A 562,196-nucleotide genomic window follows, 5' to 3' on the forward strand; every position below is an offset into this window, starting at 1 on the left:
CCTCCTTGCTATGCCATGTCTGGGGGGGGTGGGGGGGTCTTCCCCTTTTGTCGCTACTCCTTCCTTCTGCGGGTTCTTACACTCTTGCCTCTTTGAGGGCTCCAATGAGGTCTGCTGCCACGTCCTCCTGCCTTCGTCCCTGATTGTGTAGATTTAATGGGGACTGGAGTCGCCGGCCTGCAATGTCAGTCTTGGGGCGTCAGCCCCGGAGTGGGGAGTCGGCTCAGCTTGCCAGGAGGGCTCAGCTTGCCAGGAGGCAATGGCCAGGTCAGGACCAGGACCAGGGCCGGGGGGGCGGGGGGTGAATCCTTTCCCGCCCCTCGCGTTCTCCTCCAGATCTCACCTAGTCTCGTCAAGTCAGGACCCACGGGGGTAACATTGTGAACCATTTGCCTTAAGGTTGTAAACTAGAGTTGGAAGAGAAGGTACTAGTTATTGAGAGCGTCAGTTATATGCCAATGGCTGAAAATGAGGTAGCGTTTCAGCCTTTAAGAATACGTGGTAGAAGAAATAGGCACTCTCCCTTGGTTTGGGGTTTCGGTTCTCACTGCATTGTGAAGCACAGCCTGTTTTTACCGTCAAGGGCAACATTTTCGGGCTCTAGTCATGATTAGAAAGACAACTGAGATGAGGACCTTTTTTGTTGAAATGAGTAAAGAGGAGCCACTAGATGGGACACTGAGTTGGGTCATGGAGTGTCAACATATGGATCAGAAAAATGTGGTTTATCGATAATATCAGTGAACAGGATACGGAATCCAGAAACAAACTGCTCTGCATATACGAGTATTTAATAATAGTAGCTCACATTTGCCGAGCATTTAGGTGTCAAGTACCAGAACACTTTCAAGTTCTACGGTTGAACGCTAAGATAGCTGCAATTATTATCTCGATTTTATAATATAACCCAGAGCCGTTACTGTTGAAGCCAGGAAGTCTGGACTCCAGAAGTCTTGCTGGTAGTCAGTAAACTATATGCTACAAATCACTGCTAAGTGAGGAAAAAGATTATCTGAGAAATAAAGAACCACTGGAGACAGGCTTTTTATATGTCTCCTTTGTCAAATAAATAGCAGATGAATCAAAAACTTAAATGTACAGAGTGAAGCCATAAAAATACTACAAGAAAATTAAGGTGAATCTTTTTCATCTTGAGCTGAGAAAGACCTTTGCTAAGTATAACACAAGAACCAGAAACCATAACAGAAAAAAATTGGTAAAAATTAAACTCATAAAGATTGTAATAGTCTATATACAATTAATGAACGAATGGAAAATAAATTTGTATCATGTGGGAAAAGGAAAAATATTCCTAATATACAAACAGTTCATTGAATATCAACTTTAAAAACACCACAATAAATAAAATTAGCAAAGGAAATCAATAGGACATTTTTAAACCAAGAAAAAGAAACTTCTAATTAACAAATGAAAAGATGTTCAACATTCCAAACAGATCCTTTTTGTCCATCAGGGTACATAGGGATATGGGGTTACATTTAACTATATTGTGTACTATGGGTGTTAAAATTGAAATTGGGAGTCTTATTTACCAAAATTTCATTAGCCTTTGCCCCGAAATCTCATTTCCTAGTCAGTTCGTTCTAAAGACAATAACAAAAACAAAACATTCATACAGATGTTCCTTACTCCCTTTTTTGTAATAGTTGTTTTAGAAACAACATAAATGCCATCACTAGGACTCTAGTTAAATTACAGTGCATGTGCACAATGGAATTAACTAAGCCATTAAAAACAATGATATAAATCTTTATTTACATGAAAATATGTTCATAGCATATAGGTTCCCCCCTGTAATAAAACAATATAAATTAGCAGGAACAGTGTCATTTTGACATGAATATGTATGTGGATATATGTGGATATAAGGATGCAAAAAGATCTGGAAGGATGTTGGCCAAAATGCAAGAGGTTTCTATTTTGTATTTTGGACTTTTCTATCTTGTTTGAATTTTTTATAATGTATTTACCATTTTTACACACACACACACACACACACACACACACAAACTTATTTTTAATTAAGGATATGCCAGTAAAAGGGGATCCAGTTGACTGTAGATGCTCATAGATAGATGACCAATGTGAAGTAATTATATTTGGGATCTAAATTCTCACCTTTTAAGTGTCTGTGAATTTGATTAGATTTATTTATCCCAAGTTAAATAACTCATCACTTGGACATCATGATTCTGACTTCCTAAATTTTTAGGCCTGGGTATTCTTCCTATGTGTTCTCTGTGTACCTCTCATGGTATTTGTCACACTGAATTGTAATTCCCTCTTCTTTCATAGATTGTTCCTACAATATATACCCTTTTCTGCCACATTTATATATTTATTTTCCCGATTCAGTATGTGTCATCTACTTTATTTTGTATGCAGAAAATTTAAGTTTAATGTAGTCATAATGCTAATGAATTATACATATATTAAAGGGATAGTTTCAATAAATTTGACAACTTAGGTGAAATGGACAAATTCCTGAAAAATACCAAAAAAAAAAAAAAAAAACTGACACAAGAAGAAAAAGAAAAGCTAAATGGCCCAATATCTATTAAAGAAATGTAATTTCTAATCAAAACTTTCCTACAAGGAAAACTCCAGAGCCAGATGGCTACTCTAGTATATTTTATCAGACTTTTAAAGAAGATAAAAGTATTAATCCTATACATTTCAGATAGCAGAGCAGGAATGAACACTTTGAAACTCATTTTATGAAGCCAATATAATCCTGATATCAAAACTTGACCAGGAAATTTTACAAGAAAATTACAAACCAATACCCCTCGTGAATATAGATTTTTAAATTCTTAATGAAATATTGCAAATTAAACCTTGCAGTATAAAGGATAAGATGCCATGGCCAAGGAAGGTGAGGTTAAACATTGAAAAGTTAGTGTAGTTCACCACATTAATAGAATGAAAGAGAAAAACAAAATGATAGTCTCAGTAGATCCAGAAAAAGCATCTGACAAAATTCAAAATCCATTCATGTCAAAAACCTTCAGCAAGTATAGAAAGGAACTTTCTCAATAAAACAACAATCATCTTTGAAAAATGTAATAGTGAAACACTAAATCTTTTTCCCCTAAGGTCAGGAGTAACAGAAGACAAGAATGTGTGCTGTCACCACTTCTATTCAGGGTTATGTTGAAGGTCCTAATCAATGTAATAAAACAATAACAAAATGCATCAAGATTGGAAAGAGTTGTGCTTCCTGATTTCAAAACTTACAACAAAACTACAGTAATCAATATAACTCTAATGCCAAAAACATAGATATGTAGATGTAGATATATAGATCAGTGAGCTATAATTCAGAGTCCAGAAATACACCTTTACATTTATGGTCAATTGACTTTTGACAAAGGTGCCAAGACAATTCAATAGAGGAAAGAAGAGTCTTTTCAAAAAATGATTTTGGGAAAACTGGAAATTCACATGGAAAAGAATGAACTTGGACGCCTATATATATATGCAAATGTTAAGACGAATCAAAGATCTAAATGCAAGAGCTAAAACTAAAACTCAGAAAAAAACAGCCATAAATCTTAATGACATTGGATTAGGAAATGGTTTCTCAGATGTGACACCAAAAACACAAACACCAAAGGGGGCAGGGGGGAAACAGGTAAATTGTACTTTATCAAAATTAAAAATTTTTGTGCTTCAAAGAAGACTATGAAAGTGAAAAGACAGCATCTCCTGGTGTTCCTCTCAGGCCGAGCCCTGGCCCCTCACCTGCTCTGCTCCAGATGAAGTGTGAGCACTGCACGTGGAAGAAGGGAGAATTCTGTAAGTTGGCTGATGCCAAAATATTTCTGAGTAACTGCCTGGTATGTGACAGTTGCGTGACTGGAAGAAGGGATCCAGGTGTCCCAACAGAACACCAAGGACTTCTTTTGAATTCTGAAACTTAATAAGAAATGTGATACCTCACAGTACAAGGTGCTGGCAGGGTCAGTGCGTCCTCAGTCTCTGCTTTATTTTGCTGCTAAATTCTGCCTCAGTGTGATACATCTAGAAGATTCCATGGCTTCCTCAAAAGTCTTGGGGTGCACTGTCTTTGATACAACAACTGCTAGGGAGTTCAGCATCCTGGAGAGTCAGAATCTGCCTCAACACCACCAGCACAGTGAGGAAGAGCTGGCATTACCCAGGCTCACCTCCACCAATCCCAGCTGGGTCCCATACTCAGAGCACTTGCTGTCACCACCCCTCCCACCTCTGCACCACCAAGTCTCCTCAACAGATCATGGGCTCCCTGGTGAAGGATTACTTCACCAGATGGCAGAACCTGTCCCCAGACAAGATTTTTCACATAATTGTGGCCCCTTGCAAAGATAAGAAACCGGAGACCCTTCAAGAAGATTTTCCTATGGCTTCACTTGGTTCCCAGGGTGCTCACTGAGTATTAACCTCAGGTGAAATTGTTCAGATGATGGAGCAAAGTGACCCCTTGGTGAAAAGATGCTGCCATGGACACCGATGCCTGAAGGAGGAGAAGGTGAGGCACTGTGATGGGCCCAGCTCCAATGGGTACCTGGTGCTCATCTTCAGACACGCAGCCAAGCAGCTGTTTGACAACATGGGGAGGACACCTGCTGCACCCTGAGGAACAAAGACTTCCAGGAGGTCACCCTTGAAAAGAATGGGGAGGTTCTGTTATGCTTTGCTGCTTTCAAAACATCCAGAATATGGTTCTCAAACTTAAGAAGAGCAAGCTCCCATACCACTTTGTGGAAGTGCTCACATGGACCAGGGGGTGTTTAAACAGCAGAGGCTAAGCCCAGACCGAGGATGGGCATACAGAAAAGGCACTGCCGTGGCACATGAAAGGCTTCTATGCTGACATCCCCATGCAGCCCCCCAGACGAGCGCCCACATGCAGCAGCTGTACCAGGAGTGGCTGAACAGGGCCAACTCCCCCAGAATCCAGGAAGCCCTGCACACTGTGTGCCAAGGCCAGGGCTCCCTGCCATCAGCTGAGACATCAAGTGGTCAAGGTGGAGAAGGCTGGGAAGCAGGCCCTGCCAGTTGCCCAAGGAGGGAGGAGCGACTGAGTGTGGGCATCAGAGACACTAGAGGAAAACTGCTCGGCTTCTCAGTTATTACATCAGTTTTTTCAGAATTCTCTACCCTATATTTGTTTGTGACTCCCTCACGCAGTTTGATTTGGTGCTATCTTTGTAATATGTGTGCGAGTGCAATATTTTAACATGAAACAAGGACTGCCCCAATTGAAGTATCCTTTTGTCTTAAGACTGAAAAATAGGGGCACCTGTGTAGCTCAGTTGGTTATGCGTTTGACTTTTTGATTTCACCTCAGGTCATGATCTCACAGTCATGAGCTCAGGCTCTGTGCTGGGCTTGGAGCCTGGTTAAGGCTCTCTCTCTCTCTCTTGCTCTCTCTCAAAAAAAAAAAAAAAAAAAAAAAAAAAAAAAAAAAAGACTGAAAAATATCCCAAAGAACAAGAATGAAGACACACTACTATCTTTTAGGCTTAAAAAAAAAATCCAAAAAACGTCCTGTGAAGAGCTAAGACCTCCCCCCACCCCGCCAGAAGTTCAGATTCGTGTGTCTCGGAGAGATTTGATGTGGAAATGAAGACAGGAGGCAGGCAGGCTGCAGGGGCCTGTTGTGGGGCCACAGTCCACAGTCTGCCTACTTTGCTCTTATTTTTACCTACTTGCATTACTCCTGAAAACGTTTTTGTCAGAACATGAATAAATTGCAACCTTTTGGAATTGAGAGCTTATATATAAATCTGGATTTCCAGCTTTTCTGGAACAGTGGTCCACATTCCTCACTACTATGGTTTCCAGAGTGCAGTGGCAGCCTCCTTCTGGGACCAGACCTCTAACTCAGAGGCCCTGTGGGTGCTGGTGGCTTAGGCCCCAGACTTGCACTTTTACATTCAGGCTTTAAGGTGAACTCACCTTAAGGCAGGGGAAGTCTGGCAAGGCTAACAGGCACTACAGATAGAAGGTGGAGGCCGGAGACAGGCTGCCCACTTAGGCCAGGCTGTGTGGTCAGGAAAACAGCTATCTTAGTCTCTCCGCTGTGGGGTTAGCAGCAGAATGTGTCCTGATCCTGCTGTGGTCCCGCCTCTCCCCTACCTTGCTTCTTTCATCCTGCAGCCTGCGCAGGAGGCTGTGCAGAAGAACCTTAAAGAAGAAAGAACAGTTTACCCACAAAGAGAAAGGGCTAGTGGCAGCCAGAAATGTACAGAATCACAACACTCCGCATCAGAACTCATCCCTGAAATGAAAGACATCTGAGAATGGCCTGCAGTTGGTTTTTCAAAGCACTTGGATTTTGTTAACCTGAGCGATGATGTTCTTCCTGAGCCCTCCATGCTCTAAAGCCTTAGCAGGCTCAGTTTCCTTCATCATATTCTGTATCATATTGTACCTGTAAACCTATCCAAGTTGATGGCTGGATATTGTGTGAAATTGTATATTTTGGGGGCACCTGCCTGGCTCCATTGGAAGAGTATGTGACTGTTCATCTCAGGGTTGTGAATTCAAGCCCCATGTTGGGTATAGAGATTACTTAAATAAAAACTTTTTTTTTAACTTGTATATTTTTTTCTTTCAATCTGTTCACAATCAGGTTTCATCCTCCATGGTAATTGATATAGAATACAGTTGAAGAATATGGAAGAAAAAAAGTGAAGAGACAACCTACAGAATGGGGGGAAATATTTGAAGATCATATCTGATAAGGACTTGTATTCAAAATATATAAAGAACTCTTACAACCAACAATAAAAAGACAAGCTAATAAAAATGGACAAAGGATTTGAATAGGGATTTCTCCAAAGAAGATGTCCAAATAGCCAATAAGCACATGAGAAGATGATCAATATCATTTGTCATTAGGGAAATATAAAAACCATGATGAGTACCATTTTACACCCACTAGGATGGCAATAATAAAAAAGATGGACAATAACAAGCATTAGTGAAAATGTGGAGAAATAGGAACCCTCATACCCTAGTGGTGGGAATGTAAAATGGTGCTTTGGGAATAGGTTGGCAGTTCCTCAAGAGATTAAAACATAGAGTCACCATGTGACCTAGCAATTCCACTCCTAGTGAATTTGAAACACAGCCATACAAAAATTTGTATACAAATACTCATAGCAACACTATTCATAATAATCAAAAGGTAGAAACAACCAAAAACCCATTAGCTGATGAATGAATAAACAAAATGTAGTATATCTATGCAATGGAATATTACTCAGCCATAAAAATGGAGTACTGATTCAAGCTACCACCTGGATGAACCTTGAACACGTTATATGCTAAGTGAAAGCTACATATTGTATGATTCCATTTATATGAAATGTCCAGAATAAGCAAATCCATGGGGAGTAAGAAAATAGATTAGTAGTAGACAGGGGCTTGGAATGGGGACAAGGGGGGAAGTAACTGTTAGTGAAAACAAGGTTTATATTTGGAGTGATGAAAATATTTTGAAATTAGATAGTGATGAAGTTGCACAGCTTTACAAGACCACTGAATTATACACTTGAATGGATTTTATGGTATGTGGATTATATCAATAAAAAAAATGCAAAGAAGTAAAACTGTAGTCACAGACAACATGATTGTATACATAGAAAAGCCTATGGAATATACAAAAGAGCTACTAGAACTAATAATTTAGCAAGTCATAGGATACAGGGTCAATATACAAAAATCAACCCTACTTCCATATATATACCAGCAACAAACAATTGACAAATGAAATCGAAAGCAATACCATTTATAATGTATCCCAAAATATTAGAAACCTAGGAATAAACATGACAAAAAATGTGCAAGACCTCTGTACTGAGAACCACAAAACATAGTGGAGGGAAATTTTAAAAGAAAGAAATGGAGAAAAAATTCATCTTTATAGACAGGAAGACTCTATCATTAAGCTCTTCATTCTTCCTAAACTGATTTGTACATTCAATCCAATCCTTATCAGAATTCCAGCAGGCTCTTTTTGGATTTTGTGGGGGTTTTTTTGTTTGTTTGTTTTTTGGGGGGAGCATTTTTTTAGGCATAGACAAAGTAATTTTATTAAAAAAAATTTTTTTAAACGTTTTTATTTATTTTTGAGACAGAGAGAGACAGAGCATGAGCAGGGGAGGGGCAGAGAGAGAGGGAGACACAGAATCTGAAGCAGGCTCCAGGCTCTGAGCTGTCAGCACAAAGCCCGGCACAGGGCTTGAACTCATGGACTGTGAGATCATGACCTGAGCTGAAGTTGGACACCCAACTGACTGAGCCACCCAGGCACTGCTAGACAAAGTAATTTTAAAATTTATCTTAGGGGTGCCTGGGTGGCTCAGTTGGTTAAGCACCCAACTCTTAATTTTAGCTCAGGTCACGATCTCACCATTCAGGAGTTCGAGCCCCACACTGGGCTCGATGCTGGCAGTGGGGAGCCTGCTTGGGATTCTCTCTCTCTCCCTCTCTCTCTGCCCCTCCCGCACTCACCCTCACACACTCTCTCTAAAAAATAAACTTAAAAAAAAATTTATCTTAAAAGCTGAAGGACCTAGAATAGCCAAACAATATGTAAAAAGGACAATGTTGTAAGACTTATTACCTGATTACAAGATTTCTATAAAGTTACAGTAAGCAAGATAGTGTGTTACTGCATAAGGATAGGCTAGTAAATAAACAGATTCAAGTCTACAAATAGAATGCCACATATGCAGTCATTTCATTTTTTACTAAGGCACTAAAGCAATTAAATGTGAAAGTTGTTGCTGTTGTCTTAAAAAATACTGCTGAAACAATTGTATATCTATTCGCTTTTTTTAAAAAAGAACTTAGGCCCTATTTAACTCCATATACAAAAATTAATTAAAGATGGTTCAAAGGCCTAATATAAAACCCAGACCCATAAAACGTCTAGAAGAAAACATAATTATAACTCTGGAGTAGGTATATATTTCCTGCATGGGGTACAAAAGGCACTAATCATAAAAGAAAAATTTGACAAGTTGGACTTCTATCAAAATTTAAATGTCCGTTCTTCAAAGACAGCATTACACCAAAAGCTGGGAAATATGCACCACCATGTATCTAGCAAAGGACTTGTATCAAAAATATAAAAACTCTTACAAGTTAATAAAAATTAAGTTATGAATAATAACTCACTGTAGCTAATAATATCTCAACAAAGTGGGTATAGAAGGAATGAACCCGAACATAATAAAGGCAATATATGACAAGCCCACAGTTAACATCATACACAACAGTGAAAAGCTGAAAGATCTTCTAAGATCAGGAACAAAACAAAGATGCCCACTCTCAGCACTTTTATTCAACATAGTATTGGAAATCCCAACTAGTAATGAGAAAGTTGCTAGGTGCACCCATACTCAGAACAAACACAGATATAGGATCCTGAGGGATAAATCCAAACTGCAGAAAAGCTTGATAAGCTATCAAAGAACAAATAGATTTGTCTACCACGGCAGGTAAATGAAAGAAATAATTGCTATAAAACTGAAGGCTTTGATATTGTGGAGCTAATGAAGTTCACATTCCGAGTAAGTGGAACAATGAGGTCCTTAGAAACCTAATAGGAAATTGTTTCACCAGTTTAAATTTAAATGAAAAAAAAAAAAAAAGTGAGAACATTTGGAAAATTTGAGCAAGAAAAGAATGCTCTAGGATATGGGGATTCTTTGAATAAAAAGCAGGCATTCCAGTATTGCTTTTTACATTTAATACTTTGTTGCCAGAGCCAGAAATAATGTAGAGGAATAAGCTTGTATTTCAGAATGTCAAGGGAAAAAAGTTATATGTCATATGGCTCAGTGGTAGACAAAGCTATTTTTGTCTTCTTAAAATCTCACATACCTTCTCCTTTTCTCCTCTCTTCTCTCCTTTCCTATTTCACCATTCTACTTTTCCTTCTTGTTCTCTTTCATCCCCTTCATATTTTCTCTTTTTCCTTAAGGTCAGGTTTCTCAACCTTAGTTTCCTTTTTGACTCCTGAAGGAGACAATTAAGATATTCTTTTCCTGATTGCTCCCCTGCTCCCTATGAGATCTTAAGCCACAGATATCCTGTACATCTGTTTATACACTATGGCTCTTTGGAGGACCACAAACAATTCTAATATCTCAGGTTTTTTGCCCATCGAGAATTCATGCTCCATATAATAAGCTCGTTTAAGGGAAGGACAATGTTTGGTTTACCACTGTATACTCTTGTGCTTGATATAATTCTTGGGACATAGTAAGGAATCAATAAATAAGGTGAATTGGGTTAAAAGTGAAAAATGACCTCTGCTACAAATTTATCAGTTGACTTAACTAATATTCTTGGATCATTTTTAGACCGTGCTACCTACTACTGATTACTGCACAACACCTCCACATTCCAAGACTGTCTTCCTTGTGACTTGATGGAAACTTGGAAAGCACTCTAATCACAAAAGCAGTGCATTTGCAGCCGATTCCAAGGGTGGGTCACTTAATACAGCTAATTTCATATATCATAACTGATTTTTCTTTCGTAGTTTCAGTTTCAGATACTGATCACTTCCTAAATTTTTCACTAACTTCTGATGCTATATAGCCTCTCTGGTACTTATAACCCATTATTCAAGTTTGTCAGTTTCAGTTGAGGTGGAAGAATTCGAGAATGAAAAGAAGGTAAAGGCACTGTAGGAGAGGGAGAAAAGAAATAGAGGTCATTAAACTTTTCTGTTTCTTTTTCATCTGTAAGAGCTCTTCTAGCTCTAAGATTCTGTGATCCCGATGGTTATGCTTTGAGTGGTTCGGAAAGCATTTTTGGCAATCTGTGGAGATGACACTAGTTGCCTCAAGATTAAGGTGGCAGTGCTACCAGCATTTGTGGGTGAGGCCAGGGATGCTAAACATCCTGCAGTACATGGGACTTTGGGCAGTTCAGGTCCTCAGAAAAGAGGACACCAGGACAGAATTAGATGTGCAAGAGATTTATTGGGGAGAATCGCTGTTAAGAATAAAGGAGAGGGGCGCCTGGGTGGCGCAGTCGGTTAAGCGTCCGACTTCAGCCAGGTCACGATCTCACGGTCCGTGAGTTCGAGCCCCGCGTCGGGCTCTGGGCTGATGGCTCGGAGCCTGGAGCCTATTTCCGATTCTGTGTCTCCCTCTCTCTCTGCCCCTCCCCCGTTCATGCTCTGTCTCCCTCTGTCCCAAAAATAAATAAAAAACGTTGAAAAAAAAAGAATAAAGGAGAGAGGAAGAAGTAGGCCAGGAGTGCCTTCAGACTGACGCAGCTCTGCTACACATGAAAGGAGAGAGAGAAGGAAGCAAGGTTAGGTAGGAAGAGCCTCAGGCTGCCATATGACTCTGAGAAAGTCTTAGCCAGGCTAATCGGGAGCCTAAGAGCAAAAACAGATCCCCATTTGACGTCCCAATCTGGGCAGGCATGGCCTCCCACTAATACCATCAGTGGGGAGAAATCAAGGGAGGTAAGGCTGTAGCATAAATGTTGTGGAGAATTCCCAAAGTATGGCACTAAAAGACTGTCAGCTAACCACACGCCTCACTGCAGGCACTCTCGCTCTCTCACTCTTGTTCTCTCTCTCTCTCTCTCTTTTATTTTAGAGATAGAGCATGAGCATGGGAGAGAGACCAAGGGAGAGAAAGAATCTCAAGCAGGCTTCACATGCTACATGAAGCCTGACAAGGAGCTCAATCCCACAACCTTGGGATCATGACCTGAGCTGAAATCGAGAGTCAGATGCTCAACCGTCTGAGCCACCCAAGTGTCCCTCTTTTTTAAGGAAAACAAAATGACACTTTACCCAGAAGCCTTTGCCTGTAAAGCAAGAGAACAAGGTGATATAAACAAGAACATTTGAAACATGCCAAGGTGATTATTTTGATGCTTTTCCTTTCTTCTTTCTTTTTCTTTTCTAGGTTAAAGTTGGAGGCAGAATAAATCTGGGGAGACAAGGCTTGAGATTAGAGATCCAGCATGGAAAATAAGATGAATTAACTTCCTGGGCTACATGAGTATTCACATTTCTGAGTTACAAGGGGTTTGTTTTTTCTTTTGACCTCAAAAGACATTTGGGAACTTTGGGAAAACTACGTGGCATCTTTTAAGTTTTGCTTATGATCGTCAAGAGGGATAGCCTCAAAATTTAAAAGAGGTGGCACCGTCTGGCTTCCAGTATCAATAACCTTATCACAGATCCACCCCTGTGGTTCTTGTTCAGACTTTTTGAGGGTCCCGCCTCACTGTCAACCTCATTCGCATTCATAGTTTTATTTTTTTTTTCAACTTTTTTTTTTTTTTTTAATTTTTTTGGGACAGAGAGAGACAGAGCATGAACGGGGGAGGGGCAGAGAGAGAGGGAGACACAGAATCGGAAACAGGCTCCAGGCTCCGAGCCGTCAGCCCAGAGCCTGACGCGGGGCTCGAACTCACGGACCGCGAGATCATGACCTGGCTGAAGTCGGACGCTTAACCGACTGCGCCACCCAGGCGCCCCCATAGTTTTAGCATTATAGCTAACCATTTTTTTAGCTGATGGTCTGCAAACCTTTGCAGATGATATGAAATCTTCATGTCAACATTAACAAATGCTTTACTAGTGTCTCTATTTGACCAGCAGGTGCTTCTGAATAGGCCAGCTTGGGAGGAAATGTCTTGGCATAATTCTTAATTTGTATCTTGACTTTTAGAGGTAAACTAATGTCATTTTTAATCGCTGCTGGAGGCATTTTGTCAAAGGATTCCTTTTTGGTTCCTTCATCTTCATCATCTGCTTCATCTTCTTCATAGGTATCGTTTCCTGATATTTCTGTAGCTTTAAAAGACTTTGCATCTCTTATTTCTTATCCTCTTCATGATTTCTTCACTTCTGTTTTTCCTTTCCCGTCTTTCCAGCAGGTTCTCTCTTGAAGATCTGAGCCATGCATCCTATGGCCACCGGAAAAGACCCCTTATACCACACTGACACATTTCTCCACTCATGTTCCAGGAGCAGCTCTTCTATGATTTCTCCAGATTCTGTTCCTGAGCTAAAGCTTAGAAGAAGGAGATTCCTGGGACAAACTACACCCCCATCACTCAGTCGGTCTCAGGGCCGCGACTACTACTCATTCTCCTCCTCCACTACCTATTCCATATCCTACTCTCCTTTGCCTGTCACCTCTGCGGCTCTTAGTGGCTTACCTGGGTGTGACTCAAATCCTTATTTCTTATGAGAATGTATTGGTAATTATACCCTTCTCAGGCAGGGATTCCTGCACATGTCCTTCCATAGTTCTAAGTACGTATCAGGAGACCTTCAAGTGAATCACCTAGGGTCCACATGTATTTTTCCCTGTCCATTATGTGAAAGCAGCCTTTCCTCTTCCTGTTGATCTAGGTCATTTACTCTTGCCAAGATGGGGACTCCTCTTCTTGCCTGCTGGTGGCTGGACACAAAAAGTCCAAAGTGCCCGAACAGTAGCCATAGTTTACAGGTCAGTGGGACTCTTGTTGTGTTCTCTGACAAAAAAAAAAAAATGCACTCATTTTGGGGGACCAGAGTTGTGGGAACAGGAAGCACAGTCTCCCAATGACTCATTGAGATGCTAAAGTGGGGCCACTTCTGCTCCCTCCATCTTTTTCCTGGACCCATATTTTCTTCCTATTAGGGGCATTGCCAGTCAGAGGTCTGTGATATAGTGTATATACTGCATCCTGAAGGATGGCACTCAATCCTTGTGGACTGTTGCCTCTAAACTGGCACTGCGGCTGTGCCTTCAGTAGGTTGTCTAGTGCTCTTATCAGGCTGTCTGCTTCCGGGTAGCGCAGTAGGTGGTACAACCAGTAGATGCCCTGGTCATGAGCTTCAAACCCGCATCACCTTTCCTGTGAAGTGGTTCCCCCGTTTGGATGCTACGTTGAGTTAGATCCCGTGCCAGTGGATAGGGCCTTCTGTAAGCTCCTAGAGAGTAGTACAGGCTGAGGCTCTGTAGGCAAAATAGGCAAACCCGTACCCAGATAGGTGTTTGTCCCTGTGAGGATGAACTACTCGTCACTCCAAAATGGAAAGGGCTCAGTGTTGTTGACTTGCCACCAAATGGCTTGTTTATATCAAGTAAAATGCCATACCAGGAGCTTAGTGTTGGTCTCTGTTGCTGGCAAGTTAGACCTCCAGAGAGAGAAGTAGCTAGGTTGGCCTCGGTAAGTGGGAATTCACGCTGTTGGATTCATGTGTAGCCTCTATCTCTGCAAACATTGCCATTCCACTCGTGTGTCCATTGTGCCAGTTTTGGGGCAGACCGTGACAAAGTGTGGCTAACATCGACTGGTAGAATCTTTGTATCTACTTGGTTGTTCCACACCTTTTTCAAGGTTGATTCTTTCCGGTTGGAATAAACATGGGATGCAGAAAGCTTCGCCCTTTGCGACCACACTATTCTGTCTGTCCTGTCCACATGCCTCTACTCCAGAACTCCTTGTCTCCAGTCTCCCAGTCTTTTCTTTCAAAGTCCTGACCAGCTGACCAGGCCATGGCCACTGCCCAGGCAACCATAAAAATTCTCATCACAGGTACTTCTCTCATACAAAGTGGATGGCCAGCTATACTGCTTGAAGCTCTGCCCACTAGGAAGATTTTCTCTCTCCGCTGTCTTTTAGGGACACCACTGAATATGGCTGTGATGTGCTGCCATCCATTTTTTAGTTTCTACCCACATATCAAGCCAACCGATTCATAATCAAGCTTCAGCTTTTTTCTTCTCCCTCAGCTGGCCATACAGCCTGAGGGAGGGGTGCTGGTATAGCGGGTGATACGGGGGCTGGACTACTAGCTTATGCCGTTAACTCATGCCTTGGGATGTGATTTCGAATGCATCATTTCCATGTTATGATGAACTGCTGTTGGGCCCACCAACTTTATGATTGGGCTTATCTGACAGAATTCAGCTCATGGTGGTACTTCTGGACTTGGTGCCTCACAGTCAAGCTTTCTGCCTCCACTGGGGCCCAATACCAAGCCAGTGGCTGTTTCTTGAGAGGAGTAAAATCTTCTGCTACAGATGGCCTGGCCTTGCTCCAAAATCCCAGAGGACTATCTTGTGATCTCCTACTGGGACTTGCTTTAAATTCCACACTGCTGCAGAGCCCATTGCTGGTGTAGGCTTCACTTAGAACTGGCAACCTTCCATGTCACCCGGGATATGAGCCAGAGTGGTATTGCGAGGTGCGGAATTTGTGCTTTTGGAACCCAAAGAGGCCCACCAGGCATTGTGCTTCATTACAGTACGAGATGCAAGATACAGAAATTTGTCTTTTCCTCTGGAGGGGATGTCTCCGCATGCCACTGACTGTTGGACCTCTAAAAAATGTTACCGAATCTTCTTAGGGTTTATCTCCCACCCTCTGGACGCGTGTGTCTTACCAAGTCCTCTAGCCTACAAGCCAACTCTTGCTCTTCCTACTTAACCAGTATATTATTGGCATAACATATCTGTAATGGTCTACAGGGTATCCAGACAGTCCAGATCTCTTCAGACTGTATTCCAATAGAGGGTAGAGGAATCAACATAGTCCTTGGACAAAACTGGAAATAAATATATGATCTCTTCCACATGAACGTGAATTGCCTCTCATCCATATTTCTGACTGGAATATAAAAGAATGCATTCACCAAATCAGTGGCCACATAACCATGTACCTGAGGTTGTCTTAATGTGCCCTACCAATGACAGCATGTCCAACACAGCTTGAATTGGAACTACTACTTGGTTAAATTTGCTGTGGTGTTCTACATTCACCTATTAGTGCACAGTGGCACTGATCACCACCATCAACCCTGGGACACAGTATCATTTTTTATCATGTTAGCTGGCGTGGGGAACAATTTCAAAGGCTTCCAGTTGGCCTTCCTCACGTGAATCCATGGTGTGATGGTGACACTTGGGATCTCCACTTATCCTACTTCTCTCAGCAACGAGGTCCAAAGCTCCTTGAAATGACTGACATTCCCCTTCCCCCATGGTAAGTGCCCTCCTCAAGTAAGTGCCACGGGTCCCTTCGGGGAGTGATGAAAAATCATTACAATATACACTTTCCACAGTGTTGTAGAGCCCTTCTCATAGCCACTTATTTTTTTTTTCAACGTTTTTTATTTATTTTTGGGACAGAGAGAGACAGAGCATGAACGGGGGAGGGGCAGAGAGAGAGGGAGACACAGAATCGGAAACAGGCTCCAGGCTCCGAGCCATCAGCCCAGAGCCCGAAGCGGGGCTCGAACTCACGGACCGCGAGATCGTGACCTGGCTGAAGTCGGACGCTTAACCGACTGCGCCACCCAGGCGCCCCTCGTAGCCACTTATTAAGTGGACTCCAGATCTGAAAATTGGCTCAAATTCAGGAACCGAGCAACATGCCCTGACTTTTTATTGAGATAACTGCCCCTCCATTCTTGCCTGCTGCTGATTATAGATGTTAAGCTGCACCCTTATTAGCTGCTTACCTATTTTGACCCTAAGGTAAGGTGACCATCTTGTCCAGTTTTTTCTAAGTTCCAAGAGAGGTCTTCTTGCTCTCGTAGGCTTTAGCTGTTTGTAAACAGCCCTCAGTTTCTCATTCTCTCTCTGCATGGTATCAGTGCGACTTAGGAATAACTGGCCAACTCCACTGCTTTCTAAGCATTGCTCTCCCCATGTCTTTCAAATCCCCAGAATGTCACACAGGCAAGGATGTCTCCACACTGGGAGAAAACTGTAGTTTGTTTTGTTTGACCTTTACCAGTTGTTTCGCCGTTTTGAAAAATTACATCATCAACAGCAACGCTGATATTTGAATCACCAATACGATATGCCTGTATCTGAATTTGTGTATATATCTCATGTATATATATGAATATGCTTTCTTAGCCCTTATTTCAAAATGTAAATATAAATAAAATTACTATCAATATTCCCTTGAGTACTGTTTTCTCTAAAATCTAAAATCACTTATTTTAAGCATGTGGAATTCTCCACATTCCCATTGTTGGTGGGAATACAAAACAGTATAACTTCTGTAGGCAGAATTTGGCAATATCTAGCAAAATTAAAAGCTCACTTTTACCTTTGACCCAGAATGGTACTTCTAGGAATCAAACCCAAATAAAACATGACAAAAATATCAAATTATGAAAATGCAAGGATATTCATTACAGTAATATTTGTTTATAGTATGAGACTTCTTTCAATCCAAATGGTCACCAGTGGCGGATTGGTTTAAATACATTGTAGTAAAGCCACACAGTGGAGTAGTATGCAGCTGTAAAAAGGTAATAACTCTATACGTTGTTACAGAATGATCCTAGGACATGTTAAGTTGGAAAAAAAAAAAAAGCAAGGTAGAGAATAGTGGTATGTAGTGTGTTCCTTTCATGTAAGAAAGGAAGGACAAAAAATAAAATCCTAAACTTTCTTCAGTTATATTTTTATTAATACTGATACTATTGTTTGGAAAATAGTTCTATGCATACATACAGATAAAGCAAGTAAGTGATTGTTAGTATCATTAAAGAACTATGAATTTTGGTGGTAGAGGAACAATATACAAATATAAAATCAAAGAAGTAAAATTTCTGTAATCTCACACTTAAATTAGAAGCATTAGTATGTTCTTAAGATATAATTTTCTCTTTTAAAACATGTATTTCCTAGCTCTTTCCACTGAAAACAAAGCCTAAGAAAACCAATCATTGCAATGAGTCCTCCTACCACCCAGGTTATGATTTAAAAACTTATTTCCCTGTAAAAGGAACTGAAGAATAGCAGATTATGCCACCCTAAAATATGCCATTTAAGAGTAAGGATGGGGGCGACTGGGCAGCTCAGTCGATTTGGGCTCAAGTCATGATCTCACAGTTCGCGAGTTCAAGCCCTGCCTCACGCTCCACACTGACAGTGTGAAAAGCAGGACAAAAACTTGTAAAAGTGTTCCCTCCCCTTCTTCTCTCCCACCCCATATACCAGAAAAGGCATCAGTCACCAGAGACAACTCCAGACCCTTACCATCCCGAAGAAGGCACCAGAAGTATCATATGGAATAATCTCTGCTAAAACTAGCCCTTATCTACCATTAGTTTCCACATAAGGACCTTCCCACAATTTGCCACCCTTAGAAGCCCAAAGTCCTTTTCCTTTGTCTTGTCACTTCTCTACAAATTATTGTTCTTTTCTAAGATGCTACAAATTCTAGCCAGTCCTTTTGAGTTACTCATCGCTGAGTACTCCCGCAAGGATGGATGGATGATGCACGTTTTAATAAGCTTGTTTGTCTTCCTCTTGCTAAGCTATCTTTTGTGTAAATTTGCAGGGCCTCAGTCGATAAGCCTATGACTGGAGGAAAATTCTTCCCTATAGAACCATGTCTCCTTTAAGAAATAGTTGACTCTAGGGTTGGGGTGGGAAATATAAGATGAGCCTGAAATATCTTTTCATACCCAAAAGCAAGGAAGTCAGCAAACACTGTTCAAGTCGGGTTGGAAGAACTCAGGAGCCAACTTGAAGAGGCTCCATCTGACCAAAAATGAGCCCACTCAAGCATCATAATGAATAATGACTGAAGCGAATTAAAAATATCAAATACATTAAAATCCACGAGCGCATAATGACACTCAAAAGTAAAAATTTTTAGTGTAAATTTATTTGGAGACTAATTTATAAAGTCAAAGCAATTCAATTGAGCATTTGCATTGCCTTTCCTTGCAAATTGTATTTCCTATACGGATATGTGAAGAAATTTTTTTAAGATTTTATTTTTAAGTAATCTCTACACCCAACCGTGGGGCTCAAACTCACAACCCTGAGGTCAAGAGTTGCATTTCTTTAGATTTCAAATAATAAATGCAGAAAAAAAAATTATAAAACTTAGGATATCACCATTTTGCAACTCTTCATGAAATAACGGACCAAGGTAATAATGATTATTAGTGTCTGCTAAGACCATTGGTAAAAGGCTGATAGGAAACTCGCAGAGAACAAAGTATGCTGTCAACACTTGAACCCACAAATCAACCTTTATATCAGAAAAAGAGAAACAGCCAGATATTGATGTGCTTTCTGCTATGATGCAATGAAAAGGGCATGACATTACCTGTGAAATATTCCTGCCCCCCCAAATCAAACCTGAATATCCTGAAGCCTCTAGATCTAACAGCCAGATTATAGTAACTATTACAGAGATAAAAGGAACATGACAAAATGACAACAGAGCGACACAATCAGCAAAATTCTGACTGTAAGAAATTATGTGACAAATGACCCAGTTTCTTCAACAAATAAATGGTAGGAAACAAAAAAAGAGCAGAATCATTACAGACTGAGAGATTTAAGAGATATATCAACGTAATGCAATGTTTAAACTGATTCAGACAAACAAATCCATCGTAAAAAAAAAAAACATGCAAATCTGAGAAAATTTTAAACTCTGAATATATTATATTCAGGAATTATAGTTAAACTTCTGTTAAGTGATATAGTGGTATGTGATTATGTTTTTTCAAGTTAAAATAATTATGAATGAAACAATACATCTGGGTACTATCTGGGATTTGCCTTAAAATAATCTGAAAAGGGGGGGAGGGGCCCTGGGTGGCTCAGTCGGGTTAAGCATCTGACTCTGGCTCAAGTCATGATCTCACACTCCATGAGTTCGAGCCCAGCGTCGGGCTCTGTGCTGACAGCTCAGAGACTGGAGCCTGCTTCGGATTCTGTGTCTCCCTCTCTCTCTGCTCCTCCCCAGTTCATGCTCTCTCTCTCTCTCAAAAATAAAATGAACATTAATAATAAAAAAAAAATTTTTAATGAAGCAAATCTGAAAAGGTGGGGATATGATACAGCCCAATAATTCTCAAACTTTAGTGGACCTACAAATCAACTGGAGAGATTGTTAAAACACAGATTCCTGGGCCCTACCTCAGAGATTCTGATCCAGCAGTCTGGGGGGAGTCCACTGAATTTGCATTCCTAACAATCTCCCAGGTGACGCTGATGCTGCTGGTCCAGGGGTCACATTTCATTGGTAAGGATGAAAAAGACTGGTTATTGATAAGTGATCACTGATAAACCTGGGTATTAAACGTTCAGTTCCTTTTTTTTTTTGTAATGGGTAAAGTCTATACCCATTGTGGGACTTGAACCCATGACCCAGACATCAAGGGTCATATGTTCTACCAACTGAGCCAGCCAGGTACTCTAAGCACGTAGTTCATTGTACTTAATATGATTCTGAACCCAATTCCAATATGTGTATGGTGGGGAAGGGTGGGCTTCCCACACCACCAAGCAATTCTCCAGGTACCAGCTGAATGACCTACAGTTCAACTCAATTCTGACACTATCTACCTGGAGACAGCATCAGATTCCACGGGTTCAGGGGTCAGTCCCACAGGACTCAGTCCCCTACCCGATCCCCTTTAGCTGCCAATCACAAGCCTAGGTTATCACCTGTGCTTCTGGCTGACAGGCTATAGATTGGAGGTTCCCAGGACGCCCTCCTTGGGTTTGATGAATTAGTTTGCTAGAGCGGCTCACAAAACTCAGAGAAACTTTTTTTATTTTTATTTTTTATTTTTTTGAGAGAACGGGCAAGCAGGGGAAGGAAAGAGAGCGAGAGAGTGAGAGAGAGAGAGAGAGAGAAAGAGAAAGAATCCCAAGTAGGCTCTGTCAAACACAACTCAACACGGGGCTCGAACTCATGAACCATGAGATCATGACCTGAGCTGAAACCAAGAGTTGGACACTTAACTGACTGAGCCATCCAGGCGCCTCTGAGAGAACCTTTTTACTTGCTAGATTACTGGCTTATTAAAAAAAGGACATAACTCAGGAATGACCAGATGGAACAGATACACAGGGCAAAGTATGGGGAAGGGGCACAGGGCTTCCTTGCCCTCTCCAGGTGCACCATTCTCCCCACATCTCCACGTGTTCAACTCTTCAACCAAGACAGAAGCTCTCCAAACCCTGCCCTTTTTATGGAGGCTGTATTACCTAGACACGACTGATTAAATCACTGGCCATTGGCAAGTGATTCACCCTCCAGCATCTCTCCCCTCCCCAGAGGGACTGAAAGTTCCGACTCTCTAATCACATTAGTTCCTCTGGTGACCAGCCACCGTCCTCAGGTGCTTTGCCACAGTCACCTCATTAATATTAACAAATTTACTGCTCTCCTCCCTTCAAAAATTCCAAGGATTTTAAGAACTCTACGCCAGAAACCAAATATCTGTGTATATGTGTACGCATGTGTGTGGATTGCAATATCACAATACTATTCCCCCTACTTTAGCATATGTTTAACATTCTCCATAATAAACTTTTTTCTATAAAATCCATATGCCAACACCTGACATCTTCATTATGTCTGCCAATTTTTCCCAAGAATCTACATATTGCAGTATGAATTTTTACTATAAAGTAACCTCATTTTATTTATCCTTTATAATACAGTTAGGGCATTATATATGTATATACATATGATATACAGGTAGGTTGCATTCTATACGTGTTCTACTTGAGAATGGTAAAGATGCGTTACAAATGTTTCTTATAAAGTGGAAACGGGGGCGCCTGGGTGGCTCAGTCGGTTGAGCGTCCGACTTCGGCTCAGGTCATGATCTCGTGGTCTGTGAGTTCGAGCCCCGCGTCAGGCTCTGTGCTGACAGCTCAGATCCTGGAACCTGTTTCAGATTCTGTGTCTCCCTCTCTCTGACCCTCCCCCGTTCATGCTCTGTCTCTGTCTCAAAGATAAATAAATGTTAAAAAAAAATTTAAAAAAAATAAAAAATAAAAAAATAAAGTGGAAACACTGAGTCCAATAAGGGTGAAAACTGCCAAGCCTAAAGCAGTCTGTGGAAAAATGAAGGCTGTGGAGAAAAGCGAGCCCTGGTGGCTGAAAGAGGGGGGCTTCAGTGGTAACCAAAGCAGAGACTCAGACCCGCCAGGATTTCATTTTCCTAATAAAGAGGCTTAACTAATCTGAGGTATACCTGAGTCCTCCCAGGATGTGTTCCTTTTCACCATTTGGGATTTCCTGGCTATCCAAGATGGGAAAACGCATCTGGGAAAGCACATTGATTTTTCTCCAACCAGCAGTAGGCTAGTGATTAGCACTCCAGGAACTTGTCCGAGAGCTCCATTTTCACTAAATGGCTGTCCAGCACAGACAAGAATGCAGCTGAGATCCGTTTGAGAAAGACAACCTAAGGCAGTGGCTGCACTTTGGACGCGTCAGGGGGACTTGAGAAAATACTGATAGTCCAGATCCCACCCTCGGAGATTCTGACTTAATGATCTTGGGTAACTCGGCATTGCAGAGTCTACGCTACCCAAGGGATTCTAATACAAGAGCAAAACTAAGAACGACTGCTCTAAGACTGAAGCAGTGGTTCTCGAACTTTAGAGGGAATCAGAACCATCTGGAGGGTGGCAGGTCAAGAGTGGGGCCCAATCATTTGTATTTTTGAACCTCTTCCCGGGTGGTGCTGGTGCCGCTGGCCCAGAGACCTCACTTGGAGAACAGAAAGCACTCTACCACATACCCTAAGCACAACGGTTGTCTCAAGGAAAAGCACTTGTGCAAATGAATTGCTAAACTTGTCACTTTTTTTTATAGAACACCATTTTTACTTGAAAGAATGCTGACACAGTGGCTATTTAGACTTGGGTATTTAGGAGACGTTTTCTCAAAAATAAAGTGAGCCAGTCGCTTCAAGGAAAACAAGTGACGATATCAGATGCCAATGACAAATTCTAGGTTTCAAGTGAAAACTGAAATTTGGAAAACTTGTATCTACCGTAATGAGTTTGAATACATACCGATACTTAAAGATTTTTGCAGGAAAATTGGTAGTGATATTAATGAATGTGATTTGGGGGATATTGTATAATGAAATGTGTTAACATTTGGAGAATCTGTATAACTCGGTGAACCAGCGTTTTCCAAATGAACAGTGCATGTTGCAAAATCACATATGGGTGACAGAACCATTCAAAGAGCAAGGTAGACCAACTGATTTTAATGTAACAGAGTAGTGTATGGTTTCAGATTCCACACTGCAACTAACCTTTAAAAACTACTACCTATGGAGTTCTGGTGTAGTACATATATCCACAGTTAGCTGGAAAGACCACTAAAATACCCCCACCCCTTTTTCAACTACGTATCTGTATGGGGCCAGATTTTCTTCGTATACGTTAACCTGTAGGGGTGGAAAACCTATCCCTTTTTTCCTTCCACGTTCTTTGACTGGCCTAATAATTAAATTAACAAGAAGACATTAACAGGAGAACAACAAATTTAATTTTTGTGCTTAGAGGAACCCACAAAGACTTAAGAGACTCTCCAGCAGTCAGGTAACTGAGGCTTATATACCATTCTGAGCTAAGGAGAAGGGGACCTCAAAGGGGAAGAAGACAATTTCACAGGAAGATGAAAAGAGCAGATGTTTGGTAAACAAATGTCTGCTATGCCGTGCAGATAAGTCTTTTCAATCCAGAAAGTTATTTTTGGTAATAGCTGTCCTCCTGGTACAAGTCCACTATCTAAATTCTTTTAGGCAGTTAAGGGGGAAGAACAAGATCTTCCTGAGTCGGTTCGGTCTTGATTGTTTTTAGGCCTAAATAATCCACATGCCAAAGTAGCACATCCTAGGGCAGCCTGCCCTGAACCCCCTCAAGCCAAGGTGACATATCGCAACAGACCGAATGCAGAATCAGATATGAGAATCCCAGTTGCCTCCTATTAAACTGGACATGGCTCAGTTAGTAGAGCATTGGACTCTTGATCTTGGGGTTGTGAGTTCAAGCCCCATGTTAGTCATAGAGCTTACTTTAAAAAAATAAATGGGGGGCGCCTGGGTGGCTTAGTCGGTTAAGCGTCTGACTTCGGCTCAGGTCACGATCTCGCGGTCCGTGAGTTCGAGCCCCGCGTCAGGCTCTGGGCTGATGGCTCAGAGCCTGGAGCCTGCTTCAGATTCTGTGTCTCCCTCTCTCTCTGCCCCTCCCCCGTTCATGCTCTGTCTCTCTCTGTCTCAAAAATAATAAAATAAACATTAAAAAATAATAAAAAATAAAAATAAATAAATAAATAAATGGGACTTCAAAGAGATCTGGGAAAAAAGTGAAATAATGTCACTCTTCTAACTTCTTTTTGCTTTGGCAAAGGATGTTTCATTTTCATAAAGTTTTATTTAGGTTAGGATGCAGTAACTTTATTATTATTATTTTAAAGTGAATTAATAGATATTCTTATGAATTCTCAACTTTAATTTCTAATAATACAAGTATTACTAGATATAGGCCATAAACACATAAGCTCATCGTGGTCCTCAATAATTTTTGAAAGCTTTAAGGGAGTCTCGGGACCAAACATGTTGAGAATGTTGTCAAATTCCAGGAATGTTCTATTTCTTTACAGTGGCTACGTGACTGTGCATTTTGCGGTTATTTCTTAAAATATGTATAAAAATGTTATGTACTTTTGGAAATGTTACATTTCATGATTTTTTAAATTGCTATTAAGGAAGCTGCCTCCTTGTTTAGTAGAAAGAGCAAGGCTTTGGAAATAAAAATTCATGATTCAAGTTCTCTTATCTGTTAATCTGTTGCATGGTTTGGGGACAAGAAAGAGAGAGAGAGAGAGAAAAAGTGGCAATCCCAGCTTCTGTAAAGCATGGAAGTGCTTTATAAACTGTACGTTGGCCATTATTATCACTACAGAGTAGCAACATGCATCAGTTGAAAAGTTTCTCTCTCCTAATGAACCTGCCTGTGACCTTTAAGCCAAATTTTGACTGCGAATTCCTTAGTGTTTTCCGTTTTCAACTTCCCGAATACTTGGGGTTAGATTCGTTGTGCAGTCTTATTAACTCTATGGTAAGTTTAGTTACAGATTACTTCTCCTCCAAATGGTATTTAATTTCTTGATTTATCTTTTTTAAATGGCCTCAACTTACATGTGTCTCAATATCGTCAAAGACCTCAACTGCTTTGTGGAAAAAGTGAAAGACAAGGAAATTTCACATAAACAATAAAGGGATACTGACAGGAGGCGGGAGAACACGGCCTGTGTGTGTCCTCTTCCTACAGGTTTTGAGGCAACGTCTGTGGCAATCGAATTTCCTTCTTCCTGCAGCACATCACCCTCAGATAAATAAATAAAGCACAGGACTTTCATTTCCAGGCAGTTGTCATAGCAACTTTTGACTATCCAGAGAAGAGGAATTCTCATATCTTAAGCCCTGACTCCAGAAGAGCCAAAAAGACACAAAGACTAAAGGGAACATTAAAGAATGATTTGCAAGATGTGATGAAACTGGCTGTCTGTTATTCAGAACTTTTCCACTAAATATATATACTTTTCTTCCCGACATATATTTCCCCTTATAGATTTCAGAACGCAACAGCGTCAAGACTAATAACAGCTACCATTTCTCATTTATTATATGTCAGACACATAGAGCATTACATACATTGTGGTGTTTTTTTTTTAAATACAACAACACTGTAAGCGTGGTACTATTTTTGTCTACATTTTACTGACAAGGAAATCGAGTTTGCAAAGAGAGATGAAACAATGTACCCAAAGCCACACAATAGGTGCTCAAACGTACAGCCTTCAACACAGTTGAGCGCTTGCGTAAACGTTTTCTAGTTTTCTGGATTTCCTCCTGCTTTACAGATCGAATGCTCTGCCAGCTCCTTTGTTTCTGCCTGATCGGTAAATGCCCGCATGTCCAGGACTAAGGTCTGTGCGCTCTTTATCCAGATGATCTCTTCCAGCGCCACAGCTTGACATGCCTTCTATGTGCTGGTAATTCTCAAATGTATATATCCCACCCCAGACATCTCACATGCATTTCGGACTCACGTATGCAATTGCTTGACACCTGGATATCTGATAAACATATTAAAGGTAATAAATCTTGCACAGGTCCTGTCCTTCAGTCCTTCCTGTCTCTGTAAATGACAGCATTGTCCACCTAGATACTCAAACGAAAATCCCTAAGAGTTCTTGATTTCTCGTTCTCCCTCACCCCCCACTGCTAATGTAGAAACAAATTAGTCATATTTATACCCAAAATTGATCTCAAATCTACTTCTCTTTTTTTTTATGTTTATTTATCGAGAGAGAGAGAGAGAGAGAGAGAGAGAGAGAGAAGGAGCACACAAGTGGGGGAGGGGCAAAGAGAGAGGTAGATAGAGGATCTGAAGCAGGCTCTGGGTTCTGAGCTATCTACCCAGAGCCTGGAGAGAGCCTGACACAGGGCTCGAACTCATGAACCATGAGATCATGACCTGAGCCGAAGTCGGTGCTCAATCAACTGAGCCACCCAGGCGCCCCATGCCAAAACTTCTTTTAACTACCTCCTTATTTTTAGCTTTTCAGGGTGATTTCCAGGGGCGCCTGGGTGGCTTAGTCGGTTAAACGTTTGATGCTTCAGTTCAGGTCATGATCTCACAGTCCGTGAGTTCGAGCCCCATGTCAGACAGTGCACTGGCAGTGTGGAGCCTGCTTGGGATTCTCTCTCTCTCCTTCTCTCTCTGCCCCTACCCTGGCTCATGCTCTTCCTCTCTCCCAAAACCAATAAACTTTATTTTTTTAAAAAAGATGATTTCCAGTTATATTATTTTGTTGTAACTCCAGACTGTTGCCTGAATCTCTCAAGACCCTAAGTTCGAGATGAGGGGAGAGGAGATACATTATCATCAAATGGAAGTGGAAGGGTCCCCGAACAACCACAAACCTACCTTCTCCTGCAAACTCCTTCAGCTTTTGGGGGTGTAGAACAAAAGACAGAGGCCACTACAGCACAGTGTTTACTCCCAGGAGTGAGGGTTCAATTCCTTGAAAGAAAAATACATATTTCCCCATTACATCCTTCCACACCAAGTTCCCAAGGTGTTCAGGAAGTTGTCTTGGAGCAAACATTATTCCAAAATGTTAACTTTAAGGGTAGAATTGACATTGTCTCTCATTTTCACTCATTAATTATCGGCACTCAAGTTATATGTAAATAACTTATGAACAAGGATAACAAAAGGAAGGCACAGGGTACCAAAACCTGAAGCATCAGGAGAGTAGCCTGTGGAAACTGTTAGATGGAAGGGAGGAAAAGCATCTTTTTCCTGTACCTTCTAAGTTCTTGGGGGGGGGGGGGGGGGCTTGTGAGAAGACAGATTAACAACAGAAAAGCATAGAAACACAGTTAAATAAGTTTTACGTGACACAAGAGCCTTCATAAGGAAATGAAGACCTAACAAAGAGGTTACACCTGAGTATTTTCATGTTAGGTTTGAGGCAGTGTGGTGAGTGGAGGAGAGGTGTGGCAAGACAAAGGGTATAGGCTTGAGGGACACTCAGCAAGGCCAGTTCATTCAGATTCCTCTGTGTCCCTTGTCTTCAGAGACAGGATGCTCCTTTTCTTGCGTGTGGGGAAGGCATACGAGGGTTTTAATGAGGGTTTTATGACCTGCTTCTGGAGAAGGTCCTTCCTGCACAAGCTGTTTCTCAAATTTCTGCAGCTTAAAATAGACAATAAGCCAAGGGGCCATATCTTGCATTAGCACGTTCAACCACATCATGGGTGATTCTCACAGCTGAGCCCTCCCTACTGACCCAAAATTGGTTGTAAAGTCCAGTCCCTTAGAGGAGGGAATAGGCAAAAGGATGTTCTTCCACACAGAATACAGCTCCAATTTATACAAGTTTCCAAAGAGTCTGAATCTCAAATACCTCCCTCTACTTCTGGCACCAAAAAGAAGCATGCCAAGACCTGAGAGAAATAATTTGTTATAATTTGCATGTTAGTTGGCTTTCAGGAAGCTTGGCTCCTGAGCCTCTTAAATGTCAAGGATTTTAGCATTAAAACACTTAGCTTTCAACACTTTAGAAACTCTCAATGTTAATGTTTTTGTTTTGTATTTTAACTAACAATTCTTTGGCTGAAGTTTTTCATCTTCAAAGCACTTAACTTCCTAATAAGTTAAAAAAAAAATTGCAGGGGGTTGGAAGAGTTTGGGCCATAATAATAGGCTGAAAATTAATTTTACCCTTGACCTTGATATTGACTTGCTGTGACCTTGCAAAGATCATCTATCTTCCTGTGGTTTCCGTTGTTTCATTATAAAACATAAAAAATAATGTGCATGTTATTTGGGGATCATTGAAGAAAATGGACGAGTCTAGATTATTTGTAGATGTACTCAAATCAAATCCAATTATGTAAATGCTATTTTTAAATATCTTTCTAATTCAGTACTTTGTGATTTATAAGTTTCATACAGTGAAAACAAAATCTAATTTGATAGTTTGTCAAAATCTAATATCTCTAGTTTCCTTTCAATTAGGGTGAAAGAGCCATAGTAAAATTGAAATAATAAAGAATCCAGAGTTAATTTTGTGTCTTCTTGCACTGCACAGAACCATGCCTCAGTCTGAAAAGTTCTTATTACTCAGAGTTCTATTCTCATGCCCATGACCTTGGATCTACAAATGCTACAATTTTATAAGAAAAGATATTTTTTAACTTTTTTTTCAAGTTTATTTATTTATTTTGAGAGGGATAGTGCGAGTAGGGGAGGGGCAGAGAAAGAGGGAGAGAGAATCTCAAGCAGGCTCTGCCCTGTCAGCTCAGAGCCGACGCGGGGCTTGAACTCTGGAACCATGAGATCATGACCTGAGCCGAAATCAAGAGTTGAGCCACCCAGTGCCCCTATATGAAAAGATACTTTATATCACAAGCAATACAGACCTCACAAAACCATTAAAACTGTACAATTTCTCCAGTAAACAAAGAACGCAAACTAAAATCAGACAACTTTTACACCTTGCCATTTGACAAGTATCTCAAAAGTATGGTTTTCAGCATTGGCTAAGGTGTAAGGAAACAAATTTTCATATACACTGATGGGAGTATAAACTGGTAAGACCTTTTTGAGGACCAATTTAGCAATACCTATCCTAAGTTTCCAATTTGTCTTTGGACAGCACGGCGTTACAAACATACAACATCAAGTATCAATGGGAACGTAAAGGCGTCAGAACACTTCGACACCGCTGGTGGGAAGAGAAGCTTGCGCGACCACGTTGGAACATTGTGTGATCAGGCTGAGCATGTGTGTATCTTATGACTCAGCAGTTTCACTCCTGCGCGTGCAGTCAAGAGAAACCCTTGCAGGTGTGTTCATATCCTGCGGTAAGGCCAAGAAAGCTGGAAGGACCCCTACTGTCAATCAACAATGCAATAGAGACATAAACCCAGCAGTGAAAATGAGCGAATTACATCCACTGGCCACCACAGGGGTGATCTCAGGAACGTTGTGTTGTGAGGAAATAGCAAGTTGCAGAATAATGTATACAGCACAAATCCACTTGTGTGAAGTTCGGAAACATGCAAAACCAATTCATACCACTGCTTAGAGAAACAAATATATGTGGGGAAACTGAAAACAAGATAATGAGAGACATAAATTCAGGGTAGCCATTTTTCCCCTGAGGTAGAGGAGGGCAGAGGAGGATGGAGAGGGGCTCACCGGGGGCTCTAAAGGTAACAAAAATGTTTACTATTTTTTCCTTGGTGATAACTTAAGGATGTTTGGTGATAAGAGTGCTTCTTTTTACTTTATAAATATTTTTTGTATCTATTCAGTGGTTAATTAAACACAAGTTAAAGAACTTAAAATTCCAGAAACCAGTGATAGTCAACATAAATAGAATGCTTTTGCTTATATAAAACTCTATACCTTGGGGTGCCTGGATGGCCCAGTTAGTTAAGCATCCAACTCTTGATTTCAGTGCAGGTCACAATCTCATGGTTCGTGAGATCAAGCCCTGCATCAGGTTCTGCACTGAGTGTGGAACCTGCTTGGGATTCTCTCTCTCTCTCTCTCTCTCTCTCTCTCTCTCTCTCTCCCCTCCCGTGTTCTCTCTCTCAAAATAAATAAATAAACATTTTTTAAAAACCTCTATACCAATTACGCATATAAACAGCATACAAAGATGTCTGCAAGGACATGCACTGATGTATTGGTCATTATTATCACCTAGTGATTGAATCTGGATGGACTTTGTCCATTGTTTCACTTTACTATGTTGGCTCTTTTGTTCCCATAAAGACAATAAAGCTGTTTTTTTAAAAAGTATTTAACAACTATTAGGATACTCATCAGAGTATTATATATATATATATATATATATATATATATATATATATATATGTTATATATACATATTGTGTTGTAAAGAATTAAACATATGCAAAGAGAGGTCTGGCCTTTGTTTTTAGCTTCCGGGAGGTAACCTCTAAGCTCCTAGAATGTCCTGCCTGGTAAGGGTGACTTTGCTTACTTGGGGGCTTTGGGCCACACCACATCATCTATGCTAACACTGAATCAATGGTGGGGGCCTGGAGCCCTATGCAATCAGCTCAACGTCTGAGGTGCTAGAAGCTAAGGTCAGCCATGCAAGTAGTAAACCACATCTCTGTGATCAAGCCCCAGTATAAACTCTGGACACCAAGGCTCAGGTGAGCTTCCCTGGTTGGCCACGCTCCATGCATCTTATCATGTGCATTGTTTTTGGGAGGAGTTAAGGCTGCCCACACCTCCACTGGGAGAGGGCAACTGGAAGATTCCCACTTGGGACTCTCTTGGACTCTGGCCCGTAAGCCTGTTCCCATGGTTGTTTTTAATCTGCATCCTTCCACTGTCATAAACATGAGCACAACAGCTTTCAGTAGTCCTGTCAGTCCTTCCGGCAAATTGTTGAAACAGGGTAGTCTTATAGACCCCTGAACTTGCAGTTGCTATCAGAAGTGAGAGTGGTCTTGGGGAGTCCCAAACTTGTTCATAATATTATATATTATATATTATAACAGCAAAACAAACAAACAAAACCTTGGAAGCCACCTAAATGTCTATCAATAGAAAATTAGTTAAATGAATTCTGATAATATCCAGACTTTAGAATACTACTGCCATTAAAATCCTATAAAAGAATGCTTAAATGATACATTAAGAAACAAGTACTTGGGGCGCCTGGGTGGCTCAGTCGGTTAAGCGCCCGACTTCAGCTCAGGTTATGATCTCACAGTCCGTGAGTTCGATCCCCGCATCGGGCTCTGTGCTGACAGCTCAGAGCCTGGAGCCTGCTTCAGATTCTGTGTCTCCCTCTCTCTCTGCCCCTCCCCTGCTCATGCTCTGTCTCTCTCTGTCTCAAAAATAAATAAAAACATTTAAAAATTTTTAAAAACGAAACAAGTACTAAGACAATAAGATTTCTTTTTTAGTGAAGTGTGTGTGTGTGTGTGTGAGAGAGAGAGAGAGAGAGAGAGAGAGAGGGAGGGAGAGACAGAGAGATTCTGTGAGGGATAAATCAGACACAGATTCTGCCTCAGAGTCCAATGAGAGCAATTTTTTTAGGGTGCACATATATTTATCCAAAATCTCCTGAGTTCCCTGTACCTGTACATGGCAGTCCCTTCTTTAGCGAACTTCTTTCCCTTTTACACAAACCGCGCGGTTACAGCTACATTACCAAGTTCTTCATGGTCCCACCCCCCTGCCCTTAGTTAGTCCACAGCAGGCAACTGACCTAAGTTGGGCCTGTCACGGAACCCTACCCCCTGGCCACAGCTGACTGGTGAGGAACAGGTGAGTAAATTCCACCATAGAATTCTTTACAACTGAAGGCAGGAAAAAGGACTTGTCCCCACACGGTGAAACTTAGGAACTGCCAGTGGGAGTCAAGCTAGGAAACAATTGGCAGTGAGAGAAAATACTCAGAGACACGCAGTGAAGACAGTTAGAGAGTCAAGGTCATTTTTTTAAGCTGGATCCAGTTTTCCTGAGACACAACTGCTTCCCCTCCCTTTTGCCATATGGTTATAGAACCCTTCAGTTACCTGACTTACCTCAGTACCTTTCCAGTCGGTTTCCCTTTTGCTTCGGCTTTTTGAGATGGAGTTTTGTCACTTGCATTTAAGGGTCTTAATTAATAAGTACATTGGCCGTGTCAGAAGCATCGTATTTCTTTGACTTCTGTCTTTCACGTCCCGCATCAAACAATCACCACATCTTGTTTATACCCGCACTTACTACCTCTCCAGCCACTTCAGCCACTTCTCTCCCTCTCGACTGCCATTGCCTCCGTTCAGGTCACCATCTTCTCCTCTTCCTCCCCTTTTTAATTGCAACAGCCTCCTAACTATCTTGCTATTCATTAATTCACTTATTCAGCAAATACGTGCTGAGTGCCCAGCATATACCAAGCACTTTTTCAGATGCTGTAGAGATAAGCAGTGAACAAAACAAAGCCCCTGCCTTCATGAGGGCTCTATTGTCATAAAAACGATACAGTTAATATACAAACACATGCATAAAATAGTGTCTAACAGTGATAAGTGTTATAAAGAACCAACGGTCCCGTATTGCAGTAATGGTCCCCATCATGTCTTAGGTATTCCTCTCCCAAAATGACTCTGGCTCAACTTTAGGACATGTTTTAGCCAATGTGACATTACCAAATGTGGTGTAACCAGGAGCTTAAAAAGTGTTCTTAGGGGTGCGTGGGTGGCTCAGTCAGTTGAACGTCTGACTCTAGATTCTGGCTCAGGTCATGATCCCAGGGTCATGGGATCAAGCCCCACGTCAGGCTCCACGCTGAGCACGGAGCCTACTTAGGATTCTCTCTCTCTCCCTCTGTCCTGCTCAGGCTCTCTCTCTCTCTCTGTCTCAAATTAAAAATTAAATGAATAGATAAATAAGTTTTGTATATCAGACTTGCTTTCTCTTGCTTTGAGAACACTTCTGCTACCATGTTGACAAGTTCCAACTGTCCCAGCCATTTCAGCTGTCCTCACTGAGATCCTACAATATGAGGAGAGTCACCTAGGTCATCCAGCCCCAGCCAAGCCAGTCCATGCCAAGAGAACTTCCCAGCCACCCCACAGGATGCTAAAAGGATAATAAACATTTCTTGTCTGAGGCCAGTAGGTTTGGGTATGTTTTGTGACATAGCAAAAAGCTAACTGCAAGAGCATTATAACGGAAGAGAGGGTGATGGGAAGTCATGGAGACCTCTGTGAAGATTTGAAGAGATACCATTGGAACAGAGAGTTGAATGAAGAGAGGGACTGAACCATTTGGGTGGCTGAGGGAACAGAGTTTCAAGTGGAGAGAATAACATTCCAGGTGGAGGGAACAGTATGTGAAAAGAACTTTGAGGCAGCAGCAATGTCTGGCATGTTTAGAAATAGTAAGTTTGTCAGAATAACTTGAGTTTGGTGTTCCAGGGCAAAGAGCAATATGAAATTAGGTCAAAGAGGTGGCTGGGGATGCATCACATCCTACGTAGGTTTTGCGCTTTGGTAGGTCTGGCCAAACTGCCTTTTATTAACGTTGTAACAAATCACCATCCCACTGGTCATATGTTACTTGTAATTAGCAAACAGGGTTATCAAGCTATGTGTCTTTGCCAATCGGATAGGTGAAGAGATGGTTTTAATTTGCCTTTTACTTACTATGAGTGAGGTTGAGTAATTATTCACACATTTCAGAGCCAATAGTATTTCTTTTCCGTGAACTGCCTATTTTTATGCTGGGTGTGCAGTCTTTTTGGTTCTTCACCTACTATGAAAACTAGGCTTTTGTCTGGGATTAGACCGATGGGGGCACACAAGGTAGGCAGCAGACCTGATTGGAGGTTGGAGGCTACTTTAATGCTCCAGGTGAAAGGCGATGGTGGTTGAAGCCAGAAATGGAGGGTCGAGGGGTACCTGGGTGACTCAGTCAGTTAAGCATCTGACTCTTTGGTTCACCTCAGGTCGTGATCTCACGGCTCGTGAGTTCCAGCCCCACACGGAGCTCCGGGCTGGGTCAGTGCAGAGCCTGCTTAGAAGTCTCTTTCTCCCTCTCTCTCTGCCCCTCCCCCCATTCACACTCTTTCTTTCCCTCTCTCTCAAAATAAAATAAACTTTAAAAAAAGAAATGTCCTCAAAAAAACTAAAAAATAGAACTATGACCCAGCAATTGCACTACTAGGTATTTATCTAAGGGCTACAGGTGTCCTGTTTCAAAGGGGCACATGCACCCCAAGGTTTATAGCAGAGCTATCGACAATAGCCAAAGGATGGAAAGAGCCCAAATGTCCATCGATGGATGAATGGATAAAGAAGATGTGGTATACATATACAATGGAGTATTACTCGGCAATCACAAAGAATGAAATCTTGCCATTTGCAATCACATGGATGGAACTGGAGGGTATTATGCTAAGCAAAATTAGTCAGTCAGAGAAAGCCAAATATATGACTTCACTCAAATGAGGACTTTAAGATACAAAACAGATGGGCCTAAGGGAAGGGAAGCAAAAATAATATAAAAACAGGGAGGGGGACAAAACATAAAAGACTCTTAAATGTAGAGAACAAACAGAAGGTTGCTGGAGGGGCTGTGGGAGGGGCGATGGGCTAAATGGGTAAGGGGCATTAAGGAATCTACTCCTGAAATCATTGTTGCACCAATGTAAATTAAACAATAAATAAATTGCAAACACACACACAAAGAAATGGAAGGTCAAGATGGTGACAAGCGGTCAGTGTCAGGATAGTATCATAATAATATCTAATATTCATTGAAAGTTTATTCTGTATTAGGCACTGTGGTAATGGCCCTGTGAGCATTTCCTCATTCTACTTTCCTAATAATTCTATGGGGGAGGTGCTATTTTCTTCCATGTACAGAAGCCAGGGAAGTGGATTTGAGTCCAAATCCCAGGAATTTCCCTGCAATGGCGCACTCCTGACAGCTTCTCCAGCCTGTGGTCCTACAATCCATGCTCTCTGCAGCCGAAGTGATCTTTCTAAAACGCAGGTCTGGGGGCGCCTGGGTGGCTCGGTCGGTTAAGCGTCTGACTCTTGATTTCAGATCAGGTCACGATTTCATGGTTCGCAACACTGAGCCCCTCCTCAGGCTCTGTGCTGACAGCGTGGAGCCTGCTTGGGATTCTCTCTTTCCCTCTCTCTCTCTCTGCCCCTCCCCTCCATGCATGTGCACACACACTCTCTCTCTCTCTCAAAATAAAGAAATAAACATTTTTTAAAAATAAAATTAAAAAATATGCAGATATGTTCTTGTCATTCTCTTGCTTAAATGCCTTTAAGTGGCTCCCCCAGCCCGAGGCAACCAGAGTCTACAGAGCTGTCCAGATGTGGCCCCAGTTTCCTGTTGCTGCTCTCCTGCCCTGCACCCTTCCAGCCCCTGACATGGAACTGCTCCCAGCCCGGAGCCCACGGTCCTGCACGCCACCCTCACACCCAGTGTGGGGCTTCCATCAACAGCATCCTTTTCACTTCCCACTTGCTTCCCCAGACTAAGTCCCCCTGTCCCTCAGTCTCAGCTTAGACATTAACTCCTTTGGGAACTTTCTGGATTAGATGGTCCTTGTATGTTTCCCCCGAGGGTCCTGCACTGGCCCCTTCGCAGGACCCAGCATGCCAGCATCCATAACTCTGCCACAATCTCTCCCAACTGCACTGTAAACCAAACACACACAATGCTTGTTTTCCTCTTAAATATTTCTTCCATACAATGATTTTAAAAGGCAAAAAGGTTGACATTGCTCATACATCAAAGTATAAAACTGTATACACAAAAACCCTCTCTCCCCTCCTCCCACCTTTCCCCATGCACTTAGTTTTCTTCAACACGTAGCTTTTATAGTTTCTGTTTATCCTCCTGAAAAATGTTTATGCATATTCAAGACCACGTGTGTGTATTCATTTCTCCTGCAAACATTTCACACAAATGGTAGCATGCTATACACATTTTTCTATACCTTTTTTCACTTAGAATGTCTCGGGGATCTTTCTCTATCACTACACAAGAAGCTTCTTCTGTGCATGTACATGGGCTGGGGGGGGGGGGCAAGAAATAGATTTTGTTCACTGTTATATTCCTCATTGCCTCGTCAGAGGGCCTAGCACATGGCAGGAGATTTACAAGACTGTTGAGTTGACTTGAATTAAATTACAATACAGGAAATTGATAATAATAAGTGCCGAGGATATCCACATGACTAATAAACAGGAAAAACATGCTCATCACCATTATTCTGCAGGGACGTGTGAATTAAAAGTGGTGAGGGGCGCCTGGGTGGCTCAGCTGGTTGAGCATCTGACTCTTGATCTTGGCTCAGGTCATGATCTCCTGGTTTTGTGAGATCGAGCCCCACGGTCAGGGCAGAGCCCGCTTGGGATTCTCTCTCTCCCTCTCTTTCTGCCCCTCCCCTGCTCGCTCATGCGTGCATGTGTGCTCTCTCCCTCTCAAAGTAAGTAAATAAATAAATAAATATCAAACAAAAATTTGTTTTAATAGAAAAATAAAAGCACAGTGAGAATTTACTACCCATCCACAGAACGGCTAAAATTTAAAAAATGAAATATCTGGTAAGAGCAAGTGCTAGAAAAGACACGATGCACCTGAGGCTCTCAAATGCCGCTGGTGACAACGTAAATCAATGCAACCACTTTGGACAACTGTGAAGAAGAAGCACTACAGCGGGACATACGCATGAGCTATGACCCACAACTCTATTCCCAGGTGTATTTCCAACAGAAATGCTACATGTGTTCACCAAGAGACACATACAAATAAGTACACAATAAAGGAGTAACGTTGCCCAAAAAAGGTTGGGTCTATGACCAGCTCCTAGGAGGTAACCACTAAGCCCTTGGAATGTCCTGCTTGATGAAGACTGTCTTTGTTCACATGGGGCCTTTGAGCCACACCAGAGGGTTGATGCCAACAACGTGAGTTATGGTTAGGGCCTTGGGCCATGTGCTATCAGCTTGACCTCTAGAAGAGCGATGGAATGGGGTGCTAGGTGGCTCAGTTGGTTAGAAGAGTGATGGACTAAGGACAGCCACACGTCAGTCTCCATGTCTTCATAACCTATCTCCAATAAAAGCCCTGGACGCAAAGGCTGGGATGAGCTCTGCTGGTTGGTGACAATCCATGCCTGTTGCCACACGCCAGTGCTGAGAGAAGTAAGGGCTGGGAAAGGCCAACTGGAAGCCCCCGCCGGAACCTTCCTAGAATCTGCCCTGTAAACCTATTCCCACTGCTGATTTTAGTCTGTATTCTTTCATTATAGTAAACCATAATGATGAGTACAACAGCTTCTTTCCTAGTTCTGTGAGCCCTTCCAGTGGGTTGTTGAACCTGAGGGTGGTCTGGAGGGGGAACCTCCCCGATAGCAACAAGAATGTTCATAGAAGCATTATTCATGAGAGATAAAAACTGGAAACAACCCAAATGACCATCGACAGTAGAATATATACATAAGCTGTGATGTGTTCATACAATGGAATTCTCTGCAGGAAGAAAATAAAAGTACAAGTACATATGACAATATGGGTGAATCTCTCAAACATAATATTAAGCAAGAGAAGCTACACAAAGAAGTACCTAGTGTATGATTTTATTTATAGAGGGTTCAAAAACTAATCTATGGCGACTGAAGCCTGAATAAGGTTGCCTTTGGACTGGAGGAGAGAGAGGAGGCAAGCTCTCCAGTGTCTTTTTCTATAAGGCGCTCCTCTTGGTCATGAGGGCTCCACCCTCATGACCCAATCACTTCCCAAAGGGCCCACCTCCTAATGCCATCACCTCGCAGTTAGGATTTCAACATATAAATTTGGGGGGAGGGATACAAACATTCAGCCCATAATACCGAGAGAGGGCACGGGGGTGTTTCTGGGGTACTGGTAATGTTCTGTTTTCTGATCTGGGGGGGTGGTTACATGGACCCATTCGCTTTGTAAAAGTTCATCGAGCTTGACACATGACGTGTGCACTTTTCTGTTTCTATACCTCAACAAAGTTTGCTTTTCTACATAGTCAATATACAGTGTCAATGAAAGAAAGAAGGAAAGGGTGAGATGAGAGAGGGAGGCAGAGGGGGAGCGGGAGAGGCACAGGGAATCCCTCTCCTCCCTCCTTGTCCCCCATTCCCTGTGAGGGGGGGGGGGGAGGAAGGGCAGTGACTAATAGTAAGGGCCCGCAAGGAGGCATAGTCACTGGAATTCTCTGCTGGACAGGCTCACAAAATGGTACAACCTCTCTGGAGAACGGGTTGACATTTTCCTACAAAGTTAAACATGCACTTACCATGTGATCCAGCAATCCCTTCCAAGGAGTCGCTCAAAAGAAAGAAAAACATGTGCACATAAAACCTTGTCTGCAAATGAGCAGCTTTACTCATTAGCTTAAAAAAAACTGAAAGAACCAGGGGTGCCTGGGTGGCTCAGCGGGTTGAACATCCGACTCTTGATCTCAGCTCAGGTCATGATCCCAGTGTCAGGGGATGGAGCCCCATGTCAGGCTCCCTGCTGAGCGTGGAGTCTGCTTGAGATTCTCTTTCTCGCCCTCTGCCCCTCCCCCGCTCGCGTGCCCGCACTCTGTCTCTCTCTTAAAAAGAACAAAAACAAAAACTGAAAGAACTTCAATGTCCTTCAAAAGGTGAATGAATACATCGAACTATGTATCGTATACATCCACATTACAGAATACTACAATTCTTTTTTTTTTTTAATTTTTAAAAAAAATTTTTTAACGTTTATTTATTTTTTTGAGACAGAGAGAGACAGAGCATGAACGGGGGAGGGTCAGAGAGAGGGAGACACAGAATCCGAAACAGGCTCCAGGCTCCAAGCTGTCAGCACAGAGCCCAACGCGGGGCTCGAACTCATGGACCGCGAGATCATGACCTGAGCCGAAGTCGGCCGCCCAACCGACTGAGACACCCAGGCGCCCCCAGAATACTACAATTCTATTCAGCACTAAAAAGGAGCCCGCACAAACCTGGACAGATCTCCAGCGTTATGCTAAGTGAAAGAAGTCAGACTCAAGGGGCTACCCGCTAGATGATTCTGTTTATATGACATTCAGGGAAAGGCGAACTTCAGGGACAGAAAACAGATCACTGGTTGCCTGGGGCTGGGGGTTGCAGGAGGGGTTGACTACAAGGGAAATTATATTCAATTCTCTACAAGGGAATTATTTGGGGTTGGCTATGTTACGTAATGTGACTATGCTGCTGGTGGCAACTGAGAGTGTTTGTCAAAACTCAGAATGGTACACAAAAAAGAATGACTTTTGGGGCGCCTGGGTGGCTCAGTCAGTTAAGTGTCCGACTTCGGCTCAGGCCATCATCTCACGGTTGGTGGGTTTGAGCCCTGCGTCGGGCTCTGTGCTGAACGCTTGCTCAGAGCCTAGGCCCGCTTTGGATTCTATGTCTCCTTCTCTCTCTGCCCCTCCTTCCCTCATGCTCTGTCTCACTCTGTCTCTCAAAAATAAATAAATGCAAAAAAAAAAAAAAGTTTTTTAAAGAGCTTTTTTTTTTTTTTTTTTTTTTTGGGACAGAGAGAGACAAAGCATGAACAGGGGAGGGGCAGAGAGAGAGGGAGACACAGAATCGGAAACAGGCTCCAGGCTCCGAGCCATCAGCCCAGAGCCTGACGCGGGGCTCGAACTCACGGACCGCGAGATCGTGACCTGGCTGAAGTCGGACGCTTAACCGACTGCGCCACCCAGGCGCCCCGTGGATGAGTTTTAACTGTATGCAAAGCATACCTCAATTAACCTAAAAAGATATATAAAAATGTTCAAAGTTTACTTTAAAATGATAATAGGTGGGGTGCCTGGGTGGCTCAGTCGGTTAAGCGGCCAACTTCAGCTCAGGTCATGATCTCGCAGCCCGTGAGGGCTGTGAGTATGAGCCCCGCATCGGGCTCTGTGCCGACAGCTCAGAGCCTGGAGCCTGTTTCGGATTCTGTGTCTCCCTCTCTCTGACCCTTCCCTGTTCATGCTCTGTCTCTCTCTGTCTCAAAAATAAACAAATGTTAAAAAAAAATTTTTTTTTAAATGATAACAGGTGCCACAAGAGACATAAGGACGAAGCACAGAATGCGGAAAATTCATTTCCAAGTGAGAGTATCAGGAAAGTTTCAAGGAAATGTTCATACTGAAGCCAGGCCTGGAGTGTGAAGAACACCTGGGCAGTTACCATCTTGAGGAACTAATTTCTTTTCTTTTTTCTTTTTTTAATGTTTATTTATTTTTGAGAGAGAGAGACAGAGACAGAGTGCGAGTGGGGGAGGGGCAGAGAGAGAGAGGGAGACAGAATCGGAAGCAGGCTCTAGGCTCTGAGCTGTCAGCACAGAGCCCCACTCGGGGCTTGAACTCAAGAACCACTAGATCATGACTTGAGCCAAAGTCGGAAGCTCAACCGACTGAGCCACCCAGGCACCCCTTGAAGAACTAATTTCTAAACACGGATTTCTAGGAGAAAATATCAGACAGAATCATATTTCTGCACTTTTGCCATTAACACCTCCCCCAGAGACACAAGCCAACTAAAATCTGAGTCACTTAGTCTGATCTACACGTAAGGACAGGCCAGTCACACTGACTCTGGTTAAGAAATAGTTCGGGGGCTCAGAGAAGTAGAACTCTCGGGTCTCGAGGGAACTTCCAAGCTTCCTCCACAATATTTGCCCCTTGAGAGTAAGAAGGAATGACCCATTAACAATAAAAGCTAATACTGTTTTTTCAAGTTTATTTATTTATTTTGAGAGACAGAGACAGCATGAGTGGGGGGAAGGGCAGAGAGAGAAGGAGAGACGGAGAATCCCAAGCAGGCTCCATGAGGCCAGCGCAGCGCCAAACCCACGAAACTGTGAGATCCTGGCCTGAGCCAAAACCAAGAGTCAGGTGCTCAACAAACTGAGCCACCCAGGAGCCCCAGTAAAACCTAATACTCACATTGCCCTTACTATGTGCGATGGCCCTGCTCTGAACTTTTATATATATAAATATATAATATAATATTAACAATCATATATACATATAAATATATTTTGTATGTAAAACCTGTATGTTTAATATGTATGCTTAAAATAATGGATATGCAATACATAAAATATATATAATTTATCCCTATAGAATGTAGATAGATAAGCATAATCCCTCCTCGCGGCAGCGAGGCGCCTGGTTGATAATTTTGTTATCAACCTCAGTCCACCGATGGGAAACTAAAGAACAGCTGCTCAGGGTACAGAATTAATGAGGGCGGAGCCAGAGCTCAGGCCGAGCAGCGTGGCCCCGGGGCGCCCAGGGTTCTAGCCCCTCTGCAAAGACCCACACCCCCCGTCAGGCGAGATCCCGCGTGTGAGCCCTCGCTCTGGGCCTGGCGTGGAAGGAGGCACTCGCTTCCCACCCCTTCCACGGGTGCGAGCAAGAGGCCAGAATGGCCAGGAGATGTCCCTTTCTCCGCGGGGCTGCCGCGGCCCCCTGGGCGACCAGCGATGTCTCCGTCAAGCGCGAAGGAAGCCGGCGTCACCAGGTTGCCCCGGGGCAGTTCAGCAGAGCTGTTCACAAGCGCTAACGTGAGCCAGACAGCCTTCCTTTGCACCCTGGCTTCCCCCTTCGGTAACTAGGAAACCTGGAGCAAATGACTTCTTAACCACCCTCTGCTTCTGCTTCTTGATCCGTAACAGAAGAAAAATAAAACTACCCACGGAGTAAGAGAAATAACACAAGTAAAAACTTAGAATGGTGCCAGGCCCGGTCAGTGCTCCCAAAATGCTCTTGTGGCTAGACTGCTGCTTTTTGCAGACATTTCCCCTATCGTCCTGACACGGTGAAGGCCATCTTTTCTTCCCCCAGCTCTACTGAGATATAACTGATATACAACGTTGTGTAAGTGTAAGGTGTACAACGTGTTGATTCGGTTCACTAATACACTGTGATTGACCACAGCAGTGGCTAACACCTCCATCCCATCCCATAATTACATTTTTGTGTGTGTGGTGAGAAAATGTAAGCTCTACTCTCTTAGCAACTTTCTTTTTTTATTTAATGTTTATTTTATTTACCGTTGAGAGAGAGAAAGAGAGCAGGGGAGAGGCAGAGGGAGGGAGAGAATCCCAAGCAGGCTCCACACTCAGCACAGAGCCCGACGTGGGGCTCGATGCCACAAACCAGGAGATCATGACCTGAGCTATAACCAAGAGTCGAACACTTAGTCGACTGAGCCACCCAGGCGCCCGTCTCTTAGCGGCTTTCAAGTATATACTACAGGATGATTTGCTGTAGTCACCATGCTGTGCATTAGAGCCCCGGAACTTGCTAATCTCATAACGGGAAGTGTGTACCTTTGAACCAATCTCCACCTTTCCCCCACTCGCCAGCCCCTGGTAACCTCCCCTCTACTTTCTGTTTCAATGAGCGCAGCCTGTTTTTTTTTTAAAGATTCCACACATACATGACTGAAAGCCACCCTTGCCCTTGCCCTTGCCCTTACCTGCTGTCTCTCCCTTCTCTGCCTCTGTCACAGGCCTTTTCCTGTCCTGCTGTCATTCTAGAGGGGCTTCCCCCTGGCGTGAGCCAGGCCAGCGGTTTTCCTGGTGACTTCCTACTGCCGGCACGTTTTCTTTTTTCTGGCCCTTATCGTCTGCTTCGGTTCATAAATACAACATTAAAAAATCATTGGCTCCTCGTCTTTTCCCACCTCACACAGCTGCAACGTGTCCCCCAGGAACAGGAGTCTAGGCCCAACTGAAGGCTGGGATAAGGAATAGGAAAATGACTTCTTTTGTGGTAACATTTTACTTGAAGCAGTTTTTAGGAGGGGAAGCCTGTACTTTCTGTTCCCTGCAGCGTAGTGTCAGGGCTATGATTTCAGGCCTTTTCAAGACCGCCAAGAGGCCTGACCCCTGTGGCAAATCTCTAAGTCAACTTTCCTACGGTGCACCACTGCTCCGGACTGGAGTTATTTCAATTCAACTTTCTCCCTGACCTGGAGGAAGACAAACATCCCAGCGTTGCTGTAAGTGTTCAAACTAAGTCCCGGATGCTGCTGATGAGAGAAGGATGTAAATAGCAGGGGCCGGGAGAGGAGCTGGATCTTCCCCTAGGTCATTTGCACATTGTCCGATGTACGAGAGGGAGGAATTGGGAAGAACCCTTTGAACCTGCAAGGATGTCCCCAGAGTCTGAGTTTTGAAAAATTCTACCTCTTCCTCCTCCTCATTTAGAATCTCCCTGCTCCCTAGGAGGCAGATAAAATCCCTTAACTATCTCCGCATCTCCCCTTGCCTTCCTCATTGTCAAAATCAAACCATGGGGTCTTTAGAGAGTCTGAAAATTCCATATATTTACTTCCTCAGCCTCCCTTGCAGCCAAGCACGGGCATGTGACCTAATTGCAGGCAATGGAATGTGGGAAAGTCTGACAGAAGGCATCTAAGAAAGGTTTCTTTCCCAGTGGGAAAAGGAAAGAATGGCCTGTCTCCTTGTTCACTGGACAGGTGTCTGCCTGCATGGGACGTCTTGGATGCATCTTGTCTTCATCCCTTCCTTTAAATGCAGGGCCCTTCCCCAGGGGCCAGGCCTCACCCTGTGCCCATTCTTAGAAATCCCAGTTACTTTACCTGTTATCTCAGTAACTCAACAAATGTTTCTCAGGCACTTCCCTTGTGCCATGTTCTACAGGATAGAAGACAAGGCAGACAAGGTCTCTACTCTCACAAAACTTGCGCCCCTCGTGGACGGCCCCCGGCACAATACCATCAATGGTCCCCATTTTGTTTGTTTCCGTTTAGGGCCCCCCCCCATCCCTGACACAACACTTCTGAAGTCAGACTCACTCCCTTCTCTCCAAAACTGACTTCCCTATTTCTGTAGGTAATCCTAGGCTCAAAGTCATGACATTGTCTTTATCTTTTTGTTCACCCTGTTGCTAGCATACTTCATTTCTATTTAGCCATTCACTCTACCTTTACCGAATGCCAGGAGCTTGAGCTCCAAAGATACACAATCACAACACAGTGTAAGATGTGCAACAGTAGAGGTATGTCCAAGATGGATGGCGGTGGAAAATGTCTTGACTCTTCCATGGGAGCCAAGGAGGGAGCAAATAGGGAGAGTATGAGGCAACCGAACTGAAAATGAAACCTTGGATAATACTGATATGTAAAGGGCAGAACAGTGTCAAACGCAGCAGAGAAGTTGGCTGATGATAAGACCCAGGAAGGAGTTTCAGTTTTACAAACTAGGAGTCATCCTGGTAAGAACAATTTCAAATGGAGTGGTGGGTCAGTCTGGGGTAGGCAGAAGAATGAATGGAAGGGAGTGAGGTTTATCCTCAGAAAAACCACCCTCCCTTCCAGAAACACCATCTTGATTTTCCTCTGGGACCACCCCATCCCTCTCTCAGACTCTGCTCGGGTGGAGCCGGCCCCACCTCCAGATCCAGAGCCTTGCCAACTCAGACCACCACATACGCACAGCTATGGAGATTTACTCAGGGATGGGCTCGTGACCAAATCCCAGCCAGTGAGAGGTTGGCCACTGGAGCTCTGAGGAGAGAGCTGCTCTCGGTCTACACCAGTTCAAAACGCAGGCGCTCGTCTTGTTAGGGCTGGACCACCACACTAGTCCTTTGACTGGTCCCCTTGCCTCCTAAATCTTCATACTGACCAAAGCTCCCACATTATTCAAAAACGTTTGAGCACCCGTCCATTATTCAAAAACGTTTGAGCACCCATCATTAAGTTCCCGGCGCCGAATGCTTCCTACTCCACAAGGTGGATCGAATCTCCCTTTCCTTGCACCTTCCTGTCATCAAGGCTTTACTTATCTTTCCTCCTCCTGGGTTGCCCACCCCTTTCCTTGCTACATTCAGACCCTTCTCATCTTTCAGTGTCCCAGCTCAAATGCTGTCTTCCCTGACTCTCGCTTGGTTTCAGTATGAATTGACAGCGATTTTTAGAAAACATGATTGATTGTCTGGCTTTATTACCTCTCAGTTTACGTGTTAATTTTTTCCTCTCCCAAATTACCTCTGAAGGAAGTTGGAGACAAAGACCGCGTCAAAATTATTGGTGTACTGTGTAGCATTTATGACAGGGATCTTCTGCACAGTAGACATTTACACATTTTCACAGAATGACTAATAGACATTTCCCAGTTTGGCAGTGGGTGGCAGGAAACGGAGATGAATGTAAAACTACAGTTTAAATGATGAGAAGGCATGTGGTCAGAGGCAAGAGAGGGGAAAGCATTGAATGGATGTGAACAGCCAAGAAGACAGAGTTGTAGGAGGTCAAACTTGACAAGGCAAGGAGGTAAACCCCATACACAGGGCAGGCGCCATGAGGGCGCTGACCCGGCCGAAGGAATCAATGCAGCCACTGCCTTCATTGGCAGGGCCTTGAGCAACTCCAAGGGCGTAGAAGGTGGGAGAACCCTTGGGAGTAGCTCTCATTGGATTTAGGACACTTTCTCACTCTCTTCAACTCTCTCCAGAGATGCTATAGGAAAATAAAGGAAAGCTCCCCAAAACAGCTTCACAAGGAATGTGGAATCATAATGAATAACCGCTTTTTTTTTTTTTAAGTTTATTTATTTATTTTGAGAGAGGGTGTGCGGGAGGGGAGGAAGAGCAGAGAGAGAGAGAGAGAAAGAGAGAATCCGAAGCAGGCTCTGCACCCTGATGCAGGGCTCAAACCCACAAACCAGGAGATCATGACCGGAGCTGAAACCAAGAGTCAGATGCTTGACTGAGCCAACCAGGCACCCCAATAACCATTCTTCGTAAGGTCCCAGAAGACTTCCCCATTGTAATTCTCACCTTACTTGTGATCCCCTTTTCCTGAAACATTCTCTTCACTGACCTTTTCATGGATGTACTCCTAATGGACTGGCCCTTCCCTCTCAGTCTCATTTGCTGGGTCATCTCCATCTCCCTGGCCTCTGAGCAACAGAGAACCCCAGGCCTTCATCCTTAGGCCTCTTCTTGTCTAGATTTGTTCTCAGGCCCCAGAGGATCATATCTAGATGCAGGGCTCTTATGAGCTGATGGCACCAAATTATGTATGTCAAGCCCTAACTTGTCTCCAATCCCTTGCCTTTTAGACTTGTATATCCACTGTCTATGCTATATCTCCACTTGGAGGTCTAATAATCATTCCAAACTTGGTATGTTCAGAATTAAGTTTCAAACACACATACCACCACGATCACTACCACTAAATCCTGCTTTACCTGCATTCTTGGCCATTGCTATTAATTATGACTTCATGCTACCAGTTCTCAGGCACAACTCCTTGGGTCACCCTCACCTTTACTCTTTCTCATACCTGACGCTCAACCCATCAGCAAATCTGGGTGGCTCTGCCGTCAAAATAAAGCTCGATTCTGAAATGTCCCATCCTCTCCACCACTACCACCCAAACCCAGTCCGTTTTCCTCTAGGCGATTATAACACCCTTGTAACTGGTCCTTCTGTTTCCATCTTTGTTGCCTACAGTCTCTTCCTTCAAAGCATCCGGAGTTATCCTTCTGAAATGTAAGTAAAGGTCTATCACGCCTCAGCTCAAAACCTTCCAATGAAATTCTGACCCATGCTACAACAAGAATGAACCTTAAGGACATTACGCGTAGGGAAATAAGTCAGATATACAGGACAAATATTGTATGACTCCACTTAGAGGAGGTAGCCAGGAGAGTCAAATTCACAGAGACAGGAAGTAGAACAGTGGTTACCAGGGGCTGAGGGGAAAGGAAATGGAAAGTTATTATTTAATGGGTAGAAACTTTCAATTTGGGATGGCGGAAATGTTCTAGAGATGCACAGTGATGATGGTTGCACAATAATGGGAATGCACTTAATGCCACTGAACGGTATACTTAAAAATGGTTAAAATGGTAAATTTTATCCAAAAAAATTGTAAAGCCACCAATGGCTTCCTATCTCACTCACCACCAGATCCAAAGTAAGGTAAGGACCAAAGCCTACAAGGCTCTACATCCTTGGGTCCCTGCTGCACCTCTGACCTCCCCGGCTACCCCTCTCTGCTCCTGACAAACTGACCTCCTTCCGGTTTCTCAGTCAAGACACAGACACTCCCACTCAAACACGCCATGCCCTGCCCAGCACTGGGACCCCTGCGTTGGCTGTTCTTTCTGCCAAGAATACTCCCCCCTCAGAAGTCCACGTGGTTGTCTCCTTTACTTCATCCAGTTCCCGGCGCAGATGTCACCTCAGGCGCAGCAGTCCCTCACCAAAGTGTCACCCCATCCCACCTGCATTGTTCACAATCCCCCTACCCAGCTTTATTTTTGAAGCACTTATCAAAACTGACCCTTTTTTTTTTTTTTAATTTGCTCAGCTATGGTCTGACCGTCCCCATTAGAATATAAGCTCTCTAGGAATAAGGATGTTGTCTGACAGATTGCAGCTTCCTAGAACAGTGCCTGACATATACTAGGCTCTCAAAATGTATCTGTCAGATGAATAAATGAGTTTTACCTACGCTCAGCAAGTGCCAAGAGATGGTAACTAAGAGATTATTTAGATGCTTCATTTCCAGATAAGTAAAAAGGGTTCTCTTAGAGGAGGTGTGCCAGACCCAGTTGCTTTGTGGGTTTTGTTTTCATTTTGTTTTTCTAGTTGTGAAAAACATGTTCGTTATCGAACATTTGGATCACACCAGAAAGTAAAGAAGAAAACGAAAGCCCCTCACACAGTTCCTGCTACTGATATTAGAAAGTTTCACTCAAGGAGCGCCTGGCTGGCTCCGTCAGAGGAGCAAGCAACTCGCTCTTGACTTCAGGGTAGTGAGTTTGAGCCTCACATGAGGTGTAAAGATAAATAAATCAACTTTAAGAAAAAAAAAAGTTTCATTCGAGTTTTTTAACATATGTGTTTTATGCATTTTTCTTAGCCTGGGTGCTCTGCAAAGCAGAAACAAGTACTGAAGTGTTGATGCTGTACTTGGAAAGTCCAAGTTCAGGGTTGCGGGGTGGAGAGAAAAGGGAACGTGAGGCAAGAGAGATGTAAAGTAATCCCCTGTGAGGCACTGTCCTGCTGGCCACCACTTCATGACAAGTCACGATAGAGTCCAAGGACGCTGCTGGGCAGACGTGTTCACATGGCGTGAGGGACTCTGGGAGGTTTGCAAAGGTTTGCATGTGAAAGTAGTCCAAGGAATGGAGAAACACGGGGAATGAGTGCCTCACTCCTTTCTGTCTCCTAATTCCTATGGATCAGGCTTCACCATGTGGGACTAACTTTCCATATCTTCCAACTTACATCAAAGCGGCCCCTTAGTGGTGGCATGTGAAACCAGATCCCAGGTCTCATGGTGTGACATTTCAACAGAGTCTGGAAGTGAAGAGGCCACTTAGCATCGTGCACCGACCAACAAAGAAAGAAGGCAGTTGGGAGATTTTCAGAAGGCACACAAGATTCGTATCAAATGCAGTATTTTAAACAAAATCGGGACCCTACCGGCCACACAGGTTATTTGAATCATTGAGATATAATCCACGTACCACAAAATCCACCCTTTTCAGGGGCACAATTCTGTGGTCTTTAGTGTATTCACAAAGTCGTGCAACGAGCACCACCATCTAATTCCAGAACATTTTCATCAACTTGAAGAAAGCCCCATATCTACCCGCAATCACCCCCCATCCTCCCGCCCCTCGGATCCCCAGAAATCACTAGTCGACATTCTGTCTTTATGGGTTTGCCCATTGGGGCCATTTTCTGTAAATGTAATCACACAATATGTGGCCTTTTGTGTCTGGCTTCTTTCCCTTAGGATGTTTCCCGGGTTCCTCCATGCTGCAGCACGTCTCAGTGCCTCATTCCTTTTCGTGGCTGGGTAGTATTCCATTGTGAGGACAGACGCCTTCCAACTCTCCATTCACCCGCTGATGAAAATCTGGGTTGTTCCACTTTTTTGGCTATTATAAACAATGTCGCTACGAACACTCACAAACAAGTTTTTATGTGGACATGTTCTCATTTCTCTTGAGTATATACCTAAGAGTGCCATATTTTCTTAGGTTTGTTTTTTGGCATATTTCTCCTTGTGTGTCCCAAACCGAACATCTAAAATGATATAAGGAGATAGCTCTGGAAACCCCAGGTTTTGCTGGTGTCATTGCTTCTGAATGCTGCTGTTTGGTGAGTTTCTTTCTTTTTTTTTTTTTTTAATTTTTTCTTAATGTTTATTTACTTTTGAGAGACAGAGAGTGAGTGGGGAGGGGCAGAGAGAGTGGGAAACACAGGATCTGAAGCAGGCTCCAGGCTCTGAGCTGTCAGCACAGAGCCCGACATGGGGCTCGAACTCATAAGCTCTGAGATCATGACCTGAGCCGACGTCAGACGCCCAACCGACTGAGCCACCCAGGCACCCCGCTGTTTGGTGACCTTCTGATCTCATTCTGTAAAGTCCGTCTATTTTGTTGGGTGTGGTCACGGCAGTGTCTATTTAGCTTAGTGGTCAAGTTCTTTAAATGCCTGGAACCAATATATCATCCAGTTTTTGCTGAGGGCCTCTTTGTGCATATTGAGGGAATGCTTTCAACATTCAGACAGCGGAAGGGCAATTTACAACTCTGCCTCAGCTTTCACATCCTGCTTGCACAGAGCCTTCAGGTTAAGCAGATGTGAGAGCTTAGGCCTTTCTACGTCTCCCTGAGCATGCACACAGCCCTGGTCATATGCACAGCCACATGCACGAACACAGCCTCCTAGACTCCCAGAGATACTTGAAGCTTTTCAAAGTCCCTTATGGGCGCCTACGCATCTGGGCATCTCATTCTCCAGATTTTCCTTTTCAGCTTTTTGGTTGGCCTATTTGTTTGCCCAGTGTTATCCACCAACTAAGGCACCCATCAACGTTAAGCGTCATCTCTGATTGTTCTTGACAAGTGCCCCTGGAGAAAGGCTGTCCGCACTGGGAGGCCTCTGTGTCAAGTCAAATAACGACACAGTCTTGTGAGGGGAGTCTTCCAGGGAAGTCCACCAGACAGGTCAAATAATAACATTTCTCTGGGCATGGGTCTTTTAAGGAGCTCCAATCCTCTTCTGCTCCCTCCGGTGGCTACCAGGCTGCTGGTTTTCAACATGACAGTGGGGTGTTCATTTTCAAGGCTACCGAAGAACTGGGAAGAGCAAGATGAGAATAGGGCAAATTAAAATGCCACAAGGCTCACTGTTTTTATTGCAGTCCAATCATTTTTCTTGAATTAACATTCTCTGGTTGATTCTGACAATTTTGCCAGTTTTCTCATTGCTTTTATGAAAGAGAGGATTTGGGACATCTTTACTCTGCCATTTTGTCTGGCATCACCAACCCATAGAGTTTTATTATTATTATTTTTTCTAAGTAAACTCCAGGTCCGATGTGGGGTTTGAACTCACGACCATGAGAGTTGCATGCTCTCCTGACTGAGCCAGCCAGGGACCCCCTCCCCCATACAGGTTTTTTTTTTACATTAAAAAAAAAAAGTTTATTTACTTATTTTGAGAGCGAGAAAGAGCACAAGCAGGGAAGGGGCAGCGAGAAAGAGACAGAATCCCACGCAGGCTCCGTGCTGTCAGCGCAGAGCCCAATGTAGGGCTCAATCTCACAAACCATGAGATCATGATCTGAGCCAGAGTCAGATGTTCAACTGACTGAGCCACCCAGGCACTGCACCCATATAGTTTTAAATATTAATTTATTATTATGTATGGCCATTTTCCATATTCTTAATCTCTCAAAAAATGAATGTTAACATATGCATAATGTATCATCTTATTGATATTTTACTTAATCATTCTTTTATATTGAACTTTTAGATTGTTTTCTATTTTGCCTCTCTATAGATAATGCTTTGGTCATTTTTTTTTTTTTTTTTTTTTTTACTACATCTTGGAATCCTTTCTTAATCTAAGTTGATGGATACAGGAATATGGGGCTAAAGACAATAAACATTTTTAAAGCTAAGTCAAAAAGTAATAGCCTCAAGTAACACAAAAGCTAACTAACAACTGGGATGTTTATTACTTGCATAACCAAGAAGTCTGAAAGAAGGTAGGGAGACTCAATGAAGTAGTCAAGAAATCAGACTCATTGTTTTTGCTCCAACACCCTCAGAATATTGACTCTTTATCTATGTGCTTGCTGCTTCTGATGGCAAGATGACTCCAAGTTTTCTGTTGTCCCACAAGCAAAGTTCAGGAAAGCAGAGGTGTATGAAGCCACAACAGGGAGAGAGACTCCTCGTAAACCACCATCTCTAATTAGGAAAGAAAATCTTTCCTGCAAACCTCCTAGCAGAATTCCTTACGGGTTATCTCTAATGTGTGTCACATAGCCATCATTAACTGTTAGGGAATCTAGGAAAACAAGGATCTAGCCACTTCCAGATTCAATCATGAAGTAAGAGGTTTGTTATAGCTGCTGAACAATCAACTGTATTGGAGACCAAAACTCACAATAGTGGGTGTATGACCAATCGCCCCAACCTTAAGAGTTAGAAAACAATAAGCATTTTTTTTTCTTGTTCACATCTTGGAACAATTAAAGACTGGCTGAACTAGGCTGGGTTTGGCTAGACTTGCCTATGGGTTGGTTGTATGTGTGGTCATTTTGTTTGTTTTTGTTTTTACCTTTTAGTGTAAAATAAAATATGAATAAAGAAAACAATGCAAAACAAATGTATACCTTAGTGAATTCTTATAAGACAAACACCCCTGTAACTACCACCCAGGTTAAGAAATAGAACTTTGCCAGTTCAATTCCTTCTACCAAACTCTTATCAGTGGACCATATGACCCTTGGTCTCAGGGTTGTGAGTTCAAGCCCCATATTGGGTATGGAGCCTACTTTTAAAAAGGAGCAGGGAAGGCACCTGGGTGGCTCAGTGAGTTAAGCATCCGACTTAGGGTCAGGTCATGATCTCAAGGTTCGTAGGTTTGAGCCCTGCATCAGGCCCTGTGCTGACAGCTCAGAGCCTGGAGGCTGTTTCGGATTCTGAGCATCCCTCTCTCTCTGCCCCTCCCCCTCCCTTCAAAAATGAATAAACATTAAAAAAAAAAAAAAGACAAAAAAAAAAAAAACCCAAAAAACAAAACAAAACTCTCTCTAGTCATTTTGGTTGCCTAAAGCTTGTTCTCTGATAGATTCCTCAGGAAGTACTCATAGGAATAATATTCCCTAAGTTCCTGCATGTTCCTAACAGCTTGTCTGTGCCCTTATACCTGAATGTCACATTTTCTTAAGTATCCAAATATGCTATTCCATTTTTTTTCTGGCAAAGTATAGCATCAAAAAGTCTTCTGACAATCTTCCTTCCTTTATAAGCCACATGTTCTTTTGGCCTAGATGCCTAAAGAGATTTTTCTTTTTTGTAATGTCCAGAAATTTCACTAGTATATGTCTTAGTGTTGGCCATCCACTTCAATATTTTCAGATGCATAGTGTGCTCTTTTAGTAAGTACTTTCAAATCTATTTTATTTCAGAAAGCTTTTCTCGAATTAGAGCAGAGAGTATTTGTTCAAGTCTCTTGCCGCTGTGTCCTTATGTAGGGACTTCTGCTCACCGTATTTTAGATCTTCTTGCCCTGTATTCATTCAGTAGTGTTGTTTTTCAAATCTTTATCTCCTAGTTTTGTTTTTTTTTTTTTAATTTCCCTTCTTTTCACTTTTTGTTCCTCTTAAGGCATTATCTGTGTGGCTATTCACTGGATTCCTCCATTTATTTTATTTCTGTGTTCTCTTTGATCTCTGTCCCTTCAGTTCTGAGTTTCTCTATTTCTCATTCATTTTTTCTTTCATGTTTTATATCATTTTCTTCATGACATTTCTTAGTGCCTTTTAGCTCGTTTTGAAATAGTTAAATTTCATTTTTCCTTTTTCTTTCTCATTTGTATAATGTTTATTTTTTTTTTAATTAATTTATTTATTTTTGAGAGAGAGAGAGCACAAGCTGGGGAGGGGCAGACAGACAGAGGGACATACAGTATCTGAGGCAGGGTCCAGGCTCTGAGCTGTCAGCACAGAGCCCGACATGGAGCTCAAACCCATGAGTCGTGAGACCATGAGCTGAGCCGAAGTCGGACGCTTAACCGACTGAACCACCCAGGTGCCCCTAATGTTTACTTATTTTTGAGAGAGATAAAGAGAGGCCGAGAGAGTGGGGGGAGGGGCAGAGAGAGAAGGAGAGAGAGAATCCCAAGCAGGCTCTGTGCTGTCAACACAGAGCCCAATGCAGGTCTTAAACTCATAAACTATGAGATCATGAGCTGGGCTGAAGTCCAATGCTTAACTGATTAAGCCACCGAGGCACCCCTCTTTCTCATTTTTTTAAGCAAGTCTTTCTGCCTGCTTTCATTATCTGGAAGGATATTATTCTCATTTTTCTTATGATAACTTGGCATGAGATTTGGTCTCAATACATTTCTGTTGCTCGTGTTTGTATGAATTAAGTATGAACTTTTAGAAGGAAGCTTTGTTCAGGATAAGTTTTCTGACTGCATAAAGTTACCTATTCTGTTGTTTTTCACATAGTGCAAGATTTGTAAGATCTTCATGTCATGTTCCCCTCTTCCTCTTTTACCCGGACCTTCTTTCCTTCATCTCTACAGTGCCTTTTCTGTTCCCAGCAGCATCCGCAAGGAAGGGAGCCCCACCTGGTGAGCTTCCAGAGTTCACAGGGGTTAGACTGCTCCAGACTTTCAGACCTTCCTGCGGCCCCCTGCACTCACGTGCTAACTGAAGTAGGCAAACAGTTTCAGCTGTTGTTCTAAAATTGGCCTGCTGAGCCTTCCAGGGAATACCTCTTGGATATTTTAGGGGGATTTTGTTCTCCAGTTTGTTAGATGCCCCGCTGCTTTCTTCTGCTTCCTCTTGCACAGATGCTGATACCATGCAGGTCTTGTGCTTGTCAATGACTTACCCTCAGCTGCTTGGTTTAGAGTTCACGGGGATACTCTCTCACCTGGTTTTGTTGGAAATGTCTGTGGATTTCGGTGTTGCTATTTAATTGTTCTGTCTGCTTTTATATGGCGATTTGGCGAGTTCTAACACTATTCTGCCACCACGAGTTCATCTTCCCCAAACCCACGTGTTCACTCCGGGGCCCAGGCTGAGGGGTGGGTATACTCAGCGGCTGTAGGGTGGGTATACCCAAGAAGCTGCATGTCTTGCAGAAATGCAAGAGCACAAACTTGAAAGTGGAGGATGCTTAGACCTCTGTTTGCAGCACACATTTGTTAACATTCCTTTGGCCAAAAACAGCCACAAGGCCAATCGCAACAGCAATATGCAAGAAAATATACTTTGCTTCTAGGAGAAGGGACTACAAAATCATGCAAAGAACTGTGATGAGGAATTGGAAACAATAATCAGTATCCCACACCAACCAACGGCATCTGCCCCAAAAGCTTTTCCTAAATCTTGCTAAAGTGCTTTCCAGAAATGGTTTGTTAATTCGACTTCCATCCTCAGGTATGACAGTGCCCCTCACACTACCACACCCATCATTATTGACGATCTTTACATTGTTGTTAATTTAGCAAGTAAAAAATGTATGTGTGGTTTAATGTTTGGATTACACTTCTTTCACTTTTGTGAGGTTTAGTATTTTGGGTATTAGTTTCGTAGCCATTTCTCTTTCCTCCTTAATGACTTGTCTGCTCCCGTCCTGTATCTATTTCTCTAAGGCCGATGTTGTTTTTCTTGTTGATTTATAAGACCGCGTTACATACTAAAGATTTTAATCTTTATCTTTCATATTTGTTACATGTATCTGTTCCAACTTATCATTTCCCTTTTGTATCATTTATCTAATTCTGCATAACAAATTGCCTTAAAACTTAGTGTTCTAAACAAAAAAAAAAAACCAAAACAAAACATTTACTATTGCTTACAAATCTGTGAGTCAGCAGGATGTATCTGATGACCCGGGCCAGGCTGGGCTGATCTCTGCTGGGCTCATTCATGTATCTGCCATCAGCTGGTGGCACAGAGAACAGGTGACCTAGGATGATGGTCTCACTCACATATTGGCTGTTGGCTTGCTGTCACTTGGTGCAACAGGGATTACTGGGTCACGTGACCGCCATGCCTTTTTATTTGTGTTGTTTCTTGGTATGCATTTAAACTTTTTATATATTCAAAGTCATTATTTTTTTCCTATGTGATTTCTTTATTGTTGTCATGCTTTAAAAGTTATTCCCCAGATCCAAGGTCTGATAAATACTCACTTAAGTTTTCTTCTACATTTTTGTTCTTTCATTTATTATAAGTCTTTAATCCATTGGAAATCGTTGAACGTGAAGTAAGAATTTAAATGGTTGTTTTTCCACATGTAGTTAACCAATCATCCAAGCACTGTTAATGGAATAGTCTTTCCTTTTCCCATGGATTGATGATATCACCTTTTATCACAGACAGAGTGGATTGTGATGCGGTCCTTGGATCTGGTTCTGGGTTCTTGCCTTTGCTCCACTGGTGTGTCCCTCATGGTTTCTTGCATTGCCCAAGTCCATACAGGCAAAGGGTGGAAGGAACTCAGGGTTGGGTGAGTATCGCCATTTTGTCTGCAAATTAAGTTCATCCCGCATAATCCTTCAGAAGCCCAGGATTCAAAATGAGCTCTGAAAGTTCAGGAGAGAGTCACGGGGGGATCGATCCAGACCTCTCAGAGACCAGAAACCTTTGAGCAGAGGGAGGGCACTTAAGAAGATGAGTTTGTCCTAACCTAGCACTTGTTGTGAGAACAGAAGAGCTATAATTACAATCCTGATCAGAAGAGAAATGCTTGGCTTTTTCCACCATTATCTGAGGTACCCAGAATGCTCCCAGAGAGCCCTGTGACCACTACATGCACAAGATGTAACTGCACTGTGTGAAAGGGTGGGCTGCAGTCTTTCACCTGTGGCAGAATATATAATATTTATTGATTTTCCTCTGAGTAACAGGTTTAGCGAAGATTGCCAATTCTCTGGGGGGATAAACATGAAATGGATTCCCCCCCAAAAAAAATCTATCAGTTATGCTCTGTGAAACCTCCCTTTCCCACTGAGTAAGCAGGCTCCATTTGCCATTATATATATATATATATATATATATATATATATATATATATATATATATATATATCAGTCTGATCCTATAACTTTTCATCATTTTAGTTATCAAAATGATTTCTCCTCAGTTATTAAGATTCAGCTCTGTTCAATTTAAAATTTCAATCTTCTATTTGATTCCAAGCCTTCCTCCTTGCCTCTAATGCAGGCTAGGCTGCAAGCTTTAGGGGAACTGGGGGTGGGGAAGGGAGCGAGGACATGGCCTACTGTCTCCCATTCCTCTCCTTCCAGCTTACCCCTCTGGCCCTGGGAAAAAAGGAAGAAAAGGCAAAGTTGAATCTGCCCTTTTGGGATCGCTCGCGCTGACCAAGAGGCCCCAGGGCCGCCCCTGCACTCAGTGGCAGGCAGCTTCTGGCAGTCCCTTGAGAAACCCATCTTCCTCCTCCCGCTTGCCCCCCAGCTGACAGCCTTGTGCAGCATTTCTCCAAGGCGCACCTCTCTGTCCAACATGTGGCCATCTTCCTGCACATCTACAGCCCCCCGACTCTGGGGCCTGTGAGCAGAAGGATCCACCCATATTCTTAACCAGGAGCTTGAGAGGCTAATCCCACTCACCTCACACCATCCTGTTACATTTTCATCCCATCAGCTTCCTTCTGACCCCAGCCCCAGGTTCCTGCAGACCTCAGAGTGGCACAGCCCTGGACCCTGTACATCCATCTGGGCTCTTGATGCCTTAAACGTCTCTTAACATTTACTTTATTACACTTATTTTGATGACTTGAGTTGTTAAGTAGCTGTTATAAGACCCTAAGATTCAACAGAGACGTGCAGTCACTTTCCTAAGACCCCCCAGCAAATCAGCACCATCCTCAAATTAGAAGGTACTTTCGGGGTATTGGACCCAGGTTTTCCCCATCAGGATAGGACTGCTCAGGCTTCCAGAAAGACAAGAGCTGAGAACCTGGGCTTTGCTGTCAGACGGATCTCAGGCTGAGTCCTGCATGAACTACCTCCTTGCTGGGCAATCTTGGACAATTTACTGAACTTAGTTTCCATCTCCTCAACTGTAAAATAAGAAGAATAACAGTATCGATCTTACAGTTTGTGTCGCTGAAATGAGATCATGCGAGCAAAGCCCAGTGCCTGGCATCCAACGAGTTCTCATTTATGGTCGTTGTTTCCTTTTGGCTTTTGTTTCTGTTGTTTTAATTGAGGGGTAATTGACATAGAACTTGGTATTAGTTTCAGGCGTACAACTTAATGATTAGGTATTTGTACATACTGCCAAAGGGTCACCACAACAACATCTGTCACCATACACAGTTTTTTTCCTCACGATGAGGACTTTTAACATTTACCGTGAGGGGGCGCCTGGGTGGCTCAGTCGGTAAAGCGTCCGACTTCGGCTCAGGTCATGATCTCACGGTCCGTGAGTTCGAGCCCCGCGTCGCGCTCTGTGCTGACAGCTCAGAGCCTGGAGCCTGCTTCAGATTCTGTGTCTCCCTCTCTCTCTGACCCTCCCCCGTTCATGCTCTGTCTCTCCCTGTCTCAAAAATAAATAAACATTAAAAAAATTAAAAAAAAAAGATTTACCGTGAGCAACTTTCAAATATGCAATACGGTATTATTAACTATAGTCATATGGTAGTTACTGATGTTCTAAATCAGGAAATCTTGAGCCACCGCTAAATCCGAATACGTCCAAATGCCGCTGCCTGGCAGATGGTTGAGTCATGCATTATCGGGGGTAAGTCCCACTCAGGGGATCTGGTGCTTTGCTGTTGCCCTTTCACCTCTGTGGGGACGGTTCCACGCAAGTGGTGACACAGGCTGGGAGCGGGTGCGAGGAGGGGCATCTGTGGGTTGGTACGTGTGTGCAGTCACATTAATTTGCCCAAAGAAAATTATTATTTATGTTTTCCAGTTGCAGAGACCACATACTAGAAAACTCTTAAGGTATTATTTGATGTTTCTTAATACTTAGACCTATCGCTTTATGACAAATTGCCGAGCAGTGGTCAGGAGTCAATTCACATTGAAGAAGAACAAAGATTAGGAGACTATTGACCCTTGAAAAGAACTCATTCGTGGGATGTTCATTATTCACATTGCATCCAGTCTCAACCCACCCTCTGGGCTTCTTATTTTACATTTATTTCCAGATTAATAGCCCAATTAGAAACCTATTGACTAAGGCCGTACTAAAGGCAATGACCCTTCGCAGCTGCAAGCTCCCTCGTTTCAAACCACCCTTAAAACCAAAGGCAAGTGGCATTGGCTCTCCCATTCCTGGGCTAACTCTGCCCCCTAGTGCTCACTCACACACTTGGGCACCAGCAACTGAGAGTCGCCTTTGTTATTTTTTTCCTCACAGGACGGGAACAGAGAAGGCCTGTCATCCCCACACCCGGTCTTTTCCAGCCCCTAACCCCCCTCAGTCTGTTCTGTGTAGATAATCAACCCAAAGGCTCAGATGTTTCTGTCCTGTGTATTTGAAATTAATTTAGCACACCAATCTTCTTATGTGTTAAAAAGCATTTCTCAGCAGGTTGGTGAGGATAAACCTCCGTGGGGGAAAGGGAAGGAGAGCTGTGATCGCTCTCGGACCTCCCCGGGGACCGGGGTGACGCCTGTAGCCAGGAGGTAGAGCCCTGGGCAGGCCCCTGACCCGTTCTGAGGTTTGGTTTCCTTGAGTGTAAGAGGAGGGGAGGAGGCCCCACAGTCTCGCGTCTGTTGCACAGGAGAACCAGGTGATGATTGTGTGGGAAGAGGGCTGTGGCTTTCAAGCCCCGCTCTTGGACTAGAAATTGACCTTTGTCAGCCTTGAACTTCCCATCTTACAAAAGGAAATGATGACTTGCCCTGATAGTCGCACCATTTACTTGTGAAGGGTAGCGAGTCCGCAGTGCTTTGCTGGGCACGTTCCAGCCGCCCCCGCTGCGTGGTCAGAGGGGGCCGCTGAAGATGCCGATTCTCACTAGTGCCGGGCAGGGAAGGAGGGTGGGAATCACAGACCTGCATTTCTGATGGCGTCCTGGTGAGACTTTGACGTCCCACTAAACTGTGAAGGCCGGGGGTGTAGTGGAAAAGAGACCGAGGGCCAGGAGGTCTGGGTTCGGTCTCCGCGGCATCATGAATTTTGTGACTTGGACGAAGTCACTTCACCTTGTTGGGCCTCAGTTTCCCCGTCTGTAAAAGGAGGCAGCTGGGCAGGGGATTCTGGAAGGACCCTTCTGACTATAGTATTCTGAGAGTCTGAGAGAAAACAGCAAGGCTCTGAAAAGAGTAAAATCTGCCCAGCGTAGGTCTTACTCCTCGAACCTCCTAGAAGAAAGACAGATTGTTAATTATTTGAGCAGCTAATTTTTCTGCAGCACTTCTGTGTGTCAGATCTTGGTCTAAGCTCTTCGCTTCCACGAACAGCTATCTGTAGCGTTATCTTGGTACAGAAATTATTAATGTGCAATTAATAATTAAGTGCTTTGGGGGAATGATTTCTAAATAGGAGCCTGATCAATAAGCCGGTTGTGGGGGGGGGGAGGGGGGGGCATCTTCAGCTAATGAAGGGGGCTACTCCCTGTCTCTGCTATGAAAAGAAAAATGTCACCAAACATTACACGCAGCCTGAGGGGTACGCGTGGAGGGGGAAGGGGCTGCTGTTGCCAGGCAACTAGCTCCTCATCACTAATCATGTGCATAAAAGCCATGGGTCTTCGTTTTCTGCACAGCTAGTGGGCCTCTCCCCCTTCTCCCACCCCCTGCTCCCCACAGCTGGCCTTCGGGCTCTGGTTCCAGACACTTGGACCTTGAAATAGGCCCAGGACCCCGTCAGTAATCCAGGGCGGGCTCTGCTGCAAGAAAGCAAAATGCAGAAAGATTCTTTGTGTCCATCTTAGAGGAGAGGAAGGCCCAGCACCAATATTCCAGAACACCCTTTCCTCCACTACAGCCTTTTGAGTGAGCCATCACCCCAGAGGCTTGCTCAGATTTGAGGGAAATCCCTTTCTGACCCCCGCATTCAAGGAAGGCTCTTGCTGTTTGCCATGCGGATGCTGAACAAACACGTGGGTCCCTGGGCTAGCTTTCAATGCGCTCTGCAAACACTTCTCTCTGGATGCGGCCAACTGTCCAATTAGGCAAGCTGTAAGCCTCTCCCTCTGGGGATTTGTTGTCTTAAAGAGCAAGGCCCCAGTGTGACCAGAGAGTTTACAGAGCACATGTCCTACAGAGAAAATGCTCCCGCTGGGGCCCGGTCACTTTTCGGAAGAGGAGTGGAGAAGGCTGTTCCGTCCACGGAGTGCACGGGCAGGGGAAGAGCCGATATTATAAATAGGCGTTTGCATCCGTTTCCTTCCAAAGCACACGGGCACTCTAGGAGGATGGAGGACTGTCTGTGCTGTGGGGAATTGGGTTGTGGCTCTGGAATTGTCAGAGAGCTGCTTTGGTCGATTTCAGAGACAAAAGTCATAATAAGTATTGACTTAAAAGATCGCAGCCCAGAATGTGGAATGTACCGGCCCATTGACCTGCCCCAGTTCTACAGCTGTTCCGATCAAGTGTCTGCAGCTCAGAAAGGGGACGCGTCTCCCTCAGGAATCCCGGAAGCGTGGGCACCACCCCCGCAGGCCAGGCAGGCTGTGCTGCTCCTGGAGGGTGGTTGATGTGGGGACAATTTTCAGCCGCCTGTCACGGTCCTCTTCTCTCTCTCTGCTCCAGTCACACTGGCCTCCCTACTAGTCCTCAAAACACCCCTTGTCGGGCCTTGGCACTTGTCCCCTGGATGCTCCTACCCCAGGTACATAGATGACATGACACCTTCTCTGATGCCACCCTGTCTACAATAATAGTTCTGCCATCCCTGCTTACTCTCTCCACATTCCTTTTTTGGTTTATTTTTTTATTTGAGAGAGAGAGAGAGAGAGAGAAAGAGCACGAGCATGAGTGGGGGAGAGACGCAGAGGGAGAGATGGAGGGAGGGAGGGAGAGAGAGAGAGAGAGAGAGAGAGAATCCCAAGCAGGCTCCACACTCAGAATGAAGCCTGACACAGTGCTTGATGCCACGAGCCTGAGATCATGACCTGAGCTGAAATCAAGAGTCAGACACTCAACCGATTGAGCCACCCAGGCGCCCCTCCACATGCCATTTTTAATATTCTTCAAAGTACCTGAGTTCTCCTTCCTTCCTCCCTTCCTTCCTTCCTTCCTTCCTTCCTTCCTTCCTTCCTTCCTCTTTCTGTCCATTTTACGAACTCCTGCACCCCCGGCATCTGCCACAGTGTGTGCCCTGCAGCCAGCCCTCCACTAGCATCTACAGAGTCAGTCATGGACCCTGTGGCTCCATTCCGTTCCAGGAACGCATGGGGCTCTCACATCCTCACCCTCCAGGTGCCCGGAGCTCCTCTCTGGAGGAAGTGCCGTGTGACTTTCTGGTATACCTTTACAGATATTTTATGTTGATCCGAACAAGTACACATACAGAGCCATATTCCTCCCATCCATCCTTTGGAAAACAGTAATAGCAGAGGACTTTCCATTTCTACTACGTCTTGCTTTTTCCACTCTGTGTATCTTGAAGATCATTTCAGGTCAGTTCGAATAAAGCATCCTCATTTTTTTTTCTAAGGCTGAGGAATATTCCGATGGATGGACTATTCCGATGTACAGTCATTTATCTGGTTCCCCACAGATGGATATGTATGCTGCCTCTCGTCTTTTGTTTCGGCAGAGTGTTGCAAATAATGCAATATATGGCACACTGCGCATATGCGATCACATCCAGAGGGTAAATTCTTAGGCGTCAAACTGCTGAGTCAAAGGGGATGGCACTTGTAGTTTGGATAGATACTATCAAGCTTCTCTCTACAGACATTTACATAGCACCTGTCACACAGCACAGAGCACATGCATCTACACCCCTGCCAACAATCTATGAGGGAGCTTATTCCCTGCAGCCTCACCAAACTTTCTTTTATCTTTGCCAACCAGAGAGTTGAAGAGTGATATTGCAGTGCAATCTCATTTTGCATCTTCTTATTGTGAATAAGGTTCACCATGTCTCCCTCTAAGAGGCGCGTGGATTTCCTTTCTCAGGAACCGCCCATTTTCCTACTAGATGGTTGGTCTTTGAAAAAACAATCGATCAATAGGAACCCCGACATATTAGAAAAATTCATCTTGACTGTGATGTAAGTCACAAATATTTTCCCCTATATGTCATTTGCCTTCGGATAAAACCATAGTTTTCTGCCTTACAGATTATGTGTAGTCAAACGCATTCGTATGTACGTGTGAGAGACTGCCACCTTTTAGTTTACTTTTTAAATACTTTATCATGCCATTATGTGTTTAGCAGTATTCTTGGAAGCTGCATCTTTTATTGGTTATTTTTAAAGTGGTGCTTCCCAGACGGGGTTTTAGGATACACTCTTAACTCTTGATGACTTGAGACGCTACCCTATTCCTTGAAGAATCTCGAGATTCTGGGAAAGTGCCCAAACCGTGATAACCCTCATCTGTTTGATGTTGGCTTTTAGAAATCTCTGTTGCAGAGAGTGACATTTTTTTGACTCTTTTTCAGGATTCCCGAATATACCACCTGTTTCGGTCTTTAATCATCTCTCGGCTGGTTACAGGTGCAGAAGGTTGAAGCAGCTGGAAAGCATCTGTTTCCAGAAAAAAGGACCCCCTCCCTCATGCCACCTCCTTAACACACCAAGCAAAGCACACACCATGCCCCCACTGTCAGCTCAGTGGACCTGCCCTCCCCGCACCTGGCTTTTCCATGTCCTCCGTCATCAGGGTCCCCCACTCTCTCCCTCTCTCCCTGCCGTGACTCCTCATTTGCTGGCCTCCGCTCCAGGCAGGCTGGCCTTTCCTACCTCTTCCTTGCAGCCTGTGGGTGGGGCGGGGGGGGGGGGGGGGACTCACCCAGCTTTACTGGGGCCTAAGTAATGTTCATTCTTTTAAAGAAGATGAATACAGAGTTACCAGTACAAAATTAAATGCGAAAATAAATAGAAGGAGAATATAACAAAAACTATAAAGTTTTAAAAGCTGGAAAACACCACAAAAACACAAAATACAGACAAATTACGTATTAGTTTGTATTAATTGTCCGACATGCTTCTAAAATACTTTTTTCCAAGGCGCCTGGCTGTCTCAGTCGATGGGGCATGCAACTCTTGATCTCGGGGTTGTGAGTTTGAGCCCCATGTTGGGTGTGGAGATTACTTAAAAATAAAATCTTTAAATAATAAGAATAATAAAGTAAATTAGGGTCACCTTGGTGGCTCGGTTAAGCGTCTGACTTCAGCTCAGGTCATGACCTCGTGGTTTGTGGGTTCGATCCCCATGTCAGGCTCTGTTCTGACCACCCATAGCCTGGAGCCTGCTTCGGGTTCTGTGTCTTCTCCCTCCCTCCCTGCCCCTCCCCTGATCATGCTCTGTCTCTCTCTCAAAAATAAACATTAAAATTTTTTTAAATAAATTACTTTTTGCCCCTCCTTTTTGGCTTGATACTCTTTGTCTCTTAATATGACGATAAGTTTGAAATACCATTATCCATAGGAAGCATAGACTTCAGTCTTTTTTCTAGCAGGGCTAATCGTCTAGAAAATGTACTTTAGCATCATAACATGTTATTGGCAGTGTCTTGCTAATACATAGCCCAGCATGTTAGAGTGTACGAATCATGCAACTTCACATGCAGACATACTCACTGTTGTTTCAATCTTACAGAATTAAATCCACAGGAATCCGAGGAAATTCCACTTTTCACAATTTCCGTCAAAAAAGAAAGGCATGCATAGTATGTTTATATAGCTTTATCTGGTATATCCCTGACAAGGGAGAATTGAAATTTTGGCCAGAAGACAAAAATTCAGTCCCCCTTTTTACGGTTCTACATATCTGATAACTGGAAGAATTTTTCCACGGACCAACAGCTGGTCCTACGTTTCCAACCTGTTTCTCCTCCGCGCCTCACATATTTCCGGAGGCCACCACTGTGGGACACATTGATATCTGAGACCACCACTAGCCCTGCACCTTGTTGTCACCAGGCCAGGCAAGTCAAGGCCGCGAGAGTCTTCCTAAACACCACTCGGACACCCTGCCAAGAAGCAAACTTAAGAAAACAACTGGAGGCCATATAAATCTATTGCATTTAATACACAGTAAATGTGTCCTCATCTCAATTTCCCCTTTGGTTGCTTTCAAAAATGCCCATGGTCGCAGCAAAGCGAGGGAGAGGGAGGATTCAACAGGGAGGAGGCTGAAATGGAAAGAGACTGATGTGGTCGTCATAACTTGCAACTGATGTACCTCCTAAAAATTGTGCAGAAGCACACGAACATGACTCCCAGCCAGGACCGCGGCGGGTCTCCTGTGAGTGAGTGGCCTGAAAGCTTACACTTCCTTAGTTTCAAGACAGGGGCACTTCTGTCCCTGCTGTCCCCACCGCCCCACTGTCTGGCCCTCATTCAAAATAACTTCTGTACGTGTCAACATGGTCTTGATCTCCAGGGACAGAGACCCAAACGAAAGAAACTAAACGGAGGATATACCGGTTCCTAAACTGCCAGCCCCAAGAACAACCGGAACCAGTCCTCTCCACCTGTCCTCTCTCGGCACCTCACTTTCCATCTCGACAAGTACAGAATAAAGCTTCACCCTCACGGAGGCTTGATCTCCAGCAACTCCATACTTGAGTTGCATCGTGTGGCCACCCACCCAAGGGAAACTCAGGCTGGGACTCAGCCTGGGCCAAGTTCAAGGGACTCAGGCTGGGCCAGCTTGCCTCTCTAGCACTGTGGGGGAACACCTAGTGGGGAACATCCCCACTAGACGTTCAAGGTTGGATTAGGGAGGAAGGGAGGGGTGCTATGGTAGACAGGACAACGGCCCCTCAAAGATGTTCAAGCGCCAATCCCTGGAACTGAGAATGTGTTTCCCTACACGGCAAAGGGATTTTGTGAATGTGATTAAGTTAAGGATCGGGGCTTCTTGTTGTTGTTGTTTTGTTTTGTTTTTTAAGTAGGCTTCATACCCAGCAAGCGAGGCTCACCCACTAAGCCTTTTCTCTCCTCCCTCCGAGTCCTACCCTTCTGCTATGGGGCCTATGTCCCCTGGATTCATAGGTTGAAATCCTAACTCTCGGAATCTCAGGATATTATAGTTAGAGTACGTGGACTGTATGTGGAGAGAAGATCTTTAAAGAGGTAATAAAGGCAAAAATGGGGTCATACCAGTGGCCCCTAGTGCAATGCGACTGGTGTCCTTATAATGAGAGGAGATTAGGACACAGACACGTACAGAGGGAAGAGATACAGAGATGCCGGTAGAAGACAGCCATCCCTAAGCCCAGGAGAGAGGCTTCCAAAGAAACCAACCCCGCAGACAGCTTGATCTCTGACTCCCAGCCTCCAGGATTGTGAGAGACGACATCTCTGTTGAAGTCACCCGGTCTGCAGTATTCGTCATGGCAGCAAAACCAGGCACTGCAAAACCAGGCAGCGGTGAAATCCTACCCCCTTTCTCACACAGCCTTTGGTTAGCCCAGCTCACGGTGCGGCCATTGTCTCCCCATTGTCTCAGAAGGCCTGGAGGCTGAGAGTCGCCAACAGTTTAACACCAGGATCACAAACCCTAACGCCTGCGGGCCAGGAAGAGAACTCACAGCAATTGACGTGGCTAAGTATAAGGAAGCCATCGAAAACCGTTCCCAAAAGTAGCTCCCTCCTAGTCAATCCTGTCGGCCTTTAGTTTTCTCACCTCCCACTGAGGACAGATACAAGAAAACTTCTCTCTTCCTGTCAGACCTGCAGGTCAAAGTGGCAATGGGAGGGGAGCTGGGCACCTGTCCTCATCCTTGGGTCCGGGAGCCTGCGAGGAGGGGCCGAGCTGAGCTGGCACATACACTGTGCAAAGGGCAGCCACTGCTCAGCTCCAGCCCGTTGTCACCAGGGGCCAGTACAGGTACCAGGGCTGCTAGAATTTTCCAGGTTTTCAAAAGAAGCCGGAAATCTTGGTTTAAAACAAAAACAGGAAATCTGATTTTTAAAATACTGACAACTTATTCAAAAATCTCTTAAATCTCTGCTGGCTACTCCACACACCTGTCAAGGATAGCTGCTCTCAAAACCCAGAAGTGTTGACAAAGATGTGGAGAATTTGGGGCTCTGGTGCATTGTTGGTGGGAATGTAAAATGGGGCAGCCACTGAGGCAAAGAGTATGGAGCCTCCTCCAAGAATTAAAAATGAGACTACCAGGTAATCCAGCAACTCCAGTTCTGGATATATGCTCAAAAGAACTGAGAGCAGAGTCTCAAAGATATCTGCACAGCCATGTTCAGAGCCGAAAGGTGGAAACAACCCGTGTGCCCATTGGCAGATGAATGGATAAGCAAAATGTGATACATATACACACACACACGTACACACATACACAATGGAATATTCTTCCGCCTTAAAGAGGAAGGAAACGGATGACCACCTCCATTTCAATGAATACAATATGGATGAACCTGGAAGACATTCTGTTAATGAAATAAGCCAGGCTTATTGTTTTATTTCACAAAAAGACAATACTGGGATCTCTGGGCGGCTCTGTCGGTTGAGTGACCAACTCTTGCTGCAGGCTCAGGTCAGGATCCCAGGGCCATGGGATCGGGCCCTGTGTCAGGCTCTGTGCTGGGCCACTCTCTTGGGACTTGGGTCTCTCTCTCTCTGTCCCTGTCCCCTGCTCATGCACTCTCTCTAAAAGAAAAACGAAAAAAATTGGGGGCACCTGGGTGACTCAGTCGGTTAAGCGTCCCGGGTCACGATCTCATGGTTTGTGAGTTCGAGCCCCGCATCAGGCTCACTGCTGTCAGTTCAGAGCCCACTTCGGGTCCTCTGTCCCCTTCTCTCTGCACCGCCCCCCACTCTCATGTGCTCTCTCCCTCAAAAATCAATAAACAGAGGGGAAAGTGGGCGATGGGCAGAGAGGAGGGCGCTTGTTGAGATGAGCACAGGAATGATGAGCACAGGAATGATGAGCGCTTGTTGAGATGAGCACAGTATGGAAACCAATCTGACAGTAAACTATATTTAAAAAAAACCCAAAAATCAATAAACATTTTAAAAAATTAAGAAAACAATTTTTAATTTTTAAAAATTAAGAAAACAATTTTTAATTTTTAAAAATTAAGAAAAATTTTTTTTAATTTTTAAAAATTAAGAAAAAAATTTTTTAATTTTTAAAAATTAAAAAAAAGACAAATACTGCATGATTCAATTTATAGGAGGTCCCTAGAGTAGTCAAAATTATAGAGGCAGAGAGTAGAGTGCTGGTTGCCAGGGGCTGGGGAGGGAGGGGAGGATGGGGAGTTAGTGTTTAATGGGACATAGTTACAGTTTTGTGACAGGAAGAAAGTTCTGGAGAAGGATGGTGGTGATGGTCGCACCATGGATGTACTTTATAGTACTCAAGTGTACGCTTAAATAGGGTTAAGACAGTGAATCTGATGGTATGTATATTTTATTAGAATAAAAATTGGGGGGGGGGATCTTTGCCGGCTAGAACTGTTATTGCCAAACAAGACACATTTAAAGGCTAGATTCAGCCCACAGGCCACCAGTTTGCAAGCTCTGGTTTAACACTTCATTTTTTCCAGTTGTTCCATGTGTTCACGTCTTATTTACCCAACCAGAAGGTACTAGAAGGTGAAATTCTGTGGAAGTAGGAGCTGTGTCTTAAAGTCCTTTCCTATCCATCAGAGCAGGTGCTCAGGGCTCTGCAGTGGGCAAGTCACAGGTTCCCTGCCAAATATCTGATCACACACACAGACACACACACACACACACACACCTACTTAGCATAAAGTTGTGCAGCACACAGAGCGGTGCCCAGAGGAGGCTGCACTGTGGAAGCTTCGGAGTGGAGAAAGCACAGCCTTTGAAGCAGTGAAAGGAAATCCCTCGTGAAGACGGTGTCAGAAGAGACGAGGCCGAGAGGGTGAGTGAGTCAGAAAAGTGGGCCTTGTACGTTGCATTGAGGAGCCTCACCCCATCCCAGTGGGAGGGGAGGGCACTGAAGACCCTTCAGCAGGAGGTGACAGGACTGGATTTGCTTTTGAGATTAAGTCATGAGAACCAGAGCCCGGAACTCACACTCAGGAAACAGCTAAGCGCCCCTCAGCTACAGCCCTCCAGGGCCTCGCCTGCTCGTGTTCAGACAATGGGGACGTGGGAACCCGGAGAAGCCTGAGGGGCTTCAGTGGGAGGGGCGACACTTGAATACAGGCCCTGTTCAGAGCGGGTTGCCGTGTGTGTGCGTGTGTGTATGCGTGTGTGTGCCTGTGCTTGTGTATGTGTGTGCACATTGCATGTGCATGTGTGCGCTAGAGGGGGAGGGTATGGATCTCAGCAAGCTGACCGTCCACAGGTTCTGCCTATTTCCTTCCTTTATACCTTCGCTAACGAGTTCCAGGCCTGGTCAGTGAAGGAGGTGCAGCCAACAGATCATCTTCGCCTCCCGCCCCCCCCCCGCCCCGGGAAACCTGGAGGAGGTATTTACTGAGAGCCCTCGCTTTAACCTGATCCCAGACACCAGTCCCGAGCACTCAGTAACCCGTGGCAACCCCTAGAGGCTGCTACAGGCTCAGTTATGAGGATGGCTACCCAGGGAACCTGCGGGTTCCCCAGACACCGGAAAGGCTGAGCCGTGGGGATCGCGGGGCGCGATCGTGAGCTGCCTAGGCATGCGTGGAATTCTCGCGCTGACGAGGTCTGAAGGGAGAAATGCCCGTTCCCCTAAGACCCTTCTCTGAGGGAAAAATAAATCTTAGAAGAAATGATGTGAACAAACAGGATCCTTCTCCGGTGGCGAACAGGTAGTCACTGTGCACCGTTTAATAACTGCACGTTTATTAAGCGTATGTCTCTCACTTTGCTCACGGGCAGTTCTTCCAACACTGGGACTTGAAACAGTTTCTTCAGAAAGGACCACAAATAGCGGTGCCTCATAATGACTGGAAAACTGGCCAGAGCAGCCACATGGAAGGGGCAGTTTGGGAAGTGGTGAAGTGTAGGGACGGGGACGATTATTTTTGGAGGTCTGGTGATTAGGAACCAGGTGGCCGCTGGGCTGCCGGGCCCAGGGATTTTGTACTTGGCGATGGAGGCTTCACTCTTTCTTCCCAATCTTGACCATTGCTACAAAGGCCAGGGTGCCCCGCGATTGTCATCAACATATACTCAAATCAAGATGCATTATGCATATGAACAGGGATGCTTCCAAAGGAGCCCAGAGCTCTGCACTGTCCTTTCTTCTCTCCTTTCCCTGCTCGGGATCTCATCTTCACACCCCCTCTGCCTGTGGAACAACTGGGATTCTGCGTGAGGCTTCCCCTAAGCAACCAACAGCAGCCACCAGAAACATCGATCGCTTCAAGACAAGTCTCAGCCCCTGCTTCCAACCAGATCGCTACTCCAACACCCGACGCTGGACTTCAGACCTCGGCGCAGGAGACGGCCGTAGCCCCTGCCTGACACGGGGCGGCCCTGCTATAGATGTCCCATGGGTGACCGAGAGAAGTCACCTAGAGGTGCGCTGAGAACAGAGAAGCTCAATGAGATGGAGCCCAAGAATGCCCCCCCTCCACTTGGGAGAGAAGGGTTCCATCCTCCCTGAGCCCCACATTCCACGTATTCTGCTCCCAGCCTGCTCTCAAATCACCCGTGCTCTGGGCTCCACCGGACCCCCCTCACCCCACCCACTCTCCAGGCTCAAGGCCTGCACGCTCAGCCAAAGCAGACCACTTGCTGCGCCATTTCTGCCTCCACCTGCACATTTGTTGGAGGCATATGCCATGTGACCATTCTGACGCACGTCACGTTTCAAGTGACCATTCTAAAACACCCACCGCGAAGGTACTCAAAGTGTGGCTTCATCTTACAACGTAAAAGTAGTCCTGAGTGAAAAGGACAAATGAGGGATCGGATAAGGGTTCGTACAGAGAGATGGATATGTTATCTCTTGAACACACTACTCAGCAACCACCACCACAAACTCAATATTTAATCATTCGTTTCTTCCCCCAGCTACCTAAAAATATCCTTCACGCCAGAATAGCTGCTTCAGGATTGCCACATTAGTATGTCACAAGTTTGCTCACCCTGTTTTCTCCAGCTTCCCGATCCCTGAGTCAGTTAGAAATGCCTTATGGCTGGGGCGCCTGGGTGGCGCAGTCGGTTAAGCGTCCGACTTCAGCCAGGTCACGATCTCGCGGTCCGTGAGTTCGAGCCCCGCGTCAGGCTCTGGGCTGATGGCTCGGAGCCTGGAGCCTGTTTCCGATTCTGTGTCTCCCTCTCTCTCTGCCCCTCCCCCCTTCATGCTCTGTCTCTCTCTGTCCCAAAAATAAATAAAAAACGTTGAAAAAAAAAAAAAAAAAAAAAAAAAAGAAATGCCTTATGGCTTAATTAGTGGCCACCAACAGGGACTTAAGCAAGAGAGATATTTATGACTTCACATCACAAGAAGTCTGCAGGTGGATGATTCTTAGCATTGATTCAGCTGCTCAGCAGAGCCAGCTGACAGGGTCCCAGCCTCTTTCCATTTTTCGACTGCCATCCTCAGTGCATTAGCTATGAGTTCTCACTCTTGTCACCTCATGGTTACAAGATGGCTGCCACAGTTCCAGGCATCATATCTTTATACAAGGCATGGCGGCGGGGGGCGGTGCAGGGGGAAGGAAAAGGGGCAGTAGTTAAGAGGCTGTTACAACTGTCCTGGGACAAACTGAATCAGAACCAACCTAGTGGTGGTTGAGATGGAAAGAGGACAGATTTGAGATACATTTAGAAGGCAGACAGGGCACCTGGGTGGCTCAGTCAGTTAAGCGTCCGATTTAGGCTTAGGTCGTGGTCTCAAGGTTCGTGGGTTCAAGCCCTGGGTTGGCTCTGTGCTGACAGCTCAGAGCCTGGAGCCTGCTTCGGATCCTGTGTCTCCCTCTCTCTCTGTCCCTCTCTGCTCTCACCCTGTCTCGCTCTCAAAACTAAACAAACATTTAAAAAAATTTTTCTTTAAGGCAGAATTGGCATGATTCAATCGTGGCAGTGATGAGGAAGATGGCTTCGAGGTTTCTAGCTTGGGTGATAAGGTAGATAGTGGTGGTGGTGGTGATGGAAGGAACAGATCTGGTGTAAGGGAAAAACAGTGATCTTGGTGTTTTTAGTCTGGTGTTTTAGTTCGAGGACCTCTAACATCCAGGTATAGACATTTTATAGAAAACTTAAAAATGAATCTGTAACTCAGAAAAGAGGTAGGTGCTATGTAATTGCGGTAGTATTTGTCACACTGGTGATACCGAAATCACACAGAGTGTGTAGAAAGGAGGTGGGTTGGAGGTAATGGAGCCAGAGATCTCTGATACATAGAGAAGTAAAAGGAGACCGGGGCGGGGGTGGGGGCCAGGAAATTTCCTGAAGGAGGACAGAGATTCAACAAACAGGAAGAGATCTGCAGTGTTGAGTGATCCAGAGCTGTGAAATATATGCACTGGTTTTGGCTCTTCGATAGCTGATGACCTCACTGAAACCAGTTTATGGGAGGGAGGCACACTCCCTACAAACTCTACTTTATAGGGGTTTGAGACATCTTGGGAAATGAGGAAGTAGAGACTATTCCTGTTGGGGGCTTTATAGAAGAGGTATTCCTCCCTGTAAAAGGCAAGTAGTAAGGAGAGCCTGCAACATCTATTGTGCTTTTCTGTGTGACGATGTGATGGCTGGATCTGAGGCAGCTATCTTGTGACCAGTGGGGGAGACGTTGTTGATACACTGAGGTTAGCAAAGCAGAAGGATGGCATGAGGTTGGTCCTTGGCCTTCACTGAGCTGATGAACTAACCTTGTGGACACCTACCTCTCAACTTCTTTTTAAGTGAGAAAAATAAGAGGTCCCTGGGTGGCTCAGTCGGTTAAGCGTCCGACTTCGGCTCAGGTCATGATCTCACAGTTCGTGAGTTCGAGCCCAGCGTCGGGCTCTGTGCTGACAGCTCAGAGCCTGGAGCCCGCTTTGGATTCTGTTATCTCCCTCTCTCTCTGCCCCTCCCCCACTTGCTCTTTCTCTCTCTCAAAGATAAATAAACATTTAAAAAAAAGTTTTAAAGTGAGAAAAATAAGTCCTTGTTGCCGAAATCACTTTTACTCTTCCTGTGAATGGTGTGTTCAGCACACTGTTCATGAGATGTGATAAAAATGAACTTTATTGTTCCTCACCATCCCTGGAAACTACTTAGTGGAGATCGTATCTCCATACTCCTAGACGAAAGCTCTGGCAGATTCATGACTTTTTTCCTCACCCTTAGGTGACAGACAGTCTGAAGTCACTTTCAATAGCAAATGCAGTCACAGTTCTGGAATTCAAATGGCCCAAGATTCATAAAAATCCCTGCACCTGATTCTGCATCAAATCTCCCCTCCACCACCAGGCCAATGTGAGGCCCAAAGCCTGAGGCGGAGAGGGGCACAGAGCTGGCTTCTTTCGTTTTCTACCTCCTGCTTCTCCTCCTCCCACTCAACTCTTACCTCTACCAGTCTTCTAGGGTACACTGGTCCCTTAGGGTGGGGTGGTCTTTCCTGAACAGGTACTGCTGTAAGCTGGCTGAGGCTCTCTGGGCCAGGCAGATGTGAAAGCTTCTACAGGCTCTTAGAATATTCCCGTCTCTGAGGGCTCTTCTCTGCACGTCCCTTGACCTGAGGGGATGCATTTGTCCTGGGGTCTCCTTCCTCAGTCCCACAGGGATGCTGTGCTCACCTCTAGCTTCCTTCTGCTGAGATCCTCCTACCCAACACACACACACACACACACACACACACACACTGGCTCAATCCAATTCATATACCATGCCAGTTTCCCTCCTGTGTGGCCCATTTCAGACCGAGGGAAAACACTGGGCGTCCTGTGGCTGACCCCAACACAGCCCCCTCTGTCTGCCAGCCACAGGCCTCTTGAGCTTTCCCACTTGTCAGTCAAAACTCTCAAGACCTGCTTTAAGGTGAGGGCGGTAGGACACCTACCCCAGGCACTGCAGATGGAATCTGAAGGAAAAACCGTTCAAGAATGTTCTGTCTCTCCCTTCTCAAGCCTTTTGGGTTCCCCATTCCAGGAATGGTTCAGGAGCTTCTGGAGAAGTTCTCAATCATTCTCTTTGGAAGTTCTGCACAGGATAGCCTGGCCTTGGAACTTGACCTTTTGTATTCTTGCTCAAAATTCTGGTTTCACCACCCGCCTCCAAAATGCTTATTAGAGAGAAAAATTAACCTCTATTGTCTTAGCTAAAAATCTACTACCCCGGCCTGGAAAGCAGCCAGAAAGCTTCGCTGTGCTGAGTGGCTCCGTGACTCTCCTGACACAATCAACTCAAAGCTGGTAATTTATAAGGGTAAAAAAGTTGTAAATGTCCACCAACAAGAGATTAAACAAATGAAACATGTATATGATGGAAAATGACTCAGCCATTTAAAACAATACTTTGGAAGTATTCAAATATAGCAACATAGGGCAATGTTTCTATTTTGTTAAATTAAATATATGCAGGGGGAAAAGACTAACAGGAAATACGTAAACATTCAAAAGGTCAAAGTTCAATTTGGTTGAAAAAAGTAACACGTATATTACACACACACTGAAAGCAGAAAGTAGCAGGGCAGATCCAGGGGCACCGTATCTGCAGCTGCCTCGGGGGAAGGACCTGGGTGGGGAGGAATATTACTTCTAAAGTTTTCAACCATATACAGATATTCCTTTTTCAACTAAAGAAACCATAGTTTGGGTTCTTTAAAAAAAAAAAAAACTTTGACATTTTTGGAGGAAAAAGGATAATAACTTTTTTTTTTTCGGTGGAAGAGAATTCCTAGACATTTTTTAAAAAATCCTTTTCTTCTTTTCCTCTCTATTTCTAAATCATTATGTATTACTAAAACACACGCACACGATACGATTGCTTCCCCTCTCCCTGTTCCCTTCCTGAACAACTGAGCTCTAAAGCCATGAGTGATGGATGAGCACAGCAAGGTGGGGATCCTCCGGGGCCGGGGTGGAAGGCGCAGGGTGTGGTTGCAGAGATCAAGCAGGGTGATGAGGATACAGCATGGGGGTAGACTGGCGGAGGTAATGGGACTTCAGAGGGTCGAAGAGGGCTTCCTTGTATTTCCCAGCCTGCACAGGGAAGGGAGGGCATCCATGCAGTGGGGCGACCCAGCCAGAGTGTCTTAGTAGGATGGGAGGGTAGGCCAGCGGAGAGGCAGCTTGGTGATGAGCGTCAGGGCCCCAAACCACCCACGTGGGTGTGGGGCGGGCAGCAGAGATGGAAATGAGTTACACGTAGGGGCAGGCAAACGAGGGAGCATATTAGAGGCAATGAAAACCAGTGTCTCACTGGTGGAGAAGGGAGTTGCAAATACGAAAAGGAAGAAAATGAATAAATTCAGGGGTGTTGGATTGGGATCAGAGGTATTGGTGTGCACCATGGTTTTTCAATATATAGATAGATGCAGAAATAAGCATCGAACTAACTGTGTAGCTGTATGAATTTATAATACACAGAGACAGATGTTGTCTTAGCTTGGGATGCTACAAATAAAATATCACAGACTAGGTGGCTTAAACCATAGGCATTTACTTCTCAGTTCCAGAGTCTGGGAAGTTCAAGAGCAAGGTGTGACAGACCCCTGATGAGGGCGCTCTTCCTGGCTTACAGGCACCACCTTCCCACTCTGTGCTCAACTGGCTTTTCCTCAGCACAGCCATGTGGAGGGAGAGAGAGAGATCTCTCCTCCTCTTTTGATAAGGCCACTAATCCCATCATGAGGGCTCTACTCTATGACCTCATCTAACCCTAATTACCTCCCAGAGACACCATCACATTGGAGGTTATGGCTTCAACATATGAATTTGAGGGGATGCAAACACTCGGCCCATAAGAGATGTATGTGTATGTACATATATCATATCATATCATATATCATATCATTATACACAAGGCACATATCCATATACAAATGCTACAGGGATTCCCTCTTTCTGTCCAATGAGTGGGCCTGGAAGGGGTGATACCTCCAAAGCGAAGAACAAAGCTAGTACCCAAATCTTGGCTTCTAAATACTATTTTCCACTAAAAGAAACGCAGATGCCTCACAGAAATGACCATTTCCAGCTCTGGGAAGGGAAAGCACAAAATGAGCCTGGAACAGAAAGCAAGGTGTGGTCAAAGAATGATGAGGGCCGTCAGAAGGACACAAAGACAACTTGAGTGAGTCCTCACTAGCCAAACAGGGGGCAACATGTCATTGCAATGAAGACTAATACTCATGGGTTATAAAACTTTGAATAAAAGAGGAAGTCATGATTCCATACTGATACAATAAGTGAATAAATTGAAAGTTTGATGAAGACTAGGAGGAACATAGTACCTCCCCAAAAATACTTATTAATTACCAAGGGGGGGGGGGGAAGCCTGGCAGACCCCCCCCCCTTAAACCAGTGACCAAAGCAAAATCATCAGTAATGGGATAAACCAAAATAGTGGCCCATATGACCGGGCACGATAACACAGTGTCATTTCTATGATGTTCTTGCCAAAGACGGATAATCTGAATCTAATCATAAGGAAATATTATACAACATAATTGGCCTGGAATGTTCAAAAATGCCAAGATCACAAAAGTCAAGGTGAGTCAGAGGAACTGTTTCAGACAGAAGGAGACAAAAGTGAATGCAACTCATAATTCTGAATGGGCCTTTTAGGCTATGAAGGACATTATTGAGACAACTGGTGAAACTTGAATGAGGTCCAAGGATTCGATGTCAGTAATATATGTTTCTAATTTCCTGATTTTTGATGGTCATATTGTGCTTATGTAGCAGAATATCCTTATCTTTTTTTTAAGTTTATTTATTTATTTTGAGAGAGAAAGAATAAGCAAAGGAGGGGCAGGAAGAGGGGGGGGACAGAGGATACGAAGCAGGCTCTAAGCTGTCAGCACAGAACCTGATGCAGGGCTTGAACCCACAAACCGTGAGATCATGACCTGAGCCCAAGTCGGACGCTTAACTGACTGAGCCACACAGTGCCCCGAGAATGTCCTTATCTCTAGGAATTGCAAACTAAAGTATTTGTAGGTGATTGGACATCAGATTGGAAACTTATTCTCAAGTGGTTTGGGAAAAATATAATTTTCTGTACTAAACAGCCAACTTTTCTCTAATTTTGTGATCATTTCAAATTAAAAATATTTTTAAAAGAACCAATAAATTCTATTTATATATATATATATATATATATATATATATATGAATTAAATATCCCTAAATATATGATATATGTGATTACATACTACATATTTTGTTAATGCACTGATAGCATATAAATATACTACATGTGGGGACACCTGGGTGGCTCAGTCGGTTAAGCGTCTGACTTTGGCTAGGGTCATGATCTCACAGTTCACGGGTTCGAGCCCCACGTCAGGCTCTGTGCTGACAGCTTGGAGCCTGGAGCCTACTTCGGATTCTGTCTCCCTCTCTCTCAGCAACCCCCTCTTAAAAATAAATAAAATATTAAAAAATTAATATATACAGACATATATATATATATATATATATATATATATATATATATATATATCTGTCACACACACACACACACACACACACACACACTACATGTGGAAACATACAGTGCTGGGACCCAGAAGCAGAGGGGGACCTCCTTGTGCCAAAGGGGAGGTGGCAAGCCCTGAGGTTCTGGAGAGGTTCTGGAGAGGTTCTGGAGAAGTGGGCTGCCCTCAAGAGGGCTGTATGACTGCAGCTGGAGGCCGGGCCCCTCCTATAACACCTAGACACCTCCTCCTGAGATCAAGCCTTCCAAACATCCCAGAAAACTCAGAAATTCAAAATTTCCAATATTCTGTCTCTCTGTCCTCAGAGATCGCTGAAATCCCAGAGACTCTCCTATTTCAGGATCCCCGACACATGCCACAGACGGCCTGGGGCTCTCGGGGTGGCCCCGTTGTGGCCCGAAGGTTGAGAGTCAGACAGAGGAGGGTCTGAGTTCTAGCTCCAGGACGTCTAGTCTGGTGGGTCCTTCTTTCCAGGGCCCTGGTGGGGCTGGAGTCACAGACCCCGTAAAGCCCCCACCCCACCCCCCAAGCCTGGTAAATGACAAGCTCAGTGAACAGGAACTATTTTTCTCTATCAGCTAAAAGTTTGTGTCTCCCTGTTTCAAGTCCAGAAATGTGTGGTTCCCAATTCAGATAAAAGTGAAAAGAGCAAAAGCCAGCCTGGGGCTGGGCTCTGCCATGTGCTCTGTTTTTAGCCAGGGTTGACTTCGGACCCCAGCAGGGTTTTATGACACATTCTTTATGGTTCCAGACTTTCTTCTGGGACAGGGTGAGATACAGGGAGGGGGAGGGGAAGGTCAGGTATCGGGGAAAGTGACACCGAAGGGAAGTTTTCCTAGAAGTGCCACTGTTCTAGCTTGATATCCTCAGCCCTTTGCACTGGGAAGAGTTTCTGGTGGAAAGTCTGAGTAAACCCAGCCCACATTCAATAATATTTATTGAACACTAAGTATCTAGTGACGGCAGATAGAGAAAGAGACGCAGCCGCAGCCCAAATGCTCACAAGAGTGGGGAAGAAGGGGCACCTGGGTGACTCAGCCAGTTGAGCGTCCGACTGATTTCAGCTCCGGTCATGATCTCACAGTTCATGAGTTCAAGCTCTGCGTCGGGCTCCGCACTAACAGCACAGAGTCTGCTTGGGATTTTCTCTCTCCCACTCTCTCTCTGCCCCTCCCCCCCCCCACCCTCTCTCAAAAATAAATAAATAAACATTAAAAAAAAAACAACCCAGAATGGTGAGGAAGGAAAGTAGCCCCACTAAGAGCTTCCATTTTTACGCTTGAGGCTTTTGAGCTCAGGGCCTCTGTTGAACACCACCCACGTGCTTGGCCCTCGGTGAGGTCCCAGGGCGGAGAGCCAGGTGGGTAGGATATGGCTCAGCCATGAGGAGCTCACCGTTTATTACAGGAGAGAGACCGACCCAAACACCTCCCAAGCATTAGGATAAAGGTGTTCTCACAAAGCGTTCCCTTGCAGAGAATGGTGAGGTGGGGGGAACCGTGAGGGGGTCCGGAAGATCACAGGCAGAAGGGGGCGCTCGCGCATTGCCCGGGGGAGTGACACTGCCAGCTGGGTTCACGGGGCCTGTGGGGAGTGGGAGGTGGGAGGATAGGACGAGGCCACGGAGCGCGTTTGGCTCTGGTACCCTGAGGACCTTCCTGGGCCCCACTCAGAAACTCAGACTTGACCCTGTGGGCAGTGGGGAACCACTGAGGGGTTTAAGCAGAGGAATAACGTGGTCCAATTTGCATTTTAGAAAGATCACACTGGCAGGCGCATGGGAGATGGCATGGGGTGGGGCAAAGCCAGACACCGGGCGTACCATTTTGGAGGCCCTTACAACTGTCCCGGGGAGAAATAATGGCACCCGGAACCATGGTGGTGGCAGGTAGGGTAGACTGAAGTGGGCAGTTTGGGGGGTTACTTAGAAGGGAGAACTGGGGTTGCCTGGGTGGCTCAGCCGGTTAAGTGTCCAACTCTCAGTTTCAGCTCAGGTCATGATCTCGCTGTTCGTGGGTTCGAGACCCACTTTGGGCTTCATGCTGACCATGTGAAACCTGCTTGGGATATTCTCTCTCTCTCTCTCTCTCTCTCTCTGCCCTTCCCCCGCATTCTCTCTCTCTCAAAACAAGTAAGTAAACTTAAAAAAAATATAAGGGAGAATTGACACCACTTGGTGATGCTGGTGAGGAGGATGGGCGGCTCTGAAGTTTCTAGTTGGGGTAGGGGAGGGGGTGGCGGTGGTGCCTTTAATGGCAGAACAGAAAGAGCAGATTTAAAAAAAAAATTTTTTAATGCCTATTTATTTTTGAGAGAGAGAGTGCATGTGAACACACGCACTAGCGGGGGAGGGGCAGAGGGAGAGAAATGGGGACAGAGGATCGGACGTGGGCTCTGCATGACAGCACAGATTCCCTAGGCGGGGCTCAAACTCACAAGCTGTGAGTTCGTGACCTGAGCCGAAGTTGGACACTTAACTGACTAAGCCCCCCAGGTGCCCTAGAAAGAGCAGATTTGATGCAAGGGCAAAAGAATGAGCTTGGCCGTATACTCTGAGGTGCCCTGCAGAGACCCATGTAGAAACGAAGGACAGGTAAGTAATTGGAAATACGGGTCTGTGGCTGAAAACAGAGGCAGCTACTCACTGCACGAGATGGTGGTTATTAGTCAAGGGGATGGCAGCCGAATCGTGGGGGTCCGTACAGAGGTGAAGGGACACAGAGCAGCCGAGGAAAACCAGACAGTGGTCAAGGGGTAGCAGGAGAACCAGAAGAGGGGTGGCAGGGAAAGACTCAACGGGAGCACAACGCTCCAGACCGAAGGGAGCCTCGGCAGCGGCAAACGGGAAGGTACGGGCTGTGATGTGGGTGCCAGAGGAGCGGACAAGTGTTAGGTCAGTTCTGGGGGCTGGATGAGGTTTTAGTAGATGAAGAAGTCTTGGGAGAGAGGAGTGGAGACTATTTCTTTCTCGTTTGTTTTTCTTTTTGTTTATTTTTGAGAGCGCGCGCGCAAGGGAGGGGCAGAGAGAGAGGGGGGAACAGAGGATCGGAAGCGGTTCCGGGCCGGATAGTGCAGAGCCCGCTGTGGGGCTCGAACCCAATGAACTGTGAGATCATGACCTGAGCCACCCAGGCGGCCGGAGACTATTTCTTTAAAAGACGCGGTGGTGAAGGAGAAGAGAGATGAGGAAAGGCAGGATTCAGGTAACAAGGGACCTGGTGACACAGGAGCAGGCAGGCAGGGGGCCTGCAATGACAGTGATGAAGGGGAGCAGTGGGGAGCCGCGGAGGGAAGTTAGGCAGGAGGAGTGGGCCTCCGGTGAGGGAGAGCTAGTAGGGAAGGGGGCTCCAGAAGGGAGTGTTGTCCTTGGCGCTTGCTGTGGGGGAAGGCCCCAGGCCCCAGCGGGACCCACGGGCCTGGGCTCAGGTGCGGGGAGCAGCCGGCCTGAAAGGGGGGCAGGGGCGTGCCTGGGCAGGGGCCACGGGTGGGGGGGTGCAGAGTGAGGAGCCCGCAGGGGAGGCCGCGTGTGCGCTCAGGGCTCAGCATCCTGCCGAGGGGTTACTCACTGCTGACTCAGACCCAGGTGCTCATTTGCATGTTGTTCATGTCAAGCCAAAATGAGCAGGGATACCACGGGGGCATCGCATCCCCTTTCTGAACAGAACCGCCCCAGATCTTCGAAGCGCTCCTGCTGTGGTGCCGAGTCTCTGTGACTTAGACATATTTCCTTTGTAAAGGGCTCTGTTCAGTCCTGCCCACGTGGCTGTCTGTGAAATGGAGCTGAGGGGAAAAAAAAACCACTCAGGAAGTTCATTTCCTCCTTAAGAACACGGAGGTAAACTTTAATTTTAGGTTGAATGCTCCGAGCACGGCCCTTCCCGCTGCCAAGTATTTTCCCTTATCATCTATCTCCTCCCCCAGAATGTAACCAGGACGGGAACACTGTTTTGTATGCCTGTGCCTAGAACGGTGCCTGGCACACGGTAGGTGCTTGACAAACACAGGACGTGACTGAACGTCTCGTTCCAAGCACTTTCTCTAAACCTTGCAGCCCTTAGGCACCTCACAGTTTAGGAAAGACTGACTCTGAGAGGTTAAGCATTTCCCTAGGTCAGGGCACCTGGGTGGCTCAGTCAGTTAAGCGTCTGACTCTTGGTTTCGGCTCAGGTCATGATCTCACGGTTCATGAGTTCGAGCCCCGTGTTGGGCTCTGTGCTGACAGCATGGAGCCTGCTTGGGATTCTCTCTCTTCTTCGCTCTCTGCCCCTCCCTCCCACTCTCTCTCTCCCTCTCTCTCTCCTTCAAAATAAATAAATAAACTTAAAAAAAAAAAGCCATTTCCCTAGGTCAATCAGACTACAGGGAAGGGGCAAGTCCCTACCATTTCAAGCAGGACTTCCCGCATGTGAAGCAATAGTTCAGAAACTACTTATGAGTTTATTAGGTGACTACTCCTGTGAAACCTATTCATGCTAACCCAACTCTGACAAGAACATCCCTGACAAGAACAAGCAAATGGACTGATTTCCACTCAAATATAAATAGCTTCCAAGGGGCTGAAATGCTCTGGCCAGCTGACTAGCTCAGTCTGTCCCAGTAGGACAGGCCTACTAAGGAAGCCAGACCCCCTCCCCCCACCCCCCCAGTGGCTAGGAGCCCAAGCGGAGTTAAGTACTCTCGGGGAGGCCGTGAACCAGCCCCATGAACTGGACACACAGAAGGCCCGTGGCCATTGGCCAGTCGGGGTGCCTGCCTCCACCAGGGCCAACAGCACACTGCTGGCCACTGGCCACTTAATGGGAGAGCCAGCCACCAGCCTTCAGCCCCCTTGTGTCCTTCCAGCTCTTCCTTTCAGGGAAAATACTTGAGCGACCGAACGATACTTAGGCGAAAATACTGAAAATACTCAAGCGACTGACTCATTCCAGCTCCATACCGGTTTTCGTCGATGCTCTCAGATAATTACATATTGTTGACAAGGGGAAACCCTACACATAGCAGGAAGTCACCTCGCAACAATTCTGACCGTAGTGTCTGGGGAAAGGCACCTCTCTGTGAATCCGGGCCTGTGTTTGGGTCCCTGCTGGCTTGAGCCACTACGCAGGGGGGTGTATGTGTCCTGCCTCTGACCTAAATTTTGGGTGTCTATCTTGTATTTCTGTTCCCTACAGCTAGAGGGCTTTGATTTCAAACCACAAGGGGAGCATGATGAGCAAATAGCTGTCAAAACCATTTTGGGGTGGAAACAGCCAATGGAAGATTCGGTCAGCATCACTGCTTGTAAGTGGACAGTCCAAGAATCAGAGAAGAATCCAGGCCCCTGAGAGTTTCTTCGGTAAATGGAGTCCCTTAACTGTTAGTACAGGCTTTGTTTCTTCTTCTTTTTTTTTCCCTCTACTACTCAGTAGCTTATTTTCAAGCAGAACAGGGGGGAAAAAAAAATCCAATCTCCAATGCCTGGGCCAGAGCAATCACCAGCAAAACAGCTGTTAACATGACTGACGCTCATTCCTGTTAACTGCTTTAGTTAAGTTAAAGGACTGGCAGGAGAGAAATTCTGGCTGGCTGAGCAAGGAAAAACATTTCAGAGGTAAGTCACCAAAGATAGTAGCAGATGTCACGGAGCACAGAGCAGAAGCTACCAGGGACTTGACCGTCTCAAAGCAAAGCAAAACAGCTGATAAATACTCAGCCAAGCCAACTGCCAATTATACAAGAAGCTCAGGAAGCCAGAGAGGGTGTGAGTTTATTATTTTTTTACTAAAAAAAATTTTTTTAATGTTTGTTTTTGAGAGGGAGAGAGAGACAGAGCATGAGTGTCGGGCGGGGGGGGGGGGGGGGGGTTGCAGAGAGGGAGAGGGAGACACAGAATCCGAAGCAGGCTTCAGGCTCCGAGCTAGAGTCCGACGTGGGGCTCGAACTCACGAACCGTGAGATCGTGACCTGAGCTGAAGTTGGATGCTTAACCGACTGAGCCACCCAGGCGCCCCTAGAAGTTTCTTTAATTAATAGTTCACCATTCTCTTCATCCACAGATCCGTCACCCCACGTCTCTTCAAAGATCTAGGATGTTGCTTCAGGTAACTGCCTCCCCACAGGGAGCCAATCATGCAAACATGTAAATGTACGATTTGCAACTATAGCACTGTTGCAGTCTTAGGGTTACAAGTGGCTCCTAGGGTTCACAGGAGCCGGGAGCTAGTGAGCTAGAGAGCCAGTCGTTCAACCCCTTTTATTACAGCGCAGGGTCATGGCGACCAGGATGGGCTCCAGAGTGACACGAGTGTGGGGCTGAATAGACAGTCCTGCCATTGCTCGTGGCATGATGCTGCTAGTCATGTAGCCACTCTGAGCCTGTTTCCCCATCTGTGAAGCAGGGATGATAGTCCCTCACTTAACGGGTGATGGAAAACTTACATGTGATCTAACAGGCAAAGCCTTTGGGCACACAGCATCGTACCCAGCAAACGCTCAAAGAATGTGAGCTGTTCTCCCACATCTATGAAGGCCCAGAAAGGTGCTGTTGGGTATCGCCATGTGGGTCCTATAAATTTTGACACCTCACGGTCATACCTATTAGAAAGTAACTTTGTAAGGAGAATTTGCAGATAAGAAAAGCTATTATGTAACGTTGTTAGGCTGTAACTTTGTCAAGTTGTGGCTATGAACATCCTCAGGCATTTGAGGATGAACAGATTTTTTCTGTTGAGTCCATACGTTACTCAAAATTAGACAGCACTGCTTTATTCCACAGCATTAGTATTGTTCCGTATTAGCTAGAACCCACTAAACTTTTCTTCCATTTCCATCTCTTTTTTAAGGAAATACAGACTTAGTAAAGCGACATTTGGGACTATGTTGGGCTGGACACACATGTACTGTAATCACTTCCGTGTTCTGTCTTTACCTCTTCAGATATCAGATAACAACGGGTGTGAAAACAACAGTGGACCCTGTAAGACTTCCAGAGTCCCATGCACTGTTTTCTAGGGCAGGGAACGGGCTGATCTATTACGGGCTCTCCCATCATCTGAGAGCTCTAGTTCTTTTGTCCGTACAAGGCGGTTACTGGATGACCGGGAAATTGCCCACGGCCTGCAGTTGACTGGAAGCAGAGGGCTAACCAGGCAGGATCAGAAGCAAAAGCAACGAGAATCCCGACTCCCTCCTTCACCAGCGATGACCTTGGGAAAAGTACGTGTGCCTGACCTTCAATTCCGTCTATATAATGGGGATGACGGTGTGCCCACGTCACAGGACTGGCTCAGGTGAGTTACTGCACTATAAAAAGAAGGTGCTTTGTAAACACCAGAGCACCAGACAAACGAGAAACCCCACTAACCAGACTGCTTCAGCCAGAGGACTCTGCTCACCGTGCTCTGGTCGTGTGCACACCCGAGCAGTGTCCACACGGCCTCTCAGTCCAGCTCATCATGTCCTCAGCATCCTCCCACATCCCCCCTTTCCATAGCACCGGGACACCTTTCCTAGCATTCCAAGCACCGTGAAGAAACAATCCTTCTCTCTCCCACACATCACACACCAGCAACTTTCTATGGAATAGACGTCAGTTTAAAAATTTATTACAGGTGGTGGGGCCGGGGGGAGGGACGAATAGGTGAAACACAGAGGAATTTTAGGGCAGTGAAGCTATTCTGTGTGTTACTTAGTAGTATGGTCGACACACCCCGTTATGTATTTGTCTATTCCCATGGGACGTCAAAGAGTGAACCCTTGTGTAACTATAAAGTCATGAGTGATAATGATGTGTCAATGTAGGTTGTAGGCTATCATTTTAACAAATGTACCCTCTGGGTGGGTGGGGGGTGATAGGAGGGAGGCTATGCATGTGTGGGGCTTGGCAGGGGGCAGTATACAGGAAATTTCTGTACCTTCTGACCAGGTTTGCCATGAACCTAAAACTGCTCTAAAAAGTAAAATCCATTAAAAAATTGATTACACACACACACACACACACACACACACACACACACACCCCTACTACTGAGATGGGCTCTGACAAATATGAAAATTTAAGAAATCTAACTCTTTATTTAACATCAAAGCTAACACCAAGTGTTTATTTAAAAAAATAATGGCACCTGCTTTGAATAGGGTGACAATCTACGCAGAATTTACAATTTTAGGCTGACATGAAACTATATGGTATCTCACCAAATGGAAATTCTAGAAAAGACCTCACAATAAACATTCTAGTTTCCATTTTCAGAACTGCTAGCTACGGCCTAAACATATCTTAAACACAGAGCACGTTTTGTTGAAACATTTTTTCTCTTAGGACAAACACAGGAGACATGTTTTAAATAAATTAAAATTGCAACACATAAATTATTCCTAAAACAATCAAGGTACATTACTTTCCAGCTTCTTATAAACAGAGAATTGTACTGACTTTAGAAAATTATAGGTTAGTTCTGCTTTTTATCTTCTGGGTTACCAAACTCTTGTTAACTGTACCTTCTTTTAGCTTCATAACCATTTTTGATGTAAATGGCCAATATTATTCTTTTCAGTGATTTATCCTTTTAGACCAACTCCTTCCTTAGCACGTGTGTTAAACTTCTTGAAACATTTCTCTCCAGCTAAAGCCCTGAATCTTAAATGCCATTTCACCCTACTCCTGGCTCACTCCTCAAAATTATAGAAATATGCAGTAGAGGTTGTTTAATCACACATGCTCATTTTAATAAGCATACCGAAATGCTTTTCCAAACCAATACAATCATACTTAGATTCCATACAAAGATGTTCCTATTTGATGCAAAACAATTTGGTATTTAAACTTCAATCCAAAAGGACAAAAATAATTAGTTGCTTGAGGGATTCCAATTCCCATCACAGTTATTGATCTCATAATTAAACCTGATATGCTGGAGAAAAGGCAGGGCAGTAAACATACCTAGCAGGGCAATATTCCAATAAAAACAAGAGTGACAGGGGCGCCTGGGTGGCTCAGTCGGTTAAGCGTCCGACTTCAGCTCAGGTCACGATCTCGCGGTCCGTGAGTTCAAGCCCCGCGTCAGGCTCTGGGCTGATGGCTCAGAGCCTGGAGCCTGCTTCCAGTTCTGTGTCTCCCTCTCTCTCTGCCCCTCCCCCGTTCATGCTCTGTCTCTCTCTGTCTCAAAAATAAATAAACGTTTAAAAAAAAAAAAACAAAAAAAAACACAAGAATGACAAAGTAGCAGGGCTAATTCCCACGGATGCTAATTGATGGAGAGGGATAACCGCGTTTGGGCCGTAATGGAAGCGGAGATCTCAGTCTGTCAACAGTTCATACTCATCACGTAAGCAAAACCACATGCTAGAAACCGGGGGCTGATCCTACTCTCTGTACAAAATCAGCAGTGGAGTACTTTTATTTACAGCTTCATTGTGGTTTGAATTGGGGCGGGGGGCGGGGGGGGAGTTCAATGTTTTGTTCTGGCTTGATCATACTCAAAATGTAAACTGGGATAACTGATTCCAATACCCACATAAGAGGATTTTTAGATTTTTGTTTTGCCCTCAGCGAACTATCATTATCTTGATGATCATGAAAATAGTATGTCACAAAAAAATCCTGTGCTAGGATGCAATATCCAGTATCTTTTTTTAATTTTCATGTTTATTATTGAGAGAGAGAGAAGAAAAACAAGCACGAGTGGGGGAGGGGCAGAGAGAGAGGGAGACACGGATTCCTAAGCAGAGTCGTCAGCACAGAGCCCGATGCAGGGCTTGAACTCATGAACTGCAAGATCATGACCTGAACTGAAGTTGGCACTTAACTGACTGAGCCACCCAGATGCCCCTGCAACGTCCAGTATCTTAAAGCACTAAGTTTGCTTTGTGAGCAGGTGCCTGACCATCCCATGACTGGCTTCATCTTTACTACGAATGAAAGGTGGGGAAAGGGATTAGCTGACTTAAATGTAAATTAAATAACCAATTCCATGATATATCCCAGTTGGATCACTATTTTTAATTGAATAATGTATTAAATTTTATTTAATCTTACCCTTGTGCGGGAAAGGAAATACAATGGGAGGGTTTATTCCTTAAGAGAACAGTAAACCACAGAGGGTAAAGGTCTCCTTGGAGCGTATCAACTTATTAAAAAGCTTCATGAACTTTCAACAAGACTCTAAAATAAGCATGCCATGTAGGTTGAGCATACCCAAGTGAAAACAAAGTTATCTGACGTCTAACGAGAACTGGTAGACATACAGATTCTGTGCAAAAGAAGGCATGATCAAATGGGATGATTTAGACCCTAGATTTCAGAGCAGAGCCAGTCTCTAGCCGCTTCTGTTAACAGCTCCAGACTGGAGGGGGCGGAGTGTGTGGCTTTCCATTTCCTCCCCTACTTCCGCAGCGGAGAGGAGACACGTGGATGCAGGTCTGGGAAGCGTCAAAGCGAATGTCGAGTGGAGCGTGGTGGCCAGTGAAGCAGGCCCACGTCCTGGGTCCTCCCCTGCAACCCTTAACCTCAAAGGGCTAGAAATCTCTCTCCCTCTCTGTAAAAAATAACAGCATATCTACTTCCGCCGCAACCTCTGGCATATGCAAAGTGCCTCAGAAAGAGGCGCAGAAATTGAGAGGCGCCCACCAGGACCCAGGGGTGGAAGCTGCATCCAGCCCTCAGCCGAATGGAGACTGACGCCCACAGGTGAAGGAGAATGCTGGCCATTAAAATACAGAAGCAAAAGAAAGCACACCGTTCTTTCTCCCTCCCATCCCTGGATCTGGAACTCTTTTCTGTCCCCAGGGTTTGATGGATCACAGTGTGTTTACAGCCAACTTGGCAGAACAAGGGCGAGTCTGATGGTGGAAGGGGACACGGCCATGAGATGGCGGTAGGGCTGCTGACTCCGTCTTCCCTGAATCCAAGATGCTTAACAGCCAAAGATTTCACGAAATGATCGTTACTGGTTTTAAGAAGCTTGAGTCCAGAATTAGATAGTGGGGACAGTTGAAGAAGTTTGTGAATTTACTAAAACCACTGAACTGTCACGTTAAAAGAAGAAAGCTTGAGTTGTCTAAGTCTCACACACGCTGGACTTGTGCCAAATGCTCGACTGTTCCACTCTCTCAAACCATGGCGCACTGTCACATTTTTTTTTTTTTTTCAGGAGATTTCCCCAAGAGCAGCTGTTCGCAAAATATTGCACTTAATTTAAATCCAGGCGATTTGATGTTTTCTGGAAGAAAATGTACACTAACATACATCTTTACGCCTTCAGAGAACAGAGCGGATGGCAGGAGGCAGGACTGAACAGCCGTTTCCATTAAAATCTTCTAACTTCATTTTCAGTAGGTACAGAGAGAAAGAGATTTAAAGGGGAGTATCATCTGGGCTGAAAGTAGTGAGTAGAATCCCTCAAGCAGGTTGAGGATGTTAACTTCTGAATGCTTTCACCTCAGGGGAAGAAGCGCGGCCCCTCTATTACCTGGGCCCTTGTCTCCAGGAAGATCCCGAGAGGTGACAGACAGCCTTCGCTTGGACACTGGATCAATCTATGTGATTCCGGCTGGTCTCACAGGGTCATAAGAGGACCTTCTCAGTCTCCATCCAGGTCGACTGCTCCCCCTGATCCGACTGCCACCCCATTAGACCACACATCCTATTTCCCTCCTGCTTCCAGAGCTCCTACCTCAGAGCACTTTCGCTTTATAAAAGTACAATTCTGTTGTCTTAAAGAAAAACAAAAACCCCACGACACGAGCATCATTTGTTTTCATTTGTGGAGTGAGATTTGCGATCCCTCGCAAGCCAGGGAATAGAGTGAATCACGTCCTCACAGGGGGTCTATCACAATTAAGATGTGCTGAAATACAAACCTCCAGAGTAGTGCTTACTGGACCCTGATGTTCAAGCCATGGCTTGATGTGGGATTTGGAAGAATTTCTACATGCTTGAAGGCAAGGCATTCAACGGCCACTTCAGATAAAATCAACGTGTGGCTCCCCGGATGTTAGAAGGTGAAAGCCCCACTCATAAATCTTCGCATCTTACCATTTAAAGTGCAAGACAACATCTAAGTTAGATGTCTGACGGATCAACAGGCGTGTCGTAAGATTTCCGCGTTACTTGTGAGTCACGCACGACTGACTGCTATGGACACTGGGAACAGGTGGGGCCTAGGGTCCTCTGGACAAGTGGACTGGATGACACAGGATTTTCTGTACTTTCAAAGGCCACGAGGGTTCACCGTGGCCAATGCGTGTACTTCCCCTCCCCAAGTCCTGCTACATCCTTGCTGCTAACAGGACTCAGGGAAAGAAATACAACCACAAGCAACAGTGAAGCTCGACTGTGATAGAGACTTAAGAGAGAGACAGAGACTTAAAATCCCTTTTCTTCTGGATCATTAATTATGTCAAATGCTCAATAACCAGAGGCTGGCCATGCTGGGCTAGTCAGGTGGGCAGAAGATCTGGTGTGATTAAGGCAGTGAGCGACGTGGGGAGAGCTCTGAAACAGATTCACATTCGCTAAGGATGGGGACTGAGCCGGCAAGTACTACCGTGTGAAGGGAACTGAAGTTATTTACAATGCACAGCCCAGGCCTGGTCACCTCTAGTCAGCACAACCCCGTTCATTTGAAAATTTGGTAGAATGCACAGTTTTCTTTAAAACATAAATCTGAAAGAACCTGAAGACAGGAACCCGCGGCTTCATCTGGGTATTAGGATCCTTTCTAGGGCACACAGAATATGGTCCCAGTTTTTACAAAATATCGCAAGAAGAGTCACGGCGAAGAAAGTGCCGAGAATGTGGAAGCGGCTCTTCATCATGGGCGAGACAAACTTGGCAATGGTAGACACACACACTAGGATGACAGTCATGAAGGCCAGGATCACGTTTATGCACCTCCCCAGGAGCACTTTGGCATTCACGGTGTCTGTCTGCAGGACTTGCTGCTCTTGCTGGTGGAGCTCCAGCTTAGAAATGCGAGTCTGGCAGGATTCCAAGGCTTCCTGTGGGCAAGAGGGAGAGCAAGGGTCACACGCTGTCGGGACCATGGGCAACACGTGAGCACATGCTTGGACGTGCACGGAAGCTCCCTGGCTCAGGACACTCGATGCTGAGGCAGCTTCAAACAGCCAAGCTGACGGTGACGATGATGACAAAGAACGGAAACGAGAATCCCAAGGCTCATTTATTCTGTTATTCACGGACAGAACGAACAACCATAAAATACCATCAACGGGGACTTACGGTTAAGTATTTTGAAATAAAGCACATAAACTATTGGCATCCGTTGGTATCATCAGGACCAAACCAGAGGAGGGGTAGGCCATTGTGGGACAGGCGACTACCCCCAGCCATGGAGTAGGTGGTACCTATTTCCACTGCTCAGTGGATGTATGCATCCACTTATATAGACTGTGGAGGATGAAGGGAGAAGGGATGGGGACAGGACTGACCACGGGCGACTCGGCTCTCACTTGCTCTCTGAATGCTGTTACTCAGGACACTATCCACTGCTGCACATCCTTCCCAGAGCTCGTTCTTTCTAAGGCTTCAGTCGCTAAGACACAGAGGACCCCAAGTGTCTCTCTGGCCAAGTCACCTCCTCTGAGTTTGACTCATGTATCTACATGGCTCCTTGACATCCCCCTCTGAGCTTCTCAGAAGCACCTGGAATGCAACATGTCCAAGTGCGGATTCACATACCGCACCCTCTCCTGCACCTGCCATCGGTCCTGTTTCCCTTCTGGTGCTCCTTTCCTCAGAAAACAGCACCTGGCTCAGCCGGTTCCTCCCACCAGACACTCATTTCCGCTAATCCGTCCCCAGCCCTGTCGATGCGACCTACAGCATCTATCTTTAGGGGCCCATTTCTCTCCCTTCCCAGTCTCCACCCCCCCCGCCCCACTCACCATGCTCTGGCCATGCTGGCTTTTTAAAGTTTGGAAAAGGAGCATGTTCGGGACCTTTGTACATGCATATACTGTGCCTGAAACGTTTGGTTCCCCACTCCCTCCCCTCCTCACCGGTGGATCTCCCTCCCCTCTCAGGTCCCACCTAGGAAGCCGTCCCAGCCCCATCGGACGATGTGAAGTTTCCCCCAGCCCTCTCCCCCAACCAGAAGACCACAGCTGCACAAGGATGGGGACTAGGCCACCTGCTGTTACCCCAGCAAAGGGCCAGCCATGCAGCAGGGAGCAGACAGACGCCAGGAAGGAGGCATGAGGCTCGTGAGAGGAAACTCTGTGCCTCTTGGGAGAACAGGACCTGACTAGAGGTGGTACAACGAGCCCCTTTTTAGTTCACTAGCCTACTGTCGAACTCGTTTCCCAACGTGTGCTTGCTTGGTTACAACACAGCCATCTTGTCAGGTTTTCAACAACCATAACAGCTGTAACGCTGATTCGCTTTTCTTCCGCTGAATATACTCTATGGGCCAAAGAACAGAGTTCTCTGTTACTATAGTAACTTTCATGACATGGGTTACCAACAGAGAAGGTAAAACTCCTTCAGATTTTCACATTCTAAAAAAGCACTGGCCTCCTAAAAGAGCAGGCACGTGCCCCAGAGATCACGAATTCTTTTCAACTATTTGAGCTCACCGTCTCCTCTTTTTTAGACGCGGCAGGGAAAAGCGGACAGAACAAGACAGAAGACCAACATTTTTGGCAAATCCATTCATCTTTAATTGGGTACACACGTTACATATATAAACAGACTAATCCCAGAACTGAATTCCTTGGAACTGCTATCAAATTTTTTACCAAAAGAAAGATCCAAGAAAATTAAGTAGTGAGTTGCAAGGAATTTTAGTTACAGCACCCACTAAGTGATGGCCCCGTGATTCTTAGCGCTTCTTTGGATCCAGTGTTTAACTTAACTGGGGACAAGGACAGAGAACAGACTGAATTATCCTTAAGCCTGTTTTAATTGGGAATTCTAATAAAACAAAACTCAATTTCTTAAAACAGTAAAACCCTTGCCTCCCCGTGGACAACAGCCACCCTCACCTTAGCAGCTCTTCCCACTGTAGAACCCTGCCTGTACGAACAAAACAAACGCGAACTGAAGACGAACTTGAGCGGGCCCGATTGTGAAAAGCCCCGAGGAATAGGGCTCCTCACCAATATAACAGAAAACACGGCCGGCATTTATTTTTTGACTGTCTGCTATGCGTCAGGAAGATTTAAGTACTTTATATATATTATCCATTTAATCCTCCTGACAGCCTTTTGAGGTGAAGCTCACTGATGAGATTTCCATTTTACAGATGAGGAAACTGAGGCCCAGGGAGCTAACTTATCCAGAGTCACACGGTAAGCGGTAGAGCCAGGACTCTCACTATCTGAACAAAGAAGACTCTATAGTCACACAGACAGGTGTCCTCTTTGCATTTGTGAGCTGGAGACGAAACCAGAAAAATGTTCAAATGAACTCCTCTATATAGTGAAGCTTGCTTTCTGAAGTCCCTCACTTTATCTTACTCGTTCATCTTTAAAGTATGTTTTTTTTTTTAAAAAAGAAAAGGAAAAAAGAACACTAACCCAAACTATCCCCTAAATAAGAAAACCACATATTTAGACATAATCCAGTGGCATCCCAGACATGTTCTAAAAACAGAATGTTTTAATAAAACTGACTGCACTGTTCACCCTGCAACACTTAACATTTAAATGGGTCACATTCTTTAAACCAGTCAATGGTGATGCTAAGTCTCCTAACCCAGAGCAAGGGCAAAACCTCCCTAGTGTCTCCCACACCTTGGTCCTCAGAGGTAGAAGGTTTCCCACCAGCTCCGTCTGATGCTCTGGATCCCAGAAACATCCAAGTAGATGCCTGGGATTGGCACAGACTCACAGCCTGCGACACAGAGAAGAACAAAACGTGGGCAGCTGAAACTCCAGCTCACACACTGTGGGGGAAAAAAAAATCTCCCTTTATAGGTTTCAGTTTTCTCCCTCATAAAGTATGGCTGGAGAAAATCACCACTGCCTACAAAGACAAGTTGTAAAAATGGAGCTGAGCTCTACTTGGAGAGTGTGCTTTCTTGCTTTTTAATTATTTTTTTTTGTAAAGTTTATTTATTTTGAGAGAGAGAGAGAGAGAAAACAAGTAAGCATGAGTGGGGGAGGGGCAGAGAGAGGGGGAAACAGAGAATCTCAAGCAGGCTCTTTCCTATCTGTGAGAGCCCGACGCGGGGCTCGAACTCACAAACCGTGAGATCGCGACCTGAGCTGAAATGAAGTCGGATGCTTAACCGACTGAGGCACCCAGGTGCCCCTACCTTTTTGCTTTTTTAAAAAAGATGATGACGGTCCCTGGGTGCCTCAGGCGGTTAAGCGTCTGACTCTTCATTTCAGCTCAGGTCACGATCTCATGGTTTGTGAGTTCGAGCCCCGCGTCGGGCTCTGCACAGACAGGAAAGAGCCTGCTTGAGATTCTCTATCTCCCTCTCTCTCTGTCCCTCTCTCCCTTTCTCTTTTAAAAATAAATAAACTTTGAAAAAAGAAAAAAAGAAGATCAATAGGAATGTAAATTGCTGCAGCCACTATGGAAAACAATATAGAAATTCCTTAAAAAATGAAACCTAGAACTCCCTATGATCCAGCAATTCCACTTTTGAGTATATACCCGAAGGAAATGAAACCAGTTTCTAGAAGAGAACCCCCATATTCACAGCAGCATTATTTATAACAGCCAAGACACAGAACAACCTAAGAGTCCATCAACAGATGAATAAAGAAATGTGCTACACATGTACACAATGGAATACTATGCGGCCATGTCACTTGTGACACGTGGATGGACTGACGGCATGATGCTAAGTGAGGAGTCAGACGGAGGAAGACAAACAGGCCGTATGATCTCACTTATATGTGGAATTGAAAAAACAAACACACTCATAGAAACAAAGAACAGATTGGTGGTTCCTAGAGGCAGGGGTGGAGGGTAGGGGAAATGGGTGAAAGTGGTCAAAAGGTCCAAACTTCTAGTTATAAGACGAGGATGTGATGTGTAACGCAGCTGACTACAGTTAACAGTACTGTATTACGTACTCGAAAGCTGTTAAGAGAGAAGGTCTCAAAAATTCTCATCGCAAGAAAACAATGTGTTAATTATGTGAGGTAATGGATGTTAACTCACTTAGGTGATCATTTTGCGCGTGCTCGCTCGCGCTCTCTCTCTATATAAATCATTATGTTGTACACTTTAATGCAAAGTTGTATGTCAATTATCTCAGTGAAAGTAGAAGAAAAGAAAGAGACCCTCTAGTAGCAGGAAAAAAAAAAAGCACTCAGGAAGACTAGGGCTGTTTCGCTACAGTGCTGCCATCACATTAATCCTGAGACGTGCTTTTGTTTACACTGACTCAGCAACCCCTTCCATCCATCCATCCATCCATCCAGATCCTACCGATCCCTGCCAAGTCCCACCCTCTCTGGACATTCATTCACATTCATTATTCAAGGACTGTCCGCAAAACCTCGTCCAAGTCACTTAACCTCTCTGCCTTAGTCTCCACAGCTGAGAAATGGGGAAAATAGTAAGAACTGCCCGAAAGGGTTATTGTAAGGAGGAGCTGGAGAGAGAAGGGAGGCATGGCAAGTGCTCTGCTAATGTATGGTATATGGTATGCACTCGAGTCCTTGAAATTCTTACAAATATCCAAGCTATTCTTAGTCTACAGATGAGCAAACATATCCAAGACTTGCTCAGGGTCACATAACTGGTAAATGGCTGACCTGGGACTAAAATCTAGTATCTGACCGCAAAATGACCAACTGTCCCACCCGTTCATAGCTTGTTGGGCACTGTGTGTCTGAATCCTGTGGCTTTTACTGTCTGGGTCACATAATTTGGCCCCTGTTCACGTTTGCTTGAGCCGTTTGGCAGGTTACCCAATCCTGACTCCCCATCTAGTCAGTAAGCTTCTTGAAGGCAAGGTTTGCCTCATATTTAAAAAGTTTTGCAATTTTGGTAGGGGTGGTAGAGGGGGCGGGGAGGGAGGAGAGGTTATAGGCGATGGGCTTGGGTAGATAATAAATATTTGTTAATCAAAATAACTACACAGAGAATAGCCTCTTTACTCAGTGACACCCAGAACATGAGCTAATGGGGTTAATAAGGTAGGGAATGTTTGTGCAGAGAAAACATTTTGCTGCACGTGCCAGGAATCCTGTCGGGTTTATGGGATAATGCATTTAGAGTTCGTTGAACGACTTAAAGGCTGGGAAGAGCCCGCGTTGAGTGCCTGACGGCGAAGGGAACGGTACCTGGATGTCCCGTGAGCGCTCATAGGCCTGGTAGGCCACCTTCTCCTCGATGCTGGCCAGCTCCTGCTTCAGGTTGGCTGTCTCGTGCTGATGCAGATCCGTCAGGTCGTGCAGCTGGTCTTCCAGTCGCTCGTACCTTTGCAAAGACAGGAGCTGATTCTGAGTGTGACACTTCAAAGGTCTCCTGGTTTTCATTCCCCGGAAGACTATGCTTCCGAAAGAATACGTCCAGCTACAGGGAACATGCTTTTGGCTAACCGTGAAGTCCAGCTAAAAGCACTGGTCTCTGTCACATTAACTTCTGCGTCCTCACTCCTGAGGTTTCATGCACACCGAAGTTGGCTTTCCCACCTCATCAGACAAGCTGAGAAATGGGGAAAATAGTAAGAATTGCCCAAAAGGGCTGCTGTAAGGAGGAGTTGCGGTGACGACACAACAGGCCTGATGCACTCACCAGTGCCGGTCAACGGACAGGGAGGGCTGTCTGGGGTCCGGCTCGAGACAAGGACCTGCTGGTGTCCCCCCCCTCCCCCCTTCTGCCTGCACAGTGCCTTCTGGTTCACAGGCATGGCTCTCAAGCCCAGAGAGCCCGTAAGGAAAGAACCAACTTCTACACTAGAGTTAACTCCATTTCCCAAGGCATACTCTGATTCTGAAAACATGTTTCAATTCTTGGAACTTAGTGCTGATAAAAACATTAAACTCATTAGAAATTATAGGGGAGCCTGGGTGGCTCAGTCAGTTAAGCGGCCAACTTGTCATGATCTCAGGTCATGATCTCATGGTTTGTGAGTTCAAGCCTGGCGTTGGGCTCTGTGCTCCCTGCATGGAGCCTACTTCGGATCTTCTGTCTCCCTTTTTCTGGCCCCTCCCCCACTCAGGCACTCCCTCTCCCTCTCTCTCTCTCTCAAAAATAAATAAACTTTAAAAAAATTTTTTAAAGAAAGAAATTATAAATGACTTACAAGTGGCATTTCCAAAAGTCCAAATCTTTTTTTTTTTTTAATTTTTTTTTAACATTTATTTATTTTTGAGACAGAGAGAGACAGAGCATGAACGGGGGAGGGTCAGAGAGAGGGAGACACAGAATCCGAAACAGGCTCCAGGCTCTGAGCTGTCAGCCCAGAGCCCGATGCGGGCCTCGAACTCACGGACCGCGAGATCATGACCTGAGCCGAAGTCGGACGCCCAACCGACTGAGCCACCCAGGCGCCCCCAAAAGTCCAAATCTTAAGTAACGGAAGAACAAAGATTGTCATTCCCACCTCCCATTTCCCTCAAAGAAGAGGGATTTGTCTTATATTTGAAAACTTAGAATGTTTATTTGAAAACAGGAAGCACTATTTGGGTAATGCATTAGCCTGAAATGACTTCTATCAATGTCAGTGTTAGATGCTTATATAGGTCACCTGACAGAATCATATGAGAGAGAGACAGAGGGAGGGAGACAGATTATATGTCAATTATACCTCAAGAAAAAAAGTGAGATCAAAAAGTAATTTCATGCAGGGGTTCCTGGGTGGCTCAGTCGGTTAAATGTCCGACTTTGGCTGAGGTCATGATCTCACAGTTCGTGAGATTGAGCCCCATTTCGGGCTCTGTGCTGACAGCTCAGAGCCTGGAGCCTGCTTCGGATTCTGTGTCTCCCTCTCTCTCTGCCCCTCCCCCACAGGCTCGCTCATGCTCTCTCTCTCTCTCAAAAAAAACACACTTAAAAAAAAGTAATTTAATGAAGATTTAATAATTATTCTCAGATAGGACTTCATAGGTACCCAACGTTGGTGTAAAAGCCTTTTAAGGATCTCTTACAGCAAACGATACAGTCAGAGGCTAACCCTTGGACAATCACAAACATAACTACACGACAAATGAGGAAACTACCCTAAATTTATATAAGTGGGTATTTGTGAGTTGGAATAAAATTTGGATCTAAAGAGTAGCATATCCCGAACTATTCAGATGGAATTGAAGTCAGTATTTTCTGGAAAACCTGTGACTCAAAAATAGTTATGTGAGAAAGACACTAGAGCCAAAGATGTATGCTGAAAGTTTTAAAAAATGGTTTCATAGAATATAAGAGCTGAAAAAAGCCACATTTACAAATTAATACATTTAAAACCATTTTGAGATATAAAGTATGTAAGTTAAATTTAAAGTTTAACCTTACAATATGTAATGGGCTTTTAATATTTTTTTTATATATTTTTTTTTTTAACGTTTTTTTATTTTTGAGACAGAGAGAGACAGAGCATGAACGGGGGAGGGGCAGAGAGAGAGGGAGACACAGAATCGGAAGCAGGCTCCAGGCTCCGAGCCATCAGCCCAGAGCCCGACGTGGGGCTCGAACTCACGGACCGCGAGATCGTGACCTGAGTTGAAGTCGGACGCTTAACCGACTGAGCCACCCAGGCGCCCCTCTTTTAATATTTTTTTAATTTTTAAAATTCTTATTTATTTTTGAGAGAAAGAAAGACAGCATGTGAGCTGGGGAGGGGCAGAGAAAGAGAGACACAGAATCCAAAGCAGGCTCCAGGCTCTGAGCTGTCAGCACAGAGCCTGATGCAGGGCTTAAACTCACGAACCACCAGATCAGGACGTGAGCCAAACTTGGACGCTTAACTGACTGAGCCACCCAGGTGTCCCATGGGCATTTAACTTTTTCTCTACATTTTTATAAGTTAACATGTTCGTTTTGACTAAAAACAAAAAACAAAACAAACAACCACAATTTTGGGGGCGCCTGGCTGGCTCAGTTGGTAGCAAGCATGTGATTCTTGATCTCAGGGTTGTGGGTTCAAGCCCCACACTAGTACAGAGATTACTTAAAATCTTAAAAAAACAAAACAAAACAAAACAAACTTTGGGGAATCTTTTTACTGACAAACAGTAGAAAATCACTTATTAATATTTTTATTAATTAGTTATAGGCACATAAAATCTAGCCTATAAATACCTTTTAGAAGTAGCTAATATAGGGGTGCCTGGGCGGCGCAGTCAGTTAGGCATTGGACTCTTGATCTCGGCTCAGGCGATGATCTCATAGTTTGTGGGTTCGAGCCCTGCATAGAGATCTGCACTGACAGCGTGGAGCCTGCTTGGGATTCTGTCTCTCCTTCTCTCTGCCCCTCCCCCACTTGTGCATGTGCTCTCTCTCTCAAAATAAATAAACTTTAAAAAGATGAGCTAATATAAAAAAATAAAATTAGCTAATATAATCCACAAGATTTGAATTTATACTTTACTCTTAAGATTTCTTTTGAAAACTATTTATGGTGAAAAGTTTAGTGAGCAAAATATCGTACATAAAAAAAATGTATACTATATAAAAACTTGAAGATTAATGTGCCAAAGAAAATCTACCTTGTTGAACAATGCAGTGATTTCTTTTTAAAATGGTTATTTATTATTTTTGAGAGAGACAGAAACAGAGAGCATGCGTGCAGGGGAGGGGCAGAGAGAGAGGTAGACAGAGGATCCGAAGTGGGTTCTGTGCTGACCTGATGTGGGCTCAAACTCACAAACCGCGAAATTATGACCTGAGCCGAAGTAGGACGCTTAGCTAACTGAGTCACCCAGGTTCCCCAACCATACAATGGGTCATTTACTTGACAGTTATCGTGGAGGAAAATAAAATACAGATCTACGAATTAGTGTAACAAAACTTTATGACAGAAGTCTACTGGAGCTTAAGAAGGAACTCCACGTGCACATGAGCTACAGACTATACAGCAACATTTTAACAGACTCACACAACTCTCTCTGAAGTATCAACCTGTACGTCACAAACTATAAAGTTTAGAATCACGAAGTATGGAAAACACTACTGATTTTAAATGTTTTTTTGATCCACATCCATATCCATGGAAAACACAACCACGAGCGTGTCACTTCCAAGCAATCTGTCTGCACTTAGTAAGTCATGCTTCTAGAAGAATTCCAAGAGAACAGTCTGACATACCTGTATCTTTCCTCTTGCAGCGTCTGAGAAATAAAACCGTATTCTCTCTTAAACTGCACCTTCAGCGCCTCGATGTCCTCGGCCAGCTGTGCCTGGGTGTCCTTGATCTCCCTCAGCTCCTCCAGGATCATGGTGAGCTTGCCCTGGCTGTCCAGCGTGCCGGCTCCGCTGGCCCCGAAGGACTGGTTCCCGTTACTGTCGGCGGAGCCCGACGTGCCACTCGAACACTCGTCATCGCTGCCGTACTTGGGTTTGTTCACAATGGTGGCGCTGCCCCCATAGGCCCGCGGACTCCCTTCAGGCCTGAATTCCTCCAGGGAATTTTTTAAGTGAGCGATGTTATCGGCGCTGCCAAACTTATTCCGGATCAGGTTGGCAAACTCCCTGGACTTATTGAAGACGAACACGGGCGGGGTGAGGGACACGCCCGGCATGCCCGATTTCCCGCACTCTGTGCCGTGGGGAGCAGTTCGAGACTTCGCGTGGGCATCTTTCAGGGAGTGCGGCACGTCCTTCAGGTTGTCTTTGGCAATGTCCTTTGCGCTCCTGGAGGCTCCATTCTGCTCGATCTCCCTGAGCTTTCTATGATACTGTTCTAACTTCTTCTGAAGCTGGGCAATGGAGTGAGCGGACTTCTGATTCTTCTTCTCAAAGACTTGCTTGATGCGGCCCGCCTGCTGCTTGTCTGCGCTATTGACTAGTTTCAGATACTCTGCAACATTGCCGTCGCGGGACGTCTGCTCGATCTTGATCTGCTCTGTCACCTTGAGAATTTTTTGTTTCAGGCTGTCCGCACTGAGTTTGACCTTGTGGAAGTCCAGGATGCCATCCGGTACGTCAAAGTTGAGGTTGGTGTCGGACCCCCCTCGGCGAATGTTCAGGGGCAGGCTTAGGGTGTTCATGTCATGTCGCTCTACCTGAAAGAGGGAGGAAGCACTTGAAGACTTGAAGGCAAAGGCACAGTTACTGTGAGAGAATCTGGGCACACACTACAGACATACTTCAGGTCCCAGATCTTTAAACTGCAAGTATTCCTAAGATAAAAACTCCCTACTATTATCCCAGTTGAACAGAGGACAGCCCAACTCCTTCCTGCATCCATGTGTACTATGAGATTCAGGTTTCCCAGGGCTTCCAATGTTTTGCCTGATTACATGTAATTGTCAGTTGCCAGGGTGGAAAATGCATAATGGGACAAGGTTACCCTCAGTCCTAGTTTCCCCAGATGCCCAGGTAACTAGGGTGCCTGCCATGCTCCACGCACAGTGAATTTCGACACTGTGGGAAATGCACCCAGTTCAGACCTCAATCACTTAAGAAGAAGAATGAGGGAAAAGTTCCAGCAGGTACATTCATCATCAACACAAGAAATTATTTTCTTACTGGAATCATTAAGCAGATGTGATGGGATAATATGATGCAAAATTAATTTTACTAACTGAGTAACAGTACAGTGTGTACAGGTGGAAATAAACAACCCAACCACAACGGAAGTGATTAAAAAAAAAGAACAGCAAGTGATAATACCCTGTGAAATGGCTTTCTCACTCAAGGGCCACCTGGGGAAGAAGTGCAAAGTATCACTGAGCACCACAGGTTTGTGCCGGGCAAGGGCAAGGGCAAGGGCAAGGGCAAGGGCAAGGGACAGGGACAGGGACAGGGACAGGGACAGGGAAAGGGAAAGGGAAAGGGAAAGGGAAAGGGAAAGGGCAAGGGCAAGGGCAAGGGCAAGGGCAAGGGCAAGGGCAAGGGCAAGGGCAACAGATAGGGAAAGGGAAAGGGAAAGGGAAAGGGAAAGGGAAAGGGAAAGGGAAAGGGAAAGGGAAAGGGATAGGGCAAGGGCAAGGGCAAGGGCAAGGGCAAGGGCAAGGGCAAGGGATAGGGATAGGGATAGGGATAGGGATAGGGATAGGGATAGGGAAAGGGAAAGGGAAAGGGAAAGGGAAAGGGAAAGGGAAAGGGAAAGGGATAGGGATAGGGATAGGGATAGGGATAGGGATAGGGATAGGGATAGGGATAGGGAAAGGGAAAGGGAAAGGGAAAGGGAAAGGGAAAGGGAAAGGGAAAGGGAAAGGGATAGGGATAGGGCAAGGGCAAGGGCAAGGGCAAGGGCAAGGGATAGGGAAAGGGAAAGGGAAAGGGAAAGGGAAAGGGAAAGGGAAAGGGAAAGGGAAAGGGAAAGGGAAAGGGATAGGGATAGGGATAGGGATAGGGATAGGGACAGGGACAGGGACAGGGCAAGGGCAAGGGCAAGGGCAAGGGCAAGGGCAAGGGCAAGGGCAAGGGCAAAGGGCAAGGGCAAAGGGCAAGGGAAAGGGAAAAGGAAAGACGAAGGGAGCCTGGGTGCCAGGTACCATGGATATGTGTCTTGTTTGATCCTACCATGCCAAGTAAAGACTATGTTAAACCCATGTATGTATAAACTGAGACATCAAGAGCCAGGATCTGAATTCAAGTCACCCTTATGGGGTTCTCTGTCTGTGTCAGGACACTCTACCAAGGTGTCCCCAAAGGACTAAAGACAAGCCTTTGCAGAGTCTGAACACAACCTCGAAAGATTTGTAACCTCTAAACTGAAACATCTGATTTGTCAAGTTAACTACCTCTTGATTAGAATAATCCCTTGATACAGAGTCTCACTGGAAACCAAATGGGAGACAATATTCAGCACAAGTTATTTTTTTTTTAAAGGAACAGTAGGCAGAAATAGCAAAATATTAATAAGATATTAACACACCTCACCCTGCCTAAGTGACCCAGACTCGAATGTGTTCATTTCCAACAATGAAGTATTAACACTCTGTCCCATGCACAATCCTGCCCAATGCTTTCTCCCAGAGAAGGGAGCCCAATGGCATAGTGGGACACAATCCCAGGCTGGTGAGTCAGTCCTCCTACACAACTTACAAAAGTTTGTTAACATTATTTCTTGGCCCCTCTCTTCCAACACACAATTTTGCTATGAATAAGAGACACTGGGTGTTTTATCTGGCAGAAGAGTGTCACAAAGGAAAGGCTGGAAGTAAATAAATGCCAAGTCACTTGTAAGACTAGAAAAAAGGAGAAAGGAATTCTGACGTCACCTGATCAAGACAGACGGGTGGGCGTAGGGAATAAAGAAGGTATGGGATAATCATCTTCAAGTCCTAGAGAAGACCAGAGGGAGCTCAAGGAAACTCTGTATCTATGGCTCACTAGTGAACCCAAACAGGAATGGGTTCAAATTACATTAACAGAGAACGCACTAAATCTAGAAAATGTTTATCTGGGGCAGACAGGGTAATCTGTGGTAACCACACAATCAGGAGCCTACAAATTTGTATCACTGCAGGGATTCACTGATCTGATCATGCTTTTCTACTTCTCAGAAACTTTCTTTGGCTCCCCAAAGCCTCCCAGATTGAATAATACAACCCAGCCACTACAAGGCCCTAGCTTACCTTTCAGGCCTCACCTTGCACCTAATGGATGCCATTCATCTCAAGTGAACCTTACAACCCAAAGTTCCCAGAATGTAGGGGAATGTCCTATGGATTTTCTCATATGAATGATATCCACAATGCCTGCCACCCATCCACTTCTGGTTATCAAAATCCCACATATTCCAGGGGCGCCTGGGTGGCTCAGTTAAGCCGCTGACTTTGTCTCAGGTCACAAGCTCATGGTGTGTGAGTTCAAGCCCCGCGTAGGGCTCTGCACTGATAGCTCGGAGCCTGGAGCCTGCAGCCTGCTTTGATTCTCTGTCTCCCTCTCTCTCTCTCTGCCCCTTCTCCACTTGTGCCCTCTCTCAAAAATAAACTTAAAACATTTTTTTTAAATCCCACATATTCTTGAAGCTCCACTTGGAAAATCCCACTTATTCCACGAAGCTTTCCCTACTCCATCAGAAAGCTGCCTGTTCTTTCTGTGGTCCTCCATGGTGCTTTCACGGTGCCACATGACTCATCCCCCCCCCCCCCCCAATCCCGGGTACAGGCTCCTTTAGGGAAGAGACTTGTCATACCTACACCCGGTCTGTAGTGCTAGCACTGTCCCTATTCACAGGAGACTATCGATAAAGTTTGCCGAACTCGGATGACATCATTCTTTATTCCAGGAGAGTCACTCCGAAATCACTTAAGTTATATTTTAATAGAACCAAGACAGTGACCTTGGATGTTCTTCCCATACAGACCTGAACATTTCAGGCAGAGATGTTTTCCCCACAGCTGGGTAGTAAGTTCTATACCATTTCAAACAGGTTCAACCAAATGAAAACTTTTCTGGGGCACCTGGATGGTTCAGCAGTTGAGCGTCTGACCCTTGGTTTCGGCTCAGGTCATGATCTCACAGTTCATGGGACTGAACCCTGAACCTGGGAGTTCTCTCTGTCTCTCTGCCCTCTCCCCCACTCGTGCTGTCTCCCAAATTAAAAGGAAAAAAAAAATGGAGATTTTTCCGAGAATCAATGTGCAGCAACACAACACAAATACAAATAAGGATTTTTTTTTTTTTTTTTAAGTAGGCTCTAGGCCCAGTGAGTGTGGAGCCCAACACAGGGCTTGAACTCACAACCCTAAGATCAAGACCTGAGCCGCGATAAAAAATGAGATGCTTGACTGACCAAACCACTCAGGCACCCCACAAATAAGGACTTTTAAACTTTAAATGAAGTATAACTTACATACAGAAAAGAACACATTTAGTAATAAAACTCAATACTCAATGAACTGTCACAAACTGGACATACTGTATAACCGTGACCTAGTAAAAAACAGTAACAACAACAACAACAACCAGAACCAAAGCTCCCCGTGCCCCCTTCCATCACAAGTACATCACCCCCATCTCTAGGGGTAACCGTGAGCCTCACCTCTAAAGGCATGCGTTAGTTTTGACCAATCATCACACACTCTTGTCTTTTTTGCTCCACTTTGTCTGGGACACTCTAAAGACCTCGCTTTTGCCCTCTGGAGCTCGAAGATCAGATTAAGTTATTTTTAAAAATCCACCGAAACCTGCTTGGCTCTGGAGAAGTCCACCAAGTTGGAAGATGCAGAGGCTTTTATACCTTACCTTCCCAAATGCAATAGTAAGTCAGCTCCCGTTCTTCCTTTAATCCTCAGCCCCACGGCAGCTGGCCAGCCAACGCTGGTGTTGCAATGCAACGGCCTCCTCCCTTACAGACTGCTGGGCCAGGACAGCCTCGAACACCCAGGAGCGTTTGCACACAGAGAGCTGGCTGACTTCTGGCTCACTTTAAAACTATAACAATGCTTGGCATGTCCTCGACGGTCCAGGCTGGGGAAAGCAACAGCATTCAGAGCTCAAATCAATCTACCTCACTGCTTGTCAGCAAATCTCAGTTGAAAATGTCTGATGAGGGTAGAAGGTTGAAAACTATTGTTGGGTCACACCTCTTTATAGCCTTTTATAGCCCTCGCTCTGCAGGGTAATGAAGGGCGACGTGTACACATCGTTACCAGATGCCCATGCATTCCCTAAACCCAAAGTGAAATTTCACATACGTGCTGGGGAGAAAGCTGTGGGCGTCCCCCACGTCATCCGGAGCCGGCCCCGAGGGCAAGTGCACGGTGCAGCTGTCTCAGGGCGGGACCCAGGGCGGGACCCAGGGCGGGACCCAGGGCGGACAAAGGTTCACGGATCACCCGGAGTCAGCGTGCACGTGAACCGTGCGGATCAGGAGATGCATGTTCCAGTTTCGGCACTGACAGTAACTAGTTACGTCGTTAGCTAAATCAGGTCACGTCTGTGGGCTTCAACTTCCTCATCTATAAAGAGACGGAACCATACAAGTCGCAGCTAACAGTGCAAATTCCATGACCTTTAATCCAAGTTATCTTTACTGTGAGACAGTATTGTGGAATAGTCAAGACCCTGGGCTCCAGAGACAGACTGCTTTTGCTTTCTGTCTAGGCACCGCTTTTACGAGCTGTGTGGCTTTGGGAAAATGATTTAGCCTCTCTGTGCCTCAGTGTCCTCTTCCGTAAAACGGAGATCACCTTTCTTCAAAGAGTTGTGAATGAATGAATGAGATAATACGCATAAAGTGCTTAAAGAGTTCCTGGCACAGAGAATGGTTTCAAAAAAGGTTTGCTACTGTTGTCATTCCAATTTCATTTAAAAATGTACCTCCATGTAAAAACTGAAAGGAAACAAGCTCCAAACAATGGTTATTTTTGCATGGCGGGGTTTAGAGGAGTCATTCTTGTTTTTATGTTTCCATATTTTCCAATTCAAAAAAAAAAAAAAAAAAAAGAACATGAAATACCATTTTGGCAGAATAGATGCTATTTTTAAAAATGACTGCTAGCCCCTTTCAGTTCTCTTAGAATGACTTGGCTATTATTAGTTTACGTGAAAGGCAGACCACCGACATCCTAGTGAAAAGCCATCGCTAATAATGTTTTCCTTCCGGCAGCGGCAACATTTCCACGGTCACCTCAATGTTCTGGAACAAAGGCTACAGAAAAGCCTAAGCCCTGGACTAACATCAAAAACCGACACTGAGTCACCTCTGCCAACAATCCAAGGCTCCGATACAACGTAAGCGAGCTCACCTCGCTCACTGGGAAGCCAGGCACAGCACAAAGTAATACAGTGGCTGCGGGAACACACTGTTCCGGCTTCCAAAGAGGGCTCTCTTCGTGACATTTCATATCTACCCCCTAAAAGCTCCAGAGGAAAATGAACAAAAGGGAAGGACAGTCAATGCAGGGGCACACCACCCAAACCCCACCCAAGAGAAGTGGAAAAGGGAACGCAGTGGGGGGGGGGGGGGGTTGGGGAGTAGGGAGGGGGGTAGTGGGGGGGGCGGGCCTGTGGGTGCCTGGAGGGCATGGACCGAAGCATTAGTCCCCGGAGGCTCTGGGGGTCACGGAATGGCCCGAACAAGCAGAGGCACAGAGAGATCAGAACGAAGAGGGGATGACAACTGCCTGCCTAGACCCGAGGCCGGATACAATGGACCTTTTGCGTTAAGAAAAGCTGCCTGGGGAAAAAAAGAAAAGAAAAGAAAAGCTGCTTGAGCTCAGTCACACTAGGAAAGAGTCAGTCCTTGAAACCGGCGGCCATTTCCTAGGCAACAGGTATTCCCCAGCGCACACGAGCGTGCTCTCACAGACAGGCCCACAAAGGCACTCACAGGTCTCTGTGGCCCGGGGTCCAGGCCCACACAGCTGACATTCTGTACCCTTACTCATTTTAGCCGGAATCTAATTTCAGGTCCAGAGGCAAGGCTGCTCCTGTGGCATGCCAATCAGAATGTGCTAGGCTTTGCTGTGGCAACAATGCCACAATCTCAGTGGCTTTAAAAAAAAAAAGAAAGAAAGAAAAAAAGAAAGGAAGGAAGAAAGGAAAGGTTCATTCTTGCTCGTGCTAACAAGACTGCTGGGCATCAGCTAAGGGACCCCAGCTGTGAGGGGCCCCACCTTCTGCAGTGTTGCTGGCGGCCATGGCAGGGGACTTGGGGAATCGTTCACTGGGGCCTAAAGACTTCCATCAGAAGAGGCACTTATGGCTTCGTCCGCTCACTGTACCGGGCCTAGCTAACTTCAAGGGGGCTACAGGACGGGGAAAGACAATCCCACCACATGCCCGGGAGGAAAAATGTCACGTTAGGGACACGTGTGGCATCTCATTTGCTAAAAAATTCTGAGATAGGTTCTACCGTTACTGTTTTCCAACGAGAAAACTAGGCACAGAGAAGTTAGATAAGTTGCCTACAGGCACACAACTAGTGAACAGCAGAGTGGGGACTGAAATCCAGGCAGTCTGTCTCCAGAGCCTGCCTCCCGAACAATGACAGGGTACTTTTACTATGAGTCAGGCATTGTGCTAAATACTTTTTTTAGCATTCATATATTCTATACACTAACCCTCTTTCATGAGAAAAGCCAGGCTGATAAACAAATCGATTTCTTGAGGTCCTCCACAGATAATGAATAGCTTAGCTGGGGCTACACTCTGACATACGAAACAGGTAAGACTTTGCAGGACCTAAGCTCAGCCACCAATAGCGTGAGAACCTGCTCTGCAGGGGCCCTACCGGGGGCACCAGGACTTGTGTGGACGCCCTGGGTCTGGTTAAGACTGCTCTGTCAGCACGCTTACCCTCCCTCAGTCTGAACTTGAAAAATTCGTCCAGGTTGCTGCCTAACCACAGCGCTCATGTTGCTGGCTGAAACCACACCAATCTCAGGTTTGATACGGCCTGTGACATTCATTCTTCTTCACCCGTGCTTTAAAATAGGCACAGTGGTGCAGGCAAAGTAATTCTGAGGACAAAAAAAAAAAAAAAGCCTATTGCTTTTACTGAAATCACATGCAGCATTTACAATCACTAAGGGAAGAAAGAGAAGGAGAGAAACAGATGGTAAAAATCAGAGAAGTGAGATAAGAGACCCCTGGAGAAGAAGCCAGCCACGTCTAAGGGCCTAACAACTGAGGGGTTCAGCTCTGGACGCATGTGGGGAAGGCGCTCAGTAGATAAGTCATAGATCTGCCTGGAGAAAAGGAAAGACACTCTTCCCTCTGCTGGGTGATAGAGCAGAGAAAACAAGGGACTGCCTGGCATGGCCCTGTAGGGGTACCTTTTTTATGTTTTACCAAAAAATGCGAGCTTTTTATCACTTTGCTGCTAGTAATGCATACAGCACGACTAAGCCATCTTCCGTCTTGCTTTGTGGTAACTTGACGTGCGCTTGCAAAATGTCTCCCCACTCAGTGAACCCAGGGAAGCCAACCAAAGCCCTGAACCCCAGCACCAAACACTTGGTTCTCTTGCTAACTGAGCTAACCTGCACTGGAGAAGAAATTCTGAAAGCTTGTTAAGCAGCCTCATAACGAGATACTAACACATTCATGTTGATACCTACACAAAGTAGTCAATACCTGTATTTTAGAAGAATGCCACTTTCCCTCCCTCTACAGGCTAGAAATGAAAAACCTTAGGGAGGCCTGGGTGGCTCAGTCAGTGGAGGGTCTCTTAATTCCAGCTCAGGGCGTGATCTCACAGTTCACGAGTTCAAGCCCCACCACGTTGGGCTCTGCGCTGACGGTACAGAGCCTGCTTGGGAGTCTCTCTCTCCCTCTCTCTCTGCCCCTTCCCTGCTCTTGCTCTCTCTCAAAAATAAACATTAAAAGAAAAATGAAAAATCTTAAAGATCTTCACATAGTATCCCAAAGATATTTTATTAGTAAAGTGACTTCATAAAATGTTTGTTCTAATTCGCTTAGACAAGGAACACACTTCCTTTTGTAGCTCAAGTCTGACAATAGTATACTACGAACTTTTAAAGAAGTTCATGGTGTACAGAACAGGAACTGAATCACTAGTTTTACCATAAAGGTTTTATTTCTCCTGCCTCTTCCTCTCTTAGCATCATGGACCAAAGAAATTCGACAGCATCAGGAGTTTTTAGTCCTTGCCTGCAGGTAAAGTTCACCTCATTACTCTGGGATTAAGGATCATTTGGAACAGGGGACAGACTACGTGTACCTTTGCTGGCCCAATCCTTTATCCCAACACTGCGAATTAACAGATGCAGGAGATTAGACAAAGTGTTTACGGTTCTCAAAAACAAATTCTTCAAGCATCTTCAAGCACTTATGAACACTTGACACTGTAATTAGAAATAATTATCTTCTCATTAAGCCTCTACCAGGCAACAGTGGTAACCTACTTTGAATTACATGCACTAGAAAATACAGATGTCTTCAAAATAGCTTAGAACTCACTTTCAATTAATACAAACTAATCTCTTACAAAATTAGTCTGACCTGATAAAAATTTACTAGATGCCGTGTAATCTACAGAAGAATTAAATCAGAGGGGGAGAAGAAGCTAGAAGGGACAGGCTAGGGTAACGAAAAGCAAGCAACGTATATTTAAATCCAACCGCAGGTAAAGGACAGCCATGGTCCCCTGGGGAGGAGACTGGAGAGGCATGTGAAGCAACACCAAAAGAGGGCTATTTCTTTTTCTTTTTTAATATTATTTTTGGGAGAGCACGAGTGGGGGAGGGGCAAAGAGAGGGGGGCAGAGGATCCGAAGTGGGCTCTGTGCTGACAGCAGTGAGCCTGATGTGGGGCTGGAACTTATAAAATGCGAGATCATGACCTGAGTCGAAGTCAGATGCTCAACCAACTGAGCCACCCGGTGCCCCCAAAAGAAGGCTATTTCTAAGAGAAAGAGTCTCTGGGCATCCTATCTATCTTGCCTCAAAAACAGGCAAGTCTGGGAAAGGGAAGTGAACACCTAACACCTGCCCCCCATCTCTACAGGTCGGGCATGAAGAACTCGGCCTTCTTGAAGGAAGGGCTCACAGTTCCTTCTGGTGGGGAGATATGGGGTGGGGAGTTCTAAAGGGGAAGCAGGAAACCCCAATTTTAGGACTAAATGCAGAATGAACATCATTGTGGCTTTTAGTTCCTCCACTTAGAAGAAACTTGGGGTGTGTGAGAACCCCTGGGTGCTGAACTAACCACTTCCAGGGTTCTGGAGTCCTTCCTACCATGGGAGTTACTCCCCCACCGGTTTCTGGCAGTGGGAGGGTCAGTAAAACCCTCGCAGGAAAGGGACTGAGCACTTGCCTTGAGGACTAGGGGAGAGGTAGAAATACCACATTATACCCCAAGAGAACCGCCTCGGGAATCGAAGCAGGAGAGACAGCTCTGAAGGAGGAGAAAAATGGGTCTCCGAGGCCCTTAGCCAGTGAGCAGGGTTCTTGGGAGGAACGTGTGCTTAACCTAAGTGTCTGAATGATGACCACACAAAGCCAGCACTGTCCTGCAGTCTTTCAGCATCTCCAATCCGAACGAAGTCTTTGAGGATTTCTTAGAACCCTCTCAGAGGCACATGACAACAGCTAACTTCACCTGAGGGGCACTGATCTGCAACAGAAGTCAGACTGTCGGCACTGGAAGAATCTTCGTAGATCTCACTTGGCTTAATGCCCGTTTTAAAAGGCAATAGCTTCAATACGAACGCAAGTAACTTTTCACTTCAGTCCACATTCTGTTCATGAGAGGTACTCTTCACAGGAAAAGTAATTTTCCCTACAAGGGGAAGTAATTTGTCCACTGAAGTATAGCTTCTTAGCTAAATACATAAAGTAAATATAATAGTCAATATGATAGGGGTGTCCTATCAGATAACAATGTCTCCCTTTTTGCTAGGAAGTTCAGCCCAAATGAATAACTGTTAGACCTGGTGATTAGCATTCCTTTCCTTTTTAATTTTCAATTTTATTTTTGGATATTACTGCTACTCTATTTCCCATGCTTTATCACACCCTCTTAGGATAAAGAGGTAAATGTGCCTCAATCTACAGATTGTTAGGTAGGTCACCCTGCCTGGCGGTGAGCACCATACTCTTGCTCCCATATGTAACGGGGAATATGGTCAAACACATCCAGCTCATAAGCTGACACAGCTCCTGCTGTCCCCCATTCCCAGGGCACCTGGAGAAAGCCACACTGAAGACTACAACTTGGCTTGTGTCCTTTGAAAAGTTGCTTAGTAAGATTGAGCCAGAACTTGATACTTGGGTCCCAAAGCACATTCCCAAAGCAAACCTAAGCCTCCTTATTAAGTTTTTCTCTGCAGGTCAGGGTTTAATTTGGTTTTGGTACTATAAAAAATATTGCATACGTACTGGATAATTAGTACAGAATTTTGTTATAAATAGAACACAACTAGTCATCAGATAGGGCTTAGAAATAACATACCTAATTCTGTAGTAGAAAAAAAACTGATCCTTACTAGTTTATTTCCCTTTTGCAATATGGAGCTTATTTCCTTTAAGCAATTTTATTTTTCCTAATGTAAGCCAGGAGTATTATCACCAACTAACAATTAGAAATAAAAATCTCCCTTAGTTCTACCAAAATAATAAATAGCATCATATTCAAGGAAAAAAATTTTCATGTCCATGAAAAGAACAATCAACATCTTAGTATTTATTTTTCATATGGAAGTTACGTTAGGCTTCAAAGGAGGCCAAGCAATGTAAAAAAACTCTGATTGCCTTGGACCAAATAAAACTATCTTTCTAAAAGACAAACCAAGTCCTGTTCCTTCTGAAAATCTTTAAAATTCCCTAGACTAGGGGTGCCTGGCTGGCTCAGTCAGTCGAGCATGTGACTCCTGATCTCAGGGTTGTGAATTCAAGCCCCACACTGGGTGTGAAGACTATTTAAAAAAAAAAAAAAATTGGTAATAAAAAAAATTCCCTGAGGCGCCCGGGTGGCTCAGTCGGTTAAGCTTCCCACTCTTGGTTTCGGTTCAGGTCACGATCTCATGGTTCATGAACTTGAGCCCCACATCGGGCTCTGTGCTGACAATGCAGAGTCTGCTTGGGATTCTCTCCCTCCCTCTCTGCATCTCCTGCGCATGCGCTCTCTCTCAGAATAAATAAACTTAAAAAAAAATTGTTAAAAAAGAAACTAATACGTGAAATCCTCAGCAAAGAATTTAGAACTCTCTGGATCAGGGTCCTATCTTGGCCATATTCCAGGAGACTTGCCCATAATGATATTTTGAGCGCATCTATTCAAGAGGCACCAGAGTAAGGCTGGAGCTTTGTATACACTCTCATTTCATCCCCACAGCCCCATGAAGTAGGTATCAATAGCTATGCTTTACAGATTTGGAATGGGAAGGCATGAAATAGGTTGTGGTTATAGCTAGTAAGCACAGAACCAGGATTTGTACCAAAGCCTGTAAGCTTTCAACCTTCACCTTATTCCATTAATCCAACAAGCCTCTGAATGCTTCACGCACTTTCCTATTTCTGTGTGTTAAGTACCTCCTAGCTCCTCACCCTAGCGTGGCCTTGCATGCCTCCACCCCAATTTACCTTTCCAGGACCAGTTCAAACACTGTCTCTTCCACAAAGCTACCCCTACCCCCACGCTCTGCTAGAACAGACGGCTTCCTTTGTGCTCTCCCCAAAATTTGCATTTACCCCTTGAACAGTGTTTATCCTGCTAGGCATCTAAGTATTTATATAACATTGGATCCCCCTCCCCACCCCCCCATACTGAAGCCTCAAAGCTCAAAGGGACGCAATGTCTGATAAGCCACGTGTGTCCTGCCCCACATTCCTTCTTCAATAGGACCTTAGTCTCTTGCTCAATCAATGGTAGACAAACAGCCAACTGGGGCAGCCAGCTGTCCCTCCTGTTTACATTCTCTTGGTTGCTGGCCAGGAGGGAATCAAGGAGAACCCGTAGCCAAGAGGTTATTCGGGGTTGTATTCCAGACAGACTGGACTGCAGACGGTTAATGCCTCTCGATTCAAGCAGAAGATCAAAAATTCAGGAAACTGACGTGTCTCATGGCTTTCTGTTGTTCCAAACAACACAGGTGACCAACTAACGCATGACCCACAATGTACAGAATACACAGGCGTACGCTCTTCCTCCCTCAGTGACCTTCTCCCTACCGGCATCATCCTAACTGTTGCTGAGAATCCACATGCTTGCTCCTTCTTTCACACCATGTTTTAACTCAATACGCTATTTGTGATGGCATAAGGATGCAGTCTTAGTATTGCAATAAATGAAAAACTTTTTTTGAAATAACATATCTACTGTGCCAGCAACATTATCAGGTGTAGTTCCCTGTCCCTTAGGAAAACATAATTCAATAGAACGTGAACACAAAAATAAAGAAGTCCTCTTATCCTCCAGAGTCTAAGGAGACAATGACTTGTTTTAAAGGACAAAAGGAAAGGGGTGCCTGGGTGACTCAGTCAGCTGAGCCCCTGACTCTCGATTTCAGTTCAGGTCATGATCTCAGTTTGTGGGTTTGAGCCCTGCTTCGGGCAGGCTTGGGATTCTCTGTTTCCCTCGCTCTCTGCCTCTCTCTTGCTCACTTTCTCTCTCTCTCTCTCTCTCTCTCTCTCTCTCTCTCTCTCTCTCTCTCAAAATCAATAAATAAACATTAAAAAAAATAAAGGACAAAAGGAAGGGCTCCTGGGTCGCTCAGTCAGTTGAATGTGTGACTCTTGATTTTGGCTCAGGTCACGATTCCAGGGACATGGGATCAAGCCCCAAGTTGGGTTCCACACTGAGCATAAAGCCTGCTTGAGATTTTCTCTCTCTCTCTCTCTCTGCCCCTCCCCTCCTCAGGTGCACTTCTCTCTCTCTCAAAAATAAGTAACTACACATAAAAAAGAAAATAAAGGACACGAGCAGGCCTCAAGAAGAATGGTTCAAGAGAGGACAGGATCTTGGCAAAATAGTACAAGTTGATTTTAAAAAGAGAAGCTACTGGTTAAAGACTTAAGCATCATATCATTTTCCACTTGCTTCACATACATTATTTTATTTTTCCTTTCAAGAATATGAGATGAGAATAATTACTTTACAGATGGAAAAAGCAAGTGACTTGTCTGAAGTCACAAAGCCAATAAGTGGGAGAGCTGTGATTCCAGCTGGCTGCGAGGTCTGCGCTCTAACATTCCCACCTTTCACTGAGAGTCCTGCTGCCTTATGCCAGACCCTTTACTAGACACAAACATGTTTCCCACACCCCTCCAACCCTAAATTTTCGTTCACTTAAAGCACTGTGTATCCATTAAATATTGCAAAGTGGAAAATAAGTACCGGAGAGAAACCAGGAGACCAAATACTAACAAACAGCTTTAGGCAGTTCTTGGTGCCACAAGGCAATTACTGGAGATGTTGCCAATTTAACATTAATGAGTTAGAGAAGAAACTAGCTTAGATCCCAAGATATCTTGAATACAAAATGTAGCCCGCTTCTGTTTTAACCACCGCTACTGACTCTCCATGCCAGTGAAACATGCCAGTTTGTACAGAAAGCCCCTCCTCTGAGTACAGCCCTAGGAGGCAGATAATAATCAGAGGCTCTGCTACGGGGATGAAGCAAAGAGGAGGCTTCTTTCTCCCACAGACACAGCAGTTTAAAAGCACTGAAGATTTGTATTTCAGATACAGGACAGTCCTCTAGGAACACACTGCTTTGTAATCTGGAAAAAAGGAAACTACAAAAAAATAAATTGAACTGTAGATTGTGATTTTTAAGATAAACACTATACTGTGACCTTTCTTGGAACCCACGTCTATATTTGGGGTGACGATATTTCCAGAGGGAACAGCCTTCCAGGGCTCACTCACACCTGCAGCAACCAGCCAGCTGAGATTCACAAGAAAGCCCCAATTCCAAAGCCATGTGTCCTAAACAGAGGTTAATTGTATTATGGTGGTAGCATATGTTCATGGTTAAAAGCAGATACAGGGCCAGACTGTGTAGGTTCAAATCCTAGCTCTGTCACGTTAAATGTATCATTGTAGGTGAGCTGCTCATTCTCTCTATGCCTCGGTTTCCTCATCTGTAAAGTGGGGACAGCAGTACCTACTTCACGGGGTGACTGTAAACTTGAGATGAATTAATATTCGTGAAGTGCTTGCAACAGGGCCTCATACAGAGCTAAATGCTCTAAGTATAGGCTATCGCTTATCAAACCCAACATACCCAGACAGGTGGGAACTTGGGAAAAGTCCAGAGCCAAGAGCAATGATGCTGCTGTCACCACGATCACGCTCTTCCCGGAGAAGCTGGTAACTCCCTCCCCACTCCACATCATGGAATCTGCTTATGTGTGCATATGCATCTTGCAGCGGAGACAGGATGGGGAAAGTCAGGCAGAATCTCAAAGCACACAGGAGGTCCCTTCAGAATCAAGTTCCAATGAATCTGAACTAACTGTAAAGAGAATTTTTCAAAAGATGCCCATTCACCCAAAACCAGAACACCTAAGTATCTGAGTGATCCAACTTTTGAAAAGGTACAAGACCTCAAATGACTAAAACTTAAAATCTCAATATCTGATCCTTAATTTTTTTTTCAGTATCATTAGTCTTCTATGTTGCTACTTAAGTGAAACTAGGACTCTAAATTAAGGCCCTAAAGAGACATTATCTAACATTTCCCTAAGTCTTTAAGCAAAACAAGGAAAAACTGTGTTAGAAAAACCTATCTAATTATTGTAACTTGCTACTTCCTGTAAAAAAATAAAAATAAAAAAGCCTCCCAAAGTAATTCTTGAGAGTATTATGTCATGGAAGCTTGTTTTTACAGATGATGCGTGGGGTTTTTTTAAACTGGGTGATAGTTAACTCCATAACCTTATCTATCAATGGCATCATTTGCTAATTTTGCCCAGGTTCTCTCCACCCCTGACTCAAGCTGTCACCAAATCCTGTTATCTCTTTGTCCAAGAATCTCTCCCTAGATTGACCCTTCCTCACTCTCCCCAGATCCACCCACTGAATCCAGACCCTCACTTCCTATTTCATCTACACAAAGGGCAAGAGTTTAAATGGGTTTCACTGTGTTCAGTGTTTCATTTCCTCAATGCAGCCACGGAGAGTCATTGTACTCATCTTCGCATTATAACGCTGCTCAAGACGTACAACGGCTCTTCCTCTCATAAAGGAATTGGGTTCTTCCTCCTGCCGGTACCTAATCCCTGAGTAATTTTTCCTACTCCAACTTGCCTAGGTCTGTCTTCCTCCTACCACCTCCCTGACAGACTCCAGGGCTACGGTGCATTGAATACATTTCTGCACTTTCTTTCCACCCCAATACTTACGTCATTCCTTCTGGGCACACCCATTCCAAGACCTCGGTCTTACCCACATCCTACCATCCCTTCAAGATTTCTTCTATGAGGCCTTTCCAAAGAACTCCTGCCCAAGTTACTTCTGCTCCTCCCGGATCCATTCTGGCCCTTGTTAATACTACTTATTTTATTCTCCTTACTAGATCTTTACGTTGCTGCAAGTATTCACTTTTTTAGATTCCGTACAACAGCACAGAACTAGCAGTATCACTGACTAGCAAATGCTTATTTATGCGGCCAGCTTCTTTATGCTATAAAGCAGTATATTCCAAATTGTGAATGAGACCCACAGTAAGAAATATGTATTTACCAATATATACATACACATGTGTGCATGTATACATGTATGTAACTTTTATGAAATAATACTTGTATTTACTACATGCAATCCAACTTTATAAGCATATTTTTAAAAACAGCTCATTTTTTGGACCACTGCATATTAGGAAATTATAATTAATTTTAATTTAAGGGTATGTTAATTTTATTATGTAGAGAATGTCCCTGGTTTTGTATACATGTCAGAAACCAAGTACCTTAATGTCTACGTGTAACTTACTTTGCAACAGATTACATACACACTACATAAAACAAATATGGAAAATTTAATTGTTGAATCTTGATATGGTAGATGGGTATTTGCTGTACTCTTCCTTCTACTTTTCCATATAAAAATATAAAATGATAGCTCTTATGCATTAAATTTGTTCCATGACCAATGAATGGGACTCAATCCTGTTTGAACTAGTGCTTTATAACTGGGAAAAAGACAAGCCACATGTTTCTGTGTCTGATAATTAAAGAGGCTCTAACACACTGAAGAATGTCCTGTGGTTACTTCCTGGCCAGTGGGGTCAATAAAGGATTAAACTTTCCAGTGCTGAGTCCACTAATCTCTCCTACAACATTCTTTCTATGAAACTTTCTATGAATCATTACTAAGAGTAACATATCTGATCAAGGAACAGTTTCTTACTTGCAAAGTTCACAGACTTAGAGTTTACCCTAAAACTTCTCAAGAAAAAGCTTTGTGGTTTTCATCAAGGCTTTAAGAGGACTATACCTGGAAACAGCAGAAGTTCAAGGCTATGCACCGAAACTGCAGAACTCATAATAAGCATGTGCACACCTTAGAATTTTCCCCTTCCTTCTCCTTTAAGAACTGGTTCTCAGGGTGCCTGGGTGGCTCAGTCTTGGGTGTCCGACTTTGGCTCTGGTCATGACCTCATGGCTCGAGGGTTCCAGGCCTGCGTCGGGCTCTGTGGGCTCTGTACTGACAGCTCAGAGCCTGGAGCCTGCTTTCAATTCTGTCTCCCTCTCTCTCTGCCCCTCCCCCACTCATGCTCACTCTCGCTCTCTCTCTCTCTCTCTCTCTCTCTCAAAAATAAACAAACATATAAAAAAGATTAAATAAAAAAAATTGGTTCTCATAAAGGAATAATTTCCATGAACAGAGAAACACCTCATTTAATGGATACTGAAAGAGAAGTTTTATAGATGAGTGAATGAAATCTCTAGATAATTAACATTCTTACCATTTAAGGGCCAACATTTTTAAGTCTTGCTGATGTTGGATTTCTAAACTGCTAAATTCCCACGACTTCTTCCCGATTGACTGGGGCCATCCATATGATCAGGTGTGAATTGTGACAGAGCATCGTGAAGTCAGGAAGAATCCTAGACCAGGTCAGTCGGGGACCTGGGGGTCTAGTGAACTCTCCAGTCTTAGGTCCCTCATTTGAGAAAACAAGGTGGATGAAGTCTGTGACCTTTAAGGCCCTGGAGGCTTTTCTACTTAACAGTTCTGTTACTGTTAGGTCTGTGAAGCTCGCAGCCCTCAGCACATACCAAGTAACAAACATCGAATAGGTACCCTTCCTTATTCTCTTACTCTCACTACCAAAATGACGATTAAGCAAGATGCAGTTAAAAACCATATGCGGCAAATAAAAAGAACGAACAGCTATTCACACACAACACAGACGAATCTCATTGTGTCACACTTCATGCTGTATGATTCTTGTGATGTGGAGGTCGGAACCGCTCTTGCTGGGGAGCAGAGGCAGGGAGTGTGATCTGCCAGAAGGTGGCACAAGGGAGCCCTAGGGTGCAGACAATGGTGAGGCGGGTGGTGGTTAACGTGGTACACACAGGTAAAAATTATCCGACTGCACATTTAAGATGTATGTACCTGCAAGTCATTCCTTAAAAAAGTAAAAAATACAAAAAAAAAAAAAAAAAAAAAAAAAACCTTTAGACAATGAAAATACAGCGGCTGTCAAATTACTATTTTATCTTTACAGTACTTATAACATTGAAAATAAATGAATGTAGACTAATACAGCATTGTATTATATACAATTGTACTGTTCAGTTCTAGCAAAATAAGAACTTTAACTTCATTAGTGTCAATTCATACTGCGTTTTGTCAGCTCTTTAACGTTTTTTAAAAAATGTTTATTTATTTTGAGAGACAGCGAGTGAGCGAGCACTGTGAGTGCAGAGCCCTATGCAGGGCTTGATCTCACAAACTGTGAGATCGTGACCTGAGCTGAAACCAAGAGTCAGACGCTTAACCAACCGAACCACCTAGGAGCCCCCAGCTCTTTAATATTTTTAAAGTTCCTGAAGCTTTCAAGACTCTGCCTAATAAGTATTTATTTTTACTACCAGAATATAGCAGAGCAAATGCACAAAACACAGAAAGCAAAGAAATCTGTATGGTATACTAGCAAAGCACTAATATCTGTGGTTATAACTAATCCCATTAGGTTTAGATACAAAAATATTTAATCTTAAATTCTGCAAAATGTAGCAACATCCAAAACACCATGCTGATGCAGACTGCAAATGACCTGGTTCATTACATAACAGTTATTTAGAAAGCCAATGTTTCTCTAAGAGGCCGAATTTAACTATAAAAGCACACAAAGTCCAATTAGAGCTTATTCACTTACTTTGAACCAAATGTTTTTATGATAGTTAATGGAATTGATTAGACCAAATGTTTTTATGATAATTAACAGAATTGACTAATTTAGTTTAATGGAACTGATAGTTAATGGAACTGATTTAGGTTCCACCAAGCCCCCCCAAATACAGGATTTCTACTCAAAAAATGTTTCCTTGTCTATCTTTTGTGAGCCAGGCAGTATGCTAAAAGCACCAGAGTCAGAAAGGTAAAAATGACAAACTGTGCCTCTGCCCTAGGAGCTCCCTCTCTGGGCAGGGAGACACATGGAACCACAGAAATGCAGAAAAACATGAGGAATAAAGAGGCAGAAAAAAGTAACTAGAAGCCTTCAATGAGACGGCTTCTAAGAGGATGATATTTGACTTGGACACAGAACGGGCAGCTCAAAAATCAGCCAAAAGAACCTAGCAAGGAGCATAATGTGTCCACAGAGGCAAAAAGCAGAATATTTGGGAAACTGTGGTTTCTTGAGGTGTCTAGAATTTAGAAGGACTGAATCAGGGTACAGTTGAGAGGGTTGGGGCAAAAAAGACGTGCAGGGCAAGTATCTGTGAGAGGGAGGCACGGGACAGAACACAGACCCTCCCGCAGCTGGCTGTGTGAGCCACACTAGACTGGACACAATACCAGGTGAAAAGGGGAAGCCAGGGTTTTTAAAGTAAGTTGGGATTTTTTAATCATAAAAATACTGAGAAATAGAGATCTTGAAATATCAAAAATGCAAGGGAAAAAAATCACCCATAACACCCTCCCTTAATTAATTTTTTTTTAACGTTTATTTATTTTTGGGAGACAGAGAGAAACAGAGAACGAGCAGGGGAGGAACAGAAAGATGGGGGAGACACAGAATCCGAAGCAGGCTCCAGGCTCTGAGCTGTCAGCACAGAGCCTGACGCGGGGCTCGAATCTATGAACCGTGAGATCATGACCTGAGCCGAAGTCAGTCGCTCAACCGACTGAGCCACCCAGGCGCCCCAACACCCTCACTTAAATACAGACACTGTTTAGACTCTTAACTTTTTAGAAACACAGAACTGTGGTTATGTTGTACATAGAGATTTCGGATACGGTTCACGTGCTGTGTATACAGAGACATAAGAAGGATCCGCTAATCTGTAGGATTTGGTCAATATATGCCTGTATACTCACACTGCACTGCATACCGACACTAAGCGGGCCTCTGTTGGAGACACAGAGATTCTATAACCAGACCCACTATTTAAAAAAAAAAAAATCATTTGAAGCTAAGGATAGCTGAGTTCTCATCTAAAATATTATCTGTCACATAATAAGAAATTGGGCATTTTGCCTCATACACACATGACAGATCATTTATTCCATTTCTACTCTCTCCTCTGGAGACATGAGAGGCTACACACGTTCCAATGATTGCCGCCCTCATGCTTTTTACCAGAGGGCTCGACAGATTACAAAGGATAGAATTTTTACGTAAAATGCAAGAAAAGGCAGGAGTTAAAGATGACTTCCCTGAAGGCTACGATTCCTTTGGTCTTTTATTTATGGATTGAAAGGAGAAATCCTTCAACGTAGGCCACAAATCCTATTCCCCTCACTCTAAGCCATCCATAGTTGGAAAGTATCCCAGATTCTTCTGGCTATAGGAAAGCACCACAATGTACCTGTGTATCTACAGTATCTATTATGACTCAGATTCTATCTGAAAAAATTTAAAAATCCAAATTAGATTAGTAAAAGGGGAGAAGAGGCATGTGAAGAATAGAAAGAAAGCCGTCTGGGAAAGTTTCAATGTCAGATGCTTTTTTCTCTTTACTGTCAATGGTAATGAACCAAATCCTGGGTCCATACCTGGCCTAGAACCCTAACTTCCCAATGAGATCACAAGAACTGTCAGACAGGACACCTGTTCTGAGCGTATTACAGAACCACCTATGTGCAGAATTACCGTCGAAAAACTTATTAATTTTATGCCCAGTCGGAAGACTGCCTTTCTTAAGAGGCTTTACTCATACCTAGTTCCCTAAGATACATGAACGATGGGGTTTTCTTTTTGCCTATACTGGGAAAGCTGATGAACTTAGTAAGACTCCAGGGGCTGCTAACTCCATAACAGTATTCCAGTGTGGTGCACTTTATTAATTCAACAGAGTCCACCTACCTTATTCAGCATTTCAAAATGTTAAAGAACCATCTGTTCAAGATTCACCAACTGCGAACATTATGAAACCTCATTCAGCCCAAGATATTACTCTGAATTTGGTGAACTGAAATGTCTTTGATCTCTACACTTGATGCTTCTGATGTCATCTCATTACTCTGGATGTTGTTATGACTGATGTTCTATCAATAAGGCATTGTAAATATATCTGTACGTATGTCCACAATCCTTGTGTCAGAGAAAAAATGCTCAACTGCTTTTCATCCTGGATAAACATGTAGTCAACAATCAGTGAATATACACTTCATATTACAGGATTGACTCAAAGTGTTCAATCATATCTAATCAGAAGCAAGGGTATGTTTATCTTATTAAGGGACACATTTTTCAAAGGAACCAAACTTTATATATAAACAGTGGGGAAGTGACAAACATAATTAGACAAAATTAAACAATAAGCAGATTTGGGCACCATCATTTATTTTCCACTTATATAACATCTTTCATCAAAAATTTCAATAAATCTTGCCAAGTGTTCAGTGTTCGTGTCCCAACCTGGGATATGATTATCTGAAAGTGTTACAAGTCTACTATGAATTTCACACTCAACAACAGACAGGCATTCAGTCTTTAGAACTCGTTCTTTCCTCCCTCTTGCTTCTCATATCACTAAATCCTCTTTCTTTCTCGATCATCTCTCCAACTCCTAACCCCTCCCTGCCTTCCACCTGACACTGCCCAGTCTAGGTCTTTTATTCTGCACACTGGGCCACTGCAACCACCTCCTTATGCGTCTCACTATCTCAGGCTGCCCCTCCCAGTGGCAGCACTCGGGTTGTCTACAGGAGGAGGTCTAAATTCAGTTCGCTGGAAATCAAGGCCTTCTGTGTCTCAACCTGAACCCGTCTGTCCAGGTTCTGTACTCAGACCCCATTACCTGGACCAAATGGTCTATCCAGGCGACCTTTGACCAGATCAAAAGCGACATGCCCACGTGGTTTCTACTGACTCGCCTCCCCTTGGCTCATGAGCTCCCGCAAGGATGCGGTCTCACTACCCCCTCCACCTCCACCATCTACTTGGTGCCTGCCTGTTGGCATGACAGGTGTCTGACATATTTTGTCTCTATTCCTCACCCCAATTCTACAGGTTATGTTTAGTCTATAATAAGGAATATCAAGGAAGTCAAGGACCCTGAAAAGGTCACAAACCAGTGAGTGATGAGCCCGAGTTCCAACTCAGGTCTGAGTCCACAGCCTGTGTTTGTTGTAAAACCTCAGGCTTCCTCGACCGCCACCCCCAACTTTTTACTTACCAAAACCATGGGTTCCCTCAATCTGGCTCATGTTAACCTTTTCCACACAAAGTCATTTATCACCTCCAATCTAGAAACCACTGCTTACTCAGAACTCCTGCCACTTTGAGTCCTTCCTGCAGCACTACATTTTCTACTGCCTCGTATTATTAGTTATCTTATTCTTTCCCCCACTTTTCTGCAGTCCTAGAGCCTCACAATGTCTTCTGAACACAGCAGGCACACGGCTGTCTTACAACGTTGTTTTGTACTTTGATATTATTTCCTCTGGGTGAAATGCCAAATCACGTAAAAAGATCAGACGAAAGGGCTAATTTTGGTGACTTAAAAATGTTATCAAAGACCCAAGCTCTCTCCATTTTTCCGTTCCACCACTCTTGGGACATCTGCTTGTTCTCTCACGGAGGCAAAAAGAGCTACTGAGGTTCTAAGAATCACATGCAGACCATTTCTGGCTGCAGACAAGCAAACCACTTTTCTTTCACACTTTATTAAGGAGGAAAACATTTTCTAGAAACTGCCCAGCAGATCTCCTCTTAGGGCCCTTTGGCCAGGGCTGAGTCACAGGTCCATACCCTAGTTGCAAGGGAGGCTGTGGAAGCAGGATCTAACATTTTCAGCCTCTACTTCAGGAGCCGGCTCAGCCAGCCAGAGAGAAAGAGAAAGAATCGTGCTTGCACAGGCAACCTACAGTGTTTGCAAACAACACCGTTAGAGAAAATATTAATGCGATGATAAGCTCTGTAAAAGGAAACCCCTCCATATCCACACAGATGAATCAGCAGAAGTTTGCTAATCGGGTAGAACAGTCCGGTGCTCACTGCACTAGAGGTAGGAGAGAACGGAGCTGGAGTCCCCCAGTTCTTGAAGCAGGAACTTGTGAGCACGTTTCTTTCCCTCAGAAACTTAGATACCACAGTCTCTTCCACCACAAGGAAGGAAGGGCAAGGAGGACAAAGAACCTAGTGCTTCTGAGCTTCCTATGTTCTCCAAAGAGCTGCAAAAGGAAAAGAAAAAAAAAAAAACAAACCTCAAGAGATTTAAAGAACAGAAGTGATATCCAACTATTTATAGGTCTTTGCCTCTTTTTCCTATTCTTTGCTGTTTTTTAAAAATTTTTTAATGTTTATTTATTTTTGAGAGAGAGAGAGAAATGAATGAGTGGGGGAGGGGCATAGAGAGAAGGAGACACAGAATCCAAAGCAGGCTCCAGGCTTCGGGCTGTCACCACAGAGCCCAATGCGGGGCTCGAACTCATGAACCGCAAGATCATGACCTGAGCTGAAGTCAGACGCTTAACCACTGAGCCACCCAGCTGCCCCCCTCTTTGCTGCTTCTAACTGGACAGTCTCCTTGAACCACCACCACCAGCACTGTCATCTATTTCCAGTTCCAGAATCAACACAGACACCTATCAGAGGGGAGACGCTTAAGAAAATTCCAGCACAATGGAAAACAATGTAGCCACTAAAACGGAGGTGAATGTGAATGGGCTACACGGACAGCTATCCAAGCCTCATTGTTAGGGGAGAAAACCAAGATGCACAGCTAGGTCTACACAGGCTCATTTGTGCTTTAAAAGAGATAGAGTTTGGGGGTTTATATAAATATATACAAGCGTACTTTAGTTGTGTGGAAAATTTCCAGAAGGAAATCTCAGGAACTGTGAATGGTGGTTACCTCTGGGAAACAGGGTTGGGAATTTGGGGACAGTGATACTTTTTGTTATATATTGATTTCTGGAAGGGTCTGTTGTTACTCATTTTGATATTATTTTTAACAAAGTTCCCAGGGCTTGTACCCTCAAAGTCAGACTAACATGCAAAAATACCTTTAAAATTTCATTAGCACTCTCAAGATACTTTCCTGCTCACTCCTCTTGGGCCCTATGATTTTACTAATAGCAAAATAACATATTTTTTTAAAAATAGCAAAATAACTGACCTCAGTATTCAGGATAGTAAGTCGAAGACAGTCACAGAGTGACTACTTGGTGACTGTTTGCATATATACAGCTCATGTGACTCCTGAGGGCTAGACTGCTTTATTTGTGACTCTCAATTTTTTTTTTTTTTTTTTTGAGAAAGAGCGTACACAAGCGGGGGAGGGGCAGAGAGAAGGAGAGACAGAATCCCAAGCAGGCTCTGCATGCAGAGCCTGATGTGGGGCTCAAACTCACGAATCCTGAGATTCATGAATCCTGAGATCAAGAGTTTGGACGCTCATCTGACTGTACCACCCAGGCAACCCCGTGTTCTCAATTCTTAAAGTTTGGTTTTGCCCTTCAAAAATGGTTTCTGTAACAACTACGAAAAGCAGTAAGGGTATCTCCTTAAGGTTAAAGTGTCTCAGGGGCCAAAATAGGGTGGCCCTACTATTTTAATGTAAAAACATTTTTGATGGCTCCAGGATTTGAACAAAGCAATGCTGAAATCAGATTACAAGATATATTTAAAATGTTCATAATTTAATGAATTCTTAAAACATTAAAAATTGTTTGCCACATGCTCTAGAGAAATTCCATTCCTAGGACCAAATGCTCATGTTAAGAAAGTGTATTAAAAATATTCATAGCGGGGCACCTGGGTGGCTCAGTTGGTTGAGTGTCCAACTTCAGCTCAGGTCATTATCTTGTGGTTTGTGGTTCGAGCCCCGCGTCGGGCTCTGTGCTGACAGCTCAGGGCCTGGAGCCTGCTTCAGATTCTGTGTCTCCCTCTCTGTCTGCCCCTCCCCTGCTCATGCTGGGTCTCTTTCTCTCTCTCTCTCAAAAGTAAATAAACATTAAAAAAAAAAAATTCACAGCACAGGGGCATGCACTTTCAAATGTTCCCTCTGTAAAGAGAGCTTTCTTACTATTCTTCCTTTCTAATCTTATACTCTAATAAACTTTTGCCTGCTGCTAAAAAAAAAAAAAAAAAATCATAGCCACAATGTTCACAACAGAAAACCACCACCCAGAAATAACCCAAAGGTCTATAGGCAACAGAATGAATATATATACACTGTGTGCATTTGTTACATGGAAGCAGATGAACCATAGCTACAATGTACAATTAAAATAGATCAATCTTAAAATAACCAAGTGGAAAAAACTACATGCAGTACGAATACTACTTTCTAAAGTTCAAGCACAGGCCAACACTTATTTAGGTATGAACACACAGGTGGTAAAATGACGAAGAAAAAGCAAGAGAATGGTTAACACATACCTTAGGACAGCCAGACCTCAGGGTGGGGGCAGGGGGAGAGGCAGGGGTTGTGATGGAGGGGATATGCAATCCCGGAAAAGGTCATGGGATCAAGTTCAATTTCTTACCCTTGGTTTTAGGTGCAGGAGTGTTTCACATTATTTTTTAAATGCAATCTTTTCTGTTTAGTATTTCACAATCTATAAACATTTAAAAAATAAAAGCCATGGAGTAAGTTACACCGTGTGATAAACTCTGTGTGGGTGCGTATCGTTTAAGTTACACACTGAGTGACATCTATCTTTTAATCCTTTTGGTCTATCTCTGGTTCTATGCTTAACTCTTGGGTAATAATGTTAAAATCTAAATTTGAGGACCTGCTTAATGTGACCTGAACTTAAAGGCCTCCTAGCCATCCCCGGAGGGGGTCCTGACTTGGTCCTCCGGGTCACACCCAGGAATGTAAAGGGTACAGTCTAGATAAAGAGAGAGAGAAAGAGAGAGAACGTACACGAGACCAAATTTCCCTCAGGCTACAGACGAACCCCCAGGCAGCCTGCAAACCACCCTGGTCTGCACTTGAGACAACTCCTCCGTCAGCTGCAGGACGGCAATCAGGAGGAGGCAGAGCCGGGAAGGGTCTGCCCACATTGAGGAGGCTTCTCCAGAACAGCCTGGTAGACCAGCAGCTGGCAAGAAGAGACCCCTTCCCACATCCTCTTGAAGAGCGGCCGGCGCAGCTGTATTACAAGCGGTGCCCTCGCGGTCTGGGCGGCCATCTCCCCTTTCATTCCAACCCAAACTGTACGTGACTGTTGCATTCACTATGCTAGGAGGCTGCTAAGATGCTTTGTTGTTAGAATAGGCTCTCCAATTTTTTTTTTTAATAACAGAAATTTAATCTTCAAGATGCAAAAGATCAAATGATAAGCAGCACACTCCTCCAACTTTCCACACCCCTCCTCCATCACCAATTGTTTGTTTCCAAAGGCTAGGGATCATTATCAACAGTAAGCCCACCTTTGGAATATTCTAGATCAACCTTTGAGACCAAACTAATGTGTTCAAATAGTTTAATGCCCAGGAAATGAAACAGTATAGGCATTTTGTAGCAATGTACAGAAACCTTCCGTGGCCCAGGCACACATACAAAGTCACAAATTGAATACAATTTCCCAGGACATCGGGCAGCTCACGGGGGCAGAGCTCGGGTGACATGAACATTCTCCAGCCCACAGGGAGCCCTGCATTCATCACCACGGGGCGGTGTCCCAGGACAGCAGGAGGCGCCCTGCCTACAGATCTACACTTCCCACTGCTGCTCCCTCTCCCGGCCCACAGCCACCACACCCATCTTTCTCATGGGGCACTGACAGTGGCCGACACTGTCACACAAAATCTGTTTTATGGAGTCTGAAGTTTTCAGGAAAGGGAGGATTCAAGGATATCCACTTTTCAAAAGAGCCAAAGTCAGGATACAGAGTTAGACCCAACTCAGTCTGGGTAGAGCCAGGGGAAGTGGATGGAGAACCAGCTCGCTTCGGCCAGGAGCTGGCACACTCAAACACCGCGTGTATTTGCTCATTTCTTAAATCACACAGGCTGCGTTTACATTCTTAAAGGCCCCGGCGAGACGGTTTGGTGGTTCAGGAATTTAGGCAGTTTAAATACCTAGAAAGCCGCTGGGCAATTAGGGAGGATTTGGGGCAAGCACAAAAATAATTTGTATTTCTTTTAAGCACCTCATAAACCATTAATGACCACAAAGCTCTACAGTATATATTTACACAGGCTGCCTGGGATGGGAGAGCGGGTGAAGAGACTTACCGAACACCACACGACAAATCAGAGGGCAGAACAGGGTCAGCAGCCTGCTCACCTTCCTGCCCGAGAGGCATCTGAGGCTGTGAGGCAGACGGGCTTGATATTCCGACAGCACCTACCATATGACTCACCCCGGACTTTGGAGATACTGCTCACATATCTGAGTAGTCCTGTGCTTGTCTCAGGGAAACTCCACGCCCTGCAGTGGGACCAATCCAACTGCCAGCAATAATATACTGTGTTCAAGCCACTGCTGGACAAGTGGGCTCTTTGTGCTGCCAGAAGAGGCACATTCTGTATCTGTGCGGGGGGGGGGGGGGGGGGGGGGGGGCAGACAAGAAGGGGGTCCTGTCACCACACAGCCCGGGGATGGCAAGAGGACCCCAGAAGACACTCAGTCTGGCGCTCCTGGTTTACTGACGAAGAAATGGGCTCAATTCAACACACTCTGGGAAGAGCCAGGGCAAAGGGGTGAACTGAGCACAAGAAACACCAACATGAATGATTGCGGAGCAAGCAGTGAGTGGCTCCAACGCCGAGGGAAGGGCAGTCGCCGGGATGAAGTGAGGAGTCAGGAGACTCTTTCCTCTGTCGCCTCATTCATGAGACAGATGCTCACTGGTGCCTCTGAGTGTCAGGCACAGCAAGGCGTGCTGGAGTTGTAAGGGGACAGTCCCTCCCCTCCCCCACTCTCAGTCTGGCGGCCAGGAAAACACTGACAGTCTCTGATGAGTGCCCTGGGTGTACCTGTGGCTATAAGGCAGCACTTGGGAAAGGGAGCCCAGGGGGCAGCGAGGAAGGAGAGGGAAAGGGACAAGGTGGATACAAGGCAGGAAGAGACTTGTCAGTCAAAAGATGCTTCAGGTAAAGTGAGTTCTGAACTGGTCAGCCAGACAGCAGGTAAGGATTTGGAGGACTCAGGGCAAGGTGGAGAAGGCAGAAGAACTGGGCTGGCAGAACAGAGGTCAGACCTCGAGAGTTCCCTGAAGTCATGCTAAGGTGTTAGGATTTCATCCAACAGGCCATGTGGCAGTTGCTAAAGGCATTAGGAGGACCAGACCTTGGCTTCAGACAAGTCGTTCTGAGAAGCAGAAGGGAAAACACGTTTGGTGCAACAGACTGGAGCTTGCTGTAGGCATCTAAGGCAAGAGTCGGTGAAGGCTGGACAGTGGTAGTGGGGAAGGAGGGCAGAGCGCCTGAGGTACCCCAGAGAGGCATCGTCAAAAGGATGTGCCACCAACTGGATGTGGAGATTAAAAGGGAGAGTCAAAGAAAATCTCACTTCTTTTGCATTCGTTCTGGTGGCCAGGAAGATCATTTACAAGACAGAAAAACTGGGGAGAGGCAGCAGGAGGAGACTGGGGGCAGAGGATGGATGTGGGGTTCCTGTGGGCCATTCAAGCATAGATACCTAGATGGACGCTCAGAGAAAGGCAGGGCTAAAGAAACAGAACTGGACAGCGTCTGGGGGGCCAGTTACTGACGGGATATGCGTGGACTTTAAGGTCCAGCGGATCTGATCACATCCCAGCTGCCATCTAGTAGCTTGGAGTAGCTTGGATCTTGCCTTAAACTAAATGTTAAATCAATACCATACTTTTAATATAAGAAGAACATATTTTCTTTGCTGAATGCATTTTGCCTATTCTAACTCATAAGCTTGCCTATTCTAACTCTACTAACTGCCATCTAGCTGCCATCCATGTGACCTTGGGCAATTAAGTTAACGTTCTTGAGACTCTAGTCTCATCTGAGGAAATTCCTCCTAGAAATTAATGAGATCAGAAAAAGAACTTGATGTCATACCAGATACAAGATATTCCTTATTTTTCTCTTGCTCTCTCGTGATCATACACCGGTTCTTATTACGATAACTCGAGTACTAACCCCTGCAACGGATTACAAGCTTTCCTGCTGTCAGTCATTTGTCTTTAAATCCCTTTGACCTTCCTTGTATGAAAAGATTCTCAAATATTTGAATTGCCATAAGCCACAAGAAAAAATCAGGCCAGAATGGTCAGAGGACCAGGGGTTTCCTGCCCTTCACATTAAATAACTAATGCAAAGATCTCAAAACTGCTGTGTGGCTTAAGTGATATTGATTTAATTCTGTGTCAGGGGCAGGGTGTGATGGAGGACAGAGACACTGGGGTCTGGAAAAGAGACAGAATGTTGTCAGTATAATAAAGCCTAGTCAACAGAACTTGACTCTTTACGTAAAACTATACTGTAATATTTCAGAGGAAGAGTGTCTACCAAAGTTAATACTGCATCATAAGCTTCTATCCTCTGGCTCTGTTCAAGCAAAAGTCTTAAACAAATGTTAAAGATAAATCTAGCAAATGGATCTTGCCTTAAACTAAATGTTAAATCAATACCATACTTTTAATATAAGAAGAGTATATTTTCTTTGCTGAATACATTTTGTCTATTCTAACTCTTAAAATGAACATCTTAAATTACAATAAGATTTAAAAATCAGACCACTATGGCATACAGAATTCAATTCCACATAGCCAAGCTCATTCGTTTTTCCTCTGGGTTTTGACTTCAAATTTGGGCTCCAATTTGTCTTACCTATTTTTATGGCTGCCTTCCTAGTCTGAGAATACCTTGGTCACTGGATATTTTATGTTATCTCCAACTTACTTGCTAAAAACACATTCACAATCACCTCTTCCTCCCTTCCTAGTCCTTCCCTGGCAGCCTCAGATATCCACTCTTTCATCCATGGCCCAGCTCTGCATACCTACTTCAGGTCTGTGTCCCAGTCATAAATATCTCAAAAAAAAAAAACCAAAAAAAAAACCAAAAACAAAAACAAAAATAAAAACAAAAACAAAAAACCTCTCTCAAGTTTCTAATGTGAAATTACTTGACAATTGCCTTGAGGCTATCTAGTCATTTGGTTCACTTACTAATTTTGATTAAAAATAGAGAATGATTCAATTCAGAGCTATAGACTTCAGAACTTGTTTTACTCCTGGCTGTCTTCCACCTGCCCAGGTGTGGCTCGGCTGAAGCATGACCAGTCTGAGAGGGCACTTTGGTCCCTGAGTGCTGAGAAAGAACACACACTCACTCTCCAACATGCCACCTCTAGCCTGAGGTTCTTGCTGCTCCCCGACTGTCTGGACTCTGGATGGCTCCTTTTAACTCACAATCCACCTGGCCATCCCTCTTAGCCAGCTGTAAGGTTTCAACTCTTACTGACATATAGATCCAGGACACCTCTTCATTCTTCTCTGCCTTGAATAGATTTGAATTTCCCAGACTTGAATAAATTCAACTAATTTTCTGGGCCTAAAAGATCCCCTCCTATCTTGCTGCCGGTAGGAGGCAAAACGAAGGCAGGTAGATGGCCAGATTAGATGGCATCTGCCACTAAACCAGCAACATCCCCAGGCCACAGGGCTCCTGATTTGTGTTAGTTATCTCTCAGACACTAAGGACACGCACACAGTCTGGGCCAGAAGACTACTGAAAAGTAATTCTTTTAATTTAAACATTACCTTGAAACACACACACACACACACACCCTAACTAGACCGTGACTTGCATCAGAGGTTATGTAAAATGAACAGCATCTCATCACCACGATGCTTCACTCACAAGTGTCCTACAAGACCTACCAAAGGAGCAGCACCATATCCAGGGAACAGGCCATGGCTTTCTCACAGTATATGATGCTCCAAGATCGTCTTACTTTCTTCAGAACCCAATTCAGGTTCTGGGACCTCATGTGACCCAAAGAATTCTATTGGAAAATTCAGGGTTATTTGCTTTACTAAGCTATTTCTCTATTTTCCTCTCCCAGGGAACACCTTAAATACCTTTTAATTTTTTTTTTTAAGGTTTATTCATTTTTCAGAGACCGAACGTGAGCAGGGGAGGGGCAGAGAGAGAGCGAGATACAGAATCTGAAACAGGCTCCAGGCTCTGAGCTGTCAGCACAGAGCCCAACACGGGGCCCGAACTTAAGATGGTAAAATCATGTCCTGAACTGAAGTCAGATACCTAACCGACTGAGCCACCCAGGCATACTCCTTAAATACCTTTTAAATTCTTCTCTTTATGAAATATCTCTACTCATCCCTCCAACCAGAGGACCTGAGGTACGTCTCAGGTTTTGTGTAAATAGACAAGGACAGTTAGCTGCTCGCCTGCTCTATTAGAATAAACTGGGACAGGAAAGTCTTTTGAAAATCAAAGATTTCACCAGTTAAATTGGTGAAACCTTTGTAAGGGCACTGTATTCCCATCTTTCCTTATTTAAAAGACACATACCCCTTGACTCAACAATCTCTCTTTTAGAAATCTATCCATACATGGTTACAGAAAAAAGATGTACAAAAATATTCAGTACAGTATTACAAAGCAAACAAACATGGAAAAAAACCATCACCCTAGAAGGCACTTAAATTGTATATCAATAGGAGACTGGTTAAATAAATAATGGATATATATGTTTTGTGTAGAAAACATTTATGTAAAAATACGTAAGAAACATTAACAGTGCTTATCTCTGGGTTAAAAGTTCTAAGAACATTTTCCACCTTACGTCCTTTATGAGATTTTTCTCCTATAAACTTGCACTTTTTTAGAAGTTTATTTATTTTGAAAGAGTGAGAGCGAGAGAGCAGGGGAGGGGCAAAGAGAGAGGAAGAAAAAGAATCCCAAGCAGGCTTTGCACTGTCACCATAGAGCTGACACAGGGCTCGAACTCATGAACCATGAGGTCATGACCTGCACCGAAATCAAGAGTGAGCCACCCAGGCGCCCCTAAACTTAACAATTTTTTAAGTTAAGCTAGTTAATAGGGGAGAAAAGTAAACCTTCATAAATTCAGGCTTACACCAAAGTTTTACTAAACTCTTCATTTTGACAATGTTATTCCATCTTTGTTAAACAGTAAATAGAACAAACAAAGCAGATACACATTAAAATGTGTTTGCTCCAGCAGCTAATGATTTCATCGTTCAAGTTTAGGAATTTTGTCTTAGAGTCTCAGAAGATCAGTTTTTTTTTTTTCCTCAAGCACCTGCTGTATGAGTTACAGACCCTTTTTTAAACTAAATGGCTTGATTTAACCACAGAACTTGTGCTAAACATGTGTTTACACTTAAAATCGGTTTTACTCTGGAAATTGGGGTGAGACTGGGGAGAGAAGCCCACAATGTTTGTCAAACCTAAAAAGAGGGGCGCCTGAGTGGCTCAGTCCATGAAGCATTCGATTCTTGATTTCAGCTCAGGTGACAATCTCACAGTTCATGAGATCAAGCCCTGTGTCCCTGTATCCGGCTCTGTGCTGACAGCATGGAGCCTGCTTGGGATTCTCTCTCTGTCCCTCCCCTGCTCGCTTGCTCTCTCTCAAAATACATTTAAAAACAAAAACATGGGAATGCAAGCTGATGCAGCCACTCTGGAAAACAGTATGGCGGTTCCTCAAGTAACTAACAATAGAACTACCCTATGACCCAGCAATGGCACTACTAGGCATTTATCCACCGATACAGGTGTGCTGTCTCAAAGGGACACATGCACCCCCATGTTTATAGCAGCACTATCCACAACAGCCAAAGTATGGAAAGAGCCCAAATGTCCATCAATGGGTGAATGGATAAAAAAGATGTGGTAAATATATATACAATGGAGTATTACTCGGCAATCAAAAAGAATGAAATCTTGCCATTTGCAACTACATGGATGGAACTGGAGGGTATTATGCTAAGTGAAATTAGAGAAAGACAAAAATCATATGACTTCACCCATATGAGGACTTTAAGAGACAAAAGAGATGAACATAAGGGAAGAGAAGCAAAAATAATATAAAAACAGAAAGGGGGACAAAACAGAAGAGACTCATAAATATGGAGAACAAACCGAGGGTTACTGGAGGGGTTGTGGGAGGGGGGATGAGCTAAATGGGTAAGGGGCACTGAGGCATCTACTCCTGAAATCATTGTTGCACTATATGCTAACTAATTTGGATGTAAATTTAAAAAAATAAAAAATTAAATTAAAAATAAATAAATAACAACAAAAAAACAAAAAACAAACCTGGGGCAGCTGGGTGGCTCAGTCAATTAAGTGTCTGACTTTGGTTCAGTTTGTGAGTTCAAGCCCTGCATTGGGATCTGTGCTTTCAGCCAAGAGCCCCCTTCAATCCTGTCCCCCCCTTCTCTCTCTCCCCCCTTCCCTTGCCTCACATGTGCTCTCTCCCCCTCTCTCAAAAATAAACATTAAAAAAAAATTTTTTTAAAAACCCTAAAAAGAAATACACACACACCCTCAAATAAGGAAAAAAAAAAAAGACTGATGCCCAGGCCCTTTTATAGGACTTACAATATCTTTGGGTCTGGGAGTCCAATTTCTATATTTTTAACAAGTTCCCCAGGTAATTCCTATGATGATGGTACTGTCTCGTGCACACTGGATGTAACTATGCTTAGCAAACACTGTCTTATCCAATGGAAACAACACAGCATAGAGTCGAAAATTCTGTGAATTCTGCACAACTCCAAGATTTTAAAGCAAGTAACTTTTACAAAAAGCAATGTGGAGTTTGGAGAACCCTCCAAACCCTGCCATCAACCCACATCTTTGGGCTTATTTGTGGTTGTCATGGGCGACATGTGGAAGGGCTATCTTTGGGGCTAGGAGTGAGCTTGAGTAGTACAGACCAGTGTTTCTCAAATTATGGCCACAATCACCTGACTCCTGGGCCCCGCCTAGACCAATGGTGCAGGGGCAGAACCTGGGGGTCTGCATCCAACCGTCTCCTTTCTCCCTTCCATCTCCACCCACCTTCTTACAACCAAGTTTCCTAACTACTAAGTTAGTCTGGTATTTCCTGAGCATCTGATTGTAAGTCACCTTGGGCCCCTGCTATGCCAGCCCCACCCCAGACCTAGAGAATCAAAATCTCTAACAGAGGTTCCATGTGTTAAACCAGGGCCCCAAGTTAATCCCATAAACAGGGAGGTTTGGGACACACAAATTCAGGTCAATCTCATCTGAAGATAAAGAAACCAAGGCCCAAGGAAGTTAAATAATTTCCCCAAAGACTTAACACCTGATTAATGATTGCCGGGACACCGAAAACCCGGTGAGCTCATTCTTTGCTCTTATACCAATACTACTTATTAATGTTTATCATGAGTACCTGTGTGGTTTCTGATTCATCATGATGAGGCTGTAAGTAAGTGACTCATGAAGTCTGAACCCAGGGAGCATGTCGGAACATCTACCTGCTCTTTGGAGTTTTTCCACTTTCAATGTCAGGATGAGGAAAAATATAAACACAGCACATCTGATAAAAAAGCAAAGACAGTCCTACACATTCATAACCGGGGAAGAGGATTCGAAATTCTTGCTATTTCTTTGCCAAATATTAGAACCTTTAGCAAAAAGGTCTCTAACAAATTACAACACTTTCGGTCAGAACATCAGCCTGCACCTTGCTGTGGGAGAGCACAGAGGGAGTCTCCTACCGAGATTCTACAACCTTATCCTGGAACCCGTACCTCTACACCCATCAACGAGGAACAGGGATGGAAACAAGACCCCCAGCTTGGAATGCACACAGCAAGCTTTAATTCAAGGGGGGTTCAATCGAGTTATAATTGCCTCTAATTGGCCCTCCCACACAGTCTCACAATTTACAGCTGTAATCAGTTGCACAAAGAATGAGCTAAATTTCTTTTCTACCTTTGAAATCAGAATCCTCTCCGGTTAGGTTCTTACCATTACTGTTTTGATTTTTTTTTTTAATATACCAAGATATAAAAAAGGATGAATGAAGATGCAGGCAGATCTTTTGGAAATAAGCACTGATCCCTATGACCTAATGATAACCCGGCGGGATTCAAATTTGCAACAGAGACTGATGCCAATTCGGGGAAATGTTTCGTTCCAGGGCACGCCATCCAAAAAAACACATTCATCTGGTCAGACATTTTCCATACTCTGATTTTTATCTTTCTTGGCATGCTCGACTCTTCTCTAATAAAGTCACAACCCTTTGTTGCCATGGAACCCAATCAGACATGGAGCCTGTTACTATGACTTCCCTGCAAGTCTAAAAAAAGACCCAGTGACCAAAAGAACAGCCCTTTCTTAAAAAAAAGAAGAAAGAAAGAAAGAAAGAAAGAAAGAAAGAAAGAAAGAAAGAAAGAAAAAATATGTATTTCCAAGGCAAAGAAGCTCCAAAAAATGACCCAACCCTTTCATACCCATTGAAGTTTAAGATTTTATGCAGGCTAACTTGAACTCTTGAGCCAAAGCTCAGCCAGTGTTTTATAGAACAATTTTCAGCTGGGTCATTCCATAGAAGACAATTTTATAAATAAGTACCTGGCAAAGAGGGTAACTCTTCTTAGGATTTTTTTTTTTTTTAATTTCTAGGCAAGCTTCCTGAAATTTGAGTAGCTATTTAGCAAACATATGTCAATCAGCAGCAACCAAACTGCAATGTTCATTTCCATCGATACTTAATTTTAGCCAAATGCTCATTATTTCTCTGTGAAGAAAAGATAAGCAAAACAGTACAATCGACCCTGTGGTCGGAGCTGGGCTAAACCTGTAGAGAAAAACATGAGACGAACAGCAGAGCCACTTATGGAAAGTGAATTAACATTTGCTGAGCGCGTACCAGGAGCCAGGCGCTTTTATGTCACCGTGGGAACGCTGCGGCAGAGGCACTTGGTATCTCTCTCTTACAGATAAGGTACCAAGGCTCGGGGAGCTTAATGGCTTGCTCCAGCTGCGATGCTCGAATAGTGTCTGCCTCCCAAAGCCAAAGCAATTCATTCATTAAACCAACATTTACTTTTGGCCTCACAGGTGCTATGCATTTTGTTAGGCTTCTTGTTCTTTAGGAGGGAATCTGCAGGCTGTAAAGCTTGTCTGTAAAGAGGACATGGGAGTCTATGTGTAGTGTTCGGGCTGTACCCATTTATACTCCCCACCCTATCTGTCTGGCAGCAGCTAACCCTTGGGAGAATCAGGAGTAAATGCCCTGGCCAATTACATATGATGACAAGGGGCCGGACACCTACTACCATCCCTCAAAAGGCTGGCTGCTGACGAAGCCTCCCCACCTTCAGCTCTGCAGTGGGAAGGACCCTGACGCTCCAGGCGCCTGTTCTTGTGCAGTTTGAGCAAGGAAGTACAAGCCGCACTATACACACTCACAACTATTCTATCCAACACTGGTTTGGGATGATCGGCTTTGACAAATGACTAGTAAAGAAGGAATAAGGAATGGGGGGGCGCCTGGCTGGCTTAGTTGGAAGAGCACGCAACTCTTGATTTCAGGGTTGTGAGTTCAAGCCCCACGTTGGGAGTAGAGCTTACTTTTCAAGAAGGAATATGTAAAAGTATGGAAGTTAATTTAGAAGTTATATTATTAATTATACCAGCCTTTTCAGCTAGAGATATTTCACTTATTTCCTCATATAATGAACACAACTACTTTGATTAAAAGAAATTTCAAAGGGGCACGCCTGGGAGGCTCAGTCAGCTGAGCATCCGACTCTTGATCTAGGCTCAGGTCATAGTCTCCGGGCCTTAGGATAGAGCCCCGCATCAGGCGTGGCGCTGAGTGTGGAGCCTGCTTCAGATTCTCTCCCTCTGCCCCTCTCCCCTATTTGCTCTCGCTCGCAAATGAAATTAAAAAAAAAAAAGAAGAAAGAAAAATGAAATTTCAAAGACCAACACCACATCACAGAGAGACACCACTTCACACCCACCAGAAAGACTATCATCAGAAGACTGGTTGTAAGCGGCACCGGTGAAGACGTGGAGAAGTCGGGAGCCCTCGTGCACTGCCCGTGCCATGTAAACCGGAGCGGCTGCTGGGGAAGAACACTCTGGCGGTTCCTCAAAAGGTCAAGCACAGAACTACCACGTGAGCCAGCAAATCTACGCCTAGGTAGGTACCCGAGAGATAGGAAAGCATATGCCCGTGCAAAAACCTGCACGCACATGTTGACGGCAACACTGATCCTAAGAGCCCGACACTGGAAACAACCAACCCAAATGTGCGTCAGCTGATGAGCGGATAAACAAAATGTATGGTGCAGCCACACCATGGAAGATCATTTCGCAACAGAATGAAACGAAGTGCGGACGGAAGCCACAACACAGACGAACCTTGGAAACTTGATGCCGACTGAAAGAAGGCAGACACAAAAGACCACGTGACATCTGATTCCATTTACAGAAAGTGTCCACAACAGGCAAATCCAGAGAAACAGAAAGTAAATTAGGGCTGGCTTGGCCTGGGGGTTTGGGAGGGAGGAAATGGAAAGTGATTGCTAATGGGTAGAGAGTTTGTTTTGGGGGCAATGAAAATGTTCCGAAATTGATTGTGGTGGTGACTGCACGATTCTGCAAATATACTAAAAAACCATTAAGTCTACACTTTTAAGTGAGTGAACTGTATGGTATGTGAATTATATCTCAATAAGGCTGTTATTTAAAAGAACAAAAAAGAGGAAAAAAAACAACCAGTTTTTTGTCTGTTCTGTTTTTGGTTATCCTATTAAGAAAAAGACCGATGCCTGGGTGGCTCAGTCGGTTAAGTGTCTGACTTCAGCTCAGGTCATGTTCTCATGGTTCATGAGTTCAAGCCCCACGTCAGGCTCTGTGTTGACAGCTCAGAGCCTAGAGTCTGCTTCAGATCCTGTGTCTCCCTCTCTCTGCTCCTCCCCTGCTTGCTCTCAGACCCTCGCACTCTCAAAAATAAATAAACATTAAAATAGAAAAAAGAAAAGAAAATAGCCCAAATGACAAGACCACCTGACAAAAGAGCCCAAACAAGATGGCCTGACCTTGGACAAGCCTCTGGGGATTCTCTGTGCCTTATTAAGGAAACAAGGCTCACACCTGCACCAGATGCTCTCTTTGAGGTGGAAAAACCACTTGGATGAAAACCTCTCAGTGTTCAAAAACAGGAGAATCAGACCCCATCTGACCCCCCAGGCCAGGACCTATCCTACTCTAGCCCTTGTCTGATTCTTACCTTCACCCCAGGATCCATTCTTCAACCAACTCCTGAGCACCTGCCAGGTACAAGGCTTGATGCTAGACCATTTTCATAACCTCTAGTTCTAAGCCCACAACCCACAGGGGAGAGAAGTATCATTCTGATTCTACAGGCACAAAACAGACTCAGAAAGATTATGCAGTTGGCCAAGTGGCAGAGAGAGCTTTTGAACTCAGAATCAAAGCCTGGGCTGTTTCTCTTATTCCTACATCAGGGTTTTTCAAACTGGCTCCACAGGCACATTCTTGGAAATTCCACAGGTTTGCTACAGATGATTTTAAATGATGTATTTATTTAGATGGCAAAGAATATTAGTTTAACTGTATTTGGGGGATCCCAGCAATAACCAGCTGCTAACCAAGTACTACCCTGAGGTTCCAAGACCTTCCAGACTTCCACTGGAAGTACACTGGGCCCAGGTATTAATACTTCTTCAGTCAACAGGAAATGTGACGGCTGACTCCAGTTTCCTGGGACCGTACCACAAACTGGGTTACTTAACACAACAGAAACGTATTCTCTCTCAGTTCTGGAAGCCTGAAATCAAGGTGCCAGCAAGGCCATGTTCCTTCTGAAGGTGCTGGGATTAAGGCGTCTCTCCCAGCTTCTGGCGGCCTCATCAGGCATTCCTTGGCCTGTAGACAAATCACACCAATCCTGCCAGTCTTCACATTGTAAGTACTTTCCCTGGGTCTTCACATCATCTTTCTTCTCTGCATGCCTGTCTCCAAATCCCCTCTTTTTAAGGACACCAGTCCTACTGGGTTACAGCCCACCCTGATGACCTCTTTTGGACTTCACTACTTCTGTAAAGACCCTATTTCCAAGCAAAGTCACACTCTGAGGTATTGGGAGTTAGGGCTTTTGTAAAGGGCAAACTCACTCCTGTGTCTCCTCTCACAGCTGGTCACCACACAATCCTCCAACACCCGCTGGGTGTCCTATAATTCAGCTCAGTTCTGACACTACCGACAGACAGCATCAGATCACATAGCTGAAGGGTCTGCAGCCCCCTATTTCAGTCACCAATCCTAGTCCAGGTTGTTACCTGTGCTTCTGACCCACCGGCTATAAACTGGAGGTTTCCGTGACCCTCTCTCCAGAGTCTATTAATTTGCTAGAGTGGCTCACAGACTCAGGAAAACATTTACTTACTAGACTACCAGTTTATGATCAAAGGATGTATCTCCGGAATAGCCAAATGGAAGATATGCAAAGGTGCACGGAAAGTGTGCAGAGCTTCCATGCCCTCTCTGGGAGCCACTGTCCCTGAATCTCCACGTGGTCATCAATCCAGAAGCTCTCTGAACCACAACCTTCTGGGGTTTTATGGAGGCTTCATTATGAAGGCATTGATAGATTAAACCACCGGCCATTGGCGACTACATCAACCCAGGCCCTCTCCTCTCCTCTCCTCTCCTAGGAAGTGGAAGGTGGGACTGAAAATTCTAATCTTCAAATCAAGGTCTCTATTCTATTCTACCTGTTCCCCCCCCCCCCACCCTATCCTCAGGGGCTTCCCAAAAGTAACCTAAATAACCCAAATTCCAGTGCGGTTGAAAGGGGCTTGTTATATAAATAACAAAAGACACCCATTTCACTTTCATCATTACAATCACTTAAGAAATTCCCAAGGTTTTAGGAGCTTTGTCAGAAATGGAAACAAAGACCAAATATATACCTTTGCCCCTTGAACAACAGGAGTTGGAAGGACCCAGGTCCACTTAAAGGTGGGTTTTTTTTATAGTACAGTACTGTATATGTCTTTTCTCATGATTTTCTTAGTAACTTTTTCTTTTCCCTAGCTTACTTTATTGTTAAGAATACAGTATATAATACACATAATCTACAAAATATGTGTTAATCGACTGTTTAGGTTAGTGGTAACCCATCGACAGTAGGGTACTTGTAGTTTTTTTTTTTTGAGCGGGGGCAATTAAAGTTACGCACGGATTTTCCACTGTGTGAATGGGGGTGTCAGTGCCCCCAACCCTTCATTGTTCAAGGGTCAACTACTTCTTATTATAAATTACAGTATCACAGACTTCAACATATCTTTTTGAGGGGACACAATTCAACCCATAACCCTGACTTTAAATATAAACGATGCAGCATTTCCCGATGAAGGTCAAAGGGGGTCTCACAGTGAAAGGAGGTGTCATACACAGAATTTTTCTAACAGGGAAGTTAACAGACTGAGTCTTCTCCATATTATAGAACAGGTAACAGAAGCATTCTAAACGCAAAAGAAAACCTGTCCTGTACTGATTTAGATTATCTGTGTATTAAGCTAGTGTTCAATTGTTACTATCTTTGTATTTTATGTGCACCTGAAAATTTTCATGCTAAAATGTTAGGAAAAATTTCCTTAGACCGTTGATGAAACCTGCTAATGAGGTCTTTGTTCTTAAATTTTTTTTCTTAACGTTTATTTACTTTTGAGACAGAGACAGACAGAGCATGAATGGGGGAGGGTCAGAGAGAGAGGGAGACACAGAATCTGAAACAGGCTCCAGGCTCTGAGCTGTCAGCACAGAGCCGACGCGGGGCTCGGACTCACAGACTACGAGATTATGACCTGAGCTGAAGTGGATGCTTAAGGGACTGAGCCGCCCACGCGACCCATGAGGTCTTTATTCTTAAAGAACACCTAAGTAAAAACACCAATTAGCATCTCTGAACAAACACTTCTTTATAAGCCAAAAGCAGGGAAAAGATAAATTTTAAAACACAAAGATAAGTGTACATGTCTTCCTAATTAGACTTATTTAAACAACAAATATGGCCAATGCCTTAACTCATCATTTGAGGTCCTTAAACACTGAACTCCGAAAAAAATAAAGTCCCACCATCTGTTGGAACGTACGAACTCAAATATTACACTAATATCTACAGCGTGGTTTGAAGTGTTGGGGTTTGGAGGCAACGGCCAAGAAAGAATTCTTGAGACAGCTTCGGGGCAAAAGGGTGGTTTTATTAAAACACAGGGGACAGGATCTATGGGCAGAAAGAGTTGCATTATAAGTGTGAGGAGTGATTATATAAGATTTTCTATCCTATGGAGGGGAGGGTGACGGGGTCCCAGAAAATTGTAATTGAATCTACAGGTTTCTGGAAAGTTTGGTTATTGACAAGATTGCTTTTTGCTTGTAAATCATTAAGACAGTTGCAAACTGAGGTGCTTGGGTGGCTTAGTCAGTTGAATGTCTGGCTTTGGCTCAGGTCACGAGCCCACGGTTCATGGGTTCAAGCCTTCGTCGGGCTCTGGGCTGACAGCTGAGAGCCTAGAGCCTGTTTCAGATTCTGTGTCTCCCTCTCTGCCCCTCCCCACTCACACTCTGTCTGTCTGTCTCTCTCTCAATAATAAAAACATTGTAAAAAAATTTTTTTAATAAATAAAAAAGTTAGTGGCAAACTGATAGAAACACTCAGGTCCTACATGACTGTGATCTCCAAGAGATAACCACAAGTTTTTCCCTTTCCTTTGTTCTTGGGCAGCCAGGAGTGCCTGAGGAATGTCACACAGATCCCACCTGGGGGGAGGGGAGTGGACGGGGCTGTTAGCTAGCGCTGTGCCTTCAGCTTGCCTTCTGCTCCCTCATTATCTATGCATGAAATTCCTTTTTTTTTTTTTTGAGAGTGCACGTGAGCAGTGGTGGGAGAGGGAGAAAGAGAATCTTAAGCAGCCTCCACACTCAGAACGGACCCCAATGTGAGGCTCAATCCTACAACCCTGGGATGATGTGACCTGAGCAGAAATCAAGAGTGGGACATTCCATCAACTGACCCACCCAGGTGCCGCTATGTATGAATTCTTAACTCATTCTTTTCTTCCTTGCTTCCTTCCATTTCTCTATCCATCCAAACATTTATTGTGCATTTTTGTGCCAAGCACAGGAGTCACAGCCCCTGCCCACTTTCTGGTGGGGAGAGAAACAAGTCAACCACAAGTGACTAGAATATAAAGGCTCACGGCAGACTTGGGCACAGGCAGGGGGGCCGGCCCAGTGGGAGATGAGAAAGGGAGTCTGGGAAGACCCTTTCAGTATGTTATCTCAGAAGCCTTCCACACCCTTCTAAGGAAAGAATTCTCTTTCTTTGTTACATGAGGAAATGATCTAAGATGAGCTCACACAGTGTGTAAGAACTCAAAACCCAAAACCCTGGCCCATCCTCCCAGAGCCCTGGGACCACAGTGCCCCTCAGAGCTCTAAGCACACCCTCGGAGGGCAGGGAAAATGCATTTAGAAGACCTGGCCACTCCTCTCCTCACCTCCGCTGCTGCTAGCACCCTCCTCCCAGGCACCGTCACCACTCCCCACCTGTGCCAGCTCATACCCACCTTTAATCTGGACCCAAGGCAACCTTGGAAAATATAAACTGGCCTCCCAGTACCTCTTAGACCTTGTGTCCTCACTCTGCTCCTGCCACAAAGCCTCTGGGATGTGCCTCGCACACAACAGGCATACAACTGTCTCAGGCAGTCTGTACTTGCTGTTCAGGCTCCCTGGATGGCTCTTCCCCTTAGACAGCTGCCCAGCTTACTTCCTCAGATCCTCCCTCACTGACCTCTCTGGGAAGAGCTTTCCTTGAGTTTCCTATTTAAAACTGATTCTTTCTATGGGCCTCCCCAGCCCCCTTTCCTTGGTTTGTCTGTGAACACTTATCACCATTTAACATATTCTATGTTTTCCCTGTTGGTCTGGTCCGTCTACCTGGGCTTATCAGAATATAAGCTTGACGAGGGTGATTTCTGCTTTAGTTCCTGGGACGCCTGGCATGTAGTAGGTGTTCAATATGTATTTGTTGACCTAGACTGAAAGCAGGATGGTTACAAGCATGATTCATGCCCGGGCTGCTTATGCATGGGCTCTCCCACACACCACACTCCCGGCTTGGTGAGAGGCAGTAATGAGACAACTGGGCGGTACGGGGTGGGAAGAAGCCAGCCCAAGGTTTGCAAGGAAACTCATTTGTCTTGTTTTGTTTTTAATGTTTATTTTTGAGAGAGCGAGCAAGTGGTAAAGGGACAGAGAGAGAGGGGACAGAGGATCCGAAGGGGGCTCATGCTGACAGCACAGAGCCCAACACGGGGCTCGAACGCACGAACTACAGGATCGTGACCTGAGCTAAAGTCGGAGGCTTAACCCACTGAGCCATCCAGGCGCCCTGCAAGGGAACTCATTCTTAAACTCGATGCCACGAAAAGGTGCCTGAGCGACTCCTTCTCCATGCCACAAGCTGTGGAGATACAGGTACCATCAATCTTGATGCTACTGTCCAAGGAAGCACATTAGAACCAGTGGTCCCACAGCTGTCAATCTCAAGGTGTGGTCCAGGGTGACAGGGACTCAGACAAAGAAATGAGGGGAAGTGGAGAGAGGTCTACATTTTTGCCTTCTCTCAAAGTGCAAATCAACAGCAACAAACAAACCTCTGTTAGGGCGCTCGAGAAAGTCCTTGATTTTCCGAGCTGAGCTCTACCTGTTCACAGAAGGGGTATTTTCTTACACTGGCCTTTTGAGCCCTGGGTCTCTGAAAGCTCACCAGAGCTACTAAGAGAAAAGCACAAGGGTTCAATTCTCCAGAAACTTTTGGACAGCAAAGGGTGGACTCTGAACTTGCCTACATGGCGCCTGGCAGGAGTCAGACAGTCTAAGCAACTAAGCATCTGCTGAGTCTACAGGGTGACAGACGATGAAGCAGCAGCCACAACAGGATCGCACAGGGTCAAACGGCAAAAGCAGTCTGAGGACGACAAACGGAATACTCTTCCGTGGGGAGGACTGTGTGCCACAGAATGCACTTCTGCCAGATTCCAAACTCATCCTCATTCTACTCCCCTGTGAAAAATCCTGGCTGTGTGCCGCAGACCGAGTGGGGGGCAGGAGTGGAAATGGGAGTGACACATAATAGTAACAGGAGATCCATAAGCACCTGACTTTGTAAGGTTCTATGTAAGGCACTAGGGTGCCATTCGGCTCTGAAATTCTACGAAAGAACTAAAGTCACTGCAAGGCTGATTCTGAGAAGCAAATAAAACCCCACTGAAAAATGGTACTATAATTTCTCAAGTTTGCGTCAGTCTGTTCTCTTTAGTGAGAAAAAAGGTGACTGGTTTAAGGTTACAAAGGCAACGTTCCACTATAAAAACCTGCTGGTTGCCATGACAATTAATATCTCTGTTCCTCCCTTTCCTGCAGCATCCTTCTTCCATCTGAGTCAAATCAGAGCAGCTCTGTGACGCCCATGATCTAGTGTTTCCTCTGCACAAGGATATCACAGACGTGCATGGACACAAAACATGTACCAAAAGGTTAATCAGAGGTGAACTTAAAAATCTGTCCTCCTCTGCCAATAGTGTCCTACAAACAACTACCAGGGACGCCCCTGCAGCAGGGTGTGAGAAGGGAGGGTGGCCCAGAAAGGCTTAACAGCGGACACCCACTCTTTTCTTCGGGGTAGGCTCTGGGTCAGTCCTTCCCAGAAGGGTCCACGTGAGGCCAGGGCTCCCTAGAGCACCATCATTATTCGTCTGCAGGCTGTCCTCCCCAGCCTGCACTCTCTGTGAGCACTGCCCACGTCTGATTCACCTCAGGGCCTAGAGGAGCACTGGGTACGAAATGGAGCACTCAGGACAAGAAGGGGGCTTTGGGATAAAGCAGATGCACCTTACATTTTGTGGTAAGATCTGGAGTTTGGGTCTACCCTGCTTCAAACAGGCCCTGTGGGAGAAAAAAGCCAGAGGAGAATTCTAGATCCACGCTCTAGGGTGCAAAGCTTGGGATATCAACAGCACAGCCCTGGTCCTGGTTTCCACCACTGCAGTCATGAGTCTTGACCGCTGAGCCTTCCCCAGATCCAGGGCAAAACAAAGAGAAAATCAGAAAGTTATGGCCAATAACGTGATTTATCGTCTCGTGATAAAGGTTCTCATCACGTAGCTACCTTCAACTGCAAAAATGTTTGCTTTAGAAAAGGTATGAAAATACGGGAAAGCCAGAGGAAAGAAAATAGAGCACCCATCATTTTACTACCCAGAGGTGACCAGTAGTCTGCGCTTGGGTGTCTGTGTCACCGTCCCTGCTGATGTGGAAGCAGGTCACCTAGTGGTCAGGAACGAAGGCTCTGGAATGCAAACCAAGCTGGGTTCAAGTCCCACACTTCTTGTATGACCCTGCACAAGTCATTTACCTGTTTGGGTTTCCATTCTCCAACCACAGAATGAGGACAACTCCCATTCGGCACTGTCGTAAGAATTCTTTTAACCCGTGTAAAGCCTGTCACGGTGCTGGCAGAACTTACTTATGCTCGCTCTACTAATATCCTATTTGCACATGCCACTTCATCAACAAAAACGACTGTCTTCTGTGCAAATAGTTTGTAAACCCTTTCAATCGACACAAAAGCACAACCCCCTGACATGTCAATACATACACTTCTACAAACTGATGATTTTAATTCTGCAACAAGAGCTTACATGAGACCAGTGGTTCTTCATCTTTTTTACAGGTCACCTGCCACTGACAATCTTTCCAAAGAAAGTTGTGGAACTTCTCCCTAAGAAATACGTACAAATATACAAAGACCACAGAGCCTAGGCTAAGACACAGAACGGCGGCCCCGATATCATGCACGTTTGATTTAATATTCTGAAGTAATGAAACATTCAAAAGGTAACAGGATTACAAATTCATGTACTGTGGAAATGGATGCTCTACACTTTTCATACTGTGGTAGTGACATGAGAAAAACATAAATTCACTCACATGAGAGGCACAGGATTTAAGTCATTTTTCCTCTCTGTTCATACATGCATACTTCAGGACTCCTAAAAATATACTGATTCTACTTATCACTAAAACGGAATAAAGCACTAACACAGGAAACGTGAAAGAATCTTTTTTTTTAAGTTTATTTACTTATTTTTGAAAGAGAGAGCAAGTGAGCACAAGCAGGGGAGGGGCAGAGAGAGGGAAACAGAGAATCCCAAGCAGGCTCTGTGCTGTCAGTGCACAGCCCGAGGCAGGGCTTGATCCCACATACCTTGAGATCATGACCTAAACTAAAATCAGGAGTCTGATGTTCAACAGACGGAGCCACCCAAGCACCCTGCCACAGGAAGGAATCTTAAAAGGATTATCCTTAAGTGAGGGGCACCTGGGTAGGTCAGTTAAGCGTCTGATTGGCTCAGGTCATAATATCACACTTCATGTGTTCGAGCTCCACAATGGGCTCCATGCTGACAGTGCAGAGCCTGTTTGGAATTCTCTCTCTCTCTCTCTCTCTCTCTCTCTCTGCCCCTCCCCTGCTTGTGCTCTCGCTCTCGAAAGAAAGAAAGAAAGAAAGAAAGAAAGAAAGAAAGAAAGAAAAAAAAAAGAAAGCATTATGCTAAGTGAAAGAAGCCACGCTCAGAAAGGCTATATACTGATTCCATTTATAGTGCACTCTGGGAAAAAAAAAAAATCACAAGAATAGAAATCAGACCAATGGCTGCTGGGGCTGGGGACAGCAGAGAAGATGGTCTAAAAGAACAAAAAGGAATTTTCTGGGGTGAGAGAAATATTCTGTATCTTCCCTGGATGGTGATTACAAGACTGTGCTTGTCACAATTCACGCAACTGAACACGTAAAGGGGGAGATTTACTTAACACCCACACAAAATCTAGCATCATTATGAAAATTTCCTGTGAGAGATATTAAAACGGGGCTTTAACAAATCACTCTTATAAGTACCAGTACTTGACAAAGCTACTTAAGAACAGATGGTAAAGTTGAAGATACTCTTTTTCCTCTGCCCCAGTACTGTCACTTCTAAGGTAGCTTCCCCAGAGAGACTCTCCCACAGTATACAGACCTCTGAATCAAGTTACCTGTCCACCATGAGGAGAATGGCTATACACACTTTGGTTTGTTCATAAACTGAAATAATGTGCAGCAGTTAAAAAAAAAAAAAGGGGGAATGAAACAGGATAAATTTTAAAAACACCATGCTGGGGGGAGCCTGGCTGGCTCAGTCAGAAGAACATGCAACTCTTGATCTTGGGGTGGTGAGTTCGAGTCCCACCATGGGTATAAAGATTACTTAAATAGAACTTCAAAAAAAAAAAAAGGCTAACCCCCCCCCAAAAAAAAATAAAATAAAAATAGGAAGTGAAAATAAAATAGCAAGTTACAAAAGAGATGTCATGTGTATAAATATTTAATACAAGAAACAATATTACATATTGCTTATGGGTTCATTCCATGCATAAAAGTTTGCAAAGGAATGAAGCACAACAGTGTCAGGTTATGGAGACCACTGAGGACACTGGAAGGGAGAACCATATCTGGGGCCGTTTATTTCTTAACAACAAGTGGCAGCAATTGGATGCAAACATGGCAAAATGTTACCATCTGTTAAATCTAGGACACAGGTAGAGGGGCATCATATTTTTAAAATTGTTTCATGTCTGACTCATTTACTAATTAAAAATATATCTGTCTACTATATAACCAGAACTATGTGGTTAATGATTTGATACGGGTTTTCCTCATGCTCAGAACATCCTCCCCTGTGTGGATCTGGTTTACTTTTTAAATACGGCATAAGCTGAGGTTTCTGATGGGCCGTTTCTTTATCTTATAACCTGAGAATCTGATGTCACTGCATTTACTTCCAGAGAACATACCCAAGCAAGCATAAACTTAAGAAAATGAAAATCCACCAAGAATTTAATAAGCTAGCTGCCTCAGACAAACATCCAGGCTCATTTTAGGCTATTGGGTAAATAAACTAAGGAACAAATATTTTATTTCAGTTTTTTTAATGTTTATTTATTTTGAGAGAGACAGCATGAGCAGGGGAAGGTCAGAAAGAAGAGGAGAGAAAGAATCCAAAGCAGGCCCTGCACTTTCAGCATGGAGCCCAACATGGGACTTTATCTTACAAACCTTGAGGTCATGACCTGAGCCGCAATCAAGGGCTGGCCACTTAACCGACTGAGCCATCCAGGCTCTCTGGAACAAATATTTTAAAGAATTATTTACTAACAAAGAAACTGTGATTTCTGAAATGTCCAAGTATCAGAAAAAATCATCTTTGTAGATGGATTTAGAGTCTCTGTCTTTCAACAATATGTGTATTATTTAGCAAATCTGTTACCATTAAAATTACCCCGAATGTACAACAAATTACTTCAAAACGGAAGGTTGAGAAGGTATCAACATTTAAAGATAGCCACGTAAAACAAAACCATTTCATTCATTTCCTATTTGCCCAAAGAAATAAAAGCTCCCAACGTCTGCTGGAGTGGGGCTCAGTTTGCAAAACTGTCCTCAAACAGCAACAAGGCTGAAGAGCTCTCATTCTGACTCTAAGACTTCCTTTAAAAATAAGATCTTATGGGGCACCTGCGTGGCTCAGTCCGTTAAGCCTCTGACACTCAATTTTGGCTCAGGTCATGATCTCACAGTTCATGGGTTCAAGCCCTGAAATTAGGCTCTGTTCTAACAGCGTGTGTGTGCAGACGCTCTCTCTCAAAATAAATAAAAATAAACTTAAAAAAAAAAATCTTAGGGGCACTTGGTTGGCTCAGTCGATAGAGCATGTGGCTCTTGATCTCAGGGTTGTGAGTTCAAGCCCCATGTTGAGTGAAGAGTTTATTAATAAACAAAAAATAATCTTTTATTTAAAATGTTTAATGTTTATTTATTCTTGAGAGAGAGACAGAGCATGACCAAGGGAGGGGCAGAGAAGGAGACACAGAATCTAAAGCAGGCTCCAGGCTCTGAGCTGTCAGCACAGGGCTCGATGTGGGCCTCAAACCCACAAACCATGAGATTATGACCTGAGCTGAAGTCGGATGCTTAACCATCCGTCTGAGCCACCCAGGTGCTCCAAACAACAAAAAAAATGTTTAATAAAATAAAAATAAAAATGAGAGCTTAATTTGAGCCCTCAGTAGATAAAAAAACTTTCTTGCCATCAGATCATTGTTAGTCAAATTTCTCAATGGTAGGATTTAATGTGCTCCCACTCACCAAATAACAGAGCATTTCTGAGGGCTGAAAACAGACCAAGATTGGGTAGAAGAGCCTTTGGGGCTTCAAGGTGGTCACAGGACATAAATGAATGAAAGAAAACTCTTGCTTCAGGGCACCTAAGTGGCTCAGTCGTTTATGTGTCCAATTTCGGTTGGGGTCATGATCTCATGGTTCACGAGTTCAGGCCCTACATCAGGCTCACTGCTGTGAGCACAGAGCCTGCTTTGGACCCTCTGTTCCCCTCTCTCTGCCCCTCCCCTGCTCGCTCGCTCTCAAAAATAAACAAACATTAAAAAAAAGAAGATTACCCAACAGATGCCAATTCAGTGAGTAGCTCTAAATTGCTCAGTATAGGAGGTAAACTTTGGCTGGCTTCATACAACAAATATTACTTGGTAATTGCTTAAAGTCAGGAGGCTTTTATAAACATGATGCCTTTCTCAAATGAAAGCACACATGATGAAGGCATATTCATTCCACCATTAATATGCTCTTGGGTCAGGTTATGAAATGGTAAGTGTTAGTTTCTGGACACACACAACAGTTTTAACCTCCTTCCGTGTCAGATGTGAAGATGACAAGGCAGGTGAACCTCTCAATAACTAACATACGTGCACAGGACAACCCCTAAATACCTAGTGATATTTAGCAAGCCACAGGGGTAACTTACAAACAAGGATAATCAAGCCAAATAAAGGAACAGCTTGGGGCACCTGGGTGGCTCAGCTGGTTAAACGTCCAACTCTTGGTTTCAGCTCAGGTCATGATCTCGAGGTCCACGATGACAGCGCAGAGCCTGCTTGTGATTCTCTGACTCCCTCTCTCTCTCTGCCCCTCCCCCGCTCGCTCTCTCAAAACAATAAACTTGGGGCGTCTGGGTGGCTCAGGTCATGATCTCCCGGTTCGTGAGTTCGAGCCCACATCGGGCTCCACATTGATGGCATGAAGCGTGCTTGGGATTCTCTCTCTCTCTCTCTCTCTCTCTCTGCCCTTTCCACACACACTCTCTCTCAAAATAAATAAATAAACTTAAATAAAGAAATAAGCTTTTAAAAAAAGCTGGGTACAAACTCTTCTTAAATTCATTATCCTAACATGAGTGACAAATGAACTTAAATGTCCTAGTACGAGGATAGCACGAGGGCACCCGTGTTTACAAAGAGGAGGGCAGGCCCGAAAGAGGCCTGCTGCCCCACAGAGCACGAAGTTGGGCCGAGTCCCTGCCCTTCCATCTCTCCAGCTGGGATGGTCAGCTACAGGTGAGGAGGGCAGCAAAGCCGGTGTAGGAAGCAACAATACACATTCTTCATACTGTAACAGTATGGAGTGGAAGGTCAGGATTCTACAGTAAATAGAACCTGTTGAGAGGCATTATCTAGTTCGAGAGAGAAAGCTGAAAGCAAATGTTTTAAAAAAACAACAAACTTCACCATCTCTTCCCCTCCACCTTTTGGTCTTTCCTTACTACAAATGGCACTAGAATCATGTCTGTTTGAAAGTTTCTTAAATGAATGAGCCAGAGTTTTCAAAATGCTCATTTCCAATCCTGGTTTGAGCAGGGAAGGGGATATCAATCCAGAAAAAATGTACCAAAATTATAAACTTTGATTCACTAGTCTTTTTAAAAAAGTTTTAAAACCCAGAGAAAAAGTAGAAATTTTTAAAAATAAAACTACAGATGTGGACACCAGTATATTTTTAAAGGCAGGTAACTATGCAAAAAATGATAGAGGAATAACTGTCACTTATGTATAGACTTGTTAAAGGGAAAACAAATTCTAAATGGGCCAAAGATTGGGGCACCTGGCTGACACAGCACAGCATGCAACTTTTGATGGTGAGGTCATGAGTCCAAGCCTCATGTTGGGGACAGAGTTTACTTAAATTGTAAAAAATTGGCTAAAGACAAAATTTATAAAAATAATCATAAATAAAATGTCTTAGAAGAACACGGTGTTTGGGTTTTTAAAAGAATCTTAAAGGCCACTGTAAGAATGATACAAATCCTACAAGCCCTCAAATTTTTATATTTCTTTATGGCAAGGTCTGGTTAATATTCATTGTTTGCTACATGCTAGGCTCTATGCTCAGCACACACACAATATATTGTTGAAACAGTGTAGTAGGTAGAATCCTAAGATGGTCCCCAAGATTCCCACCTGCTGGTATCCATAACCTATATGATACCCTTCCCTTGTGTGTGAGCAAGACTTGTGACTACGAGGAGGCTTCGCTCCCAAGATTAGGTTACATTATACAGCAAACATGAAAATATTTTGCAGATGTAATTAAGGTTCCTAAGCAGCTGACTTTGGTAAATCAAAAGGTGGATTATCTGGGTATACTTGGCCTAATCAGGTAAACCCTTTAAGAGAGGGTCTAGAGGAAGAGACAAAACGCAAGAGAGTTGTTCCATTGGTCTTGAAAAAACAAACTACCACGTTATGAGAGGGCCAAGTGGCAGGGATGAGTGGGCAGCTTCTGGGGCTGAGGGCCACAGTCTTATAGCTGCAAGGATGTTAATTCAGTAAATAACCAGTGAGACTACGGACTAGACTGCAGTCCTGGCTGACACCTTGATTTTAGCCTGATGGAAGTCTGAGCAGTGGATGCATACAGCAAACACTGAATAAATACGAACCAGACCTTATCATGAACAACGTGGAGGATGCGAATAGGCTGCACCTGCCTTCCTGGTCCACGGAAACTGTGACATGGTCATAGGTTTTTAGGTTGCTAATCTATAGTAATCTGTTACACAATAGTAGAAAATAGAGTCAGGAATGACAAACTGGAGAAGATATGTGGACAAAACAACTTATTTAAGGAGTAAAAATAACTTCTGCAGAACAATTTAAAAAGATTAATAACCCAGTAGATAAATGGCCAGAATTTATTAACAGTTCACAGCCCAATGATGAAATATGTGAAAATATGATCAACCTTTTGTACTAAGTTACATAAGATGTAGCCACTGGGAGAATCTGGGGGAGGGATACATCCCTATACTATTTTTTTGCAACTTCCTGGGGGTCTCTCATTATTCCAAAACAAAAAATGTTTAAATATGACCAACCTAATTTTATCAGGAAAAATATAAATTAAAATGAGCTACCAGTTTTTATGCAGCAGATGGTCAGGATCAAAACATTTTAGAATACACTGTGTCAGAAAGTTTTGAGTTGAGGCATGCTCATACACTGAAGGGTATACAAACTCTTATCAGTTCCATTCACTGCTGTACCCCTAGCTCCTAGCGTGTGACAAAGGAGGTACAGTGTTCAATTCGGCAGTATCATAATTTAAAATACATATACTCTGGGGGGCCTGGGGGGCTCATTCGGTTAAGCATCCAACTTCAGCTCGGGTCATGATCTCAGTTTGTGGGTTCGAGCCCCACGTTGGGCTCTGTGCTGACAGCTCAGAGTCTGGAACTTGCTGCGGATTCTGTGTCTCCCTCTCTCTCTGCACCTCCCCCGCTCATGCTCTGTCTCTCTCTCTCTCTCAAAAATAAACATTAAAAAAAAATTTTTTTTTTAAATACATACACTCTTTGCTGAGCAATTCCACTTTTAACAATTTAGCCTATGGGCACCTGGGTGGCTCAGTCGGTTAAGTGTCCGACTCTTGATCTCGGCTCAAGTCATGATCTCACAGTTTGTGAGTTCAAGCCCTATGTCAGGCTCTGTGCTGACAGCTCAGAGCCTGGAATCTGTGTCTCCCTCTTTCTCTGCCCCTCCACCGCTCACACTCTGTCTCTCTCAAAAAAAAAAACAAACATTAAAAAAAAAATTGTTCTAAAGAAAAAAGAATTTAGCTTAACTAATATATTCTTCACATGTGCACAAGGAGCATGTCCAAGGACAGGCAAGGTAGCCTGGAAGCAATGTACGTGTCCTTCAACAAGGTAGTCATATTAAATAGATTACGGAATACCCATAAACTGGAATCCTGTCAGCAATTAAAATAAGGTAGATTGACCTGCACTGATCTGGCTCAAGAGTAGAGTATCTTTTCCAGCTTCTCAAGTCCCATAGTGCAATTTTGCAACATACCCACATTCACGCATTCATTCCATCAGTATTTACAAAGCCCCGACCGCGTACCGAGATCCATGTGTAGATAAAAAGAACACAACCATCCCATGTGAAAGGATGGAGCAGGTGTCCACAGGCACAGAGGGGAGCCATGGGAGTCCACAAAGAAGGATGCCAGAGTTCCAAGGGCTGAGAGCGGAAGAAAGACAAAGATCGCATGAGAGACTCTGGGCGGCAGGGGAAGAAACTGGCATTCTGTCCTCTTGAAGGATTTAAAGGAAGGATTCACAAGACACCTTGCCAAGCATACGTTGACGGTTTCAAAACCAAACAAAACCAAAAGGAGTGGTCCAGTTCTGAAGAAGTTATAATCTAGAGACCATCTCTGATGTCAACAGAAGTGTCTTAGAGTATCTCAACTTGAGCGCCTGAGGTAAGCTGAGTCACTCGGGCACACCTGTTCAGCTCATGCCTGAAGATGTGCTAATTCCTATAAAACAGGAGGACTGCGTGAAGTCCTCTTCAACCATGCCGTCTTGTGGGGTGGATTCAAAGGAGACACTTCAGACACTGTCCTCATCGGGAGAAATATTTACAAGTGGCCCTCTCAAGCGTCTGCACCTGCTTCACTCCACCATGTTCCCTGACTAGCTCTGCGCCCAACAGTGAAGAACTGAATCAAAGCAGCAAACTATTAAGCTCCGTTTCTTCAATCTTCCTCTCAGCCTTCTGTGCTTATGGTTGAAGCTTTCAAGCACTTTGCCTGATGCCAACACACAGCCCGAACAGCTCTCACTGAATGGGCCTCATATTTTCAGATAAATTAAAACCTATGCCAACTAGAGAGTCAGTCTCAAATACAGGCCGCCTGTTCCAATTAGTGAGATTAAAATAGTACACCACTGACTATCTGAGATCGAGTTCCACGCCTTCTGGATGATCACAGTATCTTTACAAAGACAGAAAAAAGGGACTTTTGGCCCCAACACAGTTGCACGCACTGGAGTAAATATGCTGAGGTGCTAAAGCAGAGCTCTCACTGAGGGCTTACTTTATTTTTGGACAAGCACTTGTATCAAAATTCCCATGGAAGGCTGCAGCTCAAGGCACCATTTAATTTCCTTACAACGAGCCTACATACACATCTTAATTAAATTCAAGTTTACTTCAGAAAAACAGAGAGCTTAAATTTCATTTCCACCCACTTTCTGTCCTTGCCTGAAATTCCCAGAGTCCTTATTTTCTGACATTCCACTCTTTAGCCTAAGGCCTTCTGTGGCCCCTCAGTTTCTCTCAGGTCGTCAGAAGATGAGACATCTGGCTTGGAACAGGTACGTCTTTCATTTTTCCAACCTCTTCCAAGTATTCCCACCCAGACAAGGCTGCCTCCCAATCACCAGAGTGGGTTTCTGTTCACCTCCAAACACTCAAATTTTCACCAGCCATGAAAAAATATTTCTAAGCATCTTCTAAGTCGTGGGTCTAAAAGAAGTATTTCTAAAAGAATGAGAAGAGATGATACATTAAGACCAGTGTTTTCCAAAAGGATTCTGAATTATTTTAGGTGGCATGAAAAGAAAGCAGTAACACAGAATCACAGTGAGCCAGTAACTTCCTTGAAAACAACCCTCAAGGCCATGCAGGTGATTCATCCAGGAGAAAGTCTCTGTTCAGTGCTAACAGTGCTCTGCTCTACGAAAGCTCCAGTGTTTGCTAATATTCTTTATCTCAAACTGCAGGCCTTGGGGGCTCAGACAATATTTAGCTAAAACAGGAACACTGCTACTTTAAAAATAAAAAAGTTTGAAGGAGTGAACGGATATGGAAATATTAAGTAAATAATAGCACAGGTGGTACAAAGCTCTGTGTAGGTGTGGGAATGACTGAGGTTTGGGGAACTCTGTGGCAGACAACGAGTGACTCAACGTCAGAACAATAAACGCCGCGATGGGTTTCCTAACACCACTTCTCCTGGTTGTTCACATGCCTGGTAAGTGGAGGGCGGACATTCAGTTTGACTCCATAGTCCATCTTAACCCTTCACTCATCTTCAAATCCCGAAGTAAACTAAGAAAGTGATGCCGGGGATCAAGAGGAAACAGTGGTTGAGAAAACCTAAGAAGTAAACCACTGGATGTGGGGGGTAAGGGGGGGGGGGCTGAGGGAGCTCCCAAACATCGGGTTTGGGAATACACTGCACAGGGAAAGTATTATCCAGGTGGGGGGACTTGGGAGAATGAATGAAGTCAGACACGTAGACTTTGAGGTGCCTGTGGAACATCCAAGTAGTAACGTCTTCTATTATGTGAAGCCACACCTTACTTCCTGGCCGTGGAAGGCAGAATTCACATAGTTTCCCTTGGGGGAGGCGCTTCTCTGAGGACGGGCAATGTGCCCGACCGACTCTACCCCTGTCTTCCTCCCAGTGTGGGGGCAGATGATTGTTTCTTTGGCTAAGAACCAGATGATGTTTCTGGTTTGTTTAGGGGCTATGCTGCATGAAAATTACGTATGCTAAAAACACCTGGTGCTGGAAGATGCCCTCAATTAGAGTCTCACAGGAACAGAAAGCTTCAGAGGTCTGCATTCTAAGTTAAATGTGTATATAATGTGCTCCGTGACTTACACATCTGAAACATGTGTTTTCCCCAATATCCTATCCCAACAGCGGAAGGTAAAGACAAAGATGAATTCGTTTTGCAAAACTTCACTTTTGGGGTGGATGGAGGGGAAACAACAATAAAATCAGAAAAGGTAATTTTTAAAAGCAGCGAAACATCTAGTGCAGCTACATAGTCTGATGTATGAAATGTCACACCCTCCTCACCCTAGTCCCACCAAAAATTTCCAGGGGCGCCTAGATGTCTAAGTTGGTTAGCACTGGACTGTGGCTCAGGTCATGACGTCACGGTTCATGAGTTCGAGCCCCGTATCGGGCTCTGTGTTCAGAGCCTGGAGCCTGCTTTGGATTCTGTGTCTCCCTTTCTCTCTGCCCCTCCCCCGCTCGCTCTCACGCTCTCAAAAATAAATATTTTTAAAAAATGTTTTAATAAAAAAAAATCTACAAGTTCATGAAGATGATGGCCTATCCAAATTTTTTTCCACCTAGAAAACTCGCAAAATGTAAAATCTGTTCACCAGTTAAATCTCTACTGAAAATAATTCCAAATTTCTCCATCTACTTAAATTTCAAGATATTTATCCCATATAACTTAGCAATTAGCTTGGTATCTAAAAATATTTAAAGCAGTTTTCTATTAAGGAATTCTCTTAAGACAGAGACTGGTATAATGGTTAGTCCTAGTCAGCCAGCATTAGTTACGTGGTTTGACTGGTTACAGTCTGGCTGCTGTCACTTTTCTACTCCCACAAAGGGAAAGCTCTGGAGTTCATGACTAAATCCCCTTCCAGTTCTAACAGGTTAAAACCTTTGGGTCTACTTTCCAATACTCTGCCTCACATAGTGAGAAGCATATGCCATCAGTCCAGAGAAGCTAAAGTTCTACTGGGAGATCTGCAGAGGCCAGATTGTGACCAGACTGTCACAAGAAGAACCGCCCTTGTTATATCCTTCAATTGCTCACGTTCTGGAGACCAAACACCAGGCTAGAAGATGGTTCTTTACTGATAATCATTTTAAATTTTTTTAGGTTTGTTTATTCACTTATTTATTGAGATTGAGAGAGAGAGAGAGAGAGAGAGAGAGAGAGATAACACAAGTGGGGTGGGGGCAGAGACAGAGGGAGAGAGAGAATTCCAAGCAGGTCCGGCACCGTCCGCGCAGAGCCTGACATGGGGCTCAAACTCATGAACCACGAGAGGATGACGTGAGCCAGACTCAGACCCCTAACTGACTGAGCCACCCACGCGCCCCTTTTTCCTGATGTTGTTAAATCATGAGCTTATTTAACAGCCTTTAAGACTTCTCCAAAATAGTGGCAAAAATCTTGTACTGCAAGCATCATAAAAAGTTCATAAATTATCACTCTACACCATTCATTCAACAAAAGTTTACCAGGCACATAAGACTATATACACCAAAGACTGGCAAAGTGCTGTGTCATAAGAATCCCAAACACAATATGGCTAGGCACCCTGCAGAAGTTGAACACAACCGTCTTCACAAGGACTGGACAGGTTTACTGAGACTGAGCGGCTTTCCAGTATTCATCTGAGACAGAAGACGGGAAGTGGTTAAAATGCAAGTTCTGCAATTAGATCTGGATTCACCAAATCTTAGCTCTACCATTTCCAAACCGCCACGAGACTCTGGACAGATCATTTAAACTGCCCAGGCCTCAACTTCTTCACCTGTAAAATGGAACTATAAATAAGCTTTGTGAGGATTAAGGAGACAGTGCATTCGAAGTGCTTAACACTGTGGCTGGTATACAGTAAGGAACTGGCACATGCTGGCTGTTAACATTGTTCCTGCACTTTTCATTTATGTTCTTTTTGCCTCCTTACAGAGGAATAATCAACAAATACACCGTTTTCCTTCGGTAGCACCCCCCTTTCCCCAATCCAATGGAAGCAGTTGGATCACGCACAGATCATATATCCTGATGTTCCTTTTCCAAGGAATGTAAAGTCCTCATTCTGATTCACAGTAGAGTGATTCATGGTTCTTTTCCTTCTCTCTCACCAACCCCCTCCACTAACAACTTAAAAATGCAATAAGGAAACAGCAGGGCTGAACGCTGCAGCCTGTCCTAAGTCAAAACATGGGCAATTTCCATCCAGAAAGATCAGGTTGGTTTCTGACCTTAAGAGCAGCCCTGGAAATTCAGGCAGTGGCTCTGAAGCAAAACACATCTCGCCACCCAACTCGGGAGCAGCTGTCTCGGTATTCGACAGCAGATGTGACAAGCGGGTGTGCTGGTGGCTGGCAGTTTGCTCTCCTATGAAGGGAGAACCGGTGAGCCAGCAGCACAGCCCAGCTCGAAATACACACCCCACAGCAACCTGTCCGTCCTGAATTTCAGACAAATTGGACTTGAGGCACTCATCATTACTCGCCGTGCTTGTAATGAACTCTTCAAAATATAACACATCACTGATTAAAGGTGGACTCACAAACTACTCAGGTTACCCCTTTGCCAGGTCAGGCCCCCCCCCCCCCCCCCCCGAGGCAGAAGTCTGTTCCCACTCACTTTTGTTCCTGCCCAGGAAGTAAGTGTGCGATCATCAACTTATTACATCATTGCCCAACCACTTCCACTCTGAGAAGGGCTAGGACAGCCCCTTCTTGAATGCTTTCGGCCATTACTCATCAGGCAACTCAGGATCTATTTCCAAACCACAGAACACTTACACAGGTACTACAGGTAGCCACCGTGCCCAACACAGGTTTTATTTCAGATGTTAGAGACTCCTATACTTACTATCATTTCCTCCTGTAAAATAGGAGGGTATTTCCTGGGGCCACTAGTCTAAATAAAATACAATCACAAAATAAAATACAATTAAGCTTCCAGAGAGAGGCTGCTTCATTCACCATTATATTCCCAATGCCTAGAATAGCAGCTAGCATATAAAAGGCGCTCAGCAAGGATCTGTTGAATGAATGAAAGCTCTTGTTCCCAAAGTGCCAGCGTCTACAGTTTATAAACATAGCGACAAATATGTAAACAATCAATGTGATAAGGAACACAGAGGAGGAACAAAACGCTAAAAATGCAAGAATCTATTCTATTCACAAAATTAGCAGTTTTCCCATTTTGAAGCTCATGATCACTTCTCATACAGTAATAACAAAAATGGCTACCATCTAAGGGCGCCTGGGTGGCTCAGTTAAGCATCTGACTCTTGATTTTGGCTCAGGTCACGATCACACGGTGGTGAGATCAAGCTCCGTGACGGGTTCCACACTGAGCACAGAGCCTGCTTGGGATTCTCTCTCTCTCTCTCTCTGCCCCTCTCCAGCTCAGGCTCTTTCTCTCTCAAGAAAACAAACAAAAAAAAACCTATCAAAATAGCTACCATCTACTGAGTTCTTTCTGGGTACCAGACATTTTATAGATGTTACTGCATTTATTCCTCGTAACACCCCTAGGATGTAGAAGAGGAAACTAAGACAGAGAAGGATTATAGGGTACATGGCAGAACTAGTGCAAGACCTGCCTTCTGGGGGGTAGCCTAAGGAAAGCAGTTCTGTAGGCAGAATACTCTGGCCCTTGCGGCAGGATGGAATAGGGGCTGATGAAATCATAAAGCAATGAGGAAGTGAATACACCATTCTCTCTTCCAGAAGTCATAAGTGGCTACACTAAGGTGGGAGATGACTGGGACATTGGAGAAAGGAACCAATTCCAGAGAAATGTCAAAGAAAGGCCCAGTGGGACGGCTGACAGATTAGAGATGGAGAGAAGGTAAGTACTCAGGATGACGAGCGATTCTGTTAGTCATTTTTCTTTCTTTCTTTCTTTCTTTCTTTCTTTTTTTTCTCTTTTGTAACAAATGCTGTCTTACTGAAGACTCATGATGCACTCACTCCCTGAAGTAGGGACTATTATCACCTCTGTTACAGAGGGAACTGGAGACTCAGAGAGGTTAGACCTTGCCCCAGTGGTCACTCAGTTGGGAAATGCGAAGAGCCGGGATATGATCCAGGTCACAAGACCGGAGATTCCTAGCTGCTGACCACTATCCACAAGTGGTTCAAAGTGGCATTTTATAACATCTAAAGTTAGAACAAAAATTTGATTCACACATAATTAATAAAAACCAGTTAATCTAGAGCAAAGCAGACTGACTGTGTTCTTAAAATGATGACAGGCTTTAACTATCTAGGGCACAAAAAAAGGTAGGATTCTAATTATGCATGCTTTCTTTTAAAGTAGGGGGATATTTTGTGTGTTGAGTTAACATGCATCATTTCTGAGTTCTACACAGATTAAGCTTAAAACTGTGAATGATCCTGACTTGTCAGCTTAGAGATAATCATGGAATTCATTAGTTATATTACATTTTCACTGCGGGCGGGGGGGGGGGGGGGGGGGGGGGGGGGAGGGGGGGGAGGGGGGTAAGATATCTAGGTTAATCCACCTGGCTGTAAAAATAGATTTCTGCAATGTTAAAATAGTACACTGCCTCATTATTATTCTAGTCTCAAAGGCTTAACCAAGCTCACCCAGAGAGATGTGTATGTTTCCTGTTATCTCAACACAGTGTTAGTTTTGAACTTAAAAAATGACCATTCGGTAACCAAGAACTTGATCTCTTAGAGTCTTAGAGCCTTCCTGGGAGGAAACTGCCTGTCTCTGAAAGGCTAATCAACTCCTCACATGCACCTCCAGTTCTCCTCATAGTATTTTTAGGTGAGCTAATTTACCAAGAGTCCACAAAAAGGTTCTCATAAAATCCTGTACTAGATAGTTTATTGCCAAGGGGAAGGTGACATCAAGAAATTAAACCCTAATACTGCCAGATGTTCTCCTTCTGCCTCGCATGTTTTCTGAGTGTAAAGAAAATATGTCTTTATTGTTAACTCTAAAGGAGTTCCACAAAACAGGAGCTAGAATCATCTGACGGGATAAATCACATCACAGCAGGCTTACTGCAGCCTTAAGGACAGACTCAAAATTACATCAGCCTCACCTGAGAAAAGTTACAGGCGTTTACAAAATTTCCTCCAGTTCTATTCCTTGCCATCTCAACAACAAAACCCTAAAAGTAGACAGTCAAAAAGTTTACACAGGGATCGCAGCATCATTGCAACAGAATGTGTCGTCACTGTCTACTAGAGTTCTAGTCCTCCTTGGTCTGAGTTCCTCTAGTCCTTACTAGACTTCATTTGCCCAATGAGCTAATTTAGCATAATCAGTACATATAATGTCTAACTCACGTTTAATACACAATCTATTTTAAAAAGCAGGTGTCGGGGCATCTGGGTGGCTCAGCTGGTTGAACACTGGCTCTTGATTTCAGCTCAGGTCATGATCTGGCCGTTGGTGACATCGAGCCCCCTGTCGGGGCATGGCAGAGCCTGCTTGGGATTCTCTCTCTCCCTCAGTCTCTGCCCCTCCCCCGCAACCCTCTGAATAAATAAATAAACTTTAAAAATAAAAACAAAAAATCAGGGGTCCCATGCTAACAAAACAATGTAGTAACTATAACATCACCTGTAGAACTTTCAAGAAAAGAAGAAACCCCTTTCGCATAAGGTTGTGGTACTTTAACAGAAAAGGGGTGTGTGGAAATGGAACACGGGCAGAAACAGCGGAGGCAAACTAAGCCTGCAGTTAAGTTACATGTTTGCTTTGCCACTTTCCATCTAGGTAGCTCAGGTGGGAACTCTATCAGCACCATTTCACAGAATACGAAGAGCGGTTTTGCAAAGGTTCAGTTTTGCCAAATCGCTTAAATGAGCTCACAATGAGCCACCCATCCCTCAAAGATTACTAATCTTGTTGTTTACACAAAGATTATCACAGTTGTGACAAGAGAAACCAAGCTTCCACACTTTTTTTCAAGCCTGAAATTTCTTCTGTCAACTGAAACATTAATAGACTCCTCCAATTACAAATGCATTAGAAAAAGATCTTCACCTTTCTTCCTGGTTAACTCGGTGTTAACCAGCAGACATCCTTCCAAAAATTTCTAACTGTAAGTAACCAATGATCTTTCACCAATGTTTTCTTCCAAATGGAGTTCATGGTCATTTTCATAACAAACTGCTACAAAACTTTTAAAGAAAATGCAAAACATATCATGGTGAACATTTTGTAGTGTAACTGTCGAATCACTCACTATTCTGTATACCTGAAACTAAATACAACATAGTATGTTAAAAAACAAAACAAAACAATGTCAGCTACACCTCAATAAAAAACTAAAGTGCAGGACATAAGAATTCTCTTGGGGGAGTGGAGGAGCGTGAAGTGGCTGCAGGACGTTAAGTATTACTCCACCAAATAAGCTCAATCTGTAAAAATTTAAACCATTCTGTTAACTCGATTAACAAGATACTAAAGGAAAAAAGGAAAACAGGAACTAGTTACTTCACTTATAGGATAACTGATTAGTTCTCCGAATGGTGATTAAACACCCAAATCCTGCAACACAGGCCGAACTGCATTTGTCACTACTGCCGCTTTTCCCATCCAGTGGCCTCTCGACCTCGGGAGATGACAGGCCAGAATTTGAGCAAAACTCTACCTGTGGACTTCATACAGGGAGGCTGACACTCAAATGCTGCGATCTCGAACGAGTAGTTAGCAAAGCACAACTCCAGGTTCCTCCGCCAGAACAAGTGCCAGGGTGGAGGACCTGCGGTTTCTCAAGGGGAGGACGACACGCCGAGGGCCGAACTGCCCAGGAGAGCCAAGGTCCCCCCCCACCTTCCCGAGCCGACGGGGGCGTCCGCTCCCGGGAGGGACCGGCGCTCAGGCTGCGGCCTCCGTCTTCATCTCGAAGCACTACAGGGCTCGTCTCTGCTGCTTGCTCTGAGAGCTATTTTCGCCCACAGCCAAAATCAGCAACAGCAAATTACACTGCAAACAATGGAGAGGGCGCCCGCTCCGCACGGCTGGGAACTCCGGGACGGCGGCGCGAAGGCTGACTTTTCACACGGGCGGAGTCGGGGCGGCCGCCGCGCGAGACCGGGAAGCCGGCCCGCCGCCTCTGCCCCGCGCCCGCAACCCCGAGTGCCGGGGAGGCGCGGGCAGCACGGGCGGTCAGGAGGGCGAGCGAGCCGTCCCGGCGGGGCCGCGGCTGGCGGGATTCCCTCGCGTCCGGGCGCCGCGCGGCGGGCGCTCCCTGGCGGAGGGCGGCGGAGCGCGGGGCCGTCGGGGAGACCGGGCGCCCGGGTCCGGCAGGCGAGCGGGGACCGAGCAGCGGCGGAGGGCGGGGTACGGCGGGCCCGGCTCTGCTCTGCCCCCGACCCGGGCTCCGACGCCCCTCACCCTTCCCAGGCCCTTCGGCGCGGACCCGTGGCAGCAGGGGAGGGGAGAGAGGCGGGGAGCGAGAGTTGGCTAACACCGGAGCCGAAGCCCACCCGGCCTCGCCCCTCGGCGCGGCGCCCCCACCGCCGCCCTGCCCGCGCCTCTCACCCGGCTCTTGCAGCGGTGGTGCCGGCCCGGGTCGGAGTAGGTCCGGTCCACGGTGAGCGCCGTGTCGCTGCCCGGCATGTCGGCGCTCGCGCCGGCAACTTTCCCGTCTCCCCCGGCCGCCGCGCCACGAGCCGCCGACCGTGCTCCGGCTCGCCCGGGGAGCCGCGGCCGAGGGGGCGGCGCGGGCTGCTGCAGCTGTTGCCGACACCCGCGCGGCAGCCCTGCGCCGCCGCCGCCGCCGCCGCTGCTGGGGGTGGGGGTGGGGGTGGGAAAGGGGGTGGGGGAGGCGGGGCAGGGACGCCAGAGTCTCCTCCCCCTTCCCCTCTCCCCGCCTCCCCCTGCCCACCCGCAGGGCCCAAGACCCTGCCCGGGTGCAACTTCTCCGCCTCCCTCCCTTGCTGAAACTTGAATCCACCCTCTCCCACCCTGGCCTCGTTTCCTTCAAAATTTGATTGACATCTACCCTACCTGTGGGCTTATTTGTATGTTTATGATAAAAGGTGGATTTCTGGCAAGACGTTGAGGCTTGCCTTAAATGCTTTCTTTTATGTATGTTATTCTATTACTCAACATGCACTTACTGGGCATCTACCATGTGCCACACCCTGGGGCAGGGACCAGAGATTTTTTTTTTTAAGCCCATGTTTTTCTTATCCTACTGAGCACACTCCCATTTAAACAAAGGTCTATGGTGTTGTGTATTTTAATTTTGTGTATCTGGCTCACTATTTTATGTGGAAGTTACTTGGAAGTCAAGATACATCTTTTCATATTAGTATTCCCTATTTCCAGGGAATAGTCCCTGCCCACAAGAAATTTGGAGTCTACAAGAGAAAGCCCTGACTAGTGAACAATTAAATATTTTACCTAAGCCAACATCCAGTTATGGTTTGGTTAGGAAGGGTGTGCTAGTGGGAGACTGAGTGAAAATACTGAGATTGCAGCTGCTCCAAAGAGGGGTTTGGGGGGACAGGTGACAAGCCTAGAAGGAAGGAAGCAAATGCTCCTCCCCTTCAAAGGGTTTAGGGGGAAGGTCTTGCAGGCACAAGAAAAATACTGAGCATAAAAACAAAGGTCCATTGGGAAAACCTCAAGTCACCAGTTTAGGGGGTGTCTTTAGGCACAGGACACTAGCAGAAAAGTAGGTGGAGACCATGTGGTGCTGGGCTTTACCCTCAAGGAGAAGTTCAGTTTTTTCTGTGGGTGCTAGACAGCTGCTGGAGGTTTCTGAACAGGAAAACGACAGTATCAGGATGGAGGTTTAAGGACATCTATCTTTTTTTTTTTTTTTTTTTAATTTTTTTTTTCAACGTTTTTTATTTATTTTTGGGACAGAGAGAGACAGAGCATGAACGGGGGAGGGGCAGAGAGAGAGGGAGACACAGAATCGGAAACAGGCTCCAGGCTCCGAGCCATCAGCCCAGAGCCCGACGCGGGGCTCGAACTCACAGACCGGGAGATCGTGACCTGGCTGAAGTTGGACGCTTAACCAACCGCGCCACCCAGGCGCCCCAAGGACATCTATCTTATAGCCATGGGAAACACTGACTGATTAGAGATGTGTAAGGGACACTGGTTAGAAGTCCACTGCAAAAGGAGAACAACCTAAATGTCCTTCAGAAGGAGACAGAGTAAGTAAATTATGATATATACATCCCGTAGGGTATTAGGTAACTGTAAGAGAATGAAGCAGCCCTTTATGCATAGCCACAGAAATATCTCTAATATACATGGTTAAGTGAAAGATGTGCAGAATAACATACACAGTATCCCACCATCTATGTAAAAACAGAATATATGTATAGGCTTATATATGCAAGGCATATTTTTCTGAGAGGATAAACAAGAAACGAGGGAAACCGACAAGAAACTGATGGCAGGAGAGGGGCCACATACTAGGTGCTTCCATTTATACCTGTGAATGGATGAATTACTCCCATGAGCAGCAGCCCTCCTGAGTTCAAGCCTGACTCTTGGGGAGGGGAGGCACAGTCCTAAGTCAGTAAAGCAGGAAGAGCCATTCCAATAAAGTCAGAGAAGCCACTGACCAAGGAGAAATTCCCTAGGGACTCCCAGATGCAGGTAAAAGTAATGAACAGAGCAGATGTCCCCACAGAGCCAAAGAAAAGCCATCGGACTGTAAAGACAGGCATCTGTGTTCATTTAAAAAATAGGTGTTCTGCTGAGATCAGGGAAGACTCTGACAGGAACAGAATCTCCACACACAGACTTGAAGATCAAAGGAGAACAGAACAGTTGCAGATAGATGGTTGGACCAAACTGACCTCACTCATGTGTTATTTTTTAAATTTGGGATACGGGCACCTGGCTGGTTCAGTCAGTGGAACATGTGACTCTTGATCTTGGAGTTGTAAATTCAATCCCTACACTGGGTGTAGAGATTACTTAAAAATGAAATCTTAAAGAAACAATCTTTTTAATAAATTCGGCATAAAATGGAAGCCACAATATGCCTACCTAGACAGCTAGAAGAAAGGGATGAGGAAAAGATTTATTTGTCACTGTACATGCTTTTGGAACTTGAACACTTTCATTGTGTGCACATATTAACTATTCAAAAAGTAAAATAAAAAAATATTTTTAGGGGCACCTAGGTGGCTCAGTCAGTTGAGCATCCGACTTTGGCTCAGGTCATGATCTCACTGTGAATTCAAGCCCCACATCAGGCTCACTGCTGTCTGTGCAGAGCCTGCTTTGGATCCTCTGTCCTCCTCTCTGTCTGCCCCTCCCCTACTTGTGCTCTCTCAAAAATAAATTTAAAAACATTAAAAAATTTTTCAAAATATTTTTTTAAATAAAGAGGGCAAACTTATTAAATCTTAAGAAGAAACAGAAAACCCTATATAGTCCTAAAACCATTCAAAAAATGAAATCAACACTTTAAAACACTGCCCACCACACCCCCTTCCCCAGCCCCCAATTCAAGACACAACTACACAGGTCCGGAAAGTTTTTCAGGCAAGTTCTTCCAAAGCAGAATGCAGAGAAGAGAGATATCAAGTGTGTGTATGTGAATTTAGCTAGGGTGAGTAGAGAAGGCCACTCTGATAAAGCGACATATGAGCAGAGACCCGAGAAGTAAGGAAGCCAGCGATGTAGATAAATGAAAATTTCAGACAGAAGGAACAGCAAGTACAAAGGCCCTGGAGCAGGAACATTTTGGGAGTGTTTAAAAAAGCAAGAGGCCAGTATTCACCGTAAACACAGTGGATGAAGTCAGAGACATTTCAGAGGCCTGATCACATAGGACAAAAGATTTAGGCCATTTTAAGAACTTTGACTTTAATTCTGAGGTACAAGGAAAGATTTAGAAAATTTTAAGCAAAGTAGTGGATGGTCATGCTCTGCCTTTTCACTTGGTGGGGGGGCGGGGGGGAGGAGATCCCTACCTCACAGCATACACAAAAATCAATACCAGATAGATTCAAGACCTAAAGTTGAAAAACCACAGCTTCTAAAGCTGCCAGAGGAAAATGGGATAATATCACTATGATCTCAAGTCATAAAAAGCATAAACCTTAAACATTTTTAACTTCTGCTTATGAAAAAAATAATAATAAAAATAAAGATAAACCACAAACAGAACTCAAGCCAGAAGAATCAGTATGGATGAAGTTCACAATCAATACTAAGAAACAAAATAAACAAGCCACATGAATGTACATGAAGATTCATGTAAAGTTAAAAAAGATGAAGAATAATGCCATTTTTATGAGAACAAAGACTTATAACTAAAACTATGGAGAAAAGCAAGAGCTTGAAACATGAAAATTTCAGGACAATATCTCTGGTCAGGGGGGACAAAGGATTCAGACAGGAGAGAGGTATAAGATTATAATATAAATAAGGTTCTATTTAACAAATGACTACTGGTACACTGGATGTGTATTCATTCACACACACACAATGTTTCCAAGTAATTAAAATTTTTAAAGACAGCAAAGACTCAGGGACAGATGTAATAATGGCATCCTTAATCCTGAGAGTAAGTTACCAGTTGGGGTATCTGCTCAAATAAATAAATGTGATAGCACGTTTATAAGTATTAAAACTTGATGGGGGCACCTGGGTGTCTCAGTTGGTTAAGCATCTGACTTTGGCTCAGGTCATGATCTCACTGTTTGTGAGTTCAAGCACCGAGTCGGTTGTCAGGGCAGACAGAGCCTGCTTTAGATTCTGTGTCTCCCTCTCTCTCTGCCCCTCCCCCACTTGTGCATGCACACTCTCTCTCTCTCAAAAATAAATAAATTTTTTTAATGTTTATTTATTCTTGAGAGAGAGAGTGCAGGCAGGGGAGGGGCAGAGAGGGAGGGAGACACAGAATCCGAAGCAGGCTCCAGGTTCCGAGCTGTCGGCACAGAGCCCGACATGGGGCTCGAACCCACAGACCGTGAGATCATGACTTGAGCCAAAGTCAGATGCTTACCGACTAAGCCACCCAGGTGTCCCCAAAATAAATAAACTCGTTTAAAAAAGTATTAAGCCTTGTTATAAAAGCAAGAAAGGTGGTCTATTTTTAGTAAGTCATTATGTCAATCTGATCTCACAAAGATCCATTCTGAAAATCTGTGAAAGTCCATCTCTGGGTTTTTCCCCCTCATTTGCCTGACGCCCAATTTTTTTTCCAGCTACTTAAGGCTACACCAGGTGTACTACTCAGGTGCATTTGTATGTGTAGTATGGTATGCACAACTTTAGAGAGGCCACACCTAAGTGAGGTCCCTGACAAACCAAGGCTGGGCTTTGGTAGTTGTGCCAACAGGCATAAGCTTCCCATATCTATTACTGCCTTGGTGTTCCTTAGAACTCCATCCTGGAAAATGCTGGCCCTCGATGAGAATGATGAATTAAAACTTCATTAGGCTCACTGAAATTTCAATTAGCAGAGGATGTTCTTTTCTAGATCATTTATGTCATAAACTAGTTAACCAAAAGCTGCTCTATGGGACATTCATACAAAATAATGTTTTTTTAAGACACCAATTAAATAGCACAAAAGCAAGTGCCCTCCAAAAGAAAGAAAACAAGCAGCCTCTCGCTGATCACCATTTGGCTCTCCTACTGGGAAGTGGGGTCCAAATAGACCAATGCCTAAGATTTTGTCAGTCTCTGAGAGAGGGAGGGAAAGAGAGAGAGAGAGAGAGAGAGAGAACACAAATTTCAAATTTCTCCTGTCAAGATAAGAATTGTCTGTGCCTCTGACACCTCCCCAAGACCTTCTCTCTACCAAAAAGCAAAAAGATTTTTTAGTTTATTTATTTCAAGAGAGAGACAGAGAGTACATGAGCGCATGAGCAGGGGAGGGACAGAAGAGAGTGAGTGAGCACCTGACTCGAGGCTAGACACGGGGCTCGATCCCAGGACTGCGAGATCATGAGCTGAGCGGATATCAAGAGTTGGACACTTAACGGACTGAGCCACCCAGGGGCCCCAAATCACACTTTTAATGTCACAAATACATCCATATCAAGAAGGAATACAAAGGTGCAAACTCTAGGGTGTGAGATAAGAATTTACTTCCAGGGGTGCCTAGGTGGCTCAGTCGGTCAAGCATCCGACTTCGGCTCACATCATGATCTCGTGGTTTGTGAGTTTGAGCCCCGCGTTGGGCTCTGTGCTGACAGCTCTGAGCCTGGAGCCTGCTTTGGATTCTGTGTCTCCCTCTCTCTCTGCCCCTCTGCCGCTTGTGCTCTCTTTCTCTGTCTCTCCCCAAAATGAATAAACATTAAAAAAAAAAAAAAAAAGAATTTACATCCAAAGTGTAAGCAGCACAGTAAGGCAGCTTACTGTGATCCAAAATGGATCCAAAGATTTAGATCCAAAGAAAAGGATTGGGTCATTTGTGCTGCAATAGTTTAAAGTTTAGAATGACAAGAAAAGGCTTTGTGAAAGAGGTAGGATTCCCCTTGACTTCTGTAGTACGAATCTGTTACGTTTGCCTGCCTAGCGGGTGGCCCTTTATTCTCAAAACGGCGCCTGGATTTTCTTTTTGGGCCCTAAGCGACACCCATCCTCCACAAGTGGTTTAGGTAAGGCAGCCCACACCCCTCACCTGGCTCCAGGGAGAGGCCAGTTGGAGCTACTGTGACTAATGCAGGAGCAGGCACGTGCCCCAGTCTGAGCCCACAGGAGTCACCCGCGATGCCTGCTGCAGCCACTGGGAAAGAGCTGTGCCCCCGCAGGAAGCACTGCTAAGCTGGCGGGATATAAGCCTGCTGCAGTGGTGGGCATCCTTGCCACCATACAAAGACAGCCCCCCTGAAAAAAGCCAAGCCATGAAAGGAGAAAGATTCATTACTAAATTATTAAGGGACTACATCCAGCTTTTCCCATTATCTATTTCCACATGACAAATCATCCTAAAGTGTATTAGCTTATAACAACTAGCGTTCAATTGCCCGTGATTCTGCGATTTGAGCAGGCCCCCAAGGGGGGGTGGCTTTTCTCTGTTCCCGGTGACACTGGCTGGGGCTGGAGAGTCCAGGATGGCTTCACTCAGTCCAGGGGGTGGCTGGAATGCCTCAGGCTGGCCAGGTCTCTGTATTTGTTTTAAATGTTTATCCATTTTTATTTTGAGAGAGAGAGAGAGAGAGAGAGAGTGAATAGGGGAGGGGCAGAAAGAGAGGGAGAGAGCGAATCTCAAGCAGGCTTCAAGCTGTTGGCACAGAGCCCAACATGGGGCTCGGTCTCACAAACTATGAGATCATGACCTGAGCCGAAATCAAGAGTCGGGGCTTAACTGACTGAGCCATCCAGGTGCCTCCTCTGTATTCTTTTTTAATAAAATAATTTTGTATTTTATAGTCTCCTCTTTCCCAAGGCTCCCCTCTCTCCATCAGGGTAGCTGGACTTCTTTACATAGTTGCTGGCTTCCAAAAGAACAAAAACAAAAGCTGCCAAACCCCCTAAGGCCCGGCCCGGAACTGGCAGGGTATCACTTCTGTCACACTGTGTTAGTAAAAAGGAGTCAAAAGTCCAGTCCAGTCCAGACTCAAGGGGAGGAGAAACAGCATCTGCCTCTAGAGAGGAATGGTGTGCACATACAGCGAGGGGAGAAATTGCAGGCTTCCATTCATTATGCAGTCGAGCCATCACACCAGACGTGGCTAGCCCCCCATATGAAGAAATGTATTGCTTTTTGGGGGTAAGCCAGGTTTAAGAATCCTGACTAACATGGCATTAAATGCTGACTATGGGTAGAAAGAAGACAAGTAGAAGGGTAGCATTTCAAGAGGCGGCAACAGCTATGGACAGCATGAATACAGGAGAGTAAGCAGAGAACTCCGGGGGGCGGGGCACAGAGTTTTCTCAGGCTACTAGCTAAACAGCCTTCCTTGGTCAGTCCATGCCAGATGACCCCCAGTGGACGATTATCTAACCATGCCTGTATTTCTCTTTTTAACACAAAAGTTCCAGTATCTTACCATGTTATTTAAATATTTTTATGTGAGGCCTCCTGGACAGCTCAGTTGGTTAAGTGTCCCAACTATTGATTACGGCTCTGGTCGTGATCTCAAGGTTTGTGAGTTCAAGCCCTGCATCAGGCTCCACACTGACAGCACAGAGCATGATTAGGATTCTCTCTCTCCCTCCCTTTCTCTCTGCCCTTCCCCCACTCATGCACATGCTCTCTCTCTCAAAATAAACTTTTTAAAAAATGTATTTTATGTGATAATTAATATGTGATTCCACTAGATTATGGGTTACCTGAAGGACTAGGCCTCTTAGGTAAATGTGTACATTCCTGATGGTCCCTAACACAGCATCACGTATTCAATATATGTTGAACGTATTGTTGAATGATGGATGAACTCAACATTTACTAAATGCCTACTTATTTTCCAAGCACTGGGGCTTAAAAAACAATAAGACATAAGCAAACGGTAACTCCTGCCCTCAAGGGGTTGGAATGAATAATATACAGGAATAAAATTTGTTGAATAATAAATATTACCAATTTTCAGATGCTGACTAGTTACGGAAGTTTGTGAATTCTCCAACGATTTATTGAGTGCTGTTGGTGTGACAGTCTCTGTCCATTCTTGGTGCTGGAAATAAAAAAAGAATGAGACACGGTCCAGTCTTGAATCCATCCAGACAGGGAGAGACACATTAAAAAGAAAAGAAAACAAAACAAAAAAAAAAACAAGCAAACAAACAACAACAAAGAAAGAACGTTGTTATGGATGTAAAGATAGCTATGTCTCAGGTTCAGCGGTGGGGCAAAAAAGGAAGTGGTTCCTCATGAACCTCACCTCCTTAGGTGTTACAGGCTTACATTACAGCAGGGAGAAGGAAATAGACATAAAGAAAAGTCCGACTTTAAAAAGGGATAAAAATGTAAGCCTCTTACAAAGTAAAGGAAAATGTATTTCCTTTCATATTGCATTTTGATTTAATAGTACAAGAACGTGTTCCCTCTGGGAGAAACATTCATAAGACAAAAAGTGCAATAAGCTTCTTTATTTTTTGAGGATTTAAGGAGAGGAGAGAAAAGAATAAATGGTATTTAAAAATTTATACAAGTAGCTTAAGGTGAATGCATAATCAATCATATATATATGTGTATGATATAAACATATATAAACAACCTCAATATAAATGAGGATCAAAGCTTCTAGGCTGATGCATTTCCAACTGGAAATGACCATTCTTCTCTTTTTTTTTTTAAGATTTTATTTTTAAGTAATCTCTACACCCAGTGTGGGGCTCAAACTCACAACCCCAAGATCAAGAGTCGCACGCTCCACCGACTAAGCCAGCCAGACCCTCATGGAAATGACCACTGATAATGTTTATATTTAATTTTTAACATAGGTTCTATATGACTATAAGAAAACAATCACTGCATTTATTTAGCATTAGCAACCATCTGGCAGAGAAGCCCAAAACTTCTAAAACTTTGATAAAAAATAGGGAAGCACAAAGACTCAACTCGAGCTCTACAGGCTGGCAAACTTGTCTTCTAATATTCCCTTTTTTTGCCAATGCAATAATTTCACGCTAGTCATTTCTCAGGAGCAATGAATTTTAAAGAAGATTTTACAGGAAATCCGGAAATTGGTCTCTAACGCTGTCTTCCCTATAGACTTGAGGCTGCATTAAGAAGTCCAAAAAAATGCATTTTACCATGTCAAAATGAAACACTTTTGCTTTGTGTTTCTTGTTGAAAGGATGAAAAAGACAAGATACAGATGGGGAGAAAATATTTGCAAAACCACATATCCAACAGACTAGTTGGATTAGTATCTAGAATACATAAAGAACTCTCAAGACTCGATAGTAAAAAAATACAAACAATCCAACTAAAAATGGACAAAAGACATGAAGAGACATCTCATCAAAGAAAAAATACAGATGGCAAATAAACACATAAAAGTCGTTCAGCATCATTAGCCATTAGGGAAATGCAAATGAAAACCACAAGATATCACTACACACCTATCAGAATGGTTAAAATATAGCGATAGCACTAAACGCTGGCAAGGACACAGAGAAATGAGATGATTCATATGATGATTCCTATAAAACTAAACATGCAGGCAGGGGTGCCGGTCTGGCTTAGTCAGAAAAGCATGCGACTCTTGGTCTCGGGGTTGTGAGTTTAAGCCCCATGTTGGGTGTAGGGATTACTAAACTAAACTAAACTAAACATAAAGGGGCACCTGGTGGTTCAGTTGGTTAAGCTTCCAACTCTTGATTTCAGCTCAGGTCTTGATCTTTCGGTTGAGAGTCCAAGCCTCACATTGGGCTCTATGCTGGGCATGGAGTCTACTTTAAAAAATAAAATAAGGGGTGCCTGGGTGGCTCAGTTGGTTGGGCGTCCGACTTCGGCTCAGGTCATGATCTCGCGGTCCGTGGGTTCAAGCCCCGCGTCGGGCTCTGTGCTGACAGCTCGGAGCCCGGAGCCTGTTTCAGATTCTGTGTCTCCCTCTCTCTCTCTGACCCTCCCCCGTTCAAGCTCTGTCTCTCTCTGTCTCAAAAATAAATAAACGTTAAAAAAAAAAAAGTTTTTTTTATTTATTTTTTTAAATTTTTTTTTTTTTCATGTTTATTTTTGAGACAGAGAGAGACAGAGCATGAACAGGGGAGGGTCAGAGAGAGAGGGAGACACAGAATCTGAAACAGGCTCCGGGCACTGAGCTGTCAGCACAGAGCCCGACGCGGGGCTCGAACTCACGGACCGCGAGATCTTGACCTGGGCTGAAGTCAGACGCTCAACCAACTGAGCCACCCAGGCGCCCCAAAAAAAGTTTTTTTTAAATAAAAAAATGAAAATAAAAAATAAAATAAAATAGGGGGGCCTGGGTGGCTCAGTTAGTTGAGCATCCGACTTCGGCTCAGGTCATGAGTTCGAGTTCAGTTCGTGAGTTCGAGCCCCGCATCGGGCTCTGTGCTGACAGCTTAGAGCCTAGAGCCTGCTTCAAATTCTGTGTCTCCCTCTCTCTCTGGTCCTCCCCCACTTATGCTCTGTCTTTCTCTCTCTCCTTCAAAAATAAATAAAAACATTAAAAAAAAATTTTAATGCAATAAAATAAAATAAAATAAAATAAGGGCGCTTGGGTGGCTCAGTCCGTTAAGCATCCAACTTCGGCTCAGGTCATGATCTCATGGTCCATGAATTTGAGCCCTGCATCGGGCTCTGTGCTGACAGCTCAGAACCTAGGGCCTGCTTTGGATTCTGTGTCTCCCTTGCTCTCCGCCCCTCCCCTGCTTGCACTCTGTTTCTCTCTCTTTCTCTCTCAAAAATAATAAACATTAAAAGATAAAATAAAATAAAAAGTAAAGTAAACATGCAAATACCATATGACCCAGAAACTGCACCCTTAGGCATTTATCCCAGATTGAAAAGAAAATGTATGCTCACACAAAAGCCAGCGCACGAATATTCATGTTAGTTTTCTTCACAGAAGCCCAAAACTGGAACCAGCTCACATGTGCTTCAATACGTGAATAGACTGTGGGGCATCCATCTTACAGACTATGGCTCAATAGTAAAAAGGAACAAGCTACCGCTAGACAATGACTTGGGTGAGTATCAGGGCAATTATACTGAGTGAAAAAGCCAATCCCCAATTCCATTTATGTAGCAATCTTGAAATGACAAAACTACAGAAATGTTGAAGAAACTGGTGTTTGCCGAGAACGGGGAACGAGGTGGGGTGGGGAGGCCACTGCAGGAGGGGATGGACATGGCTATCAAAGAGTGACACGAGGCGATGGAACGTGCTGTATCTAAATTGTGGTGGTGGACAGGGCCCACTCGTGCAAAATAACTACAGAGAACTAAATGCACAAATGAATACAAGAGAAACTGGGGAAATCTGAATAAGATCACAGATTGTACACTGTTAATATGATATTTGAATTACTATACAGGTTCTGCAAGATGTTGCCTTTGGGGAAACTAGGTAAGGGGTACACGATCTCTTTCTGTATTACTCCTTATAGCTGCATGTGAATCTACAATAATCTCAAAATTAAAATTCTAATTAAAAATCTATTTTCAACTTAGGCGCAACTGTGATAACTTTCACGGGAAAAACTTTGGGTTTTGGAAGGGGGAACACTACAGCAGATAGGAGTGGGCGGTATAGGGATTTTTTCTCTAGAGAAATTGTCTACAGAACAGAGTTCTTCCAGGTCTGGCCCCTTGTGACATCGGAGGAGGGGCCAGCTGTTGAAACTGAAGGGAAAGGAGAGATGACAGGTGGTGCCATTATGCAGTGAGTCTATAAGGTTTTTGTTGAACAAACAACTGACAATTAAGTCCTGATTTGGTCAGAAGAATGTATTACAGTTCACAGATTTGGTTCAGGTTCATTACATACTGAGTTGTTTACTAAAAATTTACATTGGAAGTAGAGCAGAGAATTCCACAAATTTGTGGGCTTTGTTCTCTTGTGGGCTTCCCATATTGGTTTGAGCCTTTGTTTTCCTTTCATATTTACTTATTTATTTTGAAAGAGAGAGAGAGAGAGCGAGAGAGCATGAGCAGGGGGAGGGACAGAAAGAGAGGGAGAGAGAATCCCAAGCAGGCTCCACACTCAGCACAGAGCCTGACACGCGGCTGGATCTCACGTACCTTGAGATCATGACCTGAGCTGAAATCAAGAGTCAGACCCTAAACTGACTGAGCCACCCAGGCGCTGCTGAGCCTTTTTTTTCTATCAGTACACATGGATTAGAACTTACTGGGCTTTGTTATTTCTCTCCTTTTGATCCTACCGTTCACTACAAAAGGGTTTGACCACCTAATGACTGCACAGGACGCTGGGCTGCTTGCTACTGCATTTTCCCACAAGTCCACAACAAGGTCAGAAAACACCTTCTTTGGCACGAGGCACAGAGCGTTCCATTCAGTTTAGTCATTTGCTGGAGCCGTGACACTCAGAGCTCCTACTTCACTGGACCTCAGAGGAAGCGGTTCTCTGGAAATCTCTAGCTGACTCCACTCTACGCATGGCCGGCCCAGGAGAATTTTTTCATCAAGCACATCCTGAATCTGAAGGAAGAGCTAGCTACACCTCAGGAACACACTGTCCGTGAATTCACTCTGTGTTTTATCAGTTCACTTTGCAAGATAAGGATGGTGGGAGGTGAAACTGCCAGAGAAATCTGATGTGATGTCTGAAAAAACAGCCCGAGTCCCAGTTCTATCAAAAGAGGAAGCTGCTTGCTGAAGCCTTCCTTGTGCACCCAGTCCACACTCACTTCTCCCTTCTTTGAATTCTGACAAGTATCTGCTGCTTCTCTCACATAAACACCTAAGTATAAATGATCCTGCACTCTTACAGGGAGGCAGTATGGTGTGCTGGAAACCGACTGCCTGAATTCAAATCTTGGTGCCGCCACCTACCAGCTACAAAGCTTTGGTGCTCTCATTTGTAAGCTCAGGACAATAACGGAACCCACCTCCGGTCACTGCTGAGAATTAAAGGAGGTAGTAAGGTACAGCACTTCCAAGTAGGAGCTCAACGAATGTCTGCAAACAAACAGAACAAAACCTAAAATCTGTCTTCCTGTGTTCTCTTTTCTTCCTTACCAGTGAGACTTCCAGGATTTATGCTGTTATCCTGGAGAAGGTGACATTCCAATTCCTTTCCTCATTGTCACAAATTTGGAAAATAGAACTAGAAAGAAAGTAGAAGCCTCTGGCTAAGCTCTGGGCCCTGACTCTGTTCCCTGCCCTCCCGCTTCTGCAGCCGCTGTGGCCACCACCTGGCTGGGCCAACTCTCAGGACCTAGAAAGGCAAACTTCCTCCCTGTACATCCGTCTTCAATTCCTCTCACCCCCAAGGCGACTGTGCCCACGGTTTCTTTTTACTTGTCAACTGTGACCGTACAATTCTACTGTAGAAATTGACCCTAAAGAAATACTACAACACAGGAAACGTTTTATAGGCAAAGATTGTCCGTCACAGTGTTTTATCATGCTGAAAAGTTTGAAAAAAAAATCTAAAGGACTGTTTATGAAACAACCGTTCGAGAAAATTAAGGGGCTGATTACACAAATTATGAGACATAAATACTGTACATATATTGCGAATTATACTTAGAATTTGTTGGGGCGCCTGGGTGGCGCAGTCGGTTAAGCGTCCGACTTCAGCCAGGTCACGATCTCGCGGTCCGTGAGTTCGAGCCCCGCGTCGGGCTCTGGGCTGATGGCTTGGAGCCTGGAGCTGTTTCCGGTTCTGTGTCTCCCTCTCTCTCTGCCCCTCCCCCGTTCATGCTCTGTCTCTCTCTGTCCCAAAAATAAATAAAAAACGTTGAAAAAAAAAATTTATACTTAGAATTTGTAACCGTATGGGGAAATGTTTATGCAGTGATGTTATACCCCCCCCCCCCCACACACACAAAAACAACCTGAGATTGACAAAAAGTATTACGATACTTGGTGCTGGCAATGACGTGGAGTAAGCAGGAACTCTCACACATTACAGGCGGAGCATAAACAGGTGCATCCCCCCCGGAAGCATGATTTGGCATTACTTCATAAAGTTGAAGCTACGTGTGCCCTATGGCCCAGCCACTCCACTCTTAGTACCCCAGAATACACAAGTGGACCAGAACAAGGATGTTCCTAGGAGTAACAGTCCCCATCTGGAAACAACTCTATTGTCATCAACAGCAGAATGGATAAATACACTGTAGGACAGTTCATTTCCCAATTAACATCAGCAGCCTGTTGTCGAAAATCAAGTGCTCTGCATGAAAATGCTAGCCACAGCCCTTTTCCCATTATCTTAACTCATTTTACAAAGTAGGATTTTTCTTTCATATGGAGGCAAAGCTGATCTGACAGAGCCTAACGAAATGCCGAAGATGAAGTATCACAAATGTTGACGCTTCCTGCCCCACCCTACCTCACCCCTCCAAACATTCGGGGCAAACAACGGAGAGAAACTCAAAATGTTCTACTACTGTAGAATAAGAAAAATATCTTTATCCATATTTTTGTGTCTCCCTACAACATCTCTAGTATTCTGTACAGATTCAGCAAGTGATAATAGCTATTATTTAGGTCTGTGCCAGGAACTTTAAATATGCCGACTCTGAGTTACTGCCAAACCCCTTCCCCAACCTGGCCTCTGTGATAGGAGGTGCTATAATTTTCCCATTTGACTGAGCAGCAATCAGAATCTCTGAATAGATGAAGTGATTTGACCAAGGGTCCCTAAGCTAATAGATGGCAAAAGTGGACTCCAAATTCTAGGCTTACCTGACTCCAATACTCATTTACTAGGTATGTATCCTTGGATGACTTATTTAACCTTTACAGGCCTCATTTTCCTCCCCTGTAGAATGGGAATAATTGCACCCATTAAACAATAACTGTCTTGGGGCCCCTGGGTGGCTTAGTCTGTCAAGCATCTGACTTTGGCTCAGGTCATGATCTCTTGGTTCGTGAGTTCGAGTCCCACATCGGGCTCTGTGCCGAAAGTGGAGAGCCTGCTTGGGATTCTCTCACTCTCTCTCTCTCTCTCTCTCTCTCTCTCTCTCTGTCCCTCCCACACTTGGTCTCTCTCAAAATAAATAATCTTTAAAAACAAAAAACAAACAAAAACAATAACAGTCTCTCTCTCTTAATCAAAGGCCAAAGTTGGCACTACGGAGAATATGAATGGGAAAGAACTTTAATGCATCTGGAAACTCCACTCACATAACATTTACCTGACATGACTTTCACCTGCCCCCACCCCCTGCTCCACCTTTCCCTGCTTCGCTCAAACAGTTTGATGAACATCCAGCATTCCTAATAACCCCATGAAGATGATCTCAATATTCTAAGCCTTTTGTTGCCTGTTCTCTTCCTGAAGAAACCAAACAGGGCTTTTTAAATTCAAAATGATATCATTATGACTTTATCCCCCATCTGAAGGCTCCTTGTAAGTCTTTTTTTTTTTTTTTTTATCATTTCCAAGCATTTCCAGATTTTCAGCTTTGCATTTCAAGTTTCACAAAATGAGAAATCCATTCTCCTATCACTTTGGAAGTGAAGGTTACATTCTTGCAAGTATTTAGAAGGACTCACCATCCTGGCTGACACTTCCAAGAGTCATAATACTGTTCTATTATTTCTCATTGCCTCACATCCCAGATTAGCTGTGGCTGATACACTCCCAGTTAGTATTTCTGACATTGCATTGATTTTTCCTTCCATTAGAAGGAATATCTTTCATGAAAGGAGAAAACTGTCATATCAGGAACAAGTATCAAATATAATCTCATGGTGTATACAGAGTACCCAGAAGGCAGGCACACCACTCACATACATGAGCATGCACTTAACACACATATATGCAGGAATTATCAGAAGTTACCAGGAACGGGGCACCTAGGTGGCTCAGTTGGTTCAGCACTGGACTCTTGATTTCGGCTCAGGTCACGATCTCACAGTTAATGAGTTTCAAGCCCCGCATCGGGCTCTGAACTGGCAGCACAGAGCCTGCTTGGAATTCTCTATCTCTCCTTCTCTCTCTGCCCTTTCCCCTGCTCTGTCTCTCTCTCTCTCTCTCAAAATAAATAAATAAACATTAAAAAAAAATTTTTTTTTAAGTTACCAGGAATGCAATAGGTTTTTCAAAATATCAGCAGGGTTTGGAGTTAAATATTCCTTTCAACAGCTAAAAGGGACTCTTGGAGGCAATAAGCCGGAAAATAAACAAATAAAAGATCTGGGAAGAGACCAAATAGCTTATAAAGCTCAATTTTGAATTTCTGCTCCACCCAAAGAGGCAGAAAATCCATAAATTTCACTGTAGCCTCCCAACACTCCTAACTGCAAAACTATTCTCTAGACAACACTCTACTGAGATGAGGCTTTTTCCCATTCTTGATTACTTCCATCTGATCTTTTTGCAAATGGAATTACATTTTCTTCAATCTAAAATCAGGATGTTTTAGATATCATCAATTAGAATACAAATCATCAGTTAGAATCTGCATTACTCATAAAACCTCAGCCTAGAGACACCTACTTAAATGACTGCATTTCAGGGGCACCTGGCTGGCTCAGTCGCTGGAGCATGTGACCCTTGATCTCAAGGTCGTGAGTTCGAGTACACTGGGTGTAGGGATTACGTAAAAATCTTGTGGTCTGGGTGGTTCAGTCAATTAAACATCCGACTCTTGCTTTCGGCTGCGGTCGTGACCTCATGGTTGTGAGACGGAGCCCAGAGTCTGGCTCTGCACCGGGCACGGAGACTGCTTGGGACTCTCTCTCCCTCTCTCTGTGCTCCTCCCCCACGGGCGTGCGTGACAGCTGGCACTCTTTCTCTCTGTCTCAAAATCAATCTTAAGGGGCGCCTGGCTGGCTCTGTCAGAGGAGCATGTGACTCCTCATTTCAGGGTTGCGAGGTTGAGCCCCATACATATGTTGTATGTACATATTACTTAAAATCCTTTAAAAAATATAATAATAAAATCAAGCTATTAAAAAAAATGGCTGCACTATAGATATTTTCCTCATTTAGATACCAAAATTAATTATGTAATAAATGATCGTCTAAAGCTGCACTATCCAACACAGTAGACGCTAGCCACACGTAACCAATGAGCACTTGAAATGTGCTTACTAGGACCGAGGAACTGAATTTTTTATTTTTAAGTAGGCTCCACACCCAACACGGGGCTTGAACTCATGACCCTGATGTCAAGGGTCACATGCTCAACCGAATGAGCCAGCCCAACAGTCTAATTTATATTAAATAAACTGTGTATATGTCAACCATTCTCTTTCCTATCAGATTGTGACATTTTTAAAATAGAGGACTACCTTGCTCATTTTATTTATTTATTTATTTATTTATTTATTTATTTAATTTTTTAAAAGTTTACTTATTTATTTTGAGAGAAAGCAAGGGGCAGGAGCAAAGAGAGAGAGAGAGAGAGAGAGAGAGAGAGAGAGAGAGAATCCCAAGCAGGCTCAACGCTATCAGGGCAGAGCCCGACTCCGGGCTTGAACTCACAAACTGTGAGATCATGACGTGGGCTGAGATCAAGAGTGAGATGCCGGCACCCTTACCTTGCACATTGTAAAAATGCATCAAAGCCCAGCACAGTCCCTGCAATGGAAATCCTTCCATAAATATCTGAGTTTTGAACACAGTATACTCTACCATTTTTTTTTAATTCATTGTCTTTTTTTTTTTTTTAACGTTTATTTATTTTTGAGACAGAGAAAGACAGAGCATGAACGGGGGAGGGGCAGAGAGAGAGGGAGACACAGAATCGGAAGCAGGCTCCAGGCTCCGAGCCATCAGCTCAGAGCCCGACGCGGGGCTCGAACTCCCGGACCGTGAGATCGTGACCTGAGCTGAAGTCGGACGCCTAACCGACTGAGCCACCCAGGCGCCCCTTTAATGCATTGTTTTATAAACAAAGCCTAAAACTAATAATGTGGCATTCCATGCTCATGGAGAGAAAGATGCTGTATTGACTAGATATGAATTTTCCCTCAATCAATTGATAAATGAAACAGAACCCAATCGAAAAGGTTTGTTCCTAAGCTTGACAAACATTTTAAAATGCAAAAGAAGAAAACGTAACTTTGGGGAAAAATATGGTGAGTGAGGGCAAGCCAGGCAAGTTCTCTTTACCAGATATCGAGACATTTTACAAGCAATAATCACCAGTTAGCATGACCGAGAACAGGCATGTAGACCAATGAGTGCAAAGCTCAGAAGACCCATGCACACTTGAAAGCATAATGTATGACAGAAGCAACGTTATACATCAAGGGGAAAAGGAGAAAACTGGTGGCCGACATGGAAAAAAGTAACACTGCAGCAGATCCCTATTTCACACCAACATGAAAAGTTCAGGTGCGGGGCGCCTGGGTGGCTCAGTCCATTAAGCGTCTGACTTCAGCTCAGGTCATGATCTCATGGTCCGTGGGTTCAAGCCTCGCGTCGGGCTCTGTGCTGACAGCTCAGAGCCTGGAGCCTGTTTCAGTTTCTGGGTCTCCCTCTCTCTCTCTCTCTGCCCCTCCCCCACTCTCACTGTGTTTTTCTCTCTCAAAAAATAAACATTAAAAAAAAAAGTTCAGGTGCAATTGATCTTTGAAAATTATGTCATATATTCTATTATTGATGATTCAGTGAGAACTCCAAGTGGACGATGCAATCCATGAATTATACATTGTTAAAACACTGTTCCCACCCAACAGAAATAAAAAGAACAGAAATGATAGTTTTTAAGAACTTATTTTAAAGATGCCCACACAACAGGATACGTAAACCGCATTTTTTTTTTTTTCTTCTTTAATGTACTGAATCAAGCCAGAAGTCACTGGGGCTTTATAAAGGTCAAAATTTCAGAACTGAGGTGGAGGACAACATGGAGGGACTCAGTTACTGTACAAAGTACTTCTGAAGGCTTCTTTGAAGCTGACTCCATAAAGCTAAAGCCAAAATCCAGCTGAACAGGGACAGGGCTCCCGTGCTATTGAACAGCGTGTCTGACTCACCTCCATCTGGTTGTTGTTAACTAAGGCAGAGCTCGGTTTTATCCTCACTTCCCTAGATCTGAGCAAGGTAACCCCCCACATCAGACACGCAGAGCATCGGCACACAGGCGGCTCTCTCTGGACGCGACAGGGCCTTTGCTTGCACTTCTGAGCCTGTGGTGAAATTTCCCCCCCCGCCCCGACTTCCAGGGAGACCAGAAACCCAAAACCGGGCTTTGATCGAGAAGAACGTTTCGAACGTGTTCCACATCACGTGTGTTCCAGATGGTCTCTCAAATGAGTTTATTTCCCCGTTTTCTAGATCCCGGATCTTGGATTCTCCTGTTTGAGCCTGTGGCCATCTCCAAACACAGAGGAGGTACAGCTGTGACCATGGGTGTTACTAGTCTGCTAGGGAGGCCATCATAAAACACCAGAGTCGGGGGCCAAAATCAGTGAAATGTCCTCACAGTTCTGGAGTCTGGACACCCAGGATGAAGATGAGCCAGAGGGTTGGTCTCCTCTGAGGCCTCCACCCTCAGCTTGCAGACGGCCACCCTCCTGAGCATACCTGTGCCCTGGCCTGTGCCTCAGTGTGTTCAAGCTTCCTCTTCTTAGGAGGACACCAGCCAGACTGGATTAGCCCCAACCTAATGGCCTCATTTCAACTTAAAGACCCCATCTCCAAACACGGTCACAATGGAGGTGCAGCTTCAAGTTGGGAATTTTAGAGGAACACAAACCAGCCCAGACGCCATTTATGTGATGACTAATTTGACAAACGCATGCAAGCAGGAGTGCTGTGGGGCCAAGAGGCGCAGCAGCTGGGAGGCGAAGAGAAGGGATCTCTAGACCCACAGAGACACTCCGCATCCCTGGGAAAACGAAACCCCGATTTCTTTTGTTGAAAACTGCTCCTTTTAGGGGCGCCTGGGTGGCGCAGTCGGTTAAGCGTCCGACTTCAGCCGGGTCACGATCTCGCGGTCCGTGAGTTCGAGCCCCGCGTCGGGCTCTGGGCTGATGGCTCGGAGCCTGGAGCCTGTTTCAGATTCTGTGTCTCCCTCTCTCTCTGCCCCTCCCCCGTTCATGCTCTGTCTCTCTCTGTCGCAAAAATAAATAAAAAACGTTGAAAAAAAAAATTAAAAAAAAAGAAAACTGCTCCTTTTGATTAGGTACTCTCCTAAACTCCTTCTTTAATTTCACACAGAGAGAATTTCATAAAGAATTTCACTCAAAGAGATCACGAGAGGGGTAATGATTCACTAAATGTCTTTAACAGCTCCCGCAAAATATCCCGTCTTCACCTTCTGAGCAGCAACAGCTCTCAGAATGCCACCCCACTGTGTACAATGCATGTGCAGGGCTGGTGGCTAATGGGCAGAAAGTGAGAGTGTGGGGAGAGGAACAGACTGATGGGAGAAAAGAGAAACCCGCGAGTTGAGGTGTTTTTTTTTTTAAGTTTATTTATTTATTTTGAGAGAGAGCAAGCCCGAGTGGGGGAGGGGCAGAGAGAGAGGGAGAGAGAGAATCCCAAGCAGGCTCTGCACTGTCAGCAGAGAGCCTGACGTGGGGCTCGATCTCATGGACCTCATGAACTGTGAGATGATGACCTGAGCCGAAATGAAGAGTTGGTGTCCTCCGACTCTGAGTTTTTAAAGGAAGAAGCATAGGAAGAAAAACAGACACACTATAAGAACAAACTGCATGGTTTGCCTCAGAATGAAATGCAAGGACAGGATTATGAAAAAGAGGTAATGGGCAGGAAAAAAAGTGCCAAGTCTTTATCAGACTCAGTGGTTCATTTTTTAAAAAATATTTATAAAATACTGGGTGTACTCTGGCCGCCTGATGTGGGGCTCAAATTCTCAAGAGTCACTAGCCCTTTCACCTGAGCCAGTCAGGCACCCCCTTCGGTGATTCATGTTTGCAATGAGATGTATCCTACTGAGAAGGACTCAGGACACAAGAAGAGCATGGAGTTATCGGGGCAGATGATGCCACAGCAACTGGGGGACAGCAGAAAGTTCTGCCATTGCCATTGGGTCAAATGAGGAGTGGGTTTTTGGGGTCAAACAGTATCCCTGAAGATGTGAACCTGAGATTAGCAAAGGACCCAACAGTCCCTGATCCTAGTGGTAAAAGTCGATACCATGCCTAAAGAAGTATGTCTAAGGAGCTGTGGCCAAAGACAGGATTTTATAATTACATATTGATTTATACTGGATTTCTTGGTCTACTGCAGAGTATGGAATCTCTCCAGGATTACATCGCTGCCAATTTCTAGGTAGCTTATAGCAATTTCAAAGTACCTCCCAATATACATTTTCAACAGATGGGATTATTAAACGCTTAGTGCAAACAATGATCCATAGAAGTGTTACCACCCACCAGGAGACAAAGCGATCCTCTCTCTGTCCCACTCTTCCTTCCAATAAATATTTACATCCTTCCATGTACTCATTTCATGACTGCAAAAGATGGAATATCATTGCTCTTTTGAGGTGAATAGAAGGCATTATCGGTGCTTTTTGGATTTTTCAATTAATTGCTCTCAGAAGAATTTATTTCTAGCATAAAGAACAGCTAGTTCATGGTCTGTAGATACTTTCACTTACGTATCAGTCATACTTCTAAGCATGGTGTGCATATTTTTTTTCCAAGTAGGAGCCATTTTTTAAAAATCTATACTTTTTTTTAAGATTTCATTTTTAAGCAATCTCCACAACCAATGTGGGGCTCAGACTTACAACCCTGAGAGCGAGTCGCATGCTCCACCAACTAATCCAGCCAGACAGCCCAGCATTTGTACTTTCTTTTTTTTTTTTTTTTTTTTTAAATTTTTTTTTTCAACGTTTTTATTTATTTTTGGGACAGAGAGAGACAGAGCATGAACGGGGGAGGGGCAGAGAGAGAGGGAGACACAGAATCGGAAACAGGCTCCAGGCTCCGAGCCATCAGCCCAGAGCCCGACGCGGGGCTCGAACTCACGGACCACGAGATCGTGACCTGGCTGAAGTCGGACGCTTAACCGACTGCGCCACCCAGGCGCCCCAAGCCCACCATTTGTACTTTCAAAGCCCGGAACGGTAGAGTTTTTCAGAACCTTCAAAAGTATATAGTCCAGGGGCACCTGGATGGCTCAGTCAGTGGAGCTTCCGACTCTTGATTTCGACTCAGGTCATGAACTCATGGTTGGTGGGACTGAGCCCTGCTGCTAGCATAGAGCCTGCTTGGGATTCTCTCTCTCCCTCTCTCTCTCTGCCCCTCTCCAGTGCAAATCTCTTTCTCACAAAATAAGTAAATAAACATTAAAAAAAGAAAAAAAAGAGTGTATGGTCCAGCCTTCTTTTTTACATGACGAAAGTGAAGCACAGATATATGAAATGACTTGCTAATCACCACCGGAGGACGAGGTGGGAGAAGAGGGAGGAGAGGGACTCTGCAGTCACTTTGGACATCTATGGTGGCCAGGTCTCCCTGCACTTTCACACCTCCTTCCCCCAAAGCATCCCAGTCATAGTCATAGGACAGTGCCGCTGAGACCCAGAGGGGTTAGGAAACCTGCCCACTGTCACTGGGAGCAACTGATTTAAACCCAAATCTGTCTGGTATCACACACCAACCCTTTCCCATTTCCCTACACTTTCAAAGAAAATACACAGAACCAAGTTATATTATTAAGTTCAAAGCTGATATTTATAATGGCATTATAGAAAATCAGACTTAATAGCCTCTCAAAACCTTGGGTTTATTTCCTCCTACTCAATCTCTGTATTATTATTGGTTTCTATTGTGGCAATATAATTGATATTTACTTAAGAAAGTATGAATTAGAACATATTTAAGTGGAAATCAACTTAAATTCTGGCTGTTTGACCTTAATAAATCAGGGTTGGAAATTCCTTAGAGTGCTTTTCTTTTGAATGCGATTATATGAATAAAAATGCAATGCAGTAGGGGTGCCTGGCAGGCTCAGTGGGTAGAACAAGGACTCTTGATCTCTCTGGGTGGGGAGTTCAAGCCCCACACTGAGCATACATCTTACAATAAAAGGGGAAGGGGAAGGGGAAGGGGAAGGGGAAGGGGAAGGGGAAGGGGAAGGGGAAGGGGAAGGGAAGGGGGAAGGGAAGGGGGAAGGGAAGGGAGAAGGGAAGGGAAGGGGGAAGGGAAGGGGGAAGGGAAGGGGGAAGGGAAGGGGGAAGGGAAGGGGGAAGGGAAGGGGGAAGGGAAGGGGGAAGGGAAGGGGGAAGGGAAGGGAGGGGAGAAAGAAGGGAGAAAGGGGGGTGCCTGGCTGACTCAGCTAGTGGAGTGTGTGACTCTTGATCTCAGCGTTGTGAGGTTTGAGCCCTATATTTGCTGTAGAGAAAACTTTAAAAAAATACATTAAAAGGAAAGAAAGAGGAGGAAGGAGGGAGGAAGGGATCCCTTTACTTGGCAGAGAGAATAAATAATTCTTATTTGATATTGTTTGCTGACCACTTATCTACAACTAAACTTGCAGCTGAACACCAATAAGCCACAGGGCTAATGAAATGCTTCACACCTATTGCCCCAAAGTTCTGAAAACACCAAGGTCATCCTTAAATAATCCCCATATGGTGAATGTGAAGTGCATGAGCAACTAGGTAAGAGTGTGACCTATTACCACTGCCATGAAAACAGCTCAGAGGGCATGTGGTATAGTATCTGTAGGAGTCCAGTGGCATTGTATTAGTTTTCAATAGACCAGCAAGTCACATTTATTGGCAGACTTTTTGTGTCCTTCTGCTCACGTTTAATGAACAAGGTTAGAGTCTACGTTGTTTTTACTTAACATTACTCAGGTTTCTTCTGGATCACTTAGAAAATCCAAGTGTGCCCTTAAGTCACTCTCGGTAGAATGGAAACTGGAAAGGGAATGAACTGCTTTTGCCTTCTATGTCATCACGTCCATAATTAGGCAGTGTTTTCATAAGAAAACAACCAGAAAGTTCCAGGCAAAATAACCTTATAACCTCATGCAATTTTGTAATCTCAAGTGGTCTACTGACAGCCTGCTTATTATTCTTTTTGAATCTCAGATAGCCTTCCCTCAGTTGCCAAGGGTATGTTCGGCAAATCAAATTGACTTCCTTCAGTATTTTAAATCTCATTTGTACCCTGGCAGAAACACACATTTCCTGAAAAAAAAAAAAAAAAAAAAAAAAAAGGAGCCATGTCTTTAAAAAGGAAGTTGGAAGTCTTTAAGCTTGAGATAAGTCTTTTCAAAAGAGAAAGAAACTTTTGGCAGGACTCGAGTGCATCTTACACCAGTGGAAAGTGGAAACCTGTCCCTTATTTCATGGACGTTACTATACACATTATGAAATACACCAGAACCACAGCAACCACCTCCACAGAATGTATTTGCAGCTTCAAATGGCAACCTCATCCGCGGGCGGAGGGGGGGGGGGGGGGGCAGGGGCGAAATTTTGGTCTGGGGAGTCTGTGGAGATACTTTCTATCTTCACTATGCCTGACTCCCCTCAGCCCTCACCTCAGGGAGAGCACATTATGAATATTCATTCAAGTCTAGATTGAGAAGAACCCCATAACCCCATGCTACTGGAGAAGGCATTTGAACTCATTAGAGTTTATGAAGCAGGACCAAATGAAATGGAGCCCATAAAAAAGCTGCTGTAAGAGCCACAGGATTACCTCAGCCTTTCTGCTCTCGGAGTTCCCCACCATCCCCCTTGAAAACTCTATTTCCGTTTTTTTTTTAAGAGGTACAGTTCCTACAACCACTGTACCTGTCTCTGTGAATAAAACGGATCACCAAATAACAAGAGTGGCAATTCAATTTCAATCTTCACTTGGAAAACATTTTGTTTTATAAGCTACCCTGAGACTTACCGCAAACCAGCCAGCTGATATTTATCGAGGACCCACCCACTGTATGTCAGGCTTTGGCCAGGTTGCGGGGCAGGGGCGGGGACAGCAGCTGGATGAGACTACCAATGGAGCCCTGCCAAATGGAGCAGCGCACTGATCAGGGAAGACAGACACTAAACAAGTCAAGTCTGATTTGGGCTCTGAGGAGGAAACACAGGGTGCACGTGAGAGAGACCTAACCAGATCTGCAGGTTGGGAAGGATTCCCTGATAAAGAGACTTTTAAGTTGAAGCGTAAAGGAAGACCAATTCTTAAGTGGGTGCAGAAGGAGCAGAGAAAGACAGCTGAGGGGAGAGCGGGGTGAAGATCTTCTTCAACCTACAGTGGGGTTGCGTCCTGACAAACCCATCGTAACTTGGAAATACTGTTAAGTTGCAAATGCTCTCAGTACACCTACCCTACCGAACATCAGAGCTTAACCTCGCCTACCCTGACCGGCGCTCAGAACACTTACATTAGCCTACGGCTGGGCAAGATCATCTCACACAAAGCCTACTTTATAAGAAAGAGTTGAATAGCTCATATATTGTATTGAACACTGTACCGAAAGTGAGAAACAGAAGGGTTGCAAGTGTATCAGTAGAGAGACCGATAAGTAAGCCTGGAAGGCAGACGAGAGACAGGCAAGAGAGTCCAGTTTGAGAGTTGTGGGCGCAGAGATGCTACCTAATGCCAAGCACGGGCGAGGAGAGAGAGCAGGGGCGGGGAGCAAGGGTCCGGGACAGACCCAGAGGTGCGATGGACGATTTCAACAGCCTCCTATCCTGCTCCCTGCTTCCAGCCTTGCCCCCAAGTAGTCTATTCTCCACCCAGAAACCTGGGTGATTACTTATTAAAACTAATGTCATTGTTTTGCTCAAAACCCTACAATGGCCTCTAATTTCACTCAGAGTAAAGCAAAGTCCTTACTGTGTCTGGAAAAGGCCACATGGTCTGCTCTGCCCCTCTCCTAACCTTAGCCTACTTCTCTAACCTCATCTCCACCTCTACTACCCTCCCACTGGACTCACTCTGCTCTAGCCATACTGGTTTTTTGCTGTTCCTCAAATGTACCAACTGCTCCTGAGCCTCAGGGCCTTTGTACTTTCTGCTTCCTTTGTCTGGAATTGTCTTCTTCTAGGTATTCTACATGTATTAGTCTCTCACTTCCCTGAGGTCTCTAGTTAAATATCAACCAATCAGAAGAAGATGTGAATATTTTTTCAAAGAAGATACACAGATGGCCAACAGACACATGAAAAGATGCTCAACACCACTTATCATCAAGGAAATGCAAATCAAAATCACAATGAGGAACGCCTGGATGGCTCAGTCAGTTAACCTTCTGACTTTGGCTCAGGTCATGATCTCATGGTCTGTGAGTTCGAGCCCACATTCAATTTTCTCTTGGAGGTTGGGACACTCTCTCTCTCTCACTCAAAATAAATAAATCAACTTAAAAAAAAAAAGAAACTACAACGAGATATTACTTCACACCCATCAGAATGGCTAAAATCACCAACACAAGAAACAGCAGGTTGTTGGTGAGGATGTGGAGAAAGGGGGAACCCTCTTACACTGTTGGGGGGAATGCAAACTGGTGCAGCCACTGTGGAAAACAGGACAGAGTTTCACAAAAAGTTAAAAATAGAACTACCCAACAGTCCAGCAATTGAACTACTAGGTATTTACCCAAAATGCGAATTCAAAGGGATACACGTACCCTGATACACATAGCAGCGTTATCTACAATAGCCAAATTATGGAAACAGCCCAAGTATCCATCAATTGATGAATAAAGAAAACATGGTATATACATATACCATGGAATATTATACAGCTATAAAAAGAATGAGCTCTTGCCATTTGCAATGACATGGATGGAGCTAGAGAGTATTATTCTAAGAGAAATAAGTCAGAGAAAGACAAACACCGTATGATTTCACTCACATGTGGAATTTAAGAAACAAAACAAACAAGTAAAGGAAAAAAAGAGAGACAAACCTTGAAACAGACTCTTAACTACAGAGAACAAACTGATGGTTACCAGAGGGGAGGGGGTGGGAGGATGGGTGAAGTGGGTGAAGGGGATCAAGGAGGGAACTTGTGATGAGCCCCAGGTGATGAATGGAAGTGATGAATCACTGACTGGTACACCTGAAACTAGTATTACACCGTAGGCTAACTGGAATTTAAATAAAAATTTTTTTAATTAAAAAAAAAAATAAATAGCAGCCAATCAGTGAGGACTTCCCTGAGCACCTATTCTAAATTGCAACATCCAAGGGGCAACCTAGGTGACTCAGTCGGTTGAGCGTCTGACTTGGACTCAGGTCATGATCTCACGGTTCGTGGGTTCCAGCCCCACATCGGGCTCTGTGCTGACAGCTTGGAGGCTGCTTCAGATTCTGTGTCTCCCTCTCTCTCTGCCCCTCCCCTGCTCATGCTGTCTCTCTCTCTCTCTCTCTCTCTCGCTCAAAAAAATAAATAAATATTAAAAAAATATTTTCATTGCAACATCCATCCACCCATTCATCCCCCTTTCCCTGCTTTCTGAAACTTATTAGTGTCTGATATGTCCACTTGACATATAGTTTATAATATATAATATGGTATTGTATATTTGTATGTTATGTGCTACATTTATATTTAATATGTGTCAATCATCACCTGATGTATTATGTGTTAACTGTTATAACTTCCCACCCCAGAATGTAACTCCATGACGGCAGCAACTTGATTTTGTTCACTGCTGTATATATACCTCAAGTCACAAAAATTTCCTGGTATGAACATGTACTTGCTAAGTTATTTGTGGAACAAATTCCAACATTTCATGATACCGCAGAAGAGTAAAAGGACCACGGGTGTAGCAGGAAAATAAGAAAACACAAGTGTCACAGAAAGCAAGGGAAGAACATACTGATACGGGCAATGGTTAGCATTTATTGCCGCTTATCACAGTAGCTGATACGTGCTCACCACTTCCCACAAAATATCTCATTTAGCCATTGCTACAATCTTACCAGGAAGGTCCTACCCTCCCTTTATAAATAATTTAGAGAAGCTAAGTAACTTTCCCAAGGTCACCATATATGCTAAATCCTGCTAAGAGAGGCATTTAATTGAGTCCTAAAAACTCTCCACTGAATTGGTTCACACGGAGACCTTAATACTGGTGACCTTAACAAAAACCTGGTCAATGTCCAAGCGAAGAAAAGTGAGATACAGAAGGGAGGGGAGGAAATGAGGACAGGGAGGTGGCCAGCTCTCTCCAAAGTTGGCTTGCGAAGAGCAGAATAGGAGAGAGAGCTAGACCAGGGGTTAAAGGGAAAGAAGGTTCTATTTTCAGTGACAACCAAATGATTTGAATTTCTAAAACCCAACCTCTTTTCAGAGTTTTGGTTAGCATATCTATACGAGCAATCAGCATAGATAAGGTGTTGTTTTCCTGTTTCCAAAGAAATTCAGATTTTGCTTATCACTTTGGTTTTAAAAAAAATTCCTAGCTATGCACAGAATTTGCTTTTCACATCCCAGAGGATGGAGAGAAATCTATAGAAAAGAAGATGTGTAATTGGGTCAACATAACAAAGAAACAAAAAGATGACCTACTCCAGTTCTCTGGGGAAGCTGAATCAGGGCTTTAGAAAAATCAATCAAGCCACACAATTCTGTGACACTGTGTGGGAGAGGCCCACGCTGAGTCTGGAGGCCGAAAACCTAGCTGGCTGAGCAGTCTGGGCTGGCCACTGTTTGTCACCTTGTGCAAGTCGCTCAACTTCAGTGTCGGCGTAACATTTACAATGCCTCTCTCGGTCCTGGGCCGACTCCAACAAGGTGGAGACAAGAAAAATGCTTTATACGAATGCAAGATACTCCCAGTATCTCTCGTGATTGAAGTTAAGCATTAAAAGCCACCTATTATAACACGCACAGCCAAGAAGCAGTCTGTTTGGATATGTGTACAAACATTCACCAACTGATTCAAGGGGAAAAAAAGAGTGAGTGATTAACAATTCCACATGCTGTATATTTAGAAACACCTGCATGTTTGCTTTTCATTCCTACAACTGGTGCTGTTGAAGCAGGCTCACTGTGAATCAGGTTAAGCCATGCCTAGGCTTGAGGCAATGTCTACTCTTAAAATGCTCAAAGTGTGACTTATTTTCAGTTTGCTCTGGATCTGACAATGTAACAACTCAGAAAAACTGGTACAGCCAGTCTAATTATAGACCTGCCAAGGTTTGGGACTCTTCCTTAAACACTTGAGAAGCCAGGCCTCACTTAGGGCAAGATCACACAGGACTCCAGCCCTGTACCGATTCCCCAACTGCGTCCATTTCTTACGGAGACAAGGACATGGCCATCTCCAAATGGAGAGACAAAGAAGAGAACCAACCTTCAGGAGTTTACTTTTAATGTTTTAAATGTTGAAACATTCAAGTCCTGCCCTTTAGCCATCGCTGAAGATTACAAATATTGAACATGTTGGAATGGGGGTGGAGGTGGTGGATTAAGTGTTACAGAGACCAAATGCATCAGGTGTGTCTCACTTATGGAACATTCTGGGCTCCTGGAGCCTCTGAGCAGGAGTGAATCATTCCCACATCCAGCAGACAGCAGCTAAAATCACTGCCTCAGCACAATTCTTCAGGGACACCTCTTTCATCGCAGCAGACCTAGATGGACCCCCTGCCTCCCCCGGACTCCCAGCACCTGGGGGCGGGGGCTGCCCAGTGACAGGAACACCTGCACTGTCCCCTGGGCTGGGCACCTGTGGCTGAGGGGACAGTGGAGCTCTCATGACCTATAAAAGGGTTGAGAGTCATGTGCCTTCAAGAGTACTCCTTGTAGCCTCCTAAGTCAGGCAGGGACCTCTTCTTACCCCCACCCCCTTGCTTCTGATCAGCCCTGGCCAGGATCCTAAGAATTACAAATACAAAAACGAAAACAAAAATGATGAAAAAACAGTGCAGTTCTTCTTTATAGCGGGTATTAGCCCCCAAGACTGAGGTGCGGACTGGGAGATGAACATCATCATCTCCATGTGAGACCTTCCCCAAGCTCCCTGTTGCCCAGTCCTTCCCTCCTCCCTTCCCGCAGGGCGCTGGCCCTCGCATCACCGCCATTCCCCCCACACCCCTGCCTGCCCCGGCTCCTTGGCAGGTTGCCTTCCTGCTGGATGGAATCACCACTCTTCTCACACAAACTCCTCCCTTCAGAGCCCAGATCAAATGCTCCTCCTCAAGAGAAGTCCTTCCTCCGTTACCAGAAGCAATATTTCCTTCTTCCTACCACAGATAATATTTTGTTTAAAACAGTGATAAGAGCTGGTAATAAGATTACTGAGCACACGGGGACAGGAATTGCGTGAGGGGCTTATAAATTTCATTTCATTTAGTGCTCCCGATGCCCTCCTTGGGAACATGCTACTATTATTCCCTTTCATAGATGAGAGAACCAGGGTGGAGAAAGGTGAAGTACTTTAAATGTTTTTTTTTGTTTTTGTTTTTTTAGTGTTTACTTATTTTTGAGAGACAGAGACAGAGACAGAATGCAAGTGGGTTAGGGGCAGAGAGAGACGGAGACACAGAATCCAAAGCAGGCTCCAGGCTCTGAGCTGTCAGCACAAAGCCCGACGCAGGGCTTTAAATCATGAGTTGTGAGATCATGACCTGAGCTGAAGTCAGACACTTAACCGACTGAGCCACCCAGGCGCAGTACTTTATTTAAAAAGGCAATGGGAGCGCTGGACAATGGCAATGGGGGTGTGGGGAGTGGGACAGGCAGTCTGACTCCAGAGCTCACTCTACCTGTTGCTTTATATTCTAATGATTTGTGCATAGGTCCCAACTGCTGTATGAATTTCTGAGGCCGCATATCCTTGGAAATCCCATTATATTAACTCTGGGCCTAGCTCAAAGTGGGTCCTTGAATTTAAGCAAAAGTAATGTGGTGTGGTTTTATGCATTTCTAGACAGAGCACTGTGGCTGATTTTTCCAGGCTTGCTATCCTTCTCTACTCCGTCCTTAATCTAGCAGAAGGCTTTGCAACAGGTCACAAGCAGCAACCGTAGGTGGCCATCCAAAACTGAAAATCCAAGACCGGGGGAAGTAAGAGAAATCTAACCTACCTTCTAGAAGCAAAGAAGGGGCCTTAATTTTGGTGACCAGGTACCTGAGACATAAAAGACCTGCCTCCGTGCACAGCAGAAAAGAGCTCTTAGAATAACAAATCCGGGTCACAGAGGAGGAGGGTGTCTTTCTCTTTAGGGTAGATTTATTACAAAGTTCTGTGTGTTGCAGTCAGTGTTTCTCCAGATTCTCTGATTTTAGTCTTGTGGGGAATAATAATAAATTCTTGTTGAGAGAATAAGGCAGTATGGCTCAAAGGTTAAAAGCAGATGGGCTTTGATGTTAAATGGACCTGGTGGGGGGTGCCTGGGTGGCTCAGTCGGCTAAGCGTCCGACTTTGGCTCAGGTCACGATCTCGCGGTCCGTGAGTTTGAGCCCCGCGTCGGGCTCTGTGCTGACAGCCTGGAGCCCGTTTCGGATTCTGTGTCTCCCTCTCTCTGACCCTCCCCCGCTCATGCTCTGTCTCTCTCTGTCTCAAAAATAAATAAACATTAAAAAAAAAAAATTTTTTTAAATGGACCTGGTGGGAACAAGTCCTACAGGGAAAAGTTTTCCTTGATCTTCTAAAGGTCCCTGGCTGGGTTTGAAAAGTAAACTGAGGAAGGAGTTAAACTTGAGGGGTTTTTTTTGTTTGTTTTAATGTTTATTCATTTTTGAGAGACAAGAGAGTGAGTGGGGAAGGGGCAGAGAGAGAGGCTCCAGGCTCTGTCAGCACAGAGCCCAGCACAGGGCTCGAACTCACGGAGTGCAAGATCATGACCTGAGCTGAAGTTGAACGCTTAACCAACTGAGCCACCCAGGTGCCCCTTAACCTGAATACTTCTAATGCTACGTCTGATGAAGAGTGGACGGTCATGGAGGGATTGACAGGTTACACGGTATGAGGTATGTGTAATAACCCGGGGGAAGTTTAGCAAGGCCTGTTTGTTAGGAATTTTCCAGGTGTCCCCTTGTCTTCAGAGATAAAGATGCTTCTTTCCTCAGGGTATAGGGAGGGCATCTTTCATAGAAGGTTTTATGACCTGTTTGGGGGTGGGGGTGGGGGTGGGGGTGGGGAAAGGTCAGAGCAAACTTTATGCTTCTCCTGTAGTCTCAAATTCCTTCAGCTTAAAATATTCAATACGCCAAGATGCCATATTTAGGGGTAGCGTGTCCCGAACCCCATCAACTCCAACCCTGCCTCCACATTTGTGATGTGGGACAAGTTATTTGACGTCTGTGTGTCAGCCTCCTCGTCTGATAATGGAAATAACATCAGCACCTATTAATTTGTAAGGTGACTGAAAGGACAGAATGGGATAATGCAGACAGAGTGCCTAGTACAGTGCATTTGGTAAACATTAGCTATTATTATTTAATGATTACCGTTATAAATATTGATTGCTACTGTTGGTAGTCCTGGTTTATGGCTCACAAGAGCAATTTTTTCATCTGGAAATTCTTTACTGAAGGGTACTGGTTAGTGCTATTCTTTTCTGCTCTATAGCACCCACCCCTCCGAACATAAAGGGTGAGGACATGTAGACTGCAAAGGTACTAACAATTATTTTTTTTTAATGTTTATTTACTTTTGAGGCAGGGGGAGGGGTAGAGAGAGAGGGAGACACAGAATCTGAAGCAGGCTCCAGCCTCTGAGCTGTCAGCACAGAGCCTGACGCAGGACTCAAACTCTCAAACTGCAAGATCATGACCTGACTCGAAGTCAGACGCTTAAGCGACTGAGCCGCCCCGGTACTGTCCAACAATTAAGGCTGCCTGAAAGCTGGGATTGTGAGCTTCCCCCTTTCCCTATCCATCGGAAATGTCTCCTATGGGTGTTGCCTTCGGTTCAACTTAAGACATCTAGGTCCTGCTTCTAAGATATTAGCCAATTTTCCCCAGCTACTCACAATGGTGACTCCCAAACTTGAGTGAACGTAAGAATCACTATGGGTTGGGTGCCTGGGTGGCTCAGTCACTTAAGCGTCTGACTCTTGATTTCAGCCTAGGTCAGGACCTCAAGGTTGTGAGATCGAGCCCTGCGTTGTCAAGCTCTACGCCGAACGTGGAGCCTGCTTAAGATTCTATTTCTCCCTCTCTCTGCCCCTCCGTGTGCTCTCCCTCAAAAGAAAAAAAAAAAAAGTCACATAGGGTATTCACCAAATGCATATTCTTGGGCCCACTGCAAGAAAAAATTATGATTTAATAAAAAGTATCCCAGGTGATTTCAATACCAGCGGTCCTAGGAACCACACTCTGAAAAACAAGGACAGTAACTGACGTGTTAGAAATATTTATCCCATGTAAGTTTATTTCCTGAATCAGAAAAGAACCAAAAAACTTCTAATTTTCCAACTCTCTCTCTGCATTTTTAAAACTAATGTCCATTTCAAGCCCAATCCTTGGATTCCACAGTAATGAGTTTATCTTTTGTTCCTTCCTGAAGTTGTTTACTGGCATAAACTTTTTTTTTTTTTAAGATTTTATTTTTAAGTAGTCTCTACACCCAACACAGGGCTCAAACTTACAACCCCAAGACCAAGAGTCACATGCTCTACCGACTGAACCAGGTAGGATGCCCGTGGCATAATTTCTTCAGACTGACCAGGATCTAGACATAGCTCAAATTCTGGAAAGGAGGAATGAGGCTTCCTTTCCAAATGGCTACAGGTCAGGATGATGTTGGTGATTACAGAGAACAAGATGCAGAGATGGCTGTAGTCTCTGAGGTGGAGGGTGCTCTCAAAGCCTTCTAAAAGTCTTCAGCATCTGATATGATACATATCTGACATCCTCAAAGACAGTCTGGAACACAGGCTGTCAGGAGAGAATGCAGTTGCAAAATGGGATTTGCTCCAGGACCAGCCAGTCAGGACATGCCTTTGCCTTCACTCTAGTGACTGGAAGCAGCAGAGCATTTAAGACCAGTAAGCCCGGGGGCGCCGGGGTGGCTCAGTCGGTTAAGTGTCCGACTTCAGCTCAGGTCATGATCTCGCGGTCCGTGAGTTCGAGCCCTGCATCGGGCTCTGGGCTGATGGCTCAGAGCCTGGAGCCTGCTTCCAATTCTGTGTCTCCCTCTCTCTCTGCCCCTCCCCCATTCATGCTCTGTCTCTCTCTGTCTCAAAAATAAACGTTAAAAAAAAAAAAAAAAAAAAAAAAAAAAGACCAGTAAGCCCGTAAATTCCAGGGGCAGACGACCTGAGTTTCAAGCCACAGCTCCTACACACACCACTGGTGGATCCTGAGCAAGTTATTTAACCTCTCTGTGCCTTGATTTCTTCATCTATAAAATGGGATGTTGCAAGAATAAAGTTGGTTCCTAGTAAGTATTAAGTGAGTGTTATTATTCTTAACGGTTATGTGACCCAAACCAACCCAATGACATGTCATCCCAGGTTTTGCTGGAGATGTTTCTGCTGAAGTTGCAAAATTGGTAAAAAAAAAAAAAAAAAAAATCTGAGAAATGCCATGAGCCACCTGTGGAGAAAGTCTTCCTGAGAGTGAAGCTACCACAGAGGAGAGACAGCTGACAGATGGACGGGAGCATCTCGGGTCTAATGGTATTGTTTTGAGACTGGATCTGGTCACGCATGGATGTCTCGTGTGGGACTCTCCAATGGCATGGGCTATTAACTCCCCCTTTTAAAGCTTCCGTCAGTTTCAGTTGGTTTCTGTCGCCTGCAAACAAAAGAATTCTGACCTAGTTTTTTAAAGATATGATGCACACACCATACAATTCGCCCGTCTAAAATGTACAATCCAAAGGTTTTTAGTACATTCGCAGAGTTGTGCAACCGTCTGTATAATGTAGGATTTTTGATCCAAAACTCTTCAGAGATGGCTCAATAGGTGTAGAATGTGGATGGTAGTGGGGATGGACAGGTGCAAATCTGCTTCCAAAGCCACCACAATATTGAAACCACTTTTAAAGTTGGAATCACCAACTTTTCGAGTTAGAAGTAGCTTAAAGCTCAGCACAGTCTAATGGAAAAGGAAGACGCTAGGCATCAGAACCCCTGGTTTCCTTTGAGGGAAATTAGAAAATCCCTCTGAACCCTTCCTACTCTGTAGAATTGTACAGGTTTAGTCAAATCCCCTCATTTTTCAAGATAAAACCGAGGGCCAGAGAGACTAAGCCAGCTGCCTACGTTGACAGAGGTACTTTCGGTCAGACACATTCAAAAGCACAGTTCAGTCTTCTGTGTTGCTAGTTTTAAACACTTCCTGCTTCTTCTGCAGGATTTCATACTCGAGTCCGGGTCAGTCTCTTGAAATGGTGGCAGGTAAAGAGCCTCTTCATAACACCAATCCAATCTCCATCCGTTCGTTCAAGAGTACACTGTGACTAAGGGTCTTCCCTGTATTTACGTCCAATTCCGGTGTCTCTCTTTGGATAAGATAGTGTTCTGCCTACAACCTAGTAGGCTTTCCCTGAAGCGGGACAGGTTAGGGAATTTCAAAAACATTCTATGGTGTTTTAGTGTGTCAGGCAGAGGAGATTTGCGAACTTCTACATACGTTTGTGCAATAATCTTGGTTTGCCGGATCGGGAGCTTTAATTACAAAGAAGGACTGCTGGGGATAAGATGAATGACAGTTACGGGAATAACTGTGCTCTTTAATAAAAACAGGTATTTGATAACCAAACTGGGAAATTTCGAATCATTTCACTTCTAACAGCCCTTGAGGCTTCAGATGACTTAGCAAAGACATAAAGAACCCTTTAGCTCTTAGTAATCACAAATCTGTGTATCTGGGCACATAAGAACTCTCTATATAGGCTTTGGAAATTTTTAGAAACACACTTCCTGGAAGAACCTGGGCGGTTTGGATCTGGCCAACAAAATGTAATACAGTCTGGGGCAGGATGCATTGTACTTAGCCGTATTCAAGGACAGAAAGGCATTTGCCTTATCTGGGATATCCTGTGAAAACACATTAAGAACACCCAGGGAAATGTCATCAACAGGGGTATTATTTGTGGTCACTGTTGTTTTTAATACATGGTTTTTCCTTTGTGAATCTAGACAAAGTAAACTGAACCCTGTAGAAACATACTGGATGTCTTATTTAGATTACAAGCAAGAGGTGGTAGCATTTTTATTTGTTCTTAAAAAACATTCTCACATTAGTCTGTGAGGTTCTTTTTTTTTAATGTTTATTTATTTTTGAGAGGGACAGCATGAGCGGGGGAACCTCAGGGAGAGAGAGGGGGACAGGGGATCCAAAGCAGACTCTGTGCTGACAGTAGTGAGCCTGACACAGGGCTCGACCTCACGAACTGTGAGATCGTGACCTGAGCTGAAGTCTGATGCTCAACTGACTGAACCACCCAGGAGCCTCGAAGTGGTAGAATTTTTAAGCTGAGTTCAGTGGTGAGGTCCTTATATTCACTGTATATAGCTGCAATTGGAGGTAACAAAGCTCTGTGATGTCCTGGGACCCTCCCCCACCACACCTACATTCTCAGCCTTCAAAACCAGCAAGACCCATCCCACCAAGACCTTTACCCTTGCTAAGGTCGGTCAATACGTACCCAGGATCTCTAGGGGTGCAGCAAATAGATAATCGTCACCAGGCTGCCACCCCCAAAAGTCCTGACAGCTCAAAGCCCCAAACCTTTCCAGTTTGTCCTCAGAACCCATCAGAGGGGCAGAGAGAGAGGGAGAGGGATGGAGGGAGGAAGAGAGAGAGAGAGCAAGAGCGAGAACAAGAGAATCTTAAGCAGGCTCCATGCTCAGCATGGAACCTGACTTGGGGCTCAATCCCATGACCCCAGGGATCATGACCTGATACAAAAGCAAGAGTCAGATGCTCAAAGAACTGAGCCACCCAGTGGCTCAGTTTTTGTTCTAATTGAAACCTGGCTTTTCCCTGAGGACACTGCTTCCTCTGCTATTTCCTCCCCTACTCCTGTACCACAGGCTCAAGTCAACCTCCATGTCAGTGACTGTCCTTTCTCTCTACCTGCGCCAACTTCTGAGAATTGTCATGAGGCTATACCCTAGGCTTGCCCCTCCTTGTGGCAGTTATCAGTGGAACTGCCCCCCCCCCCACCTCCCAACCATCACTCTCCTCTTATTCCTTGAAGATTTTAGCCCCTGATTCACTGTTACCTTTGCCAATGTTACTCATGTTATAAAATGCTTGGTGATTTCAACATCCACAGAGGATCCTCCCAGCTTCCCTGCCTCTACTTCCTTGACCAGTTCTCCATCATGTACGTATCATGTTCTCTTCCCTACCTCAGCTTCCCCCATGGTCCCGTCATTCCTGTTGGACCACGTCATTACCAAACCTGCACTGTGCCCATTACCCAATTCAAGCATCCCAACCACCGCTTCCGCCCCCTCCGTTGCCAACCCCCTCTGAGGAGACCTGAGGCATGGATCCTACCACCTTTTCACCATTATCCATATCCTCCCTTAACTTCTTATCACCACTCACTTTCCTATACCTCCAACTCCCTGGCCTCTCCTTCCCGTCACCATATTCACCCAGCAAAACCCCCACCTTGGTTAAATCGGACTCTCCACTTGTACTGCGCCTGCCTTCTTACATCTCAACATGGCCGGCTTAAAATATACCCAAGTGGCTGTAAAATTGTGGAGTCAAGACCAGGAACCACAACCGCCACCTGGTAATCCTACTACATACATCTCCCTGGTCCGGTTACTCTCCTTCTCTCCTGGATGGCTGCTTCACACCCTCTCTTCTCAAACCTCCAACACCTCCTTCACCCCCCCCATGCCCCCCAGCCCCCCCCCCCCAACCCCCGGCTAGGAAAAGCTCACAATCCTGCTCTCTGCTTCTCTGGAAAATCCTGGAGCAATCAGAAGAGAACTTGAGGAGTTCTCACCTTCATGGGTCTGTGCCTTCCTTCCTATAGTCCTGGCTGTCCTGTCTGCGACCCTGGGGCCAAACCCCTCTCTTCCTGCTCTACGTCCCAACCAGCCTTCCCTAGCCAAGGGCCTCCCACCAGCAATTCTTCCCTCTCTTTCCTACGACATCACATTTTCTCTGGGCATTGTTTCCAATGGAACAGCAACATGCTGTTAATTTTTCCCCATCTTTAAAAATCCCTCTCTTGACCAGTTAACCTCTGTGAAAATCATCTTTTCAGTCCTGCTCAAACCCTTTCGTGGGTCCCATCTCACTCAGTGAACAGCCCAAATCCTACAGGGACCTACACAGTCAGACCTCACCTCTTACCTTACCCTCTCCGGCCAAGCTGGGGAGACCTTCCCAGGACACACACCAGGCCGACTTTCTCAGGGCTGCGTACTGGCTGTTCCCTCTGACTGGGACACTCTCCCTCAAGATACCTGAACGCTCGTTCCATCTCTTCACGTCTTTAACCAAATGTCACCCTCTCAGTGATGCTTTCCTCAGCCTCCCTGAGTAAAGCTGCATTGTAACCGCACGCCGATTCTCCCTCTCTCTCTACCCTGATTTAACTTCTTAGCACTTATCGCTGTGTAACATACCAGACAATTTACTTACTTAGGTGTATCGATTGTTTCTTCCAGCCAATATTCACGGTTCTATAAGAGCAAGACTTTTTTGTCTGCTTTGTTTACCGACCGATGTATCCCCAGCACTGCGGTGTTTGGCACATAGAAAGTACTCGATAGCTATCAGTTGAATGTATGGATGATTAGAATTAAACACACATAATGTCTTACAAATTTTAAATTTTTTTTTTTAACGTTTTACTTATTTTTGAGAGAGAGAGACAGAGCACGAACGGGGGAGGGGCAGAGAGAGAGGGAGACACAGAATCGGAAGCAGGCTCCAGGCTCTGAGCCATCAGCCCAGAGCCCGACGCGGGGCTTGAACTCACGGACCGCGAGATCGTGACCTGAGCTGAAGTCGGACGCTTAACCGACTGAGCCACCCAGGCGCCCCGATAATGTCTTACAAATTTTAAAGTTTGCACAATCACGCTTATACAAGATTCTTCTATAGCCTCTGCATTCGAGTTCTCTGAATCAAACACGGTCGGACCTTTGTTTTATCATGTTCTAACTGTAAACACGTCTGTCTTTCAAATAGAATTTGACTTCAGAATCAAAATGGGTAAAATCCTGGAGCACCAGTAGCAATTCAGTGAGTCTCTTTCTTTGCTTTCGTTTTGGTTTACGCTTAACTTGGTTTGGAGGAAGGAGGCCTTTGTGTCAGGTGTGGAGAGGGAGCAGAGAAGATCTTGGGGAGACCTCAGAAGAGAGTATCTGGCAACAGAAAGCATCATTCAGAGGTTAGATGGGATACCCATTCAGAAGCTAAGGGGAAAAAATAGAAGCTGGAGAAAGAAGGCGAATCGGTCATATTGCCTGAGACTATGGTCCTCTGGGTCACAAGGACATTGTGGCCCCAAACAGCCTCCAAGGATCAGAGGAAAAGTGGCAATCCACAGCAGAGATAAAGATTTTAGCCATGATGAAAAGTCAAAACAAAAGCAAAGCCACAAGGGGATGGAGAGTCCAAAACAAGAGGGGAAGACAGTCAGCTCTGGACTAGGAAAGACCCCAGCCTGAGGCTGTCCCCACCACCGTCCAGCGCTGGGGCACAGTTCTCAGGTGGACGGGGATTCGACACAAAGCCCAAGTCACCGTGTGGCAAAGGCAGGGGCTTGGTGGACGTGAGCTGCCCCGCCACCCCAACTCCCACGGAGTCCCCCAGACCCCAGCACAACGGGAGACACAGAGCGGGTGCCGAACCGACAGCACTTTGACGAACACACGCGTGGGACTCAGGAGGGGCAACTTCTCAGACTCAGCTGTCTCTGCCCCGGTGCCAGATTTCACAGAACTGGCTTGTTTTTTTCTCACTGTACTGTACCCTCACCTCTTTCTGCCCTACTCCCGGGATCACCTTCCCGTTTATTGTTGGTGTCCCGGACTCAGCGACGTCAATCCGTCAATCCCCACCCGAGCTGCCAGACATTAATTTCCATTTGAAAACATAGCATGTGGGCAGAGAGTCCTGGAGCGAGGAGGCACCGTGCAGACTGGGAGGCACCGCGCAGACTGCGGGCTCCAGTTATATGGGCTGACGGAAGTTTTTAGCAGGTCCTTGTTGTCCTCCTCGGGAGGAAAGCTGGTTTCCAAGAAGGATTTCCCCCCTTTGTGTTCACTCTTTGTTCACAGTTTTAATGTTTATTTTCGCTTTTTATCTTTGCATATTCCTTGCCCTTTCAGAACCTGAAGAGACTCTGGACCAGAATCCCTCACCCTTCCCTGAAAATATCTCTGGTTCGTGCCAGTGGAGGCTGACACATTTTCCTCGTTTCCCTTTCACATCATTGTGATGTGAAAGGATGCTGGTAAACCATGTGAACAATCCTGATTATTTAAGGAATTTTTTTTTTTTTTTTTTTTTTGTGGGTCATCAGTCAAGATTTTGTGCAACAGTAAGTTCATTTCAATGGAGTTCCTGGAGAGAGGGGTCCAGATCAGTACAGTTTCCAGAACCACTGATCCATGTAGAAGTCCAGCAAGGCTAAGGACATGGAGGGCCTCCTTGCTTAGAAGGCAAGGAAGCCCCATAGTCAAAGAACAGCTATGCCCACTAACGCAAGTGGCTGACCTCCCGGACCAGCTCATAAGCAACGGGGGACAGGGACTGAGAATTCCCTGGTAAAACTGGGGCAAGAGAAGCAACACACTGAGGGTACCCCCAGCACAACATAATCCCCATGAATGAAGAAGGAGGCCTCTTTTTGTTTGTTCACGATATCCTCAGCACTTAGCTGTAGGTGGAAGTTATGACTGGTATTCAGTAAATACTTGTGGAACGAACGAATGAATGAATGAATGAGGTACCATAAGAATCCTCTTCAATAAAAAGAAAGTTTTGAAAAAGGTTAAACCTGTTGTCATGTTTAATTTTACTAGAAAATATTTGTAATTCTGTTGAAACCCCAGTTTGGCGTGGCCATGGAGAATAAAACATGAGTCACCAAAGCTTCTTTTCTTCTTCTTCTTTTTTTTTTTTTTTTTGCTATATGTGACAAACCAAAAAAAAAAAAAAAAAAAAAAGAACTTTAGGCAAAAATCATGGGGCCTAGTGTGTGCCAACTAGGGTACTAGGTAGGAGATGAAAACCTAATAAGATAATGAGTACAAAGGGGTGCCTGGCTGGCTCAGTCAGTAGAGCATGCGGCTCTTGATCTCAGGGTCATGAGTTCGAGCCCCACATCGGGCGCAGAGATTACTTTAAAAAAGAGATAATGAGTACATACAGCTATATCTACATGAGTTATTATGCATGTGTATGTAGAAAGTAATTGAGTTACAATTTACTGAGTACTTGCCTCATGTCAGACACGATTTTTTTAATCGAACTACAGTTGACATATATTATTTTCAGGTGTGTCAGGCACTAATTCTTCTAATGTCATTAAGATGTTAGAGAATTGTTATTTCCATTTTATAGATGCAGAAATTAAGGCTCTGAGAAGTTGAAAAAAATTAATATAAGGCAACTTGAAAATAAGGCGATCCTTCCTTTTCCCAATGAAAAAAACTATTGCCTTCCAAAGATATGTGATATATAGATAGAGGTATGGCATCTGTATCACATAAGATGATATAGAACATCTTTATCCATTCATCTATAGACAGACACTTGGGCTGCTTCCATATCTTGGCTATTGTAAATAACGCTTTTACAAACATAGGGATACATGCATCTTTTCAAATTAGTGTTTCTGTTTTCTCTGAATAAATACCCAGTAGTGCAATTGCTGATCATACGGTATTTCTATTTTTAATTTTTTGAGGAACCTCCATGCTGTTTTCTACCGTGGCTGCACCCGTTTGCATTCATTCCCACTGACAGTGCAAGAGGAAGAGGGTTCCTTTTTCTCCACATCCTCACCAATACCTGTTATTCCTTATCTTTTTACTTTCAGCCATTCTGACAGGTGTGAGGTGGTATCTCATTGTGGCTTTGATTTGCATTTTCCTGATGGTTAGTGATATTGAGCATCTTTTCATGCATCTGTGGAAAACTATGTATCTTCTTTAGAAAAATGTCTATCCAGATCCTCTGCCGATTTCTAAATCAGATTATTTGATTTTTTTTTGGTGTTGTTGTATAAGTTCTTTATATATTTTGGATATTATTCCCTTATCAGACATATCACTTGTGAATATCTTCTCTCATTCAGTAGGCTGCCTTTTCATTTTGTTGATTGTTTCATTTGCTGCACAAAAGCCTTTTATTTTGGTGTAGTCCTAATTGTTTATTTTTGCTTTTGTTTTCTTTGTCTGAGGAGACATACCGATGAACATACTGCTATGGCCAATGTCAGAGAAATTACTGCTTGCGTTTTCTTTTAGGTGTTTTATGGTTTCAGGTCTCATATTTAGGTCTTTAATTCATTTTTAGTTTATGTTTGTGTATGGTGTAAGAAAGTGGTCCAGTTTCATTCTTTTGCATGTACTTGTCCAGTTTTCCCAGCACCATTTGTTGAAGATGTTGTCTTTTTCCAATTGTGTATTCTTGCCTCCTTTGTCTGGATTAATTGACCACATAGGTGTGGGTTTCTATCTGACTCTATACTGTTCCATTGATCTATGTGTCTTTTTTATGCCTGTACCCTACTGTTTTCATTACTAAAGCTTTGTAAGTTTAGCTTGAAATTTGGTAATGTAATACTTCCAGATTTGTTCTTTTTTTCTCAGGCCTAGAGTTTCTTTACCCAGCAATTGCCAGAAAGAAAAACTAAAGTTTTAGGCCATAGACAAGATTTAATTTGTTGAATTTGAGTCAGAAACAGAGACTGATCTAAGGCTAAACCAAAGAATATGAGACTATATAGATTAAAGGAAGAAATGTAAGGCCTGTAATATTTTTTCTTCCAGGGAGGTGGATAATACACAATCCGATATCTATTAATACCTATCAACTTGATTCCTATACATATTTCAAACATGTTCATCATCTCTAGAGCTATTTTTGGGTAAACTAACAGTTTTCTGGAGTCTTTACTAGGTCTATCTTGTTTCCTCAGTAGAAACACACACAAATACAAACATAGCCCCTTTCCCACCATGTTGTTTAAATAGCTGCATATTATCACAGCGTATTTACCCATTCTCAAAATTGAACACTGGATTGTTTCCAAATGCTCAACATTTAAAAAAGGGTACCTGAAATGAACACCCTGATGGATAAACCTGTACCTATGTTCTTAATGATTTCTATAGGATATTGCTAGGTCAAAAGTGTCAAAGGTCAAAACCTTATTCCTATGGTGTTTGTTTTTTTAAGGATTAAGAAAAAAATTTTAAGTACAATTTACTCCCCAACACGGGGCTCGAACTTTTGGCCCCAAGATCAAGAGTTGCGTGCTCTACCAACGGAGCCAGTCACGTGCCCCTCCTAAAGTTTTTTAATCCACACTGACAAACTCTCCAAAAAGAATTGTACCTCTATGCATACTCTGAAGTAAGGTAAATGTTTCATTGTGTTTTCCTAGTATTATCATTGCTACATCTGTCAAGGTTTGGCTTTAACACTCAATATACTTTCTAAAACAAACAAGCGTTTTTATTTAAGTATATTATATAGGAAGCTAAGCAGGTAAAGTTCACAATGTAAAAGTATGCAATCTGAAGAATTTTTATATAGGTATACCTCTGTGACACCATCCATATCAAAATATAAGACATTTTCAGCTCCCCAGAAGGTTTCATTATGTCTTCTAAATCAATACCTCCCTACCCCCATCCCAGCACAAGATATAATCTTTTTTTTTTTCCTTTTTTTAATTTGAGAGAAAGAGCAAGCAAGCAGGTGAGAGGGGTAGAGAGAGAAAAAAAGAATTTTTTTTTCTTAATGTTTATTTACTTTTGAGAGAGAGACAGAACGTGAGTGGGGGAGGGGTCAAGAGAGGGGGAGACACAGAATCTGACTCAGGCTCCAGGCACCCAGCTGTCAGCACAGAACCCAACGTGAGGCTCGAACGCATGAACAACAAGATCATGACCCGAACTGACATGTAACCATCTGAACCACCGCCCCAGAGAGAGAATCTTAAGCAGCCTCCACACTAAGCGCAGACAGGGGGCTTAATCCCACAACCCCGGGATCATGACCTGAGCTGAAATCAAGAGCTGTCCGCTTAACAGGCTGAGCCACCCAGGTGTACCCTCTCCTTTATTATTTTTTTTAACTTCTATCACCATCAATTCATTTTACCTGTCTCCGAACTTCATACAGGTCCTCTTTTTGTGTCTGGCTTCTTTTACCCAAACATAATAGCTTTGAAATTCACCCACTGTTTTATATGTGTCATTAGCTCATTATTTTAATAATTAATTCATTACTTTTATTGCTGTGAAGTATTTCACTGTATGAATGTACCACAACTTATTTTACCCATTTCCCTGTTTATATCTATTTGGGTTATTAGTTTGGAGCTTTTAGGAACAAGGGTGCTATAAATACTCTTGTGCATATCTTTTTGGTGGATATATGCACTCATTTCTCTTGCCTATATACCTAAGAACTGCTGTTGATGGCATAGGTATTTGTACGGCTTTAGTGGAAAGTGCCAGTTATTCAAAACCGCTGACCTTATTGACATTCCCAAGAGAAAAGTGTTAAGTCCCACTTATTCCACATGGTTACCAATATATTGTCTAAATCTTAAGGTGCGTGGCAGATATGTCCTGACAGTCTTTACATGTTCAATTTATATGTCAGTAATTTATTCTGAATTTCACCTGTAGTACGCAGACTACAATAATAAAGGAGAACAGGTGATTCCAGTGGTTGACTCTTGGTAGAAAGTGCCCCAATTATCATGTTGGTCAGCATGTTCTGAGACCATTTAACATGCAAAAAGATCGGAGAAAAACCCATTCAAGTCAAGCTACTTATCTCCAGGATGAACCCCTAAGATGGACAGTCCACAATATGCCACAGAGGCAGCAATCTAAGGTCAAGGGCACTTTTATCTCAAATCTAAGTAACTTAAGAGATTCATACCTAATTACTATTACATAGTGCACTCACCATAAGACTTCTCATCTCCATGAGAAATCTCAAAAAAGCGTACAGACTACTAGAAGCCACGTCTGTCTCTGAGAAGACGTATTACTATGTTTATTTTATGTAAGTGGGCGGAGATTTTGAAGAGGTATGGCTAATGTGATAGTGAATCAGCCTCAAAAGCTATTTGGAAGTACCAACTCCAGTTCTTTGTCCTCCAACTAAAGCACTGTCAGAGATGTTCCTTTCACATGTGCATTTATAAGAAGTAATCTGTAACTGTCTACCCTGGTGGGTCTAGCCATCTGTTCAACAGCTGGAGCAAAGAACATGTGAATCTGCACAACCACAAGGAAGTGTGGTCCTGGTGAGCAATGCAGTTCTCTCACCATTTCCCAGTCATGCGCAGGGGCCACAGCAACCGAGTATCTTCCACCTGCCCCCCAGGACTGCTCCGCCTTCTCTGGGAACCCCATCTGCACACACCGCATCTAGGGGCTTACAGCTGGGCTTGCCCATGGAGAACACTGGAGGGGAGAGGGGAGGGAGGGAGGGAGGGAGGGGGCTGAGTATTCATCCCTTCATGTTTCTGGTCCATGTCTCGCTCCGGCTGGCTGCATCCCTTAACCAAAGGTCACAGATCTGGTCAGGCCACCCCCTCAGCACGGCTTCTTATCACTAGGTTCTGGTAACCACTCCCTCCCTCTGTGGGTCTGGGGCTGGTGTCAGCACTTCTGTTACCAGACTAGAGTAGCCCTGCTCTATCTCCTGCGTTTTCCCTCCCCCTTTGTACGGAGCTTCTTTATTAATTCTCTTTAAATTATCTGATTTGTGTTTATCATCCGGCTTCTGTTTGGACTCTGATACTGTAGTTTTGTCAAAGGTCCAAGGCGAGGCCTTGTATCAATGACTAGAAAGGCATCATTAGAGACCTCCTAGGGGACGTACCTAATCTTAGGAGGTCTGGAGTATGAAAAAGGAATGAATGGGCTTTGCCTACCAACCCACAGACAAACTACCTACAGAGAGCTGACGGTCTCCTTTACAGCTGCTGCTATGCAGGACATGGCGGAGTTGGGGGCATAAAGGGACTTCATGTATGAAGTTCACATGGATTGAGCACCTGTACGTGCCAGGCCTGCTGTGGCGATCTTCACATACACCACACAATCATGTGCTGTATAACCTGAGCAGACTTGTAATGTCTCTTCATCCCAGTTTTTCTTCTGTAAAATGGGAATAATAATAATAGGACCTACCTTGTGTTACTGAGAGAATTAAATAATACATGTAAAGTGTCTAAGATAGGACATAATATGTGTTCAATAAATGCTAGCTACTAATAATATTAGTAATAGTGATGAGAAGAATTAACACTTACAATCTTTTTTTTTTTTTTAAGAGACAGAGCAGGTGTGCACACATATGTGAACAGGGGAGGGGCAGAGGGAGAGGAGGAGAGAAAATCCTAAGCAGCTTCCAGGCCCGGCATGGAGTCCAACATGAGGCTTGATCTCAAGACCATGAGATCATGACCTGAGTGGAAATCAAGAGTCAGATGCTTAACTGACTGAGCCACCCAGGCGCTCCAACCCTTATAACAATCTTCTGAAGTAGAAATCATTTCCCCCGCTTTATTTATTTTATTTTTATTTTGCAGGCTCCATGCCCAGCATGGAGCCCAACATGGGACTTGAACTCAGTATACTGAGATCAACATCGGAGCTGAGATCAAGGACTGGACATTTAACCAACTGAGCCACCCAGATGCCCCCATTTCACCTATTTTAAAGATGAGAAAACTGAGGCCTCATGAGCTATGTAAAGAAGAGGCAGAAATTAGTTTTTGTTTTTGTTTTTTAGGAATTCGGTTTTAAGTTATCTCTACTCCCAATGTGGGGCTCAAACACACAACCCTGAGATCAAGAGTCACATACTCTACCGACTGAGCCAGCCAGGTGCCCCAAGAAATTAGTTCTTGATAGCAGGGATACAAAAGACTGCAATGAGCTGCTGATTTTGCTTTCTATGTAAGTGGAAATTCTTCTATGAGCCATAATTTCCAAAAGACAACTAATGGGTTGGTCAACTGAAATGTAAACACACATGCGTATGCATACACAATACATACACATACATAAAAACCAAAAATAAAAACCATGGTACCTTTTAACTAAGTACCCTTGATTTTTTTGAGTCCCTGGTTAACAAAATACCCTATGCCTACTGAATTCAGCCACCAAGGGCACTTGCATAGAACAATTTGGTTGATGCCTTCTTCAAATATTCTGTGAAGAGCTATGGCACCAGACGTCTTAGATCTTTAACTGAGAAAGGATAAAAGTATCCTCAGGGAGTTACAGGAAGTCTATAATTTTATAACCGTGTAAGATAGAAAAAACACTTACGTAGAAAGTAATGCCATTCTTTAAAATTGATCAATGTCTTCTCATTGTTCAATACAACATTTAATTACCCCTAAAGAAGTCTGACTACTTCTCTGTTTCCCATAGATTTACAATCTTAAAATCTCCTGTCACTTTACATATACCTATTTCTATTAAAGGCCAGTAATAAAATATTTAAGAATCTTCTGCTATCTTCCTTTAAACAAAAGCAAATTAATTTTTTTAAAGGAAAGAAATTAATCTGAACCCTGACACCAGATCTGTATCTATTCTACCATCACCACATCACCCTCCCCGTCAGCTGCCGACCCTGGGCCGGGATTCATAACCCACATAAGAGAGACCACGTATGTGACCATTTGCTCTCACACCCTTCTCCCCAACTGAACGACAGAAGAAAAGAGTTCTCTTTCTAGATGATCCTCAGAATGCCTCCTAACATGCTACCCACAGCAGCCACTGACAATCAATCGGAGTTGCCTTGTGAGGTGAAACTCGTTTGCCAGCCCTGCAGGAAAACATGACTTCAGATGAACAGGACAAAATCAGAGTCAGCAAAGAATGTGCTCCATAGATCAGGAACTTTGCTTTGATCACTCCTAGGCTTCAGGGCCTAGGACAATGCATGGTACATAAGAAGCGCTCAGTAAATATTTGTTGAATGAGTGAACGAATGAAAGCTGTGATCTATAGAGCCAGTGTCATACCTTCAGGAAATTTACAGAAAATGAAGACAGACAACACTTTAAAAAAAAAAATTTTTTTTTAAAGTGGGGGCAGGGGGGCACCTGGCCGGTTAAGTGCCGGACTTCAGCTCAGGTCATGATCTACGGTCTGTGGGTTCGAGCCCCACGTCCGGCTCTGAGCTGACCACTCAGAGCCTGGAGCCTGCTTCAGATTCTGTGTCTCCTTTTCTCTCTACCCTTCTGCCTCTCATGCTCTGTCCCTCTCTCTTTCTCTCTCAAAAATAAACATTAAAAAAAATTTTTTTAGAAAATGCAGACAGACAAGAACAAAAACAATCCTAATGCAAATTACCCTAAGATAGTACCATAAAACTTTGTGGGTAAAATGAAAAAAGAGAGTAGTCTGAATTAGTCTGAGTAACACAGCATTTAAAAAGAAATATGGTGGGGCACCTGGGTGGCTCAGTCAGTTAAGCATCCGACTTTGGCTCAGGTCATGATCTCATGGTTCCTGAGTTCAGGCCCCAGGTTGGGCTCTGTGCTGACAGCTCAGAGCCTGGATCCTGCTTTGTATTCTGTGTCTCCTTCTCTCTCTCTCTGCCCCTTCCCCAGCTCATGCTTTGTCTCTCTCAAAAATAAATAAACATTGAAAAAAATTACTTTTAAATTAAAAAAATATGGTAATGCTTTCAAGAAACTCAATCTGGGCTCACAGTCTTCTCAGTCCAATGGGCCTGCTTTAATAAGCAGATGAAAATATTTATAATTAGTAACACCATTTGCCTTACACTGTTTACAACTTTAGTAAATAAATGTCTTCTTTTTGGAGTCAGCAAATAGGACCTTTAGCCCAAATTCTGAGTGGGTGAGTCTGAATGAATGACATCTTAAAGTATTTGAACATGAGCCCCAAGGGCTATCACATGTCCTTTTCTCACTGAAATTAGCAGAGCCCTTGTACAGAGACTTTTTTTTCCTTTGACTCTAACACGGACGTATCTTTAATTTTCCTATTGTAATATCCATACATAGATGTTCTTAAAAGTTTCAAGAATACAAACATTCAGAACGTAGAGGGCACAGGGCACCTGGCTGGCTCAGTCAGAAGAGCATGTGACTCTTGATCTCAGGGTCATGAGTTCGAACCCCATGTTGGGTGTAGAGATTACTTAAATAAATAAATAAAATAAAAGAAACTAGAGGGCGGAAAGCAAGCCATTTCCTCTCCCCCCCAATCATTCAACTCTTCCGCCACCCAAATGACAACAAGGTCAGCAAACTATGGCCTATGGGCCAGACCTGGCCTGCTGTTTGTTTTTATCCACTTGGGAGCTAAAAATGGTTTTTATGTTTTTAAATGGTTGACAAAAATCAAAAGAAAAATATTTTATGGCATGTGAAAATTACATGAAACTCAGTTTTCAATGTCCATAAAGGTTTATTGGCACATGGCCATGGCCATGAGTTCATGTGTTGTCTGTGGCTGCTTTCTCACCAGAGTTGCAGACTGTAGCAACCCTGCTCTATCAGAGTATGTCTGGTCAGCCTTTCTGAAAAACACCGTTTTCAAACTCGCGATCTTTTATCCATCCATCTGTATGCCAAACAAATTGCTTGACACAACACCCCTTGTTTGTCAATCTGCTTTTTTGTCTTTCGAGTACATACTGTGGCCATCTTAAGTTTTCCTAAGCCCATCAACTTTCTAATAGGTATTTCAGGGGCGCCTGGGTGGCGCAGTCGGTTAAGCGTCCGACTTCAGCCAGGTCACGATCTCGCGGTCCGTGAGTTCTAGCCCCGCGTCGGGCTCTGGGCTGATGGCTCAGAGCCTGGAGCCTGTTTCCGACTCTGTGTCTCCCTCTCTCTCTGCCCCTCCCCCATTCATGCTCTGTCTCTCTCTGTCCCAAAAATAAATAAAAAACGCTAATAGGTATTTCACCACCAGCCATAACCCTATCAAGTTCCTCAAAGACATTTTACCACCAGCCATGCATTCAAGGGCATTTCTCCCCTTCCCTGCTTATCTTATAGAGAATACTGAGCACGGGGAGTACAAATTGGAAAGGACCCAGAAGAAATGAGAGCGATAATCCCATCACTTCCCTTCGCATAAACATGCCACCCTGGTAATCAATCACTCTCCACCTTGGCCTGGCAGAACACACCCTACGTAATTGTGCTGTCTTGTTGGGAAAATATTTGCCAACAAATGTCTTGGGTGAGTAGGGAGCCCCAAAGAAAAATGTTAGATGTTATTCTTCTGTCCTTTTAACGAATGTGAGGAACTAACTTTAGACTCTATAGCTCTTATACCTAATTTCCAGTGACTCACAAATTCATATGGAGTCTGATTTTATGTTGATTCAGCTCCACAGTCACTCTGATGGCACTTTGTTGACATTCCACCAGCAAATGCTTTTTCTTAGAAGATTCCAATTTAGTCAGTAAACGCATACTAATGTGGGTGGTCTTCGGTATTTGCTTTAGTGAGGACACAGGAAAAAAAACATTTTTAACTATGTAAAAAAAAAAAAATAGTTTCTGGGACTGATTCTCAGGGATGGTTTGAATTGAGAGTTAAGTTTTTCCTAGAGGAGACTTCCTGTGATAGACTAATATTAAAGGAAGTGAAATTCTTTGAGCTCACATTTCATCTAGCTTATATTGGTTCAGCAAAGCGGACACATGTTCCATTTACCCACTGGTGCATAACATACCATCCCCAAATTTAGTGGCTTAAACAATAATAGCCATTTCTTTTCTTTGTGAAATCTGCAATTTGGGCAGTGCTCAGTGGAGACAGCTCACCTCTGCTCCACGTGGCATTAACTGGGGTCACTCAACTGAGGCTGGAGGATCCACCCACAAGACAGCTCACGCACATGGTTGGAAAATTGGTGCAGGCTGCAGGCTGGGAGCTCAGCTGGGGCTGTCGGCCAGCATCCTTACTTCCTTTCCCTATGGGCCTCCTGATGGAGCTCCTTGGGCTTCCTCACATCATGGCAGCTGGAATCTAAGGGCCAGTGATCAAGGAAGCCAAGGCAGATGTCGCAAGTCTTCTTTTCTTATAGCTCACCTCGTAAGTCACACTGCATTCTAACAATTAAGCAAATCATCAAAGCTTGAATTCAAAAGGAGGGGAATCTGATCGCACACCTCAACAGGAGGACTTGCAAAAAATGTACAGCCATCTTTAATCTACCATAGCACATGAAAGAAATAATGTAAATGTGTCTCTGAAAATCATGCTTTGGATACTTAAGTGGTAGCACAGAGAAGCTAAGAATAGAATTAGAGTGCCTCCAGACTGAACAAACTCTCCTGGGGTGAAGCAAGCCATAGTGGTCAAGAGCAGAGGCCGCCTGGGTATGATTTAAGCTTGGCCATTGACCTGCTGTATGAGCATGGACAAATTGCTTGACCTTTCCATGTCCCCATACCCTCATCTACAAAAAGAGAAAATAATGATGTCTACTGCATAAGGTTTGTCTGGGGGAAATCCAGATTCTGCTTTTTAAGCAATTAAAATACTTTTAAAAACTGATGAACACTATGCATAGAAAAATACACAAGTAGTAAGTACTCTGAATTTTCACAAAATGAATGCACTCATCTGACCACCATCCAGACCAAGAAACAGGAACTCTGCCAAGATTGGAACAACAGTGGGTGGTAGGCACTTTGCTCCCTCTAATGGAGACACCAGACTCTTGGCTTTTGGTGCCCCGGACGCATAAAAGTGGCATGGCAAGCTGAACAAACGTAGCAGAGGGCCAGACTTAGCCCCCAGGCACCTGTTTAGAACTTCACAGGAGGGTCTGGAACAGTGGGAAGGGGGTGGGGAGATGGGAGGAGACAGAAGCACAATAAGGGGATGTCAGCACAGAAGTCAACAAGTCAGGTGTAGCTAAGCGTGGCAGGGGTAATGGGTACGGAATGGGCTCAAGGTTCCGGAAGGAACCTTGGCTTGAAGTTGTTCTAATACAGGAAGAAGGTTTCCTGATTCTGGGAAAGACTCAGAGACAAACTTGACACAAAGCCAAGTGCTCCCCCTTCATACACACCACCTATTTTAATCACTAAACATCCATGACCAACTGTCCTGAATCTATCTCCCTCACACACCCCCTTCCTGCCTTTCCACTCAGAGGGACACTTTTACTTTCCTTCCTTTCCTGTCTTGTCTTGATTTTTTATATACTGCCCTTCTGCATGGAATTCCTACGGTTCTCCCTCTTCTGAAAGGTCTCACAGCACACATACTGTTGGAAGATTTGGGCACTTCTGATCCTTTTTGGAAAGAGACAGATACAGGTAGTGAAATGAAAACAAAGTCCTGTTCACAACTCTGTCTCTGGCATCTGGTGGGCCTCTTCAAATAACCCCAAGCCCTCCGCACCCTGGCTGGGGCACGTGGTGTAAGCAGTGGCTGATGGAAAGCCTAGTTGTGGCAGGAGGAGAGAAATCTGGAATTGCTAGCAACGAACTGCACAACCGGCAGATCTGGGGAATGGCTGCCCACGGGATGCAGCTGGTAAGAGCAACATCAGAAAGAGGCTTGACTTATTCAGAACTATTTAGACTGAACGACCACCTGAACACCGTATATATGTGCCTGCAACATCCTAAATAAGAGAGTGCCCAGTCAGAGTTGAGCTTAGTGCCTGGCAAAGAGCAGGTGAGCTCTAAACCTTTTCCCTCTCCCCACCCCCTTCCCTCTCTTCCAGGATTCCATCAGGCTGTATGTGGTTACATGAAGCTTTATTTACGTATCAATCCTGCTAGTTACAGTGGGTTCTTATTCTCCAGCTCTTTTACTGCCTGACTGATCTGAACTGCATGGCCACGCTCGTATTCTGTGGACCTGGGATGAATGGTGATTTTGAATCATTTCATACATGTGTTAAAGCTGAAGTCTCTAGTTCAGAGATGTTGAGTGTTTCTGGAAGCATGTTTTGTCTTTTACAAACTGTCATTACCTTGGAGGCAGTATAATGGTACAGCTGGTTTGTTCATGTGCTCGGCACACGTTCTGTTGGGATATCCAGGTACTTTGAATACATTCAGAAAGAGGCAAGACAGAAATTAATAAATCAAAGTGAAAAAGGAGGTTTCTTTCTCCTTCTGAAATCTCATTTTTTTCCACCCAGTATCCTTAAGTATAGCGCTTTTGACAAAACACTGTCTTGAGTATTTTAACTATTGTAGCATAACATAAAACTAAAAAATAACTATGTATCGGTTTCTCATTGGTTAAGAGAGCACTAGATTCTTCTTCACACTGGCAATAAAAATCCTTAAATAATTGACAATGAGCTGTAACTTTTATATAAGAAAGTTGGGATTATTTAGGAGAAGGAGAGTATGAGTGGTGATGGGAACATGTTTTAGGTTCTACAAATAGTAGTAATTTATGAGACAAATATAGTTTATAACACTCAAAATTTGGCATGGAGAATCTATATTTTGGTTTATATTTTAAAATATTTTTATTTGCATCTACATTTTGAAGGCATTTAAGTGTAGGCATGTTATTCTAGAAACACAAATGCACACATATGTTTTTATATAAACTGGACTATAAATTCATTTTGAAATATGTTTTTTTCAAAAACTTAATAATGCAAACCTTTACATTATAATAGCTACATCTGCCACGTTAAAATTATTAACTCCAGGGGCTCTCAGCTGGCTTAGTCGGTAGAGCACGTGATTCTTGATTTCGGGGTTGTGAGTTCAAGCCCCATGTTGGGCATGGAGCCTACTTAAAGAAAAAATTAACTCTATGGTTAGATATTAGGTCCAGTATTTCACTATTTTAAACAATCATAATGTACATGTATCTTTACATGCCTATCCCAGTATTTCCTTAGAACAGTCTCTGTTAGAAGTGGAATAACTGGAACAAAGAACTTTTACTTCACCTCATTTTTTTTTAATTTTTTTTTTAATGTTTATTTATTTTTGAGACAGAGAGAGACAGAGCATGAATGGGGGAGGGGCAGAGAGAGAGGGAGACACAGAATCGGAAGCAGGCTCCAGGCTCTGAGCCATCAGCCCAGAGCCTGACTCGGGGCTTGAACTCATGAACCGTGAGATCGTGACCTGAGCTGAAGTCGGATGCTCAACCGACTGAGCCACCCAGGTGCCCCACCTCATTTTTTAAAGTAGACTTCATGCCCAGCGCAGAGCCTAATGCAGAGCTTAGTGTAGGGCTTGAACTCATGACCCTGAGATCAAGACCTGAGATCAAGAAGAGTTGGATGCTTAACTGACTAAGCCACCCAGGCACCCCAGAATATACACATTTTAAAGCTTGGAATATAGACTCCAAACTTCCCTCCCAAAAGATCTTTTTCATGTACCCACCAGAGTGTTCACGTACCCACCAGAGTGGTCTTCCCCGTACCCTTGCCAGCAAAGGATCTTCCATTTCTTTACTATCCTTACCATCTCATTGGAATATATTTTTAATTACGTATCTTTGACTGTTTGTGAGGTTTATTTTTCTCACACGTTTACTGCCATCTGAATTTCTTCTGCTGGGAGCTGCCTATTCATGGCCTATGCAGGTATGGGGTCTTGGCTGTGGTTCTACCATCCACACTGTTAACGCACAGCTGACCTCATGGGCCTCCACAGGCCTGTGCACTTCTGAAACAACTCTGGCTGTAAAATGTAAACAGGGCGAGACAGAAGCAATGATTCAAACAAAGCTTTTAACTTCTTGTGTGAAGTAAACAAAACGTGCTCTCGGGCGCAGGTCAATACAATGAGTACTTGTTGCTAAAGAAAAAGGGCTGGCTCCAGCTGCTAAGTCACTTAAATAATGTTCCACTTGGCAACATGACTTTGATTCCTTTTGCAAGTAAAAGGGGCTTATAGCTACCCAACCTCCAAGCAATACATTAATGACAACAGGATAAATATATTCACACAGATATATATCTATATTATGTAGACACACACCTATATACATATATATGAGCTCATATATATATGAAAAGTCCAGTTTTTTACACAAAGTCTAATCAGTATCTTATTATTTAATCCAGTTAATTTTTCTTTTCTTAAATTGGGGTTTAAATGTCAAATACTGCTAGGCTGAAGATCCTTTTTTTTCTTTTAAGTTTATTTATTTTGAGAGAGAGAGAGAGCGCGCACACACGCACGTGAGCAAGAGAGGGGCAGAGAGGGGGGAGAGAGAGAATCCCAAGCAGACTCTGCACTGTCAGCACAGAGCCTGACTCTGGCCTCGAACTCACCAACCGTGAGATCATGAGCTGAAACCAAAGGCTGAAGGCTCCTTTTAAACAAAACATCTGAAATCCAAAATCTCGTTCCAAATATTTTACCACTTTAAGTGTTAAACAGTATCTCATAATCAAGGATGTCCCTGGTACTCCAAGTTCATTATTTCCTATTACAAGCCAATTTACCTCCTCTATTCACTTTTTCTGTCCAATGGCATGGCTATCTTCTCTGGTATTAGACTGAAGACTCTGATATAACTTTTATTTCTTTATTTTTCCTTCTCCCTTGTCCTCCATGCCTAGCCAACTACCAAACTGGAGATTTCTCTCTCTCTCTCTCCCCATACATACATACACACACACACACACACACACACACACGAGTATATATTTATACTCACACACGTATATATATCAGCTTTTAATTTTAAAAGTCTTACATTCACAGCAAAATTGCAAAGATAGCCCAGAGTTGCTGTAACCTGCTAACCTAGAGACACCCCCCTCCCCCTGCCAATGTTGACACCTTACATTACCGTGGTACATCTGTCACAACTAAGGAACCAACACTGATCCAATACTCTTAATGAAACTCCACATATCGTTCAGATGCCACCAGTTTTTTCCTAATACTGTCCCAGGATCCCATCTCCAGGACATATTACACGTACTCATCATGTCTCCTTAGTCGCCTTTGGTCTGTGACAGTTTCTCATGTTTTCTGTGTGTGTGTGTGTGTGTGTGTGTGTGTGTGTGTGTATGTGTGTGTTTTACCCACACTTCCTTGTTTCTGATGACCTGTACAATGTTGAAGAACACTGGTCAGGTATTTTGGAGAATGTCCCTCAATCTGGGTTTGTCTGATGTTTTTCTCATGAGGTAATGGGTTTTCTGGAGGACAGCCACAGAAGTGAAGTGCCACTGTCATCCCCTATCAGGGGTATGTGCCACCACCATGACTTGACTCACATTAACCCCCATCACCTGGCAGAGGTAGTGTTTGCCAGGTTTCTTCCTTCTCAAGTTACTCCCCCACCCACCCCCATGCTGCTTTCCATACTCATTTTGCAGATGAGGAAAGGAAGGTCAGAAGTTAAATGACTAAGTCACTGCTAAAAAGTAGCAAAACTGAAATTGGCACCTAAGGCTTTTTACTCCTGCTTCTGCATTTCTTCTTCAATACCAGGACTTGGCAAACTGTCATGGTCTGTGGGCCAAATCTAATCTACCACCTGTTTTTATAAGGCCCACAAGCTAAGCAGGGTTTTTATATTTTCAAATGGTTAAAAAAAATCAGAAGAGTAATATTTTATGACACGTTAAAACTTATGTGAAATTCAAATCTCAAACAAAGTTTACTGGGTGTGACGATGCTCCTTGTTCGAGTATTGCCTATAGCCACTTTTATAATACAATGGCCAAGTTCAGTAGGGGTGACAGAGATTGTATAGCTCAGAAAGCTTAATATTTATGATCTGGCCCTTTACAGAAAACGATGGTTGACCCTGTACAACACCATCGTGCTAACTACCCACCAAGCAGCCTCCTTTTTTGCCACAGGATGGAGAAAAGAAGACCGTCATCCCTAAGAAGATCAGTTAATTGCACAATTCACAAAGTATAAAACATGAGACCCTCTAAAATGTTTCTTTGGGGGCCCAGGTTTGAGGTTTGCTGTGCTTTTCCACTCTTAGCGATAAAATCATATACATGGGATGGAGGGCTTGGGGATGGGAGAGAGGCAGAGATGCAGATCTAGGGACAGAGAACAGAGAGAAACAGAAGCATATACTACTCTGGATATCAGAACTGGTCATTGGAGGAAAGACTCCCTCAATTAGCAGAAGATACATTAAATTTCTGCAAAGAGCCAAAATCTATACCCTGAGAGACTGTATGACAGACAGGGTCTTTAATTTTTTTTTTTTTTTTTTTGGTTTATTTATTTTGAGAGAGAGAGAGAGAGAGAGAGAGAGAGAGGGAGCGAGCAAGTGAGCTGGGGAGGAGCAGAGAGAGAGGGAGAGAATCCCAAGCAGGCCTCACGCTGTCAGTGTGGACAAGGGGCGTGGACCCACAAACCGTGGGATCATGACCTGAGTTGAGATCAAGAGTCAGATCGTTAACTGACTGAGCCACAGATTGAGCCACCCAGGGGCCCCACAGCTTGAGCATCTTCTAAGGGCAAATCTGCCACTCAGTCCCCTGTAGAACGAAGAGAGAGACTGAACATCCCATTTCTTAAGCATTTTAAGTTAATTCCACTTTAGGGAGTGGATTATATTAATCTCAAAAGGCAAATGTAGACATCACATTATTTATAGAGGATTGGTATTTATAGAGAAGATGCTACTTTCTAATAATTGTTTTTTCAATATATTGTTAAATTGGTTTCCATACAATACCCAGTGCTCATCCCAACAAGTGCCCTCCTCCCTGCCCATCACCCACCTTCCCCTCTCCCCCACACCCCATCTACCCTTAGTTTGTTCTCAGTCCTTAAGAGTCTCTTATGGTTTGCTTCCCTCCCTCTCTGTAACTTTTTTCCCCCTTCCCCTCCCCCATGATCTTCTGTTACGTTTCTCAAGATCCACATATGAGTGAAAACATACGGTATCTGTCTTTCTCTGCCTGGCTTATTTCACTTAGCATAATACCCTCCAGTTCCATCCACATTACCGCAAATGGCCAGATTTCATTCTTTCTCATTGCCAAGTAGTATTCCATTGTATACATAAACCACATCTTCTTTATCCATTCATCAGTTGATGGACATTTAGGATCTTTCCATAATTTGGCTATGGTTGAAAGTGCTGTGCTGCTATAAACATTGGGTTACATGTGCCCCTATGCATCAACACTCCTGTATTCTTTGGGTAGATTCCTAGTGCTATTGCTGGGTCATAGGGTAGTTCTATTTTTAATTTTTTGAGGAACCTCCACACTGTTTTCCAGACAGGCTGCACCAACAGTGCATTCCCACCAACAGTGCAAGAGGGTTTCCATCTCTCCACATCCTCACCAGCATCTATAGTCTTCTAACTTGTTCATTTTAGCCACTCTGACTGGCGTGAGGTGACATCTCATTGCAGTTTTGCTTTGTATTTACCTGATGATGAGTGACGTTGAGCATCTTTTCATGGGCCTGTTGGCCATCTGGATATCTTTTTTGGAAAAGTGTCTATTCACGTCTTCTGCCTTCTAATAATTAAGTCTTAAAGTTGCTTTCCAAGCTTATGGATGGGACTGGCTTTACTTAACAGTTTAGCAATGATAAAGGAGATGAGAATTCTGCAGAATTCTTTAGCATTCTGGTAAGTCACATCTGTTTAATAAAAGGGAAAATGCACAAAAAAAGCAGAAGAAAAATCCAGCTGGTTTTTTGTTATTTTCTCATAAAAACAGCCAAACTCGCAATCACAGTATATTCTGTACAACTGATTCATTAACCCCTATCTGCATAAAGACACAAGTGTTTTGAGGCCACAACTTTCCTTGCAGGAGGCATGGCTAAAAGCAAATGCCATCACAATGCTACACAAAGTATGGAGATGCCCAGTGGGCAGTGTCATGGGCTTTCGGAGCCCCTTTCAAAAATCTTTCCCCTTTCAATCTCTGAAATGAACAGGGGCTTTCTGATAATGCCATCTAAGTTTGTATTTTAGGGACATATTGGGGATAACAAGGCATGAAATTGCTTTGCACAAGAAATCATTTTTCTGATCCAGAAGTGGTGGCTGAGGGGTGGGCTGGAGGGGGAGGGGGTCCATTCAGTACCTGATCTGAATTAGGGAGAGCAAAGAAAATATTTCGTGCTATTCGGGTTAGTCCTGGACTGAGATATTGGTTCTGAGCGATGATGAGTTTATTTAAGAAGAAAACCAAAAGAGCAGAGAGACTGCTTTTGTTATTCCCAAGAAAACAGTATATTGTCCTCAGAATTTGGTGATAGGCCACCCTGCTATGATGGGATAACTAAATAATAAAGCCTAGTGTCTGCGAAAACCAAATTGGCTCCTTAGGCAAAGCAGTAATAAGTCACTGGCTGGATGGTGAAAGCAGCTAAGACAACAGAGAGCTCGTAGTCCCCAGAGGGAAAAGTTATTTTCTTGCCAATATTGGTCAAAAGTGCAATTCTTTAGGAATAATTCAGCAAAGGCTACCTCCCCCCACTCCACCAAGGCAGGCAATAGAAATGTATTTCTAAAGTGAATGAATGTTTTAGTAATACTTATGGGTTTTGATAAATGTGATCACATAGGTTGACTCCCCTTTGCCTTATGAAATGGAGAGAAACTGGAACCGATTGCTGGGGGGGATTCTGTTGGTTTCATATCCTTCTATATATGCTATGAAATCTCAAGCAGGAACTTGGAGAGGTCACTGATCTGTGTGGATCACTGTTTGCGAATCATCCCCCTGATTTTCAGTGTGGCCCTCAGAGCAGCAGCAGCACCTGAAATGCGGAATCTCAGGCTCCTTCTTGGATCTTATTAATTATTTATAATTAATTAATTTATTTACTTACTTTAGATTACTTTTTTAAAAAAATTTATTTTTTAAATTTACATCCAAATTAGTGCATATAGTGCAACAATGATTTCAGGAGTAGATTCCTTAATGCCCCTTACTCATTGAGCCCATCCCCCTTCCCACAACCCCTCCTGTTACCCTCTGTTTGTTCTCCATATTTAAGAGTCTCTTATGTTCTGTCTCCCTCACTGTTTTCATATTATTTTTGTTTCCCTTCCCTTATGTTCATCTGTTCTGTGTCTTAAAGTCCTCATATGAGTGAAGTCATATGATATTTGTCTTTCTCTGACTAATTTTGCTTAGTATAATACCTTCTAGTTCCATCCACATAGTTAGCTGCAAATGGCAAGACTTCATTCTTTTTGATTGCCGAATAATACTCCATTGTGTGTGTGTGTGTGTGTGTGTGTGTGTGTGTGTGTGTGTGTGTGTATACACACACATATATACACACCACATCTTCTTTATCCATTCATCCATCGATGGACATTTGGGCTCTTCCCATACTTTGGCTATTGTTGATAGTGCTGCTATAAACATTGGGGTGCATGTGTCCCTTCAAACAGCATACCTGTATCCCTTGGATAAATACCTAGTAGTGCAATTGCTGGGTCATAGGGTAGTTCTATTTTTAATTGTTTGAGGAACCTCCGTACTGTTTTCCAGAGTGGCTGCACCAGTTTGCATTCCCACCAACAATGCAAAAGAGATCTCTCTCCGCATCCTCGCCAACATCTGTCGTTGCCTGAGTTGTTAATGTTAGCCCTTCTGACAGGTGTGAGGTGGTATCTCATTGTGGTTTTGATTTGTATTTCCCTGGTGATGAGTGACATGGAGCATTTTTTCATGTGTCAGTTGGTCATCTGGATGTCTTTGGAGAAGTGTCTATTCATGTCTTTTGCCCATTTCTTCCCTGGATTATTTGTTTTTTGGGTGTTGAGTTGGACAAGTTCTTTATAGATTTTAGATACTAAGCCTTTATTTGATATGTCATTTGCAAATATCTTCTCCCATTCCGTCGGTTGCCTTTTAGTTTTGCTGATTAGTTTCCTTCACTGTGCAGAAGCTTTTTATTTTGATGAGGTCCCAGTAGTTCATTTTTGCTTTTGTTTCCCTTGCCTCCGGAGACGTGTTGAGTAAGAAGTTGCTGTGGCCAAGATCAAAGAGGTTTTTGCCTGCTTTCTCCTCGAGGATTTTGATGGCTTCCTGTCTTACATTGAGGTCTTTCATCCATTTTGAGTTTATTTTTGTGTATGGTGTAAGAAAGTGGTCCAGGTTCGGGGCGCCTGGGTGGCTCAGTCGGTTGAGCGTCCGACTTCAGCTCAGGTCACGATCTCACAGTCCGTGGGTTCGAGCCCCGCGTCGGGCTCTGGGCTGACAGCTCAGAGCCTGGAGCCTGCTTCCAATTCTGTGTCTCCCTCTCTCTCTGCCCCTCCCCCGTTCATGCTCTGTCTCTCTCTGTCTCAAAAATAAATAAATGTTAAAAAAAAAAAAAAATTAAAAAAAAAAGAAAGTGGTCCAGGTTCATTCTTCTGCATGTCGCTGTCCAGTTTTCCCAGCACCACTTGCTGAAGAGACTGTCTTTATTCCATTGGATATTCTTTCCTGCTTTGTTGCTTAGTTGGCCATACGTTTGTGGGTCCATTTCTGGGTTCTCTATTCTGTTCCATTGATCCAAGTGTCTGTTTTTGTGCCATAGAACCGCTTTAATACAAGATCTCTAGGTGGTTTGTATTATACTCACATCCCCTCTTTTTCAATCTGAGAAGCACTCATCTAGCCTTCAGATGGTTGGTGGTGGTTTTCGATCTGAAAAAAAGAACTGCTTTGGCCATTGGTAGGATGGGTGCCTGGGTGGTGGTAAAACCAACAACAAATAGAGACCAACCCTGAAAATTCCCAGTGCAGACAAAACCTGTTCAGTCATTCAGACAAACCTTCATTTAATTTATTTTCTGCAAGGCTAACTTGACCTGAGACACGGTTCACTTACATTTCTGGAAACCATAAGCAGAACTTAAACAATTTCCCAAGGTTGATAGGAGGTAACCACCATTCAATTCCGTATCATTTAAGAAAATTCTAACATTATAATCAGTCATTGTAAAAAATGGTCACAGCTTTCTCACTATATAAGCTGCTTTATAACAATATCCCCCTGAACCTCATTCCATGTTTTGGTCTGAGTGCTCCCAGTTGGCCAACTGTCTCTTTGGTGTTGCAAAATAAACTTTTACCAATGACTACTTCAGTGGTTCACTGGTTTTACTTCTGTTATTTCTGAACTTTCGACAGTAGCACGCTCATCCCTAGAGGACTGAAGAGCTGAGGGAGAAAATCAATCGAGGTGCTCTTATCCGAAGAACAGGGGATGGATGACGAGCAAGCAAATCAAAAGACATTCCCAGAAGTGACCAGTTGTTAGGGATGAGCATCTGACCCAAGCCAGGTCAATGGGTCTCATCTGTGGGATTTTTGCTGTCTGTAGAGAAGGGAAAGCTCTCTGTTCTGAGGTTATAAAGTTGATGAAACAAAGGCAGAGCTCCGGGGGCTACTCCTTGGGGAAGGCCTGCCTGAGAATAAAGCAAACTCCAAGCAAACAGTGCTAAGAAGTAGAGACAGACCAACTCTTCACGACTTCAGCCGTGCACCTACACTTGGGCCCCTCATTCCAGGGGCACCATCACAATGTTTCCCAGCACAATGTGAATGCGCCCCCTGGAGATGTGCGACAACACGGCAGCTCCTCCTGGACGCATCTCTGCTTAATCCAAATTTGACTCTGGACTTCTGTTTTATGTGGCAATAAACTCCTCCATTTAAAATTTTTGTTGTTGTTGCTTTAAGATACACTGAGGTAGATTTTCTGTGACTTGTAACTATCTGCAGGGGTGACTTTTCAAAATACTTGTGTTCATATCCAGCCCCCAACCTCCTCCCCTATGATAGGCCAGCTCTGATATGGCCTTGGTGGGGATGGGGACAGGAAAGGCAGTTAGGGGTAAGCACTCTGGGAAGGTATACATGACTAAATCCTGTACAGGAAGGCAACTGGACAACTTTTATTGACACAAAAAGGATATACCATTAGGCCTAGTAATTCTACTTCTGCAAACTGATTCAACAGATAAATCAGCACATGTGCCAAAAGATACGTGTTCAAGGATATTCGGTTAAGTACTGTTGGGATGGCAAAAGATTATATAGCCAAAAATATCCAACAATAAAAGACTAAGTAAATAACGATCCCTCTAAACAATAGAATAAACACTCTATTAAGAAAGAACATGGAGGGGTGCCTGGGTGGCTCAGTTGGTTAAGCATCAGACTTCGGCTCAGATCATGACCTCACAGTTGATGAGTTCGAGCCCCACATCGGGCTCTGTGCTGACAGCTCAGAGCCTGGAGCCTGCTTTGGATTCTGTGTCTCCCTCTCTCTCTCCACTCCTCCTCCACTTATGCTCTGTCTGTCCATCTCTCTCAAAAATAAACATTTAAAAAAATTTAAAAAAAAGAACATGGCATCTCCACATGTGTTATCCTGAAACAATTCCCAAGATCAATGAGAAAAAGTAATGAATGGAACAATATGTATAGTATGCTACCATTTGTGCAAATAAAGAGGATAATTAAATAAACCTATGTGTATATATATGTATACACAATATGCATAAGCATTTATATATGAATAGAATATCTTTATTTTTTTAAGTAAACTCTACCCCCACAATGTGGGGCTCGAACTCATGACCCCAAGATCAAGAGTCGCATGCTCTACCGAATGAGCCAGCCAGCTGCCTCCATATATGAATAAAGTATCTTTACAGGAACAGACAGAAACTTAATAGTGGTTGTTTCTGGAGAGGGGACAGGTTGAGAAACAGAGCTACTTTATATCCTTTAAATTTTGTAACTATTATATGCATCCATTAAATACTTACTACTCTGACCTGTCTGGAATTGTTCCCTCCTTCCTTCTTCGGAACCGCTGGCCTGGGGGAGACGAAATGCATGCCTCAGGCAAGAAGTCCAGAGACTGAGTGATCAGCAGTCTCCTCTTCTGGAACCAGTCCAGGGGCTGATCGGATCACAGCCTCAAAAATACTAAACACCACGGAGACAACTGGATGCAGTGGGCGCGGACGGAGCTACAAGGAGCAGGAGTTATTTGCCCGGGGAGCAGACGTGCCTGGAGACTGGGCCCTGGGAGCACCAGCGTTGCCGTCCGGCTGCCGCAGGGCAGGAGGGGCTCCCGGCTGCCATCCAGCAAAGCAGTCCTACCAGTGATTTCTTTCTCTCACGTGGCCTGAGTTCCCTCTGGCCGCTGGCCTGTCCTACTGGCCACTTAGAATTACAGGTGTCCCTGCTTATCGGTGTCCCTGCACATCATGCCACCTTGCTTTTACAAAAGACCTACGTCAGTACCTGTTTTCAATAACCCAAAGAAATCTGACGAGGATTTTTTTCGCTTTTAAGAAAAAAGGCGAACAGTGCAGTGAAAACAGCAGTGTTCAGCATTTGTTTTGCAGCAAGCTGTTAGCGAGGCAGGAGAAAGCGCCCCCCGCCCCCAGCTCCTTCCCCGGGGACTCCCTCAGCATCTCAGCATCCAGCACCACAGCCTTGAACTCTGTGAGCACCTGTGCTTTATGTGGATTTATTTTGTGTAGCCGCTAACAAGATGTGTCCTCAGGTATCGGAAAAGCCTTAGAGAGGTTATTTTTTGAGTCTAGGAATGCTAAAAAGTGTTTTCCATATAAATTAATGGCAATTGCTTCTCCACTTTACATCATTTTAGCTTATGAAAGGTTTAACAGGAAACCTTTTGAATGGCGGGAGAAACCTCAAAGCCCTCCTTCAGAACATTGCATTCGTTTCTGAAGACCTTCCCTTCTAATATGTGTGTAGATGGAAACATTTAAAGCTTCAAGCACAGTGCAAATGACAAGTGTAAGCAAGTCTGTGTGTTGAAGCTCTGACTCTCCTGCTTACCTTGAGGGTCCGGTGGCCTCTGCTGTGAGTCTGGGACTCCCAGCAGCCACCACTGTGTGCTAATTGACAATGAAACACAAATGCAAGAACACATCAGGGTGACCGGAGACAAGCAGCCAAGTCTGCCCACACAGTGACAGCTGCTGTTGGGGGAAGCTCGGGGACTGGTATTTGAGTTCACTGTCGTTTTACTGCTTTAAAATGTGCAACCCAAGCACGATGATGGTGTTGTTTCCAGTGAACTATAAATCACCTACAAATTAATCTCTGCTGCACTGATTCTGTTAAGCCATGGTTTTTTTTAATATTTGTTTTTGAGAGAGAGAGAGGGAGAGACAGAGACAGCGTGAGCGGGGGAGAGGCAAAGTGAGAGGGAGACACAGAATCCGAAGCAGGCTCCAGGCTCTGAGCTGTCAGCACAGAGCCCGACATGGGGCTTGAACTCACAAACCACGAGATCATGACCTGAGCCGACGTCAGACGCTTTAACTGACTGAGCCACCCAGGTGCCCCTTAACCATGTTTTAGAAAACAGTTCCGATCCCAGCTTTGGGAAAGAGACACTCATCCTTCTCCTCCTTTTCCTCAGCAAAGTCTGTCCCCATCACTACACCAAATTACATATTCTGCTGCTTATGAGAATAATTGCTGGTAGCCTTCCAAAACTGATGTGGGTTAATTCGTGTATACATATGGGGCGGTAGGGGGTGAGTGGGGAAGGTGGCACGTTTGCCATCAGAGAACACAGAAGGCATCCTAATACTCTCTCTAATGAACGCTCAAACTTGGCACGTTATACCTTTCCACGGCCTCAGACTTCTCATCTGCCCACCCTGGGGCATTCGATAGATGGTAAGAGTTTCCTGCACTGCACGATGTACCCAGAGAGGAGGGGTAGCATCCCTGTTTTGATTATTACTGTTGGACCTGAGTGTGTGTGTTCTGACCTTTCACAATGCCTCTCCTAGGAAACGCTTAGTAAACACTCGCTGAACTGAGTAACCTTTGACTCCATTCCAGCTATCCTTAGGATTGTCTGTGTGTTCAGCTTAAACATTAAAAAAAAAAAAAAGTGCAATTGTGAAATTTTGCAGAACACACAATTTAAATGCATTAAAAATGGACTATAGTTCACTATTCATTATTATTTGTTGGTGAGTACAGAGGAAAATGCTGTCCTTTTCACTTTGGGGAGTTTAAAGACCTACACGGGCAGTTCCAATTTAAACAAACTGGCCAACGGGGCGTCTGGCGAGGGGCCTCTTAAGTTTGGGCAGACTATGACGAAGCCCAAAGAGAGCCACATGTCGTGCCCTGGGTTTCTGGAGAAATGGCTTCACCCTGGCTTCAGTCTAAGCCTACCCCAGCCCTCATTCACTGCACAGGACAAAATGCAAAGTCACAACAGGTGCTGGATGTCCCATCTGCCCAGAGATTTCTTTATGCACGTCAGTCTGGGCAGCCCCAGACAGAATGTGACCCTGTTCACTTTACATGGGGTCAGCCAGCATGTAGTTGGGTTAGACTGGATTACAGACAACAATCCTAACCAAAAGAATGTCTTGAACAGCCTGTGAGCAAGTCTGAGTCATGGTAACACCTCTGGCAACAATGCCAATGCTGGGGATAGAGTAGGTACTCAATAAAAGTTAGTTGAGTGAGTGAATGAAGTAAAAACCAGAACTAAATTCTTTTTTTTTTTTTTTTAAAGTAGATTCCACACCCAACATGGGGCTTGAACTCATGACCCTGAGATCAACAGTCGCCTGATCTACTGACTGAACCAGCCAGCTGCCCCTGGTACCAAACCCTTTTTAAAGCATCTGTTAAACCAGACTCATAGCAACATCTAGTTTTCATCTCAAGGAATGACTTTGAAAAGTTCACTGTGGATGGGAGATGTAGGGGCGATGAGAGTACCGGCTAATAATTCCTCACATGTGTGCAGTACTTACTTGGTCCTTCCATTTCCATCATCTCATCTAACACCCACAACAACCTGACAATGTAGGTTACGTTCATTCTACAGATGAGCAAACTAAGGCTCAAACAAACCGTGATTTGTTTACTGTGTTTACATCAAACAGAGCCACGACACAAGCTCTAAGGTCTTAAAGAGATTCTACTTCACCAGTTGCAGAGGAAGCTATAGTTACCGTTGTTTACCTTTTCACACTAAACTACATACAAACGTACTCTCAGCCATGTGTGTGCTGCTCTGAACACCTTCCTTCTTTCATCAGTGGCTGCCTCTGTTTCCACACAGGAAATCCACTAACCCCGGAGGCAGGCAAACCTAGGATTATGTCCCCACTTATGTCTATGTGACTTTGGACAAGTAACCCTGCTAAGCCTTGGCTTCTTCATCTATAAAATGGGAATAGCAATACTTATGGCCAAGGGTTATTCTGTATGAAAAGAGATAATACAGGTAAAGTGCTTCCATATGAAGTTGGCCACAAAGCCAACATCCATCGAGTGACAGCTCTCATCACAATTAGAATGAGATGAAGGGGAGGAGAAGTCATCGGGGGCTCTGAGTTGGAACGAATAATTACACAGCCCAGCTCTTAGTAACACATGCAGGCCTATTCATGCATGTGTACACACTTAGGCACAATGGAGAAATACACCCTTTCACACATTAAAAGCAAACTTCAAGATACATAACTAAAAGTCACAAAATCAATGGATTTCTTTTTCACCACAAGCAATACTGAAAGTAACAGAGTAAGATTCATTCTTTTTATTTTTAATTTTTTTAATGTTTATTTATTTTTGAGAGAGAGAGAGAGACCACGTGAGTGGGGAAGGGCAGAGAGAGAGGGAGACACAGAATCTGAAGCAGGCTCCGGGCTCTGAGCACTCAGCACAGAGGGCGACACGGGACTTGAACCCACAAACTGTCAGATCATCTTCCTGAGCCGAAGTTGGAAGCTTAACCACCTGAGCCACCTAGGCACATCTGGAGTAAACTCACTCGGATAGGACTGTAGGCTTACTACAGGTAAATTTTCAACCCCTGAAAGTACCAACACACAGTAAAAAGAAGTCTGAACAATTTTCTTTAAGTCTACAAGTTAGTTCCGACCCCCAACTGCAATATGATATGTCACTGTTGAAAGCTCTTCAATGCATTTCACAGCTTGAAAATTCAGTAGTCTCCAGGGATACTCCTATCGATGGCTAACAATAATTAACCATCTTTTTCCTTTTTAAAAACCAGAAGCCACCAACAGAATGTATCAGTGAGCCAACTGATTCCTCAGTAATATTTCCATAATGAACACAGATTCTGGAGTTGGACTGCCTGAGTTTAAATGGAGACTGTTCCACTTTTTACTGTGTGACTTCTAGCAAATTATTTAATGTCTCTGTGCTTCGGTCTCCTACCTATAAAAGGGGTACAAGAGTACATACTTCTTACGGTTTGCTGTGAGTATGAAATATGGCAGCTGACATGAAACTTTTAGAAAGGCATTTGACACATGGTAATATATCATGTACCTATGATTATTGTGCATGTACCCAAAACATAGCCATTTAACAAACACTCCCTGCTCTAACCCTAGATCTATCCCTCCTCAATGCCCAACCCTGGTATTTCCACCCAGACAACAATTGTGCGGAAACTAATTTATCTTGCCTTCCCTGCTCCCACGGGCCTGGTACTGTGACTGGCACAGAGTAGTCAGTCTGAAAATATTTGATAAGAGAATGAAATGATGTTAGTATTTTAAAGCATTTTGAAAATATGTTATGAAAAGCATGATATTCACAGTGCTCCTTAGGGGTAAGGGAGAAAGAGGAGGTATTCTAAGCTTAGATCATCTCTCTCCCATGGGACAAAAAAGAAATGAACAATAGCAGATACTGGAAGGTGCACTAAAATTCAATTGTGTCAATTTCCCAGCAGGATAATAATGGAAAGCTCCATCAGGGAGCCAAGGCTGGTCAACTATTCATCTACTGTATTCTTTTAAAAAACAAACCTCTCTCTCACACAAATCCTCTGTCTCACCAACGTGCATGAACTACTAAGAATTCACATTCTATAAAACCACAGAAAAGCAACAGGAATAACAATGCTTTTCCAGATTTCACAAATGTTTGGCTTCCCAACCAGCAGGCAACAGAGAGCACTGAATTTCCAATGGATTTTACAATTGCCGACAGCAAAATCCTGCGGATGCTTCCCATGGGGAGAGTGTGCCAGGAAAGATTCATAACCAGATAAGTGAGAACTGCCCAAGAGTCACGCTTAAAGCTCTGGTGGAAGCCCAGAGGAACTCCCGGCTTCAAACGCAGGTATTCCCCCACAAAACGCTGAAATTATCCCCCAGGGTGCAGAGACTGCAATGCTACAAAAGCAAAGGATTTTGTTCTCTTTAGGGGGAAAAAAACATCAATTCTCCTTGATATACTGTGCTCCCCGCCCAAAAAGAGAAAGTTGTAGACCAACAGAAGTAATGAATCCATTTAATTAAATAAAACCAAAACCAAACCTCCATTACCCTTCATTGTCTCTGTAATTTACATATTAAAAATTTCTAGAAAAATGTATGTCAAATTGTTAATACTGCTTACTACTGGAAAGTAAGTAGAGATTTTTACTATTATTTAACCTTTTATCAAAGAAAAAAAAGCAGATTAATGAACTCCTATGTGCCCATTATTGCTCAGCTTCAGCAATCAACTCCTGACCAGTTCACTTCCTCTCTTCTGTATTATTTTGGAGCAAATCCCAGATATCATATTATTTCATATTTCAATATGTATTGCTAATAGACAAAGACTCTTCTTTAAAAACATAAAAATAGGGGCACTTGGGTGGCATAGTCAGTTAGCGTCCGACTTCCACTCAGGTCAGGATCTCATAGTTTGTGGGTTCGAGCCCTGTGTCAGCTCTGTGCTGACAGCTCAGAGCCTGGAGCCTGCTTCGGATTCTGTGTCTCCCTCTCTCTCTCTGCCCCTCCCCCACTTGTGCTCTGTCTCTCCCTCTCTCTCAAAAATAAATAATAAACATTAAAAAAATAATTTATAAAAAACCATACAAGCAACACCATTATTATATCTAAAAGATCAACACCTTAATGCTTCAAATATCCAGTGCTTACATTTCATATGAATCTTGTTTGAGGGGCGCCTGGGTGACTCAGTCAGTTAGCATCCAACTCTTAATTTAGGCTCAGGTCATGATCTCGTGGTTCATGAGATTGAGCCCTGCGTCGGGCTCTGTGCTGACAGCGCAGAGCCTGCTTGGGATCTTTTCTTTTCCCTCTCTCTGTCCCTCCGCTACTCTTTCTCTCTCAAAAATAAATAAATAAACTAATTAATTTGTTTGAATCAATCTTCATATAAGGTCCACATATAGTGAATGAATATGTTTTTAAGTATCTCAGTCTATCAGTCTCCTTCCATCTTATTTTTCCTAGCAATTTGTTACATTTTGTTTTACATATCTATTGATTTGAAAAATGACCATAAGTATGTATTTTTTAGTGTGTGTTTTTTTTTTTTTTTTTGGAGAGAGAGTGGGGGAGGGGCAGAGAGAGAAGGAGGCAGGTTATGAAGTGAGCCCTGTGCTAAGAGCAGAGAGCCCGATGACAGGCTTGAACTCACGAACCGTGAAATCATGACCTGAGTTGAAGTTGGACGCTTAACCAACTGAACTACCCAGGCGCCCCTCAAGTATGTAATTTTTTAATAAGTCAAGAGGAGGGGACAAAATGGCTGAGAGCACAGCACTGCGTTCCTTCGCTGCCCCAAACACAGGAAAGTAAGTAGCGGTAAAAGGTGCAGTTTCACTAGATGGGTCCTTCTCTGTCCTCCAAGATGCAATTAGATAGGAGTACACCAATATATAAAACTTGTTTAAAAAGCAAATGGACAAAATCAGTGGATTACCAAGAGTACAATAACATAGGTGGTGGTGCAAGAAGTCATCAGCAATATCACCGGAGATCCATCCAAAGCAATAGGCAGATTTCGCTTAGTTCACACAAGTGCATCTTGGTTCAGCCCTGGTAAGAATGTCTACTTCCCTAGACACATAACCTCCAGCCAACGTAGATGCTATGATTACATGTTACGAGACTTTTTTGTTGTTATTTTTCATTACAGAAGTAATCCATGCTAACTACAGACAGTTTGGCAAATACAGCTAAATAACAGATAAAATGAAGCCTGTAACTCCCACTACCTCAAAATAACCACCATACTGATCACTAAGGCATCTTTTGGTTCCAAGTCAAAGAAGATGTAAGTGAAACTGACTTAAATATAAAGTGAACTTATATATTTGAAAAGTCCAGGAGTAGTTTTGACCCTAGGCAAAGTTTAATCCAGCAGCCAGGTGATATCACCAGAACCTGATTTTGATTTTCTTTATTTCTTAACCTGTTTTTCTTAGCGTCAGCTCATTCTGAAACTAGCCTTAACATAGTTGCATGATAGCTACTACCTACAGCTCCTGGACCACAAATTTCTTGCTCAAGTCAAGCAAGGAAAAGAGTATGTCTTCATCCCAGGCTTCTCAGGGAGAATCCTGAAATATACTCTGATTGGTCCAGGTTGGATCATGTGCCTGCCTTTAACCTCACAGTAGCAAGAAGAATACAGTGTATGAATCACCTTAGCCTAACACACATGCTCCACTTCCTGATCAAGGTATAGTCAGGTATGTGTTTTCCCAGAAACACATAGATCCCTATAATACAGAAACGGGGGCTATTAGGAATGCAGAATGGAGAAATCATGTTGGGGAAGCAAGCAATAGGTGTCCAGCGCCATCACTGTTTGTATTTGTTGTGCTGTGACTCCGTTTTACAACGTGGAAGATGCTGCCAATGCTGAGATTAATTTCTGATACGGAGAAGTCTGGGGAGAAGAGATGTTCAACAAAGTACAAGATGATGCCTCACATTTGGTAGGTACCAAAGATATGATGAGTTGAATATAAACTAGCATAAAAGGTTTAAAGGCAGAATGCCCAAAGATGCTTCCCAAAGTTCAAGACCAAGAGAAATAAACTTACAGACTATCTCTGTCACTCCACCTGTGTTAAAATGCACAGTCCTTATTTACACAAACGTTTGAATTTCTTGTTTGGTTATGCAAACAAGTAGTACTCAGTTATTCAAATATCTGTCATGGTTTCTTTCCTTATAGTAGAAATCGAAGAATCATAACGATCCAAGTTTCTTATACTTTGGTGGTGGTGGGGAGATAAAAATGTACTCTAACACTTTTTTTTTAATGTTTATTTTAGAGAGAGTGAGAGACAGAGCATAAACAGGGAGGGACAGAAAGGGAGACTCAGATCCACAAAAACAGGCTCAGGCTCCAAGCTGTCAGCACAGAGCTGACAGTGGGCTCGAACCCACAAACCTCAAGAGCATGACCTGAGTGGAAGTCGGACTTTTAACCAACTGAGCCACCCAGGCGCCCCTGTACTCCAACACTTTAAATACAAGTTTGGTTGAATGGATCCTGCCCTACTTCCACTTTAGACTAGTAACTCTTTCTTAATGTCAGGGGAGTATGTCTAGCGACAGGGACTTTACCATCTCACAAGACAGAGTCTTACTCTAATTTCAATTCCTGATGCTAAAACAATTTCTCACTATTGAACAAAAGTGTGATTCCCTGTAAAGTCTAGTCAGGGGTCCCAAGCACCCTTCTACGAGCTGATATTTCAACTGTCCAATGAGGGTTCCCATCCCGCTCAGCTGTCCAGCCTTCTCTAGGGCAATGTTCTCAGTTCCTCCACTACTGCTTGCTGGTTGTGAGCTCCGTTCCTTTTGTCATCCTGCTCACCTTCCACTGGGCCTTCTGTTGAGGCTTTAAGAATATGCCCTTGACCCAGGGAAGTGTACCGATTGCTCAATGTCTGTGGAATTTATTTCTCAACTGTTTTCTAACAACACATGCATGTGCTACCTGTGTCATTCAACTCTGTTAGTATCTTTCAGTGTTTGTGTCTCAGCAGCATGGAGAGTGCTCATGGAAACTCAGCTCCTGATCCCATGCTCCACCTCCTGAACTTGAAGTGTCTTCTCCCCTCCACACTGTGCTCTCCACAGACGAATTCATGACAAACATCTTGTGTCTGATCTGCTCCAGCAGACAGTGACGCCTGGGCTGACACTGTCACTCTTCCCAACTCCGTCCAAAGGCCTGTAAGGGACTGTGTCTGCTCTCATCTGCGTATCTCCTGAGGAGCAATGCAACTTCAGATGTGCCTTGATCGGCTCAGAGTTCAGGGGGCCTGTCCTTCAATGCAGTGCTTCTTTTTAAGCAGATGGGTGGTATTAGTGAATGTGCTTGTGGTTTTTCAGCAGCTTCCTTTCTCCGTTGGCTCATCTGAAGCTCAAAGTCAGTCGGAGACTGTCAGTCTCCACTAGGCACGGCCCCACCCAGCTGTCTCCAGTGAGCTGGCCACCTGCAGATTTAGTGAGGCCCTGAGCCAGTGACAACCAAGATTGATAACATAGTAAGACAAAGGCTCTCAGAGCTGGCTGCACATTAGAATCACCAGGAGACCTTTAAGAACTATCAATGCCTTGGTCTAACTCCCAAGATTCTGATTCAATTGATCTGGGTATCCATTTAAAAATCAGTGTTGTTGTTGTTGTTGTTGTTTTAAAAAGCCCCTGAAGTAATCATGATGTACAGACAGAATTCAGAGTCACCACAGGACATCCCTAACAGCTCCCCGTGTGGAAATAGAGCCCACGATGCCTGACAGAACTTCTACCGCACAATTCAGGAACTGCACTAAGATTTCACAAACCACATTTAATTCTCCCAGCAATTGTGGGAAGCAGATATTATAACTATCCCCACCGAACAGATCCACAAAAACAAGCCTCAGAAATGTCAAGTAACCTGTTCCAGGCACACACAGGAAAAAAAGAGATGGACAGAGAATATTTTGGCGGAATCCAAAGGCAGCATCCCTAACACTGGTACGCTTTCTTCAATGGAGCACCATTCCTTGGCCTTGTTGAAGCGCTTAGCACTTCCTCCCAGAGCCCTGAGAGCTGGCTCCCCTTAATTCTTGGAGGGGACTGGAGTCTAATCTTAAACCACTACCTACTTCCTACCAGCCCTTCTTGCTTCTGATACCAATTTTCTTCACCTTGAAGGAGTAGTGGACCCTTCTTTTTTTTTTTTTTTTTTTTTTTAAGTTTATTTATTTTGAGAGAGACAGAGACAGAGACAGTGCAAGGGGGGGAGGAGTAGAGAGAGAGGGAGACAGAGACAGAGCCAAGCAGGCTCCATGCTCCCAGTGCGGAGCCCGATGCAGGGCTCGAACCTACAAAACCGTGAGATTGTGACTTGAGCTGAAACCAAGAGTCAGACACTTAACTGACTGAGACACCCGGGCACCAAAGGAGCGGTGGACCTTATGGCTTGGATACCTCAGTATCTAGCCATAGGTCACTCCCTTGTGTACAGCTCCCTCTGGCCACTGACCTCCTGCCCCTACCTCCAATCCGATCTATCATTTTCTCCCAGCCTCCGCCCATGGTCAGTCCTGGTTTACCCACAGTTGCACACATGCTAATGTGGCAAGGACTGGCCTATTACAGTATCAATTAAATCCCTCTGATTTTTTTTTTCCATATGAACTACGATGAAGCCGTTTCTCTTTTTTCCCAACTTTGTAGTGACAGGAATGATACTTTCTAATTTTAAGTATCTACAGGACAGCTTTCATTTGAGTATTAAACTGTCACCAGCATTTTTAGCTATGTTAATGCTTTGAAATGTCCCCTAGTAATCTTTTTAAGAAACAGAATCACATCCTATACCTCTTTTAGATTTAGAGTCACTGCTGTACCTGACTCTCCCATCACCCATGCTTCCCAGATGCTTTGTCTAAACCAAGGACCGGCCCTTTTTCTACATAGTAGCAGAGAGTAAATATTTCAGGCTCTATGGTCAAGACTACCTTCCTCGCAACTGACCCCTCAACTCTGCCACAGCGCGCGATATGTAAATGAAGGGGCGTGGCTTGTGCCAGTGGGACTATAAAAACCAGTGACTGAGGAGCAGTTGCCAACCCCTGGTCTAAGCCAATCATGGTAATTCCCTTTCCTCAGCAAGTGACTGGTTTATAAGTGGCCTTGTGACTCAATCCTAGTGCATGGGACATAGAAAAGTCAGCTGAGGGGCTACTAGGAAAAGATTATTTTACATTTAAGACACATGGGGGAGGCCCCTGGGTGGCTCACAGTTGGTTAAGTTTTCAACTTTGGCTCAGGTCATGATCTCATAGTTTGTGAGTTCCAGCCCTGCACTGGGGCTCTGTGCAACAGCCTGCTTCGGATCCTCTGTCTCCCCCTCCTTTGCCCCTCTCCTACTTGCACCCTCTCTCTCTCAAAAATAAAAATAAAACCATTAAAAAAAAAAAAAAGACACACAAGGAAGAGACAACCTTTCTTTTTCCTTTGGATATTATCAGATCTGGATGTGAATCACGGCAGCCATCTCGCTCCTGAACAAAAGATGAAGCCATCGGAACCAAGAGGGCGGGGCCATGAGACCCACAAAGGAGAGCGGACACTGGACATCGTGTGTTTGGAGGCTGCCCTACTTCTTATGTCAGACAACACATTTCCTTACTGCCTGAGCCAGTGAAGTGGCCAAAGAGCATCCTCATTACTGTGCCCCCTTTCCTGCTTAGCAAAGTACCTCCCAGAGAAAACATGTCCAGTAAACAACATTTTGTTGGGCTGGCTCACAATCTGAACCATATACACATGCAACTCAGAATTCTTTCCACTGTAAATAACAACCTGGCTCCTCTTAGAATACAAGTTCATTTTTCTATTAAAAAAAAAAAACACCAATGAGAGGAAATAATAGTAAACCTTATATTACAGATGAATAGAAAATATTTGACAAGTTTTCATTTTTCTGAAAATAAATATGTTTCAAAGACTATCTCCTCACTGTACTTTTCCTCCCCTTACTCTACACCTTCCTCTTCCCGCCTGGCCCTGAAAGGTATGTTGTGTGCAAATGTGCATAGACTCATCAGTCTTACTAGGCAGAGTTCCAACCGGCCACCCCACATGAACACAATTAAAAGTTAAACATCAATTAAAATTCACGAAATCCATTTAGCTCTCTGAAAAAGCACTAAATAACTGCACACATTTGGGGCACAGATTAATCTAGATTGTTTTTCATTACTCTTTAACTATCAAACATATTGGGCCTCATTTTAGCCTCTGTTAATTGTTCATTCAGCTTACGCTGAGTAAGCAATAAAAAAATGAGCCCAGGACAAAAGATGAAATACATGGAATGAAATGCCACACGGGGTCAAGTTCAGCCAGCCAGGTAGTCTGTGAGTGACCACGGCACTAGAGATACTCTCGGAGGGCAAGCACCATCCGGGGCTGAAGGCACGTGCAGATAATCTCTCTTCTGAGACTTCTGCTGATATGCTCATCTGCTTGTTCCACACCGACGTGGATGTCCACCAGGCATCGAGTCTTAACATGTCCAGAACAGAACATATAACTTGCCCCTAAACCAAGCTCTTGTCCCATCTTCCCCCATTTCGATAAATGGCACTGAACCGTATTAAGCCCAAATTCAGCATCACCCTTGATTTTTTTCCATCTCCCCACAAACCATGCCATCAGCAATTCCCATGGGCTCTGTAACCAAAATCTGTTCACCCCACTTGCTCTATTGCACCCCCTTAATCTGGCCCTCTATTGTGTCTCTCTCCTAAGATTTCTGCCTCTGCCTCCTAACTGGGCTCCCTGCTGCCCCTCGGGCCTCCTCTTTTTATTTTTTTTAAGTTGATTTATTTTGAGAGAGAAAACCAGTGGGGGAGGGGCAGAGAGAAAGGGAGACAGAGGATCCCAAGCAGGCTCTACACTGACAACAGAGAGCCTGATGAGGGCCATGAACTAACCAACAGTGAGATCATGACCTGAGCTGAAGTCAGACACTTAACCAACTGAGCCACCCAGGTGCCCTCAACAATCCATTCTTTAAAAAACTAAGGGGCACCTGGGTGGCTCAGTTGGTTGAGCAGCTGACTTCGGCTCAGGTCATGATCTTACAGCTCGTGAGTCAGAGCCCCATGTCGGGCTCTGTGCTGACAGCTCACAGCCTGGGGCCTGCTTCGGATTCTGTGTGTCTCTTTTCTTTCTCTCTGCCCCAACCCCCCAACTCGTACTCAGTCTCTCTCTCTCTCTCTCTCTCTCTCTCTCTCTCAAAAATAAATAAACATTAAAATTAAAACCAAACAAAAACAAAACTAAATATGATTCCATCCCTCCCCTACTTAAAATGCTCCCCAATGCATTTCAGAATTAGAAGCCTCTACCAGTTTCCCACTGCTGCTGTGACAAACGTAATCTCTTACTGTTCTGGACATCAGAAGTCTTCAAATCAAGGTGTGAGTAGGGCTGCGCTCCTTCTGGAGGCTTCAGAGAAGAACCATTTTCCTTTCCTTTTTTAGCTTCTAGGGGCTGCCTGCATTCCTTGGCTTGTGGCCCCTTCCTCATTTCTCTGACTCTGACCCTCCTGCCTTCCTTTTATGAAGACCTTTGTGATGACAATGGACCCACTGGGCAATCCAGGATAACTGCCCCGCCTCAAGATCTCAATCACATCTGCAAAGTCCCTTTTACCATGTAAGGTAACATATTTACAGATTCTAAAAATAGGACACAGCCATTTTGGGGGAGTCTTTTGTCAGCCCACCACGAAACCCAAACCAGAAGACAACACAAAGAAGAGCTCCTTACCAGGGCTGACCAGCCCTACAGGAGCCCGCCTGTCTCCTACCGCCTTCTCTCCTCTCTTATATTCTCCTTCTACACTAACCTTCAGTCTGTCCCCTCAAATGCCATGCCTGCTCTCGCCTCACCCTCTTGTCTTCAAGTCACCCTCAAGTCTTCACCCTCTTGCTACCTCCACCTGCGGCATTCTTCCCCATTCTTGAGAGCTCAACCATCATCTCCTCACTTAGCCCCATCCGAGATCATCTCGTTGACTTACATTCTCCTGGTCAACAAGTGAACTCCAGGGCCAGATTCCTTGCCTGTCTTGCTCACACTGTCTCCTAGAACAGCGACTGACACATGTAGCAATGTAATATTTGTGGAAGGAATGAACTATATATGACTTCAAAATGTTAGTGATTTCCCCATAATGCACCTTCATAACCCATTCTGGTTTTATAATCTGTAGGTTCATATAAATGTTTTTTAAACTCAGCAACATGTTCATCCTCGATCAGTTCTTAGGGTAAGACTACACAAGATAAAATGTGATAAAAACAGCCACAAAATATTGGGGCGTTAGGAGACAGGGTAGAGTAGAGTGAGCGGATAGAGCTGAGAAAAATAGGAATAACGTAATATATAGAGAAGACTCAGAGGGATTAATTACCGTTGACTCTTAATAGGGCTTGTTAGCATGACACAGTACCAAACACATGGCATTCTGCGCAATGGAGAGTTTCAAGCAAAAAAGAGCAAAACTACTTCTTGGACATGAGTTTGTTAACTAAAACTGTAGCATTTACCAAGAGTATAATATGAACTAGACACTACAGTAAGAGCTTTACATGAAATATCCCATTTAATCCCCAAATACTGTTACGGAGGGGGTACTAATAATTCTTCTCATGTCACAAATGAGAGAGGTATAGCTCCAAGAAGTCAGGGAACTTGCTTCAATTTACAAACTGAGGATGTGTTACTTAGGATTCATGATTCCAAAGCCTGGTGCACCAGCTGTATTAATGCTCTATGGCACCAGCTTTTAATGGTCATGCTGGACGCAACTAAGGGCCACTCTCCAGAAGCCATGGGATTTCAGAATCTGAGCAGCCCTATGCTGCCTGCTGAAGCTTATGACCCATGAGCTAGAAGATGACTTACAACTACAGAATATCAACGTGCTGGTTGGCTCCCAAAACACCACCACCTCTTAATCATTCAGGCTTCACACTTCAAAATCATCTGACTCTTCCTTATATTTCATTCTCTGTCTCCAGTGGGTCATAAAGTCATGCTTGGTTTGGGCACCTGGCTTGATAATGGTGCCATTTCACTGAAACAGGAACATGAAGGATCAGTTCCTGAGTTCAGGTTAAAATGCATTCATGCCGTCTAGGAGAGGTAGTAGACAGACGGAAATGAAGGTCTCACGCTCAAGAGAGAGGTTAGGCTGCGCTGCTGAAGTCAAGTTCACTCAGGGAGACCTCAGTGCCTAAGCGGAGTAAAAGCAAAACTAAATTGACAGATGGGCAGAGGAAGCACCACCTCCAGGGTCATCACCACTGCACGGACAACGGCGGACTTGTCCTTCCTGGTCTGCCAGAAACCTATTTTTATCCGGAGACAGATTTTGACACTTGCTTATTTTCAGTCCCGTTTTGCTCTTCTATTATTTCGTATGTGTATGCCCTGCTGTCTTGCAACATTTGCAATCCTTTCAAAAATTGAGATTTGGCAGGTTTCACACATAAGGGATGCAGCTTTTTTTTGCATTTCAGTCACATTTTCTTAAATTAGGATATGTAGATGCTTGCGGAAAGGCTGTGTTCAAGCAACACAACATGTGGAGGGCTGAAATGCACATGTACCGTCCAGTCTGCTGTCTGGGTCTGCTGCCACTGGCAGACAGCTGCCCCGGTCCAGCCTGGCACCCAAAACGGGCGTGGATGGGGCAGAGCCAGCCCAGCTGACCCGCAAACCTGTCCAAGAGAAGTAAACGTTTATTGTCTAGTATGTGCCCCTGAGAGGCTATTATGCAACATTTGTTCATTTCATCTTTATGGAAGTATAATTTATACACAAATGTTCAAATCTTAAATATGAATCAGTTTTGACAAATATGGTCACTTGTGTAATCCACATCCTTAACAAGACACAGGATATTGCCATAAACTCCGGAAAACTACCTGCTGGTCCCTTTGAATAAATCCCCACCTCACTCCCAGAAGCAAACAATGATTGACTTCTATCGTTATAGCCTGGTTTTGCGGTAAACTGATGAAGACCAGGGGTCAGCCCAGTCCAGCCCACCGCCTGTGTTTGTATGACCTATGAGCTAAGAATGGTTTTTACATTTTTAGGCAGTTGAAAGAAAAATTCAAAGAGGAATAATAATACCTTGTGACACGCCAAAATTTTATGAAATTCACATTTCAGTGCCTGTAACGAAAGTTTTTTTGGCACACAGCCACCTCCATTTGTTTACATATTATCTACAGCTACTTTTCAAGTGCAGCCACAGAGTTGGAGAGCTGAGGTAGAGACCACATGCCTACAAAGCCTGAAGTATTTACCACCCGGCCCACTGTAGAAGTCTCTTGATCCCGGACTATTGCCTCTATCTCCACCATGCATACGGATCCAAGTGCCGGAGTCAATGCTGAGAACTAGGTGTTCTGAGTGCTGTTTTAATTACTTTCATACGAGCCATACATAAAAACCATACATGTTTATGAAAAGCCTAAATATTATCAGAGTAGGCAATGTGAAAGTGAGAACCTCTCTTAGGGACAGCTCCTAATGAGGAACCCGCTAAGATTTCAAAGAAAACTAAATCAAAAGTTACAGCGAATGCTTCATTGTTATTGTCCTGTATTGTTTTCATATGAAAGTCAACCCCACTAAGATGTTATTCTTGAAACTGCAACAGTGTAAACAGGAACAGGCCAATATCAGAAAGAAAAGGTAGGGAGAGTGCCAACATTTCATGTGTAAGATGCAAGGAGAGAAAGGAAACGGAGCCAGATCCCTGGAGGATCACTGCATGAAATGTCCAATTCGAGCCAGCCTAGATTCAAAAGCCCTCGGCAGATGAGGCTAAGAAAGGAGGCACAGAAAGAGTCCCTGCAGGGCAGGGGAGAGAGCTGGAACCACCACACATGGTGCTGGCTTGGGTTTGCCAGGGTGGAGGTGTGCGTGGCTGCCTCATAAACAGCTGGAGTCTTACCCTAGAATGCAACGTTTGCTCCCTCTTGGCCAATAAAGTGCAATGCTATTCCTCTGCTGGGAACACTGAGAGCATTTCTATTATGCTGGTAGGAATAAGCACCATCTGGAGTTGTCCTTGAAGAATATGGCTTTGGTCAGCAACTCCCAACTCTCGAAGCCCGTTTCTTCAAGATGTGCCTCACTACCTCAGCCTTCGTTAATACAAATACCTCTCCTGTGCATGAATGAGTTCTCCTCTGAGTAAGAACCCTTTGGATACTAGAGAAGGAAAGGGGGGTGTGGGGGTAATGATACATCTGGATATCTGCAGGGCTTTTGTTATACCAACCAGCAAACACAAGTAGGGATCAGAGTTGAGTTTCATGGGACAAGAGTGAAAAGCTGAGTGTCAACTTCTCAGGTCATCTCTTTAAAACATTTTTTTTTTAATGTTTATTTTTATTTATTTTTGAGAGAGAGAGTGAGCACATGTGGAGAAAGGGCAGAGAGTGGGGGTAGGGAGAGAGAATCCCAAGCAGGCTTCTGCCCTGTCAGCACAAAGCCCGACACGGGACTTGATATCACGAACCATGACATCATGACCTGAGCTGAAATCAAGAATCACACGCTTAACCGACTAAGACTAAGCCACCCAAGCGTTCCTCTCTTTAAAACATTGTATTTATTTAAGTAATCTCTGTACCCAACATGGGGCTTGAACTCGTGACCCCAAGATCAAGAGTCTCACGCTCTACCGACTGAGCCAGCCGGGCACCACTCACGTCATCTCTTTAAGTATGTGCTACACAAGTATTACAAAATATCATGTCAGAGGGTGTCAAATTATGAGCCAGCTGTGGATGCCCACACGTGTGTGATCCCCTGAAAGCTATGGACCCTTTCCCCAGAGCAGTCCACACGCACACGCCCAAAGTCACGGGGCTCTCGGACTCCTGGTGCACGGCTAGGGATCCCAAGGTGAAAATCTTACCATACAGTAAGCGAGCATACCCTGAGGGGCTGCAGGAGAGACATCCTAAAATGTCCACGTTCTCACAGTCTGACTGCTTGGTGGAGTTGGCCCTGGATGGACTATGCCCTGGGGGAGGGAGGGTTGATAAAAGGAAAAAAGCCGTTTTTAGTTTTTAGGGTTTCCGACTGTGACAGAGCTGGTCTTTGGGGAAAGACTGCAGTATCTGACTTGAGGGTAGGTATTCGACTATTGTGTGTGTATGTGTATTGCGTATGTTGTACATATGCGGGCTTATGCACATTCGCCCCCAAGAGATGAATCACCCATTTCCTGGTTTGCCAGACTGCAGGGAACCCACCTGGGGAACGGCCAGCCTGTGGGTCCCCAGGCAGCCTGCCCCAGGAGAATGCTGTTAATTCTTCCCATCTACAAACTGCCCCAGGACACTAGGCCACACCGGAGGCTTTTCAGCAGCTCTCAATAGTCCAATACCTTCTTATCACAGAGGGCTGATCTGCTGCTTCTGGCTAAATCTCCTTCAACTCCATCCCACTGTGATGCCTGAAGGGGATTACCAGCTGTCATGTAGCTTTATCTTTCCACCTACCCAGCAGCAGACAGGAGAGCTCAAAATGTGACAGAAATAAGAACTAAGAGTAAAGGAATTCCCAAAGGGGTGACTCTGTGTCTCTCCGAGGCAGTGAGAGCATCCTACGCAAAATGTAAAACATGAATCTTAGGCTTTCCTGAATTCTCCTGTCTTTTCTTGGCTGAAAGCATGAGGCCAGGAAATCAGTGTCAGCCAACTGCTAGCTCTGACCAACAGAGGAAAGCAAATCGGGAGAGGAGGGCGCCTGGGATGGGCCTGCACACAGGCAAACACACACAGGCCCCGGACCCAGGGAGAAAGCAGAGCGAAGGCCACCGCCCTTCCTGAATTTTCACAGACAGACCTCTAATTGTTCCCGAGGGTGGTCTGGACAACACAGGATATCCTGAGAGTTCACCCAAGGAAAGAGAACGTTTTCGTTTCACAGCAGCATCAGATACTGGGGCTATTTCTATGTACACGTATTCACCGCGACGAGCAAATCATTCTGCTGTCCTAGGCCAGCAAAAGTCAGTCTGCTGACCAGCACTCTCTCCCAGGTCTGATACCTATTTCAGTAACCCTTGAGATCAATAGAATGATCAGCAGAGTAAGACAAAACCTTTTTTTTTTTTTTAAAGTAAGCTCTATACCCAACGTGGGGCCCGAGCTCCCGACCCGGAGATCAAGAGTCACAGGCTCCACTGACTGAGCCAGCCAGGTGCCCCAGCAAAACATCTGTTTTATTGTGTAAAACCAAGTGACTTTAATCACCCCAGATAAAATTTTAAGATGTGTATTGTTTAAAATCTTTCAATGGATTCCCACTCCCCCCTAAGGATAAATTCTCAGTTCCCCAAACTGGCCTTTAGGTAGGGTAGACTACATACTTTAATGGCTGAAATTGGGATGTTCTGAGAGTGAAAAGAGGGTGCTCCTGACAACAATGCATAAAGCAGACTGTTTACCCCGAGCCCGCAGACTGGGGCTCCTGCCTGAGGGTAACCTGGCCTTGCCCTGCCATCCACTCTCTTCTCCTTCGCCACCTGTTTGCCAGCTCTCTCCTCCAGCCACACCTGCGTCTGTTCTTTGAAACTGGCAGGCTTCCTCTAGCCTCCTGACCTTTGTCATGCGCTTTCCTCTCCCTGTTCCACCCACTGGCTGCTTCTTCACCTGGCGCACTCCTACTCACTCCTTCTCCGGGTCTGTCTCCCCACAACCTCCTCCGACCCCCGAGGCAAAGCCGGCTCCCACAGCATCTAGAGCACACCGCATCACATCTGCAGTCGTTTCTTGAGCGGGGGCTGCCACCTTCTACGATGCACAGGGGGCCTCTGGGCAGGGACGGGGCTGTCCTTACCGCTGAATCCTCAGTCCCCAGCACCACGCCTGATCAAAGGAGGTGCTGGAATCTTCCAGTCCCACCTCAGGAATCCCCTTTCTTTCCTTCACCTCACAACCCTTCTGTACCCTACAGAGCTCAGGGCTGTCCTGAGTGCTCCCTGGACCCCAGGCTGCCCCTGATGGTAGCTGACATCAATCTGCTCAGCGCTCTGCGAGGTCCTTCAGGGCAGATTGTACTCCATTCATCCAGGCGCAGGGTGGTTGATGAGGGGGATCCTGGTAAACATGAGCACAGGGCCATAAGCCCTCATTTAAAACCTTGGGCCCAGATGCATTTCAGAATTCAGAACTTTTCATCTGAAAACGGTCATAGCACGTAGTATTTGCCAGTAGAGCTGGGGCAGCACCCTGCTATCTACCTCGCTGTTTCTGCAGCTACCGGTGCGAATATTCACACCTAGTGGCTAAATCAAGCCTCAAAATGTCCCCACATGCCTTCAGGTCAGGCTCTGCAAGTCATTTAGTTCCGACCAGGTCAGAATTTTCTGCCAAAGTTTTGAAGAAATGGTGGTGGTTAAGAGCTTTTGGATTTTTAGAATTGTGCAAAGGGACTGCAGACTTGTAACAGCTGACATTTCATTAATATTCCTTCGCCAGGCACTGTTCCAAGTTTATATACAACTGTATACAATGGAACATATATCCTACACATACCACATTAATACATATTATATATAATACACATAGAACGTATATATAAAATCACGTTGAATCCTCAAAACAATCCCATGAAGTATTATCATTTTACTCATTTTGCAAATAAGGAAACTGAGGCATACAGGGTATAGGTAACACACAGGGTATAGGTAACACACAGGGTAAGTAACAGACCACAAAACTAGACACGGGGTCCATAGCTGATGTCCAATGGCCACTGTGTAAATGAGTGGATGAAATGTGGGTGTGTATGTGTTAAACACAGAGAGGGGGGCTTGAAGTAGTGGAATAGCAGAACCACTGAAGTGGCTTTGTTGAAAACCTCTTTTCCAGGCATTGCTTCTACCCCCACTTAAATGTTCACAAAAATAGCACTAAATGTGGCCCACCCTCCTGCCTGGAGCAGGGGTAAGGTCCTGACCCAAGTTAGGGCCATCCGAACAATTCCCTGGGACCTGGGAAGTGGAATCAGGAAGTCGTTCTCTTTCTGGTGGCCTGGATTATATAAAACAAAAACGTTTCAGAGGAAAACAGAACCACCATATATAGCCTAAATATCCAAATACAGTCTGACGTATTCTAAAATTTTTTTTTAACGTTTTTATTTATTTTTGAGACAGAGAGAGACAGAGCATGAAGAGGGGAGGGGCAGAGAGAGAGGGAGACACAGAATCGGAAGCAGGCTCCAGGCTCTGAGCCATCAGCCCAGAGCCCGACGCGGGGCTCGAACTCAAGGACCACGAGATCGTGACCTGAGCTGAAGTCGGACGCTTAACCGACTGAGCCACCCAGGCGCCCCACAGCCTGACATATTCTAGGGTGTAATCTATGTTTCCTACTTTTTCTTTTAAAATAAAACATTAGCTGGCACACAGGAAATAGGCCAGTTAGGACTGCTTCAGCTCCTGGTACACAGCTGATTATTGTCGGGAGTCATCTGGTAATTCAATTATTCGACCAATGTTTACTGGGTACCTCCTATGGGTCAAGCACTCTGCTAAGCAGGTGATAAACCAGAAAGATATGGTTCCTGTTGCAGGAGCCATGGGCAGGTTGCCCTAAGTGAGAACACTTTGGCATGAAGGTTATTCTGAGCCCTCCCTTAACTCCATGATAGAACCTAAATTGGGGTCCTTCTCAGAATAAGGATCATAAGCAGAGATAAATTTTACCCAAGTGACCCATCTGTGTAGCAGGACAAACATCTAATTACCAAACATCTGCTCTTCTTACGGCCTCGCGAGATGCATCCTTTCCTCTGGAGTCTCATACCCCTATACCCCTTCTCCTTAGTTCTGGATGACCCTTCTGGTTCATTTTGCCTGTCTTTGGAATTTCCCATTCCTGTCGGTGCAGATTCCCCATACAAATGTTACTAAATTTTATTTTCTCCTGTTAATCTGATATCAATTTGATTCTCAGTCCAGCTAGAAGGCCCTTGAAGAGGGGAGGAACTCTTGCTCCCCTACAGTGTCCTCCCAGGTCAATACAATCGTAGTGGTAAGTAAATGAGCATCATGATCCAGGATAAATGTGAAGAACAGAGAAAGTACACAACAGTACCTTTAAATCAATTAGCAATTAGAACTGGAGTGTAACAAAACTAATTATACTATTTATGAGCTTTCGAGTTTAATTCCAACAAATTTATATCACAAAACCAAACAATTATGAAGAATTATTGATACGAGGAGTAAAGATACGAATGAAGTCTCCACGCACACCCTGAGTCACTCTAATGCTTCTATGTCAAATATAGACCATCCAGACTTACTATTATCAACAGATTAACAAGATTTGCATACATATTATGAACGTCTGATTAAATAGCTTGTTAGTGGAAAAACTAATTGAATTAGGGAGTGTGGTTTCCAGGGTACACTTAGTCCAACCAATGACTTTTGCCCATTTTTTTTTAAAACCTAGCCCTGGCCCTGGTCCTAACCCTATTTTTTGCCCATTTAAAGCCAGGGCTCTCCAATGTAAAACTGCATTCTGCAGAAAGTACTTTGCAAAAGTACGGGAACACGTTTGAATTTGAAGAGATAAAAGATTAGCACTAATGGGATTTCAACAACAGTAAATGTGATGCGTTAACGACGGCAACAAAAATACATTTGGTGCAATATATGACAGACCCTGGTAGGTGTGAGTACCCTAATCCTCACTCCTTTTTACCTTGTTAACATAACCTCAATTCTGTTCAGTACTTTAACACACCCTACTAAATATATTTTCCCAGAGTCCCTCAGAGTCATTGATGGCTGGGTATTGTGATTCTAGTGAATAAAACCTAAGGAAAAGTCTGTTTCTGGTTCCTAATAAAAGGAGACAGAGTTGGTGAAGGGAATCTTCTTCCTACCCTTCTTCTCCCCTTGAATATAGACCTGATGGCTGGAGCTGCAGCCATCAAGTTGTCACCACAAGGATACAAGTTGCCTACCTCTACGTTCCACACTATGTGGGGAAAAAAACACCACTCCTAATTGTTTAAACCACTGTTCTTTAATTTTTGTTATTTGCAACCAAGCATTCCTAATAGAACAGTCCAAGACAGAAGATTATACTTAAAAGTTTGAACCTTGGGGGACACCTGGGTGGCTCAGTCGGTTGAGCGTCCAACTTTGGCTCAGGTCGCGATCTTACGGTTCGTGAGTTCCGGTCCCACATCAGGCTCGCTACTGTCAGCACGGAGCCCACTTCAGATCCTCTCTCCCCCTCTCTCTACCCCTCCCCTGCTTGCGTACGCTCTTTCAAAAATAAATAAACTTAAAAAAAAAAAAAGTTTGAACCCCGGGGAACTGTGGCCATGAAGACGGAGAATTCTATCTGATTGGCACCTCGGGGCAGATACTAGGAAGTAACCAGTCTGGTGTGGAGCAGCGTGAAATACCAATCATCATGGGACAACAAAGCAGGATTTTGGCAGAGGGCTGGTGGTTGTTTACTCAACATATGTTCCCCATCTTCTTTCTCACCCACACGTCCTTTCCCTGCCCCAGAGCAAGTTCCATTTCAGTTCATTGCCACCTAGGCAAAGCCTGTTAGACTTAAGTGCTCTGCCAGCTGTGTAGACAGATAAGCATCTTCCAACCTCCACCTTAGATGCAAGACATTTCGACATGGCATACAGATTTAATGTGGTTTACCTTAAGGCATGTCCAATGACATTGTCCAAACCTTCCGGTGTTTTTTGGTTTGGGGTAGAAGTAGCTTCTATGTGCCTGGTATATCTGATACAGTGTGGATGAGGGATCATAAGGCAAGCTGAGGGGCCAAGCACCAGCTAGCACAACACCCGCCTCTCCCAGGTGGGATGTGTGTGATATTCCTCAGGCCCTCCCGACTGCCCAAGAACAAAGGAAAGAAAACAAATGGTTAACTGATAGAGATCACAGTCATGCAGGACTTGAGTCATCAGTTTACAAATGTCTTAGTAAATTACAAGAAAAAGGCAATCTTAACAATAGCCTAACCTCCAAAAAACTATGGACTCAGTTTCATGGGGCCCTAACATCACCCTCCCCTCCATAGTGATGTGGGGAACAAAGGCAAAAGGAAATGGTAAGTGCAATTAAATTTCTTTATAACCTGCAGCCCACTAACAAATACTTGAGGCAAATACACAGTATACAGGTTCTCCAGGACCGCCCTACTGTCATAATGTTAATGCCTTACTAGAGAGAAAAAAATAACAAGACAATAGCAAGACCCCTAGCACCTTATGAGCCCTCTTTAGCATATCAAAGTCCTTCTGGAGGCCTCCCTTTGGTCTTTACCTCCCCCAACTCTGTAATATATAACCACTCACCCTTCACAATCCCAGTGCAGTTCTTTCTGCCCAGGGGCCCTGTCCCCATGCTTTAATAAAATCATCTTTTTGCACCAAAGACATCTCAAGAATTCTTTCTTGCTTGGCTGCTGGCTCTGAACCCCACCACCACTCCCAAACCTCATCAGTGTTACCACTATTCTTGCACTCAACAGCAGCTTTTTAATAGACCACACAGAGGTAGATGTATTTCCCCTGAATCTAATGATCTCATCTTTCCCCTTTTGAATTTAAGAAGTAGTCTGTACTTTACTATTATGTTACGCTTCATTTGTAAATTACAAGACTTTATTTTTTTCTGAAAAGACAGACATGAAGGGGAGTCTTTGAGAACAAGGCACATTCAGAAACTACAAGGCTGGAATCAAGAGGTGAAGTTGCAGAGACAGGTGAGTGAAGACAGGTAAGTTTTGGGTATCACACATTTGAGTTTTATTCCAATGGCAACGAGTAAGCACTAAAGAACTGTAAGCAAGGGGCTTACATAACCAGAGTTTTCTTCAGAAAGGTCACCGGGGCTTACATAACCAGAGTTTTCTTCAGAAAGGTCACCTGGGCTGCACAATGGGGAAGCAAATTGCAAGGTGGCACCAGGAAGCTAGTTACAAGATAATAAGAAATTACGCAGGCCTAAATTAAGCAGGGGACAGATTTGAGGTGTTTGGAAGGCAAGATGAAAAGCGTTTAGTGCCGGACTGGATTTATGCAGAACAGGAAGATGTTAAGGTGACTCCCGGATGTGACAGGAGGTGGCTGGTGATACCAAGTACAGAGACAGAGAATGCGGGTGGGTCAGGTGAATGGGGTGGCAGGGAGGGGTGACTGGCAGATGATCCACACAGGCTTTTTTTGTGCGCTGTGGGACACGTCATGGAGATGACCAATAGAGAGCAGAATGTATGGGTCAGGCACTCGGGTCTGAGCAGTTAATATGATGAGTGCAAACAGATAACAAGTGAAGCCACGGGACTGAGATTATCTAAAGAAAACGAACAAAATGAGAAGATGCCTAAGTGAAAGCACAGAGAACTCTGATAATATCCGAGATGGATGAAAGCAGCAGCATTTCTTCCACCAAGAAGAAAATGAAGAGATGGCCAGAGAAGCAGAGGATATAGGACAGGGAGCAGGGTGGAAAGCCCAGGGAAGAAGCTGGAAGGACTGAGTGGTTTGAAGTGTCCAGTGCCACAGAGAGCCCAGCTCACACTGACCCCTCAAGGGCTTCTCTTCCCCAGCACGCGGGGACCTTGGCCCGCCCCAAGTGAGCCTGTGATCCCGGTCCCCCAGGCCGCAGCTAATTGGTCAAGGGGCGATCGCTGACCCACGCGGCACAGAAACCACTCCTGAGAGCTTGGATGCCATCTGCCACACGGCCTGGGCAGCAAAGCAGAGAAGAGGAAGCAGGAATAGAGCAGGGAACCATCCTGGTCTGGGAAGACATCCGTATTCCGATAAACACCTTTATGCTAAAGCTGGCTCCTCCAGTTGATTTCTCTTACTTGGAACTATAAAGATCCCAATATTTATCCAACAAGAGAGGCAGGAATATAAACGGCTGTAGTAGCTGACAGAATGAAGTATGTGCTAAGTGGAGATGCGAGGAGGGGGCTCGAGGAGTTCGGGAGGAGGAGAGATTAATTTTGGCTGGGTGGAGGGAATGCTTCCAGAAGGGAGGTGGCATCTGGGCTGGTACTTGAAGGATCAGGATTTTAGGGGGAAAGAAGGGAGAGTGTGTACTCTGGCTGAAGGACGAGCGTCAGCAAACGTGGAGAGCATAATGGAGCTGTAAGGCCAACGCGGGCACTGCCCGTCTCCGGTCAGGGGCTGGCACATCCTCCGGGCCCTGGGAAAGGCCTCCCGCCCTCCCACAGGGTCAGCTAGGATGCACAGGGAATTACTCCACCACGGGGCTGAAAGCTACCAGCGGGAGAGAGGAGGGGAAGGGACCAAGGCAGGGAAGGCAGGTGTTTTGTTTCACAGAACCAACAGTTTCAGAAAAGGAGAGGCCCAGCTAGGTGTTTCACCTGACGGCCCCCCAGGTGAGCCAGTCTGAGCTGCATTGGAGCTGAGGACCTGCACAGAAGCCCCGCCCCTGGAACAGTCCCCCAAGTTAGGCTTTAGTTCATTCTAATACAAAGATCTCTTAGGGGCACAGGGTTGTTTTTTGTTTTTTGCCATTTTTGAACATATGGTGCATACAACTAGCATGCTGATGTGCTAGGTACTGAATCAAAGTGCCCAGGCCCCCTTCTAACACACTGAATAAAAACTTCCTGTACTAACCCCATGGACAGACAGTGCTTTGTGAGCTAGCTCCGTGTCTCCTCACCTGTAACAAGTAAATGTAACGATGTAAGTGTAACAAGTAAATGTTCTCTGCTTTCAATAGTTCTTTGGGTTGCGGCCATTTGAGGCAGTGAACCCGTGGAGTTAGGTTACCCAGCACACCGCCACCCTGTGGTAGGCCCTCCCACACGATACTGCAATGGTCTGTGCACGTGCACCCTCGCCAGACTGGAGACACCCACCCATTTACCTGTGTACGTCCTGCACCTGGCACGGAGCCTGGCATGAGTGAGCGCTCCGTGCAGACTTGGTAATCTCAAGCTGCCTCTACTCAACTGGTGCATTTAGAGGAGGTGTCTACGTAAGACTGAGAAGGGAGAGCTGATTAGGTTGGCTTGTGAAGACTCTCAGTTGTAGGGACAGTAAAACAACTTGCTTTTTTAATTTTTTTTTTTTTAACGTTTATTCATTGTTGAGACAGAGAGAGACAGAGCATGAATGGGGGAAGGTCAGAGAGAGGGAGACACAGAATCTGAAACAGGCTCCAAGCTCTGAGCTGTCAGCACAGAGTCTGACACGGGGCTCGAACTCACGGACTGCGAGATCATGACCTGAGCCGAAGTCGGACGCCCAACCGACTGAGCCACCCGGGTGCCCCTGTTTTTCTTTTTTTAATGTGGTGAAATAAACATAAAATCTACCAGTTCAACCATTTTTAAGTCTACGTTCAGTGGCATTGTGTATTCATATTGTTATGCAGCTATCACCACCATCTATCTCCAGAACTTTTTCATCTTCTCACGCAGAAACGGTGTACCCATCAAACACGACCTCCCACTCCTGCCTCCCCCAGCCCCTGGCAACCACCAAGCTACTTTCTGTCTCTATGAATTTTATAACCCTGGGTACTTCAGTAAGTGGAATCATAACAGTATTTGACCTTTTGAAAACAACTTCCTTTTAAATGTGCTTTCAACTTGTAAACATTTACCAATTGTGCTCACTTCCTCCCCACAAAGCAGGCAGGACGAAGACTATGGGTCTGGTTTGGAGGCTAAGAAAGCAGAGGCCCAGGAAGGTTAGAGGATTCCTCCAAGCCTGGGCTCCTGGGGATCACAAATGTCCCGGGGCTACTCGAGGTGTCAAGCTCAGCTGACCCTCTCACACACTCCTCGGAGGCTGCTTCAGAATCTGGATTGTTGGAGGGCCCTTACCTCAACCCACTTCCCACACCAGCTGGCCTTCCTGTGCCTGAGGACAGATGGTTTGAGCACCTCACTACAGATTAGCAATGGGAGCAGAAATAACCAATGCAGTGGAGTGGAGTCAAACAAAGGTTTGACCTTAGGTCAGGGTGTTTATTTTAATGTTTGTTTATTTTTGAGAGGGAGGTGGGATAGAGGGTCCAAAGCAGGTTCTGTGAGGAGGGCAGAGAGCCTGATGCCCCATGCGGGGCTTGAACTCAAACCGTGAGATCATAACCTGAGCCGAAGTCAGACACTTAACCAACTGAGCCACCCAGGAGCCCCCAGGGTGTCTATGGTCGGGTGCTCTCTGTTCTTCAGGAGGCAGCTCACACAGGTCAAAGCCTTTGCCAGCATGAATTATTAATCCGCATACCTGTTTGGAGTCCACTGGAGCAGGCAGCACAGTAGAGTCACAGCAGAAAACGCTAAATGATTAATCCTCCTCCTGCCCAAGGATGTGGCGCCTGGGCCAGCTCCCTTTCTCCAGAATATCAGGAGAAAGGGTTTGTTTTCCACAATCAGGTCAAAAGGTTTGCTCAACTTTGGTTTTCTGCACAGTGATGTTCAACGCTAATAACCAGTTCGCAAACTGCCAAGAGACTGTGGGGTTTCTTCAGGGTTGGTTGTTTGCTGGAATTAGAAATGTTTCAAACTGTGCATTATCTTCTAAATCAATATGAAAAGCTCTTAGTGAGTCTGAAGAAAATGAGTCTCATGCATTTTGTTCTCATCAATACCTACTAAAATAACTTATCAGGTGTGTGTGTGTGTGTATACATACAGGATCTAATGTTAGAAGCTGGAGATGTTAACACCTGTTTAAAACATGCTTGCACTTTTCCTTTACCTCTAAATGTACCTGTAGGGCAGAATCACAAGCTAATTAGTTTGACCCCATGTGGCTCAGTATGTGGAAACCCTATTAAGATTATGTCACAGAATTTAAGACTCTCCCTTTGGGCTGGTTTAAAGACAGAAATCCTGGGCATGCCTGGGTGGCTCAGTTAAGCAGCCGGCTCTTGATCTGGGCTCAAGTCATGATCTCACAGTTCAGGAGTTTGAACCCCACAGTGGGCTCTGTACTGATATAGCATGGAGCCTGCTTGTGATTCTGTCTCTCCTTCTCTCTGCCCCTCCCCAGCTTGTCCTCTCTCTCTCTCTTTCAAAATAAATGGATAAACTAAAAAAAAAAAAAAAAAAAGATGGAAACCCTGTCACACGTGAAGACTCTGTAAATGAACAGGTGGGGGGAGGGGACAGGTATGACAAGGAACCAGGGAGACTCAAACAGAAGGAGCCTGGGAAGCGGAGCAGTACGACCTAGATTTGCAACCTGCTCTCCGGGGCCACTTTATCTGAGGCTCAGTTTCCTCATCTGTGAAAAGGGATCATGACTTTACCAGAGACAGTACAGAGATTAAATAATAGCTGCAACTCGGGGCGCCTGGGTGGCTCAGTCAGTTAAGCGTCCGACTTCGGCTCAGGTCATGATCTCACAGTCTGTGAGTTCGAGCCCTGCGTCGGGCTCTGTGCTGACAGCTCAGAGCCTGGAGCTTGCTTCACATTCTGTGTCTCCCTCTCTCTCTGCCCTTCCCTGCTAATGCTCTGTCTCAAAAATAAATAAACATTAAAAAAAATAATGATAGCTGTAACAGCAGCAACATTTCACTGAGTGCTTACAATGGGTCAGGCACTGTGCCGGAAAAATTACTGTAAGGCACTTAACAAACGTTAGCTATAATAACAATTTTATTATTGTTGTCATTTACTGACAATTCCTAGGGCTTCAATCAATTTAGGTGGGCAGGTTTCTTCCACCTTATTATTTTAAAAGCTTAAAATCCTATACTGCTTCAGTACCAAGTGTCTTATCTCCCAAATGCTGCTTTGAGCCCATAAGGATGTGCCTGCCTTCTCTCCCCACTTCAAGGGAAGAGATGAGAAATGAGACCAGAAGGAAGAGAACAGGGAGCTAATATATATTAATCAAGGCACCAAACATCTGTGGTCAGAAACTTTTCCAAATGTGGGGTGTACAAAGATAATAAATAGGACTAATGTCAAAACGTATCACTATGCTCTCCCTTCTGTATGTGAGGGGGGACGGATGGGCAATGTGCAGGGGGCTTGGAGGCTGGTGGCCAATGGCCAGCCCCACGGCTTCCTCTGCTTGTTGCCAACAGGACCTTCTGAAAAGCCAGGCGGCACCAGATGTGTTTCGGCCGCTTCCCTCCAGGAGGAGCCCAGACAGGGCTCAGACAGGGACAGAAGGGTCGGGGGTTTGAGGCCCCACTCTCCCAGCCACTAGGCAGTCATGCAAACCACTCTTCCCACTATACTCAGGCTTCATTTTACACAGCAACTGGAGTGGGGACAGGACTCTGAAAGACTGAAACAGCCAAACAAAAACTAAGTTACCTAAAGAGCTCATTTCAGTTATATGAGACGAAGTTATCAGATTAGAATAAAACTTGGTTTTCCTCTCCCATCCAGCTTGCAAGACAAGAAGGGGCTCAAACGAAGACTGAGTTAGCTGTAGAAAAATAAGTCACACTTTCTCTGCAAATATGAGTGCAGTCTGAGTACATTTTCTGCCCTGTTATCGGACTAGAGGTTACTGAGTAACCTCTGTGCTGGATCCTTCACATATATCCTCCCTTCTCAGCATCACAACATTCCTGTGTTGGGAGCCACTATTACTTCCTCATTTACAGGTGAGCAACCTAAGGCACAGGTTAAGATTAAGCGCTTTTCCAAAGGTTACACAGATAACAAGAGCCGGGGGGGCCCTTCCAGGAGCTTACAGACTGATGAAGCACAAAACACATAAAGAGGAGATATCTACGTGCTGAGTGCAACGGCAGAGATGTGTGCAGGGAGTTAGGGACCCTACAGAGAGGCTTAACTCCAGCCAAAGCAGGCCAGGGAAAGCTTTCTGGAGAGAATCATGCCCACGCCTTTGTCTTTGTTTTTTTTTTAAGGTATTATTAACATACAACAAAATGCACACATGATAAATATTCAGCTTGGTAAGTTTTAACAATTGCATAAATTCATTTAGTCACTATCAAAAACAAGATTTAGAACATTTCCATCGTCCCAGAACGTTCTCTCATGCCTCTTTCCAGTCAACCCTTCCCCCTTTGCCAGTTTCTGACTTCTAACACCATACACTAGTCTTGTGTGTTCTTGGACTTCATAAAAACACAATCATCTGTATGTTGGTTTTTGTTCTGCCTTTTTTGCTAAGCTGAGTCTTAAACACTGAATGGAATGTTAGGTGAGCCAAGGGGCAGTAAAACAGAAGCACAGAGGTGAGAAGCAGCCGGGGGATGTGGCTGGAGTCTGGAGTACTGGGCAGGAAGTGACTGGGATGGAATGGGAGACAAGGGGAGAGGGCCCGTCACAAAGGGCTTGAGACCCTGGGTTTCCATCTAAGGGGCTTAGACTTTATTTCATAAGCAAAGGCGAGCTGATAAAGCCTTAGACAGCTCCTGAGCACCTATGATGCTCCAGGTGTACCCAATGCTTTGTACATGTTATAATATTTCAAACTCCATAATCTTAGGAGATAGATAATCATTCCCATTTTATAGATAATCCCAGTGAGGCTGGTGGAGGTGAAGTAAAACTTCCTAAGTGACAAGCCGGGACTCAAACCCAGCCTGATTCCAAATATCCTGCTTGTTCTACCTGTTGAAAGCTCCTGGAAGCAAAGGGAGGAACATCAGTTTAAACCGTGAAGAGCCCTAGGACAAAGGCAGTGACGAGGCCTGGGGAGCAATAAACGTTACTCTGCATGTGACACTGGGCACTGGAAAGAGCCAGAACACTTACTGGAAGATAACAGGCTGGAATCCTGGCAAAACCAGGGAGATCAAGATCCAGACACTTCCCGGTATTCCTTCTTTCTCTTCTTTGGGGGGGCTATTTATTGCTCAACTAAACATCTTCAGAGAGTTGAGGGGCTGGCTTGCCCAGGTGGAACAAATCTAAAGAGATGTACCATCTCTTACTTTGCTGGAATCTCCTGGCAATTCATATGAAACCCAGGTGTATGCTTATGTTGGTGGCTCAGTTGGTTTAGCGTCCGACTCTTGATTCCAGTTCAGGTCATGATTTCACAGTTTGGTTCGTGAGCCCAAGCCCTGCATCGTCAGGCTCTGTGCTGACAGCATGGAGCCTGCTTGGGATTCTGTGTCCCTATCTCTGTCCCTCCCCTGATCGGGCATGTGCACGTGCACTCTCTCTCAAAATAAACTTAATAAATAAACCACTCTCCACTGACACAGAATACCCTGCAACACTTGCAAAAAACAAAAAAAAGAAAAAAAAAGTAAAACCCCCGGGATTACTAAACATTCTTCCAAATCTGTATTTACTAAATTGTTAAAACCAATGTATGCTCTTTTTTAAAAATTTTTTAAATGTTTATTTTTGAGAGAGAGAAAAAGAGAGCGTGAACAGTGGAGGGGCAGAGAGGAGACACAGAATCTGAAACAGGTCCAGGCTCTGAGCTGTCAGTACAGAGCCCGACGTGCGGCTTGGACTCACGAGCAGTGAGATCATGGCCTGAGCCGAAGTTGGATGCTTAACTGACTGAGCCACCCAGGTTCCCCCAATGTATGCTCTTTTTAAAATAAGGGTTTTTTTGTTTGTTTGTTTTGTTTTTGTTTTTTTAGTTTATTTATTTTGAGGGATGTGTGCACCCAAGCAGAGGACAGGCAGAGAGACAGGCCCAAGCAGTCTTGGTGCCATAAGCGCAGGGCCTGATGTGGGGCTCGATCTCCCGAGTAATAAGATCATGACCTGAGCTGAAATCAAGAGTCAGACATTTAACCGACTGAGCCACCGAGGCACCCCCAAACCAATTTACGCTTTTATCCCTCGTGTCTTATTTCTTCACATCATTCCTTGTATGGCAAACCTAGGGCAACACTGAGAGCCCATGTCCAGATAATGTCCTCAGGATGACCCTTCCCCCAAGTCCAAACTTAAAATCTGCCTGAACATGTGATAAAAAGTAACAGTGACCCAAAAAAGAGCTGGTGATATTTTTAAATTAAAAATCAGGAAAAAAATGAATTCACCTATGTCACAATTCAATGACACTCAATAGACCGACTAAACATTACACACCCCAAAAGCTCTACAGAAAAGCAGATTGATAAGATGGCGTGTGGAAAAAAAGAGCTGAGGGACAGTTTGGGACACGCAAAAACCTGTTAAGCTCCCTTAACTTTATTTTACTTTAATACCTCTTTTCCAGGAAAAATATTAGTATCCCTCAGCCCTCAGACATACTTTAGGAAAGGCTGTAACTACTTTCCTTTGCCCGGAAAGCAATTCCTTTGCTCATCCCTCTGCACACCTCTTCCTAGTTAGTACCCATTTCTTTTTCAGATCTCTGTGTTGAGTGACCTCCTTATGGAAACCTTCCGTGGAACACGCTCTCCCCACAAGGCCAGGTGAGTGCCCCCTGCCCCACCCGATCCCTTTATCAAAGCAGGGGTCCCTCCGTGTTGTAACTGCTTATTTGCTTGTCTGCCTCCCCAGCCGATGCAAACTTCTTCGAGTCAAGGACTGCGTCGTGGTCACCATTATGTTCCTAGTGCCCGACAGTCTGATAACAAATGTTTGTTCGGTACCGATTGCCAACTGACTGACTGATGACCCTGCAATGAACATGTACAACTGTAAGTATCAACAGTCTGTGTGTGGAAAGACAATTACCTGCCAGGGATGGCCAAACATAATACAGGAGGAAGAAGGGGAAACTAGGATGTGGTTGGTTAGGGGGTTTTAAAATTCCATGCTTATTTGGAAGAGGGTCCAGAAAACTAAAACTAAACCAATGATTTTTTTTTTTTAGTACAAATCCCTATACAGGCCACATGTGAGGCCTGGCCATGCTCTGCCTCTAACTGGATGTTGAGACTTGGGATAAGCTCCTTACCACTTACCTGAGTTTCATTTTACACCTAAGCACATCAGCCAGAGCTTCAGGGCTTTTAAGGGGGTGGTAGAGATTAAAGAGAGAATTACTTTAACTCTGTATTGTAAACTTTGGAAATGTAAAACAATGCCACTCAGAAATAAAATTGGGGGGGGGGGCACCTGGGTGGCTCAGTTGTTGAGCATCCGACTCTTGATTTTGGCTCAGGTCATGATCTGACAGTTCGTGAGTTCGAGCCCAACATCAGGCTCTGAGCTTACAGAACAGAGCCTGCTTGGGATTCCCTCTCCCTCTCTCTCTGCCCCTCCCCTGCACGCGCACGCTCTCTCTCTCAAAAATAAAATAACATTAGAATAAAAATAACATTAGGAAAAAAAAGTTTTGGAGTATGTCTTTCTAGTTTTTTGTTTTTAAATTCATCAACTATCCATTTTATTTTATATATTCTAATGGGACTGTGTTGTAAATGTGGTTCTGCCAACTATCTTTGCCACTTAATATCGTGTGTCACTGTGTGTTCTGTGACCTAATACTCATTTCCAACCTTCATCTCCCTGTCTGCCTATACTCTACAGTTCTGAAAAGCTAGATACTCACTTTATTAGCATCCTTTGCAAACAGAGGTGCCCATGTGACATGGTTTGGGCCAGTAAGGGGAAAGAGACTCCACTGGGAGCATGGAGGAAAGGTTTTGCTTTCCTGAGTAAAGGTAGATATAGCAAGACCATATACTGGGACACAAATCAGCCCTAAGTAAGTACAAAAAGATCGAGATCATACTGTGCATATTTTCAGACCACAACGCTATGAAACTTGAAATCAACCACAAGAAAAAATTTGGAAATGTAACAAATACTTGGAGACTGAAAACATCCTACTAAGGAATGAGTGGGCTAACCAAGCAGTTAAAGAGGAAATTAAAAAGTATATGGAAGTCAATGAAAATGATAACACCACAACCCCAAACCTCTGGGACGCAGCAAAGGTGGTCATAATAGGAAAGTATATAGCAATCCAGGGCTTCCTAAAGAACGAAGAAAGGTCTCAGATACACAACCTAACCTTACACCTTAAAGAGCTAGAAAAAAAACAGCAAATAAAACCCAAAACCAGCAGAAGACAGGAAATAATAAAGATCAGAGCAGAAATTAATGCTATCGAAACAACAACGACAAAAAAACAGTAGAACAGATCAATGAAACCAGAAGCTGGTTCTTTGAAAGAATTAACAAAATTGATAAACCACTAGCCAGTTTGATCAAGAAGAAAAAGGAAAGGACCCAAATAAATAAAATCAAGAATGAAAGAGGAGAGATCACAACCAACACAACAGAAATAAAAACAATAATAAGAGAATATTATGAGCAATTATATGTCAATAAAATGGGTAATCTGGAAGAAATGGACAAATTCCTAGAAACATATACACTACCAAAACTGAAACAGGAAGAAATAGAAAATTTGAACTGACCCATAACCAGTAAGGAAGTCAAATTAGTAACCAAAAATCTGCCAAAAAACAAGAGTCCAGGGTCAGATGGCTTTCCAGGGGAATTCTACCAAACATTTAAGGAAGAGTTAACACCTATTCTCTTGAAACTGTTCCAAAAAATAGAAAGGAAAGGAAAACTTCAAAATTCTTTCTATGAAGCCAGCATTACCCTGATTGCAAAACCAGACAGAGACCCCACTAAAAAGAACTACAGACCAATTTCCCTGATGAACATGGATGCAAAAGTCCTCAACAAGATATTAGCCAACTGGATCCAACAATACATTAAAAAAAATTATTCACCACGACCAAGTGGGATTTATACCTGGGATGTAGGGCTGGTTCAATATCCATAGAACAATTAATGTGATTCATCCTATCAATAAAAGAAAGGACAAGAACCATATGATCCTCTCAATAGATGCAGAGAAAGCATATGACAAAATACAGCATCCTTTCTTGATAAAAACCCTCAAGAAAGTAGGGAGAGAAGGAGCATACCTCAAGATCATAAAAGCCATATATGAACGACCCAACACTAATATCATCCTCAATGGGGAAAAACTGAAAGCTTTCTCCCTAAAGTCAGGGACAACACAGGGATGTCCACTCTCGCCACTGTTATTCAACATAGTATTGGGAAGTCTTAGCCTCTACAGACAACACAAAGAAATAAAAGGCATCCAAATCGGCCAGGAGGAGGTCAAACTTTCACTCTTCACAGATGACATGATCCTCTATATGGAAAACCCAAAAGATTCCACCAAAAAACTGCTAGAATTGACTCATGAATTCAGCAAAGTTGCAGGATATAAAATCAATACACAGAAATCGGCTGCATTCCTATACACCAACAATGAAGCGACAGAGAAATCAAGGAATTGATCCCATTTACAATTGCACCAAAAACTATAAAATACCTAGAAATAAATCTAACCAAAGAGGTGAAAAATGTATACACTGAAAACTACTGAAAGCTTATGAAAGAAATGGAAGAAGACACAAAAAAATGGAAAAAGATTCCATACTCCTGGATAGGAAGAACAAATATTGTTAAAATGTCAATACTACCCAAAGCAATTTACATATTCAATGCAATCCCTATCAAAATAACACTAGCATTCTTCACAGAGCTAGAACAAATAATCCTAAAATCTGCATGGAATCAGAAAAGACCCCGAATAGCCAAAGCAATCTTGAAAAAGAAAACCAAAGCAGGAGGCATCACAATCCCAGACTTCAAGCTATACTACAAAGCTGTAATCATCAAGACAGTATGGTACTGGCACAAGAACAGACACCCCGATAATGGAACAGAATAGAGAATCCAGAAATGGACCCACAAACGTATGGCCAACTAATCTTTGACAAAGCAGGAAAGAATATCCAATGGAATAAGGACAGTCTCTTCAGCAAGTGGTGCTGGGAAAACTGGACAGCGACATGCAGAAAAATGAACCTGGACCACTTTCTTACACCATACACAAAAATAAACTCAAAATGGATGAAAGACCTCAATGTAAGACAGGAAGCCATCAAAATCCTCGAGGAGAAAGCAGGCAAAAACCTCTTTGACCTTGGCCACAGCAACTTCTTACTCAACACGTCTCCGGAGGCAAGGGAAACAAAAGCAAAAATGAACTACTGGGACCTCATCAAAATAAAAAGCTTCTGCACAGTGAAGGAAACTAATCAGCAAAACTAAAAGGCAACTGACAGAATGGGAGAAGATAGTTGCAAATGACATATCAGATAAAGGCTTAATACGCAAAATCTATAAAGAACTTAATCAAACTCAACACCCAAAAAACAAATAATCCAGGGAAGAAATGGGCAAAAGACATGAATAGACACTTCTCCAAAGAAGACATCCAGATGGCCATCATCAGGGAAATACAAATCAAAACCACAATGAGATACCACCTCACACCTGTCAGAATGGCTAACATTAACAACTCGGGCAACGACAGATGTTGGCGAGGATGCAGAGAAAGAGGATCTCTTTTGCATTGTTAGTGGCAATGCAAGCTGGTGTAGCCACTCTGGAAAACAGTATGGAGGTTCCTCAAAAAACTAAAACTAGAACTACCCTACGACGCAGCAATTGCACTACTGGGCATTTATCCATGGGATAAAGGTGTACTGTTTCGAAGGGACACACACACCCCCATGTTTATAGCAGCACTATTAACAATAGCCCAAGTATGGAAAGAGCCCAAATGTCCAATGATGGGTGAATGGATAAAGAAGATGTGGTGTATATATACAATGGAGTATTACTTGGCAATCAAAAAGAATGAAATCTTGCCATTTGCAACTACATGGATAGAACTGGAGGGGATTATGCTAAGTGAAATTAGTCAGAGAAAGACAAAAATCATAGGACTTCACTCATATGAGGACTTTAAGAGACAAAACAGATGAACATAAGGGAAGGGAAACAAAAATAATATAAAAACAGGGAGGGGGACAAAACAGAAGAGACTCATAAATATGGAGAAAAAACTGAGGGTTACTGCAGGGGTTGTGGGAGGGGGGATGGGCTAAATGGGTAAGGGGCATTAAGGAATCTACTCCTGAAATCATTGTTTCACTGTATGCTAACTAATTTGGATGTAAATTTAAAAAAATAAAAAAGTAAATTTAAAAAAAGGTAGATATAGCAGTTATCACCTCCACACCTTCTCTGCTCTAGAGGTGGACTCAATGCCTGAAGCTGAAGCAGCCCTCTTGCGACCATGAGGTATCTGTCAAGCATTAGAAAATTCTCAGAGGGGCACCTGGCTGACTCAGTTGGTACAGCACTTGACTCTTGATCTCGGGGTTGAGTCCAAGCCCCACATTGGGTATAGAGATTACTCAAAAAAATAAAATCGTAAAAAAAAAAAAAAAAGTTCACAGATACTGCAGGGATGATGTTGCTTAACCATTGAACCAATGCCAGTAGCTGACTACATTCCAACTTCTTGTTATGTGAGAAAAATAAATCCCTACTTAACTCACCCACTGAAAATAACTGTTTTTTTACTAAGTGTGGTCAAAAGTATTCCTGACATAAAATATAAACAGCTTCCCATACAATTAAACTTACTCTGCGGTATCATTTTAAATGGCTATGCAGTATTCTAGCAAAGACGAACCACAGATCATTTAACCACTTTTCTATGGTTCAACATTTAGATCATTTCCCATTTAACACAATGACGAAGATTTTTACAGACAAGCCTTTGCACACAAAGCTGATACTCTCTTAGAATAAACTCCTAGAGATGGAATTTCCTGGTCAAAAGGCATATACAACACCAATGTATACTCTAACCAGCAGCACATGAGTAGTCGTCTCGCTTTTCAACTCAATATGGGGAACAGTCATCTTTTAACATTAAAAATCACCCCTCCCCCCCAAATACACCTCACTACTACATAACGTCTAAGGTTCCCTTCACAACTAACATCTCTGATTCAACCTGTGAAAAATGAGAGATCTGAATGTGGGCTTTAAAGGACTGGGCCGGCTGACTTCTGACTTGCCCTTTATCTATGAAGCGAGGACAACACGGCCGCCGGTGGGGAGCCCCTCACATCTTCCCCACTGCTGTGAGCATGCTCTCCTTTCAGGAGCTTAGGGCCCCCCGACCAAAAGTCAATGTCGAACATGGTGGGCAGGGGGCTCAGGGACAACCCACAAAGACAAACAGTGGAAAATGGAACCCAGAAAGAGAAACTGATCTATGGGGAACACACGAATTTTAAAGAGAATAAGGAGAAAGGGAGTGAGAGAAAACGAAAGCTACCAAAGACAGGGCCCACGCCTCACCTTCAGGGTGCTCACATTCTGTTTTACCAACCATGTCAAGGTTGCCTTCCCTTCTCCGCACTTCCCTGTTGGGAAAGTGTTCCCCTTGGATATCACCAGCTGGCTCTTTCTTGTCATTCTTGACTCACCTCAAATTGCACCTCAGTCAGCAGGGTCATCTCTAATCCCCCAAAATAAAGTAGTTCGGGTGTCTTCCCTGACTTTCACAAGGTCCTGAGTAAGGGTTGTCGTGGCACTCACACCCACTGGAAATGGTCATGTTCATTTATATGTGTATGTGTGGGTTTTTTTTTTCTAATGTTTATTTATTTGAGAGAGAAGGAGAGCACGAGCAGGGGAGGGGCAGAGAGAAAGAGAGAGATCCCAAGCAAGCTCTGTGCTGTCAGCACGGAGCCCGACACAGGGTTAGAGCTCATGAACTGTGAGATCATGATCTGGGCCAAAATCAAGAGTCAGATGCTTAACTGACTGAGCCACCCAGGCGACCCTATATGTGTACATGTTAATCATCACTCTCCCCACAGTGGAACGTATCCTCAACTTGAGCATAAACCTCACTGCTTTTAAGAACATCCTAAGCTTTTAGAACAATGCTCAGTCAGTATTTGCTGAAGAATGAATGAACAAACAAGCTAACGGTTTCCTAACCTCTAACCGAACAATCAGAGACCATGATGGAAAGCAATCATGGTTGTGGGGAGCTGGTAAGTCTACAGTTCTTGAAATCACTCCCAAAGCCGAGGGAAGCCTAATCTCCACTGACAGCTGCCACCTTCAGGCATCTCTGCTTCCTCTGGCCTGTCAGCTCCTACTCCACTGAACTCTGGGGTCCAAGGACCCCAAAGGTATCAGAGGGTGTATTGTCATGGAGGGCTTTTCACATTTCCAGTAAGTCATTTGTTATCAGTCTCTTAAATGCTATTTAAGATTTTTTTCTTATGAAAACTTTCAAATTAACAAGGTAAAAGGAATAGTATAAAGAACCCCATATATCCATCACCCTTCTTATTTCATATCCTTCCAAATGCTGGGTGTGTATGTTGGAGCATTTTAAAGCAAATACCATATGTTATATCTTAAATATAATTTTTAAGTGTCCCCGTGTCTTGAGGAAGCTTTCAGAAGGTCCAGAACCTTAGAAATGCCCAGAACATATATAAAGACTCCCAACAGATAAAGGCTGCTGGCTGATTCCTGATCTAACAGCACATGCTGCCTTTTGATCAACGTGCATGAAAGGGAAAGTTTCCAACTAAATGCTTTAAAAACACGATCAGAGGGAACAAAGCCTTTGATCCCTGTGAAAACTTAGAAGGGGCCAGGCAATTTTCCAAAAGCACCAGATTCCACAAACACAAGCCAGGTCAAACGGACACTTCTGCCTGATACCCTGTCATTTCAGTTGTCATGTCTCTGGTTACTCATTACTTATTGTTATTACCGCTTCATTCCTTCTGGATCCTGGAAGGAGCCTTGTTCTCTAACTGGCATTGCCTTTGCCTTTTCCTCACCTGGACAAAAGGAGAGTATTAATTAGCAGTATTTCTGAGAGCAAGTGTTTTTGTGCAGCCACAGAGGGAGGGGGTCTCTGAGGCCGGGGGTTGCTGAGCTCTCTGAGAGCTGATTCGGTCAGGGATGGACACACAGACACAACTGATACCTGATTAAGCACAGCGCCTGGAACGTGGCAAACATGATGGCTGAATTAATGACTCAGAACTAAACAGACCGGAGACCCACTGGAACGGCCGGAACCCTGACGGCCTAGGAGGCGTAATGGGAGCAGTACACATAGACACGCAAAACACAAAATACGAATATAAAACAAGTAAAACAAAACCTACAAAGTAACACATTAAAGTGAGTTTTTAAAATATATCACCTTAACACGAGAGTTATTTTCCTTCTTCCACTTAACTTCGAAGCCTTCGCCATCTGTAGATTTCATTTTACACAGCTGAAATCATGGCCAACGGGCAATTATACATACACTTCCTCACTTAACATACCAAACACATTCCCACGCTGTTAGTTTTCCTCAGAATTATTTCAAATGGCCACATGGCCTGTAGGTATGTCTATGAATCCAAACTTAATTCTCTGCTCTATTCCTTCTTCTTCATTCATCTCTTTCGTGGGCGGGGGAAGGGGAGTAGGGTTCTGGGAAACTGCTCTTTTGCCTTAGGTGTGTGCTCAGCGCCATCCCTTCTTGCCAAGAGGCGCCCCACCGCCAAGGTCTCCCTGCCTTGAGGAACGGGTGCTGCCATAGCCCGCTCTGCCTGGCCGAGTCCCACCTACGGTTCACGGCTCCGAGTAAGTGTCACTACCGCCAGGAAGGCTTCTCCTACTTGCCTTTACACGCTGTACCTCAGGGTCCAAGGCACACATCATACTCTGTACTCTAATTGTTTGCCTGGAGATCTGTTCGTCCACCTGACTGCGAGCAGAAGCCATAGTTCTGAGCGTTAGCTGAGTGCTCATGGTCTCCCTTGAGCTTCAGTTTCCTCACCTGTAAAAGGGGACAATTAGGCAGTCCCTCTCGCCTACCAACAAGAATGCTGTGCAGATCACAGAAGGCAGTATTACGAAGATGCTTTGTACAGCATCAAGGGCTATAAAAATGTTAATAATTCTCACTGGGCACATATGTGCTACCTGATTCTAAGGAATAAAGGCAGTCACATATTTTTCACCTTTGAGGATCACAGATTCAGACAAATAATGATAGCTAATATTTACTGAATGTTTATGGATACTATACTACACACTTACTCATTGTAGCTTCATTCAAATGGGGCACCTGAGTGGCTCAGTCGGTTAAGGATCTGACTTCAGCTCAAGTAATGATCTTGCAGTTTGTGAGTTCAAGCCCCACGTTGGGCTCTATGCTGACAGCTCAGAGCCTGGAGCCTGCTTCCGATTCTGTGTCTCCTTCTCTCTGTCCCTCCCCACTCATTCTCTCTCTCTCTCTCTCTCTCTCTCTCTCAAAACTAAACATTAAAAACTTTTTTTCATTTAAATGAATGGGGTAAGATCTACCATCATTCTCATTTTCCAGAGGCTCAGAAGACTCAGCAGTTTTCTTGTATTTTACACTATTACACTGAGAATCCAGTGCAAGCCTCTCCCCACACAAAAAAATGCTTGCATATACATTCATACAAAATAGTCCAGAGGTTCATGGATCCTAAAGCCCATCTTCTTCAGGCTCCTGTTCAAGGCCCTGCGTACCAAAAGTGAATTCTGCAGAAAAGTTCAAAGATTTATTCACCCCACAGATCAGGCAGATAAAGGGAACAGACCATGTCAGCAAGAATTCTACAGAAAACCTCATAGCCTAAGAACAGGTCATAAATCCTGAGGTCTCATTAGACATTGTTTCCTTGGCAATTTAAGTCACTGGGCTGATTGAAGACTCCTGGCCCAGTAAGAGCCACATGGCATGAATACTGGTATAAATCAGGTACCGGGAGAAGCTGATGGTACCAGCTGTCAAACTCCAGTCACCAGCGACAACAGCCAGACGCTTCATGGTATAAATAGTTTCTGAAGACACTCATTGCTTGATGTACTCCACAAACTGGAAAAGCAATAGCTAAACAGAACATAAGAGGCCTCAAGGAACCAGAATGGAAGCAGGAACAAGAGTTTGTCAAACCATCTGGCTTTGGCCTGTTAATCTCAGAATGGCTTTGAAAACTATAAGGCACCATCGCGGGAGTAAGAAGTGTGTGTGTCTCACACCAGGCAGGGTGAGAGACAGCAGCCTGGTCACCAGGCATGGTGACACCCATCCCTCTGCAGAAAAATCCTTGGGATCGTGCCACGAGCCAAAATAAGCAGTTAAGACGTGAAAAGTAAACCTGTGGGCCAGACTGCATTTTTCGGTGTGGCACTGTGTGGGCAAAGCCTCAGAGACCACCTGGGAATGGAATGAGATGAGCCAAAATGGTTTCCATAGAGAAGGCTCCCCAAAACCAAGGAACAAAAGCTGAGGGAGTGTGTGGCATCCGGAAAAGCAGCCTGCTGAGTCGTGTGAAGCGTGGCTGGTCCTCACAGAGATGATGATGGAAATGGACCACTCTCCAGATCTACTTGGGAGAGGGCACAGGAATGTGGCTGAAGGAACCAGTTTGGGTGGAGACCAGGGAGAGAGCATCCTGAGCACTGTCAGGGTTGGAACTGAGCTTTCAAAAAGGCACACACTGGAATGGTGCCAAGCGGCCCCTGAACGACAGGGAGGCTGACCCTTCCAGGGAAACAAATTTTATTCTGCTTTTAACAAGGAGTAAGAGGTTCCTCTATCAGACATACTGTTGGTGATGCAAAAAAGGAGAAAATTACAGGTCCACAATCCTTTGTCTGTAATTCTGAAACCCTAAAAGTTCTGAAAACTGCAAGTTTTTTCCCAAGTGTATGCAAATCATTTGGTAATAAAAATCTGACCTGACATTAATTTCATGGTTCAAGCCCCACATTGGGATTCTCTCCCTCTCTCTGCCTCTCCCCTGCCCATGCTGTCTCTGTCTCTCTCAAAATACACTAAAAAAAACAAAAAAACAAAAAAAACAAAAAACTTACCTGAAATGCTTATAGTCTTTACTTATTCCATCTAATGTAAGAATAAGCAATACTGTATGGATATTAACACATCTGATTGCACGGTGCCAGCCCAGTCAGTCCCCTGGGGGTCTGATGCAAAATAAAGTGTAATAAGCAAAGAATTTCCTTTAAAATTTCAGATAAGTGATTATGGACATGGATCTACTTTTCTACACTTCAGTAAAAATGGGAGAAATGTTTGACCATTGGGGATGGGGTGAATATAATCAGAAAGAAACCTGCAGGATCCTATTTAGTCTCTGGGTAGGAACATGGCTTTGGAGCAATCTGTTTCTCCCTCTGGAGACCACTGACGGGCCTACCCTTAAGTTTCTGCTTCTAGTTTATAGTTTACCTATGATGTTTAATACTCTTAAACTCTATTTTATTATTTTTTATTATTTTTTAAATGTTTATTTATCTTTGAGAGAGAGAGACAGACAGAACACAAGCTGGGGAGAGGCAGAGAGAGAGAGGGAGACACAGAATCTGAAGCAGGCTCCGGGCTCTGAACTGTCAGCATAGAGCCCGACACGGGGCTTGAACTCATAAACCATGAGATCGTGACCTGAGCCAAAGTCAGACACTTAACAGACTGAGCCACCCAGGTGCCCCTAATTCTGTTAAACTCCATACCCACATAAGCCCAAAGCAACACCAGACTTTTCATTCATGCAGCAAAATCTGGAAGCCTTTCTATGGTGAAGGTGAGAATGGGCACCAGTCATGGGGTCACAGGCTCCTCCCCCAGCAGAATATGAACTGGTGAACCTGATCCCTTTCATCTCCAGGGGTCTGTGATTTTAGAAGAGGACAATAAAACTATGTTAAAAATGAAAAGTTTTCTTGAGGATTCAAAAAGTGTTTTCAACGAACAGGAGAGAGGACTCCAGGCTTTTCTAGCAGATGATCTACTTTTCCTCTTCCATGGCAAAAGGACCATTTTGCGGGCTAAGGAACAAGGAAAGAAGATGAAAAAAGGGAGTCAAGATAGTCTGTAAGCAAAAGGGATTCAAAGCCAGGCACTACCACTTAATAGCTGTATAACCTTGGAAAGTTTACCTGGGGCTGATCATCATCTGGAACCAGAAGAAAAACAATACTTTCCCCATAGGGTTTTTATCATATTTTATATTAAGTGACATGTAAAACATTCCATACATGGTAGGTATTCAAGATAGGGCAGTTATTATTGTTGCTGCTGTTAGGTTCTGGAACCTGAACAGCGCCTGGCTTCACTGCTTATTTCACCAGATTGCCTGGCTCAGCAGAATGCAGGGGATATTGACTTGATGAACCCAGAGCCAGTGGATAATAAACACACATAGCAACAAATCACACTGGAAAACCAATCTCCCTCAGCTAATAACTGCTTCCCAGGCTCCTGCATTTATTTGCTTTGTTAGAGGAACTAAATAGATCCTAATGCCTATGAAACCAAATCATCTAGAAAAGGGTAAGTTTCATCAGCATTCGAGTTTCTGTGAGAGTCTGGCACTGAGGAAGAGTCCATGCAAAGCCACCCCTTTTTAAAGGAGACTAAGAAAGAAAAACCTATCCATACATCACACCAGTATCCATTAGAGGTGCTTATATCCTCTGCCATGTTTTCTTAGGTTCGTTTTACTCTCTGTTCTTCCGGGTAACAAACATTTACTGAGGATGCACTAGGTGCCAACGCATATTAAGTGCTGGGGCACAAAGATGAAAAGGCATGCCCCTTCCCTCCAGGAACTCAGGCTTGTGGGTGAGACAGATGTGTATCTCAGAATGGTACACGCTCTAAGTGCCAAAGAGAGCATGCTGGGCGAGAAGCACAGATGAAGATTATCTGAAATACAGAGATTTAAATTTGTTTTTTAATTTTAATTCCAGTGTGGTTAACATACAGTGTTATGTTAGTTTCAGGTGTACAATACAGTGATGTAATAGTTCCATATATCACTCAGTGCTCTTCAAGGTAACTATATTCTCAATCCCCTTCACCATTTTCACCCATCCCCCCACCCTGCCATCTCCTCTCTGGTAACCATCTGTTTGTTCGGTCTCTTTTTTTTCCCCCTTTATTGGCCATTTTGTTTCTTAAATTCCACACAAGTGAAATCATATGGTATTTGTCTTTCACCGACTGACTTATTTCACTTAGCATTACACTCTCTAGATCCAACCACATTGCTGCAAATGGCAAAATTTCATTCTTTTTTGTGGCTGAATAATATTCCATCATGTATATATAACACATCTTTTTTATCCATTCATCAATCAATGGACGCCTGGGCTGCTTCCATATTGTGGCTATTATAAATTAGTGAGTTAGTGTTTTCATATTCTAAAAATACAGATATTTTATATTTCCTTAACATAAGGTATTTCCCTGATGTTGGAATTTTATATAGCTAACATGGGTTTCTTTTGAAATCAGAGAAAAAGTTAAAAGGAAAAATAAAGATGGTGGTGATAGGACACAGATTATTTAACAAATATTCAAAAAATGGAATGAGCACCCAACATCACCCATCATCCCGGAAATACAAATCAAAACCACAATGAGATACCACCTCACACCTGTCAGAATGGCTAACATCAACAACTCAGGCAACAACAGATGTTGGCCAGGATGCGGAGAAAGAGGATCTCTTTTGCATTGTTGGTGGCAATGCAAGCTGGTGCAGCCCCTCTGGAAAACAGTATGGAGGCTCCTCAAAAAACTAAAAATAGAACCACCCTACGACCCAGCAATTGCACTACTAGGCATTTATCCAAGGGATACAGGTGTGTTGTTTCAAAGGGACACATGCACCGCCATGTTTATAGCAGCACTATCAACAATAGCCAAAGTATGGGAAGAGCCCAAATGTCCATCGATGGATGAATGGATAAAGATGATGTGGTATATATATATACAATGAATTATTACACAGGGATCAAAAAGAATGACCTCTTGCCATTTGCAACTGTGAGGATGGAACTGGAGGATGTTATGCTAAGTGAAATTAGAGAAAAACAAATATCATAGGACTTCACTCATATGAGGACTTTAAGAAACAAAACAGATGAACATAAGGGAAGGGAAGCAAAAATAATATAAAAACAGGGAGGGGGACAAAACAGAAGAGACTCTTAAATATGGAGAACAAACACAGGGTTACTAGAGGAGTTGTGGGAAGGGGGATGGGCTAAATGGGTAAGGGGCATTAAGGAATCTACTCCTGAAATCATTGTTGCACTATATGATAACTAACTTGGATATAAATTTTAAAAAATGAAATGAACACTTCAAAAAATAAAATAAAATAAAATAAAATAAAAAATGGAATGAGCACCAAAATTCAGGAATACAGTAGGACTTTAGGGCAACACTGGAGTAGAAAGGAGGGGTACCCCACAATGCCTGGAGGTAAAAGTGACAAGTCAGGCTTTCCTAAAAAGGTGACCCTTCAGGTGAGACTTGAAGACTGGATGAGGGTTTGCCAATGGGAGCATAAATTAGCGTTAAGTACCACCTCTCTTGAGGGCAATCTGGGAATATTTATTAGTATTTAAAATGTGCATACCCTTTGAACCAGATGTTCCTTTCCTATGGAGAAGAATGCCAGGAGTCGTACACAAAGGTCTATGTAAAAAGATGTTTACTGCATCACTGTATATAACAAGAGGACACTGGAAATAATATAAACACCCAACAGTAAGGGATTATTTACATAAATTATGATGTAGCCATACACCAGAACAATACAGCCATCAAAAAGAATGAAATAAAATTTATATATAGCATACCACATTTTATTGTATTTTTGTCTCATTTCATTTAAATACAAATTAGTTAACATAGAGTGTACTAATGTTTTCAGGAGTGGAACTTAGTGATTCATCACTTACATATAACACTCAGTGTTCATCCCAAAAGTGCCCTCCTTAATGCCTATCACCCATTTAGCACATCCCCCCACCCAACACCTCTCCAGCAACCCTCAGTTCGTTCTCTGTATTTAAGAGTCTCTTATGGTTTGCCTCCCACTGTTTTTACCTTATTTTTCCTTCCCTTCCCCTTAGATTTGTTTTGTTTCTTAAATTCCACAGACGAGTGAAATCATATTTATCTTTCTTTGACTGACTTATTTTGCTTAGCATAATACATTCTAGTTCTAGCCATGTTGTTGCAAATGACAAGATTTCATTCTTTTTTATCGTAAGGTAAGAGGCTTAACTTTAATCAGAAAGAGTGGAATTTGGTAGCGTGTTTTTTTCTTTGTTTTAATAATTTATTGTCAAGTTAGCTAACATATAGAGTATACAGTGTAGTCTTGGCTTTGGGAGTAGATTCCCATGATTCCTCATACATACAACACCCAGTAGCATACCACATTTTAAAAGACAAGTCAGTGTGTGATTTTTTTTTTGTAGAAATAATTTTGTATATTTTTTACACATAAAAATGTTAGTATATGAATAGGAAAAGTCTGAAAAGATACACAACCAACCATATTAGACATATTAAAGCTGGTGCAGTGGGGATGGAGAGAGGGAATTTCATTTTCTCATTGACCCTAAATTTACATTTTTTACAATAATACATTTCACATATGTGTGTGTGTATACATATACATATAATATATATAATTTTTAAGTAATCTCTACACCCAAAGTGGGGCTCAAACTCACAACCCTGAGATCAAGAGTCTCATGTTTGATCGACTGACACCACTGACTAAGCCAGCCAGGCACCCCGATTGTTTTTATATTTTAAAAAGAGGTTCTTGTAGAGGCACCTAGGTGGCTCAGTCGGTTAAGCGTCCAACTTCGGCTCAGGTCATGATCTCGCAGTTCGTGGGTTCGACCCCTGCGTTGGGCTCTGTGCTGATGGCTCAGAACCTGGAGCCTGCTTCGGATTCTGTGTCTCCCTCTCTCTCTGCCCCTCCCCATTCATGCCCTGTCTCTTTCTCTTTCAAACATAAATAAACATTAAAACGTTTTTTAAAAAGAGGGGGTTATTGCAGTTTTTTTTTTTAAAGAGTTTACTAATTGGACATTTATGGATGCAAAAGAACAGGGATTTTAAAGAAAGTGTGCATTCAGTTTAGCGCTGCTTGACCACAGGAGGCATCAGAGTCTAGAAGACGGGATTTAGGCAGACTCTGGAGAAGAAAGAAACCGCAGCAAGGGCTTTGGTGTGGAGGACTGAGAGCAGCAGCAAAGGCAACACAGTGAGGGCGGCAGAGCAGGGAGGAAACAGCCCAGAGACGGGAGCTGGGGATACCGTCCAGAGAGACTAGAGCATTGCAGAGTACAGTGGTCTTGGTTCCAAGAGTGGAAAACAGCTGCCTCACTCAGTAGGAAGCATCTGAACAGCAGATGGACATTCTTTCAAAGGAGAGCATCTCATAAAGAATTAGAAACCAAATGTTCACTAAATACCTATCATACCTTTGTTAGCACAGCCAGAGAGGGAGGCAGAGGGAGAAAATTCTTCTTCGCAACAGGACAAGATAGATGAAATAATTAAAACGCCAATTTATTCACAAGTTGTTCCATTACAAATACCAGTGACACATGGGAAAGGCCCCTGAAAAGCATATCTGTCATCCAAAGTGCATTTTCCACCAAACTGTGCTGCTCTATACCCTGGATTCTCCTTTCTGGTTCTTTCTTCTTGATGAATCTCACTCACCTCATCCTGTTTCGGGGGCCCAGCCCTCTTCTGAGAAAGATCTAATGCAAGTCACTTACACTTTAGTGTGAACTTACAGCCATTCTTACCTTTCAATGCATTCTAATTTTAGGCCCTAGCTCAAAATGCAAATCTCTTAAGAGCAAGCCCATCTTTTTTTTTTAATATATTTTTTAATGTTTATTTCTGAGAGAGAGAGATACAGTGTGAGTGGGGGAGGGGCAGAGAAAGAGGGAAATACAGAAGCAGGCTCCAGGCTCTGAGCTGTCAGCACAGAGCCCGATGCGGGGCTCAAACCCATGAACTGTGAGATCATGGCCTGAGCCGAAGTTGGACGCTTAACCGACTGAGCCACCCAGGCACCCCGGGGAGCCTATCTTATTTAAAGCCATTGTGGGCAACAGGGAGAGGGAGGGAGGGGGAGGGAGGGGGAGGGAGGGGGAGGGAGGGAGAGGGAGGGGGAGGGAGGGAGAGGGAGGGAGGGAGGGAGAGGGAGGGAGAGGAAGGGAGAGGGAGGGAGAGGGAGGGAGAGGGAGGGAGAGGGAGGGAGAGGATTCTTGGTGGCCACAGAGTAGAGGGTCACCTGCCTTTGGAAGCCAGTTCTCTTTTCATATGCCTAAACAACTTAGAAACCTCTCAGAACTTCGATTTTGGTCCAGTATTTACATGCTGACTTCTAAAACACTAATGAGGTAGAAGGAAATACTCCTTTGCACAACACTTCCCCAAAACACATCAGCAGATGAACTTAAGATATAGCAATTTTCTGGTTAGTCAATTGTAGACAAGAAAACTAGATAATTCTGCTGAAAAAGTATCCCTCTGTGGTTAAATGGTCTCTTTGGCTGTCTGCATCCTTCAAATTAATTCAATAACTCTAAGTTCTCATTTCATATTGTGTTACAGAAATACTACTTTGGCAGGTTTAAATGCTGACACCCAAGCATCTTACCATCATCTCTGAACAGTCTGGCAGCTACAAAGTATCTTTACCCATTCCTAAAAGAAGTCTAAAACAATACCCAACTAATCCTGGGGCCAGTACCAGAAATGGCACCATTGAAACACGGCCCTACTTTAGGACAGGGACTTCAATTAGGAAAATGTAATGGCCGAAAATGCTTTAACTTGACTTTATGCTTCCCATTCTAAAGAATAATTTTAAGGCATTTGGCGACAGAAGGAGTAAATGTACAGCAGACTGATTTTCCTAAACTACAAATATTTGAAACAATAATAAAAGGAGAAGTTAAAGAGCAAATACATTTTTTAAAGTCCAACCTAATAAGATTAACATGAGTGACTTTTTTTTTTTTTTTTTTTTTTTTTTTTTTTTACCTATCAGATGGGTAAATATTTTTCTTTAATATTCATTCCAGGGTAGGAGAGTATTTAAGAAAGCAGATGCTGGTGGGAGTACAGATTGCTACACTTTTCCCAAAGACTAATTTGAAGTTTTGTTTTAAACATTTTTTTTAATGTGCTTACCCTATGATTCAGCAATTCTATTTCTAGGAATGTATCCTAATAAACAAGTACACACAAAGAAACAAGGACAAAGACAATCTTTAGAGAGAGGTCTATAATGGTAAATAGTTGTAAAAAATCACAAGTGTCCATTGCAGTGAGCTGTAAATTATAAAATGGAACACCATATAGTCATTAAAACTAATAATGCATAAGTATATATACACATTTGGAAATATATTCTTAACATGTTACTAATGACAATGGTAGCCCCCAAAAAATGTATAGCTTTTGTTTACTTTTGCTAAGCAATATAAACAAAGAATATAAATTTAAAAGTGTTAAGCAATTTATATATACACGCACATATGTGTGTGTATGTATGTATGTGTCTACACATACATAAAGTGAAAAAGTATCTCTAATTCTCTTCAAGAAACTCCAGCATAAACCGTGATATAGAAATGTATGAATTTTAAATTATACCCTAGGGGTGGCTATTTAGCATCTGAATGACTCTAATCAAAAGCTGACACCCCAGAGGTGGTTAAGGTTTCAACTACCTTTATGTTTGATCAGTATCAGAGGGTTTAATTAGCAAAATGGGTATTAGAAATGATTTTTATTGATAAAAAGATGGGTTTCAAAATGTATGGATCAGCCTGAAATGCTGTACAGGCAATTCTGCTTCTTGTGACCCGCATGTGAGAACTGAGTGAGCCCAGCAGCCCAAGTCCTTCCAGAGCTGTGTCATGGTGGGTGCTGTGGTCTGAGCCCATCCCCGAGGCTGCTGAATCCTACTGCCCCAACGCTGCCGCAGCGTGGACCACAGTGTTCTCCTGAGCACCTAGAAGGCCAGAGGCCAGGGCCACACCAGCCGTGTGCCTGCTTCAGGGCTGCGTGCCTACTTCAGGCAGGTTTACCCCCGTGAAAGGACTGGTTCTGAGAACTGCTTTTACTTTGCCCGTCTGCTCTTCAGGGAGGTTGTGGAAGTGGAGGCCCATGGGCCCACACCTCCGACGATCTGTAATCACCAGAGACTACTGAAATCTACCAAAAATGACTATTGCCTACATAGCAGGAATTATGTACAGGGGAGCAATTATGTCACTCCTCCCACCCATCCCCAACGTGCTTTGTAAGTTTAACAGGTAGTGTGTCTGCAAATGATACATAAATAACGAAAAGGACACGGAAACTGCAAGACAGCACTGTCACCACCTGCTGGCAGACACTGAGAAGGGCCACTCAGTTCAATGCAGGCTGATTCACCGCACAGACAGCCCATTTGCAATTCTTCTCATTGGTTTCTGCTTGTTGTTAAATTAAAAGTGGAACATTTGTTTTCTTTTGGGAAAAGACCACCTCTTACAATGGAAAACATACTTCAATGTAGGAAGCTATCTTTAGGCATGTACAATAAAGAATTCCGACTTTCAAAAGCAGAATACAGTTCTGCTGATCATGATGTAAAGTACCAGAGAAAATCGTACTCTGCTGGACATTACTCATTCAGTCATCTGTCATACAGTCAACATGTTCTTAAACTCATGCCCCCAAATATAAAAATGTAAAGCTAAGTATATGTCTACTGGACGCTTCTTTACAAAGATGTTTATTAACTGAGGACCGTAAATTAGGTTTAAATTCTTCCAGTGGTCTACCTTCACTGCCTCCTGACCTTTGCCCATCACCTGGGGCACTCGCACCCACTGCTGTGTGTGCCCCACTCCCCCAGCAGAAAAGGCGAAGGTATTCCCTGGCCATACCATGACCCATGTACCATGAGATAATCTACAGGTTCGCTTCACAGCACCACTCCCTAGGCAAAACTCTCCCCACCTCTTTATTCATGTTTTGTTATCTTTACCAGCTCCCCTCTACCCCACGTCATCTTCTTAGGGCCCAGATCAAATGTCCCTTCAGTAAGGCCTCCGTTCATTTCTCCACCTAGAATTAAATGCTTCTTCCTCTGTGATCCTTGAGCATTTTGTGGATCCTTGACTTAGAGCCCTTGTTTAACTGTAACTTACATGATAACTGTAACTTACATGTAACTGTAACTTAATCATACGTGTGAGTAGACATGGACACCTACCGTTCACAGAGCCTGATGCCCCCCATGACGCTCGGCAAATAATAAGTGCTCCACAAATACCCACTGAGTATCTGTTGAGTTGAAGGTGCTGACTTTTGATGACACGGCGCAGATGCACAATCGACAGGAGCCACAGACTTGGATATGTGTGAGCACACATGTGCACGCACACATACACCAAGGAAAACTGGCTCACATGGTGACAGATGATAGTGATCACAAAAACAATGTTACCAAGGGCAGCAGCTTCAAATGCAAAGCAAGAACACTGACCAGGGGTTACATCCAGTTTAAGTTACCTGGTCTGGTCCTCTGCATGTTTTTAATCAAGCAGTTGTCAAAACTGACATGATCAGTAAGGCCATAATCTCTCCAGTCTTAGTATCTCTGCTGAATTTCTAATGGACATGTATGAGTCTTAGCCCTAGGGTCTGGATTTTTATAAGAAAAGCAAATTGAGGACAGAGGTGAACAGCAGGAAAAGGCAGCAGTTACAACACACTCAACCAGCCAACATCTTTTCAGGTTGCTGCCTGGTGGCAGAGGCCTCCTGGTGTTCGGCAGCCCTTGCCTTTTGGATCCTTACACAGATGGCCAGCCTATGTCTCCCCTGCTAACCCCAGTCCCTGAAAACCCACCTCAGAAAATGGGGGGGCTGCTGCTCTCAGAACATCCATCAGCCACCACCCTCAGATGCCTCCCATCCCTTTCCTGTCTCCGGTGGAAGAAGCCACTACAAGAACATCCACCCCCACCCAGCTCCCAACCATCTCTCTCTCCTACCGTACCCTTCATACACGACTGATAACTTCTGTAAGTGACTTACACACCATCTCTCATTAGAAATATGGTACAATACATGACTCACAATAGTTCAATTTACGATTTTTCTACTTTATGATGGTGAAATACACATTCAGTAGAAACTGTGCTTCAAATTTTGAGTTGTCTTTTCCCAGGCTAGCAACACATGACATTCTCTGGTGATGCTGGGCAGAAGCAGGGAGCCATGGCTACCAATCATCCATGCGATCTCAAGGGTCAACAACCTCTACCCTCACGACCCTCTGAACCCATCCTTACACCCATTCTGTTTCCCACTTTCAGGTCAATAAATTCCATGATTTATCCAATACTTTCTTATAAAATCGGCTTTGTGTGAGATGCCCTTGCCCAGCTGCAGGCAAGCGTAAGTGTTCTGGGCACAGTTAAGGTAGGCGAGGCTAAGCTATGATGTTCCACCGGGTAGGCGTATTGAATGAGTTTTTATTTTAAATAATATTTTCAAGTTAGGATGAGTTATCCAGAGAGAACCCCACAGTAAGTCAAGGATAATCTGTGCTTGGAATCCCTATGTGAAATAACAGAAAATGCACAAATCCTTTTAACAGAAAGGGTGGTATAACACATGTGCACGTGCTCTGGGGAGCAGTGTGCACATCCACATACACGGGGACTTTCTGCTGTCACAGCTATTCACACTGAGGGCAAACGACATCTCACCTCCAACTGTTAAAAGCACTCTCCACACTGGAAGGAACCACAAAGGTCCTCTAACGGCGGTGGAGCCTGGACTTCTGGATTCCAAAGCAGGTGACATTGCCTCTCCCACACTATCATCCCTACATAACAACATGGGCCTGCAAGCACTTTACTTTGCCAAGTGAGACTTTTTGTTTTTAAACATTTATTTTTGAAGGAGAGAGAGAGAGTGTGAGCAGGGTTGGGGCAGAGAGAGGGAGACAAAGAATCTGAAGCAGCCTCCAGGCTCTGAGCTGTCACCACAGAGCCCGATGCAGGGCTCAGACTCACGAGCCATGAGATCATGACCTGAGCCAAAGGTGGACACTTAACCGACTGAGCCACCCAGGCCCCCCAAGTGAAAATTTTTTTAAGTCAGAATTTTCTTTTTAAATCACCATCTATTTTAGAAAAGAGTACTTTAATATTTAAAAAGGACACACTATCACAATGACAATGAATACATTTGGCTTTATGAAACTCTCACTTAATTGCATTTCTGTTGCCATGAGCCTGAACTGGTCTGGGGATGAACTAGGTTGTTCCAAAATTTCAGACCCTTCGGCAACCAAAATTTCAGTAATTCAAGAACCACTGTCATTACCATTAACTGTACTACTTATTTAATGTTACTCATCAAAGAAAATCACATTTTTACTTATAGATTTTATTTTTTTAATGTCTGTTTATTTCTGAGAGCCAGCCAGCGAGCACGCACATGCATAAGTGGGAGAGGAGCAGAGCAGATAAGCCCGATGCAGGGCTCAAAATTATGACCTGAGCTGAAGTCGGATGCTTAACCAACTGAGCCACCCAGGAGCCTCTACAAACTTATTTTAAAAGAAAACTTCAGATCCCCTCCATAAAGTAAAAATCAATCTCATCACAAATAAAAGGCAACCTACGAATGAATATGATGATAACACAACATGTTATTAAATTCCAGCTAGACCGTGTCGCTTGCTGAGGCCTGATCTCTCACTGCATTGACAAGAGAGATTGGCAGGTGACAGACTGGCGGTGACAGACTGTCACCAAACCAAACTGTTCTCTTTGACAAAATCAGAAGGACTGAAAGTGAAAAGAAATCACTGTCACACAAGGTGATACAGCATTATTTGGTTCTAGATCCAGGGCCCATGGAAAACCTCTCCTAGTGGTTCATGTCCTACTCTCACAGTATACTAATCAAGACACTTTGGTGCACAAATCTCATTAATTCATTCATGCATTAATATGTTTAATGAGCACCTACCATGTTTCAAGTGCTGAACACAAGAGAATCCAGGAATGAAAAAGACAGGGTACCTTCTGCAAAGCTTATCTTCTTGTGGTGAAACATACATTAAACAAATGGTTATACAAATTACATTTGTATTCTTTTATATAAATGTGTGTGTGTATGTGTGTGTGTGTGTGTGTGTGTGTGTACATGCGAGATACAGGATAGCACCTAAATTTGGCAAGTGCTATAAACGAAAAATGTAAGACATTATGGTACAGTTTTAACAGGAAGATCTTCCTTAGACAAGAGGGTCAGGAAGGACCTGTATGAGGATGAGACCATTACACTGAGACCTCAAGAAAGAGCAAGATTTCACAGGCTGATGATGGTGCGAGGGACATGGGCATCCCAGACAGAGGTCACAACAGTGTGGAGAAGAGCTTGGCTCCTTTGGGGATCTGAAAAGAGTTGTGGCTGGAGTGTAGCAAGCAAGAGGAAGATACAATCAGAAGGGAGGTCAGGGAGTCTCCCTGCCTCTGTCTAGTGACCAGAAACTTTCTGCCTCTAGGTGCAAAGATCTCTTTCCATCTTTGTACAGCTCCCAGAAATGTCTTCTTACACTAAAGAGAAATCTCCCTCTAGAGGTTTCACACACTAACATACCAGTTCAACCCCTTTGCCTCACACACAGCAAAAATTTAATCCCTCCTCTACATGACAGCCAGTGTGCTTGTTAATCCTGAACCTTCTCTTCCAAGCTGAACACCACCAAAGCTCCTATTGTGCACGTTGTCTGCGTCACTCTTTTGAGGAAGACAGATTTCCCAAGGGCCATTTCTGTTATGGGACTGGAATTTCCTTCTCTACAAATAATTCAAAATTGATTTTCGACCTTGGATGTTGTTTCATTTTTCTCTTTATTATTAATTTTTTTAACATTTATTTTTGAGAGAGCGAGAGAGCGCGAGAGAGAGAGAGAGAATGAGTGGGGGAGGGGCAGAGAGAGAGGGAGACACAGAATCTGAAGCAGGCTCCAGGCTCTAAACTGGCAGCACAGAGCCTGACTCAGGGCTTGAACTCATGGACCGTAAGATCATGACCTAAGTCAAAGTCAGGTGCTTAACCGACTGAGCCATCCAGGCCCCTCTATTTTTCTTTGTTTCTAACTGCTTTTCTCAGTAACACCCAAGTAAGTTATGGTCACGCCTGAACTTCTTGAGAACTAGGAAGTCCCAAATGCATGCCACCACCAAGATTTACTCCTCCTTTCATGTCTCTTTCCTGCATTCTGGGAGACAAATTCTATTTGTCGGGGTGGGCTAGGGATCTTTTTCAAATAATGGAATGGCACTGGACATTTATCTAAGCTAAATTCAAGAAAATCACATTCAGGGGTGCCTGGGTAGCTCAGTTGGTTTTGGCTCAGGTCATGACCTCATGGTCGTGAGACTGAGCTTCATGCAGGGCTCTGTGCTAGGCATGGAGCCTGCTTGAGATTCTCTCCCTCTCTCTCTCTCTCTCTCTCTCTCTCCCTCTTTCTCTGCCCCCCTCCCCATGGGCATGGATAGGCGTGCGCGCGCTCTCTCTCTCTCTCTCTCTCTCAAAAAGACAAAGAGAAAAAACAAAATCACACTCAAAGTTTGTGGTAGAAAAAGATAAATACAGTATTTACAATTTGAACTGACCTTCCATTTATTTGGAAGGGGTATGGGAATGTTACTTTCGGGGAAGGTTAGTACAATGAGGAAAAACTGCTCTTAGTTGATTCAGCTACAGACCCAGATTCCCCTGAAACTAGGGCCAGGTTACAGGGATGGTGTGTAAGCAGGGCATTCTGCCAGGCAGGGGTCATACATCTCCACTTCAAAACTGGACTGGAAAAAGACACGTAGAATTTCATGAATAAATACAGCAGCTCTGGCATGCTGAATAAAGGTTCAATGGCCTTTATTGACACATTTTATACAAATAAGTGAAAGTCTCTCAATATTCCTATGCTCTGCCTGCTCTCTTGCCTCTTTGATCACATTAGGTCAGATTTCTATTTTTTTTAAGTTTCTTTGTTTGTTTGTTTGTTTGTTTATATCTACATCCAATGCGGGGCTTGAACTCACAACCCTGAGATCAAGAACCCCCCCCCCCCCGAGCCAGCCAGGCGCCCCCAGATTTCCAGGATTTCTTGATGCTTCCTGTTGCAAGGTGGACTGTCCCAGCAAAGAAGGGCTGGCTTCCAGATGATCTGTTACTCCTAAAGTTCTCTCCCCTCTGTCAGCCGTTCCATCTGTGGCTGTCATATTGCCCATTAGGCTTTAGTCAGTCAGAATGGCAGGGGTGGCAGTGCAGCTTGAAAATGAGCAGGAGAGAGTCACAGACACAAGATGCTTCTCCCTATCAGTTCAGGTGCGGTTAGGGTAGGTGGTCAAATAAATGAATATTAACAGGCAAAGTCTACCATTTCCTCATTAGCGCACGAGAGCCCTACTTCTACACATAATTCACGGGAAAAGTCTTCAAACACAAGCAACATTACATCACAAATGGCATTAAAACTCTGCAGATTTAAGCGACAGATGGAAGGACTTCTCTCTCTCATGGGAAGTACCTGATGTGTGTAACTATAGGAAACAGTATTTACCATTAAATTACCAATTCCTGGAGGGCAGAGACCGCGTTTACCCACCTTTATACTCCTTCAATGGTCAACACAACCTACAGATTAGTTGTTCAACCAAATATGCTCCATGAATTTGATTCTTAAAAATAGTAACATATATAAGCATTGAAAAACATTAAGAGTTACCTTCTGGATGGTAGAACTAAGGTGATTTTTATTTGATTTTGTCTTTCCACATGGTTCCTGATTTTCTCTAGTGAACATGAATATAATTAGTCAGAAAGTTACCATTAAAAATAATATCTTGGGAGGGGCACCTGGCTGGTTCAGCCAGTGCAACATGCGACCCCTGATCACGGGGTTGTGGGTTTGAGGCCCATGTTGGGTGGGGGGATTACTTACAAATAATAATAACAATAATACAATTTCAGAATTCAAAGAGATTGCCTCCCTTACACATGGAAATTGAGGCTCAGAGAAGCTAAAAGACAAAGCCGCACAGCTTGCTAGGGAGAAAGCTGAAATAAATAAAACCCTCATTTGTGTTTCCCAGCCCAGTACTGGGCTGGAAAGTCCCACTAACCAAAGCCCTCACCGAGGCCATTCTGGGCTGTGGGCTCCTGTGATACAGCCCCTAACCCTGTTTGATCAGAACATCCCAGATTCCACCAGGAAGAAGGCTTATTGTTAGACAGACTTCCTGCAAGAATCAGATGGCAAACTCAAATTGCATAATTAGAGGTGAGATTAATAAAGGGATTGTTTACAAAGGTGTGGGTAGGGTGTAGAGAAACTTCAAGAGGGAGTGCAGGCCTCAGGACTCATAACCAAAGGGACTCTCACCACCCCCAGGTCTTCCAGGTTGAAGGGAGGGAACATTTACTGACCCTGGAAGGAGTAAGATTGACAGAAGGTGAAACCTGTGGTCAAGGGACTCAGGAGCCAGAGGTGACTTAACAGATGAAGGTGGGGGAAAGTTACCCCAATACCACTCTTCTCCCTCCAACCACTCTCACTGGCCTCCCCACTGGGTGAAACCAATGGGCAACAAGAGGATGAGAGAGTCTGTATCTGGTTCACACCAATTAAGCTCCCAGGGCCCAGAGCAGGATGCGGAAGAGGGATCTGGAGCAGCCAGTGGAAGCTGTCCAGCACCTAGGGGCTCTCAGCCACCTTCCGGACTATATTGAGCAACGGCTTAACTGGACAGATACTCAGCAGTGCCAAGGATTCCAGCTCTCCAAACACTTCAATAAGCAGCCCTCTCTGCACAAAGACTTTCCAGGATTGTCCTTGACCCCTGTGATTGCTGGTCAAGTCTGGGGCAGCTGGTGCATTCGAGGACACTTTAGTAGTTGTTCTCTGGGTCTGAGCCTGCTCCCAAAGATCCCCCTCCCCAGACCTTGGGGAGAAGAATCACGTCCTTTTCCATCTACTCCCACATGCAACATACACCAAGTTTGTATCTTTGACTATGGTGGCTCAGAGCAGTCAGGGTGATCGGATCATGCCAGTTTTCAATTTAAAATCCTCTAGCAGTTTCCACCTCATTTAGAATAAAATCCAAAGTCCTAACATGGGCTGACTTGCACAGTCTTCAGTGATCTGGCTCCTGCCTACCTCTCTAACCTTATTGCCTGACTCACATGAGCAAACACTGGTATCTGCTGAATGGATTAAAGTACACATGCAGACAGGAGAAACAGAACAGCTTTGTTTCAGCTGAGCTCCACTCTTGAATTCTCATCTCACTGGTCCAAAGCACTTGACCAAGACCCTTAGGCAAGCTGTCCTCTTACTAGGTCTATTTTAATGCCTTTTCATAACTACAAAGGTAATTCACGTTCACTGTAGAAAGTCTGGAAATACACAAAGAACAAAAATTTGAACATTAAAGTAATTCAGAGATAGCCACTGTCAACACTGTTTTTTATACATTTAATATACAAAATTGGAATTCTATTCTTACTGCTTTGTGACCCACTCTTTTAACAATGTGGCATTAACTAAACTGTCTTCCAAAGCACATTGTTGTAAGACTGCACTGTGTCCCACCTTATGTCCAGACAAGCTGGTCACTACTTCCCTACACTGCTGGACAATTCATTTGTTTCCCCTTTTTTGGCTATCATAAAAAACAGTAATAAACATTCTTACACATTACGTACATTTCCATTACTAAATGCTCCAGATAGATTCCTATAAGTGGAATTGCTTGACAAATGGAAATATAAATTAGAGCAATTTTAAGTGTTATTAAATTGCTCTCCAGAGCAACTGGATCAATCAATACTCCCAGGATCAATACTGAAAGAATATTCATCTCCTTTTTCCCTAACACTGGGTGTTAATATATATATTCTGTTTACTTCTGATATGCAGCATTTGTCAATGGATGAATGGACAGATGCATGAATGGACAGAAGAACTGGATGGATGGATGGATGGACAGACGGATGGGTGGGTGGGATAAATAAATTTTGTCAAGGAGTATCATGAAAGACATAGAGTCACATGAACAAGTTGTCTTTTTCCAGTTTCTAGGACTCTCCTGAGCAGTTTGTGTGTTTACCATGGGCCCAGTCCCTCCTCCCTCGTTAAATTCTGCTGAGCATCCCTTGGCTTTTGGGCCTAGAGCATTAGGCTCACATCCCACCAGATCTGGCTCTCACTCCCATTTGGCACCAGCAGAAGAGATATTAAAATTACTAATTCTGGCTTACATGATGCTTACTGTCTCAAGTAGAACTAATTAATGTTTTAATAGCAGAGTAACAAGTCCCAGACTTCCCTTAGCAAAGCAAACCTGAAAGTAAACACCACACTGGACTGCACCATAGGATCCAAACCTACCAGCTGGAAAGATACAATCACCAGGGGCTGAATATGACCCAGAATCTGTGTTAAGAAAAATTTAACCCCATAATGCTGTGCTGGAGAGCTGCCGGATACCCACTCACCCCATGTGTTGACCCTAACTTGTCACTCCTCAGAAATCCCTACAGACAGGACCAGGTTTTGTTTGATGGCATAGCCCCTGTACTTGGCATGTTCGACATATGGTAAATACCTATTAAATGTCTACTGAATAAGTAGAGGGAATGTGGGATAAGAAGATTCATGGAAGCCTGGTTACATGAGTGAGTGGCTATATACCTCATAAATTCTAGAATCTAGATTTGGACCTGTGTCAGACACAATCCCATTCACTTTCTCTGTGATATGTTGCTTTCCAGCATTAAAGTGTTCAATGCCCACAGTATGAGAATTTGTATTGCAATAAATAATCTGAAGCATAGTTTTGAATTTAAAATGCCTAATGGGGGGGCGCCTGGGTAGCTCAGTCGGTTAAGCATCCGACTTCAGCTCAGGTCACGATCTCGCGGTCCGTGAGTTCGAGCCCCGCGTCGGGCTCTGGGCTGATGGCTCAGAGCCTGGAGCCTGCTTCCGATTCTGTGTCTCCCTCTCTCTCTGCCCCTCCCCCATTCATGCTCTGTCTCTCTCTGTCTCAAAAATAAATAAACGTTAAAAAATAAAATAAAATAAAATAAAACAAAATGCCTAATGGGTGTGTGGGTGGCTCAGTAGGTTAAGCTTCTGACTTTTGATTTCAGCTCAGGTCATGATCTCACAGTTTGTGGGTTCAAGCCCCTCATCAGGCTCTGTGCTGACAGTGCGGGGCCTGCTTGGGATTCTGTCTCCTCTCTCTGCTCCTCCTCTGCTCGCTATCTCTCTTTCAGAATAAATAAATAAACACCTAAAAACAAATAAATAAAAATAAAATGCTTCAAATAATCAACTATATTTTACCTACTGTGAAGATGTTCTCATAGCAACATTCCCCTTGAACTTCTAAATGGTCTCTATAGGCTCAAAAGATATGGAAGTGAGAACAATTATGAACCCACAGTAAAATCATAGTTTCTTGGGATGGAAAGGCAGAGAGCAAAATGAACAAGGGACTCTCCAGTTTGCTCTTCTTTTTAATATGTACCCTCTTTGGCTGGAGACAGGAGTTAATTTTAATTACATAAGTTAATTATAATTAAGTACCAATATCAACTTATGGGCAAATATATCACATGAAGTTGTATAACTTATCCATTCATTTATCTGGTGTTAGGAACTATGGAAATAAAGACCATAAGTTCCTTCCTATGTTCGTAAAGCTTATTGCTGACTAGTGAGATCCATAAGCAATCTACCATAGCATAACATGGTAAGAGCTAAAAGAGACCTATGCTCATGGTGTAACAGCAAGTTCTTTATCAGGTTTCTCTAGGAAGTGAGAAGTTGTGGCAATAGGAGAAAAGAATGGATTGAGGAAAAAAGAGGAACTATGAATTATGTTAGTTGAGAATATTAACACGACTGGTTACCTATTTACTGAGTGCCTTACTATGAACCAGGCACCTAAAACAACTCATTGAGGTAGAATCTATTATTATCCCCATTTTAGAGAAGAAGAAACTGAAGCTTAGATGGTTGAAATAATTTAACCAGCTAGGAAGTTCCTAAACAAGAATAAACTGGAAGTCAATGAAACTAGCGTACAACAATCATTGCCCCAAATAGTACTCAAAAATTAGTTATGCACCCATATTGATTATCTATTGCTACATAACAATTTACTCCCAAAACTTAGGGGTCTAAAGCAACAAACATTTATATAATCTCACAGTTTCTGTGTGTCAAAATTCAGAAGCAATTTAGCTGGGTTGCTCTAGCTCAGGATCTCAAGAGTCTGCAGTCAAGATACTAACTGGGGCAGTGTTCATCTGAAGGCTTGACTGGGGCTGGAAGAAGTACTTCCAAGATGGCTTAGTCTCGTGGCTGTTGGTAGGATGCCTCCATTCCCTTGCCAGGTGAGCCTCTCGGTAGGGTTGAGTATCCTCATAAAATGGTAATTGGCTTCCCCCAGAACTAGTAATCTAAAAAAAGAGCAAAACAGGGGCGCCTGGGTGGCTCAGTCGGTTAAGCCGCTGACTTCAGCTCAGGTCATGATTTCGCGGTCCGTGAGTTCAAGCCCCGCGTCGGGCTCTGTGCTGACAGCTCAGAGCCTGGAGCCTGTTTCAGATTCTGTGTCTCCCTCTCTCTGACCCTCCCCCATTCATGCTCTGTCTCTGTCTCAAAAATAAACGTTAAAAAAAAATTTTTTTTTAATAAAAAAAGAGCAAAATAGAGGCTGCAATGCCTTTATGACCTAGTCTCCAAAATCTAATGCCATCACTTCCTCTACTTTCTATTAATTAGAAGTGAGTCATCAAACACAGCCTATACTCAAGAGGAAGAAAGTTTATCTCAACCTTTTAAACTACGGAGATTTTGTGAATATATTTTACTAAGTTTATTTGAGAGAAAGAGAGAGCAAGCAGGGGAGGGGCAGAGAGAGAGGGAGAGAGAGAATCCCAAGCAAGCCGCACCATCAGCACAAAGCCCAACACAGGGCTCAATCTCATGAATCATGAGATCCTGACCTGAGCCGAAATCAAGAGTCAGACACTTAACCAACTGAGCCACCCTGGTGCCCTGTCAATATATTTTTAAACTATCACTATACTTCAGGCTGGAAACTAGAATCAATTGTGAGGACACAATCCAGAGGAAAAGGTTTGCATTTCAAAAAGTGGGTGGCAAATAAATCAGATCTCAGATGCTGGGAAAAGAAAATGGCACCTACAGGCCAGCAAAGGGCTAGGAGTCTGCTCACATCCATTAAGTGCTGAAAGGGGTTGGGGGCTCAGTAAAATCCATAGTTTTAGAAACAAAAATATGAAGTGAAAACACACTTCTGTTATTAATTTCTTTTGGTTTTCCCTCCTGAGCACAAGTTCTTTTGAAACTGCCAATTTCCTGTTTAGATGTGCCTTAAGAAAGGGGTCTGGGCTAGAGAGAAAAGTAGAAATTGGGATCTCCAATGGGCCAGAGGAGGGGGGTGGCAGCAAGGATCAAAGGGAAGGTGACCAAGAGGGGAGAGGAGGAAGAACAGGGTCCCTCAGTAAGCTGCTCCCACCAGACTCTCCTTCAGGCCTCATACTTCTGAACATTCTGTGCTCTGTTCAAAAGAGGGAGGCTCCTCCTTTTCAGAGCATAAAGGAATTGGATGGACATGAACCTCCTAGCATAGAAAGCCATCCACAGGATTTCACCAGTGCAAAATACAAAGCATAAAATGGTCTTAATGTTTTACAGGCAGCATTTGCACTGTGGAATTAGGGAAGAATTGAGGATGGAAAGCCAGGGGACAGTCAGCATCACGGCTAAATCAATGATGTGGCAGTTGGACCTGGGTTCAAATTCCAGTGTGTCTCTTACTAGCTGTGACACCGTGGGAAAGTTCATCTTTCTCAAATTTGGTTTCCTCTTTGTAAAGATGGGAGTACTATTAATTTCCTCATAGCGCTGTGAGGTTTAATGAGAAATCTAAGAGCTTAATGAGTATCAGCTATTATTAATGCATGGCAGGGACAAGGCCATGAAAAGCTGACCTTGAGGAATAAAAACAGAGAACATTTGTTCATTTTCTGCAACTCAATGTACAGTTTATGAGAATCCTCTGGATCATTGTTCAGAGAATAGAAGGTGAACCACTACACCTCCTCTCCCTCCTCAACCTCTCTGAACTTCAATCTCTTTGCTCGCCAGGATAAGGGAGGGTCCCTACCACTCTGAGCTGCCATGGGAAAACACAAGGAGCTGCTGTCACCTGAACACCAGCCGCGTTTCCAGATACAGTAAGTCTCGGGAAGGTGCTGTAGCACAGATTTCCCATAGCGCTTCCATTCCCATCTTTATGAGACCCCGTGGGGCTTCTGTGTACAGCAATAGTCCCGTACGATGGCAGCTTTCCAAATTCCCAAAATTAGGTATAGGGGCACCACAACGGGGCTTCTGGAATTCTAGGGAAAGGGACCCCGGGACAGGTGTAAAGGTTGGTGAGGAGCCTCCCTGGAGCAAAGGGTGGGAAATCATCCCTACAGGACTATCATCAACTAAACTTCACAACACAAGCCACAGAACAATACCAGCTCAAGGCCAGCAGGGTTGTGTGCTTGTGTCCAGCAGCATAGTTCCGAGGCCCTTACAAAGAAGAAAACAATTGTACAGGTATTATAAAGTACATGAAAAGAAGCTGATGAAAGAGTAACTGCCATTTCCCACCCTGCATGACCAAATGTGAACAGGTTAAATGATCACGTCGGTCTCTTGCTCCCACTTTCCAGTAGGGAAGGAGATGAGCTGACACCTCAGGCTGACCAGAACACCCATGTCAGAAACATTGGCTAAAATTTCCCTTCCAGATCTAGCCCTTTAATGTTTTCCACATCTCATTGGGGAAACACTCCTTGGTGTTCCTAAGCGCCTTGCGAGCCAACCAGGTAACCTGAGGCCCATGCAGCCTCACTCAGTTAATAAGTGAAGCGCTCTCCTAAAAGCAGGTAAGCCCAACTTTATGAAGGGTCAATCAGCAAATCTAAAACTTTCATAAACTATTCACACCTCTCTGGAACTTAAATAGGACTTCCAGAGAACAGTATGAGGGACTTAGTACTTAATTACAAACCTTGCTTAGAAAATCAATTTATTCTGGATTCTTGAAAGAAAAATAGAGTGTGTTGGTATTTACTTTTAATAATAAAACTGCTCAGCATCTTAAGACTGTCTCCGGCCTTCACTGGACACACTGCCAGCTACACGTGGTCACACACCCATAAGGCTTCTGAGACTGATTCTGGGCCACCAGCCTTGGCCCTTACCAAGCAGCCATGAAAATTTGAAGTTCTGTGGCAATATCCTCTACAGCCTCATTAACAGTAATAGCAACAACTCCCAACACTTACTGAGCCTTTACTATGTGCCAGGCAGTGTTCTCAGTATTTATGAGTATTAAATCTTTCCAAAATTTTCACAGCTACCCTAAAGGGTAGGTTCTAATATAATCCCTGCATTTTACAAATGCAGAAACTGAGGCATGGAGAAGATAAATAAGGAAGCTGTCCAAGGTCCTACAACTGACAAGGCTGTAAATCAGGGGTCCAAGCCCACAGTCTCAGATGCTGTGCACCTGCCACTGTGTTATTCAAACTGGCTTGCTGCATTCTGTATGTCTTCCTGGTGCTTCTCACGACACTGCAGGATGAAGCTCCTCTCCCCCTCACTGGCATCCTAGCAAAACACCAGTCTGGCTTAGATTGGGGTCATCTAATAATACCCAGTGTCTACACCTCAGTTGTTTCTACACTGGAAAGGATGGCTGTTTCATGCTTTTTTTTTCTTTTTAACCCAGACTCTCTTAGATTTCTCACCCCACACTCTTTTTTTTTTAATTTTTTTTAATGTTTATTTAGTTTTGAGAGAGACAGAAGACAAGCAGGGGAGGTGCAGAGAAAGAGGGAGACACAGAAACCAAAGCAGGCTCCAGGCTCTGAGCTGTCGGCACAGAGCCCAACACAGGGCTCAAACCCATGAACCACATGACCTGAGCTGAAGTCAGATGCTTAACTGACTGGTGCCCCTACTTTCTTTTTTTTAAGTTTATTTATTTATTTATTTTTAAGAGAGAGCAAGCAGGGAAGGGGCAGAGAGAGAGAGAGAGAGAGACAGAGAGAGAGAGACAGAGAAGGAGACAGAGAATCCCAAGCAGGTTCCACACTCTCAGTGCAGAGCCCAATCCGGGGGTCCATCCCGCAAACCATGAGATCATGACCTGAGCTGAAATCAAGAGTCGGACACTTAACCAACTGAGCCACCCAGGTGCCCTCTCACATGCTGTTTTCTAGTGATGACCAAAACTTCATTTCCCTCAAGGAGAGTAAAATAGTAGAACATGTGTATTGAAGACAAAAAGCTAGGTTTCACCTGCCCTTCTACTAGTTCCCAATGAGTGACCTTGGGCAAGTTATTTAACATCTCTGAGTCTTGGATTTTTTTGCCTGTAAAATATGAGTAACTACATTTATCTTTTATGAGATATCTTTATGAGAAACAAAGGATAGAAAGTATATAAAGCACCTATGATAAGCAGTAAAGAGTAACTCCCTAAGGTTCTTTCCTGTTCTTAAAGTCTATAACTATTTGAGTGTTATTGTTTGGGTGGTTATATTATCTCCAAGGAAGAAAAGGCTTAGGTTTGTGGGCTTATTTCATTCTAAAGTATGTCCCTTGGGTGTGGAAAATCAACAAACGACTTTCCATTACCTACCAGTCAAGCAGCCCTGAGTTCTAAGGCCAAGGAACTTAGTTAGATCCCAGGGAGCAATAAAACACCTGTGCATGGAAAGAAAACCAAGTGTTCCAAGAGGCGAACAACTGAACAGGACACTTCCCACTGAGCCCTGTGTGAGGTTAGAGGAGAGACATTTTTGAGAAAGAACAGTTTGGAACAGGCAGAGAGGACGGGGAGAAAAATTCCAGGAAGGGCTCAGAGAGAGAGAGGGAGCAAGCAGCAAGGTCTGAGATAGGAAGAAGGAACGTCACCCAATGTATGCAGTCAATCCTAAGGCAGCCGGCTGGGCAACAGAGTTTATGGTAGGAAGTCAGGATTAAATAATTAGTTGATGGTGGACACATTATCATTGCATTCCGCTAAACCATTTGCCAAGTGCTTCACGTGTGCGACCCTTACTTAATCCTGACCAGGGCTGTGTTAAGCTGGCATTCCCTCTATTTTGCAGTTGAGAAAACACAGCAATTCACATTATTTCCACATCTGATCCTCAAATATAATTCCGAGAGATGGCCAGAGCAGTTGTTATCTCCATTTCAGAAAAAGGCAAATTAAGGCTCAGAGAGCCCAGTCATCTAACCCAAGTGGTTCTCAACACTAAAACTAAAGATCTACCACCACCTTTTCGTAATCAGTATTTACAATACCACCTTTATTAACCTGAAGTGAATAAAACCCATAAATAAGGTCATACTCATAACTGTAACAACTAAAACTGCTCCCACAAATATCCAAAGTAGGGGACAGGATTCCTTAGGCTAAGACTCCTCCAAGTCAAAGGCAGGGCCTGGTCTCAAACTCGGCTGTCTGGACTTCTGAAGCAAGACCCTTCCTCCTTGAGAAGGTGGACGTGGCCAGAATAGAGGACACAGACGGGAAGGGTAGATACCCGTACTGTCAGGCCTTCAGTTTCTTACCCCCCTCACAATGGCCACCAGTGCTATGATGGCAACAACAGCCGGCACATCCACTTAACTCCTCCATTGTTTAATCTCTCAAACTCATCTTGCTGAAACAGAAATTAAACCTTTGTCTTCTGCTCTCTGATGGTAAATATTCCACCGTCTACTTCTAAGAGCAATAGCCAAAAAAAGTAGCAACTTGAGAAAAATCACTTACATTCTTCGTGGCCAGCGCAAATCATGCTACAGTAGGAAACAAGACGTCAGGAAACAAGGTATTTGTTTTAAAAGTGCGTGCGCGGCTCTGGATTAGGTTTATCTTTCTCTTGGTTAAAGCACTAACAGAACTGATGTCTTTGATCTACCCCGCCAACAAAAACCAAAAAGTCATTCAGAGCTCGCATTCCAGAGGTGCCTTTGGGAGACTCTGCACTGACAAATTTCATGCACAGATTGTCAGGAAGAAAAGTCAAACGTTATTTTCATGCTTGTGGTTTAATTCTTGTGCTTTAACCATGTTGGCATGCTTATAAACCTATGTCATGAGCAATCAAACAGTAAGCGGCATGCATTTTTCTCAGCGGGTTGTGTACATTCTTTTAGCAGACATTAAAAAATAAAACAAAGTTACCGCACGGAAACTGCTTTTCTATGGCTCACATCTTTAAGTTCTACATAGAATTATTCACACAGCAAACGATTACTAAGCACCTACACAGTGCAAGGCACTGTGACAGATTTAAAGCAGGCACTGGTCTTCCCACAATTCCTCAATCAATGAGCCAGGTACCTAGATACAAATCCCGGCGGGGGGTGGGGGGGCGCTGTGTGCGGGGCAGGATGGGAGGGCAATGGGAACTAAGAGTTAAAGGAGAGGCCGGCAGAGTTTGGCCACATGTTAACCAAAGCCAGGAATAGTGCAGATAAATAAAATCTACATACAATCCCAAATTTAAATTAACAGGTATTTTCCAAGGCATAACAAGCAAATCTCTCTCAATTAGCCTTAACCACACCTGCTGGTAGACTAAGAACAACTTATTAGAGAGAAGAGGGACTGTTGGTTTATAAAAAGTCAGTTGAGTATTAGGGGCCAAACACCAACTGAAGAAGAGAATCATGTGCGAAAAGGAGGTAACTGCAGGCGGGAAGTGCAGACATGCAGTCATACGGGTGCCCACCGCCTCACCTACAAAGTCAGAGGCAGAAAGGCTTACATGCCAAGGGAAAGACGGAAAAAAAAAATCTTTAAAGTTTGTTAAAGTTCTGTGATGCAAAGCTCAATTTCATTAATCGTCTCTATTTGTAAAAGGAAAAAAATGCTACATTTTTAGGAAATGGATATTGTCAAAAATCTGTTTTATTTCTTGCAACCATGGGAAACAAAACAGTTTAATTTTCTTTTTTCTTCATAGCTCCTTTTTTTTTTTTTTTTAGGTATTATGTATTTTTTTTGAGGTGTGGGCAGAGAGGACAGGATTGGAAGTGATACTGCACTGACAGCAGTGAGCCCAGTGCAGGCTCCAACGAACGCAAACCATGAGATCATGAGCCGAAGTCGAACGAACGCTCAAACGACACACCCAGGAGCCCCTTCTTTCCTATTTTCAATGGCAAGTCTCTAATCTATCCTTATTCTAGTTTATGGAGGGTGAGAAAAACGACTGCTTTAATGATAGCACATCATCCTGTGGAATGCTAGGATCCCACCGCTTAAAGTTCTTAACACCTTTTTTAAAAAATTTTTAAAAATGTTTATTTTTTTAATATAATTTATTGTCAAATTGGCTTACATACAACACCCAGTGCTCATCCCAACAAGTGCCTCCTCCATGCCCATCACCTATTTTCCCCCTTTTCCCCCACCATCCACCCTGTTTGTTCTCCATATTTAAGCGTCTCTTGCGGTTTGCCTCCTTCCCTCTCTTTTTGTAACTATTTTTTCCTCTTCCCCTCCCCCATGGTCTTGTTCAGTTTCTCAAGATCCACATATGAGTGAAAACATATGATACCTGTCCTTCTCTGACTGATTTCACTCAGCATAATACCTTCCAGTTCCATCCACATTGCTGCAAATGGAATGATTTCATTCTTTATTTTTTGAGAGAGGGAGACAGCATGAGCCTGGGAGGGGCAGAGAGAGAGAGGCACACAGAATCTGAAGCAGGCTCCAGGCTCTGAATTGTCAGCACAGGGTCCAACGTGGGGCTCAAACTCACAGACTGCAAGATCATGACCTGAGCCAAAGTCAGACGCTTAACCAACTGAGCCACTCAGGTGCCCTGTCACCTTTATTGAGATATTACTCATATACCATAAAGTTCACGATTTAAAGTACACAACTCAATAATTTTTAATGTATTAATATATTACAATCCTCACCATGATCTAATTTTAGAATATTTTCATCATTCCCAAATTAAATCTTAACACACATATTAGCAATCACTCTCCATTCTCCCCTGACACCTGCCCACTTCCCCCGCCCTAGGAAATTATTTATCTATTTTCTGTTTCTATAGAGTTGCCTAGTCTGGACATTTCATATAAATAGAATCACACACTATGTGGTCTTCTCTGACTGGCTTCTTTCACATAGCATAATGTTTCTGACGTTCATTCAGGTTATAGAATGTATCAGTATCTCTTTTGACTGCCAAATAATATTCCATTATAAAAATATACCTCATTTTATCTGTATACCAGTTGAAGGACATTTGGGCTATTTCCAGTTTTTAGATATTATGATTAGAGTTGCTATGAATATTTTCAGACAAGTTTTTATATGGACATCTTTCACTTCTCTTGGATATATACTACCTAGGAGTGGAACTGCCGTGTTATATAGCTTTATGTTCAGCATTTTGAGGAAGTGTCAAACTGTACTCCAAAGTGGCTGTCCCATTTCCCATTCCCACCAGAACTCCACTTTCTCCACATCCTTGCCAACACTTGTTGTCTTTGTTTATTATTGTCATCCTAGTTGACGTGTTTGGATCTGTATGATGAGTAACGGTGTTGAGCATTTCTTTGTACTCGTTGGCCACCATCTGTATATCTTCAGCAAAATGTCTACTTAAGTCCTTTGCCCATTTTTAACTGGATTATTTGGGGGGTGCTCCTTGTTATTGTTGAGTTATAAGGGTTCTTTACGTATTTTAGAAATAAGTCATTGAGATATGTGATTCACAAATACTTCCTCCCACCCTATGAGTTGTCTTTTCATTTTCTTGATGGTGTCCTTTGAAGCACAAATTTTTAATTCTGATGATGCTAAAGGATTTTTAAGTTGCTCTTGGATGCATACCCTTTGCAGAGGGGGCGGTGAAATTAAGAGGCGGGCCTATTTCTACACCCATATTCATAGCAGCGTTTTCACAAAGCTAAAAAAGCACAAAGTGCCCTTTGACTGATGAATGCATAAATAGACATAACTCAACCTTAAATAGCAAGGACATTCTGACATATGCTACAACATGAATGAAACTTTAAGATACTATGCTAATGTGAAATAAGCCAGTCAAAAAAGGACAAATACTGCACGATTCCACCTAAAATAGTCAAGTGCGTACATTCATAGAGACAGAAAGCAGAATGGTGTGAAAGCAGACAGGGGCCGCAGGGAGGGGATGCAGGAGTTACTGTTTAACGGGGACAGAGTGTCATCAGTTTGGGAAGATGAAGAGTTCTGCAGATGGATGGTGGGGTCCCTGAACAACAATGTCACTGTACTTAACGCCCCTCAACAGTACACTTTAAAAATAGTTAAATTAGCTAAACAAACAAACAAACAAACCTGAGGGCAGCAGTTAGTTCCCCATCCTTGGCTTCTGGTTTCATCACCTTGCTGTTTCCTGGCAATTTCTATGCCAATAGGTAAATAGGCCAATAGCACAAAAGTGAAAGGCTCAAACAATCTAAGAATGAGCAGCCTTCCAAGTTAAATGAGACAGCAGATGATTCCTCCTGTTGATGCCCATATTTGATTGAGGAGGCTCTATACAATGTCAAGGACTGCACTGAATGTTGGGGATTCAAAGATACAGAAAATGAGGACCCTGTGCCCTATAGGAATTTACAGTTAAGAAATAATTTTCAATCCAATGAATGGGAGTCAATTAATTCAACCTCTCTGAATGACAATTCGGTAAAGGCTGGACTGAACAACGATGCATCAGTCCGACTACCCAGGAAGCTCTAGTTTCTTCCCTCCTCTGACACGACAGCACATCTTTTGACAATACGAAAAGCCGAAACCGCTTATTTATCCTATCCATTAAATACGAAAAGAGGGTAATTATGTAATTTGGGATCCAGGCAGTCATTTTTCTGAATGAATTTATGCATATGTGTGTTTGCAACTATCTCATTTTTCTCCTGACTGCATGGAAAAGGTCACTGCAGTCTATTAGTACACAAGTGGATTCATACTGTGGAATCATTAACAGCAGAGCCATCCCACTGAGAAGTAAGAGGAAATGTCACATATGACCAAAGGCTAAATTATCTATTAAATCAAGTCTTTGAAAATTACAGACACATTTAGTAGGTGCAAGACTATGCCAGAACAAGAAAAATTCTAGCAGACTAGTCAGAATAATCTGTGCCAAAAAACAACTTTTAAAAAGTAACAAAAACATCTTTTGGACACCAACAGGAGTTCATTCAACAACTCAACAAATATTTATTCAGCATCTCTTATGTGCCAAGCGCCATGCTAAGTTCTAGGGCTATGATAAAGAATGAGACTCAATCTTTCCACAGGACCTCAGTGTCTAACCATGGGAGATAAATATCACGTTCAGGAAGATGTGATAAATGCTGTGAGAGAAGATATATACAGTGCTGTGGTGGCGACAGGATCATGGAATGGCACAGAGAAATCAAGGAATGCTTGCCGGAGAAGAGGAAACTCAGGGTGCATAGAAGCAGCTAGGCCAAGAAGGTAGAGGGAGGGCTGGTGTTCCCTGAAGAGAGAACAGCACATGGAAGGAGACGGCACAGGTGAGACGCTGGGCCGTAGAGTCAGGAAGATTCAGGATACGTTGCAGCTCCACCACTGGTTACATAAGTGACCCTGCAAGTTAACTAATCGTTTCCAGCCTCATCTTTTTTATCTGTAAAATGGAAATAGCAAATTGTACTTCCTCATAGGGGATTCGATGAGGTAAGCACATAAGAAAAGCCTAATAAACACAGCTATTCTCATCAAGATGATTTTAATAGAAAGGGGTACAAGAATTGAGAAAAACATTTGATCTTTGCACTTTGCCTTGAATTTGATCTCAACTTTCAGCCTTATCGTCCAATATTCACGTCCAATAAAATGATGATGTCTGGGAACGTAAACTGATATAACCTCTTATATATAAATACACGTGTTACAGCTAGGGTTAGATTCGTTTGTGAGGAACCAAGACCCAAAATGATGATTTAAACAAAATTAAAATGCATTTCTTTTGTATGTCAAAGTCCAGAGGTAGGCAGTGCAGCACCAAGGAAGCCAGCTCTGGTCCATAAAGTCCTCACAGAACCAAAAGTCCTCCAGGACACGGTGCCCACATCCTTCGAGGAGGCCCCTGTTCTCATGATCCAATGTGATGGCTAGAGCTCGGGTGACCATAACTGTGTTCCAGGCAGAAGGATGGAGGAAGAGGTAAACAAGAAAGAGAAGGCAAAGGGCACACACCAGTTTTTCAAAAGGATCCGAGAGGTTCCCCAACAACCCTTGCACTCACATTCTATCAGCCAGAACTAGCCACCTAGCCTCCTCTGGTGACCAGGAAGGCTGGGAAACATAGTCTTTATTCTGGACGGCTATGTACCAGCTAAAACTGGTGGGTTCTGAAAAAGAGAGAATGAATGCTGAGCACAACTGGCAGTTGCTGCCACAACATTCCATATACCAGAAACTCAAAATACAATAAATGGATATTTTAAAAGGAGGGCATCATTGACATCACTAAATGCTAATTATGAGAATTTGCTGCCAGGAATGCCAAGCCTATCGGGAGAACTGGATACACAGAGGTGAGCCACAAAGGAGATGGAAAGAGCTGTTCATAAGTTGCTTGGAGATAACTAGTTTATCAACAGCTCTTTTTCTCCTCTTTGTGGGTGAGAATGTGAAAAAGTTAACTGATGCTTTCAGAGAATAATACAATGGTCAAGGTAGGCATATTCTTTGATCGAGTAAACCCATCACTTGTATTTTCTTCAACAGTGAAATGTACTATATGCACATATGTTTGCTGAAAAATATTCACCGAGAAAACAGATACTTAAATATACTATAGGACTGAATTACCATACAAAACACTGGCATATATTATATAGCCATTAAAAATTAAAAAAACATGTATGGGGTGCCTCAGTCGGTTAAAAGTCCAACTCCTGATTTTGGCTCAGGTCATCATCTCGTGGTTCTTGAGTTCAAGCTCCATACTGGGCTCTGTGCTGACAGTGCAGAGCCTACTTGGGATTCTTTCTTCCCCTCCCTCTACCCCTGCCCCCACTGGTACACACACACTCTCTCTCTCAAAATAAATACACTTAAAAAAATGTTCAAAAATTTTCTTCTGAAGCAAACAGAAATTTTTTTGATTATACTACTTTAGATTATTATAGATGTACATTAAATGTATAAAGGTGTGGACATGAATTTAACTTTTTAACACTGACAGACTGATTAAGGGTTCCAATCCCCAGCCCAGTGAAAAGCTAGATGGGTTTATATAAAGTTACAGGGATTTAAAAAATATAAATAATCCTCTGTTCTGTGTTCTCAAAGAACAACAACAAAAAAAAATGTCATCAACAGTGCAAACTTAGTTAAAATGACATCATGTATGACTTTAACCACAATAGTAACTAACTACAAAGCTATTTTGAATTCACCTCCTTTCCTGTCTCTGTATCCTTGATGGAACTAATGAGTAGATTACTGACAATATGGAAACTACAAAGCAAAGAAGTAACTATAACAGTTAAAAAAAAAAACAGGGGAGATAAGTAAGTAAACCAAATGATCAAAATAAATCCTCAGTTTCAAAATAATAATAATTAAAACTGCAATCTTTTCTTTTTTTATTAACTAAAAAACTTTTTTTTTTCTTGTTTTATTTTATATTTGAGAGAGACAGAGCGCAAGCAGGGGCGGGGCAAAGTGACGGAGACAGAATCTGAAACAGGCCCCAGGCTCGAGCTGTCAACACAGAACCCGAGGTGGGGCTTGAACTCAATGAGCAGTGAGATCATGACCTGAGCCGAAGTCAGACGCCTAACTGACTGAGCCACTCAGACGTCCCTATTTTTTTTAATGTCTACTTATTTTTTGAGAGAAAGAGAGAGAAAGAGAGACAGTGTGAGCTGGGGAGGCGCAGAGAGAGGGAGACACAGAATCCGAAGCAGGCTCCAGGCTCCGAGCTGTCAGCCATCTCACAGAGGCCATCCAACAGAGACAGTGAGATCACGACCCAAGCCGAAGTGAGACGTTTAACCGACTGAGCCGTCCAGGCATCCCCAAACTGCAATCTTTTAGAAAAGGGTTGCTTCCTCTGAAAAACTCACATGCTCTCTTCTCTCCAAGAGTGTGAGTTACGTACCTTATCATGACTCCCTTTGGCCATGGCTGCCAGGAAGTTCTCCATAACAATCAAAGAGCCTACCTTCGCTCTTTCTCTTCAATGAGGCAGCTGAGCGGTTTGGCAGTGGCGGTGGCCTTGTGCAGATGCAGAGACACAGATCTTTGTGAAGACCCTGATGGGCAAAGCCACCACCCTTGAGGTCAAGCCCAGTGACACCCCTGAGAACGTCAAAGTCAAAATCCAAGACAAAGAGGGCACCCCACCTGTCCAGCAGCATCTGATTTTCGCCGGCAAACAGCTGGAGGCTGGTCACACTCTGTCAGACTGCAATATCCAGAAAGAGTCCACCCTGCACTGGTGCTTTGCCCATGGGGCGGCATCATGGAGCTTTCCCTCCACCAGCCGGCCCAGAAACACACCTGTGACAAGAGGATCGGCTGCAAGCCTCATGCTCACCTGCACCCTTGCGCTATCAACTGATGCAAGAAGAGCAGCGGCCACACCGACAACCTGCACCCCAAGAAGAAGGTCAAGTAAGGTCCCTCCACTGGCTCTTCCTTTGCCCACGGGGAAGCCTCCTGCCTGAGCCCCAAGGCCCTGGGGCCTCAATAAAGTTTCCCTTAAGCACCATGGACACATAACAGTTTGCATTCTCTTTCCCTTGGTTCTGATTTTTCATTTTCTAGACCCACTTCATTAATGTCATTATTATACATCTGTTGAAAATCACTTCAATTTTTTTTTAAAGGAGTAGCGTAAGTCAAAGAAATTCTCTAGAATCTTTTACGTTCCATCAAAAATTGCATATACTTTAGCTCCTCCTAAGAGAGCTCGTCAGAACTATCCACTATTCCCAAGCTCCTATGACATGCACTTTTTTTTCCACTGGGATTAGTCTGGTATTCAAAGGCCATAGAAGTTTTATTCGTTATAGAACAGATACTGCTTGACTTGGCCAAGCCGGCTGCTGCCTTCATCATCACCGCAAAGAGACATTCTGCCTTAACACATAAACACCATGTTTCATCCCGATACCGTGCCTGCGGTTACAAAGTGATCGCTATCATTTTCTCAGCAGAAAAAGTACATTCTATTGCAATTCTCCATCACAGATATTTCAAGCCACCTAATATATGCCCCCTTAAAACACTGAACTAGCTGCCTTTGTAAAAGACTGTTGATTTTTATCCTGCATGAATTTTACAAGATAGACAACAAAGGTAAAAATACCAGGAGATTCAACAGCTCTCTCTGGTTTTATTTAAAGGAAAAATTATTCTTTTCTCTCTACAAGGACATCTTGTTTTTCCTTTCCTATCCATACCACCATTTCACGTTTTGAAAATCACATAATATACAAATAATCCCAAACCCAGCAAAACGCAAGGTTCTCATGGAAATTAACTCTTGTAGCCCAAAGGGAGGATTTCTGATACACTGTTTCATGGCACGTGCATTTATAAATTCTCTCAGGAATATCTGTCAAGCACCTGCTGTGTGCCTGGCACCAGGCAAAGTCTACACTCTACCTGCCCTTTTCCTACACAATGCCGTTGTGGGGAACACAAACACATCGGCCGAGTTGATTTTCTGCTTGCTCACTACGGTACGGTTGCACCGGCTTAAGTTTTTAAGGATTCTTGTACCTCCAGCCTCTTCAGTGTTCTCACGCAACCGGCGTCTTCTCCGGCACCCAGACCTCCCCCATGAATTCATGCCTGCACACCAGCAACTCTTGGGGCACTGTTCCAGTGCCGCGGCCCGTAGCAGTTACGGGGTGGTACCTGTTTTGTACCAGCTGGTAAGTATCTGCAACAGCGTCCCTGGTGGGCTCCACCTTATTCCAGGTTTGGCCCACAGAGCCAACGCTGCAGCCCCATTTGCCCACCTCACCCGTTTCTCCCCGTCTTCTCATGCCCCCTCCACCTTTTGGCTGTACACAGCAAACTCTGCAGATCAAAGACTCCCTCTTCGTTTCTCTCCAGAGGATCGAGGTCTCAGCTTCTCCATTCTGTGACAACTGAAGACGACCAGCTGGGGCTTGTGCCCCTCCCCACAAGGGGATGTTCAAAATGTCCACTTTGTAGGTAGCACCAAGTACGTAAGAGCATTCTCTCTTTTATTATCGTGACAAATCTGGAATCATCACAAGGACGCTGCTTAAAGCAAAAATGTGCCACAAAGAAAATGCAACTGTGGGTAACTAGACAATCCACACCAGGGTTTGAAAATTATTCCAACTAGTGACTAGCACTTCGTGCAAGCAGCATCCCCAAATGAAGGCACTGGAGGATGAGGGTACCAGGTGCAGAATCTGAGAAACTGCTCCAGCAACGCTCATGCAAAGCGCTGGCCTTCATGCTTTGATGGTAATGCACTCATTTCTCCAACTTCTAGCACACTAAACGCAAGTGCAGTTTAATGATGGCAACTGGATTGAAAGGTAATTGGAAGCTGAAAATAGACACTTTGCTTCATTATAATAATCCTCTACCAGAAATGTTTGTTGTGTAAAAAAAAAAAAAAAAAAAAAAGCACTATTCCCTAGGCACCTGTTTACAAAGGAATTGCCATTCAAGATTTTAAGGGTATAACCATTAACACTTTTTAAGTCATGAATGCTAATAAGCCTATAAAAAAAACAAACACATCTGCATTTATTTAAAAATTTTTATTTTGATCAAGGACCCAATATGACTGAATCCTATTTCAGGTACATAAAAATGTGAGAGCAATAAATTCAAACCATAAGCCTATTCTGCTCACCTGATTTCTTTCTAATGCCATTTTCTTCTCTCTTGTTTAAGTAGGCATCATGCCCAGCACAGAGCCCAGTGTGATGCTTAAACTCAGACCCTGAGATCAAGAGTCAGACACTCAACTAAGCCCCCCAGGTGTCCCAAAGCAATTTTTTTCTACTCCTCTTTTCATTCCTATTCATTCCCCAAAATCAGGCACCCTACCATGCTTCATACAACTTCTTATGAGAGGCAAGACGTGAACAGCTAATATCATCCGAAATGGGGAAAAACTGACAGCCTTCTCTCTATAGTCAGGAACAAGACAGGGATGTCCACTCTCACCACTTTTATTCACCACAGTACTGGAAGCCCTAGCCACAGCAATCAGACAACAAAAAGAAATACAAGGAGTCCCGATCAGGAAAGAAGAAGTAAAACTTTCACTATTTGCAGAAAACATGACAATATATAGAGAAAACCTGAAAGACTCCACCAAAAAACTGCCAGAACTGATAAATTCAGTAAAGTGGCAGGATACAAAATCAACATACAGAAATCTGTTGCATTTCTGTACACCAATAACGAAGCAGCAGAAAGAAAAATTAAGGATTCAATCCCCTTTACAATTGCACCAAAAATAATAAGATATCTAGGAATAAACTTAACCACAGAGGCGCAAGACCTGTACTCTGAAAACTATAAAACACTGATGAAAGAAACTGAAAAGGACACAAAGAAATGGAAAAACATCCCATGTTCATGGACTGGAAAAACAAATATTGTTAAGATGTCAATACTACTCAAAGCAATCTACAAGTTTAATGCAATCCATATAAAAATACCAACAGCATTTTCACAGAGCTACAAAAACAACCCTGAAGTTTGTATATATATTACAAAAAGACTTTTAATAGCCAAAGCAATCCTGAAAAAGAAAGCAAAGCTGGAGGCATCACAATTCTGAACTTCAAGTTATATTACAAAGCTATAATATTCAAACCAGTATACTACTGGCATAAAAACAGACACAAAGATCAATGAAACAGAAGATCCATAAATGAACCCACAACTAATGGTCAATTAATCTTTGACAAAGCAAGAAAGACTACCTACTAGGGAAAAGACAATCTCTTCAACAAATGATGTGGGAAAAACTGGACAGCAACACACAGAAGAATGAAACTGGACCACTTTCTCACACCATACACAACAATAATTCAAAATGGATTAAAGTCCTAAATGTGAGACCTGAAACCATAAAAATCCTAGAAGAGAAGACAGGCAATAACTTCTTTGACATCGGCTGTAGCAACATATTTATGGATATGTCTCCTGAGGCAGGAGAAACAAAATAAAAAATAAACTGTTGGGACTACATCAAAATAAAAAGCTTCCGCACAGCAAAGAAAACAATCAACAAAACTAAAAGGCAACCTACTAAATGGGAGAAGATATCTGCAGGTGACAGATCTAATAAAGGGTTAGTATCCAAAGTATATATAAAGAACTTATAAAACTCAACACCCAAAAAATGAATAATCCAATTAAAAATGGGCAGAAGACATGAATATATATTTTTCCAAAAGAAAAATACAGATTGCCAACATACACATAAAAAAATGCTCAAAAAAGAAAAAAAAAAGATGCTCAACATCCCTTATTATCAGGGAAATGTAAATCAAAACCACAATGACATATTACCTCACACCAATCATAATGGCTAAAATCAGTAACACAAAAAACAACAGGTGTTAGGATGTGGAGAAGGGGGACCCTCTTGCATTACTGGTGGGAATTTAAACTGGTGCAGCCATTCTGGAAAACAGTATGGGGGTTCTTCAAAAAGTTAAAAATAGAACTACCCTATGATCCAGCGATCCACACTGCTAGGTATTTATCCAAAGAATACAAAAACACTAATTCAAAGGGATATATGCACCACGATATTTATAGTAGCTTTATTTCCAATAGCCAAATTATGGAAACCGTCCAGATATCCATTGACTGATGAATGGATAAAGAAGAGGTGGTGTATGTAAATGTGTGTGTGTGTACATATATACATACATACAATGGAGTATTACTCAGCCATAAAAAGAATGAAATCTTGCCATTTGCAACACCATGGATGGAGCTAGAGTGTTATGCTAAGTGAAATAAGTCAGTCAGAGAAAGACAAATACCTTATCATTTCACTCATACGTGGAATTTAAGAAACAAATAAGGGGCACTGGGTGGCTCAGCTGGCTAAACATCCAACTTCAACTCGGGTCACAATCTCATAGTTCATGAGTTCCAGCCCCACGTTGGGCTCTGAGCTGACAGCTCTGAGCCTGCTTCAAATTCTCTAACTCTCTGCCCTTCCCCCACTCGCATGTGTGCACGCTTTCTCTCTCTCTCTGAAAAAAAATTTTTTTTTAAATGAGCAAAGAAAAAAGAAGAGATAAACCAAGAAACAGACTCTTAACTACAGAGAACTGATGATTACCAGAGGGGAGGGGTGATGGGTGAAGAGGTGATGGGGATTAAGGAGCGCACTTGCTGTGATGAGCACCAGGCGATGTATGGAACTGCTGAATCATTATATTGTACACCTGTAACTAACAGTACTCTGTATGTTAACGAATTGAACTAAAAACTTAAGAGGCACCTGGTTGGCTCAGTCGGTAGAGCGTGTGACTCTTGATCTCAGGGTTGTAAATTCAAGCCCCACACTAGGTGTAGAGATTGCCTAAAAATAAAATTTTTTTTTTTAACGTTTATTTATTTTTGAGACAGAGAGAGACAGAGCATGAACAGGGGAGGGGCAGAGAGAGAGGGAGACACAGAATCTGAAACAGGCTCCAGGCCCTGAGCGGTCAGCACAGAGCCTGACGCGGGGCTCGAACCCATGGACCGTGAGATCATGACCTGAGCCGAAGTCAGACGCCCAATCGACCGAGCCACCCAGGCGCCCCAAAAAATAAAATCTTAAAAAAGAGAGAGAAAGAAAAACTTAAAAAAAAAAGAGGCTGGGTGCACAGAGTAAGGTAAGAGACAAAATCGTCCAACATTTTTTTCTCTTATGCTACCCCTACAGTCTGCCCAGCCTGTGGAGGTACACTGGGCGGTGATGGTGATGTGATGGTCAGAAAATGACGACAGCAGCTACAATTATGTATCTACTCTGTTCCAGACATGTCAAAAATATATTCTAACTCTCTCTCTCTCTCTCTCTCTCTCTCACACACACACACACACACACACAAACACACCAATAAGGAATACTTTTAAAATCATTTTTGGGGGGACACCTGGGTGGTTCAGTCAGTTAAGTGTCTGATTCTTGATCTCGGCTCAGGTCAAAACTCTTGGTTCATGAGATTCAGCCCTGCATCAGCTCTGCATTGACAGTGCAAAGCCTGCTTGAGATTCTCTCTCCTTCCTGCTCCCATGCTCACGCACGCGTGCTCTCTCTCTCTCTCTCAAAGTAAATAAATTCAAAAAACACTTTAAAAATATAATTTTTTGATTGCAAGTAACAGAAAACATGGCTAACTGTAGCTTACAGAAATGGGGCTCTATTTTCCTTGTGTAACAAAAAATCTGGATATAAAGAATTCCAGGGATGCTTGGGAGCATGCTTAGGCCAAGGGGTTGCTGTCTCTGTGACTCTCCGGGTCCCCCCCATCACAGTCATGAAGTGGCTGCAGTGGTTTCCACATATCACATCCAAGCACGGCTACATTCAGAGCAGGAAGCAAGAAGGAGCACAGGAGGAGGTTCTCCTCCCCAACCCCCCTCTTGCCCAGGAAGAAAATCTCCCAGGAGCCCCCCTGCAGACTTCCCCTACATCTCAGACCAGAAGGCACTCACAAACTTGTCTCTAAGCCCAGGGGCATGGCCAATTTTCCTGAGTTTAAGTGACTTTTGCCTGATTTTGGTAGTGGCTTTGGGGCAAACAAGATACAGCCTGACACAGTGCTATCATCTCTAACCTATAGCTGAGCAGACCAGATCTCAGTGAGGTGAGGTGACCGTGACCTGCCAAAGGTCACAGGTGGTAAGTGGCGGAGCAGGGATTCAAAACCAGGGATCAGGCTGTTTGTTATTCCACCGAACAGCCTCTCTGACTCCAGTGGTCCCTCCCGCTGGGACCCAATCATCTCTGCTTAGGAAGCCCCCCTCTTTTTTTCTTTCATTTTTTTTTAAGATAACCACACTAAGTCTGTGAATTCAACAGAAGAACTAAGTCCAAATCGGTTGCGTCAAAAGCACCTGAGGTATGGATGTTTCTGCTCTGCAGAGAACAGTCACATCCTAATCACCTGGGTCAGGGGTTGGAACCCTTTAACCCAAAGGTCACCAGGGGAGCAGCCATCCTGTTAACGGAGCCACAGGGACTGCAGGTAACAGAGACATGGGGCAAGCGAAGCCTAACAAAGACGTCATCCTCAAGAGTGAGGAGCAAAGCCTTTTGTTAAGACTGCAGGCGTCCAGCATGCGCCTCCACCTCGGTCCCAGGCAGCACTGGGCATTACTTAGCGTTTTACTGCAGGCGCCGGGAGGCAGCAGGGGGGGCAGACAATGAAAGGTTCCCAGGGCACACACTACTGCCTGGGCAGCTTTCTTAACCCCTCGGAGCTCCGCTGCCCTTAACCATACAACGGAAATAACAGCAGAACGTAGGTCACAGCACTTCTTTGAGAATTAAAAGATACAATACACGTTAGAGGATTAACAAAACGCTCACTGGAAGAACAGCAGTACAGGAGCGGTGGAGTGATACTGGCAGGAGAAACAAACGAATGCTTGCCCCGTAACCTCCAGGGTTTTAAAGATTTCAAGGCACTATCAATTTGCCTCACTATCCTCTCAGCTCTGAGCTTAAAAGTCTGCCTACCTTCTCCCTAAACTCACTCGACTGTGAACAATCATCCCCCAAAACAACCCACAGATAAAGTGTAAAATTTGATATCACGCATCTTGTTTTATTTTTATTCTGTGTATATGATTTCTTGTGTATTTGTGTGTGTGTATAAAGTATCCCAAGGAATCAAGAGAATGTACATACATTTTATGTGCATTTTACATAAAAACAGAATAATGAAACACCCACATACCCACCCCATAATTTACAAAAATGAGTGATATCAGTATATTTGAAGCCCCTTGTGTCTTTCTAGAATTCCTGGGCCCTTCCTCCCTCCCCCACGACCCCCTCCCTGCATAGGTAAACATCAATCTGAATTCTGAGTTAATCATTCTGCTTTCTTTATAGCTTCATCACATATATATGTATTTGTTTTGTTTTGTTTTGTTTATTTTTTTTTTTTGAGAGACAGAGAGAGAGAGAGAGAGACAAGAGTGTGAGCAGTGGAGGGTAAGAGAGAGAGAGAGAGACACAGAATCTGAAGCAGGCTCCAGGCTCTGAGCTGTCAGCCCAGAGCCCGATGTGGGGCTTGAACTCATGAACCGTGAGATCACGACATGAGTCGAAGTCAGACACTCAACCGACTGAGCCACCCAGGTGCCCCACATATATATGTATTTGTAAGCAATAAATCATGTAATTTTGCTTTATTAAGCTTCACGTAAGTGAAATTACATAGAAGGTATTCTTCTGCAACTTGCTTTTTCATTGAATATTCATTTTTTTAGTTTTACGTGTTTATACACATAATTATACTTCATTCATTTTCACTGCTATTATAATATAGCAATATAATCTGTTGTAGGAATATGTCACTCTTTACTCACCCATTCTCCTGTTTTTGGATATTGCCTTGTTAACCTCAAGATAGACAGGCTCACACAGATCCTAAATATTTAGCATAACCATACAATTTACTCTCTAAACTGAGCCACGCTTGAGAGTGAAGGGGAATGCTATTAATAATTATACCAAGGGGTGCCTGGGTGGCTCAGCTGGTTAAGCATCTGACTCTGGAGTTCAGCTCAGGTCATGAGGTCACTGTGGGACTGAGCCCTGCGTTGGGCTCTGCACTGAAGGCACAGAGCCTACTTGGGATTCTCTGTCTCCCTCTCTCTCTGCCCCTCCCCCACTTGTGCTTTCTTTCTCTCTCTCAAAATAAATAAAAAATTACAAAATATATACAAAGACAGCAGGCATAAACAAGATTGCATGTCACACCATAAATACTGAATATTTTCTCAGGATTTCTTTTTTTTTTTTTTTTTTTTTAATTTTTTCAATGTTTATTCATTTTTGAGACAGTGAGAGAGCGAGAACACAAGCCACGAGCAGAGGAAGGGCAGAGAGGGAGACACAGAATCAGAAGCAGGCTCCGGGCTCTTAGCTGTCAGCACAGAGCCCGACACAGGGCTCAAACCCACAAACCATGAGATCATGACCTGAGCTGAAGTCGGACACTCAACTGACTGAGCCACCCAGGCGCCCCGATTTTCTCAGGATTTCTTAAGCATTCTCCTAAAGTGAAGACTGAGGCATTTAAGTCCAAGCCTGCTTCACTGTGGTTAGTTCACACTTCAGAAGTTGTTAGATTCTGCATTTGGTATATAACCCTGAAGGAAAGTCCTAACAATTATTCTTTCTATCCTGGGAAGAAGAAAAGCAAATTCTTTAGGAGGAGATGGGAAAAATGCACAGCTTCCCAGCCTCTGCTATCTCAGGTATTCAGTTTATCATCATGATTTGAAGAAAATTCCAACTACAATGATAACAGCAAAAATAAAATTTTACTTGTTTAATGTTTATTCATTTTTGAGAGAGAGAGAGAGAGAGAGAGAGAGCACGCAAGTGCGAGCACATGAGCGGGGGAGGGGTAGAGAGAGTGGAGGACAGAGGATCTGAAGCAGGCTCTGCCCTGACAACAGTGAGCCCAATGCGGGGCTTGAACTCATGAACCATAAGATCATGACCTGAGCCAAAGTTAGATACTCAACCAACTGAGCCACCCAGGTGCCCCAAAGACAGAATTGTAAAGGCCTTAAAATCCAAGTCCTTGTTCTGAGCCAGGACAGGAATAAGGGCCTAGTACCTACTGCCTCACTTAATCTTGACTACAACCCTGTGTGGCAGATGTGGAAAATGAAGCTCAGAGAGGTAGAGGAACCTGTCTAAGGTCACACTGCACAAAAGGGATAGATATCAAATGCCGTCTCTAAGTAGGTAACCATACAATTTATTACACACCCATTTTGTATAATAAATGACACGTTGGGGAGTGAAAAGGGGGTGTTGTTACAGCAACGGCACCAGGAAGACAGGTGTAAACCGGGACTGTCCAAGGCACACGAGGACATGCGATCACTCCAGTTCTAGCTTTCCAAGGCGCTGTTGTAACCTTCCAGGTTTAGACACAAGTGACTGGGGGGCTGGTCAGATTTTGGATCCAAATTTCTGCTGTTCACATTCCTTCTGGGTGGAGATGCACCTCCCCTGAAGGATATTTATAGTCCCTTACCCCTTCCTCTTCAGGACAGCTGCAAGACCTGGGAAGCATCCCAGTAGCATCCTTGCATCCAGCACAGCAGGTTGGAGAGGATCATAGTATGCATCCCCGAGATTCATAATTAGATTAGAGCAACACTCCTCCCCGCAAAGCATCTGAACAAGCATCGCCTGTTCAGGGCTGCCAGCAGCAGAATTAATGTCCCATTCACTGGAGCAGTCACAGCTCTGAGAGGCTGAGACCACATTCTCTGACTGGGGGATCTGCAGCCCCCTCCTTCAGCAGGTCCCTTGAGACCCCCAGCCTCACTCCTATCTGCCCACGTGTATGCTCACACTCTGTCTCCCCCTACCCTCTCTCTCACACACATACACACACACGATAGTTTTTTTTTAAAGAAACGTTTTGTCATTCATCAAGAAACACCACTGAAGATATGTTCACCTTTCTGTATGTTTCTTGTAAGATTTTATTTTTAAGTAATCTCTACACTCAACGTGGGGCTTGAACTCCCAACCCCGAGATCAAGAGTCACACATTCCACTGAATGAGCCAGACAGGTGTCCCTTTATATATGTTATACTTGAAGATAAAAGGTTTACTTTCTAAAAGTCTAAAACAAAACAAAACAAAACCCTAAAACTAAAGCCTCTTTTAGTCAAGTACTCTGTTACCTGTACCAAAATTATTTTCACTGTTAAACTGTGTGACCTTGGACCTTGGGCAAGTCCCTTAATTTCTGTGTGTCTATTTATCTGTAATATCACCTAATGTTGTAGAGTGGACACAAGAAGCACTGGATACAAATCCACGAAACATGCTTAGCGAGTGCTTGGCACACAAGTAAGCCCTGAAAAAATGTTAGCTGTCTGACTTAGTGGTATTCCACCCTGGGACTTCTATCTCTATCATCTCTGGACAGGGCAAGGGCGAGGGCATACTGAAATGGACAATTCATCTAACCCTACTGGGGGGCAAAGGAAAGGAATGGGTGAACCCCTTCTGGAGGACAATCTGGCCATATGTACCAAGACCCCAAAAATGTGCGTACCCAGTAATCACGCTCTAGGAATCTATCCTAAGGAGATGAGGCATGCAAACAAGATTCATGTCCGGCATCGCTGTTACTTATGTGCACTTGCATGTTATATATAAAAGTCAATATGTGGAAACAGTTTTTATACCAGGAAATCGTTAAAGAACTTCAAATGACATGGGAAAGTTGAACATAAAAGCAAGAGGACAGGGCACCTGTCTAACTCAGTGGGAAGAGCATGTAACTCTTGATCTCAGGGGATGTGTGTTCAAGCCCCATGTTGGAGACAGAGCTCACTAAAAACAAAATAAACTTTAAAAGCAAGAGGCCTATCCATACCCATTAAAAAACAGTAATATGCATAAAAAAGATTAGAAGAAATTAAACCAAAATTTAAGCTAATTAGGAGGATAGTGCTACAGTAATCTACATTTTTTCCTTATACTTTTCTGTATTTTTAATATTCTGTAAGTTTATATTACCATTTATAACCAGAAATATAAATGTTAAACAAAGAATTTGTGTCCTCCCAAGGCCTCTGAGGTTATGGCCAACTGCAAACGATCATATCTGACGAAGGACACTACACAATGGAAGATGCCTGAAGGAAGGTGACTGACAGTCTGGCAAAAGGCTTGAACAACAAGCCACAGAAGAATGGCAGAAGGAACGGGATGTGCATCCTGAGGAAGCTGTCATGTGGAAGAAGGATTACACTCACTCCACTAGGCTCCAGGGGGTCGAACCAAGACTATGGGCCAAAGGTGTGAGAAGGGGAGCACGAAGATTCAGCTCACGAAGCACACACACTGTGTGATCATGCTATCAACCTCAGGCTTCCTTCCTGCCCACCAGTAAGGAGCTCCGCCAGAGGTGGCCAGTGGATTCTTTTGTGAGCATGTGGGCAACAACACAACACCGTCCTGAGTCCATCCTCTACCAGCCTCCCAGACCAGTGCACTGTGTGCACAACCAACTACATGAGTCAGGATCCCTGAAATTCATACAATGAACATGAGCCTGGGCTTAAGTACCTGGCTCTCCTTTTAATCTCTCTCCCATGCCCTGTAAGCAAGTGTCCTCAGATTTTACACGTATTGGGCCATTTCTCTCCATTTTTTCTGCCTGACCATCTTAGCCCAAGCTGCCATCACCTCTCTCTTCCATGGACCACTAAAAATGGCTTCCTAACTAGTTTCTCTTCTCTTTCCACCTGTGCCTCCAGTCCATTTGCTACACAGAAGCTCGAATGGTTTTCTTAGGCTAAAGTAAAAAAATGATTCACACGACCACAAGACTCACACTGGAGACTCCAGACTTTAACAGGGCCCTTTCTCACTTCTCCCCGCACTCCAACCAAATTGGCCACCTTTTAGGTTCCTCTTTTGCACTCAACTCTTTCCACATGCCAAACTACTCCATCCCCAACTGTCTTGACCCCTCTGGAACTCAAACTTCAGGTATCATTCCCTAGTTTAAATCTCACAATGGCATCTCAATGCCCTAAGGATCCTTCACGTGGCTTATAGGATTTCTGTGAGCTAGCCACAACTAACCAGTCAGCACCTATAGCCTCCAGGCTCTCAATGAAAGAGAATGCCTCTGAGTCCTTCAAATGCACCAGCATTCCCTTGTCCCTTGGTTTTTATGCATGTTGCTTCTTATGCCTGGAAAAATCTTGTGGCTAATTCCTATCACCTTTAGAGTTCAGCCTAAATGTTACTTCCTCAGGAAGCTGTCCCTTAGCTCCAGATACTGGCTTAAGTGTCTCTGTGTGTGTGCCTACACCACCTGTAATTATTCCATCATATCATTTATTATACACCACTGTAATTTTATTTCCTGCTATTTGGTAAACTATATGCTGGCAGAGATGGCATCTGTATTGCTCAGAACTGTTGAGTTAATGACTTCATTAAATACACGACTTTCCCTCCATGAATGAGCAAGTTAAGGTAAAAAAAAAAAAAAATAGGAAAATAACAGATCTCAATAGGAAATATTCTAATAAGTGGTATTGTCTTCCTAGAATAATGAAGCAAATCTGATTTCACTCAATTACCTTGTCCTAAACAAAGGTTCATGGGTTGTCACTTTTATTTTCACTACTTGGCACAGTAATTATTTTCCACCAGCATCTGAATGCCCTGGGGCAATCTTCAGTATGCACACAAAAGAATCAATAGGTACTAAACAGACTAAAAAGATGTATAACACTGAATTCATAAAATGGCAGGATATACAAGGAAAGTAAATCAGGAAAACACTGCTAGACATAGGAGTAATAAGCAAAAAATAAATCTTCCATAGTCTGCTTCCCTAAAGCCATAAATAGCTCCTATGAATTCGATAAAATTATTCATGCGAAAGACCTTCAGAATCCCAAACCCTGGTCTGGGTCCTGGCATGGATTCAGGGTCGAAGTTACAACAAACAGGGCCACTGCCCCGTGTGCCTGTACCTGATGACCTTATGGAGCCATCATAACTAACTCTGGATTGCCTACCTCCAAACCTCTTTGTATTTGAGAAAAATACACTTCCATCTCATTTCATAGTGGACAGTTTTGTGAGAAACATTGTCCTTTCCACTTATCCCAAGTCAGTCTATTTCAATGCACTGGTCCTAGCTCTCTACTCTGGAGCAAGGCATCCCAGTTTGCCCCCCTTTACACCTCAGCCCTACAAGTGTCTAGAAACGCCGTGGGATCCACCCTCACGGAGGAAAACCTCAGTGTCCATGTAACCTTGGGCAAGTTGCCTAAGTGTTCTGTGCCTCATTCTTCACCTACAAGGTAAAGGAAGACTCCTTCCTTTTCTCTCTCTTTTCTCAGAAATATTGCTCACAGGTGGGGCGCCTAGGTGGCTCAGTCAATTAAGCATCTGACTCTTAATCTCAGCTCAGGTCTTGATCTCAGGGTCATGAGTTCAAGCCCCACACTGGGCATGAAGCCTACTTAAAAAACATATACATATATACGTGTGTGTGTATGTGTACAGAGAGAAGAGCAAAAGTTCTTGAGTCAGATGGAGGTTCAAATCACTGCATGGCTATGTGATCTTGGGCAAGCACTTAACCTCCACGAGCCAGTTCTCTCATCTTTAAAATGCCTTGCTTCGCAGGGCACTGTAAGGATCGGATGAGATAGTGAACGTGAAGCACTTACCATAGAGGCTGATATTCGTAGGCCCAGGAGCTCTCACCACAAAACAGCAGCTATTATCATCTCCTTTTCCTCCGTGTAGTACTGTCAGCTATGGCAACAGCAGCTAACAATTACTAAGCACTCGTCTCGGGCACTGCCTAAGCATATTTGACAAACATAAGTCATTTAATTCCCACATCCAGGCAAGCACTAATATAATCTCCATTCTACAGATGAGGAAACTGAGGCATGAGATGCCAACTACCTTGCCGAGGTCACACAGCTTAGAGAGGCGAGTCCAGTCAATGTGACTCCAGAGCCCCTGCTGTTACTGCCAGAATACGCCATACTGCTGGCTATCTATAGGCACTGTCATGTCTCCCCAAGCAATGTGAGAGGTTCCTCAGGGCATGGCCTCCACCGTCTACTTCTCAGTGTCCTCCATAGCAGCCACCAGGGAATCTTACCCACCACAAGCCCTTCGAGTCCCTGTGGTAACAGATTAGCAGACAAGTGACAACAGAATCAATTAACCAGTTTCCAAAACACCTACATTGTCAGATGACCTCGCGGTAGACCATTTGTCTCCTGAACCAAGATGGGCCTAAAGTGAGGCACCAAAGGGTCTGTGCCACAGGAATGGAAGATCCCTCCACCCAGAGCACAGCTCTTGGACGTTAAGAATGAGATCCCTAAAGCCTTGACAAACTCTGAAAACAATTCTGACCAGTGTTTATATGCTTCTAGAGTCTGAACTGTCTGAGTTTAAGGCCTCTGTCTTTCGTTTAAATTAAAATACCTGCCAGAGAGAATGAAATGCGCCCCAGAGTTTCCCCCTTGGCACTGATGGACCACGGAACTATTCATGCTGTTATTATCAGGGACATTTCTGAGTATATCACCATGCAAATAAGGGGCTAGGGAATGCAGGTGATAGGACACAAACCTCATCAATACAGAATCTATTAATTTGGAACATTATCATTCATAGTTCTGAATTTTATTTTAAATTATCTATAAAGAAAAATGACATGAATAACTGAATAAACACAATCAATTCATCCATTCTATTAATACTTATGTGAATCTATCATGGGCCAGCACTAGAGTAATAGTCATAGATGTTATTCCGTATAATTCTCTTTAAAAGAGAACTCTTTAGTGCAGAAAGTTATGTCTACAATTCAAAATAAGTTTTAAGTCCAGAAAATTAAATTGTGGTATATTCACACAATGGAATGCTATGGTAACATATTCATAAGAAACTGCTGAACAGAAAAAGCAAGAGGTGGAACTCTCTTTAAGTATCCCATTTGTACTAAAAAAAAAAATAAAGATGATGAAGAAGATACATACACAAGTGAATATGCAGTGATATGATTGGGAAGGCTAGTCAAGAACATCCAACAGTCTGAGATGAAAAAGGAATTTTTTTTTTGTTGTACTACTGTAATGTGGAGTTTACCATTTTCACGTTGTTTTCATAATATTAAAGTTTACTAAAAGAGGCTAGCATGAGTTATTATTTATTGGCTCATGCTGAGCACAGCATCTGGCACATAATTGGAATTTTAGTATTTAGTGCACAAATGTAAATAAATGATGCTATTCATTACCATTTAACACATTTACATTTTCTATTCACTATATCAGGTTCCCACTCTAATCGTGCAAGTGAAAACACACTGGAGTGAGTCCAAGTCCCTGTATGTGTTTAAAGAAATACAATTGCAGTGAATCTGAAAAATATTCTGTAACTCACACTTTTCCTTTATGCTCCCAGCCCTATTCTCTCTCGAGCTCTGCTCTACACTCTACACACACACACACACACACACACACACACACACTCTCTCTCTCTCTCTCTCTCTCTCTCTCTCAGGAAAACAGTTCACTGACAAAAGAAAAAGAATTAAGAAATGCTTTGCTGCTGTTACTAAAAATTCAGGTTGGTCAGTAATGTTTTTTTAACCAGATGCTGATTTGAGGAAGGCAAATCTATAAATATGCATTACCACTTAATTGGCCCTACCAATTAATTTTTCATGTATCTTTCGAAAAGCGTTGGTACAGATTCCTTTGGAAAAAATCTGCACCATTCCTAACAGTAAGCACACAGACGTTCTGAGCACTGAGAGGAACCCTTAATGCACCCTGCAGGCCTATCAACAGCACTACACTCCGGGTTAAGAAGTTCTTAAGGTACCCGGACAGGACCAGGCTCTCCTGCTGCAGCAGTGACAGCAAGCCGGGAAAATGAAAACTGACAGTGCTTGTTTTTTTCAGTGATGATAAAGGTAGAACAAATTATGTATCTGCTGTGAGTGTGCATCAGGTTGTTTTTTTTTGTTGGACTTCCTCTCCCAGTAACAGCAACTAGGGGGGAAAAAAAGACATCTGGTAACTTCTTTAGGGAAAATCATAACAGATTTGTGGGTGTAACTCTACTCAATCTGTTTTGTAAATAAACCCCAGGCAATGGCATCAATGAAAAATCTTTTAAAAGATAATTTTAATAAGAGCAACGTCCTGGAAACTAAAGTTTTGATATCCCAGTGACTGTAAGAACCATCCTGTATGGAACTCATTACGTACTGGCACAGTGCAAAGCACTGGGTAGGCAAGTGAAAGTTTAATTCTCACAACTCCATGAGGTGTCACTACTATCCCCATTTTGTCGATGAAGAAACTGAGGCACACTGAGATGAACTTATCTGCCCAAACTCACACAGCTAGTGAGCAAAAGAACTGGAATTCAAACCCAGTTTGGAAGAACCCCAGGGCATTCTGGAGCATAACATTCCAACAAGCTCAACAAGCCTATCAGAGAGAGAACAGTAAGAATTAGAGGGACAAGGAAGGAGCTCTCTTTATGCACTGAGAGAGCAAAAGGCAAGCTGAACCCTGCAAACCACCCCACTCCCTAAAGTGGAATATATATAACATTCCTCAGGTACTAAGAACAAAGGCAGGGGAAAAACAAAATGTTCAGCTGATAAAGATCACAGTCATGTAGGACATGAAACTCCACAACTGTCTGTAACTGTCTTACTGATCTACAAGAAAAACACAATCTCAATAACAGTCAGACCTCCAGGAACCTATAGACTTGGTTTCCTGGAGCCCTATCATCACCTTCACCTCCACAGGACAGAAAACCCTGTGAAAAATCAGCCACTCCTCATAATCACAAGGCAGTTCTTTCTGCCCACGGGTCCTGTCCCAGTGCTATAATCAAAACACCTTTTTGCACTGTAAAACGTCTCAAGAATTCTTTTTTGACTGTTGGTCTTGACGATTCCACATTACTATGACTTCGGCACTTAAGCACAGCAGGCCAGGTATGGCAGGCAGAACAGCAGGCCTGGCACTCGGAAGCCTGGGGTTGTCTGGCTCTACAATGAGCAGACCTGCTTGCACCACTTAGCCTGTCCAAGCCTTGTTCTCTTCAGCTGTAAGACAAGGCAGCTGGGCTGGAATACACTTCAGCTCTAAAACTGCACATCAAGTATAAACACAAGTATATAGAAATGATCTGGCCGCAATGGTAGAGAAGAAAGTTGAACTGTACAGAGCGTACAATTGAGCACATCATGTCAACTTTGCGAGAAAAACCCTGGCAGATGGCATCCATCAGCAGTCAGCCTCCAATATAATTGCAACAATGACCTCCAGTGGCCACTGCTAAATCCAGCTGTCAATTTTTGGTCATCTCTGACTGATCAGCGGCATCTGATAGAGCACACTACTCTTTGAAACCTTTTCTTCACCCGACTTCTAAGAAACTAGCCTCTCCTCAATTTTCCCCTACATCACTGGCTGCTCCTTCAAGTCTTCTCTGCTACTCGATACTCACAGTCCCAGCCTGTGCAGGGCCCCAGGGTCTAGTCCCAGACCTCTTTGCCCTAACATTCTTGTAATCCACATGCTGATGACTCGCATGTATCTATCTCCATCCCAGAACTCCTGGCTCTTACATTCAGCTGCCTACTCAGCACCTCTGCTAGGATGTCCAACTGGCTGTGTCCCCAGATGAGCTCCTACATTTCCCGAGTAAAGGGTCACTGCAGGAAATGAACACTTCGCTCTTTTGGGAGCTCAGACTAGGGGACCTTAAACCCGAAGTCTTTACAATAGTTTGCCAGTCCTTCTTGGACATATCCCTGCTCACTCCCCAGTTATCTCTCAGATCTCTTCTCCAGTTACTCTTCTCCACCCCCAGCCACTCTAGCCAGCCAAGCTTATGCTCTTACCATACTTGCTACTTAGAACACTCCCCTCCCCCGCTCCCAGCCCCGTGGAGTCCCACCGGCTCATTCCCTCGCCTTCTCAGGAATTTGTTCAAGTATCACCTTTCAGTGAGGACTTTCTATTTTAAATTGCAACCTGCCAGGGGCACCTGGTGGCTCAGTTGGTTAAGCATCCAACTTTGGCTCAGGTCATGATCTCACGGTTGGTGGATTCGAGCCTAGTGTCAGGCTCTGTGCTGACAGCTCAGAGCCTGGAGCCTGCTTCAGATTCTGTGTCTCCCTCTCTCTCTGCCCCTCCCCTGCTCATGCTCTGTCTCTGCCTCTCAAAAATAATAAATAAATGCTAAAAAAAATTTTAGTTGCAATGTGCCCTTAGGGCACTCTTTTTGCCTTTCTTGTTTTATATTTTTTTAATATTTTTTCTTAAGTTAGTTAACATACACTATAGTTTTGGCTTCAGTGGAATCCAGTGATTCTTCACTCACATATAACACCCAGTGTTCATCCCAACAAGTGCCCTCCGTAATGCCCATCACCCATTTTCCCCACCCCCATCGACCTCAGTTTGTTCTCTGTACTTAAGAGTCTCTGATGGTTTGTCTCCCTCTGTTTTTATCTTATTTTTTTTCTTTGTAAACGTCTACCATGTGATAAATACTATATTCCTGTATTCCATTACTGCCTATATTCTCTAACTACCACATAAGATCCAAGAAGGGGGAAGGGTCCGTCTTGTTCACCGATTATCTCCAATACCTAGAAGAGTACACACAACGTAGTAGGCATCCCTTCTGGAAAAAAATGCTTCAAACTACTATCTCCACGCATAGTTTGTGAAGGGTAGCAGAATATGCCACCCCAAAATATGCTACTTTAGAAGAAGGATTATTTTTGAGCTGAAGACAACTGAGAAGAAGCAGATACAGAAAAACTCTCTGCTTTCCCCCTATTTGCCTAAAAAGAGGACCTGAATTCGTCAAGGTGCCCCGATCCCCTCTTTACCAGGAGGAATGGAAGTTAATCGCCAGAGGCACTAGACCCTCAGCAGCTCAGAGAAGGCACCAGAGGAATCTGTATTAACAACCTTACTAAAACTAACCCTTCTCTACCATCAGTTTCCCCGTAGATTTGCCTTCCCACAACTCGCCACAGTAGAAGCTCAAAGACCTTTTGTCTAGCTGCTTCTCTAAACACGTACTGTTCTTTGGTAAGATGGTACATAACCCCAAGTTCTAAGTGCCTCTTTCAGTTACTCATCTGCAGGGCTCCCATATGTATGCATAATGCTCAGGGTTAACATACTCGTTTTTCTCTTGTTCGTCTGTCTTTTGTCAGTCTGACATGCAGGGCCCCAGCTGGAGATCCTATGAGGGAAGGAGGAAAGTTTCCCACACCCTTACATTTGGGTACATCAGAGAACACACCGAGAAACAGAGGAAAATGATGAAAGCCTGTCCTGTCCCAGACGCTAGTTTCTTTTCCTCTCCTCTAAAAATAGTGACCACTTTGGGTTCAAGGAGAAGTGTATACTGTGGTGTCCCAATTAGACTTCACAGTCCCAAATAATAAAGAAGTATAGTATCTTTAAAATAATGTTTTAAAAGTATCTAAAGTAGGATCAGTATGTTATCACACACCAATTGACTTTTAACATGTGTATGACATCATACACACATTTTTTCAAGTAAAGTTGGGGAACTTGGATTCCTACAGCAATCCTGAAACTGTCTTTACATATCAATAGCCTATAATGCTATATAACTGTAGCAGATTATAGTGTCTGATTTTTCTTTTGTTTTTGTTTTGTTTTGGTTTTTCAAATTTGAAATCTGTCTTTCACACATCAGGATTCTGTAATGGCAAATGATGGTCACCAAGTAAGCGGTCAAAGTTCAAACACACCATGAAAGAGCCTGGGTCTAAGTCCCAGGTCCACAACTAGACCAGGTCTTACTATCTAGAAGAACTCTGCCGACACACTGGGCTTTTCTGACCTTTGGCTTGCTCACCTGTGGAATGGAGGCGTTAGACCCCTAGTACGATTTCCATGAGGATGAATGAAATGCTCCACATCACACACTCAGGCAAGTGCTTGGCAAACAGGAAGCACTCAACACATAACAATTTGTCATCTTCAGACTTCACCTGCAGACTCTGGCTCTCAAAGACCTTGTAGACCCCAAACTGAAGTCCTACCCATTGCAGTAAAATATTCCCTTCTTCAGTTTATGCCTAATGAAAATGCATCCATTTTACAGTAAAGATAAACAAATCAAATCACCTTAAGTGCCCTAATAAGATATATGAATGCAGATCTTAAAGATAAAATTCTTGAGGGTTAAGAACTGGCCAATGGGTAAATGAACCAGTTCTTCCCAAATAACAAAGAGGAACTATAACAATATCTTTAAAATAATGCTTTAAAAGTATCCGAATTAGGATCAGTGTGTTGTTTTCATATGCAGAAGGAAGTAGAGAACAGGAAGAAAAGAGGAATCGTAAGAAGAAGGTATTTGCAAATGATGTATCCAATAAGGAGTTAATATCCAAAATACAGAAAGAACTTATGCAACTCAACACCCAAAAAACAAATAACTCGATTAAAAAGTGGGCATAAGACCCAAATAGACATTTCTCCAGAGAAAATATACAGATGGCCAACAGACACATAAAAGAAACTCAACACCACTCATCATAAGGGAAATGCAAATCAAAACTACAGTGAGGTATTACCTGACATCTGTCAGAACGGCTAAAATCAAAAACACAAGAAATAACAAGGGTTGATAAGGATGTGGAGAAAAAGGAGCCTTCCGTGCACTGCTGGTACGAACACAAATTGATGCGCGGTGGAAAACAGTATGGAGGTGCCTCATAAGGTTAAAAACAGAATTACCATACTATCCGATAATTCCACTACTGGGTATTTACCCAAAGAAGATGAAAACATGAATTCAAAAAGATACATGTACCCCTCCGTTTAATGCAGCATTATTTACAATAGCCAAGATATGGAAACAGCCCACGTGTCCATCCACAGGTGAATGGATAAAGAAGATATGGCGCACATATACAACGGAATATTACTTAGTCAGAAAAAAGAATGAGATCTTGCCATTTGTAACAACATGGATGGAGCTAGAGAATATAATGCTTAGTGAAAAAAGTCAGAGAAAGAAAAATACCACATGATTTCACTTAGAGTGGAATCCGAGAAACAAAACAAAGAAAAAAGAGACAGACTCAAATACAGACAACTGGTGGTTTCCAAAGGGGTGGTAGGTGGGGGTAGGGGTGAAATAAAGGGGATGAAGAAAACACTTATCTTGATGAGCACTGAATAATGTATGGAATTGTTAAATCATTATATTGTATGCCTGAACCTAACACAACACTGTGTGTTAATTATACTTCAATTAAAAAAGAAGAAGAGGAAGAAGGAAGAGGAAGAGGAAGAGGAAGAGGAAGAGGAAGAGGAAGAGGAAGAGGAAGAGGAGGAGGAGGAGGAGGAGGAGGAGGAGGAGAAAAAGAAAAGACACTATGTAGAAAAAGTGTGAATTTGAAAGGATTACTTCAGCATTCAGGCCAGTGTCAACCTTATTCTTTTTTTAAGTAGGGTTATCGTAGAGATAAATCAGGAGGAAGCTATATATTCCACAATACCAATTTACTGATTGGTACACCTGAAACTAACGTAACATTGTGTGTCAACTACACTCAAAAAAAAACAAAAAAACCCACCAACTACAATAAATAGCACCCACACAGCTTGCATCTACCATGTGCCATGCACTGTTCCAAGTGCTTCATGTGTCCTGTCCCATTTCACATCCTCACAACATCCTCTGAGTGGGTAGGAAACTAGGGCACAGAGAGTAACATGCACAATGTCCAACAGCTGGCAAGTGGCAGAGTCAGGACTCCAACTCAGGCAGTGCAGTTCTAGGGTCTGTGCTCAGAGCCACTCTGGTACACTATCCCTGATTCATGTTCCCTGATTTCAGAGAGGGACGGGTCTTTTGCTCCTAACCCTATGTGATTCTGAAAGAGGTAAATTTGCCCCCTACCCTACTCTCAGCCACAAGTGTAGTCATATATTGTGACTCAGAGTAACCAGGCAGAGTCTACCTCTGAGATTTATTCTGCTGAAGCTAGGAGAAAAAAACTATCCTTCTCCTTTCTTGGACTGAGAGCTGCAAGGTTATGACCCCAATGCGGTGAGGTCCCTTGTACCCCACTACGTGGAGGCACAAGGAAATGCTTAGAGCATGGGACCAGCCATAGACAGGGGCCAAAATGGGAGATGGATAGATAGAAAGAGGGGTGGGGTAGGCTATGTGAGTCCCTGGATCTGGCTGTATCTGAGGCACACTACTTCCTGCTTTTCTAAGTTCTGGTAGGCACAGGAGAATAATAACCAATAAGACACCATCTTTATTCTTGAGGAGCTCACAGTCTAAGGTAGGAGAGCACATATGAAAACAAATAATTATACTACAGGGAGCTAGCTGGTTAATAGAATTCCTGCCATGGGGCTTTTGCACTTGCTATTTCCTCTCCTGGAAACAGTATACTCCAAGATCCATACACTGGTATATGAAGTTCCTAAGGCTGTTGCAAAAAATATCACAAACTGGGTGGCTTCAACAACAGAAATTTATTGTCTCAAATTTCTGAAGGCTCAAAGTCCAAGGTCACAGTGTCTCTTTGAGGGCTATGAGAGAGAATCTGTTCCATCCTGCCCTCCTACCTTCCAGTTGTTTGCTGGCAATCTTTGGAATCCATTGGCTTATAGATCTCTGCCATCATCATCACGTGGCATCATCCCTGTCTACTGTCTGTCTCTAGATTTCTTTTTTACATTTTTTTAAAGTTTATTTGAGAGACAGCAAACATGAGTGCGGGAGGGTCAGAGAGAGAGAATCAGAAGCAGGCCTCACGCTGTCAACATAGAGCCCAACACAGGGCTCAAACTCACCAACTGTGAGATCATGACCTGAGCCAAAATCAAGAGTTGGACACCTAACCAACTGTGCCACTCAGGCGCCCCAACATCTCCTTTTTAATAAGGGCACCACTCACATTGGATTAGAGGCCTATCCTACTCCAGTATGACCTCATCTTGACTAGTTTCATCTGCCACTACCCTATTCCCAAATAAAGTCACATCCTCAGGTACTGGGGGCTAGAACTTCAACATGATTTTCTTACGGGACATAATTCAAACCATAACATCTGGCCTCTTCTTACCATTCAAGTCTCAATCCAAGTATTATCTCCACAGACAGGCTGTTCCTGATCTCCAAATTGAAAGTGGCTCTCCCCCAGGAACCAGTCACTCTACCTAACTGCCCTATTTCATTTTCTTCATATACTTAGCACTACCAGAAATTACTTGTTCATTTGGTTTTGGTTTGTCTCTCCACACTAGAATGTAAACCCTATGAAATCAAGGATTTTGTCTTGTCCATTTATCCAGCGCCTAGAGCAGTGCCTAACACATGGGGGTGGTTCATTCAATACCCGTTGAATAAATGAATACATGTACCAATAAATATCACTTGTCCATTCATAAACATAATGCCAGAGAGTGCACGACTATGAATGAAAATAAAGCAAGGTAAGAGGACAAAGACGTGCCACTTTGAATGGGGTGGCAGGGAAGGCTTCAGAGACACAACAATGAAGCAAACCAGAGATGGTTTCAAAGACAGTGAGGATGACTGTGAGTTCACAGCGTGACTGGAGTGAGCTCCAGGCATGACTAAGATATGAGGAAGAGTGGGGACAGCGAGGAGAGGAGGCGTGCCATAAAGGAAGCCGCGAGTAAAGGTGCCTGCATTTACTACCCTGTCTGGACCTTTGGCTTACAAAGCACTTTGATATTCCTGGCCACATAAAGTGCTCCCTTATTCGTGAAGTTGTCACAAGAGTCCTGAACCCCTCCCTCTCTGTCCCCTGGCATTTTGTTCTTGCCTCTGCTACAGCATTTCCAGCACGTTTGCGCAATTGTAAGTTTTCTATCTTACGTGCCTCTTGGCCCCCTCCAGTGAGCTCCTTGAGGGCAGGGACCCCAGAAGTTACTCAGCAGACGTGGAAGGAAGGGAACTTTTGGCTGGCACTCCTCCTCCCTGTGGACGCTCCTTCTGCCATACAGACCAAGTTTTTCCCATTTAAAAACAAGGCTTTGGGGAGTGACCTCATGCAAAATGGCACAGCAGGAAGCTCTAGGAGTCGTCCCTCCACCAACATGGAAGGAGGTGACTAGAACCAACTACCTGGGAACCCTGGAGCCTGACGGACGCGTATGACAAGTGGGGCACAGGCTGCTGACCTTTTCTAGGCGAGCAGGGTGGGTGAACCAGCCACTGCCGCCACTCCTCAGCCCTGCGCAGCTGTGGGGAGGGAAGGGCAGCCCACGGTGCCAGAACGGCTGGCTGGTGCGGGGTGGACGGTGAGGACCTCGCCTCCTAACAATCTGGGGTTGTGCATTTTGGTTGGAAAGCCTGTGTCGTCACTGCTGCTACCACAGGATATGTGACAGGAGATAAACTGTCATGTTGCTACCCAGAGAGCCAAAATGTTTAGCCATGGGATTTATACATTATTAACTCATTTTTTTCCCAACAAATACTGAGTAGCTTTAATGTGCCAAGCACTGGAAATACAGGAATAAACAAAACGGACAAAAATCGGAATTTACATTCTAATAGGGAAAGTGATGGTTCGCTGAAGCGTGAGGGAGGGTGGAGGCAGGAAGGGGTGTATCATTCTTATCTTGAGTCACTCCAGGCCCCTCTGATTTGGGACCATATTATCGTATCACATTTTACTCATGCCAGGTCTCCTGGCCTAAACGTAAAGACCATGCAAGTTAATTCCTTAGGTCTCTAGTTGCTTCTCACCCCAACACCCAGGCCAGAGACCCAGAAACCAAACGTGACTCGCAGTCTCTTGGTCAGGTCCGGAAACAATCACATAATTTCTCCAACAATAAAGATGATATTTTGTTTCTTTGTTTAATTAGAGCTGTGTACCTATATATTTTTTTTCTTAAAAAAAAAATCTCCATCTTCCCAGGATGATTTAACTGGATTCCTGCCTGAGGCAGAAGCTAAAACCACTGTCCTCCAAAAGCCGACTTCCTGATGTGAGCCTTGGTTCAGACAAGTCATTCAAGCTCTCTGAGGGTCGGTTTCCTAGTCTGTTAAGTGGGACAGTAAAGCGTCACCTCATAGGGCTGTGTAGATGCTTCGATAAGGCAAGGATGTGAAAATGCTTAGAGCAACACCTGGCACATACGAAGAACTCAATATACGTTACTGGGGAAAAAAAAAAAAAAAAGAAATAAAAAGGAAAAGCTTCCCAACATCCTTCCAGCCCATCATTTTACTGAGAGAGCATCACTATCTGTCAAGTCACACAACCCAACAAAAGAATATTTCATTATCACAGCACACTAAGCAGCAAGGCAGATTTGGGGAGTGGGGGTCAGGGGAAGCAGGTTCCAGGTGATAGTGAGCGTCTGGGGTGGCTGCTAGATTTGGCTTCTCCAACAGCCCGGGGCCCTGCTTACCAACTTGAAATGTACCTTTGCGCAGAATCTCCCAGGGAGACTCTTGCCTCCTCCCCTTCTCTCCTCCTGTTTTCCTTTAAAGCTGATTCAACCAAGGGAAGCAAGGCCTCATTTTTCATAAGAGCATTCTCCCCACACCTTGACTTTCTTCTCTTCATTTGCATTAGGAACAGTACATCTGACCCTTTATTAAGGCAATGCTGGTGGCTCCTTTCGCAGCGTGATTCTCTCTCCCTGATAGTCCCTCTCCCCAGCAGCCAGAGGCCTGAGTTCAAGAGTAACATGAAGCTATGACCTGAGGCTGACTGCTTTGGGAGGAATCAAGCAAGGGCTGCAGAGCAACTCAAAAGTCATCTGATGGACCCATTATGCTAGGAGAAAGAAGTCAGAAAAAGACCAAGTGTGTTCTCACTTACACGTAGAATCTAAAAAAAGCCAAAGTCATAGGAAAAGAGAGTAGAACGGTGACTGCCAGAGAGTGGGGAATTGGGGAGAGGTTGATCAAAGGGCACACACTTCTAGCTGTAAGATGTGTAAGTTCTGGGGATCTAAGGTACAGCACAGTGACTGTGTCTAACACTAATGGATTATATGCTTGACAGTTGCTGAGAGATTTTTTTTTAAGGTTTATTCATTTTTCTGAGACAGAAAAAGTGTGAGTGGGGGAGGGGCAGAGAGAGAGGGAGACATAGAATGCGAAGCAGGCTCCAGACTCCGAGCTGTCAGCACAGAGCCTGACACCGGGCTCAAACTCACAGGCTGCAAGATCATGACCTGAGCTGAAGTGGGACACTTAACTGACTGAGCCACCCAGGGGCCCCAAGTAGATTTTTTTAATGTTGATTTATTTTTGAGAGAGAGCACGAGAGGGGGAGTGGCAGAGAGAGAGAGAAATAGAGAATCTGAAGCAGGCTCCAGGCTCTGAGATGTCAGCAACAGAGCCAGATGTGGGGTTCAAACTCACAAACTAGGAGATCAAGACCTGAGCCGAAGTCAGATGCTTAACCAACTGAGCCACCCAGGTGCCCCAAGAGTAGATCTTAAATGTTATCACCACACACACAAAAAAGTAATTGTGTAAGGGGATCAAGGTGCTAACTAACCTTATTTTGGTAGTTATTTTACAATACATACACTTATCAAATCATCACACTGTGCACCTTAAATTTACATGTATATCAATATCTCAATAAAGCTGGGGAGAAAAAAATCATCCAAGACATGTGGCATCTCCCCAGCTTCTTGTCCCACCGCAGCCTACAGACCTTTTCGGTTAGACTTTTTTTTTTTTTTTTTTTTTTTTTTTTTTTAAATAAAATGCAAGGGGCGCCTGGGTGGCTCAGTCGGTTGGGCGGCCGACTTTGGCTCAGGTCATGATCTCGCGGTCCGTGAGTTCGAGCCCCGTGTCGGGCCCCTGTGCTGACAGCTCAGAGCCTGGAGCCTGCTTCAGATTCTGTGTCTCCCTCTCTCTGACCCTCCCCCATTCATGCTCTGTCTCTCTCTGTCTCAAAAATAAATAAACGTTAATAAATAAAATAAAATGAAATAAAATGAAATAAAACGCAAGAAACCACCTTCCCTGTCATGGCCTAAGAAATGACAACTGTTGGGAGGATTACACCTCCTCCCCAAGTGATAACATCTCTATGAGAACAGGGTTGGGGGCTCAGTCATTAAACACAGAAACTGGCCCGAGAACAGGCTGTTGAAAAAAACACGTTAAGTAAATTCCATTTTTACAGCATCGGCTGACATCTAAAAATTCCAAATTAGAAGCTATAAAATGTATGACAGGTATCTTCAGAACAAATTAACTGTGGGGTGCCTGGGTGGTTCAGTCAGCTAAGCATAGGACTCTTGATTTCGGCTCAGGTCATGATTGTACGGTTCATAATTCAAGCCCCGCATCAGGCTCCACAGACAGTGTGGAGCTTGCTTGGGCTTCTCTCCCTCGCTCCCTCTCTCTCTACCCTTCCCCCCTTCACGTGCACATGTGAGTACTCTCCCTCTCCCAAAATAAATAAATAAACTTAAAAAAAAAAGAACGTATTCATTGCAAAATCAATTATGTGCCACACACCACTTGGGATTTTATGAAAATTAGCACGATCTCAAAATTGAAGAAAATGTACTATACAGTATGCTTTGTTATTTTCATTGGTATGAATACAGACCCAATACTTAATTCTCGCCTTCACTATTATAAAGTGCCTACAGTATTTTCCCATTTTAAAGTGAGGAAAATAACAGCTACCTCACTGCGTTTTTGTGAAGATTAAATGAGTTACCATATTTATATCCTCAGAACAGGGCCTGTCAGATGGTGACTACTTACGAAACGTTAGCTATTATTGTTGCTGTTGTTATCAGGCACTAGCCTGGCTGACACTATTAGACCAAGTTAAATAGAAGTTCATTTACTTAATCTGCTCAAAAAAGTATTAATAGAAGCAAGACACACATATAATCCATGGTCCTGACAACAAAATTTGTCCTCAGACAAATTTACCTCAGGTAAAAGCCATTACCAGATCCTCATCACAGAGGAATTGCCTATAAGTTGCTTATTTCTTAGAATGTGATTGTACCTTGAAGCAGAAACATAGATTTAGTAGACCCGAAATGTACGCCAGAGAGAAATGAATTAGCAACTTCACTAAAAGGCTCCTTTAAAAAAAGAAAAAAAAAAAAAAAAAAAAAAAAAGACAGCAATTTTTACCTTCTCTTCATGCCAGATGATGTTCCTGATTCCATAAGATTTGGGGCACCTTTATCTGATAAGGGCCCAAGAGTTTATGAGAGCTTCAAACGACCACGCTCTGGGTTAAAAATAATCAGTGAGAAACAAAAACTGAGAAACAAGTGAGAAACGAAAAGCAGAAGTATGCTCAAGACTGCTCCATTTGCACTCTCCCACAGTGGGTGTTTTCCTGTCTATCAGATACCATCCTCCAGCCCAGCAGTTCCCTAATGGGTGACCTACAGGCCACAAAACCACAGGATGCCGGGCCACATAAGGGTTTTAGGGTCTGGTGAGCTTCTCCTCCTGGAAAGCTACAGTGCCGACGGAAACCACAGACCCCCTTTTCCAAGGAACATTACTAGAATCCAGGTTTTGGAAATGCTGAAACAGCCTAAAATTAATCACTTCATTCCATTGAGGAATGACTGTGGGCTCATTCACCTGGCCAGGCAAAGCCAACACTCACTTAAAAGCAGATGGAGAAGAATGTTAACCCCATCCATACACACGGCCCCTCATTCGTTGCATGATTTCACATTTTGGATCAAGTCAAAAAGAAACTATCCTCAGGATTGATCTGGGAAGGTATAAATTATAGGAATGGTTTACGAGAAGCCATTCTCATAAAAGAAGTGATTTTAGAAGACGTGTAGAATAATGGGGCTCAGTCGGTTAAGCATCCGTCTTCGGCTCAGGTCATGATCTCACGGTTCATGGGTTCAAGCCCCACATCAGGCTCTGTGCTGACAGCTCAGAGACTGGAGCCTGCTTTGGATTCTGTGTCTCCTCTCTCTGCCCCTCTCCCACTCATGCTCTGCCACTCTCTCTCAAAAATAAATAAACATTAAAAATTATTTTTTTAAAAAGATTTGTAGATTAAGAGAAAGGAAGAAGATGTAAGAGCAAACCTGTCAACAAAATGAATTTAATTCTCCTGTTTTTTGTGGGTTTTTTTTGGTTTATTTATTTCAACAAAGCAGGGAAGGGGCAGAGAGGGAGGGAGGGAAAGAGAGGGAGAAAGAGAATCCCAAGCAGGCTCCACACAGTCAGCACAGAGCTCACCAAGGGGCTTGATTTCATGAACTGTGAGATCATAACCTAAGCCGAACCCAAGAGTCAAACACTTAACTGACTGAGCCACCCAGGTGCCCCTCTCCTACTGTTAATTTTTAAGTCAAAGAGAAGACTGCAGGTGCATGGCAACCTGATCAGAATATGTCCAAAGTCATCAGGAAGAAACCTACTGATGTTAGTTTAGTGGGGTGACAAACGGAGAGGAATATTCAGGATTCTTTGTCAAACTTTGTCTGGAAAAAAATTCCAGAATCCGAAATATCTGTTTATATTATAGGTTTCCCTTTTTTTTTCTAGCACCCGATACATCACAGAAAATTAGGGATTTGGGGAAACATCTTGCCACCCCTCAGGCCACAGTGGTATTCACCCAACCATAACTGCCCAAAATGGCTCCACTTCTACCCTTCCTAATGACCAAATGTACGAAGGCACAGCATCAGCAGAGGGGAAGCTGAAATTCCTGAAATAATAAGAACACAGAATAAAGCCATCTTGGGTTATGTAGTTGTTTCCCAGAATTCAAAACCACTCAGAATCTTAAGCCTGGGTCCCCTAAGTGGGGCAGGAGAGGAGCTGGGAAGGGGCTGCTTAGCTGAGGTTATAGAAAAGCTTTATTCCACAGGCTCTGCAGTTGAACAGAAAGTCATATAAAAGTGCCCATTTTGTTCCAGCACTGTCCAACTGAACCTTCAGTGACAATGAAAATGTTCTGTACAAACAGCGTTTAACATGGTAGCCACGAGCCACATGTGGCTATCCAGCACTTGAAATGTAACCAGTTCAACTGAGGAACTAAATTTTTTTATTTTAATTCATTTTAGCTTAAATAATCACATGTAGCCTGTGGCTTCTGTATTTGGTAGTGCAACTAGCTCATACATTTAATATTCCAACAACATGAATTCCACAAAAATGGAGATGGTTGGGGACCAAGAAGGGTTCTCCGGAAGTCCTGGGAAACGGACTATTTGCCTTATCAAAGAAGTAGGGAAGAATCAAGTCTATTATCTCATGAATCTCTAAGTATACTAGATTTAAGACAAGCATCACTCCCATCTTACTAAATGGGGAAACTGAGATAGAGATTCAACTAATTGATATAAACAGGAACTGCTATTTGTGGAATCTCTACACGTATGCAGGTTTTTACATGCAATCGTTTACAACCATCTTCCAAGGCAAACATTACTGCCTCTCTTCTCCTGGTGTGGTGACTGAAGTTCACTAAGGTTAAATGCTTAGGGAAAGCCACACAGCAAGTGAAGCTGAGATTTGAACTCAGAACTATTTTTAAAGCCCAAACAAAATACAGCAAAAATCAATTCTCCCTTCCAGATTTAGTCAACAAGTATTTTTTGAGCCTCTGTTATATGCACAACAGCATGCTAAGTACTTGGGAGGGGGGAATACAAAGATGAGGAAAGAAAACCATTGATATCACTGAACCTCATAGTTGTGTGGGCTTGCTATTCTTCTCTAACAAGGGCCATGAATTATTCAATTACTCACAGCTAGCTCCTCTTGTATATTACAGCAATCAACTGGTCTGGAATAAAAAATAAGCTAATATTTTTAGCACTTCAAAAACAAGCAGAACTAAAAGCACATGTGACGAGAGAAAAAAACAGATAAAATAGACTTCATCAGAATTAAAAACTTTGGGGCACCAAAGGACACCAGCAACGAAATGAAAAGATAATCCAGAGAATGAGAGGAAATACCGGCCAATCACGTATCTGACAAGGGACTCGTATCCACACTGTGTTTTTTAAAAAACTCTTACAACATAATAATAAAAAGACAAATAACCTGCACACATTTTTGGGTGTCCAGCTCTTTTTGGTCTAGGAGTGGAATACCAGATCACACAGTAACTCTATGTTTGGTATTTTGAGGAAGTGCCAAACTGTTAGCAAAGTGACTGCACCATTCAACAACCACAACAGCAAGGTATGAGGGCTCAAACTTCCGTGCAACCTCACCAACACTTGCAGTTGCCTGTCTTTTTCATCTTAGCCATTCCTGATGGTAGGAAATAATATCTCAGTATGGTTTCATACGCATTTTCTAACAACCAGTGATGCTGAACATCACTTCTTGTGTTTACTGACCATTTACTTATCTTCTTTGGAGAAATGCCTGCTTAAATCCCATGCCCCTTTAATCATATTCATTACATAAGTCCTATTCAGTTCAAAGAAACATAATGGAGAGGAAAAACACATTTTTTCTTCTATTTATCAATACAATTTCTTCAGGTATCTCAAAATGTGAAGCTATAAATGCCCAGATTCTCTTATAATGTGCCAGGTTGAAGGTGGGGACTGTGGGCTCACCTGAGTCTAAAGCCCAGTTCTCCTGCTTCTAGGTGACCTGGAGCAAGTGACTTAATCTGAGCCTCAGTTTCTCGTTCCTGCAAAACACAATTCACACACACACCTCAGAGATGTCTAAATCAGCAGGCTATCTAGCACGTGGTGAGTACTCAACAAATGCCAATGTTACTGTTTTATCAACAACATGGCATCATTACTGTTGTTACAACCCCAGTTCCCAAAGGAAGCCCGAAAATGTGACTGACACATATGTTTTCCGTGTACATTTAGTGCTTCATTACTGCTCTACTCAATTTAATTCAGACTCCCAATGCCCAAACATAAACAGTGCTCACTGTCACCACCACTTGTTATCCCAGGGACTTAGACTTTGAAATAAGGCCCCCAAATATCTCACTGGATAGAACAAAGGCTGCCCTATCCCCTGGCAAAAGCAACAGGGGATATTTCCCAAGTCAACAATAGAAAAAAAATTTTTTTTAATTTTTAAAAAATGTTTATTTATTTTTGAGAGAGACAGAGACAGAATGCGAGTGGTTTAGGGGCAGAGAGAGAGGGAGACACAGAATCCGGCAGGCTCCAGGCTCAGAGCTGTCAGCACAGAGCCCGATGTGGGGCTCGAACCCACCAGCTGTGAGATCATGACCTGAGCTGAAGTCGGACACCTAACCGACTGAGCCACCCAGGTGCCCCAGAAAAAAAAATTTTTTTTTAATAGGTATGCTTTTGTTGTTTCTAGGAGAACTGAATGAAGAAGAAAATGTCCGCATCTCCTCAGAGATGGCTGGCAAACAGGGGGAAAGAACACTAGAAAATGAAGCTGCCAGGGGGAGCTGGCAGAGGAACATGAGTACCACCAGTCTCTGTACCAGAGGATCACCAACACCCACGGAGCAAAGTAAGGGGCTGTGATATAGCTGGAAGCCAACCAAGTTCAGGAACCCCCTTTTTTTTTCTTTAAGTCTACATGAAAAAGGAAGAGAAACTGCACAGGAGTGAACTCTCTCCTCTGTAGGACAAACATCCGGTTCTCCTTTCCCTTTTGCCGAGCAAGGGTGGTGGAACAGGAGCCTGGAGAAATATCTGCGGTTCCAAGTGGACCACACCTCCTTACCAACATCAGGGAAAGTGCAGCAGTGACCTCGGGCTTGCCCAGGCCACCCCACCAGCCCAGCCACACACACTGCCCGCCGAAGAGCCCAAATCTTCCAATAGCTCCTTCTAGCCACACATCTCCAAAAACATCTGGGAAGAGACAGCAACACTGAGCACTAGTGAGGAGCACGTGTGCTTTGGTCTCCACACTTGTTGGTTAGGCACAAGAGCCCCAAATCTCAAAATATTAAAAGGAAGTATGTCATGGGATTTGCCTATCACAAGGACCTCTTTTAGCACCCACGAAAACCTCACAGTCTCTGTGGGGACTTCTCCTGGTCACTGTCTACCTCCTCCTCAGTAAAATAGGGAGAAGTTAAACAACTTCCTCACAGCAATGTCTGCTGAGGCCAAATGTAAGTGCTCCTGAAATCTGAGTGGATAATAATGTTCTTGTCCTTCCGGGTCTGTCCCTGAATGCTGCCTCTGTTTTGCGTTTTTCCACAATAAAGGCATAGAACTTGAGAGCTGAGAAGGCCCACAGGAGCTGAGAAAGCTGAAATAACTTACCACAGGTCACAGAGAATGGAAGGGGCCGAGACAACACTTAACAATCAGCTTTATCCATAAAAACTGGAAAGTACATTGTTCAGATTATAATCCACTTTCTCCATAAAGAGTATGTCCCTGACCCGGAACTTAAGTGCTCACAAGGGAAATGTCAAGGGAATTAGGAATATGGATTCTGAACCAATAACAAGGTTCAAATTCAGTTCTGTCCCTTCCAAAAGTGTGTGGCTTCAAGCAAGTTCCTAAACCTTGCTTTCCTGATCCATCACAAGGGGCTAATAAAGGCACCAACCCTGTAGACTACTCTGAGAATGAATGTACCAATATAATTTCCAGAATAGTGTCTGATGTAAATACTAGATAACTCATCATCATCATCATCATCATCATCCTAAAACAGAGGGGAAATGAGAGTGAAAACATTGGGGATTACATGAGAGAAGACAGAAAGTGTGTGGTCACTAAGTAGGTAGAGCACCACTTAACTTAAAAAATGTAAACATACACCAAAAGTCATCTTAACCGTGGCTAGTGGAACAGTGAAACAAGAACAGGTTATAAAACGTTAGGTACAATACGACTCCAATGATGTTAAATAATCATATCTGCACACATACGTATTCTCCAAAAAGAAAGTGAAAACAACAAATGACATGTTAGCAACAACTATCTGGGCAGTGGGACATGGATGGCCCTTACCGTCTTCTCTATTTCCAAAGTCTTACGCAGCAGATGTGTATTACTTCGGAAGTCAAAATAAATGTATGTTTTAAAGATTATTTTTATTTTTTAATTTTTTTAAAAGTTTATCTGTTTTAGTAATCTGTATATCCCATGTGGGGCTTGAACTCACAACCCTGAGATCAAGAGTCGCACTTTCTACTGACTAAGCCAGCCAGGCACCAGTAAAGATTATTTTTAAAGAAGAAACTTGATAACAAGCCAGGTCTCAAATGGCTGAAGGGCTATTATAAGCAGATGCAATGGGATAGGTGGAATCCCTTAGAAGCAGTGTTTGGGAGGGGAGACCAAGAGAGGGGGAGTAGGGGGAAACCTCAAACCACTATGCAAATATGGAAGGTGATGCTGGAAAGTAGCTGGTCGGGAGGGGCAGGAACGAATTGTAAACAGAAAAGGAGAGTCATGATTTCCTCAGTCCCTCATTTACATGAGAGAGATTATGAAGACCTAGAAAAAAGGCCAAAAGAGAATCCTGGAGAAAGCTTATCAGCAACCCACTTGCTTTCCCTGGCTAACACAGAACAGTCACCAAAATAAAAAGCAAAGATCAAAATGGCTGGAAAAAAAGGAACCGTGGGTCCCCACTGGGAGCAAGGCTGGGATACACCATCTGGGTTTGGTGCTCTGAGCCACTCTCCAAGTCTGAAATCATCGCCTGATCCCAGGAAAGACCAAGAATTTCCTTCTTTTCAGCATCCAGATGGAGGAAAGAGACCTGCCAACCCCAGGCTACTGACAGACACAAACCAGGGCCCAGAAAGAACTCACCGTGGGGTCTAAGAAGGCTGAGGTAACTGTGGCATCTTTCTCTGGAAATCTCCCTGGCTTGTCTTCAGTCCCCAATTCTAGTGTGGGTTTTCGACTTACCTCTTTTGCAGAGACTCCTTGTAGCTCATATGAAGGGGCAGAAACATGACAGTAAAGCAGAAGAGACAAAACAGAACACACAGAAGAGATGGCAGAGCAGCAAGAGGACCCTCCCAGCTTCATTTGGTTCAAGGTCCCTCTCCTCTGACAAGCCCCCAACGCTGTGGGAATAAGCACCCTTCCCACTGCCCCCCCCCCCCCCCCCCGCCCGGAACCTCTGTATCTTTCCCACCAGTTGTCTTTTTTGAACAGTAACCTAGGATCATAGCATGTTAAGGTTCATCCAGGTCACCAAACCAGTTCCCCTATTTCAGAGATGAGGAAAATGAGGCAGAAAAAAGAGGACGGTGCGTCTCCGCCTATCAATGTCAGATGAGAATACACACTAGCCCAAGGTCTGTTCAGGGTCTTGCCAAGGTGATAAATCTTTGTACTAACAGAACCAGGGCAAGGAGGGAGCTGTTGGGAACAACTGTTGCTGTCCCGGCACTCACTGCTGCCTGCGAACTGGACTGCGCTCCCCACTGTTCACTGGGAAAGCCCCAATCCAATCTACAGGCGCCTCCTAGACAGATGTCAACACATAAAATAACCCAGAAGGCTAAATCAAATTCAGGCGTAATGGACAGGAGTGACTCTGCCCTTCTCATAAGGGGTAATTACAACAGAAATATCTCAATATAGGGGCACTTGGGTGGCTCAGTCAAGTTAAGCGTCTGACTCTTGGGTTTCGGCTAAGGTCATGATCTTACAGTTTTGTGGGATCGAGCCCCATGTCAGGCTCTGCATTAGAAGTGCGGAGCCTGCTTGGGATTCTCTCTCCCCTCTCTTTCTACCCTCCCCCCCCCCTTGCACTATCTCTGTCTCTCTCAAAATAAATTAATTTAAGAAAAAAAAAACCAAACATCTCAATACAAAAAGTGACCCTGCAATAGTGGACTATTAGGACCTATGATGACCTATGGGTGATAATTTATGGATATTTGCATAGTCTAAAAGAAATCTTCCCCAAAATATTAATAAATATGAATAAAAATACCAATTACTGTGGTGGTTTTAAGATATGCCCACATATCCTTTGATGCTCTTCCCTCCAGGAGGTGGAGCTTAAATTCCCTCCCTCCCCTGCAGTGTGGGCTGGACTCAGTGATTTTTTTTTTTTTTTAATGTGAAAGAAAGAGAGAGAGAGAGAGAGAGAGAGAGAAAAGGTGCATGCACAAGCAAGGGAAAGGAGTTGAGGGAAGGAGAGAGAAAGAGAGGGAGGGAGAGAGGAAGGGAGGATGGATGGATCTTAAGCAGGAGCCCGATGCAGGGCTTGACTCAAGGACCCTGGGATCAAGACCTGAGCCGAAATCAAGAGTCGGACACTCAACCCGCCGAGCCGCCCGGGCACCCTCAGTGATTCTCTTCTAGTGAATAGATCACAGAAAGGAAAAACTAGTAAGTTTACGGTAGTGAAACCTGGCAGACCCCATAACCAAGGGATCAAAGTTAGTATCATCAGTGGTTAAGTCATGTTGACATCATGTATTCCCTGATATGGCATGATGACAAGGGCGTATCACCCCTACTATGCTCTTCCCAAAAATCCATAACCTGTTTAATCACAGACTAGTGAGACCCAAATCAATAGACATTCTACAAAGCACATAATCACTACTCTTCAAAAGTGTCAAGGTCACATAACGCAAGATAAAACTGTCGTAAGTTGGAGGAGTATAAGAAGGGATGATAACTAAGTGCAACATGAACTAGATCCCGCAACAGAATAGTAGTAGAAAACCAGGGAAAACTGAATAAAGTCTGTAGTTAATAACTAAAGTTAACAATTATACCGATATAAATTTCTTACTTTTGAAAAATGTGCCGTGGTTATGTAAAATGTTAATATTAAGGGAAGGCAAGTGAAAGATATACAAGAATTCTCTAAATTTTATTTCCAACTTTTCTGTGAGATTCTATTACTTAAAAATAAAAAGTTTTAAAATGAAACAAAACAAAAGTGATGCTCCAGGAAGATGCATCATGCTTACACTAAGGCTTCTTCAGGTCCCCACAAAACCCCTAAGTGTGCCCATCGTCCCCAGTTTGAGAAGCATCACAGGATCTTTCGGTTATCAACCACTTACTAATGCTACTGCCATGACAATTGCACATCAAGAAGGAATGGCATGTATGATCCTAATTACTCAGTTGTCTTAAGTAAAGACCTCTTCTTCTAAATTCCATTTATATGAGGAGCAAGATGGAAACAGAGTGATAAGTCTCTGAGTATGGGGAGATTCCAGTCTGCTGTTTCTGGCCCATCACTCCACACTTTGCTTAAGACCTACACAGGAATACACCCAAAGGACAAATTCGGAGTGTGCATCAATATTAATTCATTTATAGAGAAAACTTTGCTTTCCCCCGTCTCTTTCTAAAAACAGCTTGATCTAAATGCCTACTTCTACCTCAAAAGATAAGCTGTCACTAGACTCTCAACCATCCATGAGTGACAAGATAAAATCTATCCAATAACCTTCAAGGAAAACATTAAAAGTTCTCATCACCTAAATGTTTGCATTTTACTTCATAGGTCTATTTCTGTGATTTGGAGGTAGAGTTTTTTTGTTTTGTTTTGTTTTCCTTCATTTTTTAAGATGCAGCAACAGATTGCTTTGCAAAAGTGGCTCCAAATGGTGCACCTCTCTTATACCCACGTCCTTTATTCAACATGATTGTATGGCTTCTTCCATCAAGGACACAGGGGTGGAGAGTGTTACTTCCCTACCCCTTGGAACTGGCTGGCCTTGTAACTTGCTCTGACGAACAGAATAAGGCAGAATTGACAGTGTGCCAATTCTGAACCGAGGCCCAAGGGGATTTGTTTACTTCTGCTCACTCCATTGGAACCCTGCTCTACAGCCATGAAACCAATCCAGGGCTGGTCTGCTATAGGACAAGAAAATCAGAGGCTTAAAGATGAGGCCCCCCCCACCTAGCCCCCAGCCAACCCAGCAGTTGACTCAGATACATGAACAACCTCAGCCAAGAAGAGCCCACCCCAGCCCAGCCCAAACTGTTGATCTGTCAGATCACGAGCTAAGCAAATAAATCACTAAACTTGAGGGGTAGTTTGTTACACAGAAAAAGTGCCTCAGTGGCTCAATCGGTTAAGTGTCTGACTCTTGATTTTGGCTCAGGTCATGATCTCACAGTTGGTGGGTTCAAGCCCTGCATCAGGCTCTGAGCTGACAGTGCAGAGCCTGCTTGGGATTCTCTTTCTCCCTCTCTTTCTCTCTGTCTCTCTCTCTCTGCCCCTCCCCTGCAAATGAGCACTCTCTCGCTTGCTCTCTCTTGCTCTCTCTCACACACACACAAAATAAACAAACAAAAAAAACAACTATTAAAAAAATCTGATTCAATGCAAACGTGTGACTTCAATGCTATTAATTTTTCTGATCTTAAAAGTACTGCACACTTATTGTAGAAAGCTCAGCCAATACAGAAAAGGAGAAAATTACCCATAATTCACCACTAGAAGAAAACCAGTACTCTGGTGTATTTCTTCCCAATCTTCAGCATGTATGAGTAAATGAAAATGGGACCAGTTTAGTTCTAATTCTATATCTTGCTTACCCCTTGCAAACATTCTATAGTTTTTTTTAGTGCTGTGAAAACATGATTTTTGATGATTTCACATTATCATGAATGTATAATAATTTAAATTTGTACCATATATTTTTGTAGGTTTTATATTACTAATGAAGGTATTTTTTTGTTACTGTAAATATATTGCTCATTTGAGTACTGAAAGCTTTATCCACTTCTACAGTTGTTTATTTTTTATTTTTTTATTTTTTAAGTAAACTCTATCCCCAACGTGGGGCTTGAACTCATGACCTTGAGATCAAGAATCACATGCTCTACTGACTGAGCCAGTCAGGCATCCTTACTTACGATTATTTCTTTAGAATAAACTTCTAAAACTTCTAAAATTCTCGAGTCAAGGAGTATGGACCACTGGTCACCTACTCAAAGCCAGTCCCATCATAGTCATGGGCACACATGCGCGCGCGCGCGCGCGCGCGCGCGCACACACACACACACACACACACACACACACACACACACCCTCTCTCGTTGGCAGAGACCCATTTTGCTCAGCTGTTCACCATATTCTCTACCTGTGCTCAGGGTAGGGCCTCTCTCCAGCAAAGGAAAGAGACTCTTGATTAGTCTAACCTGCAGGCCAAATCCAGCCCACCACTGGTTTTTGAATGGAATATTTCGTACCATGAGACACAAGGAAAAGTTTTGGGGGAAGCTTTGAGAAAGGTTTTCCTTATAAAAGATACCTGTGCAGGAAAGGATGGTTCCTATTCCCAACTTTAAATATTCATGTGTGAGGATATGTTACGTGAAACTAATGCAGCCATCTTGTGACCACCAGCAGCCAAGCCTGTGGAGAAGAGCCAACACACTGAGGATGGCAGAGCAGGAAAAGGAAAGAACCTGTGTCCTTTGTGGTGGTGTTAAGCCTCTGAACTCTCCAGAAGCACCCTACACCTCTGGACAGCAAGATAATAAACCTAAGCCTCCTGAATAGACATTTCTCTAAAGAAGACATACAGATGACAGACACATGAAAAGATGTTCATCACCATTCATCATCAAAGAAATGCAAATCAAAACCACAATGAGATATCACCTCAGGCTAGTCAGAATGGCTAAAATCACAAACACAAAAAAACTAGTGCTGGGCAAGGACGAGGAGAAAAAGGAATCCTTGTGCAATGTTGGTGAGAATGCATTTGGTGCAGCCAAAGTGGAAAAACACTATGGAAGTTCCTCAAAAAATTAAAAATGGGGGGGCGCCTGGGTGGCTCAGTCAGTTAAGCGGCCGACTTCAGCTCAGGTCATGATCTCGCGGTCCGTGAGTTCGAGCCCCGCGTCGGGCTCTGTGCTGACAGCTCAGAGCCTGGAGCACCTCTCTCTCTGCCCCTCCCCTGCTCATGCTCTGTCTCTCTCTGTCTCAAAAATAAATAAACGTTAAAAAAAAATTTTTTTTTTAAATTAAAAATGGAATTATCCTATGATCCAGTAATTCTACTACTGGATATTTACCCAAAGAATAGAAAAACACTAATTCTAAAGGATATATGTGTAATAGGCCAACTTATAAGATATCAGAAAGCTTATTGTATATAAGTTCGGCTTAAACTCACCTTTCATGAATAGTTGAGATAAAAGGCTTATGTAGTTCCCTATTAGGGTTATCGGAAATTACTAACCACCCTATCTCGCTTCTGTGACCTCGCCTGCTTCTAAATAGGTAACTTAGGATGCAAAACGCTCCCCCACCCCTTCTACCAAGATCTGGCCTAGGCAAGAACAACATGTAAAAAGTCACGTAGTCGCGGCCCTACGGAATCTCAGGTGTCTAACTATGATTGGTCATTTTAAACCCTCTTAGGACAAAGACCTTTAAATTGATAGGTTCCCACCAAAACTAATGTCTGTGTGTCACCATATAATTGGCTACCATGAAATGCTGTAAATTGTAATTGGTTAACCAAATAATGACGTATTCTGACTTGCTAAAATCCATATAAGCTCACTGCTGCCTTTGTTCAGAGCCATTCTCTGCACTTTTCTCCATAAGATCAGGAGATAGGTTTGGCCCGGCCGTGAATAAAATCTTGCCTCGCTTCTACTCAGCGTCTGGTGGTTTTCTCGGCAGCATCCTGTTTCAATATGCATCACTATGTTTACTGCAGCATTACTTACGGTGGTCAAATTGTGGAAGCAGCCCAAGTGTCCACTGATAGATGAACGGATAAAGAAGACATGGTTTACACACACAGGCATAGATACATACACAAGATAATATTATTCAGCCATAAAAAAGAATGAAATCTTGTCATCTGCAACAACATGGATGGGGCAATAGAGTATAATGCTAAACGAAATAAGCCAGTCAGAGAAAGACAAATCCCCTAAGATTTCACTCCTATGTGCAATTTAAGAAACAAAACAAATGAGCAGGGGCGCCTGTGTGGCTCAGTCAGCTGAGCGTTCTGACTTCAGCTCAGATCATGATCTCATAGTTGATGAGTTCGAGCCCCACATCAAGCCCATTGCTGTCAGCGTAGAGCCTGCTTCGGATCCTGTGTCCCCCTCTCTCTCTGCCCCTCCCCTGTTCATGCTCTCTCAAAAATAAATAAACATTACAAAAAAAAGGGGGGGGGGGAGAGAAGGACACCAAAAAACAAACTCTTAACACTTATCTTGATGAACACTGAGTAATATATGGAACGGCTGAGTCACTATATTGTACACCTGGAACTAATATAACACTGTATGTTAACTACACTAGAATTAAAATAAAATAAACCTAAGCCTCTTCTTGTTTATACCATGGTTAGCCAGGTTTTCCATTACTTGAGGCCAAAACAATAGAGACTCTTTAAAGGCTATCAACTCACACATTACCAAATTGAAGACTGTAGGACTGAACCTCTTTTTCAGCACCCTATCGGTTTTATATAAAATCTATGAATTAACTGGAGAAAAAGAACAAATGTAAAACATTCACTATTCTAATATCCAGAAACATGATGTAGTTTTCATTTGTTCAAATGAAAAACTACCTGCTAGTAAATTCCTTTTACAATGTGTTGTAAGAGTTTTTCTATAGGTCTTATGCTTTCTATTGCTATTAAGAATGGAAGCATCTTTCCCATTATAGCTAACAGATTATTGCTAGTATACAACTATTGTTCCTCATGTATATACCCACAAGTTGAGCTCCCATAAATTCTAGGAGTGTTACCAGACTTGTTTTTTTTTTCTTCCCAGTTTTTATTTAAATTCCGGTTAACATATAGTGTAATATTAGTTTCAGGAGTAGGATTTAGTGATTCAACACTTACATACAATACCCAGCCCTCATCACAAGTGCCCTCTTTAATAGCCATCACCCATTTATCCCATCCCCCTGCCCACTTCCCTTCCAACAACCCTCAGTTTGTTCTCTATAGTTAAAAGCCTGCTTTATAGTTTGCCTCTCTTTTTTTTTTTTTATCCCTCCTAAGTTCATCTGTTTTGTTTCTTAAATTCCACATATGAATTAAATCATATGGTATTTGTCCTTCTGACTTACTTCACTTAGCATAATACTCTCTAGCTCCATCCACATCATTGCAAATAGCAAGATTTCATTCTTTTTGATGGCTGAATAATATTCCATTGTATACACAACTGTGTGTATGTATATATACGTATCACTTTTGGATATTCACAAACGGATATTTCTTTATCCATTTGTCAGTCAATGGACATTGCTCTTTATATAATTTGGCTACCGTTGATAATATTGCTATAAACATCGGGGCACACATATCCCTTCCAATCAGTATTTTCGTATCCTTTGGGCCAATACCTAGTAATCATACTTATTTTTTACTGGTATGTAATTATGTTATTTTAAAAACCTGTTTTTCTTCCTATAACCAGCTACACTTTAAATACATGTTTCATGCTTTATTGTGCTGGCAAGCAATGCCAGAACAATAATGAGTATTATTTTAAGGTTTTTTTTTTTTAATGGAAATCTCTAGTGTTTCCTACTAAGTATGATGTTAGAGGCTGGTTTAAAATATATGTACATGCTGTGGATACACATACACACTTTTTTTTGTTTACAATACACTTTAATCATCATGCTAAAGAAATATTCTACTTTCCTAAGAATTTTATTTTTTAAATTAAAAATTTTTTTAACGTTTTTTTATTTTTGAGACAGAGAGAGACAGAGCATGAATGGGGGAGGGTCAGAGAGAACAGGAGACACAGAATCCGAAACAGGCTCCAGGCTCTGAGCTGTCAGCACAGAGCCCGACGCGGGGCTCGAACTCACAGACCACAAGATCATGGCCCGAGCCAAAGTCGGACGCTTAACCGACTGAGCCACCGAGGCACCCCAAGAGTTTTATTTTTTAAATTAAGAGTGGGTATACTAAAGTTTATCTTACTGGGACAACTGACTATAGGGTCTACTTATAGACTTCCTAAAAAACATGATTATATTCCTGGAAAAAAATGTTATCCCAACACCCTGAATGATTCCATTAGAGTCTCTTTTTTTAATTTTTTTCAAATGCTTCATCAGGTTTTTAAAATCACATGACTAGGGTAGCTCTTCTACTTCAGTGTGATAGCAATTACATACATGGGAATTACCTGATTATTTGGAAATTTAAGTAAGTTCTTTAGTAAAATTCCAATACCAACTCATTATCTCATGGTAAGAGGGGGGAAATTCCAACAGATTAAGTTAAACAGTTTATAGAGAAGGAAAGCAGGGCCGTCTTTGAAATACTCGCATTACAATGCACTAACATTTCTACAGTACAGGCTAGATATAGCCCTGCATAAGGGATCACTTACCCTTTGTACTCCTGCATCAACTCTACAATACTTTCCTGAGGCTGGGACTACTTAGCCCTGACTTCGTTGTTTTGCTTTGTTCTACTTTGTTCCAGAAACACTTCTCCATCTTTTCAAACAGTGTTACATAGGAAGGGAAAGAAAATCTTGGTTTTTCCATTTCTAAACACAAAGCCAACCACTTGTCTGTTTCCCCCCATACCCATGTGCATATATTTGCACAATAATGCTGCACAGAAAGCAAGGTAAAGATGTCCCTGGCATACAACAGTAGGTGCTTACAGCTCTTACTGTTAGGCATGGTGGTCAGTTACATGGCTCTGCTGATCTTGGCTAGGATCACTTACCCTACTGTAATTATCACCCTGGAGTCAGCTGGTTGTTTTGATTTAGGGGACCCAAGGAAGCCGCTGGGTCTTACGGTCAGGGTAAGGAGCAAGAATTGCTAAGGGAGCCATTTAAACATGTCTCAGGTGAGAGGGGAGGGAAAAGGGAGAAGAGAGACTCCATGGCCAACTACAGAGATATGGCTGGGTATGACTCAGGGGAGAGTGATGGTTCGGAAACCTTGTTCCACATCTCTGCCTTTTAGTGAGTCAGGAATATAGCAAAATAGAGGATGAGACTATACACAATAACACCCATTAGAGCCTTCTCTATGTCAACAGTATATGTGAGGTTGGGGTAAGTCTGAGTTAAAGGTTTTACCATCACCAGGTGCCTCCCCTTGGGCAGGCTCTATACCTCTTAAGACACTGATAAAAATAAAATAAAAATAAAAACCCAAGGGGTTGGACAAGTCTCAATGAACCTTCTAGCACCAATACTCCATGGCTATGGAAATTATTTTATTACCAAGCTAAACTTTGCATCATTCTTCAGGTCACCTTATAGTATGGCTGCTTACAGTGTAAAAAATTTTTGTGATGTTTATTTATTTTTAAGAAAGAAAAAGAGACAGAGTGCAAGCAGGGGTGGGGCAGAGAGAGAGGGAGATACAGAATCCAAAGCAGGCTCCAGGCTCCAAACTGTCAGCATAGAGCCCGACGTGGGGCTCGAACTCACAGACTGTGAGATCATGACCTGAGCTGAAGTCAACGCTTTAGCAACTGAGCCACCCAGGTGCCCTTGCTCACAATTTTAAAAATCAGAAGGAACAATATCAACAGCAGAACCTTAAACCCAACTTCTAGAGATGGGTATTCTACCATCTTCGATTATCAAAAGCTGAAAAAGGATTATTATTCTGTCAAAGTGCCTTTGTGTGAAGAGAACCAGATGTGTACATGTCAGGGCAGTGTGGGTTCACTTGTGATTAAAGAAAGATTCAAATCCATTTCAAGTAACAATATCTTTGAATTCACTCATATTGAGAATTATCGTTACTTTCTCCATTGCAGTTCTTTTTTAAAAATTCAATTTTTTGAGTAGCTGATACATGCACATGACATTAAACTCATAAGCTACAAATAATATAAAGTTAAAAGTTCCCTATCATCCTTATTCCTAAAATACTCAAATTACCCTCCTCAATGATAACCATAGTTACTAGTATTCTATAGGTATAATAAGTGCAAGCACTTGTGTGTACGTGTGTAACCACAGGCATGCACACACATTTTTCTTTTTACACTAATAAATGGCATTGTTCTAAAAACACTGTTTTGCACTTTGCTATTCTCTGTCTTAATGGTATATCTGAGGCATTATTCCATATAGAGCTGCCTTGTTCTTTTAAAAGACTCTATCATACTCTATGTGGACATGTTGTTATTGAACCAGTTCCTATCAATGGATATTTAGGTTGCTTCCAGTGTTTTGGTATCTCAAACAATGCTATTATTAGTACCTTTGTACATGGGCCATTTTTCACAGATGTAAGCCTATCTGTACGATAAATTCCAGCAAGGGATCGCTCCGTCTATGGATAACTGTGCATTTGTAACTCAGATAACATCAAACCACCTTCCAGATACACAAGATCAGGGATTGACAAATTATCCACAGGTCAAATCCAGCCCATCAGCTAAAAATGTTTTTGCATTTTTGGGGTGCCTGGGTGGCTCCAGTCGGTTGGGCATCCGACTTCAGCTCAGGTCATGAGTTTGAGCCCCATATCGGGCTCTGTGCTGACAGCAGGCCTGGAGCCTGCCTCAGATTCTGTGTTTCCTCTCTTCTCTGCCCCTCCCCATCCCCTCTCTCTCTTTCTCTCTCTCTCAAAATAAATATATATTAAAAAATTTTTTAATGTTTTTTGCATTTTTAAAGAGTTTTTTAAAAAAAGAAAGAGGAGGGGAAGAGGAGAAGAATCTGTGACAGAGACTTCAATGTGACCTGTAAAGCTTAAAATATTTACTGTCTGGTCCTTCACAGAAAGTTTGCTGATCCCTCCACTAGGCCAATTCACACTGCCATTAGCAATGTCTGCCAGTGTTTCTCCACTATTTCAGTTCTAGTCTTTGGTCAAATTGAGATTTAATGTAATAGTTCAACCACCTGGGTGGCTAGCTTGGTTAAGTGTCTGCCTCTCGACTTAGGTTCAGGTTGTGATCTCAACAATTTGTGGGTTCCAGGCTCACATCGGGCTGCACACTGACAGCCCTGGAACCTGCTTGGGACTCTCTCTCTCTCTCTCTCTCTCTCTCTCTCTCTCTCTGACCCTTCCCTGCTCCCGCACTCATGTGCACGCTCTCTCTCTCAAAAATAAATAAATAAACATTAAAAAAAATAAAGTACTGCTTCACGTTCTGTGTCAGTTGAAGGAAAAGTTGAAGCATCTGTAACACTTACGTACTTGGCACTGTGATTTTTCCAGGCCAAAACACAGTCTGTTTCAGGATGCAAACATCAACTGACACTTGAGTTTGTCACCTCGCGGTCACAAGTGGCAAGAAAAGGTTAGAATCCCCAACTGTCAGAGCTGAAAGCAACTTTAAAGGTTATCTGCTCTGAATATTATGGATTGTGTGTGCCGTTAGAATTTCAAGAAGAATTTCAAGGATTAAAACAATGTTGCCAATTTTCATCTTGCCAAGTCATTAAAAGATAAAACAATCCAACCACCTTCTACTGTCACCATCGCTTCATAAGAGAAAGGAATTTAACACCAAAAACTAGGACATACTCAATCCTAGCATAAAGGAGAATCCATCACACTGAGTACCCTTAGCTTCATGACAAGCCGACCAGAGTCATTTTTTCTGTCAATTTTGCCTCAGACTGAGGAAAATTCCATGTCAAACCCATGTGTGGGAACCAACCTCATTGTTTTCTAAACAATCGAAGCTTCCACATCCAAATGGCATGCTCCAGATTCAATTCTGGTGACGATAAATTAGTGATCGATTCAGAACAAGAACTCAGGACTCTGCCACCCGCCCCCGCACCCCCGTCTCCTATGTTCCTATCTTCTCCCTAAACCACAATTCCTCATGTGTCCAGAATCACAAAACAAACAGCGCAACTAGTCCAACACCCCAGCCATTTGCTGCCTTCCACTTCTCACTGTCTTTAGGTCTTAGGTCTGACCTGCTCACATCTCATCCAAAATGTGTTTTTAGTCCTCTTCACAGAGGGGGAGGGGATGCAACAAACAACAGCATACAGAAAACTTCCTCTATTCTGAGTAGCTGGAGAATTCTACAATCATGTAGGCCCAAACCACACTCATCCACCCGCTGTAAATGTGTCTCTCTTCCAACCATCCTTATAAACAGCCTTTACCTTGCTCTCTTCCTTTATGCTGTCAGAGCTTGGCCTTGCCTACAGTGCCCATGGTAGACAGGGAGAGGGGAGTCCAGAAGTACATGCATGAGTTTTTACCAAAATTAATCTGTTGTGATGGTTAATTTTTTTTTTTTACATTTAGTTTTGACAGAGTGAGACAAAGTAAGAGTGGGGGAGGGGCAGAGAGAGAGGGAGACACAGGATCGGAAGCAGGCTCCAGGCTCTGAGCTGTCGGCACAGAGCCTGATGCGGGGCTTGAACTCACGGACTGCGAGATCATGACCTGAGTCGAAGTCAGATGCTCAACCGACTGAGCCACCCAGGCGCCCCATGTGATGGTTAATTTTACATATCAACTTGACGGGGCTACAGGATGCTCAGACAGCTGGTGCTTCTGGAGAAGATGAATGGGCATCACCCAATCAGTTGAGGGCCAGGATGGCACAGAAAGTCAGAGGAAGGGTAAATTCATGCTCTCCACTGGAGCTGAGACACCCATCTTATCCTGCTCTTGGACATCACATCGGCACTCCCGATTCTCTGGATTTCACACTCAGTTCAAGACTTACACCATCAGCTGACTGCCAGGCCTTCGGACTCGGACTGAATTACACCACAGGCTTTCCTGGTTCTCCAGCCTGCAGACAGCAGATCACAGGACTTCTCAGCTCCACAACTACACGAGCCACTCCTTTAATAAATCTCATGTATGTATTTATACATATCCTATGGGTCTGTTTCTCTGGAGAAGCCTAATATGTCAGAGCCAGGAAAACGTCAATGGTTTTGAACACGGAGAGAAACATGATGACGTCTACAACCACATCTGAGCCCTCACCTTCCTCTGCCCTCCCTGGGCCCCGTTCATTCAATATTCTACTTTCTTCCGTGTGCCAGGCACTGCTGGGTTTCCCGTGACTGCTCACCCACATCCTGACATCAAGTCAGCCTCCTTCTGCACCACCTGCTACGTGGGCAGAACACTTCTTCTGGCACAGCTACGTCGGCCTCTGCCACTTAGCCAGACCCTGATCCTTGCCCTGTCATCTCCAGTAGGCCCTGAAGCTAAAGCTAAATGATGCTCAGGGCTGCCAAGCTTCCTGCAGTCCTTCCGGCATCACGCAAAGAATGCATTCGAGCAGTCAGCACGAACAGTCACTTCAGTAAGTACAATAGTGGCTCAATCCATTTTCTTTTCAATTAAGATTTTAGCTTTCACACAGCAGGGCTTTAACAGAAGTCTCAAGCCTGGGAGTAGGTCACCGAGAATGTACAATACCTATTTTAATGAGCCAAATAGCAGGACTTTTGCTGCCATTCCAGACGTTTTTCTCCTCAAGTCTTCCTGTCGCTCATGGTTCTGGTGCACAGCTGAAAATAATTTTCTTCCTTCCCAACACCTTGTTACTCCTTCCTCTCCAGTAATTACTACCTCAGTTTTTTATTCCCTTATAAAGCATTTTAATAAGACTAGTAATCCAAGGGAGAAACCAAGTAGTGGACGGAATTCTTTGTTCTTTGTAAAATAAGCTGTGGTGAAAAACACGCAAATTCTCACCAAGAAATGAAACAGGTATCACAGGGAGATGGGACACAGGGAGAAGGGATGTGATCCCTGCCGGTGCTTCATGCTCTCTGCAAAATGACCTCTTCCTGTTTTGGCAGCAGGCTCTGGATAACATCACGTCTCTATAAATCACCTCAGCCATGCAGATATGATTCAGTCATTTATCCCCCAGAACCACAGGATGTGGATTGATTCAGATTTGACGTTTGGAGATAAATGAGGAAGTCAGGCCTACAGACTGTCTGCTTCCTTGTCGGGGTGCAAAAAAATCCATCTTGCCCACTACACCCAGGTGTTCGCTTCCTGGCTTGGGGTTTACATTTCCCAGGCATCTCCCATTAAACAGATGAGGGAGATGGCATGGTTTAAACAAGCCACCAAAGCCACGCAATGGTAGAGGTAGAAGATACCACAGAAGTTATAAGAAAAGCAGTGAGCTACATGAACACATTAACAGAACAGTGAATAAAACAGGGCAGGTATGTATATGTAAATGAAGTAAAAGCATAAATGCAGTTCGGTCTGTCCAGGTGTGTGACATGCCGCATGGTCAGGTGCCTTTTCACAAAGTTCCATTCAGGCACCGATTCACTCATTCAGCAAACGACTAGTGAGTGCTTGCTGGTGTCGGGCACACGTCCGAAGCCCCGGCGATATGATGGTGATCCAGATATCCCTTCGCATAGCCTATAATCCAGGGTTTACAGTTTACTTAAGCGTAATTACAACAGCTTCCCACTAAAAAATAATAAACTGACATCCTGGACAACTGAGAATTACCATATAGAGCTGACCCTTGAGCAACAACACAACACGGGTTTGAAGTGCACAGCCCCACTTACAGATTTTTTTCGATACAGTACAGCACTTGTAAATGTGTTTTCCTTATGATTTTCTTTTTTTTTTTTTTTGTAACGCTTATTTATTTTTGAGACAGGGAGAGACAGAGCATGAACAGTGGAGGGTCAGAGAGAGAGGGAGACACAGAATCTGAAGTAGGCTCCAGGCTCTGAGCTGTCAGCACAGAGCCCGACGCAGGGCTAGAACTCACGGACCACGAGATCATGACCTGAGCCGAAGTCGGCCGCTTAACCGACTGAGCCACCCAGGCGCCCCCCCCTTATGATTTTCTTAATAGTTTTCTTTTCTCTAGCTTACTGTATTGTGAGAATACATAATACATATAAGATACAAATTACGTGTTAATTGACTGTTTATGTTACCACTAAGGTTTCTGATCAACAGTAGGCTATTAGTAGTTTTGGGGAAGTCAAAAGTTATGCACAAATTTTTGTGGGAGGTATCAGTGCCCTTCACCCCTACGTTGTTCAAGGGTCAACAGTACACCATAAATGGATTCTCAATTTAAAAATAAGTAGACTTACAGGGCACCTACGTGGCTTAGTCGGTTAAGTGTCCAACTGGCTCAGGTCATGATCTCACAGTTGGTGGGTTCAAGTCCCATGTCAGACTCTGTGCTGACAGCTCAGAGCCTGGAGCCTGCTTCAGATTCTCTCTCTCTCTCTCTCTCTCTCTCTCTCTCTCTCTCTCTGCTCTTCCTCTGCTTGTGCTCTGTCTCTGTCTCTCAAAAATAAATAAACGTTAAAAAAAAAAAAAAAATTAAGTGGCGCCTGGGTGGTTCAGCTGGTTAAGCGCCTGACTTCAGCTCAGGTCGCAATCTCATGGTTCATGGGTTAGAGACCTGAATCCGGCTCTGTGCTGACGGCTCAGAGCCTGGAGCCTGCTTCAGATTCTGTGTCTCCCTCTCTCTCTCTGTCCCTCCCCTGCTTACACTGTCTCTCTCTCTCAAAAATAAAATAAACATTAAAAACATTTTTTTTTCAAAAAAACTTTAAAAAAATAAGTAGACTTACCTATAAGTACTCCACTTGTAAATGAGTAACCAAAATAATAACCCTGTTCATTCAGAAAACGTTTATTGAGGACCAGCTACGTGCTAGTCACTGTATCAAATGCCGGGTTACCCAACTCACAAAATTCCTATCCTTAATGAGCTCACAACCTAAGTGAGAAGATAAAATAACAAAGAGCAGCGCCTGAGTGGTTCAGTCAGTTAAGCATCTGACTCTTGATTTCAGCTCAGGACACAATCTCACAGTTTGTGAGTTCAAGCCCCATGTTGGGCTCTGTGCTGACAGTGCAGAGACTGCTTGGGATTCTCTCTCCCTCTCTCTGCCCCTTCCCTGCTTGGTCTCAAAATAAATAAAATAAAATAAAAATTAACAAAAAGCTTCTATATAAGTGACAAAGGCTTTAATGAAGGGTGGAAGACATTCTGAAGGAATGGTGGGGGGAGGGGCGGGGACGACAGGCACCAAGGTCTGAAGGAGAGCAGCACTGAAAGACTTGGACTGAGGTCTGATGACCGAGTAAGGCAATGCCAGGCAGGCACGGGGTTGGGGAGTTCATTTCAGATGGAAGGAACAACAAGTACGTTCTCAACTGAAAATAGTGCCTTCGGGGTGAGCAGAAAGTGCATCTGGGCAGCAGCCAAAGATAAGCCTAGAAAGGGAAACAGAAGCCATGTCTTGAAGGGCTCTGAATGCCCTGACTGCGGAGCTGGGCTTTATCTCGCAGGTGATGGACAGCCTCTGCTGTATTTTCGGCATGATTAGATTAAATGATTAGATTTGCCTGTTGAAATATTGCTCAGGCTGAGGTACGCTTCACATACTTCTGAAGGTGTGACTGAAGGCAGAGAGAACAGAGATGGGGGTAACAGTCTGGGCAATGACAGAAGGGTGGCAGAAGCGGGATCGTCATCATTCGTTCCTTCTACTTAGATTCCAAATCAAAAAGAGTTTCACTGAAAACAAAAGACACTTATCTAAAAGAGATCATACATTACAGCTCAGCCTGGTCTTTTCATTTAAATTAAAAAAAAAAAACTAGAATATTATTACAAGAGGAATAAAACTGCTTGTGCTTTTTGACCTGGTAATTCCATTAAGGGATTCCTAAGAAAACCTAAATGAGAGAAAAACAACTTTCTTCAAAGATGTTTCTAAATGTACTACTCAACTAGCCAACAAATGAAAATAATCCAAACATCTAAAAATAAGGGATGGTTTAAATCAAATGTCATCTATCAACATAACTAAATACTACACAGATATGAAAATAACCAGAGCCATCCATGGGAATGTGTATGTGAGGAAAATATCAGACTCCAAAACAATACACAGTTGACCCTTGATCAACAACACAACATGCATTTGAACTGCACAGGCCCATTTACGGGCAGATTTTTTTTTATAAATACAATACGGTAAATGTATTTTCTCTTCCTTATGATTTCCTTAATGATATTTTCTTTTCTCTAGTTTACTGTATTGCAAGAATAAATTACATAACACATAATATACAAAATATATACTGTGTATGTTATTGGTTAAGTTTTTGGAGAGTCAAAGGTTATACATAGATTTTCAACTGCATGGGGGCAGGTGTCAGTGTCCCCTGCATTGTTCAAGGGTCAGCTGTACATACAATGACAACAACCGTAAGTACCTACTATGTGCTGGGCCCAAGGCTAGGTTTAGGGAATACAAAAATAAGCCAGACATGGTCCCTGTCCTCTAAGATCTCAGAGTCCACTGGGAAAGCCAGACGCACATTACTGCAACAACGTGAGGAGTTCTCGACAAAGCTGGGCACCATGAGAGCGCAGAAGAAAACTTGCCCAACTTAGAGCCAACACATAAACACAACACAAATGTGGATATTAAAATCAGTGGCAGAACTCAGTTGCAAATCTGGAAGACCCCAAACATGTACTTGTTCATTCTGTTTGATCATCCTGGGCATGAATAGAAACTGTGAAACTTATGGTGAAGAACACTCAAATCCCCAAGAGTATCTGCATGGAGCCCCTTAAGAATCCTTGGACCCTGGTTTGAGAAACAAGATCTAAAAATGGGAGGGTAGCAGTGGAAGGGAAAGACAAAGACATGCCCAACAGTATTTAGCTCCTGAAGAGGATCGAGAAAGTCAGAGACAATGTCAAAGATTGAAGCCTCAGCATCTGGAAGAATGACAATGAGGCTCCCTGAAATAAGAAACTCAAGAACAGGATCAGGTGTGAAAGTAAGAAATAAGTTCCGTTTTTGACACTGAGTTTGAGGAACTCTGGGAAGAAGAAAGGTAGAGGTATTTAAGACTTTGCTGGAAATTTATCTCTAGAGATTTGGAGCCACAGGGTAGAGATTCAGTATCCAAAGTCATCTTCTGCAGACAGCTGAAGCTAGAAATGGATGTTGAACAACAGCTATGAACATATTTAACATTACTAAATGTAGAAGATCTACCCCATTTAGTCCCTCAAATATCTGTTAAGCATTTACTTACTTTCAAAGTAGTATTTCCATCAAATTAATAAAATTATGGAATGAATACAAGATAATAAATTATATTAACGAACTATGGAATTAAAGGATCGGGCTATACACAGAGTAGATACATCAGTCTCGTGTTTTTCCATGGGAAAAACCCTCTACTTTTAAAATAAATGTAATTTGGAAATACAATTTGATTAATATAATTAAATGAAAGCTAACTTTTTCTACAGTGATATATTCATGACCATCTTGCTACCAAGCCTGTGAGCCTGAGATAAGAACTCTGGGGATTTATGCCTTCTGTAAATGTATAACAAGGTATCTGGAAAAACAGCAAACACCTAACACTTGCGAAGGAATTTTGCAAGTAGGGGAATACTTAAACATTAGGAAATTGCAAAGTCCTAGAAGAGAGCATTTGTGCGTATGTACACACTGCAGAGCTCTGCTGTTGAAAACAGTCTGGGCTGCCAACGGTGGAGGTGGCTGCTTTCACTCATTTGAAATCTACAATTACTCCTATGTAAATTAGAGGCAAGGCAGAAAATGTGAGAAATTCAGAATCAATTTATCTTCTTAGTACTGCTGAGATTCTTTTTGTGTTTGTGATCTGTATGTGCCAACATTACAATTCAGTTATTTCCAGAAATAATTAAAAAAAAAAAACATTTTCAATGATGAGTTTTGAGTAGCAAAACTGGAAAGCATAGTGTCAATCTGTTGTACATTCATGGAGTGCTGACTCTCACACTCTTCCTTTTGCAAACAGGCTTCAACACACAGAAAAAAGTGAAAACCACGCTGTAAATAACAGGGCTGCAGAGGGAGAGGTAAAGGAGGAGAAACACAATTTGGGTTCAAACACCGGGTTGACATCAAAACATGAGTGCTCCTATTTCCACTTGCTGAGACAGACATTCTCGAGAAGATAAAGTGAAGATAATTTCTGCTCTTCCTCACCTTCACTCTTCTGACTGCCTTACTGTCTGTGAAGACAAACGGCACAAGCCATTTTAGAGGGAAAGTCCAAGCTAGGATTTAGAGGGAAGCATGTATATGGTTTTCTTAAATCCATCAGCCGAAGCTTATGAACAAAGCAAAGCCTCCCAAACATATCTTAATTAACTAGGGGGCCTATTAAAAATATAGACTTCGGGGCACCTGGGTGACTCAGTCGGCTGAGCGTCTGACTTGAGCTCAGAGCATGATCTCAGCGTTCATGAGTTCAAGTCCTGCATCCAGTCCTCTGCTGTTGGTGCAGAGCTCACTTCGGATCCTCTGTCCCTCCCTCTGCACCTTCCCCGCTCAGGTGCTCTCTCTCAAAAATAAATAAAAACATTATTTAAAAAATATATCTATTTCTAGGTCCTCTCACAGAAATTCCGATTCAGCAAGTCTGGGGTGAGACTGGAAATGTGTGTTTTCCCAAAGCCCCACCAACCCCATCGACTCCCACAAGTGACTCTATTAGCTAGCCAGGTTTGTGAATCATGAACAAGAGACCGCACTGAGACTTAGTTGCTCTGGAAGGAGTGATGGTTTCCATAAGGGCAGAAGTTCAGAGTTTACGAAAAGCGCTTTCACATCAACTATTTCATCTCCAGTTCACAGATGAGGAAAATGAGGCTCAGAGTGGTCCACGGTCAGACCTCACTTCAGAGGCCACGGTACAACGTTGTCTCCACTACACCATCATTCAAGCACCAAATTTGTGAGCAATGGTGAACTCTTACCTGACCTCAGCTCTTACTTCACAGGGGAGCCACGCAAACAACCAACAACTGTGGTGCACCCGGGCAATTCCTACACCTGTCCACAGTTCAGAAAGACCATCGGCATCCTCATTAACCACTTTTTACTATCTATTCAAATGGAACTTTAATAAATTGTAATGCATAACTTGTAACACAATTTCACTGTATAAATGTAATGAGAAATTATCTGAAGATTAAAAGTGTATCCACTTCTACAAAGAAAGAAATGTCCATACTCTCACTAATTTCTGTAACATTCTGCTGAAAGCCAATTGCTTTATTTTTATTTCAATGCATAATTCTAAATTTCTAGTTAATATAACTTATCAGGAACCTCAAAGGATAGGAACAAGACCCCTTGCAATTGGGAAAGGGTGCCATGAACATAAAAAAAAAAAAAAAAAATGGTAGGGGTGTGTGTCTATGAGAAGGCAGCAAGAGAGGCAGGCAGGAAACTGAAATATCTGGGTTTGGAAGAGGTTTCTGGTTTTCTGTCCATGTAGCTTTGTGTAACCTATTGAGTATGAGGATGGGCTATGGGAGAAAAGGTTGGTTCACATACCAGGAAACAAATTGCAGACATACTGGAACACAAGGGAATCTCTAATTATAAATTATGGCCCACAGGCCAAATCCAGTGACCTGTTTTTTAACGGCCTAAAAGTTAAGAATGGTTTCAACATTTAAGGGTTGCCTGGGGGTGGGGGTGGGGGGCACCTGGGTGGCTCAGTCGGTTAAGCGGCCGACTTCAGCTCAGGTCATGATCTCACGGTCCGTGAGTTCGAGCCCCGCGTCGGGCTCTGTGCTGACAGCTCAGAGCCTGGAGCCTGTTTCAGATTCTGTGTCTCCCTCTCTCTGACCCTCTCCCGTTCATGCTCTGTCTCTGTCTCAAAAATAAATAAATGTTTAAAAAAAAAAAAAAAAAGGGTTGCCTGGGTGGCTCAGTCAGTTAAGTGTCTGACTTCAGCTCAGGTCATGATCTTGTGATTCGTGAGTTTGAGCCCTGAGTCGGGCTCTGTGCTGACAGCTAGGAGCCTGGAGCCTGCTTCAGATCCTGTCTCCCTCTTTCTCTGCCCCTCTCCTGCTCACGCTCTGCCTCTCTCTCTCAAAAATAACTTTAAAAAAATTTTTTTAGGGGTGCCTGGGTGGCTCAGTCGGTTGAGCGTCCAACTTCGGCTCAGGTCATGATCTCACGGTCCATGGGTTCAAGCCCCACGTCGGGCTCTGTGCTGACAGCTCAGAGCCTGGAGCCTGTTTCAGATTCTGTGTCTTCCTCTCTCTCTGTCCCTCCCCTACTCATGCCCTGTCTCTCTCTCTCTCTCTGTCAAAAATAAACATTAAAAAAAATTTTTTTTTAATTTTTAAAGAATGTTTTTAACACTTTTAAATAATTGAAAAAACCTGCATAATATTTTATGACATGAGAAAATTATAGGAAATTCATATTTTAGTGTCCCTAAATAAAGTTTTATTGGGACACAGCCATACTTACTCATTTTATGTATTCTCCATGGCTGTCTTCACACGATAATGGCAGAGTTAAGTAGTTGTGACAAGGATCCATATGACCCATAGAGCCTAAAATATTTATAATCTGCCCTTCAAAGAAAAAGTCTGCCAATCCCTGCTTTAAGGGAGGTGTTTGGCTGCTTCCTGAAAACTGATTTTGATCTAGTCTTTGTTTGCTGAATATGAAATAAAATACTGAACTTAGAATCACCTCACATTTTCTTTGATACTGACCTAAAAAGCATACCACAGTCTAGATACCTCTGCCTGAGTATCCCAGTACTGAAGTGACATTACTCCTGTGGTTTCCTAACCCAGAAGCAGGGGCAGGGAAGGGCTTCTGCACATTCAATTCTATTATCAGAATGACGGATGTATAAAGAGAAGCAGCCAGGCATACTAATCCTGCAGGGCCCTCTGCATGAGCCATGTCTGAGCCTTCCTTTTATTGAGGAATGGAGAGCTTTACCCTGTCAACAAATACTGTTGCCATTTTCCCAGCATTAATATTCGAAAATAGGAAATGCAGCACATAAAGCATAATTCAAAGTACAATGGCAGGAGCTGCTGCTGTCCTCATTCCACTGAAGGCAGGAGGCTCGCCTATCAGAGTCCAGACGGTTCTGGTCCATTATCAGCAGCCCAGTTTTTGCCATTTCTGAAGGCAACACGAATTATAAAGCATTTGCTATTGTTGCACCAATCGGCTAATTCAATGGTCAGAACATTTCAAACCTCGTAATTTACGCTGGAAAAAGTGGGAGTCTCACTCCTTTGAACTGCCTGTTAGACTACCCCATGTCACAGCTTGCCTGGCACTAGGAACAAGAAAAATTCTCCGTTAGGAAATTAATGTTTATAAATACCCTGGAAAGCCAAATAATAAGCACCATGATTTAAAATAAAAGTAATCAGAATGGCTTATATTATTAACTTTGCAAGTACATATTTTCATTTGTGACTTTATCACACACATTGATTGTTGGCTCAACTTTTTTAAGCACTCGACATTAGGTTTTTTGTTTAAACTGGTCCAACCCTTAAAGTATTTTGCTCACATTTCAAGCAACACTGAATCCAGAAAAGAGAGAAATGGTTTAAAGAGGCAATGAAATATCTTGTATAAGCACAGTGCCTTGTGCCTTGAATGTGCCTTTCTTGCGTAAAAAGCATTAAGTAAATGGTGGCTCTTTTTATATCAGTAACAAAATATGCCAGGGTGCCTGTGTGACTCAGTCGGTTCAGTGTCAGACTCTTGATTTCGGCTCAGGTCATGATTTCACAGTTCATGAGTTCGAGCCCCACATCAGACTCTGCACTGACAGTGTGGACCCTTGCCTGGGATTTTGTCTCTCTCTTTCCCTCTCTTTGCCCCTCCTGCACTCTCTCTCTCTCTCTCAAAAAAAAATAAATAAATAAGCAACAACAAAAAAACATGCTAAAGAGAGAAGTCTATTTTGAAGCAACACTAGCCTACAAAATATAGATGTTCAAATGCAAAGAAGACCTAATCTGAGGTGACCCCCTGTTCTGTTTCCAAGGCTTAAGGGCCTAGTTACTGGACAAATTTCAAAGGACCTCACAGAACTATTTACCATCTGTGATCAAGGTCACAATCAGCAGCAACCCAACTCTCACTAAACCTTGCACTCGGCAGGCTATAGCCATACTGGTAGTGGTTGGGTTTGTTGGGGATTTGTTCCTCAAGATTCTGTTCTGAACGAGAAGGGACAAAAGGCAACCAAGAGCAAGGGAGAAGAGAAACAAGAGACAGTAATTCCCACCTGCCTCCTCTTCCTCTCCCCAAAGGGCGAATACTGTCCAGCACGTCAGGGAACTGCTGGGCTACTTATTCAGCTAGTACAAGATGAGATACCTTCAGTCACTCAAGAGGTGCTTACAGAGCCCCTACTAAGGGCCTGCTGTTGTTCTGAGCATTGGATACATCAGTGAATAAAACAAACACACTCAAGCACAAAAAAGTGGGGTGACTCTACCTATCTGACATTAAGATGTAATCAGTAGTAACTAAGATCCGACTAAAGAGCTTGCACACTCACGCATATGGAAACTGGCCATATGACAAAGGTGGCGTGGCATGGCACATTGGTGGGGAAAGGACAGTACTCAGTAAGTGTTGCTGGAATACCTGGTTATCTATCTGGAAAAGAAAAGTGAACCCCTACCTCGCTTAATACATTAAATTTAATTCCAATTGGATTAATGGTCTAAATATTAAAGGCAAAACTTGAACTCTCATTAGAAAACAGGTAAATATCTTTAGCCAGCAGACAATGGAAAGATTCCTTATGAAACAAAAAGCACAAATCACACACACACACACACACACACATAACTTCCAATACATTAAAATTCATCAAAATATTCCATTTAGAAAAAGACACAAATTGGAAAAATATATTTGCAGCTCAGTAAGAAAAAGTACAAGAGAGAAACGAGCAAAAGATATGAACTGACAATTCACAGAAGTAAAAACTCAAATGGCCAATGAATACCTAAAAATATGTTGGACCAAAGGTGCCTGGGTGGCTCAGTCGGTTAAGCCTCCAACTCTTGGTTTCAGCTCAGGTCATGAACTCACGGTTCATGAGATGGAGCCCCGTGTTGGTCTCTGTGCTGATAGCATGGAACCTGCTTGAGATTCTCTCTCTCTCCCTCTCTCTGTCCCTCCCCTGAGCATATGCATGCTCTCTCTCAAAATAAATAAATAAACAATTTTTTGGGGCGCCTGGGTGGCGCAGTCGGTTAAGCGTCCGACTTCAGCCAGGTCACGATCTCGCGGTCCGTGAGTTCGAGCCCCGCGTCAGGCTCTGGGCTGATGGCTCGGAGCCTGGAGCCTGTTTCCGATTCTGTGTCTCCCTCTCTCTCTGCCCCTCCCCCGTTCATGCTCTGTCTCTCTCTGTCCCAAAAATAAATAAAAAACGTTGAAAAAAAAAAAAAATAAATAAATAAATAAATAATTTTTTAATATGTTGGACCACACTTGAATACATAAAAATATGTTCAACCATCCGAGAACCACAAACTAAAAGCATGATGAGCTATCCCACCTCTGTCAGATCTGCAAATAAATGTAAAGTCTGACAGTACCACGTGTTTGGTAAAAATACAGGCCACTCATAAACTTCTCATAAACCTGTCTGGAGGAGAATATGGCAATATTTAGCTGAATTGACAATATGCTTACCCTACAGCCCCACTACCCCACCCCTACATGCCCTGGCATTCACAAACAAGCACATACGCAAAATCAGAGCAGCACTGCTTTAAAACAACCAAAATATATGGCAAAAACAGAAAGAACAACTTAACTATGTAGTATTCCACTACATAAATATACTTAGCTCCAAAAATGCATGCTGAGCTACTGGTATCAGATGGTTAAATCTCACATATACAAGTGTTATGCAAAAAACCAATATGGGCATGTATATATGTGGTGATTTATATACATATAAAGTTTCAAGACATGCAAAATAATGGCATATCTTGCTTAAGGATATATGCATATGTAATAAAACTATTAAAGCACACAGATATGTTAAATTCAGGACAGAAGCTTCCTCTGCTGGCAGGAAAGTATGGGGAGAGTACCATCTCTACTGGGGTTTTTCTTCCTTTGTAGTAGGGTCTTTTATTGAGGTATAATTTACATATAGTGATATAGATGTCAAGTGTACAGTTCGAGTCTGACACATACACCCATGTGAACCTCAAGCCTATCGAGAAGTAGAAAATCTCCATCACACCAGAAAATTTCTTCATGCCCCCTTCTAGTCAGTCCCCACCAGCAACCACTATTTTGATTCCTGTCACCACAATTTGGTTTTTCCTGCTCTAGAACTTCATGTAAATGGAATTATACAGTATGTACTCTTTTGTGTCTAGTTTGAGATCCGTCCATGTTCATGCATAAACAGTAGCCTGTTTCCTTTTTATGGCTGAGTAGTATGCATTCCATTTTATAAATACACTACAGCTTTTCTTAGTCATTTTTTAAGTTGTGGTAGATACATGAATGCCAATGTATTATTCTTTACACCTTTTTTTATATATTAAGTATTTCCTTCTTTAAAAAGTGTAGGTCCCAGAGTGCTAGAGATTCTCTAGAACATACACCTAAGGGTAAAATAGCTGTGGTGTAGGTTACGTATATTGTCAACCCTATTAGACACTGCAGATTCTACTTTAAGACCACAGACCTACTGAATCAGCAGCTTAGGAGGTGCTGTTCAGGAATCTGCATTTTTAACAAGTTCCCCAAGTGACTCTTATGTAAAACATGTTTTGTAAACCAGCTTATAAATACATTATGTATATTCTCTGTGTTCTGTAACTCCAATGGCTTCAATTATTACCACTTATATGCCAATAACTCATAAATTTGTATCTTTCAATAAAACTTCCTCCTAAACTACAGACCTCTGCTATAAATATCTCTACATGAAGGGCCCACTGGTGCCTCTGTACAAAACTTCCCAAGTCCTACTCCTTGGTTTTCCCTCCAGTTTTATGTCTCAGTTCACGGCACCACTGTACATCTGGTTTCACCAAACCAGAAATCTGAGAGTATGCCACTCTGAACTCCTCTCCTCCCTTATCTTCCACATCCTATTGGTTACTAAGTCCTCTTCATTACACTAAAATACGTCTTGAATAGAACAAGTCTCTCCATTCCCTTTACCATCTCCTAGTCTAGGTCATCTGGATCACTGTAATGGCCTCCTAACCAGTCCTGCCCCCTCCAGTCTTGTCCCTCCAGCCCATTCCCTACCTTGCAGCCAAAGGAACCTTCTGAAACAAATATCTGATTTTCAAAACTGCTTATTTAGAATCTCTCAATGGTTTTTATTTTTATTTATTTATTTATTTATTTATTTATTTGAGAGAGAGAGAGAGAGAGAGAGAGAGAGCGAGCATGCACACAAGCTGGGAGAAGGGCAGAGGAAGAAAAAGAAAGAATCCCAAGCAGGCTCCATGCTGAATGTGGAGTCCAATGTGTGGCTCGATCCCACAACCCTGGGATCATGACCTAAGATGAAATAAAGAGGCAGACATTCAACCAACTGAGCCACTCAGGCACCCCTCTCCATGGCTTTTTTTCATTGCCTTTGGGACACTCAAGATGGTTTACACAGCCTTTCATGATCTGGCTTCTCCTGACTTTTCCAACCTCAGCTCTTGCCATTACCCTCTTGCTCTGTATCCATTTAGCTGCTCTGAATGCACCTCACTTCCTTAAATGTGCCATTCTTCACTCTTCCTTTGCATAAACTGTTCATTCTACCTAGAATGCAACCCTCCTTCTCTTTCCCTGGCTGCCCTTGCTTGCCCTTCAAGTCTCAGCTAAACAGTCACTTCATCTAGAAGGCTTTTATGAACCCGCCAGATTACATTAGAAACTCCCACTACAATACCCTAGCAACTTATTTTCCCTTTGCAACAGATTATGCCATAATTCACAGAACTGTTCATCTTCTCAGACAGACTACAAATTCTGTGAGATCAGGGCCATGCAGAGCTTGCTAACCCACAACAGATTCCTAGCATACAGTAGGAGGTTCATTTTAAGTATTTGTTTCATGAGTGTTACCATATTACATTTAGTCTACATGCAAAGAAACCTTATCAAATAGCCTCAGTTATTTCTTTCAATTGAAGATGTGAATAATTCTAAGTTCGGAAAGTTATATATTATATGCAATATTTATGTTTTACTCTCCTGTTGCTTTGGCAAACACAATCTGCCACCAGAGAAACAGTCCGTCAAAAGGAGCAAGAAGTACATGCAAAAGAATGAGACTGAACCACTTGCTTTCACCATGCACACAAATAAACCCAAAATCCAGTACAGACCTAAATGTGAGACCTGAAATCATAAAAATCCTTGAAGAAAAACAATCAGTAATCTCTCTGACATCGGCTATAGCAACATTTTTCTAGATACGACTCCTGAGGCAAGGAAAACAGAAGCAAAAATAAACTACTGGGACTATACCAAAATAAATAATCAACAAAATTAAAAGGCAACTTACTATGGGGACACCTGGCTGGCTCAGTTGGTTAAGCATCCAACTTTGGTTTAGGTCTTGATCTCACAGTTCGTGAGTTCAAGCCCTGTGTCAGGTTCTGTGCTGACAACTCAGAGCCTGGAGCCCGCTTCAGATTGTGTCTCCCTCCCTCTTTTTGCCCCTACCCCGCTCATGCATGTGCATCCATGTGTGCGTGTTCCCTCTCTCTCAAGAATAAACATTTTTTAATTAAAAATAGACCTACCCTATGACCCAGCAATAGCACTGCTAGGAATTTACCCAAGGGATACAGGAGTACTGATGCATAGGGGCACTTGTACCCCAATGTTTATAGCAGCACTCTCAACAATAGCCACATTATGGAAAGAGCCTAAATGTCCATCACCTGATGAATGGATAAAGAAATTGTGGTTTATATACACAATGGAGTACTACGTGGCAATGAGAAAGAATGAAATATGGCCCTTTAGTAGCAATGTGGATGGAACTGGAGAGTGTGATGCTAAGTGAAATAAGCCATACAGAGAAAGACAGATACCATATGGTTTCACTCTTATGTGGATCCTGAGAAACTTAACAGAAACCCATGGGGGAGGGGAAGGAAAAAAAAAAAAAAGAGGTTAGAGTGGGAGAGAGCCAAAGCAGAAGAGACTCTTAAAAACTGAGAACAAACTGAGGGTTGATGGGGGGTGGGAGGGAGGGGAGGGTGGGTGATGGGTATTGAGGAGGGCACCTTTTGGGATGAGCACTGGGTGTTGTATGGAAACCAATCTGACAATAAATTTCATATATTGAAAAAAAAAGAATAAACATCTTTTAAAAAGGCAGCTTACTAAATGGGAAAAGATATTTGCAAATTACATATCCAATAAAGGGCTAGTTTCCAAAATATATAAAGAACTTATACAATGCAACACACACACAAACAATCCAATTAAAAACTGGGCAGAAGACATGAACAGACATTTCTCCAAAGAAGACATACAGAAGGTCAATAGACACATGAAAAGAAGCACAACACATTTGGGAAATGCAAATCAAAACTACAATGGATATCACCTCACATCTGTCAGAATGGCGAAAATCAAAAACACAAGAAACAAATGTGTTGACAAAGATATGCAGAAAAAGAAACGCTCTTCGCTGTTGGTGGGAATGTAAACAGGTACCACCACTGTGGAAAACAGTATGGAGGTTCCTCAAAATGTTAAAAATAGAACTATCCTATGATCCAGTAATCACACTTGTGGGTACTTACCCAAAGAATACAACAACACTAATCCAAAGGGATACATGCAACCTTAGGTTTATTGCAACATCACTTACAATAGCCAAATTATGGAAACAGCCCAAGTGTCCATCGAATGATGAACGGATAAAGAAGTGGTATACATATACAATGGAATATTATCCAGCCATAAGAAAGAATGAAATCTTGCCATTTGCAACGACATGGATGGAACTAGAGTGTATTATGCTAAGCAAAATAAGTCAGTCAGTGCAAGATAAATACCACATGATTTCACTCATACATGAAATTTAAGAAACAAAACAAAACAAATGAGCAAAGGAAAAAAGAAAAAAGAAAGAGAACCCAAGAAACAGACTCTTAAATACAAATTGGTGGTTGCCAGAGGGGAGGTAGGTGGCGGGATGGGAGAAATAGGTGATGGGGATTAAGAGTACATTTCTCATGACGAGCACTGAATAATGTAAAGAATTGTTAAATCACTATATTGTACACCTGAAACTAATATAACACTATGGGTTAACTATACTGGAATTAAAATTTTAAACTTTAAAAAAAAAAAAGGAGTAAGAAGTGGCAAGACTCAGAACTGGCCAGCTTGAGTCTCAAACCTTAAAAAAAAAAAAAAAAAGCCCCATGTATTTTTCAACAGTGTTGCACCTGTCACACCTCAGTTACAAGGGAGGCACAATGCTTGAAATCTTGTTAGGTTTATAATAATTGAAGTGGAAAGGCTTTTGGCAAAAGGATTGAAAGTGTGTATTTTTTGTTCTGGGATTTTCAGTCTAAGGCACAGCTGGGTACACTCGGCTGTTGCCAAGGATGGAGGCTGCATGCAAATTCGCCGGCAGTTTACCTACAGCAAAAGCTCTCAATTTTAACTCTCCAACCTTCCACCCACTTTTTGAGGGATATAAATATTAAAAACACAAACTCTGATGCCAGAATGCCTGGTTTAAAATCCCTGCTACATCATTTATTAGTTGTGGTATGCTGAACAAATTACCCAGCCATTCAGTATTTAACTTCCTCATTTGAAAATGGGAATAAAACAGCATTTACTTCATAGGTTTGTTGGGAGGACTGAACGAGTTAATCACACATAAGGCACTCAGAGTAAGGGCTCAGTAAGTTTTCCATACATCTAGGGGTAGAGGAACAGGTTTGCAGGAGAAAGCAGGGGAGACGGACAGGGAAAACAGAAGCAAAAGAAATGTGCTATGTAATTTGAATAATCTTTTGAACCTCAGACAAGTCCTTTTAATGTACATTAACTAATCCAAGTCGCACAGCTAGTAAACAGCTGAGCTGGATTTGGAGTCAGGGAGTTCGTCTCCAGAGACCAAGCCCTGAACCACTAAGAAATACTGTCTCCTGTCTTCACATCTGGCCCTTGGGGAACAGAATTCCTGTCTTGTAAAGGAGGAAGGGAAACAAAATGATGCAAGGAATGGAAAGGAAGAAAGAATAGGTAAAATAAGGCCAGACTCATTTATTTTCTCAATTTAAGAAAGGTAAAGTGACAAGTTTCCCTTTATCCTCCCTTCGCAGACCTGAGAGAGCCCAACATATTTGTGGACGCTTTGCTTTCAATTCGGGAAGCCGGGTTGAAATCAAAATCACTGTCAAAGACTCCAACAGATTGACAGATCCTTCTGAACATAAATCCAAATGTGAAATGGAAATACGGGACACGAAATCCAAGAGTGAGCAAGAGAGCAGCGGACGGAAGGGTTACAGAAACCATACTTCTGTCTAGAGTGGAGAGACAAGGTGAGGTGTTCTAGAGTCAGACAAAGTATTCATATTCTTGTCTGGCCTGTAACATCAGAAAAACAACATCCCTGAGCATCACTTTTTTCACCTGTAAAAAAGGAACAAGAACATCTGCCTCTCCATGGATAATACCTGCCTCTCCATGGATAAATAACTCTGATGCAGTTTTAGGAAGAAACAGAGGGACAGGCACCCTCACACATGAAAACTGAGGGTAATTTGGCATTCTCTTTCTTTTCAATTTAACAAACTTATATAGCACTTACAATATGCCAGACGCGATGCTAGTCACTTTAAATATATTAACTTGGGGTGCCTGGATGGCTCAATCAGTTAAACATCCAACTCCTGATTTCAGCTCAGGTCATGATCTCACAGTTCGTGGGTTCGAGCCCTGCATCAGCCTCTGCACTAACAGTGCAGAGCCTGCTTGGGATTCTCTGTCTCCCTCTCTTTCTGCCCCTCCCCTGCTTGCTCTCTTCGCGCACGTGTGGCTCACTCTCTCTCTCTCTCAAAATAAATAAACTTAAAAAATGAAAATATTAACTTATTCAACGTTTATGGTAGACTGTCTGCAAAAATGGTGCCAATGATTCTCTTCACTGTATCCTTGTCCTTGGAGAGTCCCCTCCCACACAGACTCAGTGCTTTGTGCTCTGGGCTTTGCCCTCTCTTGCTGCCTTTGGAACCCTGAGGCTACCACGTAAAGAAGCCTGAGCTAACCGGCACATGAGAGATCACACGCCATCCCATGAGCTCCCTACAAGCCAACTCGTCTGTCAACTACCAGGCAGGTGGGTGAGACAGCCTAGATCGTCCAGCTACCAGCTGACCCACCAGGTAACCACAGAAGCGTGAAAGAACCCGGCAGAGCTCAGCTGGGCTGGCCCAGATAAGAAGAGCCACCCAGACAGCCTACCAACTCATGAGCTAAGCAAAACAGATATTGTTTGAAGCCAGTAAGTTTTGGGGTGATTTGTTATGCAACACAAACTAGTAACAATCCTCACAGCAATCCTTTAGGTAGGTACTATTATTATTCCTATTTCACAAATGAGACAACTGAGGCAAAGAGAGGTTGACTTGCAAAGCCTGTAAATAGCAGAGTCAAGATTCAACCCCAGATAATCTGGCTCCAAGTCCACGCTATTATGTGGAGATTTTATTTATAAAGATATATGTAATAGATACAAAGATATCTCTAACATATATAGCTAAGTATATATACATAAATACACATATGCATATACATATCTCCTCTATACTATGCTGCTTCACCTAACAAAAGGTGTTTTTTCATATTAGCTGACTCAGAAATTTATCATACAGATATACTCACACAAATGTAAAATCACATATGTATAAGATTATTCCCTGCAGCACTGTTGATAATAGCAAAAGACTGGTACAATCCTAGTGCATCCACATAAAGGTATCCCATATGCAGCCATAAAAAGAACTGAACTGACAGATCTACAAATACTGATCTTGTGTACAAGGAAAAAAAGCAAAGTGTACTTACATACTACATTTACATTTGTATGTCAAAAAAAAGGGAGAAAGTATGAATATATAACTGCTTGTATATGCACAGATTATGTCTAGAAAGACACAATAAGTGGGTTTAAAATCAATTACTTCTGGCTAAAGGGAACCAGCTGGCTGGGCAACAGAATATGAGGAATGATTTTCACTGTAAATATTTTCATGTATTTTGAATTTTTATACTGTATGAATGTATCATCCATTAATTTTTTTTTTTTTTTTTTTTTTTTTTTTGCTTAGAGAGAGAGAAAAAGCACACACATGGGGGAGAGTGAATCTTTTTTTTGTTTAGCATTTTTTTTAAAGTTTGTTTATTTAGAGAGGGAGCGCACGTACACACAAGCAGGAGAGTGGCAGAGACAGAGGAAGGTAGAGAGAGAATCCCAAGCAGCCTCCACGCTGTCAGCTCAGAGCCCAACCCAGGGCTCGAATCCACAAACTGGCAGGTCGTGACCCAAGCTGAAACCAAGAGTCAGATGCTCAAGTGACTGAGCCACCGAGGCATCCCAAGCATTTTTTTTTTTTTTTTGAGAGACAGAGAGTGCGAGGAGTGGGGCAGAGAGAGAAAGAGAGAGAGAGAGAGAGAATGAATCTCAAGCATGTTGCATGCTCAACACAGAGCTCAACGTGGGGGCTCAATCCCCTGATCATGACCTGAGCTGAAATCAAGAGTCAGAGGCTCAACCGACTGAGCCACCCAGGCACCCCAATCACCTATTAATTTTAACTTAAAATGTTATTATGAACATTAAGGGAGACCATAAATGCATGGAACAGAGAAAGCAATAAATAGTATTGTTACAATAATTATATACAATATTTAAAAATAATTACATATACTATAAATATTATAATTTAATTATTATAGTTATTTTTCCACAAATGACTTCTAACTCTAAGGCAAATAATTTCTTAAAGTAGCCAATCCTCGGGGTACCTGGCTGGCTCAGTCAGTAGAGTATGCGACTCTTGATATCCGGGTTGTGAGTATGAGCCCCACATTGGATGTAAAAATTAAAAAGAAAATCTCTAAAAAATATATATAATAAAAAAAAGTTGCCAATCCTCTGAAACTCCTGGCTCTGTACAGGAAAGAACTCGTTTGGGATGCAAAAGTAAAGAAGGAAATATTTACTAGCTATGAGAACAGGTGAAAGAAGAATCGAAAACGTGGCTTCCCTGGTGGTTATGACATAAGGTCAAAGCACAGGGCAGAGTGGTAATGCCCCATTTCTGCCTCTCTTCAGAGAAGCCCAATTATTGGGCATCTTCTGTGCTCTGACTTTGTACATTCTCTGTGCACCTTTTCTTTCTTTCAGCATCAAATGAAAGCAATTACTTTCTATTCTAATAGTGTGTCTGCCCTCCCTCTGCAGTTACTCATCTACAAAAGTTGAAATGCTGCCACATGCATTTGCCAAACTGCTAAATTATCTGCTTCTCCAGAACCAGAAATGATCTGGGGCAGGAGCAGGCAGTCTGTAGCAAGCAAAGAGTAATGCCAAGAGCTAGGGCTTTGGAGTCAGGTAAACAGGTACAAATCCCAGCTCCAACACTTAGCTGAGTGGCCAAAGCAACATATCAACCTTTCAGAGCTTAGCCCATCTGCAAAACAGGTGACTACAGTTCCTATTTTACAGGACTCCTGTGAGCACATATACCACAGTACCAAGTACAGAGTAAATGCTCACTAAATGTTAGCTATATTTATTATCATTGGGGACATTCCAACTGAGGTCCAACCACCTGCCTTTCTCCATCTCTCCCCGCCCCTCTCTCTCTCACACACACAGACATCAACGATCAGCAAGTTTAGGTGTATGCTAGAGGATTCCCAACTCACCGTCCCACATCAGCAAGTTCAAATGACCGCACCTCCAAAATCCATCCAGTCTAACTCTCTCCATCACCCCTGCACACAAAGGTGGTCCCTCTTTACATGACCATCCCCATTCCATAATTCATTCTACACACAATAGCCGTGTAGATCTTCGAAAAAGTAAACCAGATCATATCATTCTATTCCTCTGCTTAAAATTCTCTAAATAACATTCCTCTGCATTTAGGCTGAAATCCAAATTTCTTACCATGGCCAACAAGTCCCTATAGAACTTGGCCTCTATCTCTCCAACCTCTCACTTCATCCCACTCGCTCCACCCCATGGACACTCCACTCCGCTTCAGCCCCAGTACTGTTCCTGCCTCAGAGCCTTTGCATCTGATGTTCCTCGGTCTGGAACACTCTTTCCCCAAATTTTCACACAGGTAACTTCTTTTCATCATGTAATTCATAGTTCAAATACCAACTGTCTAGAAATGTCTTCCCTGACCATGGAAATGAAAATGGCTTCCCTCCCTGATTTGCTCCCCATTTCATTATCCTGCTTTATTTTCTTCCTAGCACTCATCACTATCTAACATCACTTGTGTATGGGTTTACTTTTTTATTATTTAATTTCTCAACTAGAATGTAGCCTCCAAAAGGACAAGGATCTTTGGCCATCATCTCCCCACTACTCCTAGAGCTTAGAATGGTCCCTGCACATAGTAAGTGCTTAATACATAGCCCTTATGATGGTGGCAGTGGTGTTTAAAATGCAAAGTGCAAGCTTCAGTCGAAGGGATTCTGATTTAATAGGTCCAAAGTGCGGCTCAAGAATCTGAACTTCTAGCAAGCATCCGTCTTTTTCATCCTAAAACAAGCAGGATACAAATCACTGTTTTAAGATATTCTGGTCAATTCCTCCATTACCAAATCTCGCTTCTCCCTCTAACACTCCCTTGCTTAGGCCTACAGATCCCTTCCCAGCTGCTTTTCTTAATTAACCCAATGACACTAAGGTAAAAAAAAAAAAAAAAAAAAAAAGAAGAAGGCTGCTGACCCCTGAATTTGGAGTTCAAACAAATAACCCGGCCCGTTTCCATTTCTGCTGCTCCATCAACACCAGGAATGCCAAACTAGCTGCCCAGCCTGGCTGGAATCCTGTCCTCCCCAGAAACACCTGAGCAGGTCTGGACTGACTCCAAAAGGTAAGCCAGGTAAATTTCCATGTCAGCTCACTAATAGACTTTCCAGAGGCAGCTGGGACCAATTCATACTTGCTCTACAAGCCCTCCAAATACACCCCCCCCCCCCTGCCCATCAACATATCCAGAAGACTTAACTCTGGCACCACCTGCAAAACGACGGCCAGATTTCCCTTTGAAGCAACCTAGCAGCTGAGAGGAAGAAATCTTTGAAAGGGCTACTCACTCAGGTGACCAAACAGGCGCATACATGCCATTGTACAAGGCAACCCCTAACTCCAACGCAGAGAAACTCACAGGCTCTGGCGACCAACAGTCGTGTTTTGTTTTTCCCATTTATTCTCAGACTTGTCTCTTCAGAAAACATCCAACACCCTTTCCCTAACGCCTAAACTGTCACTGGGCTTGGCCTCAGGGTGTCTGGGAAAATGTCAAGGGTACCTACTTGGAGTTCCCTAAAGTTTCCTGTACTGCTACCCAGTCTGAGATCCCGCATTTGATTAAAGCAGCCCCCACCCCCCCACCCCCAGGTTAAAATCCAAACTGCACACTGGGACTGGTAACTTAGAATCACCAACACTTATGCGTGCATTAGCTCCCCAAGAGGGTAAGATCAAGCTGCGCGGGGGCCTGCGTGCGTGCTCTTCCTGGCTGACCGCAAGCAGCACCAATCTTCCAGGCTGTTCCTTCAAGGGGAATAAACCCTGTAGAGGGGAGTTTTTCCGCCAAGAGCCACGAGCGCAGGGGCCTCTCACCCCTGCAGTTCGGGGAGCAGCCGCTGCCCCGGACTCCCCCAAGCGCACGTGCTGAAAGTCCGCCTCGGGACTCCGCGGGTTCACGTCGCAGCAGCTCCTGGCTCGCTAGCACAGCCGAGGGAGCAACTCGAGTCCATACGCCCTCGCGCCTTCCAAACGCCGAAGCGAGGGCCTTTCCGCAGAAGAGGCGTGAGGCCCACCTCTCCGAAACACACACACACCCCTCCACCCACCCAACTCGGAATGGGGCCCGCCTACCCCTGGGGCTTGCGCCTAGGGAGCCCAACAGACGGCTGGCGGCAAAGTTTACGAGGCTCTCGAACTGGGAGCGCGGCGCTAAGCAGCAGAACGCAGCGGCCAGACCAGCCGAGCGGGCGGCGGGGGCGCCGGGAAGGGACTCCCCTAAAAGCTGGAAGCGAAGGTGCTGGGAATAGCCTGCCCCGGCCTCCCTCGAGGAGGCTCAGGCGCTGACAGAGAGCCCCGACGTGTCCGCGCTGCCGCTGGGAGTGCTGGGCCCGGCGGGCGCCCTCCGGCTGCAAGTCGCCCCACGGCTCCCCTGGCCCCACCCCCCAGAGTCGTCCGCGGAGTGTCCCCCGGCCCTCCCCGGCTGCGGCCGCGGCCCCGCGAGGCCCCGCCTCGACCCCCACCCTCAACCCTTCCCTCCAGCTACACGGGCCCGGCTCCCCGCCGCCTCCCGTAGCCCGGAGCCGGGCGAGGGAGACGCGCTCTCACGTTCGCCGGCACACTGGCCGCCTGCCCCCTCGCGCCCCCGGGCGACGCACACTCACCCTCCGCATGGTGCCGGGACGTGCCGGGCTCGGCGGCGCGGGTGCGGGCTCGGGCTCTAGCCTGGCAGGGACGGCGGCGGCGCACAGGCGGCCGGGGAGAGCCGCGCTGCCCCCTCCCGCACACGCGTGCGCCGCGGCCGGCGAGCGGGCGACGGCCTCCACGGGGGCGGGGCGGGGGCGCGCCGGCCGTGGGGTCCCCGGGCCCGCCCCCGGCGTGCGGAGTTCTGGGCCCTCCCAGCCCCGAGGCTCCTCGTTCCCCGTCGTGGCGTTCCCCACCTTCCCCGGCCCGCTTCGCTCCTCTCCTCCCCCTCGAGTTCCCGCCCGACAAGGTTGGAGTTGAACGCAGGTGCCGACCCTGTGGGGAACCAAGTTCAAGGAGCCAGAGGAAATTGATGGCCTGCGGTGGGAGTTCTCACCCCCCTTTAAAAGTACATCTCTTCTCCCCGTTGGATGGGAGGAGGCCCGCTGGTGTCCCATCCCTCTCTTTAGATTCTGTGATTGTCTTTTGGAAATCCTGAGCATTCATAAACCTTTTTTGGAGGAGGGATGGGGTGAGAGTTAAGGGTGGGAAACAGCAGATCAACCCAGGGCGGGAGGAAGGACAGCTTCATGGAACAGAAATGGTCTAGTTTTACTCAGGTACAGGAGCTCAGCAGGGGTCTGCATCCCCGTTACTGCAGAACCCACAATTCTTCCTGACAAACCTCTGCGTGCAAAGCTTCCTCTTCACAAACGGGCTCCCCAACTTCTCCAAACAACAGGGAAATCCCATCCCAAATGCTAATGCCTCTGAGAAAATGATGAGGCAGGATATATTCCTCCTAATCAGGAAAACCGCTGAGCCAAGGGAATGCAGGACCCAAATCCTCAAGAGCAAGAGTAGGATGGAATGATGTGAGAGTCTCCCTGGACTTCTGGTCTTCTCCCGATTTGGCTTCGGCTGAACAAAGTAAATAAATAGCACAAAATTCAAGGCAGACTGAATTCAATGTGAGGGGGGACAAAAAGCCTTGTTTACCAAAGGATCCTTTGAACAGCATACAAGGACGCCTGCGTTTTCAAACCGGGCCGTGACAGGTGAACAGGCTGACAGCAATGGAAACACCAAGGCTTGTGCTGGGTAAACACTTACGACGAATGTTTCAGCTTTTACATTGCTCGGCTGCCAAGTATCCTGGCAGATCACCACTTATCAGCGCTGTCGAAGGAATATGGTTATAATTGCCTAACATTGATAGAGTGTCAGCAGTGCTATCGAGACCAAATGTTAAACAGACTAAGTATCTTTATGATCTAATGAATAAAAAGTTTCTCTGGATTTCTCTTTGGTGCCTACCAGCATAGATGAAAGGAGGGGTATCAGATATATTAGGGAAAAAAATGAAGGAAATGAATGAAGCCTGTAAACCCCCTTTTGACTTTAACTTATCTGCATACAATGGGTTTTTTCTTCTCTTGATATGAATCTCTTCAGATTGGCCTTTGATGTTTTGCTTTTGGAGAAATAACAAGTTTTAGTAAGTATACTTACTTATGATGCACCATGGGCTTGATCTATGTTATCATGTTCAGTCCACACAACCCTGTGAAGTAAGTACTGTGATTTTATGGTTTTTCTTTCCTTTAAAAAAAAATTTTTTTTTAACATTTATTTATTTTTGAGAGACAGAGAGAGGCAGAGTATGAGCAGGGGAGGGGCAGAGGGAGAGGGAGACACAGAATTCGAGGCAGGCTGCAGGCTCTGAGCTGTCAGCACAGAGCCCGTCACGGGGCTGAACTCACAAACTATGAGATCATGACCTGAGCCGAAGTCGGACGCTCAACTGACTGAGCCATCAGGCGCCCCTGATTTTATGGTTTCTCAGAGATACCAAGGCTCGGAGAGGGTAGGTAATTTGCCAAAGGTCACACAGCTTGTTAGTGGCACAGCTAGAATTTGAAATCAGGTCTAGCCACTTAACGCCCATACTTTACTGCCCTCCTGTGCTCTACCTCATAGAAAAGGTACAGCAGAGTAAAAACATGAGCTCTTGAAATAAATCAGTGGCTTCCCATCTCTGGGCCTTAGCTTCCTCATCTGTAAAATGACAGTTAGGCTAAATAGGTGGGAGGACCTATCCAGAAGTAAAGTTTTCTAGTTTTAGAGTGTAACCATGTGAATATTCTATTTTTAGTATTGTGGGAAATCCTAACCTGGAGGTACAATGTTAGTAACTTCATTGGTTTGTATAATTTCTTGCTACAGCCCCTGGTCTTACACTGCTTATGCTGCTTTCTGCGACACTACCTTTTCCTCCTCCTTCTAATTAATGTTCTTCCCTTTGTGAATCCACTAATCCAATTAATGTTAATTTCTTATTTAACTCGACTAACACCCCTAGTGTGAGGGGGGCAGTGTCCAGGAAGGAATTGTTGGGTTATCTTCGAGCATTAGTTAGCCTGAATAATTTTTAAACTCCCTTCAGAAACCAAAACAATTGTTCAGCTGTACAAAATAAATGACAACACATCAGATGTTAAAAACAGTCATACTGCTCATCTACGGAAATCCCCATGTTTCCAATGCTATTGTGAACTCACTTGAAGAACCAATTTCAAAGTGAAACTAGACTGGAACAGATTTTTGTTTTTTGAGGGTGAGGAGGAGGGTCTCTATCTCCTCCTAGGTTTAAAGGATCTTCAATGATAAGAATTATGTCTCCAGTTATTATCACAGCTTGACTAGCCTTCTAAACTCTGGCATTATTGTTTCCTTGAAAATCGCCAAATAATTGAGAACATAGTACTTTTTTTTTTTACTTTTTTTTTTCATTTTTCTTAATTGTGTAACAACATCTTCACTGGTTACAAACATCTCCACCACTTACAAGAGGGCACAGATCAGCCCTCTTGATCTGTAGGGTGAATTCATAGGTCTCCATCTAAAATACAGCAGAAAGTACACTAGGTCAACCTAACTTCTTTCATTAGTTATTAACATAAATAGGCATTCTGATATACCATTGAGTAAAAATGAACCAGTTTACAATTTTACATAAATAGTAAAAAAGCAATGAAAAAGTTGGTCGGCTTTTCATAGATAAGAAATGTTACCAATTAACATAACTTCTCAGTCTGTCATCCTCCATTTGGTAACGCGTTAGTAATGAAACGCTGTTTTTCTTTGCCATGTTCTTAAGTTAGAACCCTTGAGAAGTCATCTATCAAATACTTACTACAGGGGACATAATTAATGGTTGAATCAATTAGTATTTTCCCGCAATAGATTGAAAATAATTTCAAGGGAACGTAACGATCACATCTACATGTATTGAGCACATTATATGTCCCAAGGACTGTGACAAGCCATTTTACATGTATCAGTCTGTTTCATCTTCACAAAACCCTACTAGATAGTTGTTATTATCTCCATGTGATAGATTAGAAAACTAAGATTTATTGAAATTAAACACTTTCCAAAGGTTACATGGCTAATAAGTGATGTAGATCTAACCCAAATCCGTCTGACTCCAGAACCTATGAGATTGACCAATCATAGGTGGATGTTCATGTATCACCAACTCCTCTCTCTAGAACTTCTTCAAAGCAGTGAGCCAGGAATTTTATATCCAATAAAACTGAATTTCCACTGTTTATGCTAGAATAGAATGGAATTAGGTGAGAAAGGATTCTTAAAGAAAATGAATCCTTAGCTTTAAAAAATGTACAAGATTTTTGAGTTGGAAGAACGAAGACTACTCTTGATAGGAGACAGCCCCATGACCCACAGCACAGAAGTCATGACAGTAAAAAGACTAGATCTCCTAGAGAATCCTGGGGCACATGACTAGGGAAGCAAGCCTAGTGGCCAGTTAATGAGGGGCTGGGGATATCCATTAGGGTACCATTATACATATTCCCTTCAAATTTTTTATTGCATTATTACAGTCACTCAAAAATATTCATGTATTTTGCTATAGAAGGTCTGCATGGTTGCTATGCCATTTCTCCTCCTCATGCCCTTGTCACGGTCTATTGGAATTCCCTGAGCACTCCATTGATCCATGGGGGGGGGGGGGGGAGGGGCCTGAAGGCAGGGGTGGAGTGGGAAGAGCTTACCTGGAGCTGTGTGTAGTCTTTGTCAGAGGAACCTGATACTGCTCTTCCCTCTGAGGTTTTATGCCAGAGTTTACCCCCTAACAGATACTTAGACAAAATTCACCCACACTCCCACCCCTAATACTATTTCCATATTCCTTCCTACTCTTTGTCCAAATGCATATCTATTTACATGGCTATCTTTCCAGCTAGACTCTGACTTCCTTTAAAGAAGGGATTGTCTTAATAATTTTTATATCTCTAGGGCCTGTCACAAAATAGGTGCTCAATACATGTTTAATAAATGAATGAGGGGCGCCTGGGTGGCTCAATCGGTTAAGCGTCCGACTTCGGCTCAGGTCATGATCTCGAGGTCCTTGAGTTCAATCCCCGTGTCCGGCTCTGTGCTGACCGCTCAGAGCCTGGAGCCTGTTTCGGATTCTGTGTCTCCCTCTCTCTCTGCCCCTCCCCCATTCATGCTCTGTCTCTCTCTGTCTCAAAAATGAATAAACGTTAAAAAAAATTAAAAAAAAATGAATGAATGATGTTAAAACCATATTGTAGTCTGCTATTTCCCCTCAACAAATAGTTTTCTATATTTTTATATGGTCTTAATAATTACCTAATTATTATGCTTAATATGCATGTCATTGATATGTTATCATGTAACCATGTGACCATTTGAGTTGTTTCTACTCTTTTGAAATTCCTTGTCAATCAGTAATTAGGGACATGACTTGATATGAAGAAATATTTGAGAGGATAATGTGAAGGTGGGGAATCAAATGGTCCAGAGGTAGGGACACCAGTTCGGAGGGTGACCTCAGTCACACAAAATGAACCCAATGAGGTGGCCAAGGCCAGGACTAGGATGGTGGTTGTGGAAATGGGAAGGGAAAGACAGTTTCTATATTCACAATAAAAAGATGTAATCATGGATTTACCCCGTAATGGGGCTAAATGTATGCCAGATGGTGGAGGCTGTCCTGTGACGAAGAGCATTGTTTTAGCACCATGGACAGGCCCTGGGTTGTCAGGGAGGGGCTCTGGGTGGTATGGGGCCATAATTGCTGTCAGAGCAACAGTAATAAGTTAATAAATACAAATAACCAAAAAACATTTATTCAGCATGTGCTCAATGACAACTTCACATGCATTTATTTAATTCTCATAAGGAAACAGGCACAGAAATGTTACACAATGGCCCCCAAAGTCATACAGATAGTAAGTGGCAGAGGTAATTTCTGAACCCCAGATAGCTGGGCTTCAGAACCCATTACACCATACTCTAAGAGGAAGCTCTAATCAAGTGTGGAAAATGTTATAAGAGAAAAGCACAAAAGAGGGGTTTCTGAAGTACTTGGAGGACAAAGAAGGGAAGTGTATTCTGGGGAAGCTTCTCAGAGAAGAGAACACTGCAACTAAGTTTTGAAGGATGAATGGGATTTAACTAGAGAAGAGGGCCAATAAGGCCACCTGGAGCCCTGTGTTGTAAAGGGTTCTGAGGCCAAATGTAGGCTCAGCAAAAAGCTTCCTGTGATCAATTAGCAAATGAGGTGGAGAATGGTGGGAGACCTAAGACTAGGGAGGTAGGTGAGCCAAACAATGAAGGATCTTGTATGCAAATTAAGAAGTTTAGACATCTCCCCTAAAAGCTGTGAGAAACCACTGAAGTGAAGAGATTTAAGCAATATGTGACAGGATAAAATCTGCATTTTAGAAAAATCATCTTAAGATTTTAGGGTAAAGATAGCAGAATAAAGCATGATCACAGATTCCCCTTTTCCTAATACTTAATGTCATGAACAAAGGCTAGCTTGGAGAGAGGGCAAGGGGGTAAGGGGGCCAAGGAGACTTCATCCACACTACATAACAGTGGAGCTACCCCTCTTAAACAAAAATGAGAAGGAAGAAATTACATGGTGATTATGTAACTATGCTATAGTCAAAAGAGGGAAGGATAGGGAGGAAGGAGGATAATGGGTGAACTATGAAGAAACCAGTCTGGAAGACAACATAACCTGAAGATACAGGAGACCCCCAGGGGGTGCCTTGCCCTATAAAGACCTTAATAAGAACATGAACCTCAGAAAATAAGACCTCAAAATTGAGCTGATAAAATGGCAGAGGGAGAGTGAAAAGGAGATTTCAGAACTAAAGAAATGAATCAAGAACTGAAACAAAACCATTATATATCTAATACATAAATTAGATATGCCAAATAGCAGGAAAGACATGATTGAAAATTGAATTAATGGCATGGATAAAAGGCTTGAGATAATTATGGCAAATACAAAGGGAAAACGCAGAGGGACTAAAGCAATTAGGGGGAAGATAATAAGAGAACCAAGAGATAATCAAACATAAAGATAACTGGTGTCTAATTGGTGTAGAGAATCCAATAAATGCAACAAAATATGCGTTCAGAAACACAACACAGGAACGTTTTTCCTTTAATGAAGGACAAACTAAATCTGCAAAGGAAAATTTTTACTGTATGCCAGGGAAAAACAACTTTGACTAAACATCAAGATATGCCTTAGTTAAGTTCCTGATTTTCAAAGGAAAATAATTATTTAAACATCTGAGCAGAAAAGGCAAATTATCCACGAAGCTGAATACAAACATTTCCAAACAACCTCAATGCCAGAAGACAATGAGGCAATGTCTACAGAGTTTGGAGAGAAGAAAGTATGACCTAGGAATATGATACCTAGCCACAGGTAGATGTCTTAAGCATGAAAGAACTCAAGAGAGTAAAACATCCATGAGTCCTTGAAAAAACATCTAACCAATTAGGACCAAGGGACGAATTTTTAAAAGGTGGAGAGGGGGAGCGGGGGTGGGGGGGAACACCTGGGTGGCTCAGTCAGTTAAGCGTCCTACTCTTGATTTCAGCTCAGGTCATGATCTCAGGGTTCGTGGGATCAAGCCCCACTTCAGGCTCTGGGCTGACAGTGTGGCTCCTGCTTGGGATTCTCTGTGTCCCTCTCTCTCTGCGTCTCCCCCACTCGTGCTCTCTCTCTCTTTCAAAACAAATAAATAAATGTTCAAAAAATCAAGAATTCAGAAACAAAAGATACCAAAATAAGAGGTAAAAGTGCTGCAGATAGGCAGGTAAGCTATTTAAAAACAGGAATTCTAGCTGTGGAACAAAATGTAAATGCGATGAATCCTGACAAAGTAAAAACAATAGAAAGATTTTTTAAATCAGGAGTGGGGAGAAGGAGAGAGGGAAGAAATAAAATGCTAATGACTTCATCTTTTATCTGCGAGAGGAACCAATTGCTATCACCTAAAATTGAAACATAATCGGGGCACCTGGGTGGCTCAGTCTGTTAACCCTCCAACTTCAGCTCAGGTCAGAATCTCACAGTTTGTGGGTCTGAGCCCTGCATCAGGCTCTGTGCTGACAGCTCAGAACCTGAAGCCTGCTGTGGATGCCATGTCTCCCTCTCTCTCTCTCTGCCCCTCCCCAGCTTGTGCTCTCTCTCTCTCCCAAAAATAAATAAACATCTAAAAATTTTTAATAAAATAAAATTGAAACATAATCAATTATACTTAAATAAAAAATAAAAATCAAAGTTTTTAAAAATGAAATTGAAACATAAATCAAGAAAAATATAACTTCAACCTCTTAACAATTCCCTAATTTTTTTCTTAGCCTGAGGAATGTCTTGTAAAACACTCCTTCCATAGTGGGAAAAGTTATCTGAAGCTGAATTACTTTGGGGTGCTGGGGTGGCTCAGTCGGTTAAGCATCTGACTTCAGCTCATGTCATGATTTCATGGTTCGTGAGTTCTAGCCCTGCATCAGGCTCTGTGCTGACAGCTTGGAGCTCAGAGTCTGCTTCCGATTCTGTGTCTCCCTCTCTCTCTGCCCCTCCCTTGCTCTCTTTTTCTCTCTCTCAAAAATAAATAAACATTTTTAAAAATTAAAAAAAAAGAGAGATGAAGCTGAATTACTTAAAATTTCTCCCCCCCCCCCTTATTTTGCTTTTATGTATAAGTACAAACTCCAGATCCTGAGATCAAGAGTCACATGCTTTACCGACTGCACCAGCCAGGCATCTCGAAAGACTTCTTAAATTACGATAATATTCATTATTTCCGGGTGGTGAGATTCTTCTTCCAGTTTTACTGAGATATGACATAACACTATACTGGCTTAAGGTGTACAACATACTGATTATATATATATATATATATATATATATATATATGTACATATATATTAACATATATATGTTACAAAATTATTATCACGATAATTTTAGTTAATATCCATCATCTCACATTATTACAATGGCAGGATTTCCTTCTTTTGGGGTGGTGAGATTTTTGTGCTGCTTTTCTCCTGGTACTTTCCATATTGTTGAAGATTTTGTCAAGGAACAGATATTTTTATTTAAGAATAATTACTTTTTTGGGGTGCCTGGGTGGCTCAGTCGGTTGAGTATCTGGCTTCGGCTCAGATCATGATCTCACCGGACGTGAGTTCGAGCCCCGCATCTGTGCTGACAGCTCAGAGCCTGGAGCCTGCTTCAGATTCTGTGTCCCTCTCTCTCTCCGCCCCACCCCCCTCTCTCTCTCCCCTCTCTCTCTGCTTGTGCTCTGTCTCTCGCTGTCTTTCAAAAATGAATAAACAACAAAAAAATTAAAAGAAAAAAAAGAATAATTACTTTTTTATATAAATGTTACTCTATACGATTTGACATGGAAAGATGTCCATGATATATTGCTGAGTGAAAATTGCATCTGCCATATAATCTCATTTAGGCAAAACCTACAATATCATACGTGCTTATGCATGCGTTAAAAAGTCTGGAAAGACAAATGCCAAAAATGTTAACAGTACTTATCTCTGAAGTTGGGATAGACAATTAAGGGGACGGTTTATCATTTCTCAGTATCATTTTTTAGATCTTTTTATTTGAAAATAAAACACAGACACACAAACAAAACACAAATATGTGATTTATTAAGTTCTAAGGTGAAGATCCTTGCAACCACACCCCAGTTAATAAATACAAACTTGTCATATAACCCAGAAACTCTTCTTGTTCCCCATCTTCTTCCCTCCCCACAAAAATAAACATTATCCTGACGTTTTAAGTACTAATTTCTTATGTTTCTTTATAGTCTTATCACTCAATACACATACATTTCTGGATGTTGTACCAATTTTTTCCATTTTTGATATGTTAAGTCTCTTTTTTTAAAAAGATTAGCTTTTTTTGAATTTTTATTTATTTATATTTAGAGAGAGAGTGAGACAGAGAGAGAGGGTGAGAGAGAATCCCAAGCAGGTTCTGCACTGTCAGTGCAGAGCCCGATGCTGGTCTCGATCCCACGCACCATGAGACCATGACCTGAACTGAAATCAAGAGTTGGACGCTTAACGGACTGAGTCACCCAGGAAACCCTGAGATTTTGTAACTTTTAAAATTAATCTCTACACCCGATGTGGGGCTCAAACTCATAGCCCTGAGATCAAGAGTTACATGCTCCACCAACTGAGCCATCCAGGCACCCCTGTTTAAGTCTTTTTAATCTACAGTTCCCCCCTCCATTCGTTTCTTTTCCTGTATCTGTTGAAGAACACCAGGGCATTTGTCTTCTCCAGTTTCCCAAAGTGTGGATTTTGCTGCTTGCACAGTTATGTTGCATTTCAGTTTGTTCCCTGATCCTCTGTATTTCCTACAAAATGGCAGCTGGATCCAGATTCTCCTTGGCGAGACCACAGGAGGTGCTGCTTTTTTATCAAGGCATATCATGTCTGGTTGTCTCTCTTTTGGTGACGTTGATTAACAACCTCAATCCATTTTAAGGATTGCAAAATAAAGATTTCTGATTTTACATTTCTTTTTCTTTCATTACTTGAATTGCTTTTATAAAAAGGTAATCTCCCCCTATTGGTTACCCGGTATTACAGTTTATAGAGAGAAGGCAAGACTCTATGCTTAATTCTATTTCTTTCTTTGTCAGTTTTCAAGATAATAAATTGGTTCTCTATCCCTATTCCAATGAAGTGGAACCCCATTGATTCCCCTGAAGGTAATGAATTTTTTTTTAATATTCGTATGAATTCAAGGATTTAAGCATATTAGATGGATTTCAATCAATAGTAACTATTATGTTCCATCTTCAGCCAGTGAGAGTTTCTTCAATTTGGCTTCTGAGGGTTGGTTTTGTTTTGTTTTATTTTGCTATGTCCCTAGAAGTGTTTGACACTTTCTTTGCTGCCAGGTATAACAAAATGTTCTGGATTCATTTTGCATATTTTCCTTTATTTTAAAATTTTTTAATGTTTGTTTTTGAGAGAGAGAAAGAGCACAAGCAGGGGAGGGGCAGAGAGAGAAGGGGAAACACAGAATCCGAACCAGGCTCCAGGTTCTGAGCTGTCAGAACAGGGCCCAATGCGGGGCTCAAACTCATACCATGAGATCATGACCTGAGCTGAAGTCGGATGCTTAACCGACTGAGCCACCCAGGCACCCTTCATTTTGCATATTTTCTCTCCCAGGTAGCAATTAGCTATTTCTCTGAGAATCATCCAGTTTTCCAAGAAGCCTTAATTTCATTTCATTTAGTGGTAAATGGTATCTCCAAACCATAATATTGATATTTGGGATGCTCCATGCTGCTGTGGTTTTTGGGTTTTTTTTTTGTTTTGTTTTGTTTTAATTTACATCCAAGTTAGTTAGCATATAGAGCAATAATGATTTCAGGAGTAGAATCCAGTGATTCATCCCCTATATATAACACCCAGTGCTCATCCCAACAAGTGTCCTCCTTAATGCCTTTGCCCATTTAGCCCATCTCCCCACCCACAGCCCCTCCAGCAACCCTCAGTTTATTCTCTGTATTTAAGAGTCTCTTATATTTTGTCCCCCTTCCTGTTTTTATATTATTTTTGCTTCCCTTCCCTTATGTTCATCTGTTTTGTATCTTAAATTCCACATATGAGTGAAGTCATATGATATTTGTCTTTCTCTAATTTTGCTTAGCTTAATACACTCCAGTTCCATCCATGTTGTTGCAAATGGCAAGATTTCATTCTTTTTGGTTGCTGAGTAATACTTCATTTTGTGTGTGTGTGTGTGTGTGTGTGTGTGTGTGTGTGTATGTGTGTGTGTGTGTATCACATCTTCTTTATCCATTCATCTGCCAATGGACATCTGGGCTCTTTCCATACTTTGGCTATTGTCAATAGTGCTGCTATAAACATTGGGATGGATATACCCCCTTTGAAACAGCACACCTGTATCCTTTGGATAAATACCTAGTAGTGCAGTTGCTGGGTCATAGGGTAGTTCTATTTTTTATTTTTTGAGGAACTTCTATACTGTTTTCCAGAGTAGCTACACCAGTTTGCATTCCCACCAGCAGTGCAAAAAAGTTCCTCTTTCTCCATATCCTCACCAACACCTGTTGTTGCTTGAGTTGTTAATTTTTCCATGCTGCTGTCTTGATCACAAATTTTAGACTTCTTCAGGAAACAGAGCTAAGTTTATACACACATACACATAGACATATGGTATTTATATGTGTGTATATGCATACACACACATGCTATATAGTATATATATATATATATATATATATATATATATATATATATAGTCTTAGCTTTGTATATGTATATATGCATATTTACACATACACATACTATATATACTGTATATATACACATATTTATATGTATATATACACACACTCACATGCTATAGACTACACTGTATGCATAGAGAGACAGAGTGTATCTTCTGTGATACAGATAGATGTAAACACAGACAGAGATACAAACACATATAGATATCATACAAATACTTCCAGTTTAAATTTGTGTTTGTTTTGGGGGCGCCTGGGTGACTCAGTTAAGCGTCCAGCTTCGGCTCATGTCATGATCTCACGGTTCGTGAGTTTGACCCCTGCATCAGACTCCGTGCTGACAACTCAGATCCTGGCACCTGCTTCAGATTCTGTATTCCTTCTCTCTGCCCTGCCCCCACTCACACTGTCTCTCTCTCTCTCTCTCTCTCTCTCTCTCTCTCTCTCTCTCAAAAATAAATAAACATTAAAAAAATAAAATTTTTTAATGTTTATTTTTGAGGGCGGGGGGGAGACAGAGTGTGAGCTGGGGAGGGGCAGAGAGAGAGGGAGACACACAATCTGAAGCAGGCTCCAGGCTCCCAGCTGTCAGCGCAGAGCCGGACGCGGGCTCGAACCCACGAACTGTGAGATCATGACCTGAGCCGAAGTCGGACACTTAACTGACTGAGCCACCCAGGCGCCCCTAAAAAATTATATTTTTAAAAATTGTGTCTGTTTTTCCTTGTTTTGTATTATATTCATATATTCATTCTTCCAAATGAGAATCTGGTTCTTAAGAATGCAGTTGATAGAATATCCTATAATTGCTCATTTACTTCATCCCACAACTATCTCAAAATAGCAATATTAATACGCTCAATATTACTGAAAACATTTGGGGACGTTTTTGTATTTTACTTTCCGTCCTGCCCCCTCAGTTTTAAATAGTTGTACTATATCTATAGACCATAGTCTCTTCCTTTTTTTTTTTTAATGTAAGCTCTATACCCAATGGAGGGCTCGAACTCATGACCCCAATATTAAGAGTTGCGTGCTCTACTGACTGAGCCAGCCAGACACCACTATACTCTTCCTTTTAACACCTGTTTCATCTTAATCAAAAACAACTGCATTTTTAATTCTCACCACCAGTCTCTCTTGTCTGAAGCTTGTTCTCAAGTAGAATCCTTTGAAAGGGAACAATATTCCCTGAGTTCTTAAATGTTGAGAACGTTTGTCTATAGATAACAGCTGTCACGTAAAATACATACTTGAAAGTCAGTTTTACTGTATACTATTTTAATATTTTCCTTCCTTAAATTAGTTTAATACATTATTCTATTTTCTTCTAGGGAAAATCATTGCTCTCAAAAAGTCCAATACTAATATAATTTTCTTTCCCTTGCTGTTTTACCTAAATGCTCAAAGGAATTTTTTCTTTTTCTTTAAAGGCCATTTTACCAGAATATGTCTAAGAGTTGGTAGTTTGGGTATTATATTCTCAAAGGTGCAGTATGTTGTTTTCACATGTAATTTCAAATCTTTTTTTTAACTTTGTGAAAATTTTCTTGAATTATAATTTTAGTATGTGTTCTATTCCCTCCCTCTAGTTTTTGTCTTCTGGAATTCCTATTGTCTGTATGTTGGATCTTCTTTTCCTATCTTCAGTATTTGTCACTTTCTTTTAAAATCTTATCATTCCTTAATTTCTTTTTTTAGTTTTATTTTTTTTAAGTAATCTCTACATCCAGCAACCCCAAGATCAAGAGTCACATGCTCTACTGACTGAGCCAATCAGGTGCCCCTCTTAATTTCTTTCTGACTTAAAAAATCCTTCTTTCATATTCTGTTTTTCTTAAAGGCATACCTATTACATTCATTTGTCTTTAGTTTTTTGTGTAGTCTTCATTTTACTCATAATTCTTTCTTAAGTCCTATCACCTCATTTAAAATGTTTCTTCTAGGGGTGCCTGGGTGGCTCAGTCGGTTGAGCGTCAGACTTCAGCTCAGGTCACGGTCTTGCTCTTCGTGAGTTTGAGCCCCGTGTGGGGCTCTGTACTGACAGCTCAGAGCCTGAAGCCTGCTTCAGATTCTGTGTCTCCCTCTCTCTCTCCCCCTCCCCTGCTCATGCTCTGCCTCTCTCTGTCTCTCAAAAATAAATAAATGTTTAAAAAATAATAATAATAAATAAAATGTTTCTTCTAGTTTAGGTTATTCTTTCATATCACTTTTGTATCTTTAGCTGGCTTTTAAATAGAAGGTTATAGTTTTGATCTAGTCTGTGGGCATGTCTTTCTGGTGTGATTTCATTGTCTCAACAGGTGCTCTATTCCACATACCTTTTTTCTTAAAATGACCTGGTGTGGAATTCCATCTCGATACTTTTTACTGCTTCTTTTCACGTACAATTAGTTTTCCTGAAAATTGAGAAAGAAGGGTGGCCCAAGGTAGCTTTTTTTTTTCCTTCACAGAACTCCCTCTTCTGATGTTTTTATGAAGATCTGAAAAAGATGGCAGCTTGCTTTCTGACATTTCCTGGCCCTCTTTCCTTCCTCCACTTACGGCTGAGCTTTTCCCCCATCTCCACTGTTTACTTCCACAGTTTCTCCTCAAGACAGAAGCCTATCCTGAAAAGGATCCCTGGCTGGTCAGTTTGGAAAGTTCATAGAGGCTGGACTATTCCAGCTCCTTCCATTTGTACCGCAAACCCATTCCACTCTCCTGCTACTGGAGTTGGCAAATCTCTTCCAGTTACAGCTGATGTTCTCAGAGTGGCCTCTGCCGTGCTTTCCAGTGAACGCCTGCTGATTGCTTTTGAGATTCTTCTGTTTTCAGGTCCATCGGCTGTCCCACTGCTTCCCTCTCTTCTGCATAGATGTTGATATAGCCAGGTCTTTGTGTATTTGGGGGCTTGGGGGATCTCTAGTCACCTAGTTTTGTTATAAACGTTTCTTTAAATGCGTATTTATTTGTTTTGAGAGAGAGAGAGAGAGCACAAGAGGAGGAGGAGGAGGAGAAAAAGATGGAGAGAGAGAGAATCCCAAGCAGGCCCTGTGCTCAGCGTGGAGCCCAATGCTGGGCTCCATCTCACAACCGTGAGGTCATGACCTAAGCCGGAATCAATAGTCGGATATTTAACCAACTGAACCACCCAGACGCCCCTTGTTGTAAATGTGTCTGGGGAGTTTAGTTTTGCCATCTAGTTGCTCTGTCTCTATCTAGAGACTCAAAGAAATTTCAAAAACTCTGCTGCAGCTACCATCTTCCCAGCTTGCGTTCTTCTATTTTTACAACAATAGTGTTGATCTTGGGAGAAAAACAATGATATGTCCATGTTGGGAGGAAAAGATGTCTGGCTGCATTGTACTGGATGGCTATGGGAGAATTAAACAGGGACGTTCAGCTGATATTCACTAGTACAGCTGTCCCATTATTACAATATTTAAATACAGGGACTATCTGGCTGGCTCAGTCGGTAGAACATGAGACTCTTGATATCAGGATCATGAGTTCAAGCCCCATGTTAAGCGTGGAGCCTACTTTTAAAAAAATGATAAAATATTTAAGTACTTCCATTTCAACTGATAAGTAGCCACTGCTCTAACCCCTGCTCCCCTTCCCTTGGGTGTCTCATCTCTACAGCCCCCTGAGTGAAACAAGAACTAAAGAGTTAATGTCTATCCCAGGAGGGGTCCTTCAGGATCCTGTTTTCGCCCAAAGGCTGACTGATCAGTGCCCATGCTGGGCTGTGGGTTAAATATATTGAATATTTCCTCTGAAGACACACCATTGATTTGGAGACTGATGGTATTTGGGAAGTGAGAGAGAAGATGACACTTATGTGTACCTTCTAAATGGGTTTCAGTTGAGGGGCGCCTGGGTGGCTTGGTCAGTTAAGCATCCCACTTCGGTTCAGCTCATGATCTCAGAGTTTGTGGGTTCGAGACCCGCGACAGGCTCCGTGCTGACAGCTCAGAGCCTGGAGCCTGCTTCGGATTCTGTGTCTCCCTCTCTCTGCCCCTACCCTGCTTATGCTCTGTCTCTGTCTCAAAAATAAATAAACATTTAAATGGGCTTCAGTCGAATAGTTCAACCAACATTTCAGCACCTCCTGTGTGCTAGGGGGATACAAAGACAGCAAGACTAAGTTCTTGCCACCGAAGAGCCCAGAACATAGTGCTCTGTCTCAGGGGCCACTTAGCCACTGGGAGGATGCCAATTTGCCATATTAGATTATATAGAGCCCAGTCCCTGAGCAGAAACGAGAAGAGGAAGAAAAATGCCTAATGACAAAGCTTTTACTTAAGCCATCACCTTAACAAGCTCAAATCTCTCTACCTTTAGAAATCAGGACGGCCGTAAAAGGCCTGGCAGCTAATTAAAACAACGTGGCAAATAAGCAGGCAAGGAACGCTCTGTCCTTGTACACAATGAACCAAGCAGTCTCCTCAGACACAAAAGACTGTATCCTTATCTATAGAGTGAATCAATTACTTAACAATCATCTTCTGTGTCCTAATTGGACTGGCAGTACTTTCTTTGAATATGGAAGAAAAAGAGATCTAGAAGAAAAGCAGGCCGGAAACATAGTGTGTCTAAATAATGACAATGGTGCCTCTTAAAGATTTTTTTTTTTTTTTACACTCAGGAATGCAATACAATTGAGGAGATGATCGAATTTTTGTTTGCCCAGTTACGGGGAAGCACAAATCTCTTGAAGGAAAAAAAATCAAATAGGACTAGCACTCATTGTCAGAGCTCAGAAAGCACCAGAAGGGAAAATAAATCCCTTGACATCTTCGTTCCCCCAAAGCCAATAAATCCCAACTGGTCACATGTATTAGGTAAATAGGTATTAGCACCTGAGTCCCTGCTATTACCAAATTCCACCTTACCCGGCAAGAGAGTTAATATGCAGAAATCTTTGGTGTAAAGCTCAACTTTGCCCCTGTCGAAAAGTTCAAGAAATTCAATAGTTCCCACAGCAGAGGTAATACTTGAGCAGGAACCAGATACATATTGTGAGTAGGACATTACTGTGTGTACCTTCAGATGGGACTTCTGAGAGAATGAACACAGTCCAAGCAGCTTGATTATCTGTAGGAGTTTATGACGCGGTCGGGAGCCCCCACCTCAGAGCCTGTTTCTGAAGCAGAAGAATCGGACACTACAAATTCTCAGAGGACAAAATGAGAATATTACATTGGCAGCTGCTACCATTAACTTCTAGTAGTATAGTGTCTTGCAACATGGGAGGAGGAGGCATCAGAAATCTTGGTGGGGAGGCCGGGAGAAATAAAAGCAGCATTTTCCAATTACAGATCCCTTCTTAATAAGAGATTTTTATACGGAAATGGTTGAAAGCACAGGCTTTGGAGCCAGACTAAGTTCGAACTCTGGCTCTGATGCTTCTTAGTTGTGTGACTCTGGATAAATTATGTAGCCATAAATGACTCATTTTGTGCATCTGTAAAATGGGAACGATGACATTCGTGGCACCTGCGCATTCATCACTTTTGAAGGTGAAATGAATTAACATATGCAAATCACTCAGAAAAGGGCAGCTCTCCCAGGTCCTATTGCTGCCTCTTGTTGACCTAAGTCAACCATCCTAGGAAGCGCTCCAAGCCTCAGACCATGATAGAATCAAGAGGGGGAAGGAATCTTGGAGCTCTCCGCCCTTATCCATTTTGGAATCCCCTCTCTGAAATCTTGGCCAAGTCATCTGGTCCCTACTTGAAAGTACTGTAATGACAGGGTTTCTATCTCTACCGTTCTGTACTATTCTGTACTGAAAAACCTGTCCCATCTCTGGGCATGTGAAAGGTTTCCCTCGCATTGAACAGAAGTCTGTTTCCCTGTTTACTCTGGCTGTTGCTCTGTCTCATGGAATCAGAGATAATAAGATTATTAATATCCTTTTAAATAACGGAGAACAGCTAATGGTATACAATTAAGCTCATGGGCTCTAGAGGCAGATTGCATGGATTGAATCTCAGCTGCCCTGTTTATTGGTTGTGCGATCTTGGGTAATTTAATCTTTCTATGCCACAGTTTCCTCATTTGCAAAATGGGCGTACCAATACTACCAGTTTCATAGGGTTGTGGTGAGGACTGAATGGGATGAGCTTGGTCCCTCCCTGAATGGGAGGACTTAATGAGCTTGGTCCACAAGTCTCAGTGAATGTCATCAAGAACTGATGCTGTTGATATCCCTCTTGGGCATTTGCTTCTTCAGGCTAAACATTCCTATTTCCTTTGTTCCTGACACAATTCCCAGTACCCTTCAGCCCTCTCCTATTAGTCTGGTAGCCTGTATTCCTCTTTAAAGGCATCCCCAGTAATGGAGTCCGGGACTCTGGTGGGTTCTGATCCCCAAAAACCAGGATAGACCATTCTCCCTCTTGATGGTTTGTTCATTCACTGATTCATTTGCACATGATTTTAAGCATCTATATTTTTATAAATAGCTCCCAAGAGAGAACTGGCATTTTTTTACTACATACATCCCACTCTTGACTTAACACTGAACTCACAGTGGGCTAGACCAGGGGACAGCAAACTTTTGTCAAGAGCCAGATGGTAAATATTTTTGACTTTGCAGTCTCTACAATCTCTGTTGCAACTATGCAACTCTGCTGCTGTGGCATGAAAGCAGCCATAGACAATACAGAAGACTTTATTACAGAAGCAGGCAACTAGCTGAATTTGGCTGATGAGCCATAGTTTGCCAACTTCTGAACTAAAACATATAGTACGAATAAGTGTGTTTCACCATTTGATCCAGCAATTCCATTTCTGGTTATTTACCCAAAGGAAACAAAACCTCTATCTTGAAAAGATAGCTGCATCCCCATGTTCATTGCAGCACTATTTGTAATGGCCAAGACATAGAAACAACCTAAGTGTGGGCGCCTGGGTGGCTCAGTCGGTTAAGCGTTAAGCGTCCGACTTCAGCTCAGGTCACGATCTCGTGGTCTGTGAGTTTGAGCCCCACATCGGGCTCTGGGCTGATGGCTCAGAGCCTGGAGCCTGCTTCAGATTCTGTGTCTCCCTCTCTCTGTGCCCCTCCCCCGTTCATGCTCTGTCTCTCTCTGTCTCAAAAATAAATAAACGTTAAAAAAAATTAAAAAAGAAACAACCTAAGTGTCCATCAATGGATGAACGGAAAAAAGAATGTATTTTATTTGTTACATAAAATGGAAAATTTTCATCCATAAAAAAGAAAGACATCTTGCCATTTGTGACAACATGGATGGACCTTGAGAGCATTACACTAAGTAAGATAAGTCAGAGAAAGACAAATACTGTGTGATCTCATTTATATGTGGAATCTAAAATCAAAAAGGAAAAAAAACAAAAAACCTTCACAGGTACAGAGAACACACTGGTGGTTGCCAGGGGTGAGGATAGGGAGTTGGCAAAATGGGTAAAGGAAATCAAAAGGTACAAGTTTCCAGTTATAAGATAAATAAGTCCTAGGGACGTAACATACAGTATGATGACTATTGTTAACGATGCTGTATTTATTAGAAAATTGCTAAGAGAGTAGATCTTAAAAGTTTTCATCACACGCACAAAAAATTGTAACTGTATGGTGATAGATGTTACCTAAACATACTGTGGTTGTATACATCTCAAATGTGTGTGTGTGTGTGTGTGTGTATACACACACACACACACACACGTCTCAAATCATATATTATCTATCTATATAGACATATCAAATCATTATGTTGTATGCCTAAAACCAATACAATGCTATATGTCAATATCTCAATAAACAACAATTAAAAAATTATTTTCCCCACCTCTCACTCCCTGCCCAGCTTGTTTTTGTTGTCATTTTGTTTTGTTTTTTAACACAAGTGTAAGGATTTCCATTTACTCCAGCTTTATTTTTTTGGATTCGGCCCAGCCTCTACCCTGCCAAGATCTGAGCGCTGATTTTGCTACTGTCCAAAGTAATTCCCATATCCCGTAAGTTTGTTTCATCTGCCAGTAATAAATGAGCCTTTCATACGTTCATCCAAGTAATTGATTAAAGTTTTGAACTGGAAAGATCTGAGGACAGAGCCTGTCTGTCCATTGAAACATGCAATCAGAATATCCCTCCTTGTCATCTCTGCTGTATTCTTCAGAATTCAGCCCAATGTTCGCTTTCAGGAAGCTATCCTGACAACTCCCGTCTCTTCCCAAGCCTTCCTGCCCCAGGCTGAACAGGATTCCTGAATTAAGTCTGGGTTCTCCAGAGAAACAGAACCGACAGGATAGCTATCTGTCTCTCTACCTACCTACCCACCTGCTTATCTACCTACTTGTCTAAAGAGATTTACTATAAGGAATTGGTTCACGCCATTATGGAGACCCAGAAGTCCAAGATCTGTAGATAGAAAGCTTGTGATGCAGGAAAGTCAATAGTTTCGTTGCAGTCTGAGTCCAAAGGCCTGACGACCAGGACAGCCAATGATGCAAGTTCCAGTCTGAGTCCAAGTCCAAAGACTGGAAGATACTGATGTCCCAGCTCAAAGACAATCAGGCAAAGAGAAGATTTTTCTTAGCCTTTTCTTCTATTCAGGCTCCAACAGATTGGACGAGGGCCACTCACACCAGGAGGGCCATCTGCTCTACTCAGTCTACAGATTCAAATGATAATCTTATCCAGATACAACCTCACAGATACCCCAAAGTAATGTGTAAGTAAATATCTGGCACCCTGTGGCTCAGTCAAGTTGATATACACAATTAACCATCATGATGCCTTTTGAATTTGGCCCGTTAGTAACCAACACATCCCTCTACCACAGCACTCTCACTCCTCTATAATTATTGTTTCTCCAACTAGACTACATCTTCCACCCCAGGGCATGGCACAGAGTCAGTGGTCAATGAATGTTGGCAGGATGAATGAATGAATGAATGAATGTGTGGCTTTGAGAATGTATCTTCCTTAGTTTCTTCTTTCATCAAAAGTGACTTCCCTCTCACTTGTTGGGATGAACATTGGGTATTATACGTAAGTGATGAATCCCTAGGTTCTACTCCTGAAACCAATACTTCATGATATGTTAACGAATTTGAATTTAAAGAAATAAATTTAAAAAACAAAAACAAAAAAATGACTTCCTTCTTATTGTCTTCTTTTGAAAACCAGCTAGGTATAAGTGAGAAGTAACAACTCAATGTACCATTTCTTCTGGGCTTCCAGGGAGGTGATGTTTTAAGAAGGGGGTCTACACCCTTATTGCAAAGGTCTGAGTAGCATGGCAATTTCAGGCACAATGGAAAAGAGATTTTGGAAGATGTGAATACATTGTCATTCTCCCCAAATCATACCATGTTGTCTTTTCCTTATTATGCCTTTGTATAAGAAAAGCCTCACTAAACACAGTCTCTTTGAAGAATATACGTTAATGATTGTTGATTACAAATAATATTAATGAATACCATCTGTGGCCCACAGAGTTCTTTCAGGCTTGGCTCCTGAGAATCTCTGACAAAGCAACTCACATCCTCACTTTTGAAACCATTATCATTCTGTTCAATGACCAGAAAAAATGCCTATCTCGAAACCTAGTCTCATCCAGAGAATAAACAACAATAAAGATAGAGCTGCTGTTATGTTACTGTCATGGATAATAAATTATTGAAAACTATTGACTATCTCATTCACACTGGTTACAGGGTAAAGCGATCCTTTACCCTGAAATATTCAGAGTGGCCTGATTCCTCTTTGGGTAGAAATTTGTTGGGGTGCCTGGGTGGCTCAGTTGGTTGAGCATCGGACTCGATTTTGGCTCAGGTCATGATCTCATGGTTCTTAGATCAAGCCCTGCCTCAGACTCAGTGCTGAGCGTGGAACTTGCTTGGGATTCTCTCTCTCTCTCTGCTCCTCCCCTGCTCATGTGTGCTTTCTCTCTCTCTCATTCTTAAATAAATAAGTAAATATTAATATTTTTTTGATAGGGAGTTTCCTTTGTCACTAACAGCTGAAAACCGAGAACATCCTAAGACAAATCCTAAAACCTGAGATTCGTTTCCCTAACGGAGCTCACTCAGCTCCTTTATATCAGAGCTAGGGTTACAAACTAGGGCCAAATCCAGCCAGCCAACATGTACGATGTTATCTTCTTTCCTCCCTCCCTCCCTCCGTTCCTCTCCTTTCCTTTCAGTTATAAGATTTGACTTTCTTTTAGCAGATCATGTGCCCCCCCTACTTCATCATGGATGAGCCCATTCCCAAAGCCCCAAACCAGTTAGCTTTATACATTTAAATTACCTTCCTGGCTCCTGCAGACATTTGAGTTTTAGAGCCCTGCATTTGGGACATTGAGCAATCTGTAAAAGGGAGGGATAGTTATAATAGTTATTACTTTAGAGCATTTACCCTGGACAGGCACTGTGCTATATGCACTTTCCATATACCCTACAACTTTATAAAGCTAAGAAAGATTAACGAGCCCAGAGCCACAGAGCTGATAAATAACCTGGTACCCAGGCAGCCCTCTCCAGGGCAAGCCACCATGACACTACATGAAAATGGATACTATTCTGAAGCAGTCACAGCCGGTCCTGTTTATCCTTAAACTTTTAAGGAAATACCTACAGAGGCTTTAACAGGGCAGCAAATGGAAGTCCCAGGAGCAGAATACGTCACCCCCAAAGATGCCACTTTGCATGCTGACTTGTCCACCTTAAAATGGCCAGTTATTTTACCAGCAAACTGGGTTTATTCAGAAATAACAGAGGACTTGTAATTCAGCTTGTAATTCAAGCTATAACAAAAGTCATAGGCAAGTGCAACAAGCAAAGGAAAGGAACATTAGCTTATAGAGAAAGAGGAGGAAGTGGGAGGGGTTATTCTGAGTGGAAGTTCACTGGAGGCAGGCAAGGGTTCAGAGTAGTGATGGCTTCTCATTGGCTGAGTTCCTGGGCAAGGAAGGGAATCTCTCTTCCTCCTGCTGACACAGAAAAGTGGTATCAGCTTGCAAGGTGAGTCGCTCTCCGTTGAGCTGCGCTGGGTGTGGACCCCGCTTCCTGTTGCCGGCTGGAATCCATGTCCAGGGGTAGTGCGTGAGGGCTCCCCCTTCTGGCATCCTGATTCCGTTTTCAATGAGGTTTCCTTTGATTCATTTTCAAATTATTTTGAATTAAAATTATTTGAGAGTCAGTGCAAGAAGAACACTCCGATCCGCCTTTGTTCCCCTGAAAGCAGGAGACGAATCTCCCATGTGAAAGATGTACCAGGAGCGTAGAAGGGATCCTTATCACCAAAAATAGGGAATTTAGGGCTGAGAAGGCTATATAAACAAAACTTGTTATTTCTTCACTAATTTACTACCCCAAGCCCAAACCCCTTTATCTTGCTAATTCTTTATAAATTTACTGTTTCTCTATCTAAAAGGTATAGGGGCGCCTCAGTGGCTCAGTCGGTTAAACGTCCGACTTGGGCTCAGGTCATGATCTCACAGCTCCTGAGTTCCAGCCCCGAGTGGGGCTCTGTGCTGACAGCTCAGAGCCTGCAGCCTGCTTCTGATTCTGTGTCTCCCCCTCTCTCTGCCCCTCCCCTGCTCATGCTCTGTCTCTCTCTGTCTCAAAAATAAATAAAAACATTTAAACATTTTTTTAAATAAACAAACATTTAAAAGATTAAGAAAATATATAAAAGGCATAAAAACTGTCTGCTTGAGTCACTTTTTTGAGTCTCATAGCTTTATGGGGCTCTTTTATGCATGAAATTAAATTTGTTTTCCTCCTGTTAATCCGTCTTACATCAATTTAATTATTTGGCCAGCCAAAGAACCTAGAAGAGAAGAAGGAAAAATTTTTCTGCACCTACAAAACTGTGACTGAATCTGAAATCCAAAACCCGGAAAAAAGAAAAAGCAGGCAAGCCCCTGAACAAAACTGTAAAAGCTGAGCTAGATTTTAGGAAGAAATCCTAAGACACACGAAAATGAGAGCTTTTCTGAGGCTATTTTTAAAGCAACTGATCATGTGTGCATGTGTGTATATATTTTATTTTGTTAAATAAAATGCTCTTGTTACACGGTATCTCAAGTGCAAGACTTTATTTCCCAGAAGACAGGGCAGACAGAGCAACAGACCTGATTATTAGCAGCAGCGTCTTCAGAACCAGGACGAGACAGGAGAAGCAGGAAACTGCCTCTTAAAAATTCAGGCAAATCACCCCTCAGTGACAAAAGGGAGTGTCCACCCTCCCTTGTTTTCCCAACAGGGATCAAATGAAGCTTGGATAATAATGCCCCTCAAACCACTGATCTTTGTACATCTCTAGGGAAGTCCGTCTTTCCTCAATTCATGTGTTTCTCGGGGCCAACCGCTGATCTCAGAGGCACAGTCCCTGCCCTCACGGAGCTTCCAATCCACAGGCAATGTAATTTCTTTCCTCCTGAATCCCACTTACCTAGAATTTCAAATACTTCTTTTTTTTTTTAAGTTTATTTTGAGAGAGAGAGTGGGAGAGCATGCAGGAGGGGCAGAGAGAGAGAGAGACAGAGAATCCCAAGGCGGCTCTGCACTGACAGTGCACTGACATGGGGCTCAAACCAACGAACCACGAGATCATGACCTGAGCCAAAATCAAGACTCAGACGCTCGACCGACTGAGCCACCCAGGAGCCCCTCAGATATTTCTGACTATCATTTTCAAGCATGAAGTGTCTCTCAGAGCACTGAGATTTTTGTAGAACAGAGGTAAACTGTATCTTCGAAAAAGTATCTAGATCTCAGGATGCTATGGGCTGGATTGTGTCCCTTCAGAATTCACATGTTGAAGCCCTCGTCCCCCATGTGACGGTGCTGAGGCCTTTAAGGGGGATTGAGGCTAAATGAGGGCATCAGGGTAGAGTCCTGATCCAATAGAACCAATGTCCTGTTTACAACAAGAAAAGACACCAGAGCCCCCTGCACGCACTGAGGATGAGAAGAGGCCACGGGGGCACACAGGCAGCCACCTGCGAACCAGGAAGAAGGCCCTCACCAGAACTCAACCATGCGGCACCCAAATGGCAGACTTCCAGCCTTCAGAACTGTGACAGGTGAATTTCTGCTGTTGATAAGTTACCCAGTCTGTAGTATTTTTTTACGGCAGCCCCAGCAAACTAGTAAGTGTGGTATATGGGATCATTGTCATGTTTAGAGTAATTAGGGGCACAAAAGGATCACTATGAAGGTGGCATCTCTCAGATTCTCCTTGTCAGTTCCAGGGCCTAGTGGGCATCTGTTATTTTGTCTGCTCTGCCTCCCTGATTCCCTTGGGGAACTCCTTCAGCCCGTCTATCTAGTGCACGTAGAATCATCCATCACAATTTGCTGCCCTGCATTGACCACGGGCTCACTCGTCACCGTACCCTCTCACCCCGACAATGGTGATCATACCTGGTACAGTGGCATGGTGCTATACCAACAGGACTTATCCGAGCCCTTCTCTACAGTTATATTCAGTGCCTGCCATGTATATTTAATATTCACTGAGACAACCTGCTTTTTCTGCAAGTCTTGCTGAGCTAGGATCATAAAAGCCTGGTTGAGTGTAGAAGGCCTGACTGTAATGGGAGAGGATGAGGCCGAGACACAGAGGAGAGGGAGGAAGAGAGCAAGGGAGTGTTATTTAAATGCCTGATTCCAGCTGTGAGTCACGCCTCTGCCAGCCCCAGTTGGATGAGCCAGTAGATTTCTTCTCATTAAGCTTAAGTTAGCTTGGGTTTGATTTCTGTCACGTGCACCCAAGAATCTTGACTTACACAAGAGGCTCACAAGTCTCTTTGTGTCCTTTGTGGACCAGATTTGGCCAGAACCCAGGCTGAGGGCTGTTTTCATCCTCCCAAATGGACATCCGATCCTTTTCTTTTCAGACAACAGGAAGGGGAGGGGCTATTATCCCCAAACTTCCCATGGCCAGATATATGCTTTCCCTGCTCTAGCCTTAGGGTTTCCCTGGCTAAAACTCTCAACTTTTTATCTTTGAAATGGGAAGAACTGCTGTGAAATAATTTCATAAAGTACTTAGCACATTGTTTGGCAGTAGTAGGTGCTCGGGGATATTAGCTCCTATCATGGAAAGTTCTTTGCATGGTAACTGAGGCTCTCCCCCAGCCTTCCATGTAACAATCTTTTCCTCTTTCTCATGAAAAGCAGAAGCAATGAACAGATTGAGATCAATATCTATTGTTTTTGCAATAAGATCTCTATCCTCTCCCAGGGAAAGTTGCCTATCTGCAACCAGGGAGGAGAACATATGTTCATAAATCCTCTGCTTAAAATCACACTCTGTTTAGAAATCATTCTTGCCCGCTTTTCTTGTTTCAATTCAAGAATGGGAAGAAACCATCAGTGTCCAGTAAGGAGTGTTGAAATGAAAGGTCACCATGGGTGCTCAATTTCTGCTCTGAGAAAACTAATGAAGAGACTTAGCAAGGCTTCCTTCCCTGGCACAGTCACTCGGATGGGCTTGCAGACTTGCAACCATCCCCACCAAATGGGAGATATTACCCCTGGGGTGAGGACGGCTTGCAAAACTGCAGAAGCCCGCATTCAGGCTGAAGACAGAAGCAACGGGGCACTTACCTGGAGGATTGCACCTGGTATGATAAGGGATAAGGGGGATACAAAACCCTTCTGACTGGTCTTGGCCTCCTGAGATCCTGCCATTTCCATTATTTGGGATGGAAAAGAACTGCCGCACAGAGGAGAAGCTTCTGTCATCAGCCTTGTCTTGCTCAACAACCAACCAGAACAGGGCGACGCTCACACCAACTTGGCAAACCATCAAACTATCGCACTTGTGAGCCAGCCTCGGCCTAGGCCTACTTCAGGGCCTCCCCTGCCGTGGACAAAGGTCTGAGTGACACTGCCACTCAGGCAAAACCTCCCGTCACCGCTGACGGCAACATCACCCCATCGCAGCCTGAGACTTTCACTTCCCCTCCGTTCCGGCCCCAGCAGCCTTGGGAAACCAGCACTGTCCGTCCCAGACATTGTTGCACAGGCACTTAGCACGTTTGGTCCCCACCCTATGAAGTGCGTACCTGCCCCCATTATAGGGTGGAAGAAACCGAGCCTCAGAGACATTAAATCACTAGTTGATAAGTGGAAGAGCTTGCAGGTCTGTGTGACTACAATACCCACGTTCTTCCCCACTGCAGGAGAAAGTTTCCACATATTTAAGACTCTTGTTCCTATGGCCTGAGAAGAGCAGAATAGGCCAGCACATTCTGGCTCATTGAATGGGCTTCACGTCCCTCACTCTTCAATAGGAAGATATCCTATTAGCACCATTCAAAATATCTACTCTCTCGGGAGAGGACAGGCTGTCTGTCCCCCAGGCTTCCTCAATTAACCCTAAGAGTGCCCGGCACATCATTCCTCAGTCATCACGAACTGCTTTCATTCTCAGCTGTGTATTCACTAAACAGTCAGACTTCTTTGTGCGATGCCCTGCTGTCCTCAGAGTGGCCGGCAGCCCTTATTATTATCCCTCATTTGGCCTGGCCCAGAGCCCAGAGCAAATGGTCCAGCTCCAGGGGCCAAGCTCCCCTGGTTTCCTCACTTGAAGACCAGTTGGTCACCTGCCATACCCATTCCGCCTGCTGCTCTATGCAGATGATTCTTAAATGGACATTTCCCTTTTTATTTTTTTTCAAATGCACCATGCTTCTTTTTAAAGTTTTTAAATATTTATTTATTTTTGAGAGAGAGAGAGAGAGAGAGAGAGAGAGTAGGGGAAGGGCAGAGAGAGAGGGAGACACAGAATCTGAAGCCGGCTCCAGGCTCCGAGCTGTCAGCAGCACGGGGCTCGAACCTACAAGTGGTGAGATGGTGACCTGAGCCGAAGTCAGACGCTTAACTGACACTCAACACCACATTTCTTGAGAAACCCCTGGTTTACAAGGCTTTGAAGAATTTTCAAACAGGGGCTTTTATTGTGCCCCTGGAGTATCAGCCAGGAAGGACAGAGAATCGGGGCCACATTTGTTGTCCTGTAATGACTATCAATTTCAGTAATTTCAGGTATTGGCAGCAAGAGGGGATAAAGCCTTGTGTGTTTGCTTCTTATTGGCTTAAGGCCTTTGCTCATGCCATGTCCAGTCTCGTTAATCAGTAACTGCAGACAGCTGTCTATGAAGGATGTTTTTATGGTGTTTTAACGTCATTTTATTTTCCTAAAATGTCAGTAGACAGCCAGGGAAATTTCCCTCCAGAGTCCTTGGAGGTCGTTTTGAACTGAAATCACCACTACCATGGTCGGCTGAGCAGTAAATGAAAAACAGTGTTATATGTCAAATTAATATTTTAGGGAAGAAATTGTGCAAACCTGCACGGGCAGGTCTGCCCACACGATCTCCAGCTTTAGCCACAAAGCTGTGCAGTGATGACCGAGAGGCCGGAGCCAGATGTGGCCATCAGTCAGGAAGCTAAAATCAGAGATGGGAAGAAAGAATAATGATGAATGGGGTCTCTATTCATCAACTGTGGCAGACTAGCGGGACAAGAGAAGGCAGGAGTGGTGACATTTTTAAATGGATTCATTTTGAGAGGACCGCTGGGTGAAAAGCAGTACTTATTGGAAACCACTGCCGAAGCCTTAAGAAAAAATAAGATATTGTAGAAGAATAATGAGCGATAAGGCAACTCGATAAAAGCAGGTTACAAAACCAAATGTACAATATTACTCAATTTTTGAGAACTGTATGAGGGAGAAAGAGAGCACATGTATGAGTGAGTGGCAGGATTTTTATGCCTGATTTTACAATAGAATGTTCTGGAGTTTTAAAAAAACATGTTGTTTAATGTTTTATTTGAGAGACAGCGAGCAAGCAGGGAAGAGGCAGAGAGAGACGGAGAGAGAAAAAGAATCCCAAGCAGGCTTCACGCTGTCAGCTCAGAGCCTGATGCAGAGTTCGATCCCATGACCCCTGAGATTATGACCTGAGCTGAAATTGAGTTGGAGACTTAACCGATTGAGCCACCCAGGTGCTCTTAGAATTTTTTTTTTTAATACAGATCCCTTGCCCCTGCTCCTAGAGGTTCTGATTTTTTAGATTTGGTTTGGGGCCCAGGTATTTGTATTTTTAAATCTTCCTAGGTGGTTCTGATGCACTGTCAGCATTGAGACCACTTATACCGAGAAAAGAAAAAGATCAGAGAGAGCTCTTTTTTAAAAGATCAGAGATAGATTTATGAAGTATTTCTGATTTAATATTTTTCCTGTGGTTTTTCTATATTCTTACATACTGGTCTATGCACACGCATTCTGTCTACCATCAGAAAAGGTTATTAATAAAAATTATAACTGAACTGGTTAGGAAAAATTGTCCCAAGCAACAATGACAATGACTAACATTCATTAAGTGCTTCCCCGGGAGTCAGACAGTTTTATTAATGTCATTTAGTCCTTATAATAACTCTGTGACATAGTATTTCAGCCATTTTACAGATGAAGAAGGCAGAGGTCCAAGAGGTTCTAATCCAGACAACCAAAGAGTGAGGGACACAGTATGAACCCAGGAACTGTTACTTGAGGGACTGAGGCTTACCCCCACGTGCTTCTTTGTTCCAGTTGGAAGAAGTCCTGTGGTCCAGACGCCCACACCATCCCCAGCCCTCTGGATGCTGGGCCTCACCTGTGCCCGCCGTGAGCTTCCCAGGAGTTGGAGTTATGGGAAATTTCCTCTCTGCTTTCCCACTGAGTTTGCTTCTCATCTAAAAGGAAGAATTCTGTCACCACGCAAGCTAGAGAGAGGGAGAAAGGAGAAATTGAACACCACAGGATGCTGGCTGGCTATTAAGGCACATCATAAGAATCCTTTGAAACAATTCTTAATTGGTTTTTTACTGGAGTGGAGAATGAAGTTCTATGAAGTGCCCCAGGCCATTATGCGTGTGGATGAGGATGTGAAATTCTCCAGGGTTTTCCCCTCCTCCGAGAGGACAGAATCAGATTATTTCCCCATTTCACAGATGGTGGTGCCAAGTCATTAAGGGATTTCCTGAAAGAAAAGAATGAGCTGACACCTCCAGCCAGAGCCACAGATCTTGGCTAGTCCAAAAGGGGTTGGGGAATTTTAAAGATTTTTAAAAATCGGCAGGGGTTTAAATTCTTTGTCTTCATGGTAAGGCTGCCAGATAAAATACAACATGCCCAGTTAGGTTTGAATTTCAGATAGCAAATAATTTTTCGTAAAAGACGTCCCAAACATTGCACAGAACATAATGATACTAAAAAATTATTCATTGTTTATCTGAAATTCAAATTTAACTGGGAGGCTTGTGTTTTTGTTTGCTAAACATGGCAGCTCTATTTCATGGGAAAGAATTTTATTTTCTCCTTGGGGATTGCTTTCCCTTCTGAGTGTCATTGGCTCAATGATTTGAAGAAGTATAAGCCAGAAAATTAATCCCAGCTCATCCTTTTGTGCCAAGCACCCAGAGAGCCACCTCCTTTGGTAGCCAGTAAGTATTCCATATTCCAAACGCACATGCGCGTGCACAGCCTATGCACGTACACGTACGTACACCATGCACGTATCATTTGCATATGCTCACATACCTTCAAATACACTCGCTAACACGCTTTCACATATACATATGCAAATGCATAATGCAGGGTGCAAACGGACTTCTCCGAACATTCTAAAATGCAAATCTCTCACTCTGTAATTTTCCTTTTTGGTCAGTTCTTGCCTATTCAAGAAGAAAGTCATATGCCTGGCTTGCTTTATATGCCCAGCTACACTGACTGGCTTCCCACAGGAAAGGTTGGCAGTAAGACCTTATCTCTTGTATTTCAGAAATTTTGAACTTTTCTTTCCTTGCCATTGCATTTAATTGCTTCTTTTAAGTATAGAGGGGATGACAATTGTCTTAGCATCAGATAATGAGTGTAATTTACTAACGAGGAAAAATACAAAACTACAAATTGAAACCTTGAGCCGTTGAATAAAAATACTTGAAAATAAGAGAGAAGAAAACAGTTTTTTAAAGATTTGTTCATCTTTGAGAGAGAGAGAGAGCGCAAGCAGGGAAGGGGCAGAGAGAGAGGGGAACAGAAGATCTGAAGCGGGCTCTGTGCTGACAGTGGTGAGCTGGATGCGGGGCTCCAACTTACAGCCGTGAGACCATGACCTGAACTGAAGTCAGACGCTCAACCAACTGAGCCACCCAGGTGCCCCGAGAAGAAAATGTTTAAAGTATTCTCAAGAAGCAATATAGCATAGTGGCCAAATGAATAATTCCTGGAGTCAGGCTGCTTGAGGTACCAGCGGGCCAAGTTATTTAACCTCATCTGTAAAGTGGAAACAATAAAGAGATGCATGAAATAGTGCCTGGCACACAGTATTTACTATGATAATTACCTCTTACTCGCTAGACACAGGGGTAACCTCTTTACCCATGTAATCCCATTTGGTTGTCAAAATAAGCCTGTGAAATATGTGGACATGAGGAAACTGAGGCTCAGAGAGGTTAAGAGACTTGCCCAGTGTCACACAGCTAACATGCAGGAAAACCAAGATTTAAGTACCAGTCTCAGTATTAAGCCACTGTTCTCTTGATTACCCAATGTTAAGATGACAACGAGTGGAAAGCACACAGGTGGCAAGGTGGTAGGTTCTCGGGGAGAGGAAAGAAGGTCACTGCTTCTGTAGAATAGGGCTGGGCAGGTGTCAGGAGAAGTTTGGACTGGTGTATTTGGTAGAGAGGACGGTACCCGTAGTAGTTATAATACAGTAGTGCAGTTACAGACCTTACACAAACATTTGCCAAGCAGACCAAGACCTCACTCTCTTGTGACCTCTCCAAGCAAATCCCCAGGAGATGGAAAGCCCTGACCCAGGACTCTGCCTGACCCTCCATCACGAAAAAAAAAATTTTTTTTTAATGTTTATTTATTTTTGAGAGAAAGAGAGAGAGTGCGAGCAGGGGAGGGCAGAGAGAGAGCGAGACATAGAATCCGAAGCAGGCTCCAGGCTCTGAGCCATCAGCACAGAGCCCGACATGGGGCTTGAAATCATGAACCATGAAATCACGACCTGAGCTGAAGTTAGAAGCTCAACCGACTGAGTCCCCCAGGCGCCCCCTGACTCTCCACCATTAAGGCAATACAAGCACTGGGTCCACCAGCACTGGGCGTGTTCTAGCAGCAGCCCCAGGACTCTATCCTCAACTTTCTTCATTTACACACTTACCCTGGAAAATTCCATCCAGTCCCTTTAATAACATCTATAAACTGATGAATTCCACATTTATGGTGCTACCTAGACCTCTCCTCTGAACTCACACTCACAACTGCCTAATCAGCCTCTCCTTGGATATCAAATAAAGATCCCAGGCTTAACAAGTTCAAAACAGGATTTTAACCCCAAACCAGGCTTTGCCTCCAGTGCCCAGACTCAACATTTGACAACTCCATTCCTCCGGCTGTGCACGCCTAAAGATTTGGAGGGGCCCTTCCCTCCCCATTTCTTGTGCCCCTGTGATCCAGTCCACCAGCTCCCCCTCCTCCAGTCCCATTGGCTCCACCCACAATCAAACCACCTCCCACCTCCCACCCTTACCAGCCTGGGCTGTGCTGCCTTGTCTCCATCAGGACCACCGCAGCTGCCCCCCAGCTGCCTCCCTGCTCCCATTCTCGCTGGGACATGGTGTGTTCTTCACACCACAGTGGGAGCATCCGCATTAAACTGTGCTGCAGGGGGCGGGGCGCCTGGGTGGCTCAGTCGGTTAAGGACTTTGGCTCAGGTCACGATCTCATGCTTTATGGTTCCAGCCCTGCATCGAGCTCTGCACTGACAGCTCGGAGCCTGGAGCCTGCTTCGGATTCTGTGTCTCCTTCTCTCTCTGCCCCTCCCCGACTTGCACTCAGTCTCTCTCTCTCTCTGTCTCTCAAAAATAAACATTAAAAAAAATGTGGTGAGGATCACCTCACTCCATTCTCAGACCACCCCCCCAAACCCCGTCATCTCAGGAAAAGCAAAGTCCTTACAATGACCCCAAAAGCACACCACAAACTGAAGCCCTCCCCCAGCTGTCTCGGACCCCTGCCCCACCACTGTTCCCAGCTCCATCTGCTCTAGCCATGAGGCCACCAAGTCAGTCTTTGCCACACGGGCTCATGCACGAGGGCCTTTGCACTTGCTCTTCTCTCTCCAGGACACACCCCCACCATCGTGTCCCTGGGACTCACTTCAAATCTCCATACTTTTCAGTCTCACCCTATCACCCTCCTTTGATAAGACTACCCTGTCCCCACGCTGCCCTCAGCCTGGGCACTCGCTCTCCCTCAACCTGACTCTTGTTTCTTACAGCATTTATCACATGTCCCTCTCTGATGTGAGCTATTCATTTATTTGCTTATGTGGAGAGGGATTTTGTCTGTTGTATTGACTGCTATTTCCTTCATATCCTCAATGTCCAGAAGCCTACACTCACCCAGTAGGTGCTCAATAAATATTTGGTGAGTGAGTGAGTGGAAGGAGCCCCCTGGACATTCTCAGGCCGGCTGAACAGAATACCTCTGCTGACTGCCTCAGCGTCCCCTCCCAAAAGCCCGGCTTTCACAAGACCCTCCACTCGGCACTCCTTTCCACCTCAGCAGTCAAAATTCCAGGATGATCCTCAACAAATCTTTTCTGGCTGGCTTGCTTTTTGTGTTGTGTATTTCTGCTTGGTTTGCTTTGGCAGACGAGACTCGTGGGCAAAGGCACGTGCAAGTCTCCCCACGTGTCTCTGGCTCCCCGTGTGCTCTTGATGACAATGTGTCTGGGGACACTGTTCTAAAGGCTCAAGCAGAGAGGGAAGCAGATCCATCTACCCTGACGGCCACTTCCATGGAAACTCCAAATGAGTTCAAAAGGCCAGTGCTGGCAAGACTTTCTGCTGTTATGATCCCTTCTTGTGGTTCCAGGGTTGTGTCTGCAGGCACACGCTGATAGGAGGCCTTTTGAATCGAAGGCACCAAGAAGGAAGCTTTCCAAAACCCAAATTAATTATCTTCAGCAGCACTGAAACAATTATTATTACGTGACGAGTTTGCCAGTCAGACCCTCTGGCACATCCACTAGGAACCCTCAAACCATGCCAAGTGCTCAGCCTCTCGGCTGCAGAAATCCCTTCACCCCCAAAATAAGCAAGGCTATTAGAAAAAGGCTGTGCTGATTCGGCTGGGAGGCCTCGTCCACTCCTCTGGCATCTGCAGTGTCTCCTAACAGCTAAAGTGTCACCTACAGAAGCCTGGGATGAACCCCGAACATTCCAAGTGTTCAACACACAATATTTAAATGTACATGGTATCTTTTCCTAAAAGGATCCAGGTAATCCAATCACAGCTGTGATTAGCCATTTCTCCAGAATTATACCGGCCAGACTGCCTATTCTTAATGGGTCCCAGTTTCTTTTAAATTAAAAAAAATTTTTTTTAATGTTCATTTATCTTTGAGAGAGAGAGTGCAAGGGAGGGGCAGAGAGAGAGGGAGACACAGAATCTGCAGCAGGCTCCAGGCTCTGAGCTCATGCCAGCTGAACAGAGTGCTGGAACCCACAAAATGTGAGATCATGACCTGAGCCGAAGTCGGAGACTCAACTGAGCCACCAGTCTCCCCCGGGTCCCAGTTTCAAGGATGCGCATTCTATTCAGATAAAGAGGACGATGTCCCCATGGAGTTGAACTCTGCTTTTTTCCGACACTGAGATCAGTCATGACCTCTTTAATATTTCTGAACATGCAACCAGCACAAATTTCTAGGTCATCCTTTAAGTACATATATGTCTATGTACACCATACCTTCATTTGTCATCCATTTCAAGATGCACCACTATGTTACATAAAGCTAAGAAAGAAAATGATGCTGTCAATTAAATTAGAATCAGACTTTGATAATAAGATGTGTCCTGATCAGAGATGTTACGTTGTAATCAATTGTGAACTATTTGTGTGTGTGTGTGTGTGTGTGTGTGTGTGTGTGTGTGTGTGGTGTAGGGAAAGAGAGAAAGATGTAGTCGGAGGAAAAAAAAAACTCATGTAAGTGGTTTGAAACAATTTTAATAGAATTTTAAAATTAAGAAGTGTAGGGGTACCTGGGTGGCTCAGTCAGTTAAGCGTTCGATTTTGGCTAAGGTCACGATCTCGCAGTTTGTGAGTTCGAGCCCCGCGTCGGACTCTGTGCTGACAGCTTGGAACCTGGAGCCTGCTTCGGATTCTGTGTCTCCCTCTCTCTCGGTCCCTCCCCAACTCGTGCTCTGTCTCTCTCTGTCTCTCTCTCAAAAATAAATAAACATTAAAAAAAAGAATTTAAAAAAATAAATAAAATTAAGAACTGTATGAAGTTATTTCTATTTCAGACTCCAGTGAGCACACGCTGACTTCTCTAACTCAGAAGTCAGGCAATGGCTCTTCCACTCGCTCTGTTTGCAAAGGACCACACCAGGTAGGGTCGGGTGCTGCTTCAGCAGAGCACACAGTTAAGTGATGTGGCAAAACGGCTATCCTTCTGAGATCTCGCATTCACTCACGCACCCACTCACTCTTCCATAACCGCCTTTGAGCCACTGTTCTCAGTGGTAATTTTCTGGGTTTACCACTCATTTCTCACTTGCTGAACAAGAAGCTAGAACGAGATTGATTTGTAAACTTTAATGTCTGGCTTTATATTCCACTTTTATTTTGAAAATCTAAGAGTCAGCTGGAAAACATTTAATGGGCATACTATGACAAGAGAGTCAAACTTTTTTGAGCACTTACTATGTGCAAGGCGCTATAGTAATTGCTTTCCATACAGTATGTCACTTAATCCATGAAGCGGCTTTGAGGTAGATGTTACGATGCCCATTTGACAGATGTAGAAGCTGTAAATTCATGCCAAGTAGGGCCTTTTTTTTCTGTTACAGATTTGTTAAGATAGGCTTCACATACCGTATACATCACACTTTAAAATTAACATTCGGATTCTGTGTCTCCCTCTCTCTCTGCCCCTCCCCAACTTGTGCTCAGTCTCTGTCTCTCGAAAATAAATAAAACATCAAAAAAAATTTTTTTTGAAGCTTAAAAAATTAACATTCAAGGGGCGCCTGGGTGGCTCAGTTGGTTTAGTGTCTGACTTCAGCCAGGTCATGATCTTACTGTTGGTGGGTTTGAGCCCCACATCAGGCTCTGTGCGGACAGCTCAGATCCTGGAGCCTGCTTTGAATTCTGGGTCTCCCTCTCTCTCTCTCCCCCTCCCCTGCTTGCTCTCTCTCTCTCTCTCAAAAATAAATAAACATTAAAAAAAATTAACATTCAAGTGGCACCTCGGTGGCTCAGGAAGGTGAGCATCTGACTCGGCTCAGGTCATGATTTCGTGGTTCATGAGTTTCAGCCCTGCATGAAGCTCTCTGCTGTCAGCGTGGAGCCTGCTTTGGATCCTCTTTCTCCCTTCCTGCTCCTCCCCTGCTTGCACTCGCACGCTCTCTCTCTCTCCCTCTCTCAAAAATAAAAAAATTTTTTAGGGGCGCCTGGGTGGCTCGGTCGGTTAAGCATCCAACTTCAGCTCAGGTCATGATCTCATGCTCCATGGGTTCGAGCCCCGCGTTGGGCTCTGTGCTGACAGCTCGGAGCCTGGAGCCTGCTTCGGATTCTATGTCCTCCCCCCCCCTCCCCCGTCCCTCCCCTGCTCATGTTCTGTCTCTCTCTGTCTCAAAAATAAATAAAAACATTTAAAAAATAAATAAAAATATATATTTTTTTTAATTAATATTCAAGGCGTGCCTGGGTGGCTCAGTCTGTTCAGCGTCAGACTCTTGGTTTTGGCTCAGGTCATGATCTCATGGTTTGTGAGTTTAAGCCCTGAATGGGGCTCTGGGCTGACAGTGGGGAGTCTGCTTCTCTCTCTCCCTCCCTCTGCCCCCCCCCAAAATAAATAAATAAACACTTTTAAAAAATTAAATTAAATTACCGTTCGATGGTTTTAATATATTCAGAGTTGTGCAAGCAGCACCACATTCGATTTGAGAACGTTTTCATCACCCCAGAAGGAAACCTCATACCCTTTAGCAGCCATTCCCCATTCCCCACCGTCCCAGCCCCTGACAACCATTGGTCTACTCTATGTCTCTGTAGGGTCGCCGATTCAGGACGTTTCCTATAAATGAAATCACGCGATATGTGGTCTTTCCAAGCAGAGTCCCGACCCCGAATATTCTGGACTGCAATGCCATACACTATCCCGCCTCAGAGCTAGCTAGGTGTTTGAGGGACAAAGATAAAGTAGGAAACTAAATGCCTGCTCAAGTCTGGGGGGAGAAAACACGGGTTCAGAATAATAGCGGACGATACGAGACCACATACAATCCACATCTGGATTCAGAAAGAGGAGACAGAGGGTGAAGACAGCTCGCCCTGGCTTCCCCGCTCTGCTCGGGCTTTACCTGCTCGCCCCTGCTCGCACGCAGGTGGTAGAAACCTGCACGGAGGCTCGTGTGTTCCGAGCAGCCGGCCATCCGCTCACTCTTGCACACTCTGTTTGTAGCTCACCGGACAGCTCTAAAACAGAGGAAAGGGGAAAAGCAGCTGACTTTCCGCGCCCTCCCTGACCAGAGAGGGGACAGGGGGTGGTCTTGTTTCTGCCCCGAGTCTGGGGCTGACGGAGCTCTCCTCAGTCATTTACAAGCCGCAGCTGGGGCCCCTCCCCTCCCGTAGCCCTGCTGGAAGTTTAGCCTTTCTTTCAAGTCAAACTGCTGCAGATTCTTTCACCAGCTCGCCCTGGTAGGTGGAAAGACGCAGGGCTCAGGGGCACCTGCTCAGGTGACTCTCTGCTGGATATTCCCCATGTGTCCTCAACTGTCCTCTGCCCTCCTCTCCTGGCTCAGGGCCCCTGGAAGGCCCGTCTCTAGGGCTGCATCACCCAGGCTCCCTTGCCCCCAGTGTGACCCCGGGGGGGCTGCCCGCAAAAGGGAGGGCAGGAGGAGAGAGAGGCTGGCCCCATCGCTGGCCCCTCTCTCTCCCTTTGGGGCCAGGGCTGAGAGCAGCTGCCTTCTGTTGCTAGCTTCTGGATGTCTCCTCATCCCTTTACGGTTCCCTCTACAAGTCCCTTCCTCTTTCCCAGACCTTCGAAAATAATCTCTCCATCAACTTCTTTTCAGTTAAGTTCTTCCGAGAGTGCCATCTGTTTCCGCTCGGCCCCTGACAGCCCCAGTAGCCTTCTAAGATTGATGCCAAAAGGGGAGAGGCAGAGCTTACTAATCCTACCCCACTATCGACTTTCCTTCTGCCTTAATAAAGTAACACTTCATTTCTAGCTGGGCAGGTGGCTACCCTTAATAAAGATCTCTTTTCCCAGACTCCTTTGCACCTAGCTGTGGCCATGTGGCTTAGTTCTGGTAAGACGGAAGCAGAAGTCAAATGTAGCAGCCTCGGGGAGACCTTAAAAGATAGCTAGATCATAGGTATCTGACCTTTTCTTCTGTGTTTCTTCCTCTATCCTACTGCTTGGAACATGATTATGATGGTTGGCGCTCCAGCAGCTGTCTTAGACCATGAGAATGAAGTTTCACCTTAGGGATGGTGGGATGGAAAGCCTGAAGGAGCTTGGGCCCTGCCTCTATAGAGTCTCCATACCAGCCTGGATTGCCTACTTCTGATCCTCTTTTACAAGCCACTCTGGCTTCAGCCATTATTATTTTTGACTGCCTGTGCTACGCAGCTGAATTCAATCCTAAAACAGGTGAATTAAATTGGAAGAAAAATGTGGTTGAGGAGAAAGAACCCTAGACCTCAGAGCAGCAGATGTAGGTCCCAAAGCTGCCTCCACCACTTACTAGCTGTGTGCCTTTGGGAAAGTCATTTGACCTCTCTGAGCCTCAGCTCTCTCATCTTTTAAAGTGCATGATAATAATACCTGCTTCCTAGGACTCTGCAGATAAAATTAGAGAAGGCACGTAATGGTCTTATTACCTAGCACCTATTTAGTACTCATGAAACACATAACTACTCTGTTATGGTCGTTATAACTATTATTTTCTAATCATTATTATTCTCCAATTACATGATTGTTATCATTTTAAGTCTCGAGATCTCATATTCCCTCAAGAGCAATGGTTTATATAGCATTATAGCCTCCAAATTTCCTAGCTCGGTGCCAGCTGCAGAAGTAAGCAATCAAACAGAAGACAAATCATCTTGGATGATTCAGCTAAAGAAGCCCAGTTCTGGAGTGGGGTTGAGATTCCTGTTCTTAAATTTTTTTTAAAGTAGGCTCCATGCCCAGTGTGGGACCTGAACTCATAACCCTGAGATAAAGAGTTGCATGCTCTACCGTCTGAGCCAGACAGGCACCCAAGAGATTCCTGTTCTTAGACAAAGCTCCATGTACCAAAGACGAAGGGTATGGGGTGGGGTGGGGTGGGAGAAGAGGTTGAGAAGCTGGTGAGAGTTCGGAATTAGTAGGACACCACACGAATTAAAGTTCTCGGTTGTAGACAACAGAATTCATTCCAGCTGGTTTAACCAGAAATAAATATGTGAAAGGAACGAGAAAGCTCACAGAATCTTTGGGAAGACCAGAGAACCAGGCTTGAATGCCACACAATGAGAAAAAAACGCCCTACTTCAACATGGAACTGTTTTAACGCATGCCCCAGAAGAACCAAGTGCCTCTACTGCTGAGCGTAGCAGGGAATCTGCTCTCTTTCTCTCTGGGCTCAGCTGCCATCGTGCCTCTAAGCTTTGCAGGTTGCAGAAACTATGTCTCAAACCTCAATCTAAATGGAAGGGAATTTAAGAATATAGTTTTTAGCTTTCCTGAAAGAAAGGGGTTGGAATATGTGTTGAGTAAGCCAACCTACAGTATTTGCCACATGAATTTTAGAGCTTTCTATGTGCCTATGGCTTTATCCATAGGACTTGCATCAGAAAGACCATGAGGTACAGTGCAAAGATTATGGGCCACGATGCCAGATAAATGTACGTTCTTTCTTCTCTTTGGACGCACCAGATCTCTTCCTACCCTAGGGTCATTGCATTTGTTCTCTGTTAACTGGGAACTCTCTGCCCCTGACGATTTATCCTTTCTGGTCATTCAAGTTCCAGCATAAATGTCACCTCCTCAGAAAAGCCTTGTCTGACCATCTGACTTATGGTGTCCCATCTGACCCAGGCTCCCATCATACCACACTTTTTAATTTTCTTTTTGGCATTTATCTCCTAGTTTCTTGTCTGTTTGTTTTTGTTTTTGCTTTTGCTGTTGTTGTTGTTGTCATGGTTTATGGTATGTCCTCCCCTCACCTCAAAACAGAATGGAAATTTCCTTAGAGCAGGGATTTGGTCTATCTTGTTCACAGCTGTATCCCTATAGTCCAGAAGAGTGGCTGAGATAGGACGATAATATCATTTGTGATATAATTACCATGGCCATATACTGTTTGATCCTCATGAAGTAATTACTGTTATTATTGCCATTTTACAGATGAGGAAACAGAAGCCCAGAGAGGGTAATATCTTGCCCAAGGTCATACAGCAAGTAAATTGTGGGACTGTCGTTCAAATTTGGGCAGTCTGGCTCCAGAGCCTGATGTGTTCATAGCTAACACGTGCTGAGCATAGTAGCTGCTCAATAAATACTTTATGGCTAAATGAATGACTGGACATGTTAGTCATCCCACTGACACCCTGTTGTATTTAACACTGCTAACTATCTCTTCTTCTCTCTCTTTCATGGGCTTCTCCTCCTCAAAGCCTTCTTCTCCCTCCCTTTAAACGTGGGTATTCACTAGCCTTCCATCCTGTGTCAACTACTTTTCCTAATACATGTTCTCCTTGGGTTCTGTTGCTCACTACCATGATTGAACAACCATATTACATGGTGACAAGTCCCAGATCTACCATAAACCTGCAGTGCTGCCTCTCCCAGAGTGACAGAATTAAATGTTCGTGGCACCTGGGCATTACTATGTGAGCGTCCTTTAGGCATCCTAAACTCAACAAGCACAAGGTTGATTTAATTTGCTATTTGTACAGGCAGGTTAATCCCCTCCAGGCTGTGAAGAAATGTGCCATTTTACCTCTCCCCAAACAAAATCTGCTTCTTTTCCCACATCCCCCATTTCAGTCCATATCACTACCATTCTCCTGGTAAGGCCAACAACCTGGCAGTCTTAGAATTTCCTCCCTCTCCTCACAGCCAATTTATGACCAAGTCCTGTGGATTCTACCTCTTAGACATTTTCCAACCCATCCTTTCCTCTCTGTTCCTGCTCCCAGCAGGACTTCTGAGACTCCTTCCAAGACTATATATTGTGATAGTGTCCTAACTACCCAAATCCCTCAAATCCATTCTCTGAATACCACACTCCCTCACACTCCCTCAAATCCATTCTCTGAATACCACCAGCACGAACTAGAATTTTGTTTGTTCTACTCTACACTCTTCAGTGGCTCTGCCATTCATTGCCTTTAACATAAAGTTCCAGCTTGATAAAAATCAACCTTGATCTGGCCTTCTCCCACATCCCCAAAATCTACATCAGCCTCTCCTCTACTCCCCACCTTCGCCATCCCCTTATGCTTCAGAAGTGGCCAGTTCACTGCATTTCTCCCCACAAAGCCCACATAGAGCCCTATTTTTCTCCATGTGGAGTAGGGATCAGGGAAAGCCAGTCAACTCAAGAGGAGAGGGAAACATAACTTTTCAGTCCCCTAAATTTTATTCTTGAGGCCCAGCTGCAGTCCTGCCATTTCATTTCAGCAGACACTCCGAGAGCTTTATAATTCAGCCCTCTTATTCACTTCTGGCTCCAGCCGATGTCTGCTATTTGAAATCAAAAGAGTTACAACAAACGCACTGATGAACTGGAAGAAAAGGCATCTGTTTACATGAAATGATTTGCATGAGAGGAAGAAAAGAGTCCTTTCACAGGAAGAGGGAGAGGACTGGGGAGGACCCCTGGCCAGCCCCAGAGGGTTCGTGTCTGAGCAGTGTGGTAAGCCTCTATGTTACAAAGTCTCCTTCCTGAATTGGGCACAGCTTTCGTGCCTAAGTGACAAAGTGCCAGAGGGGCTGGGCCTTCTCCCTCTTCGATGAGGGCTGCAGCCCAGCTCCAGCACATTTCAAGTTCATATTTAGGGTTCAGCACATTTGAGAAACATGGGACGGCTCTGACATCTCAAGGGCTGGCTGGCCGGGAGTCACTGAACAATGGCATTCTTGGCACGACCTTTTGTGCTGTCCCCATGGACACCAGTAGGCATGAGTGGTGGAAACACACCATCCTCAAATGGCTCAGTGGGCAACAGATATCAATGGGAAAGGTGGTCAGGGCATGGGAAGAACACATCATGGATGCCCCATGGTAACTGTAGTGGACAGAAGTATTTGTAGTATACCACCCCCGGAGACCCTCAAAAATAAGCGAGTTAGGGGGCGCCTGGGTGGCTCAGTCGGTTAAGCGTCCGACTTCAGCTCAGGTCACGATCTCGCGGTCCGTGGGTTCGTGCCCCGCGTCGGGCTCTGGGCTGATGGCTCAGAGCCTGGAGCTTGCTTCTGATTCTGTGTCTCCCTCTCTCTCTCCCCCTCCCCCGTTCATGCTGTGTCTCTCTCTGTCTCAAAAATAAATAAACGTTAAAAAAAATTTTTTTTTAAAAATAAAAAAAAAAATAAGCGAGTTAGATGTGAATTGGGGGGATTGGGGTGGGGAGATGAGCCTCTGAAACTTAAAGATGCAAGACAAAGTCAGCGAAATGTGGGTTATTTATCACCATTTATGTGACACCATTTCGACCCACAGACCAGGAAGATCTGAGAAAACGCAGGATCATAGCATTAGATTTACTTTAAAAAGTTAAAAAGTGAAGGAATAAAATACCCTGGGAAAACTAAAATGGAATTCCCTACGGGACTTTCCTTCAAAGCCCTCTCTACAACAAGATATTTATGACACGTCATCTACTAAAAGAAATAGCTTATAATTTAGCATGCTGAGATTTTTCTAGTAACTCAACCAAGTAGAATGGAACAACAGAAAGCTTCCAGGGTTATAGGTCTGAAAGTCACCTTTATAAAATCAGTGGCTTTGGGGAGATAGGCACAGAAATCTTGCCAGTTTGGCTTGAGCTCATTTGAGAAAAAGGGGGACCAGCATTTTCAAAAGCTTACTCTTAGCTCTGCATTTCCCACGGAGCGCTTGACCCAGTTGTGAAATGACACATTTTCCACAGCCTGGTTGGGATTAACACGACTGGATATATAGCAAATCAATTCATCCATGGAATGGACATCAACCTAGCCAAGATCTTGTCCATTCTTATACGTGATGAGGTACTGAGTTTTAAATTGAAGCTGATTACTCATTAAAAAAAACCACAAAACTTAAAACATCTTAACTATGTTTACAGATACTCTTATGACACCCAGGAGACATGAAATGAAGGATCGTTTGTTCACTGGAAGATGAAGACTTGGGGAATTAAATGTTTTTCAAACATAAACTTTCAAGGAAACTAAATCCAGTAACCAAACTTCCTATGTGATAGGAATTGTCCAAAACGGTGAACAAAACCTTTGGAGATAGACACTGTTGTTATCCCTATTTCATAGATGAAGAAATGGAAGCTTGGCAAGCTTAAGTCACTTGCCTAAGATCCCACAGCTAGTAAGTGGCGGGCCAGGGATTGAAGGCAACGCGACTAGAGAACCCACGTGGGAAATCAGGGTAACTAGATAGCTTCCTAGTTTCTACTACCTCTTTTCTTTACCTAGCGTGTAAAGGACTGTCTTAGTGTCACCTCTGGTCCCATCTATCTCTGCTATTACCTTTCAAGTACCTACCTCCTTCTCTAGAAGTAAAGTCTGACTGGCTTAGCTTGGATCAGTGTCCACATTTCAGTTGTGGGGATGTGGGCCAGAAAGCCCCTCAGAGGCACCTACATCTTAATGAGTTCTTTATAGTCAGGATGTGAATAACAACCATAAACAATACTTTCAGGGAAAGGACAAGTGGGGAGGATCACCAGCATTGATAAGCTGTCATGTGCCAAGCACTCTGCTAAGTGTTTTAAATACAGTACCTCACTTATTTTTATAACACAAGGAATAAATGAGATTGAAGATTATCAGACACAGTTGCCAGCGTGGGGGCACGTGGCTGGCTCAGTTGGTAGAGGATGTGAGTTTCACGCTTGGGGTTGTAAGTTGAAGCCCTACGTTGGGTGCAGAGGTTACTTAAAAATAAAATCTTTATAAAAAAAAAAAAAAAAGAAAGAAAAGACGATTGCCAGTGTGAAAGAACAAGGACAATGCAGGACAGCAGAATCTGCCAATGGCCTAACGGGAGTGAGGAAAAGAAGGAGGATCCAAAGGAGGAGTACTGAAAATTTACATTAGATTTAGAAATTTACATTAATTTTAGAAAATTTACATTAGATTAAGAAAAACTTAATTTATATTTTGAACAGGTATTGTACACAATGGTAGAAATTTCAAAAGGTACCACAGAGGGCATTTTCTGTATGTTGATTTATCTGGTTTATATAGTCAAAATAATTTATTCATTGGGACCATAAGCTTTTTTTTCATAAGAATTTTGTAGTAGATATCTGTCGTTTGGGTGTGCCCCAAATCTTTCCTTGGTAGTTCTTCTATATCATGAACTCTCTTTTCCATAGATAGAAACAAACAAACAAGGACAAGACATTTCTCAACATCCTTTGCTGTCAGGATGTAGACATTTGACTATCTTCTAGCAAACCCCCACAAACTAAGCATGACTTGGAATATGTGCAAAAGGTTGCAAACACATCATTCTTTTAATAAGCGTGGACATAGGAGCATGTGGCTTTCTGCAAGAATTGTAATGGGAATGGGGTCCTGCTCAGTCCTGGCTTTACAGACGTGGAGCATCACCTGGAAGCCATACCAGGATTTCTGCGATAGCACCCTTATCATGTGTTTGGACATCTGTGGCGCAGTGGGACATTATTCCTGGCTGCTTTGCTTCAGACTGTGTGACATCCAGCTTTGTTTCTTGGCTTTCCCAGAAATTCTGATTAATATCATGTAATAAGTTTCTACTGAAATTAGCTAGAGGGGATTCTTTCTCTGAAAGAGACCCCAAAGTACTGGGAAGCTGGGATTGAAAAAGTGACCTGGTTGGATTTGAAAGCAGTAAGGATGAGAAACAGGTAACATGCCGGTACCGAGTAGCAAAAAAAAGTCACTATAACTATTGTAATAGAAGGCAGGGCCATATTACCCCTGCCTCACTTTAGACAGATGCAGATTGTCCTGGGACGCCTAGACAACAGATTGTCCTGGGACGCCAAAATTACAGTGAGACCAACCCCCTGCTCCCCAATCTCTTCTCTGCTCCCCAGGATTTAAATTTTTTTTTAACGTTTTTATTTATTTATTTATTTATTTTGAGACAGAGAGAGACAGAGCATGAATGGGGGAGGGTCAGAGAGAGGGAGACAGAGAATCTGAAACAGGCTCCAGGCTCTGAGCTGTCAGCACAGAGCCCGACGCGGGGCTCAAACTCACGGACCGTGAGATCATGACCTGAGCCGAAGTCGGCCGCTTAACCAACTGAGCCACCCAGGCGCCCCTCTGCTCCCCAGGATTTATAATGGGAATGAAGGAGAACCTGTTCCACGTCTCCCGGAGCTCTGAGTGAAATCCAAGAATATAAAAGGGGGTCAAAGAGAGGATTTGGAGAAGATAGTCCAGATTTTTTTGCAGAGGCTTTTGCTCTGCTTTAACCCCTCTCCTCTTTGAACTTCAGCCAAAAGAGGCTAGGCACACACAGCTGGATATCCAGGGGCAGAGTTGAAAGACACCACCCAGAATAGACAGCCATCCACTTGAATCAAGGGAACTGCAGGAGAGGGGCCTGCAGGGGACCTCCAAAATTCCTATGCAAGAGCCCTGAGACAAAGAATTAGTTTGAGCCATCCTAAAGGCTCTGAGGAGTCACCAGCTTTAATCATTTCCAAGGCCCAGAGAACATGAAGCCACAACTCACTTGCCCTTCTCTCCATCTCATCTCTACCCTACCTTCATTCAGCCTTGGAGGAGAAAGAACACGACAGCCAGCAGGTGGAGGTGAAGGTAAGTGGGGGAGAGAAAAAGCCTTAGAGGCTGTCAGAAGTTTCATCCTGGTGGAGAGGAGGATCCTCTTCTCCTCCAGCCTCTGAATGAAGTTTAAAGAATTAGTGGAAAGTACATATAAAACTGTCTTTTTTAAAAGTAATGTCTCTACCCAACACAGGGCTCGAAATCACAACCCCAAGATCAAGAGTCTCATGCTCTACCGACTCTGCCAGCCAGGCATCCCAACATAAAATTGCATTTTGATTATATCATGAGTTGTGCTTATAGTAGTCCGTGGCACCCAGTGGCGGAACAGCAGAAATATCCCCTCTAGTCACACAGCGTGAAGTGCCTGGGAAAAGCAAGACTCTGGTGGATGGCAGCAGGAGGAAGATAAATGCTATGAGGTGAGTGGTTTCACCTAACTGCAAGATCACATTTAAAGAAAAAAGAAATCACGGGCTTAGGGTTTAAATTCTGGCTTCAAAGCACGATTGGTGAATGAGGAAGCTTCTGTGACTACCCTAAAATACTTTTTATGTCACTCAGGCAGAGGGCTAATGAAGCCAAAAATCAGAGGAGATGGATCCTGAAGGCTGATGAATTACAAAACAGATTGGATGCACAGTCGAAACAGGCCTTTCATGGTATTTATTTGGAAAAAGTGGTTCTTCCCCTACTGGGATGGAGATGCTTCGTAGTGTCAGATAACCCTGAAACTCACAGAGCCTCCTGCGCTAACAAAAGCAGCCTTTCCTCCCATTCTGATGAGGCTGGCCCTGTCGTATTCAAAAACACCGCAAGTGCATCGAGTGGTCCCCTTGCAAGGGGAGATCCTCATGGCCCACCCCACCTCTGTTCACCGACTCCAGACACACCACTAGAGTCAGATTCCAGCGTGCCCTGAAGTCAAAATCAGACCTGGGGGAAGAAGGCTTATACACCCAACGCATCGTGAGGTGATGGGCAAGAAGAATTCTGAGAGTGTTGGCAAGAGAAGAAAATGATTTCAGATCATATCAAATTTATCTTACAGGTGCCCTCACCAAAACTTCTGGATTCAACATGCTAGATGAAACAACCGGAACAGGTTTAAATCTCTTGCTTGGTTGTCAGACACTGAGTGCTTGTGGTGGCCCGTGCACATCAAGTTCAGATGCTGTACTTCCTTAATGAGAAGGGAATCCAAAGACTTAAGGAGAAAGGAATATTAGAGTGGATTTATAATACCTGAACTACGCACCCAGCTTCAGAAAGAGGGGGAAAAAAACAAAACAAAACAAAACAAAACACAGCGCCCACATAGTGGGGAGAAGAGTATTAACATTCTGGAAAAACACTGGCCCTCTGCAGGCCAAGGATGATAGTGGGAGATACTTCTATGGAAAACGGTTTCCTGAAGAGGTCCGTGTGAGCCTTAACCTTCAGAGGCAGCCAGGTCCTGATTCCCGAAACAGGCAGAAGGCTTAGGTGTGACTGAGGGTACCTAATAGATCCTAGGGTCTTTAGGGCTAAAATACACGGCACTAAAATGTTTGCTTTTTTTTTTTTTTTTTTTTTTTTTTTGCATTAACTTGTCAAACAACAACGCAATCTAAGTTTGGGGAACAGTGAACTGACTTGAGCCACGATGATGCAGAGTCAGTCTTCACCCAATTCCCAGACCTGAGTCACCTTCCAGACCCAGAGCCCCTTGAATAAAGGGAAGACCAGAGGCTCTTGAGGACATCCCCACAATAGCACCTCAAGGGTAGACCAACGACTTCCTCCTTTTCTTTAATAAAGGCACTTGGAACCATTTGCCAGGGCAACTGGGCCCTGAGCAAAGGGACTTAAACAGGCCTCACAGGGTCATTCTTGTCTCCGAGCCAATGCTAATCCCCAAAGACTCCAAACGCCACCTCTGTTTATCTGGTAAGTATAAGCAAATTTATGGCAAACAGGTACCAACAGGGCTCACTCACAGTAGTGAGCACTAGTGGATCCTTGAACCCATTGTGTAGTTATTTCCTTGGTTCTTGAGTAGTTGCAGTCGAAGTCCGAGCAGAATAGTCACACTGGCTCCCTGATCTGCGATGTGAATCTTACCATGGTAGGAAGGGTTAAATGGAAGCCTCTGGAATGATCCCTCTGTACTGAAATAATAAAGATGTTTTGGGGGCACCTGGGCGGCTCAGTCCGTTAAGCATCCGACTCTTGATTTCGGCTCAGGTCACGATCTCACAATTTGTAAGATGGAGCCCCGCATCGGGCTCCACACTGACAGCACAGAGCCTGTTTGGGATTCTCTCTCTCTCCTTCTCTCTCTGCTCCACCCCCACTCGTTCTCTCCCTCTCTCAAAATAAATAAATAAACATTTAAAAAATAATGAAGATGCTTTGTACATGTTAAGTCATGTGATCATCACAATAATCCTACGATATAGGGTCTGTTATCATCTCCTTTGGCAGATGAGGAAACTGAGGCACAGAGAAGCTAAGTAATTTGCCCGAATTGACATAGCTGGTAAGACTGGATTCAAACCAGGCAGACCCTCCTCCGAGTAAAGATCCCTAGTCAGCTGAGAAGCCTGCTGCTGAGAAAAGGAATAGGAAACAGGTGGTAGAGGAAGGGTGCGGTAAACACCGATGGTGCGTTTGTGAATGCCATAGAAGCAAGGGTAGTGGGGCCTGTTCACAGTGACAGGAATATGGAGAAGTGGTTAAACACACAGAATTGGAAGTCAGGCTGCATGGGTTCAGATCTCAGATTCATTGCAGAAGACTCTGGGCAAGTTTCTTCTCTCTGGCTCAATTTCCCCCATTTGTAAAATGATAGTCCCTGCTTAGTAGAGTTATTACGAAGAGTAAATGAGTTAACAGATAAATAAAGTACCGGAGGGTAGTGTTTGCTGTTATCACCCTCCTTGATTTATCATGCATACTTTTACCCAATTAGGTGATTTTATATTTTATATCCTTTCGTTCTTCTATTAGTTTATATAGGTTGTATTAATGATGATTAACCTTAAACTTTAGTCCACAGGTCATGGAAATAACAAAATGGGCTCGTTATTCACCTTAAGAAAGAATGTCCAGTAGTCAGAAATCCTGAACTTAGAGCCAGAATCAGACTTGGCGCTGACTTTAGTTCCCTCCTCCTGGAGAGAAGGTATGTTCTCATTTTTACAAGGAATAGTGGCATTATCTCAGGTTACGGGAAACTGCATGGCTTAACAGCAGATTTTCTATGGATGCTTCACTGAAAAAAGCAATTATGATTATGGCAGGTATTCAATGATATGAATCCATAGTATCCAACTCATTATGATACTGGTCACTGACTGAAATGCCGATGGTAGGATTAAAGTGCAGAGTTTATATGGTAATTATTGGTTTAATATCTTTCCGATGTGTTTTTTCCAACACCATCCACCAATTCTCCAATTCTCAGCAGACGCTGACTGGGTGTTCTACAAATTTAACTCAATTCTGACACTATCTACCTGCAGATAAGCGTTACATCTCACAGGTTAAGGGTTCAGTCCCACAAGACTGCCCCCACTTCAGACGCCAATTGAAGGTCTAGGCTTTTGCCCGAGCTTCTGACCAACTAGCTATAAATTAGAGAGTCCCATAGCTCCTTCCTCAAGTCTAATTTGCTAGAAGAGCTCACAGTACTCAGAGAAACATTTCCTTACATTTCCCAACTTATTATAAAGGATAGGAATGAACAGCCAGATGAAGAGGTACATAGGGGGAGATCTGAAGGGTCCTGATCTCAGGAGCTTCTTTCCCCATGGAACTGGGGTGCACCACACTCCCAGAATGTGAATATGTCCACCAATCATCAAATCTTGTTGCTTAGCAGTATTCATAGAGCTTAATCTGCAATAACCCCTCCTCTCCTTCGCAGAGGTCGATGGGTGGGGCTGAAGTTTCCAAACTTTTAATCACTTGATCTTTCTGGTGGCATCGCCATCCTGAGGCAATTTAGGGGGTCCCACCCTTAGTCACCTCATTGACATAAACTCAGGTGTGCTTAAAAGGGGCTCCTTCTGAATAACAAGACACTCCTATCGCTCAGGAAATTCTAAGTGGTTTAGAAGCTCTGTGCTAGGAACCAGAGATGAAGACCAAATACATACTTCTTGGTCACAATACCACAGTCATTTATTTCATTAGATTGCAAGTTCCACGAAGACCCATTTTTTTCTCTCGTTCACCAAGGTATCTCCAGAGCTAGTGCAGGGTTCTGCACATGTCATTATCTCAATAAATTTTGGCATTGATGACCCATTGGTTTGAATATAATAATAATATTATCTATTGCCGGATAACAGATTACTGCAAATTTAGCAGCTTAGAACAGCATACATTTATTATCTCACGATTTCTGTGGGTCAGGGGTCCAGGCATGGATTCGTTGAGTCCTCTATGCCAGGGACTCATCTGAAAGCTACAATCATAATTTCGGCAAGAGCTGCCATCTTACTTCAACATGGGGAACAATCCACACGATTTCTGGCAGAACTCAGCTCCTTGTGGATGGTTGGGCTGAGGGCCCCAGTTTCTTACTGGCTGTCGGTTGAAGATTCCCCTCCATTCCTGCTATGTGGCTCTCTTGGTAGGAGAGCTCACAGTGTGGCAACTTGCTTCATCAAAGCCAGCAAGGAAAAGGGGCTGTCAGTAAGGTGGACATTGCAATCTTATGTAACATACCAATGTACATATTCTCACATACACTCCATTACCCGTTGGTTAGAGGCAAGTCACGGGACCCACCCACACTCAAGGGCAGAGAATTATACAGGAGCATGGACACCAGGAGGCAGGGGTCATTGGGTGTCATCTTAGAGTCTGTCTGCTTCAATAACTCACCAGTAAACACCCTCATCAAATGAGCTAAGCTGTAGCCAGCCTTTCTTTAAAGAAGGGAGGATAGTTAATGTCTGTGAAATGCCAGAGGGTCCTCATTAGCTCAGCCTTCACTATCTAAGTCCCCGCTGTTTTCGGGTTGCATTGGGAAGCAAAGGCCATCTTAAGCAGAAAATATTCACTAATATCAAATTGGTCCCCACTAAACAAACATTTCTCCTTATGACGCTGGTAAACGTCCTTGCACGTCTCATTTTGCCAAAGCTGCCTCTTGCTACTTGTGTGAATCTGTGATGCAAATACTAGGGAGCCAATTGCACAGGTGCTATAAAAGAAAATTGTCTCAGTACCAGAAGCGTAGGAGAGGCTCTTGGGAAAACTGATGAAGCCTTCAAATAATTTTGCAAAACTGATTCTTGTTTTGATCATCTTGGGCAATTTGAGTATAAAAGACTATACATAGGGGGTGCCTGGGTGGCTCAGTTGGTTGAGCATTCGTTCGACTCTTGGTTTTGGTTCAGGTCATGATCTCATGACTCATGGGTTAGAGTCCCACATCAGCACAGAGCCTGCTTCAGATCCTCTGTCTGCCTCCCTCTCTGCCCCCCACACCCCTTAAAAATAAACAGACATTTAAAAAAGGTTATATATCCTACTATCATACCATTTTTGGATAAATATAAGGAAAAAATCAGCAGAATGTATCTCTTTTTTTCATTCCGAGAAAATTTCCTGGATACAAAATAACCTAACCTTAAATATGAGAGAAAACAACACTGTCCCATAATTTTTTGTTATTTTTACTAATTACAAATTTGGGTCTGATGTGAGCTGTGCCTGGGTTCAGATCCTATGTCAATTACTAGCCGTATGATGTTAGACAAGTAATTTAACTTTTCTGTGCCTGTTTACACAAATGTAACACGGAGAGGCTGGTAATAAGGTACCAATGTCACCTATCATGCCATTTGATCCTACTGACAATCCTGTGAGGCCAGTGTCGATGCGGGTGCCTTTGACAAAGTAAGTGACTTGCAGTTGGGGTGAGATGTCCAGATGTCCTTTTTTGCCTCCAAAAGGCTGGGCTTCGGCAGCACAAAGCAGAGTGGCCAAGTAATTAAGGTCAGGGGATCTGCAAAGTTTAGGATACCTTCCTTTCTAACTGGTTTTGGGAAAAGTCCATCTAACATGAATCTACCTATAACAAAGACCAAATAATACGCTGCATTTCACAAGATGCGAGAGCGTGTAAATAACTTGTCAAAGGTCAATAGATTGGAAGTGGTGGATTCAAAGCCAGGTGTAAGAAGCTCCAAAGCCCAATCTGATGCTTTTTTTCCTACACTGCTCCTGGCACAGCCCTATGGATTGGAGGATGGGCAGGGAGCACGGGCCTGACTCGGGGAAATGCAACAGCATTCGGAAAATAAAGGGTCAGATCAATAGCTAACCCAAGAAAATCACTAGCCTTGCTTTCCCCTCCCCTCCTCAACGATCCCTTTCATCTTTTAGCTTTCCCCTGCCTCCACCCCCACTGCTTATGTTGCTCCAGGATGCTGCTTGAGAAGGTTTTTGAACAGCACCCTTGAGATCTTAGGAAAAGAGAAACAATCTAAATCAAAACAGCAAATAAATCAATATCAAACCATCTTCCAGCCGTTCTGTTTGAATAGAGAGAGAAACCCAAAACGAGGCCCAGGAGTGTTGGAGTTCATCTTCAAAACACAGTGCACGCAGTGTTCATTCTTACTGAACCAATGGAGGGAGACAGAATCTAAAGGAACTGAGGGGAGGGTCATTGCTTGATGGATCAATGACACAAACATAAGCGGCCGAATCCACAAAACATGCAACACAGGAGACTGAGGTGCTGTTTGGGGCTATGAAGGATCCACGGCACCTTTGGAACTTGGGATTCTGAGCATGAAGATAGGCCTTCCTCTTGGCAAGTTACAGCATCTCTGCTTCTTCAGACGTGAAGTAGAGAATAAACAAAATCCTTGGAGGTCAAGCTTGGAACGGAAAAGGAAATGCAATGCTGGAATCCAAGTGGTATCGCCTTGGAATACAGTCATTCCATGGCTGCTGCAGGTACAATCTGAAGGCTAAAATCAACTCCTGCTGCTGCGGGGATAATCTGATTCAGCTTTGACTGAAACTAAGCGACTATAGGTAACATGCTACATGGTATTTACTTCTGTCTCATTGACAAAAGCACACGGAGAATTCAAAATCCTGGGCTTAGACTGCGGTTCTCAATAAAATGATGAAAGGGGATTGGAGAATCTTTACACCCCAGAAACCTCAGAAAAACAAAGAGCAATGGATAAATGGGCAAATGGGCAAATGGATAGTGGGCAAATATCTTAGGTTAAAAATTCTTAGGTTAAAAATATCTTAGGTTAGAAGAATTTCTAACCTAAGATCACCACAGTTTGACTATTTCGAATAACCTGATGACTAGTTTGAATATTTAAGGATAAAAAAACTCTTCAATATAGCTACAGTTAATTACACATGTGTTAAAACTTTCAAAACTATACCCTCTAGGGGCTCAGTCAGTAGAACACACAACTCTTGATCTCGGGGTTGTGAGTTTGAACCCCAATGTTGGATGTAGAGACTACCTTAAAAATAAAAATCTTAAAAAATAAAATATTTAAGTGTATATATATAACCTTTAAATATAAATCTATATTTATGTATATATATATATATATATATATATATATATATATATATATAACCTTTAACCCTCAATATATAATGTCTACAAAGTTTGTAAGATATGTTTGTTATATGTATTAAATTATAAACTACATGTATCAGAATATGATAGGAAATTAGATTTTCTTACTATCATATCCCCTAGAAGCACGGGACTGGGATGCGCACGGTTTGCTGAAGGAGTACACTTGGGAAAGGGAGCGAGGGAGGACAGGGCAGGAGAAAGAGCTAAGCAAAGGCAGGGTCTCAGCTGGAGATGAGCTTCAAGAATGATCCCACAGGGAGCTCGGCAGCATAAACGGGTTCTCAGAATTGGTCCCATGTTGCGGTGAGGGAGCCAGTCTTCCATACCTCTATGTCAATCAGTCATTGGATGCTGGTTACCACTAGGGACGGGTGTAATTTCCTGGGTGGGGTGGTTCCCTGTGGGCTGAGGGCCCCTTATTTGGAGAAGGGGGAAGCTGTGAATGTTTAGCAGCTCAAACTCATAGTACCTGGGGGCTAGGGGCACGAGCCAGGAAAAGGCATGTGGCCAGTGCACCAGCAGCATTAGTATAACCTCGTTATAGCTGCAAAATAAACTCACTTGCCTTGGGATGATTAACCCACTGTCTAGAACCTTCATTAGCTTTGTGTTAAGGAATCTTACCTCACTGTCAGTACATTATAGATTTCTTGGTGGTCAGTCACTGGTATTAGCTTCCTCCATTTAAGCCTGTTTGAGAAGTGCCTGGGTGACTCAGCCAGTTAAGCATCTGACTCTTGACTTCAGCTCAGGTCACCATCTCACAGTTTGTGGGTTCAAGTCCCGCATTGGGCTCTGCACTGACAGTGCTGAGTCTGCTTGGGATTCTCTCTCCTCTCTCACTCTCTCTCTCTCTCGGCCCTTCCCTTGCTCACATTCTCTCCCAAAATAAATAAATAAACTTAAATATTAAAAAAGCCTGTTAGAGATAAATACTTTGGCAGATTCCAATCCAAATACAATAGGACTCTATTTTTCCACAGCTACAGACAAAAACAATTCAAAAGGGGTAAGAGTAATATTAAAAATCAGACTGAAAAAACTGGATGAAAATAAAATTAAGTATTAGCCATCATTCTCAAAGGGGGATGATTTTTTGAGCTTGGAAGTAAGGAGAAAAAAAATCATAAAGGAAAAGATTCAGTAGTTTTTACTGCATAAAAACATAAAACTTCTATCCACCAGGGAAAAAGAAACCACTCTGCATAGACAAAGTCAAATAGTAAACAATAATTAGGAAAGAATGTTTCTGCAAATTTGAAAAAAAAAGAAATCTGACAAATAAAGATTACTAATTTGGCAAGGGGAGCATTTCACAACATGCTCCTTGCCAGATTCTGGAATAAAATCCTCACCCAGCAAAAGGGTTTGAAAAGGGATTAAAATATCCCTTTTCAAGTGCAACCTGGGACTAACCTCGCACGAGTTACTTCATTGTTCTCCACCTCAGTTTTTTTATCTGCAATATGGGGATAATGATAAGATGGGGATAATAACAATACCTACCTCTTTTTTGTTATTGTTCTTGGGGCTGCAAGAACCAGATGGTCTACTAAAAATCAACTGCCCATGCTTATAAAAAGAGGGAGGCAAGAGTTAGAAAGAGAAAAGGGAGTTACTGTGGGCGCCAGAGCACAAGTACCAGGGAAAATGATCGGAGGGCCGTGTATCCTGCTAGATTCCACCAGGCCCTGGCGTGAAGCTGTCCTTGGCAGAGCTAAAGCTCTAGAACTTAGGTCAGGGAGCTGCCACAGGACCCTTGACACCCAGAGAGAATTCCTCCCTACCTACCATGACACACACAAAATCTGTTTCTTCTCAGGCTCCCTTTTTGTTAGATGCAATCATGAAACCAAATCCCACTCTATAGAGTATGACAGGAAGTGATGTGTACCATTTGTGGGCAGGCACACATCATGTTCTTTCACATTCTCCTTTCCTTTTCAACAGCTGGAAACTGGATGTTAGTGACTCAACTTGGGCCGCGCAGCTGAGAACAGGTCCTGTGATAGGGCAGAGCCACGAGGTGGAAAGAGTTTAAGTCCCAGATTACTCTGCGGAGCAGAGCTACCCACTGACTGGGAACACACACACCAGTTTCATGAACTTCCATATTCATGCCACTGAATTACTGGGAGTTGGGACTGGTTACAATTCGGTCTGCCTTAACACAGCAACGTTGAGCTAAACCTGTTCATAAATGATGCTCAAAGCCTTTCCTACAGAAACATCCTGGGCACTGCAGAACAGTGACCCTACCAACAAAAAGTAGGCAACGACACACGCATGTTGAAGGCCAAACGTACAATTCGAAGGCTGTTGTCAAAAGAGTTTTGGCCCCAAATATTTCCGCTCTTGGCCTATAAAAAAGATTGACAAACTTATTCTACAAAAGGACAGAGAGTAGATGTTGTAGGTGGCTTTGTGAACTATACAGTCTCTGTTGAAACTATTCATCTCTGCCATTTTGTAGCACAAAGATTGTCACAGGCAATGCCTGAAACAATGGCCATGGCTGAGTTCCAGCAAGTCCTTATTTACAAGAGCGGGATGCAGGGTGTATTCGGCAGCAGGCCACAGCTTGCTGACCTCTAGCCTACAAGGATCCCTAGAATTCCCACTGTTAGAGAACCATTTGTTTGGCTTATACCTAGCAAAGTTATTAAAATATAAATAGGTAGTAAAGCAAATGGTGAATGGTTCCACTCTTGGTGTTTTAATGACCGCCTTATGGCGTACCTCCTTTTCTCGAGGAAGCTACATTATAACAGGTGGACATTCCTGATAAGAGCCTAAAACTAAACTTTTATTAAAATGATGAGCATCAAATTTAATTAGTAACTCTTTAATTGCCTAGCTTAAAGCTTTCTAAGATAGAGAAACATCAATTTCACAGGACAACTGTTGGAAACGTACCAGTGTTATTTAAGATATTTCTGGAGAAAGTCATGATAATGGGTTGGCCAATGCGGTCCAGATGCTGATCTAGGTACTTTAAATGCATTATATCTAGTCATCACATAAACTCCCAAGACACCTTCCAGAGGGGGACATTGAGACTTAGAGAGGTAAGCAATTTGTCTAAGATAGCATAACTGATAAATTGCAGAGGTAAATGTGTTTAGATTCAAAGCCTCTATGCTCATATCACAGCCTCCTGGCTTGGAAATTGAAGGACATGGGCAAAAATTCTGATGGAAAACTAGTGGCTGGCCAGAAGAGAAGGCCACTTGGTTCTGGACCTTGAAGTATAGGTTTCTGTGGTCAAGAGCATTGGGAAGCAGAAGTGTGGTCACTCTGTGTTGTGAAAAGGTCATACCATGAATAACTAGCTGAATATTCCAAGTGTGGATTGTTTTAAATATAATGGGGGGCCTACAAAGAGCAGATATGAAATTGTTACATTTCCTGAGTACCTACTATGTGTCAGGCATCATTCTAAGTACTTTACGTGGATTTACACCGATTCTATCGTGCAATCCGCACAAGACCCTTCTGATGTAAGTACTATGATTATCTCCACTGTATAGTTCAGGAATTGAGGCACAGAGAGATGAAGCAATTTATCCAAGGTTTAGAAATAGCAGAGCTAGGGGCACCTGGGTGACTCAACCCGGTTAAGCCTCCGACTTCAGCTCAGGTCATAATCACACGATCTGTGAGTTTGAGCCCCGCATCAGGCTCCATGCTGACAGCTCAGAGCCTAGAGCCTACTTCAGATTCTGTGTCTCCCTCTCTCTCTGCCCCTCCGCCGCTCACACCCTCTCTCTCTCTTTCTCTCAAAAATAAATAAACATTAAAAAAAAAAGAAAGAAATGGCAGAGTTAATGTTAACTTTGTCAAGTCTCAAAGCTCACATCTTAATTCCTATGCTATATGGCTCCCCAAAACAGCAAATAGCAAACCTCCATGTGGCTGTAATCATTATCACTGTCTTGCACAGCAGGTGCCCATTCCTACATCCAATTGGCCTGGAGTCTTTACTACACTTGGGAAAACCTCTCTCTCATTTTTATGTCTCATAGATGTAGATAGCTAGCATGATGCAACGCTAAGAGGAAGGATAGCGGGACTGTGGAGCCAGCCTTAGAGATGAATTCTGCCTCTTTAAATTACTGGCTTAGGAATTACTTAACTTCCCTGAGAGTCCATTTTCTCAGCTGAAGAATAGGTTCATATCAACTTATTAAGGTAACACTATATGCCATGTAATACCTATTAGGTCAGCAGGTAACACCTAACAGATAATACCTATTAAGGTGATTTAAATATCATGCCTAGCACGTAGCTACATGTTCCATACATGTCTGTTTTCTTCCCTCATCCACAATTCTAGTCCTGTACCTCACCTACCCCCAAGAGAGCAGAAATTGCTGAGTTGCATGTATTCTGCTGGCTGGGTTTGAGATGTCAGAGGTCAGCACTCTCCTTCCTTTTGCTAGCACTGTTACAGTTTGCATCCTTTATGTTTGTATGCCCCTCCGCTGAAAATCTCTAAGGATTCAGAAGACTCCAGAGGGAAACATAAACCATCTTTATTTTACTAAGAGGAAAGCTAGGACACAATGCAAGACCAATGGCTTTTCCAGAAAAATTTGAGAGAAATTCCAAATTTCCTTCCCTTCCCACAGTCCTTCCCACCATTTGAACTGCTCCCCTGGAAGCCGGATGAAAGCGGCTGGCAATCAGGAACCCCCTGCATGGCCCACAATTTTAGCAAGAGCCCGCTGGGCCTGTTTTTTCAGTCATCACGTCTTCTGAAACCCTCTCAAACTGCCTCTCCTGCATGACAGTGGTTTCAACTCAAGGGTCCATTTCATTCTGAAACAATTGCCAAGCACTAGGCGTACCCAGCGTGTGGCGTTGGATAGGAGTGAGTGACGTGCTTCCTCTGATTTGTGTCCGTCCAGCCCTTTGAGAAAACGCTTATTGCTAGTGATGTTGACCTCTTGTATCATACTCCATTCTTAGCCTTCAAGTGACTGATGAATCAGGCTATAATCTGACAGTAGGCTTACAGACATATTAGAGTTAAATTAAATTATGGTGCCTCAGACATCACATACATTACTAAAGAATAGAGCCAGAAAGCATTATTCCTGCCCAGCTTCACTCTGCACCCATTACAACCTAAATTTTTTTCTAAAGGACTCATTATACACACTGTCAAATACAGCTCTAACATTTCCTCTGATTTTAATCAAACCTCACATGCCCACGTAGCTTATTCCAAAAACTGGAGCCAGAAATGATTTCTCTTGGATATTATTACGCTGTGAGCTCAGACACTGCTGGTAGAAACAATATTTTCAATCATTCAGATACATATGGAGCATCTACTCTGTGACAGGTACTGTCTTGGCACTGGGGAGACAATGGTGAACAAAAACAAGACATAATTCTTACCCCGTGGAGCTAGTTTAGTGAGAGGATAGATGGTAACCAAATAATGCAATAAATACATGGTAAAGGTTGAGTGTTGAAATTATGTTATTAGGTCTCTGATTCTGACTCTCTCCATCCATCGCTTGACTCTGCTGTCTTCTATTTGGCCTCCTCTTCCAGCATCCTCTCCCTATGTGGCCACTCCCTAAGATGGCCACTTCCAGCTCCTGACTACTCTAGTGCTAATAAATAATGATCCTAGAGGGACGACTGTCCCTAAAGTTCCAGCAAGGTCCCAGGGAAGATGCTGATTGGCTTGGTCGGAATCACATGCTCATTCTTATACTCATATGGAGACCTGGGAAAGGAATAGTCTGATTGGCCAGCCCAGGTCACGTGCCTACTCTCGGGCTGGGGAAGGGAGGGGCAGTATGGCTAAGCAGGATTCCTATGGCATGGGAGAAGGTAGTTTCCCCAATGAAAGGATGATGGGCTAATAAATTGTCCACCAAAATGTCAGAGGGATGATGTTTAAAGTCAGTCAAGTAAAAGAAGAAAAGAAGTAGCATTTTAAGCTATGCTTTCTCTGTGTTCCATCTGGCTTCTCTAAGGGCCAGAGATGGAGGCAAGCAGCATGTTAGAGAAAGGCTTTCAGAACCACACAGACATGCTCTCAAATCCTACCTCCCTGATGTCTTAGTGTCTATGTGGCCTTGGATAAGTCATCTACTGTCTCTAAGTTCCTTCACTGGTAGCATGAGGATAATAACTCCACTGTAAACAAAGAAGTACAGTGCTGGGGGAATTGGAGGTGCTTGGTGGATATGGGTATTTAGGAATCTCCCAGAAGTATCATGTTGTACAGCAAACACTACAGACAGGCTCCTAACTCGTGGGGTGGAGGGAGGGAGTGGCATTTGGAGACAAGAGGAAGAAAAAAATATATAGACACATTAACAAGCATATATTCGTATTCTGAAAAGTTCTCTGGTAGGAATAAACAAGAAAACCAACAACAAAAAAAATCTGATAAGTGGAAGCCTCCTTTAGATAGGATAGACGAGGAGGGACAACCTAAGAAGGTGACGTGTGAAGTGAGTCCTGAAGGATAAGAGAGATTACCACACAAAGGGTTTGGGGAGGGGGTTCTAGACAGAGAGAACAGTGAGAGCAATGGTCCTGCGGCAGGAAAGGGATGAGTGTGTCCAAGGAACAGAGGGAAGATCAGTGGTTGGAATGGTGAGATTAAAGAGTTGGGTAAGCAACATTCAGAGAGACCTTCCAAGCAATAGTACGAGTTTCAAGCTCCATTCCCAATGACATACCTGGTTAAAAGTCTAGTAGGACAATTAGAATTGTCGAGTGTAGAATAGAATGGATAATGGTATGTGTAGGGAGACCTTTCTAGAAGACCACTGCAATAGTCTAGATGATAGACAATGGGCACTGAACCTAACGCAGTGGTAGTAGAAATGGGGAGAAATGGATGGACTGGAGATATGTTTTGGTTGTAGGACCAGGAAGCCCCTGGGATGAATTTGTATGTGGAAGAAGAGGGAAAGGGAGGAATTAAAGATTGATCTTGACTCAGGTTTGAGCAACTACTTGGGAGAATGTGAGACCATTTACTGAGATGGAGAAACCTTGGGAAGTAACAGGTTTAAGATACTGATTTTAGGTGCCTATAGGGACCAAGTGGCAGGTGATGAGGCAGTTAGATGAACAAGTCTGGGTCTCAAGTGAGAGGTCAGGGCTGGGGTACAAATTGGAAGTCGTGGGACCAGATGAGATCATCAGGATAGATGGGAGATAAGAGAAGGGGGAAAGCCCCAGCCTTGAGGCTCTCCTGCACAAGTCTGCAACTCATAGAAGAAGATTCAGCAAGGAAGAGAAGCCATGACCCAGGAGGGAAATGAGAAGAGTCGAGGTGATAGCAAGGGAGAAAAATACTTCAAAAAGAAGGACATGGTCAGCTCTGCTGAGGGCTGTGATTTGTAAAATGAGGACGAGACATGAACTTTACATTTAGAACAACAACAAAAAAAAATCCACTCTTTACAGCAGTGTTCTCAGACTGATCTCTTTCTAAAACAGATCTGGTCTGCGCCGCCTGGGGGGGCTCAGTCGGTTGAGCATCCAACTTCAGCTCAGGTCATGATCTCTCCATTCACGAGTTTCGAGCCCCATGTTGGGCTCTGTGCTGACAGCTCTGAGCCTGGAGCCTGTTTGGGATTCTGTGTCTCCATCTCTCTCTGCCCCTCCCCCACTCATACTCTGTCTCTTTCTCAAAATTAAATAAACTTTTTTTAATAATTAAGGGGCGCCTGGATGGCTCAGTCGGTTGAGCGTCCAACTTTGGCTCAACTCATGATCTCATGGTCTGTGAGTTCAAACCACACATCAGGCTCTGTGCTGACAGCTCAGAGCCTGGAGCCTGTTTCGGATTCTGTGTCTCCCTCTCTCTCTGCCCTCCCCCACTCATGCTCTGTCTCTGTCTCTCTCTCTCTCTCTCTCTCTCTGTCAAAAACAAATTAAAAAAATTTTTTTTAATTAAAAATAAAATAAATTTAAAATACGGCACAAAAACAGACACGCAGATCAATGGAACAGAATAGAGAACCCAGAAATGGACCCACAAACGTATGGCCAACTAATAAGCAGGAAAGAATATCCAATGGAACAAAGTCTGTTCATCAAGTGGTGCTGGGAAAACTGGACAGCGACATGTCCAGTTGAACAAATGAACCTGGACCATTTTCTTACACCAGACACAAAAATAAACTCAAAATGGATGAAAGACCTCAATGTAAGACAGGAAGCCATCAAAATCCTTGAGGTGAAAGCAGGTAAAAACTTCTTTGACCTCAGCCACAGTAACTTCTTACTCAACATGTCTCCAGAGGCAAGGGAAACAAAAGCAAAAATGACCTACGGGGACCTCATCAAAATAAAAAGCTTCTGCACAGCGAAGGAAACAATCAGCAAAACTAAAAGGCAACCGATGGAATGGGAGAAGATAATTGCAAATGACATATCAAATAAAGGCTTAGTGTCCAAAATCTATAAAGAACTTATCCAACTCAACACCCAAAACACAAATAATCCAGGGAAGAAATGGGCAAAAGATATGAATAGATACTTCTCCAAAGACATCTAGATGGCCAACCGACACATGAAAAAAATGCTCCAGATCACTCATCACCAGGGAAATACAAATCAAAACCACAATGAGATACCACCTCACACCTGTCAGAAGGGCTAACATTGACAACTCAGGCAACGACAGATGTTGGCGAGGATGCGGAGAAAGAGGGTCTCTTTTGCATTGCTGGTGGGAATGCAAGCTGGTGCAGCCACTCTGGAAAACCGTATGGAGGTTCCTCAAATAATTAAAAATAGAACTACCCTATGACCCAGCAATTGCACTACTAGGTATTTATCCAAGGGATACAGGTATGCTGTTTTGAAGGGACACATGCACCCCAATGTTTATAGCAGCACTATCAATAATAGCCAAAGGATGGAAAGAACCCAAATGTCCACTGATGGATGAATGGATAAAGAAGATGTGGCATACACACACACACACACACACACACACACACACACACAAAGGAGTATTACTCAGCGATCAAAAAGAATGAAATCTTGCCATTTGCAACTACGCGGATGGAACTGGAGGGTATTACGCTAAGTGAAATTAGTCAGAGAAAAACAAAAATCGTATGACTTCACTCATATGAGGACTTTAAGACATAGAACAGATGACCATAAGAGAAGGGAAGCAAAAATAATGTAAAAACAGGGAGGGGGACAAAACATAAGAGACTCTTAAATATGGAGAACAGAGGGTTACTGGAGGGGTTGTGGGAAGGGGGATGGGCTAAATGGGTAAGGGGCATTAAGGAATCTACTCCTGAAATCATTGTTGCACTATATGCTAACTAATTTGGACGTAAATTTAAATAAATAAATAAATTAATTAATTAATTAAAATAAAATAAAAATTTAAAAAATTAAAAAGAAAAGAGATCTGGTAATGTTGCTCCCTTGACTACAAGATTCAGTGGCTCACCACCAACTCCCTAGCAGGGCATATTGGTCTGCTTCTTCGCAGCTTGGCCTCCATCTGCTCTCCCCACTCCTTTGCCCGCGCTTCACAGACGGGTCCTGCCTCTCTTAGCAATACCGCTCCCTGGGTCTGTGCAGTTTCTCAGACCTGTGCTGCCCTGCCTTCCCCCCAGTGGATGCCGCACCCCTGACCCAGCCCTGATTCCACTTCCAGACTGTGTTGTTTGAGCCATTCTCTAGGATCTCACAAATCCCCTGCTGGGATCTCTAATACAACACACTCCAGATTGCATTAGAATGATTCCTGCTTGGTTTCCCCCATTAGACTATGAATTCCGTTACAGGTAGGACCTGTGGTTTGTGTATCCTTAGTGCCCAGAATAATACCTAATCTATAGTAGATGCCTACTAGGCATTTGTGGAATAAATTTCTTAAAGGCTATTATTCCAAATAGAAGTTCTAACAATTATTGACGGAAAAGCAAAGTAAAGGTATCTTTTGTACCTGCATACACATACAAGTTCCCTTGCTCAAAAAATCATCTTAGGGGCGCCTGAGTGGCTCAGTCGATTAAGCATCTGACTTTGGCTCAGGTCATGATCTCTTGGTTCATGAGTTTGAGCCCTGCGTTAGGCTCTATGCTGACAGCTCAGGGCCTGGAGGCCTACTTCAGATTCTGTGTCTCTCTCTCTCTCTCTGCCCTCCCCTACTCATGCTCTGTCTCTCTCTCTCTCTCTCAAAAATAAACATTGAGATTTTTTAAAAAATACATCATCTTAAAACGTACAAACACTCCCAGTTAACGGCTGAATTGTGTCCTTAACCCCCAACCACCCCCAAATATGTTGAAGTCCTAACTCCAATACCTCAGAACAGACCTTATTTGGAAATAGGGTCTTTACAGAGGTAATCAAGTTAAAATGAGGCCAGTAGGGTAGGCCCTAATCCAATATAACTGGCGTCCTTAGATAAAGGAAAACTTTGGACACAGAGGCAGACACACACAGAGGGAAGCCATGTGAAGGCACAGGGAGAGTGCCTTGGGAAGATGGAATATTGACACAATGCGTCTATAAGCCACGGAGGGTCAGAGGCTGCCAGAAGCTAGAAGAGGCCTGGAATGTTCTTTCCTAACGCCTTCAGAGGGAGCGTGGTCTTGCTGACACCTTGATTTAGGACTTCTGGCCTCCAGAACTGTGAGGCAATGTTTCTGTTGTTTTAAGCCACCCAGTTTTGGATACTTTATTATGGCACCCTGGGAAATTGAATGCATCCCCCAACATGAAGACAGCCCCAAATGTATTCTCTCTGCTTTGTCACTCTGGCACTCCATGAACTTAACTCAGTCTTTACGCTGAAGAGTGAAAAAATACAGGGAAAAAATTTTGCCCAACAGGGAATTGAGGAGAATCTCCAAAGACTTCCTCTAATCAGGTTTAAATTAATCTACATTTTGTATTTATAGTGATATTAAATTAACAGAATGTGTTTTGATAATAATGTATTCTGAAGGGTGGAATTGATTATATTAATTTGAATGCTATATTTTTATTCAGTAAAGGAAAGTTAAGCATTTCTTCTGCTCATTTTATAAACTTGGGTGAGTCTCGTTATAAAATAAAATAGTTTATTAATTAAAAAGTTACTTATGGGGGCTCCTGGCTGGTTCAGTCAATACAGCACGCAACTTTTGATCTTGGGGTTGTGACTTAGAGTCCCATGTTGGGTGCAGCGATTACTTAAAAATAAAATTTTGGGGCCCCATTGGTCAAGTGTGACTGTTGATTTAGGCTCAAGGCATGATCTCACAGTTCGTGAGTTTGAACCCCATGTTAGGCTCTGCACTGTCGGCACAGATGATGCTCTGTCTCCCTCTCTCTCTGCTTGGGATTCTCTGTCTCCTTCTCTCTCTGTGTCCCTCCCCCACTTGCTCTCTATCACTCTCTCTCAAAAATAAACATTAAAAAATTTTCGTTTTAATCTTTAAAAAATAAAAATAAAAAATAAACAGTTATTTATGAAAACTCTAAAGGTCTGGACTGAAACAGTGGGGTGGTGTGATGGTCAAGTTTATGTGTCAAGTGGACTGAGCTAAGAGATGCCCAGATAGGCGGTAAAACATTATCTCTGGGTATGTCTGTGAGGGTGCTTCTGGAAGAGAAGCAGTCACCAAAGCAGGTGGCATCCAATCCATTGAGGGCCCAAGTAAAACAAAAAGGCAGAGGAAGGGCAAATTTGCTCTTTGCTCGAGCTGGGATGTCTATCTTCTCCTGCCCTCGGACACGGAGGCTCCTGGTTCTTGGGCCTTTGGACTCTGCCCACTGGCTTTCATGGTTCTGTAGCTTGCAGACAGCAGATTAGGGGATTTCTCAGCCTCCATAACTGCATAAACCAATTCCAACAATAAATCTTCTTTTATATATAGGTATCTTTATACATATCCTATTTTTTTCTGTTTCTCTGGAGAACTCTGACTAATACATATGGGGAGATGAAAATTTCCAGAATCCATGGGAAGGTGGCAGAGAAATTATCACTGACAGATTTGAACAGAAAAGAAAAAGGAAAAGAAGTTCATACTTTGGGGAGGCATTACTCAATCTAACCAAGAAAACAGAAGCCACGTTGAGTGTTTACATAGGGGGGATTTAATACAGGGAATTGATCACACATAAAGGAAGAGCTAAGCACCAAACAGCACAATGAAGCAAACCTGAAATTAACAACCGAAGGAGCCACTACTGCCTTAGGCTGGAGCAGGTTTCTCCATATGGGCTCTATTGACAATTTGGGACAGATAATCCTGTTGTGGAGACCTGTCCTGTGCATCATAGAATGTTTAGCCTTTATCTCTGGCCTTTACCCACAAGATGCTTAGAAGCCTTGCCTACACAAGTTGTAACAACCAAAAAGGTTTCTGGACATTGCTAAAAGTCCCTTGAGTTGGGGGAGGGGGGAGGAGAGAGAAGGGGTAGACAGAAATGTTCCTGGTTGAGAACCACTGAGCTAAAGGGACAAAAGGAGGAGGTGGTGTCACCAGAACCTGGGGTCATCCAGCATCACCCAGGAAAAGCTGGAATCATGAGGCAGAGAGGTCTGTCCAGTAAGAGAGGCAGGGAAAAGAGGCCCCAAGCAGGAAGGGAAAGGGACAAATATCCTGGCTTCTCTCTTGCCCCCTCGATCTCCTGCAGGCTGGTGCTGCCTTCCTGACATGGAGAGCAAAGGAGAGGCATGGAATGGTTTTGAGAATGCAGGCCCAGGATCAGCACAGGGACTGACTTTCAAACTGTAGCTCTCAATGAGGACAAGATTTTAAATCTGAGGACGAACTCTGAGATTAGTGCTCATTCAATGTGCCAGATCACCAAATGATTGCTGCACACCGTCCAGAGGCAGCTTATTTGTGACACCAAGAAATCCCTCACTTGTGCTGGTAACTTCCAAGGCCTCGGAAGGGCCCTAGAAAAGTGTTCAACATTCTCTCACTTTTTTGTAAAATTTGTATCACGCTTCCCCTCATGTTGGGTGGAACTGGAGTGGGTGTGGATATTTTGAAGAGCTGGTTAAAGAAAAGTTGAGGTGGGTATCAGCCCTACCCTTGGGCTTGGACAACAGGGGCTCCTATCCCAGGCCCGTACTTCAGAGGGCCTCAATCTGGTTCTTCTGCTGTACCCTTCCCTGGAAATGAGAAGTCTGCAGGGTCAAGGGGATATGTCCACTCAGAATTTATGCCCTCCCATTCTTGCCCATACTTTGAGTACCTAGGACCCTAGAATTTCCTGCCCAAATGGCCCTGAACCTGCTTCCAGAATCTACATGGGCCTCTCTCCTCAGTCCAGCCTTCTGAGAATGGGCCATGATGTAGGAATGCATGCCTCTAGGCCCAAGAGGAGGCCAAGACATGGCTGATTGCTGGAGGTTATGGATAAATCTTGGATGTGTGGACTAGAGTGTCCACAGAAGTTTGTGAGAGGTCTCTCATGGTATGGAATGAAGTTAGGAATGGGAACAGAAGGGGGGTCATAAATAAACAATGATAACATCAATAGAAGACACTCTGACATCGAGACACACATTGTAAGCCAAAATAATAAATTGTTTCAAATTATATCCAAAGTAGGAATTCAATAAAGAGGAAAAAACACATTTTGAGTAGAAGTAAAAAATGGACGTTTATATTGTTTGATAATCTATTTCTTCTTGATCTAACATGAAATAGTGACATCATAATCCACCATCACAATGGGGTTACATTGACAAACTGGTTAATAAGAGTCATCAGTTCAAAAAGTATCTAAGATTAGTTCTTGTGCAAGAAAACATGAAACGTGCATGAAATCTTAACAGCTCATATATGAAAGAAACTCAATATAGGGCTTCCCAAATTTGACAATTTTAAAAAATTAACAAGACTTATCAATAACCAGTTCTGAAGCTGAAAACCCTTTTCTAATATAACAACAATTTAAAAAAAATTAGTCAATCATTCTAAGGGAAAAAAGTGATTTATCTTTCTATAGAAAATGCTATTACAAAATCACTGTCATGTAAAGGAGTGTATACAGGTATGTCACCAAAAAATATAGAGATAATGATATTCAAGAGATACGTCAAGCTGTCAAATAATGAAAATATTATTTTTCTAGATTTTTGTAGCATTTGTGAGCTTTTCAAATTCTGTAATTTGCTATCATTTCTCTTTCCATTTTAAGTATATATTCAATTTCATACTTAATTTCATATTCACAATTTTCCATTCTCTTCCCTAAGGAAGGAACCTGTTCCCAAGCTGTATGAGCTTTAGTTTCCACAAAACCCGGATCTTGTCCTGGCGTCTGATTTATCATGTGGTGTTTGGGCGTGGACAGGTAAATCGAGAGTTGTTGAAAAATGACCTCTGCTTTTCGGAGCCAAAGACAGTTTGGGATAAAGAGGAACAATAGCTTTATTGCTTTGCCAGGCAAAGGAGGCTGAGCAGGCTCTGGACTTCAAAAACTGCAAGCCAGGGCAGAGGGAGAGGCAGGGGTGGGGTGGGGGTGGGGGTGTTATAGGGAAATACGTGATCAAGCCGGTTTGGACAGGAATTGTGTAAGTGCTGCCAGCCTTGTTAGTCGTTTTCAGGGTGGTCCTGGGTTCCTGAAATAAAAGGTTAAGAAGTGGGGGGGGGGGGGGGGGGGGGGGGTTGTGTTTGTGGAAGAGAGCAAAAAGGTTACTTGAAAGTGAAGATTTGGGGCACCTGGATGGTCCAGTTGGCTCAGGGCATGATCTCACAGTTTGTGAGTTCGAGCCCCATATTGGGCTCTGCCCTGGTGGCTTGGAGCCTGCTTGGGATTCTGTTTCTACTACTCTCTTCCCCTCCCCCTTCTTGTTCTCTCTTTCCCTCTCTCTATCTCTCTCTCTCTCTTTCTCCCTCTGTCTCTCTTTCTCCCTCCCTCTCTCTCTTTCAAAATAAATAATAAAAATAAACTTAAAAAAGTAAAATAAAATGGAGCTTTGCTGAAGCATTAGTGCAGCCTTTTGATTTTTGTTCAACTTTATGCTTGTAAGCATAAAGGTTGTAAGGTTTCCAGAGGGGCTTGGTGGTTACGCCAGGAGAAATGTATAGAAAATTATCTGAGTGGGCAGCTCATCCTAACCCCCAAAATGTCAAGATGTATTATTTTAAGGTAAACGAGTCAGCAACTGGCACTTCCTGAATGCCATTTTCAGATGACTGAATTATGTCCTCGTTTCTCCTTGTTTCTGTTCTGTAGTCTCGGAGGCAGCTGATACAGGAGGGAGAACTGGGCAAGGGGCAGATGACTGTTGGGCTGTGACTGCACAGCTTCTCTCAAGGTACAGAGCAAAGAAAGACAGTGGTTAAAAAACAAAGCCAAAAAAGTAACCACAGTCTATCAGAACACGCCATCAATCCTGACAAAGAGCTGGTATGTTTGGGAGTCCCGAGAACAATCCCCAAAGCAGACAAAGGAGTGGGTAGGAGGCACCAGGAGCCACAGCAAACTGGTTTCTTTTGCAAGACTATAGGCTGCGGGGCCAGACCCTTCTTCTCCTTGAACAAAGCACAGGGATTAATTCTTACTACGGAGTTTATTATTTCCTTTAAAGTAAAGACATTCCACTCTGAAGTGTGTTAGGTTTCTGAGTGTTCACATTTCCTCAAAAATAGTTATCAGGATTTGAGGATGTAACTTCTACCCACGTTGGTGTACTTTAGGGACTGGTAAAAGACAGGCTGCCTGGGGCAATGCTGCTTGTCCATTTTCCAGCAAAGTTCTTTTAATTCCTCAAAAACCTTATGATTAAATAAAGTGGGTTGAACACACTTTTTATCTCTTCCCCCTTCTGAAATCCCAGTAACACGACTGTAAAAGAATAAACTAGGTGTAAGTCCACAAGGACAAAAAGAATGAGAGAGGAGCTGACAGCCAGCTAACGATTCAACAACATCTGGAAGCTGTCGTCCTGAGAAGTGGGACTCGGCAGGACAGAGGGAGCTGGATCAGAAATCCTGGCTCGGCTCCTATCACTTCAGAACAGAGCAGACAGCTTTCACAAATTAATCTTGACTTTATTTATTATGGGAGTATTTTCTTTTATAAAGTGGATCACTTAAATTATAAAATGAGCTTTGAGGGGCCCCTGGGTGGCTCAGTCCGTTAAGCATCTGACTTTGGCTCAAGTCATGACCTCAGGGTTTGTGAGTTCGAGCCCAGCATCTCTGCTATCAGCACAGAGCCTGCATCTGATCCTCTCTGCCCCTGCCTCTCCCCGGCTCGTGCTCTCTCTCTCTCTCAAAAATAAATAAACATTAAAAAATAAAATAAAATAAAATAAAATAAAATGAGCTTTGATTTACTAAACAGTGGCAGTTAACCAAAGGCAAGTCAACTGTTACCCTGGATCCACTCCCTGGCCAAGTTTTCTTCCCGGGGAGATTGGGCCAGCAAATCCCCCGCTCAGGCAGGGCTTGGGTGCCAGACGGCAAACCAAGCCGAGGTAAAAGTGAAGCAGCTCTCTCTGAATCACATAGGCTGAGGGAAGAAGGGAAGAGCGGTTTCTCCAGGGGAAAATGGGGGTAACAGTAAGAACAGCTCTTTATACACATTAACTCAGTTAATTCTCATAACAATCATGTGCTGGAGGTACACATATCCCTTCACTTTACGTGTAAAGACCTGAGACACAGCGTTTAGGTACATTCCCCAAGGTCAGTTAGTCAGTGGCAGAGCTGGGGATGAGCCCAGTCTGGCTACAGTGAGAAGGAGACACGGACCCCGGGTGGCAAAACCATAACAGGTCTACCACAGACGGAGCCTGAATTATGTTCCAAAATTTTCATTAAATTGTGTGCACTGTATACAGCGTTATCGTATTGCCGACAGTTACAGCGTGGGACAAGAAAATGACATAATGCTAAGCCTGTTCTTCCTGAGCAGCAGCAGGACCCCAACAGACACAAGTCTGTGACAGTCTGAATAATGGCCCCCAAAGATGTGTCCCAATCCCTGGAACCTATTCTCTTATATCATATAAGGGACTCTGCAGTGTGATTAATTAAGCCTCTTGAGATGGGGATTCTCTCATCCTCACAGAAGACTCTGGGCCCCCTTGCACCTTCTACAGCCCAGACCACGAGGAGCTCACAGACTAAGACACACCCTTCTGCAAATGCTGCATCACTATTCCAATCACTAGTGAGAACTTGTTCACAAAGGTGAGGGGAACCTCAAACAAATCTGTCCCTGAGCTGTGATACTAAGTGAAAGTTGGCACTCATCATACACTACGTTGGATACCCATATGAGAAATAGTTGATAATCACAAGACAGAAAGTTCTCCCATTAAAAACAGGACAAATATAGTAAGGCATTTGTAGGGTTCAAATGCCAATAAAAATTGATTTTGTTCAGGGATCAGAATTTCTACACTGCCAAAGACTTTGCTGTGGTTTTGAAGAAAGAATCATGAATAACGTCTGGGTCGCTTATGCCTAGAAAAAGGATGAATCTTGATTAGTCATGGATGGGGGTTGGTGTGTGATAAACAGTCCACATGTTCTCTTGGTGGAAATCATGTCTATTTGTGCTTAAGCTATTTTTATATTGTAAGTTTATAATTCTAAGATGAACTTCGTAGCTGGGAGAAAAGGGGAGGAACCCCACTGGAACACTTGAATGAGCCACCAGGCACTTGAGCAGATGGAAGGAGCAAATAATACACACCAGGAAGCGTTTGCCATCGGAAAGGTCAATCATTTCAGTCTGCAAGAGGACTGTGAACTCAAAGTGTTCCTTAGACAAGGAGCAAAAGCTTATTGGGTGCACCCATAAGAGTCATGAACCCGGAAAGGAGACATTTAATCACTGGGAGGCCATGTGACTACTAGAAGAGCAAGGCTCAAACCTTGACTAAGAACAGTGATACCCAGGGGGACCTGGGTGGCCCAGTCAGTCGAGCATCCGACTCCTGATATTGGCTCAGGTTGTGATCTCAAGGTTGTGAGATTGAGCCCCTCAACAGGCTCTGCGCTGACAGTGAGGAGCCTGCTTGGGATTCTCTCTCTCTCTCTCTCTCTCTCTCTCTCTCTCTCTCTCTCTCCATCTCTCTCTACCCCTCCCTGGATCATGTATGCTCTCTCTCTCAAAAATAAATAAATAAACATTTTTTAAAAAAAGAACAGTGATACCCAAAATATGAGGTATACATGGTCACTCTCCATTCCACTCACGTGGCAGACATTACTAAGTGATCATCACACCTTTTCTTGCTGAAGCCAGAGGCATCCTCACAATCTTTCTCAGCACAGATCCCAGAGAACGAATACTTACGGATCAGGACCCACGTGATAAAACCTATTTGCTATCCCTGGTTTAGAATAAGAGGTAAAGGAACCAAACGTTAGTTAGAATAGAATCTGCATTAATATCTGTCTTTAGAAAGCACTAGAGGCACACTGAGTAGGACAGAGAGAGATCTGGACATGAAAATAAGGGAGGACTTCCAGGGGCTGAAGCCAAGGCATCTGTAAAGTTGCAAGAGATGATAAAGAACTTCAGCAAATATTTCCTCATGTCTCTTTGGCCTTAATAGGGTCATGTGCCCATCCTGAACCAATCACTGTAGTCCGACGTGTGAATCAGAGCCCACCTGTGGAGCTAAGGGCCTTCCTGCCCAAAGCACATGAGTACACGTTGGGGAGAGGTGTCTCCAGCCGGGTACTCTCACCTTGAAGGAAGAAACTTAAGGCCGGGGAATAAACAATAGGTGTTATTTACACTAGGGTAGGATTTCCAAGGGCCAGAGCTGGAGAGCTCTCCAGAGGGCAGATGAGGTATCTATAAGGTAGGTGCAGAGCATGGGGAGGAGGTCGGAAGTGCTTCCGTCCTCTAAGGAGACCTAGAAATCCACACCTGCTGCAAAAATGAGGAAGCAAGTTTAGGTTGCAACTTAATATGTCCCCAGAACTAGTAAAGGCACAAGCTTCCATTATCCTGAACTAATCCATTTAGGACAATTATCTGTTGTCATATAAGGGGAAAACCTTGGAACCAGCCAGCAACTAGGTCCTACAGCCCAAAGACAAAAATAGCCAAGTGCTTTCTGCGACCCATGCAAACACCCCATGTTTAAAATTTTGTTTCCCCAAATGTTTTCCCCCAGCGGTTAGCAACAAACTCGACTCAGAAAGATCCTGAGTGCTTGCCTTCTAAGGAAAGAAGAAGGAAACTGGGGGATTGTGTCCCATTTCTTTGTTACTTCTGGAAACAGAAGATCTCCCAGGGAGAAGGAGCTGGGGGCTTTGAAAAGAAAAGGAGGCTGGCTGGTTGCTTGGGACGTATGGAAAAAAAGGAGAGGTGCATAAAGGCAGTAATGAGAAGCAGCTCTGTAGGCTTAAGGGGCGGAACCCCATGGGTTACTGAGGAGGAAGAATTTGTAAATAAGAAGAGTGTCAACGGAAAGAAGGCTGGAAACTATACCACCTATAGTTTCTTCACAAATGGCATCAGCTAGTTTAGGGATCTTTCAGCTGTAAGCATTTCTAGAAAAATCTTTCCCAAACTGGCTTAGACAGAAAAAGAATTTATTGGCTCACAGATTTGAAAGGGACAAATGTAATGTGGACTTGGGGAAGATTTGATCCAGCAGCCCAAAGAAGGAGATGCTTTCTCATTACAGTCTTCTCTTATCAGGAGGGGATATGTTCAGAGACCCCCAGAGGATGTTTTTCCATATACGTACACCCCATGATAAAGTTTGACTTATACATTCGGCACCGTAAGAGATTAGCAATAATAACCAATGATAAAATAGAACAATTACAACAACATACTGTAATAAAAGCTGTGTGAATGTGGTCCCTCTTTCTCTCAAAATAGCTTACTTTTCTGTGCTCACCTTTCCCCTTGTGATGACGGGAGGTGATAAAATGCCTACGTGGTAAGATCAGGGGAGGTGAATGACGTAGGTGCCATGTTATGTATGTTATGTTTGGCTACCACTGACCTTATGACAATCCATCAGAAGGAGGATCCTCTACTCTGGGACTGCAGTCTGGAGTAACTGAAACCTCTGAAAGGGAAACCATGGATAAGAGGGGGGACTACTGAACTATCAAATAGGAGAGAATGGGCTCTGTACCCCAGAACCCCAGAATCCCAGTCAAAGGACCTCTGATTGGACTAGCTTAGGTGTTGTGACCAACTCTGAGCCAATCACTGTGTCCGGTGGGAAGGAAATCAGGTTCTAATCAGAGGTGGCTGTGGAGTCCCTCACATAAATTCTCCGTGGCTGAGGATGGTGGGGGTGATGGTTTCCTAAGGTAAATAGGATATTATTACTATGAAGGAGGGGGAATAATGGCTGGATAGCCAATAATAGGTCACTGAACATCAGATGTACAGGAAAAGGAGAAATGTGTGTAATATACATTCTCAATCAAAGAGAAAGGCAAATAGGGAAAGTCTCTCTCCTGAACGTGGCTTTTGCTTAAAAAAAGGGTGGGGTGGGGGGGAGGTGTACTGGAACGGATGACTGGAAGAGAAGGCATGCTCAGCTGGCTAGCAGCTGCTCCATCACATGAAATGAGACATAGGAAAACAACCCCCATGAATAATCTCTGAAGATGGATCTTGATACATATACTTTACCCGGTGTTCTTGGAAGGACTCATGGGGCACACCCCAAAGAGCAAGTTAATGTTCTGTTAAGTTCTTGCTTTATTTATTATCAAGGATGGCTGCTTCCTGAAACCCAGCACTATATTAGCATTCTGCGTGTCACTGTGGTTCAAGTATGCCATGGGAAAATGGATCGCCATTCATTCACTGAAGAATTTCCCAAGTTAGAGATACAATTAATAATGTTAGCATAGCTCAGTTCAAAACTCTAATGTTGCCTAATATGGAAGATAGAAAATAATGAGAACAATCATTCCTTTGTGCTTGGAAGAGAAAAGTAAAATAGTTTTGGTAGTATGATTGTTCAATAGATTTCTTCTTACTTCCTGAGCTATGTTCTTGATTCATGCCAGGGGTCTGCCGGGCTGACAGAGCCAATATATTTATCTGAAATAAAAGTCTCCAACTAGTATGTCAGAACATAGCAGATTTCAAAATCTTGTCTGGTAATCAGGTTAACGGTTTAAATAAATTATGATACATCTCTATAATAGAACTATTATTTATTTATTTATTTATTTATTTATTTATTTATTTTTATTTTTATTTTTTAAAGTAGGCTCTACACTCGGCTTGAACTCATGACTCTGAGATCAAGACCTGAGCTAAGATCAAGAGCCAGACGCTTGGGGCACCTGGGTGGCTCAGTTGGTTAAGCTTCTGACTCTTGATTTCCGGTCAGGCTGTGAGATTGAACCCTGCAACACACTGAGCGGGGGGAGCCTGCTTAAGATTTTCTCTCTGACACTCCCCTCCTCACTCTCTCTCAAAAAATAAAAAAATTAAATAAAAAGAGTCAGATGCTTAACCAACTGAGCAACCCAGGTGCCCCTCTATGATAATGGAATATATAATGGCATTCTATTCAGTCATTTAAAATGATGCTGTAGGGGTACCTGGGTGGCTCAGTCGATTAAGTGCCCAACTCTCGATTTTGGCTCAGGTCATGATCTCACAGTTCGTGAAATCGAGCCCACGTCAGGCTCTGCACTGAGCATGGAGCCTGCTTGGGATTCTCTCTCTCCCTCTCTCTCTGCCCCTCCCTCCTTTGTGCTCTCTCTAAGATAAATAAATATTAACAATAAATAAAATAAAACAAAACGATGCTGTAGATGAAAATGTATTTGCATAATGTTCATAATAAATTGTTGAATGAAAAAAGTTATAAAACAACATGGAGGTTATAATTACACTTATAAAATACTAAAATATTTACATTTTTTGCACCAAAAGCATCCCATAAAGTGCTTCTAGTGGTTTTCTCTGGGTGGTGGGATAATGCATATTCTTTTTTTAAATTTTTTTATTTTTTATGAATATGAATTTCTCTTGTTATATTATCTAAGTTTTATACAACACTCATTTATTGCCTTTGTAATAAGAAAAATACAGCAGAGATATTTTTAATTAAAAAATTATACCCACTGCATCTGTAAACCTCTAAGTGTACTTATATTTTACTCCTTAAAAATTTTGGTATTCTTCTTGTAAGCAGCCACAAATCCTCTGTGAAACGAGGTAAGGGAAGAAATGCATACATGCATGTAAAAATGAGTGAATGAATAAACACAGCACCAATTAGATCAGTAAAGGGAACTCTGGGGACTCCCAAGGCTGACTGGTTTTTCCCTTACTTCACATCTAAATGAGATCCCATTGTAGGAGAACAGTCCCAGGCCCAGCCATGTGGGGCATTTTCGTGTTTCTGGGTCTGGAGATGGAGTTTCCTTGCTCTCAGGAGTGGCATCTCAAGAGTCTAGGGTCTCCTACTCTAGTAAGGGGGCAGTCACCTTCCCCCTTCACCCCATGTGGAATTTTTCTTCTCACAATCCCTAGATCCTTCCAGTCCTCAACCCCCACCAGGAGGGAATGCTACGCTGACCTCAGGGGCTCCTTGACCACTCATGCCAGGGTTTCAGGTGCTGTCCATTGCTTCAACCACCTTCTCCAGAACTGCCACCCCTACACAGCCCACATTAGTGCCCACCATCACTGCAGCCACCATGCCCCAGGTGTGTTAGAGATCACTCCCTTCTTGAGTTCAGAGCAAAACAGACAAAGAAACTCCCTCTCAACAGACTCCAGAGTGTAGAAATGCAAAGGTCCCCATCACAGGGCTTTTCCCAAGTAGGGAAGGAGGTAAACACATCAAGCTTCTAGCTCAGTCCCTCAATGCCTCTCCTTTCTGCTCACCAGCCTGCTGGACTGGGGGACAAAAAGTAACAAAACAGAGGTGAAAGAGGCTCAAAAGCCTGTAAGTAACACAAATTAGTTATCCACCAGTGGTCGGGCTGTAGCAGATTGTCACCAAGGGTAATACAGGCCCGGGGTTGATAGGTTTGTTTCTCAAGAGAAAGCAGAAATCTAGATTATTATGTATAACCACCCAATTTTTAAATACTGGCAAATAGTTTATTTTTTTTAATCCCAGTAGAGGTTAGGAATTCTGTTAGGGATTCCTGGTTAGGAATAGGTTAGGAATTCTGTTCACCTGCTGTAAAAGAGATGAGAAATAATATAGCTTAAGATAGAGCCTTGGTACTCTATCTTGGTGAGAACCTGAAAGTAGTTCAAAGGTGGAGAGTCCAGGGCTATGTGCAGCTCCATGAGGCCATCAAGTTCAAATCATGTTTCTTTCTAGTGGTTGCTAGAATGCCCTGGAACTTGAATTCAAATTCAACTAGCTGAGTGTCCCTGGGCACAGCCATTTACCTTGCTATGCCTCTGTTGCCTCATTTTGTGAGATAAGCACCTTGCCTCACAGGGTGGTTTTGAGAATTGAATGAGATACACAGGGAAAAAGCACTCAGCACAGAGCCTTACAGAGCACTTAGCACAGCAAGCTCCCAAAATGTTGACGTGAGACGAAATGAACACAAACCTGGGCCTTTATACACTCTAATGACGAAGCAAAATTCTTAGATATGCAAAGAGAGTTGGATATAGGATAGATGAAAACTGAATTGCTCTGTATTATGTAAATGAGAACTCATTTTCCTTTTTTTTTTTTTTTTTTTTTTTTTAGCTCCTTACAGAACAGGAAATAACAGGAGAAGAGGAAAAGCGAGCAACACAACAGATTTGAGGAGGACATTTACAAATACCTGATGTTAATGTTGAGATTGATAATCTTTTTGAAGAATAAGACCATCGGTCACCCCAAATTGTCTTTTTGAAGTCTGCTGGGCAGAAAAATATCTATTGTGAGTAATTTTTTATGGAAATTAGGAGAAGGGGCTGAGGTCTATATCCATGCTGATGTAGAATTGCAATGGATAGCATATATAGGACTCTATATTCTATTGAATGGACTAATTCTGAATGGATTAGTTCAACAGAAATGGGAATCTGGAGTCAGAGCTTAATCTGTATGAACATAAACTGTACGCTTCCCCGAATCTTTGGATAGATTACTGGATTTTGTTCAAATGTGAAAGGAACAGGGAGGGTTTAAGTCCATTTTTTTTCAAATCTGAAGGACCAGGAAGATCCTACCCAACATTTGAGTCTCTGGGCTAGAGCACCTGCCCTCCCCAAGGCCCCAACAACATTCCTAATGACCCTTCACAAAATCAAATGGGAATCTTCTGACATTGCCTCTGCTTTTGCAATACTGAGAAGTCAGGAAAAGCTTGAGTTGGCTGTAATTCTAAAGGATGAATGGATGCTGATGGCGTATCCTAGCAACGGCTGAAAAGAAATCAACGTCAAGTGATACAAGCTCCATGAGTGGAAGCAAAAGATCCACTGCAACACAGTCAGAAGTAACATGGCCTAGGTAGTGACTGTCAGTCCCATACTGGCATTTGGAAGCTGACCTGTTGTTAGGAGGCTGCAAAGATCAAGCAAGAGCAAAAGGCTGAGTTGGGCTAATGGAGGCCTCATACAAATGACCCAAAATAACAATGCTCAATCAAAGTCCAGGTTTGGAGTGACAACTTAGCCAGAGAAAGCCATCTGTAGAAAACTGAAAGTCAGTGAAGGCTGTCAAACACATCCCTTTAATCTAATTACAAATGACATTTATTCCTTTAAAGACACATAGCATTAAATAAGACACTAATAATCCTATCTCACAAGAATGAAAATAAAAATTGCTCTCTTCCATAACCCGCTTTATAAGCTTGGAAAGCACTGATTGTTAGCCAAGTACCACTGAAGACTACTAATGCCCTCTTTTATTTGTCAGGGCTGTTTTTCCTGCCAGTAAAAGAAATTCAGCTGGAACTTCATTTGAGCAAAAAGGGACTTGTGGGAAGGAGAAAGTCATAGAATCAAAGGAAGACATCCAGGAATTGGGCAGCCCTAAGGCTCTCCAGAGCTAGGAATCAGGGACTTAACACACCTAGGACTCTTTTCGTTCTTTCTTTCTTTAATTTTTTAAACTATTTTTTAAAAAATTGAAGTATAATTGACATACAATACCTTCTTCACTTTAGGTATATATCATAGTGATTCAATATTTTTATACATTATGAAATGACCCCCACCACCTGTCGCCATACAAAATAATTACAAATTATTGATTATATTCCTTATGCTGTACATCACATCCCCATGACTTATTTATTTTATAAGTGGAAGTTTATACCTTTTAATCCCCTTCACCTATTTTGCCTGCTCCCTGGCCCCTCCCTGCTCTAGTAACCAACAGTTTATTTCCTGTATCTATGAGTCTGTTTCTGTTTTGTTTTGTTTGTTTGTTGGTTTCGTTTGGTTTTTAGATTCCACATATAAGTGAAATCATAGGATATTTGTCTTTCTCTGTCTGACTTATTTCACTTAGCAAAATGCCCTCTAGTTTCATCCATGTTGTTGCAAATGGCAAGATTTCACTCTTTTCTATAGCTGAGTAATATTCCATCATATATATATAGTAAATATATGTATGTAAATATATACATATATATGTATATATATACATATGTGTTTGTGACCGTGGTCGGACAGAGTAATTTCTCTACCAGTTTCACTTAGAAAAATTCCTAGAGAAGGATTTGATTAGCCTGGTATGGGTCACATGCTTATTTCTGGGCCACTAATTGAGGATGGTCGTAGGATTGGCCCGGCCTCAGTCATATACTCACTCCTGGTGTAAGGATAGGAGGTGGGGTACTCTGGGACTGGGATGGGAAGAACTTCCTCAAAGGAAGGGGATACTATTTTCAAAGAGAAAAAACTGGTGCTGAGCGGATAAAGAACAAATGTACACCACTGTCATTGGATTAGTTATTAAAGTCATTTTCATAACCTGCCACTATCCTAAGCTGGTCTAAGTTGTCTTGGCAAAAGCAAAACATTACAGAATTACAGCTGTCTGGAATGTACTATGGATTTGGTTTGATCTTCCTAAAGCATTTAATTAGCCCCCATAGGAGGTGGGAAATTAACTGTACATTACTGAAAATACCAAATATAAATTTCCCATAAATTAAAGGAGATACTAAAAAGATAAAAGCTAATATCATAGCTATATTTTGATCTTTATTTCCAAATATAAGTTACATTTATTATGGATTTTTTAATCAGTAAAATAATAATTCAAAATTAAGTTTTTATTAAAACTTAAAGGAGGGGTGCCTGGGTGGTTCTGTTGGTTGGCTGAGTGACAAACTCTTGATTTCAGCTCAGATCGTGATCTCATGGTTGGTGGGTTTGAGCCTGTGTGGGGCTCTGTGATGCTGGTGTGGAGCCTGCTTGGGATTCTCTCTCTCTCTCTCTCTCTCTCTCTCTCTCTCTCTCTCTTTCTCTCTCCCCCACCCTGTCTGCCCCTCCCCGACTCATGTACAAGCGTGCATGCACACGCTGTCTACCTCTCAAAAGAAGTAAAATAAACTTAAAAAAATACTTAAAGGAATATTGCATGAAAAAACTTTTAAAAGTATCTCTAAGTCATTCTTGTATAGGTGACCCATATTTTTTTATTAAGTTTAAAATTTTAATTCCAGGAGAGTTAACCTACAGTGTTATATTAATTTCAGGTGTACAATATCGTGATTCTATACATTACTCAGTGCCATCATGGTAAGTGTACTGCCTAGTGACCTATATTGACATCTAATATAAGGTTTAGTTGAACTAGTTAGTGTTTATATGATTCTATTTATTAAAAATAAGTAATAGTAAAAAGGCCTAAAATTGGTCATACTTTTGAGAACTATTCATCAGTAAACCAAATTATCATTATTCTAGAATTTTTGTTAGGTGTTTGGATCTTTTGCCTGTGAGCCTATTTTTTTTTTAACATTGTTTTAGACGTTCATTTATTTTTGAGAAAAAGAGAGTGTGAGAAGGGGAGGGGCAAGAGAGAGGGGGACAGAGGATCTGAGGCGGGCTCTGTGCTGACAGCAGGGTTTAAACTCATGAACCATGAGATCATGACTTGAGCCAGAGCCGGGAGTCGGAGACTTAACCAACTGAGCCACCCAGGCGTCCCTGCCTGTGAGCCGTTTACAATAATTAAGGTATGCCCTCTGGAGATTCACTATACAGCATAATGCCTGTAGCTAACAACACTAGATTCCATACTTAAAATTTGTTATGAAAATACATCTTGGGGTACCTGGGTAGCTTGGATGAGCATCTGACTTTGGCTCAGGTCATGATCTCACGGTTCAGTTCGTGAGTTTGAGCCCCACCACGGGCTCTGTGCTGACAGCTCAGAGCCTGTTGCCTGCTTCAGACTCTGTGTCTCCCTCTCTCTCTGCCTCTACCCCTCTCTCACTCTATCTCTCTCTCTTTCAAAAACTAAATAAACATTAAAAAAAAACTTAAAAAAAAAAGAAAGTACATCCTATGTTAAGCATTGTTACCACAGAAAATTATAATAATAACAATAAAGAGTTGGGAGGTGATGGATATGTTTATAGCCTTGATGATGATGATGGTTTCATGGGTGTATACTTATTGCTAAGTTCATCGAGTAGTATACAATAAATATGTACAGCTTTTTATCTGTCAATCCAACCTCAATAAAGTGGTTTAAAAACAAATAAAATTAAATTACCAAAAAAAAAAAAAGGTATGATAATAACAGTAATGGCTACCATATATCAGGTACTTTACCTGACAACTCCGTGAGGAGGGTTTTATTATTCATGTGTTGTAAATGAGGAAACTGAGTTCCAAGAAGTTAATTGTTCAAAGCTACATGGCTAGTAACCTCTAGGGTGGTCTTAGGTCCACTCTAGAACCGATTGTCCCTCTAATCTGTCACCTTGCTTCCCGGACTAAGCAATGCTGGAGAGAAGAACAAAACCGTGCAGGGTGTTTGTTAATAAAATAGGAATCTAACAACCAAGTGTTCTAAAATAATCATTGAATCATTAATTGTATAAATATGCTATAAAGTTGGGCAAAGAAGTTTATTTCTTAGATTCCAAGATGTTCTCCAAAATACGGTGTGCAAAATGAAAGAGTGGCTAATTCTAGGACCCTAAAAGAAATCTCAACATCAAACTCAATTAGCAAACACAGATGAACAAGAAACAAGAAGGCAAGGCAGCCATTACTCAGTCAAAAGTCAGGGAGAAACTGCTCTAAGGGACCATGAGGGAAAATATGAGATCTTTGCTCTTCTTCAACAATGGAAAATTAGTTAAGGGTTTTAATTTACTGTGTGAGGACAATAAGGAATTGGAGCAAGCACAGTCATGTGACAGTATTAATGGTCATCTCAATTCTCAAACTGAAACATATCCAGGTCAGCCTGCAGGGCAAGCTGTCTCCAAATGCAACCGCCTTGAGATTCTCTGGTAAAGCCGACCTAAGTAAGGGAGGTCGTCTGAGGTCACCTGTAAGTACATAGTTCAAAATAAAAAGGTTTTTGTCAAAAGAGCTTTACATTTTTGGACAAAGCCCCAGAAAAATAGTATTTTTTCCAGCAGACGAGGCCGCTTTTCTCCATTATGACACCACGAGAGCCAGTAGGGCACCACCAAGCTCAGATTAGGATTCTCCATGACAGATATCATTAGTGCAAACCAAGAGTTATTCCTTCAGCCTTTGCTAACAGAACCTTAATTTTGTTTGCCTTTCATGTCTTTCAACAAAGCTGAGTCCTTGTCTGGCCTCTGGGGATGACTGTTGATTAATAAATCAGACTTGGTCATCTCATGATCCTTGTCCAGTGACTGACTGACATGGGCAAGAGGTGCAATTCCGACCAAGAGAATGCTGGAAGTTTCTGGGAAGATTTTTTGTCCTTTCAAAAAAGGGTAGAAGACAGGGGCATCCCCCTTCTTCTGCCTCTGGATGTTGTCATCTGCATGTGATGTCCAGAACTGCAGTGGTCAGGACTATGAAAGGAGCCAAACTAAGAGAAGACATCACCATAGTGAGGATGGGTAGAGATGGGAAAAACCAGAGTCCTTGATAATGGTATTAAGCCACTGAACTTAGAAACTACCTATTTGCTAAAGTCTAACTATAGATTCTTTAATATGTGTATTATTAAATCTTATTATTATTATTATTATTAATGGGTTTTTTTTTTGAGGGACAGAGTGCTAGTGGGGGGAGGGGCAGAGAGAGAGAGGGGGACACAGAATCTGAAGCAGGCTCCAGGCTCCGAGCTGTCAGCACAGAGCCTGATGCGGGGCTCTAACTCAAGAACCACAAGATCATGACCTGAGCCAAAGTCTGACACTTAACCGACTGAGCCACCCAGGTGCCCCCAAATGCCTTATTACTGAAGGCACTTTTAAATTGGTTTTCTTTTTAGCCAAAGTTTCCTGAGATTCTCTCCTAGCCAGAGGTATCAAAATCTAATATCAGGACATCCTGGTCAGATCAGCATCCAGCCCTCCCCAGTGGCTATCCAACTTCTATATGGTCTTATAATGCTTAGGCATTTGGCATCCTCACTTACCTTTTTCTCGTTCCCTTCCTTTCCGTTCCCCTCCCACACCTTTACTCCATACCTTATCCGGCCTCAAGTCACATTGCACTTGCCTTCAGGTAAGGGAATCTGCAGAAGACTAAACTCAACCTATTGCCAGAAGATGGAATAATCATATGTCTCCTGTCTGCCCTGGAGACAAGTTGATTTTAAGAAGATCTACAGTAGGAGGTGCCTGGGTGGCTCAGTCAGTTCAGCGTCTGTTGATTTCGGCTTGGGCCATGACCTCACCACTCGTGGGATTTGAGCCCCATGCGTCCAGCTCCATGCTGTCAGCGTGGACCCTTCTCGGGATTCTCTCTCTCCTTCTCTCTCTGTCCCTCCCCTGCTCTCTCTCTCTCTCAAAATAAATAAACTTTAAAAACATTTCTAAAAAAGAAGATCTATAGTCAGGTAAACATCACTTTTTTTGTGTGCTGAAGATCCTGGATCACTGTCAATAGTCTCTTAGAACTAAGTTTCTTATGGGGCGTCTGGGTGGCTCAGTTGGTTAAGCGTCTGACTTCAGCTCAGGTCATGATCTCACAGTCTGTGAGTTCGAGCCCCACATCGGGCTCTGTGCTGACAGCTCAGAGCCTGGAGCCTCCTTAGGATTCTGTGTCTCCCTCTCTCTCTGCCCCTCCCCCACTCACACTCTGTCTCTCTCTCCTTCAAAAATAAATAAACATTAAAAAAAAAATTTAAGAACTAAGTTTCTTAGACCTTTTTTAAAAATCACATGGCATAAATTTTAAAGTGTATAACTCAGTAGTTCTTAGTATATTCACAATGCTGTGCAACCATTATCACTAACTGATTTTAGGATATTTCCATCACCTTGGAAAGAAACCCTATACCTATTAGCAGTTGATCCTAGTTCTCAATTTTCTTTTTAACTCACATCTCTGAACAGCCACGAATTTGACTGAGTTTTGTTCCTTGCAGTTTGTATCATGAAAATAATACGGTGGATTGTTCTATTCATTTTACCAATGCAAAATTATGTTTTAATATTATATATTCATCTTTAAAATATAGATTCCTCCAAGATTCTGAAAACCAACACCCTCCCCCATAGGCATCCTCTCTTAGCCCTTATTGCTCTGTTTGATTAGATAATACTTGTGAGATATGCATATTTTGTGTGGATGCCTTCTATATAGCAAACTGCTTCTTCTGTGAGTAATTTTTTGACATTAACATTGTAAATTTATTAATCCTACCTGCAAACAGACAGCTTTTCATGAATGAGAAAATAATTTTTTATGGCAATTTAATTTAAATTTCAAATTAGGATGCAGATTTTCTGGTACATAATTTTTCATCCTCCCATTGCTTTGAAAAGAGCATTATAAATCACTTAAAATTGTGGGGCTAATGCTTAGCCTCATTTAGTGACATAAAAATGATTGTCCATTTAAAAAAAATTTTTTTTACTGTTTATTTATTTTTGAGAGAGTGAGAGAGAGACAGAGCACGAATGGGGGAGGGGCAGAGAGAGAGGGAGACACAGAATCCGAAGCAGGCTCCAGGCTCCGAGCTGTCAGCACAGAGCCCGACGTGGGGCTCCGACCCACAGACTGCGAGATCATGACCTGAGCTGAAGTCGGGACACTTCACTGACTGAGCCACCCAGGTGCCCCATGATTGTCCATTTTTTAGCGATTTTATTGTGGCTCAAAGTTCCAACTCCAGACTCCATGTAGCTGAATCTGCAAATCCACAGACCTCTCCAACTGGAATCATCCAGTTGAGCCATCACATACAGGAATTTCAAAGACCTGGACATATCCTCAAACGCATATGCAGGAGCCTCACGGAATGTATGTACCCACCTCAGCACAAATTTTAGAAATCTTAAAGCTATTAGTTTACAGTAATAAATCCTAACAACCACTGGCCCACGATATACCCACATTTACGAGTCAGCACATTCATACTCAGGGCTGTATCTGACAAGAAAGATGGTGCATACCAATAACAACTTTCATGACTATAGAGAAGTAATAAAGTCATACAGATGTCATGTCAGTGAGGACAGTCAGTTGCAAGCGGGAGAACCCTACGTCATCTAGATTCAGGAGAAAACGTTAGGGAAATTTCTTGGTCCACTTTCCTGAGAAGTCTAAGTGAGTTCTAGCTTCAGGCTCATCTGGAGCCAGGTGCCGAACAGTCATCAGGAATCTGTCTCGTTCCTTCTCTTGGCTCCACTTTCCTTCACACTGACTTTACTTTCAGGCTGCCTTCCTTAGCGGAGTGCCTCCCGGCCCCACCTGGCACATATCTTCAAACCTAGCTTCAAATCTTATAGAATGAAGAATTCTAGGGGCGCCTGGGTGGCGCAGTCGGTTAAGCGTCCGACTTCAGCCAGGTCACGATCTCGCGTCCGACTTCAGCCAGGTCACGATCTCGCGGTCCGTGAGTTCGAGCCCCGCGTCAGGCTCTGGGCTGATGGCTCGGAGCCTGGAGCCTGTTTCCAATTCTGTGTCTCCCTCTCTCTCTGCCCCTCCCCCATTCATGCTCTGTCTCTCTCTGTCCCAAAAATAAATAAAAAACGTTGAAAAAAAAATTAAAAAAAAAAAAAATGAAGAATTCTATTCTCCAGTATTTCCAACTAATGTCATGTACTTGAGTTTCATTGGCATGTCTTGGGTCGTGTATTCTTTCCTGAATCAATCACTGAAGCCAGTGGGATACATACAATATTTTGAGAATTGGAGAGTGGGTAAAAATCCACTGATTCATATAGACTAAAAGTAGGGGAAGGATGGTCCCCACGAGAAATCAGGATTCTATGACAGAAGACAAGAAAAGCAATGCTGGGCAAGCACAAACAACAGATGCCCAGACATATGCTTTCCAGGAACTGGATTCTCTGACACATCCTGGTGAGTAACCCAGAACTAATGCATTGTGCATGCAGGGGGCACCATTCACACCCTATGCACGTAGGTGAGACATGCACGGTGTCCCTTGCTCTGGCACAGGAGGGTTGGACATCAGCCCGGGAAACAACTTTCCTTTCTTATTTTTTTTTTTTAATGTTTATTTATTTTTGAGAGGATGAGAGCATGAGCAGGGGAGGGGCAGAGTGTGAGGGAGACACGGAATCTGAAGCTGTCTCCAGCCTCTGAGCTGTCAGCGCAGAGCCGGATGTGGGGTTTGAACTCACAAGCTGCGAGATCCATGACCTGAGCCGAAGTCGGATGCCCAGCCAACTGAGCCACCCAGGTGCCCCGGGAAACAACTTTTCTAAGGCCTGTTCTATCCCAGCGGATTTGTTAAACAATCCACCACAGGTCCACTTCTGTCATTTCGTTATTTGCTTCAATCTTAGACATTGCCTTGCTGGAGCCAGAGCTGGCAAATGTGGCTTGATTACTGTGCACTTAGGATGCAACAGCATTTCATACTAGTGCACAGCAGGGTATGGATTCCATTGCATGTGAGGAGAATATTATAGATGGGGTTTCTCCCCATGTAGGAGTGAGATTTAAAGCTGTGAAGCAGGCCTAGAGATCTTTGCAGGCCGATCACACGAGTGACCACAAACCCTGAAAATAATTACCAGTCTTTCTGGAAATGCGGCACAACATCATGGCAATGAGTGTACTTTTTTCTTTCTCTTATAAAAATTGGTCGATGCGAGTTTTTTGGTTTCCTATTTGTAACTATTTGCATGCTCTGCTGTTATTCTCCACAAGGGTTTTTACCTCCTGAAATCACAGAATTAGCATGCTGTTCAAGGCTGCTGCTACTTAATTTCAGTTGTTATCTCTCCTGTAGCAAACTTATTAAATCTGATCAGTACTAGATTACTTTATTATGTCTATATGTATAGTGCCTTCACAGGTGTATTCAGTAAATGCTTAACACACAGAGTATTTACTGGAATTCTTTACTGGATTTACAGATTATTTACTGGGATAATTTTATTCATGCCTTTTCTCAAAAAGAAACAGTAAGTACTATGAAGAAGGTAAAGCAAGCAAATTTATATAACTGAAACTGTAAAATAATAGGATGTTTCACGGGAGCCCCTTTAGGTTAGGCAGACCCAGAACATCTTGTTGAGGCGATATTGGTAAACTGAGACATCAATGATAAAAAGGAGGAAGCAGTACAAAGATGTTACTGTTCCAGGCAGGAGGAAGAGCAAAGGCAAAGGCCCTGAGACCAGAGTGAACCTGGCTGTTTACAGAATAGAAAGGCTGATGTGGCATACAAAATGGGTGATAGAGGGAGAATGGAGAAAGAGGAGGTCTGAGAAAGAGACGAGGGCACCTCATGAACACAAGCGGGGACTCCAGCAGACACGGGTTCGTTGCCTCTCGTCTTTTCTGTGAAGAGTTTCTTGGCCAGGGGCACTCTCCTGTGTATGATGAAACAGAAGGCTTTTTTTGTTGTTTTTTGTTTTGAAAGTTTATTTGCTTTGAGAGAGAGAGAGTGCACACATGCGCACGTGTGGGGGAGGGGCGGAGAGAGAGGGCGAGAATCCCAAGACTCTGAGCTAAACACAGAGCCTGACATAGGGCCTGAACTCACAAACTCTTGAGATCATGACCTGAACCGAAATCACGAGTTGGTTGCTTAACCAGCTGAGCCACCCAGGCGTCCCAAACAGAAGGCTTTCTAAGCCAAAGAATGTTGGTGCTGACCCAGATATACCAGACAAGGAAAGCAGATCCTCATTTAGAGTAAGTGCCTATTTCCTTGAAAACAAATCAAGCTCCCTCCAAAATGGACGCAGTCCAATGAAATGAACTTGCCGTGATGAGGCTGCTGGTCTTAGATGTGTGTTTTATGTTGGCTTTCCCCAGAAGCTGGCATAGAGGCAAGGGTTTGTGCTCAGGAGGTGATCCCTATAAACACTTAGCTGCTTTGCTCTAATCTTCCTGGACTGTGGGTCCAATTCTGAAGGTCCATTTGCAAAGCTTGTCCCAAAACCTTCACACCGATTTTCAGTGTTGTTTTTTTCAAGTCTTTGACCATATAATCAGTGATTGGTTATGTAACCGGACTCAGATCATGTTTCCTTCAAGTCAAAGTACATGATGCAAGGCATTGCTTGAAATCCTGCCTACTGAGTGAGATTTGCCTTCTGCTGTCCTTCAAGATAACTGCTCACAGGGGCTGTGGTATACCAGAGTACGCTTGCAGCTGGCAGTGAATATTGTTCCACAATACCTAAGCCAGGCTTGACTTTCTGGATTCTCAGTTAATTAGCCAACAACTCTCCACAAGAGCAAAGAGACAGATCGGTAGCAGCAGGTGTGGGAATAGGGTGGCACAGAGTGGGGACAGAGTGGGGAGAATTCTGCTCCCACAAACTAGAAGTGCCTTCCTGGCCTGCTCTGTTACCATATGAGGTGACACAGTGCTATGGTAACTTAATCAGTAGGTGGATTAGAGCATACATGGTGTCCCATGGTCTCTAACATACCAGAACAAATGGAAGCTGTTTCTCAAAGGGAAAAGAGTAATCTTCCAAAATGGGGTCATGGCCGAGCTCCGCAGTCCTGTGGGCTTCCACTGTGACTCCTGCAGTTTCTGACTTCAGTGAGCATCCCGATCATCCCAATACTTTGAGAGCTAAGCAGCAGAGCTGCTTGGACTGAAGCCACCGAGAGAGACTATTTTTGCACTGCCAGGTTCTCAGGTCACCCGGTAAATACATAAGTGCAAGACACCTGTGTGCTATACGCTGTCTCTAAAATCCAGGGCGCCACAAAGTACCATGTCTTTCTTAGTTGTAGCAATGTGTCCTTAACACTGGAGGGGCCATCTCAACATGTGCCAGGCTACTGAATCCCTGAGGATTTTACCAAGGAGTCAAGTCCCTACATTTCTGGAAGAATCAGATTCATCTTTTGGTATATGTGTGTCTCACCGAGGCTTTAGGGTTTCCGGTATTGTCTGTTCTGCATCAACACAGTAGACTAATGTAACATCTTATGGTTCGGTGAGGCATTATGTGTCCTTGTGTAGCAGATGGCTGGACTTGACATCCGTGGGACAGATTTATAAAGCTATTTCTGTCCCTGCCATGTAAAAGCAAACAGCTGCTGATGGATTCTACAAACCAAAATGGATAAAAATGCAGTGGTTAGACCCATAGTTACCTCTCCAATGCCAGAGGCTGTATTAAGCTGCTCCAATAAAGAGACCATTTCAGGAACAGCAGCTACAGTTTAGATCGCCTTAAGATTAGTTTTATCGTACAGCCCACTGTCATCCTCCAAGGATCACTCTTACTTACCAGTCAAATGGAAGTACACTGTCCCTTTGGGGATATGACAGGAATGATCCGCATCTTTCTACCCTCTGATGGTTGTACTGACGTTGCACCCCAAAGAGATTCTGCTTTTTCACTTACTCTGGCAGGGAAGGAACACACAATGGCTTCTCCTTGTCCTTCTGCCACTGGAGCACTTACTCCTCAGGGCAGAGACCTAATGCTGAGGTTCTGCAAAGCATGTCCAGCCCATCTACACTTAGGAACTGAGGAAATAAACCAAGGGATGGATGGGGTGAAGACAGAAGAGTTCATGTTCCGGTGAAATGAGGGTCCCATCTGCCTCCCATGGTCTCTATTCTGACCAGTGAGTGGGCTATAGTGTTCTCTCTTCCCCCTAAAGTTGGGGCTAACTTGGAGCAAGTATCTGCGGATCCCTGAACACTTTAGATATTTCTCCATTCCAAGTATACATCACCTTAAGAAGCAGCTGGGCAGAAGGTTCATAGCACACATATCTACTATTATGGCACGGCTCTTAAGTCTAGGGTTCTGGTCCTAAGAATTACCTCACGTCTAGGAGTTAAGGGAGAAACTGTGATCTTCTAGCTTGACTCAAGGCTCCTTACCTAGATCTGTCAAGTTGTTTACACACACACACACAAATCAGGTTAAGGTAGCTGCCAGGTGCTCTCCTACTGGGAAGTCCTAAGATTACTTAAACATAGCCAGAGATTGCTGCAGCTCAGGTCATTTCCCAATTATCACCTCTTTCTACCTTTCCCCTCCCCATAAGTACTACACCCATTTTTCTCCAACAGGTGAACCTCCAGCATATCTGATCCATAAAGAATAGCAGCCAGGACAGAATGTCTAATTGCTCACAAGTCTGATGTGTCCCTAATGGCATTAGAAAACAATGTTTTGGGCCCTGAAGGAACAGTTAGTGAAGTGGCAGACGGACAGAGCGTAGGAAATCCAATCTAGCACAGGCCAGCTTTTAGTGTTTGGTTCTGCTCTTCATTAATTGGCAAACTGCCCAACATAGCACAATGAATACAGTATCTCTTGAGGGCACCAAATATAATCTGATCCAGCTAAGTAAGGGATATTGAACAGTGAGGCTGTGAGCAACTTCTAGTGTCTTATGATTGAGAATGTTTGGTGTATTGATTTCTTTAGCTTAGTAATTCACAACCTTGGCTGCAAATGGATTCATCAGGTGGGGGAACACTGTGGGGAATGCTAAAAAATACTGGTGCCTGGATCCCAGCCTCAGAGATGATTTAGTAACTTGGATCTCTGTATTAAAAAAACAAAACCAGAACCAAAACCACCCCAGGTAACCCTAATGTGTAGCCAATGACATTCTAACTTCTTCCAGATGTCCCTGTATCAACAGTCAGTCCATTCTATCCCTTCATTTTCATATAAGAACCTGAGGAGGTTAGCAAGGTCATGTAATTGCCCTGAGTTTTACTCAATGCCTGGAGTTGCGATTTGGGAATGGAGGTTCACTTTCTCCTGTAAGTTCTCCAGTGCTCTTGCAAGCAACCATGGTTTCAAATTCCTAGCATTTTTCTCCTCTCACTGTTAAATTGTTCCGTGGTGGCTGCTAACCAATATCCAAAGGCCTTCTCAGGGAGCTCATGGAAGCTGGTGACTAAAGGCAATAATCTGATAGGCTGTCTGATCACCGAAGCTGCTAGCTTTCCATCCAGAATACAGAAGGGTGTTGCACTGCCTTTCCTAGTACCCAGATATGACCAATTCCGAAGATTCCACATTTCCCTGAAGGTCTTTTGTCTACAGCCCATTCTCTGGAACCAACCTGGATATTAGCTAAAGTTCTTTTATGTGCAAACAACAAGAAAATCAATGATGCCAGTTAGCTTAAGGAAATCAGAATATACTGGAATGGATCCTGTGATAGTTCACAGGTCCAAATAAACAGTGAAAGAACCAAAACTCAGTAAATAGGAAATCCCTGATAACCTTCCCCTTAGAGAGCTACCATCAAAGCCATTCAGCTCTGATGACTCAGCCTGTGTCCCACCATGTTTCAGATTCCCACAATAAAGTCTTGTTGGACTCAGCTCAGCTTTAGGCCTTCCCCTGTCGGTCAACTATGTGAGGCAATGTCCTGAAGCACAGCCATGCCCGCGGCAGCAAGGGGGGAATACACCCCAACAGAGGTCTACTTCAATTACACATGTTTGTAAGCTTCTATTTTGCAGTTCATGAATGACAAAGGTAAGGGCAAAAAGGCATAAAAGACATTGCTTAATCAAACAATTTTAATCAGTAAAAGTGCAATTACACGAAGAGCCCCATATTATACATGTTTAAATTATTTTCCATCGTCTTTACTTGTAAGGTGTTGAAGGTGGGACCCACTCTTGAATCTTCTTTCTAGTGGTAGAATAAGGTACATATTGTTCTGGAGTGCCACTCACATTGAACTTATGGTTTGTCCAAATGAATTTACGAGCAGTAGGTGGTTTTGTTGTTGGAGGATCATCAGTCATAGAGTGAAGCCAACGATGCCTTAAAGAGGAAAAGAAAGATAGTTATGAAGAGGCAGGATGGTGTGGTGGCAGGTGAGCTAAGCGGGCAGCTCTGGGGCTATTCTGTGGCTTGAGCTCAAATCTTAGCTCCCTCACTTACTAGCTGCACTTCTATGCCTTAGCTTTTTCAACTGAGCATCCTGACTTCTGAAAGATGGCATAAGGATGAAATGAGATAATACACATAAAGCCCCTAGAAAAATTCTTGTGCACAGTAGGTACTCAAAAGATGTTAGCTATTGCTTTTCTTGTTACTATATTTCATCGTATCTACGACACTATCAATTTTCAAATATACACCATTTTATATGTTATCTCTAAGAAAAACATGCTGCCAATTAACTCATGATACTATTGATTATAATATGTACCCTAATTTTAGAGGTAAAAATGTATTTCAGAATTGATGAAATACAGCACTGCTATTAGATGCTAGAGGCTGATCTGGAGTTTTGGTATGCGCAGGCTGCTCTGGCTGATGAAGCTCTAGTTTAAAACTGAGAGTCTCTTGCTGAAGAAGAGATCTCTGCAAGCAACTTAAATTCAAGCTTCAGAAGAATACTACAGAACACACAATTTGCTATATTAAAAACATTAAATCACAGCCTAAAGTTCACAAGTATTTCAGTTTTTAAGTGTTTAACAATTTAAAGGAAGCTGGGTGCATGGAGTAGAAAGGAAAAAGACAGTGAAGCTGTCACTAAGGACAGAAAAAGGAGGGATCAAAGTCCAAGGGACAAATAGAAGAACTGAGCAGGAAGCAACACTGAGTTTATATGGGACAGGAAGCGGAAAGAGGATTCGTACCAGATTCCGCAAGGCTGGAAGCTCACAAGAAAGGATGATGTTATGGGAAAAGGGAATGAGGGGAGGGAACAGGCAGAGAAAGGCAGCTCCAAGAAAAAAAAAAAAAAAGGGAGGGGGGATTTCCTAGCTATAGAGAAAAGGACAAGTAGAGGAGGTTTCAGTAAAATAAGACTACATTAATGAGAAAAGTTTATGACGCTACTTATGTTTAAGAATATCTGTTAGTAGTAATTGATAGATATAGCTAGGTATTGGCTAAAACCAAAAAGAGAGGAGATAAATTATTATTACTATTGCTATATTTGTGTCTGAAGACATTGTATCATGATCAGCTAACACAATAAAGAATGAAGACATCTGTACACACAGGGTTGGTGTCTCTCTCACATCCTCCAACAGAAACTGGGGATTAGGGAAAATGACGTGGACCAGTAAACTGCGACTATGAACATGAGCCCCAACTGAGATGCTGGCAGGCAATGAGACAGGCTCTACTAGCCACTCAAAGGAGGGATTAGTTGTCAAAACTAAGGCTGATACTTATCAAGGGGCTTTATGTAAGCTTAAGGCACAACAGAAATATTTAACTTTTACCTTGCTGAGGCAGCTTAAGGAACTAATTTATGTGAACAAAATAACAGAAAAATTTTATTTAAATAATTGCTGTCAAGACTCTTGAAGGTTAAAATGATATTTAAGAAAACAGAGTCCAAACCTGATATATGTCTATCCAGTTACTTAAATGAGGGACTGGAGATCTCAGGGAGACATAGAAAATGCTCAAGAAAACTAAAAAATATTTTTACCACAATACATAAAATCTGAAAATGTTTATCCAGCAAGGCTACAGGCAAGAATCAAGGAATGAGTGAGCAACAATTTATTCTCATGATGGCAGTATAAAGAGCTATAAGAAACAAGAAAATGTTTATAATCTGCTAGATTGATGTAACCTTTCTGTTGTTGTTGGTATGGTATTATTAAATAAAGGCTAAATAAATCATACCTTCTAGATTTCCACACCAAACAGTTTTTGCAAAGCAGATTTTCAGCTGGGTCATTAAATTTTTTTTTAGTATTTGTTTGTTCATGCATTCATCTTTTAGAGAAAGAGAGAGAGCACACAAGTGAGGGAGAGGGGGAGAGACAGAGAGAATCCTAAGCAGACTCTGTGCTGTCAGCACAGAGCCAGACACGAGGCTCCAACTCCTGAAACGTGAGATCATGACCTGAGCCAAAATCAAGAGTCAGACACTCAACTGACTAAGCCACCCAGGCATTAAATAATGTTTTTTTTAAATGGATATGAAAGACTAAAGAAAAACATGATTGTTTTTTGAGGTAAAAGTGTTCATCATACTAAAACTAGTATTCTTTCCCACTTTAGTTTATGAAGCATATCCACACATACCATTCAGTTACTTACTTCATACTAATCTAAGTATCTCATATTTCAAAACTGAGTAAACAGAATTGAAATGACTTTCCCAAGGTCCCAAAGCACATATGCCACCAAGCTGAGGCTTGAACACAGCTTCTCAATGGTTGAAGAGAACATTTTGGTCAAGAAACTTAAATTACAATCAAGAGATGAAATAGGGTTAGGATTATGATAGCATCTAAGTATCTGCCAAAATCCTGAGAGCTATCTAAATAACCCCAGGATGGGAATGATAAATCTAACATTTAAAAGACAAAAATAGTTCATCACAAGATAGCCAACTCAAACCTTGTTGGCTCAGTAACTGTTATTTCTAAATGCAAGCTGAATCAAAATCCCAACAGGGTTTGACAATTATATTTCTATGGATCAGCTGAAAGCCTACCCAAGAAAATTTTGAAAACCCCTAACAATCAGGAAGATGGGCATTATCAGACATTAAAGGTTGCAAACATTAGAATGGTATAAAAACTGGTAAAAAAGAACAATACTATGGAATAAAATTCTCCAAACAGACTGAAGTATATATAAGGTAAGGCTGGCATTTCAAATTATTGGGGCAACTAAATATTTTTCAACAAATTATGCTAGAATAATGAATTTTGTTGAAAAGAAATCAAGTTAGATTTCCCTAGGCATACATCAAAATAGATTCCAGACAGATTAATAATGCTCAGATACAACATGAGTGAATATTTATATTCATAAAATATTGATATCTATAGAATGTGAAGAACTATTTCTAAGATTAACATTAAAAGCAAAAAGGCATAAAGAAAAAGTGTTAATTCTACTACATAAAAACTGAAATGTCTATGTCAAACAAGATTAAAGGATAAAACAAATGGGGAAATATTTGTCATATACAGAAAAGTAGTTCACCTATCATTACAAATCAGAAAGAAAAAGTCAAATGTCCAAAGGAAAAATGGACGAAAGCCATTAAAGGATGAATCATAAAAGAAAAAAGTAAAAATGGCAAACACAAAAAGCTCAATCAAGGCAATGCAAAATAAAATCAGATATAGTTATATTTTTATTTGCTGAACTGGCAAAGATTTTAAAAAGTAATAATACCCAACACTGGTGAAATTATAGAGACTAACACTCACATACAACTGAATGTATATACACTAAGAATATAAATCGAGGGCAATTTGGCAAGAAGTACCGAACACTTTCAAAACATGTTCATTCATGGATGCAACAATTTTACCCACAGAAATGTGCCTTAAGGAAATGGAGACGTGTGGGTAAATGTTTAAGAACAAGGTCACTGACCACAGCTTTATTTATATTAGTGAAAAAAATGGAAAGAATAAAACCAAGAATGAAACGGAATACTTAAATAATTCATGACATAGGGGCGCCTGGGTGGCTCAGTCAGTTGAGCATCCAACTTCGGCTCAGGTCACGATCTCACAGTTCCTGAGTTCGAGCCCTGCATCGGGTTCTGTGCTGACAGCTCAGAGCCTGGAGCCTGCTTCGGATTCTGTATCCCCCTCTCTCTCAGCCCCACCCCTACTTGTGATCTGTCTCTCTCTCTCTCTCTCTTTCAAAAATGAATAAACATAAAAAAAAATTTTTTTTAAATAATTCATGACATATACATGACAGAAGACTAAAACATCATTAAAAATTGTATTACAGAGAATATTTTATGACTTTGAGAAAATGTTCACCATATGTTAAGTTTAAATGGCAGATTATTCACTTAATTTATTTAACAGTATTTACATAGCATTTATAAGTCATGGATACCATTCTAAATACTTTTTTTTTTTTAACGTTTTATTTATTTTTGAGACAGGGAGAGACAGAGCATGAACAGGGGAGGGTCAGAGAGAGGGAGACATAGAATCTGAAACAGGCTCCAGGTTCTGAGCGGTCAGCACAGAGCCTGACGCGGGGCCCGAACTCATGGACCGTGAGATCATGACCTGAGCCAAAGTCGGCCGCTCAACCGACTGAGCCACCCAGGCGCCCCTCTAAATACTTAACAAATATTAACTCCTTTAATCCTTATAACAACTCTATGAGATAGATATTATTATCCCAATTTCATAAATGAGGAAACTGGGGAATTATTAAAAACTTGCCCAAGGTAGTAGAGCTAGAATTTAAACCCAGGCTACCTCTTCAAAAGGCCTACTTAACATTAAAAACAAAAACAAAAGGATTTGTATGAATAGAAAAAGAGATCAGAAGAATATATATCAAAATGTTGAGGTGCCTGGGTGGCTCAGTCGGTTAAGCTCCAACTCTTGATTTCAACTCAGGTCATGATCTCATGGTTCATGAGCTTGAACCTTGTGTCAGGCTCTGTGCTAACAATGTGGAGCCTGCTTGGGATTCTCTCTTTCCCTCTCTCTCTCTGCCCCTCCCCCACTCATGCTCACTCACTCTGTCTCTCAAAATAAATACTTTAAAAAATATGTCAAAATGTTAACAGTGATTTGTCTGTGTGAATGGTTTGTCTGCGTGATAGGATAATAGGTTATTTTTGTTTCCTTTGTTACTTTCTGAATTTCCTATAATGAAAATGTACTACTTTATAAGAAGAAATTAAGCTATTAAAAAGAAAAATCCTTCTTCTAATTCAGACCAATTAGAGGCAGTTTTAAAATCTTCCCCAAGTCATTTGTCTTTTATTTTGAGACCATAAATAGGTTCTGTCCATTTCTAATCTAACTCTATTTCATACCACTTAAGCCACCATTTCTTTTGTTAAAAAAATCACTCAATCTAGGGGCACTTGGGTGGCTCGGTCGGTTAAACATCCAACTTCAGCTCAGGTCATGATCTCACGTTTCGTGGATTCAAGCTCCACATCCAGGTCTGTGATGACAGCTCAGAGCCTGGAGCCTGCTTCACATTCTGTGTCCCCTTCTCTCTCTCTGCTCCTTCCCACTCGCACTTTGTCTCTCTCTCCCCCTCAAAAATAATAAACATTAAAAAAAATTTTTTTTAATCACTCAATCTAAAGTATTCCCAGATGTTTCAGTGGCAGACAGACTTTCTCTCAGTCAACCTTAATGGAATTTTTTTCTAAGCCAACCCCATCATGCAAAGTCATTCACTGAAATTACATGGAAAAAGTTCAAATAATGAACTTTTAATCTAGAAACCTCAATTTTTCTACATGAGACTATCTCTAGCATGTACTATATACACTGACAACCTTTGAACACAATAAAGATTTATTCTGGAAACTGAAATTAAGAGCAGTTCCTTCTGCCCCAAGACTAATAGGTAGTTTATTTCCTTATTTCCAGCTATGAAAATTGCCAACAACTCATCTTTGAAAAATGTTAGAATCACCAAATACCATAAAATACCTAGGAATAAATCAAACCAGGAAGGTGAAAAATCTATACACTGAAAACTACTGAAAGCTTATGAAAGAAATTGAATAAGACACAAAAAAATGGAAAAAAGATTCCATGCTCCTGGATAGGAAGAACAAATATTGTTAAAATGTTGATACTACCTAAAGCAATCTACGTATTCAATGCAATCCCTATCAAAATAACACCAGCATTCTTCACAGAGCTAGAACAATCCTAAAATTTGTATGGAACCAGAAAAGACCCCAAATAGTCAAAGCAATCTTGAAAAACAAAACCAAAGCAGGAGGCATCACAATCCCGTAATTCAAGCTATACTACAAAGCTGTAATCATCAAGATGGTATAGAACTGGCACAAAAACAGACACTCAGATCACTGGAACAGAATAGAGAACTCAGAAATGGACCCACAAATGTATGGCCAACTAATCTTTGACAAAGCAGGAAAGAACATCCAATGGAAAAAGTCTCTTCAGCAAGTGGTGCTGGGAAAACTGGACAGCAACATACAGAAAAATGAATCTGGACCACTTTCTTACACCAGACACAAAAAGAAACTCAAAATGGATTAAAGACCTCAATGTAAGACAGGAAGCCATCAAAATCCTCGAGGAGAAAGCAGGCAAAAACCTCTTTGATCTTGGCCACAGCAACTTCTTACTCAACACGTCTCTGGAGGCAAGGGAAACAAAAGCAAAAATGAACTACTGGGACCTCATCAAAATAAAAATCTTCTGCACAGTGAAGGAAACAATCAGCAAAACTAAAAGGCAACCGACGGAATGGGAGAAGATAGTTGCAAATGACATATCAGATAAAGGCTTAGTATCTAAAATCTATAAAGAACTTATCCAACTCAACACCCAAAAAACAAATAATCCAGTGAAGAAATGGGCAAAAGACATGAATAGACACTTCTCCAAAGACATCCAGATGGCCAACCGACACATGAAAAAATGCTCCACATCACTCATCACCAGGGAAATACAAATCAAAAACACAATGAGATACCACCTCACACCTGTCAGAAGGGCTAACATTAACAACTCAGGCAATGACAGATGTTGGCGAGGATGCGGAGAAAGATCTCTTTTGCATTGTTGGTGGGAATGCAAACTGGTGCAGCCACTCTGGAAAACAGTACAGAGGTTCTCAAACAATTAAAAATAGAACTACCCTATGACCCAGCAATTGCACTACTAGGTATTTATCCAAGGGACACAGGTATGCTGTTTCGAAGGGACACATGCACCCCAATGTTTATAGCAGCACTGCAAACAATAGGCAAAGTATGGGAAGAGCCCACATGTCCATCGATGGATGAATGGATAAAGAAGATGTGGTGTATACACACACACACACACACACACACACACACACACACACAATGGAGTATTATTCGGCAATCAAAAAGAATGAAATCTTGCCATTTGCAACTAACTATGTGGATGGAACTAGAGGGTATTACGCTAAGCAAAATTAGAGAAAGACAAATATCATATGACTTCACTCATATGAGGACTTTAAGATACAAAACAGATTAACATAAGGGAAGGGAGGCAAAAATAATATAAAAACAGTGAGGGGTACAAAACATAAGACAGTCTTAAATATTGAGAACAAACAGAGGGTTATTGGAGGGGTTGTGGGAGGGGGATGGGCTAAATGGGTAAGTGGCATTAAGGAATCTATTCCTGAAATCATTGTTGCACTATATGATAACTTGGATGTAAATTAAAAAAATAAATTAAATTTAAAAAAAAGTGAGAATTGACCTTAAATGAAGCACTGAATAGTAAGTGAAATGTATTCAACAAAAGCTGAACTTTAAAAATCAAAATCTTGTCTTCTGCGTATAATTAATACACTTTAACAGAGAAATGTTATAGAGTAACATTCTGTAACACAGGAAAATCTACCTAAGCAGGCAGTCTGCAGTTCTTAGAGCACAGTGGCTTAATATTCTGATTTTCTGGAGCAGAAAATAAAACACTAGGAAGGATCTGTTTTGAAAAGAATCTCGCAGCACAGTGTACTGAATAACACTCATTTCGGTTCAGGTCAAGTAGTATTTTACACAACACCCCTGACCCGAAAGAGGCTGGATTAAGCAGATGCACCCAAAGGAAGACATCCTCTGCTGCTGATAGCTGGCAACTTATTCAGGGGAATATTTTTAAAAGACTATAACAAAACAAATGATTCAGTGGGAAAAGGTATTAGAAAGGACAGGTTGGGGCACCTGGGTGGCTCAGTTGGTTAAGTGTCTGTCTCTTGATTTTTGGCTCAGATCATGATCTCATGGTTTGTGAGTTCGAGCCCTGCATCAGGCTCCACACTTACAGTGCAACAGCCTGCTTGGGATTCTCTCTCCCTTTATCTCTGCCTCTCCCCTAATCACCTGCAGGCTCATGCAAAGACAGGTTAAAGTCAGAATAGAATTCATATGTAAATCTACCTTCAAATTCAAATACAAGTTGTAAAAGAAGTGACAGACATAGCATTTCTGGATCAACTAGAAGAAGCAAAGACAATTACTGTATTCAAATTACAAAATTAGGGGCGTCCGGGTGGCTCAGCTGGTTAAGTGTCCAACCCTTGATCGCAGCTCAGGTCTTGATAACAGGGTCATGAGTTCAAGCCCTGCCTTGGGCTCTGCGCTGGGTGTGAAGTGTACTTTAAGAAAATACAAAACAAAAAACAAAGGTTGTTTCAAGTAAGACAGTATATCTACATTCATTCGACAATTTTTTTTTTAATTTTTGAAATGTTTTTATTTATTTTTGGGAGACAGAGAGAGACAAAGACAGAGTGCCGGCAGGGGAGGAGCAGAGAAAGAGGGAGACACAGAATTTCAACCAGGCTCCAGCGTCTGAGATGTCAGCACAGAGCCTGACGCGGGGCTTGAACCCACAAACTGTGAGATCATGACCTGAGCCAAAGTCGAACACTTAACCGAATGAGCCAGCCAGGCACCCCTCATCCAACAAATATTTATTGAGCATCCACTATGTGTTAAACACCATTTTAGGCATTAGCGACACAGCAGTGAACAAAGTTGCTATGATCAAGAAGCACGGTAGTTGGGGAAACAATAAATTAAATACTCTATAACAAAACACCAGGCAGAGATAAGTGCTACCAAGGAAAACACTAGAGCAGGGGAAGAGGACACAGTGTGAAAGGAAAGGGCTCTTCTGGATAGGGTAGACTGAGGAGCCACCAGAGGACGCACTTGTATAAGGTAAAGGTGTGACCCATGTTGCATCTGGGAAAACAGCTGGTACAGAGCGACTGAGGTGGGCATGCTCACCATTCAAGGGAAAGTGAGGACAGAGTGGCTACATCAAGAGTTGGCGGGACAGTGACAGGACAGTGTATGCAGAGCCTGGCAGGGCCAACAGCACACAAGGCCTTGTAAGGAGTTGGGGTTTTCACTGTCATCATGACGGGAAACTGATGTAGAGTTCTGAGCAGAGATTTGTAAAATAACCACTCCAATCACTGAGTATGTGGAGAATACTAGTGCGCTGCAAGAATGTAATCAGACCAGTTGGAAGGTTTGGTAGAAGTTTCCAGCAAGAGTTAACTGTGGTTTGGACCAGGGTAATAATGACAGAAGTAGTGATCAGATGTGGGACATATTCGGAAAGTAATCACATGGAACCTGCTGACTGACTGGATATTAGAGAAAAAAGACCTGTGAGGACGACCCTTAAGTTTCTAGCGTGATTAAACATGAGTCATTCAAGGGCTTAAGAACATTTTGCTTGATAGGTCTGTTCATCTATCTACTTTGGGCATTTGAAGATATTGAAAAAATATATATCCTACGTTTATAATTGTGACCTAAAATGTTGAAAGGAATGTAATTAACTAAACTGGAAAAAGGAGATAATTGTTTAGGAGATTTTAATCCTTTCCATTTGAGTTTATCAAACAAGAGAAAATAATTGTTCTTTATTTTTATGCAAAAATGTTCAACTTACTAATCTTGTTATCCTATTTATAAATTGGACCTCAAGGCTGAAGAACAAGTAGGTTTTAAAAATTGCAGCTGTAACTCTTAATTACAGAGAACAATCGGATGGTTACCAGAGGGGAGTTGGTCGGGGAAGTGTTGAACAGGTGATGAGGATTAAGGAGTGCATTTGTGACGAGCACAGGCTGGTGTAGGGAGGAGCTGAATCACTATACTGTACCCCTGAAACTAACAGTTCACCGTATGCTAACTATACTGGAACTAAAATAAAAAATGGTAATAGATTGCTGCTGTAATAAACAGTATATTCATTTTAAATCCAAATTTCCATTAATCTTTATACATCAAAAGCCCCTTAGATGCTAAAAATCTCAAACTGACAAGCAGAATATTTAGTGAAATGGGGAATATGTTTGTGATTTATTAAGTGAGAAAAGGAGGCCAGCAAACAAAATACTGTTACACACACATATCTATATATAGTTATTTATAATCACAAACCTTCTTCTAAAGAGGGTATGATCAACAAATCGTAATCTGTTCTCCACACTGTGATCCATTTTAAATATTCCTTCTCTTTAAATGCAGATCCTCAGGGGTGCCTGGGTGGCTCAGTGAGTTAAACGTCTGACTTCAGCTCAGGTCATGATCTCATGGCTCATGGGTTCGAGCCCCGTGTTGAGCTCTGTGCTGACAGCTCAGAGCCTGGAGCCTGCTTTGGATTCTGTGTCTCCCTCTCTCTCTGCCCCTCCCCCGTTCATGCTCTGTATCTCTCTGTCAAAAATAAATAAACATTAAAAAAAAAAAAGAAAATGAAAAAAAAAGAAATGTTAACAGTGTTTATTTCTAGGCCAAGGAGTTTATTTTTATTTCCACTTCATATATCTCTGGGTTTTCCAAATTTTCTATAACAATTACACATTTTTATAATTAAAAAAAAATTAACAGTAATTGTACTGATTGTTTTAATAACCTGGAAATTTGCTTATAATATTAAGAGAAAAAAACTGAATATGATTATGGATACAACAATGACATAAAAAATTATTTAAAAGGACTAAAGGAAATATGCCAAATGTCGACAGTTGTCTCTCAGGGGTTATGTAGATTATCCCTGCCCCTGCCAGATTCTTTAAACTTTTCTGGTCTCTCACATTCTTAAGAACAGATTCCATTTAGACTCAATGAACTTCATACTGCCAAATCAAATGGATGCTTCTCTGTCCTTACTTACCTCAAGCAATCTCTCAGCATCAATCAATTCAGCTAGCCTTCTCATCTTTGTTGAAACACTATTCTCTCTTGCCTTCCCTCTTACCTTGCTAGGTACTTCTCATTTTTCTTTGCCAGCTCAACCTCTGTCCTAAACTCCAGATTTATATACCAGCTGGTCACCTGACACATCTATTCTCTTGGATTTCTGATAGGTATCTCAAATTTACTATATCCAAAGAGAATCTGACCGTAATCCTCCACTCCCCATCCTACTCTTCTCCCAGTCTTCCCATCCCAGTGAATGGTGACACCATCCAACCTCTCAAACCTAAACCTATGAAGCAACTTTGATTCCTATCACGCTCAGTCTCCCTAACTTGCACCCTATTTTTCTACAAAGGCATCTAGAACATCATATGCTAACTGAAAAAAAGCTGACCACAAGGAAAAGGGATCCTCACAAGAGTAAAAACATGTGTTAATTACGCTATGGCTATGGAAAAATCTTCAAGGCAAAAATAATTTTCTGTTAAAAATAGGAAATTTTCAACATACACTATTATTTGGAAAATAGTGTATTTATTTTATTACTTCAGTAATTTAACCATTAATCTTAATAAGAAAAATCAATATACAAGGAGAGACTGGCTGTACTACATTGAGGGAGAAAAGATGTTACTTAGAAATGAACAGAAGGTGCCACCAAGTGGAGAAAAAAGTATATACATAGTAGAGAAAAATCTAGGTAAGCCATATTTGTTTAACTTGATTTAAAGGATTTCAGGGTTCCAACACTTCAAAAAACTCTTGATAGAAGTAGAAACAGTAATTTTATACTATTATGCATAAAGAGCCCAAATTTTCCACCATTTTACTCTCAACATTTTCCTTTGTCAAATTTTATATAGATACTAACTACTTACTTGGTTTATCTGTCACTAATTCTTTTGTTTTTAATTTTTTTTAACGTTTATTTATTATTGAGAGACAGAGAGACACAGAGCATGAGCAGGGGAGGGGTACAGAGAGGGGGAGACACAGAATCTAAAATAGGCTCCAGGTTCTGAGCTGTCAGCACAGAGCCCGATGTGGGGCTCAAACTCACAAATTGTGAGATCATGACCTGGGCAGAAGTCAGTCACCCAACCAACTGAGCCACCCAGACACCCCAATCTGTCACTAATTCTAGGCAAAAGCTAACAAGCATAAAAATGAAAATAAAGGGGGCACCTGGTGCTCAGTCAGTTGAGTGTTCCACACTTGATTTCAGCTCAGGTCACGATCCCAGGGTCATGGGATCAAGCCCCATGGCTCCGTGCTGAGTGTGGAAGCTGCTTAAGATTTTCTCTGTCTCAAAATAGGAAGGAAGGAAGGAAATGAAGGAAGGATGGAAGGGAGGAAGGAAGAAGGAAGGAAATAAAGACTTTGGTGCATTACTGTGGCTATAGAGATAAAATTAAGGATAATCAAAATGGTGTAAGAGTATAATGGCATAAAAGACTATTTGTGATCTACTGAAATACTTTGAGTATTCTGTTCAGTCAGGTTAAGCTCATATAAACTCCTGAAAAAGAAATTAAAATCTCACTGCTGATTCTATAAGAGAATAGAACTTACATAAGAAAATAAACGTATTATAAGGGGCACCTGGGTGGCTCAATCGGTTGAGCATCCAACTTCAGCTCAGGTCATGATGTCACGGTTCGTGGGTTCAAGCCCTGCATTGGGCTCTGTGCTGACAGCTCAGAGCCGGGAGCCTGCTTCAAATTCTGTGTCTCCCTCTCTCTCTGCCCCTCCCCTGCTCATGCTCTTCTGTCTCTCTCTCTCTCAAAAATGAATAAACATTAAAAAAGATTTTTTTAAGAAAATAAAAGTACTGTAACAAAGAAAAATAACACTCAGTTATAGTACAGTCTACCAGCTAGCATTCATTAAATGACTATAAACTCCAAGATAGCAAGGACCATCTATTTTGTTTACCACTGTGAATGTGTAAATCTATCAGTGCATGATACATACTGGGATGCTTAACATTTGTTGAATAAGTGATTTGTAAGCTGAGTACTGTGCTAGGTTCTAGGCATTCAGTTTTTTATTTTCAAGGTACATGGAGCTCCACTGCCCATCCCAGACATTCACATCAGCACATACACCTTTTGTTTATCTACTGGTAGACCCAACAGCCTCACTAGCTGCTGACAGTCAAAGAAATGAAAGCCTTGCGATGAGATAAAGTGAACTCTCTTTCCCACAAGATTTCTAATGTTCCCACTAGATTAGGGAACAGTATGTGAACCACAGAAGTTTATTGAAGAAATTCCCTGTTTCTAGGATAAACACTTGACACTTCAGAAGGGAATCCTTCTCTAGTTGAGATTATGCAGCTACCCTACAGATTCATATACTATCACAGGCCATCTCCAGCACCAGACGTCTCAGAAAGAGGACAGAACTACAGCTCACCCCATAGGCAACATCAGGTGTTCCTCTCATTGGGAGACTTTGCGATAGTTCGTGCAGGTGACAGCTGCTCACCCTGCTGTTCAGGACCCATTTTCTTGGACTCCCTAGGCTCAAGTGAGAGGAGAGCCACATCAGGTGCAGGAGCTGCCCTGACTTAAAGGCTTCATGCTCTACAAAAACTAACACCTCTAATAACAACTCCACAGGCGCAGCTTCAGGATTCCCATTCTCACAAGGGACATCCCAGATCTAAGAGCAGCAATACACAAGGAAGCTCAAACAGCTAACTCACCAGGCATTTATAATTGCTCTCATCCAGATGCAATGTACCAATCAAGGATCAATTTTGTCTAGCAGTATATAGTAGTCCCCCTCCTTGTTTGCAGGGGTGAAGTTCTAAGATCCCCAGTGCATGCCTGAAACTGTGGATAGTACCAACCCTTATAAATACTATCCTTTTTCCTACATTTACACACCTGGGATAAAGATTAATTTATAAATTAGTCACAGTAAGAGTCTAACAACAATAACTAATAGTAAAATAGAACAACTGTAATATAGTAAGTTATGTGAATATAGTTCCCTCCTCTCAAAATATTTTTGTACCATTCTCACCCTTCCTCTTGTGATGTGAGATGATAAAACACTTTTCTGATGAGAGGAAGTGCAGTAAATGACGCAGGCATTGTGACATAGTGTTAGGCTACTACTGACCTTCTGACCATACATCAGGAGATCACCTGCTTCTAAACCATGGGTGACCAGGGGTGACTGAAACCATGGAAAGCAAAACCGTGGATAAGAGGGGACTCCTGTAGTTGCTACAATCAAATCTGGTTTCCAGGGAAACAAAGCTAGGCATTTAACTGAAGATCAGATTCACTTAACCCTTTTACCTACAATTCACTAAGTTCCATTGTATACTACACTAGGTAAAATGACAATGAAGTCCTATCTCCATCACCAACCTCTATCCTGACCTAAAGACTAGTGTTTAACTGTCTACCCACCATTCCCACTTGGTTTTCTAACAGGCATCTCCTACTTAACATAGACAAAGTAGAATTCTTCATTACCTCTTCCAGTTCTGCTTCCCCCACCCTACCCGATCTTCCTCACCTCAGTTACCACCAGTAGTTCAGGCCAAAAATCTTGAAGTCATCCTTGACTTTTTTCTCTCAAAATTCACTCCATCAGCAAATCCTCCATTTTACTTCAAAATATATCCCTGTGGTAGGCAGTCTCTAGGATGGCCTCCATGACCACAGCCTCTGGGTATACATACCCTGTGTAATCCTCTATGGATAACAGAAAATATATATACTGGTCTCTGTACCCAACTCCTGGCACAAAGCTCCTGAGACTTTTGCAACTTCCTAATGATAACACTAGGAGCATCTATTGTTTTAATATTTGTCTTTTTTTTTTTTTTTTTTTTTAAGATTTTATTTTTTTGGCACTTGGGTGGCTCAGTTGGTTAAGTGTCTGACTTCGGTTCAGGTCATGACCTCTCTGTTTGTGAGTTCGAGCCCTGCATCAGGCTCTCTGCTGTCAGCATAGGGCCCACTTTGGATGCTTTGTCTCCCTCTCTCTGCCCCTGCCCCTCTGCCTTGCACATGCTCTCTCTCTCAAACATAAATATTAAAAAAATATTTTTTTAAAGATTTTATTTTTTAAGTAATCTCCACACCTAACATGGGGCTGGAACCCATGACCCTGAAGTCAAGAATCACACATTCCACCGACTGAGCCAGCCAGGCGCCCCTTAATATCTGTCTTTGATCTGACCCTGACACAGGGCTCCCAACACTCTCATAAATTCCTGAGTAATAAGAGCAGTAGGAGCATCTCTTGTTCTAATGAGGTGACTCTAGATAGGCTTCAAGATGGTCCTGGATGAGGGTAGTCACCAGGAAGACCAAGCCATGATCAAAAGCTTGGAATTTCCAGCTTCACCCCCTAACCTCCTGACCAATCTATAGCTGGCTGCTCAGAAGCACTGGGCTTGTGAATGGCATCAGAGGAAGAGGTAGAGGGGGCAGTCTTGTGGGACTGAAACCTTACCTGTTGTGGGATCTGACACTATCTCCAGACAGACAGTGTCAAAAATGAGTTAAACTGTAGGACACCCAGCTGCTGTCAGAGACTTTCTTGTTGTGGGGGGGGGGGGGGGGGGAATCCCTACACATTTGGTAACCGGAAGTGTCAGAAGTGAAGTGTCTAGTATGTAAAGGAGACTCACAAGAGAAACACACAGCAGGGAAGAGTTTTTCCCTACTAGGGAAGAAAGAAACTGAGGTTTTTTTCCCTCACTTTCATCCACTTTCCATGAGTATGGGCTGTATTTACTGACTCATTTCTAATAAAAAGAACGCAGCATTAAGTGTAGGATGTTACTTCTGAGATTAGGTTTTAAAAGACTGGCCTAATGTAACACCATGTTAACTATACTTCCAAAAAAAAAAAAAAAAAAGGAAAAATACACACGCACACACGCACACAATTGTGGCTTCCATCTCAGGTGTTCTCTTCACTTGCTCTTAAGAAGCCAGCTGCCACAAGAGATGGCCTTGTGGAGAGGCCCACATGAGTGAGCGCGGAAGCAAATCTCTGAAGTCCGTCTACAGCCACGTGAATGAATTTGGCTATGGAGGGGACTGCAGCCTCAAACGATATCTCGAGTGCAGCCTCGTGAAAGACCCTAAACCAGAGGCATCTAGCTAAGTTGCATTCAATTCCTTACCCACAGAAATCATGAGAGATACTGTTTATTGTTTTAAGCTAAATTTAAGATAAAATGGGTAACTGGTACAGTCCCCAAACTCACAACTCGCAGCACTAGCACGTTAGTCCAGCAATCAGCCTGCTCCAACACTGCCCCCCCTTCCTCATTCTTCACGGCAATGACACAGATGCTTTAAAAATGTAAATCACAGGGGGCTCTTGGGTGGCTCAGTCGGTTAAGTCTCTGACTTGGGCTCAGGTCACGATCACCTGGTTCATGGGTTCGAGCCCTGTGTCGGGCTCTGTGTTGACAGCTCAGAGCCTAGAGCCTGCTTCGGATTCTGAGTCTCCCTTTCTCTGCTCCTTCCCCACTCATGCTTTGTCTCTCTCTCTCTCAAAAATAAAATAAAATGGTCAACAGACACACAAAAAGATGCCCAACATCATTAATCATCAGGAAAATGCAAATCAAAACCAAATGAGATATCATCTTAGAGCTGTCAGAATGGCTAGCAACAAAAAGATGAGAAATAACAAGTGTTAGCGAGGATATGGAGAAAAAGGAACTCTTGTGCACTGATGGTAGAAATAAAATTGGTACAACTACAGTGGAAAACAGTATGGAGCTTCCTCAAAAAATTAAAAATTAAATTACCATATGATCCAGTAATTCCACTACTGGATACTCACCCAACAAAAACAAAAACACTAATTGAAAAAGATATATGCACCCCTACGTTAAGTGCAGCAACATTTACAATAGCCAAGACATGGAAGCAACTCAAGTGCCCATTCAAAGATGAATGGACAAAAAAGATGTGGTGTACAAATGCAGTAGAATATTACTCGGTCATAAAAAAAGGAATGTGATCTTACCATCTGTGACAACAGATGGGACGGACCCAGAGGGTATTATGTTCAGCAAAATAAGTCAGACTGGAAAAGACAAATACCATATGATTTCACATATAAGTAACTAAAATATACAAAACATACAAAAAACAAAACAAACAAAAAGCAGAAATGGACCCAAAAATACAGAGAACAAACTGACGGTTGCCAGAGAGTATGGGGGTAAGGCAATAAGCGATATAGGTGAAGAAGAGCAGGAAAATAAGTTAAGTCAGTAAATAAATAAACAAATGGAACAAGCATAGTAATGAATTGTAACTGATTGGTTATAACAGGAGTTCATACTGATACAATAAACGAGTAGACTGAAAGTTTGATGAGTAATGGGATACTTAAATAACTTCAAAGTACCTCTACATAAAATGCTAATTAATTGCAAAGGGAAAACTTTAGAAAGGAGAAACTTCGCAGATATACCCTATTCAAGTGAGAAGATATCATCAGTAATGGGACTAATCAAAATAGGGTGCCACCTAATGGGACACTGCTTCTGTGAAATTTCTGCCAAAGACATAGTCTGAATCTAGTCATGAGAAAACACTTGACAAACCCACACTGAAGGACTTTCTACAATATAACTGGCCTGTAGGGGCGCCTGGGTGGCTCAGTTGGTTAAGCGTCCAACTTCGGCTCAGGTCACAATCTCAGGGTTCGTAAGTTCCAGCCCTGCATCGGGCTTTGTGCTGACACCTCAGAGCCTGGAGCCTGCTTCGGATTCTTTGTCTCCCTCTCTCTCTGCTCCTCCCCCACTCATGCTCTGTCTCTCTCTCTCTCCTTCAAAAATAAATAAAAACATTAAAAAAATAATAACTGGCCTGTAACTTTCAAAAGTGTGAAGATCATGAAAATTAAGGAAAAGTTAAAGAGACTAGAGAGAAATGTGCTCCACATGAAATGCACAATTAGACCCTCTGGCTATAAAAGACATTTGTTGGCACAACTGATGAAAACTAAATGGGATCTGAAGATGATATGACTCCTAATTTCCCGACTTTGACGGTTAAATTGTGGTTACATAGGAGAATATCCTTGTTTGTAGGAATTACACACTGGAGTATTCAGGACATCCTTTGGGAACTTACTTTGAAATGATTCATATACTTCCAACTCTTCAGGAAGTTTAGGATTGTTCCTAATTTAAAAAAAAAATTATAAAACAGATCACATCCTACTTTACCTTCCAGTGACTTTCAAAGAAATTTAGGGAAAAAAAGCCAAAAAAGCATGGCTTACCACATGTACATGATCCAGGCCCTAGCTATTTCTCCTAGTTACCTAAAATCTTCCCTGTGGTCATTCCATTCCAGCCAAACTGGCCACACTGCTGTTCTTTGAATACATGCAAATATATCTCAACAGACAGGCTTTTGCACTGTGGTTTCTACTGCCTGGAGCTCTTTGTCCCCTTCCCTGGTTTGCTCCCTCCCCTCTTCAAATGTCATTTCCTCGGGGCGCCTGGGTGGCGCAGTCGGTTAAGCGTCCGACTTCAGCCAGGTCACGATCTCACGGTCCGTGAGTTCGAGCCCCGCGTCAGGCTCTGGGCTGATGGCTCAGAGCCCGGAGCCTGTTTCCGATTCTGTGTCTCCCTCTCTCTCTGTCCCTCCCCCGTTCATGCTCTGTCTCTCTCTGTCCCAAAAATAAAAAATAAACGTTGAAAAAAAAAAAAAAAAAAAAAAAAAAAGAGTTGGACTCTTAACCAGCTGAGCCACGCGGGTGTCCTTCTAACAAAAAAAAAAAAAAAAAAAAAAAAAAAAAAAAATGTCATTTCCTCAAGGAAGCCTTTTCTAACTTCCAGAGAAGACAGCCACTCCATTACTCTTTATCTTTTTATGAATGCCAGCTTCATATTATCTTCCTTGCATTTACCATTACCTAAAATATAGAATACATTTGTTCTTCTGTCTCCATTCAATGAGAGCAAGAACTCTCATTATTTACTATTGTATTCCCAGTGTCTATAACAGTTCTAGGCATCTGGTAGGCATGCAATAGTTATTTGAACGTCACCTGGGTGGCTCCGTTGGTTGAGCATCCAAATGCAGCTCAGGTCATGACCTCACGGTTCGTAAGTTCAAGCCTCGGGTCGGGCTCTGTGCTGACAGCTCAGAGCGTGGAGCCTGATTTGGAGTTTGTGTCTCCCATTCTTTCTGCCTCTCCCCTGCTCACATTCTCTCTCTCTCTCCCTCTCTCAAAAATAAGTAAACATTAAAAACCAACCAAACAAAAAATAGTTATTTGAATAACAATGATAAACTGTTTGCTATTCGCTACTTTGTATATAATACCTGTCTCTCTAATTAAAACTGAATCGGGGCACCCTGGGAGGCTCAGTCAGTTAGGCTCCAACTTTGGCTCAGGTCATGATCTCATGGTTGGTAAGAGCCCACATTGGGCTCTCTGCTGTCAGCATAGAGCCTGCTTCAGATCCTCTGTCCCCCTCTCTTTCTGCCCCTCCCCTGCTTGTGCTATTTCCCTTTCAAAAATAAACAAACATTAAAAATTAAAAAAAAAAAAATCAACCCAACTACAAATTTACTCATGGATCAAATCAAAGGTAAGACTCCACAAATTTGGAATTCCACAATGTATTACACTTAGCAAAGAGGGGGTCTTCTTGAGAAACAAACAGCTAAACTTGTCCGACAACACTTCTCCCTACATCATAAGCCTTTAAGCTTCCCTTATAAACAAGGGTCATCAAAGGTACTCAGCCATTAGGAGGCTGCTCTCCACAAAGAAATTCAGCTTTATATCCTCAATTGTCCTCAGGCACCTGCTGGAATGATGTTATCTTCTACAGCTTTCTACCTCTTTTTCATGTGATCTCAGATCATATAAAAGAACTTGCTTGGCAGAATAGTACTTTTATCTTTTCATAGTTTTTACCACGTTATCATTTCAAATATGTTTCATCACATAATTTAAATCCGTTCCCTCCCGCACCTCCCCTCACATTCTCCCAAAATATAGACCATGAGCGCTGAGTAAAGATGAGTGCTTTGAAGGAAATAGATCTCAATCTGAGATCTGAAAGAGATAGCCACAGGTCTTCTGCATCCTCCTAGGACCAATTCCACCCCAAAACAATCAACCAAACAAATAACTTGGACACCTTACCTCCTAAAGCCAAATTCCACTTTTGAGTCCTGGGTCTCAAATAGTGCCCCTAACATATAAAATGCCCCTCAGTGAAAGTAGACAGCTCTTGATCTAAAATCACAGTCCCTTGGATCTTAAAAGAATGATACGCTATGGTAACATGTAATATCACTGCTGCTTTCTCACAATCACAGCCAATGAGTATAAAGACAATTCATTACAAGCATACCTTGGAGATATTGCAGGCTTGGTTCCAAACTAACACAATAAAGTAAATATTGCAATAAAACAAGTCAAACGAATTTTTGTTTTCCAGTGCATATAAAAGTTATGTTTATACTACACTATAGTCTATTAAGTGTACAACAGTAGTATATCTAAAAAAAAAACACAACATATGCCTTGATTAAAAAATACTTTATTGCTTGCTGAAAATACTAACCATCATCTGAGCTTTTAGGGAGTTTTTAATTTTTTGGCTCATGGAGGGTTCTTGCCTTGAAGTTGATGGCTGCTGACTGACCAGAGTGGTGGGGTGACAGTGGCGATTTCTTAAAATAAGACAACAATGAAGTTTATCACACTGATCCACTCTTCCTTCTCATTAAGGATTTCTCTGTAGCCATGTAATGCTATTTGATAGCCTTTACACACAGTAAAACTTCTTTCAAAATTGGAGTCAATCCTCTCAAGCCTGCCACTACCGTATCAACTAAGTTTATATTATATTCTAAATCCTTTGTCATTTCAACAATCTTCACAGTATCTCTGCCAGGAGTAGATTCTAGATCAACAAACCACTTTCTTTGCTCATCCATGAGAAGGAACTCCTCATCCATTCAAGTTTGATCATAAAACTGCAACAATTCAGTCACGTCTTCAGGCTCCACTTCTCGTTCTCTTGCAATTTCTACATTTACTTCCATAATTACTTTATCCACTGAAGTGATAAACCCCTCAAAATCATCCATGATCAATGGGTTGGAATCAACTTCTTCTAAACTCCTGTTAATGATGGTATTTTGACCTCTTCCCATGAAATCACAAATGTTTTTAATGGCATCTAGAATGATTGAATCCTTTTGAGAAGATTTTCCATTTACTTTGCCCAGATCCAGCAGAGGCAGCTATAGCCTTATGCAAGGTCTCTCTTAAATAATACTTGAAAATCAAAATTACTCCTTCATCTGTGGGCTAAAGATATTGTGTTAGCAGGTATGAAACATGAATCTCACTGTACATCTCCATCAGAGCTGCTGGGTAACCAGGTGCATTGACAATGAACACTAATATTTTGAAAGGAATCTTTTTTTCTGAGCAGTAGGTCCCAACAGCAGGCTTAAAATATCCAGTAAACCATGCTGTAAACAGATGTGTGGTCACTCAGGCTTTGTTGTTCCATTGGTAGAGCATAAGATTTAGCATAATTCTTAAGGGCCATGGGATTTTCTGAACAGTGAATGAATATAGGCCTCAACTAAAAATCACCGGCTGCATTAGCCCCTAACAAGAGAGTCAGCCTGTCCTTTGAAGCTCTGAAGCCAGGCACGGACTTTTCTCTAGCTATGAAAGTCCTAGATGGCATCTTCTTCCAATAGAGTGCTGTTTCGTCTACATTGAAAATCTGTTGTTTAGTGTAGCCACCTTCACTAATTATCTTCGCTAGATCTTCTGAATAACTTGCTGCAACTTTCATATCAGCACTTGCTGCTTTACCTTGCACTCTTGTTATGGAAACAGTGTTTTTCCTTAAACTTTATGAACCAAACTCTGCTAGCTTCACTTTTCTTTTGCAGCTTCCTCACCTCTCAGCCTTCACAGAATTGAAGAGGTAGGGATTTGCTCTAGACTAAGCTTTGGCTTAGGAAATGCTGTGGTTGGTTTGATCTTCTGTCCAGAACACAAAAACTTACTCCGTATCAGCAATAAGGCTGTTTCACTTTCTCATCATTCTTGTGTTCACTGGAGTAGCACTTTTAACTTCCTTCAAGAACTTTTCTTTTGCATTCACAACGTGGCTAACTGTTTGACACAAGAGGCCTAGCATTCAGCCTATCTTGGCTTTCAACATGCCTTCCTCACTAAGCTTTATCACTTTTAGCTTTTGATTTAAAGTGACAGGGGCGCCTGGGTGGCTCAGTCGGTTAAGCGTCCGACTTCAGCTCAGGTCACGATCTCGCGGTCCGTGGGTTCGTGCCCCGCGTCGGGCTCTGGGCTGATGGCTCAGAGCCTGGAGCCTGCTTCTGATTCTGCGTCTCCCTCTCTCTCTGCCCCTCCCCTGTTCATGCTCTGTCTCTCTCTGTCTCAAAAATAAATAAACGTTAAAAAAAAATTAAAAAAAAAAAATAAAGTGACAGATGTGTGCTCACTTCAGCAGCACATGTAATAAAGTGACAGATGTGCAACTCTTCCTTTCTCTTGAACACTCAAAGGCCTTTGAAGGGTTATTGATTGGCCTAATTTCAATATTGTGTTTCAGGGAACAGGGAGGCCTGGGGAGAGGAAGACAGGGGAATGGCCAGTTGGTGGAGCAGTCTGAACATAACATTTACTAAGGTCACCATCTTATATAGGTGTGGTTCATGGCACCCCAAAAGAATTACAACAGTAAGCTCAAAGATCACTTGATTACGGGTCACCATAACAAACATAACAACAATGAAAAGTTTGAAATATTGTGAGAATTACCAAAATGTGATACACAGACACAATGTGAGCATATGGTGTTGGAAAAATGGCACCGACAGACTTGCTCATGGCAGGGTTGCCTCAAACCTTCAATTTGTAAAAAACTTCTCTGATTTGTGCAGCACAGTAAAGCAAAGCATAATGAAACTAGGTATGTCTGCATCGTGGCCTTCAAACTACATCACTGATATAGGTCAATGCTCCTAATTTGTCCAAGTAGTAGAAGCTGAGAACTGGTTGTAGGTGAAATGTGATATATGTGCTTAATTCACAATATATATATTTTTAAAATTTACTTAAATTCAAGTTAGTTAACAACACAGTGCAGTACTGGTTTCAGTAGTTCACAATATACTCTTAAAAAACTGTTCTGTTCAATCAAGTAGCCTATTAATTTAAATAAAAACTTTAATTCGGTCACATTAGCTAAATTTCACAGTGTCCTGGGCCAGATGTGACTAGTGGCTACCGTATTGGACAGCACAAACATATAATATTTCTATGATCATGAAAAGTTCTACTGGATAGTGCCATATTTAGGGTGACAAATATTTTAAATTATCATTTAAAAAACAAGAAATCTCACCATTGAAATACACATTTCCACTTTCTCTTGAAAAATCCTATCTAGAAACCGTTGACCAAATTCTCAGCTGATGGAACCAGGGAGTGATGAATAGCACTGCTGCCCTCTTTGATGGAATGTGTGCTTTTCAGTCCTTTACAGTCCCCACTACTCCCTACTGTCTCACACTGTACTTCATTAACTTATGTTATATGCCTGGATTTCTAATCGAGTCTTTATAATACCCTTGAGATTATTCCAGTTCCTACACAACAGAGCCTCAAGCAGTTTCTGATGATCAAGTTCAATTAAATGAAATGTCACAGGTAACCTAATACACTTATTTCTAGTTTTCTGGTGAAATTTTCTAGACAAACTATAACAGATACCTAGAGTTTAATTATGTATCAAACAAGTGGTATTATTTTAGCAATCTATGAAACAGACAGAAGTACTTTGCTTTGAAATATTTTACACAAAATTTGATAATCCACATAAGACCATTTAGAATTTCATTTCAAAACAGATATATTATAAAATTACTTTTTAGAGACCTAAGGAATTTGAGGGCTCTCATTTTACAGATGAAAAAACTAAGCCCCAGAGAGGTTAAGGAACTTGCTTAAAGTCCAATTGCCAAATATTCAGAGTCAGAATTCGTTTTGCTTTTCCCTTCACCCATAGCCACGTGATAATGTGGCATACTGTTTTTCCCCAAAGACAGCCACACCATCATATACGCCAACGTGTAATGTGATGTTGACATGCCTCCATTAAGACACAGGGTTTATGTTCTCTTTCATTAAGCTTGGGCAGAGTTTTCAAACTGCCTCAACCAACAGAATGCAGAAACAATACAGGATAATTTCCAAGACTAAGTCAGTTAAGGCCACATGGCTTTCTGCCTGGTGCTTTCTCTTACAGCACTTGCCTGAAGCAGTGCAGGCCACTGGAGGGTGTACCAGCCCAAAGCCCCAGCTGTGCTCCCTGGTGACATCCAGCACCCGCTGCCAGATACCAAATGAACAAGTCTTCAGGTGATTCTGGTATCCAGCCTTTGAGTCTCCGACCTGACATTCTAGAGCCGAGATAAGCTAGTCTGACTATGACTTGCCTAAACTCCTGACCCATAAGAACTGAGAAATAAATGCTTGTTGTTTTAAGACCCTAACTTTTAGGGTTATTTGTTACAGTCACCGTAACTAGGACAGACGCTTTCAGATCACTGACTGTTTTACAAACAGATTTTCAATAAATATTTGTGTAATTGCCAAGCCAAATAAAATAACATGTTGACTTAGCTTACCATTCAGGGGGGACCATGCTTCCATCCACATCCCAAAACGTGTTCTTGCCATTCATTTCAGTTGTATATATAACCCATCGGTGACGACCTGAGTGGAAAGATCAACATTTGTAAAGATGTGAGGAAATAAACACAACCTTAAAAAAAAAAAAAGTATAATTCTATATCAAAGAAGACTTTTTTTTTTTTTTAATAAGAGACTTTTATGTGCTTTCACATAAAAGAAACGTTAAAGGAATAGCACCCCGGGTATATCAGTGAGGACAAGCCTCAGGAAGTGTATCGCGAGCTTTCATCAATAGCCCGGCAGCTGCCAGAGCAAAATCCCTACACTGGGACTCAGCCTCACTCTATGGGTGGGACTCAGGCATTTCCCACAGTGGAGAACTCTTGCTTCTCCCCCTGTACTGCTGCCAAGGGAGAAAGTAAAGGAATGTGTTTCCAACTGTTAAGGGTATTCAGGAAATAAACTGTTCTTCCTGAGACTGGGGCAGGAGAAATGTATTCACAGCAATCATACTTGAATTATATGTTTCCATATAAATATTTTTAAATGACCACCAGAGATCCTCTTGGAAACTGGTGATCACACATAATAAGCAAACATTATAAATGATGGTTAGATAAATAGGATAGCTCCTGTCACCAAAACAGTATGGCTGCATTTTTGATTTAACAAATTTCTGTGAAATAGTTGGGGATCTAACTACAATTTACACAACTGTTTCTTGGAGCACCTTGGTGGTTCAGTCAGTTAAGAGTCTGACTCTTAATTTTGGCTCAGGTCATGATTTCATGGTTAGTAAGTTCAAGCCTCACACTGGGCTCTGCACTGACAGCATGGACCCTGCTTGGGATTCTGTCTCCCTCTCTCTGCCTCTCTCCTGTGTACTATCTCTCTCTCAAAATAAATTTCAAAAATAAACTTTAAATAAATAAATAAATAAATAAATAAATAAATAACTATTTCTATTGGGTCCTTAAGTTGAGCATCAACCTGGATTCTAATCAATACTCTGTCACTTATTATTAATGAGTTTTAGGCAAATTTTATGAGCCTCAGTTTTTTTACCTATCAAAAGTGGATGAATACAGGGCAGTTGGCTGGCTCAGTCAGTACAGCATGAGACTCTTGAACTCAGAGTTGTGAGTTTGAGCCCCATGATGGGCACAGAGCTTACCTTAAAAAAAAAAAAAAAAAAAAAAAAAAAAAAGTGGGAGGGTGCTGCCTGGCTGGCTGAGTTGGTAGAGCATGGGACTCTTGATCTCAGGGTTTTAAGTTCAAGATCCTCACTGGATGTAGAGGTTATTGAAAAATAAAATCTTTAGGAGCAACCGGGTGGCTCAGTTGCTTAAGCGTCCAACTCTTGGTTTCAGCTCAAGTCATGATCTCATGGTTCACGGGTTTGAGCCCTGAGTCCAGCTCTGTGCTGACAGGGCACAGCCTGCTTGGGATTCTCTCTCTCCCTCTCTCTCTCTGCCTGTCCATCCCCTGCTTGAATAAATAAAAAACATTAAAAAAATCTTTAAGAAAATGTTTTTTAAAAAAATCTTAAAAAACAAAAGTAGAGGATTATACTTACATCTTAAGGTTGCTATGAAAATTAAATATCACACAGACACCTAGTTTAGCATTGGGCAAAAAAGCGCATAATATTAATTCCTTCTACCCCTCCCTTATTGCCCCTAACCCCACAAATAGAAAATACTGAATTCATCCCTATAATGGGTTTTAAGGCAATAAACAAAAAGCAATCTGCATTTACTTTACAGAATTTTCCTGGGTAAATACATAATCAACAAACATCAAGGAATGCTATTTAAATATGACCTTCTCAGGGCGCCTGGGTGGCTCAGTCAGTTAAGTGTCCAACTTCAGCTCAGGTCATGATCTCACAGTTTGTCAGTTCAAGCCCCCAATCTGGCTCTCTGCTGTCAGCGCAGAGCCCACTTCTATCCCCCTCTCTGCCCCTTTCCAGATCATGCTTGTGCACATGCTCTCTCGCTCTCAAAAATAAACAAACATTTTAAAAAGATAAAAATAGGTGCACCTGGGTGGCTCAGTTGGTTAGGCGTCTGACTTTGGCTCACGTTATGGTCTCACGGCTCATGAGTTCAGACCCCACGTCAGGCTCTATACTGACAGCTCAGAGCCTGGAACCTGCTTCAGATTCTGAGTCTCCCTCTCTCTGCCCCTCCCCACTCATGCTCTGTCTGTCTCTCTCGCAAAAATAAATAAACATGAAAAAAAAAGTCTTGTTAAAAAAGATCAAAATAGGGGCGCCTGGGTGGCACAGTCGGTTAAGCGTCCGACTTCAGCCAGGTCACGATCTCACGGTCCGTGAGTTCGAGCCCCGCGTCAGGCTCTGGGCTGATGGCTCAGAGCCTGGAGCCTGTTTCCGATTCTGTGTCTCCCTCTCTCTCTGTCCCTCCCCCGTTCATGCTCTGTCTCTCTCTGTCCCAAAAATAAATAAACGTTGAAAAAAAAAAAAAAATTTAAAAAAAAAAAAAGATCAAAATAAATGTGACCTTATCTATTAAAGGAAATACAGATTTCAAGCGCAACTAAGAGCCTCTGGGGCCCATGCCTTTGAGGGCGCTCCTCTGGCATGCCTGAGCCTCTCCCGGAAGCCACTAGGTTGCTTCTACACCATCCTGGAGCCTTCTCCCAAGCCCTGGATCAAATGGAAACAATAGAGCTTTCTGCAGAAAAAAATAAAATTTCAAGATTTGCTTCTTCCATTAGAGAAATCAATTTTGAGAATAAGTAACTAATAGTAAAGTGTAATCCAATGAGGCAGGGGAATGGGAATGTGAAGGCACATGGAGAAACCTTGGAAAAGATTTCACAGTTAGGCCATGATGACAGAGAAGAGCCTTAACAATCTCACAATATATACATCAAAATTTTAAATGTGCATACTTAGACTCAGCAATTCCACTCCTAGGAATTTATTCTTGGAATATTTAAACAAATGAATGTGGATGTAGTTACCAGCAAGTCACTGCAGCATTGTTTCTAATAGCAAAAGGTTGAAGGCAATCAATCTAAATGTCTATCAATAGTGAAGTGTTTGAAAAAATAACGATTCTTCCATACAGCTGAGAACTGTGTTGCTATTAAAATGAATGTTGCTGGACGCCTGGGTGGCTCAGTCGGTTGAGCACTGGACTTTGGCTCAGGTCATGATCTCACAGTCTGTGAGTTCAAGCCCAGCGTCGGGCTTTGCCCTGACAGTGAGGAGCCTGTTTGGAACTCTCTGTCCCAATCTCTCTCCACCCCTCCCCTACTCACTCTCTCTCTCTCAAACAAAAACCAACATAAAAAAAAAAAAAAAAAAAAAAAGAATGCTAAATTTTTTTTAAATGAAAAAACACAAACAAATATCCAAAGAATGCTGTAGATATAGCCAACTTAGTAATATGGAGAAATGGGCCATTATTTTTAAGTAAAAATATTTGTTTACACACAACATACATAATCCCATGAAATTAAAAAGAAAGTGTATGTTGGTTTATACACTCATTAAAGAAGCTCCTAGTATATTATAGGAATTTCTATATTATAGAAAACAGAGTCAAATCCAGTCTCAATCTCACTCCCATTATTTATATCAAAAAGTATTGTACTCACCAAAAAATTGCTTGTTGTCCTCATAGTATTTGTTTCCATATTTGTCTTCCCCCACTAATGTACCAACCCTCACATCATTTGCCCTGTTAATATCAAAAGAAAACATATTTTAGAATGATTCTTTGTTCAAAACACAAAATACAGTGAGTATAACAACTTTCAGTCGGTCAAGGCTGCTGCACCAACGAGAAAAATGAAGAAATCTGGGGATGGTCACTAGTTGTTCACTTCTAGCCTTCATCTCCAGGATTAAGCCACCCACTGTTGAAGAATCAAGCTTTCAGGTAAGAGCTCTAGAATCCCTACTCATGTGGCCCCCAGCACCACGTAGACAGGTAAGAGATCAAAAAAGACAGATAGACTCAACCGATATGCTTAAATTACACTAAATATACAGACGCAATATCTTCAAGTTACAAGACTACTTTTATCTATTATCCCTACTAGACCTTCAGGACTGGAGTTAGCAAAAACCCTCAGGAAATCAGGAGGCCAAAGTATTTCATCTGAAAATGATTCGAATGTCTCCAGTCTTTCTTTCGATTGTGGGTCTCCAATTCGGTTTCCGCGAACAATGTTGCTCCCCCAATTCAAAGAATGTGAGGACTAGCAGGGACCATTATGATCTTAACTGCATAGAGGAAACTGAAGGCCAGCGAAGGGAAAAACTTTCCCAAGGTCACACTGAATACTGGACAAAGCTCACTCCTCTCCAGGAAGCCGGCCGGGCAGCCCACACGCCCTCGACTCTTACAGCTCGGTCTCTAAACCTGGTTTTGATCTTGTCTCAAGGAGACAGCTCCCTCCCCCCCCCCCCCCGCCCCCCAACACACACTTCGTCTTGGGGAAGCCGGGTAGAGACTGGGTGGATTGTCCTTGACAAAAATTGCGAATTCTCCAAGAGGACCCAAGCCCAGGACTCTTTCCAAGAAACCAGCTAACTCAAGTCCAGTCCCGGAGGCCAAGAGCATGGCTCTGGCCACCCACCTGAAGAAAACTCGTAGATAGCCGCGGAGGCCACCGTGGCCGCTGAGCTGCTGCAGCCCGCGTTTCAGGACCTGCAGGAACTCCATCTTGTCCCGTAGGACCAGCCCCCCGGGTGCTACGCTCAAAGTGCACCGGGAGGAAGCGAACACTGCAGCACGGTACGGACCACAAAAAATTCCGACTCGCGCACGCGCGCGAGATACGCAGAGATGGTTCTACGCATGTGCGGGGTTGGCGCCCCTCTGCGCGATCACTTTACGGTTTTCGGAAAAACGCTCGGCCAGTTTCCCCGGGAAGCAAAGGCGCGATGAATTTTGAACAGCCGTGGGGGTCTTTATTTAGAGCGCGGGGCAGCTGGTGGTGAGCTCATGTAGACTAGGCTTCCGCAGATGGAGGTTCTTTCTATGGGGACCTCAGTTTCCTCATCTAAAAGGATTGGCTCAGGCTACTTCAGAAATTCTAGCGCAAAGATTCTTAATTTTTTTTAATGTTTATTTATTTTTGACACGGAGAGAGACAGCATGAACGGGGGAGGGGCAGAGAGAGAGGGAGACACAGAATCCTAAGCAGGCTCCAGGCACAAAGCCCGACGCGGGGCTCGAACCTACAGACTGAGATCAAGACCTAAGCCGAAGTCGGGCGCTCAACCGACTGAGCCACCCAGGCGCCCCATCTAGCGCCAAGATTCTTTAGAAACAAAATACCAATAAAGAATTCAATATTGAGCACAAATGATATTGAGTACATTCAATACTAAGTACATATACTAGCGTTGTGTCGTTGTGTAAGCAGGGGAGCGAGGAGAAGGTATAGAAAAGTATAAGGTTAAATCTGCTCTTAAGAATTTAGTTGAAAAGTTAAAATTCAAAACTTAAACACTTAAAATATATTAGAAAACTAAATCGTGCATGAGACTTAAAATTGTTAAATAATAAAGAAGGATAGGGGCGCCTGGGTGGCGCAGTTGGTTAAGCGTCCGACTTCAGCCAGGTCACGATCTCGCGGTCTGTGAGTTCGAGCCCCGCGTCAGGCTCTGGGCTGATGGCTCGGAGCCTGGAGCCTGTTTCAGATTCTGTGTCTCCCTCTCTCTCTGCCCCTCCCCCGTTCATGCTCTGTCTCTCTCTGTCCCAAAAATAAATAAAAAACGTTGAAAAAAAAAATTTAAAAAAAAAAAAAAAAAAAAAGAAGGATATTTAATGAATATTATTTATAATTTTCCAGTGGCGATTTTATGATTTTACATAATATGCTTTTAAACCTGTATTCCCATCAATTAACATTCTCCTTGATTCTCAGCTATTTGAGATGAGAAGTTTAGTACATGGGCACTTCCTTCACCTCTTCTCATTCTTTCCTCTTCCAGAATCTAGTCTGCCATATCATTTCTTTAAAAAGGTCAAGGTTTGTAAGATTTACATTCAAATCTGTAACTACAAGCTTTCATAATTGTCTATAAGAATTAAAAAATTGAAACAATACTATTTCTTGAAAGGACCAAGTAACATGAGTAGACCCAGAGAAGGGATTTAATTATATGCTATTAAATCTTTAACCTCAAAGCAGAAACTTCCAAATATCAGGATCAGATTTTTTTAGATTCCATCAATTCCTCAAAATCATGTCACATTTGAATTTGTTCAACTGTGACTTTTCATGCACTTTTTTGTTTTCAGAAAAATTCCATGTGATACATTTCTATATACATATGAGCTTTTTAAAAAACAATCATGGCCAGTTGAGGGGGTTGGAACCATAACCATCTGGGTGCACCTGGGTGGCTGTTGAGGGTGGGACTTCAGCTCAGGTCACCATCTCACAGTTAATGAGTTAGAGCCTACATCGGGCTTGATGCTGTCAGTGCAGAACCCACTTCAGATCCTCTGTCCCCCTCTCTGCACCTCCTCCACTCACACTCTCTCAAAAATGAATAAACATTTATAAAAATAAATAACCATCTTACCATTATCTCACCTCAAGAAGTTAATAATTTTTATATAATCAAATATCCTCTGAGGAGTGTTTATATTTCAGCAATTGTTTCATAATATGTATTTTTAAAGATTTTATTTTTTAAGTAATCTCTACATCCAATATGGGCCTTGAACTCACAACCCCAAGATCATGAGTTGCCTGCTCCACTGACTGAGTCAGCCAGGCTCCCCTACAATATTTTTACTTTGTCCAAATAAGGTCCATATATTGTAGCATCTTTTTTTTTTCTTTTGTGTCAAAAAACACAGCATAAAATGGATTACCTTAACCATTTTTTTTTTTTTTTTGAGAAAGGGTGGGGAGGGGAAGAAAGAGAGGGGGACAGAGGATTGAAACCCTCTCTGTGCTGACAGCAGAGAGCCCTATGCGGGGCTTGAACTCATGAACCGTGAGCTCATGAGCTGAGCCGAAGTCAGATGCTTAACTGACTAAGCCACCCAGGTGCCCTTTGACCCTTCTTAAGTGTACTGTACTTACGCTTACATACAGTTAACACTATACGCACATTGTTGTTCAGCAGATCTCTAGAAACTTTGCATCTTGCAAAACTGAAACTCTGTGTGCATTGAACAACTCCCCTTTCCCTCTATCTCCAACCCCCAGCAACCACCATTCTATCTTGTTTCTAAAAGTTTGGTCACTTCAGATCCCTGCTATAAGTAGAATCACATAGTACTCGTCTTCCTGCAGCTAGCTTATTTTACTGAGCAAAACGTCCTTAAATTTAATCCATGTTGTAGTGTATGTCAGGATTTCCTTCTTTTTAAAGGCTTAATAATATTCTATTGCATGTACATATCACATTTTCTTTATCCATTCATCTTTTGATGGACATTTCAGGTTACTTCTATTGCTTGGCTAATGTAGATAATGCTGCGATAAACATAGGAGTACAAATATCTCTTCCAGATTCTGTTTTCCAGTCTTTTGGATGGATCCCCAGCATACTACGTGTGTTTTCTGCTCTATACCTAGGGAGCCCTTCCCTAGGGTTTCTTGCTTCTTCAAATCTTGGCTCTGTCACTTACTAGCTATACTGGGCAAGTTGCTTAGCTTCTCTAAGCCCTACTTTACTCATTTGTAAAATGGGATTAATAATATTGCCTACATTATGGGATCATTGTGAGGATTAAATAAGAGTAGGCACATAAAATACTTAACCCAGCGCCTGGTATTATTATAAGTACTCAACAAACATTAGTTTGATAAATTACTTAAAAAAAATTTTTTTTTTAGACACAGCACGTGAGCAGAGGAGAAAGGCAGAGGCAGAGAGGGAGAAAATCTTAAGTAGGCTTCACACTCAGTGAGGAGCTCGATAAGGGGTTTGATTTCACAACTGTGAGATAATGACCTGAGCTGAAATCAAGAGTTGGATGCTTAACTGAGCCACCCAGGCACCCCTTGAGGCATTAAAAAAAAAATGTATGTAGGAAATAAAATTTCCCTTTTGACTGATCATTTACTTGGACATAGAATTTTAGGCTCAAAATGAATTCTAGGACATGGAATTCTTATAGAACCTTGGAAATACTGTTCCATTGCCTCCTAATATCTGCTATCATTGATAAAAGTCTTTCTGCCAATCTGATGCAGTGACCCTTGAACAACACAGGTCAGAGGTGCTGACCACCTCCCCTCCATGCAGTTGAAAATCCACATATAACTTTTGACTCCCTAAAAACTTAACTACTAATAACCTACTGTTGACTGGAAGCCTTACCGATAATATAAACAGCCAGTTAACACAAGCTTATATGTATTATATAATTTATTCTTACACTAAAGTAAGCTAGAGAAAAGAAAATATCAATAAAATTATAAAGAAAATACATTTACAGTACTGTAAAAAATTGGCATTTAGGGCGGCCGGGTGGCTCAGTCAGTTGAGTGAATTCAGCTCAGGTCATGAACTCATGGTTCATGGGTTCGATCCCCACATCGGGCTCTGTGCTGACAGCTTGGAGCCTGGAGCCTGCTTTAGATTCTGTGTCTCCTTCTCTCTCTCTGCCCCTCCCCTGCTCACACACACTCTCTCTCTCTCAAAAATAAATATTAAAAAAATTTTTTTAATTGGCATTTAAATGGACCCTTGTAGTTTAAACCTGTGTTGTTCAAGGGTCAACAATTATTTATTCCTTTGCAAGAAACTTGTTTTCAGATTTTTCTGTTTGTCTTTAAAGTTCTGAAATTTCTTGGGGTGCCTGGGTGGCTCAGTTGGTTGAGTGCCCAATTCTTGATTTCTACTCAGGTTGTGATCTCACGGTCCCTGAGTTCAAGCCCCACATAGGGCTCAGTGCTGACAGTGCAGAATCTACCTTGGATTCTCTCTCTCTCCTTCTCTCTCTGTTCCCCCCCTGTGTGCACTTGCGCGCTGTCTCTCTCACTCTCTCTCTCTCCCTCTCTCAAAATAAGTAAATGAACATTTTTTTTTTTTAAGTTCTGAAATTTCATGTAGATGTATCTTGGGCTTTTTCTGGTTGATCCTTGGTGGAATTCAACAGCATCTTTAAATTTGGAGATGTGTCATTGTTAGTTGTAGAAATTGTTCTTTTGATACTTTCCCCTATCCATTTCTGGAATCTGGATATTAGGTGACTATTTGTCCTTCTGGATCGATCTTTTATGTTTTAAATTTTTACCTGCATATTTTCCATTTCTATGTTCGCATTTTACATTCTGAGCCACTCCTTCACCTTTATGTAGCAGTCCACTAATTTGTTCCTTATGTGGGTGCAGTCAAGACTGTCTTGGTAGATCTTTTTCCATTTCAACATTTTTGTATTTGATTTCAAGGACTCTTTCTTAATGTCTGATTGCTTTTTTTGTCATAGTACTCTGTTCTGATTTTTGTCATTAGATTGATATTAGTTTTATTATTACAGAGCCAAAGAAACCTGAAGAGATATGTAGAATCCATTCAAATAATACTTTCCTGCTCATGTGAACAAAAATATTGCCAAAACCCTTCATTCTGTCTTTAACAATCTAATTTGCTGTTTAGCCCTTCCATTTTTTTTCTTTTTAAGAATGTAATACATTGAACATATGTACATGGTCAGAAGAATCATATAGGACTGCTTCCTTATGCAATTTCCAACTCCCAAAATCAATCTGGGAGTCATTTCAACCATTTAGCTGTCTATTTTGCTATTCACTAACATATTGCTAGATTACATTCTTACATTGTTTCTAGATTTTTAAAATTTTAGCTAGAAGATAAGAATTTAGGTCTTTGATAACACCACACACACACACACACACACACACACACACACACCCCACATATATTCATGTTCCATTCTCCCAATACCATTTACTGAATTTTCTGGTACGTATCTATTTAAGGGCCAATTTGTGCTTAACAATCTCTGAAGGACTTATTCCCCTCCTCTAGATACAGGAAATTGTAGAAATGTAGAAATGTCTAAGAGTGCTTCATTTTTTTCCCATTTAAGGACTGTTTTTCTATCAAATATTGTGAAATATACATATAAAACTGTCCAATCTTAAAGGTCTACAACCAAGCCTATGAGAACACTATATGTGATGGATTATTTTCCAAAAGTGGCCGCAAAAAAAATTCTGGTTCCTTACATTGTTCCAGAATTTTGCCACTGTCTCATCAAGAGGTATAGTTTATTTTATCTCCCTCTGAACTTGAGACGCCTTTGTGTCTGCCTCAATGAATAAAATGACACAGAAGCAATGAGGGTGGAACCCTCATGGATGAGATTAGTATCTCCAGAAGAGGTTCCAGAGAGATCCTTAGCCCCTTCCATTATGTGAGGACACTGTGAGAAGTCAGCAATCTGCAACCCGTGGCAAGAAGTCACTAGAACTTGACCAGACTGGCACCCAGATCTCGGACTTTAAGCCTCCAAAACTGTGAGAAATATATGTTTGTTGTTTATAAGCCACGTGTTGTTGAAAGCCAACCTCTGTGCTCCAGAGCCAAAGCATAACACAAAGACATAGTATGGGGACACAGAGGAACGATAGTTTATTACCTTGCCAGGCAAAGGAGGCTGCAGCTGGCTAATGCCTTCAAAAGTGCACACCTGCCCTTTATTATAGGAAAATATAGGATCTGGGCGGTTTTGGGAGGAATCTGGTACATGCTGCCAGCCACATTTGTCATGTCTTTAAGGTGGTTTCATGACCAGTGCTAGTGCTGGCCATCCGAGTCTCGTTACTAAGTATACATTGAGGTCAGCAAGATGCCAATACAGATACTGAGTTCCTGGAACAAGTGATTCTACAGAAAAACAAGTGAAAGGGAGGAGGAGGCTTCAAGAATGAGGAAGAGAAAAGTTTGTTCAGTTTAAAGTCAAGCCTTGCCTGGGATGCCTGGGTCGCTTAGTCGGTTAAGCATCCAACTCTTGATTTGGGCCCCGGTCATGATCTCACAGTTCGTGAGTTCCGGTTCTGTGCTGAAAGTGGGGAGCCTGGTTGGGATTCTCTTTCCCTCTCTCTTTGTCCCTCCCTCACTCACACATGCTCTCTCGTTCATTCTCTTTCTCTCAAAATAAATAAACTTTAAAGTCAAGCCCTGCTAAAGTGTTAGCATGTCCATCTTAATTTCCATCCATCTTTACATCTATAGTGGTTTCACACCCAGTCTGGTATTTTGTTAGAGTAGCCCAAACAGAGGAAGACAAGCTAGGTTACAAGACTGTCTGGCTTCTGTCTGTCTCTCCCCTTTCTGTCTCTCTCATCACTTGTGCCAATAGCCACATGGAAATTATCTTTCATTTCTCACAAAGAGAGGAGTCCATGTCTATAGCTGAGTAGTTTTCTTAGCCCTCCCCGCCCCATAAGTTTAAAGGTTCAAAAGGTCTCTTTTGTACTGTTCTGTATCTTTTAGTCCAAAATGATACAATTGTTACAACTTCTTACAATTTATTTTTTTTAATTATTACATTTATTTATTTTTAAATGTTTATTTATTTTTGAGAGGGGGTGAGAGAGTGGTGGAAGAACACAGAGAGAGGGAGACAGAGAATCCCAAGCAAGCTCCATGCTGTCAGCACGGAGCCCCATGTGGGGCTGGAACTCATGAACTGTGAGATCATGACCTGAGCAGAAACCGAGTCAAGAAGCTCAACAGACTGAACCACCCAGGTTCCCCTGTTTATTTATTTTTTTAATTTAAATTTTAGTTAACATACAGCGCAATATTGTTTTTAGGAGCAGAATTCAGTGATTCATCACTTACATACAACACCCAGTGCTTATCACAAGTACCCTCCTTAGTATCCATCACCCATCTAGCCCATCTCCCACCAATCTCCCTCCAATAACCCATAGTTTGTTCTCTATTATTAAGAGTCCCTTGTGGTTTGTTTCCCTCTTTCCTGTTTTCTCCCCCCCTTCCCATATGTTCATCTGTTGTTTCTTAAATTCCACATATGAATGTAATCATATGGTATTTGTCTTTCCCTGATTGACTTATTTTGCTTAGCATTATATATTCTACCTCCATCCGTGTCATTGCAAATGGCAAGATTTCATTCTTCTTGATGGCTGAGTAATATTCTATTGTATATATTTATCCATTCATCAGTTGATGGACATTTGGGCTCTCTCCATAGTTTGGCTATTATTGATAATGCTGATAAAAACATTGGGGTGCATGTACTCCTTCGAATCTGTATTTTTTTTAATCCTTTGGGTTAATATCTAATAGTGCAATTGCTGTAGTTCTATTTTTAGTTTCTTCAGGAAACATCACACTGTTCTCCAGAGCGGCTGCACCAGTTTGCATTCCCACCAACAGTGCAAGAGGGTTCCCTTTTCTCTGCATCCTCACCAAAACCTGTTGTTTGTGTTGTTAATTTCAGCCCTTCTGACAGGTGTGAGGTGATATCACATTGTGGTTTTAATTTGTATTTCCCTGATGATGAGTGATGTTGAGCATCTTTTCATGTGTCTGTTAACTATCTGGATGTCTTCTTTGGAAAAGTGTCTATTCATGTCTTTTGCCCATTTCTTAACTGGACTATTTGTTTTCTGGATGTTGAGTTTGATAAGTTCTTTAAAGATTTTGGATACTCTTTATCAGATATGTCGCTTGCAAATATCTTCTCCCATTTTGTCGGTTGCCTTTCAGTTGTATTGTTTCCTTCACTATGCAGACGCTTTTTATCTTGATGAAGTTCCAATAGTTCCTGTTTGCTTTTGTTTCCCTTACCTCGCCAATGTGTCTAATAAGAAGTTCCTGAGGCCGAGGTCAAAGAGGTTGCTGCCCATTTTCTCCCCTAGGATTTTGATGGTTTCATGTCTCACATATAGGTCTTTCATTCATTTTGAATTTATTTTTGTGTATGATGTTAGCAAGTGATCCAGTTTCTTTTTTTTTTTTAATTTTTTTTTAACGTTTATTTATTTTTGAGACAGAGAGAGACAGAGCATGAATGGGGGAGGATCAGAGAGAGGGAGACACAGAATCTGAAACAGGCTCCAGGCTCTGAGCTGTCAGCACAGAGCCCGACGCGGGGCTCGAACTCACGGACCGTGAGATCATGACCTGAGCCGAAGTCAGCCGCTTAACCGACTGAGCCACCCAGGCACCCCAGAAGTGGTCCAGTTTCATTCTTCTGCATGTCGCTGTCCAGTTTTCCCCGCACCATTTTGTTGAAGAGACTTTTTTCCATTGGATATTCTTTCCTTTTTGTCAAAAATGAGTTGACCATATAGTTGTGGGCCCATTTCTGGGGTTTCTATTCCATTCCATTGATCTATGTGTCTGCTTTTGTGCCAGTACCATACTATCTTGATGACTACAGCTTTGTGATTTAGCTTGAAATCTGAAATCATGATGCCTCTAGTTTTTTCTTTTTCAGTGTTGCTTTGGCTATTTGGGGGTCTTTTGTGGTTCCATACAGATTTTAGGATTGTTTGTTCTAGCTCTGGTGGTATTTAGAAAGAGATTGCATTGATTGTGTAGATTGCTTTGGGTAGTATACACATTTTAACAATGCTTGTTCTTCCAATCCATGACCATGGAATGCTTTTCCATTTCTTTGTGCCCTCTTCAATTTCTTTCTATAGTTTTCAGAATATAGATATTTTACCTCTTTAGTGGAGTTTATTCCTAGGTAGCTTATTGTTTCTTATGTATCAATTTATGAACAACTCTATGAGACAAAGACCCATCAGGAAATCTTGTCAAGATGGGCTCTTCTCTACACTGGGCTTCTCCTGAGGCTGCTGAGCTATATCCTTTCTCAAGAATGGCTGCAACATTTCTGGTTCTGCATGCTCTTCCAGATGTTTGCCACTCCTGCACAACAGCCACTATCAACCTCCAGATGTGTGTGATTCCAAAAATTCCAATCCCTGCCCTTTGAGCTGACCCAGCTGTGACTGTAATGGAGCAGAAAAGTGGCCCATGCCAAGCTCTGACCTCATTGTAGATCCCTAAGCATAACAAGTATTTTAAATCACTAAGTTTGAGTGGTTTGTTACAAAGCAAGAGAATTAAACACTATTAATGCTTTGAAAGCCCCTTGTATGTTCCTCGTTTGTATCTTCTTCCTAATCCTCTAGAAGTAACTAGTATTCTAAATTAAGTACTAATAGGGGTGCCTGGGTGGCTCAGTAGGTTAAGCAGCTGGCTCTTGGTTTCAACTCGGGTCATGATTTCACAGTCCGTGAGTTGGAGCCTTGCAGCAGGGTCTGGGCTGACAGCCAAAACCTGCTTGGGATTCTCTCTATCTGCCCCTCTGGTGCTTGTGTTCTCTCTCACTCTCAAAATAAATAAGCTTAAAAAAACTAAGTACTAATAATCCCTCACTTTTTATTGATTTTTAAAAGTTTTATTTAAGTAATCTCTACACCCAACATTGAGCTTGAACTGAGGACCCTAAGATCACAAGTCACACGCTCTTCCAACTGAGCCAGCCAGGTGCCCTTCCTTTGTTTTTTAAGTTAATTTCACCACATATATCAGTAACTCTCAACAATGTTATTGTATTTACCTGTTTTCAATAAACAGGTTAAATCATACTTTTGGGCTTGCTTTTTTGTCCATGACTTTTGGGATTCATTGACATTGGTATTTTGTTCCTTTTTGTGTGTTACATAATAGGCCATTGGGTGTTTGCACTGCAATTTACTTATTCATTATCCTGTCAATGGGTATTTGGACAGTTTTCCTTTTTTTTTTTTTTTTTTGCTCTTACAGTGCAGACATGAAGACTTTAGCATGCCTCCTGGCACATGTACAAGAGCTTCTGTAGGGTAAATAAGCAGATATGTGCACATACTTTACAATGTAATGTAAGTTTACATTCTGGAGATGGTTATTATCAACAGACACTCCCACCTTCAACACACATCCTGTTGCTTCACATACTCTGCACTTGGTAATTCAACTTCAAATTCTATCATTCCAGTGAGTTTCTGCCTATTTAACAGACTTTTAATAATCTCTTATTTCCCCTTCCCAAGTAGATGCTGCAAATCCTAGAGCATTCTGGAGGATGTGTGGTGCAAATCAGGCTGCTTCTCAGCTTTCTCTACTGTAGGCTAAGTCAGCCTTCTCAGGTTTGCTAAAATGATCACCACTAATGTGTTTTCCAGCATTCAAAATTTTGTGGCTTTCATTTATTTCTCTCCCATTATTTTTGTCTTTATGAAATAATGCCTTGAACAAACTTTTGGCTGTTTTAATGATGTCTAAGGGAGTTAGAATTAAATGTATGTGTTGGAGGCATGATCTTCCACCATGGATTTTTAAAATTTGTTTTTCATTTCTAAATATTGTTTTGGCTTGCTTTCATAATTTACTTGGTCTTTTTTGCTATTCCCTTTTCTTGCTTACTTTCTGATCCTATTTTTTTCCCCTTAAAACCTATCATAATTATAATCTGGATGTGACAATTTCAGTATCTCACACTGTCTTTCAGGGTCTATGTGTCGTGCTTATCTCTGACTTGTTCAAGTGGCTTGTTTCCTTGTGTTTGGTAATTTCGTCATCTCATATGGGTGAGCTTAATTAGGGGTGAGGTTCTAAATTACGGGTCAGCAAACTATGCCCCAAGGGCCAAGTTTGGTCCATTACCTGCTTTTGTAAGTGTTCTACTACACTATAGCCAGGCCCATTCATTTATGGACTGTCTATAGCTGCTTTTGCACAATAGAGTTGACTAGTTGCTAGACACTGGATGGCCCACAAAGTAAAACAAATATTTACTTCCTGGCCCTTCACAAAAAAGTGTGCCAACTTATGATCTAAATTATGGATATTTTTTTGGGGGGGCCTGGGTGGCTCAGTTAAGCGTCCAATGTTGGCTCAGGTCATGATCTCGTGGTTGGGGAGTTCATGCCCCCACGTTGGGCTCTGTGCTGAAAGCTCAGAGCCTGGAGCCTGCTTCAGATTCTGTCTCCCTCTCTCTCTGCCCCTCCTCCACTCACACTCTGTCTCTGAAGAATAAATGTTAAAAAAAAAATTACGGATACTTTTTCCAGAAAAGATGCCTATTTGCTTCTGCCAGAACAGGGAGTGGGGTAGGGGGTGAGGGGCAGAACTCAGGACCTGCACCAACTTTAGGCTTCTTTGAAAACTCATGTCAGACTCATGAGCCCAGCAACAGATCAAAGGCCTTCACGGTACCTACTGATTCCACTATATTGCTAGAAGCAGCAATATGGTATCTTCTCTGACTATATTGTTCTGATATTAAGACAGTAAGGATGTTTTTCATTTAAAGCGTGGATCCTTTCAACCTAGGGACACATATTCCTTTGTGGACCTTTTCTTGTATTATCTAATAATTTCCTTACCTCAAGCCTTCGTTTTCTTTCTTTAACTCTTGTTATTATAAAATGTTAGGCCTCCTGATTTGATGCTCTAATTTTATTTTTTCTTACTTTATCTTTTGGTTATACTTTCAGGGGGGAGTTTCTCAAAAATTTTATCTTCCAACCCTTCTAATGAATCACTTTGGCTATCATTTTTAATTTCCAGGGACAGTTACTTGCCCCAAATTTCCCTTTTCTTTAATGTTTATTCATATTTGAGAGAAAGAGAGAGTGTGAGCGGGGGAGGGGCAGAAAGGGAGGACACACAGACCAAATTTCCCTTTTCAAAGCATCCTGTTCTCATTTAATGGATACAACATCTTTCAAAATATTACCTCTGGAAGTGGATATTTTTCTTTAAAAATATTTTTTAATGTTTATTTTTGAGAGAGAGAGACAGAGCATGAGCAGGGGAGGGGCAGAGACAGAGGAAGATACAAATCTGAACCAGGTTCCAGGCTCTGAGCTGTCAGCATAGAACTCACAGTGAGATCATGACCTGAGCTGAAGTCAGATGCTTAATCAACTGAGCCACCCAGGTGCCCCTGGAGGTGGATATTTTTCTGATCCCTGGATTATATTTGCCTCCCCTGGGACCTAAGAATGTCTGTTCTTTTAGGTACTGGAGATTTTCCTCAATTATCTAGTGATCCTGGTTCTAAATTCATATTTAATAGTAGGTACTAAAGATCTGAACAGAAACCCCACGTGTATGTATGTATGTATGTATGTATGTATGTATGTGTGTGTATATGTATGTTTATATATATACATATATATAATTTGGAAATTAGTTTGGCTTCACTGAAGAGTGATAAAGTAGCAAAGAGGCTTTTCATCAAGGTACAACAAAAAGTGAGTACCTGGAGATCTTTTCTCTAAGGCCAATTAATTTCTCTGAAGATAAAAATCCTGGCAGAGAAGCCTATTCCAATGGCCAGCATTGTGGGAACATGATTAGGGAGCCCATATTCAGAATGCAGATTTTCACTTAATCTGTATTTTCAACCCTTAATATAACTAATCCAAGCTGTTATCCCTGGTACCCTGGAAATCCTTGGATCTTCCAGTTCATTTCTAAAGAGAATTAACCTCTGCCTCCTGCTCAAAAAGCTGGAAGGACAAAAGTGGTCACCTGACCTAAGGGTAGAAAAAGATAATTCAATAATTCTGTACACAGACCTGCAACCAATCTTTTTTTTTTTTTAAATGTCCCAAGCATCATCTCTGAATATGAACACCAGTTCTTCCAGATACCAAGCATCTTTTCTGGCTACTGGCATCTTTCTCACTGAACTGCCTTTTGCAGGCACTCTGATTAGAGCTTCCTTGATTCTGGCTCTGCTAATAAGTCAGTTAGTCTCTCTCTACCTCCATTTTGTTTTCTAAGAATTTACTGAATTTGCTTTCCTTTGATTTCTTGTTTCCTGTTTCATTTCTCATTGTGTGGTTACACTTTACACATTGTGTTATTTTACTAAGACTTCAGGAGAGAAAATAAATTAATAGTTAATCTGCAGTTTTAGCTGAAAGTCTTCAAACTGAGTTGTAAATAATCCTAAAATACTGGATATGGAAATGTTTTCCATGCATTTCCCTTCCTAGAAGTACTTTAATAAATTCTGTTAGAGATTTGTTAACAGAACAAACAAATGGATGACCAAACACTCTGAAATCAAATAAATTGACATTTTTAATGCAGGTCACATTTTAACAGAGTTTTAGAAATACTTCCAAATATAACTACAAATTTATTCAGGAAAAATACCTGAAAGAAAAATGCATCTTAATTAACCATTAGTATATTATTTTAAAGAATTATTTTCCTGAATCCTTGGCTTACTTCAATGGGTTTATAAAGATATAAACCTACTGATTTTTCCATTTGAATATTTTATACTAAATGTAGTTTTTCCCAGTTGATAAATTATAAATAAAACTGTTGATAAAAATTACATTTAAAATAGGGGAAAAAATTTCCCTTAATAAGTTGGTAAAGACTGGAAGTTGATACTTTTAAACTTCTGATTTACTATAAAGTAACTATTAGTAAAATCCACATCCTCCCCTAAATTCAGCTTTTCTTCTGTTGCAAAAATCTTTATAAAAATGTACTCTGAGTGCAATAAAATCTCCATATTTTTTAAAAAATCAACAAATAGATAAACCAAAATTCATTATGACAATCAGAGCAAGGAAAGATTTAACAGTTAATCAGGTTTGCTGAGGAAAACATTACTGTGGAAGGCATCCAGGGAGTCTAAAATGGTTTTGTTGTGGCAACAAGGCTTCAGGTTGATGTGCATACTCTTGTTAAAACAGCTTTCCCTCCTTTAGGGTGAAATATCAAATATCAGTGCATATTCCTTTACATGTTAAAAAACGTAAATTTTTGAAAATTACCAATTTGCTTTAAAATAATTGTTTAACTCACCTTGAAAACACAGATTGGATATGAGAAATCCATTATTTAACAAACTGGGTATTTCTAAGGCCCTAAAAGAAACTGGCTAAAACTCACGGAAGGGTCAGGAAGTTATAATGCAGGTCAGGAAAGAGGGAGAGAAGTCAAATGCCGTTTGTGGAATGGAAAAGCAATAATTTTAATATCCATTTTGAAATACTGAAACATTTGGGGCTCAGTCTCTACTACTTTAAAACATAGCAGTAAACCAAAAATATTAAAACCTGAATCCTACCTCATTCTCAAAAACAATTTTCTGCTACATACATAAATAAAAAGTGCTTGTAACTAATAATATACAACACTAAAAAAAGTCTTGAGATCATAAATGGCCTATGTCTCATTGCCAGCAATGAGAGTGGTATATGCTAAAGGTACCATAATATTTACAAAAGACAAAAAATATATATATTCAGTAATTATTTCCTATGGTTCTAATGTTATCATTATGCCACTGAGAATAAAAGAATCTTCTTTTACGTGGTAATTAAAACAGATTATATATTAAGAGTAAAATGCAAGGAAATCCTCTTTAGGTATTTCTGACAATTAAGTGTTTGTACTAGTTCATAATGAAAAATATGAATAGAACACAATTCTGGAAAAAAAAAGACTAATTTATTTGTTTTATAAGATAAAATATAATAAGAGATCTTAGTGTAGATGCCAAGAAGTGACAGCTTAAGGTGTCCTCTTAACCAAGAATAAATTCATAATATTTCTTATTCACTTAAATAAGGCAGGAAAGGAAATTCTGATTCCTGATACCTGCCCAGTCACTTCAAAAATTCTTAAGAAGTTAAAATAAAAACACCTTGGTTTTTGGTTACTCTTTAAAGTCAAAATTTCCAGATACCCTGGAAGTAACTAGTTTAATTTGGTGTCATTTTGTGTTCCGGGAAAGAACAGTAAGTTTACACTGATATCTCAGATTTCAAATGCTGTGACCAATTATTTGTGAGTTATAATCTGCAGGTTCCATTTTTAAAATATGTGGGATGACACTGTCAATTCGTACATTGCCAATGAGGCCTTTGAAAAACAATTCTTCAGTGATAGTAGCATTCATCAATCGCAAAGCTGGTAATCTAAGTAGTAGTCTGGACAACCTGAAAAATAAAGGGGAAGGAAAAAACAAGGGGTAAATAAAAAAGAGATTTAGTAGAAAACTAGGAGCAGTTTCTGCATGTACCTGGTTGAAGTCTAATTTAATAAAGTTCTAATTTTCAACAGTTAAAATAAAAACTTAAATAAAATAAAAACTTAAATAACTTAAAATAAAATAAACTTAAAATAAATAACTTAAAATAAAACTTAAAATAAAAACTTATTCTCGGGGCGCCTCGGTGGCTCAATTGGTTAAGTGTCCGACTTTAGCTCAAGTCATGATCTCACGGTTTGTGAGTTCGAGCCCCGCGTCAGGCTCTGTGCTGACAACTTGAAGCCTGCTTTGAATTCTGTATCTCCCTCTCTCTTCCCCATCCCTGCTCATGCTCTGTCCTCTTTCTCAAAAATGAATAAACATTAAAACAAAACAAAACAAAACTTAAGTATTCTCAAGCCTCAGAATACATGACAATCATCTGGCTATAAGTGCAGTCTGACAGACTTCACTGGAAAGCCTTGCTCTTAACTGCTACACTGTGTTGCCTCCACTTGGTCAGATGGACCATGGAACTAAGTTATTAAAACACAGATCACATTATACATTTAAGGATGGCTTACAAACTTGGGGCACCTGGGTGGCTCGGTGGGTTAAGCATCCAACTCTTGATCTCGGCTCAGGTCGTAATCTCACAGTTCGTGGGATTGAGCCCCACATTGGGCTCTGTGCTGACAGTACAGAGCCTGCTTGGTATTCTCTCTGTCTCTCTCCCTCTTTCTCTGCCCCACCCCTCCATGTGCATGTTCTCTCTCTCTCAAAATAAATAAATAAACTTAAAAAAAAAAGTGGCTTAGAAACTCAGTTGAGGTTATAAGAACAACAATATTTTGTGTTATCAGGACACATGGGACTCAATGGTAATCAGAAAGACAAATGGAAATGGTAAAGCAGGCAACAGTTACTACTGGGAAGAGCACAGAATATGGAATCAAGACCACTGGGTTCAAATCTTAATTCACCTGCTCCCCTACCTCTGTGAATGTGTGTTAGCCATCTCTCTGTATTATGATGAAGATTAATGAAATGATCCCTGCCAGTTTCTATGCTATTGAGGATCTTAAAGGCAGGCCCATACCTTGCATGAAGGCATATTATAAGTTGAAAACTGCTGCTAATTTATTATTATTTTTAAGTCTATTTTTGAGAGAGAGCATATGCATGTAAGAGGGGGAGGGGCAGAGAGAGAGGGAGAGAGAGAGAATCCCAAGCAGGCTCTGTGCTGTCAGCACAGAGCCCCATGTGTGGCTTGATCTCCTGACTGTGAGATCATGACCTGAACTGAAATCAAGAGTCAGACACTTAACTGACCAAACCACCCAGGTGCTCTGATAATTTATTATTTTTAAATAAATCAGAATGTAAGAAACTGAGAAAGAGTTCCAGCGATCAGTCAAAGCACCTGGAACCTAATGGAAGAGAGGTCAGCAAAAACTATATGTCAAAGAGGAGGAACAATTTAATTTGTATAATGAGGTATAAAACAAGTTTTGAAACATTAAAAAACTGAAAGCAATCACAACAAAACCAACAACAACAATAAAAACCATTCCAAGAAGCTTGGGTATGTTTATCCTGCCCATAGTCTAAGGTCTTGAACACAAACATTGGAGACCAACTGAAACCAGGATTAAGTCACCTTCCTGTAGCCAATACTCTCCTCCTCAAATTACTCAGTTCCTGTTTGTTCCCAACAGCTGAGCTGCAGCAATAAAGCTGGTAGGAAGCAGGGTAGGAAAACCGGTTAGATAAACTAAGGCTGATTTTCAAGGTGGAACTGGCTTATAAATCTATTACATACTATCTATAAAATGTTATTTTATTTTTTAAAAATGTCTATTTTTGAGAGACAGAGCACAAGTGGAAGAGGGGCAGAGAGAGAGGGAGACACAGACTCTGAAGCAAGCTCCAGGCTCTGAGCTGTCAGCAGAGCCTGATGTGGGGCTTGAACCCATGGACCGCAAGATCATGACCCGAGCTGAAGTTGGACACTTAACCAACTAAGCCACCCAGGCACCCCTGTAAAAAAATTATTTTATGCAAAACATTCTTTTATTAGTTTGAAGCATGTAAAATTAAGAATAATATTAGTAAACACATTTATATAGCCCTTACTATAAATATATATACTATATATTATATTACATATATGTATACTATATATGTAACATACTATGTAGTAGGCACTGTCCTAGGCTATTTACATATATGAACTGATTCAACCACTATACCAATTGTAAAATGTGGGTACTGCCTACATTTAATAGAGAAACTGAAACACAGAAGTTGAATAACTTGCCCAAGGTCACACAGCTAGGGTCAAGAGTCAAACCCTGCCTGGTATTCTGGCTCTGAAAGCCATGTGCTTCACTACTACTCTCCAAGATGGTTCCTCTTCAAAAACTGAGTTGGATCTTCCAAAAATTTTTTTCAAAGGATGTTATCAAGAAATACCTTGGTAGAAATATCATAAACCAAATTTCTAAATTACCTATAAAATAGTCGAATGGTGTTTTTATTCATTCATTCCTATTTTTTCCCTTTTACTAATAAAATCCCTTATTTCAGTTGAAGAAAACAGAGTTTGGGCACTAGAGTTATACAACCTGGGTTCACAGGCAGGCCCTGCCATTTATGTGTAACCTTGAGTAAGTTATTTAACCTCTCTCTTCAGTCTCCTTATAGCATTGTAAGAATTGTGTGAAATACTACCTGTAAATCACTCACAACAATGCACTATTGCTTTTAAAAGCATTAGCTATTTCAAAGGTCCATGGTGACCAAAACACTGAATTACTCTTGGGATGGAAAAAAAAAAATAACAGATTCACAAAAAATTTTAGGATGTATTTAATTAACTAATTTAACTTGTAGATACCTGTAGGTGTCATCTGGGTATGTTTTGGTTATATAATCTTGGAATTCCACATATGCCTTTTCCTGAAATTTCTCAATTTGTTCCATGTTTTCTAGGCCTGGATGATCTGAAACATCGAAGAATATATTGTTACCCTAGTTCTAAATGCTCATTTAGTAAAGTACAGAGCGGGGCACCTGGGTGGCTCAGTCAGTTAAGTGTCTGACTCCTGGTTTTGGCTCAGGTCATGTTCTCAAGGTTCGTGAGTGTGAGCCCTACATCAGGCTCCGTGCTGACAGTGTGTAGAACCTACTTAGGATTCTCTCTCTGCCCCTCCCGTATGTGCTCTCTCTCTCAAAAAAAAAAAAAAAAAGAAAAAAAAAAAAAAGAATATTTAATAAAATAAAATTACATTGTATCAAATCTGTGTTCTCTCAAACTTAAGGAAAATGAAGGTGGCAAATTGGTTGTGATTAAAATGTAGATATATATTATTAACTTACGTGAAACATTATAAGAAACGGTTAAAAGAAAAAAAGCTTTAATCATCTTATTGGAATCACTGAGTGTAAAAAGCAGGTTTTCTCAGATAATTTTATTATGATGCACAGGAACAGAAATACATACCAAAATAAAAAACAGAATCTAAAAGAACAGTTAATTTTCCTTATTCAGAAATTGATCATTGAACTTACTGTCATTTTACCATACGTGAAAGCTAGAAACTGTCAGGAAAACAGGAGACATTTTTTTACCTGTTGGTAACTCTAATCAGATGTTTAGAAGCTTAACCCATTAACAAAACAATACTCATCTTTCATTTGCCTATTAGTGATGCCTAGCAAAATATGCCAAAGAATTCAAATGCTGATGTGACCATAACTATGTCATTTCGATGATTTCTTCAACTTTCTTTCTCATACTTAAATGTCTAACACCCATAAAATTCACTGATTTAAAGTGTATAATTCAATAGTTTTTAGTATATTCACAGTTATGCAACCATCATCCCAAAACATTTAGAACACTTTAGATTTTTGTTACCCCAAAAGAAACTCTGTGCCTGTTAGTAGTCACTTTCCATGCTCCTCGCTCCTTAGTCCCTGGTAACCACCAATCTATTTTATGTCTCTACAGACTTGCTTATTCTAGACATTTCATAGAAATGGAATCATATAAAATGTGATCTTTTGTAACTGGCCTCTTTCACTTAGGATACTGTTTTCAACCATGGTGTAGCATGTATCAGAATTTTATTCCTTTTAATGGCGCAATGATATTCTGCTGTATGTGGATATGTAGATGTTACATTTTGTTTATTCATTTGTTGATGGACACTTGGGCTGTTTCCACTTTAACTGCATTCCCATCAGCAATGTATGAGGGTTCCCATTTCCCCATACCCCCAGCCACTGTATGGTAAATAAGAAGTAAATGTTTATGTAGTACCTGGACTGAAGAGTACTATTGCCTTCAGGTAGGCATATTCATATCCATCAATGCAGAGTTTAACCATGCTGTTGCAGAACTCCTGTAGTTTAAAGATGTGCTCCATCAATAATTTTCTTCTTTCTGTTGACATTTTATCTTTAATTAAAAACAAACAGACAAAAGCTTCTAGTTTTTGGCTAAAATGTATATCTATTTTTACCCAAGACATTTCCTTCTCAATAATTTCCAGTTTTGAATACAGCCAATCTATAAATGTTTAAGATTCTGTATCACTGCAAAGATGAAACTAATTAATGATCTTCAGATAGTGCTCATTCAAGAAAAAAAACAAGCTGTTAGTAAACAAAACAAAAACCTCAACAAATTTAGTGTTTCCTTTCAAGATACATCTTTGAGAAGATAAGCTGTAAAGATAACCTCCTGAAAAACTGGCCTACAAGACTCAGATTTTGATAACAAGATTTAATTTAAGCTTAGAGTTTTTAAAAGTTACCAACACTACTAAAATAGAAACAAATACCTAGCAAAAAACACTACCAAGACCAAAAGAAAAGTTGAATAGTTTTATAAGAACTTTTAAAATTTATAGTGTTTAAAACACATCTGATTAGTCAACCACAGCTTTAGTGAAGGTAGGCTGTGTATAACTCATTACAAATTCATGAGAAATGAATCAAGACCAGGAGTCCATAAGTAAGATAGGAATGTAGTGCTACCTTCTAGCAGGATCTATTGTTGATAACATTAAGGTGATTTTTCTGCCCTCAAACAGGAAATGGAAGATGACTTAAAAATAATGTATGGGAATGCAAGCTGCTGCAGCCACTCTGGAAAACAGTATGGAGGTTCCTCAAAAAACTAAAAATAGAACTACCCTACAACCCAGCAATTGCACTACTAGGCATTTATCCATGGGATACAGGTGTGCTGTTTTGAAGGGACACATGCACCCCCATGTTTATAGCAGAACTATCAACAACAGCCAAAGTATGGAAAGAGCCCAAATGTCCATCGATGGATGAATGGATAAAGAAAATGTGGCATATATATATATATATATATATATATATATATATATATATACACACACATACACACACACAATGGAGTATTACTCGGCAATCAAAAAGAATGAAATCTTGCCATTTGCAACTATGTGGATGGAACTGGAGGGAGGGTATTATGCTAAGTGAAATTAGGGAAAGACAAAAATCATATGACTTCACTCATATGAGGACTTTAAGAGACAAAACAGATGAACATAAGGGAGGGGAAACAAAAATAATATAAAAACAGGGAGGCGGACAAAACAGAAGAGACTCATAAATATGGAGAACAAACTGAGGGTTACTGGAGGGATTGTAGGAGGGGGGATGGGCTAAATGGGTAAGGGGCACTAAGGAATCTACTCCTGAAATCATTGTTGCACTATATGCTAATTTGGATGTAAATTTTAAAAACTAAAAAATAAAAATTAAAAAAAAGCACACACACACAAAAGAGTTGGCACTCAAAAAAAATAACTAAATAAAAATAATGTAAAACATGCTAAGGAAATATCACATGACTCCCAATTTGTAAATTATTCCTGAATGCAAAAAGCAGTTCTTCCCATTTGAGGATGGGGCATGCTTGTGGTTAGTCACAAGCCAACCTGAAGTTAAACATTTGTAAATCAATGACTGCCTATCTCCTCAAATAAATGAAAGCTGTAATCATCTTGGCATCAAGAAAAGGAAAGAGAGGGGCGCCTGGGTGGCTCAGTCGGTTAAGCGTCCGACTTCAGCTCAGGTCACAGGTCACGATCTCGCGGTCTGCGAGTTCGAGCCCCGCGTCGGGCTCTGGGCTGATGGCTCAGAGCATGGAGCTTGCTTCCGATTCTGTGTCTCCCTCTCTCTCTGCCCCTCCCCCGTTCATGCTGTGTCTCTCTCTGTCTCAAAAATAAAATAAACGTTAAAAAAAAAAAAATTTAAAGAAAAGGAAAGAGAGTCAAGATTGTTCTGGGACTGTTTAAGTGAGAGAATATATCCCAATGAACAATTTTGTTGTGCTCTGATTTGAAAATATTTTTGGGTGATTAATGGATGAATTTATCAAAATGTAGAAATTATCTCACGCAAAAAGGGTGCTGGTACCTAAAACATTAATCAGATATTTAACTTCTACTTTATAAAACTGATGCTCTCCCCTCCTCTTATCTCCTAGAAAAGGAAATAAATAAAATGCTCCTTACCTTGCTGAAGGCTACCGTGAAGACAATTGACAAACGTTGCTAATATAGTTGCCACATTCATCACTTGCCAGCACTGGGCAAGACCAAGAGTAAAAAGTTCATTCCAATAAGCTTTCACCAAAGATATGCTATTTTCTTGCCTATTAAAATAAACACAACACATATCAGATATTAATATGTATTTTATAAACTTTACAACTGATTCATCTATTTAAAAATAAAATATTACTTAACTAAAATTATTCTAGAAGGACCAACTGGGCATGGACCTGGTCAATTCTGTCTTATATAATGAATAGCAACTGATGAGGAAGGCTTATAAATTTAAATATTAGCTAGCTTACTAATTAATCAGCCAGTTTATAAGAACAGTTGTAGGTAGTATTGCAAACTAAAAGTTAGGGCTTTAATCCCACATTTCATGGAAACAGATGGAATATAGATTATTTTTAAAAATATTAAAAGCAAAAGCATACACTTAAAAACTCTCCCAAGTTTTCTTTCGGTTTAAATTCAGGTAAGTGCTTTTTTATGTAAGGGTAACTAGAATGATTTGATGATAGGTAAGCAACCAACTTCCTGGGAGAAATGGTTTGTTCTGTATGTTTCAGATAGGATATTAGTATCCCTATAAATGAGATACCTAGGGGTGCCTGCTCATGCTCTGTCTCTCAAAAATAAATAAATGTTAAAAAATTTTTTATTTTTAATTTAGTTTTATTTAAAAACAAAATTTTTTTAGTGTTTATTTATTTGTGAGAGACAGAGTGTGAGTAGGGGAGGAGCAGAGAGAGAGAGGGAGACAAAGAATCCGAAAGCAGGCTCCAGGCTCTGAACTGTCAGCACAGAGCCTGACGCGGGGCTCAAACTCACAAACCACAAGATCATGACCTGAGCCGAAGTTGGATGCTTACTGACTGAGCCGCCCAGGTGCCCCCCAACTGCAATTTTTTTTTTAAATGAGATAACGAGGATTTTACTAGGAATAATGAAAATAAGGTCCTTTCCTGAACTTCTGAATAAGAAATTTCAAGAGCATGAGGGAGTAGAAAAAAATATTGGAATAGAAGTCAACCAAGGTTTTTAAACCTACAACATCCACTGATTATCCATTTGAAATCTGGCTAATAAGATTCTCAGGTCTCAGCTGCTTAACTATATAAAATGAAGAGACACTGTATGTCCTACACCCTGCTCAGTTACTACAAGATGCAAACTTAAGAGTTAGTTGAGTAGGGCAAAAAATAGAGTTAGAGTTAGGTGAGTAGGGCAAAAAATAAAGTATATGCCAGGTAGTATTCAAGGCACTGGAAAAATAGCAATACATAGGATGGATTAAGTCTGCCTCCACGAAAAAGATAAACATAGTAAAGAAATATTATTTCACATATTTTATATAAATATTATACACACATGCATATAGTTATACACACATTAAGTTAGTTTCAGGTAATAAAAATTCTCCATTACTATAATAGGATGATGCATCAAAAAATGGGGAGTGTTCAGATAAGGTGGCTAGAGAAGGTCTGTCTGAAGGGCTGACATGTGAGTAGAGAAAGCTGGGAAAGAACTTAAAAAACAAAAACATGTAGGGCAGTGCCAATTTGTTTTGCAAATCAAAATTTATTTGAAAGTGAAGTTTAAATAAAAAGAAAATCAGTATTTTCAAATGTCCATATAAAAAATGATGTAAAATTTCAATCTTAAAATCGAACAAAATAAAAGAGAACAAAATACTATTTTCATGTATCAGAAAACAAGGATAAAATCCAGAATTGAGGAGGGTATGAGAAAATAAGAATTCATTCTCACACAAGCACTGCTGATGTATTAACTGGCTCAACATCTTTTTGGAGGACAATTTAATAGTACCTATCTTTCAAAAAAATAGAACCTATTTTTCTATAGGTTCAGCAACCTCTTCGACTCAGCAACTCCTTTTGTAAGAACATATTTTATAGAACTACTCAAAGCAGGCAAAAGTATACATACAATGCAACAATGCTTATTGTAGCAGTGGATAGAATAACAAAGAAAACTAGCAAGAACCTAAATGTCTACTAATAAGGAATAAGTACGTAAATAATAAATCCTGTAAAAGGGAATACTAGGCAACCACTAAGAATAAATTTACATGTGTTGACATAGGAAGAAATCCATCATCTAAGTGTAAAAAGAAAGGCAAAGCATACGATATGTAAGTATATATATGATTATTATTTCCGCGTGGAAAAGATGCGGTAGGATGCCAAACTGTTAATATTGGGGTTAGTTATCTCTGGAGAATGAAATTTTACTTTATGTTTCTATACTCCAGTATTTATTTTTTTGTTCATTTATTGATTTTGAGAGAGGGAGAGAATCCCAACCAGGCTCTGTGCTAACAGCACAGAGCCTGACATGAGGCTTGATCTTGATCCCACGAACCATGACATTATGACCTGAGCTGAAATCATGAGTCTGATGCTTAACCAACAGAGCTACCCAGGCACCCCCTGAAGTTTTATCTTTATTTATTTTCTTTTAAAATATTTATTTTGCGAGAGAGTGCATGTGGGGGAGGGGCAGAAAGACAGGGAGAGAATCCCAAGCAGGCTCTGTGCTCTCAGCAGAGCCCAATAGGGGGGGTTGATCCCACATGCCATGTGGAGTTGGATGCTTAACTGACTGAGTCACCAAGTGCGCCTGATTCTGAAGTTTCCAAGAGGAAACAGTTAACCAAAGTAATTAGTGGACACAAGAAAGGAAAATGAATACAGCCAACAGACCAAAAAAAAAAAAAAAAAAAAAAAAAAGAAAATCAAAGCTCTTACTGGCCTGTGCTATACCTAGTACTAAGAAAGTACTTTGACATTGTCGTAGGAGATTCAGAGAAAAGGTTAAGGAGTAACTTTGCAGAGGGTGAGGAATAACAAAATTGTTTTGAATACCTTAAGGGAAAAATGATAAGTGGCAATTGAGAAATAAGCCATATTATTTTGTTTCCAAAGGAAAAGAGCTAAATATGGAGATTAATTCTGGAAAGATATCTATATTTACATCTTCATCCAAAACAAAACCCAAAATATCCTTGTATTATAGTTAGCCATGCTTTTCAAATATGTTTTCAGAAAGTTCATTAGGAAAGGAAAACAGGAAGTCCTTTTTAAAAGGAAGTTCCTGAAAGAACGAAGGAAAATGAGCACTGATAATCTACTTTGCAGCAGTACTGCAAAGTACTGGGTCAGGTAATTTACATTCATCATTCTCAGCTAAGTAGTCTATCCAGCAAGAAAGCATTTCTGCTTCTAATTTACAGATGCAGAAATGGAGCTGTTAATTAAGTAGCAAAGCTAGCAGATAAATAAATCCAGCATTTGAACCCAGGTGTTCAGGTGTTCAAAGTCTATGTTTTTGTGTAATTCACAACAAATTTTAGCAAGTAAGATGCTAAAGTGCAATTTCACAGTAGACTCCCCATTTATAGTTAATATTTTGTGATGGTAAGGGCATGTTTGCTGTCAACTTTCTTCAGTTAAAAACAAATGATTATTATAATCACATAATAGTACCTATTTTCAAAACATCTTTCCTTTGAAAAGCAAAAGGAGCTGGACAGAAGTAATTAATGTATCAGGTACACCAAAAGCAATGCCCGTGTTGATAAATAAAAACACTAGGTTGCATAACAGTAAGTGGGTCAACTTCTTTTACAAATAGGTAGAGGTACTTGTCTCTAACTATTGTACTATACTGTTAAGTTCATTAAAATATGTACATAGTACTCATAATTAGAGATCAGATCATCGTTTACACTATTTATTTTGATAAAGTAACAGGACTTTGGAAGTCACTTATGCCCGGGGATAACATAACCATTTGTCTTCTTCACAAATAAACCCAAGGCATTGTACTTTACCTAGCAGCATTTGTTTGAAAGGAAGGCATGGTCCTTAGAGAAAAGTAGTCAGTGATAGGGCAATAGAACTGGTTTTACGTGTCATCCTTGCGCAGGGGCCATGCTAATCTTCTCTGTATCGTTCCAATTTTAGTATATGTGCTGCCGAAGCGAACACAATAGAACTGGTTTTAAACCCACAGCCATAGTAAACATTACTTTGTTTCAGCGGGATTTAAAAAGATTCAACTTTAAGGCTCAGCATTTAATGGAAGGTTTCTTGAGTTACTCAGCAAATAAAATCTCCTATAGCAAATAGTGATGGTTTAGAACTTTTGGTTATATGACAAGAATCTAGGTAGACGGGACTGCTGACAAATCATGCCAAGTGCCCATAACTGAACCTACTACTGTGTAGTCATCTAAATTATGCAGATAGAAGTGAAAAACAACTGAATTCCTGTAAGTACTGAGACTTCAAATCTTGTAACAGAAAAGTAATATCCTTGTAAAGCATAAAGTACTATAAAATACAAACAGTATTAACCACCTACTGTTTAAGATTCTTGAAACTACTGTTTCCTTCCATTCAAGTAAGTTATCAACACAAACTCAACTTTTAGAAAATGATTGTTGCTTATCTGTTTCTGTCTGTATAATTAGGGCTTTGTTTCCAAATTTTGTGTCTATAAATAAAAATGCAACGAATGTCAGTTTCTAGGAGATTCAGAGTAGTGTTTATTACCACACAACAGGATTTTCCACCATTAGTACCTAGCCTTCTTCCATCTGATTAAATCAAATTACAAATTAGATGCGTATAGTTAAGAGTTTCTGTAGCAATTAATGGCCTCAAATACTATACCAATGGTTAATTCTAATTACAAGGAATCCTGTGGCTGTTACATTGAAACCAATTTTCAGTACAGGTCACAGGGAAATGTGGCTGCCAATGTAAAATTGTATTATGATTGGAAATCTCAGGCTTTATTTTTGGTTTAACATTTGGAGAATGTTTCCATAGGATAATCAAACTTAATTTAACAGAAGTACTTAAGATCAACAGTGTTATAAGATCAATGGTGTTATATGTAAATTTATATATTTTAATTTTTTGTTAAAAAAGACTGAAGTAATTCTGAAAACTCTGTTATTTTGAGAGAAAGGGCTAACAACAGTTGTTTTTTTTTTTAATTTTTTTTTAACGTCTTATTTATTTTTGAGACAGAGAGAGACAGAGCATGAACGGGGGAGGGGCAGAGAGAGAGGGAGTCATAGCATCTGAAGCAGGCTCCAGGCTCTGAGCCATCAGCCCAGAGCCCGACGCGGGGCTCGAACTCAGGGACCGCGAGATCGTGACCTGAGCTGAAGTTGGACGCCCAACCGACTGAGCCACCCAGGCGCCCCTTAAAGGTTAACCATTTAAATCCGGCTTTCAATCTATGTAATTGTATTAGTTAAGTACTGTGATTTAACTTATGGTATATCCAACACTAAATTATAAACCAAATTATGGTGGGGTTTCTATGTATGCTTTTGTTTTTTTTAAATCTTTATTTATTTTTGAGAGAGAGACAGCTTGTGAGCAGGGGAGGAGCAGAGAGAGAGAGGGAGACACAGAATTGGAAGCAGGCTCCAGGCTCCAAGCTGTCAGCACAGAGCCCGACACGGGGCTCAAACTCACGAGATGTGAGATCATGACCTGAGCTGAAGTTGGACGCCCAAACAACTGAGCCACCCAGGTGCCCCTCTACGTATGTTTTTTAAAGTCATGACTGAGATATGCTTCTTAGTTATATTAAAAAATATTCTTTAAGAATAAAGGATGGGAAGTCATTACTCCTATTTGGCAAATGGGAGAACAGATGTATAGGATATGAAAGTGTATTGTTTACGAAATCATATTGGTGAATAAGGTCCTGTGACTAGAAAAACACTTTTTTAACTATGAGCTTATTTTTCCATGGTCTCTTTGTCTCTTCATACTAGTTACTTTAAAGCAATCTAAATAAGCCTGGCAAATTTTAGGTAATATTGATGGAATACAGATTATTGATATGTTCCTCAGTGGTAGGTACTTCTAAATTATCAGAGTGGTACTATGGGGTTTACATTTTCTTCCCCTTCCCCACTTTTTGTAACCACAGTTGGAAAACAACTTTTTCTACTTTTAAACATATTCACTGTACGCAAGTTTCAGCTCCTTATTAACATGCCTGAGATGAACACTAAACAGGGGGTGGGAGGGAAACAACAGCCCAAGACATACCTACAGCCTCCCAATCTTCAGGTCAAAGATGGCCTATTTCAAATGCTGGCCATGATTTATCAGCTCCACTGCACACATTTCATTTGAATTATTAACTCAAATTATGAAACATGGATACCGTTCCTACATAAAAAATAATATAATACTAATTGCCATAATTTGTCATATAAATAACAAAACTTTAAGTTATAATGTTACACCATTTTCTTCCCTTAATGCAAATCCATCCAATAAAAAAGTTCTTGCTTAGTGTATATTTGTGCTATAAAACCACATTTATACTCAAGGACTTTGAAACACTTACCCTAGAGCCTGGAAGGAAGGAATCGAAAGTGCCCAATGCATTGATAAGAACAGCAGTCTGGAAGCAGACTCCCCAATGTAGTGCACATTCAGGTACTCAGGCATAGGAGAAGGCATGGTGAGCTAGCGTGAACAGGGACTGAGGTAAATGATCTTATGACAGTTCTAAATTATAATTTCTTTGAAAAATATAAACATATCACATAAGCTTGATATAGTCACCAAAGGCAAATCTTGAAATAATCCAAGTCACTGAATTTTACAGCTAAAAACAGGATTTAGAATGAGTAGATCATAGCTGCTAACAAAGCAGTATTTAGATAAGCAGAATCCTACTTAATATCAATCGTGATATTCTTCGGTGGTGTTTTTATTAAAAAAAACTTTTTTTAATGTTTATTTTTGAGAGAGAAGGACAGAGCGTGAGCAGGGGAGGGGCAGAGAGAGGGAGACACAGAATCCCAAGCAGGCTCCAGGCTCTGAGGTATCTGCACAGAGCCTGACATCCTGATGTGGGGCTCGAACTCATGAACCGCAAGATCATGACCTGAGCAGAAGTCGGACGCTTAAATGACTGAGCCACCCAGGCGCCCTTCTGGTTGCGTTTTTAAAAGTTACTTTCTGTCTTGGTCTAACAATGTGCTTTTTTTTTTTTCTTCTCTTCCTTTATTAATAATGATATACCACAAATTCAGTTGAATGAGCAATCTTGTATGTTAAATATTCCTTTCATTCAGGCTGTGGGGAATAACAAATTTAAATCTTACACAATCAGGAGAATAATAAGTGAACTGGGCCTGCTGGTGCCATCCGGGCAGTGCCTACTCCCAGATAAAGGGCAAGCTGTGACTCGAATTCCATACATTGAAAACATATGTCAGTTTGGGCTAAAGACTGCCTGCTCTATTTTTCAAAGAGCAGGTCCTGTGTGAAATCTCCCCACTTAATAACTACAGGTAAAACAAAATGTGTCTGTGGCTATAATACAGTCAGTTTGTACTGCTGACCTTAGGTAGTGATTTTATTTTATTTTTTAAAGTTTATTTATTTATGAGAGAGAGAAAGAGTGCGATCGAGAGTGCATGAGCAGGGGAGGGGCACAGAGAGAGGGAGAGAGAGAATCCCATGCAGGCTCTGCACTGATAGTGCATGACCTGAGCCAAAGTCAGATGCTTAACCAACTGAGCCACCCAGGTGCCCCTCAGGTAGTTATTTTAAATGCACGCCAACGGTTGAAAATAAAGATCCCCCATTAAAACACTTCTAGGGGTGCCTGGGTGGCTCAGTCGGTTAAGCATCTGACTTCGGCTCAGGTCATGATCTCACGGTCCATAAGTTCGAGCCCAGCGTCAGGCTCTGTGCTGGCAGCTCAGAGCCTGGAGCCTGCTTAGGATTCTGTGTCTCCCTCTCTCTCTGACCCTCCCCCATTCATGCTCTGTCTCTCTCTCTGTCTCAAAAATAAACGTTAAAAACACACACACACACACATTTAAAACACTTCTAAAAGTATTTTTGAAAATCTTGTTAAAGAGCACTTTTGGGGCTCCTGGGTCACTCAGTTGAGTGTCTGACTCTTGATCTTGATTCAGGTCATGAGGTCTGTGGGTTCAAGCCTCATGTCAGGTTCCGTGCTGACAGTACAGAGAATGCTTGGGATTCACTCTCTCCCTCTCTCTCTGCTCCTTCCCCACTAGGGCTCTCTCAAAATAAACCTAAAAAAAAAAAAAAGAGCACTTTCACTGCTATAAATGAAATGTAATTTCACCCATAAGAAACACTAACCTAAATTTCTATTACTAAGGAAAATCCTCTATGCTATAGACAGTCTACTCTGTAGACAATTAAAATTAGTGAGATAAACTGAGATGTAATAGCATTGAAAAAAAGTACCTCACAGACATCTAAGTAGAAACAACTGTGAAACAGTCTCTAGATGACCCAATATATGTTAAAGAGAGAGGGACAGTGTGTGTGTATGTGCACATACATACATATGTATATACAAAAAGGACAGGAGGAAATCTACCACACACTTAACAGTGGCTACCTTGGCAGGGGTGGGGTAGGTGGATGTACCCATATGTATTTTTCTGGGGAATGGATATATAACTTTAATCAGATTCTCAAAGTTGTCTGTGATGACAAATGATCAAGAAGTTTTCATTAAAATGATATAAAAGTTCTCCATTTTTATAAAAATGTAAAAATATGAACTGCCTTTGTTCATTAGTATCAACAATTGGCTTACCTATTTACAAATGGTGCCAACTAATAAAACAAGAGAAATTAACAGTTGAAATTCTATGCATGGGAAGAATGAATTCATGTATGTATGTATGTATGCATGTCTGTCTGTATTTATTAAAAAAATATTTTAAAGTAATCTCTATACCCAACATGGGGCTCAAACTCACAACCTTGAGATCAAGAATTGCATGCTCCATTGACCGAGTCAGCCAGGAACCCCAAGAATATTTTTTAAATGCTTGAGAAATGTTTACTGGAGTAGTCAATTAAAATGCCATTATTTAAGACAATTCTTAAGAGAACTGTAGGCAAGCAGATATTAAACATTTTAAATGTAATTATTAGGATGCAACTGTTTCTACACAAAAGTATACAAAACACAAACTGGGAACTATCATACCTTTTCAGAATTGCCCAAGGTGATTAGGGGGGAAAAAAGCCTGAAAGATTAGGGGAATTACCAATGATTACTAGTTTTAGGGGGGGAGGTGTAAGATGCAAAACAGTAATTGTTTAAACAAAACAAATAGATTAAAATCACTTTAAAAAAGGTAAAATAGTTACAGTACTAAAATTAGATATAAGGGCTAAAAGATACAGATGGACCTCGATTGATACAATAGTGGTGGTAATGTTGAGAATTTTTTGTGCTTTAATCAGAAAATTGAAATCATTTGCAATATAAACTAGACGAATTCATTATTTAAAGTACTGCCATGTTGTGTCATAAAGAGAAGACATATCTTATATCTGTTTCACATACTTAATTTTCTTAAAGCAAGATATACCTCTAGCATTATGAATCAGTCAGTTATGGCTGAAGAAACAAGAATTTATTTGACAAGTCTTTTAAATTGCAAAGACAAAGATATCTTCCTCTATATAGAGAAGATAAGTTTCTACTATAAAGATGTTAAAGAGATTCCCAAAAATGCCTATGAAATTTTAGGTTTATAAATGAATCATACACATTGAATTTATTCACATTTAATATATTGAGATGATTTTTAAAACTGTTGACATCAACTAGGCTACTCATTTTAGAAGTTCCTTGTCTACAATTATCTTTCTAGTAGTTTCTGTAATTCTGATAATAGGCTAAATGATAGCTTTTAAAACATCGTTTGAATTGAGTTAGGAGATCTGAATTCTACTTCCCAGCAGTCACTAATTAGTTGTGTGACCCTGGATTACACATTATAATATTATAATTCAGTAACCACTCGCTGAGATCTTGACAACCCCAAGATCAAGAGTCACATACTCTACCAATTGAGCCAGCCAGGCACCCCAACTGAGATTTCATTGTGAGGTATGAAGTTAAGTGCTCAAGTCTCAATATAAGAATAAAATGGAAACAAAATAAGCTATAGAAAGGGCTAAAAAAGGGATGGCACGCCTAAGAAATGACAGGCAACAGAATCAGAATGTGGAACGTCCTAAAATGTCATGAGCTTGGATCTCAAATGGGTAATGGGAAGCTAAAGAAGGCTTGCTGGGTAGCAGAGTAACATAACCGGATTGATTTTTAACACACATCACTTTGCTACCAGGGCACAGGACAAGATGAAGAGACTGGAAGCAGAAATATTACTGTAACAGTTTAAGTAAGAAATTTTAAAAGGCCTTGAAATATGGTGATAAAAATGAAGAGGAAGGGAGAAATTAAAACAAAAGAATAGTTAGGATTCAACTAGGGAATGGAGGGGAGTAGGATGGGGGGGGGGGAGAATGATGACTCCTAAACATCAAACATGGTGACCAGAAGGATTGTGATTTTCATACTGAGATGATACAGAGCAGAGAACAGTTTTGAAAATCACCTACCTCTGCCTCACACACTTATTTCTAACTGCAAATTCTATCCACCTTGATTCTTTGTGTAATCACAATGCAAGAATCAAGAATAAAGTACACGAAATCACACCAAAAACTGAGTTTAATAAAAATGTTAAATATTTCTATTGTCTTAGATTCTCTGGAACCAAAATCCAAGTTGCATTATTAGACTATTTCTCCTTTCTGTTTTGATTGCTTTGAATAAGACTCTGAAAACCTCCAAATCGTTTTTCATTCACAAAATGACAATAAAAATCCGAACCTTAACAATGCACACATGAAAGCACGCTGCAAACTACACAGTACATAAAAATGCAAGACAGGAACAAAATGTTACTTAGCCCAGACATTAAGAGATTAAGTGAGTTTCTGATTACAGATGTCAGGTTTTGAAACTCATGACCATAAAACCTCAATGAGAAAGCCAACCATGACAAAGTGCTGAGCTGGGAAGTGTGGGAAAACGGAAAATCTGCAAACAAGACTTTCACAAAGTCTGCAAACAAGAATCAGAAAAAAAAGGAGCTGTTTTTTGTCTGGGGAGCAAGAAATTTCAGTGCTTATTCTGAGGATACTGAGCACAGCAGGTCAAAAACTGCACAGAAAAAAACCGATTCTGGAGAGAGGAAAAAAAAGTTCTAATTTGCCTAATTTGTCTGTCCATATCAAATATTTGAAAGGAAAATTTTGAGGACCAACAACAGTAAAAAAAGGACTACTTCTACATTTCTATACACTTTTTCCTTGTAATCTTCTTCCTTTTACCCACCCTTTCTTCCCATTTAAATCCAAAGGTAGAAAATAAAACTAAGATGACAAAAGCAGGTATTTTATTTAGAATAAGAAAGAGCAATGGTGGGGGGGGGGGGGGGGCTGGGTGGCTCAGTTGCTTAGGCATCAGATTCTTGATCTCAGCTCACTTCATTATCTCATGGTTTGTGAGATGGAGCCCCAAGTCAGGCTCTGTGCTGACAGCGTGGAACCTGCTCTCTCTCTCAGAAAAAAAAAAAAAAAAAAAAAAAAAGAGCAATGTGGAAAAAATCAGTTTTGCTTTGCTCCACCTTTGTCCATAGCTCCTGCTATAATTTTTTAAGGATAGCATTGATTATTCCTATTGTAATTTTTAATAGTCCCCATAAGAAGTTTTTGTTTACAGTACAAATAAAGCATTTCTAATTTTTTTCATATAGATTATCTTTGGTAAAATTTTACATGAAGATTGGTTTCACTGATATGTTTTACTGATTATATAAAGTTACAGCAATTATTAAGTCACTGTGAGTTTTCTCTGTGGCTATTTCTACCAAATCAAATTTTATAAATGTAAATTTTAAAATATGCAGTTTTAGCCAATGCTAGATTTGTGTTATTTCTACCAGTCACACAAACATTTATTTGATAACTGTGTATATTTTCATTAGAAATCCATGGAAACTTATAATCTACAGTAAAGTTAGTAGCAATTTCCTTCAGATATTCCAGGACTTGCTATGATTGCTTTAAATCACTTTGCATATGATTTTTTAACAGTACTCATAGCTAGTAAAGATAAAGAATGGTTAAAATGGAGGGATCAAAACATCAAGATCTTAATGTAGGGCCTCAATGGTTAGTATTGCTATAGCTGTAGTCCCAACATTATCTGCATGACAAATCAAACACTACAAAATTATTTTCTAATATTCTACATGTATTGTTTCCATCCTACATGTATTTAGGAGAGTAAAAAAGGAACTACAAATGTACCTCCTCCAAAATGGTTAAAAGCCAAAAGTTAAAATGTGTTAACTAATTTTTACCTTCTTAAAATAATACTGAAAGCTAGCTAATTGGGGCAATACATAATAATGGAGTTCTCTCTGGGTCTTACATATGGCTTTGCACTAAAGTAGTAGGAGGTGGGCACTGAACAAAACCAGGGTATTCAATACATCATGAATGACAATACTAGTGTTAACAACAACAGCAACACCCAAAATTTATGTCTAAATGTTCTAAAACCTAGCTTTTATAGACTTAAAATCATGAAACGATATTATAACCATGATTTATAAACAGGATGCTTTAATGAGCTATTATTTTATAGAGTCAGATGTGTATGTTTTAGCTGCTATTTTGAATTCTATCAGGAATATTTCTGACTTTAAAAGCACAACAAATATACTTTGATTTCTGAAAGGAAGATTAAAATCAAAATGGTAACACAACATAAAAATTACATAAAAAATATATGGAAATACCCTGAAAGCTACGTGTGAATCGCTGAGAAGTGGCCCCTCTTTTTCGATGTAATTTATGCTTGAGTCTCCGGCAATTAGGTGTACGCTTCCTTCCATGCCTTCTACTGCGTTCTGACAGGCTGTGCTCTCTCCAGGATTCAATGCTTTTGCAAGAGTATCAAATGCCCTATAAGGAAACATCAGATGCTGTGAGCGTGGCCAATCTCCACAATAAAATAAAAATTCTACATAAAATTCTGGAATTAAGATTTAGGCCTTAAAAAAAGAGTTTAGAAAACAAACCTTTGGAGTAGCACTGAGTACTCTATTTCAGTGATAGCTATGATTGTCTCCAAAAGCAACAAATTAAATTTCAATATGTATACTATGAAAAACTATATTAATGTATTATCAGAGAACTAAAGTCTTTAAGAAATCTTATGTAATTATGAGGAAAAACCCTTATACTTTGGTCTAAAAATATGCTTTTATGTTATATGTTATGTTATACATATGATAGTACAAGATATTAGCCCATTTACGGTACAGAAGTTATTTAGAAAGAACAAGGGCAAGAACTTATGTCAACTTTACTATATTCTACACGACACAAAGTTAGATTTTATTTAAAAATTCAGAGAATATTTTAAAATTGTGTTAACACAGCTACATCTGAACTGTAAGAATTTGAGATTACGATGGCAAATAATGAACTAATGTTAGCAAATAATTACTTAAAATAGCCCTCCATATTTTTCAACGAGAGGCCTTTTAGAGTTTCTTAAGATTTCAGGTTCAACAAAGTACTTATTGAGACTCTTAAGTGCAATTTCCTCAACATTTAGATAACGAGCAGTGTAAAAAAGCCTGAAGAGATCTGGGTTCTACATCTCATGTATTAATATCAAGAGAATGAAAAACAGAATTCTGATACAAGTTTCCTGAAGCATAATTTAAAATTGTAGTTTATTCAATGAAGTCATTTATTTATTTATTTTTAAGTAAGCTCCATGCCCAGCGTGGAGTTCAATGCAGGGCCTGAACTCACAACTCTGAGATCAAGACCTGAGCCACCCACGCACCCCTCAATCAAGTCTTTTAAATCTATTTTCATCATTAGAAAGTGGTGGGGAAAATGAACATGACTGCCTGGGGTAAGACAAATGTTTAAATACACAGAAAATAAAATAACTGAAATGTCAGACCCAGATTATCATCTTTAGTAAAAGAAAAATTCCTAAGTTTTATGATTACATTTCTAATCTTATAATATTCATTTATTGCTCATTATTTATTTTTTTTTATAAATTTTTTTTTTTTTTAACGTTTATTTTTGGGACAGAGAGAGACAGAGCATGAACTGGGGAGGGGCAGAGAGAGAGGGAGACACAGAATCGGAAGCAGGCTCCAGGCTCTGAGCCATCAGCCCAGAGCCTGACGTGGGGCTCGAACTCACGGACATGAGATCGTGACCTGAGCCGAAGTTGGACGCTTAACCGACTGAGCCACCCAGGCGCCCCTATTGCTCATTATTTAGAATGCAATCTGCTAGATAACATTTTACACTGAATGTAGTTCATTCAGTTAAAACTTACTATGCTTTAAATTTTGTAAGTCTAATAGAAATATCTGTTTTCTGAAACTTCTGTAAACGGTATTCAACATAAAAATATTGTGGGGTGCCTGGGGGGCTCAGTCCATTAAGTGCCCGACTCCCGTCTTCAGCTCGGGTCATGACCTTGTGGTTCGTGAGTCTGAGCCTCACATTGGGCTCCATGCTGACAGTGCGGAGCCTGCTTGGGATTCTCTCTCTCCTCTCTCTGCCTATCTCTTCCTCTCAAAATAAATAAATAGACTTAAAGAAAAACATAAAAAATACTGTAAGAAATACTAATAATTGAGATCAAAACAGGGGCGCCTGGGTGGCTCAGTCAGTTGGGTGTCCGACTTCGGCTCAGGTCATGATCTCGCGGTCTGTGAGTTCGAGCCCCGCATTGGGCTCTGGGCTGACAGCTCAGAGCCTGGAGCCTGTTTCGGATTCTGTGTCTCCCTCTCTCTCTGACCCTCCCCTGCTCATGCTCTGTCTCAAAAATAAATAAATGTTAAAAAAAAAAAAAATGTTTTTAAAAGATCAAAACAGACCTTACCTTGAAACATCACCATTAGTCTGCATTTCTTGATGAAATTCACACAAAGAGGTATCACCATTACTTAAGCTTTCAATCATAGATATTTCATTACTATTCTGAGAAAGATCTTTACTTTTTCCAAGGTTTGCTAATGATGTAACCACACTGGCCAATGTACTTAGATCTCCCTGACATGATTCAGCCTTAAAAACAAAAAAACAAACAAACAAACAAAAAAGATTAAAATCTGCAAACTGGTACTGGTGAACATTTGAGTCTGAAATACCCAATTCTAGATTATAAAGTGCCAAAAGTAAAGAACTCTAATTAAGATGAATGAAACCTAGAAAGTAAAACCAAAGAGCTTTGAGGTTTTAGAAACTTTTGAGGAAAATATAAATTTAAAAACATCAGGTACATTCCCTAGGAAATGTTTATACACAAAAATTACATTAAAACCAAAAACTGCACTTAATGACTAATCTATTCACATCAACAATCCCTTCCTCTGTAAAAGGATATCTGTAAAAGGATAGATGATCTTTTAAGTTCTTTTTAGTATTAAAATCCTGACAATTTCCAGAACTTAAACTATACAAACAAAAATTGTATAGAATGTATTAAAATTATTACTGAAAAGAGAAAAAAAGTAAATGTATTATTGAACAGAATTCCTAGATACCAACTATTACCAGCCACTTTGTTAAATGTGTTAAATACCAGGGACCAGGTAGGTGAAAAATCTCTTTACTAAGATAATATTGGCTTTTGGTATACATTGTATATTTTCCCATTTGTCTTTAGTTTTTATTTTTGTTAATGACATATATATTCTTTATTCACTAATTAGCTATAATTATTTTGTCAAAAAGAATTTTCTTTCCTTAACTCTTTGACTATCCAGAGATACAATTTCTGTACGAAAGGCAGGTAAGTGCTTGATTGTTCTTCCTTTTATCAATTTTTAGAGCAATGAGCCAATGCCCTTAGTAACCTCTAATGGTGACAGATGAATTTTAAGTACCATTTTAAATTCAAAGATTTTTATATATTTGCTATGTTTAAATGCATTATTTTTTTCAATGTTCAAATTATCCCATCCTAACCTAATGAGAGTCCTTTCAATTGCCTTCTATGGCCTATTGACAGAATCCTTTAATGAAATTTTAATTCTTCTTTTATGGTTTTTAGTTTTAGTGTTTTAATCCTAAGAAAAGACAGGTTTCCTTGATGTTTCATGTTATATCAATTCTTTATGTAAAATTGATTTTGGTGAACAGAATGACAAAATGTTTGCGTTCCCTAAATTAATGAATGGTCCCAGAATCATTCAGAGTAACCTACCAGTTGCAGAGTTCTTAAATGGTTACTACTCATATATGTATTTTATTTAAACCTCAAAACAACCCTGTGAAATAGGAATCATCATCCCTTTATTACAGACAAGAAGAATTATCCACTGTCACTCCAGTCTGATGGAGAAGACTATGCTCTAACCACTGTTCCAGGCTTCTTAGAACATAAGTAAAAAGAATTAACATTTTTAAGTGTTTTTTCAACTAAAACTTCAACAATTATACATTCTCTTGTATTTCATTACAGGTCTATTGAGCTAGATTTTTAAGTTTTTGCCACTGAAGACTCTTAGGCAATGTGAAAAGACCTCATCTTGTGACTTGCCGGTTTTGAGACTGCTTGTCAGAAACTTCCCACAGAAGGTTGTTATTACAATTTTAATACAAAGACATACAGAGAAGTAGTGTCTGGGCAAATAGTAATTTCTCAACAAAACTTAGTTCCCTTCTTCTCCTAAAAGAGTTAATCATGTCAGTGCAATGGTAACTACCATCCTAAGCTTGAATCATGTGCACAAGGCTAAGTGCAAAATATATGGTAAGAGGCCAAATCTCCCCACTCAATAACAACATGCTATAAAGCCCAACCTGTAAGGTCAACACTCCTATCGGCCCTATTTTACAGATGAAGAAGGAAAGTAAAACACTGAGAGGTCAAATAACTTGCCCAAGGTTATGCACCTACTAAGTGGCAGATGAAATTTGATTCTAGAGCTCAAGTATGAAGAGTGCCTTAAAAGTATCAAATAACAAAGGGGCCCCTAGGTGGCTCAGTCAGTTAAGCATCTGACTTTGGCTCAGGTTCTGATCTCCTGGCTTGTAGGTTGGAGCCCGGGTGTTGGGAGTCTGTGCTGGCAGCAGGGAGCCTGGAGCCTGCTATGTCCTGTCTCCCTCTCTCCGTGCCCCCTCCTGCGCTCACGCCCTGAGCTCTCTCAAAAGTAAATGAATGTTTAAAAAAAATTTTTTTTTGATACTTTTTAGTATCAAACAACAAATGTATGATAAATCTGGCCATAATTAGGATGACCAGATCACATTACAGGCTGAGAGAAATACTAGTCGTAGGCTCCCTAAAATCTGTTTATAGACATGAGTCTTCAGGAGAAATTTTTGATTTTTGTTCTCAGAAGGGTTTCTGAACACTACAGAAACTCTACATGTTCCATCTAAATACACAAACTTTTTTTCCTTTAGACCTCTTGCTCAATAAAGACGCGTCCCAACCTCTAAGAGAACCCAGATAACTTAGATATATAATGAGTGCTCTTGGACTTCTATTCCTACTCTTGACTCAAGTCAATGTTTTGAATAACGCGTGCTAGAAATTTCCCTTCACTTGAAGTATTTTAAGTATTTTGTTACTATAAATTCTGTAGGGCAACATAAAAGGAATATTACGAATTTTGTACTTAATATAAATTATTCTTCTGAGGCTTTCTATTTCAAGGTGAAAGAAGCCTAGAAGACTTTTGTCTGTCACTCTCACATTGAAGCTGTACTTGTCCTCCTGGAATAATGAACATTTCTACTGATAGTTATTCGTATACGAGGACCCACAAAATGGAGGCCATCCTGGTTACAAATCTAAACCCAAGTCAGCATGCACATACAGGAAACACCTGTCAAGGAAACCTAACATACACCAATCACGATCTTGCAATTCTGCCAAGTTAGCTCTCCTCACCCTAGAAAACAAGACCCACTAGCCTTAGTAGGAAACCTTCAACTTCCTAGGCAATAAGGCCATTTCCACATTCTGCTTCTAATGCTCTGTAAAACTCACTCTTGCCCAAAATCCCTTGGCAAGAGTGCTCCACTGTTTATGAGGCACTGTGCTCTGCTGATCTATGGATTCTTTTGCCTTGAATAAAGGCATCAAACTTGTTCCTAAATTGTTTTAGTTTTGTCATTTGACACTATCAAATAGTTGATAATTTATGTTAAAAAAAAAACCAACAATTTGTAATAGGGAATATTTAAGACCAGATCAACTGACCAAATTAATGGAAATTAAGAAAAGGAAAAAATATTAAAAGCTTAAAAAAAATTTAAGCTTTAAATTAATTGCACTACACACACCTTATCTGGTGTCATCAGCACAGTTGACTCAGTTTTTATTCCAGACTGGTGAATATTCACAAACATTCCTGAATCTAACAGTCCTGCTGACCTGTAACAAACAAGTATAAATTTTAGCCTTAGTTTCACTGGGAAGAAAAACAAATGACCAGCTACTTAATGTGGTTGTTTGTGTGTGTGGTTTTTTTTTTTGTTTTTTTTTTTTTTTTACTATACCTTGCAGTTTCACTATCTGTTACAAAAGTTGGAGTTGCAGCTAATGGGCTTCGAAGGTCTTTTCGGATGTAGATTTTTTCTGTTGAAGCGGCACAGTTGGAAGATTTTTCTCGAGATACTTCAATGGGTTTTCTTTCACACTGAACAGCTACAAAAATGCATTAAACTATTACATCACAATGCAGAATTTATAGGCAATTTTAAATGTAACCTTTCGGTCAGCAATTCTGCTCATGGGAGACAGTTACCATAACTGAACTCTAAAGACAATCATAATCTTTAGAAATTCTTTCCAAGCCCAACAAAGTTGCTTCAGAATAGTAATTTGCATCTCTCATTCTCTTTTCTCTTCCTGATCTAGCTGTGGTAGAAATGTAGAGAAACTCTTATTTTTTAAAAGCTCACTGTCAAGAAGGTAAAACTAAAGTCAGGAGTCTCTCACCTATCTATATGAGAGTTAAAAATATTTAATTAAAAACAAGACTAATAGAGAGCCACAAAAGACTAAAATTAAATCTTATTTTAGTTAAGGGCAGGGAGATTTTTGAGAACTAATTCAAGTGTTTAATCTTAATTTATAAAATATAGGTAATACATTTCACTTATTTATAGGAATTTTATTTCATAATACTTAAGAGACAGTATAATGTAGTTGTTAAATGTATATTTTCTGAGGGAAAAAACTGCCAAGATTCAGATCCAAGTTTTGCCACTTATTAGTTGTGTGACCTTGGGCAAGTTATTAAATCTGTTTACTCTGATCAAATGTAAAATGTGTAACAGTTGTACGTACTGCAGAGAATATGTACGTTCTGCTATGAGAATAAATAAGTTAACTCATATGTTATACACAGAGTTAGGCATGGTAAGAGCTCAATCAATATCAGCTATCCTGTTTATCATTTTAGGAGTTTAATCAAAAGCTAGACTGGTATCTAGTTAGTTGTGCTTTTTTTTTTTTTTTTAAAAAACCGTATTCAAACATACATACATACACGCAAAGTGGATAGGAACTCAACATCTGTTGAACGAATAAATATTACATGTATATGTACACATTTCTATGTTGTTAGTTGGGAAACTGTAAATGAAAAAGCACATATATTTGACATACTGTGTTAATTTTGACATACTTCTAGTTTGCCTGAATCCTTAAAATTATTCTCTCCTTTAAAGCTAATACATACAGTCTTGTCTCATTCCAAACGCAATACATCTCTGTAACCTGCAGTATTGACAGCGATTTCGATGGTGTTTATTAATAATACAGTCCTTTGATCCTCGACACGAATAAACTAAATTTTTTCGGATGCTTCTTTTAAAAAATCCTTTGCAGCCTTCACAGGTTACTGCTCCATAATGACGCCCTAGAAACAAGATGTTTAAGAAAACACAAAAGTCACATATTTTAGAACAGAAATGGAAGTAAGCCCATTTCTTCCCTTTAAGTAACAATATATGTGATGAGACAGATTTTTGAGTTTCTGACATGAAAAAAAAATTTAAGGAGTTACTAAACAGAATGAAACCACCATATTCTTTGATAAATATATTAACCAGTATGAATTTTTAATTTTGGTATTTTTTTAAGTTTATTTATTTTGAGAGAGAGAGAAAAGAGAGCATGAGTGGGGTAAAGGCAGAGAGAGAGAGGGAGAGAAAGAAACCCAAGCAGGCTCCGCACTGACAGTGCGGCTGATGTGGGGCTTGAACCCACAAACCGTGAGATCATGACCTGAGCTGAAATCAAGAGTCAGATGCTTAACTGACTGAGCCACCCATATGCCCTATGAATTTTTATTTTGTAAGTAACCTTAACAGTATGGAAAATTTCGCAAAGAAAAGAAGCAAAACCATAACACCATGATATGTAAAAACTATTTTCACTTCTGAGATCACTTACAAATTATAATTCTCATATATTACATAAGGATATTTTATTCTGAGAACTATGCTCTAAAACAAGCACACTAATTAGTATTTGAGCTAATCTCTTCTCATTGTAGGTTCCACTCTTTAAATTTCTGGAGAAATGTTATACTTTGATTAACCTACCATTTTCTAAACGATTTCTTTGGCACAACATTTATTTATTTAAAGTTTATTTATTTTTGCAGAGAGAGAGAGTGAGAGAGCGAGGGAGCATGAGTGGGGGAGGGGCAGAGAGAGAGGGAGACACAGAATCTGAAACAGGCTCTAGCCTCTGAGCTGTCAACACAGAGCCCGATGGGCTCGAACTCACGAACTCACGGACAGCGAGATCATGACCTAAGCCAAAGTCGGATGCTCAACCGACGGAGCTACCCAGGCGCCCCTGGCACAACATTTATTAAATTGAACATACTCTTGGGAAAAGCTGTAGTGGAAACTTCTGTAATGACGCTATGGAAAAGATCAAAGATTACAAAAAACAAACGAGGCCCTTAAAGTATATCCCACTGGCACATGGGTGCTTTCCTAGCATAAAGTAGCAATAAACATAACTACAATGACATAACCCTGATATTAGACTTGGAGAAATGTCCGCTCAGCTGTGCACAAAATTAAATAAAGGGTAACCAGAAATTTTTCATCTTAGTAATTCAAGTTACTCTCTATCCCTGGATTAGCAACAGGACTCAACAGGTAAGTTAACAACTTAACATTTATATTATTAAGGACCACAACTCATTTTTAAGCAATTCCTTTGACAAACCGGTTTTATATTTAAAAAAAATTCCACTTATTCATTCAGTTTACATTTTAAAGGAAAAACTGCTTTTCCTAATTCTTCAAAATATGCATTTTATGTCATTGCAAGACCAAGTCAAACTGCATTCAAGTGAAAAAAAAACCTTAGGTGAATAAAAAACTTGGGGATAAAATTGGTTACATTTCATAGGCTTCAAATATGGACCATAACAATGACATCCTCTTGGGGCGCCTGGGTGACTCAGTCTGTTAAGTGTCTGACTTCAGTGCAGGTCATGATCTCTCCATTAGTGGGTTCAACGCCCACATCAGGCTCTGTGCTGACAGCTCAAAGCCTGGAGCCTGCTAAGTAAGGTTCTGTGTCTCCCTCTCTCTCTGCCCCTCCCCTGCTCAGCTCCGTCTCTCTCTCTCTCAATAGTAAACATTAAAAAAAAACAAAACAACTGACATGCTCTTTTTACTTTCAGAAGAAGAAACGTGGTAGTGTGGTAGTTACAACACAATATATATAGGTTATTTTTAAATGTTACCTGATGCTTTGTCTCCACATACTACGCAAAGATCAAAAACCTTATTTGGTCCTTGGTCTGGAGAAGAATTATCTGTTAAGAGCTAAAGAAAACCCCCCCAAACAAAAAACAAAACAATAGTGTGTTAATAATGCTTGTAAGTAAAAAGTAGAAGAATATTCAGTCTTAATTATTGCTTTCTTTCAAGTTATTCTGAAACTTTGAACTCTATTATACATATATATCAATTAAACTATTCTTATTTTTCTTTAAGTAAAAATATCAATGTTATTACACACAAAGATAGGAAGAATACCTTTTAAATTTACTCTATAACACGCTAATTTAACAGACTATTAAACACACAAATAAATGCATGAGTATTTAACGTATCTTACCCATTAAGCACTTATTATTCATTCAACACATCAAATGATTGCAGAAGCTATCAGCCCCATCATGACATCTGTCTTTGAACAGCTCAAAAATTTCCCACATGACTAAAATAAGCTATAATAGCATAAAAAAGATAACTGATTTTTAATAAATAAATATTTATTTTGAGAGAGAGAAAGAGAAAGGGGCAGAAAGAATCCCAAGGAGATTCCATGCTCTCAGCACAGAGCCGGATGTGGAGCTTGATCCCGTGAACCCTGAGATTATGACCTGAGCCAATATCATGAGTCAGATGCTTAACCAACTGAGCCACCCTGGTGCCGCTGAACTCTTAAATGGAAAAGGGGTTAAAGTTTTTGTTAAAGTATTTAACTTATAATTATGGAAATATGATTGATCTACGAAATATAAAATTTTCATCAATGAGTTGTCTAGGATTAGGTGGAGTGGTCGACAGCATGGGTTGTGGAGTCTGGTAAATGGTAGAAGGTCAGTGAGACTGAGCGGGGAAGCCTTGGGCAAATTACAAACGTTCCTTAAATTATATAAAGGGCTATATATCACTAGGTATAGCTACTATGATGCTGGCAAAGAAATACACTAGTCTCTTCTTTTAGATTTATTTTCTAATATTTTCATCATTTTCTTTCAATCTTTTGGAATGTGAATGAATTAATTTAATCCCGAAAATGTGATAGGGCATTCCCTATGATAGTGGCATCATTCTTTTAAAAAAATTTTTCTTTAATGTTTATTTTTGAGAGAGAGAGAGAGAGAGAGAGAGAGAGAGAGAGAGAGAAAAATATGAGTGGGGGAGGGGCAGAGAGAGAGGCAGACAGAGGATTCAAAGCAGGCTGGGCACTGACAGCAGAGAGCCCCATGTAAAGCTCAAACTCACAAACCACGAGACTGTGACCTGAGCCAGAGTCGGATGCTTAACTAACTGGGCCACTCAAGTGCCCTGGCATTATTCCTTCTTATATCACTATAAAAATTAGTCTTCAACAGAAACGTTAAGAAAAAACCTTCTGGTACTAGCTGTCCCTTGAAAACATCTATGAAAAGTATCACTCCTTTCCTTAATAGCACATCTACAGCAAATGGTGTTAATCTTTTATCCTCTATTATTCTTATGGGTAGAAGAAATATTGAGAGATTAAGGGACACTAGATCAGAAATCCAATCTTTTTGGCCCAGGGGAATTCTATCCTATACCTGTTTCTCTTTCTTTGCCCTGAGAGGTGCTCCATAAAGTAAGCAAAGTACCAATATTATCTTTTCTTCTGGAAACAGAATTTTTCTTTTAAGAGTAACTTTATAGTGGAGAAAAGTGACACACACTGCTTCAGCCAGGTGGTCAAGATCAGTGTCACCAGTTATCAAACATGATGATACTAAGTACACTTGATACAATGTGATGAAAATGGCACTCTGTGATCCTCCTTACCCAAACCAACAAGCCCAGTCTAACCGTGAGATGTCGAAGTCCCATAGCAGGGTCACCTATAATATACCTGAACAGTATACCTCAAAACTGTCAAGGTCATCAAATACAAGAAAAGTTTGAGAAACTGTTACTGCTAACAGTAATCTAAGGAGACATGATGATTAAATGTAATATGGTATCCTGGAATCAAAAAGAATATTAGGTAAAAATTAGGGAAAGTTAAAAACATTTATGGATTTTAGTTAATTATCAAAATTAGTTCATTATCAAAATAAAGGTATCATATTAATATAAAATGTTAATAGGAGAAATTGTGTGTTGAGAGGTTATAAGAGAACCCTGTACTTCCTGATATTTCTTTAACTATTGGGGAGTCTGGGTGGCTCAGTTGGTTAAGCATCCGACTCTTGATTTCAGCTCAGGTCATGATCTTACAGTTGTGAGATGGAGCCCTATACCCAGCATGGAGCCTGCTTAGGATTCTCTCTCTCCCTCTGTCCCTCCCTGCTTGTGTTCTCTTAAAAAAAACAAAACAAAACAAAACAAAACTGTTAACTATAAAACTTGTAAAAAATCAAATCTGTTAATAAGGAAAAAAAAAAGGTATTCATAATGTTATAAACTTTTTGGGACTTCGGTCTTGTTGATAAAATAACTTCTTGTAAATCCCATCTATTTTTTACCTTAGCCATTCCTAAAAATAATACAGATGATGTAATCAGAAGAATAATAGAATCAGGCAAAATTTTGTATTTATGAATTAGTTTCTCAATCCTAAAAGGAACTTTCCTTGATCAGGTTTTCAGCACAAAACACAGAATTCAATTTTAAGTGGGTACTCCACCAAAAAGTCTCCAAAGGCAAACTTAGGGGGTTGCTGAATTTGTATTCAATCATAGCAACCAGCAGTGAAAACATTTATGTAACCACGGGTATGCATTGTGTATAAGCCTTAACTGGCTCTTTGAAAAACAGTGCATAACTTGCAAAAATCAAAATGATGTGAAGTTAATCTAGACTACTGACTGACTTCCAGTGTTAAAGCAGACCATGAGGGTAAACCACCTGTTACATCAAGGAAGACATAGATGACAACCAAGGAGGCACAGTGACAAAGCTGCAGCCATAAAACCACCTTCTTGATCTGGCAGCTTGTTTGAGGCCTAGGCAGTGTGCTCCTGGGAAATGCTGCTACCACAGAACAGGCTCTTGATTTGGCAGTTTCCTAACGGAGCAGAAGCAGCAAGTCTCTTAGAAGCCAGTTCTGCAGCACATCCAAGTGGTTTTTCTCGGAAACTGACCTAGAGCTGTTTCTTCAGCCTTCCTGACAATTCTATGAGTTCTCCATATCCTTTATTAAACCCCTCCCTGGACAAACTAGCCAGAGTGAATCTTGCTGTATGTAAGAGCCCTCCAAAATACACGGAAGGGAGGGTGTGTGAGGAAAAGTACAGTGGCATATAGGAGAGGGCAGTCACCACAGACGTAATTTTATGCAAGATTTTTTTTTTCTATGGACCATGCAGGATATAAAGTCTTAACACCAGGACTTACACTTATGACATGCTTTTAATTCTTTCAAGTGTGATGAAGACACTGTAAAGTTATTTACCTGGAGATGTTGTGCAGACAGATCAGGAGTTGTAAAAAATAACTGATTAACACCTGCTGCATCTGGAGTAGTGAGGAATACTTTCCCTGGAGTGGAATCTTGCCTGGCCAGAATGACTTTGCTTGGAGTAGAGCCATCATGATTTGTCAGAATGAACTGCTTCCCTTGTGTATTATGATCAAGTGCTGTCACGATCTGGATTTTCTGGCCAGTTTGCTGCTCGGTAACAATCTAACACAACAATGTCATATCAGTAATCGATTCGACTTAATCTTTTTTTTTTTTTTTTTAAACTCTAAGGACACAATTTTCTCCTACCTTCGGACAAAGTTAAAAAAGTATAACATTACTTATATATTCAATACATTACACATAGACACACACCTTTTAAACTAGCAATTCCACTCCCACAAAATCCTATCCTATAGAAAAACAAATGTGCAAATGAAGGTACAATCACTATTCTGATTCGTTCCTTCCTTCTCCTTCCCACCCACCTTCCATTTACACAAACCTATATTGGGTGCCTTCTATTTGCCAAGCACTATTTGTTCTGGTCCTGGAATACAGCAATAAATAAAACAAAACCTTTTTTCTCATCAAGCTTTTATTTTAGTGAGGAAAGGCAGATAAAAAACAAGCAAATACTGTTGTCAGACGGTATTAAGTGCTATAAAGAATAGATAAAACAGGGTAGAGATGGTGAGAGTCACTGATAGAATAAAAGCCATGAGGAGATGACATTTTTGCACAGACTTAAGTGCAGTAACAGACCAAAGCTTAGGACTAGCTAGGGGTAATGCATCCCAGGTAGAGAAAAAGAAACATGAAAGAAGGCTGTGGGGCAGGAGGAGTGTGTCTGAGGCAAGATGCACTACAAGAGAACTATGTGAGTGAGAGAGTGGCAGAAAGGATTATGGTAAAAGACAGGATCTGAGAGACAGCAGGAGCCAGATGGTATAGGGCTACACAGGGACTACAAAGTCTGGATCTCCTCCTGTGTGAAATGGAGATCCACCTTCCTCTGGAAGGTCAGAGAGCAGAGTGGCAAGATCTTTTTCAAAGAGGGTGTTCTAGATTTAGTGTGTAGACTAGCCTGTGAATGTTGAAGAGAAGAATACTCAGACACTGGCAATATCTGGGAACTATATATGGGCAGAGATGCTGGTGGGGAACAGGGTAGCAGCCATGCCAGAGGAGAAAAATAATTGGATTTGGGATATTTTATGAAGGGAAATGTGACAGGATATGCCAACTGCCTGGATGTGGAATATGAGGAGAGAAGAGTAAAGGATGACTATCAAATTTTGGTCTGAGCACATGAGAGGACAGAAATGCCATCCACTTAGTTGGAGGAGTCTGGAGAAGTGCAAGTTCATGACTAAAGAGAACTAGCCAGTGTTGAGGGCTTTGGTTGTTGAGCAAATATTTTACAGAGTAAACTCATTAAGGCAATTTAATCCCTTGATTCAAATTTAAAATGGCAAATTTGGTTTGTTTCCAACTTTTTCTCCATTTCCCTGAAATTATTTTCATCAAGATTCTTTTCTATGCAAAATTTACAACAAAATGCTGAATTACTAATCAGTTTTTGTCTAGGGCACATTGTACTGACTATAGCTGCTGCCAACTCAAGTTTTCTTTGTTGACCATTATTTCTAGCATGTCCTATTTTCCTGGGTATACTTTTCACCATTGTCAATTTTATTTTACACATAGATTATTTACACCAAGTCTAGTCTCCATCTTCCCTAACAATTTTTGCAATTTCCTTAAAAAAACTTTTTTTGGGGGGTGCTTGGGTGGCTCAGTCCGTTAAGTGGCCGACTTTGGCTCAGGTCATGATCTCGCTGTTCGTGAGTTCCAGTCCCGCATTGGGCTCTGTGCTGACAGCTCAGAGCCTGGAGCCCACTTCAGGTTCTGTGTCTCCCTCTCTCTCTGCCCCTCCCCTGCTTGTGCTCTGTCTCTCTCACTCTCAATAATAAATAATAAAACAAAAAAAAAATTTTTTTTTTTTTTTTAAGAGAGAGAGACAGAGAAAGAACACAAGAGAGACAGAAAGTATGGGGTAGAGGGAGGGAGGGGGAGGGAGGGGGAGGGAGGGAGGGTGAGAGAGAGAGAGAGAGAGAGAGAGAGAGAGAGAGAGAGAGAGAGAGAGAATCTTAAGCAGGCTCCACACTCAGTGCTGAGCCTGATGCAAGGCTCAATCACACAACCCTGGGATCGTGACCTGAGCTCAAATCAGGCGCTCAACCAACTGAGCCACCCAAGCTCCCCAAGAAACTGTATTAAGATCTATTGGTCTATCCTGCAATTTGAATGGATCCTTTACTTATCAGTAATTTTGTAACATCACACACTGGTCCACTGATTTATATACATCTTTTATATGTTGACATGTTTCATCATACAATATCATCACATGTCATGTAGCCTCTGGGGAAGAAAAGGTAACTAATGTTCCAGTATTATTATGAAAACAGTTTCGACCTTGCTGACTCTCTGAAAGAATCCCTAGATGATACTTTGAAAACCTCTGGGTTATGGTACCTCTTCCTAAGAAATAGGGCATAAGATCTGTTATTTGACATGGATCTCCTCCCACTGGTCCATTAAGACTGGCCTCAGATTCTGTACCTCCAAAAATATTCCATGACCAGATCTCCACAACCCTCTGTGACTCTTCATTAGCTGTTTTTCTTCTGTGCTCCCATAACACCGTATACAATAATCTATTACAGCCCTTACCACTGTATTGTGACTGTCAGATGATTCAACTATCTCTTACTAGATTTAAAAATATCTTAATGTTGAGGGTATCTTTTATCTCTGTACCTCCAGAACCTAGCATATACATTTGATGTAAATAGGTTGATGGATCAGCAAATGAACTGTAAATCAAACATACCTCTCCCATTTGTTGTTCAATAATTTGATGTGCAATTTCTTCTATGGTTGCCATGTTCTAACTGCCAGAATGTCCTGCCAAGATAAAAAGACACTTTTCACAAAATAAAACATATTTACTGAAGAATTTACAAATGAAATCACATGCTGGTGCCTGGGTAGCTCAGTCGGTTAAGCATCAAAGACTCTTGATTTCCGTTCAGGTCATGATCTCACAGTCATGAGATCAAGCCCCTTAAGATTCTCTGCCCCTCCTTGGCGTGTGGTTCTCTCTCTCAAAAAAATAAACTAAAAACGCAACCCTCCCAAACAAATGAAATCACATGATAGCTAAGATCTGCTTCAAAAATAATCCAGTTGGGGTGGGTGGTGGTAGGAGGGAATAAACAAAACAAGGTTGGCCATGAACTGACAGTTGCTGAAAAGTGTTGTTTATACAGGGGTTCATAACAGTATTCTCTGTTTTTATATATTTTGAAAATATCTACTTAGAAAAATCATTCAGGGTGACTGGGTTAAGTGTCCAACTCTTCATTCTCAGCTCAGGTCATGATCTCATGATTCATGAGATTGAGAAGTGAATTGGGCTCTGCGCTGACAGTGTGGAGCCTGCTTGGGGATTCCTCTCTGTCCCTTACCTGTTTGCTCGCACATGCACATTCTCTCTCTCAAAATAACAAATGTAAAAAAAAAAAAAAAAAAAAAAAGGATTCAATACCAAACAGTTTCACTTTTCAAAGATATTGAAGCCTAACCAGGACAACTCTACAGATCAGGAGTAGTTTATTAATTTAAATAAGGGTAACCCTATCTGTAAACAAATACATCATGGTAACCACTTAACATACTCTTTTTACCAATACATTGTAAAAACTGGCATTCGTTCAAAAGGAAAGGAAAGAAGATTTCTCTAGAATCTTGTAACTGTTATTCATTAGTGGAAGTTTCTTATATATTAAGGTTAATTTGAATTTAATGTAAAACTTTCTCCAAATGGATCTGAGAGCCTGAAAGATCAGTGGGTTGACTCTGATTTTTGCTTTTTTTCTGTATCAGTAGATAAGAACACAGAAATCATTTCTGACTTTATCACATTATATAATGTCTGTCATAAATTCACTAATAGTCTACAATTATAAATAACATTAATTGCCAAATTATCTGAATTGTTTCTTTCAATTACTTTAAAAATTTTAAATGTTTCAATTAGTTGTGCCAAAAGCAGTATTTAATATTTAGCTTCATTATTCAACTATCTCTTACTAGATTGAAAAGCAGTGGCTTCAACCATTCTGGGACCAACTGAGGAAACAGAGCTGCTCCTCAGGTTTGTGTCCTCTGGGGCCAGAGTAGCAGTGACAGCCCTGACGACCTCTGACCCATCTTTGAGGTCTTCCTTCCTTTTCCCTGAAGGATAACTTATGTTTAAAACTGAATAGCTCTACTGGCCCATCCAGGAGAATCCCACAAGTTCGACAGCTTTTCTTCATTTCATCCCATATATGTCCCCCTCGGTCCAAGCTGGCAACGTTTCTGCTGATATAAAATTCTCAGAAATCTTGTTGCCTTGCTTGCAATTCATGGGGCTTTAGGCCATCAGATATAAGAGTCCTATACAGATCTCTCCCGAATAACCCCATCTCTATTCCTGGCTTCTGTTGAGATGGCTGCCTGGATCCATAAATCACATGTCCCTAATTCTCTTTAGCAAATTGTTGGTTGTCCAGTCATACCCAAGACAGTCTCTTAAGAACACACTTTCTCGTTTTTTGCAATATGGATAGGTTATTTTTCAAATCTTTAAGTCTTGATTCCATTTTTCTAAACAATTCTTTCTTCAATTTACCTCTTTCCTCTCACATTTTACTGTACGCAGCAAGGAGAAATGGCCATGTCTCTAACACTTTGCTTAGAAATCTCCACAGATAAATAGCTTACAAGTTCTGCTTTCCACAGAACGCTGGAACACAAGGACAAGTTCTTTGCCTTTCATCATAAGGTTCATTTTCCTCTAGTTACCAAAACTGTAACATGTTCCTCATTTCTGAGCCCTCACCAGAAGCATTGTTAAGGTCTATTATTTCTATCAACATTCTATTTATGAAACTATACGTGTATCTCTAAGATGATGGCAGCTTTTTCTATAGTTCTCTTTTCTTTCTGAACCCTCACCAAAATTGCCTTTGATATTCGTATTTCTATCAACGATCTCTTCAATCTAGGCTTTTTCTAGCATGCATCTCAAAACTCTTCCAGCCTCTACCCATTTTCCAGTTCCAAATTTTTAGGTATTTGTTATAGCAGTACTCCACTTCCCAGTACCAAAATCTGCACTGGTTTGCTAGGGCTGACTTAACCAAGACTAACAGGGCTAATTTTGGCTGGGTGGTTCAAACAACAAAAATTAATTTTCTCACAATTCTGGAGGCTAGACATCTGAGACAAGCTGTCAGTAGAGTTGATTTTTTCTGAGACCTCTCTCCTTGTCTTCTCTGTCTCTTCACAAGTCTTCCTTTTGTTTGTGCCTGTGTTGTAATCTCTTTTAATAGGGACAACACTCATATTGGATTAGGGCCGACCCTAATGACCTCATTCTAACTCAATTACAAAGGCCTCATGGCCAAATATGGTCACATTCTGAGGTCTTGGGGGCAGGACTTCAATATCAATTTTGGGGGGAGACAGTCCAGCCCATAACACTTAGACACAAATCTAACAAGAAATGTGCATGCTATATGTAAGGAAAGCTTTAAAATGACACCTAGAGGGGCGCCTGGTGGCTCAGTCAGTTAACCACCTGACTTCAGCTCAGGCCATGATCTCAAAGTTGGTGGGTCTGAGCCCAGCATCGGGCTCTATGCTGACAGCTTGGAGCCTGGAGCCTGATTCAGATTCTGTGTCTGTCTGTCTGTCTGTCTCTGCCCCTTCCCTGCTTGCGTTGTGTCTTTTTCTCTTAAAAATAAACAAACATTAAAAAAATATATTAAAATGATACCTAGAGAGAGGAAAAACTAGCTGAAAGAACACAAAAGAAAATGTTTATAGTGACTATCTCCAGGGAGAACTGGAAGTTTGGGAACAGGGATGGAATGTAGACTTTTCAGTGAGTAAGTGTCTGTTCTTTTTAAGTTTTACTTATTATTATTATTATTTGAGTGAGAGAGCAAGCATGTGTGCTAACACAAGTGGGGAAGGGGAAGGGGAAGTGGGAGAGGGAGAGAGAGAATCTCAAGCAGGCTCCATGCGCTGCACTGAGCAGGGCTCAATCTCAGGACCATGAGATCATGACCAGAGCAGAAATCAGAGTCATACACTTAACTGACTGAACCCACCCAGGCACCCCAGTGTGTATTCCTTTCAAATTTTAAGTATTACCACAAAAAAATGAATTGTAAGTAGGAAAAAAAAAAAAAAAAAAAGCCAAACAGTTTAAAGGAATCTTGTCTAGAAATCCTAAAATCAAGCAGCATTATCGGCACATCAGACCCAAAGAAGCTAATTCATAATGAAAACTTACCATGATATCATGACTGGAGCCAAAATCAAGAGTCGGACACTCAACCGACTGAGCCACCCAGGTGCCACTAAATCAACTATTATTTTAGCCAAAAAGACCAAAGACTATGAGGGTATATGTGATACACATATATGCCTGGTATATACGCCTGTAGAGGTTCATGCTTAATTGTATACTTTGCCTTTAGCAGCGTTACAGGTAATACAATGTTAAAGGATTTGAATGCTGATACTCTTGAAACAGAATTCTTGAATACTGAATTCAGGGATATTTGGATTTTTTTTCTGTTTCAGAAGAAAAGAGCAGGAAATGGCAAGGGATTCCTAATTTTTGGAGTTAAAAACTTCTAGGAGAATCTGACTAAAGCTACACAACCTCTTCAGAAAAATATACACACACATATATATTTGGTAGATTCCGATTTGTGATTCACCATATCAATTTTCTACTTCTTTCTATATAAACTCTCTGCATTACTGCAGTAGCCTAGAACCCTTATCTCCTACCGTTCTATAGATCCATATAATCCAAACTGGTTTGCAAAAGAATGCTTAGGGAAAGTTTTTAGAATACTTACCTCAGTGATCATACACCTTAATTTGTATGGAATGAAACACAAATGAGAGGAATTTAGGGAATAGATTTGACCAGAAAGGTGGAGTAAGAACAACTTTTTCCCTCTGGACCCTCTCCAACCAACCATATCTTCCACTGCAATCTCAAACTATTTACCTTATCCTACTCGTAAAGCCTGTTAGGTGTCTGTCAAGCTGGTTCGTTAAGATTTAAGTCTAGAAAGGCACAGACACAGGATATAAAGTCAAATCCATAATCCCATTTTCCTTATTACTTACTTCTCTCATTAAACTATCCACTAATATAATACATCTTTATATGCAAATAAATCCATGAAATAATTCACGTACATCCTACAATCTTGTTGATCAAAAATTTTTTTCCACCATTTACAAAAAGGATGCAGACTATCTAAATTAATTACATAATTACAAATCATATCCAAGTGTATTAAGTTTTACTAAAATTCAGAGATTCCCAGAGGTTAGTATTTTATTCACTCTGATAAACAAAAGTATTAGCAAGGGGGAAATGATGAAAATTAGTAAGAATGAAACAGTTATTTAGCATCAAAGCAAGGATTTATGACAATGTATTAGTCACTTTGGTTGTGATAAAAGCTCAACTACTGCTAGTTTAAGCAAAAAGGAAATGGCTGGGGGGGGGGGGGTGGGGAACAGGATAGACACTGCTAGGATCCAAGTGGAGCTGACCTTGGGAAAAACTGGAGTTAGTTTTCCGACGCTGTCAGGAATCTCCTTATCTCTATTTTTTTTTTTCCCCTTATTGCTGTCCTTATTCTCCCTATGTGGCTTCTTATTTTCTACTTTGTAGTAAAGCACCAGGAAAGTAAAAGTAGTCTTCTCTAATTTCAATTTTAAAATGCTGGTAATAGATTCTGATTGGGCCAGCTTAGGTTATGTGCTTATCTCTGGAATTAATCACTGTAGGCGGGCCAGGAAGAAGGAAAGGAAGGCTAATATGATTCTAGCATTGGCAGCTTCTACTTTTGGAAGGTCTAGTTATCAAAAGATGAAGACTAGTTGGGGTGCCTGGGTGGCTCAGTCGGTTAGGTGTCTGACTTCGGCCCAGGTCATGATCCCGTACTTCGTGGGTTCAAGCCCGTGTCAGGCTCTGTGCTGACAGCTCAGAGCCTGGAGCCTGCTTCCGATTCTGTGTCTCCCTCTCTCTCTGCTCCTTCCTGCTTGCACTCTGTCCCCGTTTCCCAAGAAATAAATACTAAATAAGTAAATAAAATAAATAAAGACTAGCATAGACATGGCTCCTGATAAAATCACCATGAGCCAGGCAACCACCTCAATTTGTTCCTACTACAGACACACAAAATTCTTCAACCAGAAGTCCACTGAACACTACACTACTCAAAACATTTAATTCAGCATTGACTCCAATTTTCTGTTGTCAGTTGGATAAATCCCAAAAAGGAGAAAGAATGCTTACTCAAATAACATACTGTCAAAAGTTTTCCTTTTGGCTACTTCCAGATTAAAGTTCTTCTAATTTCTTGCTCTGTGAGTTCTTTAGTAAAAGACAAATTTAGTTTTACAGCCATTTCTTTTTTTCAATCTTAAAAAAATGTTTTTAAGTTTATTCACTTTTGAGAGAGAGAGCATGAGTGGGGGAGAGGCAAAGAGAGAGGGAGACACAGAATCCCAAGAAGGCTCCAGGTTCTGAGCTATCAGTACAAAGTCAGATGTGGGGCTCAAACCCATAAACCGTGAAGATCATGACCTGAGCTGAAGCTGGATGCTTAACTAAGCCACCCAAACGCCCCTACGGCCATATTGTTTTAAACAATGTCCAGAGTTTCTAGAGAATTCATAAAATTTTTGTTGAATTTTTTCCCAACATCCCCAATTTTTGTTTGTTTGTGTTAAGCTGGTAAAAAGGCATAAGGAGTGAGGGCAGGGCAGCCTTTGAATCCTTAATATTAAAAACGTGAGGCCTGGAGTCTTCAGGACTGGAGGCTGTTAGATTAATGAAACAAAAAGATAACAGGAGTTACCGGTTACCCTGATGTACTGATAAACAGAATCTTTCTGATGAGAGACTACTGACAGAGTTCTGAAAAGAATCAAATTAGTTTTGGATTACCAGTCCAGATTTTATTCCCAGACTTATTTTTTTAAACAATTTTTTAAAGTTTATTTATTTATTTTTGATAGAACGAGAGTGAGCAAGGGAGGGACACAAAGAGACGGAGAGAGAATCCCAAGCAGGCTCTGCACTATCAGCATGGAGTCCACAAACTGTGATATGAATCAACAGTTGGATGTGTGGTGCCTGGGTGGCTCAGTCAGTTTAAATGGCCGACTTCAGCTCAGGTCATGATCTCACGGTTTGTGAGTTTGACCCCACATTGGGCTGTGTGCTGACACCTCAGAGCCTGGAACCTGCGTTGGATTCTGTGTCTTCCTCTCTCTCTGCCCCTCCCCTGCTCTCTCTGTCTCTATCAAAAATAAACATTAAGCATTTACGTAAGAAACAAAATTTTATTTACAACTGATTTTAACTATGCAAAAACACACAAGGACTAAAAACAAACATTCTCATATGTTTAGGTGAGATTTATAGGCCACTTATTTTCTTCTGCTTTTTGAATGGGTATCTATGGTTGTAATCAGAAGTAAGCATTCTCTCATTTTTAGCCCATCGTATCTTGTGCCTATTTACCTTCTACAGCACCCTGTCCTTACTTGCATAGACAACCCATCTCTAATAGACTTCTAAGGAAAAGAACCATAGTTTCCCTTGATTTCGGCTCAGGTCATGATCTCAAGCGTTCATGAGTTCGAGCTCCACATTGGGCTCCATGTTGACAGTGCAGAGACTCCTTGGGATTCTCTATCTGACTCTCCCCACTCTCTCTCAGAATAAATAAATAAACTTAAAAAAAAAAAAAAAAAAGAAAAATGGTAGCTTTCAATGGACTAATTTTTTCAGTGAACCTCTAGTATTTAACAGTGCCCAGTATTCACATCTAACTTCAGAAAGTATTTACTGAAACACATTTACCAGGCACTATGAGACTTTGGGACTCAACAGTGAACAAGACTGAAAAGATCTCTGCTCCACAGAGCTTATATTTTTGGGGGAAAACAGATTTAAAAAAATTATCATCAACTAAATGCTATGAAGCGAACTAGGAAGAAGTGATAAAGAGAAAAACAAAGAGAAGGAGGAAGTTTATATAGGTAATAGTGTCCTACACCGCAAATCAATAAATCAGAGCTTCAATCCCATTATTACTATTTATTAAATGCATTACTAAATGTCAGTCACTGTGAGGCTCAGTTTCCTCACAAATGAAATAGATTCAATACAATCTACTTCAACAGGTTGTAAAACATCAGTGTCAGGGAAAATATCTATACCAATGGTTAACAGTTTCTTTAAAGGTAATAGGTATTTCCTGAAAGTTAGCTGAATGAACAAAGTGCCCATAAATGAACAAGAGGAGCTCAGAACCACTGCACTAGAGATGGAGTCTCTGGAAAAACCTTATCGAAGAGACATCCGAGTTAGGCACTGATGGTTAGGTTTGTTCACCAGCCCAAGGGACAAAGCAAGAAGCTTGAGGATGTGGTCTTTACTTCTCTAGAGCTAATTAACATACAAAAGACAAAACAGTCTTACATTTTTGGCCCTGATTTTTTTTTCAATTTACCATGATCTCACTTCAACTTATCTTCACCACAGAAGACAGCAAACTATGAATGGTGCTATCCTTCTTCCATTCAGATTCAAAATTTTTAGTGTGTGCTCTCTGACTACATCAGAAACAGTTCATTCTTTCCTCACCAGCCCCACTACCATCAACTGAATGTTAGGCTGCTGTCATCCAAAGCACACTTTGTGTTGTGAGCCACTTATGGATGGGGAAATTAATTTAGTAGGTCAGACTTTAAGTTAAATAGAAAACAGTGCATCAGATATAGTCAGGGTAACAATGGTCTCAGGAAGACTTGATTTCAGTTTAATCTCTGAGTGTGCTGAGCTATGGCGCAAAATGTATTTCCTTCTGGGGGATGCAAAATTTGAAAATGTGATATAAAACAACGATTTTTTTTCCTGTGGAGTAGATCTTTGAAAATTTTTGGAAGTTAAGGTTTCTCTCACCAGAAAACACATATTCATATTCACCCACACTACAAATGAATATGCTGAATTTCAAGGGAGTCATAAAACTTCGGTAGCCTGATGGCCTCCAAGTTAACCCTTCTGGTAAAATTGCAGCTACTGTTGAGTTTCCTAAACACATATTTAATATATATGACTTTGGGGCGCCTGGGTGGCTCAGTCGGTTAAGCGTCCGGCTTCGGCTCGGGTCATGATCTCACAGTCTGTGAGTTCGAGCCCCGTGCCGGGCTCTGTGCTGTCGTTGGGCTCTGTGCTGACAGCTCTGAGCCTGGAGCCTGCTTCCGATTCTGTGCCTCCCTCTCTCTCTGCCCCTCCCCTGCTCATGCTCTGCCTCTCTCTGTCTCAAAAACAAATAAAAACATTAAAAAAAATTAATATATATGACTTTGTGTACATTAGGCAAGAACCATCTTTGTGTGAAGTGCCAATAAGGCATAAACTACCTGTGGGTCAGCACCTCTGACAAGCAGCAATATTAAATATCTCAAAGCTCACAGAACTGAAATATCCTTATTCTCCTGCTTCGGAACCATCAACGTCTCTTTAATGGCCAAAGGATGAAGTTTCGGTCCTTCTATTTTTTCAATATTTATTACACCTCTGAAGCATGCCTGCCACTGTGGACGTAGAGGGTTCCTTTATAGTCTGACTTGCTCATCTTCCCACTTTAGCTCCTATCCTCCCAAGAGGGGCCTCTCTTCAAGTCAAAGTGGGATGTTCTTTATACCCACCATTCCAAGTTCCTCTTCCCTCACTTACATACCACTTGGCCTTTCAGACTCGGTTGAAATTTTTAAAAATCCAATCCTTTGAGATGGGTCCAGCATCGATTTTGAATGCTAAAGCTCTTAATTACAATTTACTAACAGACTTTTTTTAACTTCTGATATCATGTGCAAAATTTATGTAAAGATGCATTTTTCCAGCGCTTTCATAAAAGATTTCCAGATTGCAAAGGGTACTACGAATCAAAAAAAAAAGGTAATGATATTTATATCATCAATTCTTTATGCTGCTTCTTTTGTCTTTTCTATTCCCCAAGGAATTAAAACTCGTTAATTCGCAGGAATTAAACTCGTTGGGTGACAGAAACAACAACGGTACCATATCTTGGGAATGTTTGGTGCCTTTGATTTGTGTCTCCCTCAAAACCCTTCCAGAAAACTGAAATGCCCCTACCAAAAAAAAAAAAAAAAAAAAAAAAAAAAAAAATTCGTTACATTTATATGCGATCCACCTTTTTTATTAGAATGGAATCATCTTATCATGTCCACCTTATCAACTGGACACAAGCAAAATTTTAAAACTGTCATCGTGTACCAACCAACCATACAACAGACACTGATGAAAAATGATCAAAATCAAAGGCCTGTTTAGAACATCCAGAGGAACAAAAGCCCCAAAGGCCTTAATTTCCAGTCTTGTTTGCTTTTCCTTCCCATTTATTTATTTTTTTAAAACAGGCCGACCTACTTAGTGAAGGTTACGAGACAACTTGGCAACAAGGTTATGAGACAACCAACCTGGCAACATTTGTAATTGTAATCATAAAACGGTACGTGCGGGAGTCGGAGGCAGGGGTTCTCAACAAAAGAACTTAGAAGTTTAGACCTGCCCAGGGCAGTGAGGCCCCTGGACCGTTCCATTTTTCTCAAAAGATACGAGCCCCAAAAAAGCGGCTGCTGTCGTCCGATTTGTCGTGAAAGTTGAGCAACCCGTTGCTCGTCCCGTGTAGGCACGAGAATTACTAAGCGTCCTCCGAAAGGAACGGAGGCCTCGGCTTGCGGGCGCTCGAGCCCCCGCTGCGACCCCCGGGCCCCGCCGCGCCGCGCGGCTCTCCGAGGCGGGGGGGAGCGGCGGCGGCAACGCCGAGACGGAAGCTTTTCCTGTAGGTGAAAGGTCAGAGGCGCCGCAGGAGGCGCCGCGGGAGAGGCAGCCGTGCTCGCCGAGCCGCTCGCGTACTTGCCTTTCGCGCCCCGACCCCGCTCCGGGCTCCGCGCTCCCGCGCCGCACCCCGGCCCCGGCTACTGCCTCAGCCTCCCGCAGGGACCCACACGTTCGGCCATTCTGCGCGCCCCGAGCCCAACCCGAACAGCCTGCCGCCGCGCTGCCGGGCGGGCCGGCCCTGCCGGCCGAGGTCAGCGGGCTGTCGGGGGAACAAGGGGTGCGTCCGTTGGCTGTTGGGAAGAAGGGACACCCCATCCACCCCCGTCCCAGGCGCGGCCACGGCTGCTTTTCTCCCCACCCGGGACTTCTTACCGGTGCTTCTCCGACGAGCTACGTCCCGCGTCGGGCTTAGACCGGACAGTCCCGTTGCGGTGGTCGCTTGGGGTTCCGGGAAGAGACAGGTTAGAGAAAGCTGAAAGGGATGGGGTAAAGAAAAGTGGGGGCTGGGAGCTTTCTGGGTTTGTGTATTTGGGGGGGTCAGAGTTCGTGACCCCTCCCTCGGCTCTGCGGTGCGTGCTCCCATCCGCGCCTGCGCATTACTAGTGGAGCAGCAGTAAGGAGGTCGTGACGTTCCCTGGGTGGAGGAATGAGAAAACCGAGCCTCTGAAAGTCCACTGCCCTCTATCAGCTGGGAGGGAAACTGCCCCGCCAGAGCGGCCCTATCAGGGACCTTCTGAAATCGCGTGCCCTTAGCATCCCAGTTTGCCAAAGGCGGTCTTTAAAGGAAGTTTGAGACTTTTCAGATTTGAGTAATACTAGATAACCTTATCAGTTTTAGGCGGTTAGAAACTTGTGGCAAATTGGACTCTGTTTTAGGGTATCTCTTAGGCTAAAGTTTATTGGAAGAGTTAAGTCTGGGTAGGTTCCAATAAAATATTTAAAATTCCCTTAAATAAAGGAAGCTAGGGTAGAATTCTCCACAGTAAGGCAGAGATTTACTATGAACTCTTGTGGGTAAATAGGTATAGTGGCTAAACGGAGCAAGAATTATCACTTAGAATGTAAACTTCTTGAAGGCTGGCTTTTTTGTTCGGTGGTGTGTTTCCAAGCATTTAGGACAATAGCTGGTGGTCAATAAAGATTCATGAAACAAAGAGGCATTGACAGAACATCATGACAGTGACCACCTGTGGCACTGAAGTGTGGCAGAAGAGCTGTCCTGTGTGTAAAGCACTGTATGGTTTGGACTTGAAAGAAAGGGTCCTTGAAATTTCTTTAGTACTGACCAACATTAGAAAAGCAGTCATGGGGGCGCCTGGGTGGCTCAGTCGGTTAAGCGTCTGGCTTCGGCTCAGGTCATGATCTCATGGTCTGTGGGTTCGAGCCCCGCGTGGGGCTCTGTGCTGACAGCTCAGAGCCTGGAGCCTGCTTCGGATTCTGTATCTCCCTCTGTCTCTCTGCCCCTCCCCTGCGCATACTCTGTCTCTCTCTGTCTCAAAAATAAATAAAAACATTTAAAAAAATTAAAACAGAAAAGAAAAGCAGTCATGGATTCAGGCCAGAAACCCAAGTCAGGAAAAACAAAAGTGCGCTGGGAAGAACATTTCCTCTATCATTTCCCTCTGGAACTAGGCGGCTGGACACAGAAAAATTCCCCAAGAAGAGGAATATGCTTCATGTCTCAGTCTCTGAAAACAGGTCTGTGTGGTTCATCTTTAAATATGTGACTCTAAAAATACATATGGCTTAGGGGCGCCTGGGTGGCTCAGTCGGTTGGGCGTCCGACTTTGGTCCGTGGGTTCGAGCGCTGTGTCGGGCTCTGTGCTGACAGCTCAGAGCCTGGAGCCTGCTTCAGATTCTGTGTCTCCCTCTCTGTCTGCTCCTCCCCTGCTCATGCTCTCTCTCTGTCTCAAAAAAAACAAAAAACAAAACAACATAAAAAAAAAAATTAAAGGATTAAAAAAATATATATATATGGCTTAAAAGACATCATCACACCAAAAGTAGATACAGTAAATTTATTTTGTATAAATACATATTGACACTATTTACAATACTAATATTTATAAGGGATCTATATATGGACGATAAGATACAAACTATTACCACTTTAAGTAAAACATGTTTCTAGAAACTCATGTTATTTAAAAAAACAATATAGTATTTCAAGATTGGTTCTTAACATGCTATGACCGACTCCTATAAAAGAGAAACTTGTCCCTTTCTCTCCCCTCACCATGGGAATTTGATATTGAGACTTCTTGAAAATTTTCTATTATATAATATCTTAAAAAAAATAAAATCCTACTAGAAATTATCTTTCTTATAAAAGGGAAAGTCATAGATGATTTTCCTTTACAGAATATTAAATGTGGCATAGGCCCCAGAACATTTGTATTTTGAAAGCACTTAAAAAAATAAAAACCAGAAGGGATCCATTTGGAGTAATTTAATTCACCAAACAAATGCTGAGTGTCCAGAGCACGCAAGGTACTCTGCCAGATGCTGAGGAGTCTCAAAATCTCAAGAATAGAATGTGATAGGCACCATAAAAAAGTGTGTTTCCTAGTTAAAAGGCTATAGAGGCATAGGAAAAGGAGAGACTAGATGTGGTCTGGAGGAGTAGTGGGGGGCGGATATGGGAGAGAAGGACTAGGACCAACTGTTGCAAAAAGAAAAGTCTTGGATAAACAGGCAGAAGTGGGTTGGGAAGAGAATGAGAAGTAAACCTTATAAACAGAGAAGGGTTGGGGTGGTTTTAGCTGGAGTGTGTGATACCTGAGGAAAAATATTCTATGCCAAGCCACTGGAAAGCCATTGGAAGTTGCAAAGAGCACGGATGAAACTAGGTTAGAGCTCCGCTTAGAAGATGGCTCGGGCAGAGTTGAAAATGGGACCATGCAAAGATGGCACTGGAATTAGAGGAAAAGTTATTCTAATCATTGGGAAGAGGTAACAAGGACTTGAGCCAGGGTCTGTGCAATAAAAGTGGTGAAGATGGAAAGGATCCAAGAGCAATAGCAGAGGGTCTTGTTGAGACTTAGAAGCAGATTCTAGAGCCTAGAGTGGTGTTTTTCCATTACAGAAGAAGATAAACAGATCTGAATGAAAAGAAAATGAAGTCTTGTAAAGTTTAAAATGCCTAAAAAGGACTCATGTGTAGATGTCCAGCAGGTAGTTGCAAATATGGCCTTGCAGGATGGGGTAAAAAGTAGGTCTAAGATCTGAGTTATAATGAGGGCATTGGGAGGGCTGTGTTTGAGTTGTAGATGACAAGAATCCAGTCCTCACATTCTGTGTATTTCAACAAATATTTTGTCTTAAAAGACACAGGATAGGTATTTTGTGAGGCCTAACAGGAGAAATAGGATTTATCTCTCTGAAAATCTCAATGACTACATTTGACTATGGTAGATCTCAGACTTCAAAAATGGGAGTGCAAATGGATGCATATTCCCAAGACATATCAACATATGTTGTAGTAACATTTACATTTTAACAATTTCTAAATAGCAGGCTTTCCCTATTTCCTGCCAACACCTGGCTAACAAAACTATACTGTGTGTATTTTTCTAATGTTTATTTATTTTTGAGAGAGAGACACAGAGTGTGAGCAGGGGAGGGGCAGAGAGAGAGGGAGACACAGAATCGGAAGCAGGCTCCAGGCTCTGAGCCATCAGCCCAGAGCCCGACGCGGGGCTTGAACTCACGGACTGCGAGATCATGACCTGGGCTGAGGTTGGATGCTTAACCAACTGAGCCACCCAGGTGTGCCAAAACTACACTTTAAAGTTATCTTCCTTGGATGGAGCTAGAATGTATTATGCTAAATGAAATAAGTCAATCAAAGAAAGATAAATAACATAGGATTTCATTCATATGTGGAATTTAAGAAACAAAACAGATGAACATATGGGAAGTGGGCAGGGGGATGGTGCAGGGAAGAGAAGAGAGGGAAACAAACCACAAGACTCTTAACAGAGAACAAACTGAGGGGAGGCGGATGGGGGATAGGCTAGATGGGTGATTAGTATTAAGGGGGGCACTTGCTGTGATGAACACTGGGTGTTGTTTATAAGTGGCGAACCACTGATTTCTATTCCTAACACCAATATTGCACTATATGTTACCTAAAATTTAAATTTAAAAAAATTATGTTATCTTCATTTAGTTGTTTCATTACTGTTTTATATTAAACAGAGTTGCTCTGATGATCTCATTTTTAGGAATGCTACTACATACTCAAAGGATCAAGCTTTTGGTTGAAGAGAGAATTAAATATCTTGGGCAGAGGGTAAATAGGAGGATACGGGGTACATTAGGGAACAGGGGAAAAGAGGTAGGAGAGAGGTTCAGAAATGTGGGATGATGCCCAAGATAACCTTTCTCATTTTTCTAGGACTCTGGTGGATCCTCTACATTTACAGCTTCACAGCTAAAGAGGAAGCTTGATTGAGGGGACACACTAAGAACACCAGCCTTCCCCCAGTTTAACCTGGCATTTCTTGCCTAGGTTACTTTTAGTGCCTTTTTGCTTAGCTTTACAAGTGCTCTTCTTTCTCCTCCTTATGAATAAAAGGAGAAACTTGAACAGAGTGTGATGGAAACACATGTATAAGAAATACATGTTGGGATTTGGGTACTGTGTATATTTTCTCATAGAATGCACCAAATAATACCATTTTTTCCTCTAAAATGTTAGCTATCAAGAGATATTTTTTTAAAGTAGCCTGACAACAAAATGTATATAATTAGGTTTCTCAGTTGATATTGAATGAGCCAGATTAAATAAATAATTGAGCAGCTTTACTATGTTATGAAGGATTGATGAAGGGATAAGGGAATGTAATACTATTCCACATTTAAAATACCTTTTGGGGGGGGGTTGGTAATCTGATAGCTTCCTCAAAAAGCTATATGTATTTTATATTTTTCAAAACCCTCCATGGGGCTAAGCCAATAGGGAGTACAATCATACAGGAGTTTCACATACAATCAGAATTACTAGAAGTTTGTGCAGTTTTTTTGTATTTCGATTTATAACTGGTTCTTGAATGAGCCAGCTGTTGGAAGACAAAATAGCCTGGCTGGTATTTTTTAGATTCTGAGGTTTAAGTCAAACCTTGCAGTCAGAAGTTTGAGAGCTCAAGAGGAAGGGGGAAGAACTCCAAATGACTTGTCATGTGCAAAGTCCTAGACCCAAAGAAGCAGAAGGAAACACTTTCTAAGGTATAACCTTGGTCTCCAAAAAGGATACACTAAAAACTGCAAGGATTTTAACATGGAAGCCTTATTTATACTGTCTTATTAAAATTAGTGAGCTGCAAAGAAGTATTAGTTTACTTACTGTGACAGAAAGGCTGGGGAGACAGTGAGGATTGTGTGTGAGGGTGCAACAGGGTTTAAAAATGATTCCACAGCATGAAACGGCCAGAAAAAACTACAGCAGCCAACTCTAGATTTAGTAGAGACTCTGGTGCTGGAACAAACAACATTCAAAAGGCTTCAGAAAGGCACTCAGTAATTCTCTTGACGAATGTAAACATCACACCGAATTAGGAAATCCTTTATATAAAAGCAGTAAGGAAAATTCCTGTGCCCTTTAAGATAATTTGCATTTAAAGTTCAGTCAATAAGTGTAAATTATGAACATCAAGAATGACTTTAATCACTGTGTGAATTTCATTTTTCAAACTCTATTCATCAACAATTTTATGTACAAAGCAGTTCACGTTAGTAGTAAGTGCACCAGAATTATGAATATAATTCTTTCCTAATGAGGTGCGCATTGGCAACTGGTTACAGAAATAAAGGATTTGTTTTAATTACCAGGGAGGACATAACACAAAGTAGTATTAAATAACCTTTAAAAAATGAATACAATTTCAGTAAACACTGGCTTAGAATATGTGCTTTTTTTTTTTTTTTGATATG

General features: G+C 42.6%; 3 protein-coding genes, 1 long non-coding RNA gene, 1 other non-coding gene and 2 pseudogenes across 21 annotated transcripts; 3 read left to right on the forward strand and 4 right to left on the reverse strand.

Moving 5' to 3' along the window:
• Positions 1-3,641: 3,641 nt before the first annotated feature.
• LOC145715623 (nuclear prelamin A recognition factor pseudogene) lies at positions 3,642-6,603 on the forward strand (annotated as a pseudogene).
• Positions 6,604-84,672: 78,069 nt separating this feature from the next.
• TMCC3 (transmembrane and coiled-coil domain family 3) lies at positions 84,673-375,324 on the reverse strand. Of its 7 annotated transcripts, none has more exons than XM_060656745.3 (4): positions 375,217-375,324; positions 98,849-99,765; positions 94,891-95,026; positions 84,673-89,622 (listed from the first exon to the last, which is right to left on the reverse strand). In XM_060656745.3, exons 1-4 carry the CDS (start codon positions 375,223-375,225, stop codon positions 89,320-89,322), a joined length of 1,365 nt encoding a protein of 454 aa, XP_060512728.1. In that variant the 5' UTR covers positions 375,226-375,324; the 3' UTR covers positions 84,673-89,319. The 7 variants fall into 7 exon arrangements, with proteins under 7 accessions (XP_060512728.1, XP_060512731.1, XP_078305736.1 ...); XM_060656748.3 differs by lacking the exon at positions 375,217-375,324 and adding an exon at positions 331,967-332,082; XM_078449610.2 differs by lacking the exon at positions 375,217-375,324 and adding an exon at positions 163,106-163,465.
• LOC132695181 (ubiquitin-ribosomal protein eL40 fusion protein pseudogene) lies at positions 286,481-303,808 on the forward strand (annotated as a pseudogene).
• A 77,229-nt stretch (positions 375,325-452,553) lies between the features above and the next one.
• LOC132693939 (uncharacterized) lies at positions 452,554-491,130 on the forward strand. Its single transcript, XR_009617057.3, has 3 exons — positions 452,554-453,178; positions 455,187-455,229; positions 491,054-491,130. It is a non-coding gene; the product is annotated as an uncharacterized LOC132693939 (long non-coding RNA).
• Positions 466,598-496,221, reverse strand: NDUFA12 (NADH:ubiquinone oxidoreductase subunit A12). Of its 2 annotated transcripts, none has more exons than XM_060656741.3 (4): positions 496,057-496,207; positions 495,070-495,152; positions 491,436-491,523; positions 466,598-466,865 (listed from the first exon to the last, which is right to left on the reverse strand). In XM_060656741.3, the coding sequence occupies exons 1-4, from the start codon at positions 496,140-496,142 to the stop codon at positions 466,685-466,687; spliced, it is 438 nt and encodes a 145-aa protein (XP_060512724.1). In that variant the 5' UTR covers positions 496,143-496,207; the 3' UTR covers positions 466,598-466,684. The 2 variants fall into 2 exon arrangements, with proteins under 2 accessions (XP_060512724.1, XP_078305735.1); XM_078449609.2 differs by lacking the exon at positions 466,598-466,865 and adding an exon at positions 489,229-489,368 and having other exon boundaries at positions 496,057-496,221.
• A 13,309-nt stretch (positions 496,222-509,530) lies between these two features.
• Positions 509,531-556,748, reverse strand: NR2C1 (nuclear receptor subfamily 2 group C member 1). 10 transcript variants are annotated; one of them, XM_060656733.3, is made up of 15 exons: positions 556,635-556,735; positions 556,342-556,521; positions 546,123-546,196; positions 543,215-543,445; positions 539,781-539,862; positions 537,747-537,926; positions 536,560-536,707; positions 536,344-536,434; positions 532,928-533,112; positions 530,802-530,967; positions 524,477-524,598; positions 518,024-518,163; positions 515,788-515,925; positions 514,360-514,465; positions 509,531-511,428 (listed from the first exon to the last, which is right to left on the reverse strand). In XM_060656733.3, the coding sequence occupies exons 3-15, from the start codon at positions 546,174-546,176 to the stop codon at positions 511,254-511,256; spliced, it is 1,818 nt and encodes a 605-aa protein (XP_060512716.1). In that variant the 5' UTR covers positions 546,177-546,196; positions 556,342-556,521; positions 556,635-556,735; the 3' UTR covers positions 509,531-511,253. The 10 variants fall into 10 exon arrangements, with proteins under 10 accessions (XP_060512716.1, XP_060512719.1, XP_060512715.1 ...); XM_060656736.3 differs by lacking the exon at positions 556,342-556,521 and having other exon boundaries at positions 515,788-515,910; positions 556,635-556,748; XM_060656732.3 differs by lacking the exon at positions 556,342-556,521 and having other exon boundaries at positions 556,635-556,748.
• On the reverse strand, positions 521,975-522,081 carry LOC132660427 (U6 spliceosomal RNA). The gene has a single exon (XR_009601778.1). It is a non-coding gene; the product is annotated as a U6 spliceosomal RNA (small nuclear RNA).
• Positions 556,749-562,196: the final 5,448 nt, after the last annotated feature.

The sequence above is a fragment of the Panthera onca genome, chromosome B4, assembly GCF_046562875.1.
Source record: "Panthera onca isolate mPanOnc1 chromosome B4, mPanOnc1 haplotype 2, whole genome shotgun sequence".
Classification (NCBI taxonomy): domain Eukaryota; kingdom Metazoa; phylum Chordata; class Mammalia; order Carnivora; family Felidae; genus Panthera; species Panthera onca.

Coding starts and splice junctions, on each gene's coding strand:
- NDUFA12 (XM_060656741.3), bottom strand. CDS start 496,142: ATGGAGTTCCTGCAGGTCCTGAAACGCGGGCTGCAGCAGCTCAGCGGC. Junction 495,153..496,056: donor TATCTACGAGTTTTCTTCAG/GTGGGTGGCCAG, acceptor TGATATTAACAG/GGCAAATGATGTGAGGGTTG. Junction 466,866..491,435: donor AGCATGGTCCCCCCTGAATG/GTAAGCTAAGTC, acceptor TTCCTCTTTAAG/GCATCGTTGGCTTCACTCTA.
- TMCC3 (XM_078449610.2), bottom strand. CDS start 163,183: ATGCCGGGCAGCGACACGGCGCTCACCGTGGACCGGACCTACTCCGAC. Junction 99,766..163,105: donor ACCACCGCTGCAAGAGCCGG/GTGAGAGGCGCG, acceptor TCCCTCTTTCAG/GTAGAGCGACATGACATGAA. Junction 89,623..94,890: donor AGCGCTCACGGGACATCCAG/GTACCGTTCCCT, acceptor TCTTGCCCACAG/GAAGCCTTGGAATCCTGCCA.
- NR2C1 (XM_060656732.3), bottom strand. CDS start 546,176: ATGGCAACCATAGAAGAAATTGCACATCAAATTATTGAACAACAAATG. Junction 543,446..546,122: donor TTGAACAACAAATGGGAGAG/GTATGTTTGATT, acceptor TTGTTGTGTTAG/ATTGTTACCGAGCAGCAAAC. Junction 536,708..537,746: donor GTTTGGAATGAGACAAGACT/GTATGTATTAGC, acceptor GCATTTTTGTAG/CTGTTCAGTGTGAAAGAAAA.